Genomic DNA, 576716 nt, shown 5'->3' with positions numbered 1-576716 from the left:
GACGGTGTATACAGGCACACAGTCATGCAATCTCCATAGACAAACATTGGCATTAAAATGGCCATACTGAAGAGCTCAGTGATTTTCACTGTGGCAGAGTCATAGGATTCCACTTTTCCAACATGTCAGTTCATCAAATTTCTGCCCTGCTAGAGCTGGCCCCGGTCAACTGTAAGTGCTGTTATTGTGAATTGGTCATGTCTAGGAATAACAACGGCTCAGCTGGGAAGTGGTAGTCTACACAAGCTCACAGAATGGGACTGCCTAGTGCTAAAGTGCATAGCGCGTAAAATCGTCTGTCCTCGGTTGCAACACTCACTACCGAGCTCCAAACTGCCTATGGAAGCAACATCAGCACAAGAACTGTTCGTCAGGATCTTCATGAAATGGATTTTCATGGCCGAGCAGCCGCACACAAGCCTAAGATCACCATGCGCAATGCCAAGCGTCAGCTGGAGTGGTGTAAAGATTGCCACCATTGGACTCTGGAGCAGTGGAAAAACTTTCTCTGGAGTGATGAATCACGCTTCAGTCCAACGGACGAATCTGGGTTTGGAGGATGCCAAGAAAAAGCTACCTGCAAGAATGTATAGTGCCAACTGTAAAGGTTGGACGAGGAGGAATAATGGTCTAGGATTGTTTTTCATAGTTCGGGGTAGACCCCCTAGTTCCAGTAAAGGAAAATCTTAATGCTACAGCATACAATGACATTCTAGACGATTCTGTCCTTCCAACTTTGTGGCAACAGTTCGGGGAGGGCCCTTTCCTGTTTCCGCATGACAATGCCCCTGTGCACAAAGTGAGGTCCATACAGAAATTATTTGTTGAGATTGGTGTGGAAGAACTTGACTGGCCTGCACAGAGCCCAGACCTCAACCCCGTCGAACACCTTTGGGATGAATTGGAATGCCGACTGCGAGCCAGGCCTAATCGCCCAACATCAGTGCCCGACCTCACTAATTCTCACGGGAAGCAAGTCCCCGCAGCAATGTTCCATCTCGTGGAAAGTCCCAGAAGAGTGGAGGCTGTTATAAAAGTAAGGGGGAACCAACTCCATATTTATCCCCATGATTTTGGAATGAAATGTTCGACGACCATGTGTCCATTGTCAGCTGCACTGTCATCATTTGTCATCAAATGATGACAGCACATGCAACAAAATTGTTAGCTCAGGAAATTTCCCACTCAACCTTCGGCCATACTTCCGCCAAGAATAAAGGCTTTATTTTCTGTTACTTGGCTAACAAGTGCAGAATTACCTCAATAAAGTTGGAAAAGGTGTTCCTCAGGCTTCAGTTTCAGGGCCTGTCCAATTTGACTTTCACTCCACTGGTATTCTTTGTAATGATTTTTCGACAACAGTATTCCACTTCCGGGTGATTGGTGAAAAGCTAAATAATGAGCAAAGCCATGAATCTCTGAATATTTGTTACTTAACAGCTAATCAAACATATACAGTAGTTTGTTCATAGTTTAAGCATACAAACCTCCTAGAAAATGCTATCCAAATAAACACTGTGACTTAATTGGTTGCTGTTTGTAGTTTTGGGGTGGGTAGAGGGACTGTTCCTTCCAATTCAATTTCAATTTATTTTCCATTCCCCAGTGTTTGTGATGGGGACACTGAGCTGCAAATGGTGCTGTGTTACCGATCAGAGCTTGTATCGAAGTCCTAATTCTCTTCAGCCACTTAACGTACCCATGGCACTTGTTATTTTGGAAAGACTTGCGGTGTTAAATGAAATGTCATATCAAATCAAAGTTTATTTGTCACGTGCACTGAATACAACCTTACAGTGAAATGCTTACTTACAGACTCTAACCAATACTGCAAAAAAGGTATTAGGTGAACAATAGGTAAGTAAAGAAATAAAACATCAGTAAAAAGACAGGCTATATACAGTAGTGAGGCTATAAAAGTAGTGAGGTTACATACAGACATCAGTTAGTCAGGCTGGTTGAGGTTGTATGTACATGTAGATATGGTTAAAGTGACTATGCATATATGATGAACAGAGAGTAGCAGTAGCGTAAAAGAGGGGTTGGTGGGTGGTGGGTGGGACACAATGCAGGTAGCCTGGTTAGCAAATGTGCAGGAGCACTGGTTGGTCGGCCCAATTGAGGTGGTATGTACATGAATGTATAGTTAAAGTGACTAGGCATATATGATTAACAGAGAGTAGCAGCAGTGTAAAAAGAGGGGTTGGGGGGGCACACAATGCAAATAGTCCGGGTAGCCATTTGATTACCTGTTCAGGAGTCTTACTTGTTATTTTGGAAAGACTTGGTGTGTTAAATGAGTTGTCCCGGACAAACTCTCAATCTGGGCCCTCTCATTTCAACCACTGCATCTAATTATCCCTTAACTGGAAATGGGTTCCAAAAACCTTTCACCTGTCCAATTCAATATGCGGTGAGCATTCTGGCACAAATTGGCTACTGAGCTGCATCAGCCCATTGGGGTCTACAAAAGTGTCGTTCCCAATTGGGTGATGCGTGGCAGCCATTTTGGTGGTGACTCATCCCCACAGAGAGATACAGATCCTGAGGTAAAAAATCATAGCCTTCAATACAACTCATAATATAATACGTAGTTATAGAAAAACAACAGACGTATCAGGTTGTTTTGATAAACTACCTTATGTGTATTGTGTAAAGTGCTAGAAAATGTCAAGCTATCACTCTTTTATCAAAAGCAGCATTTTGTGAGACACAGCAATGTTGGACACAGCAATCTTCTGCTTTTGTAGTGGGCAACAATGTATTGCTCGACACCCAAGCTCTCTCAGGATTGTAAAATGTTTTCCAGACTGCTTTGGAGATTTAAAAAAATATTTTTTATTTTAAAGTGGCCTCTTTCTTCACTGTGAATCATGTTGAAAGGAGGCCTACAAAAATAAATGCCTATTTTTCATCTCTCTGTCCATTGCAGCTGTCTGGTTGATGTTTCCTCCATTCTGTGGATCTCTTTGTCTGTCTGGTATGGTCTGTCTGATACGGCCTGCCTGCCTGCCTGCCTGCCTGCCTGTCTGTCTGTCGCAGTTTTTCTGCTCTGGATTGGTTTTTACTTTGCTCAAGAATGGGTGTGGCAAGTGTGTGTCTGTTCAGTTGTGCATATTTGTGTGTATGCCTCAACCTCTGCAAAGTAAAAACTCAAAACCCAAAGTCATATTCAAGGACATCCCTTATAAAATCACCCCCTTGGCAAGAGGCCCGTAAACTCCTGCATAGTCAAAGGCTAGCATAAACAACAATTATCAAGCTTGCTAATGGTGAGGTTTTTGAAACCCCCATCAGCTGCAGGTGGAAGCGTCTCAAGAGCACTTACCAGTCTATTTCACACAACCCTTCCCCCCCCTGCTGAACACAGCGTTTAAACACAGATAACCCAACGTTTTCCCAAATTTAGTGCCTCTGTAGTATGACGCTGGGTAAATGGGTTTCCCAGTGCCACTCAGTTTCCACTGTCATTAAGTGGGCAAGCGGTACATTGGAACTAGCTTGTAGAATAATTGATGTTAGGGGTGGGATAATCTAGACGTCTTAGTAAAGGGGATATGAACACTCTTACGTGTGTGTGTGTGTGTGTGTGTGTGTGTGTGTGTTCCGGTGTGTGTGTATGTGTTCCGGTGTGTGTGTGCATGCACACAATTCTTTGTGTGTTTGTGTTGTGATCCACCATTTTTGCCTCATCCAGGTAACCTGAATAGCCTGTCTGATTGAATAGGGCCACCAGTGGCTCTCAACCCACCCAGTTCAAATACTCTGCCCTCGACTGATAAAAGAAAGAGCGAGTGTGAGAGCGGGAAGGAAAGAAAGCTGGACTTCTGAATGGACGTTGATTAAAATGAGAGTGAAGAGGGGAGACCTTGAGCTTTTGTGGATTTCTGGCTTTATGTACTGTAAGTGTTCCCAATGATGATATTAATGGCTGAGTGTATTTATAGACTCATTTGTTCCTTTATAATTTCATATTTCTTAACTTCTTATGGCTGGGGGGCAGTATTGAGTAGCTTGGATAAATAAGGTGCCCAGAGTAAACTACCTGCTACTCAGGCCCAGAAGTTAAGATATGCATATTATTAGTATATTTGGATAGAAAACACTCTGATGTCTGTGAGTATAACATAACTCATATGGCAGGCAAAAACCTGAGAAAAAATCCAACCAGGAAGTGGGAAATCTGAGGTTTGTAGGTTTTCAAGGCTTAGCCTATCCAATATACAGTGTAATTGGTCTGATTGCACGTCCTAAGGCTTTCACTAGATGTCAACAGTCTTTAGTACCTTGTTTCAGGTTTCTACTGTGAAGGGGGAGAGAATTAGAGCTGTTTGAGTCAGGTGTCTGGCAGAATGCCATGAGCTCAGTTTTGCACGCGACCGTGAGAGCTAGCTCAAATCAAATCAAATGTATTTATATAGCCCTTCTTACATCAGCTGATATCTCAAAGTGCTGTACAGAAACCCAGCCTAAAACCCCAAACAGCAAGCAATGCAGGTGTAGAAGCACGGTGGCTAGGAAAAACTCCCTAGAAAGGCCAAAACCTAGGAAGAAACCTAGAGAGGAACCAGGCTATGATGGGTGGCCAGTCCTCTTCTGGCTGTGCCGGGTGGAGATTTTAACATAACATGGCCAAGATGTTCAAATGTTCAAAATGAACAGCATGGTCAAATAATAATAATCACAGTAGTTGTTGAGGGTGGGAACAAGTCAGCAGCTCAGGAGTAAATGTCAGTTGGCTTTTCATAGCCGATCATTAAGAGTATCTCTACTGCTCCTGCTGAGTTGAAAACAGCAGGTCTGGGACAGGTAGCACGTCCGGTGAACAGGTCAGGGTTCCATAGCCGCAGGCAGAACAGTTGAAACTGGACGCCAGGGTTCGCGAACACGAAGCAAAGACAGCACAATATTTTTTGTTGTTGGGGGGGAGCACACAAAGTAGTCTGCGATGCTGAGGGGTGAGTCAGAGACCAAGGAGGAATACTGGGACAGATTGAGCAAGGAGTGGGAAGCAAAAGTTGAGGGGAGTGAACCACAGCCAACTCCCCGAACTCACCGTGGGGAGCGTGTGACCGGTCAGGCACCATGTTTTGTGGTGATACACACCAGGTCTCCAGCGCGCCTTCACAGCCCAGTACATCCTGTGCCTCCTCCCCACACTCGCCCTGAGGTGTGTTTCACCAGCCCGGTGCCACCAGTGCCGGCCCCACGCACCAGGCTGCCAGCGACGAGCCCTAGTCCAGAGCTTCCTGTGACAGTTCCCAGTCCAGAGCTTCCTGCAACAATTCCCAGTCCAGAGCTTCATGCGACAGTTCCCAGTCCAGTGCTTCCTGTGACAATTCCCAGTCCAGAGCTTCCGGCGACAGTTCCTAGTCCAGAGCTTCCGGCGACAGTTCCCAGACCAGAGCTTCCGGCGACAGTGACCAGTCCAGAGCTTCCGGCGACAGTGCCCAGTCCAGAGCTTCCGGCGACGGTCCACAGTCCAGAACCTCCTGAGACGGTCCACAGTCTGGAACCTCCTGAGACGGTCCACGGTCCGGAACCTCCTGTGACGGTCCACGGTCCGGAACCTCCTGAGACGGTCCACGGTCCGGAACCTCCTGAGACGGTCCACGGTCCGGAACCTCCTGAGACGGTCCACGGTCCGGAACCTCCTGAGGCGGTCCACGGTCCGGAACCTCCTGTGACGGTCCACGGTTTGAAATCATCTCCATGGCCGGAGCCTTCCCCTGCGCCGATGCGGGTTCTTCGTCCCACACCAGAGCTGCCCCCGATGCTGGCGGATGAATGGGTACTTCGCCCCGCACCAGAGCCGCCACCGACACTAGACACCCCCACTAACCCTCCCTTTTTGTTTCAGGTTTTGCGGTCGGCGTCGAAGACTCCGGAATTGTCCGGATGGATTATTATTGAACATTTATGATAAAAACATCCTAAAGATTGATTCTATACATCGTTTGACATGTTTCTATGAACTGTAATGGAACTGTCGTCTGAACTAAGTGCCTGCCCCTTGTGAATTTGGATTTGTGAACTAAACGCGCAAACAAAAAGAGGTATTTGGACATAAATGATGGACTTTATCGAACAAAACAAACATTTATTGTGGAACTTGGATTCCTGGGAGTGCATTCTGAGGAAGATCATCAAAGGTAAGTGAATATTTATAATGCTATTTCTGACTTCTATTGACTCCACAACATGGCGGGTATCTGTATGGCATGTTTTGGTCTCTGAGCGCTGTACTCAGATTATTGCATCGTGTGCTTTTTCCATAAAGCTTTTTGAAATCTGACACAGCGGTTGCATTAAGTAGAAGTATATCTTTAATTCTGGGCATAATACTTGTATCTTTTATCAAAGTTTATGAGTATTTCTGTAAATTGATGTGGCTCTCTGCATAATCACCGGATGTTTTGGAAGCAAAACATTACTGAACATAATGCGCCAATGTAAAATGAGATTTTTGGATATAAATATGAACTTTATCGAACAAAACATATATATATTGTGTACCATGAAGTCCTATGAGTGTCATCTGATGAAGTTCATCAAAGGTTAACCTCTTGAACCTCTGGGGGCAGTATTTCATTTTTGGATGAAAAACGTTCCCGTTTTAAACAAGATATTTTGTCACGAAAAGATGCTCGACTATGCATATAATTGACAGCTTTGGAAAGAAAACACTATGACGTTTCCAAAACTGCAAAGATATTATCTGTGAGTGCCACAGAACCGATGCTACAGGCGAAACCAAGATGACATTTCCAACAGGAAATGCCCCAGATTTTGGAGGCGCTGTGTTCCAATGTCTCCTTATATGGCTGTGAATGCGCAAGGAATGAGCCTACACTTTCTGTCGTTTCCCCAAGGTGTCTGCAGCATTGTGACATATTTGTAGGCATATCATTGGAAGATTGACCATAAGAGACTACATTTACCAGGTGTTTCGCTGTAAAGCCTTTTTGAAATCGGACACTGTGGCGGGATTAACAACAGGTTTATCTTTAAAATGGTATATAATACTTGTATGTTTGAGTAATTTTAATTATGAGATTTCTGTTGTTTGAATTTGGCGCCCTGCACTTTCACTGGCTGTTGTCAAATCGACCCCGTTAACGGGATTTCAGCCGTAATAAGTTTTTAAACAACATCTTATACTCTTACTGTATACTATCCTATATCATCATAATGTGCTTGCATGGGTATTTTACGGGCATTACCCAACTGTCTTCTTCAAGGCCACAGCAGAGCTTGATATTCTTCTCCAGCCCTCCACCATTCGTTCGTCATTCATTCATTCATTCATTCATTCATTCATTTGTTAATTTATTCTTTCACTCCCTCTCTCTGTTCCCCTCCTCTGTATTCAGTTGAGTTTTTAATCTATTATACTCCCCAAAACAAACTGCAGTTTGGCCTTATGCCCAGTGGCTAGTGCTAATAAAAGTCCTCGTGTGTGTGTGTGTGTGTGTGTGTGTGTGTGTGTGTGTGTGTGTGTGTGTGTGTGTGTGTGTGTGTGTGCATGCGCCCCTGCATGTGCGTGTGTATGAACACTACAGTGCACAAATGGCCTACGAATTGGCTCCCATTTACTACAGCCCTTTTTTTCAGTGCAATAGTGGACTAGGGTTACTGTTGCCATTGTTTGTCTCTCCTGGGCAGTGGTGTAAGGTACTTAAGTTAAAACACTTTAAAGTAGTACTTAAGTCGTTGAGTATTTGTACTTTACTTTACGATTTATATTTTTGACAACTTTTAGTTTCACTTCACTACATTCCTAAAGTGTACTTTGGCTATCTACTCAGCGACATCTATCGACAGTCGTCGCAGTGACATCATAAACATTCTATTGAAATAGTTACTTGCATTGTGGAGTCTTTTGTTTAGACATGTAGCTAACTAGCTAAACAATTGACCATAATCCCAACTCATAACATTACTGCCTTGCATGAATCTGCAGGTAGCTAACCAACCAGGTTCAATGTTAGCTAGCTAACATTAGGCTATAACAAGCAATGCAAATTGCTCTGAGATACGAATAATATTACTACACAGATCATACACGTAATGTTAGCTAGCTAGGCAGCCAGCTAACAGTACACTTTAACGTTAAATGAAAATGACTTTCTGACAATTAGAAACGTGTAATATCTGAAAATGAAGCTAGCTAGACTCTCTTACCTGTATATATCCCTCTCTGTCACGGATGCCATGGTTTCCCTTAGTTTGAAGATGTTACCCGGAGACAGGTGTTTTACACAACCGCCTTCTGTGTATCCTCTTTTTGACTCCGTCTGCATATCTGCAATCAAACGGCAGAATTTTCTCCATCACCTTAGCTATTATACCCTAATTCCACTGATTTCAAAACTTGGTCCTCCAGAAAGTGGAGAGCAAAACTTAAGCAGTTCTACTATGTGATATCTTTCAAAAAAGCCACGTAAGAAAGGATTACCTACACAAACTGATCATGTTATAGATTGAAGGTGATACAATCTACAATCCGAACTCATCTCTCGGCATGTCCAGCCCACTCATTATCTCAGCCAATCATGGCTAGCGGGAAGGTTGCTGGCTTTTTCAGTGGCTAAACCAACTAGGCTCGTAATTTCACAATTTTATTTGTATTTGCAGATGGCATACAAGTTTGTTATTAAAGCATATGAAAGTTCACATGTTCCAGAATGCTTTTCTGCAAAAAAAACGCATTTTGATAAAGAAAAATAGTTTACGTTCAAATGGCGCTCCTGTGAAGTAGTGACAAGCGACATACACCTAGTTTCCCGAAACAAGTCATATATTTAAAACCAAATACTTTTACTCAAGTAGTATTTTACTGTCTGACTTTTGCTTGAGTAACTTTCTATTAAGGTATCTATACTTGTACTCAACTATGAAAATTGGGTACTTTTTACACCACTGCTTCTGAGTTACTGTAGCCTATGTTTGTCTCTGCTGGGTTACTGTTGCCACTATTTGTCTCTGCTGGGTTACTGTTGCCACTATTTGTCTCTGCTGGGTTACTGTTGCCACTATTTGTCTCTGCTGGGTTACTGTTGCCACTATTTGTCTCTGCTGGGTTACTGTTGCCACTATTTGTCTCTGCTGGGTTACTGTTGCCACTATTTGTCTCTGCTGGGTTACTGTTGCCACTATTTGTCTCTGCTGGGCTACTGTTGCCACTATTTGTCTCTGCTGGGTTACTGTTGCCACTATTTGTCTCTGCTGGGTTACTGTTGCCATTGTTTTGTCTCTGCTGGGTTACTGTTGCCATTGTTTTGTCTCTGCTGGGTTACTGTTGCCATTGTTTTGTCTCTCCTGGGTTACTGTTGCCACTGTTTGCCTCTCCTGGGTTACTGTTGCCACTATTTTGTCTCTGCTGGGTTACTGTTGCCATTGTTTTGTCTCTCCTGGGTTACTGTTGCCACTGTTTGTCTCTCCTGGGTTACTGTTGCCACTATTTGTCTCTGCTGGGTTACTGTTGCCATTGTTTTGTCTCTCCTGGGTTACTGTTGCCACTGTTTGTCTCTCCTGGGTTACTGTTGCAACTGTTTGTCTCTCATGGTTTACTGTTGCCGCTGTTTGTCTCTCATGGGTTACTGTTGTCAATGTCTGTCTCTAATTGTGTACTCTTGCTACTGTTTATCTCTCCTGGGTTACTGTTACCATGGGTTTCAGATGGTTATACTAGAGAGGATAGTGGCAATGAGTAAAAAGAGAGAGAGAGAAGACAGCGAGCTGTCGAGAAGAAATATGTGAAATGGCCAATGACTTAACAGTTCATTTAAAGCTAGATGTTGTCATTCGATCTCAGCCATCAGAATGGAGTGCTTTCCCCAGTGGGTCTGGGGACTAGGTTTTATAGGACAGTTATCAAAATGTTTCTACCACATCTGCGCTGTCTATCATTAGAGGAGAAGAAAAAGATTGGTGCAAGGAAGATAAAGGGAGAGGGGGCTGTCTGTCAATAGAGAAGAATGGAGAGAACAACAGATGACACTTTCCCTTTGGTCAGTCATTGTCATGCTTATGACACCTTCTCGTAGTGTGGGTCACAGGGAAATGTCAGTGGACCAAAGCGGTGGGTTATCGTTTCCTTTGCAAATTAACCCTATAGCAGCCATGTTTGTTGTCACCTCTTTGCTTGTCTGGAAGCTGGGGAGACGGTGTACTTCAAGATGCTGAAAGAGACTGGACAGGCTTGGCGAGGAAGAAGAGAAACGGGAAAGGAAGGAGGAAGAGAAGAGAGTAGATGTTATATACAGTACACACACGCACGCACACACACATATGCACACACGTATGTTGCAGACACACCCATACTGTACTGTGCACACACACACACCACACCACACACACACACACACACACACACACACACACACACACACACACACACACACACACACACACACACACACGTATGTTAAATGAAAAGGCTCTGGAGCAACGAACCGCTCTTGCTGTCTCTGCCTGGCCGGTTCCCCTCTTTCCACTGGGATTCTCTGCCTCTAACCCTATTACAGGGGCTGAGTCACTGGCTTACTGGGGCTCTCTCATGCCGTCCCTGGAGGGGGTGCGTCACCTGAGTGGGTTTGATTCACTGTTGTGGTCATCCTGTCTGGGTTGGCGCCCCCCCCTTGGGTTGTGCCGTGGCGGAGATCTTTGTGGGCTATACTCAGCCTTGTCTCAGGATGGTAAGTTGGTGGTTGAAGATATCCCTCTAGTGGTTTGGGGGCTGTGCTTTGGCAAAGTGGGTGGGGTTATATCCTTCCTGTTTGGCCCTGTCCGGGGGTGTCCTCGGATGGGGCCACAGTGTCTCCTGACCCCTCCTGGCTCAGCCTCCAGTATTTATTCTGCAGTAGTTTATGTGTCGGGGGGCTGGGGTCAGTTTGTTATATCTGGAGTACTTCTCCTGTCCTATTCGGTGTCCTGTGCGAATCTAAGTGTGCGTTCTCTATTTCTCTCCTTCTCTCTTTCTTTCTCTCTCTCGGAGGACCTGAGCCCTAGGACCATGCCCCAGGACTACCTGACATGATGACTCCTTGCTGTCCCCAGTCCACCTGGCCATGCTGCTGCTCCAGTTTCAACTTCCACCTGACTGTGCTGCTGCTCCAGTTTCAACTGTTCTGCCTTATTATTATTCGACCATGCTGGTCATTTATGAACATTTGAACATCTTGGCCATGTTCTGTTGTAATCTCCACCCGGCACAGCCAGAAGAGGACTGGCCACCCCACATAGCCTGGTTCCTCTCTAGGTTTCTTCCTAGGTTTTGGCCTTTCTAGGGAGTTTTTCCTAGCCACCGTGCTTCTACACCTGCATTGCTTGCTGTTTGGGGTTTTAGGCTGGGTTTCTGTACAGCACTTTGCGATATCAGCTGATGTAAGAAGGGCTATATAAATACATTTGATTTGATTTATGTATGCATACACACAAACTATGCATGCTACACACAAGTGTGTACACATGTGTACTATACAGTCACACATGTCAAGAGATATCTTTTTTTTTTTGCATTGGGTGTGTCTCAATCCGCCTGTGCCGCACTTCCTCATCTGCGGTGAAAGGTGACAGCTAGAGCGATGTTTGTCAAACCATGAGACATCCCGAAAATCAGTCTTCCCACAACATCGTCTGCAGCGTCCGAATGGTTTTGACCCCTCTATGGAAAGATGGGACTCTCATTTTTCTCTACGACCTCCACGTGTGTCAGGAGACTCATCTGAAATTGGTACAGCTGATCTGCCAACTTTTTTCTGTCTGTAGCGTCCGAACCGTTTGGCTACAAACTAATATGTATGCACTCCTCTGTGCAAAGATGAGACTCTCCCGAACATGTACATGTCGTATTTTTGCTCTAGGATACCCACAGGCCTCCGAAAGACTTGTCTGAAGGTCCCCTGGTACCAGTTGAAAAAATTAATGGAAGTATTCTGTATATCGAGACTGTTTAATGCCAAAACTATTAGCTTAAATACATGTTCCATGTAATGAATCTGTTATTCAATGAGTTTGAATGGGCTAATAGCAGTAAGGTAAAAAATATATTTTCTTAAAATTCAAAATCAAATCGTGAAATGATCCTTGGCATGACCTTTAAAAAAATTACCATATAGCTTAGTAGAAGCCACCCCACACCATTTACAGGTCAGTACTGTTAACAACTTCATAGGGCTACAATCCCGTTACCCGGATCGATATGACAACAGCCAGTGAAATTGCAGAGCGCCAAATTCAAACAACAGAAATCTCATAATTAAAATTCCTCAAACATACATGTATTTTATACCATTTTAAAGGTAATCTTGTTGTTCATCCCACCAAAGTGTCCGATTTCAAATAGGCTTGGGTTCTTCTTCACTGAACCAAACATGTTTCTATATACTGTATACTGAACAAAAATATAAACGCAACATGTAAAGTGTTGGTCCCATGTTTTGTGAGCTGAACTAAAAGATCACCGAAATGTTCCAAACACACAAAAGCTTATTTCTCTAAAATGTAAACACAAATTTGTTTACGTCCCTGCTAGTGAGCATTTTGTTAAGATAATCCACCCACCTAACAGTGATGCATAGCTGATTAAACTCCATGATCATTACACAGGTGCACCTTGTGCTGGGGACAATAAAAGGCCACTCTAAAATGTCCAGTTTTGTCACACAATACAATGCCACAGATATCTCAAGTTTTTTTTAGCTCGGAAAGCTCTCGCCAGTTCGAACAACGCGACTCTAACCAGAGCATAACGGACCTATTATTTTTATCCCCGGATTCCCACTGCAAACGGAACATTTTCATCTGGATCTTAACAACTAGCTAACCGCAACCCCGGATGACTACTCCTGGCTAGCGTTTCCATCCACTTAGCTTGAAGCTAACCCGGCCAGAACTCCTGTGCTACCACCGAAGCATACTCCTAGGCTACAATATCCGGACCCACGACCGGTCTATCGATGTCACCGCATGAAGAGGCATAAACAGACTTAACCCCATCGCGACGTCCCCCAAAGGCTAACTTTATAGACCTTGCTATCTGCTTGCTTGCTAATTCGGCCTGCTAACTGCTAGCCTGCCCCGGTCTACTAACAGCTAGCTTGTTTAGCCCCGGCCTACTAACTGTTAGCTTGTTAGCACAGGCCTGCTAACTGTCTGAATCGGCGTGTCCCCAGCTAGCCCAACCACTCACCGGACCCATATTTATCTCTTTTCGATTTTTAATTCGATTATACCTTCCGGTAACCTGCCTCACACAATGTGATACGGAATCGCTATTATTTTAAATTTTTTAGAACACATTCAAGAACCTCCAGAAGCTAACCAGCTAACTAGCTACAAGCTATTTAGTCATTGTTAGCCACTGCTAGCGGCTTTTACCTTCTGCACAGCCAGACAGTTTTTTTTTAGCCTGGATAACTGTCTCTCCACAACAACGCTGGATTCCTGCCGTAATCCCTGGACCACTACTCCTGATCTTCACAGCTAGCTTGCACACAGTACCGAAGCTATCCCTGAGGCCCACTTCCCGGCCTACTCAGCTGTTCACCCGAACCACACTCATACACGGCTAGAGCCCAATACTCCACCAGATCCTTGCTGTAAACTTGGCTACATAGCTGATGCCTGCTGGACACTGTGATCACTTGGCTACATAGCTGATGCCTGCTGGACTGTCCATTAATCACGATACTCCATTCTGTTTGTTTATGTTTTTATCTGTCGGCCGCACTCAGTCTCTGTGTGTAGTTAATCCGACCCTCTCTGCCTAGTCAACACCATTTTACCTTCTGTTGTTGTGCTAGCTGATTAGCTGTTGTTGTCTCACCTGCTGTTTTAGCTAGCTCTCCCAATCAACACCTGCGATTACTGTATGCCTCGCTGTATGTCTCTCTCAAATGTCAATATGCCTTGTATACAGTTGTTCAGGTTAGTTATCATTGTTTTAGTTTACAATGGAGCCCCTAGTTCCACTCTTCATACCTCTGATACCTCCTTTGTCCCACCTCCCACATATGCAGTGACCTCACCCATTACAACCAGCATGTCCAGAGATACAACCTCTCTTATCATCACCCAGTGCCTGGGCTTACCTCCGCTGTACCCGCACCCCACCATACCCCTGTCTGCGCATTATGCCCTGAATATATTCTACCATGCCCAGAAATCCGCTCCTTTTATTCTTTGTCCCCAATGCTCTAGGCGACCAGTTTTGATAGCCTTTAGCCACACCCTCATACTACTCCTCCTCTATTCCGTGGGTGATGTGGAGGTAAACCCAGGCCCTGCTTGTCCCCAGGCACCCTCATTCGTTGACTTCTGTGATCGAAAAAGCCTTGGTTTCATGCATGTCAACATCAGAAGCCTCCTCCCTAAGTTTTTTTTACACACTGCTTTAGCACACTCTGCTAACCCTGATGTCCTTGCCTTGTCTGAATCCTGGCTTAGGAAGGCCACCAAAAATTCTGAGATTTCCATACCCAACTATAACATTTTCCGTCAAGATAGAACTGCCAAAGGGGGAGGAGTTGCAGTCTACTGCAGAGATAGTTTGCAAAGTAATGTCATACTTTCCAGGTCCATACCCAAACAGTTCGAACTACTAATTTGAAAAACTTACTCTCTCCAGAAATAAGTCTCTCACTGTTGCCGCTTGCTACCGACCCACCTCAGCTCCCAGCTGTGCCCTGGACACCATTTGTGAATTGATCGCCCCCCATTTAGCTTCAGAGTTTGTTCTGTTAGGTGACCTAAACTGGGATATGCTTAACACCCCAGAAGTCCTACAATCTAAGCTAGATGCCCTCAATCTCACACAAATCATCAAGGAACCCACCAGGTACAACCCTAAATCTGTAAACAAGGGCACCCTCATAGACGTCATGCTGACCAACTGGCCCTCCAAATACACCTCCGCTGTCTTCAACCAGGATCTCAGCGATCACTGCCTCATTGCCTGTATCCACTACGGATCTGCAGTCAAACGACCACCCCTCATCACTGTCAAACGCTCCCTAAAACACTTCTGCGAGCAGGCCTTTCTAATCGACCTGGCCCGGGTATCCTGGAAGGATATTGACCTCATCCCTTCAGTTGAGGATGCCTGGTCATTCTTTAAAAGTAACTTCCTCACCATTTTAGATAAGCATGCTCCGTTCAAAAAATGCAGAACTAAGAACAGATATAGCCCTTGGTTCACTCCAGACCTGACTGCCCTCGACCAGCACAAAAATATCCTGTGGCGGATTGCCATAGCATCAAATAGTCCCTGCGATATGCAACTGTTCAGGGAAGTCAGGAACCAATACATGCAGTCAGTCAGGAAAGCCAAGGCCAGCTTCCTCAGGCAGAAATTTGCATCCTGTAGCTCTAACTTCAAAAAGTTCTGGGACACTGTAAAGTCCATTGAGAACAAGAGCACCTCCTTCCAGCTGCCTACTGCACTGAGGCTAGGTAACACGGTCACCACCGATAAATCCATGATTATCGAAAACTTCAACAAGCATTTCTCAACGGCTGGCCATGCCTTCCTCCTGTCTACTCCAACCTCGGCCAACAGCTCCGCCCCCCCGCAGCTACTCGCCCAAGCCTCTCCAGGTTCTCCTTTACCCAAATCCAGATAGTAGATGTTCTGAAAGAGCTGCAAAACCTGGACCCGTACAAATCAGCTGGGCTTGACAATCTGCACCCTCTATTTCTGAAACTATCTGCTGCCATTGTCACAACCCCTATTACCAGCCTGTTCAACCTCTCTTTGATATCGTCTGAGATCCCCAAGGACTGGAAAGCTGCCGCAGTCATCCCCCTCTTCAAAGGGGGAGACACCCTGGACCCAAACTGTTACAGACCTATATCCATCCTGCCCTGCCTATCTAAGGTCTTCGAAAGCCAAGTCAACAAACACGTCACTGACCATCTCGAATCCCACCGTACCTTCTCTGCTGTGCAATCTGGTTTCCGAGCCGGTCACGGGTGCACCTCAGCCACGCTCAACGTACTAAACAATATCATAACCGCCATCGATAAAAGACAATACTGTGCAGCCGTCTTCATCGACCTGGCCAATGCTTTCGACTCTGTCAATCACCATATTCTTATCGGCAAACTCAGTAGCCCCGGTTTTTCTAATGACTGCCTTGCATGGTTCACCAACTACTTTGCAGACAGAGTTCAGTGTGTCAAATCGGAGGGCATTTGTCTGGTCCTCTGGCAGTCTCTATGGGGGTGCCACAGGGTTCAATTCTCGGGCCGACTCTTTTCTCTGTATATATCAATGATGTTGCTCTTGCTGCGGGCGATTCCCTGATCCACCTCTACGCAGACGACACCATTCTGTATACTTCCGGCCCTTCCTTGGACACTGTGCTCTCTAACCTCCAAACAAGCTTCAACGCCATACAACAGTCCTTCCGTGGCCTCCAACTGCTCTTAAACGCTAGTAAAACGAAATACATGCTTTTCAACCGTTCGCTGCCTGCACCCGCACGCCCGACTAGCATCACCACCCTGGATGGTTCCGACCTAGAATATGTGGACATCTATAAGTACCTAGGTGTCTGGCTAGACTGTAAACTCTCCTTCCAGACCCATATCAAACATCTCCAATCTAAAATCAAATCTAGAATCTGCTTTCTATTCCGCAACAAAGCCTCCTTCACTCACGCCGCCAAACTTACCCTAGTAAAACTGACTATCCTACCCATCCTCGACTTCGGCGATGTCATCTACAACATAGATTCCAATACTCTACTCAGCAAACTGGATGCAGTTTATCACAGTGCCATCCGTTTTGTTAGCACCTTATACCACCCACCACTGCGACCTGTATGCTCTAGTCGGCTGGCCCTCGCTACATATTCATCGCCAGACCCACTGGCTCCAGGTCATCTACAAGTCCATGCTAGGTAAAGCTCCGCCTTATCTCAGTTCACTGGTCACGATGGTAACACCCACCCGTAGCACGCACTCCAGCAGGTGTATCTCACTGATCATCCCTAAAGCCAACACCTCATTTGGCCGCCTTTCGTTCCAGTTCTCTGCTGCCTGTGACTGGAACGAATTGCAAAAATCGCTGAAGTTGGAGACTTTTATCTCCCTCACCAACTTCAAACATCTGCTATCTGAGCAGCTAACCGATCGCTGCAGCTGAACATAGTCTATCGGTAAATAGCCCACCCAATTTACCTACCTCATCCCCATACTGTTTATATTTATTTACTTTTCTGCTCTTTTGCACACCAGTATCTCTACCTGTACATGACCATCTGATCATGTATCACTCCAGTGTTAATCAGCAAAATTTTAATTATTTGCCTACCTCCTCATGCCTTTTGTACACAATGTATATAGACTCTCTTTTTTTCCCTACTGTGTTATTGACTTGTTTACTCCATGTGTAACTCTGTGTTGTCTGTTCACACTGCTATGCTTTATCTTGGCCAGGTCGCAGTTGTAAATGAGAACTTGTTCTCAACTAGCCTACCTGGTTAAATAAAGGTGAAAAAAAAATGCAATTGGCATGCTGACTGCAGGAATGTCCTGTTCACAGATAATTTAATGTTAATATCCGCCTCCAACGTTGTTTGGCAGTACTTTACAGTACTTCCAACCGGCCTCACAACTGCAGACCATGTTTAACCACTCCAGCCCAGGACTTCCACATCCGGCTTCCTCACCTACAGGATCGTCTGAAGCAGTGCTGAGGGGTATTTTAGTCTATAATAAAGCCCTTATGTGGAGAAAAACTTTCTAAATGGCTGGGCCTGGCTCCCCAGTGGTGGGCCTATGACCTTCCTGTAATGTGTGCGTGTTGGTGGCAGAGATGTCAGGCACAGGAGAATCGAACTAGGTATAAACAGAGTTGTCTAACTTCTTATGGTAGCTTGGATGAATAAGGTGCCCAGAGGTGCCAGAGTAAACTGCCTGCTCCTCAGTCCCAGTTGCTAATATATGCATATTATTCTTATTTTTGGATGGAAAACACTCTGAAGTTTCTAAAACTGTTTGAATGATGTCTGTGAGTATAACAGAACTCACATGGCAGGCAAAAACCTGAGAAAAGAATCCAACCAGGAAGTGGGAAATCTGAGGTTGGTCAATGTTCAACTCAGCCCCTATTGACGATACAGTGGGATATTGGTCATGTTGCACGTCCTAAGGCTTCCACTAGATGTCAACCATCTTTAGAAACTTGTTTGAGGCTTCTTCTGTAAAGGAGGGGCCCATAAGGGCTCTTTGAGTTAGTGGTCTGGCAGAGTGCCACAGGCTCGTGACGCTTGTTCATGTGAGTTAGCTCCCGTTCCATTGCTTTTCTGAAGACAATGGAATTCTCCGGTTGGAACATCATTGAAGATTTATGTTAAAAACATCCTAAAGATTGATTCCATACATCGTTTGACATGTTTCTACGGACTGTAACAGAACTTTTTGACATTTTGTCTGCTCCTAGTGAACGCGCTTCGTGAGTTTGGATTTGTTTACAAAACACGCTAACAAAGTAGCTATTTGGACATAAATTATGGACATTTTCGAACAAATCAAAGATTTATTGTGGAACTTGGATTCCTGGGAGTGCATTCTGATGAAGATCATCAAAGGTAAGTGAATATTTATAATGCTATTTCTGACTGATGTTGACTACACACCATGGCGGGTATCTGTATGGCTGGTTTGGGCTCTGAGCGCCGTACTCAGATTATAGCATGGTGTGCTTTTTCCGTAAAGTTTTATAAATCTGACATAGCGGTTGCATTACGGAGAAGTTTATCTAAAGTTCCATGTTTAATAGTTGTAACTTTTATCAATGTTCATTATGAGTATTTCTGTTAATTGATGTGGCTCTCTGCAAAATCACCAGATGTTTTTGGAACTACTGAACATAACGCGCCAATGTAAACTGAGATTTACAAGTCCTATGAGTGTCATCTGATGAAGATCATCAAAGGTTAGTGATACATTTTATCTCTATTTCTGATTTTTGTGACTCCTCTCTTTGGCTGGAAAAATGGTTGTGTTTTTCTGTGACTTGGCTCTGACCTAACATAATCGGTTGTGGTGCTTTCGCCGTAAAGGTAATTTGAAATCGAACACTGTTGTTGGATTAACAAGAAGTGTATCTTTAAAATGGGGTTTGAAAAAATCTTTAAAATGATGTTTGAGGAATTTTATTATGGGATTTCTGTAGTTTTGAATTTGCCACCCTGCACTTTCATTGGCTGTTGTCATATCGTTAACGGGATTTCAGCCCTAAGAAGTTTTAATCAGTGCTTCACAAAACAAAACAAAAAAGTGGGTACAAACTCGTCGCGCACCAACACATAATACACAAACATACAATCAAACAATCTCTGACAAGGACATGAGGGGAAAAAGAGGGTTAAATACACAACATGTAATTGATGGGATTGAAACCAGGTGTGAAGGAATACAAGACAAAACAAATGGAAAATGAAAAATGGATCAGTGATGACTAGAAGGTCGGTGACGTCGACTGCCGAACACTGCCCGAACAAAGAGAGGGACCGACTTCGGCGGAAGTCGTGACACTCCCAGTCCCCCCATTGCTGCATCCTTGCCCAGTCATGTGAATCCATAGATTAGGGCCTAATTTATTTATTTCAATTGACAGATTTCCTTATATAAACTGTCTCTGCCTGGCCGGCTTCCCTCTCTCCACTGGGATTCTCTGCTTCTGACCCTATTTACGGGGGCTGAGTCACTGGCTTCCATACCTTCCCTAGGAGGGGTGCATCACTTGAGTGAGTTGAGTCACTGATGTGATCTTCCTGTCCGGTTTTGCAGCCCCTCGGGCTTGTGCGGTGGAGGAGATCTTCGTGGGCTATACTCAGTCTTGTCTAAGGGTAGTAAGTTAATGGTCTGTTGATTTCTCTCTATTGGTGTGGAGGCTGTGCTTTGGCAAAGTGGGTGGGGTTATATCCTGACTGGTTGACCCTGTCCAGGGGTCATGTTCCACTCCAGATCCCCACCAAATCAAGGCCAAATCCCCCATCACTTTTTACTGCTCAACTCCAATTCAATGACACAGGAGCTGATGGCCTCAGATGCTAATGGCAAGCTATCGGGTAGTCACTCAGCCAGCTAGCCCCTATGTATTTTACCCAATTGGCTAATAGAGTACCACAGTATGAGTGATAATACCCATATAAAACCTTGCAGTTAACAGGGAAATGGTTCCAATAATTTTTCCACCATCCATTTTTCCAATAGGGGATTTTGGAAACACTTAAAATGAGGGCTGTGTTTCGTGTCGGCTTGCCCTGTAGTGACATTTTGATAACCATGTAAATCTCTCTAGGACAAGGTGTCTTTTATCAATATATTAACATGTATTCACCCACCAAAAAGGAATTGCGGATTTGTTGCTAATGTGGCTACCATAAAGAACTACAAATGCCGTGGTGATCTGGATGAGCCTGCCGAATTGAGGCAAAGGTAAGAATCTCTGGAGTAACTATCTAATCTTAGCTAAATGTAGTAATTAATCAATTGTCTACATTTCTTCAAATTGACAATTATGTGAACTGTCTTGTGCAAGTTTTAAATTGACATAATACCTGCTAGGCAAAGGTTTCAGCAAGAGATGACGTGCAGGAGCTTGCAGGGATTTGTAGTCTTGCATGATGTCTACTTTGAAGATTAGAACCATTTCCCTGTTTGACTGCTAGGTTTTATGGGTATTATGCCCCCAGTAGCCATGGGTTGTCCTGGTGTGTGTGTGTGTTTCTGCTTGTTTGTGCGTGCATGTATCAAAATAGAGGTGGCTAGCTTAGTCCTTTTTATTTTAGGCGTGTAGGCCAGTAAACACTTTTTGCTCTCACAAAACTCAAGCAAAATGACCAATTGGTAGAGGTACCATTTTGGAAGATAGAGTAGACAAAGCTATTTACAAATTTATTTCAGGCTTAGGCAGACAAAGCTATTACGATGTATTACGATTGTCTCTCCTAGTAGCCTAGTTGTTGTCTTCCTCTCACTGTTTCCTCTACTGCCTCCCCAGGTGTTGTAGCCACCAGGCTGATCCCGATGTGTGTGGTGTTGTGTATGGCCACAGGTCTTCTAGGGTGTCTGTGTGTGTGTGTGTGTGTTGAGGGACGTATAGCCATTAGTCGCAGTCTGTGTGGCCAGAGAGCTTTTGATTTTCTGTGGGAGTGTAGTAGTGGCACCTGTGCTTATCATCCTGTGGGAGGTAGGGAAGTAGGGACAGAGGGAGGGCGAGAGGGAGGGATGTAGGGTGAGGGAGGGCGAGAGGGAGGGAAGTAGGGAGGGATGTAGGGAGAGAGGGAGGGATGGAGGGATGTAGGGAGAGAGGGAGGGAAGTAGGGAGAGAGGGAGGGCGAGAAGGAGGGATGTAGAGAGAGAGGGAGGGCGAGAGGGAGGGAAGTAGGGAGAGAGGGAGGGCGAGAGGGAGGGATGTAGGAACGGGCAGTCCAACTCGGAGAGGGTGGAGAGGAGGATCTGATGGTTCACAGTATCGAAGGCAGCCGATAGGTCTAGAAGGATGAGAGCAGAGGAGAGAGAGTTAGCTTTAGCAGTGCGGAGCGCCTCCGTGATACAGAGAAGAGCAGTCTCAGTTGAATGACTAGTCTTGAAACCTGACTGATTTGGATCAAGAAGGTCATTCTGAGAGAGATAGCGGGAGAGCTGGCCAAGGACGGCACGTTCAAGAGTTTTGGAGAGAAAAGAAAGAAGGGATACTGGTCTGTAGTTGTTGACATCGGAGGGATCGAGTGTAGGTTTTTTCAGAAGGGGTGCAACTCTCGCTCTCTTGAAGACGGAAGGGACGTAGCCAGCGGTCAGGGATGAGTTGATGAGCGAGGTGAGGTAAGGGAGAAGGTCTCCGGAAATGGTCTGGAGAAGAGAGGAGGGGATAGGGTCAAGCGGGCAGGTTGTTGGGCGGCCGGCCCAAGTGAAAGGACCTGACATCCTTTCACTCCCTCCTCTCTACATTTTCCTCTTCTCTCTCTGCTGCTAAAGCCACTTTCTACCACTCTAAATTCCAAGCATCTGCCTCTAACCCTAGGAAGCTCTTTGCAACCTTCTCCTCCCTCCTGAATCCTCCTCCCCTCCCCCCTCCTCCCTCTCTGCAGATGACTTCGTCAACCATTTTGAAAAGAAGGTCGACGACATCCGATCCTTGTTTGCTAAGTCAAACGACACCGCTGGTTCTGCTCACACTGCCCTACCCTGTGCTCTGACCTCTTTCTCCCCTCTCTCTCCAGATGAAATCTCGCGTCTTGTGACGGCTGGCCGCCCAACAACCTGCCCGCTTGACCCTATCCCCTCCTCTCTTCTCCAGACCATTTCCGGAGACCTTCTCCCTTACCTCACCTCGCTCATCAACTCATCCCTGACCGCTGGCTACGTCCCTTCCATCTTCAAGAGAGCGAGAGTTGCACCCCTTCTGAAAAAACCTACACTCGATCCCTCCGATGTCAACAACTACAGACCAGTATCCCTTCTTTCTTTTCTCTCCAAAACTCTTGAACGTGCCGTCCTTGGCCAGCTCTCCCGCTATCTCTCTCAGAATGACCTTCTTGATCCAAATCAGTCAGGTTTCAAGACTAGTCATTCAACTGAGACTGCTCTTCTCTGTATCACGGAGGCGCTCCGCACTGCTAAAGCTAACTCTCTCTCCTCTGCTCTCATCCTTCTAGACCTATCGGCTGCCTTCGATACTGTGAACCATCAGATCCTCCTCTCCACCCTCTCCGAGTTGGGCATCTCCGGCGCGGCCCACGCTTGGATTGCGTCCTACCTGACAGGTCGCTCCTACCAGGTGGCGTGGCGAGAATCTGTCTCCTCACCACGTGCTCTCACCACTGGTGTCCCCAGGGCTCTGTTCTAGGCCCTCTCCTATTCTCGCTATACACCAAGTCACTTGGCTCTGTCATAACCTCACATGGTCTCTCCTATCATTGCTATGCAGACGACACACAATTAATCTTCTCCTTTCCCCCTTCTGATGACCAGGTGGCGAATCGCATCTCTGCATGTCTGGCAGACATATCAGTGTGGATGACGGATCACCACCTCAAGCTGAACCTCGGCAAGACGGAGCTGCTCTTCCTCCCGGGGAAGGACTGCCCGTTCCATGATCTCGCCATCACGGTTGACAACTCCATTGTGTCCTCCTCCCAGAGCGCTAAGAACCTTGGCGTGATCCTGGACAACACCCTGTCGTTCTCAACTAACATCAAGGCGGTGGCCCGTTCCTGTAGGTTCATGCTCTACAACATCCGCAGAGTACGACCCTGCCTCACACAGGAAGCGGCGCAGGTCCTAATCCAGGCACTTGTCATCTCCCGTCTGGATTACTGCAACTCGCTGTTGGCTGGGCTCCTGCCTGTGCCATTAAACCCCTACAACTCATCCAGAACGCCGCAGCCCGTCTGGTGTTCAACCTTCCCAAGTTCTCTCACGTCACCCCGCTCCTCCGCTCTCTCCACTGGCTTCCAGTTGAAGCTCGCATCCGCTACAAGACCATGGTGCTTGCCTACGGAGCTGTGAGGGGAACGGCACCTCAGTACCTCCAGGCTCTGATCAGGCCCTACACCCAAACAAGGGCACTGCGTTCATCCACCTCTGACCTGCTCGCCTCCCTACCACTGAGGAAGTACAGTTCCCGCTCAGCCCAGTCAAAACTGTTCGCTGCTCTGGCCCCCCAATGGTGGAACAAACTCCCTCACGACGCCAGGACAGCGGAGTCAATCACCACCTTCCGGAGACACCTGAAACCCCACCTCTTTAAGGAATACCTAGGATAGGATAAAGTAATCCTTCTCACCCCCCCCCCTTAAAAGATTTAGATGCACTATTGTAAAGTGGCTGTTCCACTGGATGTCATAAGGTGAATGCACCAATTTGTAAGTCGCTCTGGATAAGAGCGTCTGCTAAATGACTTAAATGTAAATGTAAAAGTAGGGAGAGAGGGAGGGATGTAGGGAGAGAGGGAGGGATGTAGGGAGAGAGGGAGGGATGTAAGGGAGAGAGGGAGGGAAGTAGGGAGAGAGGGAGGGAAGAAGTCTTATTACGGTGTGACTGAGTGTATAAGTATGTTGTACAATCTGTAGTACATTGTGAGATTGTGAGTATGATAACATTTCTTTGAGATTGTGCATGTGTTTGCCCATGTCTGTAGTTTATGAATGACTGAGTGTCTCTTCCTCAGCCTACTGATAAACCACAGCGGAGAAAGAAGAAGAAAATGAAAGAAGAGAATGAAGACAAGGAGGAGATCAGCACATCCATCCAAGTGCATTATGTTGACTTGTTGTCTGCAGTGTATTATCTTGAATTGTTGTCTGTAGTGCATTATCTTGAATTGTTGTATGTAGTGCATTATCTTGAATTGTTGTCTGTAGTGCATGATCTTGAATTGTTGTCTGTAGGGCATTATCTTGACTTACTGCATGTAATTGCATTATCTTGCCTTGCTGCCTGTGGTGCATTATCTTTGATTTACTCTATGTAGTGCATTATCTTGACTTACTGTCTGTAGTGCATTATCTTGACTTACTGTCTGTTGTGCATTACCTTGACTTGCTGTCTGTAGTGCAGTATCTTGACTTGTCGTCTGTAGTGCATTATCTTGACTTGTCGTCTGTAGTGCATTATCTTGCCTTGTCGTCTGTAGTGCATTATCTTGCCTTGTCGTCTGTAGTGCATTATCTTGACTTGTTGTCTGTAGTGCATTATCTTGACTTGTTGTCTGTAGTGCATTATCTTGACTTGTTGTCTGTAGTGCATTATCTTGATTTATTTTGAAGTTACACTGGCACATCGTTCGAGTCTAAAATAAATCCCTCCAATCCTGACAAAATGAGAATTGAGATTGCTCTTGCTCTTTGCCGCACAGCATTGCTCTTGCTCTTTGCCGCACAGCATCTACCAATGTTAATGCCCAGCTCTCGAGCTGCTCCCTACCGACAATGCACGGTGGCAGTGCTTGATTGCGCGTGTTCATGGTTTCATTAAACAGCCGGAGTCCTTAAGCTGCCACCATGGAGATATAGATGGAGACTGTGTGTGTGTGTGTGTGTGTGCGTGCGTTTCTGTGTGTATGTCAGTGTGTGTCTGTTTCAATCTAAATGGATTAGTTTAACAAAACCAACAGTCATAGTACCAACGACCCTGCTGCTTCAATAGTGATGTGGGTATGCTAAACTCAGCAAAAAAAGAAACATCCTCTCACCGTCAACTGAGTTCATTTTCAGCAAACTTAACATGTGTAAATATTTGTATGAAAATAACAAGATTCAACAACTGAGACATAAACTAAACAAGTTCGACAGACATGTGACTAACAGAAATGGAATAATGTGTCCCTGAATAAAGGGGGGTTCAAAATCAAAAGTAACAGTCAGTATCTGGTGTGGCCACCAGCTGCATTAAGTACTGCAGTGCATCTCCTCCTCATGGACTTCACCAGATTTGCCAGTTCTTGCTGTGAGGTGTAAGCCCACTCTTCCACTAAGGCACTTGCAAGTTCCCGGTCATTTTTGGGGGGAATGGGCCCTAGCCCTCACCCTCCGATCCAAAAGGTCCCAGACGTGCTCAATGGGATTGAGATCCGGGCTCTTCGCTGGCCATGGCAGAACACTGACATTCCTGTTTTGCAGGAAATCACGCACAGAATGAGCAGTATGGCTGGTGGCATTGTCATGCTGGAGGGTCATGTCAGGATGAGCCTGCAGGAAGGGTTCCACATGAGGGAGGAGGATGTCTTCCCTGTAACGCACAGCGTTGAGATGCCTGCAATGACAACAAGCTCAGTCCGATGATGCTGTGACACACCGCCCCAGACCATGATGGACCCTCCACCATCAAATCGATCCCGCTCCAGAGTACAGGCCTCAGTGTAACGCTCATTCCTTCGAGGATAAGCGCGAATTTGACCATCACCCCTAGTGAGACAAAACCGCAACTCATCAGTGAAGAGCACTTTTTGCCAGTCCTGTCTGGTCCAGCGACAGTGGGTTTGTGCCCATGGGTGACGTTGTTGCCGGTGATGTCTGGTGAGGACCTGCCTTACAACAGGCCTCAGTCCAGCCTCTCTCAGCCTATTGAGGACAGTCTGAGCACCGATGGAGGGATTGTGCGTTCCTGGTGGTGTAACTCGGGCAGTTGTTGTTGCCATCATGTACCTGTCCCGCAGGTGTGATTTTCGGATGTACCGATCCTGTGCAGGTGTTGTTACACGTGGTCTGCCACTGCGAGAACGATCAGCTGTCCATCTTGTCTCCCTGTAGCACTGTCTTGGACGTCTCACAGTACGGACATTGCAATTTATTACCCTGGCCACATCTACAGTCCTCATGCCTCCTTGCAACATGCCTAAGGCACGTTCACGCAGATGAGCAGGGACCCTGGGCATCTTTCTTTTGTTATTCAGAGTCAGTAGAAAGGCCTCTTTAGTGTCCTAAGTTTTTATAACTGTGACCTTAATTGCCTATCGTCTGTAAGCTGTTAGTGTCTTATCGACTGTTCAACAGGTGCATGTTCATTAATTGTTGATGGTTCATTGAACAAGCATGGGACACAGTGTTTAAACCCTTTACAATGAAGATCTGTGAAGTTTTTTTTAATTTTTATGAATTATCTTTGAAAGACAGGGTCCTGAAAAAGGGATGTTTCTTTTTTTGCTGAGTTTATATGGAATTCTTTAAGTTTAACACCAATTTACAAAGCTATAATGTCTAACGCTAGTTTATGAAATGTAGTTTAATAAGTAACTAAGTTGGTATGTTAGTAAGAATCTATGATGAGGTTGTTCAGCAGAGAGGTATTGACATGCTGAATGCACCGAGCTGTCTGTTTGAACTACTGGCACACAGCTCAGACACCCATGCATACCCCACAAGACATGCCACAAGAGGTCTCTTCACAGTCCACAAATCCAGAACAAACTATGGGAGGCGCACAGTACTAGATAGAGCCGTGACTACATGGAACTCTATTCCACATCAAGTAACTGATGCAAGCAATAAAATTAGATTTTTAAAATCACAAAATAACAAATAGCGATAAAATAAATCACTTACTTTTGAAGATCTTCCTCTGTTTGCAATCCCAAGGGTCCCAGCTACACAATGACTGGTCATTTTCTTCGATAAAGTCCTTCCTATATCCCAAAAACACTGTTTAGTTGGCGCCATTGAATTCAATAATCCAGTCCTTCAACATGCATACAAAGGATTCCAAAAGGTTACCAGCAAAGTTCGTCCAAACGAGTCAAACAATGTTTTTTATTCATCCTCAGCTTGTCTAAAATCTAAATTAAATATCATATTTCAGATGGAGATTACTATGTTCAATAGCAAAGGAAAAGAACGAAGAGCGTGTCCACATTCATGCGCGAAAAAAGACTACTTTTGCCCTGGTGCTCAACTTGGAAAGACTACAAATACTTCTTCATGTTTCAAAAGAACAAGCCTAAAACCTTGTATGAAGACTGTTGACATCTACTGGAAGCCATAGGAACTGCAATCTGGGAGGCGGAAATTGAATCTTTCAAAAGTATTGCATTGGAAGTCATTCAAAGCTCCAAAAATGTTTTTCCAGAACGATTTTCCTCAGTTTTTTCTCAGCTATATCAGTTCTGTTATACATTATTTTAACAGTTTTAGAAACTTCAGAGTGTTTTCTATCCGATTCTACCAATTACATGCATATCGTAGCTTCAGGGCCTGAGTAACAGGCAGTTTACTTTGGGCAAGTCAGACAGGCGGAAATTCAGGAAACTAGCCTTACTCGCAGAGAGGTTCATTTTCATCAGATGACAACAGAAGTGCAATGCCATTTTGCTGGCAGAAACAAGTTAATGAGCTTACAATGAAAAGATAGGTATTTTTTTCAAAAATGATGCTTAGCCACCATATCTCTAATGTTTATCATAGAAAGAATGTAGCCAGCTACATTTCCTAATGTTTTGTTTCAAGTTAATATTGCATTTTACCAGAGAAAAGTAAGCTGTCTGCTGATAGGCTGCAACCTGGTCTCACAGCATTTCATATTAATCTTTAAGGTAATTTCGCAACCCTTTATTATGTAAAATATGTTACAAATTACAGCGCGTATGATAGGAAAGTGTACAATATATTACAAAATTTGCCAAATGTATGATATGTGGCTTAGATGGTGGCTAGGTGGCTAATGCTAACGTTAGCTAGGTTAGGGATTAGGGTTAGGAGTTAGGTTTAAGGGTTAAGGTTAGGGTTAGTGGAGGGGTGAGCTAAACGTATTATTGTTAGGGTTAAGGTAAGGGTTAGCTAACATATTAAGTGGTTGCAAAGTAGCTAAAAAGTAGTAAGTGGGGGAAAAGTTTCTAATTAGCTATAATGCTAAAGTTGTCCTTGATGAGATTCGAACACCCATTCACCCTGACCAACCACCCTCCTTCCATTTCATACCAAACGTAACATATCATTATAATTTCAATATTTCATATTTACATTTACTATGTTACTTCTAGTCTATGAGACCAGGCTGGCTGATAGGATACCTGTTAGTGAATCTGAGTGGAGAAGTGCAACTGAAGCACAAAATTTGTCTGATGCCAAACAGAAATTACAATAAGAAGCATTTTAGATATGCATTTACAAAACGCAGCAAGATATTTCTTATAAGTTTTGTCTTTTTTTCCTGCTGGAAAACACAGGACCCAATTATGGGTTAATGCGACCCCTGAGTTTAACTAGCTTGGTATCTAAGTAAGTGGCTGAATTAATAAGGGGACGGGGCATAATATTGTGTTGTCTGCCGTGTTTGAGAAGTCAAAGCCCTTTGAATGAGTTATCTTAATATGCTTTTGTTTTTTCTCCTCTCAGTTCTCAGCCAGTCTGGTCCTCCCCCATCTTCTCAGAGCAGGTCAGGCAGGCGTGTTGCGCTAGCAACACCAGACTCCACATACACACAGCATGTACACATTCTGCTCCAGACAAGTATGCATCAAGACTTTGTTTAAATTTGCACAATGTCTCTCGTTCAGTGGCGAGCCGTCATTCAGGGCAGGTGAGATCCACATTTTTTGTCCAAAATACAGTTGAAGTAGGAAGTTTACATACACCTTTGCCAAATACATTTCAACTCAGTTATTCACAATTCCTGACATTTAATCCTAGTGAAAATTCCCTGCCTTAGGTCAGTTAGGATCACCACTTTATTTTAAGAATGTGAATAATAATAGAGAGAATGATTTATTTCAGCTTTTATTTCTTTCATCACATTCCCAGTGGGTCAGAAGTTTACATACACTCAATTAGTATTTGGTAGCATTGCCTTTAAATTGTTTAACTTGGGTCAAATGTTTTGGGTAGCCTTCCACAAGCTTCCCATAACAAGTTGGATGAATATTGGCACATTCCTCCTAACAGAGCTGGTGTAACTGAGTCAGGTTTGTAGGCCTCCTTGCTCGCACACGCATTTTCAGTTCTGCCCACACATTTTCTAGGTCAGGGCTTTGTGATGGCCACTCCAATACCTTGACTTTGTTGTCCTTAAGCCATTTTGCTACAACTTTGGAGGTATGCTTGGGGTCATTGTCCGTTTGGAAGACCCATTTGCAACCAAGCTTTAACTTCCTGACTGAAGTCTTGAGATGTTGCTTCAATATATCCACATAATTTTCTTACCTCATGATACCATCTATTTTGTGAAGTGCACCAGTCACTCCTGCAGCAAATCACCCCCACAACATGATGCTGCCACCCCTGTGCTTCACGGTTGGGATGTTGTTCTTCAGCTTGCAAGCCTCCCCCTTTATCCTCCAAACATAACAATAGTCATTATGGCCAAACAGTTCTATTGTTGTTTCATCAGACCAGAGGACATTTCTCCATAAAGTGCGATCTTTGTCCTCATGTGCAGTTGCAAACCGTAGTCTGGCTTTTTATGGCGGTTTTGGAGCAGTGGCTTCTTCCTTGCTGAGCAGCCTTTCAGGTTATGTCGATATAGGACTCTTTTTACTGTGGATATAGATACTTTTGTACCTGTTTCCTCCAGCATCTTCACAAGGTCCTTTGCTGTTGTTCTGGGATTGATTTGCACTTTTCGCACCAAAGTATGTTCAACTCTAGGAGAGAGAAGGTGTCTCCTTCCTGAGCGGTATGACGGCTACGTGGTCCCATGGTGTTTATACTTGCGTACTATTGTTTGTACAGATAAACGTGGTACCTTCAGGTGTTTGTAAATTGCTCCCAAGGATGACCCAGACTTGTGGAAGTCTACAATTTTCTGAGGTCTTGACTGATTTCTTTTGATTTTCCCTTGATGTCAAGCAAAGAGGTACTGAGTTTGAAGGTAGGCCTTGAAATACATCCACAGGTACACCTCCAATTGACTCAAATTATTTCAATTAGCCTATCAGAAGCTTCTAAAGCCATGACATATTTTCTGAAATTTTCCAAGCTGTTTAAAAGCACAGTCAACTTAGTGTATGTAAACTTCTGACAAACTGGAATTGTGATACAGTGAATTATAAGTGGAATAATCTGTCTGTAAACAATTGTTGGAAACATGACTTGTGTCATGCACAAAGTAGATGTTCTAACCGACTTGCCAAAACTATAGTTTGTTAACAATACATTTGTGGAGTGGTTGAAAAACGAGTTTTAATGACTCCAACATAAGTGTATGTAAACTTCCGACTTCAACTGTAAATAAATCATAAAATAAAATTTCAAAAAATATATGTACGTATAAAACTTTTTGGGGGGCTTGCCTGTTTTGCATGTTATTTTAGTATTAATACATCTCACATATCAGTTTGCAAACAAGGCAAATTTTTTTTAATATATATATATCATTGAGTTAATAAAGCTGCATACAAACATGATCTCTTTTTTTGTTTTCTTGAGTACGAAATGCTCCAAAATGCAGGTGTTTCAGCCTAACTCAGTGCTTTCTGTGATAGTGTGGGGGGGGGCAGCAGGATGTAGGAGCATTGTGCCGTGATTGGCTCAGTGTTCTGCCACTGATGGAGGCCTTACGCAATCACCAAGCTTAAGTCCTTACGAAGGGTAGACATCCAACATATCCACCCTATTTTTTCGAAAGCCAAGTCAACAAACAGGTCACTGACCATGTCGAATCCCACCGTACCTTCTCCGCTGTGCAATCTGGTTTCCGAGCCGGTCACGGGTGCACCTCAGCCACACTCAAGGTACTAAACGACATCATTAACCGCCATCGATAAAAGACAGTACTGTGCAGCCGTCTTCATCGACCTTGCCAAGGCTTTCGACTCTGTCAATCACCATATTCTTATCGGCAGACTCAGTAGCCTCGGTTTTTCGGATGACTGCCTTGCCTGGTTCACCAATTACTTTGCAGACAGAGTTCAGTGTGTCAAATCGGAGGGCATGCTGTCCGGTCCTCTGGCAGTCTCTATGGGGGTGCCACAGGGTTCAATTCTCGGGCCGACTCTTTTCTCTGTATATATCAATGATGACTAGCATCACCACACTGGATGGTTCCGACCTTGAATATGTGGACACCTATAAGTACCTAGGTGTCTGGCTAGACTGCAAACTCTCCTTCCAAACCCATATCAAACATCTCCAATCGAAAATCAAATCAAGAGTCGGCTTTCTATTCCGCAACAAAGCCTCCTTCACTCACGCTGCCAAGCTTACCCTAGTAAAACTGACTATCCTACCGATCCTCGACGATGTCATCTACAAAATTGCTTCCAACACTCTACTCAGCAAACTGGATGCAGTTTATCACAGTGCCATCCGTTTTGTCACTAAAGCACCTTATACTACCCACCACTGCGACTTGTATGCTCTAGTCGGCTGGCCCTCGCTACATATTCGTTGCCAGACCCACTGGCTCCAGGTCATCTACAAGGCCATGCTAGGTAAAGCTCCGCCTTATCTCAGTTCACTGGTCACGATGGCAATACCCATCCGTAGCACGCGCTCCAGCAGGTGTATCTCACTGATCATCCCTAAAGCCAACACCTCATTCGGCCGCCTTTCGTTCCAGTACTCTGCTGCCTGTGACTGGAACGAATTGCAAAAATCGCTGAAGTTGGAGACTTTTATCTCCCTCACCAACTTCAAACATCTGCTATCTGAGCAGCTAACCGATCGCTGCAGCTGTACATAATCTATTGGTAAACAGCCCACCCATTTTCACCTACCTCATCCCCACAGTTTTTATTTATTTACTTTTCTGCTCTTTTGCACACCAATATCTCTACCTGTACATGATCATCTGATCATTTATCACTCCAGTGTTAATCTGCAATATTGTAATTATTAGCCTACCTCCTCATGCCTTTTGCACACATTGTATATAGACTCCCCTTTTTTTCTACTGTGTTATTGACTTGTTTACTCCATGTGTAACTCTGTGTTGTCTGTTCACACTGCTATGCTTTATCTTGGCCAGGTCGCAGTTGCAAATGAGAACTTGTTCTCAACTAGCCTACCTGGTTAAATAAAGGTGAAAAAAGATATATATATCAACAAACAAAAGAGGAACAGTCACATACAAACAAACGATTTACATTGCCAGGGATCCTAAACAAACACATCATATTCATTAATAATACAAGTTTAAATTGCTTTTTTGTTTTTCATTTTAGTTAAACTCATTTAATAAGTAAATAGTAAGTTGAATTAGACCATTTGCATTTGTGAATATGAAATTTACCCAGTATTATTAGCAGTTGAATTAAATATACTACATCTTTATCTGTCAGAATTTCTGAAATAAATCATTATATCAAAACCATTAAATAGTCCAACTGGACCTATTTTTTTTTTGTAACAAAATTCTGTATGTCAATCCAAAAAGTTCTACTATAAATACAGCCAAAAAAACAAATGCAAAATGTTCTCCTCCTCCATTCCACAGAAATCACAGTTATATTCAATATTCAGCTTGAATCTTTCCAAAACATGTTTCACAGGATAAATTCTATGTAACATTTCCCCCATTGTATATCACCATAGATATTTGACCAAAATAATCTTGCTGAGGGAATTGTAGTATCGCAAAAAAATATTCATAATCTGTTAATTACTACATTTACCTTTGCCGTTAATATTGCCATTGAATATATTTTCATGTAAATCTAAATTACTTACATCAACCACAGAGGAATTTATTCCCCTTGGAATTGCATCAAAAACAATTCCATATTCTTTCGGGGATATTGGAATTTTAAACTAATCAAGAAACTCCCCATATGAGAGTAGATAGCCATCCTCATTCAGTAACTGACCAACCGAAATAATTTTATTCTCAAACCAGTTATGAAAAAAAGAGACTTATTTTTAAATCGTATATATCTTTTTTGTTCCATAAAAAGTATCTGTGAGGGGGAAAATGGTGTTAATACGCTAACATCCAAGCTAAAATTGCCTGCTTATGGAATTTGTCCAACTTAACTGGGATTTTATCAACATCAAAATTACATCGAAGCAAAAAATTCTAAACCACCAACAGAGTCAAATAAATACTTAGGGAAGACATTCCAAATACTGTTCTGGTTCTTAACATACTTCAGAATCCAATTGATTTTAAAAGTATTATTTATAGTATTGAAATATAAAACCTCAAGGCCTCCTTGTTCTTGGGTTTTAGTGAGAATATATTTTCGTAGATAGTGAGGCTTGTTCCTCCAAATAAAATGATAAAGAATCTCATCTAAGACCTTTACAATTTTAGGAGCTAAGTCAAGTAATAACGAGACATAAACCGATCTGGATAACCCTTCAACTTTGGATAATAAAACCTGACCGTATAACAAAATATCTCATATCACCCAGGGGTTAAATTTCTTCTTTGTTTTCTCAATAATGGGGTTAAAGTTCAATTCACTCCTTTGTTTTTCATCCTTGTTGATAACATCATCAGCCAGTTGACATAATTTAAATTCATTGCCAAGTGCTGAAACACCATGAAAATTCCCTTTCTTGATATGAAGAGCCATAATTTGAGTAACCAATACATATAAAAAAGGACTAATTAGGCAGCCCAGCCAAATGCCATGGCCAATATCACATCTTTGGGATGTCCAACATTTCAGCCCTTTGGGTCCTGCCATAGAGTTATATTACAAGTGCCCTTCCAAGTAGGCTCAAGGTCATTGGCCACAGAAATGACGTCAAATCACATTACATGCACAGTTGCTTTGATTGGACTGATCATGTCAAAGTCTTACTTTCACAATATTAGCTAGCAAATCCTTTTAAATCCTTGTCATACGAAGAGAAATAATGAAGAGAAAATATAGATCAAATGTATCGGTGCTCATCGGACATTGGACATAAACATTACACAAAAATTTGTAGATCACAAGTTCAACAATAGTAAGGAATCGGTGACCGTGGCTAACTGCAAGCATTGCAACTGGGATTTCAGGAATAAACAGGACAAACTCCACCTAACAACAATAGTCATTTACAACATTAACAATGTCTACACTGTATTTCTGATCAATTTGATGTTATTTTAATGGATAAAATATTAGATTTTCTTTCAAAAACCAGGACACTTCTAAGTGACTGCAAACTTTTGAACGGTGTGTGTATATACACACAGTACCAGTCAAAAGTTGACACACCTACTCATTCAAGGGTTTTCCATTATTTGTTCTATTTTCTACATTGTAGAATAATAGTGAAGACATAAAATATAGCATATGGAATCATGTAGTAACCAAAAAAAAGTGTTACAAATCAAAATATATTTAATATCAAAGTAGTCACCCTTTGCCTTGATGACAGCTATGCACACTCTTGGCATTCTGTCAACCAGCTTCTTGAGGTAGTCACCTGCAATGCTTTTCCAACAGTCTTGAAGGAGTTCCCACATATGCTGAGCACTTGTTGGCTGCTTTTCCTTCACTCTTCTGTCCAGCTTATCCCAAAGCATCTCAATTGGGTTGAGGTTGGGTGATTGTGGAGGCCAGGTCATCTGATGTTGCACTCCATCACTCTCCTTCTTGGCCAAATAGCCCTTACACAGCCTGAAGGTGTGTTTTGGGTCATTGTCCTGGTGAAAAACAAATGACAGTTCCACTAAGTGCAAACAAGATGGGATGCATATTGCTCCAGAATTCTGTGGTAGCCATGCTGGTTAAGTGTGCCTTGAATTCTAAATAAATCACAGACAAGGTCACCAGGAGAGCACCCCCACACCATCACACCTCATCCTCCATGCTTCTAGGTGTGAAACACACATGCAGAGATCATCAGTTCTTCTACTCTGTGTCTCACAAAGACACGGCGGTTGGAACCAAAAATCATAAATTTGGACTAATCAGACCAAAGGACAGATTTCCACCGGTCTAATGTCCGTTACTTGTGTTTCTTGGCCCAAGCAAGTCTCTTCTTCTTATTGGTGTCCTGTTGTCGTGGTTTCTTTGCAGCAATTCGACCGTGAAGGCCTGATTCCCGCAGTCTCCTCTGAACAGTTGATGTTGATGTGTCTGTGTAATGTAAACTCTGGGATTCGAGAAGCAGGTGTTAAGTTTAATATAACAAATGACATAGACCTATAAAACCTTGGAGTAGCGTCTAGACATGGATAACAGAAACAATGCTGCCTTGGGAAAGAAGCTAAGGGAGCGTCAGATAAAGGGGAGGTAATGAGTGAGTTAATGGAGTTCAGGCGTGCTTAATGGTGAATCGCATGTGCGTGTATTGATGAATGCCAGGTGCGAGTAATGATGGTTGCCAGGGCTGGTGGTTAGTCAACTGGCAACATCGAACGCCGGAAGGCAGGGGCGGGAGTAGACATGACAGTCTCTTACTTGAACTCAAACTTTTCCTCTGCAGTAGAGGTAACTCTGAGTCTTCCTTTCCTGTGGCGGTCGTCATGACAGCCAGTTTCATCATAGCGCTTGATGGTTTTTGTGTCGGCACTTGAAGAAACTTTCAAAGTTCTTGAAATTTTACAGATTGACTGACCTTCATGTCTTAAAATATTGATGGACTGTCGTTTCTCTTTGCTTATTTGAGCTGTTCTTGACATAATATGGACTTGGTCTTTTACCAAATAGGTCTATCTTCCTTGTCACAACACAACTGATTGGCTCAAACGCATTAAGAAGGAAAGAAATACCACAAATCTTTTAACAACGGACATTGAAATGCATTCCAGGTGACTACCACATTAAGCTGGTTGAGAGAATGCCAAGAGTGAATGCAAATCCGAGGTTTACTCTCTTCTTTGCCCCTGGCTCTATCGCTTTCCCTTTTTGCCTGTCTACTCTCCAAATTTGTCTGTTCCGTTGGCTTAGATCACGTGTCAAACTAATTCCACAGAGGGCCGAGTGTCAGTGGGTTTTTGCTCCTCCTCATTGACTGAGGAATTAAGGTCACTGGTTAGTAAGAAACTCCCTGGCTTGGATGGAGGAGTAGTTGCTGGGTCAGTTCGTTTGCCCCTCGTGTCTGCCATGTCTAAGCTAGCTATCTCCGCTAGCCATTAGCCAATTGTTGCCATCACACCGCCTCCTCAATGACAGAAAACTTCACTCCACATGATCTGGTGGGAAAATCCAACTAGTTTGGGAAAATGAATACCAGTAAATACAGTGGTTCTCAGGCAGGCTAACGGTGCACTTTAGTTACTGTTGCATCACATTTGATGACCACTAGCAACTTATTGCTTTTCAATTTAGAACATAAAAAAATACAAAAAGTGACATATTGCAGTTTTAATTTGTAAGGTAATTTCCTAATGATATGGATATCAGATAAACTGATACATTTGTGAGAGGGTTTGAATGACGCATGTCTAGGATCAATTGTGAAAACTCCTTGCTTTCTCTCCATTTCATCTGTTTTCTATTCCTTTAATATATCCTCTCTTTTTCCCCCTCACTCAATCAATCTCACACTTTCAGTCCCTAGGGCTTTATCCCCAAGAGGGTAATACTAGTGCCACTGCCTACACTACCTGTTTATGTGTGTGTGTGTGTGTGTGTGTGTGTGTCTGTATTAATCTCTCTCTCTGATTGTCCCTCTTCCTCCGTTACCATGGTTACAGACAGTGTGCAAGGCAAGGTGCAGATAACCCTTAGGGTCACCCCGCGGAGAGGCTCAACTAGGTACAGCTGACACCCCTATTCAATACTGCACCATCCAACACACACACACAGTCTGGAATAATGTGTTCTTGTTTACACCCGTGAGTTTGGTGTGTGCACGTGTGTCTGTTTCTGTGCATATGTGTGCTGCCGTGTATAGTGTGTGTTAGGTGGGGGCAAGGGGGTGAAATAATTAGCCAACATGCCTTTCCACTTAAATACACAACTTCAAATTGACGCTCACACACACAGCACAGGAGGCTGCTCATAATAATAGCTGGAGTGGAGTGATTAGTATGGTATTAAACAAACGTAAACTATGTGTTTGATACCATACCATGTATTCCCTTCCATCCATTACCATGAGCCCGTCCTCTCCAATTAAGGTGCTACAAACAGTCTCCCCCTGACCAATTACAGCATGCATTTGATGTCATCCCTGTAAATTTGTTTCTGAAATCAGACTTGTTCCCTCTGCTACTCTGTGTAATCAATTCCAGAGCCGCAGAGCACAAATGCTGCAGACAGTCAAACCTAGATCAATAAATCACTTCTCCCAACTCAGAGTACTTACTAGCACCGATACACTGTCAATCTCATCTGTTTCTGTGTGTGGTGGGTGGGTTGTGTGTGTGTGTGCGCGTAACTTCACTCCCACCATGGATTAGCTTTTTGTACACAACATACTGCATATTACCTACATGTACAGTAGTAATATAAACTGAACAAAAATATAAACGCAATATGCAACAATTTCAAATATTTTGCTGGGTTACAGTTAAGGAAATCAGTCAATTGAAATAAATTCATTAGGCCCTAATCTATGTATTTCACATGACTGTGCAGGGGCGCAACCATGGGTGGGCATAGGGCATAGGTCCACCCACTTGGGAGCCAGGCTGACCCACTGGGGATCCAGGCCGAGACACATCGATAAAAGACAGTACTGTGCAGCCGTCTTCATCGACCTTGCGAAGGCTTTCAACTCTGCCAATCACTGTATTCTTATCGACAGACTCAACAGCCTTGGTTTCTGTAATGACTGCCTCGTCTGGTTCACCAGCTACTTCTAAGCTAGATTTCAGTTTGTCAAATCGGAGGGCCTGTTGTCCGGACCTCTGGCAGTCTATGGGGGGGTGCCACAGGGTTCAATTCTCAGGCCGACTCTTTTCTCTGTATATATCAATGATGTCGCTCTTGCTGCTGGTGATTCTTTGATCCACCTCTACGCAGACGACACCATTCTGTATACATTTGGACAAACGAGCTTCAACGTCATACAACACTCCTTCCGTGGCCTCCAACTCCTCTTAAATGCTAGTAAAAGAAATGACCCAGCCTGCGTCTCAAATTGACCCAGTACGTGTTCACACTTCCACTTGCTCCAGCCAACCTCATCCTCCCCAGACCTCAGCAACCTATGCGCACAGGAAGCAACCTTTAAGAGGAAAGAAGAAAACGAGACCAGAAGGGAACAGACAGGAGTGACAGAACAGACCAAACAAAATAAACAATGATCAGTCACGTAGACATTCAGGAACAGGGTGCACGAGAGAGTGCGTCAGCAACAAGCTCCAAGGTAAAGAACGCCTCAGTGTCCTTCACATTAAATGTTGGCAACAACCATAAGATTCCAACAATATCAAATGAGTCCGGGCAAGACCGAGAGAGGAGCGACCACTAGGTGAATCTGGTTCACTTTCCCAGAGCAAACTCTCCCCTGAGAGCTTTCCTTCTCTAACCAACTGTAGCCGCTCTTGTTGCAACTGGATTTTTGCACACGACAAATCCTGTTTAAATGCCAATTCCTTTTCATACTTTACACAATCATGCTCTAGTTGTAACAGAAGCAGTTCTTTCTGTTGTTCAAAAGACAGACCACTAGATCTAACAGATGGGGCGGCCATTGTAACGAAATGGGGAGATGGCGAGTCCTCGGCACAGGCTGCCCCAGTGGTAACTTCAAGAATAGCACTCTCCATCAGATTGGCTTTCAATATCAACTTTAGACATTTATCACTAATTTCAATCTTGTAGTGTTCAGCGATCTTCAACAGCTGTTCTTTAGTAAATAATTCTAACATGCTGACCAGACCGGACACGTCACATGCGCGAGCGTTGCAAAATAAATGTTGAAATCCATGTTATTCAGTTTTTGCACCCACATTGCTCGCGCACGCCAATGAGCGTCTGCGTTGCCAAGGGCTAAAATAGAAATCCTTTCTATTTCTGACGAAGATCGCGCTGCAAGTCCTGCCTCTCCCATCTCCTCGTTGGTTTGTAGAAGCAGGTAACCACGTGCCATCTTCTCATTGGTTAATCCCACGTGGGTGATTGAAAGACGAAATGTTTTGCCGGTTGTCGAGGTAATACTATGAAAGTGTAGATGCCAATCACCATATAAGTTCAAAGATGAAAATGCCTGGAAGGGGGAGAGATGTGTGTGAGATTATGTGTGGATTAATTGGCGGAGTAGAGGACCTTGTGCATTTCAGGTAAAATAACAACTCAATGTTTATATCCCAGGACAAATTAGCTAGCAACAGCAAGCTAGCTACATTTACATTTACATTTAAGTCATTTAGCAGACGCTCTTATCCAGAGCGACTTACAAATTGGTGCTTTCACCTTATGACATCCAGTGGAACAGCCACTTTACAATTGTGCATCTAGGTCTTTTAAGGGGGGGGGGGGTGAGAAGGATTACTTTATCCTATCCTAGGTATTCCTTAAAGAGGTGGGGTTTCAGGTGTCTCCGGAAGGTGGTGATTGACTCCGCTGTCCTGGCGTCGTGAGGGAGTCGTGAGGGAGTTTGTTCCACCATTGGGGGGCCAGAGCAGCGAACAGTTTTGACTGGGCTGAGCGGGAACTGGGAACTGTAATAGGACAAATTAGCTACCAAGTGCAAACCAACTAGCTAAATTGCCATACATGTTTAATGCTTTTCGATCTGTCCCCAAATTAATGTAATTGGTTCAGAGGTTGTTTTGATATTTTAACCTGCGTGTCGGGATCTTGTTTGGTGTGGGGGGACAAAATAAATGTATGCACGATAGCGCACGATGGCACACGCGCGCAGCCAGTTTGGGTTCCGTGTACAGTTCCTCTGATGGAAAGCAAATTAACTCATCTACATTAGACACCATAGTCAAATAAATAAAATAAAAACATCTCTTCTTCTCTGCTGGGCACACCAGACTGGACAAAAAGAGAAACGTCAATCACACTAGGCACCAGAGGAGAGACATTAGATATCTATGCAGCTTCCCCAAATCCTACAATAACTCAACCCTAGTCTTCGTGCAGATTCGCGGTGGGTAATTACTCACGGTAGCCCGCTGGCATGGGGGAAAAAAAAAAACACCCAGCACGCTGGCAGATTCCCCCAAGCCACAAATGTGCCCCCAAGACAACTGCTCAGTCCAGACACCACACAAAAACAACAAACAAAATAACCTTGCCCAACGTATTCCAAAGTAAAACACGTCACTAAGCCTAACAGGGGGAAAATAAAGGCTATAGCTCCGGGTAGCAAGTGTAACTACCCTACCCAAATCTCCCACTGAGATACACAGCCTATTGTACTCATCTACTCAGACCGATGTCCCAACAGCAAGTAGAACAAGAGTCTCCAGCCTGGGCAGCGGCCTGGAAACTAATGTTCTCTTTCCAATACAGCACACAACCAACTATCCACCACAGTGGCAGGTTTACCAAACAAACAAAGGCAACCAATACTGGGCACCAAACATTACAGCTCAAAAAAGCTGTAACAAAAGATGTAAACAAAGCACCTACAGTTTTTAAACATTCACTTCATGTTTACTCCGAAACACAATACCTTCAAGATCCCGGACGAGCCCCCACTTGTCACGAACCGGCTCGAAGTCCTTAACAAAAAGGGAGATAAGGAATAACAAAAAATATTTATTAACTGAATTAACATAAATACAATTAACAATAGTGTGTAGTCAGTAATCAGTAGTGTAAGTGAGTGGTTGTTTGCATAAATGAGATGATGGGTGTTGAAAGGTGTCAACGCAAACAATCAAAACAGCCACAAAAAAATGCCACAACCAAAATCTAACAGTGTGTCTGCATGGAGAGAATCTCTTCAATGAATGGGAAAAAGGTGTATTTATCCCGGGACATACCCGGCCCCAGGTGTGTCCCATGTCGTTGACGATCCTCCCAGCTCCGCCCGCTGACATACTAATAAGGAAAACAAGAGCAAAGAGAAAGAATACGGCAGACAGAGTGGGAGGGTCGTCACTTCAACCGAGCGCTGCCTGCACCTGCCCGCCTGACTAGCATCACTACTCTGGACGGTTCTGACTTAGAATATGTGGACAACTATAAATACCTAGGTGTCTGGCTAGACTGTAAACTCTAGACTGTAGCATCTCCAATCCAAAGTTAAATCTAGAATCTGCTTCCAATTTCGCAACAAAGCCTCCTTCACTCATGCTGCCAAACTTACCCTCGTAAAACTGACTATCCTACCAATCCTTGAGCGATGTCATTTACAAATTAGACTCCAACACTCTACTCAGCAAATTGGATGTAGTCTATCACAGTGCCATCCGTTTTGTCACCAAAGCCCCTTATACTACCCACCACTGCGACCTGTATGCTCTCGTTGGCTGGTCCTCGCTACATATTCATCGCCAAATCCACTGGCTCCAGGTCATCTATAAGTCTTTGCTAGGTATAGCTCCATCTTATCTCAGCTCACTGGTCACCATAGCAACACCCACCCCTAGCACGCACTCCAGCAGGTATATTTCACTGGTCATCCCCAAAGCCAACACCTGCTTTGGCCGCCTTTCCTCCCAGTTCTCTGCTGGCAATGATTAGAACGAATTGCAAAAATCACTGAAGTTGGAGATATATCTCCCTCACTAACTTTCAGTGTCAGCTGTCAAAGCAGCTTACCGATCGTTGCAGCTGTACACAGTCCATCTGTAAATAGCTTATCCAACCAACTACAGTGAAGGAAAAAAGTATTTGATCCACTGCTGATTTTGTTCGTTTGCCCACTGACAAAGAAATGATCCGTCTATAATTTTAATGGTATTTTTTTTTAACAGTGAGAGACAGAATAACAACAAAAAAATCCAGAAAAACACATTTAAAAAATGTTATAAATTGATTTGCATTTTAATGAGGGAAATAAGTATTTGACCCCTCTCAATCAGAAAGATGTCTGGCTCCCAGGTGTCTTTTATATAGGTAACGAGCTGAGATTAGGAGCACACTCTTAAAGGGAGTGCTCATAATATCAGCTTGTTAACTGTATAAAAGACATCTGTCCACAGAAGCAATCAATCAATCTTATTCCAAACTCTCCACCATGGCCAAGACCAAAGAGCTCTCCAAGGATGTCAGGGACAAGATTGTAGACCTACACAAGGCTGGAATGGGCTACAAGACCATCGCCAAGCAGCTTGGTGAGAAGGTGACAACAGTTGGTACAATTATTTGCAAATGGAAGAAACACAAAAGTACTGTCAATCTCCCTCGGCCTGGGGCTCCATGCAAGATCTCACCTCGTGGAGTTGCAATGATCATGAGAACGGTGAGGAATCAGCCCAGAACTACACGGGAGGATCTTGTCAATGATCTCAAGGCAGCTGGGACATTTACATTTTACATTTAAGTCATTTAGCAGACGCTCTTATCCAGAGCGACTTACAAATTGGTGCTTTCACCTTATGACATCCAGTGGAACAGCGACTTTACAATAGTGCATCTAGGTCTTTTAAGGGGGGAGGGGGGTGAGAAGGATTACTTTATCCTATCCTAGGTATTCCTTAAAGAGGTGGGGTTTCAGGTGTCTCCGGAAGGTGGTGATTGACTCCGCTGTCCTGGCGTCGTGAGGGAGTTTGTTCCACCATTGGGGGCCAGAGCAGCGAACAGTTTTGACTGGGCTGAGCGGGAACTGTACTTCCTCAGTGGTAGGGAGGCGAGCAGGCCAGAGGTGGATGAACGCAGTGCCCTTGTTTGGGTGTAGGGCCTGATCAGAGCCTGGAGGTACTGAGGTGCCGTTCCCCTCACAGCTCCGTAGGCAAGCACCATGGTCTTGTAGCGGATGCGAGCTTCAACTGGAAGCCAGTGGAGAGAGCGGAGGAGCGGGGTGACGTGAGAGAACTTGGGAAGGTTGAACACCAGACGGGCTGCGGCGTTCTGGATGAGTTGTAGGGGTTTAATGGCACAGGCAGGGAGCCCAGCCAACAGCGAGTTGCAGTAATCCAGACGGGAGATGACAAGTGCCTGGATTAGGACCTGCGCCGCTTCCTGTGTGAGGCAGGGTCGTACTCTGCAGATGTTGTAGAGCATGAACCTACAGGAACGGGCCACCGCCTTGATGTTATTTGAGAACGACAGGGTGTTGTCCAGGATCACGCCAAGGTTCTTAGCGTTCTGGGACGAGGACACAATGGAGTTGTCAACCGTGATGGCGAGATCATGGAACGGGCAGTCCTTCCCGGGAGGAAGAGCAGCTCCGTCTTGCCGAGGTTCAGCTTGAGGTGATGATCCGTCATCCACACTGATATGTCTGCCAGACATGCAGAGATGCGATTCGCCACCTGGTCGTCAGAAGGGGGAAAGGAGAAGATTAATTGTGTGTCGTCTGCATAGCAATGATAGGAGAGACCATGTGAGGTTATGACAGAGCCAAGTGACTTGGTGTATAGCGAGAATAGGAGAGGGCCTAGAACAGAGCCCTGGGGGACACCAGTGGTGAGAGCACGTGGTGAGGAGACGGATTCTCGCCACGCCACCTGGTAGGAGCGACCTGTCAGGTAGGACGCAATCCAAGCGTGGGCCGCGCCGGAGATGCCCAACTCGGAGAGGGTGGAGAGGAGGATCTGATGGTTCACAGTATCGAAGGCAGCCGATAGGTCTAGAAGGATGAGAGCAGAGGAGAGAGAGTTAGCTTTAGCAGTGCGGAGCGCCTCCGTGATACAGAGAAGAGCAGTCTCAGTTGAATGACTTGTCTTGAAACCTGACTGATTTGGATCAAGAAGGTCATTCTGAGAGAGATAGCGGGAGAGCTGGCCAAGGACGGCACGTTCAAGAGTTTTGGAGAGAAAAGAAAGAAGGGATACTGGTCTGTAGTTGTTGACATCGGAGGGATCGAGTGTAGGTTTTTTTCAGAAGGGGTGCAACTCTCGCTCTCTTGAAGACGGGAGGGACGTAGCCAGCGGTCAGGGATGAGTTGATGAGCGAGGTGAGGTAAGGGAGAAGGTCACCGGAGATGGTCTGGAGAAGAGAGGAGGGGATAGGGTCAAGCGGGCAGGTTGTTTGGCTGCCGGCCGTCACAAGACGCGAGATGTCATCTGGAGAGAGAGGGGAGAAAGAGGTCAGAGCACAGGGTAGGGCAGTGTGAGCAGAACCAGCGGTGTCGTTTGACTTAGCAAACGAGGATCGGATGTCGTCGACCTTCTTTTCAAAATGGTTGACGAAGTCATCTGCAGAGAGGGAGGAGGGGGGAGGGGAGGAGGATTCAAGAGGGAGGAGAAGGTGGCAAAGAGCTTCCTAGGGTTAGAGGCAGATGCTTGGAATTTAGAGTGGTAGAAAGTGGCTTTAGCAGCAGAGACAGAGGAGGGAAATGTAGAGAGGAGGGAGTGAAAGGATGCCAGGTCCGCAGGGAGGCGAGTTTTCCTCCATTTCCGCTCGGCTGCCCGGAGCCCTGTTCTGTGAGCTCGCAATGAGTCGTCGAGCCACGGAGCGGGAGGGGAGGACCGAGCCGGCCTGGAGGATAGGGGACATAGAGAGTCAAAGGATGCAGAAAGGGAGGAGAGGAGGGTTGAGGAGGCAGAATCAGGAGATAGGTTGGAGAAGGTTTGAGCAGAGGGAAGAGATGATAGGATGGAAGAGGAGAGAGTAGCGGGGGAGAGAGAGCGAAGGTTGGGACGGCGCGATACCATCCGAGTAGGGGCAGTGTGGGAAGTGTTGGATGAGAGCGAGAGGGAAAAGGATACAAGGTAGTGGTCGGAGACTTGGAGGGGAGTTGCAATGAGGTTAGTGGAGGAACAGCATCTAGTAAAGATGAGGTCAAGCGTATTGCCTGCCTTGTGAGTAGGGGAAAGGTGAGAGGGTGAGGTCAAAAGAGGAGAGGAGTGGAAAGAAGGAGGCAGAGAGGAATGAGTCAAAGGTAGACGTGGGGAGGTTAAAGTCGCCCAGAACTGTGAGAGGTGAGCCGTCCTCAGGAAAGGAGCTTATCAAGGCATCAAGCTCATTGATGAACTCTCCGAGGGAACCTGGAGGGCGATAAATGATAAGGATGTTAAGCTTGAAAGGGCTGGTAACTGTGACAGCATGGAATTCAAAGGAGGCGATAGACAGATGGGTAAGGGAGAAAGAGAGAATGACCACTTGGGAGAGATGAGGATCCCGGTGCCACCACCCCGCTGACCAGAAGCTCTCGGGGTGTGCGAGAGCACGTGGGCGGACGAAGAGAGAGCAGTAGGAGTAGCGGTGTTGTCTGTGGTGATCCATGTTTCCGTCAGAGCCAAGAAGTCGAGGGACTGGAGGGAGGCATAGGCTGAGATGAACTCTGCCTTGTTGGCCGCAGATCGGCAGTTCCAGAGGCTACCGGAGACCTGGAACTCCACGTGGGTCGTGCGCGCTGGGACCACCAGATTATGGTGGCCGCGGCCATGCGGTGTGGAGCGTTTGTATGGTCTGTGCAGAGAGGAGAGAACAGGGATAGACAGACACATAGTTGACAGGCTAGAGAAGAGGCTACGCTAATGCAGAGGAGATTGGAATGACAAGTGGACTACACGTCTCGAATGTTCAGAAAGTTAAGCTTACGTAGCAAGAATCTAATTGACTAAAATGATTAAAATGATACAGTACTGCTGAGGTAGGCTAGCTGCGTTGTTGACACTACCCTAATCAAGTCGTTCCGTTGAGTGTGAAGTTTCTACAATGCTGCTTTTCGGGGGCTAGCTGGCTAGCTAGCAGTGTTGGTTACGTTACGTTGCGTTAGGAGAACGACAATAGCTGGCTAGCTAACCTAGAAAATCGCTCTAGACTACACAATTATCTTTGAAACAAAGACGGCTATGTAGCTAGCTATGTAGCTAGCTACGATCAAACAAGTCACACCGTTGGGACTGTAATGAAATGAAATGAAAATGTGATACTACCTGTGGAGCGAAGCGGAATGCGACCGGAATGCGAAAGTTCTATTCAGTAGACGTTGGCTGGCTATTGGCTAGCTAGGAGTGTCTTCTACGTTAAGGACGACAAAATAGCTAGCTAGCTAACCTCGGTAAATTAAGATAATCACTCTAAGACTACACACTCTAACTACACAATTATCTTGGATACGAAGACAGCAAAGACAACTATGTAGCTAGCTAATACTACACTAATCAAGTCGTTCAGTTGAGTGTGATAGTTACTACAGTGCTACGGTAGCCGGTGAACGTATGCTAGCTGGCTAGCTGCTAGGCAGATAGGAGGACGACGAAATACGATAATAACGCAATTATCACTCTAAGACGGTAGACGGTGAACGTGTTGGGCAGATAGGAGACGACGAAATACGATAATTACGCAATTATCTTTGATACAACGACGACTATGTAGCTAGCTAAGAAGAAATTGCTAAGATTAGACAAATCAGACCGTTGTACTATAATGAAATGTAATGAAATGTAATGAAAAAGTTATACAACCTGCAGACCGAAGCGCGGATGCGACCGGCTCGCTCCAACCCGGAAGTAGTCCATAGTCACCAAGAAAACAATTGGTAACATTACGCAGTGAAGGACTGAAATCCTGCAGCGCCCGCAAGGTTCCCCTGCTCAAGAAAGCACATATACATGCCCGTCTGAAGTTTGCCAATGAACATCTGAATGATTCAGAGGACAACTGGGTGAAAGTGTTGTGGTCAGATGAGACCAAAATGGAGCTCTTTGGCATCACCTCAACTCACCATGTTTGGAGGAGGAGGAATGCTGCCTATGACCCCAAGAACACCATCCCCACCATCAAACATAGAGGTGGAAACATTATGCTTTGGGGGTGTTTTTCTGCTAAGGGGAGAGGACGACTTCACCGCATCAAAGGGACGATGGACGGGGCCATGTACCGTCAAATCTTGGGTGAGAACCTCCTTCCCTCAGCCAGGGCATTGAAAATGGGTCGTGGATGGGTATTCCAGCATGACAATGACCAAAAACACACGACCAAGGCAACAAAGGAGTGGCTCAACAAGAAGCACATTAAGGTCTTGGAGTGGCCTAGCCAGACTCCAAACCTTAATCCCATAGAAATTCTGTGGAGGGAGCTGAAGGTTTGAGTTGCCAAACGTCAGCCTCGAAACCTTGGACTTGGAGAAGATTGGGACAATCTGAAGAGTGGGACAAAATCCCTCCTGAGATGTGTGCAAATCTGGTGGCCAACTACAAGAAATGTCTGACCTCTGTGATTGCCAACAAGGGTTTTGCCACCAAGTACTAAGTCATGTTTTGCAGAGGGGTCAAATACTTATTTCCCTCATTAAAATGCAAATCAATTTACAACATTTTTGACATGCGTTTGTTCACTTCCGGCGCCGACTGAGATGGCCGCCTCGCTTCGCGTTCCTAGGAAACTATGCAGTTTTTTGTTTTTTTACGTGTTATTTCTTACATTAGTACCCCAGGTCATCTTAGGTTTCATTACATACAGTCGAGAAGAACTACTGAATATAAGATCAGCGCCAACTCACCATCAGTACGACCAAGAATATGTTTTCCGCGACGCGGATCCGGTGTTCTGCCTTACAAACAGGACAACGGAATGGATCGCATGCAGCGACCCAAGGAAACGACTCCGAAAAAGAGGGAAACGAGGCGGTGTTCTGGTCAGACTCCGAAAAAGGGCACATCGCGCACCACTCCCCAGCATTCTTCTTGCCAATGTCCAGTCTCTTGACAACAAGGTTGACGAAATCCGAGCAAGGGTAGCATTCCAGAGGGACATCAGAGACTGCAACGTTCTCTGCTTCACAGAAACATGGCTTACTGGGAAGACGCTATCCGAGGCGGTGCAGCCAACGGGTTTCTCCACGCATCGCGCCGACAGAAACAAACATCTTTCTGGTAAGAAGAGTGGCGGGGGCGTATGCCTCATGACTAACGAGACATGGTGTGATGAAGGAAACATACAGGAACTCAAATCCTTCTGTTCACGTGATTTAGAATTCCTCACAATCAAATGTAGACCGCATTATCTTCCAAGAGAATTCTCCTCGATTATAATCACAGCCGTATATATCCCCCCCAAGCAGACACATCGATGGCTCTGAACGAACTTTATTTAACTCTTTGCAAACTGGAAACCATTTATCCGGAGGCTGCATTCATTGTAGCTGGGGATTTTAACAAAGCTAATCTGAAAACAAGACTCCCTAAATTTTACCAGCATATCGATTGCGCAACCAGGGGTGGTAAAACCTTGGATCATTGTTACTCTAACTTCCGCGACGCATATAAGGCCCTGCCCCGCCCCCCTTTCGGAAAAGCTGACCACGACTCCATTTTGCTGATCCCTGCCTACAGGCAGAAACTTAAACAAGAGGCTCCCACGCTGAGGTCTGTCCAACGCTGGTCAGACCAAGCTGACTCCACACTCCAAGACTGCTTCCATCACGTGGACTGGGACATGTTTCGTATTGGTCAGATGGAAATATTGACGAATACGCTGATTCGGTGTGCGAGTTCATTAGAACGTGCGTTGAAGATGTCGTTCCCATAGCAACGATAAAAACATTCCCAAACCAGAAACCGTGGATTGATGGCAGCATTTGCGTGAAACTGAAAGCGCGAACCACTGCTTTTAATCAGGGCAAGGTGTCTGGTAATATGTCCGAATATAAACAATGCAGCTATTCCCTCCGCAAGGCTATTAAACAAGCTAAGCGTCAGTACAGAGACAAAGTGGAATCTCAATTCAATGGCTCAGACACAAGAGGCATGTGGCAGGGTCTACAGTCAATCACGGACTACAAGAAGAAACCCAGCCCAGTCACGGACCAGGATGTCTTGCTCCCAGGCAGACTAAATCACTTTTTGCCCGCTTTGAGGACAATACAGTGCCACTGACACGGCCTGCAACGAAAACATGCGGTCTCTCCTTCACTGCAGCCGAGGTGAGTAAGACATTTAAACGTGTTAACCCTCGCAAGGCTGCAGGCCCAGACGGCATCCCCAGCCGCGCCCTCAGAGCATGCGCAGACCAGCTGGCCGGTGTGTTTACGGACATATTCAATCAATCCCTATACCAGTCTGCTGTTCCCACATGCTTCAAGAGGGCCACCATTGTTCCTGTTCCCAAGAAAGCTAAGGTAACTGAGCTAAACGACTACCGCCCCGTAGCACTCACTTCCGTCATCATGAAGTGCTTTGAGAGACTAGTCAAGGACCATATCACCTCCACCCTACCTGACACCCTAGACCCACTCCAATTTGCTTACCGCCCAAATAGGTCCACAGACGATGCAATCTCAACCACACTGCACACTGCCCTAACCCACCTGGACAAGAGGAATACCTATGTGAGAATGCTGTTCATCGACTACAGCTCGGCATTCAATACCATAGTACCCTCCAAGCTCGTCATCAAGCTCGAGACCCTGGGTCTCGACCCCGCCCTGTGCAACTGGGTACTGGACTTCCTGACGGGCCGCCCACAGGTGGTGAGGGTAGGCAACAACATCTCCTCCCCGCTGATCCTCAACACGGGGGCCCCACAAGGGTGCGTTCTGAGCCCTCTCCTGTACTCCCTGTTCACCCACGACTGCGTGGCCATGCACGCCTCCAACTCAATCATCAAGTTTGCGGACGACACAACAGTGGTAGGCTTGATTACCAACAACGACGAGACGGCCTACAGGGAGGAGGTGAGGGCCCTCGGAGTGTGGTGTCAGGAAAATAACCTCACACTCAACGTCAACAAAACTAAGGAGATGATTGTGGACTTCAGGAAACAGCAGAGGGAACACCCCCTATCCACATCGATGGATCAGTAGTGGAGAGGGTAGCAAGTTTTAAGTTCCTCGGCATACACATCACAGACAAACTGAATTGGTCCACTCACACTGACAGCGTCGTGAAGAAGGCGCAGCAGCGCCTCTTCAACCTCAGGAGGCTGAAGAAATTCGGCTTGTCACCAAAAGCACTCACAAACTTCTACAGATGCACAATCGAGAGCATCCTGGCGGGCTGTATCACCGCCTGGTACGGCAACTGCTCCGCCCTCAACCGTAAGGCTCTCCAGAGGGTAGTGAGGTCTGCACAACGCATCACCGGGGCAAACTACCTGCCCTCCAGGACACCTACACCACCCGATGTTACAGGAAGGCCATAAAGATCATCAAGGACATCAACCACCCGAACCACTGCCTGTTCACCCCGCTATCATCCAGAAGGCGAGGTCAGTACAGGTGCATCAAAGCTGGGACCGAGAGACTGAAAAACAGCTTCTATCTCAAGGCCATCAGACTGTTAAACAGCAATCACTAACATTGAGTGGCTGCTGCCAACACACTGTCATTGACACTGACCCAACTCCAGCCACTTTAATAATGGGAATTGATGGGAAATGATGTAAATATATCACTAGCCACTTTAAACAATGCTACCTTATATAATGTTACTTACCCTACATTATTCATCTCATATGCATATGTATATACTGTACTCTAGATCATCGACTGCATTCTTATGTCACTAGCCACTTTAACTATGCCACTTTGTTTACTTTGTCTACATACTCATCTCATATGTATATACTGTACTCGATACCATCTACTGTATGCTGCTCTGTACCATCACTCATTCATATATCCTTATGTACATATTCCTTATCCCCTTACACTGTGTATAAGACAGTAGTTTTGGAATTGTTAGTTAGATTACTTGTTGGTTATCACTGCATTGTCGGAACTAGAAGCACAAGCATTTCGCTACACTCGCATTAACATCTGCTAACCATGTGTATGTGACAAATAAAATTTGATTTGATTTGATTTGATTTTGATTTTTTTGTTGTTATTCTGTCTCTCACTGTTCAAATAAACCTACCATTAAAATTATAGACTGATCCTTTCTTTGTCAGTGGGCAAACGTACAAAATCAGCAGGGGTTCAAATACTTTTTTCACTGTACCTACCTCATCCCCATAATTGTTTTTGTTTTTCTGCTCTTTTGCACCCCAGCATTTCTACTTGCACATCCTCATCTGCACATATATCACTCCAGTGTTTAATTGCTAAATTATAATTACTTCGCCATGATTGGCCTATTTCTTGCCTTACCTCCTTACATCATTTGCACACACTGTATATAGAATTTTCTATTGTGTTATTGCCTGTACTTTTGTTTATCCCATGTGTAACTCTGTGTTGTTGTTTTTGTCGCACTGCTTTGCTTTATCTTGGCCACATCGCAGTTGTAAATGAGAACTTGTTCTCAACTGGCCTACCTGGTTAAATAAAGGTGAAATAAAACAAAAGTAAAAATCAGAATGACTTTTTCCCCACAAAAGGGCTTTATTACAGAGTTAAATATGCCTGGAGGTCATGGTCTGCGGTTGTGAGGCCGGTTGGACGTACGGACAAATTCTCTCAAATTATGTTGGAGGCGACTTATGGTAGAGAAATTAAGATTCAGATTCATATATATTATGTATGTTTGGCAGCATGAGTGAAGGATGCTTTGTTGCGAAATAGGAAGCCGATTCTAGATTTCATTTTGGATTGGAGATGTTTAATGTGAGTCTGGAAGGAGAGTTTACAGTCTAACCAGACACCTAGGTATTTGTAGTTGTCCACATATTCTAGAAACCGTCCAGAGTAGTGATGCTGGACGGGCGGGCAGGTGTGGGCAGCTATTGGTTGAAGAGCTTGCATCTAGTTTTACTAGCGTTTAAAAGCAGTTGGAGGCCAGGGAAGGAGAGTTGTATGGCATTGAAGCTCGTCTGGAGGTTAGTTAACACGGTGTCCAAAGAAGGGCCAGAAGTATACAAAATGGTGTCGTCTGCGTAGAGGTTGATCAGAGAATCACCAGCAGCAAGAGCGACATCGGTTAGGGTTATATAGGTCACCAGGTTATTGGCTTAGGGTTATATATGTCACCAGGTTACTGGGTTAGGGTTATATTGGTCACTGGGTTATTGGGTTAGGGTTATATAGGTCACCAGGTTATTGGGTTAGGGTTATATTGGTCACCAGGTTATTGGGTTAGGGTTATATTGGTCACCAGGTTATTGGGTTAGGGTTATATTGGTCACCAGGTTATTGGGTTAGGGTTATATAGGTCACCAGGTTATTGGGTTAGGGTTATATTGGTCACCAGGTTACTGGGTTAGGGTTATATTGGTCACCAGGTTACTGAGTTAGGGTTGTATATTTTTTATGGTTTATTTCACCTTTATTGAACCAGGTAGGCCACTTAAGAACAAGTTCTCATTTACAATTGCGACCTGGCCAAGATAAAGCAAAGCAGTGTGACAAAAACAACAGCACAGAGTTACACATAAACAAACGTACAGTCAACAACAAAATAGAAAAGTCAATAGAAAAATCTATGTACTGTGTATGCAAATGTGGAAGAGTAGGGAGGTAGGCAATAAATAGGCCATAGAGGCGAAATAATTACAATTTAACATTAATACTGGAGTGGTAGATGTGCAGATGATGATGTGCAAGTAGAGATACTCGGGTGCAAAAGAGCAAGAGGGTAAGTAATAATATGGGGATGATGTAGTTGGGTGTGCAATTTACAGATTGGCTGTGTACAGGTACAGAGATCGGTAAGCTCCTCTGTCAGCTGGTGAAGACACTTGCCAGCTGGTCAGAGCATGCCCCGAGTGCGCGTCCTGGTAATCCGCCTGCTCCTGCGGCCTTGTGAATGATAACCTGTTTAAAGACCTTACTCACATCAGCTATGGAGAGCGTGATCACACAGTTGGCCGGAACAGTAGGTGCTTTCATGCATGATTCAGTGTTGCTGACCTCGAAAGTGAGCATGGAAGGTATTTAGTTTGTCTGGTAGGCTTGTGTCAATCGACAGCTCGCGGCTGGATTTCCCTTTGTAATCTGTGATGGTTTGCAAGCCCTGCCACATCCGACGAGCGTCAGAGTCGGTGTAATAGGATTCAATCTTGGTCCTGTATTGACACTTTGCCTGTTTAATGGTTCTTCAGGGGGCATATCAGGATTTATTATAAGCGTCCGGATTAGTGTCCCGCTCATTGAAAGTGACAGCTCTACCCTTTAGCTCAGTGCGGATATTGCCTGCAATCCATGGCTTCTGGTTGTGATGTGTATGTATGGTCACAGTGGGGATGATGCCATCGATGCACTTATTATTGAAGCCAGTGACTGCAACCTGTGCTAGCAAAACAGTGCTGAAGCTTAGTATCCGCTACATCAGACCACTTCCGTATTGATCGCGTAACTGGTACTTCCTGTTTGAATTATGGTCAGATTCACCAAATGGTGGGTGCAAGGGAGAGCTTTGTATGCTTGTGTGGAGTGGAAATGAGGTCAAATGCATTTCACCTCTGGGTGAGCGCTTTTCTGTTTGCTTATAGCCAATTACAGCTCGTTGAGTGAGGTCTTAGTATCAGCATCGATTTGTGGTGGTAAATAGACAACTACAAACATTTTGATGAAAGCTCTCTTGGTAAATAATATGGTCTTCAGCTTATCAAGAGGTATTCTAACTCAGGCGAGCGGAACCTTGAGAGAACCTTGAGCAGAACCCTGTTGTTAACAAAGAGACACATCCCCTGACGCTGTCGTTCTGTCCTGCCGATATATAGAACAAATAGCTAGATTTATATTTACCATGTCCTTGTTCAGCCAGGACTTTGAGAAACATAGGATATTACAGTTCTTCAGATCACATTGATAGAACAGTCCCAAAGAGAGCTCATCCAGTTTATTCTCCAGTGATTGCATGTTCACCAATAGAACGGAGGAAAAAGGGGATTTATCTCTCTCCGATGTAGTCTTTTCTGGTATCCCGCACGCCGGCCTCTGTGGCACCATCTCCTCCTTCTTCGAGTGTTGGGAATTTGGACCTGGTCCAAGATAATTAGTATGTGCTTCTCCTCCGACTCATTGAAGTAGAAGTCCTCGTCCAAATTGAGATGAGTGATACCTATTCTAATGTCCAGAAGCTCTTTTCGGTCATAGGAAACGATGGCGAAAACATTAAGTACAAAAAAAGTTAGATCAGTGCAAAAAATGACACAAGATAGCACAATTGGTCAGAAGCCTGTAAAATGGCCGATATTCCCTCAAGCAACAATTTAACGTAAAATATTTGAATTTTGAGAATAACAACAAGGTTTTCAGACAAAGAAACCAACAACTTGTCACTTTTCATTATAGAACATCTCCGTAATGGTCCTTACAATATGGCTCTACCTACTCCTCTGCGGTCATATGATCTTCCCTCTTTCCTTCTCTGTTAACCTGTTGCTTCTACTCGGGACGCTTGCGTCCCAACTAGAGCTCTGGAAATGCAAATGCGCTACGCTAAATGCTAATAGTATTAGTTAAAACTCAAAAGTTCATTAAAATACACATGCAGGATATCGAATTAAAGCTACACTCGTTGTGAATCCAGGCAACAAGTCAGATTTTTAAAATGCTTTTCGGCGAAAGCATGAGAAGCTATTATCTGATAGCATGCAACACCCCAAAAGACCCACAGGGGACGTAAACAAAATAATTAGCATTTCGGCGTTACACAAACCGCACAATAAAATAGAAAACATTCATTACCTTTCACCATCTTCTTTGTTGGCACTCCTAGATGTCCCATAAACACTATTTGGGTCTTTATTTCGATTAAATCGGTCCATATAAAGCCTAGATATCGTTATATGTAGACTGTGTGATAAACGAAAAAAACATAGTTTCAAAACGTAACGTCATTTTTTTTAAATTCAAAAAGTCGACGATAAACTTTCACAAAACACTTCGAAATACGTTTGTAATGCAACTTTAGGTATTAGTAAACGTTAATAAGCGATAAAATTCATCAGGAGGCGATGTAAAGATCATTAGCTGTCCGTCTGGAAAATGTCCGGCTAGAAACTCAACGAAAATATCCGGTCCCAGACCGGATTAGATACGGTGTCCTGTATGTGTTTGACCAAGAAAAAACTCGAAGGGAAATGACAAGACTCTAGACACCCTGTGGAAGCTGTAGGTACTGCAACCTCAGGCAATTAATTGTGGTTCACGTTTATCAATGGGTTCAAGTAGCGCATGGATATATTTTCCCCATTTTCAGTGATCAGTTTTTCCTGTGCTTTTCGATGTAAATGCCGTTCTGGTAAAGCCACAGCAGTGATTTAACCAGTTTTTTAAACGTCTGAGTGTTTTCTATCCACACAGACTAAGCAAATGCATATACTATATTCCTGGCATGAGTAGCAGGGCGCTGAAATGTTGCGCGATTTTTAACAGAATGTTCAAAAAAGTAGAGGGTCGACTGAAGAGGTTAACCTCTTAAGACTCTAGGGGCAGTATTTCATTTTTGGATAAAAAGACGTGCCCGTTTTAAGCGCAATATTTTGTCACGAAAAGATGCTTGAATATGCTTGGAATTGATAGTTTTGGAAAGAAGACAGTCTTACGTTTCCAGAAATGCAAAGATTTTCACTGTGAGTCCCTTAGAACAAATGCTTCGGGCAAAACCAAGATGTATGACCGACCAGGAAATGCACAGGATTTCTGAGGCTACGTTTTCCATGATCGCCTTATATGGCTGTGAATGCGACAGGAATGAACGGACACTTTATCTTGTTTCCCCAAGGTCTCTGCAGCATTGTGACGTATTTGTAGGCATATCATTGGAAGATTGACCATAAGGGACTACATTTACCAGGTGTCCCGCTTGGTGTCTGCGTGGCAATCGGTGCGCAAAAGTCAGGTCCCGGTATTTTTCCATTCAAATCTCAGAACAAACCAGGCTACAAGGACGGTGCTTTCAATGGAGAGAAATATGACAAACCACCTTCAGGATTGATTCAAACAACGTTTTCCATGTTTCAGTCGATATTATGGAGTTAATTCGGAAAAAAAGTTTGACATGTAGGTGACTGAATTTTCGGTTAGTTTCGGTAGCCATATGCATAGTAACAAAAGGGAACGATGTGTCCTACACAAGAATCTTTCAGGAAAAACTGGACATCTGCTATGTAACTGAGAGTCTCCTCATTGAAACATCTGAAGTTCTTCAAAGGTAAATTATTTTATTTGATTCCTTGGCTGGTTTTTGTGAATATGTTGCGTGCTAAATGCTAACGCTAATGCTAAGCTAGCTATCACCACTCTTACACAAATTAGTGATTTTCTCTGGTTCTAAAGCATATTTTGAAAATCTGAGACGACAGGATTGTTAATAAAAGGATAAGCTTGAGAACAGGCATATTTATTTCATTTCATTTGCGATTTTTAGAAATCGCTAACGTTGCGTTATGCTAATGAGCTTGAGGCTGTAGTTACGCTACCGCATACGGGTTTGGTCGGACTATGAGGTTAAGATAGCTAGGTGGGACAACCACACATCACAGTCATAGTAAGTAAATATTTCCTCAAAGTAGCTATCGGTAAGGTCAGAGCAAGTTTGAGTGTTGTGGGGTCAGGGTGAGGAGGTGGTGCGAGGGGAGGTGCTGTGGGCTTATTTAAGATACTCTTAAAAGAGGTAGGACTTCTGATGTTTTGGGAAGATGGGCAGAGACTCTGTTGTCCTAGCTTCAGGAGGAAGCTGGTTCCACCATCGGGATGCCAGGACAGAGAATAGCTTGGACTGGGCTCAGCGGGAGCTGCCCTCTCGTAGGGGTGGTAAAGCCAAGAGACCAGAGGTGGCAAAGCAGAGTGCTCGGATTGGGGTGTAGGGTTTAAGCATAGCCTGAAGGTAGGGAGGGGCAGTTCCTCTTGCTGAACCGTAGGCAAGTGCCATAGTCTTGTAGTGGATGCGAGCTTCGACTGAAAGCCAGTGGAGTTTATGGAGGATCAGGGTGACATGGGAGAACTTGGGAAGCTTGAACACTTGGTGGGCTGCAGAGCTCTGGATAAATTGCAGAGATTTGATGGCACAAGCGGAAAGTCCAGCCAACAGTGAGTTCCAGTAGTCCAGACGGGAGATGACAAAAGCCTGGATTAGTACCTGCACTGCTTCCTGTGTGAGGTAGGGTCGTACTCTATGGATGTTGTACAGCATGAACCTGCAGGAGTGAGTTACTGCTGTGATGTTGGAAAAGAACAACAGGGTGTTGTCCAGGAACACAGCAAGGTTCTTTGCACTCTGGCAGGGGGAACTGTGGAGTTGTCAACCGTAATGGAGAGGGCTTGGAGCGGGCATGCCTTCCCCAGAAGGAAGAGCAGCTCCGTTTGTCGAGGTTCAGGTGGTGGGCCAACATCCAAGCTGAGATATTTGCCAGGCATGCAGAGATGAATGTTCCAACCTGCGTGTCAGAAGGGGGAAGGAGAAAAGTAGTTATCCGCAAGCAATGATAGGAGAGACCATGTGAGAATATGATGGAGACGAGTAACTTGTTGCATAGAGAGAAGAGGTAGATGAGGGTCTTACAACCGAGCCCTGGGGGACATCAGTAGTGAGAGTATGTGGTGCAGACATAGAACCTCTCCACATCACTAAAATAGCCAACCAATCAGCAAGTTACCAACTCTTAGTAAACTTTTGGGAAAAATGGTGTTTGACCAGATACAGTTCAATGCAATTTTACAGTAATCAAATTGACAACAGACTTTCAGCACAATTATAGGGAAGGACATTCAACACGCACTTACACACATGACTGATGATTGGCTGAAAGAAATTGATGTTTTGTTAGACTTCAGTGCTAATATTGACATTATCGATCATAGTCTTCTGCTGGAAAAAATGTATGTCATGGCTTTACACCCCCTGCAGTATTGTGGATAAAAAAGTTACCTGTCTAACAGAACATAGAGGGTGTTCTTTAACCTGTTGCGACGAGCCATCCCGGATCCGGGATCGTGAATACAGCCTCAAGCTCATTACCATAATGCAACGTTAACTATTCATGAAAATCGCAAATGAAATGAAATCAATATGCTAGCTCTCAAGCTTAGATTTTTGTTAACAACACTGTCATCTCAGATTTTCAAAATGTGCTTCTCAACCATAGCAAAACAAGCATTTGTGTAACAGTATTGATAGTTAGCGTAGCATTTAGCGTTAGCATTCAGCAGGCAACATTTTCACAAAAACCAGAAAAACATTCAAATAAAATCATTTACCTTTGAAGAACTTCAGATGTTTTCAATGAGGAGACTCTCAGTTAGATAGCAAGTCATTAAAACGCGAACTTTTTTCCAAATTAACTCCATAATATCGACAGAAACATGGCAAACCGATGTTTAGAATCAATCCTCAAGGTGTTTTTCACATATCTATCGATGATAAATCCATCGTGGCAGTTGACTTTCTCTTCTGAAGAAATGGAACGGCGCATGGACCTAAAGATTACGCAATAATTTCAACACAGGACTCCGGGCGGACACCTGGTAAATGTAGTCTCTTATGGTCAATCTTCCAATGATATGCCTACAAATACGTCACAATGCTGCAGACACCTTGGAGAAACGACACAAAGGGCAGGCTCATTCCTGGCGCATTCACAGCCATATAAGGAGACATTGGAACACAGCGCCTTCAGAATCTGGGGCATTTCCTGTATGAAACTTCATCTTGGTTTCGCCTGTAGCATTAGTTCTGGGGCACTCACAGATAATATCTTTGCCGTTTTGGAGACGTCAGAGTTTTTTCTTTCCAAAGCTGTCAATTACATGCATAGTCGAGCATCTTTTCGTGACAAAATATCTTGTTTAAAACGGGAACGTTTTTTATCCAAAAATTAAAAGAGCGCCCCCTATCTCGAAGAAGTTAATGGAGGCCTCTCCAATATAATCCAGGTAAAACCCCAAGGAAAAACTGTTCAGAATAAAAAAATGTTTTTCCTCTGACAGTTCCCTCAGATGTCTTTGCCAAGGGAAATTAGATAGCGCCCATTTTACAGTTCCTACGACTTCCACAGGATGTCACCAGTCTTTGGAATTAGGTCGAAGTTAATCATTGGTGAAACGAAGAAGAGGCACATCCTGGAACAATGTTACACTGTTGATAGTTACGCAAGAGGGAAAATGGTGCATGTTTTGTTTACTTTCTCTATCGAATACAGATTGCCCCGTCTACAATTTGATCGATTAATAACGTTTAAAAATACCTAAAGTTGTATTACAAAAGTAATTTGAAATATTTTGGCAAAGTTTATAGGCAACTTTTGAAATGTATTGTAGTGACGTTGTGTTTTGGAAAGCTGTTTTTCCCCGGATCAAACCTGCTTTATAAATGGACATTTTGGGTATACATGGACGGAATTAATTGAAAAAAAAGGACCAATTGTGATGTTTATGGGACATATTGGAGTGCCAACAAAGAAGCTCGTCAAAGGTAATACATGTTTTATATTTTATTTCAGCGTTTTGTGTAGCGCCGGCTACGCTAATTATTTTGTTTACAACTCGTTCAGGTGGTTCAGGGGGGGTGCATGCTATCAGATAATAGCTTCTCATGCTTTCGCCAAAAAGCATTTTTAAAATCTGACATGTTGGCTGGATTCACAACGAGTGTAGCTTTAATTGAGTACCCTGAATGTGTGATTTAATGAAAGTTTGAGTTTTATCGCGTTTTATTTGAATTTGGCGCTATGCATTTCCCGAGGCTATTGGCCACTTGAGACGCTAGCGTCTCACTATCCCTAAGAGGTTATTAACCTCTCTGGGATATGTGGGATGCTTGCGTCCCACCTGGCCAAAAGCCAGTGAAATTGCAGAGCGCCAAATTCAAATAAATTACTATAAAAATCGAACTTTCATGAAATCACACATGTAGGATACCAAATTAAAGCTACACATGTTGTGAATCCAGCCAACATGTCAGATTTCAAAAAGTATTTTCGGCGAAAGCAAACGATGCTATTATCTGAGAGTAGCACCTCCGTAAACAAAGAGAGAAAACATAATTCAACCCTGCAGGCGCGACACAAAACGCAGAAATAAAAATAGAAATCATGCCTTACCTTTGACGAGCTTCTTTTGTTGGCACTCCAAAATGTCCTTTTGTTCGATTAAATCCATCGATATATATCCAAAATGTCAATTTATTTGGCGCGTTTGATTCAGAAAAACACCAGTTGCAACTTGCGCAAGTGACTACAAAATATCTCAAAAGTTACCAGTAAACTTTGCCAAAACACTTCAAACTACTTTTGTAATACAACGTTAGGTATTTTTTAAAGTAAATAATCAATAAAATTGAAGACGGGATGATCTGTGTTCAATACAGGAAGAAAACAAACTGACGCTACCTTTCTGGTCACACGCCTCTATCTAACATTACACTTCAAGTGACCCTATTTTTGAACAGGGCTACTTCTTCATTACACAAAGGAAAAACCTCAAACATTTTCTAAAGACTGGTGGCATCCAGTGGAAGCGGTAGGAACTGCAAGAAGGTCCCTTAGAAATCAGGATTCCCAATGAAAGCTCATTGAAAAGACAGTGACCTCAAAAAAAAAGGTCTGAATGTTTTTCCTCTGGGTTTCCCCTGCTACATAAGTTCTGTTAGACTCATAGACGTGATTCAAACAGTTTTAGAGTGTTTTCTATCCAAATGTACTAGTAATATGCATATCAAATCTTCTGGGGATGAGTAGCAGGCAGTTGAATTTGCACATGCATTTCATCCGGACGTGAAAATACCGCCCCCTGTCACCAAGAAGTTAAACCTTAAACTTCAACTAAATCTTGTAATGAATAATGTGGAAATTGAGCAAGTTGAGGTGACTAAACTGCTTTGAGTAACCGTGGATTGTAAACTGTCATGGTCAAAACATGTTGATGCAATAGTAGCTAAGATAGGGAGAAGTCTGTCCATTATAAAGCACTGCTCTGCCTTCTTAACCTGTCTAGGACTGGGATTCCGCACAACAGCCAGTGAAAGTGCATGACGCCAAATTCAAAACAACAATAACGTCATAATTAAAATTCCTAAAGCATACAAGTATTTTACACAATTTTAAAGATACAATTCTCGTTAATCCAGCCACAGTGTCTGATAAAAAAAAAAAAAGGATTTACAGGGAAAGCACCACAAACAATTATGTTAGGTCACCACCAGGCCACAGAAAAACACAGCCATTTTTTTCCAGCCAAAGAGAGGAGTCACAAAAAGAAGAAATATAGATCAAATTAATCACTAACCTTTGATGATCTTTATCAGATGACACTCATAGGACTTCATGTTACACAATACATGTATGTTTTGTTTGATAAAGTTCATATTTATATCAAAAAATATATTGCAGAGAGCCACATCAATTTACAGAAATACTCATATTAAACATTGATAAAGATACGACTATTATACATGGAACTTTATATAAACTTCTCCTTAATGCAACCGCTGTGTCAGATTTTTAAAAAAAAAGCAAACCATGCAATAACCTGAGTACAGCCTTTAGACAACATAGCAGCCAAAAAGATACCCGCCATATTGGATAGTCAACATTACTCAGAAATAGCATTTTAAATATTCACTTACCTTTGATGATCTTCATCAGAATGCACTCCCAGGAATCCCAGTTCCACCATAAATGTTTGATTTGTTCGATAATGTCCATCAGTTATGTCCAAATATCTTCTTTTGTTAGGGCCCTTGGTAAACAAATCCAAAAGCGCATTCAGGTCAGGCCGATTGTCGGACAAAAAAGTTCAGAAAGTTCCGTTACAGCCCATAGAAACATGCCAACCTAAGTATGGAATCAATCTTTAGGATGTTTTTAACCTGTTGCTCCTACCCTCTACTTTTTTGAACATTTTGTTAAAAATCGCGCAACATTTCAGCGCCCTGCTACTCATGCCAGGAATATAGTACGTTCATATGGTTAGAATGTGTGGATAGGAAACACTCGGACGTTTTTAAAACTGGTTAAATCACGACTGTGGCTATAACATAACGTGCGTTACATCGGAAAGCGCAGGAAAACCTGATCACAGAAAATGGAAATAAATATCCTTGCGCCACTTCCAGCAATTGTTCACAGTGAGCCGAATTAGATAAGACCGAGCATTCAACTCCCACAGCATCCCCATGTTGTCTAGAGTCTTGTGAATTGAATCATCTTTGATTCTTGGTTGAACCGAAACAGGGGAACCACTTACCTCCAGTCTCCGCCCAGATCATTCTGGAAGAGCTCTCTCGTGAAATTTTTTCCAAGACGACAGCTAATGATTTTTACATCGCCTACGGATGATTTTTATCGCTTATTAACGTTTACTAATACCTAAAGTTGCATTACAAACGTATTTCGAAGTGTTTTGTGAAAGTTTATCGTCTACTTTTTGAATTTTAAAAAATGACGTTACGTTGTGAAATCGCTGTTTTTTTCGTTTATCACACAGTCTACATATAACGATATCTTGGCTTTATATGGCCCGATTTAATCGAAATAAAGACCCAAATAGTGTTTATGGGACATCTAGGAGTGCCAACAAAGAAGATGGTGAAAGGTAATGACTGTTTTCTATTTTATTGTGCAGTTTGTGTAACGCCGAAATGCTAATTATTTTGTTTACGTCCCTGCTGTGCTTTTGTGTTGTAGTGTATTGGTGCATGCTATCAGATAATAGCTTCTCATGCTGTCGCCGAAAAGCATTTTAAAAATCTGACTTGTTGCCTGGATTCACAACGAGTGTAGCTTTAATTCGATACCCTGCATGTGTATTTTAATGAACTTTTGAGTTTTAACTAATACTATTAGCATTTAGCGTAGCACATTTGCATTTCCAGAGCTCTAGTTGGGACGCAAGCGTCCCGAGTAGAGGGAAGAGGTTTTAACATAAAACTTCATTAATGTTCCAACCGGACAATTCCTTTGTCTGTACAAATTAAGTGGAAAGTAGCTACCTTTCACGTGAGCACGCCAGACCGAGGCTGTGGCACTCTGCCAGACCACTCACTCAAAGAGCCCTTATGAGCCCCTTCTTTAGAGTAGAATCCTCAAAACAGGTTCTAAATACTGTTGACATCTAGTGGAAGCCTTGGGAAGTGAAACATAACTAATATCACCCTGTATCTTCAAAACTACAAACCTCAGATTTCCCAGTTCCTGGTTGGATTTTTCTCAGGTTTTCGCCTGCCATATGAGTTCTGTTATACTCACAGACATCATTCAAACAGTTTTAGAAACTTCAGAGTGTTTTCTAATATTAATATAATATGCAGATATGCATATATGCATATAATATGCATATATTAGCATCTGGGACAGAGTAGGAGGCAGTTCACTCTGGGCACGCTATTCGTCCAAAAGTGAAAATGCTGCCCCCTATCCCAAAAAGGTTAACAGCACTATCAACGAGGCAGGTCCTATAGGCCCTAGTTTTGTCGCAACTGGACTACTGTTGGCTCAGAACAGGGCAGCACGGCTGGCCCTTAAATGTACAAGGAGCACTAACATGTATAATATGTATGTCAATCTCTCATGGCCCAAAGTAGAGGAGAGATTGACTTCATCACTACTTGTTTATGTAAGAAGTATTGACATGCTGAATGCAACGAGCTGTCTGTTTAAACTACTAGCACACATCTCGGACACCCATGCATACCCCAAAAACATGCCACCAGGTCTCTTCACAATCCCCAAGTCCAGAACAGACTATGGGAGGCACACAATGCTACATAGAGCCATGACTACATGATACTCTATTCCACATCAGGCAACAAATGCAAGAGCTAGAATCAGATAAAAATATATATAATACACCCTATGCCGGGGACTATGAAGATACACACATACAGAGACAGGCACAGAAACATGATAACACACACACTCTACACACACAGATTAATGGACCCCAGAAAGAGTAACTGCTGCCTTGGCAAGAACTAATGGTAGGAGCGGCCTGCCAGGTGGGATGCAATCCACGAGTGTATAGAACCATTTTTGAGAGGGTGGAGAGGAGGATCTAATGGTTCATGGTGTCGAAGGCAGCAGATGGATCTAGAAGGATTAGAACAGACGAGAGAGAGTCAGCTTTGGCAGTGTGGAGAGCCTCCGTGACACAGACAAGAGCAGTTTTGGTTGAGTGACCCGTTTTGAAGCCTGACTGGTTAGGTTCAAGAAGATCATTCTGAGAGAGAAAGTGAGAAATGTGGTCAGAGGCAGCACACTGAATTGTTTTGGAAAGAAAAGAAAGACGGGATGCCGGTCTGTAGTTTTTGACATTAGTGGAGTCGGGTGTTGGTTTCTTGAGGAGTCAGAGGGGACACAGCCAGTTGTCAGGGATGAGTTGATGAGGGATATGAGGATAGGGAGAAGGTCTCCAGAGATGGTTTGGAGAAGGGAGGAGAGTCACTAGTCACAGGATTTAATCTGGAGAAAGAGGGTGTAGGGTAGTTCTGTGTGAGTGGGACCAGTGGACTCAATAGGCTGAGTGAATGAGGAGCGGATGTCGTCAATCTTCTTTTCAAAAGTGTTTGACAAAGTCGTCCTCAGAGAGAGAGGGGTGGAGGATTTAAGGAGGAAGGAGAAGGTGGAAAATAGTTTCCTAGGGTTAGAGGCAGAAGCTTGACATTTAGAGTGACAGAAAGTGGCTTTAGCAGTGGATACAGAAGAATAGAAGTTAGAGAGGATACTGTGAAAGGATAATAGGTCCTCCGGAAGTTTAGTTTTCCTCCATTTCTGCTCAGCTGGCCACAGCCCTGTTCTGTAAGCTCGCAATGAGTCACTCAGCCACACAGCAAGTGGGAGGGCCGAGCCTGCCGGGAGGAAATGGTACCGTGCGGATCATAGGATGCGGAAAGGGAGGAGAGTAGAGTCGAAGAGGCAGAATCAGGAGACTGGAGGGACAAAGATTTAGCAGAAGGGAGAGATGATAGGATAGAAGAGGAGAGAGTAGTGGGAGATATCGTCAATCTCAAGAGGAGATATAGAGTAAAGATTACGACTGCGCAATACGATCTGGGTAGGGGCTGAGGGGCTAGGGTTGGAGGAAAGTGAGAAAGAAAAGGAAACAAAGTAGCGATCAGAGACCTGGAGGGTTCTGCAGTGAGATTATTAGACGAACAGCCTCTAGTAAAGTTGAGGTCAAGCGTGTTGCCTGCATTATGAATGAGAGGGGACTGGGAAATGGTGAGGTCATAAGAGTCAAGGAGGGAAAGAGAGAGTTGGAAAGAAATTAATTGAAGGCAGACATCGCCATGTACGAAGAGCAGTGAGCTAACATCAGGAAAATAGCTTATCAATGTGTCAAGCTTCTTGAGGACCTCTCTAAGGATACCTGGTCCGTGATAGATGACAACAATGTTAACAGAGGAGGTAAAGTAAGAGGCCCCGGTACGGAGTAGAGAGGCACCGGTACGGAGTAGGGAGGCATCGTACGGAGTAGAGAGGCACCGGTACAGAGTAGCGAGAGTGTTAACAGAGAAGATAAAGTAAGAGGTGTTTCATTCTAGAGCTATCACTTCAGGAGTGATAGGTATAATTTTTATCTTTATCTGTTGTTGTCTAGTACTGTTTTTTTGCTGGACTTTAAGTGCTGATGGCCCTTCCCAGTAGCCTACTTGGTGTGTGAACTTTAACTTGCAGATGATTGTTGACACAACAACCATGATTAAGGGGCAGGGCAATTTGTGACTGATGTGGTTTTGTACAGTGCTGTATTGGAGGGGGAGTGGTTTCTCCCCTCTGAGGCAATCAGTAATTAGTACCGGGAGGTGTGCTCTTTACCTTTGCAAGGCAATTTTCAATTAGTATTAGTACTTCAGTCTCCCCTGTTTCCTCAGCAGCAGCAGCTGTAAGCGGCAGTCTCATGGCAAAACTAAGACCGTTGCCGAAACAAAGACTGTTCTGCCGAGTTCTTTGGGAAAGGAAACGGAGTAAGGCTTCACACAACTCTCTCACTTGAATATCTTACCTAGTCTTTTACAGATTATCTCATTTTGCTCTTTTATAGCTTTGGCAGCTATGTGTGTGGGTTTTCGATTTCTGTTCGCTCCTCTCCTTGTAGGCTTTACAGATGCTCCTCACCCCTTGGCTGAAACGCTTCTAATTTAGTGTACCCTACGTGCACAACCTAAGTGGAATCCCTGGTCTCTGGCAGCATTTGGAACTGCCGATTGGTACATCTCAGCCTATGCTGCTGTCGTGTCTTTGGCTATGCGATATCTTTGGCTATGCTAAGTGATATGACATGCTATTCTGTAAAATAATTTCTCCGTAATTAATATTACCTGATCGAGCTAATCATGTAAATGTAATTAACTAGAGAGTCGGGCATCATGAAATAATATTTATAGAGCTGTTATCTTCCGAATAAACTCTTAAAGACCTAGTAATATTTTACATCAATAGGAGTCAATATTAATCATCATCTTAATTCAGTCTCATCTGAAAGTTCTGCATGAACCCTGGCTAACAAGTTCAATCAGCAATACAAAATTGGGTTTAATTATTTATTTACTAAATACCTAACTAATCACACAGAATTACACATGCACATATTTAAATCATAACTTGATTACAAATGACATCATAATGGAAAATGTCCCTAGCGGGCGGAACAGATATGACAGCTGGTTGCACAAAAGAAAAGGGGCTGGGTTTGAGTGAAAGAGCGGGAAGACTGAGGAACAAAGGGCGAAGCTGTGCTATCGTAAATTCAGTATCTTATGCATTCTAAATTACAGCCCATTTGGAAAAGGAAACTGCAATAAATATTTACTCTGAGCTGCGCTTCGGTAGGTTGGTGGTAGATGGAAGGCCGTGTTGCCCCACCGAATCCTTTGTCCTTTGAAGAACGTCTCGGCTGGTAAATTGAATACGTTGTAGTAACATCGTTGTGTGGTAGACGGGATACTCTGCCTGTTCCTTCCTAACCCTCGTTTGCAGTGGCTGTTGCTAACTCAGCGGCTAGGAGGTATCACTTCTGTAGTGAATAAGAGTTCAACTTTCATACTATTATCAACCAAAGCTCACGCTTATGTTGGCTTCGTTCTGTAGTTATTATCTGAACCATTCTGACATCGGACCGTCGTCCTCACGTCCTCGGAACAGGAGGTTACATTGTCGTCAAGGGCTTATATTTGAAGGGAGAGGAGGGTGTGTTTGAAAAGTTTTATAGCCCATGTCCCTTCACAGTGGCGGGCCACTGATTGAGCAGAGCCCTATCTTATGAAAAACCCAAATCTCACATTTCTTAAGCTAAAATCACAAATAATTTCATATTCAAACATTTAAATTGAACAACAATTCCATGTGAATCCGATAACTGATGTGTAGGCTTTCCACTGTAGAGTTTATGTCATCTTATCATTGATGAGAATGTCTCAGATGGCAATCGAACTGACATCATATTCATTAAGTACCACCGTATATGTTCCATTGGTCGGATTACCAGAATATAGTTCATTTCCCCCCACCTTCTGATGTTCCCAGAATCTCTATGTTAACCAAGGGTTATGTTGCCATGCAAACCATGCAGCTTGCTTTTGAATCAGCGAGACAGCTGGAAGGTGTGAGGTCTGAAAATGACATGGCACGTTTTCAATGCGTCTCTATTGACTTCCAATCATCTGCAATTAACCGGGCCGTGTGGTGCGGAACTGGGAGGTAAACGGAGAAATGCCCATCGGAATATGTTTGGTTTCACAGCACGCTAATGCTTTCCATCCACACTCCCTGATTGTCAACATTTTTTCCCCTGTGATGATGGTGATGGGTAAAGGTTTTTGAATGATTTTCTTAGCAGCATATTGTCCCCCATTATTTTCTGTTTTTTAGAGTAGATGTAACTTGAATATACAGCCATGTGAACATGCATGAAATTACCCTGAAGTTACTCTCTCTCTGAAAGACTTGGCACTTACTAGCCAAGCTGACAATGAGTCTAATTGCAGTGTGTGGGGTTTTGTCAATGACAGACAGAATTGTGTGCAGGCACAGCTCGCTGACATCATCATCACAGTGCCTGGGCTAATAGAATAGGCTTTGATTAAATTGTGTTAATGAGCAACTGGATCTGGCTGCTGGGTAATTGAATTAGAACCCAGCTCAACCTCCAATGGGACAACAGGAGCAACAGCTGCTGGGAGCTAGGAGGACGGGAGGGAGAAAGAGGTTATTTATATATGTGTGTATATGGAGACATAGAGAATAGAAACATAGGATAAGGAGCGAGAACCCTAACCAGACAAAGGAGAGAACTCACCAGGCAAAGTAATGTTGAATAGATTTTTATCGACGCCATATTTGATATTTTTTCAACAAACTGCTTTTTTGGGGAGCTGAATTTACAAAAAGGTCAGGCTTTAGCCCGGTTGGCTGCACTCTGGTGACACCGCATATGTTTTTTCAAGCTTCTCTCTCCCATCCTCAGACATACACACAGATAAAGGTCTTATCCCCGAGAGGCCATGCAGCATATCTGAAGTGGACCGCCTTATCAATCCCCTCCATCAACTAGCCTGGATGAGAGGAGGAGGGAGAAGACTGAGGAAGGATGCTGTATACATAGAAACTAAGGAGGGTCAGAAAAAATGAGAGAATGAATGGTAGGAGGAGGGGAAGGAGACAGGAGGTTTAAAGGTAGGAGGAAGGAGACATGGAGGAGGGGAAGGAGACAGCAGTGTTAAAGATGGAAGGAGGGGGGAAGGAGACATGAAGGTGGAAGGGGACAGGAGGGGTTAAAGGAGAAAGGGAAGGAGACGGGAGGGTTAAATGTAGAAGGAGTGGAAGGAGACCGGAGCAGTGGCGACCTGTCAATCAGGGCCCCACATTTTTTTGTGAAAAAATAATTTAAACAAAAATATGGCCACAAATCAAATCAAATCAAATTGATTTAAGCCCTTCTTACATCAGCTGATATCTCAAAGTGCTGTACAGAAACCCAGCCTAAAACCCCAAACAGCAAGCAATGCAGGTGTAAAAGCACGGTGGCTAGGAAAAACTCCCTAGAAAGGCCAAAACCTAGGAAGAAAGCTAGAGAGGAAACAGGCTATCAGGAGTGTTGTCGAGTCCTCTTCTGGCTGTGCCGGGTGGAGATTATAACAGAACTTGGCCAAGATGTTCAAATGTTCATAAATGACCAGCATGGTCAAATATTAATAATCACAGTAGTTGTCGAGGATGCAACAAGTCAGCACCTCAGGAGTAAATGTCAGTTGGCTTTTCATAGCCGATTATTGAGAGTATCTCTACCGCTCCTGCTGTCGCTAGAGAGTTGAAAACAGCAGGTCTGGGACAGGTAGCACGTCCGGTGAACAGGTCAGGGTTCCATAGCTGCAAGCAGAACAGTTGAAACTGGAGCAGCAGCACGGCCAGGTGGACTGGGGACAGCAAGGAGTCATCAGGCCAGGTAGTCCTGAGGCATTGTCCTAGGGCTCAGGTCCTCCTCCGAGAGAGAGAAAGAAAGAAAGAGAGAAAGAGAGAATTAGGGAGAGCATACTTAAATTCACACAGGACACCCGATAAGACAGGAGAAGTACTCCAGATATAACAGACTGACCCTAGCCCCCCGACACATAAACTACTGCAGCATAAATACTGGAGGCTGAGACAGGAAGGGGTCAGGAGACACTGTGGCCCCATCCGATTAGACCCCCGGACAGGGCCAAACAGGCAGGATATAACCCCACCCACTTTGCCAAAGCACAGCCCCCACACCACTAGAGGGATATCTTCAACCACCAACTTAACATCCTGAAAAAAGGCTGAGTATAGCCAACAATGATCTCCACCACGGCACAACCCATGGGGGGGTGCCAACCCAGACAGGAAGATCACGTCAGTGACTCAACCCACTCAAATGACGCACCCCTCCTAGGGACGGCATGGAAGAGCACCAGTAAGCCAGTGACTCAGCCCCTGTAATAGGGTTAGAGGCAGAGAATCCCAGTGCAGAGAGGAGAACCGGCCAGGCAGAGACAGCAAGGGTGGTTCATTGCTCCAGAGACTTTCCGTTCACTTTCACACTCCTGGGCCAGACTACACTCAATCATATGATCCTACTGAAGAGATGAGTCTTCAGTAAAGACTTAAAGGTTGAGACCGAGTCTGCATCTCTCACATGGGAAGGCAGACCATTCCATAAAAATGGAGCTCTATAGGAGAAAGCCCTGCCTCCAGCTGTTTGCTTAGAAATTCTAGGGACAATTAGGAGGCCTGCGTCTTGTGACGGTAGCGTATGTGTAGGTATGTACGGCAGGACCAAATCGGAAAGATAGGTAGGAGCAAGACCATATAATGCTTTGTAGGTTAGCAGTAAAACCTTGAAATCAGCCCTTGCCTTAACAGGAAGCCAGTGTAGAGAGGCTAGCACTGGAATAATATCATAAAATTTTGTGGTTCTCGTCACGATTCTAGCAGCCGTATTTAGCACTAACTGAAGTTTATTTAGTGCTTTATCCAGGTAGCCGGAAAGTAGAGCATTGCAGTAGTCTAACCTAGAAGTAACAAAAGCATGAATTCATTTTTCTGCATCATTTTTGGACAGAACATTTCTGATTTTTGAAATGTTACGTAGATGGAAAAAAGCTGTCCTTGAAACAGTCTTGATATGTTTTTCAAAAGAGAGATCAGGGTGCAAAGTAACGCCGAGGTCCTTCACAGTTTTATTTGAGACGACTGTACTACCATCAAGATTAATTGTCAGATTCAACAGAAGATCTCTTTGTGTCTTGGGACCTAGAACGAGCATCTCTGTTTTGTCCGAGTTTAAAAGTAGAAAGTTTGCAGCCATCCACTTCCTTATAAATACAGGCTACTAGTGATGGCAATTATGGGGCTTCATCATGTTTCATTGAAATGTACAGGAGCACGAGGACAGATGCAGAGCCTCGGTCTGACACCATTAAAAGGTAATTTACCACCTTCACATGTGCAGTCTCAGTGCTATGATGGGGTTTAAAACCAGACTGAAGCATTTCGTATACATTGTTTGTCTTCAGAAAGGCAGTGAGTTGCTTGCTGTGCAACAGCTTTTTCTACATTTTTTGAGAGGAATGGAAGATTCGATATAGGCCGATAGTTTTTTATATTTTCTGGGTCAAGGTTTGGCTTTTTCAAGAGAGGCTTTATTACTGCCACTTTTAGTGAGTTTTGTACACATCCGGTGGATAGAGAGCCGTTTATTATGTTCAACATAGGAGGGCCAAGCACAGGAAGCAGCTCTTTCAGTAGTTGGAATAAGGTCCAGTATGCAGCTTGAAGGTTGAGGCCATGATTATTTTCATCATTGTGTCAAGCGATATAGTACTAAAACACTTGAATGTCTCTCTTGATCCTAGGTCCTGGCAGAGTTGTGCAGACTCAGGACAACTGAGCTTTGGAGGAATACGCAGATTTAAAGAGGAGTCCGTAATTTGCTTTCTAATGATCATGATCTTTTCCTCAAAGAAGTTCATGAATATATTACTGCTGAAGTGAAAGCCATCCTCTCTTGGGGAATGCTGCTTTTTAGTTAGCTTTCCGACACTACCAAAACTAAATTTAGGATTGTTCTTATTTTTCTAAATTAAGTTGAAAAATAGGATGATCGAGCAGCAATGAGTGCTCTTTCCAAGCTCGTCGGAAGACTTCCAGTTTGGTGTGGTTCCATTTCCGTTCCAATTTTCAGGAAGCTTGCTTCAGAGCTCGAGTATTTTCTGTATACCAGGGAGCTAGTTTCTTATGACAAGTGTTTTTAGTTTTTAGGGGTGTAACTGCATCTAGGGTATTACACAAGGTTAAATTGAGTTCCTCAGTTAGGTGGTTAACTGATTTTTGTCCTCAGACGTCCTTGGGTAGGCAGAGGGAGTCTGGAAGGGCATCAAGGAATCTTTGGGTTGTCTGAGAATTTATAGAATGACTTTTGATGCTCCTTGGTTGGGGTCTGAGCAGATTATTTATTGCGATTGCAAACATAATAAAATGGTGGTCCGATATGAGGAAAAACATTAAGATCCACAACATTTATTCCATGGGACAAAACTAGGTCCAGAGTATGACTGTGACAGTGAGTAGGTCCAGAGACATGTTGGACAAAACCCTCTGTGTTGATGATGGCTCCGAAAGCCTTTTGGAGTGGGTCTGTGGACTTTTCCATGTGAATATTAAAATCACCAAAAATTAGAATATTATCTGCTATGACTACAAGGTCCGATAGGAATTCAGGGAACTCAGTGAGGAACGCTGTACATGGCGCAGGAGGCCTATAAACAGTAGCTATAAAAAGTGATTGAGTAGGCTGCATAGATTTCATCACTAGAAGCTCAAAAGACGAAAACGTTGGGTTTATTTTTGTAAATTGAAATTTGCTATCGTAAATGTTAGCAACACCTCCGCCTTTGCGGGATGCTCGGGGGACATGGTCACTAGTGTAACCAGGAGGTGAGGCCTCATTTAACACAGTGAATTAATCAGGCTTAAGCCATGTTTCAGTCAGGCCAATCACATCAAGATTATGATCAGTGATTAGTTAATTGACTATAACTGCCTTTGAAGTGAGGGATCTAACATTATGTAGCCCTATTTTGAGATGTGAGGTATCACGATCTCTTTCAATAATGTCAGGAATGGAGGAGGTCTTTATTCTAGTGAGATTGCTAAGGCAAACACCGCCATGTTTAGTTTTGCCCAACCTAGGTCGAGGCACAGACACGGTCTCGATGGAGATAGCTGAGCTGACGACACTGACTATGCTAGTGACAAACTCCACTAAGCTGGCAGGCTGGCTAACAGCCTGCTGCCTGGCCTGCACCCTATTTCCTTGTGGAGCTAGAGGAGTTAGAGCCCTGTCTATGTTGGTAGATAAGATGAGAGCACCCCTCCAGCTAGGATGGAGTCCGTCACTCCTCAGCAGGCCAGACTTGGTCCTGTTTGTGGGTGAATCCCAGAAAGAGGGCCAATTATCTACAAATTCTATCTTTTGGGAGGGGCAGAAAACAGTTTTCAACCAGCGATTGAGTTGTGAGACTCTGCTGTAGAGTTCATCTCTCTCCCTAACTGGGAGGGGGCCAGAGGCCGACAGATCTTTCTAGCTGATTTACACGCTGAAGTTATGTTGCGCTTGTTGACCTCTGACTGTTTCATCCTAACATTGTTGGTGCCGACGTGGATAACAATATCTCTATACTCTCTACACGCCAGTTTTAGCTTTAGCCAACACCATCTTCAGATTAGCCTTAACGTCAGTAGCCCTGCCCCCTGGTAAACAGTGTATGATCGCTCGATGATTTGTTTTAAGTCTAATACTGCGGGTAATGGAGTTGCCAATGACTAGGGTTTTCAAATTGTCAGAGCTAATGGTGGGAGCCTTCGGCGTCTCAGACCTCATAACGGGAGGAGTAGAGACCAGAGAAGGCTCGGCCTCTGACTCCTACACGCTGCTTAATGGGGAAAACCAGTTGAAAGTTTCTGTTGGCTGAATGAGCAACACCGGTTGAGCATTCCTACAGCATTTCCCTCCAGAAGCCATAAGAAAGTTGTTCTGCTGCGGGGACCGTGCGAGGGGATTTATACTAACGTTGCTATCTGTACTTACTGGTGGCACAGAAGCTGTTTCATCCTTTCCTACACTGAAATTACCCTTGCCTAACGATTGCGTATTAAGCTGGGCTTGTAGCACAGCTATCCTCGCCATAAGGCGATTGTTCTCCTGTATATTATGAGTACAGCGACTGCAATTAGAAGGCATCGTGTTAATGTTACTACTTAGTTTCGGCTGTTGGAAGTCCTGACAAACAATGTCCAGATAAAGTGTCCAGAGTGAAAAAATGAAAAAAAAGTTGAGTGAGGGATAAACAAAAAATGTAAACGGTAATTAAAAAGTAAAAACCGTGAAGTTGTCAGGTAGCATATTAAGATTGGCAACAAAACGCACAGCAACACGTAAACAAGTCTGCAAGTTGTGACCGGAAATGACCCAGAAATCTATGTAAAATGACATGCTCTGATGTTTCACCTGTCCTTGTGCTAATTGAGTCTCCACGGGTTCCTGTGGTATTGGGATTCTCTTGGCTCTAGCGACAAAATCCCTGGTGCCATCGTGGGCTGGAGCCACACTCATTGGGGCGGCAGGGTAGCCTAGTGGTTGGAGCGTTGGACACTAGGTTGCAAGTTCAAACCCCCGAGCTGACAAGGTACAAATCTGACGTTCTGCCCCTGAACAGGCAGTTCACCCACTGTTCCTAGGCCATCATTGAAAATAAGAATTTGTTCTTAACTGACTTGCCTAGTTAAATAAAGGTAAAAAAAAAAAAGATTGCCTGAAATCAGCTCTGCCTGCCCCGGGACTTCTTCCTAGGGGCTTGGAAATTGCCCCGGACCTCTCCGCCATTCCCGCGGAGTACCAGGACCTCCGGGAGGGGTTCAGTAAGGCCCGGGCCACTTCGCTTCCGCATCACCGTCTGATACCCAAGGATGTTAAGCCGGATGCGCTGGCACGTTGCTATAGCCCAGCGGCTACACCCCCGGTAGCCGAGACCTTTCCCCCTGCTCCAAGATCATTAGCCCCTCTGCTGTTCATCCTCTGTTGCCCCATACCCTCTGTATACTTCCTACTTTTCATGTGTCTAGATGTAAATCCATGTCTTTACAGCCCTTTGTCAACTGTTTCCAGGTCCACCCCTCTCCCCTTCTCATCAATGGCCAATCGGCATACAGGGTGTGACGTCTCCTGAAGGTTCGACCTCGGGGCAGGGGTTTTCTACTTTTCCCCAGTCTCTATTTTTCTCACCCTCCTGGTTTTGACCCTTGCCTGTCCGGACTCTGAACCCGCCTGCCTGACCACTCTGCCTGCCCCTGAGACTGCCGTCCTGTACCGTTGCCCCTACTCTGGATTACCAACCTCTGCCTGACCTGAGCCTGCCTGCCGTCCTGTACCTTTGCCCCACTACTCTGGATTATCGACCCCTGCCTGCCTTGACCTGTCGTTTGCCTGCCACTGTTGCTGCCACTGTTACCTGAAAAGTTATATAAAATTACGTCAAATCACATATCTAGAGTAGTGTTGATTGGACTGATCATGTCAACCTCTTACTTTCAAAATCTTAGCTGCAGTCATCATAAATCAAGTAGACAATCTACTGGCAAATCCTTTTTAATCATTGTCATATGAAGATAAAACGTATCGGTGCTCATCAGCCATTGGACATAAACATTACACAACAAGTGGCTAACCGCAAGCATTGCAACTGGAAAGTCAGACTGAGAAAATACGTTTTGAACGGTCATCCTTCTCGGAATTGTAAATCTTTTTCTTTGACAAAATTAGCTGACGAAGGACCACACAACAAGGTGAGTCCAAAAATGTTTTATATGGTGCTGCATAAATGATGTAATATGCCAGGAGATATAGCTGACCCTCTCAGCTATGTATTTCAAAAAGTCAGTAAACGAGTCTGAATGAATTGTTTCGCTACCAGTGGTAAGGATTCACTCCCATCACAGATGCTCCCTCTCTGGCCTCTAGGTCACCAGGCTGCTCATTATGGCGCACACCTGTCACCATCGTTACGCGCTCCTGCGTGTCATCAGACTCACCTGGACTCCATCACTTCCCTGATTACCTTCCCTATATATGGCACTCCCTCTGGTTCCTTCCCCAAGCGTCATTGTGTCTGTTTCATGTCTGTGTTTGTGTTTCGTATTATTATTATTTTTTAATGATAAAACACTCACTCCCTGAATTTGTTTCCCTGGTTGTTACAAATCCATTGTGCTGGAAAGAAAGCTTTGCTTTTGAGACCGCGTTACGTAGGCTCTAACAGTTTGCGGGGACTGCTTGTCGCCATTATAGTGCAATTAATGTATTGTTTAGTATTGTGTAGTGGCTTTGCTGGCAAAACATTTTTAGGGAATTTTCCCCACCAACATTTACATGCTAAAATCACCACTGGACAGGAGGGTTAAATGGAGAGGAAGGAGACAGGAAGATAGGAGGGGAAGGAGACAGGAAGGTAGGAGGGGAAGGAGACAGGAAGGTAGGAGGGGAAGGAGACAGGAAGGTAGGAGGGGAAGGAGACAGGAAGGTAGGAGGGGAAGGAGACAGGAAGGTAGGAGGGGAAGGAGACAGGAAGGTTGGAGGGGAAGGAGACAGGAAGGTTGGAGGGGAAGGAGACAGGAAGGTTGGAGGGGAAGGAGACAGGAAGGTTGGAGGGGAAGGAGACAGGAAGGTAGGAGGGGAAGGAGACAGGAAGTTAGGAGACAGGAGTTAGGAGGGGAAGGAGACAGGAGTTAAAAGGAGGGTAAGGACACAAGTAGAGAAAATTAGAGAGGGGAGTGGTAGAAGAAATAGAAGAGGAAAAGGGAGGATGATATAGTGATTGATGACAGGTGTTTTACACAGAGTGGTACGGGGAAAAGCCCTGAGAGAGTGTCCAGGAGACACAGCTTGAAGATGGGTCCTGCTTTTTTCTGTTACATTACACCGCTGGATAAAATAATCTGACATCCTTTAAAGTCATTACAGACTTAATGGCCAACCGATCTCCTTAACCCCTCTCATCGTGTGTATATGTGAGATCAAATGAAAGTGGCACATCACATAATCCACAGTCTATCTCCTTCGCCTCTTTCTTTTCTCCCTCGTTCTTAAGCATCTTCCTTTCCCTTATCGTCATCGCTTTTCCCGCTTTGTGCTGCCCTCCCGAGCTTCAGCTTAATTCCTCATTGTTACATATTTAGGAACGAGAAGCTTTTCTTCATCTGCAGAAGGGGTTTGTGGATTTAGTGTAATCTCTCTCGCGCTCTCACTCGCTCTTTCTATCCAGCGCTTAATGTACATTTACCAGTAGTGTGATTCATTAAGCAATGAACATTTTAAGTGAATCTGTTAATCCATTTAACCTAGCTAACCATGACAGGTATGGGAAATATTAATCACCATCTTATACATGAGTATGAGTTTGCAGAAATGTTGCCATGTGCTCTACTAAAGATAGAATCCGCAGTAGGGGGAAACAGTGCACTGTCTTCTCCATGGCCGTTGTCATTATTTTTGTTTTGTTGCAGAAACAAAGGTGGGGAGTGCTGGAGGAACTCAAGGTAAACGACGTCCTAGGGAAAAAACAGTGTTCGTTGTTTGCAGAAACTTCTTTGTTGTAATATCGCAAACGGACAAGGTAGTTTCATTAATGATTCCAACTTTAAAGTCCATGTTTCACTTTAAAACAAAATATAAAAAATCATGAGTAGTGCATATATGTCAAAAGAAAAATTAAATCCGACATTGTAAATTGAAGATATAATCAATTATATACTTCTGGGCTGTACAAGCACCATATAAATTTGAAAGAGGACATTGTGTACAGGCTTGATATATATTCAGGTGAATACTTTTGGAATGCTGAGCCATTGACTGCCTGGCTGCACCAGATGGCAGTGTGAGAATATTATTTTTCTTTTTTACAATGAAGCACCGGACTACAGTCATATTGTTTTGAACCTAGAAGAAAACCTATAGATGGGCAAGGAGGAGTCGTAGTGTCTAGATGGTCAGAAGTATGGTAAGTCTCCGAGTGTCTATGACAGCAGCCTAGTTGGTTAGCTAGCTGCATTTTTCGCTTAGCTAGCTAGATAATGGTTTATGATAATTGCAGTTAGTTCATTATTTAAATAGCTACAGTAGCTAAATATCTGTCCAACGTAAAGTAAGCAGGATCGTGGCATGTCAGCAACAATGCATGTTGGCTAGCTAGTTCACATTAGCTAGATCACGTTAATGAGCTAATGCCTACAGATGTAACTCTGAGGTGAACCCTAGTTTCTGAATTAAAGCAATAGTCGATACCTGTAGAATTAATAGGGTTATCATTTAGCTAGCTAGCTACTGGGGCTAATCACCCTATTTGAAGCAGTTTGGATGCAAAGTTAACCCTGTCTCCAATTTGGACTCCTGACCAAAGAAAAAATGTCCACCAGTCTCATGTCCATTACTCGTGTTTCTTGGCCCAAGCAAGTCTCTTCTTATTGGTGTCCTTTGGTAGTGTTTTTTTTTGCAGCAATGAAGGCCACGAAGGCCTGATTCACACAGTCTCCCCTGAACAGTTGATGTTGATGTGTTTTTTACTCTGTGAAGCATTTATTTGGGCTGGTAACTCTAATGAACTTATCCTTTGCAGCAGAGGTAACTCTGGGTCTCCCGTTCCTGTGGCGGTCCTCATGAGAGCCACTTTCATCAAAGCACTTGATGGTTTTTGCAACTGCACTTGAAGAAACTTTCAAAGTTCTTGAAATGTTTCGTATTGACTGACCTTCATGTCTTTGCTTATTTAATATGTTTTTGCCAAAATATGGATTTGGTCTTTTTATGGTCTTTTACCAAATAGGGCTATCTTCTGTATACCTTGTCGCAACACAACTAATTGGCTCATACGCATTAAGAAGGAAATAAATTCCACAAAATAACTTTTAACAAGGCACACCTGTTAATTGAAATGCAAAGCTGTCAAGGTAAATACCAAATATATTTTGATTAGTGTTACGGATACAGTTATCCTGTGTGTGTGTATCCTGTGTGTGTTTCTTTTCTCTCCTTCTCCCCTCACAGGTGAAAACCATCACTCCCCAATCAGTCAACAATCAATCATCAATCAGAAGACACACCTCCTCCTATTTCCTACCCTATCACAGTTCCTTCCCCATGGTTTAAAAACCCCATCATTTGTTTGCTCTAGAGCAATCTCTAGCTCAATCTCTAGCTCAATCTCTCTGTAAATGCCATGTCTGTAGGTCTCTGTGTTTCACTCTCACTTTGTGTCTTAACCTCTCTTTTGTTTAAAGCACCTCCATAGCACTTTGTCATCACCTGTGAGTATTGTTTTTGGTTATGGTGTTTGTTTGTTGCTGGTGGGAAAAGGGGAAACCAAGACAAGTCGCCCATGGGCATACACTACCCGTAGGTGAACTTTGTTAAATACACTAGTTAGAACTGGGCGGACCACCCACTGTATTTTTGGTTAGTTAGTTAGCTGTTGTTAAAGTAGGCTAGTCTAGCTTAGGGGTGTTTTTGAATACTTATTGTTTCTTTCCTTGGGTCCAGCTCAGCCCCCTTTCCTGCTCCCCCCATTACCGTGTGTTTATAAATAAATCTGGAGTTTGACGGTAGATTTCTGTTGTCGTGGTTATTTCGTTCACACTTTTACTTTGTCACAATAATAATTTGCATGAGTTATGTTACGGGTCTCATTACCATCCCCCCTAGACTGTCGGGCCAAAAGGGATTCGTAACAATTAGTTTAACACTTTTTTTGATTACTACATGATTCCATATGTGTTATTCCGTAGTTTGGCTTCACTATTATTCTACAATATAGAAAATAGTACAAATAAAGAAACTCTTATTAGGTGTTCTGAAACTTTTGACCAGTACTTATATTTTTTATTACTTTCTAACCCTACCAGCCCTCCCCTAACTTGAGTATACTGGTGAACAACAACACTTAAGCCTCTACTTCCAGTTTATACATGCTATATACATTTTATGGACACAGTCTATTTTACAATAGTTCTATTTTGTTTGTTTTTACTCCTGTCCTTCCTCTACCCTCAACCTCTCCCATCTATTTCTGATGTCCTTCCTCGACCCTCAACCTCTCCCATCTATTTCTGATGTCCTTCCTCGACCCTCAACCTCTCCCATCTATTTCTGATGTCCTTCCTCGACCCTCAACCTCTCCCATCTATTTCTGATGTCCTTCCTCGACCCTCAATCTCTCCCATCTATTTCTGATGTCCACCTGGTTTGATATTTATTTACCATATCTTTCAAACTGTGCTCTTTCACAAACGTTCTTAACCTATATAATTTTACGGACACAGTATGTTTTACATTAGTTATCTTGTTATTATTGTTTTTATTAGTCCCAACCTTCAGCTCCATTCAACCCCTCCCATCTATCTCTTAACACCATCCACATTGGATATCTATTTGAGATATATATTTTTCAAATGTGCTGTGATATTTCACAAAAGTTCTGAATCTTTCTATTCTCATTGTTTCTACAGATTATAAATTGATTTTTTTTTGCTGAAACTATTATTATTGATCGATTGACAATGACTTTTCAGATCACCCAGTAGTTCTATCAGCAGCGTTAGCTCCAGGTAAATATTGCAATTCTTCAGCCATTCCTGGACCAAAAACAAGCTACACACTGTCATGACGTTGGCCTGGGGGGTAGGTTTATGACAGTCATAAATACCTCTTCCCCCCTTTTTCGTCTCTCTACCCTGCTGAGGTTACATTTGCAAAACCCTTGATTAACATAGAGATTCTGGGAACATCAGAAGGTGGGGGGAAATTAACTATTTTCTGGTAATCTGACCAATGGAACATATGCGGTGGTACTTAATGAATATGATGTCAGTTCGGTTGTCATCTGAGACATTCTCATCAATGATCAGATGACATAAACTCGACAGTGGAAAGTCTACACATCAGAGTTATCGGATTCACATGGAATTGTTGTTCAATTTAAATGTTTGAATATGAAATTATTTGTGATGGGATGAAATGTGATTTTAGCGTCAGAAATGTGAGATTTGGGTTTTCATAAGATAGGGCTGCTCAATCAGTGGCCCACCCCTGTCAAGGGACATGGGCTATAAAACTTTTCAAACACGCCCTCCTCTCCCTTCCTATATAAGCCCTTGATGACAATATAACTTCCTGTTCCGAGGATGTAGGACGCCGGTCCGATGTCAGAATGGTTCAGATAATAACTACAGAATGAAGCTAACATCAGCGTGAGCTTTGGTTGCGAATGGTATAAACTTTGAACTCTTATTCACTACAGAAGTGATACCTCCTAGCCGTTGAGTTAGCAACAGCAGATGCAACGAGGGTTAGGAGGGAACAGACTGAGTATCCTGTCTATCACCAAATGACGTTACTACAACGTATCAAATTGACAACCAGAGACATTCTTCAAAGGACTCTGTTTGGCAACACGGCCTTCCATCTACCACCAACCTACCGAAGCACAGCTCAGAGTAAATATTTATTGCATTTTCCTTTTCTGGGCGGTAATTTAGAATGCATCAGATACTACATTTACGATAGCACAGCTTCTCCCTGTGTCCCTCAGTCTTCCCGCTCTTTCACTCAAACTCAGCCCTGATATGATTTAATTATGTGTATGTGTAATTCTGTGTGATTAGTTAGGTATTTAGTAAATAAATAATTAAACCCAATTTTGTATTGCTGATTCAAATTGTTAGCCAGAGTTCGTGCAGATAACCAAGAATTTACAACTTCAGATGAGACTGAATTAAGATGACGATTGATATTGACTGCTATTAATGTAAAATATTACTAGGTCATTAAGAGTTTATTCGTAAGATAACAACTCTATAAATATTATTTTGTGGTGCCCGACTCTCTAGTTAATTACATTTACATGATTAGCTCAATCAGGTGATATTAATTACGTATAAATTATTTTATAGAATAGCATCACATATCACACATAGCCAAAGACACGACAATGTATACATATGGACAGTACCAAAATAAATGATCTAATGATTCTGTCTCTTCGCAGCAAAATCTGCAGGGCTGGGAAGGTTGTATCCCCTGTATCAATAACAGTCTATTGGTTGCAATAAATTTGTATAATTTAAATGGAAAAATTCTAAGTTTATATGGCACGGCTGTCAATTTTTTGGTCCTCAAATGAAACGGGTATACTTTTTATTAATCACATTTTTCTTTAACCAATTATTGCCTTTAATTGCAGGGCCGGCAGACAAGTTCTAAGGTAGCAATTGTTAGTGAAATGAGTTGTGCCATAATATAAATAATAGCTTAACTATAAATTTACATGGATGCCAGTGAGAGAGAGATGGGAGAATTAGAGGGAGCATATCTAAGATCACACTGGGCACCAGAGAAGACAGGAGAATTTCACCAGCTATAACAGACTGACCCTTGCCCCTAGGCACATAGACTAAAGCAGCATAGAGACCGAGACGTACCTCGGGGGGACACTGTGGCCCCGTCCAAAGTTACCCCTGGACAGGGAAAACCATGCAGGATATAACCCCACTCACTTTAGCAAAGCACAGACCCTATACCACCAAAGGGATATCAACAGGCCACTAACTTACTACACTGAGACCAGGCTGAGTATAGCCCACAAAGATCTCCCCATCGCACAAGCCCGAGGACAAGAAGGATAGAAGAGCATGAGCACGCCAGTGACTCAGCCCCCGTAATAGGGTCAGAGGCAGAGAATCCCAGTGGAGATAGGGGAGCCAGCCAGGAAGAGGCAACAAGAGGGGTTTTTCACTCCAGTGCCTTGCCTTTCGCCTTCACACCCCTGATACAGACTACATTCAATCATAGGACCTAGCTCTTTCATAGCATGTTTGTCAAATACACTTAGAAGTCATTAACCATGATCACACCAAGAGTACTTCCGTTGTGAGGTTAGCTCCTCCGTGGATAACATAGCTATGAAATAGACCTCATACCTATCAACACTACAATAGTTGAAGACAGTGACTTGTAGTAAAAACTACTACAGACTGCCTCGACACCAATTCTGACTGACATCCAGGAATTTCTTCCCTTGACATGCGCGCTTATGTAAGCATAAACGCACATGCACAACGGAACATCCAATTAGGATTTATGCTAGGATCACTTAAGGGTCCAAGCAAAATACCAGCCTTAGTAAAGTTGAACATTTACTTCTAGGCCTTTGACTCTACAGCACTCACCAGTTTTCTTCCCAGAAGTCCATAGGTCATCCCTGTAGACTGCCCAAAACTAGTGCCTTACAGCTGTATACATATCATATAGTTATCAACTTAGGATAGTGCCTAAGCAACACACCAAGTAGGACAACCCTAGATATGGCATTAGAGACAATGCCATGATAGTCATTTTGCCAGAACATTGGACGTATATAGAATACAGTCCAATTAGATGATTTTTGTGTGAATATATATACTATATTTTGTACATCTTTTGTTTATGCTTTCATTCCTTTTCTGTTCAGTTCCTTTGACACTTAGGAAGTGATAGAGCCATAAACAAAGTCCCCATACAACCATGACTTAGTGCCATAACGCTGCTCATTGGGGAATGAATGTAATTATATATATTTCATGAGTGTGTGTGCGTTGTTAAAAGGTCTAACATAAACATTTTTATTAATGTATATCATACATGTGTCTCAACTAAAATATATATCCCAGACAAGATTAAAGAATGGGACAAAGTGAATATACGTCTGTGCTTGCGTCCGTAGCATTTTGTATGAATTTGAGTGGTTACATACAATACATGTTGACAGAATGACTGTGAGACAGAGAGAGACCGTTGCTGTACTCACAGGTAAGGCCCTTGCTTCTGGAACCACTGAAGACCCCCAGTATTTGGTCAGGAAGCTTGAAGAAGATGTGTGCCACCATCCAAGCCCATGTCATAGCATGCAGTGGCCTGATAGGGAGATGACAATAAAACAATGTATTTTTTATTTTTTATTTAACCTTTATTTAACCAGGTAGGCAAGTTGAGAACAAGTTCTCATTTACAATTGCGACCTGGCCAGGATAAAGAAAAGTAGTTTGACACATACAACAACACAGAGTTACACATGGAGTAAAACTAACATACAGTCAATAATACAGTAGAAAGAAGTCTATATACGATGTGAGCAAATGAGGTGAGATAAGGGAGGTAAAGGCAAAAAAAAGGCCATGGTGGCAAAGTAAATACAAATATAGCAAGTAAAACACCTGAAAGGTAGATTTGCAGTGGAAGAATGTGCAAAGTAGAAATAAAAATAATGGGGTGCAAAGGAGCAAAATAAATAAAAAATAAATAAAAATACAATAGTTAAAGAGGTAGTTGTTTGGGCTAAATTATAGGTGGGCTATGTACGGGTGCAGTAATCTGTGAGCTTCTCTGACAGCTGGTGCTTAAAGCTAGTGAGAGAGATAAGTGTTTCCCGTTTCAGAGATTTTTGTAGTTCGTTCCAGTCATTGGCAGCAGAGAACTGGAAGGAGAGGCGGCCAAAGAAATAATTGGTTTTGGGGGTGACCAGAGAGATATACCTGCTGGAGCGCGTGATACAGGTGGGTGATGCTATGGTGACCAGCAAGCTGTGATAACGGGGGACTTTACCTAGCAGGGTCTTGTAGATGACATGGAGCCAGTGGATTTGGTGACATGTATGAAGCGAGGGCCAGTCAACGAAAGCGTACAGGTCGCAATAGTGGGTAGTATATGGGGCTTTGGTGACAAAACGGATGGCACTATGATAGACTGCATCCAATTTGTTGAGTAGGGTATTGGAGGCTATTTTGTAAATTACATTGCCGAAGTTGAGGATTGGTAGGATGGTCAATTTTACAAGGGTATGTTTGGCAGCATGAGTGAAGGATGCTTTGTTGCGAAATAGGAAGCCAATTCTAGATTTAACTTTGGATTGGAGATGTTTGACGTGGGTCTGGAAGGAGAGTTTACAGTCTAACCAGACACCTATGTATTTGTAGTTGTCCACGTATTCTAAGTCAGAGCCGTCCAGAGTAGTGATGTTGGACAGGCGGGCAGGTGGAGGCAGCGATCGGTTGAAGAGCATGCATTTAGTTTTACTTGTATTTAAGAGCAATTGGAGGCCACGGAAGGAGAGTTGTATGGCATTGAAGCTGTGTCCAAAGAAGGGTCAGAAGTATACAGAATGGTGTCGTCTGCGTAGAGGTGGATCAGAGACTCACCAGCAGCAAGAGCGACATCATTGATGTATACAGAGAAGAGAGTCGGTCCAACAATTGAACCCTGTGGCACCCCCATAGAGACTGCCAGAGGTCTGGACAGCAGATCCTACGATTTGACACACTGAACTCTATCAGAGAAGTAGTTAGTTTCCAGGCGAGGCAATCATTTGAGAAACCAAGGCTGTCGAGTCTGCCGATGAGGATGTGGTGACTGACAGAGTCGAAAGCCTTGGTCAGATCAATGAATACGGCTGCACAGTAATGTTTCTTATCGATGGCGGTTAAGATATCGTTTAGGACCTTGAGCGTGGCTGAGTTGCACCCATGACCAGCTCTGAAACCAGATTGCATAGCAGAGAAGGTATGGTGAGATTCGAAATGGTCGGTAATCTGTTTGTTGACTTGGCTTTCGAAGACTTTAGAAAGGCACGGTAGGATAGATATAGGTCTGTAGCAGTTTGGGTCAAGAGTGTCCCCCGCTTTGAAGAGGGGGATGACCGCAGCTGCTTTACAGTGTCCCAGAACTTTTTTGAGTTACTGTTGCAGGAAGCAAAATTCTGCTTGAAAAAGCTAGCCTTTTCATCTGAAAATAGCGCTAAATGTTAGTAACATTTCAATAGCTCTACGACAACCCATAAGCGTCTTGGGACTTGTCAGAAGCCGGTACAGCCAATCTGCCAACTTCTCTCTGTAGCGTCCGAACAGTTTTGGCTATCTGTGTAAAGGTGAGATTCTCACGAACACGTACATGTTGTTTGTTTTGCTCTAGGACCTCAGGCCTCACAAGACTCGTATGAAGGTCCCTCAGTACCAGTCGATAAAATGAATGGAAGTCCATTGCATTCGGAACATAACTGTTCCACATTTTGCTATGTTACAGCCTTATTCTGAAATTGATTAAATAAAAATGTTTCCTCATCAATCTACATATAATGTCCTATAATGACAAAGTGAAAACCATATGTGTTATTTCATAGTTTTGATGTCTTTACTATTATTCTACAATGTATAAAAAAGTAAAAATAAAGAAAAACCCTACTGTATATTTTTTTAGATCCCCAATTTAAAAATCATTATTCAATGCATTTGTATGGGTTAATAGCAGTAAGGCCCAATACAATTGTTCATCAAATAGTTATCTTACATATTCTTTTGATACTTCAAGGGGTCTTAAAATTCTAAATCAAGTAGCAAAATGATCCTTGGTATGACGTTCTCAAAACAATTCCATATATCTTAGTACTACCCCCGGCTTAGACAGGGCTTAGACTCTTATGGATTAAGGTTAGGGTGTGAAGCCTTCATTAAGTTTAGTGTGTGAACAAAATATATCCATAGACAAGACGACAGACGAGACTCCCAGTCTGGCCGGACAGACAGGAAAAAGACAGAGAGGGGCGTGAGAGGGGAGACTTGACCAGGGGCTTGTGGTTAATTTGCTAGACCATGGTGCGTGCAATACTAGGGTTGTGGGTTTGATTCCCACTGGGGGCCAGTAAGGGAAAAAAAGTATGAAAATATAAGCACTCGTTACTGTAAGTTGCTCTGGATAAGAGTGTGTGCTAAATTACTTAAATGTCAAAGAATATATCACAATTGCTTAGCATGAGGGCATACCAGCAGAGACCTTCAGCAATGTTACTAGTTCCTTTTTTATTTAGCAAATATTTGTCTTACTTTTTAACTCTGCAATGGGCTTGTAAGTAAGCATGTCACTGTAAAGTCTACACCTGTTGTTTTCGGTGCGTGCAACCAATACAATTCAATTATATTGTATTTTATTTAAAGCCTTTGTCCACAACTCACCTCATAGCCATTCTATAGCATGCCATCCCTAATGCCTATACAATGGACATTTGACCATTGGCATAACAATGTTAGCCAATGGTACATTATAGGCCTATAGCTCTAATGACATCACTCAGTCATCTCAAACCAGTATATAACCAGCAATTTCACGACAACAACAATGAACACAGATGATGTTAAACGAATGGCAAACGCATACTCTTACATCCTCGTTTTGATAAAATCCCATTAAATTGATTCTGTTTATCCGTGGATGACTCTCTCTTTCTCTCTCTGCATTTTCTTCCTTCCCACCATACCTGTCATTTTTGTTTGTGTGGCTATTTCACGCTTCATTTGCTGCTCATCGTGCTTCATTAATAAACAAGACCTGCTGTTGCTACGTGGGTAGGCTCTGGTAAGCTAAGTGTATATTGATGTGTATAGTGTATATTGATGTTCATGCAGGGCTCATCTGTAAAAGAGACCTTGGAATAAAGGTGAAATAAAAAGTTCTCTCTCCTTAGCCTCTCTCTGCCAGCTAGACACCTCTATTTTAGTCCGCTTTCACGACAGAAGATGGGAGTGCTTAGGCGGGATTAGCCGCACAATGCACTTTGCTCATGCACAGAATGTATGCCTATATAATGTAGTAAGCCTATATTTAAAGTATCTCTTCTTTCCATCTTTTGGTGATACCTTTGAAGCACCTTTTGATAATATATTTTCAAATGTTAAAAAGCACTTTTTCCATTTTTTTACCCATAGTCCTCCAACAATGGCTGACTATTTCCATTGCCATCCAAGAGTAACAGAGTATCTTCTGTCCATCTAATACATAGATCCTTTCAGCTAATAAGAGGAGTCAATCCATAGTAATATCACTGTGTGTGTGTGTGTGTGTGTGTGTGTGTGTGTGTGTGTGTGTGTGTGTCTCTCTCTAGTTGCTGCAGGTGTTGAGAGATAGACAAATGTCCACTTCCTTCCCCATGTGTGAATGTCAATTTTAGTGATCTGCAAAAATATTGGACATGTGGTGTTTTATAGCTGGGGCACAGAATTTAACACTTTTCTTTATAACATCCCTCCTCAAATAACCAATGTAGCGATGAAACAATCTCTGTGAGAGCTTTAGGACCCAAACCCTGACCCGTTGTGGCCCCCTCCGGTTTTAGTAGCTCCATATAGGGGGCTACCACCAACAACTGTTGTGTCAAATCAGAAGGACACTATTGCTAACACTGTAAGTTAACATTAGTAATGAACTAGTTTAAAAGTACTGTACGCACATCCAGTAACTTGCAGGTGCAGGGTACAAAAAGTTAGCCTTGTCCCAGATCTGTCTGTGCTTTTCCCTACTCCATTGTCATTGTCAAGCCAGACATGTTTGGCATGACAATTCCATAAGGAGTTGGCAAGATATCAAAAAACAGGTACAGAGAGCTAACAAAAGGTAAACTGATGAAAGAAAGATAGAATGCCGCAGTTTTCGTTGTGCATCGTTTAGACATTAAGGTCTTGGGGAGGAGACCCACAGTGAATTGACAAGCCTGAGGAGACCCACCGTGAATTGACAAGCCTGAGGAGACCCACAGTGAATTGATAAGCCTGAGGAGACCCACAGTGAATTGACAAGCCTGAGGAGACCCACAGTGAATTCACAAGCCTGAGGAGACCCACAGTGAATTCACAAGCCTGAGGAGACCCACATTGAATTCACAAGCCTGAGGAGACCCACAGTGAATACCCACAATATGTACTTCCTTCCACTCTCTCCCTTCACTCCAGAACAGGCTAGTCACCATTCCTCAAAAAGGGCTACAAAGCCAACCATTTTTTTCTCCATATCTCTAAGGCATCCCATTAATTAAATGGATGGTTGTATATAAACACATATTTTACTGCAAAAGTGGTTAAATTGATAGATATTGTGACGCCTCCTTAACTCAAACATTCAATTAACTTTTTGGTAGCTGTTCAATAAATAACTTCCCAAGTCAAATTTGCTCTCATTCAGCACTGTATCACCCCGCCTGACAAAAATGCATACAGTTCCACGTTTTTTTGACGTTGACAAGGAGGTGATGACACTGTGCCACAGTGTCTCCTGACCCCTCCTGTCTCAGTCTCCAGTATTTATGCTGCAGTAGTTTATGTGTCGGGGGGCTAGGGTCAGTTTGTTATATCTGGAGTACTTCTCCTATTCGCTGTCCTGTGTGAATCTAAGTGTGCGTTCTCTAATTTTCTGCTTCTCTCTTTCTTTCTCTCTCTCGGAGGACCTGAGCCCTAGGACCATTCCCCAGGACTACATGACATGATGACTCCTTGCTGTCCCCAGTCCACCTGGCCATGCTGCTGCTCCAGTTTCATCTGACCTGAGCCCTAGGACCATGCCCCAGGACTACCTGACATGATGACTCCTTGCTGTCCCCAGTCCACCTGGCCATGCTGCTGCTCCAGTTTCAACTGTTCTGCCTTACTATTATTCGACCATGCTGGTCATTTATGAACATTTGAACATCTTGGCCATGTTCTGTTATAATCTCCACCCGGCACAGCCAGAAGAGGACTGGCCACGCCACATATGCTCTCTCTAATTCTCTCTTTCTTTCTCTCTCTCGGAGGACCTGAGCCCTAGGACCGTGCCCCAGGACTACCTGACATGATGACTCCTTGCTGTCCCCAGTCCACCTGACTGTGCTGCTGCTCCAGTTTCAACTGTTCTGCCTTATTATTATTCGACCATGCTGGTCATTTATGAACATTTGAACATCTTGGCCATGTTCTGTTATAATCTCCACCCGGCACAGCCAGAAGAGGACTGGCCACCCCACATAGCCTGGTTCCTCTCTAGGTTTCTTCCTAGGTTTTGGCCTTTCTAGGGAGTTTTTCCTAGCCACCGTGCTTCTACACCTGCATTGCTTGCTGTTTGGGGTTTTAGGCTGGGTTTCTGTACAGCACTTTGAGATATCAGCTGATGTACGAAGGGCTATATAAATACATTTGATTTGATTGGATTTGATAAGGAAGGATGCGTGTTTAAAGTATTGGAACTGGGCCTTGGACTGGTTGCTGACAAGGAGGGGACTGTAAGGAAGGATGCTGGTTTAAAGGACCAGTGCAGTCAAAAATGTGATTTCCCTGTGTTTTATACACAGTACCAATCAAAAGTTTGGACACACCTACTCATTTTTACTATTTTCTACACTGTAGAAAAATAGTTAATACATAAAAACTATGAAATAACACATATGGAATCATGTAGTAACCAAAAAAGTGTTAAACAAATCAAAATATATTTTAGATTCTTCAAAGTAGCCACCCTTTGCCTTGATGACAGCTTTGCAGTCTCTTGACATTCTCTCAACCAGCTTCACCCGAAATTATTTTCCAACCGTCTGGAAGGAGTTCCCACATATGTGACCCGATTCAGGAAATGAGTAGGTGTGTCCAAACTTTTGACTGGTTATGTATATTCCCAAACTATGAGATTGGAATAATACTAATGAAATTATCATAATTCCCTTTTAGTGTCAGAGCTGTTTGGTGGGAGCGAGTTTTGACCTTCCATGGTGACATCACTAAGCTGTAAAATAGTTAATAGACCAATAAGAAAGAGAGTTCCAAACCTCTCTGCCAATAACAGCTCATTTTCAGTTTTCCCCTCCCCATTCAGACCACTCCTAGACAGTCCTAACACAATTCTTGCTTGAGAAATTGTTCTTTGCTAAGAAGACATTTTTTAAAATTATTTTAATTGAAAACAGTCACAGTATGTTACTTGTTACCCAGAAATGATTTGATATTGAGATTTTTTTTAAAGATGTCACAGTCGTGTGTATAGGTGGCAGGCAAGTCAGGTGCAGGAGAATCAAAACTTGGTGGAATGGAGTAGTTTAATAACTTAAAACACATAACTCCAAAACCATGAAATACAATGAAACAAAGTGGGTACGAGGACCCGTCATGTACCAAATACAAAACACGTGTACTGAACATAAAACAAACATAAAACAAGATATGAGGGGAAACAGAGGGTTAAATACACAACAGGGAATGAATGGGATTGAAACCAGGTGTGTAGGAAGACAAGACAAAACCAATGGAACATGAAAAATTGATCAATGATGGCTGGAAGACCGGTGACGTCGACTCGGCTGGCTGCTGACGAGGAGATGATGATGAAGCATTCACTCTGACTGGGCTGACCGCTGACGAGGAGGTGATGATGAAGCATTCACTCTGACTGGGCTGACCGCTGACGAGGAGGTGATGATGAAGCATTCACTCTGACTGGGCTGGCCGCTGACGAGGAGGTGATGATGAAGCATTCACTCTGACTGGGCTGACCGCTGACGAGGAGGTGATGATGAAGCATTCACTCTGACTGGGCTGGCCGCTGACGAGGAGGTGATGATGAAGCATTCACTCTGACTGGGCTGGCTGCTTACGAGGAGGTGATGATGAAGCATTCACTCTGACTGGGCTGGCTGCTGACGAGGAGGTGATGATGAAGCATTCACTCTGACTGGGCTGGCCGCTGACGAGGAGGTGATGATGAAGCATTCACTCTGACTGGGCTGACCGCTGACGAGGAGGTGATGATGAAGCATTCACTCTGACTGGGCTGGCTGCTGACGAGGAGGTGATGATGAAGCATTCACTCTGACTGGGCTGGCTGCTGACGAGGAGGTGATGATGAAGCATTCACTCTGACTGGGCTGGCTGCTGACGAGGAGGTGATGATGAAGCATTCACTCTGACTGGGCTGGCTGCTGACGAGGAGGTGATGATGAAGCATTCACTCTGACTGGGCTGGCTGCTGACGAGGAGGTGATGATGAAGCATTCACTCTGACTGGGCTGGCTGCTGACGAGGAGGTGATGATGAAGAATTCACCCTGACTGGGCTGGCTGCTGACGAGGAGGTGATGATGAAGCATTCACTCTGACTGGGCTGGCTGCTGACGAGGAGGTGATGATGAAGAATTCACTCTGACTGGGCTGGCTGCTGACGAGGAGGTGATGATGAAGCATTCACCCTGACTGGGCTGGCTGCTGACGAGGAGGTGATGATGAAGCATTCACTCTGACTGGGCTGGCTGCTGACGAGGAGGTGATGATGAAGCATTCACTCTGACTGGGCTGGCTGCTGACGAGGAGGTGATGATGAAGCATTCACTCTGACTGGGCTGGCTGCTGACGAGGAGGCTGACTGGGCTGACCGCTGAGGATGCTTGAGGAAGATGTACCCTGATAGCACACTTCATATAATACATACATTATGCAACTTACACAATTTACAGTGTGATATGGTATCTGTCGTTTTGTCAGGCTACAAGCTAGAGTCACTTTGACTCTGCTTGGTGCCTGGATTGATGCACAGAGGCACACCATAAAAGGCTTCCTTTCTGTGACTTCATGTGACCCAGTTCAGGAGGAACACACACACATACTCCACCTTACTCAAGGGTGTAAACAAGGCCAAATTCTTCCAGACAGTGGGTCTGTGGAGTGTTAGCAATGGCTTCTGGTGTGTCTGTGTGTGTGTGCGCACGTGCACATGTTTGTGTGTGGACACGCATTCATGTATGAATGTGTTGTGCATGGATGGTGCACCCATCTGCCATGCTCGGCGTTGGGGTAGGACTCTGGTATATACCCTGGCTCCCATGCTGTGGCTATGGCTGTGCGTGTTTGAGGGTGTCTGCCTGGATCTGTCTGTTTCCTCTGTCTTTTGCCTGTTTTTGCATCTGTAGTCTGTATTCCTGCATGTGGAGTGTGTCTGTGTCAGTAGCTCTGTCTTTTCTCACGTTCTCTATACCTGTTGTCTCTAACTGGATCTTTACTATGGACTTGTATTTAGGTGTTTCTGTCTGTGTCTGTTTCCATATCTGTGCCTAGGCTGTATCTGTGGATTGCAGTTAGTTCAGGTGAGATGTGGGGACGTGCCATCAGTCAGCCATTTAGATGTGACTAGCTAACGCTAACTGCTAACGGTTCTAAGCCCTAAGGCTGCTGAGTCATCTTGTTGAAAGCCCAACACTAAACGCCTTCAGACAGTCCCCCTGACATCTGCATGTTCCCAGTTTAGTTTAAGTCACATTCAGTGACCCTCCGCAGCTCTGCTTCAAATAATTATTTTGATCTGGTTCAGGCACAGTTTCCCTTTAGTGTTGTGACTGGCTGGCTGGCTGGCTGCTTGTTTGACTAGCTGGCTGACATGCACCCACACACAAAACAGACACACACACAAGCCAGCCCTCAAACTGCAGCATCAAAACAGTCACATTAAGTCAACACTGGCACTTACAGTAGCATTAACTCTTACTAACTTACCCAAACTTACCCAATAAATCCAGTGCAAACACTCTCACAGATGTGCACAAATGTCTTCAGTGGACACATACACTCACTTGAACTTCAGACACACTCCAACACTCACTCCCTCCAAAAGCTCAGTCAAGCTAACACATTCACTCATCTCACACACTCCAGGCTGGAAGTGCAGGGTGTGTTGCACCTGTTCTGTCTCTCACTCTCTTGCTCTCTGTGTCTCTCCGTGTCTTTCCGTGTCTCTCTGTCTCTGTGTCTCTCCGTGTCTCTCCGTCTCTCCGTGTGTCTTTCCTTTCCGTCTCCGTGTCTCTCTGTGTCTCTCCGTGTCTTTCCATGTCTCTCTGTGTCTTTCCGTGTCTTTCCGTGTCTCTCTGTCTCTGTGTCTCTCCGTGTCTCTCTGTGTCTCTCCGTGTCTTTCCGTCTCTCCGTGTCTTTCCGTGTCTCTCTGTTTCTGTGTCTCTCCGTGTCTCTCTGTGTCTCTCCGTGTCTTTCCGTCTATCCGTGTCTCTCCGTGTCTCTCCGTGTCTTTCCGTCTCTCTGTCTCTGTGTCTCTCTGTGTCTCTCCATGTCTCTCTGTGTCTCTCCGTGTCTTTCCGTCTCTCCGTGTCTTTCCGTGTCTCTCTGTTTCTGTGTCTCTCCGTGTCTCTCTGTGTCTCTCCGTGTCTTTCCGTCTATCCGTGTCTCTCCGTGTCTCTCCGTGTCTTTCCGTCTCTCTGTCTCTGTGTCTCTCTGTGTCTCTCCATGTCTCTCTGTGTCTCTCCGTGTCTCTCTGTCTCTTTGTCTCTCCGCGTCTCTCTGTGTCTCTCCGTGTCTCTCTGTCTCTCCGTGTCTCTCCGTGTCTCTCTGTGTCTCTCCGTGTGCAGTCAGCTGAGGTAACACCTTTTAACAGGTTCTCACCAAATGATCACTCTACCATACCACATCAGCAAAGTAATATCTGTCTGATACAGGGGATGGATCAATAAGTATGTAGTAGTAGTTGTTGTAGTGGTGGTAGTAGTAGAAGTAGTAGCAGAAGTAGTAGTAGTTTGTTTTTGTTGCTCTTGTTGTTGTAGTACAGCAGTTATGAAAAAGTAATGTTAAACTTGGGTCGTATTCCCTGTTTTTTGAAGTAGACAAGACTGTCTTTTATCCTTAGAGAGGGAGAGGGAGTGATAGAGTTAAATAAAGTGGGAGGGGAAAGAGAGAGGGGGAGAGAGAGAGGGAGGGGGAGAGAGAGAGAGGGAGGGAGGAGAGAGAGGGGGAGGGAGAACGAGAGTGGGAGAGAGAAAGAAAGTGAGAGAGAAAGACAGAGAGAGAGAGAGAGAGAGAGAGCAGTAGACTGATAGATTTGGCGAATCATCTCTAGTGCCATTGCAAACATTTCCACAACCGGTGAACATTGAGAGAGAAAAACGACCTGGCAATAAGTGAAAAGTGTAACGTCTGCTTCCAGCTCACACTCTCAAACACATAGATCCCCTGAACACAGCTCACTTTCCAGCCCACCTTCCAGCTCACACTCTCAAACACATAGATCCCCTGAACGCAGCTCACTTTCCAGCCCACCTTCCAGCTCACACTCTCAAACACATAGATCCTCTGAACGCAGCTCACTCTCCAGATCCCAATCACTTGAATTCTGATCACCTGTTCACAGTGTAATTTACACACACTATTTAGTTCAGTTCTTTGCACCCCATCATTATGAGATTGTTTGTTTTGACACACATTCTATTCGGAGTGCTGGTTAGTGCTGTATTAGTCCGCCTGTGTAGCCTAGTTTTGGCCATCCTCACTAACAATGCCTTTTTGCCTGTCCCCTGCTTGCACTTTTGCCTATCAGATTTCCTGTCATCAACCTCTTGCCTGATCTCCTGGACTACGCTACTAGCCTTTTCCCTGCCTGTACTGTTACCTTGTTGGAGTCCCTGTGTATGACCTTCGGACTGCTCCTGGACCCAGCTACCTGCCTCCTCCTGTGGTCCTTTACTAATAAACACCTGCTGCGCCCTGCGTTTGAAACCAGCACTCTGTCACCCATCGTACTCATTACAAAAATTAGGATTTTATCGGCCATTTCCTGTCCATCCGTCGGCACCCTGCCACCCCTGAGTTGCTCAAATGTGTGAAATGTGTCTGTTTTCCTTGCTGGGAGTTAACCAAATGTGTGTGTTCCTCCCACTCTGACAGCTCTGCTTATAGCCACACGCTGGCCCAGAGACGTAGTTAGAGAAATCACTCACTACCGGAAAGGCCTCCAGGCTCAAGGTCTATGCCTGTTAGAGGGGGGTTGGAAAAGGGTAGAAGCACTTTACCTACCTGGGAGGTTTGTGTGTGTGGCTGTAGATGTGTGTATGTTTTGACCCTGTGTGTGTTTAAAAGAACACTTTTCATCCGTAGATATAATTACAATGCCCCAGGTTTAAGGTGAGGTACCCAGTTCTCCCTTCCCTTCTCACACCACCCTATCCTACCCCCTTACCATCCAGGAAAGCTGAGCCGATGTTCCCATCCCGGGAGTCATTAAGGGATTCACTCATTCCCACAGTCCGGAGTGTCGGAGCTCCATGGAAGAGCACCAGATAAGCAGAGTTTTGGCACTTTACTTCCCCACACATGGCTCACCCTGGCTGGGGTAATCAAGCTTCAACACCCTTCTCTCCAGCCTGGAGCTCCACCGCAGGGGAAATCAAACTTGCTTCTCCTCACTTCATCCCAAATGAATCCTCCAAACTCACCACCGTGCCAAAACGGTAGCCAGGCTATCATTTGGATTCAGAGTGGAAGAGTATTGTAAAGGGTGTTTAAACTTCAAATTCAGGTTAGTCATATTTATTTAAATGTACATTTAATTTACAGTATCTTACTCAATATCACAGCTAGTAGTAGCTACGGTAGTGGTGTGGTGTTACGAGTGTCTATAAAAATAGGATCCTGCTCCAGAGCTCTGCTAGTGAAGAACCGTGTCTTCAGGGGGTAGCTGAATGTGACGGTACTGAAACATCATCACTTCCCGTTTCTAAAGCGCCCTGCGGTCTTCACCAATACGTCTTCTGACTTCCCCTTCTCCAGGGAAGGATGATGGTGTGGCGCAGAAGGTTTTTCTCATGAAGAGCACATAGAGGATGTTTAAAGATACACAACACTATTAGATGCCCGAGTTCCGTTCAGGAGGGTGCAATGTTCTGAGTGTTGGAGATAGAGATACTCTTGTAATGCTGACTTGATTTCCTATTCTACCTGACAGAGGCATATATGTTCTAGACCATACAATGTTCTGTAATGTTGTGTTCCATTGAACACCACTCTGTTCATGACAGTTTTTTTTGACAACCAAGGAAATGCAGGTGTTAGACGTTATCCTTAATAATAGCTAAGTTATGGGATATGTAATCCACCACCTTTCTTGTTTTTAAAACCTCTTCAGTTCAGATATCTGTGCAATTTTAGTCACAACACTTCTACTTCTAGTTCCAAGTTTGTATTTTCACAGAGATGTGCTAGCCTGCTTCACAGAGCGGTCACACGTTGTGGGCGGCCTTAGTTGGGCATTTATCTAACCTAACGAGATTAAAACGACGTAGCCTCCTTCTTGGTCTTCACGGTTGGAGTTAGCAACATCCATTTGGGGTCAGCTCCGCCCTCCAGCTCTATTTTTACCCACAATACTGTTGGCTTTTGTTTGTTCAAATGTTGCCCGTCTGTGGCATGCGGGTCATAACTGATGAAGACTGGTGTTTTTCCTCTACTACTTTTCTCTCTCCATCTCTTCTATTCTCTCTCTCTCTGCCCTCTCTCTCTGCTGGCTCGCAAGGGGACACTTGCCCATCCCCACCATAGCAACTTAATTTCTGCAGCGTTATGGCCCCTGTTAACTGAAAATGTCCTTGAGTGACAGCTTGAAAGTGAAGAAAATGCCACCTAGATTGTATTTTATGATAGTACAGGGTATAGTAATCACCTATTATTGCCGTTGTGGCCATAGCAATAGACTCAGTTCAGTGTGTGTGCAAATGCATTATCATCCAAATCATAACAATGATCATAATGTATGTAGGTCATAATTGATCATGTAAGCAGATTCACATTTCCTTGATCACAGTCCAGATGTGCTAGGTGTTATAGCGGTGCTGTTGTAATGACACTGGCCTTGGATCAGTTTTAGCTTGGCAGACATCAACGTTTATTTGTCACGTACACAGATGTTACAGCGGGTGCAGAGAAATGCTTGTCTTACCAACTGTGAAGTAATATGTTAAACAAGTACACAAATAATCTAAACTAAAACAAGAAATGGCAGAACGAAACCAAAATAACACTATCAGTAATCAAAATGCAATCTATGCTTATATTGTACACCAAAATGGCAAATTCACATTCACTGGCTCATATGTAAACATGCCAAAGATCAGAGCTACAGTATCTACATGCTATAGCTTGTATAGCATAATGTTGCTGACATCAGCCCAATAATGTACTTCCTTTCACCCCACCCCCATACCATTATGTCAGTTTAGGTGACATCACTACAATGTCACTATTTTGACATATTGTAATGAGACTGTACTGCATAGCCAGATGGTCTGTTTTGTCCCTCGTTGAATTGGGTAGTGTTTCAAAGCACTGAGGGGGCTTCAAATAAGCACGGACAGCAATTCTCTGCAGCTAGGTTGACACTGAAGCTAGAGAACATGTTAAACTGTGTGAGGTAGACTGGGGAGCGAGGAAGCTTGTTATTTTCGTACTCACTTTCTTTTTACACCCCCAGAGACACAGTGAATGTACCGCTAGAGTGCAGTACGCTTTCTCAAAGGACACAAGCAGAGTCAAATGATTCAACCTTTCCCTCTGAACTATTTCCAGTTTTATTACATCTCAGCTCACTGGTCACCATAGCAACACCCACACACACAGCGCGAGCTCCAGCAGGTATATTTCACTGGTCATCCCCAAAGCCAACACCTTCATTGGCCGCCTTTCCTTCCAGTCCTCTGTTGCCAATGAACGAATTGCAAAAATCACTAAAGTTGGAGACATATATCTCCCTCACTAACTTTAAACATCAGCTATCAGAGCAGCTAACCGATTGTTGCAGCTGTACACAGCCCATCTGTAAATAGCCCATCCAACCAACCAGCTACCTACCTTATCCCCATATTTGTTTTTGTTTTTCTGCTCTTTTGCACACCAGTATTTCTACTTGCACATCCTCATCTGCACATACAGTTGAAGTCGGAAGTTTACATACACTTATGTTGGAGTCATTAAAACACTCCACAAATGTCTTGTTAACAAACTCTAGTTTTGGCAAGTCGGTTAGGGCACCTACTTTGTGCATGACACAAGTAATTTTTCCAACAATTGTTTACAGACAGATTATTTCACTTACAATTCACTGTATCACAATTCCAGTGGGTCAGAAGTGTACATACACTAAGTTGACTGTGCCTTTAAACAGCTTGGAAAATTCCAGAAAATGATGTCATGGCTTTAGAAGCTGTCAATTGGAGGTGTGCCTGTGGATGTATTTCAAGGCCTACTTCAAAATCAGTGCCTCTTTGATTGACATCATGGGAAAATCCAAAGAAATCAGCCAAGACCTCAGAAAAAAAGGGTAGACCTCCATAAGTCTGGTTCATCCTTGGGAGCAATTTTCAAATGCCTGAAGGTACCACGTTCATCTGTACAAACAATAGTGCACAAGTATAAACACCATGGGACCACGCAGCCGTCATACCGCTCAGGAAGGAGACACATTCTGTCTCCTAGAGTTGAACGAACTTTGGTGCAAAAAGTGCAAATCAATCCCAGAACAACAGCAAAGGACCTTGTGAAGATGCTGGAGGAAACAGGGTACAAAAGTATCTATATCCACAGTAAAACGAGTCCTATATCGACATAACCTGAAAGGCCACTCAGCAAGGAAGAAGCCACTGCTCCAAAACCACCATAAAAAAGCCAGACTACAGTTTGCAACTGTAAGATGGGGACAAAGATTGTGCTTTTTGGAGAAATGTCCTCTGGTCTAATGAAACAAAAATAGAACTGTTTGACCATAATGATCAAATCAAATCAAATTGTATTGGTCACATACACATGGTTAGCAGATGTTAATGTGAGTGTGAGATGAGTAATGTAGGCTATGTACACATTATATAAAGTCGCATTGTTTATTAAAGTGACTAGTGATACATTTATTACATCCAATTTTTTATTATTAAAGTGGCTAGAGATTTGAGTCAGTATGTTGGCAGCAGCCACTCAATGTTAGTGATGGCTGTTTAACAGTCTGATGTCCTTGAGATAGAAGGTGTTTTTCAGTCTCTCAGTCCCAGCTTTGATGCACCTGTACTGACCTCGCCTTTTGATGATAGCGGGGTGAACAGGCAGTGGCTCGGGTGGTTGTTGTCCTTGATGAACATTTTGTTATGTTTGGAGGAGAAAGGGGGAGGCTTGCAAGCCAAAGAACACCATCCCAACCGTGAAGCACGGGGGTGGCAGCATCATGTTGTGGGGGTACATGCTGCACTATACAAAATAGATGGCATGAGGTAGGAAAATGATGTGGATATATTGAAGCAACATCTCAAGACATCAGTCAGGAAGTTAAAGCTTGGTCGCACATGAGTCTTCCAAATGGACAATGACCCCAAGCATACTTCCAAAGTTGTGGCAAAATGGCTTAAGGACAACAAAGTCAATGTATTGGAGTGGCCATCATAAAGCTCTGAAAAATTGTGGGCAGAACTGAAAAAGCATGTGCGAGCAAGAAGGCCTACAAACCTGACTCAGTTACACCAGCTCTGTCAGGAGGAAAGAGACATTGTGTTGTGGGAAGCTTGTGGAAGGCAACCCCAAACGTTTGACCGATGTTAAACAATTTAAAGGCAATGCTACCAAATACTAATTGAGTGTATGTAAACTTCTGACCCACTGGGAATGTGATGAAAGAAATAAAAGCTGAAATAAATCATTCTCTCTACTATTATTCTGACATTTCACATTCTTAAAATAAAGTGGTGATCCTAACTGACCTAAGACAAGGAATGTTTTACTAGGATTAAATGTCAGAATTGTGAAAATGTGACTTTAAATGTATTTGAGTTTAAATGTATTCAACTGTATATCACTCCAGTGTAATTTGCTAATTGTCATTATTTTACCACTATTGGCCTATTTATTGCCTTACCTCCTTACTTAATTTCCACACACTGCATACAGATTTTTCTATTGTGTTATTGACTGTACGATTGTTTATCCCATGTGTTGTTTTTCTCGCACTGGTTTGCTTTGTCTTGGCCAGATCGCAGTTGTAAATGAGAACTTGTTCTCAACTGGCCTACCTGGTTAAATAAAGGTGAAATAAAATTTGGAAAAAAAAGGAAAGTGACGTATAGCTTTGGGCTATGTAGAGATTGTGTAGACTTGCTGTTGTTTTCTTACAGTAAGTCAGTGTTCAGCGATTTTAATCTTTGTTAAATTCAAATGAACTATGTGGAGTACACTGTCTGCAGTACCATGTTAGACTGAGGGATAGGTGTGCCTTCTCAGCATATTTAGCCTGTGTTTAAACATTCATGCGTATGCACACACACACACACACACGTATACATACACACACATACAGTACATCCTTACATTGAGTGCCTTGCTTAGTCATTCTGTAGGCCTTTGCACTCAGACCGACCAACAAGTCAATAGCATATGTTCACTGCATTGTGTACTTTGTTAGTAGACTTTGTTAGCACAAACTTGCCTTTTTCTGTCGAGTGGTACAGTCGCAACCTACAGTATGAATACCATACATTTAACCTGAAAGTATTTGAAAGAGAAATTAAGGAATATCACAAAAGGAAGACAAAAGTGATCAAGCGTCATTGAATGAGTGTGTCAGCGAGCAAGGACTGCATTTGTTTGTCTCTGCAAGAAAGACAATGGGAGAAATAAAGACAGATGTGGAGAGGTAGGAGAAGTGAGTAGTGAAGGAGATAACGAGAGACTGAAAGGTGGTTGGAGAGAGAAAGAGAGACAAAGGGTAGACAAAGACATCTAGAAAGAGAGAGTGATGGAGGATAGAGGTTGAAGGAGTGTGAGCGTGCAACAATAGAGAGACACACAGGGAGAGGCGGAGATGGAGAGTGGGGAGAGGAAGGACCCACAGTGACAACTAATATCTCAGCTCAATTGACTTATAACTACAATGGTTAAACGGCACTATTTTGATATATTATAATGAGACTGTACTGCATAGACAGTCTGTTTTCTCCCTCATTGAATTGGGTAGTGTTTCAAAGCACTGACGGGGCTTCGAATAAGCACAGACAGCAATTCTCTGCAGCTAGTTTGACACTGAAGCTAGAGAACATTTTAAATTGTGTGAGGTAGACTGGGGAGCGAGGAAGCTTGTTATTTTCGTACTCGCTTTCTTTTTACCCCCCAAAGACGCAGTGAATTTACCGCTAGAGCACGGTACGCTATCTCAAAGGACACAAGCAGAGTCAAATGATTCTCCTTTCCCTCTGAACTATTTCCAGTATCATTAGAAAAAAAAGAAAAATGCTGTATAGCTTTGGGCTCGGTAGAGATTGTGTAGACTACTGTTGTTTTCTTACAGTAAGACAGTGTTCAGGGATTTTAATGTCTGTTAAACTCAAATTAACTATGTGGAGTACACTGTCTGCTGTACCTTGTTAGACTGAGGGATAGGTGTGCCTTCTCAGCATATTTAGCCTGTGTTTAAACATTCATACACATGCATGCATGAAACACACACACACTCACAGAAACACACACACACATACACACACTGACAATAGTACTGCAGCACAATTTTACATCACTTTCCTGTGTTTAGTCTTGGTGGGTGTAACAGTGAGACACATACTGTACAGGTGTAGGATCTTAATTTGATCACCCTGTTGCCGGACAACTTCAATGGAATGCATGACATTTAAAACTGGTGTATTTGAGGTTTTAGAAGGCTTCTGAAGTTCGTAATTGCCACTTTTGAATTTCAGACTTGATTTTCCCTTACGAAAAATGTATGAACGCCTTAAAATATGTCCATGAATTATAACCCACATGGTAATTCACATCTCTTTTTGCTACATTATTATTTTCCTGCTGTAGCAAACTGGCTCACATTAAGATCCTACATCTGTACAATGAGTGCCTTGCCTTGTCAGAGAGAGAAAGAGAGACAAAGGGTAGACAAAGACATCTAGAAAGAGAGAGTGATGGAGGATAGAGGTTGAAGGAGTGTGAGCGTGCAACAATAGAGAGACACACAGGGAGAGGCGGAGATGGAGAGTGGGGAGAGGAAGGACCCACAGTGACAACTAATATCTCAGCTCAATTGACTTATAACTACAATGGTTAAATGTCACTATTTTGACATATATAAAAGAAGCTTGTTGTGTTGAATTGTTCTGGCTCACTGGGGAGCTAATGTCGGAGGACTGTTAGTGAGGATCCTGTGTGTGTGTGTGTGTGTGTGTGTGTGTGTGTGTGTGTGTGTGTGTGTGTGTGTGTGTGTGTGTGTGTGTCGACACTGTCATGCCCTGGCCATAGAGAGGCTTTTTATTCTCTATTTTGGTTAGGCCAGGGTGTGACTAGGGTGTGCGTTCTGGTGCATGGGTCTGCCACAGGACCCACCAGGCTGTCTCTCCGTCTCCTCCCTCCAGGTTCTCCCGCCTGTCTGGCGCTTCCAGAGTCTCCCTCCTGTCCGGAGCAGCCAGAGCCGCCCGTCAGACAGGAGCTGCCAGAGCCGCCCGTCAGTCAGGAGCTGCCAGAGACGCCCGTCAGTCAGGAGCTGCCAGAGACGCCCGTCAGTCAGGAGCTGCCAGAGACGCCCGTCAGTCAGGAGCTGCCAGAGCCGCCCGTCAGTCAGGAGCTGCCAGAGCCGCCCGTCAGTCAGGAGCTGCCAGAGCCGTCCGTCAGTCAGGAGCTGCCAGAGCCGCCCGTCAGTCAGGAGCTGCCAGAGACGCCCGTCAGTCAGGAGCTGCCAGAGTCGCCCTTCACTCCGGAGCTGCCAGGGTCGCCCTTCACTCCGGAGCTGCCAGAGCCGCCCGTCAGTCAGGAGCTGCCAGAGCCGTCCGTTAGTCAGGAGCTGCCAGAGCCGCCCGTCAGTCAGGAGCTGCCAGAGACGCCCGTCAGTCAGGAGCTGCCAGAGACACCCGTCAGTCAGGAGCTGCCAGAGACACCCGTCAGTCAGGAGCTGCCAGAGCCGCCCGTCAGTCAGGAGCTGCCAGAGCCGCCCGTCAGTCAGGAGCTGCCAGAGCCGTCCGTCAGTCAGGAGCTGCCAGAGCCGCCCGTCAGTCAGGAGCTGCCAGAGTCGCCCGTCAGTCAGGAGCTGCCAGAGTCGCCCTTCACTCCGGAGCTGCCAGGGTCGCCCTTCACTCCGGAGCTGCCAGAATCGCAGCCCCTCAGTCCAGAGGCCGCCCGTCAGTCAGGAGCTGCCAGAATCGCAGCCCCTCAGTCCAGAGGCCGCCCGTCAGTCAGGAGCTGCCAGAGACGCCCGTCAGTCAGGAGCTGCAAGAGACGCCCGTCAGTCAGGAGCTGCCAGAGCCGCCCGTCAGTCAGGAGCTGCAAGAGACGCCCGTCAGTCAGGAGCTGCCAGAGACGCCCGTCAGTCAGGAGCTGCAAGAGCCGCCCGTCAGTCAGGAGCTGCCAGAGACGCCCGTCAGTCAGGAGCTGCCAGAGACGCCCGTCAGTCAGGAGCTGCCAGAGACGCCCGTCAGTCAGGAGCTGCCAGAGACGCCCGTCAGTCAGGAGCTGCCAGAGACGCCCGTCAGTCAGGAGCTGCCAGAGACGCCCGTCAGTCAGGTGCTGCCAGAGTCGCCCTTCACTCCGGAGCTGCCAGAATCGCAGCCCCTCAGTCCAGAGGCCGCCCGTCAGTCAGGAGCTGCCAGAGCCGCCCGTCAGTCAGGAGCTGCCAGAGACGCCCGTCAGTCAGGAGCTGCCAGAGTCGCCCGTCAGTCAGGTGCTGCCAGAGTCGCCCTTCACTCCGGAGCTGCCAGAGCCGCTCGTCAGTCCAGAGGCGGCCCTCAGTCTAGAGGTGCCCCTCAGTCCAGTGGCGCCCTCTACGAGAGTCTTCAGTCCGGGGCCAAGACTGAGGTGGAGCGGGGTCCACTTCCCGCACCCGAGCCGCCGCGGTAAGAAGGCCCACCCGGACCCTCCCCTTTAGAGTCAGGTACTGTCACGCCCTGGCCATAGAGAGGCATTTTATTCTCTATTTTGGTTAGGTCAGGGTGTGACTAGGGTGGGCGTTCTATGTTCTTTTTTCTATGTTTTTGTATTTCTTTGTTTTTGGCCGGGTATGGTTCTCAATCAGGGACAGCTGTCTGTCGTTGTCTCTGATTGAGAACCATACTTAGGTAGCTCTTGCCCACATGGGTTTTGTGGGTAGTTGTTTTGTGTTTCTGCACCTGACAGGACTGTTTCGTTTTTCATTCATTATCTTTGTTATTTTGTTTTGTGTTCAGTTTAAATGAAGATAACATGAACACTTACCATGCTGCGCTTTAGTCCACACCTTCTTCATACGACGACCGTTACAGACACCCACACACACACAGAGGAGAAAACAAAGGGAAAAACATGATGTGGTATTACTCCGTTGTTAAATTCCTCCTTCTCCACTTCTATTAGCCTACCACACATTCTTGGACATTCCAGTCTATGGACATTCCAGTCAGGTCAAGCATTGTACATTTGCTGACATTATTGGTTGAGAACTCTTTATCCTAAACCCTCCACGTTTGAGTAGACCCAAAATGTGACGTCTACTCAGTAAAACCCATGCTTTTCATAATTATTTATCAACAGTAGTTCTCCTTCATTCTCTTGAAAAATCAACCAACTTCACAGATGCAGCTTTTCTACAGTAACACCAATGTTACACTAGTATTATTAGTTATTGGACAAGATGGTACAAGGCTTACAGTAGCAATGGTCATCAAAAATGTTAGAAGTTTTTTATTTTTTATGATAATAAATGCAACAGTTGGAGAATGGATGAAGTTACTAGGTATTGGATTGAATTATAGCACATAAAATATTTTACTGGCACGGACAAATAATGAGTTCAGGGATTTTGGTGTAAATTCAGGTAAAATGTATTGTCAAATTTCCCCGTTTTTTCTTAGAATGCACTCATATATACATTTTGTAATGGTATCAGGTATTTATTTTATGTTATGTGTTAAAATAACAAATTATGTGCCTAATTTCCATAAATACACTGGTGTATTTGCATATTTGAATTCATTAACCTAAAGGGGCTGGATCCACAAACACGTCCTCTGTCTAGGCCAGGGGTGTCAAAGTCAAATGGACGGAGGGCCAAATAAAAAAATCAGCTACAAGACGAGGGCCGGACTGTTCGAATGTTCATTGAAAATTTTTAAATGACGCATATAGTCTAGTGAACCTAATTGAACCTACTGAAAACCTAACAAATATATTACAATATGATCAGATAAATAAAGCAATATTTTCTTATGGCTCTGTCAGTAATCTTTAATTTTCAACAGACACAAAAGACAAATTTCCTTTATATAAATATCCCCATAACATGAACATTAAATGAAAGAAACCGGTATTCAAGGCACCATCAGTAGACTATATTTTCTATTTTAGCAAAAGTGGGCTAAATTTACTTCAAAGAAAAAACAATAATAGCAATTTTCTATCATCCACTCAACTGAAATATTTTTAAAATATAATTGGATTGAAATACAAAAAAATAAAGTGCAAAAATCTATTAATCAAAAACAACACTTTGTTTAAGGAGAAGTAACATGCAGTGAAAACAAATATTAAATTTTAACTTTTAAACTTGAACTGAGTAAAAACTCTAAATATGTGATTGCACAGTAATGTTCACTTGTTTGAGGTTGAGGGTGATACTTGGTGGTGTCCCATCTTTTCCACAAGTTCATCAATGTTCGGGGTAAGGCTCTGAGCTGAAGAAATCCTCAGAATTGAGTGGAGGTGTTCAGCAGTAAGTCGACTTCTGTGTGATGTTTTGTTCAGGTTCATCAAAGAAAACAGTTGTTCACACAGGTATGTGCTGCCAAACAATGGTGTTTCTGCTCAGACTCACATTTAAAAAGAGTTGCCTTTTTTCTGGGCAAACTTCGTCACAAACTTTAATCATGCAGTTTTTGATGAAATCCCCCTCCGTAAATGGCCGGGCTGATTTAGCGATCTCTTCTGCCAAAATAAAACTGGCCTTGACAGCAGCCTGGCCTTGTGATTTGGCTTTTTTGAACAGAGCCTGTCGAGATTTGAGGCCTCGTTTTAATTCCTCTGCCTTTTGTAGCCTTTGTTCCATGTCCATATTCTTGTTTTTGTCCGCGTGTTTCGTTTCATAATGTCGTCTCAGATTATACTCTTTCAGTACCGCCACACTTTCTCCACACAGAAGACACACAGGTTTTCCAGCTACCTTCGTGAACATATACTCCGACTCCCACCTTGTTTGAAACCCCCGGTTCTCAGTATCCACCTTCCGTTTTGCCATTTTTGATGGGTATCTGAAAGTTAATTTTACTGTGATGCTGACGACTGCTGTGCCAATAAATATTGAAATGAAGCAGCCTACTGCTCGGTGCGTCACCTTTGCATTGTGGGAAATGTAGTATTGGTGCGTGTAAAAGATCTGCGGGCTGCCGGCTTGCTGCGGGCCGGTTCTAATAATAAATCAAGATCATCCCAGGGGCCGTAAAAAACCTTCTTGCGGGCCGGATGTGGCCCGCGGGCCTTGACTCTGACATATGTGGTCTAGGCCTACCTGCACACACCTGAGCTATCCTGACTGCCTCATTGATTACTGTTGTTGTCATGTTCAGTTGAATAATTCCACAAGTGTGTCAATAGCAGGATACCCTCAGATTGAAAAGGAACATGTTTGGCTCTAGATTACACATATCTATACATACATTACATTGTTTGCGAGATCAGACAAAATATCACAGTTGATACGTGTATGTTTCCAAATAAGATGCACTGAATTAAAAGCAATTTCCGAAAACCGAGTGTTCATTTTCGGAAATTGCTTTTATTTCAGTGCATCTTATTTGGAAACATACACGCATCAACTGTATTAAATTAGAACTTTTTTCAATTCCGCAATAACCGTACTGGTATTCATAGCTGACTTTGAGAAGGCCTTTGATAAAGTATGACTGGACTATTTTAATTTTGGGGAATTTCATATACAATGGGTTAAAGTTATGTCTAGTAACCCCAGGTGTAAAATCTGATAAGAGGAGTAAACAAGGTTGTCTGCTATCGGCATATCTATTTATTATGGCCATCGAAATGTTAGCTATTAAAATCAGATCCAACAATAATATCAAGGGGCTAGAAATCCAGGGCTTAAAAACAAAGGTGTTATTGTACGCTGGCGGTTCATGTTGTTGTTTTTTTGCAATTTGGATCCCTGCACATCCTCATAGGGGATCTAGATCATTTTTCTAACCTCTCTGGATTAAAACTGAATTATATTAAGTAAATGATCTCTAAAAATTCCAACTTTTACATTACTGTGTAGTTTACCAATAAAGTGGTCCAATGGTGAAGTGGACATACTCATTATTCATTTCCCGAAATAAAAAATGATCTCACTAGAATACATTTTTACAGAAAGTTAGTGACTTCTGACAAGGTAGGGGTGGTATACAGAAGATTGCCCTGTTTGGTAAAAGACCAAGTCCATATTTTGGCAAGAACAGCCTAAATAAGCAAAGAGAAACAACAGTCCATCATTACTTTAAGACATGAAGGTCAGTAAATACGGAACATTTCAAGAACTGAACATTTCTTCAAGTGCAGTCACAAAAACCATCAAGCGCAATGATGAAACTGGCTCTCATGAGGACCGCCACAGGAATTACCTCTGCTGCAGAGGATAAGTTCATTAGAGTTACCAGCCTCAGAAATTGCAGCCCAAATAAATGCTTCACAGAGTTCAAGTAAAAGACTGTCACGTCTACTCCTGCCCCTCCCCTCCGGCGTTCGACGTCGCCGGTTTAACATCAACTGTTCAGAGGAGATTGCGTGAATCAGGCCTTCATGGTCGAATTGCTGCAAGGAAACCACCACTACAGGACACCAATTAGAGGAAGAGACTTTCTTGGGCCGAGAAACACGAGCAATGGACATTAGACCGGTGGAAAACTGTCCAAATTTGAGATTTTTGGTTCCAACCGCCATGTCTTTGTGAGACACAGAGTAGGTGAACGGATGATCTCTGCATGTATACTTCCCACCGTTAAGTGTGATGTTGTGGGGGTGCTTTGCTGGTGACACTGTCAGTGATTTATTTATAATTCAAGTAACACTTAACCAGCATGGCCAAACATGTCTGCAGCATTGAAGGTCCCCAAGAATACAGTGGCCTCGATAATTCTTAAATGGAAGAAGTTTGGAACCAAACTGAGCAATCGAGAAGGACCTTAATCAGGGAGGTGACTAAGATCCCGATGGTCACTCTGACATAGCTCCAGACTTCGTCTAGGGTGATGGGAGAACCTTCCAGAAGGACAACCATCTCTGCCTGCAGTACTCCACCAATCAGGCATTTATGGTAGGGTGGCCAGATGGAAGCCACTCCTCAGTAAAAGGAGGCCCTCTTAGAGTTTGCCAAAATGCACCTAAACACTCTCAGACCATGAGAAACCAAGATTGAACACTTTGGCCTGAATGCCAAGCATCACTTCTGAAGGAAATCTGGCACCATCCCTACGGTGAAGCATGGTGGTGGCAACATCATGCTGATGTTTTTCAGTGGCAGGGAATGGGAGATTAGTCAGGGTCGAGGGAAAGATGAATGGAGCAAAGTACGGAGAGATCCTTGATTAAAACCTGCTCCAGAGCGCTCAGGACCTCAGACTGGGGCGACGGTTCACCTTCCAACAGGACAATGACTCTAAGCACACAGCAAAGACAATGCAGGTGTTGCTTCAGGACAAGTCTCCGAATGTCCTTGAGTGGCCCAGCCAGAGCCCAGACTTGAACCCGGTCTAACATCTCTGGAGAGACCTGAAAATAGCTATGCATCAACGCCCCCTGTCCAACCTGACAGAGCTCGAGAGGATCTTTGGAGAAGAAAGGGAGAAACTCCCCAAATACAGGTGTGCCAAGCTTGTGGCTTTGTACCCAAGAAGACTCAAGGCTGTAATCACTGCTAAAGGTGCTTCAACAAAGTACTGAGTAAAGGGTTTGAATACTTATGTAAATGTGATATTTCACATTTAAACGCATTTTTTGGTTTGTCGTTATTGTAACAAAATGTGGAATAAGTCAAGGGGTATAAATACTTTCTGAAGGCACTGTAAATGAAATCAATAATGAGAGAAATGTCATATTAACTGATAACTAAAACAGCACTGCAGGCACTCTTTTGCTAAGTGCATAGATCTAGTGTAGTTACTGAATGTGTAGTAGAATGCTACAGACTTTGTGGCGCAGAAGAAAGATCTGCTCACCTAAAATCCAGAGGTTTTGTGTTCAAATCACAGGTTGGATCATGTTTTAGCTGAACAGCACACCATTTGTTTTAAAAACCCATACCATTTCATTCTTTACTTATAATGGTTTGGGATGGTTTGAAGAACCCTTTTGGAACCCTTTTTTTCTAAGAGCATGTGTAGTTTCATGGCATCAAGTTGACATTGTTGTCACATTTATTTCACATGAGATCATGTTTTCCTGTTGCTTTTACATCTTATCACATAATATCTCCGTATAGTTGCATTTGGTTTGCTTTATAACTTTTTAGTTTGGCTGAGTCCGTCCTCTTCCCCCATCTCTCTCTCCAGTGTCGTCTCTCTGTCACCAGTGTCCTCCAAATGGAACATCCCTGGGAGCTACATAAAACCGCTAATGTGTCAAAGAGATGCCGGAACACAAGTTCCAGTAATCTTGATCATAATTAAACGTGTTGAGTTCAGTCAAAAGCTGCTGTTTTCCAGCTACCCTACATCGCACACATCAAGGCAGAGACTTCAGAGGGCTGAGGAAGAAAGTTTGATTCCAGCAGAGGAACAACGAAAAAGACTGTTTGCCACTAATTGGGTTCTGTTCGCTTCCCCAGATTGTAATAATAATTGGGTACTTCAGTCTGTAGATGAGAAAGCTAGGTGCCTTCATCTTTAAAGTAGGGGTAAGCTGAGCCGCTAAGTACTGTAGCTTAGCATCATTTACCACCCACCCGAAGGTAGTGAGCGATTGATTACACAAATACTACCTGGTATAATGTAAACATACATTTGAAGAGCTTTGAAGAAGATACGTTATCTAGAATTCAAAGTGAAAATGTTCCTCTGCCATTGTAGTCTGTGCGCTAATCTGTGTTTTAAACAGAAGTGGAAAGCACTTAGAAAACATGACATACACCTTTTAGCAAATGTCAGTCAATTGTTTCCAGAGAGGAAAACATTACCGAATAGCTCTTGATCAGACAGGTGATCCGCTTATAATAGATGATATTCCCAGTGGTGTTTATAGTTAATTGATAATTGAGGTATATGAAGATGCTCATTCAATCATAGCCAATAACCCTGCCTATAGGGTTGCATGCCGTTTACCAAGATACAAGCCTCCTGAGTGTTTTAAAGCTTCCCACAACTGAAATGCACTCTGAAATTAATCATGAATATGAAAGATATGCTTAACTCATATTACCTTCCCTCTGGTCACAAATGTAAAGTCAATGTCTATTCCACGTTGGTTCAATGTAATTACATTGAAATGATGTGGAAAAAACATTGATTCAACCAGTATGTGCCCAGTGGGTTACTAGAAAAGCCGGGTCTTGAGGGACCCCACTTTGAGCCAATGACTAGTCATTTTGACTATAACATTCTACCAGTCTAATAAATGCATTTCATATATGCTATTGAAAAAGTATCCTTTGGTTGTGTTTATGAAGGTCTTGAGTAACATTAGAATATCCCCCCAAAAATATTTGCAAGAATTTTCATGACTTTATGTTCATGTAGGCATTCTGCAGCCATGCATGCATGGAACAATGGTTATTCTTGGAAAATGTTGGCAATGCTAAGTGTTTTGGAAAACTCAGATTCTGTTTTTTTCTGATACTATATATAAATGTCTTACCTGCATGTGATGTGACTGTAGGAAGATTTCAAAAAGTCACTTTTTGGTGCTCTCATATCAAAAGAATTCTAAACATGACATATCTGTGTCACGGTCTACTCCCGCTCCCGTGCTCGATGTTGCCGGTTTACTAACCACCGGTCCTTTCAACCATCGTCAGTCGCACCTGGACTTCATTACTACCTTGATTACTTACCATTTATCTAGCACTCTGTTCTGTCAGTCATCAGGTAGTATTGTTCTTTTTCCCCTCCTCAATCTACACACAATACTCCATAATGACAAGGCAAAAACACTTCTTTATGCCGTGCTTCCCCATCCCCTAAACCCTTTATTCTGGGTTTAGGGGACATTGGTCTGATGTTCCTTAGAACCTTTTAATTCTTCTGCAGTGACTCCATAGTCTGAATATTGATATTGGTCATTCCTGTGTTGAAGTCTTTACATGTGTGCTATCACTTTTTTTTCCCTTGTTAGTCGTTCCCTTGTTTTGTGTTCGTTATCATTAAACTCACACTGCGCTTGTATCCTGACTTCCTGCATCTATGTTATGGTCCTCTTAAAGCTGCTTATAACACACATTCTGTTTGAGATATCGAAATTCTAACAACATGAACGTGTTAAATAGACTTAATAAGGAAAAGTCAAGGATGGAGGGAGGCATGACTTAAGAAACGGGCAGAGATATTTAAATGTTTTAGTTTTATTAGGATCCAAATTAGAAGCTGCGAAAGCAGCAGCTACTCTTCCTGGGGTGCACACAAAAATGAAACATGACATAATATAGAACATTAATAGACAATAACAGCTCAAGGACAGAACTACATTAATTTAAAGATGGCACACGTAGCCTACGCTAGACACGTGCATGTTCACACACACTCGATGCAGCTCTCCATCGTAATCAGATCAATTCATCTCAATTCATCTCACCACGGGGGAGACATCAATTTTAAATTCACATGCAGTTAAAATGACTGCCTCGGCACTTCTAGTGTTAAGAGTTCTTTACTTATTTACTGCCACCTTGTGATATGTGATCAATCACAAGCAACAGGTTCAAACAGCATATCTGATCAACTGTCTGCCATGTAATACTTGTTTAATGTCCTAATCGTCATTGGCAGTTCCTGGGCGACTTGTTTCCTCATCTGGTTTGGATGAATCTCATAATGAAATTTGTAAATGACCTGACAGGCTTATGTGGATGCATGAGCTAACAATTAGCCAATTACATCCTCATTAGCTGGTTGGTCTTAGCGTGACGTGTCACCTCGGGTAACAGGTGTCCCTGCAGAGTAAATAGTGTCCCCTGTGGTGAGATCAATTGATCTGATGAAGATGGAGAACTGCAGCAAGTGGGTGTAAATATGCATACTGGAAATGCATGTAAGAGCACGTGTCTAGTGTGTAAATGTTTTTGCACAAGATGTGTTTGAGTGCGTCTACCGTATATGCACATTTGAGTGAGTTTATTCAAGTGTGTGTGATATTTGTGTATAGTGTGTGCTTGTATAAGAGTGCTAATCTGTGTGTGTATGTGTTTTTTGTGTGTGTTTGACCGATATTCTGATGTTTTTTCAGCACAATGTGAGTTTTTATTAGTCAGTATAGCAATGTAACTTTATTGATATGTCAGTTTCCCTAGCTTATTCCCTACTTTCATACTGACACGGTATAAACAGCTATACACGCTTCACTGTCATGGTGTACAGTCAGTACACAACACTATGCTCATCATGTTTTAGCAGGATCAGGTGGTGACAGGAGTCTCATCAGGGTCAGGCAACCAGGGAAGACCAGTCTGTGACAGCGCAGAGGAGAACTTTTGCAGATACAACATTTTATTCTCTCTGTGCAGCAAACACTGGACAAGCAAGAAGCTTCAAAGATTGAAACTATTTTAAGGCAGTCTGACAAACCTCTAAAGTTGATTACCAAACTGTTGATATAGTATTTGATTACCAAAGGGTTGATATAGTATTTTCCCGTTGACACAAAATATGGAAAACAAAAATGTAAGGAAGAGCTGGGAGATGTTATTGATGATGAATGGATACAGATATGTTAAATGCCATGTCATGTTTATGTAATCTCACACACAAATCACTGCATTTTAAGACAATCCGTAGAATGTACTATATGCCAATGAAACTTAATTTCAGGCTCTCAGAAATGTAATTCTTCTGCTGGAGGTGTAAAACACAAAAGGGGACATATGTCTATATGGTATGGCTGGTGGAATTCTGGCAAAGAGTATGTGCTTTTATCTCAAAATGTCTACACCTCCCTTTTCCCTGTTTTTGTTTGCTTGGAAATGTTGATACTGGAGACTGTTATCAGAAGAAACTGTGTAACCTAGCATTTATAATGGCTAAAAAATGCATTGCCATTTATTGGAAGATTGGTTATCCTCCCACAATGGATGGAAGAAATATAAAGTTATATTTCACTGGATGCCTGATATGGAATACTGTACAACAAAAGGAGTCTGTATTGAAAACATGCCCAGGTCAGGGGAGATAACTATTTAGGCAATCCCTAGCTGCTGGGCTGCTCAGTCCTGGCCCTATGGGTCTGCTGTCCTGTTGGTTGTCACTCTGGCCTTGGCCTAACACACCTGAAACCAATAATGAAAGTTTCACTAAGATCCAAAAGCTGAGTGGGGTGTGTTGGGTTGGGGTGCTGCAGTGCCGTGGACCCCTAGGGGCAGGACGAGGTGACCCAGCTATATTGTGTGCAAGTAAAAAGAGCTCTACAGTACTATTAGGCCTATGATATGAATTATATGAAGGGTGTACTGTCTCTGTGTGTTAATGTGTATGTGTGTTTTTATTAAACTTTTGTTTTTCCAAACCTTTCCCTTGAGATATCAAAAAAAGGATGTGAATGAAGTTGTGTTGGGGAGAGAGGCGGCTCGAGCTGGCTGGGCGGTCTGGCTGACATTTGCTATAGACGATGTCTTTGTACTTTATTTGTAAGAGTTGTTCATTTGTTAGGCTATTGGTTGAAGGTGCAACACAATACTGATTATTGAATTACCATTGATCTAGTTCAGTCTTATCAATCACTTAAAGATATTTAATAATGATCTCTTACCGAGCTTGATGACTGGGGGCATTTTTGCTTACCTTTTGTTCTAAATAGAGACAACTAGAAGGGCCATGGGTCATATTAGATTGTGTAGAATGCAGGAAATGAGCTTCAGATGCCCCCCAAAATGGCAGGACCCCTGCCAAGTTATGTCCCCCCCCACTTCTAAAACCAAAGTTGTGCCCCCGAACAGATCAGTTAGTACATATTTCAACTTCAGATCAGTCAGTACATATTTCAACTGCAGATCAGTCAGTACATATTTCAACTGCAGATCAGTCAGTACATATTTCAACTGCAGATCAGTCAGTACATATTTCAACTGCAGATCAGTTAGTACATATTTCAACTGCAGATCAGTCAGTACATATTTCAACTGCAGATCAGTCAGTACATATTTCAACTGCATGTGTCCAATGTAACTGCTTGTTCTTTTCCTGAGCACGTTAATATTAAATTAATAAAAACAAATACAAAGAAAAATAACAACAACAAAAAACAAACAAATGGCTACCTCTGTTTATCCTCTGTTTACTACCTCTCCATATCATGACAGCCACACACACACGCACACACACACATGCGCACACACGCAGAGCCAGGTGGTTGTTGGAATAACTCAGCTATCCCAAAAGCTTCCTTGCCGAGGGACCCATGGAACTGGGCCCAATACACACTTTGTAAGATGTTGAGATTCTGTGAGACTATTTATGAATATTAACATTTCAGGTTTTAAAGTCACTTCTACTGTCTTAAAGAACATTTTCTATAGACAGGTCTGTAATGAACCCTGTTTGAACAACCTTATTGACAAAGAAAAATGTAGACTGGTAATTTGGTATTCATATTGCCTAACCTTATTCATTCCACAGCTCCACCCAGAGAAAATGTCTCTCTCATTTTATGAAACGAGATCAAAGACCAAGAATGTGAGATTGTTTTGCCAATTACATGCTGTGGCCACAAGCCGACTCGCTGACGCCCTCTGTGGACCATACAAGGTATTGGGACAAGACAGCGCATATCCACGCGCTACTTGCTCACATCGAGGCTGGCTTCTCACTGGAAGCCTCGAGCTGCATTCCTCTCCATTCACAGGAAGGGTGCCGGCGTGGTGAGCGCACTAGTAGTCCGTCACGAGTGAAAATGTCCTTAAGTTTTGGAATTTAATCATGGCATGGATATCTAACCCAAGGATCACTTGAATTTGTAAGTAGGCCTATCCAGATCCACTTGTGCGTTGTTTGAATGAGAAATGTTTTATGGGGGTTGACAAATGTGGGTGTTTTCGCTCCCATGTTGACAGTTTGTCTTGTCTGTTTAACATTTGCGTCTGACTGCAAGTTTGAAGCTTGTGATTTCTAAACAGCCCTTGTACTAGGCGAACAACTGGTTGCGCTTTGGTAACCCGTCTATTTACCTGTGTAGCCTATTGCACTTCACAAGTAGTTGTTTTGTATGCTGTCTTGGATGCGCATACAACAGTTTAAAAAAAAAATATATATATATATATATATGTGTGTGTGTGTGTGTGTATGTGTGTTTTTATGTAGCCCAATTCAGCCAGTTGAAGGGTTGATCAACACCGAAGTGGGAAAACTGCGGATATTGTGTCGTTGGCAAGGGTTGTGTGTTAGGTGTGTGGATGCATCCAGTTACTGTGCTACAGTACAAGCGCATAGGAAACTTCAATAAGCTGAGCAGAAGAGTTCGAGCCTAATTGGGCACTCTACGTCATTGCTGAATTCACCGATGTTTTATCACACGTCCTTTCCTAACATCCCTATATCCGTTTTGTTTTTATATTTGAACAAACATGGGCAAGGACCTATAGTTTCAAAACGGGAAAGCAGACTTGTGTATTAGTTACCTCATTGTAAAGGGAATGCTGTTGCATTGCGTTTTTGAGAAGGAATGTCTCCATAGACTACATAATTATAGCTATTCACTGACAGACAGACACTGTCGCCTGGAAAAGTCTTTCTTGGGCGGTGAGTGGGGAGGCATGTGTGGCTCGTGTTTGTCTTTACATTGAAATTCGCGGCATGCTCTCATGTATGGGGTTACTTCTTAGTCGTTCTACGCTACTTAGGCTGCGTTTAGACAGGCAGCCCAATTCTGATATTTTTGACCGATCAGATCAGCTCTGAACAATATATTATGTGAAAGAATCTCATGTGATTTGTTTAAAAGACCAATTATTTGAAAACATGTCTAAATGCAGCCTAAATGGACGTAAGGGGGTGTAGCATTTCTCATGTGAACCAGTGTGCGGCTTAGGAGCATAAAAAATCGAGTACCCTATTAACTTTAAAATAATGAAAAATGGTGTGTGAAAAGAGCCATAATCTGCTGACTAGTGAGAGGCAATTTGAAGGCTTTGTTTCAACAGCAATAATTGCATATTGAGGAGTAATAGAAGGATGAGAGTTGTCTGTGGGTGTGTTGGTCTACCCCATGCATCGAAAGTCCTTGAATATGCGCTGCTATAGGCTTCTCTATTGCATTTGTTCGAATACTTTTTCAGTATTATTCTTATGAGCAAATTACACGTCAAAAATACATCATTCACCAATTCAAATACATATATATTTTTCCCCTGACCAAATGTGAATTTATATAAAAGCAAAGGCATTTAAATCTGTTGTGATGAATTTGTCTTGTCCTTGCCCCCAGTTTTACAATTCAAGGCAACCAACATTGGCTTGGTGGTTAAAGGCTATGACACCTATTCACATGTCAATTATGAAAGATATCAAACCTGAAACAAATGCTTGTTTAGTAGGCGGTTCTAGTTTAATGTCGCCGACACTAATCAGTCATAGGGTTGGCATGGCTTTGGCTTGTAAATCACTGAATGACAGACTGGTTGGTTCTTCATCTTGAGCCCGACTCACCTGCACGTCTTACCAAGTTGTTGGACAATCTTCTGAGGGGAATTTGATACATTGAACCTGACGTTTTGCTTCATAAATGCAATATCTGCTAAGGTTATATTTTTCTTCTCACTTACACAGAAGCTGTATCTGCCCCATATGGACATCTTTGAAGGAATAGTGTAGTTATGACTCCATGGCTTGATCCCATCAGTGCTTGACTTGGGCAGGAGCTCACCGGAGCTGAGTACCGGCATCTCAAATGTTCTACTGCTTGAGCTCTTGTTCCTCTTATAGCTCAAAAGTGTTGTGGAGCTCCTGCATCTAAATATAAAAGGTACAGAAACCCCAACTGAGTACCGACACTTATTCCGGTCCAAGTCTACCACTGCCTGTCATCAATTAATTATGTGTGGATCCTTTCATCTCATCATACGTGTCCCTAGTGTGGCATCGCAAATAACGTCCAGAAAATGATTAGCAATCCACCACCCTCCACATGTTATGATACAAATCTGCCTCAATAAGACCAGTGTTGGTCAATTTTTTTTATTGGATGGCATTTCACTGATCTTGTGTTGCTATCAACTGGAATGAGGAGAACCATTATCATGAGCACATACTTGCTGCAGTTGACCTACTTTCTAACTTGATTCTGTAGTGCGAATGGGTAGGGACTCAGTAGCCAGTACTTTCCTCCAGTGTATGTGTGTAGTGTTGGTCGTGTGTGGGTGTGTTTTGGTCGTGTGTGTGTGTGGGTGCGTTTTGGTCGTGTGTGTGTGGGTGCGTTTTGGTCGTGTGTGTGTGGGTGCGTTTTGGTCGTGTGTGTGTGGGTGCGTTTTGGTCGTGTGTGTGTGGGTGCGTTTTGGTCGTGTGTGTGTGTGGGTGCGTTTTGGTCGTGTGTGTGTGGGTGCGTTTTGGTCGTGTGTGTGTGTGGGTGCGTTTTGGTCGTGTGTGTGTGTGGGTGCGTTTTGGTCGTGTGTGTGTGTGTGGGTGCGTTTTGGTCGTGTGTGTGGGTGCGTTTTGGTCGTGTGTGTGTGTGTGGGTGCGTTTTGGTCGTGTGTGTGTGTGTGGGTGCGTTTTGGTCGTGTGTGTGTGTGGGGTGCGTTTTGGTCGTGTGTGTGTGGGTGCGTTTTGGTCGTGTGTGTGTGTGGGTGCGTTTTGGTCGTGTGTGTGTGTGTGTGTGTGTGGGTGCGTTTTGGTCGTGTGTGGGTGCGTTTTGGTCGTGTGTGTGTGTGTGTGGGTGCGTTTTGGTCGTGTGTGTGTGTGTGTGGGTGCGTTTTGGTCGTGTGTGTGTGTGTGTGTGGGTGCGTTTTGGTCGTGTGTGTGTGTGTGTGGGTGCGTTTTGGTCGTGTGGGTGCGTTTTGGTCGTGTGTGTGTGGGTGCGTTTTGGTCGTGTGTGTGTGGGGTGCGTTTTGGTCGTGTGTGTGTGTGGGTGCGTTTTGGTCGTGTGTGTGTGTGGGTGCGTTTTGGTCGTGTGTGTGTGTGTGGGTGCGTTTTGGTCGTGTGTGTGTGTGGGTGCGTTTTGGTCGTGTGTGTGTGTGGGTGCGTTTTGGTCGTGTGTGTGTGGGTGCGTTTTGGTCGTGTGTGTGTGGGTGCGTTTTGGTCGTGTGTGTGTGTGTGTGGGTGCGTTTTGGTCGTGTGTGTGTGTGTGTGGGTGCGTTTTGGTCGTGTGTGTGTGTGTGTGGGTGCGTTTTGGTCGTGTGTGTGTGTGTGTGGGTGCGTTTTGGTCGTGTGGGTGCGTTTTGGTCGTGTGTGTGTGGGTGCGTTTTGGTCGTGTGCGTGTGCGTTTTGGTCGTGTGCGTGTGTGTGTGTGGGTGCGTTTTGGTCGTGTGCGTGTGGGTGCGTTTTGGTCGTGTGCGTGTGGGTGCGTTTTGGTCGTGTGTGTGTGTGGGTGCGTTTTGGTCGTGTGTGTGGGTGCGTTTTGGTCGTGTGTGTGGGTGCGTTTTGGTCGTGTGTGTGGGTGCGTTTTGGTCGTGTGTGTGTGGGTGCGTTTTGGTCGTGTGTGTGTGGGTGCGTTTTGGTCGTGTGTGTGTGGGTGTGGGTGCGTTTTGGTCGTGTGTGTGTGGGTGTGGGTGCGTTTTGGTCGTGTGTGTGTGTGTGTGTGTGGGTGCGTTTTGGTCGTGTGTGTGTGTGTGTGTGTGTGCGTTTTGGTCGTGTGTGTGTGGGTGCGTTTTGGTCGTGTGTGTGTGGGTGCGTTTTGGTCGTGTGTGTGGGTGCGTTTTGGTCGTGTGTGTGTGAGTGCGTTTTGGTCGTGTGTGTGTGGGTGCGTTTTGGTCGCGTGTGGGTGCGTTTTGGTCGTGTGTGTGTGGGTGCGTTTTGGTCGTGTGTGTGTGGGTGCGTTTTGGTCGTGTGCGCGTGTGTGTGTGTGTGTGTGTGTGTGTGTGGGTGGGTGCGTTTTGGTCGTGTGTGTGTGTGGGTGCGTTTTGGTCGCGTTTTGGTCGCGTGTGGGTGCGTTTTGGTCGTGTGGGTGCATTTTGGTCGTGTGTTTGGGTCGTGTGGGTGCGTGCGTTTTGGTCGTGTGGGTGCGTGCGTTTTGGTCGTGTGGGTGTGTTTTGGTCGTGTGTTTTGGTCGTGTGTGTGGGTGCGTTTTGGTCGTGTGCGTGTGTGTGTGGGTGCGTTTTGGTCGTGTGCGTGTGTGTGTGTGTGTGTGGGGTGCGTTTTGGGTGTGTGTGTGGGTGCGTTTTGGTCGTGTGTGTGAGTGCGTTTTGGTCGTGTGTGTGTGGGTGCGTTTTGGTCGTGTGTGTGTGGGTGCGTTTTGGTCGTGTGTGTGTGTGGGTGCGTTTTGGTTACGTGTGGGTGCGTTTTGGTCGCGTGTGGGTGCGTTTTGGTCGCGTGTGGGTGCGTTTTGGTCGTGTGGGTGCGTTTTGGTCGTGTGTTTGGGTCGTGTGGGTGCGTGCGTTTTGGTCGTGTGGGTGCGTGCGTTTTGGTCGTGTGGGTGCGTTTTGGTCGTGTGTTTTGGTCGTGTGTGTGGGTGTGTTTTGGTCGTGGGTGTGGGTGCGTTTTGGTCGTGTGTGCGTTTTGGGTGTGGGTGCGTTTTGGTCGTGTGGGTGCGTTTTGGTCGTGTGTTTTGGTCGTGTGGGTGGGTGCGTTTTGGTCGTGTGGGTGGGTGCGTTTTGGTCGTGTGGGTGTGTGCGTTTTGGTCGTGGGTGTGTGCGTTTTGGTCGTGTGTGTGCGTTTTGGTCGTGTGTGTGGGTGTGTGCGTTTTGGTCGTGGGTGTGTGCGTTTTGGTCGTGTGTGTGGGTGTGTGCGTTTTGGTCTTGTGTGTGTGGGTGTGTGCGTTTTGGTCTTGTGGGTGTGTGCGTTTTGGTCTTGTGTGTGTGGGTGTGTGCGTTTTGGTCTTGTGTGTGTGGGTGTGTGCGTTTTGGTCTTGTGTGTGCGTTTTGGTCTTGTGTGTGTGTGGGTGTGTGCGTTTTGGTCTTGTGTGTGTGTGGGTGTGTGCGTTTTGGTCTTGTGTGTGTGGGTGTGTGCGTTTTGGTCTTGTGGGTGTGTGCGGTTTGGTCGTGTGTGTGTGGGTGCGTTTTGGGCGTGTGTGTGTGGGTGCGTTTTGGTCGTGTGGGTGCGTTTGGGTCGTGTTGTGTACGCCCGCGCGTGCTGGTCGTGTGTGTGTGTGTGTGCGCGCGTGTTGGTCGTGTTTGTGTGCGTGTTGGTCGTGTTTGTGTGCGTGTTGGTCGTGTTTGTGTACGCCCGCGCGCGTGTGTGTTGGTCGTGTGTGTACGCCCGCGCGTGTGCGTGTTGGTCGTGTGTGCATGTTGGTCTCTCGTCTTGGTCATGTGTGCGTGCGCTCGTGATGGTCGTGTGTGTGCATGCGCGTGTCATGTGCATGTGTGCGTTGGTCGTGTGTGTGTGATGGTCATGTGCATGCACATGTTGGTCGTGTGTGTGTGTGTGTGCACGTGTGATGGTCATGTGCATGCGCACGTTGGTAGTGCGTGTGCAGGATGATCGTGCGCGCGTGTTTGTGTGTGCATGTTCGTCTAGCATGGTGTGTGTGTGTGCGCGCGCGTGTTGGTCGTGTGTGTGTTTGCGCGTTGTTCGTGTTTGTGTGTGCGAGCGGGCGAGTGATGGCCATGTGTGTGCGGGTGCGTGATGGCCATGTGTGTGTGTGCGTGCGCATGATGTTCCTGTGTGTGTGCGTGCGCATGATGTTCCTGTGTGTGTGCATGCGAGCGTTGGGCGGGTGCACGTTGGTTGTGTGTGTGCAGGAGTTGGTTGTGTGTGTGCGCGTGTTGGTTGTGTGTGTGTGTGTGTGTGTGCGTTTTGGTCGTGTGTGTGTGCGTTTTGGTCGTGTGTGTGTGCGTTTTGGTCGTGTGTGTGTGTGTGTGCGTTTTGGTCGTGTGTGTGTGTGGGTGCGTTTTGGTCGTGTGTGTGTGGGTGCGTTTTGGTCGTGTGGGTGCGTTTTGGTCGTGTGTGTGTGGGTGCGTTTTGGTTGTGTGTGTGGGTGCGTTTTGGTCGTGTGTGTGTGTGTGGGTGCGTTTTGGTCGTGTGTGTGTGTGTGGGTGCGTTTTGGTCGTGGGTGTGTGTGTGTGGGTGCGTTTTGGTCGCGTGGGTGCGTTTTGGTCGTGTGTGTGGGTGCGTTTTGGTCGTGTGTGTGGGTGCATTTTGGTCGTGTGTGTGGGTGCGTTTTGGTCGTGTGTGTGGGTGCGTTTTGGTCGTGTGTGCGTGGGTGCGTTTTGGTCGTGTGGGTGCGTTTTGGTCGCGTGTGCGTGGGTGCGTTTTGGTCGTGTGGGTGCGTTTTGGTCGCGTGTGCACGCTCGCGTTGGTTGTGTGTGTGTGTGTGTGCGTGCGTGGGGGTGTGTGTGTGTGTGCGCGTGTTGGTCGTGTGTGTGTTCGCGTGTTGTTTGTGTGTGCGCGTGGGCGAGTGATGGCCATGTGTGTGCGGGTGCGTGATGGCCGTGTGTGTGCGTGCGCATGATGTTCCTGTGTGTGTGCATGCGAGCATTGGTCGGGTGCACATTGGTTGTGTGTGTGCAGGAGTTGGTTGTGTGTGTGCGCTTGTTGGTTGTGTTTGTACACGTGTTGGTCTTGTGTGTGTGTGTGTGTGTGTGTGTGTGCGCGCGCGCGTTGGTCTCCTGTGTGTATGTGTGTGCATTTTGATCTCGTGTGTGTGTGTGTGCGTGTGCGCACGCGCGCTGGGGGTTTGTGCTTGGTCTCCTGTGTGTATGTGTGTGCATTTTGGTCTCCTGTGTGTGCGCGTGCGTGTGCATATTGGTCTCTTTTCAGGGCACCTTGACTGCCAGACATTTTAAACCAGTGTGACAACCTCATCCTGATAAAAAAATTTTTAAACTCTCTCCCTCTCGTTCACTCCTGCTGTTTCTTACTCTCTTGCTGTTAATCTCCCACTCTTTCACTTTCCCTCGATCTTCCTTCAGGCCCTCCCTCTTTTCCTACTGTCAGTGCTGTGTGTTTTTCCCTCTGCGGAGTGCCCCTACTTTCATCATGTTCTTAGTTCTGGCACGATTTCCACATTTTGGAATCTCCACTTCCCCTCTCTCTGTTTGAACTTCTCTTAGTTGTGGGTTTCGGCTCATTAGGTCAAATCTGTCACTTATTATAGTGTCAAAATGTACTACAAAGTGTCAGAAGGATAATTTTGGTCATGAAGTCAGTCTCATCCAAAACTGAGATTTGCGAGTTGATTGGAAAACATGGTATGTAACGGAGTTAAGGGTACCGTAATAGTTTTCCTCATGTTGGGTTTATCTCAATCCTGACGAACTTTGCCTCAGTTTCATACCATCTGGCTGAAGACCTGGTTAGACATTTCAAGTTATCTAGAAGGATGGGTGACTGTAACTGTGTACTGTTTTGGCAGAGTGAATGTGCAAACACTTGCCACGTGCAAGCACACACGAGACACCCACGCTAAACCCCCCCCCCCCCCCCCCCCCAAGACAACTCTCATTTGGCTTCAATCATGGCCACTGCATTTCTTAATGAACCTGCTGAAAAACAAGGCCAAATCAGGAAGTTCGGCCCTCCTTTAAAGATGATTGAGGCTTCCTCAATAGAGCGTAATGGAATATCTGCTTTCCTATACGTACCGGTGGAGCTGTTATGTTTTTGGGGTTGTGGGCCAAGTCGAGGCTTGGAGGTGGGTCGTAGTTAAATCTTTAGCCCTTCCCTCACCCTTTCTTCTCTCTGTTCCTCCGCTTCTCTCTTCCCTCACTCTTTCTTCTCGCTGTTCCTCCGCTTCTCTCTTCCCTTCCCTCACTCTTTCCTCTCTCTGTTCCTCCGCTTCTCTCTTTCCTCTCTGTTCCGCTTCTCTCTTCCCTCACTCTTTCCTCTCTCTGTTCCTCCGCTTCTCTCTTCCCTTCCCTCACTCTTTCCTCTCTCTGTTCCTTCGCTTCTCTCTTTCCTCTCTTTGTTCCTCCGCTTCTCTCTTCTCCTTTTGTTTGTTTTGCTTCCGTTGCCTGTCGGTCTCGGGCTGCGCTGCCTGTCGGCTCGGGCTGCGCTGGCTGTGTCACACTCTCTCTCTCACTCGTTCTCTCACTATCCTTTTGAACAGACCCTAGGATGGTTGATAATTAGAGGTCGACCGAATATGATTTTTCAACGCCGATACAGATTATTGGAGGATCCAAAAAAGCCGATAATGATTAAACTGACAATTATATATATAATCATTATCGGCTTAATGACAATTACAACAATACTGAATGAACACTTATTTTAACTTAATATAATACATCAATAAAATCAATTTAGTGTCAAATAAATAATGAAACATGTTCAATTTGGTTTAAATAATGCAAAAACAAAGTGTTGGAGAAGAAAGTAAAAGTGAAATATGTGCCATGTAAGAAAGCTAAGTTCTTTGCTCAGAACATATGAAAGCTGGTGGTTCCTTTTAACATGAGTCTTCAATATTCCCAGGTAAGAAGTTTTAGGTTGAAGTTATTATAGGAATTATAGGACTATTTCTCTCTCTACCATTTGTATTATATATACCTTTGACTATTGGATGTTCTTATAGGCACTATAGAATTGCCAGTGTAACAGTATAGCTTCCGTTCCTCTCCTCGCCCCTACCTGGGCTTGAACCAGGGACACATCTACAACTGACTCCCACGAAGCATCGTTACCCATCGCTCCACAAAAGCCGCAGCCCTTGCAGAGCAAGGGGAACAACTACTTCAAGGTCTCAGAGCGAGTGACGTCACCGATTTAAACGCTTTTAGCGCGCACCCAGCTAACTAGCTAGCCATTTCAGATCAGTTACACAGGCACCACTTGGCCCATCAAACGACAAAAAAGCTTCCCTTCTTCCTCTGCTGAGGGAACAGTCGGTCAATGGAGCTGTCCAGGAAGTGTATCGATCAGGAAGTCAACGGTTAAAGTTACCGTTCAGACATCTGGAGGAAGAGTAATTGCCAACCTGCAGTCCCACACACCCCGAAGCCAGGGTCTTTTTCAGGAGGGCAATCGTTTTGACATGGAAAGCAGAAACGCATGTTTCTTTTTGGACCAGTCTGTTTCCTTAAATTTGGTGCTTAATAAACAGAACCCAGGGTGGAAACACTGTTTCCAAAGCACTGTTCTTTGCGTTAATCAAGTTTTTAATTCAGGAGATGGAAGTCCTCCACCAGAGCAAATATTGAATCCCTGGAAAACCATTAATTGCCAAAAACAGTGAACGTAGGTCTTCATGAAATAGAATATTGTTGGTAGAATGCTGTTGATGCTGCTGTTGATGCTGCTGCTGTTGATGATATTTTCAAAAAGGTTGGGGGAGCCTAGTGGTTGCTTGTAGTGCTCAGTGGAGTCGGTGTGTGTGTGGCTTTTGTTGAAGCACCACAATTTCTGTGCAACATACAGAACTAAAAAGGCCTTAGTTTGTCTGCCTTCCTATTTCTCAGGTCTCCTCTGTGGGGAAGATTAAATGGAGAATAGTTTACATAAGCACGCAGGCATTTATTGTTGCAATTAATGTTAATGGTGCAGCAGGCTCGCTTCAAAGTTGCCTCGTCTCCTCTGCAGTACCTGCCTTGGGCCTAGCCCTCTCTTAGTTTGTTTTATTTACAGAGGGGAATTTAAATAATTCACTAGCCTGTAAATAAGACAAATAGAACGCAGTGCTGGGCCTTTTAGAGCCACTTGCCCAGGGAAAGCATGGCCGCCATGCCCCTATAAATCAGGTGAGGTGTGGCGAAGTAAAGGAGAGACGGGAAGGCTCTTTTGAGGGAGGTAACATCAAATCAAATCTTATTTGTCACATACACATGGTTAGCAGATGTTAATGCGAGTGTAGCGAAATGCTTGTGCTTCTAGTTCCGACAATGCAGTAATAACCAACAAGTAATCTAGCTAACAATTCCAAAACTACTACCTTATAGACACAAGTGTAAGGGGATAAAGAATATGTACATAAAGATATATGAATGAGTGATGGTACAGAGCGGCATAGGCAAGATACAGTAGATGGTATTGAGTGCAATATATACATATGAGATGAGTATGTAAACAAAGTGGCATAGTTAAAGATACATCATTTCCCATCAATTCCCATTATTAAAGTGGCTGGAGTTGAGTCAGTGTGTTGGCAGCAGCCACTCAATGTTAGTGGTGGCTGTTTAACAGTCTGATGGCCTTGAGATAGAAGCTGTTTTTCAGTCTCTCGGTCCCAGCTTTGATGCACCTGTACTGACCTCGCCTTCTGGACGATAGCGGGGTGAACAGGCAGTGGCTCGGGTGGTTGTTATCCTTGATGATCTTTATGGCCTTCCTGTAACATCGGGTGGTGTAGGTGTCCTGGAGGGCAGGTAGTTTGCCCCCGGTGATGCGTTGTGCAGACCTCACTACCCTCTGGAGAGCCTTACGGTTGTGGGCGGAGCAGTTGCCGTACCAGGCGGTGATACAGCCCGACAGGATGCTCTCGATTGTGCATCTGTAGAAGTTTGTGAGTGCTTTTGGTGACAAGCCGAATTTCTTCAGCCTCCTGAGGTTGAAGAGGCGCTGCTGCGCCTTCTTCACGATGCTGTCTGTGTGGGTGGACCAATTCAGTTTGTCTGTGATGTGTACGCCGAGGAACTTAAAACTTACTACCCTCTCCACTACTGTTCCATCAATGTGGATAGGGGGGTGTTCCCTCTGCTGTTTCCTGAAGTCCACAATCATCTCCTTAGTTTTGTTGACGTTGAGTGTGAGGTTATTTTCCTGACACCACACTTCGAGGGCCCTCACCTCCTCCCTGTAGGCCGTCTCGTCGTTGTTGGTAATCAAGCCTACCACTGTTGTGTCGTCCGCAAACTTGATGATTGAGTTGGAGGCGTGCGTGGCCACGCAGTCGTGGGTGAACAGGGAGTACAGGATAGGGCTCAGAACGCACCCTTGTGGGGCCCCAGTGTTGAGGATCAGCGGGGTGGAAATGTTGTTGCCTACCCTCATCACCTGGGGGAGGCCCGTCAGGAAGTCCAGTACCCAGTTGCACAGGGCGGGGTCGAGACCCAGGGTCTCGAGCTTGATGACGAGCTTGGAGGGCACTATGGTGTTAAATGCCGAGCTGTAGTCGATGAACAGCATTCTCACATAGGTATTCCTCTTGTCCAGATGGGTTAGGGCAGTGTGCAGTGTGGTTGAGATTGCATCGTCTGTGGACCTATTTGAGCGGTAAGCAAATTGGAGTGGGTCTAGGGTGTCAGGTAGGGTGGAGGTGATATGGTCCTTGACTAGTCTCTCAAAGCACTTCATGATCGCTGCTTTGCCTTCAGGCAGTGTGTGAGAGAGAGAAGCAGAGTGTGTGGAATTGTACACATGCACGCCACCCACTCTAGAGCCAGCACCTATGTATGTACATCTGGTACACAAGTGTTCATTTATTCATTTTGTTTCCTCAGAAGTGGCCTGCGTCAGGTAGTTAGGTGTGTGGGTAGGTGTTAAAAAGACCAGTCACTTCACAGTGAAATAGTTGATACCAAATCTAGCTGTGGTGTTGGTTAAATGAATGAATGAATTCCTGGAAGTTGGTGATAGCCACTGGAAGATTCATTTCTTTTCCCCAGTAATGTAGATTAGAATCACTAGTTCATGTTCCAGGCTCCCACCACACTAGCTAAACTCCTGGTGACGTTTTGCTCCTAATCTCTCTGTTGTGTCTATCTCTGCCTGAGGAATATCTGCAATTCCAAGCACTGACTGTTCCGCGGAGCGAACTGTAGATAAACTTTAGATAAGAGCACCGCGTGGAAGTGATGCACAGTCAGTCAGGTGCCATCTGGAACGAGACCCCAACTCCACTCGAGAAGTGTTTCTCAACTCCATTCACTCCATGGGATCTGCACCTTTTTTTTTGTTCTAGCTCAGCTCTAACAGATTCAACTAGTCATCAAGCCATTTGAGTATTTGAATCAGAAATGTAAGTGGGGAAAACACTGCACACCCCGTGGGTTCTCCCAGCTGGACTGATGTCGAGGTCGACCGATTCTCATTTTTCAAGCCGATACTGATTATTGGAGGACCATAAAAAGCCGATACCGATTATTTGTATTTTTTATTTGTAATAATGACAATTACAACAATACTGAATGAACACTTATTTTAACTTAATATAATACATTAATAAAATCTATTTAGCCTCAAATAAATAATGAAACGTTCAATTTGGTTTAAATAATGCAAAAACAAAGTGTTGGTCGACCACAGATACTGTATGTTACCAGATAATTTTTTCCACCTTAAGGCTACCGCTAATTTGCTAAACAGCCTTCGCCTCACCCTAATGCAAAGCGATGCAAATGTTTCCAATGGTTAGTGGGTCAAAGACATGTTTCCATCCTATTGGAAGGAGCCATTGCCGTTGCAGGTATTTGGTTTAGTTCCAGCACTAACACACCTGATTCATTTGGTCAACTAATCTTCAATCCCATTTGTTGAATCAGGTGTACTACTTCTGGAGTAGAATACACAAGTGCAATGGCTGTGGGTCTCTGATGAACGGATTGGGAAACACTTTGTTAAATGATGTGAACACTTCAGTAGCCAAAGTTCTTAGGAGATTTGGAGGCTCTCTGTTTCTCCTTGAGGGAAACGTGCTTCAGGATCATAAGACTCCCCCCCCCCCCCTTCTCCTTTAGCTTGTGAAGTGAAAAGCCAATCCAGCAATGTCGCGCAGAACATTGACTACGCTAATTCCTTTAGGGGATACCACTCCACTCATGGGCATACACCCCACCCTCCCTAAAAATCTGGGAATAATTATTGCTGGGGAGTCAATGCGGAGACGGGGAGGATTGCGGGGAATACTGAGAGTGGGGGAGGAGGGAAGGTCAAAGGTTAGACAGTTCCCTCTTTAAGGTGGAAGGCTGGCCTTTGACAACCCCACCATTCGTTCTGCATACGTGGTTACATCCACCCCCAGGACCTGTCATTGAGGTCAGGACTATACCAGCTCACTGGGGAAAAGGGGGTGGACACTGGAGAAGGGGGAATAACATAACATCAGACTTCTCAGTGTTGGTCATTGCTGATTCAATGATTCAAGTCAATTGTTGTGCATGTGATGCACACGCATGCTCCCTTCTAGATGGTGGGAGTGATTTGGTTAAGGAACAGCCATGTGACCACTAGGGCCCAAACATGAATCAATGCAGACGGAGGTGATATGATTGAATTGAATTGGGTAGCAGGTGTCTATTGTTGAGCACTGCATTCCTATTAAATGGGGTGTGTAACTTGTGATTGGTGTGCTGTGCTTTCTCTCTTTCTCTTTCCTTCCCTCTCTCAATTCCCCTATAAACCATCCCAAGTGAGTGCTTGAGGAATGTGGTTGTTCCAGTTGATCGACCCATCATCCATTGTTACCGGTGTTTTTTGAATGGACCGGTCATGGCCTTTGGTATGTCATCAGACTCTGACGGTTATGATGGGGGGGGTGTCTTCAGTGAGGTGAAACGTTCTAAATGTTGCAGATAGAAATGCTATGTATAGAGTAGGGCTGTGCCTGGTATGTGTAGAGTAGGGCTGTGCCTGGTATGTATAGAGTAGGGCTGTGCCTGGTATGTATAGAGTAGGGCTGTGCCTGGTATGTATAGACTAGGGCTGTGCCTGGTATGTATAGACTAGGGCTGTGCCTGGTATGTATAGACTAGGGCTGTGCCTGGTATGTATAGACTAGGGCTGTGCCTGGTATGTATAGACTAGGGCTGTGCCTGGTATGTATAGACTAGGGCTGTGTCTGGTATGTATAGACTAGGGCTGTGCCTGGTATGTATAGACTAGGGCTGTTCCTGGTATTTACAGTTTAAGTTGGAAGTTTACATACAACTTAGCCAAATACATTTAAACTCAGTTTTTCACAATTCCTGACATTTAATCTGAGTAAAAATTCCCTGTTTTAGGTCAGTTAGGATCACCACTTTATTTTAAGAATGTGTTTACATAGACTCAATTAGTATTTGGAAGCATTGTCTTTAAATTGTTTAACTTGGGTCAAACATTTTGGGTAGCCTTCCACAAGCTTCCTATAATAAATTGGGTTAATTTTGGCCCATTCCTCCTGACAGAGCTGGTGTAACTGAGTCAGGTTTATAGGCCTCCTTACTCGCACGTGCTTTTTCAGTTCTGCCCACACATTTTCTATAGGATTGAGGTCAGGGCTTTGTGATTGCCACTCTAATACCTTGACTTTGTTGTCCTTAAGCTATTTTGCCACACCTTTGGAAGTATGCTTGGGGTCATTTGTCTATTTGGAAGACCCATTTGCGACCAAGCTTTAACTTCCTGACTCGTGTCTTGAGATGTTGCTTCAATATATCCACGTAATTTTCGGTCCTCATGATGCCACCTATTTTGTGTAGTGCACCAGCCCCTCCTGCAGCAAAGCACCCCCACAACATGATGCTGCCACTAGAGGTTGACCGATTAATCGGAATGCCAGAAATCTGTATTTTTGGGCGCCAATTTCGATTTTTTATTTTTTTAATACCTTTATTTAACTAGGCAAGTCAGTTAAGAACACATTCTCATTTTCAATGACTGCCTAGGAACGGTGGGTTAACTGCCTCGTTCAAGGGCAGAACGACAGATTTCCACCTTGTCAGCTCGGGGGATCCAATCTTGCAAATTTACAGTTAACTAGTCCAACGCAATAATGACCTGCCTCTCTCTCGTTGCACTCCACAAGGAGACTGCCTGTTTTGAGAATGCAGTAAGCCAAGGTAAGTTGCTAGCTAGCATTAAACTTATCTTATAAAAAACAATCAATCATAATCACTAGTTAACTACACATGGTTGATGATATTACTAGATATTATCTAGCGTGTCCCGAGTTGCATATAATCTGACTGAGCATACAAGCATACTTAGATACTTGTATCTGACTGAGCGGTGGTAGGCAGAAGCAGGCGCGTAAACATTAATTCAAACAGCACTTTCGTGCATTTTGCCAGCATCTCTTCGTTGTGGGTCAAGCATTGCGCTGTTTATGACTTCAAGCCTATCAACTCCCGAGATGAGGCTGGTGTAACCGAAGTGAAATGGCTAGCTAGTTAGCGCGCACTAATAGCATTTCAAATGTCACTCGCTCTGAGCCTTCTAGTATTTGTTCCCCTTGCTCTGCATGGGTAACGCTGCTTCGATGGTGGATGTTGTCGTTGTGTTGCTGGTTCGAGCCCAGGGAGGAGCGAGGAGAGGGACGGAAGCTATACTGTTGAAAAATCCTAATCGGTTGACCTCTAGCTGCCACCCCCGTACTTCACGGTTGGGATGGTGTTCTTCGGTTTGCCTCCCGCTTTTTCCTCCAAACATAATGATGGTCATTATGGCCAAACAGTTCTATTTTTGTTTCATCAGACCAGAGGACATTTCTCCAAAAAGTAGGATCTTTGTCCCCATGTGCAGTTGCAAACCGTAGTCTGGCTTTTTTTGATGGCGGTTTTGGAGAAGTGGCTTCTTCCTTGCTGAGCGGCATTTCAGGTTATGTCGATATAGGACTCGTTTTACTGTGGATATAGATACTTTTGTACCCGTTTCCTCCAGCATCTTCACAAGGTCCTTTGCTGTTGTTCTGGAATTGATTTGCACTTTTTGCACCAAAGAACGCGTTTCCTTCATGAGCGGTATGACGGCTGCGTGGTCCCATGGTGTTTATACTTGCGTACTATTGTTTGTACAGATGAACGTGGCACCTTCAGGCATTTGGAAATTGCTCCCAAGGCTGAACCAGACTTATGGAGGTCTATCATTTTTTTTTCTAAGGGCTGATTTCTTTTGATTTTCCCATGATGTCTAGAAAAGAGGCACTGATTCTTGAAGGTAGGCCTTGAAATACATCCACAGGTACACCTCCAATTGACTCAAATGATGTCAGCTAGCCTATCAGAAGCTTCTAAAGCCATGACATAATTTTCTGGAATTTTCCAAGCTATTTAACTTCTTATGGCCAAGATCCTGTTACCGGGAGCGATATAACAACATCCAGTGAAAGTACAGGGCGGCATTTTCAAAAGAACAGAAATCTCATAATTACAATTCCTCCAACATACATGTATTTTATATCGTTTTCAAGGTAGTATTGTTGTTAATCCCACCACAGTGTCCGATTTCAAACAGGATTTACGGGGAAAGCACCACAAACGATTGTTAGGTCACCAACAACTCACTAAAATACACAGCCAATTTTACCAGCCAAAGAGATGGAGAAAAAGCACAAATAGAGATAAAATTTATCACTAACCTTTGATAATCTTTATCAGATGACACTCATATGACTTCATGTTACACAATACATGCATGTTTCTTTTGATAAAATTCATATTTATATCAGAAAATCTGAGTTTACATTGGCGCACTACATTCACTAGTTCCAAAAACATCCAGTGATTTTTGCATAGCCACATCATTCAACAGAAATACTCATCATAAATGTAGATGATAATACAGGTTATACACATGGAATTATAGATATACCTCTCCTTAATGCTGTGTCAGATTTTTCTTTAAACTTAAGGGGAAAAAAACATGCAATAATCTGAGACGGCGCTCAGAAGTAAAAACACCACAGCCGCAAAGATGGCGTCAACAAAAACAAGAAATTACATGATAAATATTCCCTTACCTTTGATGATCTACATCAGAAAGCACTCCAGGAATCCCAGGTCCACAATAAATGTTTGTTTTGTTCGAAAATGTCTGTTATTTATGTCCAAACACCTTCTTTTGTTAGCACGTTTGGTATACATATCCAAACGCAAATTCTGGTCAGCGTTATATCGGACAAGAACTTCAAAAAGTGATATTACCGGTCGAAGAAACATTTCAAACTAAGTACAGAATCAATCATTGGGATGTTTTTAACATATAGCTTCAATAAAGTTCCAACCGGAGTTCTCCTTCTTCGTGAGCAATGGAACGCAAGTGACTACCATGAGGAATAAACATGATCAGAAAATGGCTGACTGCCAGACACCTGACTGATTCTGCTATGATTCACTCCCACAACATCATAGAAGTCTCATTATAATTTATATTGATGGTTGACATCTAGTGGAACCCCCTAGGCAGTGCAACATCATTCATATCTCAAGGGCATTTCATTGGCGACTCTGGTGAATACATCCAAAGCTCAGATTTCTGACTTCCTGTTTTGATTTCAACTCAGGATTTTGCCTGCCATATGAGTTCTGTTATACTCACAGACATCATTCAAACAGTTTTAGAAACTTTAGTGTTTTCTTTCCAATACTAATAATAAAATGCATATATTAGAAACTGAGACTGAGGAGCAGGCCGTTTTACTTTAGGCACCTTATTCATCCAAGCTACTCAATACTGCCCCCCATCCATAAAAAGTTAAAGGCACAGTCAACTTAGTGTATGTAAACTTCTGACCCACTGGAATTGTGATACAGTGAAATAATCTGTAAACAATTGTTGTAAAAATGACTTGTGTCATGCACAAAGTAGATGTCCTAACCGACTTGCCAAAACTATAGTTTGTTAACAAGAAATCTGTCGAGTGGTTGAAAAATGAGTTTTAATGACTCCAACCTAAATGTATGTCAACTTCTGACTTCAGTTGTGTAGAGTAGGGCTGTGCCTGACTAAAACATCTTGGGGACCCAGAGTAATCTGTTCTTTCGAACAATTGATTGGTCAACATTTTTTAACCGTGTATCAAATTAACGATATGTATTCTTCTTAGCTTGTCTGATGCTTTACGCACACTGTGAATAAATAATTAAGACACACAAATGACTTGAGGGAGCCAGAGAGCCTAACCAGATCAATAATAAAAAACTATTTCCCAACCTCTTCTTCCTGCTGTTTGCCTTGGCAGATTCTGCTGTTACGCTCCCGAAGTTGCAGGTAGGTAATAGGCTACACCAGGGGTCGGCAACCTTTTCCGTTTGGAGTGCCAATTCATCTAATAATTTCTATCGATCTGCGTGTTGGTTATGATATTCGTATGCACATTTTCGTGGAACAGTTTCATTTATAATAAATTCTTCATATCTCAATAATTTCATATGGTTAATAAAAATGATAAAAGTAACTTAAATTGCCATTGCTAACTGTGTAACAATAGCCCACACAAAGGAAACAAATAAAAACATTGCAGCCTGCAGGTAGAAAATATCCTGATAAAAATAAATATCCTATAAATCAAATCAATTGGTTTTGCATGGCCTGTCTGCAAGGAACTTGAAACATTGTATCAACTATTATTTGGGTCTGGGCTGAAGCTTGCACTAGCAACATTGTATAAAATATTCTGGGCCCTCAGAGTTTCCTGAGCCAGTGATCTGTAGGCCATTTGTGCAAGTGATAAGAAGTAATCAGGTAAGCCTATTTTATGACATTTCCACCGGATCATGACACCCCCCCCCCCCCCTTTCACATCAGCTACATTGAGGAACTATTTTCATTCTCAGTGGATGTAAAAACATACTTTGTTTACTTGCTGTTTGAGGTGAGGAAAAAAATAATTTTGAGAAGCTCCAAAGTGGTGGTGAGTAAAGTCTAGCATGCTAACAGATCCCCAAATGGGCACATTTTATTGGCCTATATTTGCGTGCAGGCCATGTAGCTTAGGCCTACTTCTATGCATAATCAGGTGCATGTTCTTACTCAACACTGACAGGAGCACTACAAATAAAAGACCAATTAATAAATTGACAACTCGTAAATGGAATGAAATAAACTTCAACTTGTTCCTCACAAGTGTAGCCTAGGTGGTGCGGTCTGAAAACAACGTGTCCAATCTGACAATGAGAACAGTAAAAGACTGTAATAATAATATATTGAATACATTAACAGAAATTACCGTAACCAAACAAACATAGTTGATTAGAAATGATTGGAATTAATGGTAAAAGTACTACTGATGGGTGAGACTGTTGTGCCATCACTGCGGTCTGCGCAATGGATAAGTCCCCTCCTGTGCCATTAAAATATATATATATATATATTCTCACTCTCTCAAAAGTTTTAGAACACCTACTCATTCAAGGATTTTTCTTTATTTTTAATATTTTCTACATTGTACAATAATAGTGTAGACAAACTTTGAAATAACACAATCATGTAGGATCCACCCATTGCCTTGATGACATCGTTGCACGCTCATGGCATTCTCTTAACCAGCTTCGTGAGGTAGTCACCTGGAATGAATTTCAATTAACAGGTGTGCCTTATTAAAAGTTAATTTGTGGAATTTCTTTCCATCTTAATGCGTTTGAGCCAACCAGTTGTGTTGTGACAAGGTAGGTGTGGTATATAGAAGATAGCCCTATTCGGTAATAGACCAAGTCCATATTATGGCAAGAACAGCTCAAATAAGCAAAGAGAAATGACAGTCCATCATTACTTTAAGACATGAAGGTCAGTCAATCCGGAACATTTCAAGAACTTTGAAAGTTTCTTCAAGTGCAGTCACAAAAACCATCAAGCGCTATGATGAAACGGGCTCTCATGAGGACCGCTACAGGAATTGAAGACCCAGAGTTACCTCTGCTGTTCAGTAGAGTTGAACTGCACCTTAGACTACTGCCCAAATAAATGCTTCACAGAGTTCAAGTAACACACAACTCAACATCAGCTGTTCAGGAGAGACTGTGTGAATCAGGCCTTCATGGTTGAATTGCTGCAAAGAAACCACTACTAAAGGACACCAATAATAAGTAGCGACTTGCTTAGGCCAAAAAACACGAGCAATAGGCATTAGACCGGTGGAAATGTGTCCTTTGTTCTTGAGTCAATTCGAGATATTTGGTACCAACTGCCGTGTCTTTGTTAGATGTGTTGTGGGTGAACGGATGATCTCCACATGTGTATTTCCCACCGTAAAGCATGGAGGAGGAGGCTGAAAGATTAGTGGAATCTGTGTGGGTAGCTGGACAGGTAGGATGACTGACAGTGAAGGTGAACAGGTGGTCACGTGTCAGGTGACAGAGGAATGTATGAGACTGAGGCAGGAATTCCTTTAACCATAAAGTGGTATATTTACTGGGTAGTCTGTGCTGCATCACAAAGGAAACAAATAACATGTATACAATCAAATATCAAATCATATCAGTCATTATTAACATAAATTAGGGAATTCAACAGTCCAGTTCATTAAGAAGTCAATAGTAATCATCCGCGAGTCATTTAGGCTCACAACTATTTATCATAAATCATGAAAGAATACAAACGGGGAATGTGGTCATTGACAATTCACATTACATAATATGTTTGAAGCCGCGCTCCGCGGTGATAACTATAAACAATAACTGAATGGCCCACTCTCCCGATCGCCACAGATAATTCAGAAAGGTAACATGAACGGTAACAGAGTCGGTGGACTTACGTGGATTCATGGACGCACAGAACTTCTGAATGAGATGGAGTTAAGGAAGAGAAAGCAGCGAGATCAGGCGATGGCAATTTCCTCCTTTTATGGAGTTGAGATCTGTCGGACATTTCCACCTGACCTAATTAAAGCGCCCCTGGCCCAGCTGAGTAAATGGCAATGAATTAAAGGAGTATTCCACCAACTCCATGGGCCTTTTCTACAGCCACCCCGGAAATTTGTTAAATTCCACACTCTTCAAAAAAGGCTCATTGCTCCCCGTCCTCTGTCATCTCAGGGAGAGGAATCAGTCGGGCAACTGGCCGGATATATGTCCGGTTCTTCACCTGGATCTCCACTGATCTAACACGACCATCGATCCCAGGCATGGTCTTAGTTATACGGCCCACCGGCCAGGAGGCTCGAGGCAGCTGAGGGTCCACCATCATTACTACTTGGCCAGTTTCCAGGCTGGCCATTTCTCTCCGCCATTTCCCTCTGTGCTGCAGACTTGGTAGGTAATCCCGAATGAATCGGGCCCAAAAATGGTCAGCTAAGATTTGGCTGTGTCGCCACCGGCGTCTGCCTACGAGGTTGGTATCAGCATACATGGCTTGAGGAAGTGACGCATCTCGTCGTCCCATCAAGAGCATATTCGGTGTAACCGGATCGGGTCAGCGATGTCTGCAGAGAGATATCCCAAGGGTTTGGAGTTCAGAATTCCTTCCACCTCTATCAGGACGGTCCTCAAGACAGTTTCAGTGACAGTTTGGTCCCCTAGTACGACTCGTAAGGCCGTCTTTACAGATTTGATCTCTCGCTCCCATGTTCCTCCAAAATGAGGAGCGCCTGGAGGGTTAAATTTGAATGAGATTTGTTGGTCCATCAGCTGATCCTGGAGGCTGGGTTCCATGGCTTGGAAGGCTTCCTCCAACCTGGCTTCTCCTGCCTTGAAGTTCGTACCTCTGTCAGCCAGAATCTCGCAGGGTTTCCCTCGTCGGGAGATAAACCGCCGTAGGGCCATGAGGAAGGCTTCAGTATCCAAACTTTCCAGTAGGTCCAGGTGGACACATCTGGTTGTCAAACACTTGAATAGAATGCCCCAGCGCTTTTCCACACGACGACCTAACTTGATCATCAAGGGGCCAAAGCAATCTACTCCTGTTGACCAGAAGGGTGGTTTAAGGAGGCGCAAGCGAGCAGGGGGTAAATCTGCCATTTTGGGCACCGTAGCTCCGGCCCGCCATCTCTGACATTCTACGCAGGCGTATTGGTGCTTACGAATGGCTCCTCGTCCTCCAATTATCCAGTACTTCCGCCTCATCTCCCCATAGACCCTCTCTGGCCCTGGGTGGAGAAGCTGCTCATCATAACTCTTGATGAGGAGCCTGGTAAGAGGGTGTCTGGAGTCAAGGATAATTGGGTGGATAGCATCTGGGTCCAAAACCTCTGCTTGGCGCAGCCTCCCTCCGACTCTGATCACTCCAAGGATTGGATCATATTCTGGGGCAAGAGAGAGAAGACTGCTGCCCTTAGCCACTTCCCTACCTGCTTTCAGAGCTTTCAACTCCTCAGGGAAGCTAACCGCTTGTGCTTGCTGGAGGAGTAGTGTCTCTGCCGCGAGGGAGGTAGGTATAGAAGCCACCCCATCTGAGGTCTGGTCTGTGGCTGTGATCAGATCCGGCAGTGTGTGGGATTGTGTTAGGTCAGGGAGAGCCGTTGTTGGTTCCGTAGAAATGCTGTAGCATTGGGCGGACTTCCTTAACTCATGAGCTTCAGTTGGTTGCGGAGGGGCCGCACGCCTGGGGGCTGTCGGCCACTCTTTCTCTGGTTGGGACAAGAATGGTGGTCCCAAGCTCCAGCGATGGGGTTTAGCCAATTCCTTAAGGGTTTTACCTCTAGTAATGTCATCAGCAGGATTGTTTATGCTATCAACATACCTCCAGTCCTGGACTTCTGTTAGTTCTTGGATTTCCGCAATGCGAGTTCCGACAAACACCTTATACCTGCAGGACTCCGACTTGAGCCAGGTCAATACAGTGGTTGAATCACTCCAGTAGATGACCCGTTGGATTGGCAAGGTGAGCTCGGCTCGCAAGGTAGAGGCCAACTGGGCTCCGGAAAGGGCAGCACTGAGTTCCAGCCTAGGCATTGACAACTGCTTCTTGGGTGCGACCCTGGACCTGGCCATGACAAAGGAGACATGGGTGTGGCCTGCCTTATCCTCCACTCTAAGATAGGAAACCGCCCCATAGGCTCGCTCCGAAGCGTCACAGAACACATGCAGTTCCAGGCATGATCCCAGTTGGTCAGCACAGGATGGTACATAACATCTTGGCATTTGGACATCAGAGAGCTCCGTTAACTCAGTTTCCCAACAGATCCATCGTTCCACTAAGTCAGCCGGGTGGATTGGTTCATCCCAGTCCCTCTTGGTCTGCCACAGGTCCTGGACTAAGACTTTGGCCCGTGTTGTGTATGGCAGGATATACCCAAGGGGATCGTATTGACTGGCAAGGGTCCGATAGATGGTGCGCAGAGTGGGGGTTTCGGTACTCGGGGATGAGCGGTGCTTATACCCCAGGGTATCCGGTATGCAGCTCCACCTCAGTCCTAGAGTGGGCTCTTCTGGGTTTGCACCAGACTGCGTTAGCCATAGTTCACTGCTACTGGACCTAGCTTGTGGCGGAGGTGCTGGATAACCTCTGCTCTGTTACTAGCCCACTGTCGGACCTCAAATCCCCTTTGGACAGGAGATTCCGCACTTTATCTAGGAGTGATTTCGCTTCAGCCGTAGATGGGATGCTCTGTAAGCAGTTATCCACATAGAATGCATTTTCCACTGAATCCAATACTTCTGGGTCACTGTCTGGATGCTCCCGTGCGTGTCTCTGCAGAGCGTATATGGCACAGCAAGGACTGCAGGTGGTGCCAAATGGGAGTACCTGCCATTCATAGATTGTGGGCTCTGCATCTCGTTCCATATCTCGCCATATGAACCGGAGCAGTGTGGTGTCGGAAGGCAATAAACGAATCTGATGAAACATGGCTTTGATGTCTCCACTGATGGCTGTAGAGTGCTGCCGGAACCGGAGAAGGACACCGAGCAAGGAAGGACCTAAGGTTGGTCCGGGAGTAGACAGTCATTCAGGCTTTGACCAGCTGCTTGGAATGAACAGTTGAAGACAAGTCTATACTTCCCACCATGTTGCTGGATAACATGGTGAGGGAGATACCAGGATTCACGGAGTGCGTTTCCTTCTTCATGAGCTGTCACTTCAGTGACATAGCCTGCCTTCACAAGGTTATGAATCTCTCGGTTATGAACTTCTGCAAGCTCAGGATTCTTCACCAGGCGTCGCTCCGTTCCACGCAGTAGTGGGAGTACAGCCCGTGTCGTGGTTGCCAGAGGAGGATGGTTGGGCACCCGTAGCAGTGGGGTTGCATACCTGCGAACGCCATCCATTTCAGTGGTGGTGGTGCTCTTCTCCAGGAGGTCTAATGCATAGGAGTCATTTTTCGAGCGAGTGACCTCCTGTAGCTTCCGGTTGGAGAAGGTGTCCATCTTCCAGAGCATCTCAACATTCCGAAGGAGGTCAGTGGCTGCATCTGGATTGCTTCTGGTGAAGAGGACTTGCTGTGACTGTACAGCTTGGGTGGAGAGAAGTAGATGGGATGGACCTTGCACAGCCCAACCCAAGGATGTATGGACAGCAATGGGTCCTCCTTCTGGTCCAGCTCGTATAGGCTCAGTCGGGGTGACGAGATGTGGGTGGTCTGACCCAATCAGGATAAGTGGTGCTACTCTGGCCAGGTTAGGAAGAGGCAATCCTCGTAGATGAGGATATTGTTTCTGTAGAACACTTACCGGGCAGGAGTGCTCTGCGAGATTCAAGCCATCTGCCGTGAAGGCATTGGTGATGTTATAGGCCACGTCCCTGTTTCCTGAAGGTGAAATGCTAAAGGTTACAGCAGAGCCTTTCATTTGGATAACATCATGTCGCACCGTTCTGAGATTAAGGGTCTCGGGGGGTCCCTTCCAGGTTAAGCTGACGGGTGGCCGCTGTGAGAATGATTGTTCTTTCTGACCCATCATCTAGAACGGCGAATGTATCAATGCTTCTCCCTTCACTTTGCAGAGTGACCTTGACCACCTTCAACATGACCCTTGGAGACCGGTTCTGCTGGTCGAGATACAGCTCCTTTGCAGCTCCTACCATGAGCATACTCTGCTCCTTCTTTGCTTGGGGAATTAGATCATGCAACACGGTGAGATGGATTTCTTTACAGCGGTTGCAGGGTTTCCTCAATGTGCAGGTCTCCACCTTATGGCTACGGGCACACTTGTAGCATCGCTCGCCTGAAGTGATCCAGGCCTTCAATTGAGTTTGAGTGAGCTTTTTTACTCTGGGGCATGAGCCAAGGAAGTGCCCCTTACTATTGCAATATGGGCAGTAAGGCTGGAATTTGATGTTCTTGCTCTTGAGAGGGGTCTTCCTCCCGGGTTCCTCCCCGGCCTCACTATTTAAGTACATGGTAGTGGGATTTGGCCTTTTCTGTCCCTGCTGGCGTTCAAACTCCTTCCTTCCCCCTGTGGCTATGGCGGAGATTGTGGCCTGGTGAGCGATGCTCTTTGCCTTTACCTTCACCTCCAACCATGCGGCCAGGTCTCTGAGAGCATAGGTGCTTCTCAAGCCCTCTTTCAGGATGCCCTTATTCAAACAATGTTCAATGAAACTGTCTCTGAGGTACACTGGAAGTTTGCTAAGAAGCCTGTCCACGTGGGAGCCACATTTAAGCTCGTTCCCGTCTTCTCCTTCAACGGATTGGAGCATCGAGGTCAGGGATTGGACAGCCAGGGAGAATTCTTGGAAGGCAGCATGGTCTCCCATTTTAATTGGAGACGTGTTCAGGATGTTGTTTAGTTCATTCTGGACCAGCTGACGTGGCTCACCATATCTCGCCTTCAGGGCCTGGAGAGCTGCAGTGTATGGTGTTGCGGAGTGCATAAAGGATTGGGCCAGCCTGTATGCACTGGGAAACCGCAAATGATCCATTAGTACTTGGTATTTGTAGCGTTCTGACAGATGACTGTGAATACCCAGTAGGCTCTCCAATGCCATTTCCAAAAGGACAAATTCACTCTCCTTTCCCTTTTCAAAGTATGGCAGTTTGGGTCTGGGAATTCCATAGGCTGAGGCTACTAGAAGTTGCATAATGTTGGCTCCCTCTTCTGGTTGCGTGAAGGATAAACCCGGGACTTCTGATGAGCCCACTGTGGCCTCATTGGGCCGGTCCCCTACTGTCCCAGACCCTCCATTTGTGGCAGCCGGAATTGGGCGAGAGCCCTCTGACCTGTTGTTTGAGGACTGGCCTGGCCCTGGACGAAAGGAACGATTTGCCTTGGTTGGTAATTGGCGGAAAGGCGAAGGAGTGATGCTTTGTCCAGATGGAGGAATGCTAACTTGTGTCACTGGCGGAGCGGCCTGTCTCCGTGCTCCGTGTTGGCTGTTGACCCCGGAGCCTCCGAGGACTGTGTGCCATGCTGTACCAGAGGGGCAGATTGGGAAAGAAAGGCAGACAGTTCAGGTCCATGTGGAGGGGTGGTCAGGTCAACTCCTGTTCGTTCTTCTCCAGGAAGGATGTGACCATCCGTGCCTCCTCCAATTCCCTTCTGGCTTGACGGTGCCGTCGCTGCTGTGCCAGGTCCTTGGCAATGAATTCCCTTTCCTGTAGAGCTCTACGGGCCTGCACATCCAATTGGTGACATCGTTCGTCAGCCTGTCGTTCCTCCTCAATCTGTCGCTCAATTTCTTCCAAAGCTAATAGTTTCATCCTCTCTTGTAGGACAGCGGTCTGTGAATCGCTGAGGGCTAGTGAATGGCGGCTGCCATGGCCACTTCCAAAGGGGTATCCACTGGTCGAACTCCCACTCCGTCTAGAGTGCTTCGAGATTTCCCATTAGTTAAGGGGTGAGCGGAGCCTGCCTCTGGAAGCTGGTCGACCTGTGCAGTGGGAGTTACCTCCTCCATAGGTTCTTCACGTAGACCACTTTCCTGCTCCAAAGCAGTTTCCGGTCCTTGGCTCAGAGGGGATGGTTGATGGCTGAAATGTATAGTTGATCCATCAACACCTTGAGCTCTGTGGGCTTGCCCTTTGATGTCGGAACCTCGACCACATAATCCTTAAGATAACCAGGGGCTTGCCTGGTTCTTCTGGTGCTGCTGGTAGTTGAGGATGAAGCCTTTGTTGCTTTAGGCTTAGCTCCTGGATATTTCCTTTGTTCCAAGACCTTTCCCTCAGCTCCTCTCTCCTCCTCTCTTCTTCCTTCCAGTGGAGACAATTCTTCCCTCTCCGCCTCCATTTCCTTTTCACCTGTCTTTGGTTCAGTCATCATCCCGCTCGAAGGACCATTGAAAGATTAGTGGAATCTGTGTGGGTAGCTGGACAGGTAGGATGACTGACAGTGAAGGTGAACAGGTGGTCACGTGTCAGGTGACAGAGGAATGTATGAGACTGAGGCAGGAATTCCTTTAACCATAAAGTGGTATATTTACTGGGTAGTCTGTGCTGCATCACAAAGGAAACAAATAACATGTATACAATCAAATATCAAATCATATCAGTCATTATTAACATAAATTAGGGAATTCAACAGTCCAGTTCATTAAGAAGTCAATAGTAATCATCCGCGAGTCATTTAGGCTCACAACTATTTATCATAAATCATGAAAGAATACAAACGGGGAATGTGGTCATTGACAATTCACATTACATAATATGTTTGAAGCCGCGCTCCGCGGTGATAACTATAAACAATAACTGAATGGCCCACTCTCCCGATCGCCACAGATAATTCAGAAAGGTAACATGAACGGTAACAGAGTCGGTGGACTTACGTGGATTCATGGACGCACAGAACTTCTGAATGAGATGGAGTTAAGGAAGAGAAAGCAGCGAGATCAGGCGATGGCAATTTCCTCCTTTTATGGAGTTGAGATCTGTCGGACATTTCCACCTGACCTAATTAAAGCGCCCCTGGCCCAGCTGAGTAAATGGCAATGAATTAAAGGAGTATTCCACCAACTCCATGGGCCTTTTCTACAGAGGCGTTATTGTGTGGGGGTGCTTTTCTGGTGACACGATCTGTGATGTATTTAGAATTCAAGGCACACTTAACCAGCATGGCTACCACAGCATTCTGCAGCGATACGCCAGCCCATCTGGTTTGCGCTCAGTGGGACTGTCATTTCTTTTTCACCAGGACAATGACCCAACACACCTCCAGGCTGTGTAAGGGCTTTTGAACAAGGAGAGTGATGGAGTGCTGCATCAGATGACCTGGCCTTCACAATCACCCGACCTCAACCCAATTGAGATGGTTTGGGATGAGTCGGACTGCAGAGTTTTTACTGTTTTTACTTCTTATCTATTGTTCACCTAAAATCAGTTCTATACTAGAAATTTGCTCTGTTGGTTAGGGCCTGTAAGTAAGCATTTCACTGTAAGGTCTACACCGTTTTGTATTTGGCACATGTGACAAATAAACTTTCATTTGATTTTAGAATGCCAGAAGTGTGCAAAGCTGTCATCAAGGCAAAGGGTGGATATTTGAAGAATATCAAATCTTAACCTCATAGGACTCTAGGGGCAGTATTTCATTTTTGGATAAAAAGACGTGCCCGTTTTAAGCGCAATATTTTGTCACGAAAAGATGCTCGACTATGCATGGAATTGATAGCTTTGGAAAGGAAACACTCTGACGTTTCCAGAACTGCAAAGATTTTCACTGTGAGTGCCCTAGAACAAAACCTTCAGGCAAAACCAAGATGTTTCAGCAACCAGGAAATGAACAGGATTTCCGAAGCTACGATTTCCATGATCTCCTTATATGGCTGTGAATGCGACAGGAATGAACGGACCCTTTCTATCGTTTCCCCAAGGGGTCTGGAGCATTGTGACGTATTTGCAGGCATATCATTGGAAGATTGACCATAAGAGACTACAATTGCCAAGTGTCCGCACGGTGTCCTGCATGGAAATTGGTGCGCAAAACTCAGCTACTGGTATTTTTCCATGCGATTCTGAGAAGAAAGCATGCTTCCACGAACGGCATTTCAATGAAGAGATATATGACAAAACACCTTGAGGATTGATTCAAACAACGTTTGCCATGTTTCAGTCGATATTATGGAGTTAATTCGGAAAAAAGTTCGACGTGTAGGTGACTGAATTTTCGGTTAGTTTCGGTAGCCAAATGCATAGTAACAAAATGGAGAGATTTGTCCTACACAAAGAATCTTTCAGGAAAAACTGGACATCTGCTATGTAACTGAGAGTCTCCTCATTGAAACATCTGAAGTTCTTCAAAGGTAAATTATTTTATTTGAATCCTTTGCTGGTTTTTGTGAATATGTTGCGTGCTAAATGCTACGCTAAATGCTAAGCTAGCTATCAACACTCTTACACAAATGATTGATTTTCTCTGGTTCAAAAGCATATTTTGAAAATCTGAGATGACAGTGTTGTTAAGAAAAGGATAAGCTTGAGAGCAGGCATATTTATTTCATTTCATTTGCGATTTTTAGAAATCGCAAACGTTGCGTTATGGTAATGAGCTTGAGGCTGTAGTCACGATACCGCATACGGGATGGGGCGGACTATATATTTAGATTTTTTTAAACATGTTTTAGTTATTACATGATTCCATATGTGTTATTTCACAGTTTTGATGTCTTCACTATAATTATACAGTGTAGAAAATAGCAAAAATAAAGAAAAACCCTTGAATGAGTAGGTGACAACTTTTGACTGGTACTGTATGCCTATCAAACTTGCAGTGTGACATTTCAATGGAGTTATTCACTCTATTCCAACGGCATGACAATCAGTTTGAGCTCATTGAAGAGGCCCACCTCTTTTTTTTGCCCTTAGGAATAGACAGTGCAGTCAGAACTTTGCCTCGGCTCAGACAAAGTACGAACTCCAGAATACTGAACTAGTTTCAGAAGTGTTATAATTTAAGGAACAAGAAAGCTTGGGTGTTCATTTAGGTGAGTAACAAGGAATTTTGACAACTATGCCCAGCCGCCTCAGACAGAAAAGAGAGGAGGAGAGGAAGGGAGGAAACTTGGCACCGTAGTTAGTTTAGCTGTCTGCACGAAGCTCACCGGGAGCGTTCTTATGGCAAAGACAGTTTTTTTTGTGTGTGTGTGGGCAGGGGAAGGATGACAAAACTGAGAGGGAGACAGCTGACTCAAACTTTAATTATTATGGCCTGATCCAGCTATCAGAACACCCTGTGGCTTTAGGGCTTTTTGGAAGCTAGACAGATGTTATGTAGGGGTTTTAAGCCGGAAATATAAGTTATTTTGGGGAAGATTGAAACAAATCTACACCCCATCTCCAGATACTCTATATATATACAGAAGTATGTGGACACCTTCAAATTAGTGGATTCGGCTATTTTAAGACACACCAGTTGCTGACAGGTGTACAAAATCGAGCAAAGAAATCTCCATAGACAAACATTGACAGTAGAACGGCCTTATTAGCGAGCCCAGTGACTGTCAACATGGCACCGTCTTAGGATGCCACCTTTCCAACGATGCCACCTTTTCTCCGGTCAACTCTGTGTTGTCATTGTGAAGTGGAAATGTCTAGGAGCAACAACGGCTCAGCCGTGAAGCGGTAGGCCACACAAGCTCACGGAACAGGAGAGCCAAGTGCTGAAGCGCACAGCGTGTAAAAATTGTCTGTCCTTGGTTGCAACACTCACTACTCACGAAGTTCCAAACTGCCCCTGGAAGCAACATCAGCACAAGAACTGTTCGTCTGGAGCTTCATGAAATGGGTTTCCATGGCCGAGCAGCCGCTCACAAGCCTAAGATCACCATGCATAATGCCAAACGTCGGCTAGAGTGGTGTAAAGCTTGCCGCCATTGGATTCTGGAGCAGTGTTCTCTGGAGTGATGAATCACGCTTCACCATCTGGCATTCTGACAGACTGAGTTTGGTGGATGCCAGGAGAACAGTTTGGTGGAGGAGGAATATTGGTCTGGGGCTGTTTTTAATTGTTCGTTCTAGGCCCGTTAGTTCTAGTTAATGGCAATCTTAACTCTACACCATGCATTGACATTCTAGACGATTCTGTGCTTCCAACTTTGTGGCTACAGTTTGGGGAATGACCTTTACTGTTTCAGCATGACAATGCCCCCATGCACATAGAAAAGGCCATACAGAAATGGTTTGTTGAGATCGGTGTGGAAGAACTTGACTGGCCTGCACAGAGCCTTGACCTCTACCCAATCTAATACCTCTAGGATGAATTGGAACGTCGACTGCGAGCCAGACCTAATCGCCCAACATCAGTGCCTGACCTCACTGATGCTCTTGTGGCTGAATGGAAGCAATTCCCCGCAGCAATGTTCCAACATCGAGTGGAAAGCCATTCCAGAAGTGTGGAGGCTGCTATTGCAGCATTCGGGGGGACCAACTCCATATTAATACCCATGATTTTGGAATGAGATGTTCGACGAGCACGTGTCCACGTACTTTTGGTCATGTATTGTAAGTTTATAGGTTTAGTATTTTGGGTGGGTATTTTGGTGGCCGCGGTGGGATCTTTCTCACTACTCATATGGATGGGAGATAGATATGGGGAGGGAGTGAGAGAAACCTTCAACTGTACACACACACACTTATGCAGACATGCATGGAGACATGCTATCACTTGATCAGAGTTATTGACCTTAGCTGTGTTCAAATACCCTTACTAACATACTGTATATTACATACTTAATCAGTGTGTATACTATTATTTTAGTATTTTGTGAACATCCTTTCAGTTGAACGTACTAGCGCTTCACCTATCTACTGGAAATTGAGGCTGTTGCTATGTGACCTCTCGCTAACTTGTTAGCATAACAAACTACTAGCTATATCTCTTAAGATTTCGGGTGTGTTCGTAATTCAATCTGGAGTGCCAGAATGCGCTCTGGGCGTTCGTAAATTCGGAGAGTTGTCAGATTGTTCGTACATAAATTCAGAGCGTTTCGCTCTGAGCGTTCAGAGTGCACACTGGAAGTGTGTGCCCAGAGGAGTAGAGTTTATAGGGTTGATCAGAGTGTTCTGACTAAACAACGGCAGTCAAGCACCCAAGCTTCCTGGCCATCTTGCTAGCTACTTCCAGACACAAATGAGAGAACTCCTAACTGACAAATTTTCTCACCCTAGCAGAGCTGGTTAGGCTGTTTTCATGTTATCCAGAGTAGGGTTTCAAAGGGTCTGAATTTTTCCGGACATTTTCCATGGGAAGTTAAGGCTGGGAATTTTCTTTAACCTGTCCTGGAACCCTGTTCCGCTAGCGGAACCCCTTGCCAACAGCCAATGAAATTGCAGGGCGCCAAATACAAATCAACAGAAATCTCATAAATCTAATTTCTCAAACATACAAGTATTAGGCACCATTTTAAAGATAACATTCTCGTTAATCCAGCCAGTTTCTGATTTAAAAAATTCTTTACAGTGAAAGCTCCACAAACGATTATGTTAGGTCACCACCAAGTAATCGAAAAACCCAGCCATTTTTCCAGCCAAAGAGAGGAGTCACAAAAAGCACAGAGATACAATTCATCACTAACCTTTGATGATCTTCATCAGATGACACTCCTAGGATTTCATGTTACACAATACATGCATGTTTTGTTCGATAAAGTGCATATTTATATCCAAAAATCTCATTTTACATTGGCATGTTATGTTCAGTAGTTCCAAAACATGCAGTGATTTTGCAGAGAGCCACATCAATTTACAGAAATACTCATTATAAATGTTGTTGAAAATACAAGTGTTATGCATGGAACTTTAGATAAACTTCTCCTTAATGCAACCTCTGTTCAAAAAAACTTTACGGAAAAAGCATACCATGCAATAATCTGAGTACGGAGCTCCGAGCCCAAACCAGCCAAAATAAATATCCGCCATGTTGCGCAGTCAACATTAGTCAGAAATAGCATTATAAATATTCACTTATCTTTGATGATTTTCATCAGAATGCACTCCCAGGAATCCCAGTTCCACAATAAATGTTTGATTTGTTCGATAAAGTTAATAATGTATGTCCATATACCTCCTTTTGTTAGGGTGTTTGGTGAACACATCGAAACGCGCGTGCAACTTCCAGTGGAAAGGTCAGAAGAAAATTCCAAGAAGTTATATTACTGGTCGTAGAAACATATCAAATGATGTATAGATTCAATCTTTAGGATTTTTTTATCATAAATGTTCAACAATGTTCCAACCGGAGAATTCCATTGTCTGTAGAAAAGCAATGGAACGGGAGCTACCTCTCATGTGAATGCGCGTGACTGAGCTCGTGGCTGCTGGCAGACCTCTGACTCATTCCCCTCTCATTCAGCCTCCCTTCATAGTAGAAGCATCAAACAATGTTCTAAAGACGGTTGACATCTAGTGGAGGCCTTAAGAAGTGCAGCAACCAATATCCCACTATCTTCAATAGGGGCTGAGTTGAAAAACTACAAGCCTCAGATTTCCCACTTCCTGTTCGGATTTTTTCTCAGGTTTTTGCCTGCCATATGAGTTCTGTTATACTCCGACATCATTCAAACTGTTTTAAAAATGTCAGAGTGTTTTCTATCCAATACTACTAAAAATATGCATATATTAGCATCTGGGACACCGAGTAGGAGGCAGTTTACTCTGGGCACGCTTTTCATCCAAAAGTGAACATGCTGCCCTCTATCCCAATGAAGTTAAGCCTGTTGTCGGCACCGGCCTGCGACATATTTTGTGATGGGCGGTTTTCTGGTCCATGTCAGACTTTTCATACCCAATCCATGTCCATGCGACCGAAGTAGCCCCTCTGCTAGTTAGCAAGAGTTCAACAGAGTTCAAGTGAGGGCCAAGCAAATCAGAGAAGCAGACTGTCATCTCTGATGGGTGGTCGAGTGTTCGTGGGCAAGGAAAAATTAACTACAATATCTCCACCCCTCAACCAGTATTCTACAAGAGCACAGACACAAGGGACAACAGACACACCGGGTCTCTACATTGCGGATGAGCTGAAGGCAGTCATCCATGACCTTGGACCACAGGAGGTATTTGCACTGGTGACGGACAATGCTGCGGACATGAAGGCTGCTTGGTCTAAAGTGGAGGAGTCCTACCCTCACATCACACCCATTGGCTGTGCTGCTCATGCATTGAGTCTGCTCCTCATGGCACTGAAAACAATGGATACTCTCTACAAGACAGCCAAGTCAATGGTTAGGTATGTGAAGGGTCATCAAGTTATAGCAGCATTCTACCTCACCAAGCAAAATGAGAAGAATAAGAGCACCAAATTTTAGCTGCCCAGCAATACCCGTTGGGGTGGTGTTGTCATTATGTTTGACAGTCTCCTGGAGGGGAAAGAATCTCTCCAAGAAACGGCCATTATCACAGTTTGCCGATATGGACAGCCCCATCAAGAGGATCCTCCTGGATGATGTATATTGGGAGAGAGCGGTAAGCAGCCTGAAACTTTTAAAACATATAGCAGTAACCATTGCACGGATTGAGGGGAACAATTTCATCCTGTCTGATGTTCAGACTCTGCTTGCAGATGTAAGAAGAAAAAAATCCATATTGCCCTGCCCACTTAACTGTTGCTCCAAGCAGAGGAAACTGCAGTTCTGAAATACATCACAAAGCGTGAAGACTTCTGCCTGAAGCCCATACACGTCGCAGCGCACATGTTGGACCCCAAGTATGCTGCCAAGAGCATCCTGTCTGGTGCGGAGATCAACAAGGGTATGGTGTCATCACTACCGTCTCTCGCCACCATGGCCTGGATGAGGGCAAGGTTCTTGGCAGTCTGGTGAAGTACACATCCAAGCAAGGGCTTTGGGATGGAGATGCAATATGGCAGTCGTGCCAACATATCTCATCAGCCACCTGGTGGAAGGGACTTTGTGGATCTGAGGCTCGTTCCCCTGCTGCCTCCATCATCCACCAAATCCCACCAACATCAACCGCCTGAGCGCAATTGGTCCTTGTTTGGGAACACACACACTAAAGCACGCAACAAGCTGACAAATACAAGGGTTGAAAAATTGGTGGCCATCCGGGCAAATTGGAGGCTTTTTGAGCCTGACAATGAGCCATCCTCAAAAAGGTTGGAATGTGACAGTGAAGATGAGGCCTCAGTCTGATGTTCAAGAGGTGAACATTAGTGATTGACCAATTAATTGGCATGGACGATTAATTAGGGCTGATTTCAAGTTGTCATAACAAACGGGCCTCTACGTTATTGGACGCCTATTACATTGCACTCCACAAGGAGACTGCGTGGCAGGCTGACCACCTGTTACGCGAGTGCAGCAAGGAGCCAAGGTAAGTTGCTAGCTAGCATTAAACTTACCTTTATAAAAACAATCAATCTTAACAATCACTAGTTAACTACACATGGTTGATATTACTAGTTTAACTAGCTTGTCCTGCGTTGCAAATAATCAATGCGGTGCCTGTTAATTTATCAAATCACAGCCTACTTCACCAAATGGGTGATTTAACAAGCACATTCGCGAAAAAACTGTCGTTGCATCAATGTACCTAACCATAAACATCAATACCTTTCTTAAAATCAGTACACAAGTATATATTTTTAAACCTGCATATTTAGTTAATATTGCCTGCTAACATGAATTTATTTTAACAAGGGAAATTGTCACTTCTCTTGCGTTCTGGGCAAGCAAAGTCAGAGTATATGCAGCAGTTTGGGCCGCCTGGCTCGTTGCGAACTGTGTGAAGACCATTTCTTCCTAACAAAAAACGTAATTTGTCAGAATTTTACATAATTATGACGTAACATTGAAGGTTGTACAATGTAACAGCAATATTTAGACTTAGGGATGCCACCCGTTTGATAAAATATGGAACGATTCCCTATTTCACTGAAAGAATAAACTTTTTGTTTTCGAAATGATAGTTTACGGATTTCACCATATTAATGACCTAAGGTTCGTATTTCTGTGTGTTTTTATTATAATTAAGTCTATGATTTGATAGAGCAGTCTGACTGAGTGATGGTAGGCAGCAGCAGGCTCGTAAGCATTCATTCAAACAGCACTTTCCTGCGTTTCCCAGCAGCTCTTCACAATGCTTGAAGCACAGCTCTGTTTATGACTTCAAGCCTATCAACTCCTGAGATTAGGCTGGCAATTCTATTGTGCCTATAAGAACATCCAATAGTCAAAGGTATATGAAATACAAATGGTATAGAGAGAAATAGTCCTATAATAACTACAACCTAAAACTTCTTACCTGGGAATATTGAAGACTCATGTTAAAAGGAACCACCAGCTTTCATATGTTCTCATGTTCTGAGCAAGGAACTTAAACATTAGCTTTTTTACATGGCACATATTGCACTTTACTTTCTTCTCCAACACTGTTTTTGCATTATTTAAACCAAATTGAACATGTTTCATTATTTATTTGAGACTAAATAGATGTAATTTATGTTTTATATTAAGTTAAAATAGGGAGAAGAAATGGAAGCCCGAGAGGAAGACAACCAAAGCTTTAGTTTAGAAACGATCATTTTACATATGTATGTTGAAAAGGTTTTTGGGAGATGGATGAATCATTGGGGATCGTTCAATATTACCTTTTTCTGTTCAGTGATATTGTCCCATGTCAACTCATTTTTATTAAAGTTCAATTCGTAACTAAATTGTTTTTAACATTTTTATTGAAAGGGTTTAATCACTTGCAATTGTTGACTAACTATATCCATAGTATGACCAATAAGCATACTACATACTCAATTTACATCGCAATAGTATGGTTTGTGTGCTTAGTATGAGTTTTCAAACACAGCCCTTGTCTTTCTCCTATTGGATACTTTCTAGTTGAAGTGCTGAGTATCTGTCTGCAACCCTCGCGCTCTATGTACACACACACAATTTTGAGTCAAAAAGATAGCGTAGTGATTATGACTATAGCGGGATATATGTCTACATAATATACTTTATCCAAATCATAACAATCATCATCTATTATTTAAAGCTATTACGGTAATAATTGGTAACAAGATCCTTCATATTTTCCTTGGTCAAGTTTGAGGATCTACATGCTTTAGCTTGTATAGCATAAGGTTGCTGACATCAGCCCAATAATGTACTTCCTTTCTCCAAACCCCCACACCCTTATGTTAGTTTAGGTGATATCACTACGATGTCACTTTTGACATATGTAATGAAACTGTACTGCATAGCCCGACGGTCTGTTTTCTCCGTTGTTGAATTGGGTAGTTTTTCAAAGCAGTGAGGGGGGCTTTGAATAAGCACAGACAGCAATTCTCTGCAGCTGGTTTGACACTGAAGCTAGAGAACATGTTAAATTGTGTGAGGTAGACTGGGGAGCGAGGAAGCTTGTTATTTTTGTGCTTGCTTTCTTTTTACCCCCCAGAGATGTAATGAATTTACCGCTAGAGTGCTTTCTCAAAGTCCAATGATTTAACCTTTTCCTCTGCACTATTTCCAGTTTCATTAGAAACAAATTAAAAATGATGTAGCCTATAGCTTTGGGCTCGGTAGAGATTGTGTAGACTGTTGTTTTCTTACAGTAAGGCAGTGTTCAGGGATTTTAGTGTATTTTAACCTCAAATGAACTATCTGCAGAACCTTATTAGGTTGAGGGATGGGTGTGCCCAGGGCTCGCAACTAACTTTTTCCCTGGTAATGTCCCGAAGTGCAATTTCAACTGTCTCAAATTGTACTTGAACCGTCCCAAAATTAAAGTACTTGTTATTTTTAAGTTTTGATATGCCAACATGGGTCTAGGTCATTTGCAGTGCTTTTCGGAGACAGATACAGTCTTACATGAACTTAATTTAAGAAAATTCATTTTTTTGCATCTTAATGAAAACAAACATCCATTACATTATAAATAATGTATTAATTGAAAATGCTAACCACATGTAATATATCTGAGAGAACAATGTTATTGTGAACTGGTTAATGAATAAACTTAACTTTTTGACTAGGGGGCAGTATTTTCATCTTTGGAAAAGAAACGTTCCCGAAGTAAACGGGATATTTTGTCAGGACAAGATGCTAGAATATGCATATAATTGACAGCTTAGGAAAGAAAACACTCAAGTTTCCAAAACTGTAAAAATATTGTCTGTGAGTGTAACAGAACTGATGTTGCAGGCGAAAGCCTGAGAAAAATCCAATCCGGAAGTGCCTCATGTTTTGAAAGCGCTGCGTTCCAATGTGTCCCTATTGAGCAGTGAATGGGCTATCAACCAGATTATGACGTAGTTTTATGCATTTATGTTGAAGAATACCCGTAGGCGGCTACATTGTGCAAGTGGTCACCTGATGCTCCCAGAGAGATTCTCACGTAAAATACAGAGGTAGCCATTACTCCAATCGGTCCTACTGAAAAACTTATTGTCCCGATGGATATATTATCGAATAGACATTTGAAAAACACCTTGAGGATTGATTATAAACAACGTCTGCCATGTTTCTGTCGATATTATGGAGCTAATTTGGAATATTTTCCACCGTTTTCGTGACTGCAATTTCCGGCCGATTTCTCAGCCAAATGTGAAGAACAAATGGAGCTATTTCGCCTACAAAAATAATATTTTTGGAAAAAAGGAACATTTGCTATCTAACTGGGAGTCTCGTGAGTGAAAACATCCGAAGCTCATCAAAGGTAAACAATTTAATTTGATTGCTTTTCTGATTTCCGTGACCAAGTTGCCTGCAGCTAGCTGGACAAAATGCTATGCTAGACTATCGTAAACTTACACAAATGCTTGTCTAGCTTTGGCTGTAAAGCATATTTTGATTAACAAAAGGTGATTAACAAAAGGCTAAGCTGTGTCTCAATATATTTCACTTGTGATTTTCATGAATAGGAATATTTTCTAGTAATATTTATGTCCGTTGCATTACGCTAATTAGTGTCAGATGATGACAACTGTCCCGTTCACGGGATGGGGTGTCACTAGAGGTTAAGTTGGAGACATTATATTCCACCACCAGCTGCTCCATTAAACAACATAACACAATAATATACAATAAATAAGGTGTGTGTTCCCGCTGTAGCAGGTACATAAAATAAATCATGCAGCCACTCAGATTTTACCAGCACAATTTTGTTTTTGCTAAAATTGCAACAAAACAAAAAACAGATGGCATGTTTTGTAATGTTTCTAAAATAATACATGTATTACTAGTAAGAAGTAATGTGGTATTGTTTAATTTCATTTATTTTATTTTATCGCAGATAAGACAAAAATGTCACCTGCCCCTTTAAGGGCGGAATTTTACGGTGGTAATGTGACTCGAGTCATGTTTGTGCCTGTGAGATTGAATAGTATGGTGTTGCTTCTCTTACCTAGCAGTTGAAACTCAAACCTTGAAAAACAACTTAGCTTGTGAACGAAACAATGTACACTGCTCAAAAAAATAAAGGGAACACTAAAATAACACATCCTAGATCTGAATATTCTTATTAAATACTTTTTTCTTTACATAGTCGAATGTGCTGACAACAAAATCACGCAAAAATTATCAATGGAAATGAAATTTATCAACCCATGGAGGTCTGGATTTGTAGTCACACTCAAAATTAAAGTGGAAAACCACACTACAGGCTGATCCAACTTTGATGTAATGTCCTTAAAACAAGTCAAAATGAGGCTCAGTAGTGTGTGTGGCCTCCACGTGCCTGTATGACCTCCCTACAATGCCTGGGCATGCTCCTGATGAGGTGGCAGATGGTCTCCTGAGGGATCTCCTCCCAGACCTGGACTAAAGCATCCGCCAACTCCTGGACAGTCTGTGGTGCAACGTGGCGTTGGTGGATGGAGCGAGACATGATGTCCCAGATGTGCTCAATTGGATTCAGGTCTGGGGTGGGCCAGTCCATAGTATCAATGCCTTCCTCTTGCAGGAACTGCTGACACACTCCAGCCACATGAGGCCTAGCATTGTCTTGCATTAGGAGGAACCCAGGGCCAACCGCATATGGTCTCACAAAGGGGTCTGAGGAACTCATCTCGGTACATAATGGTAGTCAGGCTACCTCTGGCGAGCACATGGAGGGCTGTGCGGCCCCCTGAAGAAATGCCACCCCACACCATTACTGACCCACCGCCAAACCGGTCATGCTGGAGGATGTTGCAGGCAGCAGAACGTTCTCCATGGCGTCTCCAGACTCTGTCACGTCTGTCACGTGCTCAGTGTGAACCTGCTTTCATCTGTGAAGAGCACAGGGCGCCAGTGGCGAATTTGCCAATCTTGGTGTTCTCTGGCAAATGCCAAAGGTCCTGCACGGTGTTGGGCTGTAAGCACAACCCCCACCTGTGGACGTAGGGCCCTCATACCACCCTCATGGAGTCTGTTTCTGACCGTTTGAGCAGACACATGCACATTTGTGGCCTGCTGGAGGTCATTTTGCAGGGCTCTGGCAGTGTTCCTCCTGCTCCTCCTTGCTCCTCCTTGGGTTGTTGCCCTCCTACGGCCTCCTCCACGTCTCCTGATGTACTGGCCTGTCTCCTGGTAGCACCTCCATGCTCTGGACACTACGCTGACACAGCCAACCTTCTTGCCACAGCTCGCATTGATATTCCATCCTGGATGAGCTGCACTACCTGAGCCACTTGTGTGGGTTGAAGACTCCGTCTCATGCTACCACTAGAGTGAAAGCATCGGCAGCATTCAAAAGTGACCAAAACATCAGCCAGGAAGCATAGGAACTGAGAAGTGGTCTGTGGTCACCACCTGCAGAACCACTCCTTTATTGGGGGTGTCTTGCTAATTGCCTATAATTTCCACCTGTCTATTCTATTTGCACAACAGCATGTGAAATTGATTGTCAATCAGTGTTGCTTCCTAAGTGGACAGTTTGATTTCACAGAAGTGTGATTGACTTGGAGTTACATTGTGTTGTTTAAGTGTTCCCTTTATTTTTTTGAGCAGTGTAAATAGCCAAGGAATACAAGGACAAAGTCAAATTTCGGTAGACCTCCGTTTTCAAGTAAATTTAAGACTTTTATGCCTGTGTGCAGCGCTTCTAAAAATGATTCTGTCACTCAGATCTTCACGTGCGCACGCACAGCCCCGAGCCAGGCAGTGTTGCAGCACGAGGCAGAAATTCTTCACACATTTCACAATGTCAAATGTGCATTTTAATAGGCCTGTTTGTCCAACATTGGAATGATATTCTAATATTATACCTTTCCATTACCTAAATAATTTCATATGTGATGCCTGGCCAGCCATAACATTGTTTGAAACCTGGACATTATACATAGCCTAGCATACCTTGCTTTTAATAGCCTACAGCCAAAATGTGACTATAGAAAAAAAGCTTTCATGATATGCCATTGAAACCAGCATTATTCCTTCTACTGTCCAAATGCAGTAAGGCACAATCCTACGGTTGCATCTTTAGATATTTCCTCTTTCAAAGATAGCATTTTGGAACATTCAGGTGTATGGCTGAGATGAGTGAACACATTACTGCGCTTGTAATGTGAATAATTCGTAAGCTAAATGTTGTGATCCGTTTCATCAATCTTGGTTAAAATATTTAGTATGGAACCACTGTTGTATGGTTTTTATATTTTTCTGGCCTATAGTCCCGCAACTGTCCCAGCGTCTGTTATGAACTGTCCCAGACACTTTTTTTATAGTGAGCCGAGTTGCTTACAGGACATTAATTTGTATGACTTATTTTATCGTGCTCGCTTGTCTTTCCCCCCCCCCACCTTTATTCAACAAGGTAGGCCAGTTGAGAACAAGTTCTCATTTACAACTGAGACCTGGCCGCTTGTCTCTGCAGCAGACATGTAGTGAGAAATATGTTTGGAACATCAAATCGCAATACATATCGTATCATGAGGTCCCTGGCAATTCCCAGCCTTTACTGCTAAAACCCAGCCATCTGGGAGTTAGCCTAGCGTACTAGCTTTCCAATCAATAGTTTCTAATTGGATTCATAATTGACATTGTCACAAGGTTGACTTGGCTTAGCTCAAGCTATTGTTATTTTTGTTTTGTCTTGTCTTCTCTAATCTTGTCAGTACAAACATTGGTCACAGAGTCCAGTGATATACTGTGTGAAGTAGCATATACCTATGTTTTTAATGAAGGCAGCGAATGAGTGTGTACAGCGCAGGGCACTGCCACTTGAGTGAGGGACTCTTCAGTGAAAAACTGCCCTCGCAACTCTGTCTCCCTCAATCTTGCTCGCACTCTCATTCACCCGCTCAACCCCCCCCCTTTTCTGTCTGTCTCTGTCGCTTTAACCTTGCATGTTTTGATGAGCATGGAGTGGAGATGTGTGTGCCAGAGAGATTATAGAGGGAGAGCTCCATTTGATGTGTAAATGCATCACTCCATTAATTGACTGCTCTGCTCTCTGCTTCGCCTTCAGTGGCTGAACCCTGCACTCCGTGGGGTCCCAGAGATCCTGCCCCTGTTGTGTGTGGGTGGGGGCTCTTCACTCACTCACTTACTGATGGCAACTTGCCAGGGGAAAGATGGGCCCCACTCACTGATGGCAACTTGCCAGGGGAAAGATGGGCACCACTCACTGATGGCAACTTGCCAGGGGAAAGATGGGCCCCACTCACTGATGGCAACTTGCCAGGGGAAAGATGGGCCCCACTCACTGATGGCAACTTGCCAGGGGAAAGATGGGCCCCACTCACTGATGGCAACTTGCCAGGGGAAAGATGGGCACCACTCACTGATGGCAACTTGCCAGGGGAAAGATGGGCACCACTCACTGATGGCAACTTGCCAGGGGAAAGATGGGCACCACTCACTGATGGCAACTTGCCAGGGGAAAGATGGGCCCCACTCACTGATGGCACTCACTGATGGCAGGGGAAAGATGGGCCCCACTCACTGATGGCAACTTGCCAGGGGAAAGATGGGCACCACTCACTGATGGCAACTTGCCAGGGGAAAGATGGGCACCACTCACTGATGGCAACTTGCCAGGGGAAAGATGGGCACCACTCACTGATGGCAACTTGCCAGGGGAAAGATGGGCACCACTCACTGATGGCAACTTGCCAGGGGAAAGATGGGCACCACTCACTGATGGCATCTTGCCAGGGGAGATGGGCACCACTCACTGCTCCCCTTTCTTACCTTTTTCTGTCTCTCTCTCTGGTCTTGTGAAAGCTAGAGAAGACAGCTGCCAGTATTTCCATCTCTGATCGAAGTAAATGTACTTTGTCTGATATATTTGAAAATAAGATAAAACTTTTGGGAGGCCTCCTTCAGAAACTTAATCCGGATGGACACTACACGACTTTCAAAATCCTAACATCTCTGAGCCTGTCACATTAAAGACTATCGTTCCTGTAGTTTTTTGTTTTGCCAACATAGTGGTGCACACACAAAATTATCTGTCACAGACAGGCTGTCATACACTACAAGATTCTTTATTTGGTTGTGAGGATTTTCGAAACCACGCTGTCCCTAGAAACCGCAACGAGAGTTTGTCACGAGCCAGACAGTGGCAAAACAAAGATGGAGCTAGACAGTGAACAGCAGCTGGCCACACTTGTTGCATGTGCGGGGATTTGCACGGAGAAACACAAGAAGAAAAGACTACGAATTTGGGTGAGGCCATGGTTGGGGAGACGTGGCCAGTTTGGGTGGTCTGTACTGCAGAGAGTTGGAGGTAAATAAAGCCCAATCCACACAGCTAGCTAGCCTGCTAATTTATGTTTTCATACAGTGCATGTAGTATGTCCTAATACCACTCAAATAACCAATAAAAAGTACAGGTATTGGGTATGGCGGGATCCCTCATCAGAAAGTAGGACACCAAGATGTGACAGGCAATCACTGTGAGGGAGCGGCTGTCTGAGTCTTTGAACATAAACATTTTGGCACATTATTGTTTTGTCTATTGAATATATATGTGTGCATTTGTTTTCTAAATGTTTGTATTTTCTTGTGAAGGTGAAACGTTCAAATCCCAATACAGGATTGGGAACACCACTGTGTCCAATATTGTTATGGAGACATGTGAAGCCCTGCATCCGGTCATGAAGGAAGAATTCCTGAAGGTAGGCTTTGGTCACCACAGAGGACTGTAGGTATAAAGCTGTATTTTCTATCCCAAAACACAAACACATTTTTTAAATTTCACTAATACACTGTATGTACCAATTATTCTCCTCTTGATTATTCTCAGACACCAGCATCGGAGGCTGAATGGCAGGCAATTACCAAATATTTAGAAGAGAAATGGCAGTTTCCGCATTGCCTTGGTGCCCTTGAGTTTTTCATACAACCCCCTAGCCAACAGTGGCAGTATGTATCACTACTACATGTCTAGGTTCCCCATCCTCATGATTCTGCGGATGCAAACTATGAGTTTATGTTATGCCAGTGTGGGCACCCAGAGCACAATCTCCAATGCTGGGCTGTTTTCTCACTGACTGCAGAAAAGCAATGGATTGGGGCCTTCTAAATGTTCTGCCACCTGAGCCACTAACTCAAATGTTGTGGTTCTGTACATGTTTGTGGGGGATGAGGCATACCCCCTATGGACTGACCTGATAAAGCCCTATCCATATCGACAGATGGACCACGACCAGAGAAGCCGCAACTATCGCCTCAAGGGCATGGAGAGTAGTTGAAAATGCCTTTGGCATCCTCGCTAACAGGCTGAGGTTGTTTAGGTCCACCATTTGCCGTGAACCAGACAAGGTTACGAAGATCACCATGGCCTTCCTCTGCATACACAACTTCCTCATAGAGCGTAGGTCTGAGGCGTACACGCCATCAGTGTTTGCAGACTGGGAGGATGCTGACCACTGGGTCATCGAGGGAGGCTGGAGGAGACATGGACTGTGGAGCCTGGAAGGGGATGTTAACCCCACAATCAGTGCAAAAGAACAACGCAACCTGCTAAGGGATTATTTTGTATCACCTGCAGGTCAGGTTCCATGACTGGAGGATCACATTTAAGTAAGTCATGGACGCAATGGCTGTGTTCATATTCTGTTGGAAGGCAGCCATGCTTTACTGTGTGTATCCTAATGTCTAAGAATGTATGTAGTTACCACTATTGAGTCTTGACTGACAAATGTGATAACAGCTGTACTTTCTTTTTCAATACAGTAATTGAAATAAAGTTATATAAAAAGCATTTTCAGTAACATGTTTCAAACATTTATTGAAAGTAGTTCCAACCTGCAAATTACACATTCTAGTGTACATACACCACACTTTTAGAACATTCCACCTGAGCTTTCAAAACACACTAAACTGAATACAAAACGGCACAACCATAAAACTAGGTCAACATTCCTTTCTTATTTACACCTTAAACTATAAAAATGTAGTCGTCCAGTACCAGTGTAAACATTTCTTCATTTATTTTAAAACACACAAAAAGGTGAGTGCAAACCACGTCTGCATGAAAAAAAGTACTTCTCCAAAAGCTGTTTTGAAAATAATTGCTCTTACAACAGAGTACTCCAGCACCAGTGGCGACATATTGAAAACTGAGTGCCAGTCACATTCGATCCTGAAAAGGTTACCTCTGCAAAGGCTGTCCTCAGAAATGCATATTGTAAACAATTGTGTAGGCTATTTGTAAACCTCAAAATCAATCAAAAACAAGTACAAGCATGGGGCCTTGCATTTACTGACTGTTACTGGGATCAACTTTGTGTTGCATCCTAGTAAAACTTAGAGGCTCACGAATCTGAGGTGGCATGTACAGTAGGTGGTTAGGTAGGGGTTGTGCAGGTACTGTGTGTGTGAGATGCTGCTGGTGGTGGATATGAAGGTGGTGGTGGTGGTCTAATGTTAACTTCACATTGTTTGGCGTCATTAACAGTATCCTAAGATCTCAGCGATCACTGCCTCATTGCCTGCATCCGTAATGGGTCAGCGGTCAAACGACCTCCACTCATCACTGTAAAACGCTCCCTGAAACACTTCAGCGAGCAGGCCATTCTAATCGACCTGGCCGGGGTGTCCTGGAAGGATATTGATCTCATCCCGTCAGTAGAGGATGCCTGGATATTTTTAAAAAATGCCTTCCTAACAATCTTAAATAAACATGCCCCATTCAAGAAAATTAGAACCAGGAACAGATATAGCCCTTGGTTCTCCCCAGACCTGACTGCCCTTAACCAACACAAAAACATCCTATGGCGTTCTGCATTAGCATCGAACAGCCCCCGTGATATGCAGCTGTTCAGGGAAGCTAGAAACCGTTATACACAGGCAGTTAGAAAAGCCAAGGCTAGCTTTTTCAAGCAGAAATTTGCTTCCTGCAACACTAACTCTAAAAAGTTCTGGGACACTGTAAAGTCCATGGAGAATAAGAACACCTCCTCCCAGCTGCCCACTGCACTGAAGATAGGAAACACTGTCACCACTGATAAATCCACCATAATTGAGAATTTCAATAAGCATTTTTCTACGGCTGGCCATGCTTTCCACCTGGCAACTCCTACCCCGGTCAACAGCACTGCACCCCCAACAGCAACTCGCCCAAGCCTTCCCCATTTCTCCTTCTCCCAAATCCATTCAGCTGAAGTTCTGAAAGAGCTGAAAAATCTGGACCCCTACAAATCAGCCGGGCTAGACAATCTGGACCCTTTCTTTCTAAAATTATCTGCCGAAATTGTTGCCACCCCTATTACTAGCCTGTTCAACCTCTCTTTCGTGTCATCTGAGATTCCCAAAGATTGGAAAGCAGCTGCGGTCATCCCCCTCTTCAAAGGGGGGACACTCTTGACCCAAACTGCTACAGACCTATATCTATCCTACCATGCCTTTCTAAGGTCTTGAAAGCCAAGTCAACAAACAGATTACCGACCATTTCGAATCTCACCATACCTTCTCTGCTATGCAATCTGGTTTCAGAGCTGGTCATGGGTGCACCTCAGCCACGCTCAAGGTCCTAAACGATATCTTAACCGCCATCGATAAGAAACATTACTGTGCAGCCGTATTCATTGATCTGGCCAAGGCTTTCGACTCTGTCAACCACCACATCCTCATCGGCAGACCCGACAGCCTTGGTTTCTCAAATGATTGCCTCGCCTGGTTCACCAACTACTTCTCTGATAGAGTTCAGTGTGTCAAATCGGAGGGTCTGCTGTCCGGACCTCTGGCAGTCTCTATGGGGGTGCCACAGGGTTCAATTCTTGGACCCACTCTCTTCTCTGTATACATCAATGAGGTCGCTCTTGCTGCTGGTGAGTCTCTGATCCACCTCTACGCAGACGACACCATTCTGTATACTTCCGGCCCTTCTTTGGACACTGTGTTAACAACCCTCCAGGCAAGCTTCAATGCCATACAACTCTCCTTCCGTGGCCTCCAATTGCTCTTAAATACAAGTAAAACTAAATGCATGCTCTTCAACCGATCTCTACCTGCACCTACCCGCCTGTCCAACATCACTACTCTGGACGGCTCTGACTTAGAATACGTGGACAACTACAAATACTTAGGTGTCTGGTTAGACTGTAAACTCTCCTTCCAGACCCATATCAAACATCTCCAATCCAAAGTTAAATCTAGAATTGGCTTCCTATTTCGCAACAAAGCATCCTTCACTCATGCTGCCAAACATACCCTTGTAAAATTGACCATCCTACCAATCCTCGACTTTGGCGATGTCATTTACAAAATAGCCTCCAATACCCTACTCAACAAATTGGATGCAGTCTATCACAGTGCAATCCGTTTTGTCACCAAAGCCCCATATACTACCCACCATTGCGACCTGTACGCTCTCGTTGGCTGGCCCTCGCTTCATACTCGTCGCCAAACCCACTGGCTCCATGTCATCTACAAGACCCTGCTAGGTAAAGTCTCCCCTTATCTCAGCTCGCTGGTCACCATAGCATCTCCCACCTGTAGCACACGCTCCAGCAGGTATATCTCTCTAGTCACCCCCAAAACCAATTCTTTCTTTGGCCGCCTCTCCTTCCAGTTCTCTGCTGCCAATGACTGGAGCGAACTACAAAAATCTCTTAAATTGGAAACACTTATCTCCCTCACTAGCTTTAAGCACCAACTGTCAGAGCATCTTACAGATTACTGCACCTGTACATAGCCCACCTATAATTTAGCCCAAACAACTACCTCTTTCCCAACTGTATTTAATTAATTAATTTATTTTGCTCCTTTGCACCCCATTATTTTTATTTCTACTTTGCACATTCTTCCATTGCAAAACTACCATTCCAGTGTTTTACTTGCTATATTGTATTTACTTTGCCACCATGGCCTTTTTTGCCTTTACCTCCCTTCTCACCTAATTTGCTCACATTGTATATAGACTTGTTTTTTTTAGTGTATTATTGACTGTATGTTTGTTTTACTCCATGTGTAACTCTGTGTCGTTGTATGTGTCGAACTGCTTTGCTTTGTCTTGGCCAGGTCGCAATTGTAAATGAGAACTTGTTCTCAACTTGCTTACCTGGTTAAATAAAGGTGAAATAAATAAATAAATAAAAATGTTTCTTTTGACCTCTGTTTTGACGTGATGGGTCTTTTATTAGTTCAGCTGCCACCTGATTTCCAAATGTAACCTCTGTGTCAACAGGCTTGGCGCCAATATTCTGTACTTTTTCAGACATTTGCTTAAAACAAACAAGCTTCTGGAGCTGTCCTGCTCCGATTGCTTCTCTTTGCTGCGTTTCTTCTAAGGCATATTTTCAGTCTCCTTCCTGCTGGCGGTGGATGGATTCTCAGAGGGGCCAGGAGAAGGACTTCACTCAATAGGGGTACCACGTCGTGATTGAGGCTTAATTGCTCATATGTCAATTGTCAACGTGACAGGTCTTAACAGAGCTGTTGGTGATGCGGAGAAAGACATTTCAGATATCCTCTGTCTCGTGCAGCATTTCTCTTTATCCTCACATCGAGCTGGAAGAGAGAGAACAAGTGTCAGTGACCTTCAAATGCTATTACATCCTGTTTGATTTGTTTAATGAAAGTACTTCACAACAATCAATCTGTCAGGTAGGACTACATGCTCGATGGGTTGTGCAATATTATTGACAGTTGTATAACCTAAGGTTATAGTACATGATGTGCTCAATGTGTTTATGCTTACACTGGTCTCACTTTGGTGGTGCATCACATCTTTTTGGGGGGTATCTAGATTCTTCAAAAGCAAACACAGCCAGTCTGGGTATTCCTGCTCCAACTTGGCTTTGGCTTTAGCAAAACATGCTCAATTCAAGGCGAAGAGTGGGCAATTGGCACAAACATTTTCATTTAACTATTTAAATGGCCGGTGGTAAGTGGCTTTGACCGTGACATTAAAGCCTGTAGCTATCTACATCAATAACAAAGTGATTAAAATGCCTGTAGCTAGCTACAGTGTAGCTACAGTGGTTCTTCCTTTAAAAGTTGCGTCATACTGCAGCAAACCTTGCGGGCTGCCACAGAATTCTATGGGACGTTATTTAATTGTCAGCCATTGTTACCATTAATGCTAGTTAGTGCTAGTTTGACCACCAGAGGGCATCTTTGAGAATCATTTGATAGCCTTCAATATTGGCTGTACTAGAGAATTTAAAACCTTTTTTTTGTAAGAACATAGTATATGGATTGATTTTAAGACATTTTGCTTAATTCATTTGATTAATATTATGGTGTTTCTATTCCAAGAAAAATGAAAATGGAATCGATGGAATCGAAAATATGGTGCTATACAAGGTGACGGTCGGGAGTAGGCTACAGTACTAAGAGCATAACATTTCCACACCCTAATTGTAGTCTAACCAATAACCAAACGGAGATTCAGTGCAAAAACGAATCTCATTGATTTATCAAGACCAGTCCCCGTGCTTGTCTGAGCAGCTCGAAATGGTGCTGAAATAGTTGACCATACGCTATTGCTATTGCTTCAAATCCTATTGCTTCTAACTTCAGTATGCTTTTTAAATAAATAAGACCTACACCACTTTTAACAGCACATTACTCAACACTAGTGAGACTCATGTCACCTACAGTAGGCCGAAAGTATATCAAAAAATGTTTTTTTCAATGTCGTGACTCTGCCAATAATTGCATTTAGAGGATTGGAGGATTCTAAATATCTAAGGAGCATTTTTATCAGTTAGTGTATTTGAGTTTAACCATAATATTTGTTGTATTTGTTCTGTCTTGTTTAAAAAATTGATATTTTGGAGAAGATTTTGTTTTTCAATAACCTAAAATGAACTAACATTTTTACTCATTTGTAAATAAAGCCAGTTTGTTACTTTATAATTTATATTTTTAGAGGGAGAGAACTTAAAAGCCTACCGTCGATTCATGGGTCTCCCGGTCGGGTCAGGAGTAGACTGCAGTAAGAGCAAAATAATCCTAACATTTCTACACCCTAATTGTAGTCTTCGTTTCTCTTAGAATAAACCTTAGTGTAACAAATGTTTTTAGTAAGTAATACTGAGGAGTAGTAACAAACAATAAGTGTGTTTTTCCGGATGTGCGAGTGCAGGACAGAGGAATAGCAATTTTTACACTATTGTTCTAAATTCAATCACCTTCATCCTCACCATTCAGTTAATTGAAATTAAATTTTGAAGTCATGCACAATTATTAGTTTCTATTTGGTGTATGTCGCCCATTCATTGTCAAATAAGAGCGACTGTAGTTCCTTGTGACCCAAAAGCATAATCGGTGCTCTAACTTCCCCTTGCTCTGGTCTGGAGCAATGAACTTGTGACGCAGGGTACCATACTAAACCACAAATTCCATTAAGTCCCACAGCATAATCGCAAAACTTTTAGTTGAGCAACCGCTATCTACATTCATAACAAAGTGATTTGAAATGCCTGATAGTGATGGGCTGTTTTTCCTTTAGGTTGCTTTCCATTTACATTATTGCCATGCTAACGTTGGCTAGTTATCAAGCTATTTTGCTCACCTGGTTGTTGAAGAGCAGTGGCAATGTCTTTCCAGCTCTTTTCTTTTTCAGTCCGGATGTGGTGAAACTCAGAAGAGACATCGGACAGGCACTTTGGATCTTGCCAAAGTTCCACCAGCCTCCGTTCCATCTCGTGTCCACAGACCGTGGAGTGCTCCCAACTCTTCGAAGCAATGTTTTTTTTTTGCTACGCTAGCTAGCGTCCACCTCTTCCGCCTGATTTCGTCACGAGCTCTCATTGCCAATTGCTGATTGCAGTTCTCAAAACTTGTCGTTGCACATCACACATTACAAGAGCATTGCAGATTTTGTGCCGATTTTTAAAATCAAACATATTTGAAAATATCGGGACGTAAATGAGCGTCGGTGACAGCCGCACGCCATGAGTAGGTAACAATATGGGGATTTTGTCACCGATCTCAAACATATCGCTGCCAAAATCGCTTAGTGTCCACCCGGCTTTACTCACAATTCACAAATTAATAAAGGCCTAGATATAGAATTAGCCTGCAGTACAGCTCTAGTACTTTGGTGAACATGCTGTCAATGCAGATTGAAATTGGTTTCTTGCACACGTTTACACTGGCCCCATTTGTCCCTATCTGCACCACTGGTGTCACACTCCAATTCTTTACTAATTGCTGCACTCTACTGGTTCTGATTCTATTAGACATATAGCATAGGCATTTAGCGTAGCATTAGCCCCATGAAAGGGCTTTTTCCCAGCTGTTGTTTCTGTATTGCACTAGCTAGATCAGAACCACATATAAACAACTGGTGATGATTATGCTGACAAAGATAGCCAACGTAAGGATGTGACCCTTTCACCCCCAATCCCTCGCTCTCTCTGCCCTGGTGGAGCAACAGATTTGCACAAAACGAATGCAAGTAAAACAGAATTTGTAATTCCAGATGTCACTTCCTGTCTATGTTGCTGTTGTGTGAGCAAAAAGTGATGCAACTTGATCTTTGCTCTCTGTATGTGTGAGGACTACTAAATGCTACTTGATGCTATGTCAAGAGGGAAAGCAGCCTCTGTGTCAGAAGCACAACCACAGTGTACGCACACACAACCCTTACTGTCCCGACCTCTTGCTTCCCACCGACATCATTTTATTCCTGAAGTAAACAGTCCCGCGTCCATCAGTAGTGGAAAAGCCAAACAAAAACCTGCTACTCATGGTTGCTATAGTGTGAATAGGATAGACACATGAACACAAAGGACTACCAGTGTGTCTGACGTACAGCATAGGAAAACAACAGGTTTAAGAGAGGAAAGGGAAGCAAGTGGGCACAATAGCAGTCACTGTATTAATGGAGTCATTAAAGGGACAGTGTCTTGTTCTACACAACAGATGGTGTGGGATAGGGATGTATCTTAACTCCAGATTTGACCACCTTTGGGGTCTGAACATCAGACAAACGTTAATTTCGGTGCAAACCATAACCGTTAACACTTATTTCTAGCTAATTAGACATTATTTCAAAGTGACTAGATGTGGTCTTTAAAGGGTTATTTCAGGATGTTGCCAATGAAGTCCTTTATCTACTTCCCCAGAGTCAGATGAACTCGTTGATACCATTTATATCTTTGCGTGCAGTTTAAAAGTAGTTGCTAACTAGTGTTAGGGCAATAATTGGAGGTCTTTGAGAACTGCTAGTATATACCATAAACTTCCAGTCATTGTGCTTCCTTCATACTGGATACAGAGACATAAAAATAGTATTAATGAGTTCATCTGACTCTGGGGAAGTAGATAAAGTGCTTAATTAATGGTAACCTCATCAACCGTGCACACTGACTGCATTCAACACCATGTGCTTGCTTGGGACTAGTGAAGCGATTTAAATAGCTTGAGTTAAGATTTTTTTTCTCAGCCAAGTGTCCTTAATATGGCTAGCAGTTAACGGGCCTCTGCAATATGGTTAACATATTGAACTAACTTTAGCCACATTATGATCACACTAACTGCTAGCCATATTAAACAGGCACTGTAACTGCTTAATATGACTAGCAGTGAATGTGGTCTTGATATGGCTAGCAGTGCATGTTGTCTTGATATGGCTAGCAGTTAGTGTGATGTTGATATGGCTAGCAGTTAGTGTGATCTTGATATGGCTAGCAGTTAGTGTGATCTTGATATGGCTAGCAGTTAGTGTGATCTTGATATGGCTAGCAGTTGCATTGCTAGAGATCTACAGATCGTATATAATACAAGAGTAGGTCTATGCCCCAGGGTTCAACCTGTCCCTGGTCGAGTCTGTAACACCTACATGTTTCAAGTAGACCACCATTGTCCCCGTGCCCAAGAACACGACGGTAACTTGCCTAAATGAGTACTGACCCGTAGCACTCGGGTCTGTAGCAATTCAGTTATTTGAAAGGCTGGACGCAATCTCGATTGCACTCCACACTGACCTTTCCCACCTGAACAAAAGGAACACATATGTGAGAGTGCTGTTCATGGACTACAGCTCAATGTTCAACACCATAGTGGTCTCCAAGCTCATCACTAAGCTGATGTCCCTGGGACTGAACACCTTTAACTGGATCCTGGACTTCCTGATGGGCCGCCTCCAGGTGGTGAGGGTAGGCAACAACACATCCACCACGCTGACCCTCAACACGGGGGCCCCTTAGAGGTGTGTGCTTAGTCCCCTCCTGTACTCCCTGTTCACCCGCAACTGCGTGGCCGCGCACGACTCCAACAACATCAAGTTTGCAGATGACAGGACGTTTATGGGCCTGGTCACCAACAGTGATGAGACAGCCTTTCGGGAGTAGGTCAAAGACCTGGCCGTGTGGTGCCAGGACAACAACTTCTCCCTCAACGTGAGCAAGACAAAGGAGCTAATCGTGGACAGGAAATGGAGGGCCGAACATGCCCCTATTCACATCAATGGGGCTGTAGTGGAGTGGGTCAAGAGCTTCAAGTTCCTCTGTGTCCACATCGCTAAGGACCTATCATAGTCCAATCACACCAAAACCATTGTGAAGAGGGCACAACAACGCCTTTCCCTCTCAGATGGCTGATAAGAGTTGGCATGGGCCCTCAAATTCTAGAGCTGCGACATTGAGCACAACTTGCCTGGCTGCATCACTGCTTCAACTGCTTCAACTGCTTGAACTGCTTGGCATCTTGTAGTGCTTACGAGCTACTTGCCACCCAGAACCTCTATACCAGGCAGTGTCAGAGGAAGGCCTTCAATTGTCAGACCCAAGACAGACTATTCTCTCTGCTGCCGCATAGCAAACGGTACCAGAGCGCTAAGTCTGGGACCAAAAGGCTCCTGAGCAGCTTCTATCCCCAAGCAATAAGATTGCTAAATAGCTACCTGCACAATTTGCATTAACTCTTTTGGCTCTAACTTCTAACTCTGCACATATACAATGGACTACACTCACACATACTGACACTCCAACACGTACACACAGACACACTCACTCACACATCATGTGCACACATTCACCACACACACAAACATTCCCACATTCAACACATTCGCTGTAGCTACTGTCTTATCTATCCTGTTGCCTAGTCACTTTACCCCTACCTATATGTACATATCTAACTCAATTTCCTCGTAACCCTGCACATCGCCTCAGTACTGGTATCCCATGTATCAAGCTATCATTGCTCATCGTGCTTATTCCATGTTTAGATATTTTTTTATATTATTATGTTATTGTATTCTGCATTGTAGGGAAGGGCCTATACGTAAGCATTACACTGTTTGTCTACACCTGTTGTTTACAAAGCATGTGACATTTGCAATTTTATTTTGTGTAACACCCTGACAACAAAAGATCCCAACTATAGATACTGTAGAAAAATGTGTGGCAGCCCACAACCACAACAATAACAATCTGGAGAGGGAGGGAGGGAGCGAGACAAGTATAGAGAGGGAAGTAAACCGAGAGACAGACTGTGCTAGTGAGTAAAGCCTCTTTCTTTGGCAGCAACAACATAAGTGTTCCAGTAGGTCTTAGTTAGCATGGTTCTAGGATAGTGCCACAGAAAGCTGAGTGTGTGTGTAACATACAGCTTACGGTGTTGGAGGGGGTGAGGTTTTGGTGTGTTAGTGTGCGTATCATGCTTGTTGCTGTGTGTGTGCGCAGGTGGAACAGGAAAGACGGATCTTGGTAACTGGCAGGGGTACAGAAACACTGTTAGCATGTCTGCTTTGTGGCCGGATGCTTAAGCATTGTTTAGTCTTTTGCTCTCTCTCTTACTCTCTCTCGTTAACTGTCCCGTTTCCCTCGAAAAATGGGAAGGAGTTAATGCATGCTTTGCCATCACAGCCAAGTACAAAATGTATTTTCTCAATCTTTTATGATCAAGTTAAGAGAGATTCTAGCCTACAGCTATGACTGAAAAAATTGTCTGGGAAGTATATATTTTTGTTTTACCTTAGGTTCTTTCCTCTCCTAAAGTGATTACCTATGACTTTCAATACTTTAATTTGACCATTTCAGTTTCTCTCTCGCTCTCTCACACACACCCCTTGTCAACCACACTCCCCCCTCTCTCTTTATCTTGGTCTGTCCTCTTCCACGCAGGCTCAGGCTGGACATTTCTACGTTTCTCCCTAGTCATGCATAGGCTTCCTCTGCCTGAGCTTCCTTTCATTTGTGTGTCAGTGGTACTGGTGTTGGTGATCGGCTTGTACATGGTCAGGCTGACAGTCTCCCCAGAGGCCCAGTAAAACAACATAGCTGGAACAGCTCAGCTCTGGCTTCCAAGCTAATCACAATCACATTTTTAAACTTAAACGACCGCTCCACTCTCCAGCCAGCCAGACAGACACAGAGATGGTGAGAGGCAGAGCGAGGAAAGAACAGCAGAGCACAGTACTGCACACATCTGGTAGGAAACAGATATTCATATGCCACACACATGCTGCGTACAGTCATATACAATGCTTTCCTAAAGTATTCAGAACCCTTGACATTTTTCACATGTTACGTTATAGCCTTATTCTTAAATGGATTAAAAAACAATATTTCCTCATCAATCTTCACAAATTACCCCATAATGACGAAGGAAAAACAGGTTTTTAGACATTTTTGCAAATTTATTACAAATACCTTATTTACATAAGTATATTCAGACCCTTTGCTATGAGACACAAAATTGAGTTCAGGTGCATCCTGTTTCCATTGATCATCCTTGATATTTCTACAGGTTGATTGCATTCCACCTGTTGTAAATTCCATTGATCGGACCTCCGACTGGGGCAAATGTTCACCTTCTAATAGGACAATGACCCTAAGCACACAGCCAAGACAATGCAGGAGTGGCTTCGGGACAAGTCTCAATGTCCTTGAGTGGCCCAGCCCAGACTTGAACCCGATCAAACATATCTGGAGAGACCTGAAAATAGATGTGCAGCAACGCATCCAACCTGACATAGCTTTGTAGGATCTTTAGAGGAGAATGGAAGAAACTACCCAAATACTGGGGTGCCAAGCTTGTAGCGTTTTTCTCGTCATTATTTGGAATTGTGTGTAGATTTGAGGAGGGGGGGGGGAATAATCAATTTTAGAATAAGGCTGTAACTTCACTAAGTTGAAAAAGTCAAGGGGTCTGATTACTTTCTGAATGCAGAACCCATTCAGTATCATTTTCCCCCTAACCTTAACCCCAAAAACGAACCCTAAACCTAATTATTAACATATTTCTGTTCTTAACCCTAAACCTCCTAGAAATAGTGCCTACAAGGTAAAATACTAACAATGTCCTCAGTTGGTTAAATTTTTGTTTATTTACTATTCTTGTGACAAGTATATTTAAACACACACCAACAGCCTTGTTAGACTGAGGGATGGGTGTGCCTTCTCAGCATATTTAGCAGATTTCTGTGTTCAATTTGCATGACCACACATTTATGAGTATGAACTGGTGTTGGATTTAACTTAGAACACATGAGACGGTGAGCACCACAAAGCTATAACAAAAGACTATTGGCCTGATGGCTTGAGCTTTCAATGATTTGACATGAATTAGACACATTTGTCTGAAATGTTCTCTCACCTCTGATGCTACTATACTGAACAAAAATATAAACGCAACATCCCAAAATTTCAAAGAATTTACTGAGTTACATTTCATAGAAAGGAATCAGTCAATTGAAATGAATTCTTTAGGCCCTAATTTATGGATTTCGTATGAGGGGCGCAGCCATGGATGAGCTTGCGAGAGCATAGGCTGGGCTGGGCCGGGCCGGCTCTCAAGATGGTGAGCCTATCAGAATGAGTTTTTCCCTACAAAATGACTTTATTACAGACAGAAATACTCCTAATCAATCTCCCCCTCAGACGATCCTGCAGGTGAAGAAGCTGGATGTGGAGGTATTGGTCACACGTGATTTGCGGGTGTGAGGCCGGTTGGATGCACTGCCAAATTCTCTAAAACGACATTGGCCAGAGAAATTAACATTCAATTCTCTGGCTCCTTCAAAACTTTAGACATCTGTGCCATTGTGTTTTGTGACAAACTGCACATTATAGAGTGGTCTTTTATTGATCCCAGCACAAGGTGCCCCTGTGTAATGATTAGGGTTGCACATTTTGGGGAATATTAAGAGTGAATTAACGGAAATATCTGCAAATTAATATTAATACCATTTAAATGTAGATGTTTTTTGCATTAGATATATTTATCATATAGAGACAGGAACATAAACATTTTACCTTATCATAAGTAGACATAATTGCCAATGAATAAATCCTTCCAATAGATATTTAAAGAAAAAACTTTAGATACAAATGGAACTTTCTTGAACTTCTTCTGATCCAAGATGGCGGAGCAGTGCAAGACGTGTTTGTCATTTTCCCGTTTAGTTTTTTTCCCGTATTTTTTTGGGGGTGAATATTTCAATCTCTTCTTTTTCCATTTTTAAATTAAATAAACCTTCCGGCAACCCGCCTCACCCAATGTGATACGGATCTGCTATTTTTAGACCTTATAGCTAGAACCTCAATCAGAGGCTAGCCATCAGATGCTAACCAGCTAATTAGGTATTAGCTATTTAGTCATTGTTAGCCACTGCTAGCGACCTTTACCTTCAGCTCCGACACCAGCCGCTTTTAGCCTGGAACATACCGGACTTCTCTTCTCCACTATATCACCAGATACACTCTTGACCAGTACTCCATATCATAGCAGCTAGCTAGCTGCTACTGAGTGGCTCAGCCCCAAAGCTAGCCTTGAGCCAGGCCCATCTCCCGGCCTGCTCAGTGGCCCCTATGATCACTCGGCTACACAGCTGATGCCTCCCGCACTCTTCACTAGCACAACTAGAAGCCACTACATCACCGGATTCCTGCCGTAAGCTCTGGACCTTTGCATCGGCTCATCGCAGCTAGCTAGCTGATACCGAGTGGCTTTAGTGGCTCTACGCCCTTGTCCCGAAGCTAGCACCAATTAGCCTCGAGCCAGGTGCATCTCCCAGCGAGCAAACAAAATTACTCCATCTACAATACCTCTTTTGCCAATTGGCCTGGACCCTTTGTCAACACGGAGCTCCGCCGATCCATCACGACTGGTCTGCCGACGTAATTCCGTCCATTGTGCCCTCAACTGACCATTGACGGACGTAGGTGAAGACGCTTCTGCTAGCCCCGGCCTGCTATCTTTATGTACGCCGTGTCTCCCACTTGCTAGCGGCTTCCCTGTTTCATCTATTGCTGTTCACTGGACCCTATGATCACCTGGCTACATAGCTGATGCCTGCTGGACTGTTCATTAATCACGGTACTCCATTTTGTTTATCTGTTGGCCCCAGCCTCAAACTAAGGGCCTGTGTGTAGTTAACTAACCCTCTCTGTCCATTCATCGCCATTTTACCTGTTATTGTCTTAGCTAATTAGCTGTTGTCTTAGCTGGCACTCCCAATCAACACCTGTGATTGCTTTATGCCTCGCTTTATATCTCTCTCTAATGTCAATACGCCTTGTATACCGTTGTTTAAGGTAGTTATCATTGTTTTATTTTACTGCGGAGCCCCAATCTCCACTCAACATGCCTCTTTTGTCCCACCTCCCATACATGCGGTGACCTCACCTAGCATAACTAGTGCCTCCACAGATGCAACCTCTCTCATCGTCACTCAATGCTTGGGTTTACCTCCACTGTAACCGCACCCTACCATACCCCTGTCTGTACATTATGCCCTGAATCTATTCTACCACACGCAGAAATCTGCTCCTTTTATTCTCTGTCCCCAACGTACTAGATGACCGATTTTGATAGCCTTTAGCCGTACCCTCATCCTACTCCTCCTCTGTTCCTCGGGTGATGTGGAGGTTAACCCAGGTCCTGTGTGTCCCCAGGCGCTCTCATTTGTTGACTTCTGTAACCGTAAAAGACTTGGTTTCATGCATGTTAACGTCAGAAGCCTCCTCCCTAAGTTTGTTTTACTCACTGCTTTAGCACACTCCGCCAACAATGACATCCTTGCCGCGTCTGAATCCTGGCTTAGGAAGGCCACCAAAAATGGAGATTTCCATCCCCAACTACAACATTTTCCGTCAAGATGGAACTTCCAAAGTGGGAGGAGTTGCAATCTACTGCAGAGATAGAACTTTGCAGGCTGTCATACTTTCCAGGTCTATGCCCAAACAGTTCGAGCTTCTAATTTAAAAAATTAACCTCTCCAGAAATAAGTCTCTCACTGTTGCCGCCTGGTATAGACCCCCTCAGTTCCCAGACATTTTCATCGACCTGGCCAAGGCTTTCGACTCTCTCAATCATTGTATTCTTATCGGCAGACTCAACAGCCTTGGTTTCTCAAATGACTGCCTCGCCTGGTTCACCAACTACTTCTCAGACCGAGTTCAGTGTGTCAAATTGGAGGGCCTGTTGTCCGGACCTCTGGCAGTCTCTATGGAGGTACCACAGTGTTCAATTCTCGGGCCGGCCATTTTCTCTGTGTATATCAATGATGTCGCTCTTTCTGCGGGTGATTATCTGATCCACCTCTACGCAGACGACACCATTCTGTATACATCTGGCCCTTCTTTGGACACTGTGTTAACTAACTTCCAAACGAGCTTTAATGCCAGACAACACTCCTTCTGTGGCCTCCAACTGCTCTTAAACACTAGTTAAATTAAATGCATGCTCTACATCCGATCGCTGCCCGCACCCGCCCGCCGGACTAGCATCCTTACGATGGACGCTTCTGACTTAGAATATGTGGACAACTACAAATACCTAGGTATCTGGCTAGACTGTAAACTCTCCTTCCAGACTAATATTAAGCATCTCCAATCCAAAACTAAATCTAGAATCGGCTTCCTATTTCGCAACAAAGCCTTCTTCCCTCACGCTGTAAAACTGACTATCCTACCGATCCCCGACTTCGGCTATTTCATTTACAAAATAGCCTCCAACACTCAGACTGCATCCAGATTGCTGAGTAATCACAGTGCCATCTGTTTTGTCACCAAAGCCCCATATACTACCCACCACTGTGACCTGTATGCTCTCGTCGGCTGGCCCTCGCTACATATTCGTCGCCAGACCCACTGGCTCCAGGGCATTTATAAGTCTTTGCTAGGTAAAACTCTGCCTTATCTCAGCTCACTGGTCACCATAACAACACCCACCTGTAGCACACGCTCAAGCTGGTATATCTCACTGGTCATCCCCGAAGCCAACACCTAGTTTGGCCGCCTTTCCTTCCAGTTCTCTGCTGCCAATGACTGGATAGATTTGAAAATATCGCTGAAGATGGAGACTTATATCTCGCTCACTAACTTTAAGCATCAGCTATCTGAACAGCTCACCGATCGCTGCAGCTGTACATAGCCCATCTGTAAATAGCCTATCCAACAACCTACCTCATTGTTTTTATTTACTTTTTTTGGTCTTTTGCACACCAGTATTTCTACTTGTGCATGATCATCTGCACATCATTTCCTTCATCTGACTATGTTCCTCCATGGAGTCAAAACACCTTCTGATTCCAGGAGGACCATGAGCTGTTGCTATCGATAAGGTGTCTGATTCCTCATTTTCACCTCGAATAGAAGTAGAGGAACTTTATGCACTTGGACAGATGGTTCTGCATATTTGTTGCATTCTTCACATATGATTCGGCACAGTATTTGCAAATGCACACAGCTTTTCCTTCTACATTAGCTGCAGTGAAATATCTCCACACATTATTTTCATGTAAACATTAGAACAAAATTAGTATTTTTTTTTCTAAATACAATTCCATGTACAGATAAATAGTTAAGCAGTTAGATTAAACAACTCCTTTTGAAAGATAAATGTTTTAAAATGAAACATGTATGGAAACAGTTGAAATAACACTCAGTAGGCTCAAGCAAGTGAAAACACACATGGTAGCAAAAACTAAATAGCAGAAATTGTTAACAAGTTAGAAATTATTAAAACACACTTTGCTGTAGGCTACTATTTACTTGTTAACAAAAAATAAATGAATATAAAACATATTCACCCCATCCAGTATTAAAGCATGTAGTCCTTGGCTCAGACAGTGTGGTATTGTGCAAGATTTTGAGAATCAGCTGTACATGTGATGGAAGAGTACACTGTGGGTGCAGAGGGTTGCAATTCCAATGAATTGGGGATAGTTTAACCAAAATATGCAACAAGACCTAGAATTGCCTTATGTGTATCCCACAAAAAAGGTTCCCTGTTATAAGCTAACTTTTTTGATGAATTTAAGCAAAATTCCCCAAATTCCTGGGCTTAACTTCCCATGGAAAATGTCCTGAAAAATTCTCGACATTTTACTGGAACTTTTCTGACCCCTTGCACCCCTAGTAATGATCATGATTTTTAATCAGTTTCTTGATATGCCACACCTGTCAGGTGTATGGATTATCTTGGCACAGTAGAATTGCTCACTAACTAAACCATTTTGTGCACAGAATTAGAGAAATAAGTTGTTTGTGCATATGGAAAATTTGGTGAACTTTTATTTCAGTTCAGGAAACATGGGACCAACACATTACATGTTGGGTTGATATTTTTGTTGAGTATAGTTCCTGGGTGAAGGAGCTTACTTGATGACTTCAGTACCATTCCTACTACTTGGCGCTAAGCTCCATATGTAGCCATGCCATGTCCCTTTTTAGTAAGAGCTGCAATGTCTGCAGGGACACCCAAATACGATCATAGTAAGACTCTCAGATCGGAGCATTGGTTATGTCGCACTGTCCAACACCAAACTCACACAATCTGTCATAATCACAAAATTTAATACCCTGGAGACGTTTTTGCAAATTAATTCTCACTCACATTTACTCTGAGGGAAAGAAATAAGAATACTCGTCTCGCATGCAGGCAGACGACGGCCATATCTCTAATTCAATTAATACTAGCATTTCCATTTGATATGCTAATGATCACTTTTTGTCAAATGGAGGGGATTACACCGTCACTTTGTCTAGTCCAGGATATTCATTAGCACCAACCACAAGCACGACGCCGGGATAAATGGAATTTTCAAATCTCTAAAGGTCAAAGGAGTGCCGTCTTCGGTCGGTGCCCCATCGGTCGGAAAAATGCACATTCTCCCCGACAATTGAACCGTTTTTTTTTTGCTGTTGAAATTCAAATTAGGGCTAGAAATTCTCATGAGATGTTTGTGAAAGAGGGGGAGAAGGAAAGGAGAGTGACCGATACTTGTTCACTTCCTGTCTCATGCCACTGTGGGTAGAGATCTTAGGATTGCCACACTCCTAGCATGAGTTCACCTCTGTCACACCTGTTAGCCCTGCCAAAACCACATTAGTGTTTACAACAGAGAGATGGTCATAGAATTAACCACACAGAACACTTAGTAGACTGAGCATGTCGGATCAACAGCGATACCAGAGAAAAGGTCAAAATTTCTAGCAATACTAGAATAGAATCCGTTTGTTGCCTGTATGGCCTTTCTGCCTTGTTCTGCACATTTCCTTGTATTGTTCCATAATTGTATTCAGCATTTCCCTTGTCGCTACTAATGCCATCTACTTTACTTTAGCACTTAGCTGAGAGGCATTCTAAGCAACTTTTAACGGCTTTCGGCAGCACAAATAATGCTGTCATATTTTCCAATCTCTTCTCAAGTGATTGAAAAAAGGGAAGGTATAGCGGGAATGATTGGCGGCCGCCGGGCGGGCTAGTCGCTTTGGGGTATTTGCGTAACATGGCAGGTAATTTTCCTTGGCTGTTTGGGTAATATATTTACCCCCTGCTGCTCTGGGCTGGATTTGCAGAGTAGATGAAGCTCTTACACTATTGAGAAAGTAGCTGACCTAATTCTTCTTTTCTATGTGGCAGTGACTCAAGTCTGTTCTAGACAGTCTTTATCGAGCTGGACATTCCAGAATGTTGATTTAAGCCCCTGGTCTCTCTCTTCTACATTTGTACATAGATAGGATCTTGCTCCTCTTCTCTATCTCTTACTCCTCTATTGTTGTCACTGATCGTCCCTCCTCTCATCCTCCACCACCCCCCTCCTTATCTGTTTTCCTTTGTTGGAAAGTTCAGTACCCTCGGTCATTCACCCTTCTCCAATGAAACAACCCCACACACATTTATATTACAGGTTAACTGCCTTGCTCAGGGGCAGAACGACAGATTTTTATCTTGTCAGCTTGGGGATTCAATCTTGCAACCTTACAGTTAACTAGTCCAACGCATTAACTACCTGCCTCTCATTGCACTCCACGAGGAGCCTGCCTGTTACGCGAATGCAGTAAGAAGCCAAGGTAAGTTGCTAGCTAGCATTAAACTTATCTCATAAAAAACAATCAATCAATCATAATCACTAGTTAACTACACATGGTTGATGATATTACTAGTTTATCTAGCGTGTCCTGCGTTGCATATAATCGATGTGGTGCTCATTTGTGAAAAAGGACTGTCGTTGCTCCAACGTGTACCTAACCATAAACATCAATGGTTTTCTTAAAATCAATACACAAATATATATTTTTAAACCTGCATATTTAGTTATTGCCTGCTAACATGATTTTCTTTTAACTAGGTAAATTGTGTCACTTCTCTTGCAACAGAGTCGGGATATATGCAGCATTTTGGGCCGCCTGGCTCGTTGCGAACTGTGTGAAGACTTTCTTCCTAACAAAGACAGCCAACTTCGCCAAACGGTGGATGATTTAACATTTGCGAAAAAAGCACAATCGTAGCGCGACTGTACCTAACCATAAACACCAATGCCTTTCTTAAAATCAATACACAGAAGTATATATTTTTTAAATTTCATATTTAGCTAAAAGAAATCCAGGTTAGCAGGCAATATTAACCAGGTGAAATTGTCACTTCTCTTGCGTTCATTGCACGCAGAGTCAGGCTACAGTGGGACAAAAAAGGAATGGGCCAAAATACCAGCAACAGTGTGTGAAAACCTTGTGAAGACTTACAGAAGACGTTTGACCTCTGTCATTGCCAACAAAGAGTATATAACAAAGTATTGAGAAACTTTTGTTATTGACCAAATACTTATTTTCCACCATAATTTGCAAATAAATGTATTAAAAATCCTACAATGTGATTTTCTGGATTTTTTTCTCCTCATTTATTCTGTCACAGTTGAAGTGTACCTATGATGAAAATTACAGGCCTCTCATCTTTTTAAGTGGGAGAACTTGCACAATTGGTGGCTGACTAAATACTATTTTGCCACACTGTATATGCAACAGTTTGGGCCGCCTGGCTCGTTGCGAACTAATTTGCCGGAATTTTACATAATTATGACATAACATTGAAGGTTGTACAATGTGACAGCAATATTTAGACTCGGGGATGCCACCTGTTAGATAAAATACGGAACGGTTCCGTATTTCACTGAAATAATAAACATTTTGTTTTTGAAATGATAGTTTCCTGATTTGTCCATATTAATGACCAAAGGCTCGTTTTTCTGTGTTTTATTATGTTACATTTAAGTCTATGATTTGATATTTGATAGAGTAGTCTGACTGAGCGGTGGTAGGCAGCAGCTAGCTCGTAAGCATTCATTCAAACAGCACTTTCGTCCGTTTTGCCAGCAGCTGTTCGCTGTGCTTCAATCATTGAGCTGTTTATGACTTCAAGCCTATCAACTCCTGAGATTAGGCTGGTGTAACCGATGTGAAATGGCTAGCTAGTTAGCGGGGTGTGCGCTAATAGTGTTTCAAACGTCACTCGCTCTGAGACTTGGAGTAGTTGTTCCCCTTGCTCTGCAAGTACCGTGGATTTTGTGGAACGATGGGTTAAGCTGCTTCGAGTGTGGCTGTCGATGTGTTCCTGGTTCAAGCCCAGGTAGGGGCGAGGAGAGGGACGGAAGCTATACTGTTACGCTGACAATACTAAAGTGCTTATTATAACATCCAATAGTCCAATAGTATATGAAATACAAATGGTATAGAAAGAAATAGTCATATATATACTATATTAACTACAACCTAAAACCTCTTACCTTGGAATATTGAAGTCTCATGTTAAAAGCAACCACCAGCTTTCATATGTTCTGAGCAAGGAACTCAAACGTTAGCTTTTTTACATGGCACATATTGCATTTTTACTTTCTTCTCCAACACTTTGTTTTTGCATTATTTAAACCAAATTGAACATGTTTCATTATTTATTTGAGGCTAAATTGATTTTTGATATATTATACTAAGTTAAAATAAGTGGTCATTCAGTATTGTTGTAATTGTCATTGTCATTAAAAAAATTGTCAGATGAATCGGTATCAGCTTTTTTGGTCCTCCAATAATCGGTATCCGCGTTGAAAAGTCATAATCAGTCGACCTCTAATTTACACAAGGCTCCACATTGTTAATTACCCAGTCTTTGGTGTGGAAAGCATATCTGAAAGCAATATGTCCTAAGGAATGGTCTGTTTTGGTTTGAAAACTGTTCACCCCTCCTTCCTCTTTCAGTTTTCCCTCGGTCTGACTCTCATGGCAGCTGTTACTAGGCCTACTGGCCAGACTGGTTAACCTGGCAGGCCTGCCATTTGCGACCAGTCAATCTAGCTTACACATCATTTGGCAGGTTCAAGATCATTTACTGACTGTTTTGGTATGTCTCGTTACAATCGAAAGCCAAAGCGGTTATAGTAAGTCCCGTTAAAAAGTTTGACAAACCTATTCTACCCACTAGCTGTCAAAGTCCATTGCCCACTGATGCAGGAACATGCACAAACTGCTCTCCTTTTATCGCAATGGAACTCTTTCAGCCTCACTGGTTATCTCTAAAAGTTATCTCTTGCTTCTCTTTTCTCTCTCCCCCACCCCTGCTGTGTCTCACTTTTTAAAATCTTCTACTCCCTGACTCACCATCTCGCTATCGCCATTTTTCTCTGTTCTCTTTTCCCCTCTTCCCTTTTTTATATTTATTTATTTATTTCACCTTTATTTAACCAGGTAGGCTAGTTGAGAACAGGTTCTCATTTGCAACTGCGACCTGGCCAAGATAAAGCATAGCAGAGTGAACAGACAACACAGAGTTACACATGGAGTAAACAATTAACAAGTCAATAACACAGTAGAGAAAAAAAAGGGGAGTCTATATACAATGTGTGCAAAAGGCATGAGGAGGTAGGCAAATAATTACAATATTGCAGATTAACACTGGAGTGATAAATGATCAGATGATCATGTACAGGTAGAGATATTTGTGTGCAAAAGAGCAGAAAGGTACAGTGCCTTGCGAAAGTATTCGGCCCCCTTGAACTTTGCGACCTTTTGCCACATTTCAGGCTTCAAACATAAAGATATAAAACTGTATATTTTTGTGAAGAATCAACACCAAGTGGGACACAATCATGAAGTGGAACGACATTTATTGGATATTTCAAACTTTTTCAACAAATCAAAAACTGAAAAATTGGCCGTGCAAAATTATTCAGCCCCTTCACTTTCAGTGCAGCAAACTCTCTCCAGAAGTTCAGTGAGGATCTCTGAATGATCCAATGTTGACCTAAATGACTAATGATGATAAATACAATCCACCTGTGTGTAATCAAGTCTCTGTATAAATGCACCTGCACTGTGATAGTCTCAGAGGTCCGTTATAAGCGCAGAGAGCATCATGAAGAACAAGGAACACACCAGGCAGGTCCGAGATACGGTTGTGAAGAAGTTTAAAGCCGGATTTGATACAAAAAGATTTCCCAAGCTTTAAACATCCCAAGGAGCACTGTGCAAGCGATAATATTGAAATGGAAGGAGTATCAGACCACTGCAAATCTACCAAGACCTGGCAGTCCCTCTAAACTTTCAGCTCATACAAGGAGAAGACTGATCAGAGATGCAGCCAAGAGGCCCATGATCACCCTGGATGAACTGCAGAGATCTACAGCTGAGGTGGGAGACTCTGTCCATAGGACAACAATCAGTCGTATATTGCACAAATCTGGCCTTTATGGAAGAGTGGCAAGAAGAAAATCATTTCTTAAAGATATCCATAAAAAGTGTCGTTTAAAGTTTGCCACAAGCCACCTGGGAGACACACCAAACATGTGGAAGAAGGTGCTCTGGTCAGATGAAACCAAAATTGAACTTTTTGGCAACAATGCAAAACGTTATGTTTGGCGTAAAAGCAACACAGCTCATCACCCAGAACACACCATCCCCACTGTCAAACATGGTGGTGGCAGCATCATGGTTTGGGCCTGCTTTTCTTCAGCAGGGACAGGGAAGATGGTTAAAATTGATGGGAAGCTGGATGGAGCCAAATACAGGACCATTCTGGAAGAAAACCTGATGGAGTCTGCAAAAGACCTGAGACTGGGACGGAGATTTGTCTTCCAACAAGACAATGATCCAAAACATAAAGCAAAATCTACAATGGAATTTTTCAAAAATAAACATATCCAGGTGTTAGAATGGCCAAGTCAATGTCCAGACCTGAATCCAATCGAGAATCTGTGGAAAGAACTGAAAACTGCTGTTCACAAATGCTCTCCATCCAACCTCACTGAGCTCGAGCTGTTTTGCAAGGAGGAATGGGAAAAAATGTCAGTCTCTCGATGTGCAAAACTGATAGAGACATACCCCAAGCGACTTACAGCTGTAATCGCAGCAAAACGTGGCGCTACAAAGTATTAACTTAAGGGGGCTGAATAATTTTGCACGCCCAATTTTTCAGTTTTTGTTTGTTGAAAAAGTTTGAAATATCCAATAAATGTCGTTCCACTTCATGATTGTGTCCCACTTCTTGTTGATTCTTCACAAAAAAATAGAGTTTTATATCTTTATGTTTGAAGCATGAAATGTGGCAAAAGGTCGCAAAGTTCAAGGGGGCCGAATACTTTCGCAAGGCACTGTAAATAAATAAAAACTGTGGGGATGAGGTAGGTGAAAATGGGTGGGCTATTTACCAATAGATTATGTACAGCTGCAGCGATCGGTTAGCTGCTCAGATAGCTGATGTTTGAAGCTGGTGAGGGAGATAAAAGTCTCCAACTTCAGCGATTTTTGCAAATCGTTCCAGTCACAGGCAGCAGAGTACTGGAACGAAAGGCGGCCGAATGAGGTGTTGGCTTTGGGGATGCTCAATGAGATACACCTGCTGGAGCGCGTGCTACGGATGGGTGTTGCCATCGTGACCAGTGAGCTGAGATAAGGCGGAGCTTTGCCTAGCATGGCCTTGTAGATGACCTGGAGCCAGTGGGTCTGGCGACGAATATGTAGCGAGGGCCAGCCGACTAGAGCATACAAGTCGCAGTGGTGGGTAGTATAAGGTGCTTTAGTGACAAAACGGATGGCACTATGATAAACTGCATCCAGTTTGCTGAGAAGAGTGTTGGAAGCCATTTTGTAGATGACATCGCCGAAGTCGAGGATCGGTAGGATAGTCAGTTTTACTAGGGTAAGCTTGGCAGCGTGAGTGAAGGAGGCTTTGTTGCGGAATAGAAAGCCGACTCTTGATTTGATTTTCGATTGGAGATGTTTGATATGGGTCTGGAAGGAGAGTTTGCAGTCTAGCCAGACACCTAGGTACTTATAGGTGTCCACATATTCAAGGTCGGAACCATCCAGTGTGGTGATGCTAGTCGGGCAAGCGGGTGCAGGCAGCGATCGGTTGAAAAGCATGCATTTGGTTTTACTAGCGTTTAAGAGCAGTTGGAGGCCACGGAAGGAGTGTTGTATGGCATTGAAGCTCGATTGGAGGTTAGATAGCACAGTGTCCAATGACGGGCCGAAAGTGTATAGAATGGTGTCGTCTGCGTAGAGGTGGATCGGGGAATCGCCCGCAGCAAGAGCAACATCATTGATATACACAGAGAAAAGAGTCGGCCCGAGAATTCTATCTCTCTCTTTCTCTTTGTCCCTGTCTTCCTCTCTGTATAGCAGGGCAATGGAGTGTGCGGTGCTTCCAAACTGACCCCGAAAGCTACATGCGTAACTAGTCTTCATGGAGAGGGAAGGCTAGATGTGATCGTGGCACCTATCTAAAACTAAAGGAGTCATAGTCTCTAACTCTGAATGCTCAGCTATGAAAAGCCAACTGACATTTACTCCTGAGGTGCTGACCAGTTGCACCCTCTACAACCACTGTGATTATTATTATCTGACCCTGCTAGTCATCTATTCTCAATCCGGCACAGCCAGAAGAGGACTGGCCACCTCTCAGAGCCTGGTTCCTCTCTAGGTTTCTTCCTAGGTTCCGGCCTTTCTAGGTAGTTTTTCCTAGTCACTGTGCTTCTACATCTGCATTGCTTTCTGTTTGGGGTTTTCGGCTGGGTTTCTGTACAGCACTTTGTGACATCGGCTGATGTAAAAAGGGCTTTATAAATACATTTGATTGATTGATAGTGTGTGGTGAAAGATCGGCTGTGTTTACACAGGTACTCCAATTATTTTACCACTAATTGGTTTATTTGACCAATCATATCTTAAGCCAATAATTTGGCAAAATATCAGAATTGGGATGCCTGTGTAAACACAGCCAAGAAGACACGGCAATGCAAATCCATTGTGAATGCAGCCAGTGCTGTCATAGTGCTTGGCAGCGCCATTTTGCAATTCTCTGTTCTAATCAGAGCGTGTAATCTAGTGGGTGAACTAATGGGGAGGAGGAGGAAACAGGTTTGTTCAGTGTATCAATGAATGGATTAATAGCCATGTAGACCTGTTTGTTTTTCTCGCATGGGTTACTTATAATTTTTCTCAATTTCTTGGTATGACGATTGTCTCCATGTTTGTGTATGACAAGTGTCATTCCTCATGCTGAAGATATGAAGTCTGGACCAAGCTCTTGCTTTGGGAACTTCTTTCCTTTTCTCATTTTAGATTTGTATATGTCCCCTTTAGTTCAGCCTCAGTTCTGTTGGCCAACTTGAAAACGTTCTCTAGACATTCTCTATCGCTACTGGTGCTAGCACGCTTTTCCTCAGTTTATGAAATATTAGCCTATTATCCACTTAGCCTCTACCAGCATTGTTTCAAATATGCAGACCTATTCCAATACAAGCTAGACATTAATCACACCCCTCTCCTCGATGCGGTAACAATTTGGCCGGTGGACAAAAGTGAGGAAACATTTATGACCGAATACAAGACACCAGTGATTCCTTTTAATGCCTTTCCCGTTGTACTCTTTTCCCCTTCTCTCCTTGCGGGATTTATAACGACGATGGATGCTTTTACGACTATCCTCTTTTGGGAGTAGTCGGTGCAGCAGCATGTCTGGTGAGTTGTGAGCTTTCGCAGCGCTCTGGGTGTCCAGGTCAGGGGAGCTCATAAATGAACATGGACAGCGAAAGATGAGATGGGAAAAGAGCGAAAGGGTTGGAGAATATAGGGACAACGAATCCTGACACTGGTATTTTGTAATAGACCTTTCTGAGGAGAGTTCGCATTTCATTATGTTCAACTCAGTGAACCGAACAACTAACATTATGGAGGAAAGCAAGGTGGTTCACGCTAGGGAAAGCCCCATGTGAAAATGACATGGATAGTTTGTGACTAATATAATAACTTGCCAACTAGCATGCAATGCCAATGCGTAACAGGGTTGTAGTCTAAACCAGGAGCAACACAAACATACAAAATACAAGCAAATTCAAACAGTGGCAACTCTAGCTCTACAGTTCCTGCTGAGCTGACAGGAACCCTGAACTGGCACAGACTGTAACTGTCGAGGCGGAAATACCGCTTGCAAGCGGTCGCATTAAACCCACCCACATCAAGAGGATACACATGAAGAACACACAAGCACAACACGGCGAGCACCTTCAGATGAACTAAACCCTTGTGGTTTGTTGATCATATCTGACTACACCAGGGCTTTTCCTTCCTTCCTCGAAGTCCATGGTGAAGGTGAGGGGCATGGTGGTGATGGGGAGGTGGAGAGAATATGTGGGAAAGAGAAATGAACAGAGAAAGAGAGATAGTAGGGGGAAAGACAGAGGGAGTAGAGGAGAATATATAATGAGGGGCAGAGTGCATGTGGGGGGGCTTGAGGAGATGCTTGGGGGCTGTGTTCAGTCAATGGAAGACTTGGTTATCCTTATTCTGTTTTTCCAAGGCTTTACGGGTGGGGCGGTTGTGACATGTTGTGTGCTGCTTGCATTCCTATCTGCAACACCACATAATATTTCATCACACTGAATGCAACCCCAGTCTGTCTTTTTAACTCTGTCCCTGATTGAGGTTTCAGAACGGGAGTGTGGTGGAGGTGGGGCAGTGTGTAACTTGTGTAACCTGTTTTTTTGTAAGGTGCATCCTCTAAATCCTGATCAACTCCTTGAGAGTTAACGTAATCAAATAAATTCAACATTTCTCTAGACCTGCGTTCAAGTTTACCTTGGAAGAGCACCTGTGGAAGCAAGGGCACAACGCTTGTCCTCAACTAAAGTGATTTACATTGGCATTAAAATAACTCCTGAGTTATTTTTATGTCCCCCAGCCATGCCAGTCAGCTCTTCCCCTTGCAGAGTTTGCCTTGCAGAACAGAGTTTTCTATCAGACCATGCACTGTTAGATCACTGATACTGTGTACTGACACTTATTATCCAATTACTGCTGGGAATAATGCATTTAATTAATAGCCAATTACTTGAATTGGCTATTTTTCACAATACATTTTGACTGAAAAATCTGTGACTTAAGTACCTTGAGGAGTTGAATATATAATTAGTTTAATGTGGGTTCCTACGGCCTGCCACCCATTCATCCCTGGTCTGACTATGCATATGTTTCATTGCCTGGTGTAATGAAGCTTTAAATGACCAGTCTACCCTATGCCCTCTGTGCTTCCCATGTGTGTAAGCTTGCATGCCTTTTCGTGTGTGTGTGTGTGTGTGTGTGAACTGCACAATGAATACATGTCTGAAATGACCCCCTTTCCTCAACACATATGAATAGTAACCCATATGAATAGTAACCCATAGGAATAGTAACCCATAGGAATAGTAACCCATAGGAATGGTAACCCATAGGAATAGTAACCCATAGGAATGGTAACTAGGGTTGCACATTTTGGGAAATATTCATAGGTGGAAACTTTCTGTGGGAATTAATGGAAATATATGCAAATTAATATTGAATATTAATATTGAATACAGTTACCATATCACATGGAAACATAAACCTTTTAGCTTGTCGTAAGTAGGCATAATTGCAAGTTATTTATTTATCCGTTATTTTGCCAGGTAAGTTGACTGAGAACACGTTCTCATTTGCAGCAATGACCTGGGGAATAGTTACAGGGGAGAGGAGGGGAAATTAATGAGCCAATTGTAAACTGGGGATTATTAGGTGACCGAGTTGGTTTGAGGGCCAGATTGGGAATTTAGCCAGGACACCGGGGTTAACACCCCTAGTCTTACGATAAGTGCCATGGGATCTTTAATGACCTCAGAGAGTCAGGACACCTGTTTAACGTCCCATCCGAAAGACAGCAACCTACACAGCCCTTCGTACATCTGCTGATATCTCAAAGTGCTGTACAGAAACCCAGCCTAAAACTCCAAACAGCCAGCAATGCAGGTGTAGAAGCACGGTGGCTAGGAAAAACTCCCTAGAAAGGCCAAGACCTAGGAAGAAACCTAGAGAGGAACCAGGCTATGTGGGGTGGCCAGTCCTCTTCTGGCTGTGCCGGGTGGAGATTATAACAGAACATGGCCAAGATGTTCAAATGTTCATAAATTACCAGCATGGTCGAATAATAGTAAGGCAGAACAGTTGAAACTGGAGCAGCAGCATGGCCAGGTGGACTGGGGACAGCAAGGAGTCATCATGTCAGGTAGTCCTGGGGCATGGTCCTAGGGCTCAGGTCAGTTGAAACTGGAGCAGCAGCATGGCCAGGTGGACTGGGGACAGCAAGGAGTAATCATGTCAGGTAGTCCTGGGGCATGGTCCTAGGGCTCAGGTCCTCCGAGAGAAAGAAAGAGAGGAGAGAATTAGAGAACGCACACTTAGATTCACACAGGACACCGAATAGGACAGGAGAAGTACTCCAGATATAACAAACTGACCCTAGCCCCCCGACACATAAACTACTGCAGCATAAATGCTGGAGGCTGAGACAGGAGGGGTCAGGAGGCACTGTGGTCCCATCCGAGGACACCCCCGGACAGGGCCAAACAGGAAGGATATAACCCCACCCACTTTGCCAAAGCACAGCCCCCACACCACTAGAGGGATATCTTCAACCACCAACTTACAAGGCTGAGTATAGCCTTGAGTATAGCCCACAAAGATCTCTGCCACTTCTTCTCAGGCTTCCATGTCTTTTCCCTGGACCTCAATGTCCACGTCTTGAACATCAGACTCTGAGGCCTCATCTTCACTGTCACTTTCCAACCTGGTTGTGGATGGCTCGGGCAAATTTCAACCCTTGTATTGGTCAGCCTGTTGAGTGCTTTGGTGTGTGTGTTCCCAAACAAGGACCAGTTGCGCTCTGAGGCGGCTGATGTTGGTGGTATTTGGTGGATGATGGAGGCAACAGGGGAAAGAGCCTCAGATCCACAAAGTCCCTTCCACCAGGTGGCTGATGAGATATGGTGGCACGCCTGCCATATTGCAATGCCATCCCAAAGCCCTTGCTTGGAAGTGTACTTCGCCAGACTGCCAAGAACATCGCCCTCATCCAGGCCAAGGTGGCGAGACACTGTAGTGATGACACCATAGGCCTTGTTGATCTCTGCATCAGACAGGATGCTCTTGCCAGCATACTTGGGGTCCAACATGTACACTGCGGTGTGTATGGGCTTCAGGCAGAAGTCTTCACGCGTTTTGATTTATTTCACAACTGCGGTTTCCTCTGCTTGGAGTAACAGTGAAGTGGGCAGGGCAGTATGGGTTTTTTCTTCTTGCATCTGCAAGTAGAGTCTGAACATCAGACAGGATGGCATTGTCTTCCTCATCTGTGCAATAGGTACTGCCAACGGTTTCAGGCTTCTTACCACTCTCCCAAAATACATAATCCAGGAGGATCCTCTTGATGGGGCTGTCCATATCGGCAAACTGTGATATGGCCATTTCTTGGAGAGACTCTATCCCCTCCAGGAGACTGTCAAACATGATGATAACACCACCCCAATGGGTGTTGCTGGGCAGCTAAAATGTGGTGCTCTTATTCTTCTCACTTTGCTTGGTGAGGTAGGTTGCTGCAATAACTTGATGACCTTTCACATACCTAACCATTTCATTGGCTCTCTTGTAGAGTGTATCCATTGTTTTCAGTGCCATGATGTCTTTGAGGAGCAGATTCAATGCTTGAGCAGCACAGGCAATGGGTGTTATGTGGGGGTAGGACTCCTCCACTTTAGACCAAGCAGACTTTAGACCAAGCAGAATGTTCACAGCATTGTTTGTCACCAGTGCAAATACCTTCTGTGGTCCAAGGTCATTGATGACTGCCTTCAGCTCATCTGCAATGTACAGACCGGTGTGTCTGTTGTCCCTTGTATCTGTGCTCTTGCAGAATACTGATTGAGGGGTGGAGATATAGTTAATTATTCCTTTCCCACGAACATTAGACCACCCATCAGAGATGATTGCAATACAATCTGCTTTCTCTAATTTGCTTGACCTTCACTTGAACTCTGCATCCAGCAAAAGTAGATAAAGCATGTCTGTTTGGAGGGGCGTATGCTGGGCGAAGAACATTCAGAAATATGCAGTTGCATACATAGCTCGAGCAAGACATTCATCAGCATTTATCTGACTACGTTCCTCCATGGAGTCAAAAAAACTTCTGATTCCAGGAGGACCATGAGCTGTTGCTATCGATAAGGTGTCTGATTCCTCATTTTCACCTCAAATAGAAGTAGAGGGACTTTTGTCAGAGGTTGCTTGTTTTGAGTGGTGAGGGAACTTTATGCACTTGGCCAGATGATTCTGCACCTTTGTTGCATTCTTCACATATGATTTGGCACAGTATTTGCAAATGTACACAGCTTTTCCTTCTACATTAGCTGCAGTGAAATATCTCCACACATTATTTTCATGTAAACATTAGAACAAAATTAGTATTTTTTCTAAATACAATTCCATGTACAGATAAATAGTTAAGCAGTTAGATTAAACAACTCCTTTTGAAAGATACATGTTTTAAAATGAAACATGTATGGAAACAGGTGAAATAACACTCCTCCAGTTAGCAGGCTCAATCAAGCGAAAACCCACATGGTAGCAAAAACTAACTAGCAGAAATTGTTAACAAGTTAGAAATGATTTAAACACACTTTGATATAGGCTACTATTTACTAGTTAACGAAAAATAAAGTAACATAACATATATTCACCCCACCCAGTATTGTTATCAAAACTTACCAGAAAGCATGTAGTCCTTGGCTCAGACAGTGTGGTATTGTGGGCTCAATAGCATCTCTTTAGTGTACAAGATTTTGAGAATCAGCTGTACATGTGATTGAAGAATGCACTGTGCATGCAGAGGGTTGCAATTCCAATGAATTAGGGATAGTTTAACCAAAATATGCCACAAGACCTAGAATTGTCTTATGTGTATCCCACTAAAAAGGTAATTTTTATTTATGAATTCAATCAAAATTCCCTAAATTCCTGGGCATAACTTTCCATGGAAAATGTCCTGAAAAATTCAGACCTTTTGCAACCCATATGAATGGTAACACATATGCAGATTGTGTTCCCGGCCTTTGTTGAGATTGAATCCACGGGGGAGGAGTAGGGGTTTTGGGGTTTGCTCCCATTCCCCCATCCCCACTCTAACACCGCAACGACCCTCAAAGGCAAATCTCTGCGTTGTCTTCGTGTACATGGTAAAGATTAGAGTTTGAGGCTTGCCCACTCCATCTGAGTGTCTTTGTGTGCTACAGTAGTCTAGGTGTGGCTGTGTGTGGGTACTTCTTCTAGTGTTGGTGTGGCTGTGTGGTTACTACTGCTAGTGTTGGTGAGGCTATAGCTTTGTGGTTACTGCTGCTAGTGTTGGTGTGGCTGAGGCTGTGTGGTTACCACTGCTAGTGTTGGTGAGGCTGTGGGTGTGTGGTTACCGCTGCTAGTGTTGGTGTGGCTGTGGTTACTGCTGCTAGGGTTGGTGTGGCTGAGGCTGTGTGGTTACTACTGCCGGTGTGGCTGTGTGGTTACTACTGCTAGTGTTGGTGTGGCTGTGTGGTTACTACTGCTAGTGTTGGTGAGGCTGTGGCTGTGTGGTTACTGCTGCTAGTGGCGGTGAGGCTGTGGCTGTGTGGTTACTACTGCTAGTGTTGGTGACGCTGTGGCTGTGTGATTACTACTGCTAGTGGCGGTGAGGCTGTGGCTGTGTGGTTACTACTGCTAGTGGCGGTGAGGCTGTGACTGTGTGGTTACCAATGCTAGTGGTGATGTGGCTGTGTGGTTACTACTACTAGTGGCGGTGAGGCTGTGGCTGGGTGGTTACTACTGCTAGTGGTGGTGAGGCTGTGGCTGTGTGGTTACCACTGCTAGTGGTGATGTGGCTGTGTGCTTACTACTGCTTGTGGTGGTGAGGCTGTGTGTGTTTACTACTGCTCGTGGTGGTGAGGCTGTGTGTGTTTACTACTGCTCGTGGTGATGTGGCTGTGTGCTTACTACTGCTAGTGGTGGTGAGGCTGTGTGTGGGTACCACTGCTAGTGGTGGTGAGGCTGTGTGTGGGTACCACTGCTAGTGGTGGTGAGGCTGTGTGTGTTTACTACTGCTAGTGTTGGTGAGGCTGTGTGTGGTTACCGTTCTCTCTCTCCCACCTACTGCAGCGTTGGTCCGACGACGCTTGGTTTTCCTACCGATGGCACAGATGTGACCCACATGTTAAAAATGCAGCAAGGAGAAAGTTAGCTTGAGCTCTGTGCGAGGAGTCAGTCACTTGGCTTTTTTCTTCTCTCCCCTCCTCACCGAGCAGCAAGTGCTGTAATTGATATGCCACCGGCAATAAATCAGCTGTGCGCCGGGGCCGAGCGGGGGCCATTATCTGAACGGACAGGTTTAGCGCCGGGCTCCGTCAGAGGTGTATGCAACTGGTTACTAGGCTACCCGTCTATATAATAGCCATGTTATCGTTACTCATTGTGTATTTATTATAACTTTTTTTATTACGTGTTTTACTTTCCTGTTATATCTCTATTTAATTTCTCTCTGCATTTTTTGTATTTATTTTATTGAACCTTTATTTAACCAGGCAAGTCAGTTAAGAACAAATTCTTATCACGGCCAGATGTGATGCAGCCTGGATTCAAACCAGGTACTGCAGTGACGCCTCTTGCTTTGAGATGTCGCCTCTTAGACCACTGTGTCACTCGGGAGCCCAAGTGGCACGTTGTTGGAAAGGGTCCATAAGTAAGTATTTAACTGTTAGTCTACACCTGTTGTTTACAAGGCATGTGACAAATACATTTTATTTTGTTTGGCGTAGGTGAGAGAGAGCACAGAACGAGAGAGCGGGTTGAGGGAGAGACCTGATTTTATACATTCTGTTTGATTATGTCGCCCCCTCTTCATGTTCTTCTCGGGGACTACACACACTCACACGCTGCATTTTAATGGTGAACTTTTTGGTTAGGAAAAAGTCACATTTCCCCCACTGAATCTTCCACCAATGTACACACACACATACCACCCCTCCCCCGCTAACCCAAGCTCACTCATTAACCACTATTAATCCAAATAAACTGAAACAAAAGGTTTTAAGTGACCCGCCCCAGTCCCATCCATTCCGACTGGACCCACACTGAAGCCCGTTGGGACAACAATCGATGGGTCATTCTGATATAAAAACCAATCAATCTTGAAAAGCCCGAAAGGAAAAGGTTCACGGTACTGTTTTTGCGTTTTGAATGTGATTATAGCGCGGACCTAGATGTCTCTGTAGATCCTCAGCTGAAAGGTTAAAAGGTGAAACGTGCTGAAGCCCCAAATTATTGACATGTTTTCCTGATCTTCCCCCGATATAGCGTTCATCCTGGTTTTACAGCCTTTTTCTGAAGAGGTAAAAGGAAGAGAGGGAAAATTGAAAAAACGAGAGAGGAAATCTGTACTAACCTGGTCATGGTGGCAAATTCTTTATTGGGGAGGGATTGACAATTTCCTCATCTGTCAATAATTCCATAGGGATTTGGGAGAAATGTGTCCATTCCCAACCTGCTCTCTCCTCTCCCATCTAAAGCTGACTCAATTGATAGGGTCATAGGCTTAAGCCTGGCATGCATTTCAGCCTCCCATCTTATAGAATTAGCCATTGTGAGTGAGCTGACATTGTATTTTGCAATAGCATGCATTGGACACAGTCTGCCGAGATAGCATTCCCCTTATTACTCTGGGTAGATGACAACCAGCCAGAGACACAGGCAGATTAAATGTGTTGCTCTATTCACGCTCTGTTATGTCAAGTCGGCTGAAAATGAAGAGGAATTACTTTAGAGACAACTTTCTCTCTTTTTCGTTCTCTCACGTTTTTGCTCACGGAAATGACAAGAATGAAAAAGAGCTAGCCAGCCCATGCCACGCTTTAAATTGACATCTGCTCTCGATGCGCGCAAGTGATCGTAACGCTGAACAATAAAATTTAAAAAATACATCGGCAAACTCATCACTTTATTGCGCCTGCTTATGTTGAGGAATCTCTTACACAGGTGAATATTTAAAAAACTTTTTTTTTTGCTGGACAGCCATATCTACTAACTGGCTGGGCTGGCTGGCACTGTGCATTTATTATTTTAGGTATCCCCTTTTGACATGAAGCCGAATGCCAGGTCTTTATTTAAATTCAAGTGGAGCTGCCTGCCAGCACTTTTCTCTTGTCGTCGCCTCCTCTAGATGCTCTCCTTTTTCTTTTTCTCCATCTCTCTCCGCTTCTCCCTCTCTCCACAGCACATTCATCTTGTCCAGGCTTTCATTTGTGGAAATTTGATGACACAAATCCCCCTGAACCTTTCTGTTACTAGAGCTGCCATGGTTTGCAATGCCATACTGTCTTGTACCGACCTCCACTCACTGTAGATGGAGGAAAAGGGGTGGCAATTGCTGTGCATTTTAATGGTTCACTTTTTGGTTTGTAAAAAGGCACATTTTCTCCCTGAATCTTCCTCCAATGTGTGCACACACACACACACACACACACACACATTGGTAAACTGACCGTAGTTCCTCCGTGCATCCTTGGGGAGTGATTGACAGATAGGCCAACCCCTCAATCACTCTCCAGAGGAAAACCGAAGATAAGGGAAGGAAGAAATAACATTCCTCATTCTCCCTCCCCTCCTTCTCTGTTTGATTTTCTCTATCTCTCATACTTTTGTTCCCTCCTTCCTCCCTCCCTACTGTTTCTCATCTTTCCCAATTCAGTTCAGTCATAAAATACCCCTCCGCCGACACTTTCATAGTCAAGGTGAAATTGAGCCGGGCCTCTGAGAGTTGCTGCGCACAATTTGGCATAATCAGCATTTACAAGAGAACTAATGTCCCGGTATCGCCGGAACTTAATTGGCCTGTCAAGCAGCGCTGAGGCGAGCCAGCTCAAAGCTCTCTGCCATCATTGTCACTGGAGGACACCCAAAAGAAAGGGAAAAAGTCCTTGTCCATTACTTCCACTCCCCCGTCAATCAATCCCCCTGCCCGTTCCTCCTCTCTCCATATTGTGTCTCCTGGATCTTCTGTGCCATGGGAATCCAACTCTTGGGGCATTGTGATAACATATGAAACAGGATTAATTTAAATTAATGTATGGAAGCCGAGTGAGTGCTGGCGCATGTCACATGTCACATATGAGCGTCTCTTCATTTGGAAGCATTAGAGAATATGATGAATTGGGGGGGGTGGAATTAGGGCTAAGTGCCGTCAACTCAGAACATTTGGCCTACTTCGGTTTGGATGGGAAGCAGATAATTAACATCTGACTACTGGGAGTGGAGGACTGGGTTGGGTTGGCTGGAATGGAGGACTGGGTTGGCTGGAGTGGATGACTGAGTTGGGTTGGCTGGAATGGAGGGTTGGCTGGAATGGAGGGTTGGCTGGAATGGAGGACTGGGTTGGGTTGGCTGGAGTGGAGGACTGGGTTGGCTGGAGTGGATGACTGAGTTGGGTTGGCTGGAATGGAGGGTTGGCTGGAATGGAGGGTTGGCTGGAATGGAGGACTGGGTTGGGTTGGCTGGAGTGGAGGACTGGGTTGGGTTGGCTGGAGTGGAGGACTGGGTTGGGTTGGCTGGAGTGGAGGACTGGGTTGGGTTGGCTGGAGTGGAGGACTGGGTTGGGTTGGCTGGAGTGGAGGACTGGGTTGGGTTGGCTGGAGTGGAGGACTGGGTTGGGTTGGCTGGAATGGAGGGTTGGGTTGGGTTGGGTTGGCTGGAATGGAGGGTTGGGTTGGGTTGGGTTGGCTGGAATGGAGGGTTGGGTTGGGTTGGCTGGAGTGGAGGACTGGGTTGGCTGGAGTGGAGGACTGGGTTGGGTTGGCTAGAGTGGAGGACTGGGTTGGGTTGGCTAGAGTGGAGGACTGGGTTGTGTTGGCTGGAGTGGAGGACTGGGTTGTGTTGGCTGGAGTGGAGGACTGGGTTGGGTTGGCTGGAGTGGAGGACTGGGTTGGGTTGGCTGGAGTGGAGGACTGGGTTGGGTTGGCTGGAGTGGAGGGTTGGGTTGGCTGGAGTGGAGGACTGGGTTGGGTTGGGTTGGCTGGAATGGAGGACTGGGTTGGGTTGGGTTGGCTGGAGTGGAGGACTGGGTTGGGTTGGCTGGAATGGAGGGTTGGGTTGGCTGGAGTGGAGGACTGGGTTGGGTTGGCTGGAGTGGAGGACTGGGTTGGGTTGGCTGGAATGGAGGGTTGGGTTGGGTTGGCTGGAGTGGAGGACTGGGTTGGGTTGGCTGGAATGGAGGGTTGGGTTGGGTTGGCTGGAATGGAGGGTTGGGTTGGGTTGGCTGGAATGGAGGGTTGGGTTGGGTTGGCTGGAGTGGAGGACTGGGTTGGCTGGAGTGGAGGACTGGGTTGGCTGGAGTGGAGGACTGGGTTGGGTTGGCTAGAGTGGAGGGTTGGGTTGGCTAGAGTGGAGGACTGGGTTGTGTTGGCTGGAGTGGAGGACTGGGTTGGGTTGGCTGGAGTGGATGACTGGGTTGGGTGGGCGAGCAATACTTTGGCTGGAGTGGAAAACGGGTTTTGCATTATTGGAGCCGCAACAACAGACGACGACAACAACTGCAATTTATCTCTCTGGGATGTGTGTGGTATATGTGTCTCAAATCTAGATCCATCTCATTCATTCATTTTCTTCTAGCTTATATTGTACTCTACATCCTGATTGCAGCATAAGGGTGCTGAATCAGCATTGTTTTTACTCTACCTCCCTCAGGGTAGCAAACATGTTTTGGCAATCAGAGAGAGCTGCAGATCTGCCACAGATTAAAAGCGAACCATGCCTCGATGCTATTGACAGAACAAGGCCCTAATTGGGAGAAGAGGGGGATGCTGGGTAGTCTCCTGATACCGCATACAGCAACCCACACACTGGGAGGCCTGGGAGGGAGCAGATCTGGATACAACTTGCGGTGTTTCAATAGAAAAAAAAAGTTTTATAGTCGCATGCACTGGATAATTGTAGTAAAATTTGTTGTTTTACAGGGTTAAGTGCCTTGCCTTGGGCACATCAACAGATGTTTTACCTTGTCTGCTCCGGTATTCGAACCAGGGACCTTTCAGTGACTGGCCCAATGGTCTAATCACTAGGTTTGCTGCCGTCTGTATGGCGCCCCCTCTGGCAATTTTCTAAGCAGACCATCCTTCACGATACTGTTGAACTTATGAAATATTAATGGCAGGATGTTGTGTGTCTTAAACTCATTGCCGTGTGACTCATTATTGTACTGTGCGTTTTGTAATCCTCCTGTGACTCTCGCTAGCTATCTTCCTTCATAATGCAGTCACGGATATCACTTTGCATCATTCATCTGGGATGGGTGAATGCCCTACTAACTTTTGTCTAAATTTAGCAGTGCATCTCATCTGCTTATCGGCTCTCCGGCTGATGCATAAATCAATAGAAAATGTTCCATTGCGACTCATAATGTGTTTTTTTTTCTTGCAGGGCTCTCACCCGTGCTGCTGTGGATGATGCTCTGGATGAAAACTCAGAACACAGAGAGAAAGACACTGGATAAATAGGAGCTTTCCCCCTCTTCCCCTCGGCCCATCCAGCCTCCTTCCAGGGGAATATAAGCTAGGACATAAACAGATCCGGACTAGGTGCCGGAGTGAACCCACCCACCTTCCCCATCCCTTCCCCCAGACTTGTCTCCTGCAACCCCCAGATATGTGGCCCCTATTGAGGTCACTCGTTGCCCCTCGCCTGGGGAACCTGCTCCTTCTGGGGGTGCTGGTCCTCTTGACAGTCCCGTCCTTGACCAGAGGTCAACCCCAGCCCTTCAAATCCTTCTCCCCACCAGACTGGGGGCTGACACACCTGGCCATCCACAACAAGACGGGTGAGGTTTACGTTGGCACGGTCAACTGGATCTTCAAGCTCTCTAGCAACCTTACCAAGCTGCGGAGCCACATGACTGGCCCCGTGGCGGATAACGAGAAGTGCTATCCCCCGCCCAGCGTCCAGTCGTGCCCCCACGACCTTACCCAGACCAACAACGTCAATAAGTTGCTTCTCATCGACTATGCCCAGAACCGACTCATCGCCTGCGGGAGCACCTCCCAGGGAATCTGTCAGTTCCTCAGGCTAGACGACCTGTTCAAACTGGGTGAGCCGCACCACCGTAAGGAGCACTACCTGTCCAGCGTGACCGAGTCTGGCACCATGTCTGGGGTCATCATCACATCCCAGCACAGCCCCGCCAGCAAGCTCTTCATCGGCACACCCATTGACGGCAAGTCCGAGTACTTCCCCACACTCTCCAGCCGCAAGCTGATGTCCAACGAGGAGAACGCTGACATGTTCAGCTTTGTCTATCAGGATGAGTTTGTCTCCTCGCAGCTCAAGATCCCTTCGGACACTCTCAGCAAATTCCCTGCATTTGACATCTACTATATCTACGGCTTCAGCAGCGAACATTTTGTCTACTACCTGACCATGCAGCTGGACACTCAGCTCACTTCGCCTGACGCCTCTGGCGAACAGTTCTTCACATCCAAGATTGTCCGCCTCTGTGTGGACGACTCAAAGTTCTACTCGTACGTGGAGTTCCCCATCGGCTGCACCAAGGATGGGGTGGAGTATCGTCTCGTCCAGGACGCCTACCTCAGCCGTCCCGGCAAGCAGTTGGCTGACTCCTTAGGAATTTCCGAAGACGAGGACATCCTGTTCACTGTGTTCTCGCAGGGCCAGAAGAACCGGGCCAAGCCGCCCAAGGAGTCAGCCCTGTGCCTGTTCACACTGCGCCGCATCAAGGAGAAGATCAAGGAGCGCATCCAGTCCTGCTACCGGGGAGAGGGGAAGCTCTCACTACCCTGGCTGCTCAACAAGGAACTGGCCTGCATCAACTCAGTGAGTCCTGTGGCCTTCTTAACGCTACTGATCTCGATCTGATTCAGTTCTGCTATGCCTGCATCACAACTCAGTGAGTCCTGTGGCCCTCTGAATACATTTACATTTGAGTCATTTTGCATAAGCTCTTATCCAGGGCAACATACAGTTAGTACATTCATCTTAAGATAGCTAGGTGGGACAACCACATATCACAGGCGTAGCAAGTATATTTTTCCTCTCAAGAAGTTATCAGCAAAGTTAGTGGTAGTAGGAAAAGACAAACAATATTGATCTCTGATTCTCTGATTCAATTCTGCTATGCCCCACAAATTCGGTCCTCTTTGATTCCTATTATGTATTTTCAGAGAGTATTGAACATAAGGCCTAAGCTCTGTAATGGCACACCTTGTGGTTAGACAAGGGCAAGGCATACTGTAATCTCACTGAACATCTGTCAAACTTGAAGAGACCGTAGTTTCAGCCGAATCAAATTTTATTTGTCACATGCGCCTAATACAACAGGTGTCGACCTTACCATGAAATGCTCATTTACAAGCCCTTAACCAACAATGCAGTTCAAGAAATGGTTAAGAAAATATTAACTAAATTAACTAAAGTAAATTTTAAAAAAGTAAAGCAATACAATTAGATCACAATAATGAGGCTATATACAGGGAATACCAAGTCAATGTGCTGTGGTACAAGAAGGTTGAGGTAGTTGGTACATGTAGGTTGGGGTAAAGTGACTATGCATAGATAGTAAACAGCAAGTAGCAGCAGTGTAAAAACAAAGGAGGGGGGTCAATGTAAATAGTCCAGGTGGCCATTTGATTAATTGTTCAGCAGCCCAGACTTGGCTCTCCCGTACCACTTGCTGTGCGGTAGCAGTGAAAATAGTCTATGACTTGGGTGACTGGAGTCTTAGACAATTTTGTGGGCCTTCCTCTGACACCGCATAGTATATAGGTCTTGGATGGTAGGAAGCTAGGCCCCAGTGGTATATTGGGCTATACGCACTACCCTCTGTAGCGCCTTACAGTCAAATGCCTAGCAGTTGCCATACCAGGCGGTGATGCAACCAGCCAGGATGCTCTCGATGGTGCAGCTGTATAACTTTTTGAGGATCTGGGGACCCATGCCAAATCTTTTCAGGGGGGTGTTGTGCCTTCTTCACAACTTTCTTGGTATGTTTGGACCATGATAGTTTTTTAGTGATGTGGAGGCCAAGGAATCTCTCGACACACTCCACTACTGCCGCGTCAATGTTAATGGTGGCCTGTTCGGCCCTCGTTTTCCTCTAGTTCACATTCATCTCCTTTCTCTTGCTCACGTAGAGGGAGAGGTTGTTGCCCTGGCACCACATTGCAGGGAGTACAGGAGGGAACTAAGCACGCACCCCTGTGGGGCCCCGGTGTTGAGGATCAGTGACAGATGTGTTGTTGCCTACCATGGCTACCGACTTGAGTGCTATGGGTTGGTTATCATTTAGGCAGGTTTCCTTCGCATTCTTGGGCACAGGGACTTTGGTGGTCTGTTTGAAACATGTGGGTATTACAGACTCGGTCAGGGAGAAGTTGAAAATATAATTGAAGACACTTGCCAGTTGGTCCGCGCATGGTCTGAGTACATGCCCTGGTAGTCCATTTGGCCCCACGGCCTTGTGATTGTTGACCTGTTTATAGGTCTTTCGCACATCTGCTACGAATAGCGTGATCACACTGTGGTCCGGAACGGCTGGTGCTCTCATGCATGCTTCAGTGTTGCTTGTCTTGAAGCGAGCATAAAAGGCATTTAGCTTGTTAGGCTTGTGTCACTGGGCAGTTCGTGACTGGGTTTTCCTTTTATAGTCCGAAATAGTTTGAAAGCCCTGCCACATCTGACGAGCATCAGAGCTGGTGTAGTCGGATTAAATCTTATTCCTGTATTGACGCTTTGCCTGTTTGATGGTTTGTCTGAAGGCATAGCAGGATTTCTTATAAGCGTCAGGATTAGTGTCCTGCTCCTTGAAAGCGGGAGCTCTAGCCTTTAGCTCGGTGCGTCTGATGCCTGTAATCCATGGCTTCTGGTTGGGATATGTACGTACGGTCAATGTGGGGATGACGTTATCAATGCACTTATTGATGAAGCCGGTGACTGAGGTGTTATACCATTGGATATCACCTCAGTCCTGGCAATGCCATTGGATGAGTCACGGAACATATACCACTCTGTGCTAGCAAAAAGTCCTGTAGCGTACCATCCGCGAGTTCTGACCAATTCCATATTGAGAGAGTAACTGGTACTTACTACTTTAGTTTTTGCTTGTAAGCAGGAATCAGGAGGATAGAGTTATGGTCAGATTTGCCAACTGGAGGGAGAGCTTTGTACGCGTCTCTGTGTGTGGCGTAAAGGTCAAGTTTTTTTCCCTCTGGTTGCACTTTACATGCTGGTAGAAATAAGGTAAAACAGATTTAAGTTTGCCAGCTTTAAAGTCCCCGGCCACTAGGAGCGCCACTTCTGAATGAGCATTTTCTTATTTGCTTATGGCCTTATAAAACTTGTTGAGTGCGGTCTTTGTGCCTGCATGGGTTTGTCGCGGTAAATAGATGGCTACGAATAATATAGCTGAGAACTCTCTTGGTTCTACAGCTTATCATGAGGTACTCTATCATGAGGTACTCTATCATGAGGTACTCTATCATGAGGTACTCTACATTAGGCATGCAATATCTCAAGACTTCTTTAATATTAGACATCATGCACCAGCTGTTATTGACAAATGGACACAAAACCTTGCCTCTTGTCTTACCAAACATAGCTGCTCTGTCCTGCCGATGCACATAAAACCCAGCCAGCTCTATGCTCTTCGTGTCGTTGTTCAGCCACGACTCGGTGAAACATAAGACATCACAGTTTTTAATGTCCTGTTGGTAGGATAGTCTCGACCTTAGATCATCGAGTTTGTTTTCCAGTGATTGCACATTGGCCAATAGAACCGGTGGTAATGGCGATTTACTCACTCGCCTACGAATCCTAACAAGGCACCCCGACCTTCTCCCTCTATCTCTGCCTTTTCTTCATGCAAATGAAGGGGATTTGGGCTTCGTCACTGGAGAGCAGTAATATCCTTTGCGTCGGACTGATTAAATAAATAATCTTTGTCCAGTTCAGGGTTAGTAATCCCGGTTCTGATGGTCAGAAACTAAGAGACGGTATCAACAACATTTATGTACAAATTAAGTAACTAACAACGCAAAAACAATACTTTACAATATAGCACAGTTGGTTAGGAGCCCGTAAAATGGCAGCCATCCCCTCCGGCGCCATTCTGGGACAGCCAGACTTCAATTATCATGATTTTGCCTCAGATAGATGTTGGCGAAGGGTACATGCATAGCCTATGCAATGCATGCACATATACACACATAGCTAGTAGGGACGAGGGAGAAAATCTATAGTTACATATCACAATTGTATTTTGGACAATTTTATATAGATTCTGACTCGATAAAAAAATATAAATAGCTTGTTCTCTATCTTTGTAAGTAGTGGGCCAACATGTTTTCAGCACTTTTTTTTTTCTCCATGACTGATTAACATAAAAAAAATCTCATGATCTCTCTTGTCCCTCTGCAGCAGACATGTAGTGAGAAATATGTTTGGAACATCATCCTATTATCGAATTGCAATGCATATATAATCATGAGAATCTCAATACATATCGTATCGGCATTTAAGTATGGTGTTAATATCGTATTATGATGTCCCTGGCAATTCAATACATATCGTATTCGCATTTAAGTATGGTGTTAATATCGTGTCCCTGGCAATTCAAAACATATCAAGCATTTAAGTATGGTGTTAATATCGTATTATGATGTCCCTGGCAATTCAAAACATATTTAAGTATGGTGTTAATATCGATGTCCTGGCAATTCAAAACATATCGTATTCGCATTTAAGTATGGTGTTAATATCGTATTATGATGTCCCTGGCAATTCAAAACATATCGTATCGGCATTTAAGTATGGTGTTAATATCGTATTATGATGTCCCTGGCAATTCAAAACATATCGTATCGGCATTTAAGTATGGTGTTAATATCGTATTATGATGTCCCTGGCAATTCAAAACATATCGTATCCCTGGCATTTAAGTATGGTGTTAATATCGTATTATGATGTCCCTGGCAATTCAAAACATATCGTATCGGCATTTAAGTATGGTGTTAATATCGTATTATGATGTCCCTGGCAATTCAAAACATATCGTATCGGCATTTAAGTATGGTGTTAATATCGTATTATGATGTCCCTGGCAATTCAAAACATATCGTATCGGCATTTAAGTATGGTGTTAATATCGTATTATGATGTCCCTGGCAATTCAATACATATCGTATCGGCATTTAAGTATGGTGTTAATATCGTATTATGATGTCCCTGGCAATTCAATACATATCGTATCGGCATCTAAATATGGTGATAATGTCGTATCGCGAGGTCCCTGGCCATTCCCAACCCCAGTATCCTCTAGAGCTTTTGGCAACATACAGTGAGGCAAAAAAGTATTTAGTCAGCCACCAATTGTGCAAGTTCTCCCACTTAAGAAGATGAGGCCTGTAATTTTCATCATAGGTACACTTCAACTATGACAGACAAAATGAGAAAAAAAATTCCAGAAAATCACATGGTAGGATTTTTTATGAATTTATTTGCAAATTATGGTGGAAAATAAGTATTTGGTCAATAACAAAAGTTTCTCAATACTTTGTTATATGCCCTTTGTTGGCAATGACAGAGGTCAAATGTTTTCTGTAAGTCTTCACACACTGTTTTCACACACTGTTGCTGGTATTTTGGCCCATTCCTCCATGCAGATCTCCTCTAGAGCAGTGATGTTTTGGGGCTGTTGCTGGGCAAGACGGACTTTCAACTCCCTCCAAAGATTTTCTATGGGGTTGAGATCTGGAGACTGGCTAGGCCACTCCAGGACCTTGAAATGCTTCTTACGAAGCCACTCCTTTGTTGCCCGGGCGGTGTGTTTGGGATCATTGTCATGCTGAAAGAACCAGCCACGTTTCATCTTCAATGCCCTTGCTGATGGAAGGAGGTTTTCACTCAAAATCTCACGATACATGGCCCCATTCATTCTTTCCTTTACACTGATCAGTCGTCCTGGTCCCTTTGCAGAAAAACAGCCCCAAAGCATGATGTTTCCACCCCATGCTTCACAGTAGGTATGGTGTTCTTTGGATGCAACTCAGCATTCTTTGTCCTCCAAACACGACGAGTTTTTACCAAAGAGTTATATTTTGGTTTCATCTGACCATATGACATTCTCCTAATCTTCTTCTGGATCATCCAAATGCTCTCTAGCAAACTTCAGATGGGCCTGGACATGTACTGGCTTAAGCAGGGGGACACGTCTGGCACTGCAGGATTTGAGTCCCTGGCGGCGGGGATGGTACTGATGGTAGGCTTTGTTACTTTGGTCCCAGCTCTCTGCAGGTCATTCACTAGGTCCCCCCGCGTGGTTCTGAGATTTTTGCTCACCGTTCTTGTGATCATTTTGACCTCACGGGGTGAGATCTTGCGTGGAGCCCCAGATCGAGGGAGATTATCAGTGGTCTTGTATGTCTTCCATATCCTAATAATTGCTCCCACAGTTGATTTCTTCAAACCAAGCTGCTTACCTATTGCAGATTCAGTCTTCCCAGCCTGGTGCAGGTCTACCATTTTGTTTCTGGTGTCCTTTGACAGCTCTTTGGTCTTGGCCATAGTGGAGTTTGGAGTGTGACTGTTTGAGGTTGTGGACAGGTGTCTTTTATACTGATAAGAAGTTCAAACAGGTGCCATTAATACAGGTAACGAGTGGAGGACAGAGGAGCTTCTTAAAGAAGAAGTTACAGGTCTGTGAGAGCCAGAAATCTTGCTTGTTTGTAGGTGACCAAATACTTATTTTCCACCATCATTTGCAAATAAATTCATAAAAAATCCTACAATGTGATTTTCTTAATTTTTTCCCCCCTCATTTTGTCTGTCAAAGTTGACGTGTACCTATTATGAAAATTACAGGCCTCATCTTTTTAAGTGGGAGAACTTGCACAATTGGTGGCTGACTAAATACTTTTTTGCCCGACTGTATGTGTGCTGTTGAAATATACTACAGTTATACGGTAATACTACAACAGGCTATACATTGCAATGCAATACAATTAATAGCTAGTCTGCTGACCTCTGACATTATGCTTTCTTTGCCTTGGGCCTTTCTCAACACCTCTCTGCCATGATGCTGGCATTTAGGTTCAGTCCCCTTCGACAACTTCTCCCTGGGGCCATCTTTAGAACAATGGTAATTAGCGAGAGGCGGTGTGACGCATCTTGACTGAACCCAGTTCCCATACTCACCCTGCTTTCTTCCTGGAACCTCTGAGGGATTTGATTTAGTCCAACAGGGACATCATTAGCCCTGTCCCTGGAATTTGTGAAATGTCACTCAAACGAGTGGCTGAGGCACGCACACACAAACTCAGACACTAATTCATTGAGAGAGGGTTGATCGGATGCTGTATGCAGTGCTAGGCCCCACAGGGAAGACAGAGGCTTGGCTGGGTTTCCCCCCACTGATCCACCGTGCGTGGCATTACAGAGCACACAGACCCACACCAGGCTGAGATGAATGCAATACACAGTCCATCTCGCTCGCTTGTTCACTCACTCTCGGTGGGTACAGCTGTACACCTTATTTTTTATTTATTTTTATTTTACCTTTATTTAACTAGGCAAGTCAGTTAAGAACAAATTCTTATTTTCAATGACAGCCTAGGAACAGTGGTTTAACTGCCTGTTCAGTGGCAGAACGACAGATTTGTACCTTGTCAGCTCGGGGGTTTGAACTTGCAACCTTCCGGTTACTAGTCTCTAACCACTAGGCTACCCTGCGCCCCATATGGTCATAATGGTGTTGAAATGGGTACAGCTGTACACCCTATACAGTGGTTCCTGCGAGCATGCACCGCAGGACTTAGAGGTACCCAGCGTCATGGCTTCATTGATCCAGACCACCGCAAGGGGGTGTTAGAGCACTCATTATGCATTTGAATCTCAAGGTTTTTATGACCAATCATATCGAGTGGTTCCAATGACGAATTTTGACGCGTGCCACTGGTCCCTGAGTGAGGATGGCTGACAAAATGTACAATTGAGAGGAATATGTTAATGTAGAGACAAACGTTTGTGCATATTTTTTTTTCATAAAGTTAATTTACGAAAATCTCTATTTAGCAAGTTATCTGACTAGCTAACATTAGCCAGCTAGCTAGTGTTGGGAGAATGAATTTGTAATTTGTGTTGTTTAATGCTTTAGGGACTCCTGGGAAAACCAGGCTGTCGTCTTGTGAAACAGTGGATGTAAAGAATCTAGCTAGCTAAAGCATTTACTGCAAATTGAATATACAATTGTGTAAGCTTGCCTTGCAGTGCAGCTGAAGTAACATAGCTAACTATTTAATTGCGTAGTGGAGGATAAAATATGTGTAGCCAATCTGTGTATGGACCCTGAAATGTATGAATATTAGTTCAGAACTATGAACCTCTGCTATCATAGTTGTTGTATCAACTTCAAGTCTGAATGTCATTAATGAAGCCTATGTGTAACCGGTGTGAAATGGCTAGCTAGTTAGCGGGGTGCGTGCTAATAGCGTTTAAATCGGTGACATCATTCACTCTGAGACCTTGAAGTAGTTGTTCCCCTTGCTCTGAGCGATGGGTAACGATGCTTCGAGGGTGGCTGTTGTCGATGTGTGCAGAAGGTGTCTGGTTCAAGCCCAGGTAGGGGTAAGGATAGGGACGGAAGCTATACTGTTACATATTGATAGAGTAGAATGTAATAACTTTATTGTGCCAAGGATGCAAGTCCTATATACATGTACTGTTGAGATTCCCACATTGTAGCCTGTATGTTGAATATATTCACTGATCATGTAACTCTTCCTAGGCAAATAAAGGTGCGGTTCAGGTATGAATCTCTGAGACATTATTTTTCAGTCATATCAAAGTCCATTATTTAAATGATGCTGTGTCTGCATGTATGTATTACAATTATACACTTCAGTGTTTACCGCTCCTGCTCCTGGGACATCAATGATTACACATTGTAAATATGCAATAGACTAGAAACATGATTGATTTGTAATTCATATATGAAGAAAAAAAATATGCATATCTAACTCCCTTCATCTGCGTTAATCTGAGGACACAGGATAGTATTCCAATCCGTGGAGAATGTGAAACGCTTTATTGAAAGAAGTTCAAATCCAGGTGTTATAAATACATAAAATGTATCATAATTATGATAATTGTAATATTATAAATACAAGTTCAGTCTGTACTTCAATGCACATATGGTGTGCATTATAAAACAGGGAAGAAAGACGAGGTGGGGAGAGAGGTATAGAAGACAGAAAGGGAAAGAGGTAAGAACAGCGGCAGACAGCATATGATTCATGAATTACAGTGCTACCCTAATATTCTCTCAGTTCATCACAATTGTGGTGTCTCCTAACCAGCCTTGGGCCCTGTTGTTGTTGTGTGTGTGTGTGTGTGTGTGTGTGTGTGTGTGTCTCACCTGGTGTCCACACTAAGTGGCACAGAGTACTTTATGCTGAAAAACAGACATGAGGACAAACAGTAGAAGATAATTCCAATAGAAGATATTGTATGTGCAGACACCTATCAGAGTGTACCTGAAACATTTAAAAATAGAGGGCTATGTGTCTCACCACTTGGTTATTGCCAGGCTAACCCCCAGGGAAATCATGACTTGGCAGCAACAGATAGTCCAGTGAAAATGGCTGTGTTTATGTGGTGTAAATCTGAAAATTAGCAGCTGACATTTAAGGTATTTTTAATTAATGCATGTGAGACAGGTTCCATGTACAACAAGACAGGCAGAGATGGAGAAAAAGAACACAGAACAGTTTAGTTACCTCTGGTTATGGACACTTTTGCCAGAAATAAAGCTTCCACGTCCTGTTCCTCGAACAGTGAACATCTGGTAATGTCAACATTTTTTAACCCTTTATCAGCTCGCTCTCGGAAAGTAAAGAAAACAGCTTATTTTTTATAGATATGAAAACAATAACTGAGATATGACCGTTCAATCTAAAGCAGCAGATGTCCTTTTTAGGATACGTCAATACAGCCCAGTGCTGCTTACCTGAGATGACATCATCAATACAGCCCAGTGCTGCTTACCTGAGATGACATCATCAATACAGCCCAGTGCTGCTTACCTGAGATGACATCATCAATACAGCCCAGTGCTGCTTACCTGAGATGACATCATCAATACAGCCCATTGCTGCTTACCTGAGATGACATCATCAATATAGCCCAGTGCTGCTTACCTGAGATGACATCATCAATATAGCCCAGTGCTGCTTACCTGAGATGACATCATCAATATAGCCCAGTGCTGCTTACCTGAGATGACATCATAAATATAGCCCAGTGCTGCTTACCTGAGATGACATCATCAATACAGCCCAGTGCTGCTTACCTGAGATGACATCATCAATATAGCCCAGTGCTGCTTACCTGAGATGACATCATCAATACAGCCCAGTGCTGCTTACCTGAGATGCCATCATCAATACAGCCCAGTGCTGCTTACCTGAGATGACATCATCAATACAGCCCAGTGCTGCTTACCTTAGATGCCATCTTCGTAGGTGTTCGCTTTGACTTCCTTTGTGTCGGAAAAAAGTTGCTTTCAGAACAATTATTTTTGACAAAAAGACACATGACATGTACCTCCATAGCATAAAATAATTTGCCTGTGAATAACCACACCTTCACACAAATGTGCAAACGTGTATGCAGAATTCTTGACGCACAACCGAAGATGCTGCCATATCCTGCCAGTACACCCACAAGCGAGCTACTCAGGAGCGGAATGATGTGTCGAAGAGGGAAAGGAATGAGATGGGAACAACAATTTGTTGCAAATTGGGGCGGAGGGCTAATAGCTGAACAATAGACTATTCAACCTTTACTAAAGAATAGTCTAAAAGCCGAGCTAGGTGTGCAAATCCAACCTATCACAGACCAGATTTGCCCTAACAACCAAAGGGTAGCTTGCTGCTCAATGTAATAAAGTAATGACTTTCAAATAAGTTACCTTACATGTTATGTTGGCTGACAATTTGTTAGCTATGCTGTCCTTACAAATGTCATAGCATATCATTACTGCAGTATGTACGTTAGTATGTATGTAGTATGTATGTTAGCTAGCTATCTAACGTTAGTAGTTATACATCAAACTTGCCAGTATGTTAACTATATGCTATCTAGTTCAACAGCCAGTGAAATTGCAGGGTGCCAAATTCAAAACAATAAATCTCATAATTAAAATTCCTCAACCATACAAGTATTTTACACCATTTTAAAGATACACTTCTCGTTAATCCAACCACAGTGTCCGATTTCAAAAAGGCTTTTCGGGCGAAAGCAGAACATATCATTATGTTAGGTCAGCAACTAGTCACAGAAAGCATTCAGCCATTTTACAACCAAAGAGAGGTGTCACAAAAAACATAAATATAGATAAAATTAATCACTAACCTTTGACGATCTTCATCAGATGACACTCCCAGGACTCAATGTTACACAATACATGTATGTTTTGTTCGATCAAGTTCATATTTATATCCAAAAACCTCAGTTTACATTGGCGCCAGGTTCAGAAATGCCTCCAAAACATCCTGAGAAATTGCAGAGAGCCACATCAAATAACAGAAATACTCATCATAAACTTTGATGAAAGATGCATGTTTGACATAGAATTAAAGATAAACTTGTTCTTAATGCAACCGCTGTGTCAGATTTCAAAAAAGCTTTACGGCAAAAGCACAATATTCAATAATCTGAGAACAGCGTTCAGCCACAAAAGCAAGCCATACAGTTACCCGCCAAATTGTGGAGTCAACAAAAGTCATAAATAGCATTATAAATCTTCACTTACCTTTGCTGATCTTCGTCGGAATGCACTCCTAGGACTCCCACAAAAAATGTTTGTTTTGTTCGATTACGTCCATATTTCTGTCCAAAAACCTCAGTTTTGTTCGCACGTTTAGTTCACTATTCCATAGGCACAATGCGCGAGCGCAAAATCCAGACCTAAAGTCAAGAGTTCCATTACAGTTTGTAGAAACATGTCAAATGATGTTTACAATCAATCCTTAGGGTCTTTTGATAATAAATCTTCAATAATATTCCAACCGGACAATAGCGTATTCATTACAGAGGAAAAAGAAGGAACGGCGCTCCCGCGTGACCGCGCAGTAAACAACTGATTGGCCACAGCCTAGTCCACTTGTTGAAACAGCTTTTTATTCGACCCCCTTCCACAATAGAATCTTAAACAACTTTCTAAAGACTGTTGACATCTGCTGGAAGCCTTGGGAAGTGCAATCTGGCCCCATAGACACAGCACATTGGATAGGCACGTTCCTGAACTGGAACACGAGCACAAGCCCATAGCAAATTAATGGAATCAAATGTTCGCAGAGCCTGTTTTGACTGGAGTGATGCTTAGAATTCCATTAAATATGTATACCTGTGGAATACGGCTGTGCAACCAGAGACTCTGGGTTCGAGCCCAGGCTCTGTCGCAGCCAGCCGCGACCGGGAGGTCCATGGGGCGACGCACAATTGGCCAAGCGTCGTCCGGGTTATGGTGGGTTTGGCCTGTAGGGATATCCTTGTCTCATCGCACACTAGCGACTCCTGTGGCGGGCCAGGCGCAGTGCACGCTGACCAGGTACGGTGTTTCCTCCGACACATTGGTGCAGCTGGCTTCCGGGTTGGATGCACGCTGTGTTAAGAAGCAGTGCGGCTTGGTTGGGTTGTGTTTCGGAGGACGCATGACTCTCGACCTTCATCTCTCCCGAGCCCGTACGGGAGTTGTAGCGATGAGACAAGACAGTAACTACTAACAATTGGATACCATGAAAAAAGGGGTAAAAAAAATAATTAAAAATATATATATTCCTATTTATTTTACCACTGCAAACTGTTCATCGGATGAAACTGGGAAAAGAACGTCTAGAAAGTCAACATCCACACCTCGATGGTGTCAAATGTGCTTATGTCTGCATAATGAAAAAATAAAGACTTATATTTCTGGTCTGGTCTGTATTTCTAGCTGCCCAGACTTTGCATAATTAGAAAGAGGAGATTCTCCTGATTTGAAAATGGTGCCTGTGTAACAGTTTTGCTTCTGTCCCTCTCCTCGCCACTACCTGGGCTCGAACAAGGGACCCTCTGCACACATCGACTACAGCCACCCTCGAAGCATCGTTACCCATCTCTCCACAAAAGCTGCTCCCCTTGCTCTGCAAGGGCTGCAACTACTTCAAGGTCTCAGAGCGAGTGACGTCACCAATTGAAATGCTATTAGCATTTAACCCGCTAACTAGCTAGCCATTTCACACCGGTTACACCCGACTTGAAAAATACAAAATATACACAGTGAGATATTTGGTGAAATAGACCGGCATGCTTCTCCGTAGAAAAACAATAGGGGGAGCTCAGCGTTCCAAGGGAAAAAAAATCTAAATATACACATTGCGAGATATTTGGCGAAATAGACAGTCAGGCCTATATTTCCCCCACAGAAAACAATGAAAAAAAAAAAAAAAAAATCCAATTATTATTTTTGTTGTTTACATTTTAACTATAAAACAACGTGAGCTCGTCTCATTGCCAACAATAGGGTTTTGTTTTTTGTTTTTCTCTGAATGGAAACACCATAATATGAATCTAATTAATTAAGCCACATTTCTTCAAATCAATCCCATATACTATGTTATTACAAAAAATATTTTAAATTCTATGGTAATGCCAATACGGAAAACAATCAAATGCTTCTCAAAGATGGTCAAACTAGCAATATCTTGCAGTAACAGAAGAAATGGCTGAGAATTCAATGACATGCCACAGAATGTTGCAGCAGCACGCAGGGTGTGGCGCAGTATGACACAACTGTATGGTCATAATGATGTTGAAATGAGTACAGCTGTACACACATGGTCATAATGGTGTTGAATTGAGTACAGCTGTACACACATGGTCATAATGGTGTTGAATTGAGTACAGTTGTACACCTTAAATGGTCACAATGGTGTTGAAATAAGTACAGCTGTACACCTTAAATGGTCACAATGGTGTTGAAATGAGTACAGCTGTGCACCTTAAATGGTCATAATGGTGTTGAAATGAGTACAGCTGTGCACCTTAAATAGTCACAATGGTGTTGAAATGAGTACAGCTGTGCACCTTAAATGGTCACAATGGTGTTGAAATGAGTACAGCTGTGCACCTTAAATAGTCTCAATGGTGTTGAAATGAGTACAGCTGTGCACCTTAAATGGTCACAATGGTGTTGAAATGAGTACAGCTGTACACCTTAAATGGTCACAATGGTGTTGAAATGAGTACAGCTGTACACCTTAAATAGTCACAATGGTGTTGAAATGAGTACAGCTGTAAACACTATACACCATAAAGAAGGAAAGAAGGTTGTGAATCGCTTAGTTGAGTCCACCAGTATGTCCTCTCTCAACCTAGAAAGGAGAGGGAGAGAGAAAAAGAGAGGGAGTTGTGAATGGCCCAGTTAAGGCACTCAGATTGTCCTCTCTCAACCTAGAAAGGAGAGGGAGAGAGAAAAAGAGAGGGAGTTGTGAATGGCCCAGTTGAGGCACTCAGATTGTCCTCTCTCAACCTAGAAAGGAGAGGGAGAGAGAAAAAGAGAGGGAGTTGTGAATGGCCCAGTTGAGGCACTCAGATTGTCCCCTCACTCCTCCTCAGCTGTAGTTGATTTCCTGTTCCTCCTTTCTTTTCAACTCTTCTTCTCTCTCTGTTTCCCCCCATTAGCGTTATTTTGACAATTTTGGAAATGGGCTGTGGCTTTCTGTGTACAAATATCCTGTCCTCATGCACATCATTAAGGAGTAAACTATTATCCAAAGCCACTTTCCGTGATTTTTCTCCTAAATAACACTCCACAATCTGCGTAGTCAGCCAATCAGTCACACAGCTCATTCTGAATTCCTGCTTTTGAAGACCACTCGTTGCCAAAGCTCTCCTGCCCTGGTGGGAACTGTGATGAAATGGCTTCTACGTTAAGCTGATTGGCTTGCCCTTGACCCCATGGTGACCGTAGGTCAGGCTTAGGTCAATGAGGACTCATTGAATCAAAGTTATCCTCTAGGCACAGGTCTTGAATCAGCATTCCGCTCCCCCACCTTTGAACCTCAACCATCAAAAACTGACCTTAGATCTGGAGGTGATTTCAGCCCATTGCTCCGGGAGGGGAAGATGAGGTCAGCAGTTGACCCTGGTGAAGAGCGGCTGGCAGGCGAGGCAGACGGAGGCAGGCCATTGGCGGGCTGGCGGGCACAGCCTATCATGATGGATGGTCTTCTGTACTGTCAGCTCCCTTTGTTGTCCCTGCAAATGGACTGTGTGTGCCCAACGTGGTGTTGTAAATATTTATTATGTAATTATTTTATCCTGTATCTTACTCACACACAGCTAGCGGAGGTGACCCCAGGAAGTGTCCTCAGGCCCTCATCTGTCTGAGTTTTATTAGTGATCCCATGACCTTCCACCACTCTGAGAAGGAATCAATAAAAAACATTTCCCCACTGCGGGCGAGGGAGGGAGAGAGAGCGAGGGAAAGTAGGAGAGGTAAAGGGGGAGGGCGAGGGAGAGAGACGGGTGAGGGGGAGAGACGAGGAGAGGGCGGGAGGGCAAGGGATAGAGACCGGGAGAGGGCAAGGGAGAGAGACGGCGAGGGAGAGAGACGGCGAGGGAGAGAGACGGGGGAGGGTGAGGAAGAGACGGGGGAGGGCGAGGGAGAGAGGGGGAGGGAGAGAGACTGGGCGAGGGAGAGAGATGGGGAGAGGGCGAGGGAGAGAGATGGGGGAGAGGCGAGGGAGAGCGATAAATAGACTGGGAAAACAAGTGGATTGAGGATAATGAGAGAGATGGAGGGAGAGAGCAAGAGGGGAAGAAAAATGGTTGGAGAAATAGTGAGCTAGAGAGCAATAGCCCTAGAAAGAGAGCAGGAACTAGCCTTGCTGCCTATATCTGCTGAGAAAAGGGGGAGAGAAGTGGTTGCAGAAGATGAAGAGAGAGGAAAATAATGGTTAGATAGCTACAGAACGCATGTACTGGCCATATCTCCCAGCAGCTACACAGCAGCAACAGGAGAGGAGATGATTGAATGCATGCTCCAGCACAAAAAATATTGGTGTCTGTCACCCTGGCACTGTGCTGTCACCTTCACTGCAGCGCCTTTCCATCATCCACAAGTTGACAGGGAGGCCCTTTCTACTGCTGCCCCTGACCTGCCACGCCAGCTTGGGATTGGTAGCATCCCAGAGGAAGCTCCACGTCAGGTGACATCTCGACATATATGCCTTTCAGTAAGTGAATAGGAGAATAACAATGGTGGAGAATACCCATTAGTATTGGCACGATAGTGATTTTGTGTGTGTGTGTATGTGCACGCTCTCATGGAGTCTGTAATAGACTAACACAATACAAGACTACAACTCAATCCGTTCATCCATTTCTCTCTTTCTCTCGGTCCTCATTTTTGTCATTCATCCGAAAGTGTGTTTGCATGGTTCTTCATGACAAATTTCAGCATGTGTTTATCGCCATGTTCTTTTGACTGTGTGTGTATACTATAACATCACTATTAAACTGAGATCTCCTCAAAGTGAGAGCGGATGTACGTCTCCTCTCCCCATGCAGGGAGTCTCTGGAGTGTGATAGTGCTACAGATTAGCCTCCACTCCTGGGAGCGCATACAAAAGACACAGAATGCATCCCAAATGGCACCCTGCTCCCTGTATAGCCCTGGCTAAAGTAGTGGACCATTATAGTGAATAGGATGCCATTTGAGACGCCATTTTAGAAGCCTCCGCTAAAACTGATGTACATTACGATAAGCCTAGATAGGCTACTGAAGACTTTACACTAATACAATCCACTAACACTCACTCAATCTCTTTTAAGCACAGGTCAGTTCTAACTCATGTTCTGCTGATTCTGATCATGTAGCATGGCATTCAATTCAATATAACTTTATTTATTTCACACTGAGGCAATTGTGGGGGAAATACAATTTTATTGAACTGTGTTGAGTTGGATAACGGTCCAATATCAGATGCAGAATTGACTGTGTTGCAAAGAGACCTGTTTCAAATGCTATTCAAAATCATTGTAAATACTTGATTTAGCTTGCTTGGTGCAATGGAACCTATGGAACAGTCCTAAAAGTGCGATCAGTGTCAGAGGAAGGCACTAAAAATTGTGAAAGACTCCAGCCACCAAAGTCATAGACTGTTTTCTCTGAGGTGCCGCTGCACCAAGTGTGGAACCAACAGGACCCTGAACAACTTCTACCCCCAAGCCATCAGACTGCTAAATAGTTAACCAAATCTGTACGGACCCTTTTTGCACTTTTTCGTCTCATCACGTACACTGCTGCTACTGTTTATTATCCTTTATTCCTAGTTATATGTACATATCTACTTCGTACCCCTTCGTACTTGTACCCAGTCTATATAGCCATGTTATTGTTACTCATAGTGTATTTATATTATTATGGATTTTACTTTTCTATTTCTCTATATTCTTTCTCTCTACGTTGTTGGGAGGGGCGCGTAAGTAATCATTTCACTGTTAGCCTCCACTTGTTGTTTACGTAGCATGTGATAATACAATGTGATCCTGATTTTAAACCCTGCCCATTTGGCACTCCAGGCAAGCTATAGCAAAAGCTTAAAGCTTTTTAAACCTAAGTCTGCACAGACCATACAAACGCTCCACACCGCGTGGCCGCGGCCACTCTAATCTGGTGGTCCCAGCGCGCACGACCCACGTGGAGTTCCAGGTCTCCGGTAGCCTTTGGAACTGCCGATCTGCGGCCAACAAGGCAGAGTTCATCTCAGCCTATGCCTCCCTCCAGTCCCTCGACTTCTTGGCACTGACGGAAACATGGATCACCACAGATAACACTGCTACTCCTACTGCTCTCTCTTCGTCCGCCCACGTGTTCTCGCACACCCCGAGAGCTTCTGGTCAGCGGGGTGGTGGCACCGGGATCCTCATCTCTCCCAAGTGGTCATTCTCTCTTTCTCCCCTTACCCATCTGTCTATCGCCTCCTTTGAATTCCATGCTGTCACAGTTACCAGCCCTTTCAAGCTTAACATCCTTATCATTTATCGCCCTCCAGGTTCCCTCGGAGAGTTCATCAATGAGCTTGATGCCTTGATAAGCTCCTTTCCTGAGGACGGCTCACCTCTCACAGTTCTGGGCGACTTTAACCTCCCCACGTCTACCTTTGACTCATTCCTCTCTGCCTCCTTCTTTCCACTCCTCTCCTCTTTTGACCTCACCCTCTCACCTTCCCCCTCTACTCACAAGGCAGGCAATACGCTCGACCTCATCTTTACTAGATGCTGTTCTTCCACTAACCTCACTGCAACTCCCCTCCAAGTCTCCGACCACTACCTTGTATCCTTTTCCCTCTGGCTCTCATCCAACACTTCCCACACTGCCCCTACTCGGATTGTATCGCGCCGTCCCAATCTTCGCTCTCTCTCCCCCCCTACTCTCTCCTCTTCCATCCTATCATCTCTTCCCTCTGCTCAAACCTTCTCCAACCTATCTCCTGATTCTGCCTCCTCAACCCTCCTCTCCTCCCTTTCTGCATCCCTTGATTCTCTATGTCCCCTATCCTCCAGGCCGGCTCGGTCCTCCCCTCCTACTCCGTGGCTCGACGACTCATTGCGAGCTCACAGAACAGGGCTCCGGGCAGCCGAGCGGAAATGGAGGAAAACTCGCCTCCCTGCGGACCTGGCATCCTTTCACTCCCTCCTCTCTACATTTTCCTCTTCTGTCTCTGCTGCTAAAGCCACTTTCTACCACTCTAAATTCCAAGCATCTGCCTCTAACCCTAGGAAGCTCTTTGCCACCTTCTCCTCCCTCCTGAATCCTCCTCCCCCCCCCCTCCTCCCTCTCTGCAGATGACTTCGTCAACCATTTTGAAAAGAAGGTCGACGACATCCGATCCTCGTTTGCTAAGTCAAACGACACCGCTGGTTCTGCTCACACTGCCCTACCCTGTGCTCTGACCTCTTTCTCCCCTCTCTCTCCAGATGAAATCTCGCGTCTTGTGACGGCCGGCCGCCCAACAACCTGCCCGCTTGACCCTATTCCCTCCTCTCTTCTCCAGACCATTTCCGGAGACCTTCTCCCTTACCTCACCTCGCTCATCAACTCATCCCTGACCGCTGGCTACGTCCCTTCTGTCTTCAAGAGAGCGAGAGTTGCACCCCTTCTGAAAAAACCTACACTCGATCCCTCCGATGTCAACAACTACAGACCAGTATCCCTTCTTTCTTTTCTCTCCAAAACTCTCGAACGTGCCGTCCTTGGCCAGCTCTCCCGCTATCTCTCTCAGAATGACCTTCTTGATCCAAATCAGTCAGGTTTCAAGACTAGTCATTCAACTGAGACTGCTCTTCTCTGTATCACGGAGGCCCTCCGCACTGCTAAAGCTAACTCTCTCTCCTCTGCTCTCATCCTTCTAGACCTATCGGCTGCCTTCGATACTGTGAACCATCAGATCCTCCTCTCCACCCTCTCCGAGTTGGGCATCTCCGGCGCGGCCCACGCTTGGATTGCGTCCTACCTGACAGGTCGCTCCTACCAGGTGGCGTGGCGTGGCGAGAATCTGTCTCCTCACCACGCGCTCTCACCACTGGCGTCCCCCAGGGCTCTGTTCTAGGCCCTCTCCTATTCTCGCTATACACCAAGTCACTTGGCTCTGTCATAACCTCACATGGTCTCTCCTATCATTGCTATGCAGACGACACACAATTAATCTTCTCCTTTCCCCCTTCTGATGACCAGGTGGCAAATCGCATCTCTGCATGTCTGGCAGACATATCAGTGTGGATGACGGATCACCACCTCAAGCTGAACCTCGGCAAGACGGAGCTGCTCTTCCTCCCGGGGAAGGACTGCCCATTCCATGATCTAGCCATCACGGTTGACCACTCCATTGTGTCCTCCTCCCAGAGCGCTAAGAACCTTGGCGTGATCCTGGACAACACCCTGTCGTTCTCAACTAACATCAAGGCGGTGGCCCGTTCTTGTAGGTTCATGCTCTACAACATCCGCAGAGTACGACCCTGCCTCGCACAGGAAGCAGCGCAGGTCCTAATCCAGGCACTTGTCATCTCCCGTCTGGATTACTGCAACTCGCTGTTGGCTGGGCTCCCTGCCTGTGCCATTAAACCCCTACAACTCATCCAGAACGCCGCAGCCCGTCTGGTGTTCAACCTTCCCAAGTTCTCTCACGTCACCCCGCTCCTCCGCTCTCTCCACTGGCTTCCAGTTGAAGCTCGCATCCGCTACAAGACCATGGTGCTTGCCTACGGAGCTGTGAGGGGAACGGCACCTCAGTACCTCCAGGCTCTGATCAGGCCCTACACCCAAACAAGGGCACTGCGTTCATCCACCTCTGGCCTGCTCGCCTCCCTACCACTGAGGAAGTACAGTTCCCGCGCAGCCCAGTCAAAACTGTTCGCTGCTCTGGCCCCCCAATGGTGGAACAAATTCCCTCACGACGCCAGGACAGCGGAGTCAATCACCACCTTCCGGAGACACCTGAAACCCCACCTCTTTCAGGAATACCTAGGATAGGATAAAGTAATCCTTCTCACCCCCCCTAAAAGATTTAGATGCACTATTGTAAAGTGGCTGTTCCACTGGATGTCTTAAGGTGAACGCACCAATTTGTAAGTCGCTCTGGATAAGAGCGTCTGCTAAATGACTTAAATGTAATAAATGTAAATGTAAGTCTGGTAAGACTATGATAGTTACTACGTTTCAAAGGTCAGCCCAAGCAAAGCCAACTAATAACCTTGTTACATATATTTAAATATATTTGCCTTAACGAGTCTGAGCTGTAATTATCATAATTGTAAAACATGGGACTATTCCTCTTCCCTTAATCAGAATAATGTGACGGTAAACGCACAGAGGTAATTAAGCATGATTAATTGGGACGACGACATTGACGACCACCGGATTATTCTTAGTTAATTGAGACGTAATGAGCTGAGCCGTGAGAATCACTAGGTTCAACTTATGGGAAAATATAGTAAACTAATATTATACATTCTTACAGTATGTAGTGAGTTACGTTGACTCTGTACCAGTACCCCCTGTATACAGCCTCCACATTGACTCTGTACCAGTACCCCCTGTATATAGCCTCCACATTGACTCTGTACCAGTACCCCCTGTATACAGCCTCCACATTGACTCTGTACCAGTACCCCCTGTATACAGCCTCCACATTGACTCTGTACCAGTACCCCCTGTATACAGCCTCCACGTTGACTCTGTACCAGTACCCCCTGTATATAGCCTCCACGTTGACTCTGTACCAGTAGCCCCTGTATATAGCCTCCACGTTGACTCTGTACCAGTACCCCCTGTATATAGCCTCCACGTTGACTCTGTACCAGTACCCCCTGTATATAGCCTCCACGTTGACTCTGTACCAGTACCCCCTGTATATAGCCTCCACGTTGACTCTGTACCAGTACCCCCTGTATATAGCCTCCACGTTGACTCTGTACCAGTACCCCCTGTATATAGGCCTCCACGTTGACTCTGTACCAGTACCCCCTGTATATAGCCTCCACGTTGACTCTGTACCAGTACCCCCTGTATACAGCCTCCACGTTGACTCTGTACCAGTACCCCCTGTATATAGCCTCCACGTTGACTCTGTACCAGTACCCCTGTATACAGCCTCCACGTTGACTCTGTACCAGTACCCCCTGTACCTCCACGTTGACTCTGTACCAGTACCCCCTGTATACAGCCTCCACGTTGACTCTGTACCAGTACCCCCTGTATACAGCCTCCACGTTGACTCTGTACCAGTACCCCTGTATACAGCCTCCACGTTGACTCTGTACCAGTACCCCCTGTATATAGCCTCCACGTTGACTCTGTACCAGTACCCCCTGTATACAGCCTCCACGTTGACTCTGTACCAGTACCCCCTGTATATAGCCTCCACGTTGACTCTGTACCAGTACCCCCTGTATACAGCCTCCACGTTGACTCTGTACCAGTACCCCCTGTATATAGCCTCCACGTTGACTCTGTACCAGTACCCCCTGTATATAGCCTCCACGTTGACTCTGTACCAGTACCCCCTGTATACAGCCTCCACGTTGACTCTGTACCGGTACCCCTGTATATAGCCTCCACGTTGACTCTGTACCAGTACCCCCTGTATACAGCCTCCACGTTGACTCTGTACCAGTACCCCCTGTATATAGCCTCCACGTTGACTCTGTACCAGTACCCCTGTATATAGCCTCCACGTTGACTCTGTACCAGTACCCCTGTATATAGCCTCCACGTTGACTCTGTACCAGTACCCCCTGTATATAGCCTCCACGTTGACTCTGTACCAGTACCCCCTGTATACAGCCTCCACGTTGACTCTGTACCAGTACCCCCTGTATATAGCCTCCACATTGACTCTGTACCAGTACCCCCTGTATACAGCCTCCACGTTGACTCTGTACCAGTACCCCCTGTATACAGCCTCCACATTGACTCTGTACCAGTACCCCCTGTATACAGCCTCCACATTGACTCTGTACCAGTACCCCCTGTATACAGCCTCCACGTTGACTCTGTACCAGTACCCCCTGTATATAGCCTCCACGTTGACTCTGTACCAGTACCCCTGTATATAGCCTCCACGTTGACTCTGTACCAGTACCCCCTGTATACAGCCTCCACATTGACTCTGTACCAGTAGCCCCTGTATATAGCCTCCACGTTGACTCTGTACCAGTACCCCCTGTATATAGCCTCCACGTTGACTCTGTACCAGTACCCCCTGTATATAGCCTCCACGTTGACTCTGTACCAGTACCCCCTGTATACAGCCTCCACATTGACTCTGTACCAGTAGCCCCTGTATATAGCCTCCACGTTGACTCTGTACCAGTACCCCTGTATATAGCCTCCACGTTGACTCTGTACCAGTACCCCCTGTATATAGCCTCCACACGTTGACTCTGTACCAGTACCCCCTGTATATAGCCTCCACGTTGACTCTGTACCAGTACCCCCTGTATATAGCCTCCACGTTGACTCTGTACCAGTACCCCCTGTATATAGCCTCCACGTTGACTCTGTACCAGTACCCCCTGTATATAGCCTCCACGTTGACTCTGTACCAGTACCCCCTGTATATAGCCTCCACGTTGACTCTGTACCAGTACCCCTGTATATAGCCTCCACGTTGACTCTCCAGTACCCCCTGTATATGACTCTGTACCAGTACCCCCTGTATATAGCCTCCACGTTGACTCTGTACCAGTACCCCTGTATACAGCCTCCACGTTGACTCTGTACCAGTACCCCTGTATATAGCCTCCACGTTGACTCTGTACCAGTACCCCTGTATACAGCCTCCACGTTGACTCTGTACCAGTACCCCCTGTATATAGCCTCCACGTTGACTCTGTACCAGTACCCCCTGTATATAGCCTCCACGTTGACTCTGTACCAGTACCCCTGTATATAGCCTCCACGTTGACTCTGTACCAGTACCCCCTGTATATAGCCTCCACGTTGACTCTGTACCAGTACCCCCTGTATATAGCCTCCACGTTGACTCTGTACCAGTACCCCCTGTATATAGCCTCCACGTTGACTCTGTACCAGTACCCCTGTATATAGCCTCCACGTTGACTCTGTACCAGTACCCCCTGTATACAGCCTCCACGTTGACTCTGTACCAGTACCCCCTGTATACAGCCTCCACGTTGACTCTGTACCAGTACCCCCTGTATATAGCCTCCACGTTGACTCTGTACCAGTACCCCCTGTATACAGCCTCCACGTTGACTCTGTACCAGTACCCCCTGTATATAGCCTCCACGTTGACTCTGTACCAGTACCCCCTGTATACAGCCTCGCTACTGTTATTTACTGCTGCACTTTAATTCTTTGTTTTTTTAGATCTATTTTTTTACTTAACACTTTTCTTACAAGCCCATAGCCAACAATGCAGTTTAAAGTAAGCATTTCACTGTAAGGTCTACACCGGTTGTATTCGGCACATGTGGCAAATAAAATTTGATTTGATTTACGGCCAAACCAAGCACTCCATTGGAGGTGTGTGTGTGTGTGTGTGTCTACCTGTGTGTTCGCTTATGAGTGCATGTGTGTCTCTTTGTGCATGTGTGTTGAGCTTGTAAACACTCACATTATCACTCCACACCACATATATTCTCATCCTATTGTGGTAGGAAAATACCATGCAAAACGGCCCCATACCGAGGTGTGTGTGCACCAGTGTTTGTGTGTTTGTGAGAGCCTCTGCCTATTGAAACAGAACAATAATCTCTTATTGAATTTGTGAATCTGAACAGTATGACTGTTAGTTGGGTGGGATGCTGCATTTGGAAGCAACATCTCTCTACCTCGCTCTCTCCCTCTCTATCTCTGTCTCTCTTTACCTCCCTACTCCCTCCCTCCCTCACTCTCTCTCTGCCTCTCACTCTTTCTCTTCCCCTCTGACAGTTCCCTCTCCGAGGAGTTTTTAGCTCACAAATCTCCAACCCCATGCTAATGATACTAATTGTGAGTGTAATTATGTATTGACCCTTGTGTGTGTTGCTTACTCACATCAGCTTAAAGCTCTTGAAGGTGGATGCAGATATCTGCCTACACCTGCATGATTTGTGTCAATAATGATAGTGTGTATATACACTGAGTTTACAAAACATTAAGAACACCTTCCTAATATTGAGTTGCAGCCTCCTTTACCCTTGGAACAGTCTCAATTTGTCAGGTCATAGATTCTACAAGGGGTTGAAAGTGTTCCAGAAGGATGCTGGCCCATGTTGACTACAATGTTTCCCACAGTTGTCAAGTTGGCTGGATGTCCTTTGGGTGGTGGATCATTCTTGATACACACAGGAAACTGTTGAGCGTGAAAAATCAAGTAGCGTTGCAGATCTTGATACAAACAAACCGATGCGCCTGGCAAATCAAATTTGTGACAAATAAAATGTGCATCTACTACCATACCCCGTTCAAAGGCACTTAAATATTTTATCTTTCCCATTCACATGGGACAGCAGGTAGCCCAGTGGTTAGATCGTTGGGCCAGTAACCGAAAGGTTGCTGGATCGATTCCCTGTGCTGACAAGGTAAAAAAATAAATATATTCTGCCCCTGAAAAAGATCGTTAACTCACTGTTCCCCAGTAGGCCGTCATTGCAAATAAGAATGTGTTCTTAAATTACTTGTCTAGTTAAATAAAGGTTAAATACATGTCTTAATTGTCTCTAGGCTTACAAATACATCTTTAAAAGGTCTTCCACCTTTCATCAACACTGACATCAGTAAGGGATCATTTCACATGGATTCACCTGGTCACTTTTATGTTATGTTATTTTTTGTGGACACTCAGTTTATGTGTATGCCTGATTGGCTGTTTTGTAAGCGTTTGCATGTGTGCGTGTATATGTGTGTAAGGCTTGGGCACTATCCAGATTGTCATACCTTCATACCGACCTTGTCCGATTGGGGGATATTCGGTAAAACCGTCACTGAACAGAAGTGGCGCTATTTTCATACCCCACTGAGCCTCTGTAATCTGAAGGTTAACAAGTACATGTACAATCCCATAGAGAATGCTAACTAATGCTAATGAGCGCAGTGCGAACATTTTATACGGTCTCTCACCAAAACTATTTGCAGGATGGACATCCCAGCTCATAGTTATACAAGTAACTAAAAAATACTACTCACAGTTTGCTGCACACACAAAACAAATATTAGACGGCAAGTCTCTTGATCCATTCTCTGCTGATACAAAATTAAGCTTGATTTTGGAAGAAGCTAACCACTTAGCTAGATAACTAACTAGCTACTAAATGAGCAAACAAAATGCACAACTGCAGAGGATTTAGCACATTTTAGACCGTTAACTTAATAGTTATGAGATATCTAGTTGGCAAACATTTAGTTGTGAATTCCATACTGTAACTAGATCACCTAGTGTGTGCTGCACAACAGTGACTCACAAGGCTCTTGTCTCTCGTCATTGTGTGCTTGTAAACCAACACCACGTGACTCGGGACTACCAGTACGCTTCATAATGAAGAAATGAAGAACATGATCTTGCAATAGTTGACTGCAGGTTATTTATTTAAAAAGTAGCTGGAAATATTCAAATGTATGAAAATGTTTCTAAGAAATTGTTTCAATGGTATTGATGCTAATTAAAAAACATTCCATGCCTCTTCCCAAAAACCCTAGTATACGGTATACTGCCCGTGCCTACTGTGTGTCATGGCACACAACGGTGGAGCGCTTACAGCTGTATTTGTCTCCCCCGTAGAGTGCAGTGCAATGGATTTAGTGTGAAATGGCTTGTTTCATCTACCCTTTGTGAGCTGCCTGCCTGCTGCAGGTTGTGTGTGTGTGTGTGTGTGTGTGTGTGTGTGTGCGTGTGTGCATGCGTGTGTGTCTGTTTTTTTATTAGAGAACATTCTATATATCAGGCCGATATTGCCTTTTCTAGTCTATCGCCCCTTCTCCATCGGATTTGCCGACTGTCCCTCTACATTGGAAAACTGCTTATCAAGATATTTACCATTCAAATGAAATTATGACCAATATGTTATGCCGTCAGATTGCTAAAAACACTTTCTAATTAATGCATACATGGCTGTCTGGGAAATTTTGTCATTACTTTTTAAAAATGTAATGATATTGAATATCAGCCTGAAATATTGGCCATCGGCCTCTTTGACCCCCCAAAATTGGTAGCGGCCCTCTAGTTTCTATGCCTGATACCTTTGCCATCGCTTATATTGTCAGAGAAACATGTTGAAAGTGGTTTGATACATTTGGGAAGCTGATACTGTACATGAAATGTTACCAATGTCTACAGTGCAATGCTTGCTAACTTCCTAATGGAACATAACAGAATAACACATTGTGTATTTCTTGCAAGATATACTCACACACACTACCTACAGTTGAAGTCGGAAGTTTACATACACTTAGGTTGGAGTCAACCACAACACAAATTTCTTGTTAACAAACTATAGTTTTGGCAAGTCGGTTAGGACATCTACTTTGTGATATGACACGAGTAATTTTTCCAACAATTGTTTACAGACAGATTATTTCACTTATAATTCACTGTATCACAATTCCAGTGGGTCAGAAGTTTACATACACTAAGTTGACTGTGCCTTTAAACAGCTTGGAAAATTCCAGAAAATGATGTACTCGCTTTAGAAGCTTCTGATAGGCCAATTGACATAATTTGAGTCAACTGGAGGCGTACTCAGTGCCTCTTTGCTTGACCTCGTGGGAAAATCAAAAGAAATCAACCAAGACCTCCACAAATCTGGTTCATCCTTGGGAGCAATTTCCAAACGGCTGAAGGTACCACGTTCATCTGTACAAACAATAGTACGCGAGTATAAACACCATGGAACCACGCAGCCGTCATACCGTTCAGGAAGGAGACTCATTCTGTCTCCTAGAGATGAACGTACTTTGGTGCGAAAAGTGAAAATCAATCCCAGAACAACAACAAAGGACCTTGTGAAGATGCTGGAGGGAACAGGCACAAAAGTATCTGTATCCATAGTGAAACAAGTCCTATATCGACATAACCTGAAAGGCCGCTCAGCAAGGAATAAGCCACTGCTCCAAAACCGCCATAAAAAAGCCAGACTACGCTTTGCAACTGCACATTGGGACAAAGATCATACTTTTTGGAGAAATGTCCTCTGGTCTGATGAAAGAAAAATATAACTGTTTGGCCATAATGACCATTGTTATGTTTGGAGGAAAAAGGGGGAAGAAGGAAAAAGCAGAAGAACACCATCCCAACCGTGAAGCACGGGGGTGGCAGCATCATGTTGTGGGGGTGCTTTGCTGCAGAAAGGACTGGTGCACTTCACAAAATAGATGGAATCGTGAGGTAGGAAAATTATGTGGATATATTGAAGCAACATCTCAAGACATCATTCAGGAAGTTAAAGCTTGTTTGCAAATGGGTCTTCCAAATGGACAATGACCCCAAGCATTCTTCCAAAGTTGTGGCAAAATGGCTTAAGGACAACAAAGTCAGGGTATTGGAGTGGCCATCACAAAGCCCTGACCTCAATCCTATAGAGAATTTGTGGGCAGAACTTAAAAAGTGTGTGCGAGCAACTAGGCCTACAAACCTGACTCAGTTACACCAGATCTGTCAGGAGGAATGGGCCAAAATTCACCCAACTTATTGTGGGAAGCTTGTGGAAGGCTACCCGAAATGTTTGACCCAATTTAAACAATGTAAAGGCAATGTTAACAAATACTAATTGAGTGTATGTACACTTCTGACCCACTGGGAATGTGATGAAAGAAATAAAAGCTGAAATAAATCATTCTCTCTACTATTATTTTGACATTTCACATTCTTAAAATAAAGTGGTGATCCTAAGACATAATACAATTGATTGTCAGGAATTGTGAAAAACTGAGTTTAAATGTATTTGGCTAAGGTGTATGTAAACTTCCGACTTCCACTGTAGCTGTGCATTTAAATACAATTCAAGGCTTGTCTCTACAAGTAGGGATGGCAGGTAGCCTAGCAGAAAATGGTGTTGGGCCAGGAACTGAAAGGTTGCTGGTTCAAATCCCCAAGCCGACCAGGTGGAAGATCTGTCGCTGTTCCTTTGCGCAAGGTACTTAATGGTAATTGCTCCTGTAAGTCACTCTGGATAAGAGCGTCTGCTAAATGGCTAAAATGTAAATGTAAGTAGAAACAACCAATCAAACACTCCCATCTCCAAACAGCTTCTATCTCAAGGCCATCAGATTGTTAAACAGCTCTCACTAACATTGAGTGGCTGCTGCCAACATACTGACTCATCTCTAGCCACTTTAATAATTAAAAATGGATGCAATAAATGCATCACTAGCCACTTTAAACAATGCCACTTTGTATAATGTTTACATACCCTTCATTACTCATCTCATATGTATATACTGTACTCTATACCATCTACTGCATCTTGCCTATGCTGTTTGGCCATCGCTCATCCATATATTTGTATGTACATATTCTTATTCATTTCTTTACACTTGTGTGTATAAGGTAGTTGTTGTGAAATTGTTAGATTATTTGTTAGATATTATTGCATGGTCGGAACTAGAAGCTCAAGCATTTCGCTACACTCATGTTATCATCTGCTAACCATGTGTATGTGACAAATACAATTTGATTTGATTTGCTCCATTGCCATGGCGTTATAGGCCTATCTGATGTGAGAGATTGGCCACCTGAGAGATTTTACAGGTAGCCTGTAATGATATGAATTTTAAAACTGTGTGTGCATATTGCGTGTGTGTGTGTTAGATGTGCACATATGTGTGTGTTATTGTGTGGTGCTAGTTGCATCTGCATCGTTCTTTTTGTGTGTGTGTGCGTGCGTTGTGTGTGGACCCCTGAGCTTAAGCAGTGATGCGTGACAACGCTTGAATTTGGGCATTAGGTCAAGAGAGCCCCCGGTGGAATGTATTCTGTCTGACACATTGGTGGTGAGAGGAACATGACATGTACATACGGTCCTGTGTACTTTGTTACTGGAAGTACAGCTCACTAGTAGGACATGTTGTTCAGTGTAGCTTTGGACGTTGGTGTCAATACCTAACCCAAGTGCTTTGAGCTGTTACCCAGTGGGATGTGTGAATAATATGTCTGTGCTGAGAGATGCCAGGCTGTTTTAGCATATGTGTGGGATGTGACAGCGTGTGTTTAGTTACACCCTCACCAGTATGTGCGTCTATTTATAGTGCAGGACGTGTGTGTGTGTGTGCAGACCTGACCAGTCACAGAATCAGACCGTTGCATATCCATGCATACTGATAGTGTTGGGAGTAATGCAATACAAAAGTAACAGTACAGTAATATATTACTTTTATGACTAACAATGTAATATAACGATAATGTAATATTTTTGTTACTTTGTCAGGTAACGCTTCCATTACTTTAAGAATCAAATTGTTACGCCGGTAGCAATCTCTCAATCTCTCTCCTCTCCTGCTAACGGAATTAATGCTCTAACAGTCTAACGGTCTAGGCTGCTGCTGTAACGGTCTAGGCTGCGGCTGTAACGGCCTAGGCTGCGGCTGTAACGGCCTAGGCTGCGGCTGTAACGGTCTAGGCTGCGGCTGTAACGGTCTAGGCTGCGGCTGTAACGGCCTAGGCTGCGGCTGTAACGGCCTAGGCTGCGGCTGTAACGGTCTAGGCTGCGGCTGTAACGGTCTAGGCTGCGGCTGTAACGGTCTAGGCTGCGGCGTTAACGGTCTAGGCTGCGGCTGTAGCGGTCTAGGCTGCGGCTGTAGCGGTCTAGGCTGCGGCTGTAGCGGTCTAGGCTGCGGCTGTAACGGTCTAGGCTGCGGCTGTAGCGGTCTAGGCTGCGGCTGTAGCGGTCTAGGCTGCGGCTGTAGCGGTCTAGGCTGCAGGCTGTAACGGTCTAGGCTGCGGCTGTAGCGGTCTAGGCTGCGGCTGTAACGGTCTAGGCTGCGGCTGTAACGGTCTAGGCTGCGGCTGTAACGGTCTAGGCTGCGGCTGTAACGGTCTAGGCTGCGGCTGTAGCGGTCTAGGCTGCGGCTGTAGCGGTCTAGGCTGCGGCTGTAACGGTCTAGGCTGCGGCTGTAGCGGTCTAGGCTGCGGCTGTAGCGGTCTAGGCTGCGGCTGTAACGGTCTAGGCTGCGGCTGTAGCGGTCTAGGCTGCGGCTGTAGCGGTCTAGGCTGCGGCTGTAGCGGTCTAGGCTGCGGCTGTAGCGGTCTAGGCTGCGGCTGTAGCGGTCTGCTGCGGCTGTAACGGTCTAGGCTGCGGCTGTAGCGGTCTAGGCTGCGGCTGTAGCTCCTGTTTTTACGGCTTGGCTGCGGCTGTACGGTCTAGGCTGCGGCTGTCAGCGGTCTCCAGGCTGCGGCTGTAACGGTCTAGGCTGCGGCTGTAGCGGTCTAGGCTGCGGCTGTAACGGTCTGGGCTGCGGCTGTAACTTCTAGGCTGCGGCTGTAGCGGTCTAGGCTGCGGCGGCTGTAGCGGTCTAGGCTGCGGCTGTAAACGGTCTCCAGGCTGCGGCTGTAACGGTCTAGGCTGCGGCTGTAACGGTCTAGGCTGCGGCTGTAGCGGTCTAGGCTGCGGCTGTAACGGTCTAGGCTGCGGCTGTAGCGGTCTAGGCTGCGGCTGTAACGGTCTAGGCTGCGGCTGTAGCGGTCTAGGCTGCGGCTGTAGCGGTCTAGGCTGCGCACTCCTGTTTTTTTTTTTACATCTTAGGCACATTTATAAATGATAGGCCTCTTCTTCAGTTTTACAGGTGAAATCTCCATGCAGCATCTGCATGCCAACCATTTGATCTCAGTCTCCCCTGCTTCTCCTTCACCAAAATCCAGACAGCTGAAACAGCTGCAAAATCTGGATCCCTACAAATCAGCTGGGCTAGACAATCTGGACTCCCTCTTCCTAAAAGTATCTGCCGCCATTGTCGCAACCACTATTACTAGTCTGTACAACCTCTCTTTCGTAGCCCCTCTTCAAAGTGGGAGACACTCTAGATCCAAACTGTTGCAGACCTATATCCATCTTGCCCTGCCTTTCTAAAGTCTTCAAATGCCAAGTGAACAAACAGATCACCGACCATCTCGATTCCCACTGTACCTCCTCTCCAATGTAGCCTACAGTGAGTGAATTATGTAGCCTACATTGAGTGAATTATGTAGCCTACAGTGAGTGAATTATGTAGGCCTACAGTGAGTGAATTATGTAGGCCTACAGTGAGTGAATTATGTAGGCCTACAGTGAGTGAATTATGTAGGCCTACAGTGAATGAATTATGTAGGCCTACAGTGAGTGAATTATGTAGGCCTACAGTGAGTGAATTATGTAGCCTACAGTGAGTGAATTATCTAGGCCTACAGTGAGTGAATTATAGAGCAGATTTTAACAAACTGTAGCCTACCTCTGTTTTGCTTCTTTTTATTTTTCTTTGTGGCGCGTGCTGTTGTGTTCTCACATGCGGAAAACTATCTGACTCATAAGAAACGAGGTGGACTTTTTCCACAAAATGTAGAAAGTGTCAATGGGTCTGAATACATTCTGAAGGCACTGTATATAGTAATATATGTATACGTGTAAGTCTAATGTCTAGGTTCATGTTTTCGTAATGTGTCGGACCTCAGGAAGACTAGTTGTCGCCCTTGGCTTCGGCTAATCGAGATCCCCATAAAATCTAAATGCAAACAATGTCAGGTAAATCCTCGACACAAAATTGTGTTGAAATAAAAGGCATTTAACGTAATAGTGGTTAGAGCGTTGGACTAGTAACCGGAAGGTTGCAAGTTCAAACCCCCGAGCTGACAAGGTACAAAGCTGTCGTTCTGCCCCTGAACAGGCAGTTAACCCACTGTTCCTAGGCTGTCATTGAAAATAAGAATTTGTTCTTAACTGACTTGCCTGGTTAAATAAAGGTAAAATAAAAAAAATAAGATAGTAATATTACTTTTCATGCAAAGTAACATTGTAGCGCATTGATTTTTGTTAAATATAACATGTCATATCCCAACACTGATCATACATGCATGAACGCACATATAATTAATACATGAATCTGTGTGTGTGTGTGTTTGTACATTATGTATTGGTGAAGAGAGGTGTGTGTGTGTGTGTTTGCACATAATGCGTTGGTGAAGAGAGGTGTGTGTGTGTGTTTGTACATTATGTATTGGTGAAGAGAGGTGTGTGTTTGTACATTATGTATTGGTGAAGAGAGGTGTGTGTGTGTGTTTGTACATAATGCGTTGGTGAAGAGAGGTGTGTGTTTGTACATAATGCGTTGGTGAAGAGAGGTGTGTGTGTGTGTGTTTGTACATTATGTATTGGTGAAGAGAGGTGTGTGTGTGTGTGTGTTTGTACATAATGCGTTGGTGAAGAGAGGTGTGTGTGTGTGTTTGTACATTATGTATTGGTGAAGAGAGGTGTGTGTGTTTGCACATAATGCGTTGGTGAAGAGAGGTGTGTGTGTGTGTGTGTGTTTGTACATAATGCGTTGGTGAAGAGAGGTGTGTGTGTGTGTGTGTGTTTGTACATAATGCGTTGGTGAAGAGAGGTGTGTGTGTGTGTGTGTGTGTGTGTTTGTACATAATGCGTTGGTGAAGAGAGGTGTGTGTGTGTGTGTTTGTACATAATGCGTTGGTACATTATGTATTGTTGAAGAGAGGTGTGTGTGTGTGTTTGTACATAATGCGTTGGTGAAGAGAGGTGTGTGTGTGTGTTTGTACATAATGCGTTGGTGAAGAGAGGTGTGTGTGTGTTTGTACATTATGTATTGGTGAAGAGAGGTGTGTGTGTGTGTTTGTACATAATGCGTTGGTGAAGAGAGGTGTGTGTGTGTGTGTTTGTACATTATGTATTGGTGAAGAGAGGTGTGTGTATCTGCGTGCATGCCTTGTGTGTTTGAGAGGTGAGGGCAAGTGAAGGCCAATGGATGCAGCCTAATGAGAAGACAGCTAATGAATAGAGAGGAGCGGAGGGCAAGAGGGTGACAGGACACACACGCCTGCACACATGCACAGATGAATTGCAGGCTTGTCCCGAAACCATCCTGTCAGCAGTGTCGGAGCTCAGAAGAGATGGTGCTAGCTACCCCCTTCTCCTTTTCTCTCCTCCTCTCGCCTCTCCTTTTCTCAAATTGTCTCTGCTCTCCTTTTCTCTCTCATCTGGGGTCAGTGCCTGCAGACAGCAGCTGTCAATTAAAGGGTAGAATCGGGGTTATCCTAGGGGCGGTGTGCGTGTGCGTCTCTGTGATCGGCTACTCTGCCTCCAAACCCGACTAGAGGCTCTACATCAGTGTGTGCGTATTTGTGATCGCCTACTCTGCCTCCGAACCCAACTAGAGGCTCTACATCAGTGTGTTTGTGCGTGTGTGTATGCTTTTGGTCATAACAATATATCTATAACCTACAATATATCTATAACCTGTAAGATAATATGACAATATTACCCCTATGAGTGTGTGTGCGTATTTAGCTACATATTGTGAAGTACCTATATAAAATGTGCCGGTGAATCAATGCATACCTCTACTTGGTGTGTACATGTGGGTTTCTCTGTGTAGACAGACATGCTTTCTGCCATATGAAGGACCATATTTCACTGAGTGGCGGTGTTGGGTGTCTAATCCATCTCCGTCTCAAACCAATCACAGACCCTTTGGCTCTGTGCCAGCTAGGAACTTCTGTATGGAACCAACTGAAGGCTGTTTCCTAGAGGTTTAACAGAGAGAGTGTGTGAGAGGTAGGACTGAGCTCAGTTCTGGTGACTTTTTAAAAGGATAAAAAAAAAAAAACATATTGGTATAATTATTTGAACATATTGGACCAGGCATATAGCCATTGCATGGTCCATATTATCAGTATGCTATTAGCAATAAGCATTATAGAAAGACTGAAGCATGGGGTCACCTATCTGCATTTACCCTATTGGGTTGGCTAATAATTAGTGGAGTCCTGCATTAGGTCGGATTCCCACGGTTTCCCACAGCTGAGACTGTGGGAATCTGTGAGATTCCGTTCTGTGAGCGGCTCATTTTACGTTATTTGAAAACAAAATAATCTCCAAAATATTTAAGGGGCATTGCACTAATAATGGTGCTGACTAGGAACATGTTCCCGCTGTTCTTAACTAAAACAATGTAACTAATAATGGCACTGAATAGGGAGACTTTCTTGCTGTTGTTAGTGCCAGTCTGCACGTTCAAACTAAAACAATGTAACTAATAATGGCACTGAATAGGGAGACTTTCCTGCTGTTGTTAGTGCCAGTCTGCACGTTCAAACTAAAACAATGTTTCTAATAATGGCACTGAATAGGGAGACTTTCCTGCTGTTGTTAGTGCCAGTCTGCATGTTCAAACTAAAACAATGTAACTAATAATGGCACTGAATAGGGAGACTTTCCCGCTGTTGTTAGTGCCAGTCTGCACGTTCAAACTAAAACAATGTAACTAATAATGGCATCTTTATGCTTTTATTAATAAAATAATGATTAAAAATACTCTTTCAAAATGCTAATGTTTATTTCGTTATGATCCATAATGAGTTACTATGGGAATAAATATCACCGAATTACAGAAATATATGTAATTATTGGCGGAGAGTCATGTCATATTCTTCGATGTACTGTAGGCCTGTCAATTTGAATTGAATGTAGGAGAATATAACACACTAGATCTGGTTTAGATAATACAATGAAAAAAAACATACGTTTTTAATTTTTATTGTTGTATCATCATCTTTAAAATGAACAAGATAAAAAACAAACATTCAGATAGGATGATGGGGACAATTTCAGTGAAAAATATAAGAGGGCAACAGTACTTGTGCAAAGTTTCAGAATGATAACTTTCAAAATGAGTGTGCTACATGACATTTATCATGAAGTCACCCAGGTGTCCCACACAAGTAGCCCAAATGTACCCAAGTGGCCAAATTGGTGAAGGTATACATTTTGAAACAAATAACTATATACAAAATGCCAAAATGTTATTCTAACACCCCCCCCCCCCAAAGAATTTAGAAAAAAATACGGGAAAAAAATATAAAGAAAAAAATATATACATTTACAAAATAACATGGGTAACTATTTACACACTTTCAATATTTGGAAGACCCTCAGTCCTCTATCAAATCAAATGTATTTATATAGCCCTTCGTACATCAGCTAATATCTCAAAGTGCTGTACAGAAATCCAGCCTAAAACACCAAACAGCAAGCAATGCAGGTGTAGAAGCACGGTGGCTAGGAAAATCTCCCTAGGAAGGCCAAAACCTACGAAGAAACCTAGAGAGGAACCAGGCTATGAGGGGTGGCCAGTCCTCTTCTGGCTGTGCCGGGTGGAGATTATAACAGAACATGGCCGAGATTTTCAAACGTTCATAGATGACCAGCAGTGTCAAATAATAATAATAATAATAATCACATAATCACTAAACAGTAGTAGGATGCAACGGGACAGCACCTCAAGAGTAAATATGAACAGTTTAGCGTTCCATAGCCGCAGGCAGAACAGTTGAAATTGGAACAGCAGCAAGGCCAGGTGGACTGGGGACAGCAAGGAGTCATCATTCCAGGTAGTCCTGACACATGGTCCTAGGGCTCAGGTCCCCCTCCAAGAGAAAGAGAGAATTATAGAGAGCATACTTAAATTCACACAGGACACCGGATAAGACAGAAGAAGTACTCCAGATATAACAAACTGACCCTAGCCCCCCGACACATAAACTACTGCAGCATAAATGCTGGAGGCTGAGACAGGAGGGGTCATGAGACCCCCAGACAGGGCCAAACAGGAAGGATATAACATCACCCACTTTGCCAATGCTCTACACAATATTGTGCTACTGAGGTATAATAAACATATATATATTATATATATATATATATATATATAGTACATATGAGGTATAATAAACATAATATATATATATATATATATATACATATGAGTACAGGGAACATAAGGTTGAATATATTATTATAGACCTCCTACATCTACTGTCTCTTTTACATTATGACATTTCAGCTAGATCTGTCTCTATTATATTATGACAGACCAGCTAGATCTACTGTCTTTATTATATTACAACAGACCAGCTGTATCTACTGTCTCCATTTCACTTTGGCCATTGTTGTGGGCCTGCCCTCCCCTCAACAGCCTCAAATAGGCTATTTCATTTCACAAATAATATTTTATATTATTAATTTCAAACAACCGCATTAGCATGAGAAGAACTTACCAGTCCAAAACGGTGACATTGTTCCTCTTCTGCAGGCACCGTTACAGATTATACACAGTGGCTACAACGGTGTCCTCTCCGTTCAAAAAATATTCCTCCACTTGGGAATCGCTAAATGAATCGTCCTACAACAATCTCTGTCTCACTTTTCCGATCAATATCTTCTAAAATTGTGTGTACATCTGTATATCTAGACTTAGATTTAGCTTACCCTGACTTAGTCGCCATACTGATTGATATATAAACAGCTGAATCTGCGCGTTTACCAAAACAACGCTGTGCGTAAAATGCGTAGCTCCTTCCGGAATAAAACTTTAATAGCGAATGACTCTCTTTACGCTGGAGTTTACGACATGGGTTGGTCTTCCAACACACAACCATTGCATATTGCCACTTACCTCAGCTCATTGGCTATTTACCCAGCTAGATTTCAAGACGATCAGTGGTCATTGGGTTAAAATACAGTCAGTCAATGAAACAGTGGGCAAATCATTGGTGCACAGTGATGTCATTACTTGTTGTTTTCAAATCGGTTTCTTTCGGTTAATATGCCCCGCGAAATGGCCCATCAGGTTTGATTGTGTTACAAACAAACCAGTTGATTGCAATGAAACCAAACATGACTGGAAAAGTCACGTTCTGTGTGGGTTATTTACCTGGAATGTGTTGTCGAAAATGGAATGAGACGGAATTCATGACACAAGCGGTTCACAAAATGTTTGTGTTAAACAAAAGATAATTCATTGTGTAACAAGGAGCATTGTGATTGCAAACAGACAAAGATCGTCAAAGGTAAACTATTAATTTTAATGCAGTTTGTGATTTTGCTACGCCTGTGCTGGTTGAATTTCTTTTTTTTTATGGGGATCTATACTCAGATAATCGCATCGTATTCTTTCGCAGTAAATCCTTTTTTAAATCTGACTACGCAGTTGGATTAGCAAGATTCTAGGCTTTTGATACATGTGAGACATTTGTATTTTCATGAATGTTTAATATGACTATTTATGTAGTGATCACCGTATGTTGTGGAATTTCAGCCTGCTACCGGGTTCCGAGGTTAAACAAAGCGATTATTATTATTATTAATAAATTAATTTAGAATTAGATATTCTCACAGATCCTAATGGAAAATTCCCCTTAGATATTCATTTAGAATCCTCCAATCCTCTAAATGTAATTATTGTCACGTCATTGAAAAAAATATTTTAAAAATATACTGTGGGCCCACCATAGGCGAAATGAGTATTGGTTACACTACATTTAGGGTGTGGAAATGTTATGCCCCTTAGATATTAATTTAGAATCCTCTTATGCTGTAGCCTACTCTCGACCATCATGTTGTACAGTGCCATATTTTCCATTCCATCCTTACGGAAACCCTGAGGGTTTCGTTTTTCTCGGAATAGAAACACCATAATATTAATCAAATGAATTAAGCCACATTTCTAAAGATCAATCCCATGTATTGTATTATGTTATTAAAAGGTTAAAAGGTTTTAAATTCTCTAGTAATGCCAATATGGGAGACTATCAAATGCGTCTCAAAGATGCCCTCTGGTGGTCAAACTAGCACTAACTTGCATTAACATAAAAAATGGCTGACAATTAAATAACGTGCCATAGAATTCTGCAGCAGCCCACAAGGTGTGCTGTGGTTTGACACAACTTTTAAAGGAGGAACCACTGTAGGCCCAACACTGCTAATTGCTGTTTATTATCTATGCATAGTCACTTTACCCCTACATACATGTACATATTACCTTGACTAACCTGTACCGCCGCACTGTGACTTGGTACTGGTCCCCCCTGTGTATATAGCCATTTTATTGTTACTTTTTTAACTTTAGTTTATTTAGTAAATATTTTCATAATTCTTATTTTTCTTACCTGCATTGGTTAAGTAAGCATTTCACTGTAAGGTCTACACCGGTTGTGTTTGGTGCGTGTGACAAATAACATTTTATGAATGTAACCTATTTCTGCAGCCTATATTCAATTCTGGGAAATCCCTCCCTATGGCACTCGTAACTTGAATGTGCCTCGAGAGGAATATTTATCTCGCATAGAAAACAACAAGCCGACTTAGTATATAGATCAAGTATTGGTGCCGGACATTTTCCGTATGCACAAAAAGCTTATTTCTGTCAAAGTTGTTGCACAAATTTGTTTAAATCAAATCAAATCAAATGTATTTATATAGCCCTTCGTACATCAGCTGATATCTCAAAGTGCTGTACAGAAACCCAGCCTAAAACCCCAAACAGCAAGCAATGCAGGTGTAGAAGCACATTCCTGTTAGTGAGCATTTCTCCTTTGCCAAGATAATCCATCCACCTGACAAATGTGGCATATCAAGAAGCTGATTTAAACAGCATAGTCATTACACAGGTGCACCTTGTGCTAGTGACAATAAAAGGCCACTCTAAAATGTGCAGTTTTGTTACACACCTCAATGACACAGATGTTTCAAGTTTTGAGGGAGTGTGTAATTGGCATGCTGACTGCAGGAATGTCCACCAGAGTTGTTGGCAGAACATTTGATGTTAATTTATATACCATAAGCTGCCACTAGTGTCGTTTTAGAGAATTTGGCAGTGTGTCCAACTGGCCACACAACCACAGACCATGTGTAACCACGCCAGCCCAGGACCTCCACATCCGGCTTCTTCACCACAGACCACGTGTAACCACACCAGCCCAGGACCTCCACATCCGGCTTCTTCACCACAGACCACTTGTAACCACGCCAGCCCAGGACCTCCACATCCGGCTTCTTCACCACAGACCACGTGTAACCACACCAGCCCAGGACCTCCACATCCGGCTTCTGTCCACCACAGACCATCCGGCTTCTTCACCACAGACCACTTGTAACCACGCCAACCCAGGACCTCCACATCCGGCTTCTTCACCACAGACCACTTGTAACCACGCCAGCCCAGGACCTCCACATCCGGCTTCTTCACCACAGACCACGTGTAACCACGCCAGCCCAGGACCTCCACATCCGGCTTCTTCACCACAGACCACGTGTAACCACGCCAGCCCAGGACCTCCACATCCGGCTTCTTCACCACAGACCACGTGTAACCACGCCAACCCAGGACCTCCACATCCGGCTTCTTCACCACAGACCACGTGTAACCACGCCAGCCCAGGACCTCCACATCCGGCTTCTTCACCACAGACCACTTGTAACCACGCCAGCCCAGGACCTCCACATCCGGCTTCTTCACCACAGACCACGTGTAACCACGCCAGCCCAGGACCTCCACATCCGGCTTTTTCACCACAGACCACGTGTAACCACGCCAGCCCAGGACCTCCACATCCGGCTTCTTCACCACAGACCACTTGTAACCACGCCAGCCCAGGACCTCCACATCCGGCTTCTTCACCACAGACCACGTGTAACCACGCCAGCCCAGGACCTCCACATCCGGCTTCTTCACCACAGACCACGTGTAACCACGCCAGCCCAGGACCTCCACATCCGGCTTCTTCACCAGAGACCACGTGTAACCACGCCAGCCCAGGACCTCCACATCCGGCTTCTTCACCAGAGACCACGTGTAACCACGCCAGCCCAGGACCTCCACATCTGGCTTCTTCACCACAGACCACGTGTAACCACGCCAGCCCAGGACCTCCACATCCGGCTTCTTCACCACAGACCACGTGTAACCACGCCAGCCCAGGACCTCCACATCCGGCTTCTTCACCACAGACCACGTGTAACCACGCCAGCCCAGGACCTCCACATCCGGCTTCTTCACCACAGACCACTTGTAACCACGCCAGCCCAGGACCTCCACATCCGGCTTCTTCACCACAGACCACGTGTAACCACGCCAGCCCAGGACCTCCACATCCGGCTTCTTCACCACAGACCACGTGTAACCACGCCAGCCCAGGACCTCCACATCCGGCTTCTTCACCACAGACCACTTGTAACCACGCCAGCCCAGGACCTCCACATCCGGCTTCTTCACCACAGACCACGTGTAACCACGCCAGCCCAGGACCTCCACATCCGGCTTCTTCACCACAGACCATCGTGTAACCACGCCACGCCCAGGACCTCCACATCCGGCTTCTTCACCACAGACCACGTGTAACCACGCCAGCCCAGGACCTCCACATCCGGCTTCTTCACCACAGACCACGTGTAACCACGCCAGCCCAGGACCTCCACATCCGGCTTCTTCACCACAGACCACGTGTAACCACGCCAGCCCAGGACCTCCACATCCGGCTTCTTCACCACAGACCACTTGTAACCACGCCAGCCCAGGACCTCCACTTCCGGCTTCTTCACGAACAGACCACGTGTAACCACGCCAGCCCAGGACCTCCACATCCGGCTTCTTCACCACAGACCACGTGTAACCACGCCAGCCCAGGACCTCCACATCCGGCTTCTTCACCACAGACCACTTGTAACCACGCCAGCCCAGGACCTCCACATCCGGCTTCTTCACCACAGACCACGTGTAACCACGCCAGCCCAGGACCTCCACATCCGGCTTCTTCACCACAGACCACGTGTAACCACGCCAGCCCAGGACCTCCACATCCGGCTTCTTCACCACAGACCACTTGTAACCACGCCAGCCCAGGACCTCCACATCCGGCTTCTTCACCACAGACCACGTGTAACCACGCCAGCCCAGGACCACCACATCCGGCTTCTTCACCACAGACCACGTGTAACCACGCCAGCCCAGGACCTCCACATCCGGCTTCTTCACCACAGACCACGTGTAACCACGCCAGCCCAGGACCACCACATCCGGCTTCTTCACCACAGACCACGTGTAACCACGCCAGCCCAGGACCTTCACATCAGGCTTCTTCACCTGTGGGATCATCTGACACCAGCCACCTGGAGAGCTGAGTTTGCACAACTGAAGAATTTCTGCCCAAACTATCAGAAACCGTTTCAGGGAAGCTCATCTGCGTGCTCATCGTCCTCACCAGTGTCTTGACCTGACTGCGGTTCAGCGTCCATCACCGACTTCAGTGAGTAAATGCTCACCCCTGATGGCCACTGGCACGCTGGGAAAAGTGTGCTCTTCACTGTACCGGGTAAATAGCAGACAGTGTGTTTGGCGTCGTTTGAACGAACGGTTTGCTGATGTCAATGTTGTGAACAAAGTGCCCCATGGTGGCGGTGGGGTTATGGTATGGACAGGTATTTTATTGATGGCAATTTAAATGCGTAGATGTACCGTGACGAGATCCTGAGGCCCATTGTCGTGCCCATCATCAGCTCATGTTTCAGCATGATAATGCATGGCCCCATGTCGCAAGGATCTGTACACAATTCTTGGAAGCTGAAAATGTCCCAGTTCTTCCATATTCTGCATACTCAACATTGAGTTTGTTTGGTATGCTCTGGATTGATGTGTACGACAGCGTGTTCCAGTTCCCGCCATTTTCCAGCAACTTCACACAGACATTGAAGAGGAGTGGAACAACATTCTACAGGCCACAATCAACAGCCTGATGAAACTCTATGCGAAGGAGATGTCGCGCTGCAGTTGGCAAATGGTGGTCACACCAGATAGCGACTGGTTTTCTGATCTAATGATCTAACTCATTTCCTTATATGAACTGTAACTCAGTAAAATCTTAGAAATTGTTGCATGTTGTGCTTATATTTTGTTCAGTATACTATGGGGTTGTCAGATTTTTCTGTTCATTACTTGTTTTGATTCCAGAGGGAAAGTAAATGTGGACTGTTCCAGCATCTTCCAAGTGTGCCTCGGCAGAAATATTTTTTTGTGTTCCATATATACATTTTTTACTCTGTTGTATGCTCGTGCACGTTGCATGTGTTTTGACTATACTGTCCAGTGTAGCGAAGCTAACTTTCACCATAGCTATGTCTGTGTACTATGTAATGCATCTTAACCTCCAGGCTCTGATCAGACCCTACACCCAAACAAGGGCACTGCGTTCATCCACCTCTGGCCTGCTCGCCTCCCTACCACTGAGGAAGTACAGTTCCCGCGCAGCCCAGTCAAAACTGTTCGCTGCTCTGGCCCCCCAATGGTGGAACAAACTCCCTCACGACGCCAGGACAGCGGAGTCAATCACCACCTTCCGGAGACACCTGAAACCCCACCTCTTTCAGGAATACCTAGGATAGGATAAAGTAATCCTTCTCACCCCCCTTAAAAGATTTAGATGCACTATTGTAAAGTGGCTGTTCCACTGGATGTCTTAAGGTGAACGCACCAATTTGTAAGTCGCTCTGGATAAGAGCGTCTGCTAAATGACTTAAATGTAAATGTAAACCCTTTCAAATCCATCCACCCCAAAAATGCATTAACCCTTTGAGGTCCTTCCCTCACACTCTGGTGTCAAGGGACTGCATGTTGTGTCTTACTATAAGTGTCTGAGTCAAATTCTGATTTAAGGAGACTTGCTTGACTGGGTTGAATATGGTCCCTCTTGTCACTTTGGTTTACAGGCTTTAGGACTAGGGGATATGTCTTGTGTGTGTGTAGACAAAACCGACCGACCGACCAGACGGGAGACAGTCCAAGGCCATTAGCGAATAAATATACCTGTTTCAGTGGACATGTGGACACACACACACACACACACACACACACACTTCTCCCCATCCTTCTCCAGATGCACATTGCTAGTGAGTCATGGAAGGTTTCCGTAAAGCAGCTTTCTCTCCTTGAGGGGGCTTTGTTAACCAAATTGATACCCCAAATTCTTCCCGCTGTGAGATAGAAACTTTTGGATAGATTAAGCGATAGAAAAGGAGAGAGGGGGGGGGGGGGGGGGGGGGGGGTAGAGAGGAGTGAGGATAATGATGTGTCGATTTACTGTCCTTGTCTACTGTAGCGCTTGGTAAGGGATGGATTTGAGGGAGGGGAAGAGAGGGAGGGAGAAGAGAGAGAGGGGGAGAGAGGGGGGGTGATAGGCAAGGAAGGGGCAGAGAGGGAGAGCGAGGGGGCAGAGAGAGGGGAAGAGAGGGGCAGAGAGAGAGAGGGGCAGAGGGAGAGAGAGAGAGGGGCAGAGGGAGAGAGAGAGAGGGAGGGAGAAGAGAGAAGAGAGAGAGGGGGAGGGGGGTGAGAGGCAAGGAAGGGGCAGAGAGGGAGAGCGAGGGGGCAGAGAGGGAGAGCGAGGGGGCAGAGAGAGGGGAGAGGGGCAGAGAGAGAGAGGGAAGAGAGGGGCAGAGAGAGAGGGAGAGAGAGAGAGGGGCAGAGGGAGAGAGAGAGAGGGGCAGAGGGAGAGAGGGGCAGAGGGAGAGAGAGAGAGGGGCAGAGGGAGAGAGGGGCAGAGGGAGGGAGAGAAAGGGGCAGAGAGCGAGAAGAAAAAAGTAGAAAAGGGAGAATAAAGGGATATCGACGCAACGCAAGCCATGCTGCATCAATCTCGACAGATGTAGAGAGGAAGAGTTATCTGTTCTCTTCTGGATCAATCAGATGATGCAGTGATACGATTTTAGATTACACCACCATTTACACACTCGCTCTGTGTGTGCGCAAGTGCGTGTTGTCAGTGTTAAACACACACTGATGACACCTTCAATTCTAGCCTTCCTCGGGTAGCAACCTCTTAGGCCTCATAGCGTGTTGCGCGCACACAAACACACTCACACTGTCAAGGGTGTGTCATGACTGATTTGAGAGAGGCTGATTTGATATGAGTAGTGAGGTTTGTGACCTCTACCCTCTAGGCTGAATGTTTTAATGTGTCAGTGGTTCAGCTTGCAACCCAAGTAGCAGGTTGGAATTAGACCCCTGACTGAGTGGATTGGAGAATCAGTTGAGGAGACGCACAGACACACGCACACAGTACTTTGACATGCAGATACACACACAACTGACCCCAAAACATTGTCCCTTTCCTTTGTCTTTCTGTCACACAACCTTTGGTTATGCTGATGCGGTTAGCTTATATATACAAAAATATTAGACACTGTTAAATCACTGCTACAACTCATCTAACCTCTCTCTCTCCCTCCTCTCTTTCTCTAACTCTCCCCCTCCCTCCCTCCCTCCCCTCTCTCTCTCCCCCTCGCTCTCTCCATCCCTCCCCTTCTCTCTCCCCCCTTCTCTCTCTCCCCTCCCCCTCCCTCCTTCCTTCCCTCCCCCTCCCTCCTTCCTTCCCTTCCCCCTCCCTCCTTCCCTCCCTCCCTTCCCCTCTTGTGTCCCTCCCTCCACCCCCTCTTCTCTCTCAACTTTTCTCTGAAATTAAATGAACAAAGAACAGTAAACGTTACACTCACAAAAGTTTGAAAGGAGTAGAGGTTTCAAATGTCATTATTGCAATGATGTACAAGTAGTTAAAGTACAAAAGGGTTGTATTTACAATGGTGTTTGTTCTTCAGCAGTTGCAAATCTGGCTGCTGTGCTGGAACACTGTGGTATTTCACCCAATAGATTTGATTTCAAATTCTTTGTGGGTCTGTGAAATTTGAGGGAAATATATCTGTCTAGTGTGGTCATACATTTGGCAGGAGGTCAGGAAGTGCAGCTCAGTTTCCACTTCATCTTCTCTTAAGAGCCAGGTATGCCTACGGCGGTCTCTCTCAATAGCAAGGCTATGCTCACTGATTCTCTACATAGTCAAAGCTTTCCTCAATTTTGGGCCAGGCACAGTGGTCAGGTATTCTGCCACCGTGTACTCTCTGTTTATGAACAAATAGAATTCCAGTTTGCTCTGTTATTTGGTTAATTCTTTCCAATGTGTAATTTTTTTCAAACTCTTCTCGCTCCTCTCTCTCGCTCCCCTCTCTCTTGCTCCCCTCTCTCTGCCCCTCTTGCTCCCACTCTCGCGCTCTCCACTGCTCTCTCTCTCCCTCTCCCCCCTGCTCTCTCTCTCTCTCTCTCTCTCTCGCTCTCTCCCCCTTCTCTCTCTCTCCCCCTGCTCTCTCTCTCTCTCTCTCTCTCTCCCCCCCCTGCTCTCTCTCTCTCTCTCTCTCCCCCCCTGCTCTCTCTCCCCCGCTCTTTCTCTCCCCCGCTCTCTATCTCTCCCACGCTCACTCTCCTGCTCTCTTTCTCTCAGCCTCTCCAGATCGATGACAACTTTTGCGGCCAGGACTTTAACCAGCCGCTGGGTGGGACCAGCACCATAGAAGGAATACCGCTCTTCATCGACAAGGAGGACGGCATGACCTCGGTGGCCGCTTACGATTACCACGGCAACACCGTGGCCTTCACAGGCACACGCAACGGCAGAATGAAGAAGGTAAGAAATAAGAGATCTATAGTTTTTTTTCAGGCAATGAAGAATGCATGCTGTTGGAGCTGGGTTTTTGTTCATGTCACTTTGTTTCGCCCCTGCGTTATTGTGGACGGTGCTGCTGACTTGTGTGTGGACCTGGCCTACTATCTGGACTGCAGATGGAAAGGGATGTACATCTCAAGTCTACTGCATTAGCCTATGCTCTGTGGACCTTCAGGCATTCCCACAGTCTTAGCACATTCATTTTTGTAAACAGGAAGTTGCCCCACTGGTTAGGTATTATCAAAATTCTGATTCTGCCTAACTTTTATGGCTGTGTCCTATGGTTTACACACTGTAAAAAGGCTGTCCTGCTCCTCTTCTCTCTTCCTAACTCCCCCTCACAGTCCCTTCAGTTTGGCTGCTCAGCCTACCTTAGTCATCCCTTACCCATCATAGCCTTGCCATTCCCAACCATTCAGAGGGTTTGGAAATGCGTATCTGGACACTGCACCCGCCCGCCCACTCAGGTCAGAGTCTTATCGTCGTCCGTAGGGAGAAGACGCATCTTTCTGAGGACTTTTTATTGTCAACGGTAACACGAAGGTCTGAATGTTGTGCGTGCATCTAAATAACCACAACAAGATTCCAAGTCAACGGTAACACGAAGGTCTGAATGTTGTGCATCTAAATAACCACAACAAGATTCCAAGTCAACGGTAACACGAAGGTCTGAATGTTGTGCGTGTATCTAAATAACCACAACAAGATTCCAAGTCAACGGTAACACGAAGGTCTGAATGTTGTGCATCTAAATAACCACAACAAGATTCCAAGTCAACGGTAACACGAAGGTCTGAACGTTGTGCGTGCATCTAAATAACCACAACAAGATTCCAAGTCAACGGTAACACGAAGGTCTGAATGTTGTGCATCTAAATAACCACAACAAGATTCCAAGTCAACGGTAACACGAAGGTCTGAATGTTGTGCGTGCATCTAAATAACCACAACAAGATTCCAAGTCAACGGTAACACGAAGGTCTGAATGTTGTGCGTGCATCTAAATAACCACAACAAGATTCCAAGTCAACGGTAACACGAAGGTCTGAATGTTGTGCGTGCATCTAAATAACCACATTCCAAGTCAATGGTAACAAGATTGCATCAAATAACACAACAAGATTCCAAGTCAACGAAACACTGAATCTGAATGTTGTGCGTGCATCTAAATAACCACAACAAGATTCCAAGTCAACGGTAACACGAAGGTCTGAATGTTGTGCGTGCATCTAAATAACCACAACAAGATTCCAAGTCAATGGTAACACGAAGGTCTGAATGTTGTGCGTGCATCTAAATAACCACAACAAGATTCCAAGTCAACTGTAACACGAAGGTCTGAATGTTGTGCATCTAAATAACCACAACAAGATTCCAAGTCAACAATAACACGAAGGTCTGAATGTTGTGCGTGTATCTAAATAACCACAACAAGATTCCAAGTCAACGGTAACACGAAGGTCTGAATGTTGTGCGTGTATCCAAATAACCACAACAAGATTCCAAGTCATTTGGATTATCAAACTCCATATAAACATCTTCAAAGGAAACAGATGTGTGTATGTGTGTGTGTGTGTGTGTGTTTGTGGTGAATATTAAGAGTACAGTGAGGGGCCTCAACATCATGTTCTAACCAGACAGCACTATAGAGGGAGGAACCAAACCAGTCCGTTAGAAGTATATAGCGGGTGGGAGCATTCACAGCCAACTGCTCAGACTGGTGAGGGCATTCACAGCCGACTGCTCAGACTGGTGAGGGCATTCACAGCCGACTGCTCAGACTGGTGAGGGCATTCACAGCCGACTGCTCAGACTGGTGAGGGCATTCACAGCCGACTGCTCAGACTGGTGAGGGCATTCACAGCCGACTGCTCAGACTGGTGAGGGCATACCAGCCGACCGCTCAGACTGGTGAGGGCATTCACAGCCGACTGCTCAGACTGGTGAGGGCATACCAGCCGACCGCTCAGACTGGTGAGGGCATTCACAACCGACTGCTCAGACTGGTGAGGGCATTCCAGCCGACCGCTCAGACTGGTGAGGGCATTCACAGCCGACCGCTCAGACTGGTGAGGGCATTCACAGCCGACCGCTCAGACTGGTGAGGGCATTCACAGCCGACCGCTCAGACTGGTGAGGGCATTCACAGCCGACCGCTCAGACTGGTGAGGGCATTCACAGCCGACCGCTCAGACTGGTGAGGGCATTCACAGCCGACCGCTCAGACTGGTGAGGGCATTCACAGCCGACCGCTCAGACTGGTGAGGGCATTCACAGCCGACCGCTCAGACTGGTGAGGGCATACCAGCCGACTGCTCAGACTGGTGAGGGCATACCAGCCGACTGCTCAGACTGGTGAGGGCATTCACAGCCGACTGCTCAGACTGGTGAGGGCATTCACAGCCGACTGCTCAGACTGGTGAGGGCATTCACAGCCGACTGCTCAGACTGGTGAGGGCATTCACAGCCGACTGCTCAGACTGGTGAGGGCATTCACAGCCGACTGCTCAGACTGGTGAGGGCATACCAGCCGACCGCTCAGACTGGTGAGGGCATTCATAGCCGACCGCTCAGACTGGTGAGGGCATTCACAGCCGACTGCTCAGACTGGTGAGGGCATACCAGCCGACTGCTCAGACTGGTGAGGGCATTCACAGCCGACTGCTCAGACTGGTGAGGGCATACCAGCCGACTGCTCAGACTGGTGAGGGCATACCAGCCGACTGCTCAGACTGGTGAGGGCATTCACAGCCGACTGCTCAGACTGGTGAGGGCATTCACAGCCGACCGCTCAGACTGGTGAGGGCATACCAGCCGACCGCTCAGACTGGTGAGGGCATTCACAGCCGACTGCTCAGACTGGTGAGGGCATTCACAGCCGACTGCTCAGACTGGTGAGGGCATACCAGCCGACCGCTCAGACTGGTGAGGGCATACCAGCCAACCGTTTTTACGTGCTCCTTCTAGCTGGATTTAATTACCAACTATTTTTTACATGGACTGTCATTTGTCCGGATTTAGAGACCAATAGTTTTTACACACATACTCCAAGCCCCTTCCCCTGCCTCTCACGCCAACAAAGTTGAGAGAATACGTCTTCCTCTGACAAGCGGTTTCAACTCGCTATTTGCATTTGAGGTTTGGTCCAACAGAATCGGTCATATGGACACCAAAACACATTGAAACATTATTTTACTGTAATAGGGGATAAGTTAACTTTTCTAATGATATCCTTTTTATGGCTCAACTACTCTCATTGCAAGCCGACACTACTAAAACGAGAGTAGGAATGAACATTGATCCTGGAAAATTAATGCTCAGTTTGTTGCGTGCGCATTTGGGGACCGCTTGCAGCATTTTAGACAAATACTGTTATACTAGCTGTCTAGTCTGTTTTGTGTTTTTTAAATGTGCAATAAGCATAAAACACAGTTATATAAGGGATTGGCTACACAAGCTCATTCTGAGAAATAAGGTAGGCCTCTTGATTTAACATCTGAACAAAGTGGACAGGCTAACAAGCTGTTCAAACAGTTGGAGACAGACAAAAGGGTGTGTTGATAACAGCTCAACTGTTCAACCTCGTTACCTAGCAAATAGATCCAAGCTGGCTAAACTTGAAATATAAAAGATTAGCTGACTAATCACTAGCACGTGGGCTTGAGATATTGAGAGCTGTGCTAATCTATAGCCCAATGCCTGCTACAAGAAATTAGTCATTATTAGTCAATGTGCATTATGCATGGTTCTAGTAAAACAAAAAATGTTTTGAATGCCAGATCAGAGAATATTGCAACAACAAAAAAAGCAAGTTAAACTATTTTGATAATGAAATGATTAGTGGGGCTTTATGGTCGTGGAAGACTTCTACTTAGCCCGGGTATAACTTCACAAGCGCTGAATTCATTAGATTATTGCTGACTGTTTTGAGATGTAGTGTATTTGACCTTTTAATTGTACAACAACGCTTATTTAGAGAAAACAGAAGGAAAGAAATGATTGTGAATCGGCTGTAAGTTTGAAAAAAATCAAGATGTTTTTATAGGTCATATCGCCCTGCCCTACTGTGTCTGTATGTTACCCTATTCCTTATCTAGTGACATTAGGAATAAAGAATAGATTTGCCCTCATAGATACTTGGCTCTTATAGCCGTTGGTACTTATTCAAAACCTTACTACTGGAGTAGTAACCTATGAGCATCAGTCTTTTCGGCTTCTTGTTCTTACTAGGTGAGATACATTTCTTCCATTTTCTCGTACTCGTCTCTTTAACATCCCCCTGAAGACAGTGTGGTCCATCAATCAAAGCTCCATGCCCTTTGATTGGCCACTCAGACAACAGGTGTGGTCTTATAGTTTTATGGATACAGTATAAAGTCTCAGCCGATATTCATGTAATAAGGAGGAATTTCCCTTGACCACGTCCACAAATGGGGGAAAACCAGCATTCTTTCCTATTGATCCCCATTATAAAAGAGGCAACTTCGTTGTACATTTTTTGTTATACAGAAATAACAAAACATGCTAAAAAGCTGCTTTGTTGTTCAATGTAGATGTAGCCATCTAAAAAATCTCGACCTACGGTTTGCAATCCTCCCACGAAGGGAAATAGAGCTGTCGAGAAGAGCCCTGTGGCTTCAGGCTATTTGGCTTGAGAGAGTGGGAAATGTGGGGACATGGTGTCTCTTCGGGCTATTTGGCTTGAGAGAGTGGGATATGTGGGGACATGGTGTCTCTTCAGGCTATTTGGCTTGAGAGAGTGGGATATGTGGGGACATGGTGTCTCTTCAGGCTATTTGGCTTGAGAGAGTGGGATATGTGGGGACATGGTGTCTCTTCAGGGTATTTGGCATATGGGGGACATGTGTCCCAGTCTTCAGGCTATTTGGCTTGAGAGAGTGGGATATGTGGGGACATGGTGTCTCTTCAGGCTATTTGGCTTGAGAGAGTGGGATATGTGGGGACATGGTGTCTCTTCAGGGCTATTTGGCTTGAGAGAATGGGATATGTGGGGACATGCTGTCCCAGTAGGCTATTTGGCTTGAGAGAGTGGGATATGTGGGGACATGGTGTCTCTTCAGGCTATTTGGCTTGAGAGAGTGGGATATGTGGGGACATGGTGTCTCTTCGGGCTATTTGTCTCTTTCAGGCTATTTGGCTTGAGAGAGTGGGATATGTGGGGACATGGTGTCTCTTCAGGCTATTTGGCTTGAGAGAGTGGGATATGTGGGGACATGGTGTCTCTTCAGGCTATTTGGCTTGAGAGAGTGGGATATGTGGGGACATGGTGTCTCTTCAGGGTATTTGGCTTGAGAGAGTGGGATATGTGGGGACATGGTGTCTCTTCAGGGTATTTGGCTTGAGAGAGTGGGATATGTGGGGACATGGTGTCTCTTCAGGCTATTTGGCTTGAGAGAGTGGGATATGTCTCTTCAGGGGCTTGAGAGAGTGGGATATGTGGGGACATGGTGTCTCTTCAGGCTATTTGGCTTGAGAGAGTGGGATATGTGGGGACATGGTGTCCCAGTAGGCTACGTGTAGCTATGTGTGTGGAAAGCATTTAATTACAGGTAAGACATTGAACTTGTTTAGTACAGTCTGTTTGTAACTCCACTCACTACTGAGACACAAAATGGTGCCGGAGACGAAGACTGACGTTTTACATGTTCCTAACCAATTGTGTTTTTTTGTTTGTTTCTTTGTGGTGTTTGTAACTTATTTTTTAAACTTATTTTGTACATAATGTTGCTGCTACTGTCTTTTATGACCGAAAATAGCTTCTAGCCATCAGAACTCACCACAAACTGGCATAATCCTTTTTTCCCTTTAACGAGTCTGATGCGAATGATATACTGCTTTCCCGGGAACAGGCCCAGGCGCCATTTGTGTGAAGAGAAGGCGGAGAAAAAGGGGCCGGAGGGCGGTTTGCCTTCTGAGAATTCGTAGGCGATCAAATAAACAACCCACCTCCTTCCATTCTGCTAGCATTTTCTTTGGAAATAAAATAGATGACCTACGCAGAATATTAAACTACCAACAGGACATTCAGAAACGTAATATCTTATGCTTCACAGAGTCGTGGCTGAACGATGACACCATCAACATACAGCTGGCTGGTTATACGCCGTAACGGCAGGATAGAACAGCGGCGTCTGGTAAGACAAGGGGCGGCGGACTATGTATTTTTGTAAATAACCGCTGTTGCACGATATCTAAAGAAGTCTCGAGGTTTTGCTCGCCTGAGCTAGAGTATCTCATGATAAGCTAGATAGACCACACTATCTACCTAAAGAGTTTTCATCTGTATTTTTCATAGCTGTCTACATACCACCACAGACGGAAGCTGCCACTAAGACCACACTCAATGAGCTGTATTCTGCCATAAGCGAACAGGGGAACTCTCACCCAAAGGCGGCGCTCTTAGTGGCCGGGGACTTTAACTAGTTGCTCCTACCCTCTACTTTTTTGAACATTTTGTTAAAAATCGCGCAACATTTCAGCGCCCTGCTACTCATGCCAGGAATATAGTACGTTCATATGGTTAGAATGTGTGGATAGGAAACCCTTGGACGTTTTTAAAACTGGTTAAATCACGACTGTGGCTATAACATAACGTGCGTTACATCGGAAAGCGCAGGAAAACCTGATCACAGAAAATGGAAATAAATATCCTTGCGCCACTTCCAGCAATTGTTAACAGTGAGCCGAATTAGATAAGACCGAGCATTCAACTCCCACAGCATCCCCATGTTGTCTAGAGTCTTGTGAATTGAATCATCTTTGATTCTTGGTTGAACCGAAACAGGGGCACCACTTACCTCCGGTCTCCGCCCAGATCATTCTGGAAGAGCTCTCTCCTGAAATTTTTTCCAAGACGACAGCTAATGATTTTTACATCGCCTACGGATGATTTTTATCGCTTATTAACGTTTACTAATACCTAAAGTAGCATTACAAACGTATTTCGAAGTGTTTTGTGAAAGTTTATCGTCTACTTTTTGAATTTTAAAAAAATGACGTTACGTTGTGAAATCGCTGTTTTTTTCGTTTATCACACAGTCTACATATAACGATATCTTGGCTTTATATGGCCCGATTTAATCGAAATAAAGACCCAATAGTGTTTATGGGACATCTAGGAGTGCCAACAAAGAAGATGGTGAAAGGTAATGACTGTTTTCTATTTTATTGTGCGGTTTGTGTAACGCCGAAATGCTAATTATTTTGTTTACGTCCCCTGCTGTGCTTTTGTGTTGTAGTGTATTGGTGCATGCTATCAGATAATAGCTTCTCATGCTGTCGCCGAAAAGCATTTTAAAAATCTGACTTGTTGCCTGGATTCACAACGAGTGTAGCTTTAATTTGATACCCTGCATGTGTATTTTAATGAACTTTTGAGTTTTAACTAATACTATTAGCATTTAGCGTAGTGCATTTGCATTTCCAGAGCTCTAGTTGGGACGCAAGCGTCCCAAGTAGAAGCAAGAGGTTAATGCAGGGAAACTTAACTCTGGACCCCCTTTATTCCACATACAGAGACGCTTGCTCGCCCTCCATTTGGCAAGTCTGACCATATAATTATATCCTCCTGATTCCTGCTTACAAGCAAACATTTATGCAGGAAGCACCAGTGACTCGGTCTATAAAAAAGTGGTCAGATGAAGCAGATGCTAAGCTACAGGACTGTTTTGCTGTCACAGACTGGAACATGTTCCGGGATTCCTCCGATGGCATTGAGGAGTACACCACATCAATCATTGGATTCATCAATAAATGCATCGATGACGTCATCCCCACAGTGACTGTACGTACATACCCCAACCAGAAGTCATGGATTACAGGCAACATAGGCACTGAGCTAAAGGCTAGAGCAGCCGCTTTCAAGGAGTGGGATTGTAACCCGGAAGCTCAAACACACATACATCAAACAGGCAAAACATCAGTACAGGACTAAGATCGAATTGTTCTACACCGTCTCTGACGCTTGTCGGATGTGGCAGGGCTTGCAAACCATTACAGACTACAAAGGGAAGCACAGCCGGGAGCTGCCAGGGACACCAGCCTACCAGACGAGCTAAACAACACTGAAACATGCATGAGAGCACCAGCTGTTCCAGAAGACTGTGCGATCATGCTCTCCACAGCCGATGTGAGTAAGACCTTTTAAACAGGTCAACATTCACAAGGCCTCAGAGCCAGACTGATTACCAGGACGTGTACTGCGAGCATGCGCTGAACAACAGGCAAGTGTCTTCACTGACATTTTCAACCTCTTCCTGACCGAGTCTGTAATACCAACATGTTTTAAACAGACCACCATAGTCCCTGTGCCCAAGAACACTAAGGTAACCTGCCTAATTGACTACCGACTCGTAGCACTCACGTCTGTAGCTATGAAGTGCTTTTAAAGGCTGGTCATGGCTCACATCAACACCATTATCCCAGAAACACGCTGATCCTCAACACAATATTACTCCCCCTGAATCTTTGGTGATCATCCCAAGAGCGTGGTGGTTATTGTTGTTGGTGGTGTTGTGTTGGTTTTGTCTCAGTATTAGTACCTACGCTGTGTATGTTGACTGTGGATTGTGTTTGGTAAGTGTTCATGATGGTTTGTCATACACATTTGTGTTTGTGTGTGTTTATAGTCTAAGGACAGAGCTCTTGGGGTAGATAGGAGCTCATTGTAATTCACCAAGTTACCTTGTCTGTTCTTCTGAAGGCCTGTCTGTCATTGATTCACCATTATGAATGTATAATCGTGTGTCTACGTGTTTGCATTTTGAAATCTTTGTATCTGAGTGTGTGTGTTTGTGTGTTATTTAATGTGTGTGCGACGTCTCTGTGTAGAAAGAGAGAGCTAAGCTCTTATTACATACGTGTGTTTGTGTGCTTGTACATCTGTGTCAAGACAAAACAAGATAACTAGGTTTTAAGGTCATACCAAGGATACTTTTGCTATTTGATTTAGAATTTTAAGACCCATTGAAGTATCAAAAACAAATATTTAAAAAAATATTGAATACATTTTTTTATTTGGCCTAACTGCTATTAATTATCCCATAAAAACACATTGAATAACAGACATGGACCTTAGGTTTTTTTAATAAACCCAACACATATTAGTAGCCACGTCACCAAATACAATACTTTTCTCTACTAGTTCTCCATCATGCACCGTTATACTGGCATGCATATGTGCGTGTTTGCATGAGTGTTTGCGTGTGTGTGTGGGCTTGTGTGTTTCTCTGTGTGCGTGGGCTTGTGTGTTCCTCTGTGTGCGTGGGCTTGTGTGTTTCTCTGTGTGTGTGGGCTTGTGTGTTTCTCTGTGTGTGTGGGCTTGTGTGTTTCTCTGTGTGTGTGGGCTTGTGTGTTTCTCTGTGTGTGTGGGCTTGTGTGTTTCTCTGTGTGTGTGGGCTTGTGTGTTTCTCTGTGTGTGTAGGCTTGTGTGTTTCTCTGTGTGTGTAGGCTTGTGTGTTTCTCTGTGTGTGTAGGCTTGTGTGTTTCTCTGTGTGTGTAGGCTTGTGTGTTTCGCTGTGTGTGTAGGCTTGTGTGTTTCTCTGTGTGTGTGGGCTTGTGTGTTTCTCTGTGTGTGTACTGTGTTGTTCAGTTGGTAGAGCATGGAGCTTTTAGCACCATGGTTGTGACGTTGTGGATTGGATTCCCACGGGGGACCAGTAAGGAGTTGTTTGCTCTTTCTCTGTGTAAGAGCGTCTACTAAATGACTCAAATGTAAAGGTGTCATCTCCCAGATCAACTAGGCGCAACTCAGCGTACTTGGAAAGAGACGGTGAATGGAGGAGGAGATGATGATGGAGGGAGGGAGGGAGGATGAGAGAGAGAGGAGGTAGAGAGAACGACGAGGGAGAACAGTGTATTAGCAACGTGCGGTGGAAGCTCTTTTTGATGGATCTGTTGAAATGTGAATTGGGGGAAAGGCTCTGGCTTGTCCCCAAGCACACACTCTCTGTGTGTGTGTGTTTGTGTGCGTGTGTGTGTGTGTGTGTTTGTGTGCGTGTGTGTGTGTGTGTGTTTGTATGCATTAGGTTCAACCATGAATGTTAGTCTGCCAGTGTGTCATGCTTTTGTGTTTCACAATATAAGTTTAGCTTGTACATACATAAGGGAGCTGTGTGTGTGTGTGTGTGTGTGTGTGTGTGTGTGTGTGTGTGAGAGAGAGAATGTAGCTTGTACAGACATAAGGGAGCTGTTTGTGTGTTTGGGAGAGATGGAGCGAGACCGAGAGAAAGAAAGAGGTGGAAAGGGAAATAGGGAGAGATGGTAAGAAAGGCTGTTGAATGGATGGATGGATCAGTGTCTTTGGGGACCAAACTCCCTGTAGCAATTCCCTCTCCCAGCTGTAGAGAGAGAACGAAAGTGAGTGAAAGAGAGAGTTAGAGGAGGGAGGGGTAATAGAAAAGGGAGAGACAAAGTGGGTGTGCATGTTTTATGTTCTATCTGTGACCTCATTTGTCAGTCTCATGATTGTCCCATGGTCTCCACCATTTCCTTTTAACACAACCCTCTCTTTCTCTGAAGGATTCTGTTGCTAATTAGTTTAATATAAAACCTCTGTCTCCCTTTACTTCCTTCCTTCCTAACCCTAACCCTACCTACCTCTCCCCCTCCCTCCTTTCTCTCTCTCACCTTCTCCTTCCTCTCTCCTTCCTCTCCCCCGCTCTCCTACCTCTCTCCATCTCCCCCGCTCTCCTTCCTCTCCCCCCACCTTCCTCTCTCTCTCCCCCTCCCTCCCTCCCCCTCTCTCTCCCTCTCCTTCCTCTCTCTCGCTCCCCCTCCCTCTCAACCTCTCCTTCATTCCTCTCTCCCTCTCCCCTCCCTCCTCTCGTTCTCCCCTCCCTCCTTCCTCTCGTTCTCCCCTTCCCTCCCTCCTTTCTCTCATTCTCCCCTCCTACCTCTCTCTCGCTCCCCCTCCCTCCTACCCCTCTCTCTCTCGCTCCCCTCCCTCCTACCTCTCTCTCTCTCGCTCCCCCTCCCTCCTTCCTCTCTCCTTCCTCTCTCTCTCACTCTCCTTCCTCTTTCTCTCCCCTCTCCTTCCTCTCTCTCTCTCCCCTCTCCTTCCTCTCTCTCTCCCCTTCTCCTTCCGCTCTCTCCCCCTATCCTACCCTCCCCTCCCCCCCCTCTCTCCCTCCCCTCTCCTTCCTCTCTCTCTCCCTCTCCTTCCTCTCTCTCTCCCCTATCCTACCGCTCTCCTTCCTTTCTCTCGCTCCCCCTCCCCTACCTCTCTCCCTCCCCTCTCCCTCCTTCTTCTCTCCCTCCCCTTCCCTCCTTCTTCTCTCCCTCGCCACCTCTCTCCTTCCTCTCCCTCCTTTCCCTCCATCCCTCCCCTAGTCCTCCCTATCGACATATCCCACCCCACCCTGGTATTACCATAGCGTTAGCAATTGTTGTCTGTTTCTCCAGAGGGGGTACAACGCTCCCATCTGCTCTCTGGCCACTGTGCCAGGAGGTGCCAGACACAGGTTGTCCTACTGAAGGGTTTCCCACATGCCCCACCACACACTCAGAGGGTCCTCTGACTCTGACATAGAATCCACAGAAGATTTATTGGAGTGGAAAGTGGAGGGGACGTTTAGTTGTTTTTCATTCTATCCTGATGTAGGCATCATTAATGAACAGTCCAAAGTGTAAATGTTCTGAAGTGTTAGCTATTGAACTTGACCAGCATGGTCTTGATAGGAAATTGATTCGCTTACCCTGCAGTTAAATGGCTAGTCTTTCAAATATGACACGTTTGTGTAATCTTCTTGGCCACGTTGACATGGTACACGGTCGTTGGTATTCCAGAGTGACGGGTGTATCCATGAGCACTGTGTGTGTCAGAGGCTAATTGACTGATCATTGTTGTCCTACAGGCACGTAATGATTGGTGTGTGTGTCAATCTGGCGTTGTGTGTAAGTGTACAGTGTGTCTTTCTGTGTGTCAGAGACTTGGCAGACTGACATCAACCCCCCCACACTCTCGCCACAGGCATGGTAATGATGGGACCGACCCCGCCTGGCAACTAAACCCCCCCTACCTCTCGCTCTCTTTCTCTCTCTCTCTCCTCTCTCTCTATCTCTGTCTCTCTTTCTCTCTCTTTTAAGGGTAAGCTGCAGATGGGACCCAGCCTCCTGTGATAGCTAGAGGGAGGGAGAGATGGAAGAGAGGGAGGGAGAGATGGAAGAGAGGGAGGGAGAGATGGAAGAGAGGGAGGAAGAGAGGGAGGGAGAGATGGAAGAGAGGGAGGGAGAGATGGAAGAGATGGAAGAGAGGGAGTGAAAGATGGGAGATATGGAAGGAGGAAGAGAGGGAGGGAGGGAGAGATGGAAGGGAGGAGAGGGAGGGGAGAGACGGAAGGAGAGGGCAGGATCAAGAGTGTTAAGGGCAGTGGGATGGATAGAAAGACAGAGGGAGGGAGGGAGAGATGGAAGGGAGGAGAGGGAGGGGAGAGACGGAAGGAGAGGGCAAGATCAAGAGTGGTAAGGGCAGTGGGATGGATAGAAAGACAGAGGGAGGGAGAGATGGAAGGGAGGAGAGGGAGGGGAGAGACGGAAGGAGAGGGCAGGATCAAGAGTGTTAAGGGCAGTGGGATGGATAGAAAGGACAAGAGGCAGGGAAGGAATACAACAAAAAGAGATGGACAGATGGAACGAGACAGACAGTAGTATAGTAGAAGGATGGTGTGTGTGGACTGTCCAGTCCTTTTCTCCTGGGTGGAGGAGGCATACTGAGAGAGAGGTCTGCTGGCCAGCCTGGCAAACAGACGGGGCCCAAACCAGACCCAATGACATGGATAACACACACACTGTCAAAGATAGACACACACACCGGTAGTCCATCTGTGTACAGGGAGGGTCATTTCAACACATTGATTTTGGGAGTGAATAGGTTTACTGTCATCCTGATTCATTTAAAATGCTCAGCTTCCCATCACTCTTTCTCTTTCCCTCCCTCTATATCACCAGCTGTTATCTCACTCTCTCCCATTCCCTCTATCACTAGCTGTTCTCTCCCTCTCTCCCATTCCCTCTATATCACTAGCTGTTCTCTCCCTCTCTCCCATTCCCTCTATATCACTAGCTGTTCTCTCCCTCTCTCCCATTCCCTCTATCACTAGCTGTTCTCTCCCTCTCTCCCATTCCCTCTATATCACCAGCTGTTCTCTCCCTCTCTCCCATTCCCTCTATATCACCAGCTGTTCTCTCCCTCTCTCCCATTCCCTCTATATCACTAGCTGTTCTCTCTCTCTCTCCCATTCCCTCTATATCACCAGCTGTTCTCTCCCTCTCTCCCATTCCCTCTATATCACCAGCTGTTCTCTCCCTCTCTCCCATTCCCTCTATATCACTAGCTGTTCTCTCCCTCTCTCCCATTCCCTCTATATCACTAGCGGTTATCTCACTCTCTCCCATTCCCTCTATATCACTAGCTGTTCTCTCTCTCTCTCCCATTCCCTCTATATCACCAGCTGTTCTCTCCCTCTCTCCCATTCCCTCTATATCACTAGCTGTTCTCTCCCTCTCTCCCATTCCCTCTATATCACCAGCTGTTCTCTCCCTCTCTCCCATTCCCTCTATATCACCAGCTGTTCTCTCCCTCTCTCCCATTCCGTCTATATCACTAGCTGTTCTCTCCCTCTCTCCCATTCCCTCTATATCACTAGCTGTTCTCTCCCTCTCTCCCATTCCCTCTATATCACTAGCTGTTATCTCACTCTCTCCCATTCCCTCTATATCACTAGCTGTTCTCTCTCTCTCTCCCATTCCCTCTATTTCACCAGCTGTTCTCTCCCTCTCTCCCATTCCCTCTATCACTAGCTGTTCTCTCCCTCTCTCCCATTCCCTCTATCACTAGCTGTTCTCTCTCCCCCATCCCTCTCACCATTCCCTCTTCCCTCTATATCACCAGCTGTTCTCTCCCTCTCTCCCATTCCCTCTATCACTAGCTGTTCTCTCCCTCTCTCCCATTCCCTCTATATCACCAGCTGTTCTCTCCCTCTCCCATTCCCTCTATATCACTAGCTGTTCTTCCCTCTATCAGTAGCTGTTCTCTCTCCCATTCCCTCTATATCACCAGCTGTTCTCTCCCTCTCTCCCATTCCCTCTATATCACCAGCTGTTCTCTCCCTCTCTCCCATTCCCTCTATATCACTAGCTGTTCTCTCCTCTCCCATTCCCTCCCATTCCCATTCCCTCTATATCACTAGCTGTTCTCTCTCTCTCTCCCATTCCCTCTATATCACTAGCTGTTCTCTCCCTCTCTCCCATTCCCTCTATATCACTAGCTGTTCTCTCCCTCTCTCCCATTCCCTCTATATCACTAGCTGTTCTCTCCCTCTCTCCCATTCCCTCTATATCACTAGCGGTTATCTCACTCTCTCCCATTCCCTCTATATCACTAGCTGTTCTCTCTCTCTCTCCCATTCCCTCTATATCACCAGCTGTTCTCTCCCTCTCTCCCATTCCCTCTATCACTAGCTGTTCTCTCCCTCTCTCCCATTCCCTCTATATCACTAGCTGTTCTCTCCCTCTCTCCCATTCCCTCTATATCACCAGCTGTTCTCTCACCTGTAATATATGTTAACATATGGCTTGATTTGGTAGAGCACGCCCACAATCTTTTAGATTAAATTCACAGAAAACGTGTTGTTAAAGTCTGTGTATATGTGAATGTGTTTGTGTGCATTTGTTTTTTCTTGTGTCTGTTCTTCCACTGGCAGTGTGTGAGCAGATGAATGAGATGTTGCAATTCTCAGTTCAATCAGAGAGACAGAAAGAGTGATGGATGGACAGATGCGAGAGAAGGGCATGATCAGGATCCACTGCATCAAATTATCAGGAAGTATTCTATTATAGTTTTGTTAAGATTATCAGTATTATGATATACAAGTGATTCACATTACAGGGTCAAACCTGTAGCACTAGGCTGGCCTGCTTACGCTGACCAAATTGAGCTGGTAAGTTGCTGAACTGAATGGACTATGTGACAAATAAAATATTCAAGGCAGCACAGTGCAGTTTACACTGCCCTGGAGTGTAAATGGGGCACTGTATTGGCCTGACGCCGATACAGGCTGATCTAGAACCGAGCTAGGAAGTGAAGCCTGGCCAATCACACTGCTAATGCTCCAAGCCATCACAGCTGCACTCCAGGAACTATGTGTGTGAGAGTCTGTGTGTGTTTGCATGTGTGTACCTGCGTTTGTCTGCCTGTGTGTATATTGATGACGCATGTGGCTTTTAATTAGCTCAAATCAGTAATGCCCAGGTATGCTACAGTGTGTTGGAAGGCCAGCCTGCCTGTCTTCTTCTGAACTAACAAGGAACGTAAGAAAGAACATTGTTCCCTGAAGACTAAAAAAGAAGAGGGATATAATGGCTGGTTTCATTCACACACCTTAAACACTATGGTAGATTTTCACACCGTGAGAACTGCTGTGGGTGTGTCTGCATGTGTCTGCTAATATTGGTGTGTGTGTGCGTGTCTCCACTGTATGGTAGAAGGTGCATCTGCTCACACCAGCTCATTGATGGCCCGAGCTTAGAAGCAACACAGACACAGCCTATTCTTAAAACAGGAGTGAAAGTCTTAGTTATTCCAGTGACTCTTCTCTTCTCTCTTGTTCTCTTTCTCTCTTCCCCTGAGTCTGGCTCCAAAGCTTTCTCTGAAGAAATAGCTCGCTCTCTCTCCTGCTCTCTCTCCCCTACTCTCTCTCTCGCTTTGTCCTGCTCTCCCTCTCTCGCTCATACTCCCTCTCCTGCTCGCTTCCTCTCCCTCGCTCTCGCTCGCGCTCCCCCCTTCTCGCTCGCGCTCCCCCCTTCTCGCTCGCGCTCCCCCTCTCTCGCGTGCTCTCCCTCTCTTGCTCGCGCTCCCCCTCTCTTGCTCGCGCTCCCCCTCTCTTGCTCGCGCTCCCCCTCTCTCGTGTGCTCTCTCTCTGTCTCACGCGTGCTCTCTCGAACATGCGATCTCGCCGCTTTCTCTCTCTCTCTCGATCGCTCTCTCCTGCTCTGATCAAAGAGTTCCCTGTGTGTCAGATAATAGGCAGAGGGAGAGCAGAGTGGATTTTGCAATGAGATGCAGCTAGTGCCCTCAATTTTCCTCTCATTTAGTTTAATTAAGGACAAGGCTGTCTGACACACAGCTAGGCACATATGAATACACACTCACACACAAAGACACACACAGGCACGCACATACATGTGTTCACATGCAGGTATACACACGCATGCATGCACGCACACACACGGAGACACACACACACATAGTGCTAGGCCCAGTGGTAGGTGCGAGGGATTGGAGACAGTAATGAGGGATCTCTTAACAGACTTTAACAGTATTGGTTCGGGATGGAAGCTCTCATTAAACCACTGTCTCACACCCCCTCTTATGTCACACTAATATACCCTACCTTCTAGACCGTAACCATTAGTCATTCTATGACTAATGGTCATAGAATAGGTCTAGATTTAACGCCTTATGGTTGCTAGTTGTGCCACTCGTTTTTTTAGGTCCTCATAGCTTGAAATGATTGAATTTTGCAACAAGGTCAAAGATTTGGTTTATTTGTCTGTGAAGGGCCCAAACTATAAAACATTAAAACATGTTTTAAAAGTCTCTTTAAAGTGTCTTTGTTCCTTTTGATGCGCTTGGCATTGCTTTGGTGGAGCATTGGACTTTTATTTTTTGCAGGTGTTGGTACTTTGGGCATTTTATTGGCACACTTGAAGGTCTTGTGGTGCTCTCAGTATGGTGGTAGACTTACTGTCCTGCCGTACCTTTGACCGGTGCCAACTAGAGATGCCAAACACACACACACACACCACACACACACACCTCTTTTGACCCACTGTTACTTGGGCTTGTGTGTGATACACTCAGTCCTCTCATTTACCTAATAGGTTATTACTTTATGTAGCCACAGCAACCCTGATAGGTTATTACTTGATGTAGCCACAGCAACCCTGATAGGTTATTACTTGATGTAGCCACATCAACCCTGATAGGTTATTACTTTATGTAGCCACAGCAACCCTAATAGGTTATTACTTTATGTAGCCACAGCAACCCTAATAGGTTATTACTTTATGTAGCCACAGCAACCCTGATAGGTTATTACTTTATAGGTTATTACTTTATGTAGCCACAGCAACCCTAATAGGTTATTACTTTATGTAGCCACAGCAACCCTGATAGGTTATTACTTTATGTAGCCACAGCAACCCTAATAGGTTATTACTTTATGTAGCCACAGCAACCCTGATAGGTTATTACTTTATGTAGCCACAGCAACCCTGATAGGTTATTACTTTATGTAGCCACAGCAACCCTGATAGGTTATTACTTTATGTAGCCACAGCAACCCTGATAGGTTATTACTTTATGTAGCCACAGCAACCCTGATAGGTTATTACTTTATGTAGCCACATCAACCCTGATAGGTTAATACGTTATGTAGCCACAGCAACCCTGATAGGTTATTACTGTATGTAGCCACAGCAACCATGATAGGTTATTACTTTATGTAGCCACATCAACCATGATAGGTTATTACTTTATGTAGCCACAGCAACCCTGATAGGTTATTACTTTATGTAGCCACATAAAGCCTAAACCTAATAGTTATATATATTACTTTATGTAGCCATGGCAACCCTAACTCTAATAGGTTATTCCTTTATTTAGCCATTGTATCTGACAGTATGTTCCTTGGCTAAGAGCAGCCCTGAAGTCAGCCAACATAGACTACAATACATGGAGCTTCTCTTAAAGCTGCATTATGTAACTTTTCCGTGACCCAACTAAATTCACATAGAATTGTGAGTTCTAGATATGTCATTCTCATTGAAAGCAAGTCTAAAAAGCTGTAGATCTGTTCTATGTGCACTATTTCTATATTTCCCGTTCTTAAGGTTAGTTTATAAGTTAGTATGCTAATATGCTTACATGCTTAGATACTGACGCTCTTAGATGCTGATGCGCTTAGATGCTGTCACGTTTCAATGCTAGCCCGCTTCGATGCTAACAAGGAAAGACGCTAACGGGCTAGTCTCCATTTACTCATTCCTCCACTATAATCCTACACTGATCAATGATCACACTAATACAATCTAGGTGAAATACTATAGCTATTGCCAGCGAATGCACGTGTGCTAATCTGAAGTGTGAAGATGTGAGACTGCTTGCTTTATTTCACCTTTATATAACCAGAACAAGTTCTCATTTACAACTGCGACCTGGCCAAGATAGAGCAAAGTAGTGCGACAACACAGTTACACATGGGATAAAGAAACGTACAGTCAATAACACAATAGAAAATACTATATACACTGTGTGCAAATGTAGTAAAATTAGGGAGGTAAGGCAATAAATAGGCCGTAGTGGCAAAATAATTACAATTTAGCAATTAAACACTGGAGTGATAGATGTGCAGAAGATGAATGCGCAAGTAGAGATACTGTCACAATCGTCTTAATGAGCGGACCAAGGCGCAGCGTGAGTATAGTTCCACATATTTTTAATCTCCGTGAAACAAACAAAACCATAAAGAAACGAGGAAACGTGAAGTCATGATGTGTACACAGGCAACTAAACACAAACAATATCCCACAAAACACAGGTGAGGAAATGGCTACCTGCTACCTCGCCGGCAGCAGAGAACTGGAAGGAAAGGTGGCCAAGGCAGGGGTTGGCTTTTGGGGTGACCAGTGAAGTATACCTGCTGGAGCACATGCTATGGTGACCAGTGAGCTGTGATAAGGTGGGGCTTTACCTAGCAAAGACTGACCTGGAGCCAGTGTGTTTGGCGATGAATATGAAGCAAGGGCCAACCAAAGAGAGCATACAGGTCGCAGTGGTGGGTAGTATATGGGGCTTTGGTGACAAAATGTATGGCACTGTGATAGACTACATCCAATTTTCTGTGTTGGAGGCTATTTTGTAAATGACATCGCCGAAGTCTAGGATCGGTAAGATACCCTTGTAAAACTGACTATCTTTGGCAGCATAAGTGAAGGATGCTTTCTTGTGAAGTAGGAAGCCGATTCTAGATTTCATTTTGGATTGGAGATGCTTAATGTGAGCCTGGAAGGAGAGTTTACAGCCTAGCCAGACACCTAGGTATTTGTAGTTGTCCACATAACTGTCCAGAGTAGTGATGCTAGACGGGCGGGTGGGTGCAGGCAGCGATCGGTTGAATAGCCTGCATTTAGTTTTGCTTGCATTTAAGAGCAGTTGGAGGCCACAGAAGGAGTGTTGTATGGCATTGAAGCTTGTCTGGAGGATTGTTAACACAGGGTCCAAAGAAGGGCCAGAAGTATACAGAATGGTGTCGTCTGCGTAGAGGTGGATCAGAGAATCACCAGCAGCAAGAGCGACATCATTGATATATACAGAGAAAGGAGTCGGCCTGAGAATTGAACCCTGTGGCACCCCCATAGAGACTGCCACAGGTCCGGACAACAGGCCCCCTGATTTCACACACTGAACTCTATCTGAGCAGTAGTTGGTGAACCAGGCGAGGCAGTCATTTGAGAAACCAAGGCTGTTGAGTCTGCCGATAAGAATTTGGTGATTGACAGAGTCGTAAGCCTTCGCCAGGTCGATGAATACGGCTGCACAGTATTGTCTTTTATCGATGGCGGCTATGATATCGTTTAGGACCTTGAGCGTGGCTGAGGTGCACTCATGACCTGCTTGGAAACCAGATTGCATAGCGGTGATCTGTGATCAGTTTTTTTTAACTTGGCTTTCAAAGACGTTAGAAAGGCTGGGTAGGACAGATATTGGTCTGTAATGAATGTCACCCCCTTTTGAAGAGGGGGATGACCTTGGCAGCTTTCCAATCTTTAGGGATCTCAGATGATACGGAAGAGAGGTTGAAAAGGCTAGTAATAGGGGTTGAAACAACTGCGCCAAATAATTTTAGAAAGAGAGGGTCCAGATTGTCTAGCACAGTTGATTTGTTGGGGTCCAGATTTTGAAGCTCTTTCAGAACATCAGCTATCTGGATTTGGGTGTGGTAGAAATGGGGGAGGCTTGGTCAAGTTGCTGTGGGGGGTGCAGAGCTGTTGACCGGGGTTGGAGTAGCCAGGTGGAAAGCATGGCTAGCCGTAGAAAAATGCTTATTGAAATTCTTGATTATCATAGATTTATTGGTGCTGACAGTGTTTCCTAGCCTCAGTGCAGTGGGCAGCTGGGAGGAGGTGCTCTTATTCTCCATGTTCTTTCAAGTGTCTCAGAACTTTTTGGAATTTCAAATCAAATCAACGTTTTTGTTACGTGCACTGAATACAACAGGTTTGAAATACTTACTTACAGGCTCTAACCAATAGTGCAAAAAATGTATTAGGTGAACAATAGGTAGGTAAAGAAATAAAACAACAGTAAAAAGACTGTTATATATACAGGCTATATACAGTAGCAAGGCTGTAAACATAGCTAGGCTACATACAGACACCGGTTATTCAGGCTGATTGAGGCAGTATGTAGATATGATTAAAGTGACTATGCATATATGATGAACAGAGAGTAGGGTTAGCGTAAAATAGGGGTTAGCGGGTGGTAGGTGGGACACAATGCAGATAGCCTGGTTAGCCAATGTGAGGGAGCACTGGTTGGTCGGCTCATTTGAGGTAGTATGTACAGTGGGATAAAAAGTATTTAGTCAGCCACCAATTGTGCAAGTTCTCCAACTTAAAAAGATGAGAGAGGCCTGTAATTTTCATCATAGGTACACTTGAACTATGACAGATAAAATGAAGAAAAAAAATCCAGAAAATCACATTGTAGGATTTTTTATGAATTTATTTGCAAATTATGTTGGAAAATAAGTATTGGTTGCACGGCATAGCAGGGTTTCTTGTACGCTTCCGGGTTAGAGTCCCGCACCTTGAAAGCGTCAGCTCTACCCTTTAGCTCAGTGCGAATGTTGCCTGTAATCCATGGCTTCTTTTTGTGGTATGTACGTACAGTCACTTTTGGACAACGTCCTCGATGCACTTATGGATAAAGCCTGTGACTGATGTGGTGTACTCCTCAATGCAATCGGAAGAATCACGGAACATATTCCAGTCTGTGCTAGCAAAACAGTGTTGTAGTTTAGCATCTTCTACATCTTACCACTTTTTTATAGAATATTCGTGATCGTACCTCGTCTAGTTTATTGCCCAATGATTGCACGTTGGCGAGTAGTATTGACGGTTACGGCAGCTTTCCAACTCACCTTTTTCGGGTCCTTAACCAGGCATCCAGCTCTTTGTCCTCTGTACCTGTGTCGCATCCTCTTGCAAATAAAGTGGATGTCGGGTGTTTGGAGAATGTCTTGTGCGTCTTGTTTGTTGATGAAAAACTATTTTCTAATCCGAGGTGAGTGATCGCTGTCCTGATATCCAGAAGCTCTTTTTTTCCGTAAGATACGGTTGCAGAAACATTATGTACAAAATAAGTTACAAATAACGCGAAAAAAACCCACATTTGAGCTAAAGGATGCTCATTTCTGTTTGAAAGAGCTAGCTTTTGCTTTCCTAACTGCCTGTGAATATTGGTTTCAAACTTCCCTGAAAAGTTGCATATCGCGGGGGCTATTCGATGCTAATTCCAGGCATCCTCTACTGATGGAATGAGGTCAATATCCTTCCAGGATACCCTGGCCAGGTCGATTAGAAAGGCCTGCTCGCTGAAGTGTTTTAGGGAGCATTTGACAGTGATGAGGGGTGGTCGTTTGACCACGGACCCATTACGGACGCAGGTAATGAGGCAGAGATCCTGGTTGAACACAGCGGAGGTGTATTTAGAGGGCAGGTTGATCAGGATGATATCTATGAGGGTGCACATGTTTATGGATTTAGGGTTGTATCTGTTAGGTTCCATGATAATTTGTGTGAGATTGAGGCCATCTAGTTTAGATTGTAGGCCGGCCGGGGTGTTAAGCATATCCCAGTTTATGTCACCTAACAGTACAAACTCTGAAGATAAATGGGGGGCAATTAAGTCACATATGTATGTGCTTGTTCTGTATATTGTTCCTATGTGAATTGAATGAATGAAGCTTATCGTATTACCTATCACATGGTTAATAGGTTTTTAATAGATACTTTTTTTTATTAGTTCCTCCTCGTTAGCGAGTTGTAAGGTGATTAGCATACACAAAGCAAACTAGGTTAGCTGAGTTGGCATGAGTCAGACTTTTTAGTATGTCAGTGGTGTGCGTGTGTACGTGTGTGCGTGTGTGTGTGTGTGTGTGTGTGATATGCATTACTGTGTGTGTGTATCTCAGTACAGTGTGTCTATCTGTATCTCAGTACTAGAGGTCGACCGAGTATGACTTTTCAACGCCGATACCGATTGTTGGAGGACCAAAAAAAGCCGATACCGATTAATCGCCCAATTTATTTATTTATATATATATATTTGTAATAATGACAATTACAGCAATACTGAATGAACACTTTTATTTTAAATAAAATTAAAATAACACGCACGCATACAGGAACTGTGATTGGATGCAAGGGCTGAGATTACACACATGCACACCTTATCTCATCCCATGCCCTATTTCCTAATCGTCTTCTCCATCTCCAGAGGAGGAAGCTTTAGCCTGGTCACGGCTAACTGCCTGCCTTCCCTGGGTTGGCTAGCATAGTCTCAATGCTGTTCCATTGCCCTGGGTTCTAGTCCGGTTTGCATTAGCCTTTAGCATTAAGGAGCGGTGAAGAGGGTAGCGTTGACCTTTGACCAATGCTGGCACTGCCCTGTGCCAAGTCGTGTTAGATATGAGTATTGATGTTATCATTAGCATTAGTTTTGCAGATAGACTTTGGAGGCCTGCCACGATGCACACGCAACTGAGCTCTTAGTGATGATGAAGAGAGAGAGAGCTGCTAGCTGGGTGCCCTAGGCTTTTTACAACTCACTCGTCCCTCTTTTCTGTCACTCTCCGCCACTACTTCTCTTTCTATCTATCTCTCTCTCTCTACCCACCTTCTCTTTTTCTTCCATCTGACTGACCATATAAAACTGCTCTCTTGTGTGTGTATATATGCAAGAGAGTGCCTGTCATCCCTGGCTCCCTCTATAGTGAAATTGTAATCCTTCTGCTTGTCTTCTTGTTCTGACTGAAGAGCCTTTTAATAAGTCATGTATGCAACTCTTTTCTTCTTTTCTCTTTCCCTGTCTTCCATGTGAGGTTTATGGAAGTTCGTACTCTGAGGCTCTGTTTTGGCTTTGGTGTGTTTGGGTGAGTGTTTGCATGCATGCGTTCCCATCTGTGGGTGCTTGTATCTGACATTGAATTTGTACTGGATGATGTTTCTGTAAGTTTCTTTTTCTTTCCTCATTGGTATGAAATAGATGTGCCCTGCTTACTTGTGAGTCCTAGTCCTCCCACACATCCTTATCGTAATGGCTAAACAAGCATGTATAGTGAACATGTTGCAAGCACGCTGGTTGACTCCTGACTGTAATTTTTCCTCTTTCCTGTCCTAATTTTCCCCTTTCTCTTCCCTCCCTCCTCTCTTCCTCTTTCCTCCAAGGGAAAAGTAATTAGTTGACTGACTGGCTGATTGCTCGGCTAGTCCCTAGGCCAGTGTTTGTTAGTTTGTTTGCTCTCTCTCTCTGTCTCTGTCTCTCTGTCTCTTCTTCTGTTATTAATGCTTGTTTCTCCCTCCTGTAAAACTGGCCCCATTTGGACAAGGATATTAGCATAGTGGGACATATGTGTTTGCATATATTCAGGCACTCATCTACATATGCATGTTTACATGTGAATACACTGGAGCGTTGCGCCAGTCACTGAAAGGTTGCTGGTTCGAATCCCCGAACCTACAAGGTGATAGAACTGTCGAGCGAGCCACTTAACCCTAATCTGGCAGGCACTCCGTTTACATTATCTGGCAGGCACTCCATTTACATTATATGGCAGACACAATGTTTACATTATCTGGTAGGCACTCCGTTTACATTATCTGGCAGGCACTCCGTTTATATTATCTGGCCGGCAAACCATTTACATTATCTGCCAGGCACTCCGTTTATATTATCTGGCCGGCAAACCATTTACATTATCTGGCCGGCACCCTGTTTATATTATCTGGCCGGCAAACCATTTACATTATCTGGCCGGCACTCTGTTTATATTATCTGGCCGGCACTCCGTTTACATTATCTGGCCGGCACTCCGTTTACATTATCTGGCCGGCACTACGTTTACATTATCTGGCCGGCACTCCGTTTACATTATCAGGCCGGCACTCCGTTTATATTATCTGGCCGGCACTCTGTTTATATTATCTGGCCGGCACTCTGTTTATATTATCTGGCCGGCACTCTGTTTACATTATCAGGCCGGCACTCCGTTTACATTATCAGGCCGGCACTCCGTTTACATTATCAGGCCGGCACTCTGTTTATATTATCTGGCCGGCACTCTGTTTATATTATCTGGCCGGCACTCTGTTTACATTATCTGGCCGGCACTCTGTTTACATTATCTGGCCGGCACTCCGTTTACATTATCAGGCCGGCACTCCGTTTATATTATCAGGCCGGCACTCCGTTTATATTATCTGGCCGGCACTCTGTTTATATTATCTGGCCGGCACTCTGTTTATATTATCAGGCCGGCACTCCGTTTATATTATCTGGCCGGCACTCTGTTTATATTATCAGGCCGGCACTCCGTTTATATTATCTGGCCGGCACTCTGTTTATATTATCAGGCCGGCACTCCGTTTATATTATCTGGCCGGCACTCTGTTTATATTATCAGGCCGGCACTCGTTTATATTATCTGGCCGGCACTCTGTTTATATTATCAGGCCGGCACTCCGTTTATATTATCTGGCCGGCACTCTGTTTATATTATCAGGCCGGCACTTATTATCTGGCCGGCACTCTGTTTATATTATCAGGCCGGCACTATATTATCTGGCCGGCACTCTGTTTATATTATCTGGCCGGCACTCCGTTTATATTATCTGGCCGGCACTCTGTTTATATTATCAGGCCGGCACTCCGTTTATATTATCTGGCCGGCACTCTGTTTATATTATCTGGCCGGCACTCTGTTTATATTATCTGGCCGGCAAACCATTTACATTATCTGCCAGGCACTCCGTTTATATTATCTGGCCGGCAAACCATTTACATTATCTGCCAGGCACTCCGTTTATATTATCTGGCCGGCATACCGTTTACATTATCTGCCAGGCACTCCGTTTACATTATCTGGCCGGCACTCTGTTTATATTATCTGGCCGGCACTCTGTTTATATTATCAGGCCGGCACTCCGTTTATATTATCTGGCCGGCACTCTGTTTATATTATCAGGCCGGCACTCCGTTTATATTATCTGGCCGGCACTCTGTTTATATTATCAGGCCGGCACTCCGTTTATATTATCTGGCCGGCACTCTGTTTATATTATCTGGCCGGCACTCTGTTTATATTATCTGGCCGGCAAACCATTTACATTATCTGCCAGGCACTCCGTTTATATTATCTGGCCGGCAAACCATTTACATTATCTGCCAGGCACTCCGTTTACATTATCTGGCCGGCACTCTGTTTATATTATCTGGCCGGCACTCTGTTTATATTATCTGGCCGGCACTCCATTTACATTATCTGGCCGGCAAACCATTTACGTTATCTGGCCGGCAAACCATTTACGTCATCTGGCCGGCACTCTGTTTATATTATTTGGCCGGCACTCCATTTACATTATCTGGCAGGCACACAGTTGACATGATCTGCGGTACAAACTCTGCATGTCTCAGTTTTTAATTGAGCCCTCGCTCGGGGCCGGCTCGACTTAAACTGAGAGGCGGCCATGATGGAGAGTTTCTGTCTTCCCAGCAGGGTTTAGGGAGTTTGGTGAGCGAGTGGAGGAGCCAACATGGTGAGCAGCAGAAGGCTGTATACCCCCCTTTCACCACGTGCTGTTGGTGGATTAGGCTAATTCAAGCACTGCTAGCAGAACCCCTGGAGAGATGATGCACACTTCATACTGGCACATGCATTAGACCCACACACCAGAGCGCATGCACACACACAGACAGACCCATATAAACACACACACACACAAACATGAACATGCACATATATGTGACCCTAGAATAGTGTTGACTAAGTAATAGGTCTAGTTCCTATTCTCTTAGTAACCAGATAATGTTGACTCTGCCAGACATCCTGTTCTTGTATTGTGGAACAAATTATCAGAAATGCAGGTTCCAGCAAGGTTCCAGACCAGTTTGTGTTATTTAGTTGTGGTCATGTAGTTGTATCTAGCCGGCACTCCGTGGTCATGTAGTTTGTCGTAAGAGTATTCCAAAAGACTTAAGGTGACACAAAACATAGATTGGAAAGGACACTTTTCCTCTCATCTGTAGTTCTGTGTAGTGATTGCCAACGCTGGCTTTATGTCCGTGTAGCTTCAGGGGGTGCTTGTTGGTCTCTTTTCAGGACATTCCCTTTTTGTGAGTCATGCTGTGTGTGCGTGCACTGTGCATTTGTGTCTTCGTGGGGATGTGCGTTTCTCTCTGTGTGTGTGTGTGTGTGTGTATGTCTGTGTGAGTTGTCTCTTGACCTTGCTTGAATGTTCCCTCACAACTCTTTTAGTCAAAGCTGCCCGGTAGTCAAGAGGAGAGGACGGAAGGAAACCATTGGTCCTCTCAGATCATGTCTCACTCACCAGGAATTACACTGGATGCTTTTCCTCTGGATATTAGCAGAGAAGCGGAAAACACAACCTTTTAACTGAAACATATTCTATTACTGATAACCTCTGCGAGTACATGTCTGTTGTACAGTATTTGTATTTAAAGCCATTTGGAATCGATTGGAATAGCAAAAAGAGAGACTGAGACAGACTGTAATGAATGCCTGGTCTTTGCCGACCCCAATGGTGGTCTACTGTTCTGTTTCTATGGCAACCATAATTATAGCCCTGAAGAGGATGGTGGGATGAGGAAGAGTAGGCTGATGTTGCAGAGGAAAAGGACATGGTATAGTTTGTGTGTGCGCGTGTGTCTAAATGAGTAAGACTGCGGTGATGGCAGTCTTGCTGATTTAGTAAGTCCCTATTCGCGTGTGTTCTGCTTTCCTACTTCTTGGTGTTGATTGTATAGCGTAGTGTGTATCCCTCTAGGGTTCTGTATGGAGCTGCAGTCCGCCTGGACTCTCCCTACTTCTTGGTGTTGATTGTATAGCGTAGTGTGTATCCCTCTAGGGTTCTGTATGGAGCTGCAGTCCGCCTGGACTCTCCCTACTTCTTGGTGTTGATTGTATAGCGTAGTGTGTATCCCTCTAGGGTTCTGTATGGAGCTGCAGTCCGCCTGGACTCTCCCTACTTCTTGGTGTTGATTGTATAGCGTAGTGTGTATCCCTCTAGGGTTCTGTATGGAGCTGCAGTCAGCCTGGACTCTCCCTACTTCTTGGTGTTGATTGTATAGCGTAGTGTGTATCCCTCTAGGGTTCTGTATGGAGCTGCAGTCAGCCTGGACTCTCCCTACTTCTTGGTGTTGATTGTATAGCGTTCTGTGTGTATCCTCCCTACTTATTGGTGTTCTGTGTGTATGGAGCTGCAGTCAGCCTGGACTCTCCCTATTGTATAGCTTCCCTTGGTTCTGTTGAGTTGGACTCTCCCTATATTGTATAGCATAGTGTGTATCCCTCTAGGGTTCTGTATGGAGCTGCAGTCAGCCTGGACTCTCCCTACTAAGCATTTGTTACAATGACAAGTTATTTAGTCCCCACCTCAGGGACCACTTGTGAATCACCTCACCCCACCTATGCGGTCTTAAAGACTTTTTAGTAATTTAGCAGACACTCTTATCCAGAGCAACTTACAGGACCGAATAGGCTTAAGTGCCTTGCTCAAGGGTACATCGACAGATTTTTCACCTAGTTGGCTCGGGGATTTGAATCAGCAAACTTCCGATTACTAACCGCTAGGATAACACATAAGTGTAGACACGTACACACAAACGTACATATGCACGTGCACACACAATCCACACACAGACACTTTTGGCCAATGTCCCATGGCAAGTAAATGTGTGTATCTCTGTCTGTGAAAGAACATTCAATCATAGACAGATCATTTAATCAATATGGTCCCCTTACTTCACCAGGGGTGTTGTATTCAGAGGGTCCCAAACAGAGGGTCCCAAACAGAGGGGACCATCTGAACTTGTTTTTGTTGCAAAATGTTAGCCATACCATCAACCTCCCTCATTGATGCTGACAGGGGACCATCCTGGGGTTCTTGTTAAGACCACCCTCTCTAGGGGTCTCATTAAAGCTGCTGCACTGCTCTAGAAATTCCTATAAAGTACATGCACACACACACGTTCGTGAAGACAGAAACACACACTCCGACACACACACACACACACACACACACACACACACACACACAATAGAGGTGCTATGTTCCTTATTGGCTTTATTTGATATTATTTCCTCCTTTCTCATAGCAGCTATAGACTAGGCTGTTTCGGCCCCCTGGATAAACTTCTGCCTGCCACGTAGAATGGATGTGCTGTAAGCAGGCGGGACGAGACAGTTTGTGTCAGTGAATGAATGGAAAATCCATAGTTTCATTACGGGCCCAGTCATACGGCTGATGTTTAAATCAACTGTCAGGCTAGATGCCTGGGCCTAAGACGGACAGCTGGTCTCAACTTCCAGTTCTTGAGCCAATGGCTATCCATTTAAAAGCGTGTCTCGGCAGAAATATACACGTATAAACTGACATACTTTTTGCAGCGGTGGTAGTAATTTAGCAGCAGTGGGCCACTAAATGAATATAGGGGAAACACTGCACTGATTGCTCGGGGCTTTGGCTCCCCCCGTTGAGTCATCCCTCTAATGCATTGGCCATGTATGTGAGAGATGTGTGGGAGGTGTAAGGATCCCTGCATGACTTAATATTAGGTCCGGGATAATACCATGCATTTATTTCCGATGCTGTAGCACACAATATTTTACATACAGCAGGTTTTTAAAGGAGCAAAGAGTTTGGTCTGCTTCGTGTTTGAATTTTTCTTTGGGAAAAATATTGCGATAATGGCATCATCACAGCCCTACATAATATTATGCAAATTCTTTGTGTGTGTGTGTGTGTGTGTGTGTGTGAGTTTGAGTGTGTGTGTATAATCTGCCCCTTCCAAGTGTTAGCACCATTTGAGTCTCTGTCAAGCTTCCCTTAGTCCTCTTAGCAGTGTTTTCCGCTAGTTGCTTTTTCAAACAGGGCGGAAAAGCAACATCCAGATTCTCTGACATTGAACATGAGAATTGATCTGAATGTTTTTGCCCTTCCATCAAATGTGATTTTAGTCAATGGCCCATTTCAATTCCACTGACTGTTACCATTTAGAACTGTAGAGTAGTCCCCATCCTACCTTCAGACGTTTCATAAAACATTGGGATAATTATATTGAGTAATCGCTATTACTCATTTCCATTCTACTTATCACGGTATGAGGTTAAATCACATTACATGCTTCTTTACCTAAGCGTCTCTCTCTCCCGCTCACACTGTTTTTACATTTCTGGAGAGAAATACCTCTGATTGTCATATTTGGAGCAGTGGAGTAGGACGTGCTGCTCGTTCTCTAGTTCACCTGACCCACAGTGCTTACCTAGTTCTTCTTCTCTGACCTTCCTTTCTATGGCTTCCTGTTTATATTGCCATGCTATGGTCTGTACATTGTTCATGTCTTCCTTTGTTTGAATCATTTGGTTTTAAAAAGATGTTGTGCTAATTGTATATCTCTATTTAGAATTTGCTTACATTGAAGTATGTGATTAAATATAATTTAGTTTTGTAACAAATTAGTGTATGTATTTTGGTTCTGGTCAAATGGTTGATCCATGGTGAATCCAGAATTTGGTGGCTCTTTTCTCAATTTGGAGTGCTAGGGGGAATCTCCCAAGTTCTGCCCTACAGGGGCATTTCTGTGTACACCTAGAATATCTTTACAAAGTTCCGGGTGTACAATTTCAGTGGGCCTTTTATCCCATATTTTCAGTTGTAAAGGGGGCCTCAAATTTCGTTGCCATATAGAAGGGTTGGAGTTATGCCAGTCACATTTAAGCTAAATTCTAATTGCTTGGTTACATTTACAGTTGAAGTCGGAAGTTTACATACACTTAGGTTGGAGTCATTAAAACTCGTTTTTCAACCACTCCACAAATTTCTTGTTAACAAACTATAGTTTTGGCAAGTCGGTTAGGACATCTACTTTGTGCATGACACAAGTAACTTGTCCAACAATTGTTTACAGACAGATTATTTCACTTATAATTCACTATCACAATTCCAGTGGGTCAGAAGTTTACGTACACTAAGTTGACTGTGCCTTTAAACAGCTTAGAAAATTCCAGAAAATGATGTCATGGCTTTAGAAGCTTCTGATAATTTGAGTCAACTGGAGGTGTACCTGTGGATGTATTTCAAGGCCTACCTTCAAACTCAGTGCCTCGTTGCTTGACATCATGGGAAAATCAAGATAAATCAGCCAAGACTTTAAAATTGTAGACCTCCACAAGTCTGGTTCATCCTTGGGAGCAATTTCCAAACGGCTGAAGGTACCACGTTCATCTGTACAAACAATAGTACGCAAGTATAAACACCATGGGACCACGCAGCCATCATACCGCTCAGGAAGGAGACGCGTTCTGTCTCCTAGAAATGAACGTACTTTGGTGCGAAAAGTGCAAATCAATCCCAGAACAACAGCAAAGTATCTTGTGAAGATGCTGGATGAAACGGGTATACCCACAGTAAAACAAGTCCTATATCGACATAACCTGAAAGGCTGCTCAGCAAGGAAGAAGCCACTGCTCCGAAACCACCATTAAAAAAAGCCAGACTACGGTTTGCAACTGCACATGGGGACAAAGATCGTACTTTTTGGAGTATTGTCCTCTGGTCTGATGAAACAAAAATAACTTTTTGGCCATAATGACCATGCAAGCCGAAGAACACCATCCCAACCGTGAAGCACAGGGGTGGCAGCATCAAGTTGTGGGGGTGATTTGCTGCAGGAGGGACTGGTGCACTTCACAAAATAGGGGGGAAAATTATGTGGATATATTGAAGCAACATCTCAAGACATCATTCAGGAAGTTAAAGCTTGGTCCCAAATGGACAATGACCCCAAGCATACCTCCAAAGTTGTGGAAAATGGCTTAAGGACAACAAAGTCAAGGTATTGGAGTGGCCATCACAAAGCCCTGATCTCAATCCTATAGACAATTTGTGGGCAGAACTGAATACAACTAGGCCTACAAACCTGACTCAGTTACACGAGCTCTGTCAGGAGGAATTGGCCAAAATTCACCCAACTTATTGTAGGAAGCTTGTGGAAGGCTACCCGAAACGTTTGACCCAAGTTAAACAATGTAAAGGCAATGCTACCAAATACTAATTTAGTGTATGTACACTTCTGACCCCCTTGGAATGTGATAAAAGATTTAAAGGTTGAATTCAATCATTCTCTCTACTATTATTCTGACATTTCACATTCATATTTTAGGTGTACAAATAGATAAACATCTTAGTTAGAAAACTCGCCCACCTTAGCCATTTGATCTTTGGTTCATTGAACGAGGTAATTGTTTTATAAAGACACAAAACGTATTTAGTTGTAATTGTAATGTTGCAGGGTGGCCAACCATCCTCCAGGACAGTCCAGGAGAGCTACTGGGGGTGCAGACTTTTGCTCCAGCCCTGCTCGAACACCACATTGTAAAAATGAAAAAAAATCAGCTGTTCAACAGAATCTTGACTGGTGTGTTTGAGCAGGGTTGGGTCAAAAGCCTGCACACCCAGTAGCTCTTCACATGGAGGGTTGTGTTTTGTACAGTAGCCTGTCAGTGCAGTATTTAACTTTGTCGGGGGTTAAGTGCCTTGCTCAAGGCCTCAACGGTAGAAGATAAAGTACATGGGATCAGAGACCAGCACCCTTCCATTGTCTATACCAGTAATCGTAATGAATGTTGGTTTGCTAAGTGGTTCCTTGCATCGTAAAACACCATTTTAAATCACCTTTTTGGCCTATGATGTGAGATTATTATTATTATATATATATATTTTTTTAAATCAATCCTAAGTTAAAGTCAAGCCCTGGCATGTTTTATCTGGTAGAGACCTTATGACCATGTCAATCATACCTGCCGGGGGGGCAGGTAGCCTAGGGGTTAGAGTGTTGGAGTAGCAACCGGAAGGTTGCAAGTTCAAACCCCCGAGCTGACAAGGTACAAATCTGTCGTTCTGCCCCTGAACAGGCAGTTAACCCACTGTTTCTTGGCCGTCATTGAAAATAAGAATTTGTTCTTAACTGACTTGGCTAGTTAAATAAATGTAATTTTAAAAAAGTAGATTGGCTTTGGGCCTGTTGGTATATGAGACACAGGGTCTCTGTTTTTTTTCTTACACTTGAACATTCTTTGTCAAACAATTTCTCCTTTGGTAGTTTTCAGTTTTTTTATGTTGCATTTTTCACATTTTGTAGATTTCTTTTCCTTTTGCCAGTTTGAATATGGCATTCAATTTATCAGTGGCTAAAATGCCATCTTTGTCTTTAAATCTGTCGGATCTAGTTAAAAGTCTCAGTGTCAGGTGCTGGGAGTAGCACCACCCAATAGATATATACACTGCTCAAAAAAATAAAGGGAACACTTAAACAACACAATGTAACTCCAAGTCAATCACACTTCTGTGAAATCAAACTGTCCACTTAGGAAGCAACACTGATTGACAATAAATGTCACATGCTGTTGTGCAAATGGAGTAGACAACAGGTGGAAATTATATGCAATTTGCAAGACACCCCCAATAAAGGAGTGTTTCTGCAGGTGGTGACCACAGACCACTTCTCAGTGCCTATGCTTCCTGGCTGATTTTTTGGTCACTTTTGAATGCTGGCGATGCTTTCACTCTAGTGGTAGCATGAGACGGAGTCTACAACCCACACAAGTGGCTCAAGTAGTGCAGCTCATCCAGGATGGGACATCAATGCGAGCTGTGGCAAGAAGGTTTGCTGTGTCTGTCAGCGTAGTGTCCAGAACATGGAGGCGCTACCAGGAGACAGGCCAGTACATCAGGAGACGTGGAGGAGGCCGTAGGAGGGCAACAACTCAGAAGCAGGACCGCTACCTCCGCCTTTGTGCAAGGAGGAGCAGGAGGAGCACTGCCAGAGCCTTGCAAAATGACCTCCAGCAGGCCACAAATGTGCATGTGTCTGCTCAAACGTTCAGAAACAGACTCCATGAGGGTGGTATGAGGGTCCAACATGCTTACAGCCCAACACCGTGCAGGATATTTGGCATTTGCCAGAGAACACCAAGATTGGCAAATTCGCCACTGGCGCCCTGTGCTCTTCACAGATGAAAGCAGGTTCACACTGAGCACATGTGACAGAGTCTGGAGACGCCGTGGAGAACGTTCTGCTGCCGGCAACATCCTCCAGCATGACCGGTTTGGCAGTGGGTCAGTCATGGTGTGGGGTGGCATGTCTTTGGGGGGCCGCACAACCCTCCATGTGCTCGCCAGAGGTAGCTTGACTGCCATTAGGTAACGAGATGAGATCCTCAGACCCCTTGTGAGATCATATGCTGGTGCGGTTGGCCCTGGGTTCCTCCTAATGCAAGACAATGCTAGGCCTCATGTGGCTAGAGTGTGTCAGCAGTTCCTGCAAGAGGAAAATCATTGATGCTATGGACTGGCCCGCCCGTTCCCCAGACCTGAATCCAATTGAGCACATCTGGGACATCATGTCTCGCTCCATCCACCAATGCCACGATGCACCACAGACTGTCCAGGAGTTGGCGGATGCTTTAGCCCAGGTCTGGGAGGAGATCCCTCAGGAAACCATCCACCACCTCATCAGGAGCATGCCCAGGCATTGTAGGGTGGTCATACAGGCACGTGGAGGCCACACACACTACTGAGGACATTAAATGAAAGTTGGATCAGCCTGTAGTGTGGTTTTCCACTTTAATTTTGAGTGTGACTCCAAATCCAGACCTCCATGGGTTGATACATTTGATTTCCATTGATATTTTTTGTGTCATTTTGTTGTCAGCACATTCAACTATGTAAAGAAAAAAGTATTTAATAAGAATATTTCATTCATTCAGATCTAGGATGTGTTATTTTAGTGTTCCCTTTATTTTTTTGAGCAGTGTATTTCCCATCACAGTTGAAGAACTGAAGGCATTCGGCAGGGCCGGCCATTGGAAATTGAGGGCACCTTTCTCTTTAGGTGCTTTAGACCTCTACTGTGTCAAATGGCACGCTATTATATTGCCCCACTTTTGACCTTTGCCTGTAGATTTTTCCCATTTGGCTCTGGTCGCAGGTCGTGCACTATGTAGAAATAGGGTGCCATTTGGGACACAACCTTCGGCAATTAGGTTCTGAGGCTGGGCCACTTGAGTGAATTTCCTTGTTAATTTGCCTGGTGAAATTGGACGGTTAGGCTAGGGGATATTGCTGTGGCTTTAAATGTCTGTAGTGGATTCTGTAAGTGGTTTTCCGCTAAGGCCTGCAAACGTTCACATTGAGACAATGTGAGTCTGTTTGCAGATCTGAAACGACTGGACAGATGTAAGAGTGGTTCAAAGCCGTTAGCTGCCAGACAGACTGACACACAGACCAACACGCAACTTACACATGCAGACCGACCAACCGACACAAACAGACCGACCGACTGAAACACACAGACCGACCGACACACAGACACACACACACACACACACACACACACACACACACACACACACCGACTGGCACACACAGACCGACACACACACAGAGACTGACCAACCGACCGGCACACACAGACCGACACACACACACACACACAACATGGCTGACCGACCGACATCACACCGACCGACCGACCAACCGACCGAGACCACACACAGACCAACCGAAACACACTCTGAAAGTCAACATCACAGACAGATCAGACACACAGACAGATCGACCGACACAGCCAGTTTTCCATTATTAACAACACAGACATATTTGACACAACCCACACACCACAGATCGAGCACACACACAACCGACACATTACAGAACATTACAGCTGCAGACCGACTGACACACACCGACCGACCAACACACAGACCGACCAACACACAGGACAGACAGGCCAACACACACACACAGACTGTTTTAAGACCCACACACACAGGCCGACACATCTGTAGACTCCAAAAGACACATTCACACAGACTGTTTGTATTTTAACACACACACAGACTGACCGATGCACACACACACACAGACTGACCGGTTCACACACACACACAGACTGGGGACTGTTTTACACACAGACTGGAGGACCGACACACACACACAGGACTGACCGACCGACACAGGCACACACAGACTGAGGGACCGACACACACACACACAGACTGACACCGACACACACACACCAGACTGACCGACCGACACACACAGACTGACCGATCGACTTTACCGACACACACATAGGCAGACTGGGTCCTGATGACTTTGCCGACACACACACACACACAAACACAACACAGACCCACACACACAGACTGTATGCACGCACACACAGACCGACCAACACAGACCAACCGACCGACACAGACCAACCGACACACACACAGACCTACTGACATACACACACACAACATAATGCCATCAACATGTTGTCACAACTACGGACCGAATAATCAACACACACACACACACAGAGACTGACCAACCGAATTACATTCCATCACACACACACACACACATACTGACCGTCCGACACACACACTGACCGTGACACACACACAGACCAACCGATGTTCTCATACCGACCGACACACACACAGACAGATCGACCGACACACAGACAGATCGACCGTGTGTGTGTGTGTGACCGAGTTTCGCCATTCTTGTGTTGTGACACACACCGACCGACACACACACACCGAGCTTAATCATTGTGCCGGTAAATCTCAAACTCTCACACACACACACAGTTTGGACCGCCCACACACAGACCGACACACACACACACACACACACACACACACACACACAGGTTTGACCGTGACACAGATCCACCAACATACAGACCGACCGGCACACACTGACCGACCGACCGACGCACACACCAACCGACCGACACACACACAGACCGACCGCACACACACAGACCTGTCTCGACCGACACACACACACACACACAGACCTCTGGGTTCACAGACCGACTGACACACACAGACCGACCAACACACACAGACCGACCAACACACACAGACAGACAGGCCGACACACACACACACAGACTGACCAACCGACCCACACACACACAGGCCGACACACACACACACAGACTGACCAAAAGACACACACACACAGACTGACCGACCGACACACACACACACACAGACTGACCGTCCGACACACACACACACAGACTGACCGACCGACACACACAGACTGACCGACCGTCTCACACACACACAGACTGACCGACCGACACACACACACACAGACTGATGGACCGACACACACACACACAGACTGACCGACCGACACACACATACACACAGACTGACCGACCGACACACACACACACAGACTGACCGACCGACACACACACACACACACACAGACTGACCGATCGACCGACACACACACCACAGACTGTCCTTCGGAGAGGACTGACCGATCGACCGGGCGACACACACACACACACACAAACACACACACAGACCCACACACACCTGACTGACTGGGCACACACACACATGATGGCCAACACAGACCAACCGAACGACACAGACCAACCGGCACACACACACACACACACACACACACACACCACACACACACAGACTGTTTGACACACACACACACACACACACACACACACACACACACACAACATGACCGACCAACTGTGACAGACTGACCCCGACACACACATTGACCGAACTATCGACACACAGACACACACAAACTGACCGACACACACACACACAGACCGACACACACACAGACCGAACTATCGACACACCGACACACACAAACTGACCGACACACACAGACCGACCGACACACACATACTCACACACACAGACCGACACACACACAGACTGACCGACTGACACACACACACACACAGACCGTTGGACTGCCCGACTGACACACACAGACTGACTGACTCTCACACACACAGACCCTGTTTCTGTTTCACAGACACACACAAACTGACCACACACACACACAGACCAATGTAACACAGACCGTTACCGACACACACAGACCGACACACACACACAGGCCGACCGACACACACAGACCGACACACACACACAGACCGGAGTTGACACACACAGACCGACCGAATACACACACACAGACCGACCGACACACAGACCAACCGACCCACACAGACCGACCGAATGACACACACACAGACTGACCGACACACACAGACCGACCGACACACACACACACACACACACACACACACACACACACACACACGAGACCAAAAAGACAACATGAGAACAAGCGGACATAAACAGTCATAAACACCCGATTCTTGCGATACATTTTTGTGAGATATTATAAATGTCTGTATTGGATATTGTCCAGGCCTAGGCACATGTGTCTCCTTGTGCTGTATTTCAGGACCAGGCCTGGATGACACAATTATGTCCCAATCTATATGGACAGTCTTCTGTTTTGTGGAACATGGCGTGTGTGTGTGTATCTGTGTGTATTTAATTCAATGTTAGAGACCACTTGCAATGAAGAAACACACTCTGTAAAGTCAACATCTCCAGTCAGACAGACGTTCTCATTACAGCCAGTTTTCCATTATTAACAACAAGCATATTTGACCAATCCACTTTTCCACTTATCAGCTTCATAAACAACATTACAGAACATTACAGCTGCAGAAATGAGTTTGCTTTTCTTGAACCTTTTTCTTCTCCCAGGAGAGGAACTACCAAGTCACTGTTTTAAGACTTTCATCCTAGACCATCTGTAATTCCATCTCTATTCTGAAGTGTTTGTATTTTAATCTGGTGTGTTGATGCTGGTAGTTAGTTTGTGTGTATTGGTTCCTCATGGACCCAGGGGGACTGTTTTACCCTGATGGTGGAGGAGGGAGGGAGGGAGGAGGGGGGGCAGGGAGGCTGGTGAGGGGAGAGAGGGACAGTAGTCAGCTAACAGGGACCTGTGGTTACCTTGTAAGGTCTTTACTAGTGTTTTATAGGCAGTGGGTCTCTGTGACTTTGCATGTACCGACACATAGGTGCAAATACCTTTATACGGCCAGATGTATGCACGCTTTAACATGACAACTAAAAATCAATGAGCACAAGACAACGTTGGCGTTTCATTAATGATCTGCATTGACTTCTACTTCAACATAATGCCATCAACATGTTGTCTAACTATTTGAATAATCAATCAAGCTTTTTTGAATGGAATTGAATTAATTCCATCAAGTAGACATTTACCATGATGAGCTGTCTGTGAAAGCTGTGTGTGTGATGTTCTCTCTGAAAGCACTAAGGTGTGTGTGTGTGTGTGTGTGTGTATAGAGTTTCCCATTCTTGTGTTGTGTTTAAATGGCTACAGCTGCTAGAGCTTAATCATTGCTGTAAATCTCTCTCTCTCTGTTGCACCAGTTTGGCTTTGGGACTCTAATTGACACCAGGCAACCCCAATCAATCCCTAGCTCTTTGGTTTGTGTGTGTCCTTCCTCTGATTCATAGAGTAATACACTTGAACGGCATGCAACTGCAACTCTCTCCCCCTCTCTCTCGCTCTCTCCTCCCCCTTTGCTTGCTCTCGCTTTCGTTCTGTCTCGCTCTGTCTCCCAATTCTCCTATCCTCTGGGTTCATGCAAGTGTGGGTGTAGTTCAATGCATGTGAGATTAAGTAACAGAATTTGTATAGAAGACTTTTGTAGGGAAGCCCTCTGCTTATAGCAGATATCTCAAACCCGAGGGCCACATACATTGACACACATCTCTATTTTTAGTGTTTTTGTTTTAACCGCGCCTGGCTTAAGACACAGGTCTCAAATACAACAACACACACCAAGGGAAGGATGGGCAGAAGATAAAGAACAGCATGTGAGAGGAGAGGAGGAGGAGCAGGGGACTGGAGAGATTAAAATGCGTAGTGATGAGAGCGTCCCGGCCCATCCCCTTGTGTGTCCTTTCGGAGAGGTGACGGGCAAGCGGGCGTATTAATGGTGTCTCGCCCGGTTTGTCTCCTTCAGCCCTGATGACTGGGTACAGAGGCCATGATGGCAATGTCACTTCCTGTTCTCTAACTTGGCATCGTATGCTTATTTCCTCTGTTACCCCCTCAGTGGCGTGTTTGTGAGCTTGATACTATGTTTGTACATACAATTGCAAATGTGTGTGTGTGACTGCTGTCCCCTGCCTGTCATTGTTGCTATACGTCTTATTGAGGAGACAGTGGCCTGCTTTGGGTCATGAGAATGAGGGAGCGCAAGATGGAGAGCTACCATCATATCATGTTACATCACATCAGTGTTTTATGCGTCCTTTTCTCTCACTCAGAATAATCTGTTTTCTTCTCTGCTTTCAATGGGTTGGTCTTGCATTTTGGTTTTGTTTCTCTCACTTCTCTTCCCTGTTTCTGTTTCCTATGTTACACACACAATGCCACTCTCATAGAATAGTAACAATGTAACAGGGAGGTTAGTTGTGTGGCGATGTGGATTCCGTCAGGATTGGATGAGTGGTTATTGGATGGTGTTCTCTCTCTCGCCAATGGAGTTGAGGCCAGCGGGCAGGAAATAGCTCACCACTGAAGGAGTGATACCCACGTCTTCCTCTCTTGGTTCTCAGTCCAGGAAGATAGTCTATTAGAGTTGGTTTAGTTCTTTCTCTGACCACCCGGGATGTATTGCGAACACAGTCCGTCGGTCTTGAATGAGCAACAGTGCTCTCCGCGTTGTCCTCTCGGGTGATTCTTCTGTCTGTAGGGTAAGGCTTTAATGGTTGGACAGTGTCATCGGGACCAGCCCATTGACTGTAAGGATTCAGCATAGCAATGTTTAGATGAGATAAACCTGAGACTTACTCATAAGTGTTCAACACATTTTTCTTGTCCGGAAGACAGTTTCACAATTCCCCATGATGAAAAAGTTAGCCTGTTGAGTACAAAAAACATGACCATGGTTCCTTTACACACTTTGCATGTTACAGAAAATTCCACATCAAACCCCCTTTTAATGACAGGAAAATCAGAAGAAAGAGATTGAATTGATATCAACATGTCAATGATACCTTGGGAAGTGTGTAGTGACCCAGGCAGAGCACAAGGCCCCACCATATCATGGAGGTTTGGTAAACCCCTCAAAAACAGGAAGGGTGAACCTGGTTCATCCCATGTTGCACATGGACCCCTCGTGGGCCCTCGTCACAACAGGGAAGACTGGGGAGGATGATTGGGGGGGGTGGAGGACAGAGACAGAGACTGATACCAGCAACCCCTTCCATAGCGTCCCCGGTGGTCCTGGCCTGATGTGTGTTGTCATGGCTACAGGCCAAACCAGAGGTGGAAGGAGCATCTGTCTCCCACCTGGTGACCACAGGTGCTGCCCACTGCAAGCCTTCAGAGTCTGTGTGTCTGCTTCATTTGTCCTTCCTTTTCACCCGTCTTACATTAGCAGTGTAAATATGTTCCAGTCTGGGAGACTGTCTATATAAATTGACTCAATATGAACCAGTAAGCTACACTGACATGTCTTTAGTCCACTCAGCTCATGGTCTTAAAGACAATGCTGTGTTAACAAGAGATCTTGAGTAGCACAAGGGAAACACACACACACACACTGCTCACAACAATGATTGCACAAGGGTGTAGACAGTCACATTTGTTACGTGAAATGGGGTTCTAAAATTAGGAAATGGGAGTCAATGATGTGACTTTCTGTGTCTGCCAGTCAGCATTTGTTTGGTGTGTATGTCAGCATAATTTTAGATGCATTATCTCATAATAAGTCATGTTAATAATACTGTGTGGGTGTCAGTCACACATCTGCTAAATGCCACCATGTTAGACAGACAGACGCAGGGACAGAGACAGACGCAGGGACAGAGACAGACGCAGGGACAGAGACAGACGCAGGGGCGGAGACAGACGCAGGGACAGAGACAGACGCAGGGGCGGAGACAGACACGGGCGGAGACGGACGCAGGGGCGGAGACAGACGCAGGGGCGGAGACAGACGCAGGGACAGACGGCGGAGACGGACGCAGGGGCGGAGACGGACGCAGGGGCGGAGACGGACGCAGGGGCGGAGACGGACGCAGGGACAGAGACAAACGCAGGGGCAGAGACAGACGCAGAGACAGACGCAGGGACAGAGACAGACGGCGGAGACGGACGCAGGGGCGGAGACGGACGCAGGGGCGGAGACGGACGCAGGGTCGAAGGAGGATGCAGAGGCCGAGACGGACGGACGAACGGACGCACAGGGACGGACAGCCTACACAGGCCGACACACAAACACACCATACCCCATCCCCCCCCCCCCCACACACACACTCAGTCATAAAACATGCAGACGTGTGTTAGTGATTTCAGTCCAGTGAGTGTATTAATGGTAGGTGTTTCTCTATTTAAGTCAGTAACAGGGTCCATTTAGGGAGGGGTTCTCCTGGGGCCTGTCATGGCCATTGATGGCTTTCCCAGGTTGACCTGATGTTACAGCAATGTTAGAGCCATGGTTTTCCCACGTTGACCTGATGTTACACGTTCACCAAAGGAAGGAGATTGATGAGCCCTTTCACTATTTCTAGGATTTATATAATGATTTCTCTCTTTCTTGCAACTTTTCCTCTCTTTCACATTCACAAAACATAGAGCGCAAACTTTTCCTCCGAAACAACACACTTTCTCTCACTTTTAGATGGATTTCTCCTTTTCCCTTTCTCTGTGCACACTCATTAGCTTTCACATTTACTCCTTCACTCATTCACCTGCCCTCTCCCTTCACCCTCCTTCCTCTCGCTTTGTTTCACCCTTCCCCCTCTCCTCCCCTCTCTACTACAATTCAACTTGTAAGCGGCGAGATATTTTTTTCTGCATTGCTCACTTGGCTGCCTCCGTTGCTTGTCGCTCTCTCTCTCACTCTCTCTCTCTCTCTCTCTCTCTCACTCTCTCTCACTCTCACTCTCACTCTCACTCTCCCTCTCTTGCTCTCCATGTCCTTTGGCACAGCCCTGAGCCATGTTAGATGTATTTGGTGGGCAGCAGCCAAGTGTCTCCCTCTGGGCTGTTAGGAAAGTATTGGAGAGAGAGGGAAGGAGAGAGTGAAGGAAGGATAGGAGGAGAGGGAGAAATGAGATAGATGCAGAGAACGAGAGAAAGGATGTTTGTGTGGAGAAAGAGAATGAGTGAGGGAAAAGAGAAAGGAAATGTGTGGAGAAAGAGAATGAGTGAGGGAAGAGAGAAAGGAAGTGTGTGGAGAAAGAGAATGAGTGAGGGAAAAGAGAAAGGAAGTGTGTGGAGAAAGAGAATGAGTGAGGGAAAAGAGAAAGGAAGTCATCCTCTTGTCATAGCAGTAGCAGATGCCCCAGTAGTGTGTTAGTTGGGCACTAGGGCCACGCCCAAGACTGGGACGTTCCCCCTGGGCTGTCAAATATGTTCAGAGTGGGAAGGTTCACGCTTGGAGATCATACATTATCGGTCATTTGGAGCAATTACCCTCCACTTTGTGTGTGTGTGTGTATGTGTGTGTGTGTGTGTGTGTGTGTGTGTATGTTTGTGCATGAGTGTGTTTGGAAAAAGAATGTGTATGTTACTATATATGGATGCACGCAGACGTCCTCATTAATAAACCTAGTTAACCCATAAAACCCCTTGAATTATTTCAAAAATATAATCTGCCACACAGACGGACTACTATTTTTAGCCCATTGACTAACAGATTCACAACGTTAAATTAAATAACATGTAGTCCCCATGTATTTAACCCCTTATTTTTGGCACTAAACAGTCTAAGCCCTGTTGAAGCAGGTGGAGGGGGGTTTACTAAGCTATATGGAATTGTTTTAAGAATGTCATACCAAGGATAATTTTGCTATTTGATTTGGATTTTAAGACCCTTCGAAGTGTAAAATTTAAAAAAAAAAACATTCAAAAAAGTAATTGAAACATTTTATCTGCCCTTACTGCTATTAGCCCATACAAAGACATTGAATAACATTCACTACATGGAACAACAGATAGTCCCCCCCTCTCTCTGTGGGCATCCTAGAGCAAAACCTTTCCACAGAGGCGTCATATTTGACCGACCGCTTTGATTCAGTCTTATGTAGCAAAATTTGAAATAGTGTTTTTTACATTGGATTAAAGCAGAGATACAGAGCTACAACATGGTACATCATACACTGCATCTGAGGTAAAATGGAAAAGTTATTCTGCTTTGAAAGTCGATAAACTTATAATCTCACTTTTGAGAAAATGGCCTTTGAATGTTTTGGTACCTACTGGAGAGTCCTTCTTTGTCTACACCCATTCAGCATCGTTCATACCCTCTTAAGCTGTAACCCCACATTGTGGGTAGAATGTTGTGCACAGACTTCTCCTTCAACCCCTTGGCCTTTCTCTCCTTCTATAGCAGTAACCACACCTTGAGCTAGGAGGTACGAAGAGTTAGGGCAAGAGCAAGATAGGGAGAGAAAGAGGGGGTTATAGGAATCATTCCCTTGGGCAGGTAGAGGGATGGGTGGGGCAGCTTGGCTTTCAGATATTGTAGAACCCTGATCAGGTTCCAACTGTTGGCCAAATGAAATGGATGCCTGCTGCTTAAGTTATTGATTGATTAGATCTCTGTGTGTGTGTGTTTCAGAGAGAACAGCGTAGGTAGGTTGGTGGATGGAGGTAAATGGGTTCTCAACATAGACACACAAACACATACACACAGCACAAAGTTATAGCATACCGTATAATATTATTTTACCGAAACCACATTTGTTTATAAAACGGCTTGTAACACATTGATATTGTTGTGGTGGCTGCTGGGTGTTTTGGGTCTAAGTTAGGAAACCCACGCTGTCTAGTCTATCTGAATCCTCTTGCCTCCAGTCAAGACAGAACATGCCTCACAAAGTTATTGATCTCTCTTTCCGTTTTGGCTGCACTCTTTATTGTTCCCCTCCTGTCTCTCTCGCTTTCTCTCTCTCTCTCTCGCTGTCTCTCACTGTCTCTGCTTCTCTTTCGCTTTCTCTGCTTCTCTCTCGCTGTCTCTGCTTCTCTCTCACTCTCTCTCCATCTCTCTCGGTTTTCTGTGGCTGTGATTTCCGTACTGGTCGGGATTATTCTCCCGTGTTTCTGGAAGACTGGGTGAGGGAAAGATTTGTTGTAGAGTCGAAGGAGTGGGAAAGAGGGAAAAATGTATTGGGGAGTGGGAAAGAGGGAAAATGTATTGGGGAGTCTAGGGAGTGGGAAAGAGGGAAAAATGTATTGGGGAGTCGGGTAAAGATGTATTGGGGAGTGGGAAAGAGGGAAAGATGTATTGGGGAGTGGGAAAGAGGGAAAGATTTATTGGGGAGTGGGAAAGAGGGAAAGATTGATTGGAGAGTGGAAAAGAGGGAAATATTTATTGGGGAGTGGAAAATAGGGACAGATTTATTGGGGAGTGGAAAAGAGGGAAATATTTATTGGGGAGTGGAAAAGAGGGAAAGATTTATTGGAGAGTGGAAAAGAGGGAAAGATTTATTGGGTAGTCAAGGGAGTGGGAAAGAGGGAAAAATGTGTTGAGGAGTCAAGGGAGTGAATGAGAGCAAAACAAAGTACAGGGAGAGAAGGGAAGAAAGCGGCATGGAGGGGAGAAAAGACTGAGCAGGGAGATAGAGTTGGTTTTGGAATGAGCTGTGGTTTTGGAATGGCTTGGCCCACTTGGGGTTGACATGGTGTGGTCTGGTGACAAAGTTGATCAAAACAAGAGTACAACGCTGAACACACAACACATGCAGTGGTAAACAATGTAGGATTCTTCTCCCGCTCCTTTTTCGTCCTGTTCCTCTTCTCTTCTTTTTCACTCCGCCCTTCTGATTTTCCTCTGCATCCATCAGAATCCCTGGGAAAAGTGTGTATGCCATTCTGTAGCAGTATAACAGATGTCTGCTTCTCTTAGAGCTATTAGTCACAACAGTGGCCATGTAATCACCACACACCCTACTCCCTGAGGAAGCCACTGAGAGTAGACCCCATTGAGATACATTATTTATATTTACTTCTATAGCAGTCCCTCAGTTAATACTGATCTAGATTGGTACATTTACATTTACATTTAAGTCATTTAGCAGATGCTCTTATCCAGAGCGACTTACAAATTGGTGCTTTCACCTTATGACATCCAGTGGAACAGCCACTTTACAATAGTGCATCTAAGTCTTTTAAGGGGGGGTGAGAAGGATTACTTTATCCTATCCTAGGTATTCCTGAAAGAGGTGGGGTTTCAGGTGTCTCCGGAAGGTGGTGATTGACTCCGCTGTCCTGGCGTCGTGAGGGAGTTTGTTCCACCATTGGGGGGCCAGAGCAGCGAACAGTTTTGACTGGGCTGCGCGGGAACTGTACTTCCTCAGTGGTAGGGAGGCGAGCAGGCCAGAGGTGGATGAACGCAGTGCCCTTGTTTGGGTGTAGGGCCTGATCAGAGCCTGGAGGTACTGAGGTGCCGTTCCCCTCACAGCTCCGTAGGCAAGCACCATGGTCTTGTAGCGGATGCGAGCTTCAACTGGAAGCCAGTGGAGAGAGCGGAGGAGCGGGGTGACGTGAGAGAACTTGGGAAGGTTGAACACCAGACGGGCTGCGGCGTTCTGGATGAGTTGTAGGGGTTTAATGGCACAGGCAGGGAGCCCAGCCAACAGCGAGTTGCAGTAATCCAGACGGGAGATGACAAGTGCCTGGATTAGGACCTGCGCCGCTTCCTGTGTGAGGCAGGGTCGTACTCTGCGGATGTTGTAGAGCATGAACCTACAGGAACGGGCCACCGCCTTGATGTTAGTTGAGAACGACAGGGTGTTGTCCAGGATCACGCCAAGGTTCTTATCGCTCTGGGAGGAGGACACCATGGAGTTGTCAACCGTGATGGCGAGATCATGGAACGGGCAGTCCTTCCCCGGGAGGAAGAGCAGCTCCGTCTTGCCGAGGTTCAGCTTGAGGTGGTGATCCGTCATCCACACTGATATGTCTGCCAGACATGCAGAGATGCGATTCGCCACCTGGTCATCAGAGGGGGGAAATGAGAAGATTAATTGTGTGTCTTCTGCATAGCAATGATAGGAGAGACCATGTGAGGTTATGACCGAGCCAAGTGACTTGGTGTATAGCGAGAATAGGAGAGGGCCTAGAACAGAGCCCTGGGGGACACCAGTGGTGAGAGCGCGTGGTGAGGAGACAGATTCTCGCCATGCCACCTGGTAGGAGCGACCTGTCAGGTAGGACGCAATCCAAGCATGGGCCGCGCCGGAGATGCCCAACTCGGAGAGGGTGGAGAGGAGGATCTGATGGTTCACAGTATCGAAGGCAGCCGATAGGTCTAGAAGGATGAGAGGAGAGAGAGTTAGCTTTAGCAGTGCGGAGCGCCTCCGTGATACAGAGAAGAGCAGTCTCAGTTGAATGACTAGTCTTGAAACCTGACTGATTTGGATCAAGAAGGTCATTCTGAGAGAGATAGCGGGAGAGCTGGCCAAGGACGGCACGTTCAAGAGTTTTGGAGAGAAAAGAAAGAAGGGATACTGGTCTGTAGTTGTTGACATCGGAGGGATCGAGTGTAGGTTTTTTCAGAAGGGGTGCAACTCTCGCTCTCTTGAAGATGGGAGGGATGTAGCCAGCGGTCAGGGATGAGTTGATGAGCGAGGTGAGGTAAGGGAGAAGGTCACCGGAAATGGTCTGGAGAAGAGAGGAGGGGATAGGGTCAAGCGGGCAGGTTGTTGGGCGGCCGGCCGTCACAAGACGCGAGATTTCATCTGGAGAGAGAGGGGAGAAAGAGGTCAGAGCACAGGGTAGGGCAGTGTGAGCAGAACCAGCGGTGTCGTTTGACTTAGCAAACGAGGATCGGATGTCGTCGACCTTCTTTTCAAAATGGTTGACGAAGTCATCTGCAGAGAGGGAGGAGGGGGGGGGGGGGGAGGATTCAGGAGGGAGGAGAAGGTTGCAAAGAGCTTCCTAGGGTTAGAGGCAGATGCTTGGAATTTAGAGTGGTAGAAAGTGGCTTTAGCAGCAGAGAGAGAAGAGGAAAATGTAGAGAGGAGGGAGTGAGTGAAAGGATGTCAGGTCCGCAGGGAGGCGAGTTTTCCTCCATTTCCGCTCGGCTGCCCGGAGCCCTGTTCTGTGAGCTCGCAATGAGTCGTCGAGCCACGGAGCGGGAGGGGAGGACCGAGCCGGCCTGGAGGATAGGGGACATAGAGAGTCAAAGGATGCAGAAAGGGAGGAGAGGAGGGTTGAGGAGGCAAAATCAGGAGATAGGTTGGAGAAGGTTTGAGCAGAGGGAAGAGATGATAGGATGGAAGAGGAGAGAGTAGCGGGGGAGAGAGAGCGAAGGTTGGGACGGCGCGATACCATCTGAGTAGGGGCAGTGTTGGAGGTGTTGGATGAGAGCGAGAGGGAAAAGGATACAAGGTAGTGGTCGGAGACTTGGAGGGGAGTTGCAATGAGGTTAGTGGAAGAACAGCATCTAGTAAAGATGAGGTCGAGCGTATTTCCTGCCTTGTGAGTAGGGGGGGAAGGTGAGAGGGTGAGGTCAAAAGAGGAGAGGAGTGGAAAGAAGGAGGCAGAGAGGAATGAGTCAAAGGTAGACATGGGGAGGTTAAAGTCGCCCAGAACTGTGAGAGGTGAGCCGTCCTCAGGAAAGGAGCTTATCAAGGCATCAAGCTCATTGATGAACTCTCCGAGGGAACCTGGAGGGCGATAAATGATAAGGATGTTAAGCTTGAAAGGGCTGGTAACTGTGACAGCATGGAATTCAAAGGATGCGATAGACAGATGGGTAAGGGGAGAAAGAGAGAATGACCACTTGGGAGAGATGAGGATCCCGGTGCCACCACCCCGCTGACCAGAAGCTCTCGAGGTGTGCGAGAACACGTGGGCAGACGAAGAGAGAGCAGTAGGAGTAGAAGTGTTGTCTGTGGTGATCCATGTTTCCGTCAGTGCCAAGAAGTCGAGGGACTGGAGGGCGGCATAGGCTGAGATGAACTCTGCCTTGTTGGCCGCAGATCGGCAGTTCCAGAGGCTACCGGAGACCTGGAACTCCACGTGGGTCGTGCGCGCTGGGACCACCAGATTAGGGTGGCCGCGGCCACGCGGTGTGGAGCGTTTGTATGGTCTGTGCAGAGAGGAGAGAACAGGGATAGACAGACACATAGTTGACAGGCTACACAAGAGGCTACGCTAATGCAAAGGGGATTGGAATGACAAGTGGACTACACGTCTCGAGTGTTCAGAAAGTTAAGCTTACGTAGCAAGAATCTTATTGACTAAAATTATTAAAATGATACAGTACTGCTGAAGTAGGCTAGCTGGCAGAGGCTGCGTTGTTGACTATGTAGGCTAGCTGGCAGTGTCTGCGTTGTTGACACTACACTAATCAAGTCGTTCCGTTGAGTGTAATAGTCCCTACTGTGCTACTGTGCTGCTATTCGGGGCTAGCTGGCTAGCTAGCAGTGTTGATTACGTTACGTTGTGTTAAAAGAACGACAATAGCTGGCTAGCTAACCTAGGAAATCGCTCAAGACTACACAATTATCTTTGATACAAAGACGGCTATGTAGCTAGCTATGTAGCTAGCTACGATCAAACAAATCAAGCCGTTGTACTGTAATGAAATGAAATGAAAAATGTGATACTACCTGTGGAGCGAAGCGAAATGCGACCGGATTGTTGAGTGCGGAAGTTCTGTTCGGTAGACGTTGGCTAGCTGTTGGCTAGCTAGGAGTGTCTCCTACGTTAAGGACGACAAATAGCTGGCTAGCTAACCTCGGTAAATTAAGATAATCACTCTAAAACTACACACTCTAACTACACAATTATCTTGGATACGAAGACAGCAAAGACAACTATGTAGCTAGCTAACACTACACTAATCAAGTCGTTAGGTTGAGTGTAATAGTTGTGCTGCTAATCGGTAGACGGTGGACTAGCTAACGGTGGACGTTAGCTAGCTGGCTAGCTGCAGGGCAGTGTAGACTGCGTTAGGACGACGAAATACGATAATTACGCAATTATCTATGATACAAAGACGGCTATGTAGCTAGCTAAGAAGAAATTGCTAAGATTAGACAAATCAAACAATCTTACTCTATGCTCCCATCCAGAAACACTTGTTTATGAATGTGTCATTACTGATCTAGGTAATATCCATTCCAGTCTATGTTAATATATTTCTACACATTGCCTATGGAACATGTGTGAGCTAGACATTCATGAATACAATAACACACTTAGCGAGTGGTGCCACTGTGTCGTCTTGTGTGTGTTCTCTCTAACGGTGCCAATGTAACTAGTGGTGCCTCATCTGTCGCCCCTCGATGCCTCTGCGGCTCTGCCCAACCTATGGTTTCTCTTTCCTGACTCTGATAAGGCCACATAGCCTAGCATCCAGAACAGCTAGCATAGCCCCCACTGGTTCTCTATGGTAGCCCAGCCAGCCTAGCTGCTAGCATAGCACCCACTGGTTTTCTATGGTAGCCCAACTAGCCTAGCATGCACATGATAATGATGCCAGAGCTGATGGCTGCCGTTTTCCGGTCCCTAACAGATTGTGCTATTGTGTGGTTTTTGGGTTATTTGTAACTTACTTGGTACATAATGTTTCTGCCACCGTTTTTTATGACCAAAAATAGCTTCTATATTACTCATCTTGTACTGGAAGATTTTTTCTTTAATGAGTCGGACGCGAAGGATTTACTTCAGACACCCGATAAGGCCCTCATCCCCGCAATTCTCAGGAGAAAGAGTTATTGCTATCAGGGACGTTTGTCTGGGTGCTTTGTAAGGATCCGACAAGGAGTGGATAATCTGCCTTTAACATCGGTCCTATTAGCCAACGTACAATCATTGGATAATAAAATAGACAAACTACGATCATGTATATACTACTAATGGGACCTAAAAAGTGTAATATCTTGTGTTTCACCGAGACGTGGCTGAACGATGACATGAATAACATACAGCTGGCAGGTTATATACTGTATCGGCAGGATAGAACAGCCGCCTCCGGTAAGATCGGGGTTGACAGTCTATGTATATTTGTAAACAACAGCTGGTGCGCAAAATCTAATTACCTCTTGAGGTTTTGCTTGCCTGAGGTAAAGCTGTAGACCACACCATTTACCAAGACTGTTTATGTCTATATTCTTCGTAGCTGTCCATGTACCACCACAAACAAATGCTGGCACTAAGACTGCCAGGGACTTTAATGCAGGGAAACTTAAAAAACATTTGACCTCATTTCTACATCATGTTAAATGTGCAACCAGAGGGAAAAAAAACTCTAGACCACCTTTACTCCACACACAGAGATGCGTACAAAGCTCTCCCTCGCCCTCCATTTGGCAAATCTGACCATAATTATATCCTCCTGATTACTGCTTACAAGTAAAAACTAAAGCAGGAAGCACAAGTGACTCGGTCAATAAAAAAGTGGTCAGATGAAGCAGACGCTAAGCTACAGGACTGTTTTGCTAGCACAGACTGGAATATGTTCCGGGATTCTTCCGATGGCATTGAGGAGTACACCAATCAGTCATTGGCTTCATCAATAAGTGCATCGATGGCGTCGTCCCCACAGTGACTGTACGTACATACCCCAACCAGAAGCCATGGATTACAGGCAACATCCGCACTGAGCTAAAGGTTAGAGCAGCCGCTTTCAAGGAGCGGGACTCACACTCAGAAGCATATAAGAAATCCCTCTATGCCCTCCGATGAACCATCAAACAGGCAAAGCATCAATACAGGACTAAGATCGAATCGTACTACACCGGCTGTGATGCTGATTGGATGTGGCAGGGCTTGCAAACGATTACAGACTACAAAGGGAATCACAGCTGAGAGCTGCCTAGTGACACAAGCCTACCAGACAAGCTACATTACTTCTTTGCTCGCTTCGAGGCAAGTAACACTGCAACATGCATGAGAGGACCAGCTGTTCCGGACGACTGTGTGATCACGCTCTCCACAGCAGATGTGAGTAAGACCTTTAACAAGTCAACATTCACAAGGCTGCAGGGCCAGACTGATTACCAGGACGTGTACTCCGAGCGTGCGCTGACCTACTGGCAAGTATCTTCACTAACATTTTCAACCTCTCCCTGTCTGAGTCTGTAATACCAACATGTTTCAAGCAGACCACCATTATCCTTTTGACAAAGAAAACTAACGTAACCTGCCAAAATGTCTACTGACTCGTAATGCTCACGTCTGTAGCCATGAAGTGCTTTGAAAGGCTGGTTATGGCTCACATCAGCACCATTATCCCAGAAACTCTAGACCTACTCCAATTTGTATACCACCCCAACAGATCCACAGATGATGCAATCTCTATTGCACTCCACACTGTCCTTTCACACCTGGACAAAAGGAACACCTATGTGAGAATGCTATTCATAGACAACAGCTCAGCTTTTGACACCATAGTACCCTCAAAGCTCATCACTAAGCGAAGGACCCTGGGACTGAATTCCTCCCTCTGCAACTGGATCCTGGACTTCCTGACGTGCCGCCCCCAGGTGGTAAGGGTAGGTAACACATTCGCCACGCTGATCCTCAACACTTGGGCCCCCCAAGGGTGCGTGCATAGGAGGGGTGTGTGCTTAGTCCCCTCCTCTACTCCCTTATCACTCATGACTGCATGGCCAGGCACGACTCCAACACCATTAGGTTTGTTGATGAGACAACAGTGGTAGAATAACAACCTCTCCCTCAACGTGATCAAGACAAAGGAGATGATTGTGGACTACAGGAAAAGGAGGACGGAGCACGCCCCCATTCTCATCGACGAGGCTGTAGTGGAGATGGATGAGAGCTTCCTTGGCGTCCACATCACTAACAAACTATTATGGACCGTCTAAAGCAGGGGTGGGCAACTCCAGTGCTCGGGGGCCTGATTCGTGTCACAGTTTTGCCCCAGCTAACACCCTGGAGTCCAATAATCACCTAATCATGATCTTCAGTTTAAATTGCAATTTGATTAATCAGCTGTTTTTGCTAGGGATGGAGAAAAAGTGTGACACCAATCAGGCCCCCGAGGACTGGAGTTGCCCACCCCTGATCTAGAGCATCCTGGTTGCATCACTGCCTGGTATGGCAACTGCTCGGCCTCCGACCGCAAGGCACTACAGAGGGTAGTGCGTACGGCCCAGTACATCACTGGGGCCAAGCTTCCTGCCATCCAGGACCTCTATACCAGGCGATGTCAAAAAAAAGGCCCTAAAAATAGTCAGACTTCAGACACCCTAGTCACAGACGCTTCCACATGGCAAGCGGTACCGGAGCGCCAAGTCTAGGTCCAAAAGGCTTCTTAACAGCTTTTACCCCCAAGCCATAAGACTCCTGAACAGCTAATCAAATGGCTACCCAGACTATTTGCACCCCCCCCCCCTCTACTTTACGCTGCTGATACTCTCTGTTTATTATCTTTGCGCTTTAACTCTACCTACATGTACATATTGCCTCAATTACCTCGATTGACCTGTGCCCCCGCACATTGACTCTGCACCGGTACCCCCTGTATATATCTTCGCTATTGTTATTTTACTGCTGCTCTTTAATTACTTGTTACTTTTATTTGTAATTTTTTACCTATCTTTTTTACTTAACAATTTTTCTTAAAGCTGCATTGTTGAGGGCTTGAAAGTAGACATTTCACTGTAAGGTCTACACCTGTAGCATTCAGCGCATGTGACAAATAATATTTGATTTGATTTCTAAGGCAGCCCAGTTAGCATAGCATTGCACCCATTTGCTGCTAGCATAGCACCCACCAGTGTTCTTTTTCCTTAATATTGAACGCGCACCAGTTTGGAACCTATATTCTGTCTGTGTGCTGGAATCTTTTGGCTGTGCTCTGAAATTCTGCATTGTGAAGAGCCTCTTTAAAATCTGTTCTGTGTGTGTCTGCAGCATGCATGTCGATGATTGAGTTAGTGTGATTTAGCTATCATTGGAAGTTGAAATGCGCTGCGTCGAAAGACTCACTACACATACTTAACGGCGGGGGCATTTCATTTCAGAGGGAGCAAGGGAGGGATGCAAAGGAAAGTGGAAGGAGAGATGGAGAGGTGTTTACGGGGAACACGCAGAGTAAAAGCCATAATGTTGAAGGATAGTCATCATTTGCTGCCAAAACGTTTAGTGCTGCCGCTTCAGCGGTGGAGAGAGCCTTGTGTGTGTGTGTGTGTGTGTGTGTGCGCGCGCCCGCCCACCGGGATGTGCTTGGCCCTGTGCTTGTCTTGACACACACACACACACACACACACACACAATAGCTGGCTAAACCTGAGAGATGTGAAAATGAATACGTCCAATGTGTGTGTATGTGGAGCCTTTAAGAGCCTGGCCCTAGTCATGTTACTGTGACTCCTTTAAGAGTCCGGCCCAAGTCATGTTACTGTGGCTCCTTTAACTTCTTGCGTCGAGCCATGCCGGATCCGGTAGCGTAATCATAGCCTCAAGCTCAATACCATAACGCAACGTTACCTATTCATGAAAATCGCAAATGAAATGAAATGAATATGCTAGCTCTCAAGCTTAGCCTTTTGTTAACAACACTGTCATCTCAGATTTTAAAAAATATGCTTCTCTATCATAGCAAACTAGCATTTAGCATTTAGCGTTAGCATTAGCAGGCCACATTTTCACAAAAACCAGCAAAAACATTCAATAAATAATTTACCTTTGAAGAACTTCGGATGTTTTCAATGAGGAGACTCTCAGTTAGATAGCAAATGTTCAGTTTTTCCTGAAAGATTTTTTGTGCAGGAGAAATCGGTCCGTTTGGTGCGTCACGTTTGGCTACCAAAAAAAAACGAAAATTCAGTTATCCAAACGCCAAACCTTTTTCCAAATTAACTCCATAATATCGACTGAAACATGGCAAACGTTGTTTAGAACCAATCCTCAAGGTGTTTTTCACATATCTCTTCAATGATGTATCGTTCCTGGAAGTATGAGTCTCCTTCTGTAACGCAAGGTACAATGGTTGCCACTGGGAATTACGCACCGATTTAGACAAAGGACACTGGACGGCCCCCTGGCAAATGTAGTCTCTTATGGCCAATCTTCCAATGATATGCCTACAAATACGCCACAATGCTGCAGACATCATGGATGAACAGCAGAGCGCATAAGCTCGTTCACAGCATATTCACAGCCATATAAGGAGACGTTAGTAAACACAGCGTCAAAAATCCTGTTCATTTCCTGTTTGTTCTTGGTTTCGCCTGTAGCATTAGTTCTGGGGCACTCACAGATAATATCTTTGCAGTTTTGGAAACGTCAGAGTTTTGTCTTTCCAAGGCTGTCAATTCCATGCATAGTCGAGCATCTTTTCGTGACAAAATATTGCGCTTAAAACGGGCACGTATTTTTATCCAATAATGACATAGCGCCCCCATAGGTTGAAGAGGTTAAGATCCTGGCCCAAGTCATGTTACTGTGGCTCCTTTAAGAGCCTGGCCCTAGTCATGTTACTGTGACTCCTTTAAGAGCCTGGCCCTAGTCATGTTACTGTGGCTCCTTTAAGAGCATGGCCCTAGTCATGTTACTGTGACTCCTTTAAGAGCCTGGCCCTAGTCATGTTACTGTGGCTCCTTTAAGAGCCTGGCCCTAGTCATGTTACTGTGACTCCTTTAAGAGCCTGGCCCTAGTCATGTTACTGTGACTCCTTTAAGAGCCTTGCCCTAGTCATGTTACTGTGACTCCTTGAAGAGCCTGGCCCTAGTCATGTTACTGTGACTCCTTTAAGAGCCTGGCCCTAGTCATGTTACTGTGACTCCTTTAAGAGCCTGGCCCTAGTCATGTTACTGTGGCTCCTTTAAGAGCCTGGCCCTAGTCATGTTACTGTGGCTCCTTTAAGAGCCTGGCCCTAGTCATGTTACTGTGACTCCTTTAAGAGCCTGGCCCTAGTCATGTTACTGTGACTCCTTTAAGAGCCTGGCCCAAGTCATGTTACTGTCGATTTGGGATTAATACTGTAGTTTTTATCCGCACCAGATGTGAAAGGCCACGTCCATATATATGAATAAAGAGATTGTGTGTGTTCGTGAACATATTTGTGTGTGTGTGTGTGAACATATTTATGTCTGTGTCGGCGATACGCATCACGTGTGTGTGCGCAATCACCCTCACCACACAGTGGTGGGTATAGATAAGAGGGGACCTTTTTGATTTACAGTGAGCCCTCTGTAAAACCTTTCTCTCTCTCTTTAGACAGATGCCTAGTATAAACTATACACAGCTGAGACTCACTATACACAGCTGAGACTCACATCAAGCAGCTATGGACTGAGCCATTGTATTTCTCCCTCCCATGTTCATATCCACAAGTAAATTCCATTGAATTGAAAAGGCTTTAATGGAATGATTGCCAAAGTAATAGTATTTTGTTTGATTGATGAAGCGTTGGTTTATGGCTGGCACAGGAGTAGCTAGAATACACATGAGAAACCTCTGAACAAGCATGTGAGAGGAGAGAAAAGAGGATGTTGACTTTGGTCGCTTCACAGACCATAAGACTGTGTTTGTGTGTTCTCTCTTCATTGTCGGTAAAGCTCTGCCTGTCCCACTGTTTGCGTCTGAGGTGTTTTGGTGTGATCGTGTCGTCTGACCTACATATTGTGTTTGTGTGTGTGTGTGTGTGTGTGTGTGTACTGTCTGAGAGAAGTGGGACTGTAGAGGTTGTTCATCTGTAGTGCTGCCTCTGGTCTTTAGTATTTGCTTCTCGCCACTCAGCCTTACTAAAGAGATTGTGTGTGTGTGTGTGTGTGAGAGACTTATTTTGGCCAGTATAAGCTGCGTCACAAGTTACATTTCCTATTAACCTACAGCTTCGATTGGGGTGGGGGCCACAAAAAATCTGAACTCATGAAGGGCTGCAGTTGCTCACAGAGAGAAAATTAAGTTTTACAGCTAATTTGCTGCAATTCCACACATTTTGCCACAGGGTGGATAGAAATGTTTGCACTTTTTAATATGATTTCTGAGTGAGAGTGACTAACAAAATCAATGCGACCATGATTAGGCCTACTTCAAGTTAGATAGTTGGCCTCTAGACTAACTTACCAATCTATTTTTTTGCTGAGATGGGGTAATTTAGTGATTATCAGAGAGAAACTGCTGATGCAAGAAACATATTTCAAAATTGCACCTTGTGTAGTCTACTCTTCTGACTCTCACCAGTAAATTGAGTCCCACCCCCCTTTTGCAAGGGCTGTAATGGCTCACTGTGTTCTGCCACCTCAGTGAGTGATGCGTCTACTGCAGTTCTATGAAGCTCGGAGCAAGACTGGATGCAAGTCATTCAATTGTCTTTGAGTTCATCACTTAGAGGACGTGACTGAGTTATGAGAGATGGTGAAAGGGAAAGAGGGATGTGAGACAAAATATTTGCATTTTTTATCTCCCTCTTTCCCGGCCTCCTTCCCTCGCCTGTTAAGTTGCATTGCTAAAACCACTATTGACTGCATTCTCAAGTTCTCATTGCTGTTTCGACATGGGCTGTGTTTCGACATGGGCTGTGTTTCGACATGGGCTGTGTCTGAATGCTCTGCCGTGGCCTCCTTCCATCACCTCCCTTTCCTTGTCTCATTTCCTTGTCTCCCTTCGAGGGCTCACGCCAGTCATCAGTCAACCTCTCTCCTCTTGTACAGGGGACTGGAATTACCACCACTCTCCCATTCACTCCTTTCTTCCTCTCCTCCTTCGGTCTCAATTGTTCCTCTCAGAGCGGGATGTGCCACATCTCCACTTCATCTCCCCCCTTGTAACATCAAAGGGTGGAATGTGCCTGATCTGCTATTATGCATGGAGAGACCCAGTTATGTCAAGACTGTGCTCCAGTCAGGGGAGCAGGAGAGGGGATTGCAAGGGATTGGACAAATGTGTGTGCACAAGTGTATTTGGTGTGTGTGTGGTTTCTCTGTGTGAGCGTGTTTCCGCAAGTTTGTCTGTGGCTCCTGAACTAGCTAACCTCCCCACCTCCTTTTGTAACATCAAAGAAGTTTGGGACACCATGCAGCTCCCAAAACTAACACCTACAGAGAACCAGACTGCCCCATAGCAAAGACTGAGGACACACACACACACACACACACACAGTCTACCAGTTGTCTCAGTAGTGTGTTGTACTGTAGGTAGGTGGTGTTTAAATATACAGGAACCTGTCAGGGAAAGCTGGGCCGCATCCTCAATGACACCTTATTCCATAAATAGTACACTCTGAACCCTGATCAAAAGTAGTGCACTACATAGGGACTTCTCTGGATGATGGCACAATGGATGACTCATAGGCTAGAGGCAGAATTTCAGTCTGTCCAAAATGGTACCCTATATATGGAATAGGGTGCCATTTAGGGAATAGGGTCACATCCATTGGCTAAAAGGCATGTCAAATGCAGAAATTATACCTGCTGTCCATAGTCCTAAAACAATTAGGTTTTAAATGCTGAATGGCTAAGCGCTGTACATTTTTCAAGGTTTTTGGAAGTTTGAATCAGATGAAGGAAAGTAGACGAGAAGAGGGGACCAGTTAAGACTGTTGAGGAACACCCCTAAGTTTTCTCCAATAGCGCCACAGTATGCATGTCATATGACAGGGGTGAGTTGATTTTGTTGCATTCACTCTGGCAGCTTTCATTCAATACTGACAGCAGGTGCCTTATCACTCCCTCAGTGCTTATCAGTATGCCAATGTCTTATGTTTATCTAGTCCTACCGGGTGTGTTTGAAAGGAGTTAACAATGAGGGTGAAGATGGGATTAATCTATAGATAGCTCAGTGCCACATACACTATTTGTAGACAGGGAACCTCTGCCTCTCAGTATCCTTCTCTTCCTTTCTCTACAATTATCAAGTTATTTTCAATTGAAACCACTGAGCTTATGCTCCTCCTTACATATTCTCTGAAACCAACAGACACTCAAAGTCAGAAAGACACAATGGAAAAACTGTAGTGATAATTATTGACCGTCTCCTTGTTGCATGCAGGCTATTGTATCGATGACCTCCCTGCCCTGGTATAAACCTACACACCATGTTAAATGTGTCTCTCTCCTCACCAACACCTTAACTATTAGAATCCCTCTGTCTGCTCAGGAGAAAGCTTGTCTTAATTCAATTAGCCAAATGTTGCTTATGTTTCAAACTCACCCTTCCCCCCCTCCCTCCTTTAGTCTCTCACCCCCCCCCCCCTGCCCTCCCATTCTCTTGCTTGCTATCTCTAATACCAGATAGACAGTGTGTAAAAAAATGTATAATGAACCTACATTTTTTAAATAATTTATTCTCTGAAAACTATTTTCAATATAGAGTTATTAGCACATTATTTAGCAGATTAGGTTGTTTTTGTGGTATTAAACCAGTGATCTTGCCAACAACCTTCAGCAAGAATATGAGCAATTTGGAGTTATTGACTATGAAAAAGGTGGGAATTGTGTCCCCCTTGTCTAATTTAATTGCTATGTTTACTGTCAATATAGTATTACAAATATTTGTTAAGAATTTATTTCAGAAAAAAATGATGTGCGACGGGGAAGGGCTGTTGACATATAGTATATAGTGCATTCGGAAAATATTCAGCCCCTTTTTCCACAATTTGTTATGTTACAGCCTTATTTTAAAATGGATTAAATACAACAAATCTTAATCAATCTACACAACACCCCATAATGACAAAGTGAAAACAGATTTTTAGAAATTGCTGATTTGTGTAAGTATTCAGACCCTTTGTGATTAGATTTGAAATTGAGCTCATGTGCATCCAATTTCAATTGTTCATCGTTGAGATGTTTCTGCAACTTGATTGGAGTCCACCCCTGGGAAATTCAATTGAATAGACATGATTTGGAAAGGCGCACACCTGTCTATATGAAGTCCCACAGTTGAATGTGCATATCCGATGAAAAACCAAGCCATGAGGTCGAAGGAAGTGTCCGTAGAGCTCCGAGACAGAATTGTGTCGAGGCACAGAACTGGGGAAGGGTACCAAAAAATGTATGCAGCATTGAAGGTCCTCAAGAACACAGAGGCTTCCATCATTCTTAAATGGAACAAGTTTGGAATCACCAAGACAATTCCTAGAGCTGACCGCTTGGCCAAACTGAGCAATCGATGTAGAAGGGCCTTGGTCAAGGACGTGACGATGGTCACTCTGACAGAGCTCTAGAGTTCCTCTGTGGAGATGGGAGAACCTTCCAGATAGACAACCATCTCTGCCGCACTCCACCATTCAGGCCTTTACGGTAGAGTGGCCAGACGGAAGCCACTCCTCAGTAAAAGGCACATGACAGCCCGCTTGGAGTTTGCCAAAAGGCATCTAAAGGACTCTGACCATAAGAAACAAGATTCTGTAGGCTGATGAAAACAAGATTGAACTCTTCGGCCTGAATGCCAAGTGTCACGCCTGGAGGAGGTATGGCATCATCCCTATGGTGAAGCATCATGCTGTTGGGATTTTTTCATCGGCAGGGATTGATAGACTAGTCAGGATCATGGGAAAGATGCACAATGTACAAAGAGATCCTTGATGAAAACCTGCTTCAGAGCACTCAGGACCTCAGACTTGGGGCTAATGTTCGCCTTCCAACAGGACAACGACCTTAAGCATACAGCCAAGACAACGCAGGAGTGGCTTCGGAACAAGTCTCTGATTGTCTTTGAGTGGCCCAGCCAAAGCCAGGACTTGAACCCGATCTAACATCTCTGGAGAGACCTGAAAACAGCTGTGCAGTGACGCTCCCCATCCAATCTGACAGAGTTTGAGAGGATCTGCAGAAAATAATGGGAGAAACTCGCTAAATACAGGTTTGCCAAGCTTGTAGCATCACACTCAAGACTCGAGGCTGTAGTCGCTACCAAAGGTGCTGTGTACTGAGTAAAGGGTCGAAATACTTATGTAAATGCAAATATCAGGGTTTGTTTTCAATATAAATTAGCAACATTTTCTAAAAAACTGTTTTTGCTTTGTCATTATGATATTGTGTGTAGATTGATGAGGGAAACAAATGATTTTAGAATAAGGCTGTAACGTAACAACATGTGGAAAAAGGTCAAGGGATCTGAATACTTTCTGAATGCACTGCCTCATATTTTGTTTCAGCCTGATTTCTAAATTGATAAAAATGTTTTTTCTCACCCATCTACATACACACAATACCCCATAATGCCAAAATGAACTAAATGTTTTTAGAAATGTTTGCAAATTCATTGAAAATACCTAAATATCTCATTTACATGACTATTCACACAGTCATGACTTTGTAGAAGTAGACTTTAGAAGTACTTTGGCAGCGATTACAACTTTGAGTCATTCTGGGTAAGTCTCTAAGAGCTTTCCACACCTGGATTATGCAACATTTGCCCATTTATTCCTTAAAACATTATTCAAGTTCTGTCAAATTGGTTGTTGATCATTGTTATACAACCATTTTCGGGTCTTGCCATAGATTTTCAAGTAGATTTAAGTAAAAACTCAGAAATATTTCACTCAGAAATATTTACTGTCTTCTTGGTAAGCAACTCCAGTGTAGTTTTGGCCTTGTATTTTAGGTTAGTGTCCTGCTGAAAGGTGAATTTATATCCCAGTGTCTGGTGGAAAGCAGACTGAACCAGGTTTTGCTCCAGGATTTTGCCTATGCTTAGCTCCATTCCGTTTATTTTTTATCCTGAAAAACTCACCAGTCCTTACCAATTACAAGCATACCCATAGCATGATGCAGTTACTTGAAAATATGTGATTCGATTCGGTCTTCCGTTGCGAAATTTGAAATTAGTTTTTTTTTACATTGGATAAAGTACTGTAGAGACTCAGAGCTAAATATATAGCAACGTATAGTTCAGTGAGTTCATACATTTATGTGAGCCTAGTGGGAATTCATCTTTGGGGTTGCAAGAGCAAAACTACCCAACTGAGCAACACAGGACAAGTATGTAACCTACCATCTTTCTGTGTCTCTGTCTAGATCCTGGTTAACTCAGTGAGTTCCACGCATCCTGCTCTGCTCTATGAGAACCTGGTTGTGAGTGATGGCTTAAGCCCCATCCTTCGAGACCTGCTCTTCTCTCCTGACCTCCAGCACATCTACATACTCTCCGACAAACAGGTAAGACAGATGCACACAGGCATTCACATTGGCACATATGCACAAAAGCATGCGCGCACGCACGCACACTCGCTCCAGCACATCAAACTCACTGACAAATATGTATTGCACACTCACACACAGATGGGCGTACACACACACACACACACACCTCAGACAGCATATCTAAATAAAGACTTTGGCAGGTGTCAACAGGGGACTAACGATGCCTCATTAGTACACACACACACACAACCTTCTGCCCCACCAAATACACCTTTAATTAGATCTTGCCATTTGACCCGGGTCCCCACAAACCACCGTCCCCACAAATCGCGGCCCCTACAAACCATGGTCACGCGTGTCGCACACATGCACACCAGGGGAATGGGCAAATGTCAGGTGTATTCCATGTGGAGACCTGTCAGGCTATGTGGAGACCTGTCAGGCCATGTGGAGACCTGTCAGGCCATGTGGAGACCTGTCAGGCCATGTGGAGACCTGTCAGGCCATGTGGAGACCTGTCAGGCCATGTGGAGACCTGGTCGTTTACAGCCCCGCCGCTGGATAGGCTGTCTAAAGATTGGAAGCTTGGGTCGCCTCCAATGTTGCAGCTGACACCCCCTTTACCACTCAATAGTACAGGGGAAAGAAGCAGGAGAGTGCGAGGTAGACTGGGAGAGGCAAAGAGGGAGAAAGAGGAGTCCATAATGCATCTGTATGAAATGTGTGAATGTGTCCATTTGACAAGGTAGAGTTGAAGTCGGAAGTTTACATACACCTTAGCCAAATACATTTAAACTCAGTTTTTCACAATTCTTGACATTTAATCCTAGTAAAAATGTCCTGTTTTAGGTTAGTTAGGATCACCACTTTATTTTAAGAATGTGAAATGTCAGAATAATAGTACAGAGAATTATTGTACATTTGGTAGCATTGCCTTTAAATTGTTTAACTTGGGTCAAACGTTTCGGGTAGCTTTCCACAAGCTTCCCACAATAAGTTGGGTGAATTTTGCCCCATTCCTCCTGACAGAGCTGGTGTAACTGAGTCCGGTTTGTAAGGCCTCCTTGCTCGCACACGCTTTTTCAGTTCTGCCCACAACCTTTCTATAGGATTTGAGGTCGTCACTTTGTGATGGCCACTCCTATTCTTTTACTTTGTTGTCCTAAAGCCATTTTGCCACAACTTTGGAAGTATGCTTGGGGCCATTGTCCATTTGGAAGACCCATTTTCGACCAAGTTTTAACTTCCTGAATGCTGTCTTGAGATGTTGCTTCATTATATCCACATAATTTTCCTACCTCATGAAGCCATCTATTTTGTGTAGTGCACCAGTCCCTCCAGCAGCCACCCCACAACATGATGCTGCCACCCCCATGCTTCACGGTTGGGATGGTGTTCTTTTGCTTGCAACCCTCCCCCTTTTTCCTCCAAACATAACAATGGTCATTATGGCCAAATAGTTCTATTTTTTGGTTCATCAGACCAGAGGACATTTCTCCAAAAAGAACATCTTTGTCCCCATGTGCAGTTGCAAACCGTAGTCTGGCTTTTTTATGGCGGTTTTGGAGCAGTGGCTTATTCCTTGCTGAGCGGCCTTTCAGGTTATGTCGATATTCCTCTGGAATCCAAGATGGCGTAGCAGTCAGACGTCTTTGTCCTGTCGTGTCCCTTGTATAACGATATATACATATTTTTCTTCGCATATATTTTTTAAATATTTTGCTAAACCTCAACTTCTAAATACTCTCCTGCAACCCAATGTGGCTTGGATCTGCTTTTTTTTTCTAAAGTATTTATATTTACTTCGGATCTGGAATTCCTCAACTGCAGCAAGCCAGCTAACTACCAGATATCAGTCAGCAAAACATTGCCAGTGGTCATCAGCTAACCTTCAGCTCGGAAAGCTCTCACCAGTTCGAACAACGTGACTAACCAGAGGATAACGGACCCATTATTTTTATCCCCGGATTCCTACCGCAAACTGAACATTTTATCTGCATCTTCACAACTAGCTAACCGCAATCCCGGATGACTCCTCCTGGCTAGCTTTTCCATCCCAGAGCAAGCACCAATTAGCTTGAAGCTAGCCCGGCCATGGCTCCTGTGCTACCACCGAAGCATACTCCTGGGCTACAATATCCGGACCCCTTCTACAGCCGGTATGGGGCACGAAACCCCGCAGATCCCCTACGACTGGAATACCGACATAATCTGCCCGAGGACTCCGACAGGCCCCTCAGGCGCGACGCCTGCTGAAGGCCCATTCTGCTAACCAGCTAGTCCTGCTAGCTACCTAGAGCTACTTGGAACCCTACTAATTCCACGACTGGTCTATTGACGTCACCGCACGAAGAGGCAAAAACTGACTTACCCCCATCACGACGTCCCCCAAAGGCTAACTTGCTAGCCCCTGCTATCTGCTTGCTTGCTAACCCGGTCAACTAATTGCTAACTTGCCGGCCCCGGTCTGCTGACTGCTAGCTTGCCTGCCCGGCCTGCTAACTGCTAGCCCCTGCTAACTTCTTGCTTGCATGTCCCCAGGTACCCTCATTTGTTGACTTCTGTGATCGAAAAAGCCTTGGTTTTATGCATGTCAACATCAGAAGCCTCCTCCCTAAGTTTGTTTTACTCACTGCTTTAGCACACTCTGCTAACCCTGATGTCCTTGCCGTGTCTGAATCCTGGCTCAGGAAGGCCACCAAAAATTCAGAGATTTCCATACCCAACTATAACATCTTCCGTCAAGATAGAACTACCAAAGGGGCGGAGTTGCAGTCTACTGCAGAGATAGCCTGCAAAGTAATGTCATACTTTCCAGGTCCATACCCAAACAGTTCGAACTACTAATTTTGAAAATTACCCTCTCCAGAAATAAGTCTCTCACTGTTGCCGCCTGCTACCGGCCACCCTCAGCTCCCAGCTGTGCCCTGGACACCATTTGTGAATTGATCGCCCCCATCTAGCTTCAGAGTTTGTTCTGTTAGGTGACCTAAACTGGGATATGCTTAACACCCCGGCAGTCCTACAATGTAAGCTAGATGCCCTCAATCTCACTCAAATCATCAAGGAACCCACCAGGTACAACCCTAACTCTGTAAACAAGGGCACCCTCATAGACGTCATCCTGACCAACTGGCCCTCCAAATACACCTCCGCTGTCTTCAACCAGGATCTCAGCGATCATTGCCTCATTGCCTGTATCCGCCACGGAGCCGCAGTCAAACGACCACCCTCATCACTGTCAAACGCTCCCTAAAACACTTCTGTGAGCAGGCCTTTCTAATCGACCTGGCCCGGGTATCCTGGAAGGACATTGACCTCATCCCGTCAGTTGAGGATGCCTGGTCATTCTTTAAAAGTAACTTCCTCACCATTTTAGATAAGCATGCTCCGTTCAAAAATGCAGAACCAAGAACAGATACAGCCCTTGGTTCACTCCAGACCTGACTGCCCTCGACCAGCACAAAAACATCCTGTGGCGGACTGCAATAGCATCGAATAGCCCCGTGATATGCAACTGTTCAGGGAAGTCAGGAACCAATACACGCAGTCAGTCAGGAAAGCTAAGGCCAGCTTCTTCAGGCAGAAGTTTGCATCCTGTAGCTCCAACTCCAAAAAGTTCTGGGACACTGTGAAGTCCATGGAGAACAAGAGTACCTCCTCCCAGCTGCCCACTGCACTGAGGCTAGGTAACACGGTCTCCACCGATAAATCCACGATTATCGAAAGCTTCAATAAGCACTTCTCAACGGCTGGCCATGCCTTCCGCCTGGCTACTCCAACCTCGGCCAACAGCTCCGCCCCCCGCAGCTCCTCGCCCAAGCCTCTCCAGGTTCTCCTTTACCCAAATCCAGATAGCAGATGTTCTGAAAGAGCTGCAAAACCTAGACCCGTACAAATCAGCTGGGCTTGACAATCTGGACCCTCTATTTCTGAAACTATCTGCCGCCATTGTCGCAACCCCTATTACCAGCCTGTTCAACCTCTCTTTCATATCGTCTGAGATCCCCAAGGATTGAAAGCTGCCGCAGTCATCCCCCTCTTCAAAGGGGAGACACCCTGGACCCAAACTGCTATAGACCTATATCCATCCTGCCCTGCCTATCTAAGGTCTTCGAAAGCCAAGTCAACAAACAGGTCACTGACCATCTCGAATCCCACCGTACCTTCTCCGCTGTGCAATCTGGTTTCCGAGCCGGTCACGGGTGCACCTCAGCCACGCTCAAGGTACTAAACGATATCATAACCGCCATCGATAAAAGACAGTACTGTGCAGCCGTCTTCATCGACCTCGCCAAGGCTTTCGACTCTGTCAATCACCATATTCTTATCGGCAGACTCAATAGCCTCGGTTTCTCGGATGACTGCCTTGCCTGGTTCACCAATTACTTTGCAGACAGAGTTCAGTGTGTCAAATCGGAGGGCATGCTGTCCGGTCCTCTGGCAGTCTCTATGGGGGTGCCACAGGGTTCAATTCTCGGGCCGACTCTTTCTCTGTATATATCAATGATGTTGCTCTTGCTGCGGGCGATTCCCTGATCCACCTCTACGCAGACGACACCATTCTATATACTTTCGGCCCGTCATTGGACACTGTGCTATCTAACCTCCAAACGAGCTTCAATGCCATACAGCACTCCTTCCGTGGCCTCCAACTGCTCTTAAACGAGTAAAACCAAATGCATGCTTTTCAACCGATCGCTGCCTGCACCCGCATGCCCGACTAGCATCACCACCCTGGATGGTTCCGACCTTGAATATGTGGACATCTATAAGTACCTAGGTGTCTGGCTAGACTGCAAACTCTCCTTCCAGACTCACATCAAACATCTCCAATCGAAAATCAAATCAAGAGTCGGCTTTCTATTCCGCAACAAAGCCTCCTTCACTCACGCCGCCAAGCTTACCCTAGTAAAACTGACTATCCTACCGATCCTCGATTTCGGCGATGTCATCTACAAAATGGCTTCCAACACTCTACTCAGCAAACTGGATGCAGTCTATCATAGTGCCATCCGTTTTGTCACCAAAGCACCTTATACCACCCACCACTGCGACTTGTATGCTCTAGTCGGCTGGCCCTCGCTACATATTCGTCGCCAGACCCACTGGCTCCAGGTCATCTACAAGTCCATGCTAGGTAAAGCTCCGCCTTATCTCAGTTCACTGGTCACGATGGCAACACCCATCCGTAGCACACGCTCCAGCAGGTGTATCTCACTGATCATCCCTAAAGCCAACACCTCATTTGGCCGCCTCTCGTTCCAGTACTCTGCTGCCTGTGACTGGAATGAACTGCAAAAATCGCTGAAGTTGGAGACTTTATCTCCCTCACCAACTTCAAACATCAGCTATCCGAGCAGCTAACCGATCGCTGCAGCTGTACATAGTCTATTGGTAAATAGCCCACCCATTTTCACCTACCTCATCCCCATACTGTTTTTATACTGTTTTTTATTTTATTTATTTATTTACCTTTCTGCTCTTTTGCACACCAATATCTCTACCTGTACATGACCATCTGATCATTTATCACCCCAGTGTTAATCTGCAAAATTGTATTATTCGCCTACCTCATGCCTTTTGCACACATTGTATATAGACTGCCCATTTTTTTTTCTACTGTGTTATTGACTTGTTAATTGCTTACTCCATGTGTAACTCTGTGTTGTCTGTTCACACTGCTATGCTTTATCTTGGCCAGGTCGCAGTTGCAAATGAGAACTTGTTCTCAACTAGCCTACCTGGTTAAATAAAGGTGAAATAAAAAAAAATAAATAAAAAAAATAACCCAGTCTGCTAACTGCTAGCCCCTGCTAACTGCTTGCTTGCTAACCCGGCCTGCTAACTGCTAGCTTGCACCGGTCTACTAACTGCTAGCTTGCCTGCCCGGTCTGCTAACTGCTAGCCCCTGCTAACTGCTTGCTTGCTAACCCGGTCTGCTAACTGCTAGCCCCTGCTAACTGATTGCCTGCTAACCCGGCCTGCTAACTGCTAGCTTGTTTAGCCCCGGCCTACTAACTGTTAGCTTGTTAGCATCAGCCTGCTAACTTTCTGAATCGCCGTGTCCCCAGTCAGCCCAACCACTCACTGGACCCATATGTTCACTTGGCTACGCATGCCTCTCTCTAATATCAATATGCCTCGTCCATTACTGTCCTGGTTAGTGATTACTGTCTTATTTCACTGTAGAGCCTCTAGCCCTGCTCAATATGCCTTAACCAACCATGTTGTTCCACTTACTTATGCAATGACATCACCTGGTTTAAACATCTCTAGAGACGAAATCTCTCTCATCATTACTCAATGCCTAGTTTTACCTCCAATGTACTCACATCCTACCTTACCTTTGTCTGTACACTATCCTTTGAATCTACGCAATCGTGCCCAGAAACGTGCTCCTTTTACTCTCTGTTCCGAACGTGCTAGACGGCCAGTTCGTATAGCCTTTAGCCATACCCTTATCCTACTTCTCCTCTGTTCCTCTGGTGATGTGGAGGTTAATTCCGGTCCCGCAGTGTCTAGCTCCACTCCCACTCCCCAGGTACTCTCATTTGTTGACTTCTGTAACCATAAAAGCCTTGGTTTTGTGCATGTTAACATTAGAAGCCTCCTCCCTAAGTTTGTTTTACTCACTGCTTTAGCACACTCTGCCAACCCAGATGTCTTAGCCATGTCTGAATCCTGGCTTAGGAAAACCACCAAAAACCCTGAAATCTCCATCGCTAACTATAACGTTTTCTGCCAAGATAGAACTGCCAAAGGGGGCGGTGTTGCAATCTACTGCAAAGATAGTAATACAGAACTCTGCAGGCTATCTAAGTCTGTACCCAAACAATTTGAGCTTCTACTTCTAAAAATTCACCTTTCCAGAAACAAGTCTCTCACTGTTGCCGCTTGCTATAGACCTCCCTCTGCCCCCAGCAGCTTTCGACTCGGTCAATCACAACATTCTTATTGGCAGACTCAACCGCCTTGGTTTCTCAAATGATTGCCTCGCCTGGTTTACCAACTACTTCTCTGATAGAGTTCAGTGTGTCAAATCGGAGGGCCTGTTTTCCAGCCCTCTGACAGTCTCTATGGGTGTGCCACAGGGTTCAATTCTCGGGCCGACTATTTTCTCTGTAAATATCAACGATGTCGCTCTTGCAGCTGGTGATTCTCTGGTAGACCTCTACGCAGACGACCCAATTCTGTATACTTCTGGCCCCTCTTTGGACACTGTGTTAACTAACCTCCAGACGAGCTTCAATGCCATACATCTCTCCTTCCCTGGCCTCCAACTGCTCTTAAATGCAAGTAAAACTAAATGCATGCTATTCAATCGATCACTGCCCGCACCTGCTCGCTCGTCTAGCATCACTACTCTGGACGGCTCTAACATAGAATACGTGGACAACTACAAATACCTGGGTGTCTGGTTAGACTGTAAACTTTCCTTCCAGACTCACATTAAGCATCTCCAATCCAAAATTAAATCTAGAATCGGCTTCCTATATCGCAACAAAGCATCCTTCACTCATGCTGCCAAACATACCCTCGTAAAACTGACCTTCCTACCGATCCTCGACTTCGGTCATGGCATCTATAAAATAGCCTCCAACACTCTACTCAACAAACTGGATGCAGTCTATCACAGTGCCATCCGTTTTGTCACCAAAGCCCCATACATTACCCACCATTGCGACCTGTACTCTCTTGTTGGTTGGCCCTCGCTTCATACTTGTCGCCAAACCCACTGGCTTCAGCTTATCTACAAGTCTCTGCTAGGTAAAGCAACACCTTATCTCAGCTCAAAGGTCACCATAGCAGCACCCACTCGTAGCACGCGCTCCAGCAGGTATATCTCACTGGTCACCCCCAAAGCCAATTCCTCCTTTGGTCGTCTTTCCTTCCAGCTGCCCATGACTGAAACGAATTGCAAAAATCTCTGAAGCTGGAGACTCACATCTCCCTCACTAGTTTAAGCACCAGCTGTCAGAGCAGTGCACAGATCACTGCACCTGTACATAGCCCATCTGTAAACAGCCCATCTATCTACCTACCCTCATCAGCATACTGGTATTTATTTATTTATTTAGCTCCTTTGCACCCCAGTATCTCTACTTGCACATTCATCTTCTACCGATCTACCATTCCAGTGTTTAATTGCTATATTACTTCGCCACCATGGCCTATTTATTTCCTTAACTTACCTCATTTGCACTCACTTCATATAGACTTTTTGTTTTCTTTATTGACTGTATGTTTAGTTTATTCCATGTCTAACTCTGTGTTGTTGTATGTGTCGAATTGCTACGCTTTATCTTGGCCAGGTCGCAGTTGTAAATGAGAACTTGTTCTCAACTAGCCTACCTGGTTAAATAAAGGTGAAATAAATAAATAAAGGAATCGTTTTTACTGTGGATATACAGTGGGGCAAAAAAAGTATTTAGTCAGCCATCAATTGTGCAAGTTCGCCCACTTAAAAAGATGAGAGAGGCCTGTAATTTTTATCATAGGTACACAGACAAAATGAGGGGAAAAAAATAAAAAAATCACATTGTAGGATTTTTAATGAATTTATTTTCAAATTATGGTGGAAAATAAGTATTTGGTCAATAACAAAAGTTTATCTCAATACTTTGTTATATACCCTTTGTTGGCAATGACAGAGGTCAAACGTTTTCTGTAAGTCTTCACAAGGTTTTCACACACTGTTGCTGGTATTTTGGCCCATTCCTCCATGCAGATCTCCTTTAGAGCAGTGATGTTTTGGGGCTGTTGCTGGGCAACACTGACTTTCAACTCCCTCCAAATATTTTCTATGGGGTTGAGATCTGGAGACTGGCTAGGCCACTCCAGGACCTTCTTACTAAGCTACTCCTTCATTGCCCGGGCGGTGTGTTTGGGATCATTGTCATGCTGAAAGACCCAGCCACGTTTCAGCTTCAATGCCCTTGCTAATAGAAGGAGATTTTCACTCAAAATCACAAGATACATGGCCCCATTCATTATTGCCTTTACACAGATCAGTCGTCCTGGTCCCTTTGCAGAAAAACAGCCCCAAAGCATGATGTTTCCACCCACATGCTTCACAGTAGGTATGGTGTTCTTTGGATGCAACTCAGCATTCTTTGTCCTCCTGGCTTAAGCAGGGGAACACGTCTGGCATTGGAGGATTTCCCTGGCGGTGTAGTGTGTTACTGATGGTAGGCTTTGTTACTTTGGTCCCATCTCTCTGCAGGTCATTCACTAGGTCCCCCCGTGTGGTTCTGGGATTTTTGCTCACCGTTCTTGTGATCATTTTGACCCCACGGGGTGAGATCTTGCCTGGAGCTTTAGATCGAGGGAGATTATCAGTGGTCTTGTATGTCTTCCATTTCCTAATAATTTCTCCCACAGTTGATTTATTAAAACCAAGCTGCTTACCTATTGCAGATTCAGTCTTCCCAGCCTGGTGCAGGTCTACCATTTTGTTTCTGGTGTCCTTTGACAGCTCTTTGGTCTTGGCCATAGTAGAGTTTGGAGTGTGACTGTTTGAGGTTGTGGACAGGTGTCTTTTATACTGATAACAAGATCAAACAGGTGCCATTAATACAGGTAACGAGTGGAGGACAGAGGAGCCTCTTAAAGAAGAAGTTACAGGTCTGTGAGAGCCAGAAATCTTGCTCGTTTGTAGGTGACCAAATACTTATTTTCCAACATAATTTGCAAATAAATTCATAAAAAATCCTACAATGTGATTTTCTGGATTTTTTTTCTCATTTTGTCTGTCATAGTTGAAGTGTTCCTATGATGAAAATTCCAGGCCTCTCTTATCTTTTTAAGTGGGAGAACTTGCACAATTGGTGGCTGACTAAATACTTTTTTGCCCCACTGTAGATACTTTTGTACCTGTTTCCTCCAGCATCTTCACAAGGTCCTTTGCTGTTGTTCTGCATTTGATTTGCACTTTTCGCACCAACGTACATTCATCTCTAGGAGATAGAACGTGTCTCCTTCTCTTGCTCTCACACTCACTCTTTTGCTCTCTCTCTCGCTCTCTCTCACTCTCTCGCTCTCACGCTCACTCTTTCACTCTCTCTCTCACACACTCTCTCTCTCTCGTACTCACTCTTTCACTCTCTCTCGCACTCTCTCACTCTCTGTCTCACGCTCTCTCTCGCTCTCTCACACACCACTCCACCCCACCCAAACATCTCAATGCCTGACTTTGATCCTCATTAACAGAGACCAGGTGGGTTAAGCAGAGGGGCGCTGAAGGGTGTTGGGGGTACCTCTCTGTGGGGTAGACCCCTGGTTAAAATCCCTCAGTATTAATGACTAGAGGTTGTTCCCCTAGCCCACCATCGTACTCATAACCCCCTCCCTCTTTTTGTCCATGTCTCGGCTACTCAGCTAGCACCTCTCCTCTTTTCCCCCTCCTCCCTCTCTCTCTGACACGCTTCCTTCTAAGCCCAAATTGAGGGCTGCCCTCTGGACCGGCTTGCATTGATTCCATTCCCATACATTTTTAAAATGATTTAACCCTTTTTTTTATCGCCTTTTTCATCTTTCTCTTCCCTGCTGTCTTTCCCATCTTTCTCTACCCCCTCTCTCTTTTTCATCTTTCTCTCCCTCTCTCTCTTAACCATTCTTATTCAAGCTCACCCTTCATTCTCTTTCTCTCTCTTGCTCCCCATCCTCTTACACCTCTACTGCCCTATGTGAGATAATTGTGGAATATTCTGGAATTGGATCTTGGGTGGAAGGATGGGGGTGGAAGTAGAGGAAGGGGATGATGAAAGTAGAGGAGGTGGATGATGGAAGGAGAGGAAGAGGATGATGGAAGGAGAGGGGGGATGATAGAGGGTGTGATGGAAGGAGAGGAGGAGGAGGATGATGGAAGAAGAGGAGGGGGATGATGGAAGGAGAGGGGGGTTGATGGAAGGAGAGGAGGAGGAGGATGATGGAAGGAGAGGAGGGGGATGATAGGAGGAGGAGGATGATGGAAGGAGAGGGAGGAGGATGATGGAAGGAGAGGAGGGGGATGATGGAAGGAGAGGGGGGGTGATGGGAGGAGGAGGAGGATGATGGAAGGAGAGGAGGGGGATGATGGAAGGAGAGGAGGAGGAGGGGGATGGAAGGAGAGGGCTGGTTTCAGGGTTTAGGTTGAGTCGTTGAGCATGTTAATGCCACCCCACTATCAATCCCTGTTATATACCATATAACCAACCCCCTTACCACACCACACTCTCTGATACGCACATACCCATCCCTCTTCTCTCTCTCCCTCACTTTCTCACTCTCACTCTCGCGCACACACACTCTCTCTGCCTTGCCGGTTACACATAAGTGTTTGAGGATGTTGCATGGCAGGCAGAGCCCCAGCAGCCTCTGTGCTCTCAGCCCACAGGGATCCACAAGACAAGCCAAGCACATTAAAGTGTCACTGGACATATCCACTGGAGCGTGGCCCATGGCGGGTCTACAGATACAGATACACAGACACGACAGGAACCCTGCTCTGAGTCTCTCTTTAGGGGCATGGTAAAATGGTCCAGTAATTTAAGGCCATGATTCTCATGATTATTAAAGGGGAAATTTGACCGAAGGTGTGTGTGTGTGTATGAACTTATGTATGAACCTTGAGGAGACAGTCCTAGTTAAACAGCTATGGACTGAAGACAGCCAAGACAGTATGACTACATAAATATCTTCAGCTGTCGTCTTTGTGTCTTTGACTGAGCTGTCATTTATAAAATAGTCATATTGTGGGCAATTTAGCCATTTGCCAAGTGGAGAGAGCAGACAATTACTATGAAAGGAAACACATTCTAAAGAAAAAGAGATGGACAGATAATCTTTATCTTTAACATAAAGAGATACTTTCATACAATATCTGTCAGAGAATTGTTCCTCAAACATTGTCTTAGATCAGCCAAGACACTGAACAGCAAATCTGCATTGCTATCTTTCTCTATTTCCATTCATAGAAAATACTTATAACCAAGGTATCTGCCATTGTCTTGTAATCCATGTTCAGTGAACTCTTCCTTGTCTTCGTTTCATTGTTTAGCAAAGTCATGGGCTGTAAGACTGGAATTCATGTTGCCTTACACGCGGTCAAGAGTCTTTGTCATTGATCATGCGAATGACCTGCGAACTCAGGCTCACACACACGCACACACTTATACCCCTGTTTTTGTGAGTACTTTTGTGTGTGTGTGTGTGTGTGTGTGTGTGTGTGTGTGTGTGCTTGCTTGTGTGTGTAGGCGGTCTATTGTCTGTCCTCTTCAAAGAGTATTCTCATTCCAAATCGCAAAATAAGCTCTCTCCTGGGCTCCTTGCACTCCTCCCAATGCCAAGAGCATCACCATTATCCCAAGGTTGCGGGTTCAAATCCCCAAAACTGCTCCCACAAAAGACAGCGCAGACCTAGCCTCTATGATGTTCGGCACGTGTTGGTCGGGGTGCAAACTGCCTTTTGACAAAGTAGTTTCTTGTCTCTGGGGGCAACATGTGTACATCAATGGGTTTGAACCCGCAGATACCTGGCCACTACCCAACGTCATTAGCAGTAGCAGACTGGGGTCCAAACAACACCTCAGTGCAAACAAAGAAAATGTCAAGTTCCTGGGGAAATGCTTGCTGCTGGCTGCACCTACAGTCAGGTACTATGCCTGCCGGAATTAGTTAGGATGTGGGCCTAAATCCTGACTGAAATGCAAAGTGTATCAGTTTGTTGTGTTAGGTAGCTAGGAATTGGGTAAAATAGTAATATTGAGAAAGAGGAAACTAGTGTTGGTTGGACAGTGAAGATGTGTAGTAATCTGAGCTATTCACTCAGCACACACAAACACTTAAGACATAGCTCTGAGTATATTATTGTGATATACAGTCAGTTTATTAGGTACACCCATCTAGTACTGGGTCAGACCCCCCTGTACCTCCAGAACAGCCTGAATTCTTCAGGGAATGGCTTCGGCACGTTGTCTGGAAACGTTCCACGGTGATGTTAGTCGATGCTGAAACAATGGCATCACACAGTTGCTGCAGATTGGATGGCAATACATTCATGCTGCGATTACTGCCCATTCCATCTCATCCCAAACATGCACTGTTGGGTTGAGGTCTGGGCACTGTGCAGGCCATTCCAGTAAACTGAAATCGCTGTCATGTTCCTTCCAATGTTCTTTCACTCCTCTTGTCCAGTGTCTCCAGTGCCCACTGGAGTCCCTTCCTATTGTTTTTAGCTGATAGGAGTGGAGCCTGATGTGACCGTCTGCTGCAATAGCCCATCCCTGACAAGGATTGAGGAGTTGTGCGTTAACGAGATGCAGTTCTGTACACCACTGTTTCACTGCACTATTATTTGTCTGTTTGTGGCCCTCCTGTTATCGTGTATGAATCTTGACATTCTCTTTCGACCTCTCTCATCAACAAGCTGTTCTTGCCCACAGGACTGCCGCTGACTGGATGTTGTTTTGTTTGTTGCACTATTCTCGATAAATCCTAAATACTGTCGTGTTGGAAAAGCCCAGGATGCCGGGCCGTTTCTGAGACGATCATACCTCGCTCAGTCGCTTAGGTCACTCGTTTTACCCATTCTAACATTCAATCAAATAGTAACTGAATGCCTGTCTGCCTGTTTTGTAAAGCAAGACACAGCCACGTGGCTCAATGTCTGTAGGAACGATCCATTTTCGGGAACGGGGATGGTCTCCTCTTTTATCCTCAGATTCACAAGCCTTACAATACATCTAAATGCATGTTCAAGTACCATGCTGTACAGTCACACTTGGATTCACCAGTCTAACACATGTATGCACACAAACACACACACAAAGCTGAGAAACACACACACATATACACCATATGGGGGACGTAGTCATTGTAATGTAAATGTTAATAGACTTTGGGGTGGTGATGTGAGACGCGGAAAGGGGCAGACAGTAGCCGGGGATGGAGGAGTGGGGGTTGTCCCGCTAAAACCTTCCTCCTACACACAGACACACACTTATACCTCTTACATGACCTTACCCCCTTCTCTCTCTCTCTCTCGCTCTCTCTCTCTCATGGTGAAAGTGCTGCTTTCTCATGGTGAAAGTGCTGCTCTCTCGTGGTGAAAGTGTTGCTCTCTGTCTCTGTCGTGGAGAAAGTGTTGCGTGCTCTCTTCCTATCTCGCTCTCTCTCATGGTGAAAGTGTTGCTCTCTGTCTCTGTCGTGGAGAAAGTGTTGCGTGCTCTCTTCCTATCTCGCTCTCTCTCATGGTGAAAGTGTTGCTCTCTCTCGTGGTGAAAGTGTTGTGCTCTCTCTCAATTCAATTTAAGGGCCTTTATTGTCATGGGAAACAAATGTTAACATTGCCAAAGCAAGTGAAATAGATAATAAACAAATATGAAATAAACAATAAAAAATTAACACTAAACATTACACTCACCAAAGTTCCAAAAGAATAAAGACATTTCATATTATGTCTATGTACAGTGTTGTAACGATGTGCAAATAGTTAAAGTACAAAAGGGAAAATAAACATAAATATGGATTGTATTTACAATGGGGCTTGTTCTTCACTGGTTGCCTTTTCTTATGGCAACACAAATATTGCTGCTGTGATGGTACACTGTGGTATTTCATCCAGGAGGTATGGGAGATTATTTGTTTTTTGAATTCTTTGTGGGTCTGTGTAATCTGAGGGAAATATGTGTCTCTAATATGGTCAGTCATTTGGCAGGAGGTTAGGAAGTGCAGCTCAGTTTCCAACTCATTTTGTGGGAAGTGTGCACATAGCCTGTCTTATCTTGAGAGCCAGGTCTGTCTGTGGTGGCTTCTCTCAATAGCAAGGATATGCTCTGTACATAGTCAAAGCTTTCCTTCATTTTTGGTCAGTTACAGTGGTCAGGTATTCTGCCACATAGCATTGAGGTTTGCCCTTGTTTTTTGGTAAATGATTTCCAATGTGTCAAGTAATTATATTTTTGGGCTATTTGACCAAGAAGGAGAGTGATAGTGCTGCATCAGATGACCTGGACTCCACAATCACCTGACCTCAACCCAATTGTGATGGTTTGGGATGAGTTGGACTGCAGAGTGAAGGAAAAACAGCCAACAAGTGCTCAGCATATGTGGGAACTCTATCAAGACTGTTGGAAAATCATTCCTCATGATGCTCATTGAGAGAATGCCAAGAGTGTGCAAAGCTGTCGTTAAGGCAATGGGGGGCTACTTTGAAGAATCTCAAATATTAAATACATTTTCATTTGTTTAACACTTTTTTTTGGTTAATACATGATTCCATATGTGTTATTTCATGGTGTTCACTATTATTCTACAATGTAAAAATGTGTATAAAAAAATTAAAACTCTTGAATGAGTAGGTGTGTCCAAACGTTTGACTGGTACTGTGCATTCCACACCCCAGTCTGAGATGTCACACCTCTGCTGTTTGCTTGACAGTTGGCGTCTGGGGTGGGGAGAGATTCAGGGAGGCACATGGCCTTCTATCATCACACACTGCTGCAGCCATGCCTTAACACTAGCATACAGTGTGTCTCTTTGACTGGATCTCACTATGCTAGAGAGGATCAAGGGGAGAGTGTGTGTGTGTGTGTCTGCATCTCTGAAAAAGAAAAAGAGTGAGATATATAAACCGAACCAATTCGGCTTTAAAACTATTTATTCTCTCACCCCTCTCTCTACCTCTGAAGGACTTAATGGGATATAATCCTCATGTCATCCATCCAGGAATGGAGGAGTGCTTTTTACTTTCCTTTTTCCCTCCATCTCCCCCTCCTTCCCTCGCTCTTGGGAAGTAAAGAGCGTCTGAACGATGGCAATCCCCTTTGACAGTGGCCGCTGCTGCAGGAGATAGTCAGATGGGATTTTTTTGCCGGTCAGGAATAAGTTTCGGTATGTCTTAATCTCGGTAGATCATGCTCCCTATCTCTTTCTCTCTCTTTCTCTGTTTCCCTCTCTCACTCTATATTGACAATAATTCTTTACAGATAGTGGAAGAAAATTATGCTCAGAAACTGCTTGTGCCTGATGCTATCGCCGCCATAATGGAAGTTACCACTCCCCTCTTTCTTTCTCACTTTTTAGTTTGGTGTTTTTCAAGATGCAGGAACTATTGATGTGATGGCGTTGGGGAGGAGGGATGGAAGGAAGGAAAATAGTGGTCATGTGTTTAATTGTGGTCATGTGTTTGAGCTCATGTGTTAGTTAAATCGGGGCGGTGATGTGTTAGATGAATCGGGGCTGAGATGTGTTAGTCAAATCGGGGCTGAGATGTGTTAGTCAAATCGGGGCTGAGTGTGTTAGTCAAATCGGGGCCGAGGTGTGTTAGTCAAATCGGGGCTGAGGTGTGTTAGTCAAATCGGGGCTGAGGTGTGTTAGTCAAATTGGGGCTGAGGTGTGTTAGTCAAATCGGGGCTGAGGTGTGTTAGTCAAATCGGGGCTGAGGTGTGTTAGTCAAATCGGGGCTGAGGTGTGTTAGTCAAATCGGGGCTGAAATCGGGTGTGTTAGTCAAATCGGGGCTGAGTCAAATCGGGGCCGAGGTGTGTTAAATCGTCAAATCGGGGCTGAGATGTGTTAGTCAAATCGGGGCTGAGATGTGTTAGTCAAATCGGGGCTGAGGTGTGTTAGTCAAATTGGGGCTGAGATGTGTTAGTCAAATTGGGGCTGAGGTGTGTTAGTCAAATCGGGGCTGAGGTGTGTTAGTCAAATGAGGGGCGGCAATGTGTTAAATAGGGGTGGCGATGTCTTTGTAAGAGGTTTGATAGACCTTTCAATCCATTGAGAGGTCTGTCCATTACCTCCTCTCTCCAGCACCTAAGGTTTTACTGGTGGCCATAGTATCTTTGAATATGTGTAAATTAAGCCATTTCTCTAAACCAGATTTAGAGACCGCCCACACTCCCAGCACTGTTAGCCTCCCTGCTCATCTCCAATCAGTCAACATATCTAAACATATCTAACAGACCACCGGCCATCGATCCCTCTAAGCCCTTACAATCCAATCAATAGAGACGCTTCACTAGCCTGGTTTTGATAACCCTGCAGCAAGTGCGCTACCTTAGCAACACAAACCACCACAGCGCTGACTCCCCATAGACCCCCAATGGAAGTCTGTGCGCTATTTCTTCGTTAATTCGCTAGGCTAAAGTTAAAGAACTAGGCTACGCTTACATTAACGCTCGTGACTATCATTCCTCCCTCTCCGTTTTGATTACTGTTGCCGGGGCCAAATCGATGTCTGTAGCCACATGGCACGGTTCGACGCGAGCACAGATTACATTTTGCGGCTGATGGAGGATGATGGACGTTTATTGAAATGAGGGGAGCTGCACTAATGCTACATGGACTGGCGTAGCAGAGAGAGACCGTTGGTGGTTGATGACAGGTAAGAACTGAAGCGTCTTTTAAATCTAATCATAACCTGCTGTGATTAGATGGTTATTTGTTAGAGCAGTTCTGACAGGCAAGCTGAGCTGATTCAGTGCTGCCCCCTTCTCTATCCTACCTCCACCCCTATCCTCTTGCCCCTAGTTTTAGTTCTAATCCTGCACTAACACACCTAATTCAACTCATCTACTATTCATCATCAAGCCCTTGATTTATTGGAAATGCGTATGTTAATGCTGGGCTAAAACAAAACCCTGCGCACCCTGTCCCTATCCGAGATCCAGGATCGAAGAACACTGCCCCAAGCTCCTAGGTAATCCACCCCAGGGGACGATCCTCAATCTGGGGGTGAAGTTTATGGTATGTCCCCATCCCACTGTTTCCTCTGGAGGGTCCAATATGGCCCATGGAAGCCTTTATTTAAATAAGACCCCAACTGCCACTTTTTATGTCCCTCTGATCTTACCGACAATGAAAGCATGTATTGAAGGCTTTACAGGGGCCTTAGGCCATCGGGACGGCTATAACAAAGCCTGTTAGAACACACACACACACACACACACACACACACACACACACACACACACAGTCAAAACTTTTAGAACACCTACTCATTCAAGGGTTTTTCTTTATTTTTACTCTTTTCTACATTGTAGAATAATAGTGAAGACATCAACTCATATGAAATCATGTAGTAACCAAAAAAGTGTTAAACAAATCAAAATATATTTTATATTTGAGATTCTTCTTCTAAAAAAAGTAGCCACCCTTTGCCTTTGACAGCTCTGCACACTCTTGGCATTCTCTCAACCCGCTTCATGAGGAATGCATTTCAGTTAACCTGTTTGGGATAGGGGGCAGCATTTTAACTTTTGGATGAATAGCGTGCCCAGAGTGAACTGCCTCCTACTCAATCCCAGATGCTAATATATGCATATTATTATTACTATTGGATAGAAAATACTTTGAAGTTTCTAAAACTGTTTGAATGACGTCTAGAGTAAAACAGAACTCATATGGCAGGCGAAAACCTGAGAGAAATACCACCAGGAAGTGGGAAATCTGAGGTTTGTAGGTTTTCAAAGCTTGGCCTTCCGAATACACCGTGTCTATGGGGTCAATTTGCACTTCCTAATGCTTCCACTAGATGTAAACTGTCTTTAGAAACTTGTTTCAAGCTTCTGCTATAAAGGAGGGGGTAATGGGAGCTGAATGAGTCAGTGCTCTGGCAGAGTGTCTCAGGCTCGTGACGCGCGGTCCCGACAGAGTTAGCTCTCATTCCAGTGCTTTTCTACAGACAATGGAATTCTCCGGTTGGAATATTATTGAAGTTTTATGTTAAAAACATCCTAAAGATTGATTCCATTCATCGTTTGACATGTTTCTACGACCTGTAACGGAACTTTTCGAGTTTTTGGACGTAGTGCTCGCGCCTCATAAAGATGACGCTAACAACAAGTGGCTATTTGGACATAAATTATGGACTTTATGGAACAAATCAGTCATTTATTTTCGAACTGGGATTGTTGGGAGGGCATTCGGATGAAGATCATCAAAGATAAGTGAATATTTATAATGTTTTTTCTAACTTCTGTTGACTCCAACATGGCGGATATTTCTTTGGCTGGATTAGGCTCTGAGCGCCGTACTCAGATTATGCTTTTTCCGTAAAGTTTTTTTGAAATCTGTCACAGCGGTTGCATTAACCTTTTGTAACTAGGGGGCAGTATTTTCATTTTTGGATAAAAAACGTTCCCGTTTTAAACAAGATATTTTGTCACGAAAAGATGCTCGACTATGCATACAATTGACAGCTTTGGATAGAAAACACTCTGACGTTTCCAAAACTGCAAAGATATTGTGTGTGAGTGCAACAGAACTGATGTTACAGGCGAAACCCAGATAAAAATCCAATCAGGAAGTGCCGCATTTTTTTAAACCGCCTCATGCCAATGACTCCTTATATGGCAGTGAATGAGCTACGAATGAGCTTACGTTTTCTACGTATTCCCCAAGGTGTCTACAGCATTGTGACGTCTTTTTACGCATTTATGTTGAAGAATAGCCGTAAGGGACCACCACATTTAGCAAGTGGTCACATGATGGCCCTCGCAGAAAATCTTGCGTAAAGTACACAAGTAGCCATTTTTCCAATCGCTTCTTATGAGAAACCAATTGTACCGACGGATATATTATCGAACTGTTATGTGAAAAACACCTTGAGGATTGATTCTAAACAACGTTTGCCATGTTTCTGACGATATTATGGAGCTAATTTGTAAAAAAGTTTGGCATTGTAGTGACCGCATTTCCGGTCGATTTCTCAGCCAAACGTGACGAACAAACGGGAGCTATTTCGCCTACAAAAATAATCTGTTTGGAAAAAAGGAACATTTGCTATCTAACTGGGAGTCTCCTGAGTGAAAACATCCGAAGTTCTTCAAAGGTAAATGATTTAATTTCATTGCTTTTCTTATTTTCGTGAAAATGTTGCCTGCTTAATGCTATGCTAGGCTATCAATACTCTTAAACAAATGCTTGTGTAGCTTTGGTTGAAAAGCATATTTTGAAAATCTGAGATGACAGTGTTGTTAACAAAAGGCTAAGCTTGTGTTTGAATATATTTATTTCATTTCATTTGCGATTTTCATGAATAGGAAACGTTGAGTTATGGTAATGAGCTTGAGGCTATGATTATGCTCCCGGATACGGGATTGCTCGACGCTAGAGGTTAACTTCACCTCAGACTGCAGCCCAAATAAATGCTTCACAGAGTTCAAGTAACAGACAACTGTTCAGAGGAGACTGCGGGAATCAGGCCTTCATGGTCGAATTGCTGCAAAGAAGCCACTACTAAAGGACACCAATAAGATAAACACACTTTCTTGGACCAAGAAACATGAGCAATGGACAGTAGACTGGTGGAAATCTGTCCTTTGGTCTGATGAGTCCAAATTTGAATTTTTTTGTTCCAACTACCATGTGTTTGTGAGACGCAGAGTAGGGAAATTGATTATCTCCGCATGTGTGGTTCCCACTATGAAGCATGGATGAGGAGGTGTGATGGTGTTTTGCTGGTGACACTGTCAGCGATTTATTTAAAATTCAAGGCACACTTAACCAGCATGGCTTCCACAGCATTCTGTAGCGATATGCCATCATCTGGTTTGCGCTTAGCAGGACTATTTGTTTTTCAATAGGACAATGACCCAAAACACACCTCCAGGCTGTGAAAGGACTATTTGACCAAGAAGGAGAGTGATGGAGTGCTGCATCAGATGACCTGACCTCCACAATCACTCGACCTCAACCCACTTGAGATGGTTTGGGATGAGTTGGACCGCAGAGTGAAGGTAAAGAAGCCAACAAGTGCTCAGCATATGTGGGAACTCCTTCAAGACTGTTGGAAAAGCATTCCTCATGAAGCTGTCTGAGTAAGAGAGTGCTGACCCTCTCCTTTAAGATAGCCAGGGGTCTCTGGTCCTGCATCTACTGGGGGTGCAGGCTTTTGTTCCAGCCCCGCACTGGACCATGGTTAGTTTGTTTAAATTTGTTTTGTAAGCTAGGGTTGGGCGGTAATCCAGAGCAGGCCTTACTGTCAGGAGGAGGAGCAGAGCAGGCCTTACTGTCAGGAGGAGGAGCAGAGCAGGCCTTACTGTCAGGAGGAGGAGCAGAGCAGGTCTTACTGTCAGGAGGAGGAGCGGAGCAGGCCTTACTGTCAGGAGGAGGAGCGGAGCAGGCCTTACTGTCAGGAGGAGGAGCGGAGCAGGCCTTACTGTCAGGAGGAGGAGCGGAGCAGGCCTTACTGTCAGGAGATGGAGCGGAGCAGGCCTTACTGTCAGGAGGAGGAGCGGAGCAGGCCTTACTGTCAGGAGATGGAGCGGAGCAGGCCTTACTGTAATGAGATGGAGCGGAGCAGGCCTTACTGTCAGGAGGTTGGAGCGGAGCAGGCCTTACTGTCAGGAGGAGGAGCGGAGCAGGCCTTACTGTAATGAGATGGAGCGGAGCAGGCCTTACTGTCAGGAGGAGGAGCGGAGCAGGCCTTACTGTCAGGAGATGGAGCGGAGCAGGCCTTACTGTAATGAGATGGAGCGGAGCAGGCCTTACTGTCAGGAGGAGGAGGGGCAACTGGGGAAAGCCTTTACAAAAATGACATGCCCTCATTAAACTTGTTAAATCTCCAGTTCTGTTTGTGATATTAAGATTCTAACACCGACTGTGTGTTATCTGGACTTATTTAGTTAAAGTCAAGGACGGATGGAGGCTTGACTTAACACATGTCAGAGCAATAAAACATTATAATTACTGAGCAGTGAAATGACTGCTTTAGCGGATTTAGTGTTAAAACAGAGTGACATTGACACGTCTTCTATCATATAGCAGCCTATCCGCTCTGAGCAGCTCTTCCTCTGTGTCATTCTTCAGCACCTCTTACTTTCTCTCTGCATCCCATCCGGGCAGCCGGCCAAATCCTCACTGGATGCTAATGAAAATAGCTTCTAGAATAACCATCCATCAGGCTAGAATATAACCCTATCCCTGACCCTTCATGCTCAAATATAACCCTATCCCTAACCCTTCATGCTCAAATATAACCCTAGCCCTAACCCTTCATGCTCAAATATAACCCTAGCCCTAACCCTTCATGCTCAAATATAACCCTATCCCTAACCCTACATGCTCAAATATAACCCTAGCCCTAACCCTTCATGCTCAAATATTACCCTAGCCCTAACCCTTCATGCTCAAATATAACCCTATCCCTAACCCTTCATGCTCAAATATAACCCTAGCCCTAACCCTTCATGCTCAAATATAACCCTATCCCTAACCCTTCATGCTCAAATATAACCCTAGCCCTAACCCTTCTTGCTCAAATATAACCCTATCCCTAACCCTTCATGCTCAAATATATCCCTGGCCCTAACCCTTCATGCTCAAATATAACCCTAGCCCTAACCCTTCATGCTCAAATATAACCCTAGCCCTACTCCTTCATGCTCAAATATAATCCTATCCCTAACCCTTCATGCTCAAGTATAACCCTATCCCTAAATCTTCAGGCTAGAATATAACCCTAACGCTTCAGGCTAGAATATAACCCAGCCCTAACCCTTCAGGCTAGAATATAACCCTATATAACCCTAGCCCTAACCCTTCAGGCTAGAATATAACTCTAACCCTTCAGGCTAGAATATAACCCTAACCCTAACCCTAACCTAGGGTTATATGATTTGATTTGATTTGACCCTTCAGGCTAGAATATAACCCAGCCCTAACCCTTCATGCTAGAATTTAACCCAAGCTCTAACCCTTCAGGCTAGAATATAACCCTAGCCCTAACCCTTCAGGCTAGAATATAACCCAGCCCTAACCCTTCAGGCTAGAATATAACCCAGCCCTAACCCTTCAGGCTAGAATATAACCCTAGCCCTAACCCTTCAGGCTAGAATATAACCCAGCCCTAACCCTTCAGGCTAGAATATAACCCAGCCCTAACCCTTCAGGCTAGAATATAACCCAGCCCTAACCCTTCATGCTAGAATTTAACCCAAGCTCTAAACCCTCCAGGCTAGATTATAACCCTAATCCTTCAGGTGATGGTGGGTGGGAGGAGAGAGAGCGAGAGAGTTTGTTTTTGTATGTGTGCGTGCATATGTCTTTTTTTGTGTGCTTCTGCGTGTGTGTGTTGACATGGGTTTTCTGACAGCACTGCTCCCTCCCAGTGCTTGGCAATGTAACATGAGGTAGAGGAAATGGTAGGATTTATCACACACACACATACAGCTCTTGAAAAATGAAGAGACCATTGCAAAATGAACCGTTTCTCTGGTTTTACTATTTATGGGTATGTGTTTGGGTAAAATTAACATTTTGTTTTAATTCTATTAACTACTGACAACAAAATACAAATATTGTCATTTAGAGCATTTATTTGCTTAAAATGACAACTGGTCAAAATAATGAAAAATATGCAGTGTTGTAAGACCTCGAATAATGCAAAGAAAAATGTTCATATTCATTTTTAAACAACACAATACTAAAACTTAGGAAGAGTTCAGATATCAATATTTGTTGGAATAACCCTGATTTTCAATCCCAGCTTTCATGCATCTTGGCATGCTCTCCGTCTTTCACATTGATGTTGGGTGACTTGATACCACTCCTGACGCAAAAATTCAAGCAGCTCGGCTATGTTTGATGGCTTTGTGGTCATCCATCTTCCTCTTGATCACATTCCAGAGGTGTTCAATGGGGTTCAGGTCTGGAGATTGGGCTGGCCATGAGAGGGTCTTGATCTGGTGGTCCTCCATCCACACCTGGATTGACCTGGCTGTGTGGCATGGAGCATTGTTCTGCTGGAAAAAACAATCCTCAGAATTGTTGAACATTGTCAGAGCAGAAGGAAGCAAGTTTTCTTCCAGAACATCCTTGTACGTGGCTTGATTCATGCGTCCTTCACAAAGACGAATCTGCCCGATTCCAGCCTTGTTGAAGCACCCCCAGATCATCACTGATCCTCCACCAAATGTCACAGTGGGTGCGAGACCTAGAGAGGCCTACAAGCCACAGTGTCTCGCACCCACTGTGAAATTTGGTGGAGGATTGTTCAGCATCCAATAGTCGCCTCTTCACTGTTGACGTTGAGACTGGTGTACTTGTCCTCTTGCTCAGTTGTGCACCAGGACTTCCCCCATCTATCTACTCTGGTTAGAGCCAGTTTGTGCTATTCTGTGAAGGGAGTACACAGCGTTGTACGAGAACTTCTGTTTCTTGGCAATTTCTCCCAAGGAATAGCCTTCATTTCTCAGAACAAGAATAGACTGACAAGTTTCAGAAGAAAGTGCTTGGTTTCTGGCTTTTTGGAGCCTGTAATCGAACCCACAAATGCTAGTGCTCCAGATACTCAACTAGTTTAAAGAAAGCCTTTTTTATTGCTTATTTTATCAGGACAACAGTTTTCAGCTGTGCTATCAAAATTGCAAAAGGGTTTTCTAATGATTAATTAGCCTTTTAAAATGATAAACTTGGATTAGCTAACACAACGTGCCATTGGAACACAGGAGTGATGGTTGCTAATAATGGGCCTCTGTACGCCTATGTAGATATTCCATTAAAAATCAGCCGTTTCCAGCTACAATAGTCATTTACAACATTAACATTGTCTACACTGTATTTCTGATCAATTTTGTTATTTTAATGGACCAAAACATTGCTTTTCTTTCAAAACCAAGGACATTTCTATGTGACCCCAAACTTTTGAAAGGTAGTGTATGTGTGTGTTTAATTTATTTATATATATATATATATATATATATATATATATATATACATACAGTTGAAGTCGGAAGTTTGCATACACTTAGATTGGAGTCATTAAAACTCGTTTTAAAACTCGTTTTTCAACCACTCCACAAATTTCTTGTTAACAAACTATATTTTTGGCAAGTCGGTTAGGACATCTACTTTGTGCATGACACAAGTCATTTTCCAACAATTGTTTACAGGCATATTTTTTTAATTCCAGTGGGTCAAAAGTTTTTACATACACTAAATTGACTGTGCCTTAACAGCTTGGAAAATTCCAGAAAATTATGTCATGGCTTTAGAAGCTTCTGATAGGCTAATTGACATAATTTGGGTCAATTGGAGGTGTACCTGTGGATGTATTTCAAGGCCTACCTTCAAACTCAGTGCTTCTTTGCTTGACATCATGGGAAAATCAAAAGTAATCAGACCTCAGAAAAAAAGTTGTAGACCTCCACAAGTCTTGTTCATTCTTGGGAGCAATTTCCAAACACCTGAAGGTACCACATTCATCTGTACAAACAATAGTACGCAAGTGTAAACACCATGGGACCACGCAGCCGTCATACCGCTCACGAAGGAGACACATTCTGTTTCCTGGAGATGAACGTACTTTGGGGCGAAAAGTACAAATCAATCCCAGAACAACAGCAAAGGACCTTGTAAAGATGCTGGAGGAAACAGGTACAAAAGTATCTATATCCACAGTAAAACGAGTCATATAGCAACATCACCTGAAAGGCCACTCACCAAGGAAGAAGCCACTGCTCCGATAGTTCCATAAAAAAGCCAGACTATGGTCTGCAACTGCAAATGGAGAAATGTCCTCTGGTCTGATGAAAAAAAATAGAACTGTTTGGGCATAATGACCATCGTTATGTTTGGAGGGAAAAGGGGGAGGCTTGCAAGCCGAAGAACACCACCCCAGCCTTGAAGCACGGGGTGGCAGCATCATGTTGTTGGGGTGCTTTGCTGCAGGAGGGACTGCAGAAGAGAGGAGAGAAAAAGAGAGGAGATGGGCCGGGTCAAGTTTGTGTGTTAGGAGACTGTCCTGGGGTGTGTGTAAAACTGAATTTAAATGTATTTGGCAAAGGTATATAGATACAGTTGAAGTCGGAAATTTACATACACCTTTGCCAAATACATTTAAATCCATTTTACACACACCCCAGGATAGTCTGCTAACACACAAACTTGACCCGGCTCATCTCTTTACCCATCAGCCTTATGAAGTCCCACTACCATTTTTCCCTCTCCTCGTTCCTAGGTTCCTCCCTTTCCTCCACCCCTCCTCCTCTCTTCTTGTAAAGTAAGCCTCCACATGGCTCGCCTCCAGCTTGTCTCCCTTGTCGTGTGTGGATTAGCCATGGTGAGAGAGGGAGGGGGAGAGAGAGAGCCTAGGTGGGTCTCCATGCCTGTGTGTGTTTCTCTCACTCTGCTAGCTATAATGATGGCCCCCAGGGGAAGTAGTTTAGTGGTCTTACTTACCGTTTTCCAGGGATCTCTTTCCCAACACGTAATTCAAAGGTAGCCTGCAGTAGAAATATAATACTTACCCACCTTATCATATACACACACACACACACACACACACACACACACACACACACACACACACACACACACACACACACACACACACACACTGATATATACACTGATATATACACACATGGGAAGAACGGTGGAGAGAAGGCCTCACTGGCTAATAAGTGTGCTATGTTAACCCCAACACAAACACTCACAAGCAAAAGCACCCTAATTTGTCAGCACCCTATTCTGGTGTAGAGGTTTAACTTACAAACATCCTGTGGATCATGGAAACATCTGTAGGTCATCACTACGATTTTACCTCTCTAATCGCATTGAATAAGTTACACACACTGTCACACTGTGAGTCCGTCCGTCTTCTCCAACACCGGTTGGGTTTTGGAGGTCACCTGTCAATCCAAAGCAGTTGCCACCTGTCAGCCGGCCCAGCGTGCATTGCGTGCCTGCTCCCTAAACTGGTGTACGCACCGTTGGTGACTGTCACACACACCGCTAGACATGAACGACACTCAAAGACACACGCTGCTTCATCAACACACTAAAGTAGAAAGAAAGAACACAGACACAAGCACACACTTCCAGCCTCTGACACTTTGAAATGTAATTTAGTTTTCAGTCCATATTTGTGCATACATTTATGTGTTGTGTGCACTGCATTGCTTTAATATGATTTGAAAGGCTAACATCGTTCTCTCTTTCCTTTCCATCTATCTCCCCCTCCCCCCACTTCTCTCTGTAGGTGAGCAGGGTACCAGTAGAGAGCTGTGAGCAGTACACCACCTGTGGCCAGTGCCTGGGCTCCAAAGACCCCCACTGTGGCTGGTGTGTCCTCCACAACATGTAAGTACACATATTCTACACTCGGTCTACACACTCACTCATATATAGCTACTCTTTGTTCATGCTATACTGTCATTCATAATCAAAACAAACTTTGTCACTTGCGCCGAATACAAGTGTAGACCTTACATGCTGAAATGCTTACTTACAAGCCCTTAACCAACAGTGCAATTCAAGAAGAGTTAATCAAATATTTGCCAAATAATCTAAAGTAAAAAGTAACACAATAAAATAACGATGCTATATACAGGGGGTACTGAGTCAACGTGCAGGGGGTACAGGTTAGTCGAGATAATTTGTACATCAAGGTAGGGGTGAAGTGACTATGCGTAGATAATAATCAGCGTGTAGCAGCATTGTGCAAAACAAATGGGGGGTATCAATGTAAATAGTCCAGGTTGCCATTTGATTAATTGTTCAGCAGTCTTATGAGGGTAGAAGCTATTAAGATGCCTTTTGGTCCAAGTCTTGGCACTCCAGGACCGCTTGCCGTGCGGTAGCAGAGAAAACAGTCTCTGACTTGGGTGACTGGAGTTTGACAATTTTTGGGGGGCTTTCCTCTGACACAGCCTATTATATTGGTTCTGGATGGCAGGAAGTTTGGCTCCAGTGATGTACTGGGCCTTACGCACTACCCTCTGTAGCTCCTTACGGTCAGATGCCTAGCAGTTACCGTTCCAGGCGGTGATGAAACCTGTCAGGATGCTCTCAATGGTGCAGCTGTAGAACCTTTTGAGGATCTGGGGACCCATGCCAAATCTTTTCAGTCTCCTGGGGGGGAAAAGTGTTGTTGTGCTCTCTATACGACTGTCTTGGTGTGTTTGGACCATGATAGTTTGTTGGTAATGTGGACACCAAGAAACCTGAATCTCTCGACACATTCCACTACTGCCACGTCAATGTTAATGGGGGCCTGTTTGGCCCGCCTTTTCCTGTAGTCCACGATCAGCTCCTTTGTCTTGCTCACATTGAGGGAGTGGTTGTTGTCCTGGCAGTTCTCTGACCACCTCCCTATAGGCTGTCTCATCGTTGTCGGTGATCAGGCCTACCACTGTTGTCATCAGCAGACTTAATGATGGTGTTGGAGTCGTGTTTGGCCACACAGTCGTGGGTGAACAGGGAGTACAGGGAGAGACTAAGTACACACCCCTGAGGTGCCCCAGTGTTGAGGATCAGAGTGGCGGACATGTAGTTGCCTACCCTTACCACCTGGGGGCGGCCCGTCAGGAAGTCCAGGATCTAGTTGCAGAGGGAGGTGTTTAGTGTACAGTGTTGAACGCTGAGCTGTAGTCAATGAACAGCATTCTCACATAGGGGTTCCTTTTGTCCAGGTGGGAAAGGGCCGTGTGGAGTGCGATTGAGATTGCGTCATCTGTGGATCTGTTGGCGAGGTATGTGAATTGGATTGGGTCTAGAGTATCCGGGAGGATGCTGTTGATGTGAGCCATGACCAGCCTTTCAAAACACTTCATGGCTACCGACGTGAGTGCTACGGGCGGTATTCATTTAGGCAGGTTACCTTCGCTTCCTTTGGCACAGGGAAAATGGTGGTCTGCTTGAAACATGCATGTGTTACAGACTCAGTCAGGGAGAGGTTGAATATGTCAGTGAAGACACTTGCCAGTTGGTCCGCGTATGCTTTGAATACACATCCTGGTAATCCATCTGGCCCCGCGGCTTTGTGAATATTGACATGTTTAAAGGTCTTGCCCACATCGGCTACAGAGAGCATTATCACACAGTCATCCAGAACAGCTGGTGCTGTCGTGCATGCTTCAGTGTTTCTTGCCTCGAAGCATTCAGCTCGTCTGGTAGGCTCGCGTCACTGGCAGCTCGCGTCTGGGTTTCCCTTTTTAGTCTGTAATAGTTTTCAAGCCACATCCGACGAGCGTCAAAGCTGGTGTAGTAGGATTCAATCTTAATCCTGTATTGGCGCTTTGCTTGTTTTGATAGTTCGTCTGAGGGCATAGCAGGATTTCTTATCAGCATCCAGATTAGTGTCCCACTCCTTGAAAGCGACAGCTATAGCCTTTAGCTCGATGTGTATGTTGCCTGTTATCCATGGCTTCTGGTTGGGATATCTATGTACGGTCACCGTGGGAATGACATCCTCGATGCATTTATTGATGAGGCCGTGGATTGAGGTGGTATACTCCTCAATGCCATTGGATGAATCCCGGAACATATTCCAGTCTGTAGCGTAGCGTCTGCGTCATCTGACCAATTCCTTATTGAGCGAGTCACTGGTACTTCCTGCTTTAGTTTTTGCTTGTTAACAAGAATTAGGAGGATAGAATTATGGTCATTTTTGCCAAATGAACGGCATTGGTAGAGCTTTCTCTGTTTCTCTGTGATAGAGGAATTCTAAATTCCTTTGTTTTAATTGCCAAAACCAATTTCGCACTCGTTTCTATTCATTAATGGGGTGTAAGTTCATTAATTATGCATGAAGTAGATCGAGACCAGTCTTAAAAGCCAGGTAAGATCGTTTAATTCCAGAGAGTACTGACCCAAAATACAAAGAACATTACATTTTAAAGAAAGAGAACATAAAATGACGTCATCAGTTTCACACCCTCTCCCAGCCTTACAATAGCGTAGTATTCAGTCCTAGAGATTTTTTTACTCCCCTCATAAAACTACATTCCAACCTGTCTAAAATATATACTTCTCTCCACTAATGGAATCCAACCAAAACATTCTTATCTGTCTGAAAAACTATCTTATCCCTCCTCCTTAAACTCCCAGGAGGCACAGACAATTAATTCGTTCTGCTTACATTTTCAGTAACAGCTCAACCAAAAACTCATACTTTTCATATCATAACATAATAGTATTAGAATAAATGGTTCTAATCAATAATGTATACATAATTAATCATTTCAACTATAATTTCCTCTAACACTCTGTGTGGAGTAAAGGTGGTTGTTTTTTTCTCTGGATGCACGTGACATGCTGGTAGTAATGAGGTAAAATGGATTTATGTTTGCCTGTATTAAAATCTCAGGCTACTATTAGCGCCGCTTCTGGATGAGCATTTTTGTGTTTGCTTATGGCCTTATAGAGTTGGTTGATTGCGGTCTTAGTGCCAGTATCGGTTTGTGGTGGTAAATAGACTGCTACGAATAATATAGATGAGAACTCTCTTGGTAGATAGTGTGGTCTACAGCTAGGTACTCTACCTCAGGCGAGCAATACCTAGGCTTCTTTAATATTAGACACGTCAGCTATTATTGACAAACAGACACATTCCTACCCCTCGTCTTACCAGACGTAGCTTCTCTGTTCTGATAGTCTTACAGAGCCCCTGTCTCCTTTATTTTATCTGCTCTGATTGGATAAAGTGCAAAACACATCTTTAGGTAGGTCTCCATTTACTTTAAGCTGTCACGCTCTCACAGATGAGAGGTTTTGTGGGCAACACTGATGAGGAAAGGAGGCTACTGGTGAGCATTTGTACGCTATCCTCTGAATTGGAAGCCTTAGCTTTTTGCCATCACATGAAAATCAATGTTGATACTGCCTTGTATCTTTTAGAAGATCTTAAGATTAAGATTCATGAATAAAGTTACTAGTAGCAGATGGCAGTGCAGAGCATGCCAGGTGTCCTTGTTGACACCCCGCATATGTAGGAGTGTTATTTTTCCTCTGTGTGTTGCGCTACAGCAGAGAGTGTGTTAGCTTGCTAGTCAGTGTGTTAGGCGCTGTACAGTAGGCATAGTCAATGTGTGACTTCTCACCAGACGTGTGTCTAGCGCAGTGTGACTTATCACCAGACACGATGCTTTATAGGATACACTTGGTGACACAGTGTGTTTCTCTCTCCTGCTGGCTAACATGACTCGAGGCTGTGTGTGTATGGGGCAGTGAGACGGGGTGTGTATTGGGCAGTGAGACTGGGTGTGTATGGGGAGTGTGGGGGGGGTGTATGGGGAGGTGAGAGGGTGTGTGTGCATGGGGAGGTGAGCGGTGGTGTGCGTGGGGAGGTGAGAGGGGGAGTGTGAGAGGGGGTGTGTGTGGGGAGGTGAGAGGGTGTATGTGCGGGGAGGTGAGTGGGGGTGTGCGTGGGGAGGTGAGAGGGTGTGTGTGCATGGGGAGGTGAGCTGGGGTGTGCGTGGGGAGGTGAGGGGGTGTGTGTGGGGAGGTGAGGGGGTGTGTGTGGGGAGGTGAGATGGTGTATGTGTATCTGGCAGTGAGACTGGGTGTGTATGGGGAGGTGAGAGGGTGTATGTGTATCTGGCAATGAGACGGGGTGTGTATGGGGAGGTGAGAGGGGGAGTGTGAGAGGGGGGGTGTGTGGGGAAGTGAGAGGGGGTGTGTGTGGGGAGGTGAGATGGTGTATGTGTATCTGGCAGTGAGACGGGGTGTGTATGGGGAGGTGAGAGGGTGTGCGTGGGGAGGTGAGGGGGTGTGTGGGGAGGTGAGATTGTGTGCATGGGGAGGTGAGCAGGGGTGTGAGAGGGGGAGTGTGAGGAGGGGGTGTGTGGGGGAGGTGAGAGGTGGTGTGTGGGGGAGGTGAGAGGGGGAGTGTGAGGAGGGGGTGTGTATATGGGGCGTGAGAGGGGGTGTGTGTATGGGGAGAGAGAGGGGTGTGTCTGGGGAGGTGAGAGGGGGTATGTCTGGGGAGGTGAGAGGGGTGTGTGTATAGGGAGGTGAGAGGGGGTGTGTATATGGGGAGGTGAGAGGGGGTGTGTGTATGTGGAGAGAGGGGGTGTCTGTGGGGAGGTGAGAGGTGGTGTGTGTGGGGAGGTGAGAGGGGTGTGTGTATGTGGAGAGAGAGGGGGTGTGTCTGGGGAGGTGAGAGGGGTGTGTGTAGGGAGGTGAGAGGGGTGTGTATATGGGGAGGTGAGAAGGGGTGTGTGTGTAGGGAGGTGAGAGGGGTGTGTATATGGGGAGGTGAGAGGGGTGTGTGTGTAGGGAGGTGAGAGGGGGTGTGTGTGTAGGGAGGTGAGAGGGGGTGTGTATATGGGGAGGTGAGAAGGGGTGTGTGTATGTGGAGAGAGAGGGGGTGTGTATGGTGAGGTGAGAGGTGGTGTGTGTGGGGAGGTGAGAGGGTCTGCGTATCTCCAGCGTTGGCAAAAAGCCAGTTCTCGCTGTTCGCTCTGTTAATTAAAACTTCCACCTGTGCAACATGCCACTTCATCTGATCGGCAGGCGTATGTGTGTTTGCATGAGGGGGGATTGTAATTTTTATTGAGGACGCGGACGAGGCAGGCAAGATAGACTCGAGATGTTACCGACCTCCAGTCACAGAGCTTTTGACCTTTCTCCTCACCAAAATGGAGCGCTAAGTTTATTCTGCTCATTTCCCATTGGATAGCGTCCCTCAATCTATTTTTACCCCACCACCACTCAGAATGACAGGTATTTAAGACGTTTTCGCCCTGTGGCATTTTGTTCTGCAGCAGCTTATTAGAGTCATATTTGTCTCGTTCGTCAGCCGTGCAGTAGAAGAGCAATCCAAGAAAAAAAAAAGAAAAGAAAAAGCTAGAGTGATATTAACTGAGGCACACACACACACACACACACACATGCTCATAATATGCACAATGCTGCATGCAATCTGTTCAACTCTCCAGGGGTCGAGACGGGGTCAGGGAGAAGGCCTGTTCAACTATCCAGGTTTCTCTCTTTAGGGAGTAATGCGGTCCACAAGCAATATCACCATGACTCTTTGTGTGTGTGTGTGTGTGTGTGTGTGTGTGTGTGTGTGTGTGTGTGTGTGTGTGTGCGTGCGTGCGTGCGTACATGTGTGTGCGTACACGTTTGTGTGTGTGAGAGGTTGAGAGACAGTATTCTGCTGAGTAGGAAGGTTGGTATACCAAGGCTAAGATAAGGCACTTTGCATTTTCCTCTCCTTTTATTGTGCAACACTGAGGCACACAGTGTCTGTTCAGAGACTTTGTTTTGTTATGAAGAGGTGGTATGATAGCTGGTAGTGCAAATTGGAAAATTGGTGTTTTTCTGGAGATGGCTCCAGAAGATGGCTGATCATATGGAGGATGTTTCTGACCTTATTGACCTTTCGGTTACTGGCCCAACACTCTTAACCGCTAGGTTACCTTAACCGCCAGGCTACCTTAACCGCCAGGCTACCTTAACCGCTAGACTACCTTAACCGCTAGGCTACCTGCTGATCATTGTTATCACTATGTTCATACCCCAAATATATTTGGGGTGTGTGTTTGTGTGTATATATATATGTATGTGTGTGTGTGTGTGTATATATATATGCGTGTGTGTGTGTGTTATTTCTGACCTTCTCTTCTCTAGGTGTTCCCGTAAGGACAGATGTGAGAAAGCAGATGAACCCCAGCGGTTTGCCTCAGACCAGCGTCAGTGTGTGGAGCTCAGTGTTCACCCCAAGAACATCTCTGTCACCATGTCCCAAGTCCAGGTGTGTGTGAAAGAGAGTCTGACTCTGTATGTGTATACAGTACCTGTATATACATGTGTGTTTATGTAAATACACACCAGTAACTGTGTGACATGCCAATAAGTAGCTAATAAGTAGCTAACTACTTCACACTAACCTTGCCCCAGTCCTCACATTAGCGGTAAATGTATTCCAGGACTACGTTCCAAATATCCACACGAGCCTGTCACTTGTATTTTCAACTATTCTGACGGCAGCATACTGTTATAGTTATACTTGTCACCGGCAGAGACTGTGGAGTTTGTCAGGATCAAAATAAATATGAAAGGAACAAAGCCCAACTCAGTTTTCTTAAAACTCCAATCCTGAGACAACGGGACATCTACACAGATTGTACTCCCAAAGAAACACCAGAATGGCTTTCCAAGAGGTGTTGAGTGTTCCTGAGTGGTCCAGTCTCAGTCCTGACTCAGAGACATGATTGGAATACTGCTGTCCAACAATGATTCCCAACCAATCTTAAGCAATTTTGACAAATATTTGAAATTAGCCCATTTAGGTCAGCAGGTCTTAACATTAATCTTCTGCATTATATGATTTACACTACATGACCAAAAGTATGTGAACACCGATCTCGACAAACAATTTCTGTATGGACATCATTTTGTTCACTGGGGCATTGTCAAGCTGAAAAAGGAAAGGGCCTTCCCCAAACTGTTGTCACAAAGTTGAAGCACAAAATCGTCTAAATATCATTGTATGATGTAACTTAAGGGAACTAAGGGGCCTAGCCCAAACCATGAAAAACATCCCCAGATCATTAATCCACCTCCACCAAGCTTTACACCACTCCAGCCGATGCTTGGCACTGTGCATGGTGATCTTTGGCTTGTGTGAGGCTGCTCGGCCATGGAAACACAGTTCATCAAGCTCCCGACTAACAGTTTTTGTGCTGACGTTGCTTCCAGTCAGTTTGGAACTCGGTAGTGAGTGTTGCAACCGAGGACAGACGCGCGCTACGTGCTTCAGCACTCGGCAGTTCCGTTCTGTGAGCTTTTGTGGCCTACTACTTCGCCAGTTTGTGGCTGAGCCGGTCCTAGACGTTTCCACGTCACAGTAACACCACGTAGTTGACAGCTCTAGCAAGGCAAAAATTTGACAGACTGACTTATTGGAAAGGTGGCATTCTATTATGGTTCTTCAGTAAGGCCATTCTACTGCCAATGTTTGTTTATGGATATTGCATGGATGTGTGCTCCATTTTATACACCTGTCAGTAACGGGTGTGGCTGAAATAGCAGAATCCACTAGGGTTGTCCACATACTTTTGTATATATAGTGTTTATTACATGTCCTTCCATTAAACCCTTGACATTATGACAAGTATTTCATGTCTCCACATTATCTGTCTTAATACTATATTCCCTATATTCCATTGATTTGTCCCCAGCTCGTGCTGGAGGCGCGTAACGTTCCTGACCTCTCTGCGGGAGTCAACTGCTCCTTCGAGGGTTACGTGGAGACGGATGGGCACATCCAGGGGAGCCTCATCTACTGCCTGTCCCCCTCGGCCCACAACGTCATCCCCATTACCCGAAACAAAGGTGAGAATGCCGCCCGCCCGGACCCTTTATTCAACAAGGTAGGCCAGTTGAGAACAACTTCTCATTTACAACTGCGACCTGGCCGCTTGTCTCTGCTAGTTAATGGAGTAGTGGCTGGAATGAAATAAACGGAACAGCCTTCATGTTTTTGATATCATTCCATTCCAGCCTGTCATTATAGTCCTACGGTCTCCCTCCTCATCTTCCCAATAGCCTTGACCAGAATTGCACATTTCATGGCTTTTTTTTTTACATAACTCAATATGCTTTGAGTTTCTCTGTCACTACCAATGTTAATCCCCCTAATTGCTCCCCAAACATCAAGATTCTATATGTATCGTCTCCAATGTGATATGTTTAAGAGAGTTGAGAAGCAGGTCCATTACCATTTGTTATACATCTTTATCAGTTCTAATGCAATCACACCACAATGACACCACTGATGCCTGTGATGTATCTTCAAAGCTTGGAGATGAAGGAGCCATATATATTTAGATTCCCAGAAGTGACATGTTTAAACTTGAGAGTTCCTAAAGCAGATTTTCTATCCACCATTATGTATTGATATCAGCTCTAATGTGATTTAATGTTTCCTGTGACTCTAGGAGATATTTCTACCTGACTTATTATCTCAATAGTCTCCAATGCATGACATAAGTTGCTAAGCGATGCATGTGTCTCTGTAGGAGACAAGCGCATGGTGAAGCTCTACCTCAAGTCCAAGGAGACGGGCAAGACGTTCGCCAGCGTGGACTTTGTGTTCTACAATTGCAGCGTGCACTCGTCGTAAGTTTTCTACAACGTTTATTCTTTTATTTGAGGTTTCCTCTGCTTTTTTCCTTCTCTTCCTTCAGTTCTGTTTTCCCCTTGGTCCTCTTGTCACACTGCCCTTGAGAGGGCGCAGTAAGCCTGTGAGCCTGTACACACATCCCCACCCCCCTGTAACCTCTGTGCACATAGGTGGCTCATGTTACCACCACTGAGTAAAAATCGAACCCTCCATATATGATGAGACATCCAAGATGGTAATTTTAGCCAAGATGAGATCCAAGATGGTAATTTTAGCCTTATGATCATAACCTAGCCTACTGTAGCTGATAATAATATCATTATAATGAATGAATCGCAATTGACGGTCTCTGGTATTGGTGCCCAAACGTACTCCTAAAAAGTTTATTACCTGGGTTATACTGTACATATCAAAACCTGCCGAGCATAAGCTTTGTGCCGTTGTTAGTGTTTGTAACCTCTTTCCCAGGGTCCATTGCTACTGCATATCGGGGCTCGTCCAGGATTTGTTTCCTATGAGTATGGCAGGTGATAAAGTCTTAGCTCTGCTGTGCACAGATATTTGAGTGTTCAAAATACACTTTTGTGGTAGAGTTTCTGTCACTGACATCCACCTGAGGGGTTATAAGATTGGTTGTCAATTTGAAAGTTGCATAAACACATAGGCTAATAAAAAAAAGCCATGGACTTTAAGTTTGTGCATTTGTGGAAAACCCTACATGGGAGATGCTAGATAAATGTATGAAGGCAAATCTGCTCATCGTTGCAAAGCATTATGATATCACAGTTGCACATGCTGATTCGAAGGCTTTGGTGGATGATGAAAAGGGTCCTACTGGTGGTAGAGTACACCCCGTAGACGTGCAACAGAGAGGTAGAACTAAAGGGAAAATGGGAACAACATAAATTTGAGCTCGAGCACAGGGAAAGGTAAAGCCATTCCATTGAAAGAGATGGCGCTGGAAGCGTGACAAAGTGAGATAGATCTGGACTCCGAATCAAATCAGACCATCCTGCACCCTCAACGGCATTTGATCTTGGTCGGAACAGCCGGCTTGTACCACCTTTCAACGAAAGGCGGATTGACACATCCCTAAAATGGCCACGAGACATTTGGTCACTGCTCCTCCAAAGTGTTTATGAGTGACTGGTCTGTCCGAACAACGCATGAACAAGGGAATCAATATTCGGAAAGCCTGTTTCTGTCCTGCCCTTGACTTTGGTGCAGGGCATGTGATGTCCATATCCTCTTCGTCACAAAACTCCCTGATCTTCTCAAAAACATATGTTTGTCTAGCTGTGTCCAGTCCAGGTGGTGCTTGTACAGACAGACCATCTATGGGAGGAAGGGTGTCAGCGTTCCACAGCAGCTGAAACCTGGCCCCGACTGAGTCCAAACGCTCCTTGGCGACGACAACACCAGGCTCCAGAGCATCGACGCTGTAAAACAGGAAATAACCAAAACAATTGAAGAGGTTACAATCCTGCACAACATCAATTCACCTCCCAAGTTTATATAAGAATAATAACCTCATATAAAGCAATGAAAATGATATTCACTGCTGGAACTGTGGCAGCCACCTGAAGTATGGTGTTGTTGCCAGCCATAGCTTTTTCCACCAGCACCGTACCATCCTCCAATCCAACCAGCTGTGGGATGTTGACCCGTCACAGTGCTGTCCTTCACAACACCAGCAATCTCAGACAAAGTGTTCACTCTGGTCTTTCTGTAGCTCTGCTTGATGAGGCCGGAGCACCAGTCAGGGGCAAACTTGATGTGGCCTATGATCAGGAAGTGAAGGTGCAGACTGTGGTGGAGCTTGTGCATGGTCTTGCCAGGCACAATACCAAAGCACAAAGGTTTTCTTGTTTTGGCCACTGCAGTTGCGAGGAGTTAAAAAGTAGATGGGACCTGGCTGCATAGGGTCAGAAGGATAGTACACCTGCAAACAACAAAATAACATTAACATAGGTTAATGAAAATAAAATGTAACATAAAATGTAATATTGTTTTTTAATGCATCATTATCAGGTAAGTTTCATTTACCTACAAATGTGCAGAGCAGCAGCACTTCATACAGAAACATCATCTTGGAAACTAGAAGTTTAAATGACAACATGCACGTGTTACGACTACACGTACCTCTGGAAAATACAGAAATAATGTGAAATCATTCAAAGTAGTGCCAATTATGTTGGAGGTCAATTAAATAATCAAAATGTGTGTTTTATGGTGCTCCTTTTGTCACATGGTATGGCAGCAGCTTTCCACCAGTGTTTGTGTCCTGGTGGCGTCCTGGTAATAAATCAAATCAAATGTATTTATATAGCCCTTCGTACATCAGCTGATATCTCAAAGTGCTGAACAGAAACCCAGCCTAAAACCCCAAACAGGTGTAGAAGCACGGTGGCTAGGAAAAACTCCCTAGAAAGGCCAAAACCTAGGAAGAAACCTAGAGAGGAACCAGGCTATGGGGGGTGGCCAGTCCTCTTCTGGCTGTGCCGGGTGGAGATTATAACAGAACATGGCCAAGATGTTCAAATATGACCAGCATGGTCAAATAATAATAATCACAGGCAGAACAGTTGAAACTGGAGCAGCAGCATCGCCAGGTGGACTGGGGACAGCAAGGAGTCATCATGCCAGGTAGTCCTGCGGCATGGTCCTAAGGCTCAGGTCCTCTGAGAGAGAGAAAGAGAGGACAGCGGAGTCAATCACCACCTTCCGGAGACACCTGAAACCCCACCTCTTTAAGGAATACCTAGGATAGGATAAAGTAATCCTTCTCACCCCCTTAAAAGATTTAGATGCACTATTGTGAAGTGGCTGTTCCACTGGATGTCATAAGGTGAATGCACCAATTTGTAAGTCGCTCTGGATAAGAGCGTCTGCTAAATGACTTAAATGTAAATGTAAAGAATTAGAGAGAGCATACTTAAATTCACACAGAACACCGGATAAGACAGGAGTAGTACTCCAGATATAACAAACTGACCCTAGCCCCCCGACACATAAACTACTACAGCATAAATACTGGAGGCTGAGATACTATTGCTAATATTATTACATTATCCTCTGCTGCAAGTCCTCATGCTTTAGGTGTAACCTGTGCTTGCTTGGGCCAGCTCTCTATTTGATGGGAGGCAGGCGTGTTCTACTAATGCTGAAAGACAAATTCCAGATACAAATATTTTGGCATTATTATACAATAGATAGCCAGTTGTGTCTGATGGTGATTATGGCTAACTAGGTGGGTCATGTAATCATCTGGCGAAGTGGAGTCATGCTAGCTAAACAATGAACCATAATCCTAATCCATAAAGTACCAGCAATACAAACCAATTGTCATAGCTAGCTAAAGTTAACCAAATAGGTTCAATGTTAGCTAGCTAACTTTAGGTTATAACTAGCAATGTGAAATGGCATTCTGAGAACATTACTAAACACAGATAATAAACGTAATGTTAGCTAGCGAGCCTGCTGTCTAGCATCAGTTAGCTTTAACTTGCAATGAAAACAACTTAATGACAAAATTAGAAACGTATAATATCTGAAGCAAGACTCTTACCCGTATACATGGATAAATGCTTCATGGCAGACTGCAATCATTTTCATTAAATAAGACATCCTGTGTCATTTCCGTTTATATGTACAGCTTGCTTGGCCTGTTGTTGTCAAGTCACTCTGGTTCACACTGACCGTGTGCAATGCCATAAGAATCATCTTAAACTTTAGCCCCATCCAAACTCTGACCATTTTACTCTCCCTCGCAGAGCTGGTTAGGCTGTTTTCATGTTATCCAAATCAAACTTTATTTGTCATGCTTACCGTGAAATGCTTACTTACAAGCCCTTAACCAACACTGCAGTTAAGAAAATATTTACCAAATAGACTAAAGTAAAAAAATGTAATAAAAAGTAACAAGAATAAAGAGGCTATATACAGGGGATACCGGTACCAAGGCAGTGTGCGGTGGTACAGGCTAGTTGAGGTAATTTGTACATATAGGTAAGGATGAAGTGACTATGCATAGATAATAAACATCGAGTAGCAGCAGTGTACAAAAGGGAGGGGGGGTCAATGTAAATAGTCCGGTGGCGATTTTTATGAATTGTTCAGCAGTCTTATGGCTTGAGGGAAGAAGCTGTTGAGGAGTCTTTTGGTCCTAGACTTGGCACTCCGGTACCGCTTGCCATGCAGTAGCAGGGAGAATGATGTGTGATGTGGACAGCAAGGAACTTGAAATGCTCGACCTGCTCACATTGAGGGTTTGGTTGTTGTCCTGGCACCACACTGCCAGTTCTCTGACCTCCCCCCTTTAGGTTGTCTCATCGTTGTCGGTGATCAGGCCAACCCCTGCGGTGTCGGAGTCGTGCTTGGCCAGGGAGTACAGGAGGAGACTAAGTACACATCCCTGAGGGGCCCCAGAGCATTGGTGACTAACACTTTTTTTTGCCAAAGCTTACTGACACGGCCATATTCAACCAGTGTTGAGCGTTCGTAAATTCATCAGTTATTCTGCACTCTGGGTCTTCCTTTCCTGTGGCGGTCCTCATGAGAGCCAGTTTCATCATAGCACTTGAAGAAACTTTCAAAGTTCTTCAAATTTTCCATATTGACTGACCATGTCTTGAAGAAATGATTGACTGTCATTTGGTGGTGGGAAAAGTACCCAATTTTCAAGTAAAGATACCTTTTAAAAGAAAATGACTCAAGTCAAAGTTAATCACCCGGTAAAATGCTACTTGAGTAAAAGTCTTAAAGTATTTGGTTTGTACTTAAGTATCAACAGCAAAAGTATAAATCATTAAACATTTATTTTACTAAGCAAACAAGATGACAAATGTATTTTTTTTTTTTTTTTTTTTTTTACATTTGCGGATAGCCTGGGGCACAGTTCAACACTCAGACATAATTTACAAATGAAGCATTGTGTTTAGTGAGTCTGCCAGAGCAGATGCATTAGGGATGACCAGGGATGTTCTGTTGATAAGTGCGTGATAAGTGCGTAATTTTCCTGTCCTGCTAAGCATTCAAAATGTAACGAGTACTTTTGGGTGTCAGGGAAATGTAAGGAGTAAAAAGTACATGATTTTCTTTAGGAATGTAGTGGAAAAAGTAAAAGTAGTCAAATGTATCAATAGTAAACTACAGATACCCCAAACAACTACTTACGTAGTACTTTAAAGTATTTTAACTTAAGTACTTTACACCACTGCTTATTTGAGCTGTTCTTGCCATAGTATGGGCTTGGTCTTTTACCAAACAGGGCTATCTTTGTCACACTGGTATAAAGGATTTGGAAACAGGCACAGGAATACATCTGGGTTTTTAATACACCCAAAACAAACGCGGATACAAGACACTGGGATGTACCCAAACAATAGAGTGAGGGTAAACCTGAATACCCAATGCACAAAACATACAGCACAGGCTGAGACAACACATAGGTAATCACTCCACCAACGGACATGGGAACAATAATCAACAGCCCAATGGGGAAACAAAGGGCATGTTTATACACACACAATCGGTGAGAAATTGGAACCAGGTGTGCGTAATGACACAGTTCAGTGCAGCCTACAAGGCCGGTGATGTCGACCTCTGGAACTGGTCAGCAGCAGTACCGGGGGGGATCCGTGACAATCTTCTGTACAGTATACCACCCCTACCTTGTCACAGCACAACTGATTGGCTCAAATGCTTTAAGAAGGAAAGAAATTCCACAAATTTACCTAAATCACTTGTGCTGCTTGCGTGCTGAAATCCACAATGTATGGGGAGGGTGTAAGGGTTATGCTAGATGTTGGAGTGACAGATCAGCCAGTTAAAAACAAGCGGTTGTTTGGTCTCATCCTACCATAGGCTTTCATCCATGTTCCATTCTGAGGCGCTGTGAAACCAGACGTTTCGACAGAGAGAGACCCTTTAGTTCAAACACAACCTTTGTTTCTACAACCCAGTCTTTAGCCATGACTCTGGAGGGACCAGCTTAGTAAAAATCTAAACCACAACCAGCCATTCAGGACCTCTGGGGTTGGCTCTCCCCAGGCTAGATGCACTTGTCCTGTGGTGTTAGGTCAGACTAGACCACCTCCCCCCTGGATGAACCAGAGTGGAGATGGGTTGTGCCTGCTGTGGTATTAGCCGCAGGGCAGCAGATGGCCAGTGGGCCTCATAGGTTCCTCAAAGCCCAAAGTCGAGTGTCCCCCGTGCCAGTCAGACGAGCCCCCTTGGAGAATGGGCCTCATCACAGTACCCCCCTAACACATACACACAGTCCACTGATTTGGCCAATTTTAAGCTTGTGGGTTGGACCCCTGCTAAGGCCTCTTAAGACACCTCTTCAATTGTTAATGCTACTGCAATACTGGGGTTCATAGTCATAATATTACCCACAAATATGATAAAGAGCTTGTGTAACGGAGTGGACATCATAATGTATACAATATAGAGGTGACACGCATCTATGGAGATGACGGTGATCGATGCAGATGGCAGAGTAAATCACATTGGTTGGTAAATCTAATTCAGGGATTTGGGTTATGGAGTGGACATTTTCTTTTGTAATAACAGGAGTCTACAGAGTTGACGAGGAAAGATGCTGAGTAGATGAGAGACACAAAGTGGTTTATATATTTATATGCAAGCAGAAACATAATTCATGCCCGGAACACACACTCGTATACACACAAACTCTATCCAAAAAGAGCTTCAAAAGCAGTCATCATCTTTCAAACCTTGTATCCTTTCTCTCTCTTCTTCTATAGATGTTGTGTACATGCATACTGGAATTACAATCACTCTCGCCAAGGGATATGCTCGCCCAATGTTGAAAGACATGGATACATACTGATACATTATCCCATATGAATACAATATCTACCCCCACACCTACCCAGCATACACACACCACACCCCATCCTCCCACCCCCCATACACACACCATCCAGCCATCCCCATATACACCCTAACCACCAACCCCCCATACCGACACCATCCATACATCCCCCATACACACAGTACCTACCCTTTCCCCATACACACAGTACCTACCCTTTCCCCATACACACACTACCTACCCTTTCCCCATACACACACTACCTACCCTTTCCCCATACACACAGTACCTACCCTTTCCCCATACACACACTACCTACCCTTTCCCCATACACACAGTACCTACCCTTTCCCCATATACACAGTACCTACCCTTTCCCCATACACACAGTACATACCCTTTCCCCATACACACAGTACCTACCCTTTCCCCATACACACAGTACCTACCCTTTCCCCATACACACAGTACCTACCCTTTCCCCATACACACACTACCTACCCTTTCCCCATACACACACTACCTACCCTTTCCCCATACACACAGTACCTACCCTTTCCCCATGCACACAGTACCTACCCTTTCCCCATACACACAGTACCTACCCTTTCCCCATACACACAGTACCTACCCTTTCCCCATACACACAGTACCTACCCTTTCCCCATACACACACTACCTACCCTTTCCCCATACACACAGTACCTACCCTTTCCCCATACACACAGTACCTACCCTTTCCCCATACACACACTACCTACCCTTTCCCCATACACACAGTACCTACCCTTTCCCCATACACACAGTACCTACCCTTTCCCCATACACACAGTACCTACCCTTTCCCCATACACACTCTACCTACCCTTTCCCCATACACATAGTACCTACCCTTTTCCCATACGCACCAAAAACACACACCCTCCCTCCTTATTTATTCTACTGATACGTCTTGGGCCTGCGATTTAAAAATATTTTAAAAATCACATTTGCATATCAATATTATTCTAATTAGAAATCCCACTGTTTCAGTTAAGGTTGGAGAGATTGAAATAGAAAATCACCCGCGGCCATGATTACTTCTTAATTAAATGTTTCCATCAAAAAAAATCCCATTTGCGATTTATTAGGACTAGGGTGGATAGTCTGGAAATGAAGTAGTGTTGATGTCTCAACTAAGATCTCTAAGCACCTTTTTCCTGTAGTTAATTTTGTTCAGGTACTGACTGCGTCATCTATTGGGTGATTGATGGTCCTTACAGTCTAATTCATTATAAAGACGCCGCAGGAAACTGTGTCATACTCTCTCCTCCAGATATGGAAAAGGTGTGGTTTGGAGATGGAGGTACACAGAGTCAAAAAGAGGTAGAACATTTGAGTGTGTGACATTATGAATGAGACTTTTCCATTTGTCTCTGTGACTATCCTCTCTCCTCACATTTCCTACAAGATCCTAAATGCTTCTCATCTGATCTTAACATTGGGGCATATGCATGCCTCCACAATAAGCACTTGCACTTACATCTCCTGATAAACATTTTGGGCCAAAGCAGGCATTTAATCATTGAAGAGAGCATAGAAGAGCATCCACGTTTAAGGTATTTATCTTCCTGCTATTTACACCTTTAAAAAGCACTATTCATTTGAAATAAAATGCACCTTCAGAATAAGTCATTTTATCAAGTCCATAATGTTAAAGCGATCGAGGTTTGAAGTGTGGCTTCTCCATTGATGGTTGGATTGTCACAAGGGGGTCCAGGGATCGTGGCCCACCTCCAGACAGAAGTTTGGGGGTGGGAGGGTATCCTCAAATGGCCTTGGGTGGGTATCCCCAAAGTTCAAAGACTTGGATGGACACTAGCAGGGGGAAGCAACTAGTGAGTTACTGGGGGGCTCTATGTATAGGCCTGCTTCCAGACCAAAGGAGTAGTTGTCGGGGATCCACAAATGGGGCCTCTGAATGGAATTGAATGGACAAAAACATACCTGGTACCCTCCCTCCTACCCCATTAAGCTATGGAACTGTTAATGAGCTATTGAACTCGTGCTTTCTGAGGGAGGTAAAGACTGGGTGGATGGTAGGTGGTCCTGGCATGCTGCTCTCCTGCTCGTTATACCAAAGACCTAAGACACAAACAGAAAACACATTTTCTTTAATGAATAAAAGAAAGGACGAAATAAAAGGATCTTTGTTTGGTAGATGTATAGCCTACATTTAAAACTAGTTTGGGGATTTGATCTAGAGCCTGTACTTTGTGGGGACCTTGCATCGATCCCCGCGTAATGGCAAATCCTGCTGTGCTAAAATGGTGTCCTGCTTTTGTCATTATTAACATGCTCATGTAATACAAAGAGTGGTCATTGTCTAAGCTACATAAACTAGCCCCTTTTTAGGGATAAGCCCCCCTTTTTTTAAATTTTCGCCAAAATGACATATCCAAATCTAACTGCCTGTAGCTCAGGCCCTGAAGCAAGGATATGCATATTCTTAGTACCATTTGAAAGGAAACACTTTGAATGTAGGAGAATATAACATAATAGATCTGGTAGAAGAAAATACAAAGAGAAAAAACAACTTTTTCCTTTTTTCTACCACCATCTTTGAAATGCAACAGAAAGGTCCAAAATCTAGCCATCACTCTTGTTGTAATTCCGATGGTGTCCACAAGAGGGCATCAGTGTTTGCAAAGTTTCAGACTGATAACTTGAAGTATGAGCAAGCTACATGACATTTAATGTGAAAAGTCACCCAGGTACATTTGGGCAAATTGTGAAGGAGACATTTACATGACATTTTTTCTGCAAGAATATCATCAAAACTGTATACTTGGACTTTGATTTAGCTTTTCCATATTGTAAGTTCAACATTTGCAAAACACCCATTTTTCATAACTTCAATACTCTCCATATTCTTGTAATTTTTTTCCAAAAGGAAAAGGCTTGCTGTTGCACAAGGTTAGCGGCTACATTTTTTGGTCCACGGTCAAACGACCACCCCTCATCACTGTCAAACGCTCCCTAAAACACTTCTGCGAGCAGGCCTTTCTAATCAACCTGGCCCGGGTATCCTGGAAAGATATTGACTTCATCCCGACAGTCAAGGATGCCTGGTCGATCTTAAAAGTAATTTCCTCACCATCTTAAATAAGCATGCCCCTTTCAAAACATTTAGAACTAACAGATATAGCCCTTGGTTCACTCCAGACCTGACTGCCCTTGACCAGCACAAAAAATCCTGTGGCGGACTGCAATAGCATCGAATAAGCCCCTTGATATGCAACTGTTCAGGGAAGTCAGGAACCAATACACACAGTCAATCTGGAAAACAAAGGCTAGCTTTTTCAAACAGAAATTTGCATCCTGTAGCTCTAACTCCAAAAAGTTTTGGGACACTGTGAAGTCCATGGAGAATAAGAGCACCTCCTCCCTGCTGCCCACTGCTCTGAGGCTAGGTATAACACGGTCTCCACCGATAAATCCATGATAATCAACATTTTCAACAAGAATTTATCTACGTCTGGCAATGCTTTCCTCCTGGCTACCCCAGCCAAAGCCAACAACTCCGCACCCCCCGAAGCTACTTGCCCAAGCCTCCCCAGCTTCTCCTTCACCCAAATCTAGTAGCAGATGTTCTGAAAGAGATGCAAAACCTGGACCCGTACAAATCAGCTGGGCTAGATAATCTGGACATTCTCTTTCTAAAATGATCCGTTGAAATTGTTGCAACCCCTATTACTAGCCTATTCAACCTCTCTTTCGTATCGTGCGAGATTCCTAAAGATTGGAAAGCTGGGGGTGACACTGGGGGTGACACTCTAGAGAGTCGAAAGTTTTACATTTTAAAACCCCTCTCATTTCTTTCTACGTTGATGAATCACCCTCCTGTTTTGATGCTGGAATAAGAGGCCTGTTATTTCCTTACAGAAATGCTAACATAGAAGCAAGCTAACCATTTGGCGAGATAGCCTAACCTGGCCTAATCAAGCCTCATCCCATTTGTTTCTACATTGATGAATCACCCTACTGCACTCATGTCAGATTAAGAGGCCTGTGATTTCCTTAGCCGCCCATTGCTCATTCTTAATGGACAGGCTCTCTCAGCACAATGCTAAATTTGTCAATTAAAGGCGCGGTGGGATTGAATTAAAGCCTGGGCCTCTAATCCTTACAAAGAGGGGGGTTGCTGGAACAACCGCTTTGAGAACACACTTAACAAAGGAGCGTCCTAATTGATCCAAATGAATCTGCGTCTTGTTTGATGGATTCAGATTGCACCCGACTTTAAGAGCTCTGAGAGATAAAACCCTGTTACTCATGGCGGCCGTAGAATCAGAAATGCCATTTTAAACGAGGAAGCATACTTTGGTGCGTGTTGTGTTTGTACGGGTATTGATTGAGCTACATCTGTTAGGTTCATGCAGATAATATCAAAAATGATAATTTCAACCAGGAGAGAATTTCTGTCTGCTTTTGATACATTTCATGATTTTTTTTTTTTTTGAAGTTGACAGTTTGACTTAATGAAGTTTGTTGACTGACAACAATTGGCTGCCCTTTTCAATACAGTAGAAAAGATAGATAAGTAAGTAAAATATTTTCTCTTATTTTTTGTGATGAAATCATTGGCTTTGTAGAGCAGAGAGTTCAATCCCTATTTTTTTGTGGCGATGAAGCACCAGTGTCTCACATCAATAAACCAGACACAAGAATCTGTCAGATGTCTCCATTCCCACCTACACACACCACTGCATGAGCACATACACACACCAGCCCAGACTCCCCGTCGATACCTCTGTCCCACGAGGCATCTAGACAGGGCCCTTGGCTACACCCCACCTGTCTTTATCCTTCATATCTCTCCCTTTCTCTCCATCTCCCCCACAATATCTGGCGTTTCCCACTCTCACTCAGGGAGACCCACCTGCTATTGATCTATTTTCTCTCTTTTATTTCCCTCTGTTCATCCCTCTCCTCCCCTGGGCACCGGGGCTAAAGCAGGTGCATTTAAATAGCGATGGCTCTTAGCTGGAGGATGAAAGGGGCTTTAGACAAAGGTGAGGGAAGGTTTAAAAGCCATGGGGAGAATTAAACACTGGTGGATGGATAGAGAAAGGTGGAGGTGAAGACTGTCAACGGGGGAGAGAACTAGGGAGAAAACAGACAGAGGTAAAGATAAAACATTTAGGGGGAGAGGGTAACTTGATACGGAGAGCCTATAGAACAGCATAGATAGGGGGAGACGAGGAAGATATTGAGAGAGGGATACTAAATGTGTACCGAGAGGGGGAGAACATTTAAGAGAAGTGAATATCGAGATAAGTGAGAGACTGAACAAGAGGACAGGTAGAGTATGGCTAGAGAGAGTTTAAGAGGGTCGTAGCAAGAGATGTATTTTATTTATTTATTTGTTTGTTTGTTTCATTCTGACGCGGCATGTGTCCAGCCCATATGGGTTGATACTTCCCATCAAGTGTTTTCTGTGTCCCCTAACGCTCTCCGTCCACCGTCCTCCCCCAGGTGCCTGTCGTGTGTGAACGGTTCCTTCCCGTGCCACTGGTGTAAGTACCGTCACATCTGCACCCAGAACGCCAACGACTGCTCCTTCCAGGAGGGTCGCGTCAACGTGTCCGAGGTGAGTGTCACACTATTTCATGTCCCTCCTTCACATACCCAGAGTCCAACATTGTTTTTTTCCTACATGACTTAAGGAGTAGGGGATGTTAAACCCACATTTGTAACCCACTACCTGGATTCGGTCCTTTGTAGCAATATTTGAAATTGTGTTTTTTACATTGGATAGAAGTAGAGACTCAGAGCTAGAAAATAGTATATCATACACTGCAGATGGGAAAGTAATTCTGCTTTGAAAGTTGATAAACTTGTCACCCCACTTTTTAGAAAATGGCCCGTGAATGTTTTGGTGCACCGACTGGAGAGCTCTTCTTTGTCTACACCCATTCAGCATCGTTCACACCCTCTTCATCCTCACCCCTCTTTAAAGTTTTACATGTGAGGCCATGTGCTAAACAGAGTGAATAAGGTAGTGTAGTAAATAACCAAATATTTCAAGACTACAAGTGGTGAAAGTAGTAGCAAAAAGCTGCAGTAAAAATCCTTGGCCTATACTATATCCTAATCTAATTTTGGTGCAGGTCATGTTGTTCTTCACATTACCGTCTCTGGTAAACAGACACTGTATCAAATAAAATCTATGTTTTTTTATCACATGCACAGGATACAGAAGGTGTAAACAGTACAGTGAAATTGTTACTTGCATAGTGGAGTCTTTTGTTTAGACATGTAGATAGCTAGCTAAACAATGAACCATAATCCCAACTCGTATTACCATGCACCGTGCATGAATCTGCACGTAGCTAAAGCTAACCAACTAGGTTCAATGTTAGCTAGCTAGCTAACATTAGGCTATAACTAGCAATGCAAATGGCTTTCTGAGATATAAATAATATTACTACACAGATCATACTTGTAACATTAGCTACCGAGCCAACCAGCCAAAGTTAGCTAGAAAGCTAACAGTACGCTTCATCTTCCAATGGAAACAACTTTCTGAAAAAATTAGAAAAGTATAATATCTGAAAATGTAGCCAGACTCTTACCCGTATACATGGATGAACGCTTCTCCTTCTGTCATGGATGCCATGGTTACCCAATAACACTTTTGATCTGTGTTTCTTCCCCATCACTGTCATCAGAAGACTACAATGTCTGGTTCATTGAAAATGTTTTTACCTATTTCATGGATTTCCTGATCATCTGATTCATTTTCAGAGTCCCAGAGGGTCGGCATGGCACGATCGTCCTCCAGAAAGTAGTCCATCACACGATAACGCCTGATAACTTCAGGGCCACAATGTTGAGAGCAGTAGCAAAACTTTTTCAGTTGTTCATATCGTTCAAAAAAGCCGCAATAGAAAGGATTTTCGACACATACTGAGAGCTCATGTTCTAGACAGAAGCATGCTCCTGACTTTTTCCGTGACTAAACCAGCTAGGCTCGTAATTTAACAATTTTATTTGTATTTAAAGAGGGCATACAAGAGTGTTAAGGCACATGAAAGTTCATGTTCCAGAAGGCATTTCTGCCAAAAAACACATGTTGATATAAAAATGAAATAAAATAAAAACGCCTCCTTTTGAAGTAGTGATGTGCGTCATATGCCTAGCTTCTTGAAACGAGTCATATAGAAGACTGTATTAATTCACTGAGCTAAAGTCTTGTAAATTCATTAAGACTTGGTTGATGTAAACCCGCTACACAAGCACGCCTGTACACTAACCTTATGCTAGTGTACAACTAATCTTGTGGAGATGAACCTTATGTTAGTGTACAATTAACCTTTTGGAGACACAATTCAGTCCCGTTCAAAATCCTATTTTCCCTAACACGTACCCTAACCTTAACCCTAAACCTAGCTCCTAACCCAAATGTTAAGTAAACGTTTTTTATTGGTATTATTTTTTTTTCTCACAAATTTTGCAATCCTGATTTTGGTCAACCTCCTGAGTTGACCTCTCCTTTTGAAAACACCAAAGGTGAGTAAGTTTGTAGGACCGCTGAAGGGAGGGTCCCAACAGTTTACACTTTGAAGTGTAGGAAGAAGCTGATTGCTATAAATTGTAATGATGCTGAGATGTCCAGAGGAGGAGTTTATGTTTTTGGGGGTAACTTTTTTTTTGTATCCCCTTTTTCTCCTGATATCCAATTGGTAGTTAGTCTTGCCCGTCGCTGCAACTCCAGTATTATATCCCTAGTCCAGGACTAGGGAGGGGCGAAGGTCGAGAGCCATGCGTCCTCCGAAACACAACCCTGCCAAGCCACACTGCTTCTTGACACACTTCTCGCTAACTAACAAAATGTCCCCGGTCCAATTTTTGTTTCTTTTACCAGAAGAATAGTTAAACATGTCACACACACACACACACACACACACACACACACACACACACACACACACACACACACTCTTATGCATTCTCATCCTTGCTGCTGAGCTCCATTTGTTTATGGCTGACTGGGAGCTATTGGCAACGCTGCCTGTATACATAATGCCAGGCAGTGTTTCTGTTTCCTGTCCATAGGAAGGCTGAATGAATAGATATGTAAATGTAGCGTTGTTCGACATATCCAAATGCAACATTAGCATAACAGTTCATATCAATCACACATCTCCCGCCTTCACGGCCACTCGTACAGTGGAATACCAAGTGGGACCGGCAATGTTTGTCACATACACATAAACATAGATGCACGCTCATGCAAAAACACATGCTCAAACACTGGAGCCCATTCCCTCCCCCTACACATAACATACACACTCTTGCACAGCTGGTTCCTTTTTCTTCCCCTCTCCCATCATAGTCCTGTATACACTATACAGTCATCTCTTACACACAGACATGTATGCGCACACACACACCCACCCTGTCTCTCTAAACACTTATCTTATACGTAGACTTATTGTCAAATATTTATGAATGCCTATCCACTGTCCAACCAATTGACTGACAGTCATGCTTTACTATTAAGCAAAATCCATCTGATTCAGCCTGAAACACATACACACAGACAGACATACACACACACACATCCCTGTGTGTTTACAGTCCAGCTCTGAGCTTCCCTTTTCGACCGTTCCACCTAATCTCTAGACAGGATTACAGCCTATGCAGGTTGGACAGCCTTCTTATTTACAGACACATCTAATTTGTCAACCTCAATTCAATTACATACAAACCCTCAGTCTTATCTTTCCTCCAACCGTAGCGGTGTATAACATTAGCGGAATAGCCTAGCATTAGCTATGTAGCGGTACCATAGCAGTGCTAGCCCGGACTCTGGCTCTCTGGCCACGGAGCAACATGGACGTACCTTCACGGCTCGGAGAGTAAATGATGCGGATTAGCACTCCCATCTGTAATTCATGGGGTGTGCTGGCGACTCTAGTATGTTATGTTTGTGGTTGAGAGGAACTGAGGGGGAAAGGCCTGATTAACAGGAAAGGCCTGTGGGGAGGGAGAGGGGGATATGGGGAGGGGGAGGTCTGTGCATGAAGGCAGACGGAGGGAGGGAGGGAGGGAGGCAGCGAGAGATGGGGAGAGATGTGGAGGAAGGGAGAGGTCTGTGTGCTTGGAGGGAGAGGAAGTGAGGGAGAAAGAGGGAGGCAGTCAGTGAAAGATGGGGGAGAAAGAGAGAGAGAGAGATGTGGAGGAAGGGAGAGGTCTGTGGAAAAGGAGAGGGAGGGAGGGAGAGATGTAATGAAAGCGTGTGCGCGTGCAGTCTCTGGGTCTTATCTCAGCGAAGCACAACCAAGACAGGAGATCCAGAGGGGGATGGAGTAATATCCCCTCCCTCTATCCCCTTTCTAGCTCCCCTTAGTGTCTATTGCTCAGGAATATCTATTTTCTTCCATTTCACTTCCTCAGCCATCATCTATCCCATCATTTTTATCTTTCCCCTCTTCTTCACTTTTCTTCAAATTGTCATCCCACTCTTTTCTCTCCTATTGTCTCTTCCCACTAATTTATCTTATTCTACCTCCCTGTTACTCTCCTCTCCTCTTATACTTTCCTTCCATCATGCTTTCTCTGCGTTTTTCTCTCTCTCTCTCGTCCATTTTCTCAGGCCAGACTGGGCAGTTCTCTCAGTGAGTCTGTCACGGCTCTCTCATTTATAATCATTAGAGCTGCTTTTTGTATCAGCCATAATAAAACAATGATTGCCAGATAGAATGTATCTCCTCACTGCTAATTAGACCATAGATCAAAGCGACACCACGGAAAATCGTGCGAAGCCTTGCCCTGCCACCTCTCTTCTCTCCATACCTTCTTACTCTGAGATGTCTCACTTTCTTCACCTTTTTTAATCATTCATTTCTTCTTTCTTTCTTCTCCTTTTGATTGTCACTCCTTACTTCCTATATTTATTTACAGTGGGGCAAAAAAAAATATTTAGTCAGCCACCAATTGTGCAAGTTCTCCCACTTAAAAAGATGAGATAGGCCTGTAATTTTCATCATAGGTAAACTTCAACTATGACAGACAAAATGAGAGAGAAAAAAAAAATCCAGAAAATTACATTGTAGGATTTTTAATACATTTATTTGAAGATTATGGTGGAAAATAAGTATTTGGTCACCTACAAACCTACAAGGCTCTCACAGACCTGTAAATTCTTCTTTAAGAGGCTCCTCTGTCCTCCACTCGTTACCTGTATTAATGGCACCTGTTTGATCTTGTTATCAGTATAAAAGACACCTGTCCACAACCTCAAACAGTCACACTCCAAACTCCACTATGGCCAACACCAAAGAGCTGTCAAAGGACACCAGAAACAAAATTGTAGACCTGCACCAGGCTGGGAAGACTGAATCTGCAATAGGTAAGGAGCTTGGTTTGAAGAAATCAACTGTGGGAGCAATTATTAGGCAATGGAAGACATACAAGACCACTGATAATCTCCCTCGATCTGGGGCTCCACGCAAGATCTCACCCCGTGGGGTCAAAATGGTCACAAGAACGGTGAGCAAAAATACCCAGAACCACACGGGGGGACCTAGTGAATGACATGCAGAGAGCTGGGACCAAACTAACAAAGCCTACCATCAGTAACACACTACGCCGCCAGGGACTCAAATCCTGCAGTGCCAGACGTGTCCCCCTGCTTAAGCCAGTACATGTCCAGGCCCGTCTGAAGTTTTCTAGAGAGCATTTGGATGATCCAGAAGAAGATTGGGAGAATGTCATATGGTCAGATGAAACCAAAATATAACTTTTTGGTAAAAACTCAACTCGTCGTGTTTGGAGGACAAAGAATGCTGAGTTGCATCCAAATAACACCATACCTACTGTGAAGCATGGCGGTGGAAACATCATGCTTTTGGGCTGTTTTTCTTCAAAGGGACCAGGACGACTGATCCGTGTAAAAGAAAGAATGAATGGGGCCATGTATCGTGAGATTTAGAGTGAAAACCTCCTTCCATCAGCAAGGGCATTGAAGATGAAACGTGGCTGCGTCTTTCAGCATGACAATGATCCTAAACTCACCTTCCGGGCAACGAAGGAGTGGCCTAGCCAGTCTCCAGATCTCAACCCCATAGAAAATCTTTGGAGGGAGTTGAGAGTCTGTGTTGCCCAGCAACAGCTAGAGGAGATCTGCATGGAGGAATGGGCCAAAATACCAGCAACAGTGTGTGAAACCTTGTGAAGACTTGTCATTGTCAAATGTTTGACCTCTGTCATTGCCAACAAAGGGTATATAACAAAGTATTGAGATAAACTTTTGTTATTGACCAAATACTTATTTTCCACCATAATTTGCAAATAAATTCATTAAAAATCCTACAATGTGATTTTCTGGATTTTTTTCTTCTAATTTATTCTGTCATAGTTGAAGTGTACCTATGATGAAAATTACAGGCCTCTTATCTTTTTAAGTGGGAGAACTTGCACAATTGTTGTCTGACTAAATACTTTTTTGCCACACTGTATACACTGAATATACTGAACACCTTCCTAATATTGACTCTCACCCCCTCCCAGAATAGCCTCAGAACATCCTCAATTCGTCGGGGCATGGACTCTACAACGTGTCGAAAGCGTTCCATAGGGATGCTGGCCCATGTGGACTCAACTTTTCCCACAGTTCTGTCAAATTGGCTGGATGTCCTTTGGGTGGGGCACCATTCTTTATACACACAGTAATCTGTTGAGCTTGAAAAACCCAGCAGCGTTGCAGTTCTCGACACAATCCGATGCCTCTGGCACCTACTACCATACCCTGTTCAAAAGCACTTAAATATTTTGTCTTCCCATTCACCCTCTGAATGGCACAATCCATGTCTCAATTGTCTCATGGCTTAAAAATAAAAATAAATTACCTGTCTAATCCCCTTCATCTACACTGATTTGAAGTGGATTTAACAAGTCACGTCAATAAGGGATAATGGCTTCCACCTGGACTCACCTGGTCAGTCTGTCATGAAAAGAGCATAATGTTTTGTATACTCAGGTTGAAATTGAGATGTACACTATCTCTTCCTTCCTCTTCTCCCTTTTCCTGTCTTTCTTTTTCCCCCTACCCCCCTCCCTTCATCCCTCTCTCCCTCCCCAACATTTCTTTGCCTTTCAGTGGGAGAAGGAGACAAGCACGGGCCATGTTTAATAAAATATAAACCTTTCCGAGAGGGAGAGAAGATAGAACAGAAAGAAGAGAGCGAGAACATCACTCTTCTCCTCCACCCACTTCAGTACCTCTCTCTGGTATCTCCCCCTACACACACACACACGAACACACATACGCCCCACGTGATAGAGGGAAATGGTCAGATTGGCCTTTATAGAGGAGAGGGAGATGGGTGAAAGGAAGGAGAGAAACAGAGGGAAGAATAGAGAATCTGGCAATAAGATTACATTGATTACATTGCCGCAGATTACATTGAGTGACCATTTATTTAAAAAATGTTCTCGCAGGATTTAGAGAAGGAAGGAGGGATGGGTTGAGGGAGGAAGGAACCGGAGACGATGGGTGAAGTAGCTGCGGGCTTCCAGATGGACCGTAACTCGACCATTACAGACCGGCTCCTCCTTGTTAACCCTCCACTCAGCACCACGGTTGACAATCACATGACTCGCCGATAACACTAGTTCCTAATAACATTCCTTCCAGAAATATATGAATGGAGACTTGTTTCCACTTCATAATCCGATTTCCTTCACTTTAAACACAATCGTCGAAGTACTCGTTGCTCATCTTGTCCCTCCACACTCCTCTCTTCCCTTCCACCCTCTCTCTCCTTCCAACCTCTCTCTCCTTCCACCCTCTCTCTCCTTCCCTCTCTTTACCATTCCAATTTGTGTAATTGGTAATAAGCAGATCAGTAAGTCACATCCTGTACTGACTGCTGACACCAATGGTGCAATATGTACATGTGTATATATATATATAACAAATGTAATTCACAGCCTCTTCACTGTCACACAGTTCCTCAATAACGTTCCCACACACACACATGTTATGTATGTCGCTCCTTTCTGAGAAAGAGAGGAGTGAAAAAAAGGAAAGAGAGGAGTGAGATTTGGATCTGGTCCCTGAATGATGAACAACTCTCCTCTCCTCAGATTGTATAGTTGCCCGTACTCGTCTATTTTTAGCCAGAACGCTCATGCGTTTCTTTTCTTCGTCCTTTCCTCTTTTTTTTTTAACACGATAAAAGTGAGTGGCTTCCAAGTAGATAACTCATTTAAGAGCTAACTTATGCTTTTACTTGAAAGTGGAGGTTGCTGCAGTACCTGGCAAGCAGCTTCAATGGCACAAACAGAAGGTAGTGGAAGCAAGGCTCCTCAAAGCGGGCCCTGGTCCAGGATGAATCTTAGACAGCAAACAGTATGCTAACATTTCTTTGCTAACATTTATTTTCTTTACTGTAATCAAGTGTTAAAAACAAAATATGATTTTGAGTAGGGGAAAAATGTAATGTAACGGCAGCAGATGTTTGCCATGACATGTTTCGACCCCAAACCAAGGCACATCTTTTTTTTATCCACAGTGACATTGTGAATACTGCATCCTTGACGTTGATCAGGTAGTCCTCCATAAGTCACACCCACCTATTTTTACAGCCAATGAGGACTGTTGAAATAAATTCCTTAACCACTTAGACTTAATTGAGAGCTATTCTCTTTTGTTCACATGCACAAACTGTACACACACACCCACACACAAGTCCCTGTGTGTTTAGTCACAGTAGATCGCTGTGGTTGAATTATTCAGGGTGTATTAAATGTTGATTTCCACAGACCCTCTGAGTCTCTAGCCCGCCTGCCTTAATGGAGACCACAGATGAATATTGTATCCTTCCAGTCAGCGAGACTGGAGGAGATGGAGAGGTACATGGAAGAAAATAAGGTAGGATGCACAGTCACAGAGGGAGAGACTGGAGGAGAGGCAGATTTGAAATGAGAGAGGGGAGAGACAGAGAGGGTGATATTGATGAGAAGAGAAGTACAGGCAGAGTACAGATGAGAGAAAGACTGAGGGAGAGAGACTGAAGAGACAAACTTTGGGTAGAGGGAGATTTGTATAGGTAGAGGGAGGCTAAAGAAGAGGGGGATGGTAGAGCGAGAGAGGTATTTAAAGACTGAACGTGATGGAGAGGCAGAGAGAGAGGGTGATAAATAGACTGAAGGATACTGGTAGGCAGAGAGAGAGGAGTGCCGTTTGCTGTCGGTCTCGTGAGGTTTCCTAGCTGGCTCTGTTTTGTGCAGGTAAGTTGTCTACACTGATTCCATCACTTCCACCATTTCGCAGCCATGCATAATACATTTCCTAGCCATCATAGAGCAGTGGTTCCCAAACTAGGGGTTGTGAGCCCATGTGGGGTCGCCCGATATGAAATGGATTTACAAAATCCTTAAAACATTTACAGTACCAGTCAAAAGTTTGGACACATCTACTCGTTTTTTTCTTTATCTTTACTATTTTCTACATTGTGGAATAATAGTGAAGACATCAACACTATGAAATAGCACATATGGAATAATGTATTAACCAAAAAAGGGTTAAACAAAGTAGCCTGATTTTTCCTTGATGACAGCTTTGCACACGCTTGGCATTCTCTCAACCAGCTTCATGAGGTAATCACCTGGAATACATTTAAATTAGCAGGGGTGCCTTGTTAATCTACACTGATTGAAGTGGATTTAACAAGTGACATCAATAAGGGATCATAGCTTTCTATGTCATGGAAAGAGCAGGTGTTCCTAATGTTTTGTATACTCAGTGTATATCTCCCCTCCTTTCTTGCGATTGCTGTCTCCCCCTTTCTCTATCTCTCCTTCTGTCTCTCACCATTCTCTTTCTCTCCAATTCTCTGCCATTGAGCTCTCTCGCTGTCGCACCCTCTCTTTCCTCTATCTCTCCATCCTCCCCCAACCTTGCTCTCTCACACCATTCTCTCTCACTTACTCTTTCTCACTTACTCTTTCTCTACCATTCCCCCACTCTCTGCCCCCCCCTCTGCTCCACTATTTCCGGGAAGCGGGAGTGGGCAGACACCCTCTGTCCCTTTCATGGTTCAAAGTCCTTTCCGCACTCCTTCATTCCTCTCTACTCCTGCACGTTGCTCGCTTATTAAGTCGTTTCTCTCTTTCTCCTCTTTTCTTCTCCTCTGCCACGATCAGTCTGTTCCCCGTCGAAGATGCCTCTTTTTGCAGCATAATGACAATACCTCCGCTGTCCCACCTAATAGATCTGACAAAAATAACAGGGAGAGCGAGAGAGAGGAGACAAACACACACTCACACACTGCAGTCGATCTGGATGACAGGAAGCTCTTGTATCTCTCCCATATTAGATGTGAGCCCTGTGAAGATCATGCTGGATCAGTTAGAGTTAAAGATGAGGCTGCCTGCTGGGATAATGCTCCTCTAAATACCCTCTTTGAATGTTGCCCTTAAAGCTTTGATTCATTGGAAAAGTTTAGAAGGCCCCACATTTGTCCCATTGTTGAATAATATATGTATGTTATAGTAATTCTCAATACCTAACCTTGGTATTAAAATGTAACGCAAAGATTGCGTGTGCACAATGTTGAAATGATTCCATCACAACTCTGATTAGAACCCTCTTATAATAAACTAATTCTGAATGGCTGACATAATACAGTATACAGTGCCTTTGGAAAGTATTCAGACACTTTCACTTTTTCCATATTTTGTTATTGTTACAGCCCTTATTCTAAAATGGATTTACGTAAAATAAAATCTACACACAATACCACATAATGACCCAATATTTACATAAGTATTCAGAGCAAAAACCAAGCCATGAGGTCGAAGGAATTGTCCATAAAGCCCCGAGCAAGGATTTTGTCGAGGCACAGATCTGGGGAAGGGTACCAAAACATTTCTGCAGCATTGAATGTCCCCAATAACACAGTGGCCTTCATTATTCTTAAATTGAAGAAGTTTGGAACCACCCAGATTTGGCAGCGCAGCCAAACTGAGCAATCGGGTGAGAAGGGCCTTGGTCAGGGAGGTGACGAGGAACCCGATGGTCACCGAGCTCTGGAGTTTCTCTGTGGAGATGGGGGAACCTTTCAGAAGGACAACAATCTCTGCAGCACTCCACCAATCAGGCCTTTAGGGTAGAGTGACCAGACAGAAGCCACTAATCAGAAAAAGGCTCATGACAGCCCACTTGGAGTTTGCCAAAAGGCACCTAGACTCTCAGACCATGAGAAGCAAGATTCTCTGGTCTGATGAAACCAAGATTGAACTCTTTTGGCCTGAAAGCTACGCGTCACGTCTGGAGGAAACCTGGCACCATCCCTATTTTGAAGCGTGGTGGTTGCAGGATCATGCTGTGGGTATGTTTTTCAGCGGCAGGGACTGGGAGACTAGTCAGGATCGAGGCAAAGATGAACAGAGCAAAGTACAGAGAGATTCTTGATAAAAACCTGCTCCAGAGTGCTCAGGTCCTCAGACTAGTGCGAAGGTTCACATTCCAACAGGACAACGACCCTAAGCACACAGCCAAGAACACTCAGGAGTGACTTCGGGACAAGTCTCTGAATGTCCTTGAGTGGCCCAGCCAGAGCCCGGACGGACTTGAACCTGATCAAACATATTTTGGAGAGTTCTGAAAATAGCTGTTCAGCAATGCTCCCCATCCAACCTGACACAGCTTGAGAGGTTCTGCAGAGAGGAATGGGAGAAACTCCCCAAATACAGGTGTGCCAAGCTTGTAACGTCATACCCACGAAGACTTGATGCTGTCAAAGTACTGAGTAAAGGGTCTGAATACTTTTTAATATTTATTTTTACATTTTCCCCCAAAAAAGTAAACCTGTTTTAGCTTTGTCATAATGCTGTATTGTGTGTAGATTGATGAGGGGGAAAATCTATTTCACAATAAGACTGTAACCTAACAACATGTGGAAAAAGTCAAGTGGTCTGAATACTTTCCGAATGCAATGTACACTGCTCAAAAAAATGAAGGGAACACTTAAACAACACAATGTAACTCCAAGTCAATCACACTTCTGTGAAATCAAACTGCCCACTTAGGAAGCAACACTGATTGACAATAAATGTCATGTGCTGTTGTGCAAATGGAATAGACAACAGGTGGAAATTATAGGCATTTAGCAAGACACCCCCAATAAAGGAGTGGTTCTGCAGGTGGGGACCACATACCACTTCTCAGTTCCTATGCTTCCTAGCTGATGTTTTGGTCACTTTTGAATCTGGCGGTGCTTTCACTCTAGTGGTAGCATGAGACGGAGTCTACAACCCACACAAGTGGCTCAGGTAGTGCAGCTCATCCAGGATGGCACATCAATGCGAGATGTGGCAAGAAGGTTTGCTGTGTCTGTCAGCGTAGTGTCCAGAGCATGGAGGCGCTACCGGAGACAGGCCAGTACATCAGGAGACGTGGAGGAGGCCGTAGGAGGGCAACAACCCAGCAGCAGGACCGCTACCTCCACCTTTGTGCAAGGAGGAGCAGGAGGAGCACTGCCAGAGCCCTGCAAAATTACCTCCAGCAGGCCACAAATGTGCATGTGTCTGCTCAAACGGTCAGAAACAGACTCCATGAGGGTGGTATGAGGGCCCGACGTCCACAGGTGGGGGTTGTGCTTACAGCCCAACACCGTGCAGGACGTTTGGCATTTGCCAGAGAACACCAAGATTGGCAAATTCGCCACTGGCGCCCTGTGCTCTTCACAGATGAAAGCAGGTTCACACTGAGCACATGTGACAGTCTGGAGACGCCGTGGAGAACGTTCTGCTGCCTGCAACATCCTCCAGCATGACCGGTTTGGCGGTGGGTCAGTCATGGTGTGGGGTGGCATTTCTTTGGGGAGCCGCACAGCCCTCCATGTGCTAGCCAGAGGTAGCCTGACTGCCATTAGGTACCGAGATGAGATCCTCAGACCCCTTGTGAGACCATATGCTGGTGTGGTTGGCCCTGGGTTCCTCCTAAAGCAAGACAATGCTAGACCTCATGTGGCTGGAGTGTGTCAGCAGTTCCTGCAAGAGGAAGGCATTGATGCTATGGACTGGCCCGCCCGTTCCCCAGACCTGAATCCAATTGAGCACATCTGTCACATCATGTCTTGCTCCATCCACCAACGACACGTTGCACCACAGACTGTCCAGGAGTTGGCAGATGCTTTAGTCCAGGTCTGGGAGGAGATCCCTCAGGAGACCATCCGCCACCTCATCAGGAGCATGCTCAGGCGTTGTAGGGAGGTCATACAGGCACGTGGAGGCCACACACACTACTGAGCCTCATTTTGTCTTGTTTTAAGGACATTACATCAAAGTTGGATCAGCCTGTAGTGTGGTTTTCCACTTTGATTTTGAGTGTGACTCCAAAACCAGACCTCCATGGGTTGATCAATTTGATTTCCATTGATCATTTTTGTGTGATTTTGTTGTCAGCACATTCAACTATTTAAAGAAAAAAGTATTTAATAAGAATATTTCATTCATTCAGATCTAGGATGTGTTATTTTAGTGTCCCCTTTTTTTTTGAGAAGTGTATATACAAGATGGCGTAGCAGTTAGACCTCTGTTGTCTTGTCCCGTCCCATGTATATATATTTTTCTTCGTATACATTTTTTATAACTTTTTAAATCTCAATACCCATTGTCAATACAATTCCCAGCGCCAATACAGGGCTACGATTGAATCATACTACACCGGCTCCGATGCTCGTCTTATGTGGCACGGCTTGCAAACTATTACAGACTACAAAGGGAAGCACAGCCACGAGCTGCCCAGTAACACGAGCCTACCAGACGAGCTAAATCACTTCTTTGCTTGCTTCGAGGCAAGCAACACTGAGGCATGCATGAGAGCATCAGCTTATTCAGGCGACTGTGTGATCACGCTCTCCATAGCCGACATGAGTAGAACTTTAAACGGGTCAACATACACAAGGCCGCGGGGCCAGACGCATTACCAGGATGTGTGCTCTGGTCATGTGCTGACCAACTGGCAGGTGTCTTCACTGACATGTTCAACATGTCCCTGATTAAGTCTGTAATACCAACATGTTTCAAGCAGACCACCATAGTCCCTGTGCCCAAGAACATAAAGTCAACCTGCCTAAATTACTACAGACCCGTAGCACTCACATCTGTAGCCATGAAGTGCTTTGAAAGGTTGATAATGGCTCACATCAACACCATTATCCCAGAAAACCTAGACCCACTCCAATTTGCACACCGTCCAAACAGATCCACAGATGATGCAATCTCTATTGCACTCCACACTGCCCTTTCCCACCTGGACAAAAGGAACACTTACATGAGAATGCTATTCATTGACTACAGCTCAGCATTCAACACCATAGTACCCTCAAAGCTCATCACTAAGCTAAGGATCCTGGGACTAAACACCTCCCTCTGCAACTGGATCCTGGACTTCCTGACGGGCCGCCCGCAGGTGGTGAGGGTAGGCAGCAACACATCTGCCATGCTGATCCTCAACACTGGATCTCCCCAGGGGTGCATGTTCAGTCCCCTCCTGTACTCCCTGTTCATCCACGACTGCATGGCCAGGCACGACTCCAACACCGGCATTAAGTTTGCAGACGACAACAGTCATTGTAGGTTGTCTAGTCGTTGTTCACCGACAACAACGAGACAGCCTATAGGGAGGAATTCAGAGACCTGGCTGGGTGGTGCCAGAATAACAACCTATCCCTCAACGTAACCAAGACTAAGGAGATGATTGTGGACTACAGATGATTGTGGACTCCCCCATTCTCATTGACGGGGCTGTAGTGGAGCAGGTTGAGAGCTTCAACAACAAACTAGAATGGTCGTCATCAACAAACTAGAATGGTCCAAACACACCAAGACAGTTGTGAAGAAGGCACGACAAAGCCTATTCCCCCCCAGAAAACGAAAAAGATTTGGCATGGGTCCTGAGATCCTCAAAAGGTTCTACAGCTGCAACATCGAGAGCATCCTGTCTGGTTGCATCACTGCCTGGTATGGCAACTGCTCGGCCTCTGACCGCAAGGCACTACAGAGGGTTGTGCTTACGGCCCAGTACATCACTGGGGCAAAGCTGCCTGCCATAATTTTTATGCTGATGATACTGTTATTTACTGTTGTACCTCGTCTCTGACAAAATCTTTCCAGAACTTGCTAAATTGTGTCAATTGAAGCTTATCCTCAATACTGACAAAACTAAACTAATGGTGTTTTCTAATGGTGTTTTCTAAAGCAAGAAATAGACCTTTGAACGTTTCCCCTATTATTTCCTGCCAGGGCATTGAGATTGAGACTGTAACCTCATATACATATCTTGGCATTTTAATTGATGACGTCCTCTCTTTTTAAATGGCATATTCAACAACTTACAAAAATATTTAAGCTAAAATTGGGATTTTATTTTAGGAATAAGGCCTGTTTTTCTTTTGAAGCCAGAAGGAGGCTAGTATCAGCTACATTTATGCCTTTAGTAGACGATGGGGATATTTTATATATGAATGCTTCCGCTCAGTGTTTGAGATCAATTGACACCCTTTACCATGGCACTTTGAGATTTATTTTAAACTGCAAAACCCTTACGCACCCCTGCACATTGTATACCAGGGTTGGCTGGCCTTCTCTAGTCACTCGTAGGCTTAGTCACTTGTATACTTTTATTTTCAAAGCCATTTTTATTGTTCAGAAATGTGGTGGGTACTCTCTCTTCATTCGCTGGAATTTATCCGACTAACTGTTCGAAATTTCCAAACTGAATTTGGTAAAAAGGCTGTTATGTACTCTGCACCATCGTCTTGGAACGCCTTACAAAATACTTTTAAACTGCAAGAACTTGTCCCGATTGGTATTTTTAAATCACTGATGAATGATCTTGAGACTGATTCCCTGACCTGTCAATGTTTTTAATTTGCAGTTTTTGATTTTGTTATACTCTTGTGAATTCTATGGTTTTTATAAATTACTTGTAGTTTTTCATGTTTGTCTGTAATTTTTGTAATGACTTGGTGCTGCCTATCTTGGCCAGGACGCTCTTGAAAAATAGATTTTTAATCTGAATGAGCCCTTCCTGGTTAAATAAAGGTTTAATAAATAAAAAAATCCAGGACCTCTACACCAGGCAGTGTCAAAGGAAGGCCCTAAAAATGTTCAAAAACCACCAGCCATCCCAGTAATAGACTGTTCTCTCTACTACCGCATTGCAAGCGGTACCGGAGTGCCAAGTCTAGGACAAAAAGGCTTCTCAACTGTTTTTACCCCCAAGCCATAAGACTCCTAAACAGGTAATCAAATGGCTACCCAGACTATTTGCATTGTGTGCCTCCCCCCAAACCCCTCTTTTTACACTGCTGCTATTCTCTGCTTATCATATATGCATAGTCACTTTAACTATACATTCATGTACGTACTACCTAAATTGGCCCGACCAACTCTCCTGCAACCCGCCTCACCCAATGTGGTACAGATCTGCTATTTTTTTTAACACTTTAGAACCCCCAACAGCAGCTAACTAGCTACTAGCTAGTAGTCAGTCAGCCACTGCTAGCGGTCATCAGACAGCTTCAGCCCGGTCAATTCCTGCCAGTCTGCACAGAGCCATATCAACCAAGAGCATATCGGACTGCTTTTTCTCTACCACATCTCCACTTCTCTGGATTCCTACCGCAAGATCTGAACCTTTACACCGGATCATCCCAGCTAGCTTGCTGCTATCCGAGTGGCAACTCCTGCATAACGTCTCTGTCCCGAGGCAACCACCGGTTAGCACTCGAGCTAGGCCCATCCCCCAGCTAGCTTAAGAAGTCCATCAGCCAATTCTTGGGCTACTATACCTATTTTGCCAATTGGCCTGGATCCTTATACTACCGATACGGAGCCCCGCCGATCCATCACACCTGGTCTGCCGACGTAACCAACAGGCTCGTCCGTCGCGACGTCCCCCGATACAATTCTACTAGCCTGCTAGTTCTGGCCCCCTAGCTGTCTGAATCCCTGTGTCTCCAGCTCGCCTAGCTACTCACTGGATCCTATGATCACTTGGCTACACATGCCTCTCCCTAATGTCAATATGCCCTATCCATTGGTGTTTGGGTTAGTGATTATTGTCTTATTTCACTGTGGAGCCTCCAGCCCTGCTCTGTATGCCTAAGCTAGCCCCTTTGTTTCATCCCCCCACACATTTGGAGACCTCACCTGGCTTAAAGGGTGCCTCTAGAGACAAAACCTCTCTCATCGTCACTCAATGCCTAGGTTTACCTCCACTGTATTCACATCCTACCATACCCGAGTCTGTACATTATGCCTTGAATCTATACTTCCGTGCCCAGAAATCTGCTCCAGTTTCTAGACGACCAGTTCTTCTAGCCTTTAGCCGTACCCTTATCCTACTCCTCCTCTGTTCCTCTGGTGATGTAGAGGTTAATCCAGGCCCTGCAGCATCTAGCTCCACTCCCATTCCCCAGGCGCTCTCATTTGTTGACGTCTGTAACCGTTAAAGCCTTGGTTTCATGCATGTTAACATTAGAAGCCTCCTCCCTAAGTTTGTTTTATTCACTGCTTTAGCACACCCTGCCAACCCGGGTGTCCTAGCCTTGTCTGAATCCTGGCTTAGGAAGGCCACCAAAAATCCTGAAATTTCCATCCCTAACTATAACATTTTCCAACAAGATAGAACTGCCAAAGGGGGCGGAGTTGCAATCTACTGCAGAGATAGCCTGTAGAGCTCTGTCACTTTCCAAGTCTGTGCCCAAACAATTTGAGCTTTTACTTTTAAAAATCCACCTTTCCGGAAACAAGTCTCTCACCGTTGCCTCCTGTTATAGACCCCCTTCAGCCCTTAGCTGTGCCCTGGACACTATATGTGAATTGATTGCCCCCCCATCTATCTTCAGAATTTGTACTGTTTGGTGACCTAAACTGGGACATGCTTAACACCCCGGCCGTCCTACAATCTAAGATAGATGCCCTCAATCTCACGCAAATTATCAAGGAACCTACCAGGTACAACCCTAAAACCTAACTTGCCCTCTAATTACACCTCTGCTGTCTTCAACAGGATCTCAGCGATCATTGCCTCATTGCCTGCATGCATAATGGGTCCGCGGTCAAATGACCACCCCTCATCACTGTCAAACACTAAAACACTTCAGCGAGCAGGCCTTTCTAATCGACCTGGCCTGGGTATCCTGGAAGGATCTTGACCTCATCTCGTCAGTAGAGGATGCCTGGTTGTTCTTTAAAAGTGTTTTCCTCTCCATCGTAAATAACCATGCCCCGTTCAAAAAATGTAGAACTAAAAACAGATATAGCCCTTGGTTCATCCCAGACTTGACTGTTCTTGACCATCACAAAAACATCCTGTGGTGTTCTGAATTAGCATCGAATAGCCCCCGCGATACGCAACTTTTCAGGGAAGTCAGGAACCATTACACTCAGTCAGTTAGGAAAGCTAAAGCTAGCTTTTTCAAACAGAAATGTGCATCCTGTAGCACTAATTCCAAAAAGTTGACAACACTGTAAAGTCTATGGAAAATAAGAGAACCTCCTCTCAGCTGCCGAATGCACTGAGGGTAGGAAACATTGTCAGCACTGATAAAACTACGATAATCCATCATTTTAATAAGCGTTTTTCTATGGCTGGCCATGATTTCTACCTGGCTACCCCTACTCCGGCCAACATCTCATCACCCCCTTGCAGCAACTTTCCCAAGCCCTCCCGCTTCTCCTTCACCCAAATTTAGACCGCTGATGTTCAGAAAGAGCTGCAAAATCTGTATCCCTACAAATCAGATGTGCTAGACAATCTGGACCCTCTTTTTGTAAAATGATCAGTCGAAATTGTTGCAGCCCCTATTACTAGCCTATTCAACCTCTCGTTCGTATCGTCTGAGATCCCCAAAGATTGGAAAGCTAAAGCGGTCATCCCCCTCTTCAAAGGGGGAGACATTCTAGACCCAAACTATTACAGACCCATATCCATCCTGCCCTGCCTTTCTAAAATCTTCGAAAGCCAAGTTAACAAACAGATGACCGTCCAATTTGAATCCCACCGTACCTTCTCCACTATGAAATCTGGTTTCCGAGCTGGTCTTGGGTGCACCTCATCGATAAAAGACAATACTGTGCAGCTGTCTTCATCGACCTGGCCAAGGCTTTTGACTCTGTCAATCATCGCATTCTTATTGGCAGACTCAATAGCCTAATGGTGACATAATATAGTATATTATAATATAATTATTCTCAATGGCTGACATAAGATGCATTATGATGTCATGGGACATATTTTTTAGGGGCCAAGATGTCGCCCTCACTCATAGGAGATGTAGACGGGGCAGTCAGTGACATTCTAACATCCCCGGGTCACCCTCCTTTTGCCTCTGTCAAAGATGTAACGCACGCTTCCCCTTGTCAAAGCCTTAACTCATGCCTCCCCATGTCAAACCCTTAACACACACTCCCCCGTGTCCCCTAACATTGTCCCCAAGTCTCCCCACTTTGATGACGTAGGTGTCAGTCTGTTCCCAAAGCTTTTTGACTCTTATTTTGTTATTTAACATGCTATTTCAATCCCCCATCCTTCTTAGCTGTATTCCACCACATCAGAGAGCTAATTAATTATGGATCGGATTGGTCTTAAAAACCTACCACGTCCAGACAGTCGCTTCATTACATATGCACAATGTTTTTTGAGCTTTATTTATTCATATCCTGTCAGATTCTTGCCTCAGAACTGTCTTTTATTTATTTATATAAAAGACACACTCACGCTCACTCGCATATACACACGATCTCTAATCGTCGTCTCATTAAATGCACTTGGCTAGTGTTGAAAGGGGTTTTGCTCTCATATGTGAGGTGCAGATTATCTTATCCACCTGACACTTGTTTTTCCTCCGTCACCGACATGGCGAGACATTGGAACTATCAACTGAAGTATCAGAGGGAATACAAATTTATGGGAGAGGAGAATATATGGTATCTCTGAATACCTTTGACCTTAAATAACAGCTTTCTGTAGTCTGTCATGGTTTCATGCCTTAAACTATTGAATGAAAATGTCTACGAGTGAGACGAGACATTTGTCTTGTGATGCAAGAATTGCAATGTTTAGAATGTCTTATTAATGAAGCATTTGTAGTTTTAAACCAAAAGAAAGTCAACTGCATGTACATTCAAAGGCTACAACTAAATGGTATTTTGCCTTGACCCTGAAATTCCTGGTAACCGGCTTTGTTTGACTAGGGTCTTTTCAGATTTGTCATATGCACTCAAGTGAATCCATGTTCTGTATGTGGACTTCATCTCCCACAATGCCTCTCTTCTTCCTGCCTGGTTAGCCGTAGGCGGTGAAGCCCCAAGGCAGCAGTTGAGTAAAACAAACAAGTGGTCTGGAGGAAGGCCCCTTAAGCCTGCCATATAACGGGGGTAGGAAACTTGGATGTACTCCACCAAAAACACCACACACACACACACACACGTCTGTGTTTAGCCCAATCCAATCATGCGGTGTGTTTAAGCTTACTTTGTAACAAGCTGTGGGTGTTTGTTTATTATCCAAATCATTTTCCCAAGAGCTGTGTAGATTTGCCAGCAGGGACAGTCATGGAAAGTGGAATGAGTCTAAATTAAGGCTGAAGGAAAGTGTGTATATGTGATGATCAGAAAGTCTCATTGTCTGGAATCTGCAATGGGGGTTCCCCAGGGATCTGTTTTAGGCCCCTAATAATCATGTGACCTTTTTATAGAAAATCACATTTTTATGGATTTTATGGACAAGACTAATACACTGAATAGAGCACAATATCAAAAGACAGCCAAAATATAAAAATGCAGGGCGTGTTGATTTTTATTGAATTTGTTGAATTTTGTGCTGTTTTCGCCTAGAATGCTCACAGCCCCAAATTCCTCAACAATGCTCCTTTCTAATTTTCAGAAGTCAAGACTTAAAACATTATTATACATCTTGATCTAGCTCCCTGCTCAAATGTCCATATTTGTCCGAGGCTGCAGGCAATTAATTAATTAGGATGTTGTCAAGGCTTGGGATACACGTGAAACAGAGCCGATTGTTGGTGTTGGTGTGAACGGATCTATATCTCTGACTTTGATACAGGGAGGGGCAAGTCAGAATGCAGTTCTGCGGAGGGAGGATGTATTTGTTTCCTTCTCTCTTTTTGCTTTCACTTTCCTCTTTTTCTCACTTTCCTTCTCTCTATTCTCTGCCATCCCTATCTATTTTTGTGTATCGATATTTTAGCTTTCTCTCCCTCTTTACCCTCTCCTTCTATTACTGCCTGTTCCTCCTTGGCGCCGATCCATTTCCTCTCACTTTTACCTACATCTCTTTGTCAATATTTTTATTTCTTCCCCTCTGTCTTTTTCTTCACACTCCCTCTGCCTCTTCATCCTACCTCCACCATCACCCTCCCTCCCTCTCCCTCCTGCCCTCCCGCTCTCCCTCCCTTGTTCCCTCTCCCTCCGTGCTAGTTCATTATTGTCAGTGTGTTGTCAGCAGGCTGGTGTTCTGTCCGTAGTAATTCCCTAGTCATTATGAGCTTAGTGTTGGAGCGGGTTCAGATGTTTGAGGAGGCTAATAAGCAAATTAACAAACACACCATTATCTGTTGGACCCGGGGGAACACTGTTGCACTAATCACAACATAACTGCTTACTGCATACTAGCACCTCAGGCAGATGTGCTGTACTGGTATGTATAAGTTGTGTTGGTACGTTTCTGATATGTTTAGGGCAGCCTTTCTCAAACCTCCTCAAGGGACTGCCAGTCATTCCATGTATTAACTGCTAGCTCACATGATTCAACTTGTCAACTAATTATCAATCAAATTTATTTATAAAGCCCTTTTTATGTCAGAAGCCCTTGACACCTTGAGTCAGATGAGCTAGTTCAGGGCTACAACACACTTGTGTAATGTCTGGAGGTCCCAGAGGAGAGGTTTAAGAAGCACTGGTTTAGGGTGTAGTTCTCAGATTTTGTAAGGGAGTGAGGGAGGGAGTGGTGATACTATGTCAAGTTGTATGGGACTAGTATCACTGATGCTGCAACTGATTTAAAGTTGCAACTTTTGTTTTACTTCTTTAGCATACGGTATTTGTTTGTAAAATGTTTGCAGTTGTCGACAGTGTTACATCATCTTACTTTGTTTCATTTACATGACTGAGTGAACTGGTTCTATGGCATTGGTCTAAAGAGCAGGGGCTGTTCCACCCACTAACAATCACGTTGTGCAACCGTTCCCAAGTTCTATTGAGTTGATGTTGAAGAACACACACACACACACACTCTGGACCTCCAAGGCTTTCCACAACAGTAATAGAAGACAATATAGTGTTTTTAATGATCTAAGCCATCGTCAAATGTTGCAAATGACTTGTCATAAACACATTTAAAACGTCTTATCCGAAATCAGACAAATTCAAATGAAATGACTATAAATATTTAACTTTCATGAAATCACAATTGCAATACATCAAAATAAAGCTTAACTTGTTGTTAATCCAGTCAGATTTCAAAACCATGTGATTATCTGAGGACATCGCTCAGCACACAAAACATTACAAACAGTAACCAGCCAAGTACATTAGTCACGAAAGTCAGAAATAGCAATAAAATTAATCACTTACCTTTGATGATCTTCGTATGGTTGCACTCACAAGACTCCCAGTTACACAATAAATGTTTGTTTTGTTCGATAAAGTCCCTCTTTATATCCAAAAACCTCAATTTTGTTAACGCGTTTTGTTCAGTAATCCAATGGCTCAAATGCAACAAGAGGCAGACGAAAATTCCAAATCGTGTCCGTAAAGTTCGTAGAAACATGTCAAACGATATTTATAATCAATCCTCAGGTTGTTTTTAGCCTGAATAATTGATAATATTTCAACCGGACAATAGCGTCATCAATATTAAAGAAAAACAAGAGAGGCACGCTCTCGGGACTGCGCACCAAACAGGTTGGGGATTTTCCACTGGCCTCTCATTGAAACTGCTCATTCTCCCTCATTTTTCAGAATAAAGGCCTGAAACAATGTCTAAAGACTGTTCACAGCTAGTGGAAGCCATGGGGAACGGAATATGGGTCCTATCCCTTTAAATGGTGAATGGAAAAACACCCATTTCAAAGTAATAGCACTTCCTGGATGTATTATCCTCCGTTTTCCGCCTGCCATTTCAGTTCTGTTATACTCACAGACATTATTTGAACCGTTTTGGAAACTTTAGAGTGTTTTCTATCCAAATCTACCAATTATATGGTTTCTGGGCCTGAATAGCAGGCAGTTTACTTTGGGCATGCTTTTCATCCAAAATTCCAAATGCTGCCCCCTACCCCAAAAAAGTTAAACTGCAGTTCAATCTCTTTGTTCTGTCTTTGGGGATGAAACATTATGATGTTATCACAGAGCTTTGTAGGCTTTCCTTTCTTTTTTAAGCAAGTCTTTTGAGTATCATGTCAAGTCATAAGCCGATGTTATACTGTCACAAAGACTACTTGACATTGTCTGTGAACAACCAAGTTACCCAAACCTCTCTCCCTCCCTTCATCCATCCGGTCCTTCATCTCACCCTCCATCAAGACAGCGGATCACATAAAAGCATTAAAACGACATAACAATATATGAAAAAACATATTGTTCTCTTAATCTCTTCATTTGTCTGATTATTCTCTCCATACCTATCTATCCCCCCTTCAGGACTGTCCCCAGATCCTTCCCTCTACCCAGATTTACATCCCTGTGGGTGTGACCAAGCCAATCACCCTGGCCGCCTGCAACCTGCCCCAGCCCCAGTCTGGCCAGAAGAACTACGAGTGTGTGTTCCACGTGCAGGGAGAGGAGCATAGCGTTACCGCACTGCGCTTCAACAGTACCAGCATCCAGTGTCAGAAGACCTCGGTGAGTTGACGCTCTCTCATGATTTTGTTACGCCCAGCACAAACACAACACATTCAAAAAAGCAAAGACTAGCCAATTAGATCGAGTTCCAGAAGACCTTGGGGAGTTAACACTCTGATACACTTATGACTGGTGCAGGTTTTTGTTCCAGTCCATCACTAACACACCTGATGTAATAAACCAAATGCTTGCTGATTGGTTTCATTACCAGTGCTCATGGCGAGAAGGAATTTGGTCAGTGTTTCTATTTTCCCAGCAGTAACACACCTGATTAGTCTTTTGACCAGTGGTCATGTCTATGAAGTTTGGCCGGAGTTTAGTTTGTAGGCATGTGGAGAATAAGCGTGAGCACAAGTAGAGGGCCTGCTGAAGGGTGTGTTGGAAGGATATTTGGGTTGTTTGGTGTGCACATGCATGGGACCATCTGTCAGTTAGAGGATTAGAGTTGCAAATGAGGAAGTGTGTGTGTGTGTGTGTGTGTGTGTGTGTGTGTGTGTGTGTGTGTGTGTGTGTGATAAGTGGTGCTGTGATTCACTGAGGCTGAAAATGTGGAGAGGAAGCCTGTCATCTCTGAAGCTCTCTGAAGCTCTCTGTCTGTCTGTCTGTCTGGCTGGCTGGCTGGCTGGCTCTCTTTCTCTCTCAATTTAAGTCTTTATTGTCATGGGAAACACATGTTTACATTGCCAAAACAAGTGAAATAGATAATAAACAAAAGTGCAATAAATTATACAAAAAAAACAGTAAACATTACAGAAAAAGTGCAACCAATGAAAAACATACACCATTGTAAAAGCAACCCATATTTATACTTATTTATTTCCCCTTTTGTACTTTATTTGCACATAATATGAAACTTGAAATGTCTTTATTCTTTTGTGAGTGTTGTGGCAATAGGTCACAAATCTTGTTGCTGTGATGGCACACTGGTATTTCACCCAATAGATATGGGAGTTTATCAAAATAGTTTTTTTCCCCAAATTATTTCTGGGTCTGTGTAATCTGAGGGAAATATGTGTCTCTAACATGATCATACATTTGGCAGGAGGTTAGGACATGCAGCTCAGTTTCCACTTCATTTTGTGGGCAGTGTGCACATAGCCTGTCTTCTCTTGAGAGCCAGGTCCAAAAGGCTATGCTCAGTCTGTACATAGTCGAAGATTTCCTTAATTTTGGGTCAGTCACAGTGGCCATATTTTTTGGCACTGTGTACTCTCTATTTAGGGTCAAATAGCATTCTAGCTTGCTTAGTTTTTTTGTAAATTATTTCTAATGTGTCAAGTAATTATCGTTTTGTTTTCTCATGGTTTGGTTGGGTCTAATTGTGTTTCTATCTCTGTGGGGTCTGTTTGTTTTTGTGAACAGAGCCCCATGACCATCTTGCTTGGGGGGGCTCTTCTCCAGCTTAATTTCTCTGTAGGTGATGGCTTTGTTATGGAACGTTTGGGAATCGCTTGCTTTTAGATAGTTGTAGAATTTAACATCTCTTTTCTGGATTTTGATAATTAGCGGGTGTTGGCCTAATTCTGCTCTGCATGTGTTATTTGGTATTTTACATTGTACACAGAGGATGTTTTTTCAGAATTCTGCATGCAGAGTCACAATTTGGTGATTGTACCATTTTGTGAATGCTGAGCAGACCCCAGACCTGGTGATGAGCAGACCCCAGATCTCACAACCATAAAGGCCAATGGGTTTTTATAACTGATTCAAGTATTTTTAGCCAGATCCTAATTGGTATGTTGAATTTTATAAATGTAATAAATGGATTTAATAAAGTTTTTTATTTATTTAACTAGACAAGTCAGTTAAACCTCTTTGGTGCAGGTGTGCCGCTAGCGACCCACCTCGACAACATCCGTTGAAATTGCAGAGATCCAAATTCAAATGACAGAAATAGTAATAATAAACATTCATGAAAAAACAAGTGTTATACATCGGTTAAAATATTAACTTCTTGTTAATCCAGACGCTTTGTCAGATTTCAAAAAGGCTTTACGGCTAAAGCATAACATGCGATTTTCTGAGGACAGCGCCTCGCGCTCAAAAAAAAGAAAACATTTTCCAACCAAGCAGATGAGTCACGAAAGTCAGAAATCGCAATAAAATTAATCACTTACCTTTGAAGATCTTCATCTAATTGCAATCAAAAGGGTCCCAGTTACACAATAAATGGTAGTTTTGTTCGATAAAGTCCCTATTTATATCCCAAAAACTCAGTTTTGTTGGTGCGTTTTGTTCAGTATTCCACTGGCTCAAAGGCGGTCAAAACATGCAGACGAGTACATCCTAATAGTACCGGTAAAGTTCGTTGAAACATGTCAAACGATGTTTATAACTAATCCTCGGTGTCAATTATAGAAATAATCGATAATATTTCAACCAGACAATAGAAAGGAAAAAGAACGCAAACCAGTAATGCATGCTTCCCCAGTCCCCTAACCAAAAATAAAATTTTCTTCGTCGTTTTTCAGAAAACAAACCTGAAACCATGCCTAAAGACTGTTGACATCTAGTGGAAGCCATAGGAACTGCAATCTGGGCCCTAACCAATTACATAGTAAATAGGCATTCAATGGAAAACCACTCGCATCAAACAAATCCCACTTCCTGGATGGATTTTCCTTGAGTTTTTGCCTGCCATATCAGAGTATCAGTTATACTCATTATCTTAACAGCTTCAGAAATGTCAGGGTATTTTCTAGCCAATTCTACCAAGTACATGCATATCCTAGCTTCTGGGCCTGAGTAACAGGCAGTTTACTTTGGGCACGTCATTCATCCGAATTTCCGAATACTGCCCCCTGTCACTAAAAAGTTAAGCACATATTCTTATTTACAATGATGGCCCAGGAACAGTGGGTTAACTGCCTTGTTCAGGGGCAGAATGACAGATTTTCACCTTGTCAGCTCGGGGATTCAACCTAGCAACCTTTCGGTTACTGGCCCAACGCTCTAACCACTAGGCTACCTGCCGCTACCTGCCTTCACTAATCACTTTAAATAATGCCACTTTAATGTCTACGTATCCTACATTACTCATCTCATATGTATATACTGTATTCTATACCATCTACTGCATCTTGCCTATGCCGCACGGCCATCGCTCATCCATATATTTATATGTACATAGTCTTATTCATCCCTTTACATTTGTGTGTATAAGGTAGTCATTGTGAATTTATTAGATTACTTGTTAGATATTACTGCACTGTCGGAACTAGAAGCACAAGCATTTCGCCTCACTCGCATTAACATCTGCTAACTATTTGACCAATAAAATTTGATTTGATTTCATGTTGCAGATGAAAAGCACGACAAAGACCCGGAACGCCTTCAAAGAATCGAACTTATTAGTTTCGAACAACTACAAATGCATGTCAATACACACTACAGCTACACGATAGAGGCACAGTATGCTAAACACGTGTACACATAGCATGTAACATGTCCAACAGGACCGCAAGCTTTGCCAAGTTGCCCATATGATTAGCATTTAGCAATGCTTGTGTATTTGACAGGTAGTGTAGCTCCTCCTAGCGTAGCATTAGCACTCAAATGCTAGGCTGTTTCAATCAACAGCTACTCTTTAGCGCTCTCGCACAGCAGCAATCCACAGTGTTTCTGAAGGGAGGCTAGTTAGGCAGTGACAGTGCTGTCTCTCCAAGGAGGGCTCTTCATTGACTGATTGTTTACTGTAGCAGCCAGCGCTAATCAGCAGCAGCTGACTCAGGAAAGGCTAAAGCAGTATTTCTCCATGTGAGGGCTGAAGAGAAGATGTGCTAGTAGGCTAATCAGCAGTTAGCTGTTAGAAAATGGTCTTGTTTTGACTGCTAACTGGTGTTGGCATGATAGTGTGTGTGGAATGAGAGGATTTTGCGATTTCCAGCTGATCAGTAGCGTAAATGTGCAGATGTTAAGTTGAGTTTAGCCCATAGTTAACCTATGAGTTTAGCCTATAGACTTAACCTATGAGTTTAGCCCATAGACTTCAAATCAGTTTTTAGAAAATACCCCCAAAAAAAAAAGACAGATAAGAATAACAAATAATTAAAGAGCAGCAGTAAATAACAATAGCGGGGCCATTTACAGGGTGTACCGGTGTCAATATGTACATGTAGGTAGAGTTATTAAAGTGACTATGCATAGATAATAGCAGAGAGTAGGAGCAGTGTGGGGGGGGTGGGGTGTACTGGGCCGTACACTCTGTAGTGCCTTGCGGTTGGAGGCCATGCAGTTGCCAAACCAGGCAGTGATGCAACCCGTCAGGATCCTCTCGATGGTGCAGCTGTAAAACCTTGTGAGGATCTGAGGACCCATGCCAAATCTTTTCAGTCTCCTGAGGGTGAATAGGTTTTGTTGTGCCCTCTTCACGACTGTCTTGGTGTGCTTGGACCATGTTAGTTTGTTGGTGATGTGGACACCAAGGAACTTGAAGCTCTCAACCTGCTCCACTACAGCCCAGTCGATGAGAATGGGGACATGCTCGGTCCTTTTTTTCATGTAGTCCACAATTATCTCCTTTTTCTTGGTCACGTTGAGGGAGAAGTTGTTATCCTGGAACCACACGATCAGGTCTCTTACCTCCTCTCTATAGGCTGTCTCATTTTTGTCAGTGGTCAGGCCTACCACTGTTGTGTCATCAGCAATCTTAATGATGGTGTTGGAGTCATGCCTGGTTGTGCAGTCATGAGTGAACAGGTAGTACAGGAGGGGACTGAGAACGCACCCCTGAGGGGCCCCCGTGTTGAGGATCAGAGTGGCTGATGTGTTGTTACCTGCCCTTACCACCTGGGGTGCCCGTCAGGAAGTCCAGGATCCAGTTGCCCATAGACTTAACCTAGGAGTTTAGCCAATATTGTTAACCTATGATTTTAGCCCATAGAGTTAACCTAATAGGAGTTTAGCCCATAGAGTTAACCTCTAGCGACGAGCAATCCCGTATCCGGGAGCGTAATCATAGCCTCAAGCACATTACCATAACGCAACTTTTTCTATTCATGAAAATCGCAAATGAAATGAAATAAATATATTGAAACACAAGCTTAGCCTTTTGTAAACAACACTGTCATCTCAGATTTTCAAAATATGCTTTTCAACCAAAGCTACACAAGCATTTGTGTAAGAGTATTGATAGCCTAGCATAACATTAAGCCTAGCATTCAACAGGCAACATTTTCACAAAAACAAGAAAAGCATTCAAATAAAATTATTTTCCTTCGAAGAACTTCGGATATTTTCAATGAGGAGACTCTCAGTTAGATAGCAAATGTTCATTTTTTCCAAAAATATTATTTGTGTAGGAGAAATCGCTCCGTTTTGTTCATCACTTTTGGCTAAGAAAAAAAAAACGAAAATTCATTCTCTACAACGCCAAACTTTTTTCCAAATGAACTCCATAATATCGACAGAAACATGGCAAACGTTGTTTAGAATCATCCTCAAGGTGTTTTTCACATATCTATTCGATGATAAATCCTTCGTGGCAGTTGGGTTTCTCCTCAGTAGCAAACGGAAAAGTACTTGCAGCTGGAGATTACGCAATAATTGCAACGGAGGACACCAAGCGACCACCTGGTAAATGTAGTCTCTTAGGGTCAATCTTCCACTGATATGCCTAACAAATACGTCACAATGCTGCAGACACCTTGGGGAAAACGTGGAAAAGGTAAGCTGACTCCTAGCTCCTCCACAGCCATATAAGGAGTCATTGCCATGAGGCGGTTTCAAAAAATGCGGCACATACTGATTGTATTTTTATCTGGTTGTTTTCTGTAACATCAGTTCTGTGGCACTCACAGACAATATCTTTGCAGTTTTTGAAACGTCAGAGTGTTTTCTTTCCAAAGGTGTCAATTATACGCATAGTCGAGCATCTTTTCGTGACAAAATATCTTGTTTAAAACGGAAATGTTTTTCATCCAAAAATTAAAAGAGCGCCCCCTATATCGAAGAAGTTAACCTAATAGGAGTTTAGCCCATAGAGTTAACCTAATATGTGTTTAGCCAATAGAGTTAACCGAATAGGAGTTTAGCCCATAGAGTTAAACGAATAGGAGTTTAGCCCATAGAGTTAACCTAATCGGAGTTTAGCCCATTGAGTCAATCTAATAGGAGTTTAGCCCATAAGAGTCAACTTAATAGGAGTTTTGCCCATAGAGTCAACCTAATATGAGTTTTGCCCATAGAGTCAACCTAATATGAGTTTTGCCCATAGAGTCAACCTAATATGAGTTTTGCCCATAGAGTCAACCTAATATGAGTTTTGCCCATAGAGTCAACCTAATATGAGTTTTGCCCATAAGAGTCAATCTAATAGGCGTTTAGCCCATAAGAGTCAACCTAATAGGAGTTTAGCCCATAAGAGTCAACCTAATAGGAGTTTAGCCCATAGAGTCAACCTAATAGGAGTTTAGCCCATAGAGTCAACCTAATATGAGTTTTACCTATGAGTCTGGACAGAAGGATTGTTTTTTGGAGGGAAGAAGAAGTGAACGGTGTGCAAGGAATGACCAGGAACTCAAGGATGTGTGCCTCAGTAAAGTAAAGAAGACACTTCTCCTCTTTTCGGTCTGAAGGAGTCATATTATCAGCATGGCTCCTATTTGTGGTCCGAGTGATGAAAACTGTTCCCTTGTACACTGACCCTTTTGCATAGTCACAGGAAGCGGTCAATGCACACTGAAGATAAATAATGACATGTGATAGGATGATATCTATATTTGCCTCGTACAGTATTGGCTGTTGGTATCTGGATTATGGGGTTATGTATCTGTCCTTTGGTGCTTCTATGTCTATCACTCCAGTGTTAATTTGCTAAACTGAAATTACTTTGCTACTATGGCCTATTTATTGCCTTACCTGTTTGTATCACACTGCTTTGCTTTATCTTGGCCAGGTCGCAGTTGTAAATGACAACTTGTTCTCAACTAGCTTACCTGGTTAAATAAAGGTGAAATACTTAAAAAAAAAAAAATGTATATAAATATGTTAGGTTTGCTGGTCATTGTTCTGACTTAATATTCCCTTGCTCCTTGGTGAAACAGATATATTGTCCATGGAAGGTTAATCCATTACTTTATATTTCACAATACTTTGAGGACTTTAGTGGCTTAACCATCCCACACATTGACACAGTTCAGTGTTCCAGAACGACAGTCCAGTGTTCCAGCCCTTTTGCTTGTGTGCAAATACAGTCAATATTCCCCAGAGAGGGAGAGAAGGAGAGGAGAGAAAAAAGGTGGAAAGTCAGGAAAAACAAACAGGGGGAGGGAGGGGGGAACAAACTAATCTGGTTTGGTGGTGGATCTTCCTTCTATCGTGTGTATGTGTGTGTGTGTGTGTGTGTGTGTGTACACACACACACCCCGGAAAAGGGGGAAGCAGGGCAAGAAAATTAGACTAACAGAGGAGTCGGCAATAGATGGAGAGGAGGACATGGAGGGAAGAAGGATAAGGAAAGAGATGGAGTAAATATATGGTAAGAAGGGTGGGTAGAGGGAGTAGGGGAGGGAGAGAAGGGTGGGTAGAGGGAGTTGGGGAGGGAGAGAAGGGTGGGTAGAGGGAGACAAGGGAGGTTTGAGGGAGTAGAGAGAGGCAAGGGTGATAGAGGGAGTAGGGGAGTGAAACAAGGGTGGGTGGATGAGGGAGATAATTTGTATTTATTTAACCAAGAACGAATTCTTATTTACATTGACAGCATACCGGGGAACAGTGGGTTAACTGCTTTGTTCAGGGGCAGAATGACATATTTGTAACTTGTCAGCTCTGGGATTCGATCCAGTAACCTTTCGGTTTCTGGCCCAACGCTCTAACCACAAGGCTACCTGCAGCCCCCATTGGAGAGAAGGTGGGTGGAGGGAGTAGAGGGAGAGAAGGGTGGGTAGAAAGAGTAGGGGAGGGAAAGAAGGGTGGCTAGAGGGAGAGAAGGCTGGGTAGGGGGAGGGAGGGAAAGAAGGGTAGAGGAGGGAGAGAAGGGGGTGGGTAGAGGGAGGGAAAGGAGGGGGGTAGGAGAGAAGGGTGGGTAGGGGGAGTAGAGGGAGGGAAAGAAGGGTGGGTAGAGGGAGGGGAGAGAAGGGTGGGTAGGGGGGTAGAGGGAGAGGGGGGGGAGTAGGGAGGGAGAAGGGTGGGTAGGGGGGAGGGAGGGAAAGGAGGAGGGAAAGAAGGGTGGGTAGAGGGAGAGAAGGGTGGGTAGGGGGAGTAGGGAGGAGGGGTGGGTAGAGAAGGGTGGGTAGAGGGAGAGAAGGGTAGGGGAGGGAAAGGAGGGTGGGTAGATGGAGAGAAGGGTGGGTAGGGGGAGTAGAGGAGGGAGAGAAGGGTGGGTAGAGGGAGTAGGGGAGGGAGGGAGAGAAGGGTGGGTAGGGGGGTGGTAGGGGGAGTAGGGAAAGAAGGGTGGGTAGAGGGAGTAGAGGAGGGAGAGAAGGGTGGGTAGAGGGAGTAGGGGAGGGAAAGAAGGGTGGCTAGAGGGAGAAAAGGGTGGGTAGGGGAGGGAGTAGAGGGGAGAGGGAGAGAGAAGGGTGGGTAGGGGGAGTAGGGGAGGAGAAGGGTGGCTAGAGAAGAAAAGGGTGGGTAGAGGGAGTAGGGGAGGGAAAGGAGGGTGGGTAGATGGAGAGAAGGGTGGGTAGGGGGAGTAGGGGATGGAGAGAAGGGTGAATAGAGGAAGGAGAGATCAGCAAAAAGCAAAGATCCAAAAAGATTGCATAGAGAGAGGGACACAGCAAATGTGATAGTTAGAGGTGGAGAGAGAGAGAGTTTGGAAGACAGGAGGAGGACACGGCTGAGACTCGTACCACTTTCTTCTCTAGATGGAACTGAGAGAAGGATGAGGAGAATAATGAGGAGAGGTGCACCACACAGTGCACCACACTGAAAGCAATGACCCATTAACCAGACAGAGGATATAAGGAGGTCTCAATGTATTGCTTTCTGACGACCAGGGTCCAGTGTACCAAAATATTTAAGGAAAAGTTCATAGGAAGTCATTAAATCTTTGAGCAGTTTTCCAAAACCATTGTTGCAAGTTGCACTTTAGATGTTTTTTGTTGCCCTTCTGCATCACTTTACACAGATCTCCGCTAAACATAGCATCAATATTTTTTATCTGTCTCTCTGTGCTGCATGTCTGTTTTCACTCAGGTGCCTACTACTGTTAGTCTACCACTGTTCTGTTTCTGTATCTAGTCTACTACTGTTAGTCTACCACTGTTCTGTTTCTGTATCTAGTCTACTACTGTTCTGTATCTAGTCTACTATTGTTAGTCTACCACTGTTCTGTTTCTGTATCTAGTCTACTACTGTTCTGTATCTAGTCTACTACTGTTCTGTATCTAGTCTACTACTGTTCTGTTTCTGTATCTAGTCTACTACTGTTCCGTATCTAGTCTACTACTGTTCTGTTTCTGTATCTAGTCTACTACTGTTCTGTTTCTGTGTCTAGTCTACTACTGTTCTGTATCTAGTCTACTACTGTTCTGTTTCTGTATTTAGTTTACTACTGTTCTGTTTCTGTATCTAGTCTACTGCTGTTCTGTTTCTGTATCTAGTCTACTACTGTTCTGTTTCTGTATCTAGTCTACTACTGTTCTGTTTCTGTATCTAGTCTACTACTGTTCTGTTTCTGTATCTAGTCTACTACTGTTCTGTTTCTGTATCTAGTCTACTACTGTTCTGTTAGTATATCTAGTCTACTACTGTTCTGTATCTAGTCTACTACTGTTCTGTATCTAGTCTACTAATGTTCTGTATCTAGTCTACTACTGTTCTGTATCTAGTCTACTAATGTTCTGTATCTAGTCTACTACTGTTCTGTATCTAGTCTACTGCTGTTCTGTTTCTGTATCTAGTCTACTACTGTTCTGTTTCTGTATCTAGTCTACTACTGTTCTGTATCTAGTCTACTACTGTTCTGTTTCTGTATTTAGTTTACTACTGTTCTGTTTCTGTATCTAGTCTACTACTGTTCTGTTTCTGTATCTAGTCTACTACTGTTCTGTTTCTGTATCTAGTCTACTACTGTTCTGTTTCTGTATCTAGTCTACTACTGTTCTGTTTCTGTATCTAGTCTACTACTGTTCTGTTTCTAGTCTACTACTGTTCTGTATCTAGTCTACTACTGTTCTGTATCTAGTCTACTACTGTTCTGTTTCTGTATCTAGTCTACTACTGTTCTGTATCTAGTCTACTACTGTTCTGTTTCTGTATCTAGTCTACTACTGTTTACTAGTCTGTTCTGTTTCTGTATCTAGTCTACTACTGTTCTGTTTCTGTTTCTGTCTAGTCTACTACTGTTCTGTTTCTAGTTAGTCTGTGTTCTGTTTCTGTATCTAGTCTACTACTGTTCTGTTTCTGTATTTAGTTTACTACTGTTCTGTTTCTGTATCTAGTCTACTACTGTTCTGTTTCTGTGTCTAGTCTACTAATGTTCTGTATCTAGTCTACTACTGTTCTGTTTATGTATCTAGTCTACTACTGTTCTGTTTCTGTATCTAGTCTACTACTGTTCTGTTTCTGTATCTAGTCTACTACTGTTCTAGTCTACTACTGTTCTTCTGTGTCTATCTAGTCTACTACTGTTCTGTTTCTGTATCTAGTCTACTACTGTTCTGTTTCTGTATCTAGTCTACTACTGTTCTGTTTCTGTGTCTAGTCTACTAATGTTCTGTATCTAGTCTACTACTGTTCTGTTTCTGTATCTAGTCTACTACTGTTCTGTTTCTGTATCTAGTCTACTACTGTTCTGTATCTAGTCTACTACTGTTCTGTTTCTGTATCTAGTCTACTACTGTTCTGTTTCTGTATCTAGTCTACTACTGTTCTGTTTCTGTGTCTAGTCTACTACTGTTCTGTTTCTGTATCTAGTCTACTACTGTTCTGTTTCTGTATCTAGTCTACTACTGTTCTGTATCTAGTCTACTACTGTTCTGTTTCTCTATCTAGTCTACTACTGTTCTGTATCTAGTCTACTACTGTTCTGTTTCTGTATTTAGTTTACTACTGTTCTGTTTCTGTATCTAGTCTACTACTGTTCTGTTTCTGTATCTAGTCTACTACTGTTCTGTTTCTGTATCTAGTCTACTACTGTTCTGTTTCTGTATCTAGTCTACTACTGTTCTGTTTCTGTATCTAGTCTACTACTGTTCTGTATCTAGTCTACTACTGTTCTGTTTATGTGTCTAGTCTACTACTGTTCTGTTTCTGTATCTAGTCTACTACTGTTCTGTTTCTGTGTCTAGTCTACTAATGTTCTGTATCTAGTCTACTACTGTTCTGTATCTAGTCTACTAATGTTCTGTATCTAGTCTACTACTGTTCTGTATCTAGTCTACTACTGTTCTGTTTCTGTGTCTAGTCTACTAATGTTCTGTATCTAGTCTACTACTGTTCTGTTTCTGTGTCTAGTCTACTACTGTTCTGTATCTAGTCTACTACTGTTCTGTTTCTGTATTTAGTTTACTACTGTTCTGTTTCTGTATCTAGTCTACTGCTGTTCTGTTTCTATATCTAGTCTACTACTGTTCTGTTTCTGTATCTAGTCTACTACTGTTCTGTTTCTGTATCTAGTCTACAACTGTTCTGTTTCTGTATTTAGTTTACTACTGTTCTGTTTCTGTATCTAGTCTACTGCTGTTCTGTTTCTATTCTACTACTGTTCTGTTTCTGTATCTAGTCTACTACTGTTCTGTTTCTGTATCTAGTCTACTACTGTTCTGTTTCTGTATCTAGTCTACTACTGTTCTGTTTCTGTATCTAGTCTACTACTGTTCTGTTTCTGTATTTAGTTTACTACTGTTCTGTTTCTGTATCTAGTCTACTACTGTTCTGTTTCTGTATCTAGTTTACTGCTGTTCTGTTTCTGTATCTAGTCTACTACTGTTCTGTTTCTGTATCTAGTCTACTACTGTTCTGTATCTAGTCTACTACTGTTCTGTTTATGTATCTAGTCTACTACTGTTCTGTATCTAGTCTACTACTGTTCTGTTTCTGTATCTAGTCTAGTACTGTTCTGTTTCTGTGTCTAGTCTACTAATGTTCTGTATCTAGTCTACTAATGTTCTGTATCTAGTCTACTACTGTTCTGTATCTAGTCTACTACTGTTCTGTTTCTGTATCTAGTCTACTACTGTTCTGTATCTAGTCTACTACTGTTCTGTTTCTGTATCTAGTCTAGTACTGTTCTGTTTCTGTGTCTAGTCTACTACTGTTCTGTATCTAGTCTACTACTGTTCTGTATCTAGTCTACTACTGTTCTGTTTCTGTATCTAGTCTACTACTGTTCTGTTTCTGTATCTAGTCTACTACTGTTCTGTATCTAGTCTACTACTGTTCTGTTTCTGTATTTAGTTTACTACTGTTCTGTTTCTATATCTAGTCTACTGCTGTTCTGTTTCTATATCTAGTCTACTACTGTTCTGTTTCTGTATCTAGTCTACTACTGTTCTGTTTCTGTATCTAGTCTACTACTGTTCTGTTTCTGTATCTAGTCTACTACTGTTCTGTTTCTGTATTTAGTTTACTACTGTTCTGTTTCTAGTCTATCTAGTCTACTGCTGTTCTGTTTAGTCTACTATGTTCTAGTCTACTACTGTTCTGTTTCTGTATCTAGTCTACTACTGTTCTGTTTCTGTATCTAGTCTACTACTGTTCTGTTTCTGTATCTAGTTCTGTTTCTGTATTTAGTTTACTACTGTTCTGTTTCTGTATCTAGTCTACTACTGTTCTGTTTCTGTATCTAGTTTACTACTGTTCTGTTTCTGTATCTAGTCTACTACTGTTCTGTTTCTGTCTATTCTGTTTCTAGTTCTATCTAGTCTGTTCTGTTTCTGTATCTAGTCTACTACTGTTCTGTTTCTGTCTAGTCTACTACTGTTCTGTTTCTGTATCTAGTCTACTACTGTTCTGTTTCTGTATCTAGTCTACTACTGTTCTGTTTCTGTATCTAGTCTACTACTGTTCTGTTTCTGTATCTAGTCTACTACTGTTCTGTTTCTGTATCTAGTCTACTACTGTTCTGTTTCTGTATCTAGTCTACTACTGTTCTGTATCTAGTCTACTACTGTTCTGTATCTAGTCTACTACTGTTCTGTTTCTGTATCTAGTCTACTACTGTTCTGTTTCTGTCTACTACTGTCTAGTCTACTGTTCTGTTTCTGTATCTAGTTTACTACTGTTCTGTTTCTGTATCTAGTCTACTACTGTTCTGTTTCTGTATCTAGTCTACTACTGTTCTGTTTCTGTATCTAGTCTACTACTGTTCTGTTTCTGTACTACTGTTCTGTTTCTGTATCTAGTCTACTACTGTTCTGTTTCTGTGTCTGGTCTACTACTGTTCTGTTTCTGTATCTAGTCTACTACTGTTCTGTTTCTGTATCTAGTCTTCTACTGTTCTGTTTCTGTATTTAGTTTACTACTGTTCTGTTTCTGTATCTAGTCTACTACTGTTCTGTTTCTGTATCTAGTCTACTACTGTTCTGTTTCTGTATCTAGTCTACTACTGTTCTGTTTCTGTCTACTATCTGTTTCTGTAGTCTACTACTGTTCTGTTTCTGTATCTAGTCTACTACTGTTCTACTGTTTCTGTTTCTGTATCTAGTCTACTACTGTTCTGTATCTAGTCTACTACTGTTCTGTTTCTGTATCTAGTCTACTACTGTTCTGTTTCTGTGTCTAGTCTACTACTGTTCTGTTTCTGTATCTAGTCTAGTCTGTTTCTGTATCTAGTCTACTACTGTTCTGTATCTAGTCTACTACTGTTCTGTTTCTGTATCTAGTCTACTACTGTTCTGTTTCTGTATCTAGTTCTGTTTCTGTCTACTGTTCTGTTTCTGTATCTAGTCTACTACTGTTCTGTTTCTGTATCTAGTCTACTACTGTTCTGTATCTAGTCTACTACTGTTCTGTTTCTGTATCTAGTCTACTACTGTTCTGTTTCTGTTCTGTTTCTGTATCTAGTCTACTACTGTTCTGTTTCTGTATCTAGTCTGTTTCTGTACTACTGTTCTGTATCTAGTCTACTACTGTTCTGTTTCTGTATTTAGTTTACTACTGTTCTGTTTCTAGTATTTAGTCTACTACTTTCTGTTTCTGTATCTAGTCTACTACTGTTCTGTTTCTGTATCTAGTCTACTACTGTTCTGTTTCTATATCTAGTCTACTACTGTTCTGTTTCTGTATCTAGTCTACTACTGTTCTGTTTCTGTATCTAGTCTACTAGTCTGTTCTGTTTCTGTATCTAGTCTACTACTGTTCTGTTTCTGTATACTACTGTTCTGTTGTCTGTATCTAGTTTACTACTGTTCTGTTTCTGTATCTAGTCTACTACTGTTCTGTATCTAGTCTACTACTATTTCTGTATCTAGTCTACTACTGTTCTGTTTCTGTATCTAGTCTACTACTGTTCTGTTTCTGTATCTAGTACTCTGTTTCTGTATCTAGTCTACTACTGTTCTGTTTCTGTATCTAGTTTACTACTGTTCTGTTTCTGTATCTAGTCTACTACTGTTCTGTTTCTGTATCTAGTCTACTACTGTTCTGTATCTAGTTTCTGTTCTGTATCTAGTCTACTACTGTTCTGTTTCTGTATCTAGTCTACTGTTCTGTTTCTGTATCTAGTCTACTACTGTTCTGTTTCTCTAGTCTACTACTGTTCTGTTTCTGTATCTAGTCTACTACTGTTCTGTTTCTGTGTCTAGTCTACTACTGTTCTGTATCTGTTTCTGTATCTAGTCTACTACTGTTCTGTTCTAGTCTACTACTGTTCTGTTTCTAGTCTAGTCTACTACTGTTCTGTTTCTGTATCTAGTCTACTACTGTTCTGTTTCTGTTTCTGTATCTATCTAGTTTACTACTGTTCTGTTTCTGTATCTAGTCTACTACTGTTCTGTTTCTGTATCTAGTCTACTACTGTTCTGTTTCTGTATCTAGTCTACTACTGTTCTGTTTCTGTATCTAGTCTACTACTGTTCTGTATCTAGTCTACTACTGTTCTGTATCTAGTCTACTACTGTTCTGTTTCTGTATCTAGTCTACTACTGTTCTGTTTCTGTATCTAGTCTACTACTGTTCTGTTTCTGTTCTGTTTCTCTAGTCTACTACTGTTCTGTTCTGTATCTAGTCTACTACTGTTCTGTTTCTGTATCTAGTTACTACTGTTCTGTTTCTGTATCTAGTCTACTACTGTTCTGTTCTGTTAGTCTCTGTATCTAGTCTACTACTGTTCTGTTTCTGTAGTCTACTACTGTTCTGTTTCTGTATCTAGTCTACTACTGTTCTGTTTCTGTATCTAGTCTACTACTGTTCTGTTTCTGTATCTAGTCTACTACTGTTCTGTTTCTGTAGTCTACTACTCTACTGTATCTAGTCTACTGTTCTCTGTATCTAGTCTACTACTGTTCTGTTTCTGTATCTAGTCTACTACTGTTCTGTATCTAGTCTACTACTGTTCTGTTTCTGTATCTAGTCTACTACTAGTCTACTACTGTTCTGTTTCTGTATCTAGTCTACTACTGTTCTGTTTCTGTATCTAGTCTACTACTGTTCTGTTTCTGTATCTAGTTTACTACTGTTCTGTTTCTGTATCTAGTCTACTACTGTTCTGTTTCTGTGTCTAGTCTACTAATGTTCTGTATCTAGTCTACTACTGTTCTGTATCTAGTCTACTACTGTTCTGTTTCTGTATCTAGTCTACTACTGTTCTGTTTCTGTATCTAGTCTACTACTGTTCTGTTTCTGTATCTAGTCTACTACTGTTCTGTTTCTGTATCTAGTCTACTACTGTTCTGTTTCTGTATCTAGTCTACTACTGTTCTGTTTCTGTATCTAGTCTACTACTGTTCTGTTTCTGTATCTAGTCTACTACTGTTCTGTTTCTGTATCTAGTCTACTACTGTTCTGTTTCTCTAGTCTACTACTGTTCTGTTTCTGTATCTAGTCTACTACTGTTCTGTTTCTGTATCTAGTACTACTGTTCTGTTTCTGTATCTAGTCTACTACTGTTCTGTATCTAGTCTACTGTTCTGTTTCTGTACTGTTCTGTTTCTGTATCTAGTCTACTACTGTTCTGTTTCTGTGTCTAGTCTACTACTGTTCTGTTTCTGTGTCTAGTCTACTACTGTTCTGTTTCTGTATCTAGTCTACTACTGTTCTGTTTCTGTATTTAGTTTACTACTGTTCTGTTTCTGTATCTAGTCTACTACTGTTCTGTTTCTGTATCTAGTCTACTACTGTTCTGTATCTAGTCTACTACTGTTCTGTTTCTGTGTCTAGTCTACTACTGTTCTGTATCTAGTCTACTACTGTTCTGTTTCTGTATCTAGTCTACTACTGTTTACTACTGTTCTGTTTCTGTATCTAGTCTACTACTGTTCTGTTTCTATATCTAGTCTACTACTGTTCTGTTTCTGTATCTAGTCTACTACTGTTCTGTTTCTGTATCTAGTCTACTACTGTTCTGTTTCTGTATTTAGTTTACTACTGTTCTGTTTCTGTATCTAGTCTACTGCTGTTCTGTTTCTATATCTAGTCTACTACTGTTCTGTTTCTGTATCTAGTCTACTACTGTTCTGTTTCTGTATCTAGTCTACTACTGTTCTGTTTCTGTATTTAGTTTACTACTGTTCTGTTTCTGTATCTAGTCTACTACTGTTCTGTTTCTGTATCTAGTCTACTACTGTTCTGTTTCTGTATCTAGTCTACTACTGTTCTGTTTCTGTATCTAGTCTACTACTGTTCTGTATCTAGTCTACTACTGTTCTGTTTCTATCTAGTCTACTACTGTTCTGTTTCTGTATCTAGTCTACTACTGTTCTGTTTCTGTATCTAGTCTACTACTGTTCTGTTTCTGTATCTAGTCTACTACTGTTCTGTTTCTGTACTACTGTTCTGTTTCTGTATCTAGTCTACTACTGTTCTGTTCTGTATCTGTATCTAGTCTACTACTGTTCTGTTTCTCTAGTCTACTACTGTTCTGTATCTAGTCTACTACTGTTCTGTATCTAGTTTCTGTATCTACTACTGTTCTGTTTCTGTATCTAGTCTACTGTTCTGTTTCTGTACTAGTCTACTGTTCTGTTTCTGTATCTAGTCTACTACTGTTCTGTTTCTGTATTTAGTTTACTACTGTTCTGTTTCTGAATCTAGTCTACTACTGTTCTGTTTCTGTGTCTAGTCTACTAATGTTCTGTATCTAGTCTACTACTGTTCTGTTTCTGTATCTAGTCTAGTACTGTTCTGTTTCTGTGTCTAGTCTACTAATGTTCTGTATCTAGTCTACTACTGTTCTGTTTCTGTATCTAGTCTACTACTGTTCTGTTTCTGTATCTAGTTTACTACTGTTCTGTTTCTGTATCTAGTCTACTACTGTTCTGTTTCTGTGTCTAGTCTACTACTGTTCTGTATCTAGTCTACTACTGTTCTGTATCTAGTCTACTAATGTTATGTTTCTCTATCTAGTCTACTAATGTTCTGTATCTAGTCTACTACTGTTCTGTTTCTGTATCTAGTCTACTACTGTTCTGTTTCTGTATCTAGTCTACTAATGTTCTGTATCTGGTCTACTACTGTTCTGTTTCTGTATTTAGTCTACTACTGTTCTGTTTCTGTATCTAGTCTACTACTGTTCTGTTTCTGTATCTAGTCTACTACTGTTCTGTTTCTGTGTCTAGTCTACTAATGTTCTGTATCTAGTCTACTACTGTTCTGTTTCTGTATCTAGTCTACTACTGTTCTGTTTCTGTATCTAGTCTACTACTGTTCTGTTTCTGTGTCTAGTCTACTACTGTTCTGTTTCTGTGTCTAGTCTACTACTGTTCTGTGTCTAGTCTACTAATGTTCTGTTTCTGTATCTAGTCTACTACTGTTCTGTTTCTGTATCTAGTCTACTACTGTTCTGTTTCTGTGTTCTAGTCTACTACTGTTCTGTTTCTACTACTGTTCTACTACTATGTTCTGTATCTAGTCTACTACTGTTCTGTTTCTGTGTCTAGTCTACTAATGTTCTGTATCTAGTCTACTACTGTTCTGTTTCTGTATCTAGTCTACTACTGTTCTGTTTCTGTGTCTAGTCTACTAATGTTCTGTATCTAGTATTTAGTTTACTACTGTTCTGTTTCTGTGTCTAGTCTACTACTGTTCTGTTTCTGTATCTAGTCTACTACTGTTCTGTTTCTGTGTCTAGTCTACTAATGTTCTGTATCTAGTCTACTACTGTTCTGTATCTAGTCTACTAATGTTCTGTATCTAGTCTACTAATGTTCTGTATCTAGTCTACTACTGTTCTGTTTCTGTATCTAGTCTACTGCTGTTCTGTTTCTATATCTAGTCTACTACTGTTCTGTTTCTGTATCTAGTCTACTACTGTTCTGTTTCTGTATCTAGTCTACTACTGTTCTGTTTCTGTATCTAGTTTACTGCTGTTCTGTTTCTGTATCTAGTCTACTATTGTTCTGTTTCTGTATCTAGTCTACTACTGTTCTGTATCTAGTCTACTACTGTTCTGTATCTAGTCTACTACTGTTCTGTTTCTGTATCTAGTCTACTACTGTTCTGTTTCTGTATCTAGTCTACTACTGTTCTGTATCTAGTCTACTACTGTTCTGTTTCTGTATCTAGTCTACTACTGTTCTGTATCTAGTCTACTACTGTTCTGTTTCTGTATCTAGTCTACTACTGTTCTGTTTCTGTATCTAGTCTACTACTGTTCTGTTTCTGTATCTAGTCTACTACTGTTTTGTTTCTGTATCTAGTCTACTACTGTTCTGTTTCTGTGTCTAGTCTACTACTGTTCTGTTTCTGTATCTAGTCTACTACTGTTCTGTTTCTGTATCTAGTCTACTACTGTTTTGTTTCTGTATCTTGTCTACTACTGTTCTGTTTCTGTGTCTAGTCTACTACTGTTCTGTTTCTGTATCTAGTCTACTACTGTTCTGTGTCTGTATATAGTCTACTACTGTTCTGTTTCTGTATCTAGTCTACTACTGTTCTGTTTCTGTATCTAGTCTACTACTGTTCTGTTTCTATATCTAGTCTACTACTGTTCTGTTTCTGTATCTAGTCTACTACTGTTCTGTATCTAGTCTATTACTGTTCTGTTTCTGTATCTAGTCTACTACTGTTCTGTATCTAGTCTACTACTGTTCTGTTTCTGTATCTAGTCTACTACTGTTCTGTTTCTGTATCTAGTCTACTACTGTTCTGTATCTAGTCTATTACTGTTCTGTTTCTGTATCTAGTCTACTACTGTTCTGTCTACTACTGTTCTGTTTCTGTATCTAGTCTACTACTGTTCTGTTTCTGTATCTAGTCTACTACTGTTCTGTATCTAGTCTACTACTGTTCTGTTTCTGTATCTAGTCCACTACCCTTCTGTACCTAGTCTACTACTGTTCTGTTTCTGTATCTAGTCTACTACTGTTCTGTATCTAGTCTACTACTGTTCTGTTTCTGTATCTAGTCTACTACTGTTCTGTATCTAGTTTACTGCTGTTCTGTTTCTGTATCTAGTCTACTACTGTTCTGTTTCTGTATCTAGTCTACTACTGTTCTGTTTCTGTATTTAGTTTACTACTGTTCTGTTAGTATATCTAGTCTACTACTGTTCTGTTTCTGTATCTAGTCTACTACTGTTCTGTTTCTAGTCTACTACTGTTCTGTTTCTAGTCTACTACTGTTCTGTTTCTAGTCTACTACTCTTCTGTATCTAGTCTACTGTTGTTCTGTATCTAGTCTACTACTATCTAGTCTACTACTGTTCTGTTTCTGTTTCTAGTCTACTACGCTTCTGTATCTAGTCTACTGTTGTTCTGTATCTAGTCTACTACTATCTAGTCTACTACTGCTCTGTTTCTAGTCTACTACGCTTCTGTATCTAGTCTACTACTGTTCTGTTTCTAGTCTACTACTCTTCTGTATCTAGTCTACTACTATCTAGTCTACTACTGTTCTCTTTCTAGTCTACTACGCTTCTGTATCTAGTTTACTACTATCTAGTCTACTACTGCTCTGTTTCTAGTCTACTACGCTTCTGTATCTAGTCTACTACTGTTCTGTTTCTAGTCTACTACTCTTCTGTATCTAGTCTACTACTATCTAGTCTACTACTGTTCTGTTTCTAGTCTACTACGCTTCTGTATCTAGTTTACTACTGTTCTGCTTCTGTATCTAGTCTACTGTTCTGGTTTCTGTCTATTTTCCCTCTTCTTCCTTTTCCTTTCCTATCTGCTTCTTCCTTCATTCTGTCTCTGTCAGAGCAAAAGGAGGGGCAAGTGGCGCTCTCTCCCTCTTTGACTCCCTCAATCAATCTATCTCTCTCACTCTCCATGGTTCTGATTTATGTGTGTGTGTGTGTTTGTGTGTGCGCAAGTAGAAAAAAACATTTTGACTTACACCACATGTATTGAAACACCAATTCCATCCTCTTTCAGGTTGCCTCAACAGTCTATGACTGTCATACAGTATACACTTTTAGTTTTTGTTGTCCTAGTCCTCCTGGCTAAACTTCCTGTCATTGGCAACAATGAGCCAGCTAGTTAACTTTTGCCTACTTACTACTTCTAGCTACACAATGCATGAATGTATGGTTGGATCAGAATCGCCACTTTAACCCCTCTAAGGTATGTGGGACGCTAGCGTCCCGTCTGGCCAACATCCAGTGAGGTTGCAGAGCGCCAAATTCAATTACAGAAATGCTCATTATAAAAATACAGAAAACAAAACATATTTTTACATAGGTTTAAAGATTAACTTCTTGTTAAACCAACCCCAGTATCATATTTATAAAATGATTTTCGGCGAAAGCATACCTAGACCGGAACATACCTAGCCCAGAACATAGCCCAGTTGACAAATTATTACAATCAGTAACCAGCCAAGCAGAAGCGTTACAAAACTCAGAAATAGAGATAAAATTAATCCCTTACCTTTGATCTTCATATGGTGGCAATCAGAAGACATTCATTTACTCAATAAATGTTCCTTTTGTTTGATGAAGTCTCTTTATATCCAAAAACCTCAGTTTTGTTAGTGTGTTTTCTTCAGTAATCCACAGGCTCAAACTCAGTCAAAACAATCAGACAAAAAAATCAAAATTGTATCCGTAAATTTCATAGAAACATGTCAAACGATGTTTATATTCAATCCCCAGGTTGTATTTTAGCCTAAATGATCTATCATATTTCAACCGGATAATAACGTCGTCAATATAGGAGGCAAACAAGAAATGCACATGCGCCTGAAAAAACTCGACACGTTAGCGTCCACTCGTTCAGACTGGTCTTACTCCCTCATTTATAAGAATACAAGCCCGAACGATTTCTAAAGACTGTTGACATAGTGGAAGGCATAGGAACTGTAAATGGAGTCCTAAGTCAATGGATACTGTAATTGCATTGAATAGAAAACTACAAATCAAAACAAATAACTACTTCCTGAATTGATTTTTCTCAGGTTTTCGCCTGCTAAATCTCTGTTATACTCACAGACACTATTATTACTATTACAGACACTATTATAACAGTTTTGGAAACGTGAGAGTGTTTTCTATCCAAATCTACCAGTTATATGCATATCATATCTTCTGGGCCAGAGTAGCAGGCCGTTTAATTTGGGCATGCTTGTCATCAAAAATTCCGAATGCAGCCCCCTACCCTAGAGAGGTTAATCATTGGCCAGTACGGAGTACTAAGTAAAACCCGAAGTCCAATCCCTAGCTCCATCCATGGATAATTTAGGAAATGGCTAATTGTAGCAAGCTAGCCTCCGGAGGACAACCACACAAGGAGATGCAACAATTCAAGTTGTTTCTGTCAATGACATTTTGCTTTTGATTTGGTGTGATTGGTGTTAATCCAAATCCAAACTGGCTTCCCTTGACACTATCTTTGGTGCGCCAGGACCATTTACATATGAGTACACTTAGTATACCTCAAGTATAACTTGATTTGATTTGATTTGAAAGCTGATTGGCTTTTGTTTTATACTTTTTTTTTATCAAGGGAGGCAAAATGTTTCCTGGCTTTCCTTGCATTCAAAGCTACAGGCGGCAACAATGTCATACTCTTTCTGACCAGCCAGCATCAGATAGATACGCTACACATACTGAGACAGAGGGTCACTGATTCGCTCGCTCGGAAGTCGGAAGTGTACATACACCTTAGCCAAATACATTTAAACTCAGTTGTTCACAATTCCTGACATTTAATCCTAGTAAAAATTCCCTGTCTTAGGTCAGTTAGGATCACCACTTTATTTAAAAAATGTGAAGCCAGAATAATAGTAGAGATAATTAATAATTTCAGCTTTTGTTTCTTTCATCACATTCCCAGTGGGTCAGAAGTTTACATACACTCAATTAGTATTTGGTAGCATTGCCTTTAAATTGTTTAACTTCTGTCAAACTTTTTGGGTAGCCTACCACAAGCTTTCCACAATAAGTTGGGTGAATTTTGGCCCATTCCTCCTGACAGAGCTGGTGTAACTGAGTCAGGTTTGTAGGCCTCCTTGCTTGCACATGCTTTTTCAATTCTGCCCACAAATGTCCTATAGGATTGAGGTCAGGGCTTTGTGATGGCCACTGCAATACCTTGACTTTGTTGTCCTTATAAGCCATTTTGCCACAACTTTGGAGATATGCTTGGGGTCATTGTCCATTTGGAAGACATTTGCAACCAAGCTTTAACTTCCCGAACTGATGCCTTGAGATGTTGCTTCAATATATCCACATAATTTTCCAACCTCATGATGCCATCTATTTTGTGGAGCGCACCAGTCCCATCTGCAGCAAAGCAACCCCACAACATGATGCTACCACCCCCGTGCTACCACCCCCGTGCATGGTTGGAATGGTGTTCTTCGGCTTGCAATCCTCCCCCTTTTTCCTCCAAACATAATGATGGTCATTATGGCCAAAGAGTTGTATTTTTAGTTTCATCAGACCAGAGGACATTTCTCCAAAAAGTACGATCTTTGTCCCCATGTGAAGTCTGGCTTTTTTATGGCGGTTTTGGAGCAGTGGCTTCTTCCAGGCTGAGCGACCTTTCAGGTTATGTCGATATAGGACTCGTTTTACTGTGGATATAGATACTTTTGTACCTGTTTCCTCCAGCATCTTCACAAGGTCCTTTGCTGTCGTTCTGGGATTGATTTACTTTTCGCACCAAAGTACGTTCATCTCTAGGAGACAGAACGCATCTCCGTCCTGAGCGGTATGATGGCTGCGTGGTCCCATGGTGTTTATACTTGCGTACTACTGTTTGTACCTTCAGGGGTTTGGAAATTGCTCCCAAGGATGAACCAGTATACAGATTTTTTTCTGGTGTCTTGGCTGATTTATTTTGATTTTTCCCATGATGTCAAGCAAAGAGGCACTGAGTTTGAAGGTAGGCGTTGAAATACATCCACAGTTACACCTCCATTTGACTCAAATTATGTAAATTAGCCTAACAGAAGCTTCTAAAGCCATGACATACTTTTCTGGAATTTTCCAAGCTTTTTGCAAATAAATAAATAAAAATTCTACAATGTGATTTTCTGGATTTTTTTTCTAATTTTGTCTGTCATAGTTGGTGTACCTATGATGAAAATTACAGGCCTCATCTTTTTAAGTGGGAGAACTTGCACAATTGGTGGTTGACTAAATACTTTTTTGCCCCACTATGTGAATAAACCATGAAGGTGTGTGTTGTCTTTGATTGACTATTGTGAGGCACGGGAGTGATTCAACTTTAATCAGTAGGTGAGAGGGAATTGTGCTTATAAGGCCTAAATGATCTGCCCCCTCTCTTACCCTTTACACACATGCACACCACGGCACCCCACCCTGCTATGAATAAATATTGATGTCAGTAATGTATCAGGGAGGTGTGCGTGGCTTCACTACAACAGACCTCTATATCCCATCTCCACAGTAGGTCCCTGTGTGGGGGGACAAACCTGAATCACCCTGGTGATTTGGCAGCTAAAACTGTGTATGTGTATGCCTGCAGTCATTCCATATTCTGATTGGTTTTTCGGGAGGACGATGGGGCCTCTCTCTCGCTCTCTCTCTCACCCCTCTGCATTCCTCTTATCTCTCACACACTCGCTCCATCTCCTTACCCTTTTATCTCTGTCTCCCGCTCCATCCTGTGAAGCCGACAGTTCCTTGGCATGCCTAGGTGTGGTTGTCTCATGCGAGACCCTTGTTTCCAGACATCCTCTTCTCTTCTTACTCCTCCTTTCTCACTATAACCCTATATTTCTCTCGGGTGAGTTGGGCAGTGTTAGACTGGGAGGGAGGCGAAGACTGGTATGGGGGCAGGGTTTTTCTCCAGCCAAGCAGCAACAGAACTGTTCTTGTCCTCTGTCTTTCGATCTCTCTCTCGCCTTCTCTCCCCCTCTCTCACTTCCTCTCTCTCTCCCCCCTCTCACTTCCTCTCTCTCTCTTCCCCATCTCCTCTCTCTCCCTTTCCCTCTCCTCTCTCTCATCTCTCTCTTATTCACTCACTCCTTTCACTACCCTTTTATTTTACTTGTCTTAACCAGGTTGTCAAAACTATTCTACATTACTGGAGTCCATATAGAAGCTAACATACCTTATGACTGAAAACTCTGCTACATTACTGGAGTCCATATAGAAGCTAACATACCTTATGACTGAAAACTCTTCTACATTACTGGAGTCCATATAGAAGCTAACATACCTTACGACTGAAAACTCTTCTACATTACTGGAGTCCATATAGAAGCTAACATACCTTATGACTGAAAACTCTTCTACATTACTGGAGTCCATATAGAAGCTAACATACCTTATGACTGAAAACTCTTCTACTTTACTGGAGTCCATATAGAAGCTAACATACATTATGACTGAAAACTCTTCTACATTACTGGAGTCCATATAGAAGCTAACATACATTATGACTGAAAACTCTTCTACATTATTGGAGTCCATATAGAAGCTAATATACCTTACGACTGAAAACTCTGCTACATTACTGGAGTCCATATAGAAGCTAACATACCTTACGACTGAAAACTCTGCTACATTACTGGAGTCCATATAGAAGCTAACATACCTTACGACTGAAAACTCTGCTACATTACTGGAGTCCATATAGAAGCTAACATACCTTATGACTGAAAACTCTTCTACATTACTGGAGTCCATATAGAAGCTAACATACCTTACGACTGAAAACTCTTCTACATTACTGGAGTCCATATAGAAGCTAACATACCTTATGACTGAAAACTCTTCTACATTACTGGAGTCCATATAGAAGCTAACATACCTTATGACTGAAAACTCTTCTACTTTACTGGAGTCCATATAGAAGCTAACATACATTATGACTGAAAACTCTTCTACATTACTGGAGTCCATATAGAAGCTAACATACATTATGACTGAAAACTCTTCTACATTATTGGAGTCCATATAGAAGCTAATATACCTTACGACTGAAAACTCTGCTACATTACTGGAGTCCATATAGAAGCTAACATACCTTACGACTGAAAACTCTGCTACATTACTGGAGTCCATATAGAAGCTAACATACCTTACGACTGAAAACTCTGCTACAGTACTGGAGTCCATATAGAAGCTAACATACCTTACGACTGAAAACTCTGCTACATTACATTACATTTACATTTAAGTCATTTAGCAGACGCTCTTATCCAGAGCGACTTACAAATTGGTGCGTTCACCTTATGACATCCATTACTGGAGTCCATATAGAAGCTAACATACCTTACGACTGAATACTCTGCTACATTACTGGAGTACATATAGAAGCTAACATACTTTACCACTGAAAAGTTGGATGAAAGTTGCATAAATGTTGGTGAGCATTGCATTCACCCTGAGTAAAGTTGCCCAATAAATATATAATGCCTTTTAAATAAGTAATATTTCTCTCAAAAATATGCCTGGAAATGTTCAAGAAGTCCTTCAAGATCAGTCCAAAAGTATGACTTTTATTTTTTAAGTATGCTGTGAATATTAATTTGATTTTAGAGTCTGTAGACAGAAATAAAATTGTCCAATCACAATGTGGTGAATGAAAGAACCAACCAATCATGGACTGTGACATTGCTGTGTGCATGCATCCTTATCTGCTGTATATGCACGTTGCTGTGTCGTGTTTACTTTTACAGATTTACATTTTTTTTCAAGTCAGATAAGAGCAAACTCTTATTTACAGTGACGGCCTACTATGTGATATTATGGCATATTATGTGAAATGACTAGACCGCAATGTTAAAATTAGTAAACCGAGTGCCACTCTATAATTTTGCCGATAGTGGCAAATAGATGGATCAAATATGTTGTCTTGTGATCATAGGTCGTAGTTAGATGCTTACATGCCTTTTATCTGTTGCCCAGATTGTGTCTTCACAAAGTGTCTTAGAGTAGGAGTTCTGATCTAGGATGTGTGCTTGAGAGAGACATGTTGAACAAGAAGGATTACTCCTATTAATCAGCTACATTAATATTAAGAACTTGATTATTAAAACATATCATGGCACTTCTTCTTGGATTTCCAAATGTCTCTATTTACTGAGAGAAACAAGAGATGGCCAATGTACTTCTATTATTAGTCTATTATGCTTGTGTGCTTTATATTCAAATGAGCCATGAATGATACACGAATGTAAAACCTAGAAATGGATATTAGTGTAATTACTGTATAAAACTTGTTTTTATTCATCAACTTTTCAAACAAAAAAAAGTGAATAATGGAAACAGAAATGAAGGCATCGGAATAGTTCAGTTCAAACTTTATTGTCCCCAAATGGAAATGTGTTTTCAGGCGAGGTACACTGATAAAAAAAATATGCACCATAAACTGACAGCAACAACAATGTCTTTCAGTTGAACATCAGGGGCATTTTAACAACATTATAACAAAATAACAACATTATAGTTTAACTTATAGTTACTGTGTTTCTATGGTTTCAGTATAACTATGAGGGTAATGACATCAGTGACCTGCCCGTGGACCTATCTGTGGTGTGGAACGGAAACTTTGTCATCGACAACCCCTTCAACATCCAAGGTAAGCACTAGGCTTTAGCTCAGAGGGGTAAGCACTCTCTTGTTATACAGCAAATGGTTCGTTGAACAACACTCATATGATCTGAAGACTTGTGTTAGCTCCCCAAGCAAATGCCTGGGCTTTAGCTCAGAGGGTTAACACAGTCTTGTGGTATGCCAGAAGAATTTTCTATCACTTATTGTCACTGCTTGCCTGATGTGTTGTGGGAGCTTCACTTAACCAAGGCACTCTAGCTACATGAGTAAACGGCCACAGAGAGGGCAGTAGCATGGAGATTGAGTTTTATGTAAGCTACCACTGCATGTTAAATAATTTATAGTGTGACCAAAAAGGGCTAGGGAAAGCTAAGTCTGGAAGTGATATTCTGGCTTTGACACGCTATATCGTTCAAATATACTTTCTAAATAGCTGGCTAAGTTTCCGCCATGGTAAAATACAACTGTGTGGATGGCAACTGTGTTGCATGTGTAAAATCGATTCGAAACTACAGTGCCATGCAGTCCTTTTGTGTGATTTAGAAAGGCAATAGTGCATGCACATGTTATGCACACACACACACACACACACACACACACACACACACACAGTCACTTTACACTCTTGTGATGTCTTCACTTTTCTAAACTCAATTACCGAGGCAGCAAGTAGATGTGTGTGTACATGTGTGCATGCCTTCATGTGTTTGTGCATTCAGAAAGTATTCAGGCCCCTGGACTTTTTCCACATTTTGTTACGTTACAGCCTTATTCTAAAATGGATTTTTAAAAACATTTTCCCATCAATGTACACTCAATACATTGCAAAATGTACAAAGCAAAATCCGTTTTTTATGAATGTTGGCAAATAAAAAAATAAATATAACATTTACATAAGTATTCAGACCCTTTTCTCAGTATTTTGTTGAAGCATATTTGCAAGCAATTAAAGCCTCAAGTCTTCTTGGGTATGACGCTACAACCTTGGCACACCTGTATTTGAGGAGTTTCTCCCATTCTTCTCTGCAGATCCTCTCAAGCTCTGTCAGCTTGGATTGGGAGAGTCGCTGCACAGCTATTTTCAGGTCTCCAAAGATGTTCGATCGGGTTCAAGTCTGCGCTCTGGCTGGACCACACAAGGACATTGAGACTTGTCCCAAAGCCACTCCTGCGTGATCTTGGCAGTGTGCTTAGGGTCGTTGTCCTGTTCGAAGTTGAACCCCAGTCTGAGGTCCTGAGTGCTCTGGAACAGGTTTTCATCAAGGATCTCTCTGTAACTTTCCCTCGATCCTGACTAGTCTCCCAGTCCCTGCCGCTGAAAACACATCCCCCTGTATGATGCTGCCACCACCATGCTTCACCGTAGGGATGGTGCCAGGTTTCCTCAAGTCGTGACGCTTGACATTCAGACCAAATGGTTCTATCTTGGTTTCATCAGACCAGAGAATCTTGTTTCTCATGGTCTGAGTCCTTTAGTGCCTTTTGGCAAACTCCAAGCAGGCTGTCATGTGCCTTTTACTAAGGAGTGGCTATCGTCTGGCCACTCTACCATAAAGGCATGATTGGTGGAGTGCTGCAGAGATGGCTGTCCTTCTGGAAGGTTCTCCCATCTCCACAGAGGAACTCTGGAGGTCTGTCAGAGTGACCATCAGGTTCTTGGTCACCTCCCTGACCAAGGCCCTTCTCCCCTGATTGCTCAGTTTGCCTGGGCGGCCTGCTCTAGAAAGAGTCTTGGTGGTTCCAAACTTCTTCCATTTAAGAATGATGGAGGCCACTGTGGTGTTGGGGTTCTTCAATCTTTTTGGTACCCTTCCCCAGATCTGTGCCTCAACACAATCCTGTCTCGGACCTCACTGTTCGGTTTTTGCTCTGACATGCACTGTCAGCTGTGGGACCTTATATAGTCCGTTGTGTGCCTTTCCAAATCATGTCCAATCAATTGAAGTTACCACAGGTGAACTCCAATAAAGTTGTAGAAACATCAAGGATGTTCAGTGGAAACAGGATGCACATGAGTCTCTTAGCAAAGAGTCTGAATACTTATGTAATACTTATGTAAATAAGTATTTCTGTTTTTATTTTTAATACATTTGCAAATCATTCAGAAAACCTGTTTTCACTTTGTCATTATGGGGTATTGTGTGTAGATTGATAATATTTGTATATATTTAATTCATATTAGAATAAGGCTGTAACTTAAAAAATGTGGAAAAGGGGAAGGGGTCTGAATGCGCTGTACGTGTGTGTTTAGCACACCAATCCATAGACGGTGGATAGTGATTAAACACACAACTAGGGAGTAGGGAAAAAAAGAAGTTTTCTTCCACGGATAATTACTAGTGAAATTGTGTAGCCTTAATAACGGCCAGCATTTTGCTGTTGTTGTCGCCATGGCAGCGGGGGGTTGTAAAAGCAGGGGCTCCTGCTGTGATGCAAGATATAAGATAATGTCACATTTAGGGAAATGTTTGCTAATGCCTCTGCAGCCAAAGCCCACCACAATACAGACCCAGACACAATGTACCAGAATGTCACAATGCCTGAGTAGTGAGTACAATGCATCTCAATATGGAGGATGGGTGGGGGTGGTGAGGAGTGGGTGAGTTGGGTAGTGTTAGACTGGTTGGGAGGGGGAGACTGGTATGGGGGCAGGGTTTTTCTCCAGGCAAGCAGACCGAGGACTAGAACTGGTCTCTCTGTCTCTGTGTCTCTCTCTCTCTGTGTCTCTCTGTCTCTCTCTCTCTCTCTCTCTCTCTCTCTCTCATCCTCATTTTAACTAAGATAACCATCTAATGGTGCTCCCTCGCTTAATCCCTGATATGTAAATGTAATTAAATCACTCATTTAGTATCATTTAATTGGCCCATGGTTGCTTTCAAGTTAAATCGTGACCAATGGGATTTGAGGGGCTGAAAACTATTCCTCTGTCAAATTCTTGCGGTCATTTGAAGTAGAGCTTCGCTTCAGTGCATATAAAAATGTTTTATTCAAAGCTGTCATCAAGGCAAAGGGTGGCTACTTTGAAGAATCTCAAATATAAAATATATCTTGATTTGTTTAACACTTTTTTGGTTGCTACATGATTCCATATGTGTTATTTCATAGTTTTGATGTTTTCACTATTATTCTACAATGTAGAAAATAGTGCAAACTTTTGACGTGTGTGTGTGTGTGTGTACACTACCATTCAAAAGTTTGGGGTCACTTAGAAATGTCCTTGTTTTTGAAGGGAAAGCACATTTTTGTCCAATAAAATAACATCAAATTGATCAGAAATACAGTGTAGAAGTTGTTAATGTTGTTAATGACTATGTAGCAGGAAACGGCTGAATTTTAATTGAATATCTACATAGGCATACAGAGGCCCATTGTCAGCAACCATCACTCTTGTGTAGGCTTACACATTTTGGGGAATATTCAGAGGTGGAAATATACGCATATTAATACCATTTCAATTGAGATGTTTTTTTGCATTGGATATATTTGCCTTATCAAATGGAGACAGAAACATAAACATTTTACTTCATAATAAGTAGACATAATTGCAAATGATTAAATCCTTCCAATAGAAATAAAAACAATTTAGTTATGAATTTAACTTTAATGAAAAGAGTTGACTCTTCACATGGGAGGATTTCACTGAACAACAAAAGAAAGGGAATATTGAATGATCCCCAATGATCCATCGCATCTCCCAAAAATATTTTCAACAAACATCTGTAAAATGAACTAAAACTTTGGTTGTCTTACTCTTAGGCTTCCATGTCTTCTCCCTGGACCTCCTCAATGTCCACCTCTTGAACATCAGACTCTGAGGCCTCATCTTCACTGTCACTTTCCAACCTTGTTGAGGGTGGCTTGTTGTCAGGCTCAAAAAGACTCAAATTTGCCCGGATGGCGACCAATTTGGTCAGCTTGTTGCGTGCTTTAGTGTGTGTGTTCCCAAACAAGGACCAGTTGCGCTCTGAGGCGGCTGATGTTGGTGGGATTTGGAGGATGATGGAGGCAACGGGAAAGAGCCTCAGATCCACAAAGTCCCGCCCACCAGGTGGCTGATGAGATATGTTGGCACGGCTGCCATATTGCATCGCCATCCCAAAGCCCTTGCTTGGAAGTGTACTTCACCAGACTGCCAAGAACCTTGCCCTCATCCAGGCCAAGATGGCGAGACACGGTAGTGATGACACCATAGGCCTTGTTGATCTCTGCACCAGACAGGATGCTCTTGGCAGCATACTTGGGGTCCAACATGTACTCTGTGGGTGTATGGGCTTCAGGGAGAAGTCTTCACGCTTTTTGATGTATTTCAGAACTGCAGTTTCCTCTGCTTGGAACAACAGTGAAGTGGGCAGGGCAATATGGATTTTTTCTTCTTACATCTGCAAGTAGAGTCTGAACATCAGACAGGATGGCATTGTCTTCCTCAATTAGTGCAATAGCTGCTGCTATAGGTTTCAGGAGTTTACTGCTGCTTACCACTCTCTCCCAAAATATATCATCCAGTAGGATCCTCTTGATGGAGCTGTCCATATCGGCAAACTGTGATATGGCCGTTTATTGGAGAGACTATATCCCCTCCAGGAGACTGTCAAACATGATGACAACACCACCCCAACTGGTGTTGCTAAAAAGTGGTGCTCTTATTCTTCTCACTTTGCTTGGTGAGGTAGATTGCTGCTATAACTTGATGACCCTTCCCATACCTAACCATTGCCTTGGCTCTCTTGTAGAGTGTATCCATTGTTTTCAGTGACATGATGTCCTTGAGGAGCAGATTCAATGCATAAGCGGCACAGCCAATGGGTGTGATGTGAGGTTAGGACTCCACCATTGACTCTTTCCTCAATTGAGTCAACAAAAACTTCCAAGCAGCCTTCATGTTCACAGCATTGTCTGTCACCAGTGCAAATCTCTTCTGTGGTCCAAGGTCATTGATGACTGCCTTCAGCTCATCTGCAATGTAAAAACTGGTGTGTCTGTTGTCCCTTGTGTCTGTGCTCTTGTAGAGTACTGGTTGAGGGGTGGAGATGATGTAGTTAATTATTCATTGCCCACGAACATTCGACCACCCATCAGAGATGATTGCAATAGTCTGCTTCTCTATGATTTGCTTGACCTTCACTTTAACTTCCAATACACATTGCCTGTGAGCATCAGATGTGAACCAGTTGCTTACACAGCTTGAGAAAGACATTCATCAGCATTTCTCTGACTATATTCCTCAATTGAGTCAAAAAAAACTTCTGGTTTCAGGAGGACCATGAGCTGTTGCTATCGATAAGGTGTCTGATTCATCATTTTCACCTCAAATAGAAGTAGAGGGACTTTTGTCAGAGGTTGCTTGTTGTGAGCACTGAGGGAACTTTATGCACTTGGCCAGATGATTCTGCATCTTTGTTGCATTCTTCACATATGATTTCGCACAGTATTTGAAAATGCACACATCTTTTCCTTCTTCATGAGCTGCATTTGTGGATTCGATTACAGGCTCAAAATGGCCAGAAACTTTCTTCTGAAACTTGTCTATTCTTGTTCTGAGAAATTACCGCTATTCCATTCAAGAAATTGACAAAAACTGAAGATCTCATACAATGCTGTGTACTACTCCCTTCACAGAACAGCGCAAACTGTATCTAACCAGAATAGAAAGAGGAGTGGGAGGCCCCAGTGCACAACTGAGAAAGAGGACAAGTACATTAGAGTGTCTAGTTTGAGAAACAGACGCCTCACAAGTCCTCAACTGGCAGCTTAATTAAATAGTACCCGCAAAACACCAATCTCAACGTCAACAGTGAAGAGGTGATTCAGGGATGCTGGCCTTCTAAGCAGAGTTCCTCTGTCCAGTGTCTGTGTTCTTTTGCCCATCTTAATATTTTCTTTTTATTGGCCAGTCTGAGATATGGCTTTGTCTTTGCAACTCTGCCTAGAAGGCCAGCATCCTGGAGTCGCCTCTTCACTGTTGACGTTAAGATTGATGGTTGCTGATAATAGGCCTCTGTACGCCTATGTAGATTTTCCATAAAAAATCAGCCGTTTCCAGCTACGATAGTTAATGTTGTAAATGACTATGTCTAAACTGTATTTCTGATCAATTTTATATTATTTTAATGGACAAAAAAATTATATCAAAATGTTCAACAGTAGTGTGTATTATGATTATTTTTTCTCATTCAGGCTTCAAACCCTTGTCATATAAACACACATAAGACATGGATGAATGCATAGAATTGTAGGAAATTACCTTTTTAAAACAGCAACAACAAAAAATCTCTCCCCTATGCAAAATGTGAGGAACTGCAGGAAATTAACTTTAAAGCTGCAACATTTTATCTCTGCCAACACGAGGGGTGTGAACAGTTATGGGGTGTGAGGTAGAGGTTTGTTACTTCGCCGATAAATTACATTATCCATCCGGACCTTTGCCAGCTAAATTTGTCTTACCGGAACTTGTTAAATATTACTTGTTTACCACTGATCTATAAATGTCATTGTATGCTGTAGCGTTAGTATTTCCCTTCACTGAAACTAAGGGACCTAGCCCGAACCATGAAAAACAGCCCCAGACCATTATTCCTCATCCACCAAACTTTATAGTTAGCACTATGCATTGGGGTAGGTAGCGCTCCTGGCATCCGCCAAACCCAGATTTGTCCGTCGAACTGCTAGATGGTGAAGCATCATTCTTCACTCAGAGAACGTTGTTCCACTGCTCCAGAGTACAGTTGCAGCAAACCTTACCCCACTCCAGACGCTTGGCATTGAGGTAATCATAGGCTTGTGTGTATCTGCTCGGTCATAGAAACCCATTTCAAGAAGCTCCTGACGAACAGTTATTGTGCTGACGTTGCTTCCAGAGGCAGTTTGGAACTTGGTAGTGAGTGTTGCAACCGGGGTCAGACAATTTTTATGTGCTACCTGCTTCAGTACTCGGTGGTCCCATTCTGTGAGTTTGTATGGCCTACCACTTCGCGGCTGAGCCGTTGTTGCTCCTAGACATTTCCACTTCACAATAACAGCACATTGATGAACTGACTTGTTGGAAAGGTGGCATCCTATGACGATGCAACATTGAAAGTCACTGAGCTCTTCAGTAAGGCCATTCTACTGCCCATTTTTGTCTATGGAGATTGCATGGATGTGTGCTCGATTTTATACACCTGTCAGCAACGGGTGTGGCTGAAATAGCTGAATCCACTCATTTAAAGCGGTGTCCACATACCTTTGTATATATATTGTACACTGAGTGTACAAAACATTAGGAACACCTTCCTAAAATTGAGTTGAACTACCCTTTTCCCTCAGAAAGGCCTCCGTTCATTGGGGCATAGACACAAAGTACCCATGTTGACTCCAATGCTTCCCACAGTTGTCAAGTTGGCTGGATGTCCTTTGGGTGGTAGACCTTTCTTTATACACACGAGAAACTGTTGAGCGTGAAAAACCCAGCAGTGTTGCAGTTCTTGAGACACCGAAACCGGTGTGCATGGCCCCTAACTACCATACCCCATTTAAAGGCACTTAAATATTTTGTCATGACAGTTCTCCCTCATTTGCACAGATACACAATCCATGTCTCATTGTCTCAAGGCTTTGGGGGCTTCCGAGTGGCACATCGGTCTAAGGCACTGCATCTCAGTACTAGAGGAGTGAATTTAAGTGAATTTAACAAGTGACATCAATAAGGGATCATAGATTTCACCTGGATTCACCTGGTCAGTCTGTCATAAAAAGAGCAGGTGTTCCTAATGATTTTACACTCAGTGTATATACTTTTTAAGTCTAAATTGGTTTATGTTTATCTCTTGTGACTTGTGTGTGAATAGGGTTGGATGTGTCATTTCACACTTTCAGCATGTTAACAAAAAACTCTCCCATTCCCCCCCCCACTCCTCTCTCCATCCCTCTTCCCTTTTTCTCCCCCTCCTCCCTCCCTCCAGCCCACCTGTACAAGTGCCCTGCTTTGAGGGACAGCTGTGGCATGTGTCTGAAGGCTGACCCCAGGTTTGAGTGTGGCTGGTGTGTCCAGGAGAAGAAGTGTTCTCTGAGGCAGGAGTGTGTCCCGCTGGAGAGTAGCTGGATGCATGCCACCACCGGCAACAGCCGCTGTGCCCACCCCAAGATCACCAAGGTATGGACGGGATGGGAAGGGTGATACTAGAGGGGGAATTTATGTAGTAAGCTGAAGTAAGGTAGTTAATTTTTCTAGTGGAGTGAAGTTTCAAAGTGAATTTAGATGAGGTATTGAAATCATGTGGATGAGACTGAGACAGTAGGACGGTAGAGGACATGAAGAGAGCTAGACACAACAGAGACTGTATTGTCTCACAGATGGGAAGGACAGAGGAGGCAGTCTACGGGAGGGACATCACTGAGATGAGATGACTGATGAAGGGAAGCTGTGTGCGCGTGTGCTTTTGTTTTACTATCATGTTCGGCAATGTTCCCGTGCGCAGCTCCCCTGGGTCTGCCGCACAGAATAAATATCAGCCCGCTCAGAGAAGCACGAGATTGAACTTCACTCAACTTTCTAGAGTTTTCCCCGTTAGTTAATTAACATCTTCAACGTTTCCCTTTTACTGTTGGATTTGTGATCGAATCAATGCAGTATTAGCCACTTTCAATGCAACATACCGAAACAAAACAAACTATGCAAGACTTATTAGTATGCAAAACTAACTATGCAAGATATTTTTGTTGAAGGCAGAACGGTTTGGGAGTAGGATTATATTGCATTAACACGCATGACTCAGCTCATACTCATAACCAATCACAGCTGCAGTAGGCTTATACTCTATGCAAATAGAACATTGCCATATATGGATCAGTGCCATTCACTTTGAACTGGACAGTTTTTACAGCATGAGCGGTCATGAATAGATGTGCTTGTTTTGAGATCAAAGCGAGAGTTGCATGTAGCCAAGTGTACACATTTAAGTGATAATGTCTGAGAAGCCGGTGTTTGGAGAATACATTGGCATGGGTGTTGTTAGGCCCTCGACTTCATCTCGGCATCTCGGGATGCCAATATATCCTCCAAACACTGGCTGCTCGGGCATTATCACTTTTATACAACAGGTTATCAACATCTTCAAATAATGATTGACAAATTTTCATAAACAACTTTATTTGGATTTAGTTACTGAGTGGCGCAGCGGTCTAAGTCACTGCATCTCAGTGCTAGAGGCGTCACTACAGACACCCTGGTTCAAATCCAGGCTGTATCACAACCGGAGGTGATTGGGAGTCCCATAGCGCGGTGCACAATTGGCCTAGTGTCATCCGGGTTTGGCCGGTGTAGGCCGTCATTGTAAATAAGAATTTACTCTAAACTTACTTGCCTAGTTAAATAAAGGTGAAATAAAAATGTTAAAAATGATTGGATAAATGTTTTTCACAGTATCTCATCCTTCCACAAGTTATAGTCCCGACACAAATCTAGGTTTGCTCCCCAGGCCGGCTGGTCATTCGTTCCATTGGTTAGTTCAAAATGTTCCATTGCCATACTGGCTGGCAATGTTCTTATCCCTTGTTTGCTAGTTCGCCAACCAGGGCTAGCTTACAGTTACATCAAATAGTGCAGCCAGAATAACAGCAAAGTAGCTGCGTTTGCATTTGTTTAAGCTGTTTTCTTGTGACCTTTATTACACTGTTGTTCAGAGGAGCTAGCCAACACCACAGCTAACACAATAACTTCAAATTGAAGCTGGAAAGACTGCAAACTATAGTAGCTGCACTTCGTTTCCTTTGACCTTTTTTCAATTGGCTTTTAAAAAATATATCCATAAAAATTATGCCAGCTGATTCATGATTTCGACTGGCTGAGAAACGCTGCCTGCCTGTCTCGTCCTGACTCGTTCATTACTATGGGACAGCTGGAGATCGAATTTGAGTATTGAAATAATGTTGAAAATGTCGGAGAGACAGACAGCAAGGTTTATACAAATCTCCGCTGTTGAAAACAACTAAAATGTTAGTCTAAATAAATGTGAGAATGTCTAGATGCTTTTATAGTGGAGATCAAGTTTATAACTTGCCTGGTTGGGCTGATGAGACAGTGGATTGTCCAGTCAGATGAAACAGAGAAAATAGGCATTTTAATGTCATAGATTTAGCCAGTGGTAGAATAGACACTGGCTGGAATGTGCTTTTAACCAGCATTCAGGATTAGACCCACCTGTTGTATATTTGTTCATATCCTTTGCTAGTTAGTGAGTTATTAGCCCAGTTGAAAATCATTTGTAGTCAGCAATGGGGGAGTGATTACTTCCTACAAGAGGACAAAACGTGTACATTTCTAGACATCTTTGAAAGACAAGTCAATCAAATGTATTTATATCAGCAGATGTTACAAAGTGCTATACAGAAACCCAGTCTAAAACCCCAAACAGCAAGCAATGTGGATGTAGAAGCACAGTGGCTAGGAAAAACTCCCTAGAAATGCAAGGAACCTAGGAAAAGATCTAGAGGAACCAGGCTCTGAAGGGTGGCCAATCCTCTTCTGGCTGTGCCGGGTGGAGATTATAAGAGTACATTGCCATTTAAGGCCAGATTGTTCTTCAAGATGATCAAATGTTCATAGATGACCAGCAGGGTCAAATAGTAATCACAGTGGTTGTAGAGGGTGCAACAGGTCAGTTGCACCCTCTAGTAAATGTCAGTTGGTTTTTCATAGCCGAGCATTCAGAGGTCGAGACAGCAGGTGTGGTAGAGTGTGAGAGAGAGAGAGTGAGTCGAAAGAGTGAGGTCCGGGACAAGGTTGCACGTCCAGTGAACAGGTCAGGGTTCCCTAGTCACAGGCAGAACAGTTGAAACTGGAGCAGCAGCACGACCAGGTGGACTGGGGACAGCCAGTAGTCATCAGGCCAGGTAGTCCTGAGGCATCGTCATAGAGCTCAGGTCCTCCGGGAGGGGAAGGGGAGAGAGAATTAGAGGGAGCATACTTAAATTCACTCAGGACACCAGATAAGACCGGAGAAATACTCCAGATATAACAGACTGACCCTAGCCCCATGGCACATAAACTATTTCAGCATAGATACTGGAGACTGAGACTGGTGGGTCGGGGGACACTATGGTCCCATCCGACGATACCCCCGGACAGGGCCAACAAGGCAGGATATAACCCCACCCACTTTGCCAAAGCACAGCCTCCACACCACTAGAGAGATACAGACTACCCGCTTACTACCCTTAGACAAGACTGAGTATAGCCCACGAAGATCTCCTCCACCTCACAAGCCAGAGGGGGCGCAAAACCGGACAGGAAGATCACATCTGTGACTCAACCCACTCAAGTGACACACCCCCTCCTAGGGACGGCATGGAAGAGCGCTAGTAAGCCAGTGACTCAGCCCCCATAATAGGGTCAGAGGCAGAGAATCCCAGAGAGGGGAGCTGGCCAGGCAGAGACAGCAAGGGCAGTTTGTCACTCCAAGTCAGGTAAATCGTTTTGTTTTGTTTTTGTCTTAAAGGGGCAGAGTTTTGTTTTGAGGCAGGCTTGAATAAGCTAAGTAGCCAATTGGCAGAGGATAGCATAATTTGTCTAATTCTCTGTCATAATGGTATGGAAATAGCAATGCATTTTTTTTATAAAGTGGTTTCTTGCATCAAACAACACAACAACATTTTCAGTCACCTCCTTGTCTGATGGACAAGTGGATAAACAGGTTAATGTTAAGCCCTGCATGTTTTTTTTTGTCTCATGAAATGTAGGCCTACATTGAACACCACACATTGGCTCCTACTGTAGGCTGATTGATAGAACCGCAATTTCCATGGTAAAATGTTATGAGATCAATTTCCTCCATTGCTTTTGGTGGTGGGCCACTCTGGTAGGCTTACATAATGATCAACTAGCCACAGAGCCTAGTTGACCACTGTCTGAAACTGTAACTTAAAGCGGTTACAGCCTCAGTGTTCACAGTATCACACACTGGAAGTTGCACAGAACTGAAATAATGTTCAGGTTTGAGCTCAGTAGACCAGAAATGGCAGCTTTTATTTCAGCTCATGAAACATGGGGTCAACACTTTACATGTTGCGTTTCTATTTTTGTTCAGTGTACCCACGTGTTTCCTTTATTCTGTCAGTTACCTGGTGTTTTTTTCATCTCTCTCTCTCTCTCTCTCTCTCTAATTGTCACACTGAGATGGAGAATATACAGTTTTTCATTTCAGTTTTCTACTACCTCCTTACTGAAATGTGTGAGCTAGTTCACTGTTGGGGGTGATGGATCATGTGTCCTTTGCATTTAACTTAATTTCCTGTTTGACACAAGCCTCCTCAGTTTCTGAATGCTTAATGGAGATATTGGAATAATTGTGGCACTGGCACACAGATAGATCCGCTAGCTAATGCTCCCTCACTCACTCATGCTGCACTTATCTCTTTGAAACAAGCGCACAAAGGCAATTGGGTTGTGTGTGTGGGTTGGAGGGAAGTATATGTGTGTGTGTGGGTTGGAGGGAAGTATATGTGTCTGTGTGTGTGTGGGTTGGAGGGAAGTATATGTGTGTGTGTGTGTGTGTGGGTTGGAGGGAAGTATATGTGTGTGTGGGTTGGAGGGAAGTATATGTGTGTGTGGGTTGGAGGGAAGTATATATGTGTGTGTGTGTGTGTGTGTGTGTGGGGGGATCTAAGGAGTAGGGCTAAAGCTTGGCCTGAGGGCAAGATGTTGGTGGCACAAACAGAACACGGTGAAAAAGCAGACATATAGTATAAGAGCTTAAAATATAGAGGTGGTAGAAAAGAGGGTTTGGAAAGCAAGAAACCAAGTGAAAAGAGAGATGGAGGAATGGGAGTGTCTTAACAGTGAGACACAAGGGCAAAAACAAATTAGCATCCATCTAATACTGTCACAATGTTGCCTCGACGTTTGCTACAACATTGCCATATTATTTTCCTCTGACATTAACATTACGGGAACATTGGACAGTGGACATATTACAAACTGAAAACCTCTCATCTTTCCTTGAAACGATCAGTCTGGATTGTTCCCTTTTGGGTAGTGTAACATTTCACATTTTAACATTCTTAAATAGAGAGCACTTGTTCAACTTAAAAAGAATAACACCATGTTTTCCCATCTCAAGAGATTAAATTGAAAACGGTCTATAGTAAGTGGCATTCCGTAACCATGTTGACCATATCAGTAAATCCCTATGTGGCACGAGGAATGGGAGCTTCTTGTGTGCAACAGGGACTGGCAATTAAATGCAAGTTTCAGACTTTTTAAACACTTTTATTTTTGCTTGTCAATCTATGGGTTGGTGTGTTTTGCTCGACCCGTTCAGTTTTCCACCAGAAAATGGCCAACAGAGTAGAACCGGCTCACCTGCTTTTACACTAAGATTTTACTGTTAGATGTTCAATGTTTCTTTTGAAACAAATATTTAAAAAGGAATATTTTCACCAAATTAAAACGAGAGTTCATTTTACAAAACACGGTTGACTTTAAAATGAGGGACATGTTTTTTCTTTATTATTTTTTACCTTAAAACGAGTCACTAATTAATTAATGAAATAATAATCTCAAAAAATGACTTTGTCAAAGTAACAATATAACTAGGGCTTTATATGATGATGAAAACATGGTGACTTTATTTGGGTTAAGTGGGTTAAAGTCTTCCACGAAGTCACAGAGTGACAGGGATTCAAGGCATGGAGATTGAGAGGCATTTCATTATTTCTCCCTGCAAACTCTGTTCACTTGGATACATTACAGTACTGAGCAGTAGGGTACCACATTGTTAGCCTGTAATAATGCTAGTTCTACGCTAAGTGCACTAGCCGCTGTGTGGCCCTTTATTACCTTCCGGATTAACCCTTCATTTCATTGGGACGACTGGGATTGAGAAGCATTTCATTCTATTTCTCCCTGCAAACTTGCCCAGTTTGACATGTGCAATATTGAGCAGCATTGTTAGCCTGTCCAAGTGAGACAACGCTGTCCTAATATGGACACCGTAATCCTGTAATATTTCATTAGAGTCAGGCTCTCTCTCTGTCTTTCTCTGTCTCTCTCACTCTGTCTTTCTCTGTTTTTCTCTGTCTCTCTCGCGCTCTGTCTTTCTCTCTCTCTGTGTGTGTGTGTGTGTGTGTACATTTTTTAGGGTTTGTATCCGACATCATTCGCTAGATTAACTAATCTTACATTCCCAAACAAAAACAGCTGACTCCCTTATGACTTATCCCCCCAAAAACAACACACACACAGGTAGACACATAGACGGACAGACCCTTTGTGTGTGTCAGGGTTGGGGTTAACCCCACAAATGCAATTCTAATTCAATTCCCTCAAATCAAATTTATTTATAAAGCCCTTCTTACATCAGATGATATCTCAAAGTGCTGTACAGAAACCCAGCCTAAAACCCCAAACAGCAAGCAATGCAGGTGTAGAAGCACGGTGGCTAGGAAAACTCCCTAGAAAGGCCAGAACCTTGGAAGAAACCTAGAGGAACCAGGCTATGAAGGGTGGCCAGTCCTCTTCTGGCTGTGCCGGGTGGAGATTATAACAGAACATGGCCAAGATGTTCAAATGATAATAATCACAGTAGTTGTCGAGGGTGCAACAGGTCAGCACCTCAGGAGTAAATGTCAATCGGCTTTTCATAGCCGATCTTTCAGAGTATCTCTACCGCACCTGCTGTCTCTAGAGAGTTGAAAACAGCAGATCTGGGACAGGTAGCACGTCCGGTGAACAGGTCAGGGTTCCACAGCCGCAGGCAGAACAGTTGAAACTGGAGCAGCAGCACGGCCAGGTAGACTAGGGACAGCAAGGAGTCATCATGCCAGGTAGTTCTGAGGCATGGTCCTCCAAGAGAGAGAAAGAAAAAGAAAGAGAGAATTAGAGAGAGCATACTTAAATTCACACAGGACACCCTGTAGATTCCTCTCCCTGTAAATTCCATTGAATTCAATTTCCAGGTCAGTCTTTGAATTCAAAGATGATTAAATTCCTCTCAATTCATATGTTAGGTAAATTCCAAGAATTATATTACCATTATTATCACCAACATTTCCACTTTTGATTTCAATCCTCTCAGGCTGATCATATCACAAGTTGAAATGATTCAACACATCCTGCAGTCAATATTTTTGTACTTAAAGCATACATTTAATTAACCGGGAAATTAGCAAATATTGAATTCCAATCCAAACAGTCTAATTCCAATTCCATAACTTAAAGGTTGTTGAAATTCTAATTGAATTCAATTTAAATTCTCCACTTCATGAGTCATATGGACCCCAACCCGTGTGTCTGTTCTTTCTCCGTTGGAACTGGTCGTTAAAAGGCTATTGATTTCCTTGCTATGCCCCTATGTATTGTTAAGCTGCAAAATTGTCTATTTCTGGAAATGGTATCTCTCTCTCTCTCTCTCTCTCTCTCTCTCTCTCTCTCTCTCTCTCTCTCTCTCATATATAGTGCATCGACCTAGCTACAGCGATGCACCACACCACCCATGTTACAGCACTGACCACATCACCCAGGTTACAACACTGAGCAACCGAACATGGCTATATCACTGACAACATCACCCATGTTACATCAGTGACCACACCACCCATGTTACAGTACTGACTACACCACCCAGGTTACAGCACTTACTACTCCACCCAGGTTACAGCACTGACTACTCCACTCAGGTTACAGCACTGACTACTCCACTCAGGTTACAGCACTGACTATTCCACCCAGGTTACAGCACTTACTACTCCACCCAGGTTACAGCACTGACTACTCCACCCAGGTTACAGCACTGACTACTCCACCCAGGTTACAGCACTGACTACTCCACTCAGGTTACAGCACTGACTACTCCACCCAGGTTACAGCACTGACTACTCCACCCAGGTTACAGCACTGACTACACCACCTAGGTTAGAGCACTGACCACACCACCCATGTTACAGCACTGACTCGACCACCCAGGTTACAGTACTGACTGACTACACCACCCAGGTTACAGTACTGACTGACCACACCACCCAGGTTACAGTACTGACTGACCACACCACCCAGGTTACAGTACTGACTGACCACACCACCCAGGTTACAGCACTGACCTGACCACCCAGGTTACAGCACTGACTACACCACCCAGGCTACATTACTGAATACACCACCCGTGTTACAGCACTGAAAAACAACCACCAGTGTGACAAAGGACCTCCATCTTGCATTTTGATATTAACGGCAACATTATTCCTTTTTTTGTATTCAAGCATGCAATTGCAGAGTAGCAGCAGTGTTACAAGCAGCACTGTTACAAACTGAACATTCTTCAGTTGACCTTAGCTTGTGTTTCTCAGTGAATTGTTTCTAAATCGACCATGATTAGTTTGCAACACTCCACTGTTATATAGACTCTGTTGGCTTGTTTCCAGAATATTTCATCTCTGTCTGATATTGCAATTAATGTCTAGTTCTTTTGACCAAATCCATCATGTTCTTCTTACTTTTCAAGTAGATCACATCGTATTACTTCATGTAAAATATGCATTATGTATGCCAGGTATGAATTCATGACTGAATATGTCCAACTCTTTAAACTCAATGGCTCAAATGCTTTTATATGACCATATCTTATGACCTCATTGTCCCACTGTTATGACTAGATATATTCTAATTCACATGACACACACACACACACACCTTCTTCTTTGTCTGCAAACGTAACTCAGAGGTCATTTCACCCCCCTCTATCCCCCTCTCCAGCTCTGAATATATTCTCTCTCCATTGTAGATGTTCCCTTTCATTTGGATGATAAGACCCTCGACCAGCTCCACTGTGTTCATCTTAGATTCAGCTCTCTCCTCTCAGACTCTTTCTTACCAGATGCTATCTCCAGACCAGACCCACTGCACACAGTGACAACAATAGGCCCCACATAAAGAGCATGACACAGTCAAAATGCACTCTCTCCTTTTCTCTCTTCTCTGTTTTCTCCTCTTTTTCTGCCTCTCTATCGCTCTTTCTTTCTCTCTTACTCTCTGCCCCCTCTGTGGATAGATAACTAATGTGTGACGAATAAGCGTAGTGTTTTGCATGGTCTTTTTTTGTCTTCATCTTTTTCTGCTTTGTAAGATTGCTAATACACGTGACGCATACCCACTTATTTGCTAATACACGTGACCCATACCAATGTTATTTGATAATACACGTGACCCATACCAATGTTATTTGCTAATACACGTGACCCATACCAATGTTATTTGATAATACACGTGACCCATACCAATGTTATTTGATAATACACGTGACCCATACCAATGTTATTTGATAATACACGTGACCCATACCAATGTTATTTGCTAATACACGTGACCCATACCAATGTTATTTGCTAATACACGTGACCCATACCAATGTTATTTGCTAATACACGTGACCCATACCAATGTTATTTGCTAATACAAGTGACCCATACCAATGTTATTTGCTAATACACGTGACCCATACCAATGTTATTTGTAAATACACGTGACCCATACCAATGTTATTTGATAATACACGTGACCCATACCAATGTTATTCTATAATACATGTGACGCATACCAATGTTATTTGCTAATACACGTGACCCATACCAATGTTATTTTATAATACATGTGACGCATACCAATGTTATTTGATAATACACGTGACCCATACCAATGTTATTTGCTAATACACGTGACCCATACCAATGTTATTTTATAATACATGTGACGCATACCAATGTTATTTGATAATACACGTGACCCATACCAATGTTATTTGATAATACACGTGACCCATACCAATGTTATTTTATAATACATGTGACGCATACCAATGTTATTTGATAATACACGTGACCCATACCAATGTTATTTTATAATACACGTGACGCATAGCCACGCTATTTGTTAATACACGTGACGCATAGCCACGTTATATGTTAATACACGTGACCCATACCCAGGTTATTTGTTAATACATGTGACGCATACCCAGGATATTTGTTAATACACGTGACCCATACCCAGGTTATTTGTTAATACATGTGACGCATACCCAGGATATTTGTTAATACACGTGACCCATAACCAGGTTATTTGATAATACATGTTTTTATACCACTGTGCCACCACTGTGTTTTTATACCTCTGTGCCACCACTGTGTTTTTATACCACTGTGCCACCACTGTGTTTTTATACCACTGTGCCACCACTGTGTTTTTATACCACTGTGCCACCACTGTGTTTTTATACCACTGTGCCACCACTGTGTTTTTATACCACTGTGCCACCACTGTGTTTTTATACCACTGTGCCACCACTGTGTTTTTATACCACTATACTATTTTAAAATACTGTGCCACTAAAAACCTGTCCCCTGAAACTGTTAGTGTGTTATTTCTAGCCTCTAGCATTCATGAGTTCTGTTCTACAAAGTCAATGTAGATGGACTTCACTACACAGTAGATTGATGTAGAGAGGGGGAGAGAGGGAGACGGAGCGAGAGGGCGGGAGACGGAGCGAGAGGGCGGGAGACGGAGCGAGAGGGCGGGAGACGGAGCGAGAGGGCGGGAGACGGAGCGCGGGAGACGGAGACGAAGGGCGGGAGACAGAGACAAAGGGCAGGAGACGGAGACGAAAGGCAGGAGACGGAGACGAAGGGCGGGAGAAACGGAGGGCGGGAGACGGAGCGAGAGGGCGGGAGACGGAGCGAGAGGGCGGGAGACGGAGCGAGAGGGCGGGAGACGGAGCGAGAGGGCGGGAGACTGAGACAAAGGGCGGGAGACGGAGCGAGAGGGCGGGAGACAGAGACAAAGGCGGGAGACGGAGCGAGAGGGCGGGAGACAGAGACAAAGGGCAGTAGACGGAGACGAAAGGCAGGAGACGGAGCGAGAGGGCGGGAGACGGCGCGAGAGGGCGGGAGACGGAGCGAGAGGGCGGGAGGGCGGGAGACGGAGCGAGAGGGCGGGAGGGCGGGAGACGGAGCGAGAGGGCGGGAGACGGAGCGAGAGGCCGGGAGACGGAGGAGAGGGCGGGAGGGCGGGAGACTGAGCGAGAGGGCGGGAGACGGAGCGAGAGGGCGGGAGACGGAGCGAGAGGGCGGAGAGAGGGCGGGAGACGGAGCGAGAGGGCGGGAGACGGAGCGAGAGGGCGGGAGACGGAGCGAGAGGGCGGGGACGGAGACGAAGGGCGGGAGACGGAGACGAAGGGCGGGAGACGGAGCGAGAGGGCGGGAGACGGAGCGAGAGGGCGGGAGACTGAGCGAGAGGGCGGGAGACGGAGACGAAGGGCGGGAGACGGAGACGAAGGGCGGGAGACGGAGACGAAAGGGCGGGAGACGGAGCGAGAGGGCGGGAGACGGAGCGGGAGACGGAGCGAGAGGGCGGGAGACGGAGCGAGAGGGCGGGAGACGGAGCGCGGGAGACTGAGACGGAGCGCGGGAGACTGAGACGGAGCGCGGGAGACGGAGACGGAGCGCGGGAGACGGAGACGGAGCGCCGGAGACGGAGCGCGGGAGACAGAGACAAAGGGCGGGAGACGGAGACGAAGGGCGGGAGACGGAGCGGAGGGCGGGAGACGGAGCGAGAGGGCGGGAGACTGAGCGAGAGGGCGGGAGACGGAGACGAAGGGCGGGAGACGGAGACGAAGGGCGGGAGACGGAGACGGAGGGCGGGAGACGGAGCGAGAGAGCGGGAGACGGAGCGGGAGACGGAGCGAGAGGGGCGGGAGACGGAGCGGAGGGGGGAGAGACGGAGCGCGGGAGACTGAGACGGAGCGCGGGAGACTGAGACGGAGCGCGGGAGACGGAGACGGAGCGCGGGAGATGGAGACGGAGCGCCGGAGACGGAGCGCGGGAGACAGAGACAAGGGCGGGAGACAGAGACGAAGGGGCGGGAGAAACGGAGGGCGGGAGAAACGGAGGGCGAGAGAAACGGAGGGCGGGAGAAACGGAGGGCGGGAGAAACGGAGGGCGGGAGAAACGGAGGGCGGGAGACGGAGCGAGAGGGCGGGAGACGGAGCGAGAGGGCGGGAGACGGAGCGAGAGGCGGGAGACGGAGACGGAGCGAGAGGGGAGACGGGAGACGGAGCGAGAGGGCGGGAGACGGAGCGAGAGGGCGGGAGACGGAGACGGAGCGAGAGGGCGGGAGACGGAGCGAGAGGGCGGGAGACGGAGACGGAGCGAGAGGGCGGGAGACGGAGACGGAGCGAGAGGGCGGGAGACGGAGCGAGAGGGCGGGAGACGGAGACGGATAGAGAGGGCGGGAGACGGAGCGAGAGGGCGGGAGACGGAGACGGAGCGAGAGGGCGGGAGACGGAGCGAGAGGGCGGGAGACGGAGCGAGAGGGCGGGAGACGGAGACGGAGCGAGAGGGCGGGAGACGGAGCGAGAGGGCGGGAGACGGAGACGGAGCGAGAGGGCGGGAGAGACGGAGCGAGAGGGCGGGAGACGGAGCGAGAGGGCGGGAGACGGAGCGAGAGGGCGGGAGACGGAGCGAGAGGGCGGGAGACGGAGAGAGAGAGGGCGGGAGACGGAGAGAGAGGGCGGGAGACGGAGACGGAGCGAGAGGGCGGGAGACGAGACGGAGCGAGAGGGCGGGAGACGGAGCGAGAGGGCGGGAGACGGAGACGAAAGGCAGGAGACGGAGACGGAGGGCGGGAGAAACGGAGGGCGGGAGAAACGGAGGGCGGGAGAAACGGAGGGCGGGAGACGGAGGGCGGGAGACTGAGCCGAGGGAGAGACGGAGCCGAGGGAGACGAAGCAGGAGGGTGGGAGGCAGAGAGTGACGGCAGACGGGAGATTGTCAGAGAGCCCTGAATTCTGATTGGCTGAAAGCCATGGTATGTCAGACCGTATATCACGGATATGACCAAACATTTCGTTTTTCTGCTCTAATTATGTTGGTAACCAGTTTATAATAGCAATAAGGCTCCTCAGGGGGTTGTGATATATGGCCAGTATACCATGGCTTAGGGCTGTGTCCTAGCACTCCGAGTTGCATCGTGCGTATTCCTGGTCGTAATTTGATTTGCATCAGAACAACCCTTAGCTGTGGTATATTGGTCATATACCACACCACCTCTGACCTTATTGCTTAAATAAGTCACTCTGGGCCTTGCACCAATGAGAGAAGTTACACTTTGTCTCCTGCCGATGCTTTGAACTTTGGCACAAATGGTGTGAGAGCAACTCTGAGACACTGGTGCAGGTGTTCATTGATGAGCTTGGTAAGGTATGTAGTTTTAATACAGTTAATTGTGGAGATGGCTAATTCACAGCTAATTTTACAGTGCCTTTGGAAAATATTCAGACCCCTTTACCTTTTCCACATTTTGTTACGTTACAGCCTTATTCTAAAATATATTAAATTGTTTGTTTTTCCCTCATCAATCTACACACAATACCCTATAATGACAAAGCAGAAACAGGTTTTTAGAAGTTTTTGCTAATAAAAATGTTTAAATAATGGAAATATCACATTTACATAAGTATTCAGACCCTTTACTCAGTACTTTGTTGAAGCACCTTTGGCACCGATTACAGCATCGAGTCTTCTTGGGTATGACGCTACAAGCTTGGCACACCTGTATTTGGGGAATTTCACTCAAGTTCTGTTAGGTTGGATGGGCGCGATGCTGCACAGCTATTTGCAGGTCTCTCCAGAGATGTCCGATTGGGTTCCGGGCTCTGGCTGGGCGACTCAAGGACAGTCAGAGACTTGTCCCAAAGTCACTCCTGGATTGTCTTGGCTGTGTGCTTAGGGCCGTTGTCCTGTTGAAAGGTAAACCTTCACCCCAGTCTGAGGTCCTGAGCTCCCTGGAACAGGTTTTCGTCAAGGATCTCTCTGTACTTTTCTCCGTTCATCTTTCCCTTAATCCTAGTCTCCCAGTCCCTGCTGCTGAAAAACATCTCCACAGCATGATGCTGCCAGGTTTCCCCAGACGTGACGCTTGGCATTCAGGCCAAATAATTTCATCAGTTTCATCAGACCAGAAAATCTTTAAGTGCCTTTTGGCAAACTTCAAGCGGGCTGTCATGTGCCTTTTACTGAGGAGTGGCTTTCGTCTGGCCACTCTACCATAAAGGCCTGATTGGTGGAGTGCTGCAGAGATGGTTGTCCTTCTGGAAGGTTCTCCCATCTCCACAGATGAACTCTAGACTCTGTCAGAGTGACCATCGGGTTCTTGGTCACCTCCCTGACCAAGGCCCTTCTCCCCCGATTGCTCAGTATGGCTGGGCGCCCAGCTCTAGGAAGAGTCTTTGAGGTTCCCAACTTCCATTTAAGAATGATGGAGGTCACTGTATTCTTGGGGATCTTCATTGCTGCAAATTTTTATGGTACCCTTCCCCAGACCTGTGCCTCGACACAATCCTGTCTCGGAGCTCTACGGTCAATTTTCTTTGACCTCATGGCCTGTTTTTTTCTTCTCTGACATGCACTGTCAACTGTGGGACCTTATGAATACAGGTGTGTGCAATTTACAAATCATGTCCAATTAATTGAATTTACCACAGGTGGACTCATCTTAAGGATAATCAATGGAAACAGGATCCACCTGAGCTATATTTCGAGTCTCGTAGCAAAGGGTCTGAATAATTACGTAAGTAAGGTGCTTCTGCTTTTTATGTAATATATTTGCAATAATTTCAAAAAACGTATGTTCGCTTTGTCATTATGGTGTATTGTGTGGAGATTGCTGAGTAAAATGTTTTAAATAATGTACAAAATAATAAATAACAAAATGTGGAAAAAGGCAAGGGGACTGAATGCTTTATGTGGAGCCAAACATGGCCTGGATGTATAGCGCCAGTGTCTTGGGAACAGGGACATCAGCTGCAGCACCATCTTTCCCCGGAAAGTAAAAGGTTCGCAATCACCAGCCTGCTCCTTCAAAGTCACATGTTCTTGCTGCTCAATCAACTCCATTTGCAGTGATGTAACATCTACCCATCTGAAGATCTGTTTTGCTTCTTCTGACAACTTTGTCACATTTGTGACCAAGGTGGTGTTCTGGATGAGCAGCAGCTGTTCTCTTCCCACAGTGAAGTCATCAAAGAGAGCCTTGAAGTTATCCATCAGCTTCTGGATGAAATCAACATGGTTGGGAACATCTTTTCCTCCCTGGTTTTGCACCAGAAGATTGGAGAAGTGGACAAGTTCTCCCTGGAGATCATTCTTGAAAAGCTCCAATTTCTGTTGGAAAGCCTGGACTGCTGTTATCATATCACACACTGTGTCGTCCCGTCCCTGCAGATTAACATTCAGTTGATTAAGGTGTGATGCAATGTCTGTCAAAAATGCAACTGTTTCCCTTTTCTCCTCATCTTCCAAAAACTCAGAAACCTGAGTTGCCTTGTCACTCTTTTGCTCTGATAAGAAAGCTTTGATTTCCTCCTGAATGGCCCAAAAGCGTTCCAAAGCCACCTGACGTTGTAGGGGGTTATCAAAACTGGCATTGGCCTCTGTCAGAATGCCTCATAGCAGGCGGTGTTGTAGTGATGTTGCTCTCAAAAAGTTGATCAGTTTCATCATCATTGTCATGACCTCATAGTACTTTTTTCCCCGACTGGCACACAGGACAGACTGATGGATGATGCAGTGATATGATGTCAGGTCAGGGTGGTTGTCTTTCAAACGTGCAACCAGTCCCCTCCCTCTTCCTGTCATGGCTGGAGCTCCATTTGTGGTGATGGAGACCTCTGACTTCAGATCTCTCCCCGTCTGTCAGCATCCCTTTGATGACCTCATGGATATCTTATCCCCGTGTGTCTGCTTCTAGATTTGTAAAGACCAATAGCTCCTCACATATAGATTTTCCTACTGTATTATTGATTGTATGTTTGTTTATTCCATGTGTAACTCTGTGTTGTTGTATGTGTCGAACTGCTTTGCTTTACCTTGGTCAGGTCGCAAATGAGAACTTGTTCTCAACTTGCCTACCTGGTTAAAATAAGGTGAAATAAATAAAAACATAATTCCTTTTTTGTTTTGTTACAGACACCAGAAGCTGTGCATTATCAGTGTTATCTGTTGATTCATGAAGTTACATTTATTTATTTTTACCATTATTTAACTAGGCAAGTCAGTTAAGAACATTCTTATTTTCAATGACGGCCTAGGAACATTGGGTTAACTGTCTAGTTCAGGGGCAGAATGACGGATTTGACCTTGTCAGCTCGGGGATTCGATCTTGCAACCTTTCGGTTACTAGTCCAACGCTCTAACCACTAGGCGACCTATTATCTTCAGCTAATTTTCCAGTTGTCCTCATTGCTGTGGAATCTGACAGTGGGATCTGGTTGATCATTTCCCTGAGCTCATCTTTTTGTTTACTTTCAAGCAAAGTGTCGGCAATTTCACACATGCATCCTTTAACCATCTCAGCGTCTTTAAATGTATTTTTTGTGTGTGTTTTCCCCAAACCCAAGATTTCCTCAATGAACACTCCATTGCACTTTGTTGGGTTGTCAGAGAATTGACAAGGACTTTTTGAGCTTCAAGTTCCTTGGCGTCCACATCACCAACAAACTAATATGGTCCAAGCACACCAAGACAGTCATGAAGAGGGCACGACAAAACCTACCTCAAAAGAGTGAAAAGATTTGGCATGGGTCCTCAGATCCTCAAAAGGTTTTACAGCTGCACCACTGCTTGGTATGGCAACTGCTCGGCCTCCGACCGCAAGGCACTACAGAGGGTGGTGCGTACCCCCCAGTACATCACTGGGGCCAAGCTTCCTTGCCATCCAGGACCTCTGTTCCAAGATGGCGTAGCAGTCGGACGTGTGTTTTGTCTTGTCCTGTCCTGTATAGTGTAAATATAGTTTTTCCTCGTTTTTTTTCTGTATATATTTCGTACATATTTTAATCTCACTTTCCAACTACAGGCTGAATATACTCTCCTGCAACCCGCATCACCCAATGTGGTACGGATCTGCTTTTTCTATACTTTAGAATCGGAACCCTCATCAGAAGCTAGCCAGCTTACTAGCTAGTAGCTAGCCACTGCTAGCGGTCTTCAACGCTAACTAGGACACCAGCGCGACATCTACCCAAAGCATATCAGACGGCTTTTTCTCTACCACATCTCCGGATTCCTACCGCAAGCTCTGAACCTTTACACCGGATCATCGCAACTAGCTAGCTGCAATCCGAGTGGCTACTCCTGGCTAACGTCTCTGTCCCAGAGCAAGCACCAGTTAGCCCGGAGCTAGCCTCGAGCTAAGTCCATCTCCCGACTAACCGAAGAGGTCCAACAATACCTATTTTGCCAATTGGCCTGGACCCTCTACTGCCGACACGGAGCCCCGCCGATCCATCACGACTGGTCCGCCGACATAATCGTCCGAGGGGGTTTCAACAGGCTTTTCCGCTGCGACATCGCCAAAGATCCATCTGCTGGCCAAGGCCCGCGAGCTTTCTGAATCGCTGTATCTCCAGCTCACCGCATGAAGAGGAATAAACAGACTCACCCCATCGCGACGTCCCCCAAAGGTTTACTCTCTAGCCCTCGCTATCTCCCTGCTTGCTAATTCGGCCTGCTAACGGCTAGCTTGTCAAGCTCCGGTCCGCTAACTGCTACATTGTCTAGCTCGGGCCTACGAACTGTTAGCCTGTTAGCACAGGCCTGCTAACCGTCTGAACCACCGCGTCCCAATCACTCTCTGACCCCATTTACTTTCTATCTCTTTTTGATTTTTAATTTGTTTATACCTTCCGGAAACCTGCCTCACCCAATGTGATATGGAATCGCTATTACTTTTACTCTTATTTTTATTTTTATGACACACTCAAGAACCTCCAGACGCTAACCAGCTAACTAGCTACAAGCTATTTAGTCATTGTTAGTTTTTTAAAAACCTGGATAACACTCGCCAGCCCAGCCTCCCTGCCCATCCACCGCTGCCCCCTGGACACTGATCTCTTGGCTACATAGCTGACGCACGCTGGACTGTCCATTAATCACGGTACTCCTTTCTGCTTGTTTGTCTTACCTGTCGGCCCCGTTGCCTAGTCAACGCCATTTTACCTGCTGTTTGTTGTGCTAGCGGATTAGCCTCGCCTACTGTTTTTAGCTAGCTTTCCAAATTCAACACCTGTGATTACTGTATGCCTCGCTGTATGGCTCTCTCAGATGTCAATATGCCTTGTATACTGTTGTTCAGGTTAGTTATCATTGTTTTAGTTCACAATGGAGCCCCTAGACCCACTCTGCATACCCCTGTTACCTCCTTTGTCCCACCTCCCACACATGCGGTGACCTCACCCATTACAACCAGCATGTCCAGAGATACAACCTCTCTCATCATCACCCAGTGCCTGGGCCTACCTCCGCTGTACCCGCACCCCACCATACCCCTGTCTGCGCATTATGCCCTGAATATATTCTACCATGCCCAGAAACCTGCTCCTCTTATCCTCTGCCCCCAACGCTCTAGGCGACCAGTTTTGATAGCCTTTAGCCGCACCCTCATACTACTCCTTCTCTGTTCCGCGGGTGATGTGGAGGTAAACCCAGGCCCTGCATGTCCCCAGGTACCCTCATTTGTTGACTTCTGTGATCGAAAAAGCCTTGGTTTTATGCATGTCAACATCAGAAGCCTCCTCCCCAAGTTTGTTTTACTCACTGCTTCAGCACACTCTGCTAACCCTGATGTCCTTGCCGTGTCTGAATCCTGGCTCAGGAAGGCCACCAAAAATTCAGAGATTTCCATACCCAACTATAACATCTTCCGTCAAAATAGAACTGCCAAATGGGGCAGAGTTGCAGTCTACTGCAGAGATAGCCTGCAAAGTAATGTCATACTTTCCAGGTCCATACCCAAACAGTTCGAACTACTAATTTTGAAAATTACCCTCTCCAGAAATAAGTCTCTCACTGTTGCCGCCTGCTACCGACCACCCTCAGCTCCCAGCTGTGCCCTGGGACACCATTTGTGAATTGATCGCCCCCCATCTAGCTTCAGAGTTTGTTCTGTTAGGTGACCTAAACTGGGATATGCTTAACACCCCGGCAGTCCTACAATGTAAGCTAGATGCCCTCAATCTCACTGAAATCATCAAGGAACCCACCAGGTACAACCCTAACTCTGTAAACAAGGGCACCCTCATAGACGTCATCCTGACCAACTGGCCCTCCAAATACACCTCCGTTGTCTTCAACCAGGATCTCAGCGATCACTGCCTCATTGCCTGTATCCGCCACGGAGCCGCAGTCAAAAGACCACACCTCATCACTGTCAAACGCTCCCTAAAACACTTCTGTGAGCAGGCCTTTCTAATCGACCTGGCCCGGGTATCCTGGAAGGACATTGACCTCATCCCGTCAGTTGAGGATGCCTGGTCATTCTTTAAAAGTAACTTCCTCACCATTTTAGATAAGCATGCTCCGTTCAAAAAATGCAGAACCAAGAACAGATACAGCCCTTGGTTCACTCCAGACCTGACTGCCCTCGACCAGCACAAAAACATCCTGTGGCGGACTGCAATAGCATCGAATAGCCCCCGTGATATGCAACTGTTCAGGGAAGTCAGGAACCAATACACGCAGTCAGTCAGGAAAGCTAAGGCCAGCTTCTTCAGGCAGAAGTTTGCATCCTGTAGCTCCAACTCCAAAAAGTTCTGGGACACTGTGAAGTCCATGGAGAACAAGAGCACCTCCTCCCAGCTGCCCACTGCACTGAGGCTAGGTAACACGGTCTCCACCGATAAATCCACGATTATCGAAAGCTTCAATAAGCACTTCTCAACGGCTGGCCATGCCTTCCGCCTGGCTACTCCAACCTCGGCCAACAGCTCCGCCCCCCGCAGCTCCTCGCCCAAGCCTCTCCAGGTTCTCCTTTACCCAAATCCAGATAACAGATGTTCTGAAAGAGCTGCAAAACCTAGACCCGTACAAATCAGCTGGGCTTGACAATCTGGACCCTCTATTTCTGAAACTATCTGCCGCCATTGTCGCAACCCCTATTACCAGCCTGTTCAACCTCTCTTTCATATCGTCTGAGATCCCCAAGGATTGAAAGCTGCCGCAGTCATCCCCCTCTTCAAAGGGGGAGACACCCTGGACCCAAACTGCTATAGACCTATATCCATCCTGCCCTGCCTATCTAAGGTCTTCGAAAGCCAAGTCAACAAACAGGTCACTGACCATCTCGAATCCCACCGTACCTTCTCCGCTGTGCAATCTGGTTTCCGAGCCGGTCACGGGTGCACCTCAGCCACGCTCAAGGTACTAAACGATATCATAACCGCCATCGATAAAAGACAGTACTGTGCAGCCGTCTTCATCGACCTCGCCAAGGCTTTCGACTCTGTCAATCACCATATTCTTATCGGCAGACTCAATAGCCTCGGTTTCTCGGATGACTGCCTTGCCTGGTTCATCAATTACTTTGCAGACAGAGTTCAGTGTGTCAAATCGGAGGGCATGCTGTCCGGTCCTCTGGCAGTCTCTATGGGGGTGCCACAGGGTTCAATTCTCGGGCCGACTCTTTTCTCTGTATATATCAATGATGTTGCTCTTGCTGCGGGCGATTCCCTGATCCACCTCTACGCAGACGACACCATTCTATATACTTTCGGCCCATCATTGGACACTGTGCTATCTAACCTCCAAACGAGCTTCAATGCCATACAGCACTCCTTCCGTGGCCTCCAACTGCTCTTAAACGCGAGTAAAACCAAATGCATGCTTTTCAACCGATCGCTGCCTGCACCCGCATGCCCGACTAGCATCACCACACTGGATGGTTCCGACCTTGAATATGTGGACATAAGTACCTAGGTGTCTGGCTAGACTGCAAACTCTCCTTCCAGACTCACATCAAACATCTCCAATCCAAAATCAAATCAAGAGTCGGCTTTCTATTCCGCAACCAAGCCTCCTTCACCCACGCCGCCAAGCTTACCCTAGTAAAACTGACTATCCTACCGATCCTCGACTTCGGCGATGTCATCTACAAAATGGCTTCCAACACTCTACTCAGCAAACTGGATGCAGTCTATCACAGTGCCATCCGTTTTGTCACCAAAGCACCTTATACCACCCACCACTGCGACTTGTATGCTCTAGTCGGCTGGCCCTCGCTACATATTCGTCGCCAGACCCACTGGCTCCAGGTCATCTACAAGTCCATGCTAGGTAAAGCTCCGCCTTATCTCAGTTCACTGGTCACGATGGCAACACCCATCCGTAGCACGCGCTCCAGCAGGTGTATCTCACTGATCATCCCTAAAGCCAACACCTCATTTGGCCGCCTTTCGTTCCAGTACTCTGCTGCCTGTGACTGGAACGAACTGCAAAAATCGCTGAAGTTGGAGACTTTTTATCTCCCTCACCAACTTCAAACATCAGCTATCCGAGCAGCTAACCGATCGCTGCAGCTGTACATAGTCTATTGGTAAATAGCCCACCCATTTTCACCTACCTCATTCCCATACTGTTTTTATACTGTTTTTTTTTTTTTTTTTTTTTTTTTTTTTTTACTTTTCTGCTCTTTTGCACACCAATATCTCTACCTGTACATGACCATCTGATCATTTATCACTCCAGTGTTAATCTGCAAAATTGTATTATTTGCCTACCTCCTCATGCCTTTTGCACACATTGTATATAGACTGCCCATTTTTTTTTCTACTGTGTTACTGACTTGTTAATTGTTTACTCCATGTGTAACTCTGTGTTGTCTGTTCACACTGCTATGCTTTATCTTGGCCAGGTCGCAGTTGCAAATGAGAACTTGTTCTCAACTAGCCTACCTGGTTAAATAAAGGTGAAATAAAAAAAAAAATAAAAAAGGCACTAAAAATTGGCAGACTCCAGCCACCCTAGTCATAGACTGTTCTCTCTGCTACCGCACGGCAAGCGATACCGGAGCGCCAAGTTTAGGTCCAAGAGGCTCCTAAATAGATTCTACCCCCAAGCCATAAGATTCCTGAACAGCTATTCAAATGGCTACCCAGACTATTTGCATTGCCCCCCCCCCCCCCCCCGGAACGTTGCTGCTACTCCGTTATTATCTATGCATAATCACTTTAGTAACTCAGAGCTTGTAAGTAAGCATTTCACTGTAAGGTTGTATTCGGCGCATGAGACAAATAAAATTGTATTTGACTTTGTTGGAACTCTCATATTGGGATTTGAGTTGGTTTATCTTGTTTTTCTGAGTTGACCCTTGTTCAGGGGATACGTCTGATCAAATGTACTATGCCTGGTGTCATCATGGCGCTTAACATTGGCACTTTTCACAAGCTACTGACTCGCTGCAAATCAGGCACATTGGTTTTGTGCTAGTTGTGGGGAGAATGAATCAATACTGTTTGTCTATACTGTCCACTGTCTTTGAATATACGGTTTTCAGAGTCAACGTTTATTCTTTTTTAAGAAGCCATATTAACAAAGATACTGGCAACTTAGCACCTGTCTGTGATAACAGTTGAACCGCTGTCAAATCTTTCTGCCTGCTTGTCCCAAGGTTCCACAGAGGATATTTGGATTGACACGATTGGGTGAGATGCGGCCTCTTGTATTTGCATATAACCACGCAATTGGATTAGACAGGGCACTAGTAGAGGTGGGCGTTGCTTTAAGAGAGCATGATAAAAAGAGGTTGCTGAGTTAGAGACCGCTGTGCCAGGTAGATTTTTTTTTAAGCTGTCTAAAAATAATTGGACTTTTATATAACAAAATGTGATGTTGTCCAGATTGACCCTTCTCTGAGTTTGGAATTGGCCTGCCAGTTGAATTTGGCTGCTGTATTCTAATAATGTTAGTGTGACCTGCTGTGCTCCAATACGGGGAGGTGTGTGTGTGTGTGCGTGTACACGTGCACACATGCATGTGTAAAGGTCTGTCTGTCTCCATGCATGTCTATGTGGATTGAGAGAGCGAAGGACATGAATGCTTGTGAGAGTGCTCACCTCATGTGTGTGTACACACACACACACACACACACACACACACACACACACCGACTTTGTCCCGCCGGGGGTCAAAATGTCACCTCAGCGACCAGCAGTTGTAGAGGGGGTGAGCGAATAACAGTGAATAACCAGGGTGGGTGGGTCAGACAAATGGATGTTACCCTCAGCATTAATCTAATTAACGCAGGTCTTAATCATGCTAGATGAATGATATAGACGGGACTATTGTCTGTACAGGTCCAGATAAATAGTCCTCTGATTAGTACAGGGCAGCTGTGGGCAGCCATTACTGTGAGCACCTCTTAAAGCACCCTCAGGATCATTCACTAAAGAAAATGGGTCATACCCTGAACTCCTTCTAATAGCATTTAGCAGATGAATAGTGAGACTTGAAAGACTGGTCAGCTGGTGTTTTGATAAAGGGGCTGTTTGGGTGGAGGGGTGTATTAACACAGCTGTGTTGAAAATCACTGCTAAAAGTAAAGCTCATTTGTGGGAGCTGCGAACGGTGTGTGAACATGACCAACATAAACATGCACCTGTGGCAATATGTTGGATGGGCGAGTTCATGACTTTGGAAATTAACCTTTTGAATCCAATATCAAGATCTGTCTCTGTTAAATGTCAATGCAATGGTGCTTTTTTATACACACATATTGTCAAAACCAGACTGAATGGTGCAGGGACCTAGGTTTGAGTCCTATAATGATAATACTACTAGCTTATAACAGTAATAGACATAGACTGTTCTCTCTGCTTTCTCACGGTAAGCAGTACAGGTGCATCAAGCCTGACACCAACAGGCTCCTGAACAGCTTCTAACAGAATGGCTATCTGAGTTGACCCTTGTATTTTATTTATATTTATAGTCTTTATGCACACTCACAGGACTCTACACACTCCCGCACACTGACACGCCAACACACTCACAGGACTCTACACACTCCCGCACACTGACACGCCAACACACTCACAGGACTCTACACACTCCCCCGCACACTGACACGCCAACACACTCACAGGACTCTTACACACTCCCGCACACTGACACGCCAACACACTCACAGGACTCTACACACTCCTGCACACTGACACGCCAACACACTCACAGGACTCTACACACTCCTGCACACTGACACGCCAACACACTCACAGGACTCTACACACTCCTGCACACTGACACGCCAACACACTCACAGGACTCTACACACTCCTGCACACTGACACGCCAACACACTCACAACATGCGCACCCATTTATACTGACTCGACACACACGCACTCACATACAATCATCATATACGCTGTAGCCACTCTATTTATCATGCATCACAATGCCTAGTCACCTTAGCACAACACATGTCTACCTCCATCACTCCAGTATCTCTGCACATTGTAAATATGGTATTGGAACTGACCCTGTATATAGCTTGTTCTTCTTATTTTTATTTATTGTGTGCCTTGTTATTTTTAGTGTTATATTGATATTGGTTACTGCATTGTTGGATTTGGAGTTTGCAATAAATTCATTTCACTGTATTTGTGCGGGTGAAATTAAAACTAGAAACTCAGGTCTGTCCTCACTCCTCTCCAGTTGTCTCCAGAGACGGGTCCCAGACAGGGTGGAACCATGCTGACCATCACGGGGGAGAACCTGGGTCTGCAGTTCAAGGACATCCAGACGGGGGTCCGCATTGGCAAGGTGGCCTGCACCCCCATGGAGGCAGAGTACATCAGCGCTGAACAGTCAGTGACTATTAGTCTCTTTGTACTCCTTCCTCTGTTTTGATGCCTTATTCCATCTCTTTATCTCTCTGTCGGTATGCATGTCTACCCTCCCTCCAACTGTTAGCCCTATTTTCTATCTACCCATCTCACTTTCTTCTCTTTCATCTCTTTGTCTCAGTCCACAAATGCCCTAGTCTCTTACTTCCTGGCATCCTAGAATACTTGTCTGGCTCACTAAGAGATACAGATCATGCACAAACACCTTTTCAACCGTATTCAAATCACGCCGACGTCATAAATTCTCACTGACTCATGGTGAGAGTGTATGATGCTTATATGAAGGACCTTAGTGTTTAGAAGCGTAAATGACTTAAGGAAAGCTGCATTTCCCCAAGCACCACAAGGTGCCAACAAACAAAAACACTTTGCATCACTGTCATCGGTACTGACAAATATCCTACAATCATAAAAGTGGATGGATATTTCTGATTTGCTTTATTTGCTGTACTTAAACATATTTGGACCCTACTGTATATGAAGATAGTTGTTTCAAGGATACTTGTGTTTGTTTCAACCCTGCTGTCACCTCCAAACGTGAGGGGCTAACGCTTGACCCCCGTCTTTTCGGGGGTCACGGCAGTGGTCCGCACTCTCAACCAGTCAGGCTGATTTAAAGGCATTTTCCCCATATGGAGCGACTCGGAAGTGACTGCTCGTGTCATCTCTGTGAACTTGTCAGAGCCGTAACGGAGGAGGCAGGTTACGGCAATGAGCACAAAGGTTAGGGTTAACTGGCATGTGCAGTGTGGAGATTGGAGAAGGTCGTCACGGATTCAGGTCTGGTCAAGCTCAGCCCACACGCTCTCACAAAGGAGTAGATGCGCAAACACACGTGCGAACACACATGTCCTCCGACAGTAAGTTGTGTGCATACAGCACATGCAAATAGAGTATACACACATAATAATACATCTGTACATGGTCAGATTATTTTCTCACACTCACATACATTATATCATTCTGTCTCTCCTTCTGTTATTTGGTTCCAATTTGTCTACCTGATATTCCTCTTATCATCACTGTGATGATGCCAGTGAAAATGGCTCCATTTACACAATCATCTCCTAAAAACTCTCCTCACTCTAATCGTTGTCCCTGCCTGCGTGAGACCAAACAAATAATTGCATCGGAACGCGGACGTCATCGCCACGGCGATGGAGAGCGGTTGCCGTGGCCACCTACAGCGAGGACAAAAGCAACGGAGTTAATAACTCATCGCAGGCGGATAAAGAGAGGGAAGGAGGGAGTGAGGGGGGCAGTAGAGAGATGGGAAGGATACGAGCTTGTTCAATTAATCACACCTCTCACTTAAATCCAGCTCTTTTCTCCTTCTCTCTCTCCCGGTCTCATTTTATGTGGCTAATTAACAGTCCAGAGTGTCTGAGGAGGGTAAAACATGAGGGCTCTGTGTGCGTGTGTGTTTGTGTATGCATGCATGCATCCGTGTATGTGTGTGCTCAATCCTCTGTGTGTGTGGTGTGTCCGCGCTGATTACACACATGCTAGCACATGTCTGTGTGTGTTCTCGCCCGCGGTGCCCAACACCTCAGACTCTCGTCCTCTGCCTGAATCATTTCTAAAATGAATTTTCATTTGGCAAGCCGCCGCCCAAGGCCAAACACAAGGCTTATGGGGTTATAATCTCCTCTAATACACTCATAGAGACTAGAGGTCGACTGATTCATCGGAATGGCCGATTAATTAGGACCGATTTCAAGTTTTCATAACAATCGGAAATCGGTATTTGTAACGACATGCCTCTCTCTCGTTGCACTCCACAAGGAGACTGCCTGTTACAAGAATGCAGTAAGCCAAGGTAAGTTGCTAGCTAGCATTAAACTTATCTTCTAAAAACAATCAATCATAATCACTAGTAAACTACACATGGTTGATGATATTACTAGATATTATCTAGCGTGTCCTACGCTGCATATAATCTGACTGAGCATACAAGCATACAAGTATCTAAGTATCTGACTGAGCAGTGGTAGGCAGAAGCAGGCGCTTAAACATTCATTCAAACAGCACTTTCATGCATTTTGCCAGCAGCTCTTCGTTGTGCGTCAAGCACTGCGCTGTTTATGACTTCAAGCCTATCAACTCCCGAGATGAGGCTGGTGTAACCGAAGTGAAATGGCTAGCTAGTTAGCGCGCGCTAATAGCGTTTCAGACGTCACTCGCTCTGAGCCTTGGAGTGGTTGTTCCCCTTGCTCTGCATGGGTAACGCTGCTTCAATGGTGGCTGTTGTCGTTGTCGCTGGTTCGAGCCCACGAAGGAGCGAGGAGAGGGACGGAACCTATACAGTTACACTGGCAATACTAAAGTGCCTATAAGAACATCCAATAGTCAAAGGTTAATGAAATACAAATGGTATAGAGGGAAATAGTCCTATAATTCCTATAATAACTACAACTTAAAACTTATTGAATATTGAAGACTCATGTTAAAAGGAACCACCAGCTCTCATGTTCTGAGCGAGGAACTGACACGTTAGCTTTCTTACATAGCACATATTGCACTTTTACTTTCTTCGCCAACACTTTTGCATTATTTAAACCAAATTGAACATGTTTCATTATTTACTTGAGGCTAAATTAATTTTATTGATGTATTATATTGAGTTAAAATAAGTGTTCATTCAGTATTGTTGTAATTGTTATTATTACAAATAAAAAATATTTTAAAAAACTGCTTTTTTTGGTCCTCCAATAATCGGTATCGGCGTTGAAAAATCATAATCGGTCGACCTCTAACAGAGACACATTGAACCTCTCTCATATCGTACCTCTGTAGGTACCAGTGGATGTCATCATCACACACAGCATATCTATGGATATGTGCAGGGCTATTGCCACGTTCTATTGCTTGGTGACCCTTGGACTAATGCTATGGATATGTCAATGGCTATAATAAAATGTGTCTCTCTCTTTCTCTCTCTCTCTCTCTCTGTCTCTCTGTCTCTCTCTCTCTCTGTCTCTGTCTCTATCTGTCTCTGTCTCAGGATCGTGTGTAAGCTGGCTGATGCGACAGGTTACCGTGTGCTGGAGGCTCATGTGGAAGTATGTGTGAGGGACTGCACACACACCGACTACAAAGTCGTCTCACCCAAGGCCTTCACTTTTGTGGTAAGCTCTCATCATACCTGTGTTGAAATGTCCTTCTGTAAGGTTGTGTTCTTTCATCAATTGAAAAACAACAGTTGATCCCAGAACAACAGTTGATCCCAGAACAAATGAATTCCTATATCTGACGTCTTCTCTTGGTGTGTTCCTCTTCCCCAGTCTCCCTATTTCACACGGGTACAGCCCTCCAAGGGCCCCCTCTCGGGGGGAACTCGCATCACCATTGAGGGGAGCCACCTCAACGCTGGCAGCGCTGTGGCTGTCAAGATCGGCCTCCATCCCTGCCGCTTCGAGAGGTAAACTCTCACATCGGCCACTCATCTTGTCTTTGGGATGTTGTTTATTATTGATCAAATGAATGTGTTTAGTGCTGTATCGATATCTCTATAAGTTAACTGTTGTAAGTGGTCACAGTAACTGCGTTTATTTTGAGAATGACTATCTCTGCTACGGGCATGACCAACGTTCTATGGTTAATCCTCCATTGAAGAGCAACCCTAGAATTAGGGTTTCAAATACTCTCTATAGTAATCATGTTTGCCCGTTGCGCTACATGTTACGAGCTTGATAATTTCTCCAACGTTCGATGGGATATTCAGAGAAGCAGGAAAGGTGAGAAAACACGATACACAGAGGCTCTGTTCTCCTGCAGCGAGCGATCTCTGCTTTCATAGTCCGTCATGGTGAAACACACACACACCGTGAACTCGCAGGGTTCCTTGCACTCATATAAAGCCTCAAATGAACATATTATCAGATGGTCACGACCTCACAGAGAGGAGAATGCTTTGTTAACACATCTAAGAAGAGGGTTGTGGGCATAGAAAACGAAAAGAATGAAAACTGAATGAGAGAAGAACATGTGAGAAGACAATCAAATGTTCACAGCCCACATCAAACCACCCCACAAGACACTCATTTTATCTTCTCAGTCGCATTTCTTAATGAGGAAGAGGAAAACTCAGGCAAAATCAGCCAGTTCAGCCTCCCTTTAAAGACCCTGGAAATCCCCATACATATATCTTGCTACGCAGACTGTAGTTTCTTGGAACAATTAGCTTTAGATTTAATGTAAGCACTATCGGCATGATTGGTGGGTGGTATATAGACAGCCATATGTGACACGGTTTATACAAGGGGAATATATGCATGCTGCAATGACATCTGTTGATATGGGGAAACATGTTGAGCTTAAACCTTGACTAGCCCTGAAAAGACAGCTGCTGTATTTGGTATAGTATAGTATTCCAAATACTAGCGATACAAATGGATGGTGATAATATAATATGACAGGGTTAGGGTTAGTCATCTTGATCTGTTCTGCTACAGTCACACGAGGGCTCCTCTCAATAGTCAAAGGTAGCTTCCTCCCCTAATGTCCTTCATCTGCACTAATCTGAAAAAACAGGATAGGTGAAATCAAGGTAGATGCCCACTGGGAGGTTTGCTGCCACGTTGTCGAGTTCAGTCAAAGCCACATTGACATTATCCCTGGTAAAAAGCCAAACGTAACACAATATCTGCCAATTAAATTGCAGGAATATTGCTCCCAGCGTTTATCTATCACTCTGTATGTAGCCAGTTAGCAATGCTAATGATAACCGTCTTGCGGGTAGACGGACAACCCTCTAAATTAAATGTTAACTGCAAAGTAGGCTTACCTGACAGAACTATATAATGATTATTTGTATCAATTGGGTGGCGATTGTTTTGCAGACTTTGTCATGACATATGTTGCCGCAGTAGGCCTAACAGCAGAAACATCACGATACATCACTTTCTAGATGCTCAATTAAAGGGGAATTACATTAAAATATATATTTCAGACCTCAAAAATATTATTGATGTGTGTTTTAAGCATTGACATAGACTCAGAACATCCATTTTCATTGTTTCTCTATGAATAATTTTAATATTGCGAGTAAAAAATGGGGAAAAAATCCCAAACCAGGAAAAATAAAACAGAATTCAGGGAAATATAATTTTATGGGGCCACCTTTGTAGTTTATTAACCATTATTATACCAGGTATGTTAACAGAAAACGCATCTCTTGTACACCAAGGACCAGGGGAAGAGTTGCAGGGTAAAGGAGAAGAGAAAAATGTGCCGATTTGAAAGCTATGAAAAAAATAGTAGCTCGAGACAAGTTTCATTTTTTTCAAGTAGCTCTCATGCTCGAAAAGGTTGGTGACCCCCGCACTAGACTTTTGATATTTGAACAGAACATACATAGCATTGTCCTTTCAGACCCGCTCTAGCATAGTGATGTTCTTTGTCCCTAAAATAATGGATTTGAAAAGTGACCTGACTTTTCCACGTGTCCCTCACGCCCTAATGTTTTTTCTTTGTCTCAGAGTTCAACACGGCCGCTTTAATCAAAGTGCATTTACCCGAATCATTCAGCCACTCCCTCTGCAACCCCTTTCTTCCACTTTCTCTCTGTCTCTTTCTGTTTCTCTATTTCTGGCCCTCTCTTCTAACATTATTTTGTGCCGGCCTACAACAACCTTGTCAAAATACACTGCTCCAAAAAATAAAGGGAACACTTAAACAACACAATGTAACTCCAAGTCAATCACACTTCTGTGAAATCAAACTGTCCACTTAGGAAGCAACAATGATTGACAATAAATTGCACATGCTGTTGTGCAAATGGAATAGACAACAGGTGGAAATGATAGGCAATTAGCAAGACACCCCCAATAAAGGAGTGGTTCTGCAGGTGATAACCACAGACCACTTCTCAGTTCTTGGCTGATGTTTTGGTCAATTTTGAATGCTGGGGGTGCTTTCACTCTAGTGGTAGCATGAGACGGAGTCTACAACCCATACAAGTGGCTCAGGTAGTGCAGCTCATCCAGGATGGGACATCAATGCGAGCTGTGGCAAGAAGGTTTGCTGTGTCTGTCAGCGTAGTGTCCAGAACATGGAGGCGCTACCAGGAGACATGTCAGTACATCAGGAGACGTGGAGGAGGCCATAGGAGAGCAACAACCCATCAGCAGGACCGCTACCTCCGCCTTTGTGCAAGAAGGAGCAGGAGGAGCACTGCCAGAGTCCTGCAAAATGACCTCCAGCAGGCCACAAATGTGCATGTGTCTGCTCAAACGGTCAGAAACAGACTCCATGAGGGTGGTATGAGGGCCCGACATCCACAGGTGGGGGTTGTGCTTACAGCCCAACACCGTGCAGGACGTTTGGCATTTGCCAGAGAACACCAAGATTGGCAAATTCGCCACTGGCGCCCTGTGCTCTTCACAGATGAAAGCAGGTTCACACTGAGCACATGTGACAGTCTGGAGACGCTGTGGAGAACGTTCTGCTGCCTGCAACATCCTCCAGCGTGACCGGTTTGGCGGTGGGTCAGTCATGGTGTGGGGTGGCATTTCTTTGGGGGGCCGCACAGCACTCCATGTTCTCGCCAGAGGTAGCCTGACTGCCATTATGTACCGAGATGAGATCCTCAGAACCCTTGTGAGACCATATGCTGGTGCGGTTGGCCCTGGGTTCCTCCTAATGCAGGACAATGCTAGACCTCATGTGGCTGGAGTGTGTCAGCGGTTCCTGCAAGAGGAAGGCATTGATGCTATGGCCTGGCCCGACCGTTCCCCAGACCTGAATCCAATTGAGCACATCTGGGACATCATGTCTCGCTCCATCCACCAACGCCACGTTGCACCACAGACTGTCCAGGAGTTGGCGGATGCTTTAGTCCAGGTCTGGGAGGAGATCCCTCAGGAGACCATCTGCCACCTCATCAGGAGCATGCCCAGGCATTGTAGGGAGGTCATACAGGCACGTGGAGGCCACACACACTACTGAGCCTCATTTGGACTTGTTTTAAGGACATTACATCAAAGTTGGATCAGCCTGTAGTGTTGTTTTCCACTTTAATTTTGAGTGTGACTCCAAATCCAGACCTCCATGGGTTGATACATTTTATTTCCATTGATACGTTTTGTGTGATTTTGTTGTCAGCACTTTCAACTATGTAAAGAAAAAAGTATTTAATAAGAATATTTCATTCATTCAGATCTTTATTTTTTTGAGCAGTGTATGTACGGCACACCGCGGGTTTTGCCGGCAAGTGTTATGAAAGTTGTTGCCCAGGCAACAAGACGGCGCAAGCGGAATGTGGAAAAGGCGCTTTTCTTTTTCTTATTTTCCTTCCCTTCTTCCCTGTACACCTTTCAGCCAAGCCCTGGAAGACGGGGCGTTTAAATTGCTTGTTACGAGACAGCGGGATGTGCTCGTAGAAATGCACCCTAGCTTATTTTCCCTTCCACTTAGTTTCCCCTCAGCTTCTGGTGTCTCACTAATGTGTTTTTGTCCTCTTTCCTCTCTCTCCTTCTCACTGTTTCTGGTCCACAATAGATGGGATTTATGTACAAAATAATTGTTGTGAGATAGGAAAGTCTGTGCACTCATCACACACACTGTTGAAGAAATATGGCTACAGGTTCATCTACCTCACCTGAAGCTGCTATAGACCACCAAGTGCTAACACTCAGTATCTGGATAACATGTGTGAAATGCTTGATAATGTATGTGATATCAACAGAGATATATATTCTGGGTGATTTAATTATTGACTGGCATTAAGCTGCCCACAGATTCAAACTGTAACCAGTGCCTGCAACCTTGTTCAGGTTATCAGTCAACCTGCCAGGGTAGTGACAAACAGCACAGCAATTAAATCATCAACATGTTTTGATCACGTATTTACTAAGGCTGCAGAAATGTTTATTTAAAGCAGTATCCAAATCCATCGGATGTAGTGACCACAATATAATAGCCATATCTAGGAATAGCAAAGCCTAATATAGTGTATAAGAGGTCATACAATAAGTTTTGTAGTGATTCCTATGTTGTTGATGTAAAGAATATGTGTTGCTCTGTGGTGTGCAATGAGGAGCAACCAGACTCTGCACTTGATATATTTATGAAATTGCTTATTCCAGTTACTAATAAGCATGCACCCATTAAAACCTATTAAATCCCTGTGGATTGATGAGAAATTAAAACATTGTATGGTTGAGAGGGATGAGGCAAAAGGAATGGCAAATAAGTTTGGCTGCACAACTGATTGGCAAACATACTACAAATTGAGAAATCATGTGACGAACTGAATAAAAAGAAGAAGAAACCATACTAAGAAAGAAAGATAAATTATATAAAGAATGATTGTAAAAAGCTTTGGAGCACCTTAAATGAAATTTTGGACAAGAAGGTAAACTCAGCTCCATCGTTCATTATATCAGATTGCTCATTCATTACAAAGCCCACTGACAAAACCCACTGATAATAATTTTTTTCATTGGTAAGTTTAGAAAATGTTAGCATGACATGCTAGCAACAAATGCTGACACTACACATCCATGTATAACTGATTAAATTATGAAATAATAATAGCCTCCAACACTCTACTCAGCAAACTGGATGCTGTCTATCACAGTGCCATCCGTTTTTTCACCAAAGCCCCATATACCACCCACCACTGTGACCTTTATGCTCTCGTCGGCTGGCCCTCGCTACATATTCTTCGCCAGACCCACTGGCTCCAGGTCATCTATAAGTCTTTGCTAGGTAATGCTCCGCCTTATCTCAGCTCACTGGTCACCATATCAACACCCACCCGTATTACGCGCTCCAGCAGTTATATCTCACTGGTCATCCCCAAAGCCAATACCTCATTTAGCTGCCTTTCCTTCCAGTTCTCTGCTGCCAGTGACTGGAACTAATTGCAAAATCATTGAAGTTGGAGACTTATATCTCCCTCACTAACTTTAAGCATCAGCTATCTGAGCAGCTTACCGTTCGCTGCAGATGTACATAGTCCATCTGTAAATAGCCCACCCAACTACCCACCTCATCCCCATTTTGTTTTTATTTACTTTTTTGCTCTTTTGCACACCAGTATTTCTACTTACACGTCATCATCTGCACATCTATCACGTCATTGTTAATTTGCTAAATTGTAATTACTTTGCTACTATGGCCTATTTATTGCCTTACCCACTTACTCCATTTGCACACACTGTATATCGATTTTTCTATTGTGTTATTGACTGTACTTTTGTTTATCCCATGTGTAGTAACTCTGTGCTGTTTTTTGTAGCACTGCTTTGCTTTATCTTGGCCAGGTCGCAGTTGTAAATGAGAACGTGTTCTCAACTGGCCTACCTGGTTAAATAAAGGTGAAATATATCTATATTTTTATTAAAAATCTGAGCCTACTAGAAAGTGTGTGCCCTCAGGCCTGGAGGGAAGGAAAAGTAATTTGGTTAACAAAGAATAGTAAAAGCCCCCTTTACAGTCTCAAATAGCCAACCAATCATCCTTTTACTAACCCTTAGTAAACGCTTGGTAAAAATGTTGGACAAGATACAATGCTATTTTAATGTAAAGAAATTGACAACCAACTATCTGCATGCTTATTGGGAAGGACATTCAACAAGCAGGGCACAATCATGACTGATGATTGGCTGAGAGAAATTGTTGATAAAAAGATTGTGGGAACCATTTTGTTAGACTTCAGTGTGGCTTTTGACATTATCGATCATAGTCTGCAGATAGAACAACGTGTGTTATGGCTTTACACCCCCTGCTTTATTGTGGGCAAAGAGTTACCTGTCTTACAGAACACAGAGGGTGTTCTTTAATGGAAGCCTCTCCAACATAATCCAGGTAGAATCAGGAATTCCCCAGGGCAGCTGTATAGGCACCTTTTTAACTTTTTACTAATGACATGCCACTGGCTGAGTAAAGTCTATGTATGCGAATGACTCAACACTATACACGTCAGCTATTACAGCAAGTTAAATCACTGCAACACTTAACAAAGAGCTGAAATTCACTTCAGAATGGGTGGCAAGGAATAAGCTATTCCTAAATAAAATGTAAAAAAAATAAAAGCACTGTATTTGGGACAAATGATTCACTAAACCCTAAACTTCAACTAAATATTGCAATTAATAATGTCGAAATTGAGTAAGTTGAGGTGACTAAGCTGCTTGGAGTAACCCTGGATTGTATACTGTCATGGTCAAACATGTTTATAGAACTGTAGATACAATGGGGAGAAGTCTGTCCATAATAAGCGCTGCTATGCCTTTTTAACCACACTATCAACAAGGAAGGTCCTACAAGCCCTAGTTTTGTCACACCGAGACTATTGTTCAGTTGCATACCCCACAAGACATGCCACCAAAATGTCTCTTCACAATCCCCAAGTCAAGAACAGACTACGGGAGGCACACAGTACTACATAGACCATGGCTACATGGAACTCTATTCCACATCAGGTAACTGATGCAAGCAGTAGAATCAGATTTTAAAAAACAGATACAAATACACCTTATGGAACAGCGGGGACTGTGAAGAGACACACACACAGGTACATATACATGCATACGCAGACAAGCGCTACCACATACATTCACATGATAAAACACGCACTCTACACACACGTACACATGGATTTTGTATTGTAGGTATGTGGTAGTAGAGTAGTCGCCTAAGGGAACACAGTGTGTTGTGAAACGTGTTATGAAATGTAATGTCATATCACTTTTTAAATTGTATATGTCACGTTCTGACCTTTATTTCCTTTGTTTTGTATTTATTTAGTCTGGTCAGGGCGTGAGTTGGGTGGGCAGTCTATGTTTGTTTTTCTATGTTTTGGGGTATTTCTATGTTTCGGCCTAGTATGGTTCTCAATCAGAGGCAGGTGTCATTAGTTGTCTCTGATTGAGAATCATACTTAGGTAGCCTTCACTGTGTGTTTGTGGGTGATTGTTCCTGTCTCTGTGATTTGCACCAGATAGGGCTGTTTTGGGTTTTCACGTTTCTTGTTTTTGTTAGTTTGTTAGTTTGTTCATGTGAAGTGATTTATTAAAACATGAATCAAAATAACCATGCTGCGCTTTGGTCCACCTCTCCGTCAATGGAAGAAATCCCTTACAGTATATAACTGCCTTAATGTTGCTGGACTCCAGGAAGAGTAGCTGCTGCCTTGGCAGGAACTGTTGAGGATCCTTGATAAATAAAAATGTAAATACACACACACATACAGCCTGAACACACACACACACCCCCACACCCACACACATACAGTAGCTTTTTTGACGTGAATTTGTATTCCCATTCAAAATGCTATTTTCCCGAAACCCAAAACTTTAACCCCAAAACCTGAACTCCTAACCTTAGCCCTAAGGTCGACATCTGCGCCCCTGCAGAAATGTAGATAGCATAATAAACTCCCATAAAAATCTGTCAGTTTAAGCTAGAAATCTGTTATTTGCATTGGATGTGTCTCAATCCACCGCATCCGCATATGTCGCACTTCCGCATCTACGGGGAAAGATGATAGAGCTCGAGCAGTGTTGGTCAGACCATGAGACATCCCAAAATGTGTCTGTAGCGTCTGATGGTGTTTTGCTCTACGACCCACACAACATCGTGGGATCCATCTGAAGTTGGTACAGCCAATCTGCCAATCTGAAATTCCCCCGGTACCAGTTGGAAAAATGAAAGGGAGTACAGTGCATTCGGAAAGTACAGCCTTATTCCAAAATGGATTGAAAAACTTTTTTTTTTATCAATCTACACGCTATACCCTATAATGACATAGCAAAAACTGTTTTATTTTTTATTTTTGCTAAAGTACTTTGTTGAAGCACCTTTGGCAGAGATTACAGCCTCAAATCTTATTGGCTACAAGCTTGGTACACCTGTATTTGGGGAGTTTCTCCCATTCTTCTCTACAGATCCTCTCAAGCTCTGCCAGGTTGGATGGGGAGCTTCACTGCATAGCTATTTTCAGGTCTCTCCAGAGATGTTCGATTGGGTTTAATTCCGGGCTCTCGCTGGGCCACTCAAGGACATTCAGAGACTTGTCCCGAAGTTACTCCTGCGTTGTCTTGGCTGTGTGCTTAGGGTCATTTTCCTGTTAGAATGTGAACCTTTGCCCCAGTCTGAGGTCCTGAGCCCTCTGGAGCAGGTTTTTGTCAATGATCTCTCTGGACTTTGTTCCATTTATCTTTCCCTCGATCCTGACTAGTCTCCAGTCCCTGCCCACTGACAAACATCCCCACATCATGATGCTGCCACCCATGCTTCACAGCAGGGATGGTGCCAGGTTTCCTCCAGATGTAACGCTTGGAATTCAGGCCAAAGAGTTCTATCTTGGTCAATCATGGTCTGCGTCCTTTAGGTGCCTTTTGGCAAACTCCAAGCAGGCTGTCATGTACCTTTTAATGAGGAGTGATTGGTGGAAGGTTGCAGAAATGGTTGTCCTTCTGGGTGGTTATTCCATCTCCACAGAGGAACTCTGGTCATCTCCATGACTAAGGCCCTTCTCTCCCAATTGCTCAGTTTGACCGAGGCGGCCTGCTCTAGAGTCTTGTTGGTTCCAAACTTCTTCCATTTAAAAATTATGGAGGCCACTGTGCTCTTGGGGACATTCAATGCAGCAGACATTTTTTTGGTAGCCTTCCCCAGATCTGTGCCTTGACACAATCCTGTCTCGGAGCTCTACGGACAATTCCTTCAACCTCATGGCCTGATTTCTGCTCTGACATGCACTGTCAACTGTGGGACCTTATAAAGACAGATCTGTCCCTTTTCAAAACATGTCCAATCAATTGAATTTACCACAGGTGGACTCCAATCAAGGATGATCAATGGAAACAGGATGCACCTGAGATCAATTTTGAGTCTCATAGCAAAGGGTCTGAATATTTATGTAAATATGGTATTTTAAAATAACATTTCTAAAAGCATGTATTTCTCTTCGTCATTATGGGGCATTGTGTGTAGATTGATGAAGAAAAAAACGATTTAATCCATTTTAGAATAAGGCTGTAACGGAACAAAATGTGGAAAATGTTAAGGGGTCTGAAAACGTTCTGAATGCACTAAATAGGGAGACTGTTTAGTGCCAAAAATAAGGGGTTAAATACATGAAAAATGTTTCTCAGATATAAGACGGACACTGAGGGGACTATCTGTTCCATGTAGTGACTCTGTTATCCAATGCATTTGTATGGGCTAATAGCATTAAAGCCAAATCAAATAAAAATGTATTATTTTTTATCTATATTTTTAAAAATCAAATAGTAAAATTATCCTTGATATGAAGGGGTTAAATGCATGTAAAAAATAAACTTAAATATTCAAATCTTTCTTAATATCTCTCAGATATAGGACAGACACTTCAGAACTAACTTCCTTTTGATGTTTTGGGTGGAAGTTTTTGATTTTCCATGTAATGAATCTGTTATTCATTGCGGCTTCAACAGGTCTTGGACTTGGTGAAACCAAACCCTATACTTTACCCTTATGCCTAAAATAGAATTTTAACAAATTCAGGTCATGAAAACAGTCCAGACTTTTCAACATTTTCTGGTCAGGACATTCATGTCCTGATAATGTAGGAAAACATTAACACACACACACACGCGCACGCACGCACACAAAAACTATACAGTCACAGGATCCCTCACATTATACTGATATACAAACACGCACTACATCTTTTGGATGTCTGCTTTGCCAACATAACATTTTGTCAAGGCGTTGGAAGTAACCCCCCACTCCGCAGAGTGCAACGTTTGGCTAACAAAGCCAAACCACAAAAAACGTTCAGAGCACAGCTGGCTGCATGTCGGAGGGGGTTGCATCACATTGTGATGACTGGCAGTCTCTGAGACTGCTGCCACTTCATATCAGTCAGGGAGAAGGAGACGGCTGCCACTCCAGATCATTCAGGGAAAAAGCGACTGCTTCCTCTCCAGATCAGTCAGGGAGAAAGAGACGGCTGACACTCCAGATTAGTCAGGGAGAAAGAGACGGCTGACACTCCAGATCAGACAGGGAGAAAGAGACGGCTGACACTCCAGATCAGTCAGGGAGAAAGAGACTGCTGACACTCCAGATCAGTCAGGGAGAAAGAGACTGCTGACACTCCAGATCAGTCAGGGAGAAAGAGACGGCTGACACTCCAGATCAGTCAGGGAGAAAGAGACGGCTGACACTCCAGATCAGTCAGGGAGAAAGAGACGGCTGACACTCCAGATCAGTCAGGGAGAAAGAGACGGCTGACACTCCAGATCATTCAGGGAGAAAGAGACGGCTGACACTCCAGATCAGTCAGGGAGAAAGAGACGGCTGACACTCCAAGATCATTCAGGGAGAAAGAGACGGCTGACACTCCAGATCATTCAGGGAGAAAGAGACTCTGCTGCTCTTGACGCTCTTATGGGGCTTTCACACGAAATTGGTTTGGAGGGTTTTTCCGAACGCGCCAGCGCACTGAACAATGCTCCGTGGTTCACTCAAAAAGGGTGGTCTCTGTCCGATTTCATACCATGGTGCGGTTTGCTGCAGGTGAGAATGCAGTAGAGACCAAACACAGGAAAATAACCAGAGGCGCGCAGTATTAGTGGTTGTTTGACTGACAGCATTTGATGAAATGCACGCAGTACCATAACTTACTATCTCTGAAACATTCTTTGAGTAGCAACGCATTTATGAGCGCATCCAGTGCAGATTTGGGGAGACTGAGTCTGTACCAGGGATATAGTCTACTGAATAAATTCACTATTCACGTCACAGTTCGTTTCTATTACGCTTTTTCCTCCCGGATGTTGTTGGAAGACAAAAGCGAAAGTAATATGAAGTTTGGGACACACAGGTTATGCTTTTTGATAGTCATAGATTGATTTAACTTGAGCATTTTTCTCCAATAAACTGAGTGTGCCTCGTGTGGCCCTCTTCTCAGTTAGAGCATGTGTGTGTATGTGTGACATGACATGCTTTTCCTTCATGTTACACACTCCCTCTTCCCTTCCAGGCGGAGTGCCAGGGAGATGGTGTGTGTGACCCCGGCAGGTCAGAGTCCTGGAGGTACCCCCGTCATGGTGGACATCAACTCAGCTGAGCTCAGAAACCCAGAGGTCAAATTCAACTACACCGATGACCCCACCATCTTCAAGATCGAACCTGACTGGAGCATCGCTAGGTGAGAGTCTTAAACTGAATGGTACTGGTCTTATATGGTCTTAACTGGTCTTAGATTGCTTTAGATCTTTTGTTGGACAATACAGTTTAATTTGTGTTTTAATTCTATGTAGAGATCTGAAAGGTATGGATAGGTGTAATTACACCTGTAGTTTGTACTGCAGTCAATGCAAAGCCTGTATAAATACTCGCTGCCTTATTCAAATGAGACAATGTGGCGTGACAGTTTGATGCGGGAATATTTATGAACAAACACAAGCTGTGTACAGAGCAAGAAGTGGATTCTGATGCAAAATGGCTCGATAGAATGATCTAGAAAAACTGAGTTGAGTTCATTTCTCAATTTTATCTGAATGTAAATCAGTAGCTACCAGGTAGGCAGATTACACTGTTGATGCTCCCGGAAATAGTAATGACGGCCTACCCCGGCCAAACCCTAACGACGCTAGTCTAATTGTGCGACGCCCTATGGGACTCCCAATCACTGAAGGTTGTGAAACAGTCTGGAATCAAACCAGGGTCTGTAGTGACTCCTCTAGAACTGAGATGCAGTGCCTTAGATCGCTGCGCCACTTGGGAGACCCATATGGAATCATGTAGTAACCTTTGCACACACTTGGCATTCTCTCAACCAGCTTCATGAGGCAGTCACCTGGAATGCATTTGACAGGTGTGCTTTGTTAAATGTTAATTCGTGGAATTTCTTTCCTTAATGCGTTTGAGCAAATCAGTTGTGTTGTGACAAGGTAGGGGTGGTATACAGAAGATAGCCCTATTTGGTAAAATACCAAGTCCATATTATGGCAAGAACAGTTCAAATAAGCAAAGAGAAACGACAGTCCGTCATTACTTTAAGACATGACGGTCAGTCAATTCTGCAGTCACAAAAACCATCAAGCGCTATGATGAAACTGGCTCCCATGAGGACCGCCACAGGAAAGGAAGACTCCGTTACCTCTGCTGCAGAGGATACATGTCACGGTCGTCATCCTCTTCATCTGAAGAGGAGAGGCGAGAAGGATCGGAGGACCAAAATGCGGCGTGATATGTGTTCATGTTGAATGTTTAATTAAAGAAAGAACTGAACACTGAAACACTATACAAAATAACAACCGTGAAGCTAATGCGAGCTGCGCTGAAACAAGCCATCAACATAGAATATCACCCACAAACAAACAGTGCAACCCAGGCTACCTAAGTATGATTCTCAATCAGAGACATCTAATGACACCTGCCTCTGATTGAGAACCATACTAGGCCGAAACATAGAAATACCCAAATCATAGAAAAACAAACAGACTGCCCACCCCAACTCACGCCCTGACCATACTAAATAATGACAAAACAAAGGAAATAAAGGTCAGAACGTGACAGTACCCCCCCCCCCAAAGGTGCGGACTCCGGCCGCAAAACCTTAACCTATAGGGGAGGGTCTGGGTGGGCGTCTGTCCACGGTGGCGGCTCTGGCGCGGGACGCGGACCCCACTTCACCATAGTCTTAGTCCGCCTTATTGTCCGCCTCCGTGGCTTTCTAACCATGACCACCCTTCTCAATGATCCCACTGGACAGAGGGGCGGAAGCTCTGGACAGAGGGGCGGAAGCTCTGGACAGAGGGGCGGAAGCTCTGGACAGAGGGGCGGAGGCTCTGGACAGAGGGGAAGCTCTGGATAGAGGGGCAGGGGCTCTGGCGCCTCTGGGCTGAGGGGCTCTGGCGCCGGACAGGCGGGAGACTCCGGCAGCAGCGCCGGACAGGCGGGAGACTCCGGCAGCAGCGCCGGACAGGCGGGAGACTCCGGCAGCAGCGCCGGACAGGCGGGAGACTCCGGCAGCAGCGCCGGACAGGCGGGAGACTCCGGCAGCAGCGCCGGACAGGCGGGAGACTCCGGCAGCAGCGCCGGACAGGCGGGAGACTCCGGCAGCAGCGCCGGACAGACAGGACCACCTGCAGGGAGGAGACAGAGAGACAGCCTGGTGCGTGGGGCTGCCACAGGAACCACAAGGCTGGGGAGACCTTCAAGAGACTTGGTATTAGGAGGAGGCACCTGAAGGACCGGGCTGTGGGGGAGCACTGGAGCTCTGGTGTGCAACCTTGGCACCACTTCCCCAGGCTGGACAACTACTCTAGCCCGGACCCTCCAGAGTGCAGGCACAGGTTGAACCGGGCTGTGGGTAAGCACGGGAGATCTAGTGCTTACTACACGCACCTCTCCCTTAGGCTCCACTCCCACATTTGCCCGGCACGAGCGGAGCGCAGGCAGAGGACGCACTGCACCCTCCCAGCGCCTCGGAGACACAGCACGCAGAGCCGGCGCAGGATACCCTGGACCAAAACTGCGTACCGGCAACCAGACCCGCTGAGCAGGCACCATACGCCCTGGCTCGATGCCCACACTCGCATGGCACTTTCGGAGGGCTGCCCTATAGCGCACCGGGCTATGGGCACGTACTGGCGACACCGTGCGCTTAACCGCATAACACGGTGCCTGACCAGTAATGCACTGCTTATAATAAGCACGAGGAGTGAGCTCAGGTCTGCTACCTGGCTTAGTACCGCACCTCGTCTGTCCCCCCAAAAAATGTTTTGGGGCTGCCTCTCGTACCTGTCGCTCTGCCATGCTGCCTCCTCATATCGCCGCCGCTCAGCTTTCGCTGCCTCCAGCTCTGCTTTGGGGCGGCGATATTCCCCAGCCTGTGCCCAGGGTCCCTCTCCGTTCAGTATCTCCTCCCTTGTCCAGGAGTCCTGTGATGCTGGCCGCTGTTGTTGCTGCTGCTGCTGCTGCTGCTGTCTGTCGCTGTCTTTTACCACGCTGCTTGGTCCTTGGTTGGTGGGTGATTCTGTCACGGTCGTCCTCCTCTTCATCTGAAGAAGGATTGGAGGACCAAAATGCGACGTGATATGTGTTCATGTTGAATGTTTAATTAAAGAACTGAACACTGAAACACTATACAAAAACAGTAAACAAAATAACAACCGTGAAGCTAATGCGAGCTGCGCTGAAACAAGCCATCAACATAGACAATCACCCACAAACAAACAGTACAACCCAGGCTACCTAAGTATGATTCTCAATCAGAGACACCTGCCTCTGATTGAGAACCATACTAGGCCGAAACATAGAAATACCCAAATCATAGAAAAACAAACATAGACTGCCCACCCCAACTCACGCCCTGACCATACTAAATAATGACAAAACAAAGGAAATAAAGGTCAGAACGTGACAATACGGTAATTAGAGTTACCAGCCTCACAAATTGAAACTTAATTTGAATAGGCTCTGAATAAACTGTGTTGCTGAGACAAGTAGGCAATGCTCTTTGAATAGGGTTGGTGGGAGAAAAAAAGAGCAACCACTTGGGAAAAAATACAAAAAAATAATATAGCTACTCTGGAGTAAGTAAGCACAAAGTATTTCCAAGTGCTTTTTGATGATTTGGCAGTTGCATCTTAACTTCTTGCGTCGAGCCATCCCGGATCCGGTATCGTGACTACAGCCTCAAGCTCATTATCAAATCAAATGTATTTATATAGCCCTTCGTACATCAGCTGATATCTCAAAGTGCTGTACAGAAACCCAGCCTAAAACCCCAAACAGCAAGCAATGCAGGTGTAGAAGCACGGTGGCTAGGAAAAACTCCCTAGAAAGGCCAAAACCTAGGAAGAAACCTAGAGAGGAACCAGAAGTCCTCTTCTGGCTGTGCTGGGTGGAGATTATAACCAGGCTATGTGGGGTGGCCAGTCCTCTTCTGGCTGTGCCGGGTGGAGATTATAACAGAACATGGCCAAGATGTTAAAATGTTCATAAATGACCAGCATGGTCGAATAATAATAAGGCAGAACAGTTGAAACTGGAGCAGCAGCATGGCCAGGTGGACTGGGGACAGCAAGGAGTCATCATGTCAGGTAGTCCTGGGGCATGGTCATAGGGCTCAGGTCAGATGAAACTGGAGCAGCAGCATGGCCAGGTGGACTGGGGACAGCAAGGAGTCATCATGTCAGGTAGTCCTGGGGCATGGTCCTAGGGCTCAGGTTCTCAGAGAGAGAGAAAGAAAGAGAGAAGCAGAAAATTAGAGAATGCACACTTAGATTCACACAGGAAAGTGAATAGGACAGGAGAAGTACTCCAGATATAACAAACTGACCCTAGCCCCCCGACACATAAACTACTGCAGCATAAATACTGGAGGCTGAGACAGGAGGGGTCAGGAGACACTGTGGCCCCATCCGAGGACACCCCCGGACAGGGCCAAACAGGAAGGATATAACCCCACCCACTTTGCCAAAGCACAGCCCCCACACCACTAGAGGGATATCTTCAACCACCAACTTACCATCCTGAGACAAGGCCGAGTATAGCCCACAAAGATCTCCGCCACGGCACAACCCAAGGAGGGGGCCGCCAACCCAGACAGGATGACCACAACAGTGAATCAACCCACTCGGGTGACGCACCCCCTCCAGGGACGGCATGAGAGAGCCCCAGTAAGCCAGTGACTCAGCCCCTGTAATAGGGTTAGAGGCAGAGAATCCCAGTGGAAAGAGGGGAACCGGCCAGGCAGAGACAGCAAGGGCAGTTCGTTGCTCCAGAGCCTTTCCGTTCACCTTCCCACTCCTGGGCCAGACTACACTCAATCATATGACCCACTGAAGAGATGAGTCTTCAGTAAAGACTTAAAGGTTGAGACCGAGTTTGTGTCTCTGACATGGGTAGGCAGACCGTTCCATAAAAATGGAGCTCTATAGGAGAAAGTCCTGCCTCCAGCTGTTTGCTTAGAAATTCTAGGGACAATTAGGAGGCCTGCGTCTTGTGACCGTAGCGTACGTGTAGGTATGTATAGCAGGACCAAATCAGAGAGATAGGTAGGAGCAAGCCCATGTAATGCTTTGTAGGTTAGCAGTAAAACCTTGAAATCAGCCCTTGCTTTGACAGGAAGCCAGTGTAGAGAGGCTAGCACTGGAGTAATATGATCACATTTTTTGGTTCTAGTCAGGATTCTAGCAGCCGTATTTAGCACTAACTGAAGTTTATTTAGTACTTTATCCGGGTAGCCGGAAAGTAGAGCATTGCAGTAGTCTAACCTAGAAGTGACAAAAGCATGGATTAATTTTTCTGCATCAGTTTTGGACAGAAAGTTTCTGATTTTTGCAATGTTACGTAGATGGAAAAAAGCTGTCCTCGAAATGGTCTTGATATGTTCTTCAAAAGAGAGATCAGGGTCCAGAGTAATGCCGAGGTCCTTCACAGTTTTATTTGAGACGACTGTACAACCATTAAGATTAATTGTCAGATTCAATAGAAGATCTCTTTGTTTCTTGGGACCTAGAACAAGCATCTCTGTTTTGTCCGAGTTTAATAGTAGAAAGTTTGCAGCCATCCACTTCCTTATGTCTGAAACACATGCTTCTAGCGAGGGCAATTTTGGGGCTTCACCATGTTTCATTGAAATGTACAGCTGTGTGTCATCCGCATAGCAGTGAAAGTTAACATTATGTTTTCGAATAACATCCCCAAGAGGTAAAATATATAGTGAAAACAATAGTGGTCCTAAAACGGAACCTTGAGGAACACCGAAATTTACAGTTGATTTGTCAGAGGACAAACCATTCACAGAGACAAACTGATATCTTTCCGACAGATAAGATCTAAACCAGGCCAGAACATGTCCGTGTAGACCAATTTGGGTTTCCAATCTCTCCAAAAGAATGTGGTGATCGATGGTATCAAAAGCAGCACTAAGGTCTAGGAGCACGAGGACAGATGCAGAGCCTCAGTCCGATGCCATTAAAATGTCATTTACCACCTTCACAAGTGCCGTCTCAGTGCTATGATGGGGTCTAAAACCAGACTGAAGCATTTCGTATACATTGTTTGTCTTCAGGAAGGCAGTGAGTTGCTGCGCAACAGCCTTCTCTAAAATCTTTGAGAGGAATGGATGATTCGATATAGGCCGATAGTTTTTTATATTTTCTGGGTCAAGGTTTGGCTTTTTCAAGAGAGGCTTTATTACTGCCACTTTTAGTGAGTTTGGTACACATCCAGTGGATAGAGAGCCGTTTATTATGTTCAACATAGGAGGGCCAAGCACAGGAAGCAGCTCTTTCAGTAGTTTAGTTGGAATAGGGTCCAGTATGCAGCTTGAAGGTTTAGAGGCCATGATTATTTTCATCATTGTGTCAAGAGATATAGTACTAAAACACTTGAGTGTCTCTCTTGATCCTAGGTCCTGGCAGAGTTGTGCAGACTCAGGACAACTGAGGTTTGGAGGAATACGCAGGTTTAAAGAGGAGTCCGTAATTTGCTTTCTAATAACCATAATCTTTTCCTCAAAGAAGTTCATGAATTTATCACTGCTAAAGTGAAAGTCATCCTCTCTGCGACAGTATCAAAAAGGAATTTCGGATTGTTCTTATTTTCCTCAATTAAGTTAGAAAAATAGGATGATCGAGCAGCAGTAAGGGCTCTTCGGTACTGCACGGTACCGTCTTTCCAAGCTAGTCGGAAGACTTCCAGTTTGGTGTGGCGCCATTTCCATTCCAATTTTCTGGAAGCTTGCTTCAGAGCTCGGGTATTTTCTGTGTACCAGGGAGCTAGTTTCTTATGAGAAATGTTTTTAGTTTTTAGGGGTGCAACTGCATCTAGGGTATTGCGCAAGGTTAAATTGAGATCCTCAGTTTGGTGGTTAACTGATTTTTGTCTTCTGGCGTCCTTGGGTAGGCAGAGGGAGTCTGGAAGGGCATCAAGGAATCTTTGTGTTGTCTGTGAATTTATAGCATGACTTTTGATGTTCCTTGGTTGGGGTCTGAGCAGATTATTTGTCGCAATTGTAAACGTAATAAAATGGTGGTCCGATAGTCCAGGATTATGAGGAAAAACATTAAGATCCACAACATTTATTCCATGGGACAAAACTAGGTCCAGCGTATGACTGTGACAGTGAGTGGGTCCAGAGACATGTTGGACAAAACCCACTGAGTCGATGATGGCTCCGAAAGCCTTTTGGAGTGGGTCTGTGGACTTTTCCATGTGAATATTAAAGTCACCAAAGATTAGAATATCGTCTGCTATGACTACAAGGTCCAATAGGAATTCGGGGAACTCAGTGAGAAACGCTGTATATGGCCCAGGAGGCCTGTAAACAGTAGCTATAAAAAGTGATTAACGCAACGTTAACTATTCATGAAAATCGCAAATGAAATGAAATCAATCTATTTGCTCTCAAGCTTAGCCTTTTGTTAACAACACTGTCATCTCAGATTTTCAAAATATGCTTCTCAACCATTGCAAAACAAGCATTTGTGTAACAGTATTGATAGCTAACGTAGCATTTAGCGTAGCATTTAGCGTTAGCATTCAGCAGGCAACATTTACACAAAAAAACAGAAAAGCATTCAAATAAAATCATTTACCTTTGAAGAACTTCAGATGTTTTCAATGAGGAGACTCTCAGATAGCAAATGTTCTGTTTTTCCTGAAAGATTATTTGTTTAGGACAAATCGCTCCGTTTTCTGCGTCACGTTTAGCTACGAAAAAAACCCTGTATCCAGGATTGTGTAAATCTATCCGCAAGCTCATTAGCATAACACAACATTAACTATTCATGAAAATCGCAAATGAAATGAAATTAATCTATTTGCTCTCAAGCTTAGCCTTCTGTTAACAACACTGTCATCTCAGATTTTCTAAATATGTTTCTCAACCATTGCAAAACAAGCATTTGTGTAACAGTATTCATGGCTAACGTACCATTTAGCGTTAGCATTCAGCATGCAACATTTTCCACAAAAACCATAAAAGCATTCAAATAAAATCATTTACCTTTGAAGAACTTCAGATGTTTTCAATGAGGAGACTCTGTTAGATAGCAAATGTTCCGTTTTTACAAAAAATATTATTTGTGTCGACTAATCGCTCCGTTTTGTTCATCACGTTTGGGTAAGGAAAAAATAATAATAATAAGTCATTAAAACGCAAACTTTTTTCCAAATTAACTCCATAATATCGACAGAAACATGGCAAACCGATGTTTGGAATCAATCCTCAAGGTGTTTTTCACATATCTATCGACGATAACTGCCACGATGGATTTTTACTTTCTCTTCTGAAGAAATGGAACGCACATGGACTTACAGATTACACACACAGGACACCGGGCGGGACACCAGGTAAATGTAGTCTCTTATGGTCAATCTTCCAATGATATGCCTACAAACACGTCACAATGCTGCAGACACCTCGGGGAATAGACAGAAAGCGCGGGCTCATTCCTGGCGCATTCACAGCCATATAAGGAGACATTAGAACACAGCGCCTTCAGAATCTGGGGCATTTCCTGTATGAAAGTTCATCTTGGTTTCGCCTGTTGCATTAGTTCTGGGGCACTCACAGATAATATCTTTGCAGTTTTGGAGACGTCAGAGTTTTGTCTTTCCAAGGCTGTCAATTCCATGGATAGTCGAGCATCTTTTCGTGACAAAATATTGCGCTTAAAACGGGCATGTCTTTTTATCCAATAATGACACAGCGCCCCCATAGGTTCAAGAGGTTAAGGACGCCAAAACAGACCTGAAGCCGCTAGACACAAAATGCCAGTCAGTCGCTAGGGGGAATGGAACAAACCACCATGGAGACATCACGGTGGGTAGTTGGCGCCGACAGAGATGTTCGCCTCGCTTCGAGTCCTTAGGAAACTATTCAGTATGTAGCTTTTTTTATGTATTATTTCTTACATTGTTACCTCGGGAAATCTTAAGTCTTATTACATACAGCCGGGTAGAACTATTGGATATAAGAGCGATGTCAACTTACCAACATTACGACCAGGAATACGACTTTCCCGAAGCGGATCCTCTGTTTGGACCACCACCCAGGACAATGGATCTAATCCCAGAAGCCAACCCAAGACAACGGCGGGGGCAGACAGAGCGGCCTCCTGGTCAGGCTCCATAGACATGCACAGCGCTCACCGCTCGCGAGTACACTACTCGCCAATGTTCAGTCTCTTGACAACAAGATAGACAAAATTCGAGCAAGGGGGTTGCCTTCCAGAGATTGTAGCATTCTCCGTTTCACGGAAACATGGCTGTCTCGGGATATGTTGTCGGAATCGGTTCAGCCACCGGGCTTCTCCATGCGTCGCACCGACAGAGATACACACCTCTCTTGGAAGAGGAAGGGCGGGGGTATATACTTCATGATTAACGACTCATGGTGTAATCATAACAACATACCGGAACTCAAGTCCTTCTGCTCACCCGACCTAGAATTCCTCACATCAAATGCCGGCCATGTTACCTTCCAAGATAATTCTCGTCAGTTATCGTCACAGCTGTGTACATTCCCCCCCTCAAGCAGACACCAAGATGGCCCTAAAGGAACTTCACTGGACTCTATGTAAACCGGAAATCATATATCCTGAGGCTGCATTTATTGTAGCTAGGGATTTTAACAAAGCAAATTTGAAATCTAAGTCAGCATATTGATTGCACTACAGGTGGGGGTAATACACTAGACCACTGCTACTGTAACTTCTGTGATGCATACAAAGCCCTGCCCCGCCCTCCCTTTGGCAAATCCGACCATCTTGCTCCTACCATCTTATAGGCAGAAACTCAAACAGGATGTACCAGTGACTAGAACCATTCAACACTGCTCTGACCAATCGGAATCCACGCTTCAAGATTGTTTTGATCACGCGGACTGGGATATATTCCGGTCAGCGTCACAGAATAACATCGACCTATATGCTGACTTGGTGAATGAATTTATAAGGAAGTGCATTGGAGATGTTGTACCCACTGTGACTATTACAATCTATCCTAACCAGAAACCGTGGATGGATGGTGCCATTTGCACAAAACTGAAAGCACGAACCACCGCATTTAACCATGGAAAGAGGTCTGGGAATATGCCTGAATATAAACAGTGTAGGTATTCCCTCTGCAAGGCAATCAAACAAGCGAAATGCCGGTACAGGGACAAAATGGAGTCGGAATACAAGACGTATGTGGCAGGGTCTACAGGAAATCACGGACTACAAAAAGAAAACCAGCCACGTCACGGACACCGACGTCACTCTTACAGAGAAACCACCATCGCGGCCCGCTAACAAGAACTTCGCCCCCCTCTCCTTCTCGGTGGCCGCCATGAGTAAAACATTTAAATGTGTTAACCCTAGCAAGGCTGCTGTCATGGCCGACATCCCTAGCCACGTTCCTCAGATAACTGAACTAAATGACTACCGCCCCGTTGCACTCACTTCTGTCATCATGAAGTGCTTTGAGAGACTAGTCAAGGATCAGATCACCTTCACCTTACCAGCCACCCTAGACCCACTTCAGTAGCGGGCCACCCCGTTTGATTACCAACAACGACGAGACAGCCTACAGGGAGGAGGTGAAGGTACTCAGAGTGTGGTATCAGGAAAACAATGTCTCACTCAATGTCAACAAAACAAAGGAGATGATCATGGACTTCAGGAAACAGCAGAGGGATCACCCCCCTATCCACATACTAGGGACGGCAGTGGAGAAAGTGGAAAGTTTTAGTTCCTCGGCGCGGCACATCAACGAGAAACTGAAATGGTCCACACACACAGACAGTGGGGTGAAGAAGGCGAAACAGGGCCTCTTCATTCTCAGGAGGCTGAAGAAATGTGGCTTGTCACCCAAAACCCTGACTAAATTTTACAGATCCACATTCGAGAGTGTCCCGTCGGTCTCTATCACAGACTGGTGTGGCATTTGCCGCCCTCAACCGCAAGGCTCTCCAGAGGATGGTGCGGTCTGCACAATGCATCACCGGGGGCAAACTACCTGCCCTCCATAACACCTATAGCACCCGATGTCACAGGAAGACAAAAAAGATCATCAAAGACAACAACCACCCGAGCCACTGCTTGTTCACACCGCTACCATCCAAAAGGCAAGGTATGTACAGGTGCATAATAGCTGGGACCGAGAGACTGAAGAACAGCTTCTATCTCAAGGCCATCAGACTGCTAAACAGCCATCCCTAACTGAGAGAGACCCAATCACTGGCCACTTTAACAAGTGGATCACTATTAATTTTAAACAATGCCACTTTAAATAATGCCACTTTAATAATGTATACTTATCTTACATTAGTCATATCATATGTATATACTGTTTTTTATATCATCTTTTGCACTTTGCCTATGCCACTCTGCCATTGCTCATCCATATATTTACAGTTGAAGTCGGAAGCTTACATATACACTTAGGTTGGAGTCATTAAAATTTGTTTTTCAACCACTCCACAAATTTATTTTTAACAAACTATAGTTTTGTCAAGTTGGTTAGGACATCTAATTTGTGCATGACACAAATAATTTTTCCAACAATTGTTTACAGACAGATTATTTCACTTATAATTCACTGTATCACAATTCCAGTGGGTCAGAAGTTTACATTCACTAAGTTGACTGTGCCTTTAAACAGCTTAGAAAATTCCAGAAAATTATGTCATGGCTTTAGAAGCGTCTGATAGGCTAATTGTCATAATTTGAGTCAATTGGAGGTGTACCTGTGGATGTATTTCAAGGCCTACCTTCAAACTCAGTGACACTTTGCTTGACATCATGGAAAAATCAAAAGAAATCAGCCAAGACCTCAGAAAGAAATTGTAGACCTCCGCATGTCTGGTTCATCCTTGGGAGCGATTTCCAAACGCCTGGAGGTACCATGTTCATCTGTACAAACAAGTATAAACACCATGGGACCACAGAGCCGTCATACCGCTCAGGAAGGAGACTCGTTCTGTCTCCTAGAGATGAACGTACTTAGGTGCAAAAAGTGCAAATCAATCCCAGAACAACAGCTAAGAACCTTGTGAATATGCTGGAGGAAACAGATGCAAAAGTATCTATATCCATAGTAAAAACGAGTCCTATATCGACGTGAAGAACATTTGTGGCAGCATCATGTTGTGGGGCTTCTTCTTCTGCTTTGCTGCAGGAGGGACTGGTGCAATTCACAAAATAGATGGCATCAAATAAGAAGGAAAATTGTGGATATATTGAAGCAACATCTCAAGACATCAGTGAGGAAGTTAAAGCTTGGTCGCAAGTGGGTCTTCCAAATGCACAATGACCCCAAGTATACTTCCAAAGTTGTGGCAAAATGGCGTAAGGACAACAAAGTCAAGGTATTGGAGTGGCCATCACAAAGCCCTGGCCTCAATCCCATAGAAAATATGATGGCAGAACGGAAAACGTTTGTGAGAGTAAGGAGGCCTACAAACCTGACTCAGTTACACCAGCTTTGTCAGGAGGAACGGGCCAAAATTCACCCAACTTATTGTGGGAAGCTTGTGGAAGGCTACCTGAAATGTTTGACCCAAGTTAAACAATTTAAAGGCAATGCTACCAAATACTAATTGAGTGTATGTAAACGTCTGACCCACTGGGAAATAAATTATTCTCTTGTCACGATCGTTATTAGGAGTGGACCACGTTGCAGTGTGGTATGTTTCCATCCTTTTATTTGGAAGAGAAACTCAAAGAACAAAAACAATAATGCGAAAAAACGAAACGTGAAGCTCAAAGTAGTGCTCGCAGGCAACTATACCTAGACAAGATCCCACAAAGCACAATGGGAAAATGACTGCCTAAATATGATCCCCAATCAGAGACAACGATAAACAGCTGCCTCTGATTGGGAACCATACCAGGCCAACATAGATAATTAATCACCTAGATAACCCACCCTAGTCACTGTCACGCCCCAACCAACATAGAGAATAAACTGCTATCTATGGCCAGGGCATGACAGCCCCCCCACCCCACCCCCCGGCCAAAGGTGCGGACTCCGACCGCAAAACCTGACTCAATAGGGGAGGGTCTGGGTGGGCATCTACCGTCGGGGGTGGCTCCGGTGCGGGCGAAGTACCCACTCCGCTCACAGATACATCATCTTCCATGGCGGCTCTGGTGCATCGATCGTCGCCGGAAGCTCCGGACCGTGGATCCTCGCAGGAGGAACCAAACGGTCACTGGAGGCTCTGGACCGCAGACTGTCACTGGAGGCTCTGGACCGCCGACCGTCGCTGGTGGTTCCGGACCGTGGACCATCTCAGGAGGTTCCAGACAGTGGACCGTCTCAGGAGGTTCCGGACCGTGAACCGTCCCAGGAGGTTCCGGACCGTGAACCGTCCCAGGAGGTTCCGGACCGTGAACCGTCCCAGGAGGTTCCGGACCGTGAACCGTCTCAGGAGGTTCCGGACCGTGAACCGTCCCAGGAGGTTCCGGACCGTGAACCGTCCCAGGAGGTTCCGGACCGTGGACCGTCCCAGGAGGTTCCGGACCGTGGACCGTCCCAGGAGGTTCCGGACCGTGGACCGTCCCAGGAGGTTCCGGACCGTGGACCGTCCCAGGAGGTTCCGGACCGTGGACCGTCGTAGGAGGTTCCGGACCGTGGACCGTCGTAGGAGGTTCCGGACCGTGGACCATCGGAGGAGGTTCCGGACCGTGGACCGTCGGAGGAGGTTCCGGACCGTGGACCGTCGGAGGAGGTTCCGGACCGTGGACGGAAGCTCTCGACTGGGGACTGCAGGCCTGATGCGTGGGGCCCGGTACAGGTGGCACCGGGCTGGTGACACGCACCTCAGGTCGAGTGCGGGGAGCTGGCACAGGACGTACTGGACTGTGGAGACGCACTGGAGTGTGGAGCGTAGAGCTGGCACAATGCGTCCTGCACAAATGACCACCTTCGCATGGCAAGTGCGGGAAGCTGGCACAGGATGCACTGGGGATACAGCGCGTAGAGCCGGCGCAGGATATCCTGGACCGAGGAGGCGCACTGGAGACCAGGCGCGCTGAGCCGGCACAACCCGTCCTGGACAGATACCCACTTTAGCACAAAAAGTGCGAAAAGCACAAAAAGACACAGTGCTGCCTCCGCCTGCTTCCATTGCAGGCTTCTGTCTCCTGCCATAATCTCTTCCCATGTCCAGGATGTGTCCAGGACAACGATAAACAGCTGCCTCTGATTGGGAACCAGGCCAACATAGATAATTAATCACCTAGATAACCCACCCTAGTCACTGTCATGCCCCAACCAACATAGAGAATAAACAGCTCTCTATGGTCAGGGCTTGACATCTCTCTACTATTATTCTGACATTTCACATTCTTAAAATAAAGTGGTAATCCTAACTGACCTAAAACAGGGAATTTTTCCTAGGATTAAATGTCAGGAATTGTGAAAAACTGAGTTTAAATGTTTTTGGCTAAGTTGTATGTAAACTTCCGACTTCAACTGTATTTCTTCATATTCTCTTTCCTTTTAGATTTGTGTGTATTGGGTAGTTGTTGGGGAACTGTTAGATGACTTGTTAGATATTACTGCACTGTTGGAACCAGAAGCACAAGTATTTCGCTACTCTCGCATTAGCATCTGCTGACCATGTGTATGTGACAAATAACATTTGATACGTCTACGGGGAGAGAGACGATCAACAGACTACGATGAGAGGTGCGAGGAGGCGAGCGATCTCATTTGGAACAGAAGTGTTGTTGTGTCTTAGCTCTTTACTTATTACTTATTTATATAATAAGAAAGACTCTGAATACAAGAAATTGAACTGGAGCTTCACATTTACTAAAACGAGTTAGTACCAGAACAACATAGAACAACACTGCGCATGAACAAAGGTGCTCCATTCTCACATGGTCTCTCCTATCATTGCTATGCAGACGACACACAATTAATCTTCTCCTTTCCCCCCTCTGATGACCAGGTGCCGAATCGCATCTCTGCATGTCTGGCAGACATATCAGTGTGGATGACGGATCACCACCTCAAGCTGAACCTCGGCAAGACGGAGCTGCTCTTCCTCCCGGGGAAGGACTGCCCGTTCCATGATCTCGCCATCACGGTTGACAACTCCATCGTGTCCTCCTCCCAGAGCGCTAAGAACCTTGGCGTGATCCTGGACAACACCCTGTCGTTCTCAACTAACATCAAGGCGGTGGCCCGTTCCTGTAGGTTCATGCTCTACAACATCCGCAGAGTACGACCCTGCCTCACACAGGAAGCGGCGCAGGTCCTAATCCAGGCACTCGTCATCTCCCGTCTGGATTACTGCAACTCGCTGTTGGCTGGGCTCCCTGCCTGTGCCATTAAACCCCTACAACTCATCCAGAACGCCGCAGCCCGTCTGGTGTTCAACCTTCCCAAGTTCTCTCACGTCACCCCGCTCCTCCGCTCTCTCCACTGGCTTCCAGTTGAAGCTCGCATCCGCTACAAGACCATGGTGCTTGCCTACGGAGCTGTGAGGGGAACGGCACCTCAGTACCTCCAGGCTCTGATCAGGCCCTACACCCAAACAAGGGCACTGCGTTCATCCACCTCTGGCCTGCTCGCCTCCCTACCACTGAGGAAGTACAGTTCCCGCTCAGCCCAGTCAAAACTGTTCGCTGCTCTGGCCCCCCAATGGTGGAACAAACTCCCTCACGACGCCAGGACAGCGGAGTCAATCACCACCTTCCGGAGACACCTGAAACCCCACCTCTTTAAGGAATACCTAGGATAGGATAAAGTAATCCTTCTCACCCTCCCCCCCCCTTAAAAGACCTAGATGCACTATTGTAAAGTGGCTGTTCCACTGGATGTCATAAGGTGAAAGCACCAATTTGTAAGTCGCTCTGGATAAGAGCGTCTGCTAAATGACTTAAATGTAAATGTAAATGTAACTGTGAAGTAGTGAAGACGAAGGGGAAAAAGTTTTTAGCATTATTTAGCATTAGCCTCAGGAGGGGGCAGTAACCTCGCTGGCTTTCTAGTTTGCTGTTTGTCTCAATACTCCCAGAGGATTGGCTGTTACTACTCTCCGCCAATCACGGCTTGTGTTTACGGTGCAAAGCAAATTTGTCACCGCATCCGCCGCAAACAATAACAGTGGAAACGACAAAACACGTGCACTACGCAAGGTCGGTGACACGACTCGCACTTGTTACTTTCCAGCATCTGCTGAGTTACTGGTGTTCAGCCTGCGCTAACATCACAGTGACAGAACAGCACAACAGAGATGGCACATTGGAATGGGTTGGAGATATGCCTTGACATTCTCACAACATTATCACACTGTTACCTGGATTCAGTAGTAATCAACACCTACTTTTGAACCACTCTCACCACACACTCTTACCTCTTTGACCTCTTTTTCTGTAACAAGTCTTTGATTTAGTGTCTTTACTCTAAACCAGGGATGGATGGGCAACTGATGGCTCCTGGGCCGCACTCATTCGGGGTCTCAACTTACTGTTGCGAGTTAGAATAGTATGTGTGTGACACATTTGTTTGTGCATCTCTTATGTCAGTCACTGATAGTCAGTCAGTTAGCCCATGTCAGCTAACATTTTTTAGATTGCCAAGTTAGTTTAGCAGCCAGCTATCTAAACTTGTTATCGACTTCATTTTTTAATGATCCCCTGTCAAGAGGGGGGCCACTAAAATGTGTTTTACTTGGTGTGTGTGTGGGGGGGGGGGGGAGCAGCTGCAGCCCCTCTTTGCACTTCAAAGACAAGCAGGTGGGCCTAAAGCTCACCACAATCTTGACGCAGACGCAAGATTTTTGCAATGTCATTATTCGACAAAAAAGGAGCAGCTTCTTGTAATATGCTCTGTCATTCAACATACTTGATTACAACCTGATAATACAGTGGGGGCTATATAGGCTATTCATCAAAGTAGCCTAATTTGCATTGATAACCAAATATAATCTCAGCGACTGCTCAAACAGTAAACCAAACAACAGGAATCCATCAAAAAGGGTATTTGGTTTATAAGTAATATCTAGTGATTACAGGCTATTGTGAAATAGTAGAACCTGCTGTCGCCAACTAGCATGATGACATTCTAGTTTTAGCTGATAGGCTAAAATGAATGATATGCTGCTTGTGTACTCAAACTGGTATAATGTTTTAGGTTACACTGGCAAGTATAAAAGTTTTTGCCAGGCCATATTTTTTAAATTAGAAATCTGATTATTTCACATGGAGATTTGTGACGCTGAAAAGGCTAGCTGGCGTGCTATGTTTTTAGCCAGTCTAAAGCCAGCTAGCCAGGCTGCCAGATAGCTTCTACTAGGATGGAAAGGCAATTCTTCCTGGCTTTCACAAAAGCTATCGCCCCCTTGTGAATGAAATTGGGAGCGGCGAGGATATCATGTTACCAAAAGACTCCATCTATGCGCACGCACATAGATCAACGGAGTGAAGTTTGTAGTAACCTTAAGACAAGTTAGTCTGCATGCTAACCAGACGAGCAAGTTGGCCTAAGACAAGTTAGCCTGCATGCTAACCAGACGAGCAAGTTGGCCTAATACAAGTTAGCCTGCATGCTAACCAGACGAGCAAGTTGGCCTAAGACAAGTTAGCCTGCATGCTAACCAATTCAGGACTGCCACATTGCGTTACGTCAGTGTGTTTTGGAAAGTTCAGCACCCTGTGGCTACGAGGGGGTGTCTGGGGGGACGGTAATCTTGCCCATGTTTCCACTGTCCCTGTTGGTCATTGTTGGGCGAATTGAAAAGGTTGAAGGTTGAAAAGGTCAGAAAGCAGCAATGATAGTCTGGATGTGAAAGCTTTTGTTCCAGCCCAGCAGTAACACACCGGTTTCGGACCAAATGTTATCAGGTGTGTTAGTGCTGGGCTGGAACAAAAGCCTGCACATCCAGTATACTACCACGTACCGGAGATGGAGAATATCATTTTGGGTTTTAGACATTGGAGGTATTCATTGAGGTAATAATCAAGTATTTTGGTCCCTTCCACGAAGCACTATTAGAGTTTAAACAAGCTTTTAATATGCAAGTAAGAGCCTTAGTGTTACCATCATTATCTGTGATAGAGTGCGTAAAACAGATCAAATACTCTACAGTGAGAGTGGGCATTAACATTAATGCCATAGCTGGAGGGTCTTTTTCACTTGGACTAAAATTAAATGTATTCGGGAAGCGCATGGTTCTCTGGAAGATATGGGATTCGTCCAAAATGACTCCCTCCCATGTATTTGATATTTTCCAGAGCTAGCACAACTGATTCAACTTGTCAACTAAACATCAATTACTTGACTATTTGAATCAGGTGAGCTAGTTCAGAACTACAACAAAATTGTGAAATGTTTGGGGTTCCCCAAGGAAACATTTATGAAGCACTGCCCTAAATAGTGCACTACTTTTGACCAGAGCCCTATGGGCCCATTTGGGACACACACTGTGCCTTCTCTAATCGTATAAAAGACAGGAATCGCAGTGAAGTTCCCTTGTTGAATGTTTTTTGAAAAGATTTAGATGCACTACTGTTCCACTGGAGGTCATAAGGTGAATGCACCAATTTGTAAGTCGCTCTGGATAAGAGCGTCTGCTAAATGACTTAAATGTAAATGTAAATGTAAATGTTTTGACACAATCTAGCAGATCTAACAATAGGATTATGTTATTGTAATATTTGAGGGTGGATGTGCTGTTATGGGTGTTGTTGTTGACTGTTTCTTCTTCTGCAGTGGCGGCACCATGTTGACCGTCACCGGCACCAACCTGGCTACCATCAAGGAGCCCAAGATGAGAGCCAAGTATGGGAAAGTCCAATCTGTCAACGTGAGTACTACTGACCCAACACACACACCTGACCCAGTGGTCACCCAGCCCTGGGCCTATTTATGTGTGTCTGTACGTGGTGTCATTTTTTACACTGAACAAAAATATAAACGCATAATGTAAAGTGTTGGTCCCATGTTTCATGAGCTGAAATTAAAGATCCCAGACATTTTCCATACACACAAAAATAGAATTTCTCACAAATGTTGTGCACAAATTTGTTTATATCCCTGTTAGTGATCAATTCTCCTTTGCCAAGATTAAACCATCCACCTGACAGGTGTGGCATATCAAGAAGCTGATTAAACGGTATGATCATTACACAGGTGCACCTTGTTCTGGGATCTGCATGTGCAGATATGTCACACAACCGACATACCACAAATGTCTCAAGTTTTGAGGGAGCGTGCATTTGGCATGCTGACTGCAGGAATGTCCACCAGAGCTGTTGCCAGAGAAATGAATGTTCATTTCTTTACCATAAGCTGCCTCCAATGTCGTTTTAGAAAATTTGACAGTACGTTCAACTGTCCTCACAACCGCAGACCACGTGTATGGCATTGTGTGGGTGAGCAGCTTGCTGATATCAACTTTGTGAACAGAGTGCACCATGGTGGCGGTAGAGTTATGGTATGGGCAGGCATAATCTACAGACAATGAATACAATTGCATTTTATTGATGGCAATTTGAATGCAGAGAGATACCGTGACGAGATCGTGAGGCTCATTGTTGTGCCGTTCAGCCGCCGCCATCACCTCATGTTTTAGCATGATAATGCACGGCCCCATGACACAAGGATCTGTACACAATTCCTGGAAGCTGAAAATGTCCCAGTTCTTCCATGGCCTGCATACTCACCAGACATGTCACCCATTGAGCATGTTTAGGATGCTTTGGATTAACATGTACGACAGACCAGTTCCCGCCAATAACCAGCAACTTCGTACAGCCATTGAAGAGGAGTGGGACAACATTCCACAAGCTACAATAAACAGCCTAATCAACTCTATGCGAAGGAGATGTGTTGTGCTGTGTGAGGCAAAGAAAGGGTGGTCACACCTGACACTGACAGGTTTTCTGATGTATCTGTGACTAACAAATCCATAGATTAGGGCCTAATGAATGTATTTCAATTGACTGATTTCCTGAACTGTAACTCAGTAAAAACATAGATATTGTTGCATTTTACTTTTATATTTTGTTCAGTTAATGTTAAATCTCCTTTTTGCATGTTAACCTTTGAAATGTCAACCTGCAATTAACCCAGTCTGTCTGGCAATCCCTCCATCCGTCCTTCACCTACAGTAGCACCACAGGGCTAGGCTAACCTTTTGTATTTTAGTCTCCCCCTCTCTCTCTCTACCTGAAGAAAACATCCCGACTAAAACAATGGCCATTTTCCTGCTTTGTCCCTTTCCCATGTCATTTTTATCCGTCTCCCCTTTTCATTGACCTATAAATACTGCTTCCGTGTCTCCCCTCTGCGATTTCAGACCCCGTTAGCATACACAAGCTAATGCGCCGTGATTACTTAGCATTCCAGAGGGGAGGTTGGAAGGCATCTTGTGGAAAAGCAGCAAGTCTAGAGATAACCCAACTGATTCCATAACGTGCTTTTAGCATTGTGTGTTAGTGTCAGTCTCACAAACTGTGTGTCTTTAAACAGTGCATTCGGAAAGTATTCAGACCCCTTGACTTTTTCCAAATGTTGTTACATTGCAGCCTTATCCTAAAATGGATGACATTGTTTTTTTCCTTCATCAAAGCAAATTGCTGCACCTTTGGCAGCGAGTACAGCCGTCAGTATTTTTGGGTATGACGCTACAAGCTTGGCACACCTGTATTTGGGGAGTTTATTCTCTGCATATCCTCTCAAGCTCTGTCAGGTTGGATTGGGAGCTTTGCTGCACAGCTATTTTCAGATCTCTCCAGAGATATTCGATCGGGTTCAAGTCCGGGCTCTGGCTGGGCCACTCAAGGACATTCAGAGACTTGTCCCCAAGCCACTCCTGTGTTGTCTTGGCTGTGTGCTTAGGGTTGTTGTCCTGTTGGAAGGTAAACCTTTGCCCCAGTCTGAGGTCCTGAGCACTCTTTAGCAGGTTTTCATCAAGGATCTCTCTGTACTTTGCTGTGTTAATCTTTGCCTCGATCCTGACTAGTCTCCCAGTCCCTGCCACTGAAAAACATCCCCACAGCATGATGCTGCCACCACCATGGTGCCAGGTTTCCTCCAGACGTGATGCTCGGCATTCAGGCCAAAGAGTTCAATCAGTGCTGCGGAGATGGTTATACTTCTGGAAGCTTCTTGCATCTCCACAGAGGAACCAGGTTCTTGGTCACCTCCCTGACCAATGCCCTTCTCCCCGATTGCTCAGATGGTTCCAAAATTCTTCCATTTAAGAATAATGGAGGCCACTGTGTTCTTGGGTACCCGTCCCCAGATCTGTGCCTCAACACAATCCTGTCCCGGAGCTCTATGGACAATTCTTTCAACCTCATGGCAATTCTTTCAACCACATGCACTGTCAACTGTGGGACCTTATATAGACATTTGTGTGCCTTTCCAAATCATGTCCGATCAATGAATATGACCACAGATGGTCTCCAAACATCTCAAGGATGATCAATGGGGCGGCAGGGTAGCCTAGTGGTTAGAGCGTTGGATTTGTAACCGGAAAGTTGCAAGTTCAAATCCCCGAGCTGACAAGGTACAAATCTGTCGTTCTGCCCCTGAACAGGCAGTTAACCCACTGTTCCTAGGCCGTCATTGAAAGTAAGAATTTGTTCTTAACTGACTTGCCTAGTTAAATAAAGATTTTTTTTTTATATTTCAAAAATGGAAACAGGATGCACCTGAGCTCGATTTTGACTCTGATAGCAAATGGTCTGAATACTTATGTAAATAAGGTATTTCTGTTTATATTTTTAATACATTTGAAAACATTTCTAAAACCAGTTTTCACTTTGTCATTATGGGATATTGTGTGTAGATTGCTTAGGAAAATGTTTTATTTAATCAATTTTGGAATAAGGCTGTAAAGTAACTAAATGTGAAAAAGGGAAGTGGTCTGAATACTTTCCGAATGCACTGTATGTCCTTGGTGTCTTTATATGTCCTTGGTGTCTCATGGTGTCTAGTCTTTATATGGCCTTGGTGTCTCATGGTGTCTCATCTCTATATCCCCTTACTGTCTCATGGTGTCTAGTCTTTATATGTCCTTGGTGTCTCATGGTGTCTAGTTTTTATATGTCCTTGGTGTCTCATGGTGTCTTGTCTTTATACTGTATGTCCTTGGTGTCTCATGGTGTCTAGTCTTTATATGTCCTTACTGTCTCATGTTGTCAAGTCTTTATATGTCCTTACTGTCTCATGTTGTCTTGTCTTTATACTGTATGTCCTTGGTGTCTCATGTTGTCTAGTCTTTATATGTCCTTGGTGTCTCATGGTGTCTAGTTTTTATATGTCCTTGGTGTCTCATGGTGTCTTGTCTTTATACTGTATGTCCTTGGTGTCTCATGGTGTCTAGTCTTTATATGTCCTTACTGTCTCATGTTGTCTAGTCTTTATATGTCCTTACTGTCTCATGTTGTCTTGTCTTTATACTGTATGTCCTTGGTGTCTCATGTTGTCTAGTTTTTATATGTACTTGGTGTCTCATGTTGTCTAGTCTTTATATGTCATTGGTGTCTCATGTTGTCTAGTCTTTATATGTCCTTGGTGTTTCATGGTGTCTAGTCTTTATATGTACTTGGTGTCTCATGTTGTCTAGTCTTTATATGTTCTTGGTGTCTCATGTTGTCTAGTCTTTATATGTCCTTACTGTCTCATGTTGTCTAGTCTTTATATGTCCTTACTGTCTCATGTTGTCTAGTCTTTATATGTCCTTACTGTCTCATGTTGTCTAGTCTTTATATGTCCTTACTGTCTCATGTTGTCTTGTCTTTATACTGTATGTCCGTGGTGTCTCATGTTGTCTAGTCTGTATATGTCCTTGGTGTCTCATGGTGTCTAGTCTTTATATGTCCTTGGTGTCTCATGTTGTCTAGTCTGTATATGTCCTTGGTGTCTCATGGTGTCTAGTCTTTATATGTCCTTGGTGTCTCATGGTGTCTAGTCTTTATATGTCCTTGGTGTCTCATGGTGTCTTGTCTTTATACTGTATGTCCTTGGTGTCTCATGTTGTCTAGTCTTTATATGTCCTTACTGTCTCATGTTGTCTAGTCTGTATATGTCCTTGGTGTCTCATGGTGTCTAGTCTTTATATGTCCTTGGTGTCTCATGGTGTCTAGTCTTTATATGTCCTTGGTGTCTCATGGTGTCTTGTCTTTATACTGTATGTCCTTGGTGTCTCATGGTGTCTTGTCTTTATACTGTATGTCCTTGGTGTCTCATGTTGTCTAGTCTTTATATGTCCTTACTGTCTCATGTTGTCTAGTCGTTATATGTCCTTGGTGTCTCATGGTGTCTAGTCTTTATATGTCCTTGGTGTCTCATGGTGTCTAGTCTTTATATGTCCTTGGTGTCTCATGGTGTCTTGTCTTTATACTGTATGTCCTTGGTGTCTCATGTTGTCTAGTCTTTATATGTCATTGGTGTCTCATGTTGTCTAGTCTTTATATGTCCTTGGTGTCTCATGGTGTCTAGTCTTTATATGTCCTTGGTGTCTCATGGTGTCTAGTCTTTATATGTCTTTACGGTCTCATGTTGTCTAGTCTTTATATGTCCTTGGTGTCTCATGGTGTCTAGTCTTTATATGTCCTTGGTGTCTCATGGTGTCTAGTCTTTATATGGCCTTGGTGTATCATGGTGTCTAGTCTTTATATGTCCTTGGTGTCTTGTCTTTATACTGTATGTCCTTGGTGTCTCATGTTGTCTAGTCTTTATATGTCATTGGTGTCTCATGTTGTCTAGTCTTTATATGTCCTTGGTGTCTCATGGTGTCTAGTCTTTATATGTCCTTGGTTTCTCATGGTGTCTAGTCTTTATATGTCTTTACTGTCTCATGTTGTCTAGTCTTTATATGTCCTTGGTGTCTCATGGTGTCTAGTCTGTATATGTCCTTGGTGTCTCATGGTGTCTAGTCTTTATATGTCCTTACGGTCTCATGTTGTCTAGTCTTTATATGTCCTTGGTGTCTCATGGTGTCTAGTCTTTATATGTCCTTGGTGTCTCATGGTGTCTAGTCTTTATATGTCCTTGGTTTCTCATGGTGTCTAGTCTTTATATGGCCTTGGTGTATCATGGTGTCTAGTCTTTATATGTCCTTGGTGTCTTGTCTTTATACTGTATGTCCTTGGTGTCTCATGTTGTCTAGTCTTTATATGTCATTGGTGTCTCATGTTGTCTAGTCTTTATATGTCCTTGGTGTCTCATGGTGTCTAGTCTTTATATGTCCTTGGTTTCTCATGGTGTCTAGTCTTTATATGTCCTTGGTTTCTCATGGTGTCTAGTCTTTATATGTCTTTACTGTCTCATGTTGTCTAGTCTTTATATGTCCTTGGTGTCTCATGGTGTCTAGTCTTTATATGTCCTTGGTGTCTCATGGTGTCTAGTCTTTATATGTCCTTGGTGTCTCATGGTGTCTAGTCTTTATATGTCCTTGGTGTCTCATGGTGTCTAGTCTTTATATGTCCTTGGTGTCTCATGGTGTCTAGTCTTTATATGTCCTTACTGTCTCATGGTGTCTAGTCTTTCAATGTCCTTACTGTCTCATGTTGTCTAGTCTTTATATGTCCTTACTGTCTCATATTGTCTAGTCTTTATATCCCCTTACTGTCTCATATTGTCTAGTCTTTATATCCCCTTACTGTCTCATGTTGTCTTCGTCTGCATTCAAGGAGAGGAGACAGGTTAAAGAGGGATTTTTAAGCATTGAGACAATTGAGACCTGGATTGTGTATGTATGACATTCAGAGGGTGAATGGGCAAGACAAAATATTTAAGTGATTTTGAACAGGGTATAGTAGTCGGTGCCCCTCGCATCTGTTTAAGTGTGTCAAGAACTGCAACCCTGCTGCGTTTTTCACACTCAACAGTTTCCTGTGTGTATCAAGAATGAATTGATGAATCCAGCCAACTTGACACAACTGTGGGAAGCATTGGAGTCAACATGGGCCAGCATCCCTTTGGAATGCTTTTGACACCTTGTAAAGTCCATTCCCCAACGAATTGAGACTTCTGAGGGAAAAAGGGGGTGCATCTCAATATTAGGAAGGTGTTCCTAATGTTTGTACACTGACTACATGTCAGTGTACTGTGCATAATGAATATATGTATACAACATCCTCTCTCTTCTCATTCATCAGAACTGCACAGTGCTCAGCAACACCGTGATGATGTGTCTGGCGCCCTCTCTGGCCTTCTCTGAGAAGGGTTTCTCAGAGACAGGCAGCAATCCCGACGAGATCGGCTTCGTCATGGACGACGTGCGCACCACGCTTGTGGTCAACGAGACGTTCAGCTTCTACCCAGACCCTGTGATCGAGCCGCTCAGTTCCACAGGGCTGCTGGAGCTCAAGCCCAGCTCCCCGCTCATCCTCAAGGTGAGACTATGGTGGAAAAAGTGTTTCTCTGGTTTGGAGAGTGGGGCCCATCGTGGAGGAGGGTTCCAGGGTGGAGGAGGGAGATTCTGAGCAGTCCCAGGGTGGAGGAGTGTTATTGTGTGGTGCAGGGTGGAGGAGGGAGATTCTGAGCAGTCCCAGGGTGGAGGAGTGTTATTGTGTGGTGCAGGGTGGAGGAGGGAGATTCTGAGCAGTCCCAGGGTGGAGGAGTGTTATTGTGTCAAGCGTGTGGTGCAAGGTGGAGGAGGGAGATTCTGAGCAGCCCCAGGGTGGAGGAGGGTTATCGTGTGGAGCGTGTGGTGCAGGGTGGAGGAGTGTTATCGTGTGGAGTGTGTGGTGCAGGGTGGAGGAGGGAGATTCTGAGCAGTCCCAGGGTGGAGGAGGGTTATCGTGTGGAGTGTGTGGTGCAGGGTGGAGGGAGATTCTGAGCAGTCCCAGGATGGAGGAGTGTTATTGTGTCAAGCGTGTGGTGCAGGGTGGAGGAGGGAGATTCTGAGCAGTCCCAGGATGGAGGAGTGTTATGTGTCAGGGTGGTGCAGGAGGGAGATTCTGAGCAGTCCCAGGGTGGAGGAGTGTTATTGTGTGAAGCGTGTGGTGCAGGGTGGAGGGAGATTCTGAGCAGTCCCAGGATGGAGGAGTGTTATTGTGTGAAGCGTGTGGCACAGGGTGGAGGAGGGAGATTCTGAGCAGTCCCAGGGTGGAGGAGTGTTATTGTGTGGAGCGTGTGGCGCAGGGTGGAGGAGGGAGATTCTGAGCAGTCCCAGGGTGGAGGAGTGTTATTGTGTGAAGCGTGTGGTGCAGGGTGGAGGGAGATTCTGAGCAGTCCAGTCCCAGGATGGAGGAGTGTTATTGTGTGAAGCGTGTGGCGCAGGTTGGAGGAGGGAGATTCTGAGCAGTCCCAGGGTGGAGGAGTGTTATTGTGTGGAGCGTGTGGTGCAGGGTGGAGGAGGGAGATTCTGAGCAGTCCCAGGGTGGAGGAGTGTTATTGTGTGGAGCGTGTGGCGCAGGGTGGAGGAGGGAGATTCTGAGCAGTCCCAGGGTGGAGGTAAGTAAGTGAACCAAGGTCGAGGAGATATTTTCTTGGGTGGAGAATGGGGCCAATGGTGGAGGAGAATCCATCAGTGAGTTGGGTTCTGGGGTGCAGAGTGAGGCCCAGGGTGAAGGAGAGTCCTTTGATGGAGCATGAGCAGGGTGGAGGAGGGTTAAAGAGATACAAATGTATCTTAGGGATGAGAAATGACACATTACGTATGTATGGCACCAGGTTCAATGTGACCATCTCACTGTAAAGTTCAATCTCTCCAACAAACTCAACTTAGAAATGAGTGTTAAAACCTCACAGCGGCATCCAATGCAATATATTTCTGGAATGACACTGATAGAAATGTAAATTGCCTTTGTGTTCTCAAAACATTCATTCAGAAATGGTGACCCTATTTATTTGTCCCTACTACCCTTGGAGCTTTTGGCTTTATCTTCTTCTTATAGTTATTATTATTATTATGATCATCATTATAATAATAAGTAATGTCATTATCATTAGTAGGCTTAGTATAGCAGCCTTGTATAACCACCATCGAGCTGTAGGCCCAAGAACCCATCCTGTTGAGTCTTAATACCATAACTTACTGAGGCCTATATTTCAATACTTATATAGGCTGCTGTATCATTCAATCAATCATTTATTTGTTCATGTCATCACACAGCATACGAGACATTCATGATTTGAAATGCAATCAAGCATTTTAGTTTTTAAATAAAATAACAAAGTGACCCTTGTATAATTACCGTAAACAATAAATAAACCGTTCCATTTCAGAAATGTTTTAGGCTTTACAAAAATGTTATTCATACGTGGAACATAAAGAAGGTAAGGGTTGAGGGAATGGGGGATGTTTTTCTTAAACAAAGAGGGATTTCGGTAACAGAACTTTTCAATCAGAAATGCCTGTAATTATGTTGCAGCTTCAGCAACACAGACAAAGCGATAAACACTGTTGATGTTCTGTGGTGGTCGCTGCAGCAGGGTAAGAGAGAGACAACACTATAAACACTGTTGATGTTCTGTGGTGGTCGCTGCAGCAGGGTAAGAGAGAGAGAGACAACACTATAAACACTGTTGATGTTCTGTGGTGGTCGCTGCAGCACGGTAAGAGAGAGAGAGACAACACTATAAACACTGTTGATGTTCTGTGGTGGTCGCTGCAGCACGGTAAGAGAGAGAGAGACAACACTATAAACACTGTTGATGTTCTGTGGTGGTCGCTGCAGCAGGGTAAGAGAGAGAGACAACACTATAAACACTGTTGATGTTCTGTGGTGGTCGCTGCAGCAGGGTAAGAGAGAGAGAGACAACACTATAAACACTGTTGATGTTCTGTGGTGGTCGCTGCAGCAGGGTAAGAGAGAGAGAGACAACACTATAAACACTGTTGATGTTCTGTGGTGGTCGCTGCAGCAGGGTAAGAGAGAGACAACACTATAAACACTGTTGATGTTCTGTGGTGGTCGCTGCAGCACGGTAAGAGAGAGAGACAACACTATAAACACTGTTGATGTTCTGTGGTGGTCGCTGCAGCAGGGTAAGAGAGAGAGAGACAACACTATAAACACTGTTGATGTTCTGTGGTGGTCGCTGCAGCAGGGTAAGAGAGAGAGAGACAACACTATAAACACTGTTGATGTTCTGTGGTGGTCGCTGCAGCAGGGTAAGAGAGAGACAACACTATAAACACTGTTGATGTTCTGTGGTGGTCGCTGCAGCAGGGTAAGAGAGAGAGACAACACTATAAACACTGTTGATGCTTTGTGGTGGTCGCTGCAGCACGGTAAGAGAGAGAAACAACACTATAAACACTGTTGATGTTCTGTGGTGGTCGCTGCAGCAGGGTAAGCGAGAGAGACAACACTATAAACACTGTTGATGCTTTGTGGTGGTCGCTGCAGCACGGTAAGAGAGAGAGAGACAACACTATAAACACTGTTGATGTTCTGTGGTGGTCGCTGCAGCAGGGTAAGAGAGAGAGACAACAGGTGTTAGTCACACAGTCACTCACTGACATTTGTTTTTTAACACAGAGCTGAGTCTAGCCCGGCACAATCAAATCAATTGCGATCGGACTCCCCCTTGTCATTTGTGTGTCTTAATTATTGAATCAAACAGTGTGCTTAAACCATCAGACAAGCTCAGTGTGTATGTTTGATTTGATTAAAACACATAGGATGTCTATATATGGACAAATAAACATTTTTAAATATCGACCAATCGATTGGTCGAAAGAACAGACGACTCTTGGTCGACAATAATTATTTTTTGTATGTTACTGGCTGAACTGTGATATTTCATGGATGTTTTATATTAATTGAAAAGGAAAAGACACAACACTCGTTCCTCATTAACAATTATTTGTTTTATTTAAGCAATATTAAAACATGAACGTTACGGCCTTCATCAGAATAATTACACAAAGGGAATGGACAAATTCAAATAGGGCCCGGGGAAGACATGCCCTATATCAGCTGGTAGTGCTAGTGAGAGACGATGTGATCCACTATACAGGTTGGTCCTCAGGGTGCGGGGTACTGTGCAATGCAATGTTTTTGCAGGTTAGAGAAGTTCAGTGCCATCCTTGTGCCCATGGCGGTCCAGCTACACTGCAGGAAGGAGGCAAAGTCGTGAGCACCAACCTCACGGGTTCAGCTGTGTCTTTGAGATAAGATGGCAAGCTTGACACAATGGGTTTCAGGTGATGGTCAACATAGAGTGAGTTATTCTCCCAATCCCTGAGATGATGGGTCTGCCCAGAAGGCTGTCCATGTTCTTGTGTAGCTTAGGCAACAGGGGTGTGCAGGGGTGTTGGACAAAACTTGTGTTTTTTCAGTCTATGATGTTGATATTTTATATATGAAATAAGTTTTTTTTTTCTAGTCTATCAGAAACAATTTAAATACCAATTTCATAATGAACCCTTTGATTGCTGCGTCTTCCATTTCTCGGAGATGCCGGAAAACATGAAACGGGAATGTGGATCAATTAGATGTGCATCAGACTTTCCAAACATTTAATTCCTCTCCCTGCAATGCCTCATGTGTAAGGGGAGGGGGACGGGGACGTGTGTTTGGAGAGTTTATTTGCCCTAATTGGTTCCCCCTCAGCCAATGAGATGCAGCGCAAGTCCCCATCAATACAAAAATGTATCTGAAATGCAGTCATACACATCAAAAACCCTCATTTTATATATATATACACACACACACACACAGTTAAAGTCGGAAGTTTAAATAAACTTAGGTTGGAGTCATTAAAACTTGGTTTTTCATCCACTCCACAAATTTCTTGCTAACAAACTATAGATTTGGCAAGTCGGTTAGGACATCTACTTTGTGCATGACACAAGTAATTTTTCCAACAATTGTTTAGAGGCAGATTATTTCACTTATAATTCACTGTATCACAATTCCAGTGGGACAGAAGTTTACTGTGCCTTTAAACAGCTTGGAAAATTCCAGAAAATGATGTCAATTGAAGGTGTACCTGTTGATGTATTTCAAGACCTACCTTCAAACTCAGTGCCTCTTTGCTTGACATCATGGGAAAATCAAAAGAAATTTGCCAAGACCTCAGAAAACAAATTGTCGACACCATGGGACCACGCAGCCGTCATACCGCTCAGGAAGGAGATGCGTTCTGTCTCCTAGAGATGAACGTACTTTGGTGCGAAAAGTGCAAATTAATCCCAGAACAACAGCAAAGGACATTGTGAAGATGCTGGGGGAAACAGGTACAAAAGTATCTATGTCCACAGTAAAACAAGTCCTATATTGACATAACCTGAAAGGCCACTCAGCATGGCAGAAGCCACTGCTCCAAAACCAGCATAAAAAAGCCAGACTACGGTTTGCAACTGCACATGGGGACAAAGATCGTACATTTTGGAAAAATGTCCTCTGGTCTGATGAAACAAAAATAGAACTGTTTGAGTGTATGTACACTTCTGACCCACTGGGAATGTGGGAAGGAAAAAAAGCTGAAATAATAATTCTCTCTACTATTATTCTGACATTTCACATTCTTAAAATAAAGTGGTGATCCTAACTGACCTAAAACAGGGATTATTACTAGGATTAAATGTCAAGAATTGTGAAAAAACTGTGTTCAAATATATTTGGCTTAGGTTTATGTAAACTTCCCAATTCAACTGTATGTATATATATATATACAGTTTGAAGGTAGGGAATGAAATACATCCACAGGTACTCCTCCAATTGACTCAAATTATGTCAATTAGCCTATCAGAAGCTTCTAAAGCCATGACATAATTTTCTGGAATTTTCCAAGCTGTTTAAAGGCACAGTCATGTTAGCGTATGTAAACCTCTGACCCACTGGAATTGTGATACAGTGAATTATAAGTGAAATCATCTCTCTGTAAACAATTGTTGGGAAAATGATTTGTGTCATGCACGAAGTAGATGTCCTAACCAAATTGCCAAAATTATAGTTTGTTAACAAGACATTAGTGGAGTGGTTGAAAAATGAGTTTTAATGACTCCAACCTACAGTATGTATGTTTGTAAACTTCTGACTGCAAGTGTCTATATATGCACACACACACACAGTGCCAGTAAAAAAAGTTTGGACGTACCTTACCATTCTTTACTTTTACTATTTTCTTCATTGTAGAATAATAGTGAAGACATCAAAACTATGAAAAAACACATATGGAATCATGTAACCAATAAAGTGTTAAACCAATCAAAATATATTTGAGATTCTTCAAAGTAGTCTCCCTTTGCCTTGGTAACAGCTTTGCACAATCTTGGCATTCTCTCAACCAGCTTCACCTGGAATGATTTTCCAACAGTCTTGAGGGAGTTCCCACATATGCTGAGCACTTGTTGGCTGCTTTTCCTTCACTCTCTGGTCCAACTCATCCCAAACCATCTCAATTGGGTTGAGGTCTGGTGATTGTGGAGGCCAGCTCATCTGATGCTGCACTCCATCACTCTAATTCCTGGCCAAATAGCCCTTACACAGCCTGGAGGTGTGTTGGCTTATTGTCCGTTGAAAAACAAATGATAGTCCCACTAAGCGCAAACCAGATGGGATGGCGTATTGCTGCAGAATGCTGTGGTAGCCATGCTTGTTAAGTGTGCCTTGAATTATAAATAAATCACAGACAGTGTCACCACTAAAGCACCATCCCACCTCCTCCTCCGTGCTTCACGGTGGAAACCACACATGCGGAGATCATCCGTTCACCTACTCTGCATCTCACAAAGACACGGTGGTTGGAACCAATAATCTCAAATTTGGACTCATCAGACCAAAGGACAGATTTTCACCGGTCTAATGTTCATGTATCTTGGCTCATCAAGTCTCTTCTTATTATTGGTGTCCTTTAGTGGTCGTTTCTTTGCAGTAATCCAATCATGAATGCCTTATTCACTCAATCTCCTCTGAACAGTTGATGTTGGGATGTGTCTTTTACTTTAACTCTGTGAAGCATTTATTTGGGCTGCAATTTCTGAGGCTGGTAACTCTAATGAACTTATCCTCTGCAGCAGAGTTAACTCTGGGTCTTCCTTTCCTGTAGCAGTCCTCATGAGAGCCAGTTTCATCATAGCTCTTGACGGTTTTTGAGACTGCACTTGATGAAACTTTCAAAGTTTTTTAAATGTTCCCAATTGACTGACCTTCATGGCTTCAAGTAATGACGGACTGTCATTTCTCTTTGCTTATTTGAGCTGTTCTTGCCATAATATGGACTTGGTCTTTTACCAAATAGAGCTATCTTCTGTATACCACCCCTACCTTGTCACAACACAACTGATTTGCTCAAATGCATTAAGAAGGAAATAAATTCCACAAATTAACTTTTAACAAGGCACACCTGTTAATTGAAATGCATTCCAGGTGACTACACCATGAAGCTGGACGAGAGAATGCCAGGAGTGTGCAAAGCTGTCATCAAGGCAAAGGGTGGCTACTTTGAAGAATCTCAAATATAAATATATTTCTATTTTTTTGTAACACTTTTTTGGTTACTGAATCCATATGTGTTTTTTCATAGTTTTGATGTCTTCACTATTATTCTACAATGTAGAAAATAGTGCAAATAAAGAAAAACCCTTCAATGAGGAGGTGTGTCCAAACATTTGACTGGTACTGTATATTGTTTAATAACACAAGATGGATATTGGTCTCCAGTAGGCTACAACATACAAGTGTCAAGTGTATCCTAAGGGTAAGAATGAACTGTCAAAATTGAGTTAAGTAGTTGCCTGAGGTGGTCCAGTGGTTTGTGCTGCTGAGAAACTTTTCTCTGATTATCAGTCTCTTCATTTTACTTGTTGAAAACATTGAAATAAATGTGATTTAACTTGTGGTGCTAATGCATGCTCAGGCTTGTCACTAGATCGCCCAGTACCGAGCACGAACTCATGAGGCTCGGAGCCAGAGCGCGCTGCTTAGGGCACAATGCCATAGCAAGCCCTAAGTATGCTATGAAATTATTTTGTTTGAAGCCTTCCCCGAAACAGCCTGCCCCTAACCTTAACCCCTTGTTGTAAATGATGCCTATTAACCTTTGAATGGTTTCTGTTTTAACCCTGTAACCATGCAGAATTAATGCATCAAAAATAGACATGCATACATGACTCAAAGGGCAGTTGGTTGGATGTGAACCCATGCTGACTCTGGCATACATTATTGTAACCACTGGACCACACAGGCACAAAGGTAACCATTTATTCTGCCTTCAACAAATAATAAAACAATTGATCTAAGAACAATTATTTTCTCCAACGAAAAATGCATCTACCCCCGACAAATATGTCAATTTATGAGAATCTATATAAAAATTCATGAGACACGCTATAGCCTGCATGTAGCTTTCATAAGGTACAATGTAGGTATGTTACTGCATTGTATACAAACACTGTTTCATACAAATTAATAAAAAATGAAAAGCTGAAGTGTCTAGAGTCCATAACTATTCAACCCCTTTGTTATGGCAAGACTAAATAAGTTTAGGAGTAAATATTTGCATAACAAGTCAGTTAATAAGTTGCATGGACTCTGTGTGCAATAAAAGTGTCCAACATGATTTTTGAATGACTACCTCATCTCAGTACCTCACACATACAATGTTTTGTAAGGTCCCTCAATGAGCAGTACATTTCAAACCCAGATTCAACCACAAAGACCAGGGAGGTTTTCCAATGCCTCTCGAAGAGGGGCACTTATTGGTAGATGGGTCAAATAAAAAATAAAAAATAAAGATAAAAAAGATATTGAATAATGCTTTCAGCATGGTGAAGTTATTAATTACACTTTGGATGGTGTATCAATAAACCTTGTCACTACAAATGTATTTCCTAACTTAGTTGCCGGAGAGAAAGGACACTGCTCAGGGATTTCACCATGATGCCAATGGTGACTTTAAAACAGTTACCCGAGTTGAATGTCTGTGATAGGAGAAAACTGAGGATGGAACAACATTGTAGTTACTCCACAATACTAATATAAATGACAGACTGAAAAGAAGGAAGCCTGTACAGAATCCAAATATTCCAAAACACGCATCCTGTTAGAAACAAGGCATCTAAAGTAATACTGCAAAAAAAAAGCAATGCAACACATTACTGAGTACCACTCTCCATATTTTCAAGCATAGTGGTGGCTGCATCATGTAATGGGTATGCTTGTATTTGTTAAGGACTGGAGTTTTTCAGGATAAAAAATGAACGGCTAAAGCAAAGTACAGCAAAATCCTAGAGGAAAACCTGGGTCCATTTGCTTTCCACCAGGCACTGGAAGATGAATTCAACTTTCAACAGGACAATAACCTAAAACAAAAGGACAAATCTACGCTGGAGTTGCTTACCAAGAAGACAGTGAATGTTCTTGATTGGCAGTGTTACAGTTTTGACTTAAATCTTCTTAAAAATATTTGCCAAGACCTGAAAATGGTTGTCAAGCAATGATGAACAACCAATTTGACAGAGCTTGAAGAATATTGAAAATAATAATGGACAAATATTGCACAATCCAGGTGTGGAAAGCTCTTAGAGACTTACCCAGAACGACACACAGCTGTAATCGCTGCCAAAGGTGCTTCTACAAAGTATTTGTTCAGGGATGTGAATACTTATGTAAATTAGATATTTCTGTATGATCATTTTCAATAAATTAGCAAACATTTCTAAAAACATGTTTTCGCTTTGTCATTATAGGGTGATTGTGTGTAGATCGGTGAGAAAAAAATATCTATTTAATCAATTTTGAATTCAGGCTATAACTGGTGAGAGGGTGTGTGTGCTTTCGTGTACACAGAGTGTGTGTGCTTGCGTGTACACAGAGTGTGTGTGTGTGTTCCTATTCACCTATGCATTCTCTTCAGTTGTGTGTCTGTCTCTGTCTCTCAGGGTAAGAACCTGATCCCGGCAGCCCCTGGTAACTCTCGTCTTAACTACACGGTGCTGATCGGTGACACGCCCTGTGTCCTCACCCTGTCAGAGAGCCAGCTGCTCTGTGAGTGGCCCAACCTCACCGGAGAACACAAAGTTACCGTAAGTAGTCTACTGTATCCACTCTCTCTTTGACATTGTTGGGTTGGGTAATGTCTGGTTGGGTAATGTTGGGTTGGATAATGTTGGGTTGGGTAATGTCGGGTTGGTTAATGTCTGGTTGGATAATGTTGGGTTGGATAATGTTGGGTTGGGTAATGTCGGGTTGGTTAATGTCTGGTTGGATAATGTTGGGTTGGATAACATTGGGTTGGACAATGTTGCGTTAGGTTTGGTAATGTCGGGTTGGGTAATGTCTGGTTGGATAATGTTGGGTTGGGTAATGTCGGGTTGGTTAATGTCTGGTTGGGTAATGTTGGGTTGGATAACATTGGGTTGGACAATGTTGCGTTAGGTTTGGTAATGTTGGGTTGGGCTTGGTAATGTTGGGTTGAGCTTGGTAATGTTGGATTTGGCTTGGTAATGTGGGTTTGGCTTGGTAATGCTGGCTTGGGTTTGGTAATGTTGTGTTGGGTTATGTTAAGTTGGTTGGGTAATGTTGGGGGTGGGTAATGGTGGATTGGGTAATGGTGTGTTGGTAATGTTGGGTTGTCTTATGTGGCATTGTATAACACCGTATCGTATCATATTCTTTTCACATTTAGCATTTCATCTCACTACATCTCTCCTCACCTAACCTCAGATTTTTGCTCATCTTGCGTTCTCTGTTTACCTCCTCCCTCATCTATACTTTTTCAATATAACAGTCTCCTCTTTCCTTATGTCATATACCCCTCTTTATGTTCTCTATTCTTTCCTCTGTTCCTCTTGCCACTTTTTGTCTATCCTCCTCTCTATTCATCCCTTTAATACTAGAACCGCTGGGCCTCGAGGCAACCCCCATCAAGCTAATGAGCAGTCTAACAGTGTAATTAATACATTTCATAAATGCTATCGCAAAAATAAGCATTTGGTGTTGTTTATGAAGATCTTAGATAACATTAGCATATGTTCATTTTCATTAGTTTATGTTACTGTAGGCTAAATGTAAAAACAAACATTCTAATGTTCAATCAATTTTATTTGTGGAGTGCCTTTGTTACAACTATGAAACAAAAAGCATATGTGTTGAAACACGGTAACAAATTATTTTTATAACATCACAGTAAAAAAAAATACCCAAACCAGCAAGAAACGTGGTCAGCGAGACGCGTGGTCAGCAAGGCGCGTGGTCAGCAAGACGCGTGGTCAGCGAGACGCGTGGTCAGCGAGACGCGTGTTCAGCGAGACGTGTGGTCAGCAAGACGCGTGTTCAGCGAGACGCGTGGTCAGCAAGACGCGTGGTCACACGGTGAAATTATAAAAACATCAGTAGCCTAAACATCATTATGAGCTCCAAAATGTAATTTTATTGGATAAATAGTGAAAATCAGCACAAAAGCAATAATGGCATTATAATGAATATAACTGTCAAAAATGACAGCAGTTAAAAATAGTAAATTATTTATACGTCGGATACCATGGCGAATTTGTCTGTTTCCAGGCTTCGTGTTCTCGTTTCTTTGTCATCATAATGGAGGTAACACATGATCTCTCTGAAGCGATCCCGTAAAATGGTTTCTCCTAAGAAAGGTATCTCATACATGACCAGAAATGTTCCATACACACTCTTTCCACCAAATGCTCCACGGACATGAAGTATTGAAATGAACACTTCCAGCTTATCAACAGACAGATCCCAGGCATGTCTCCTTGCTCCCTATGCCCAACAGTACAGTGCCTTATGTGCTGTAGCATGTCAATTTCACATAAACAACCAAAGTTGGTAAGTGCATTGCTGAAGTTGTTTTTTGCTTGAGATGTAGGGCCTGCTCTCTCAGTGACAATATTTTGTGCGGATAATTGTCCCGTAGAATTGTCACCGGCTTTTTCTATCCAAACGGTGTCCTCCCTTCCTCTCCCCTGTCTCACCGTTTCATTTGGTGGTGGCGTGGGCACCTGCTCAGTGCACACCGTGGTGGCTTTTTAAACATTTTTATTTTACCCCCTTTTTTCGCCCCAATTTCGTAGTATCCTATTGTTTTTAGTAGTTACTATCTTGTCTCATCGCTACAACTCGGGAGAGACGAAGGTCGAGAGTCATGCATCCTCCGATACACAACCCAACCAAGCCGCACTGCTTCTTAACACAGCGCGCATCCAACCCGGAAGCCAGCCGCACCAATGTGTCGGAGGAAACACCGTGCCCCTAGTGACCTGGTCAGCGTGCACTGCCTCCAGCCCGCCACAGGATTCGCTAGTGCGCGATGAGACAAGGATATCCCTACCGGCCAAACCCTCCCTAACCCGGACGACGCTAGGCCAATTGTGCGTCGCCCCATGGACCTCCCGGTCGCGGCCAGCTGCGACAGAGCCTGGGCTCGAACCCAGAGTCTCTGGTGGCACAGCCTTAGAACACCCGGGAGGAACCTTAGACCACCTGCGCCACCCGGGAGGTCTCGTTGTGGCTTTTTGTACTTAGGCTTCAGAGGTAGAGGTTCAGGCTAAGGCTGAGGCCCAGAATAATCATCATCAGAGATGTCATGGTTCACTTCTTCCCCACCATAGTAATTTTCATTCAGATCGTGTAGCAGCACAAACGCAGCATGTGCATCCATTCTTCTTGCCATTGTAAATGACTCACTCCCCCACCGTGTACTGCAAGTAGACCAGAGTAGACTGATAAAGCTGCTTGGATTTGGTGGACTGATACATACCTTTTTGAGATCATAATTAGAATAGATCAATACAATCGAATGGCCTGCCTTGTTCTTCATTCACAATTGGTGACTATATAGCGATGCATTATCCTCTCCCCTCGCTCATCAACTCACCCATTCTCCCCCTTTCTAACCATTGTACATTACTTCATTTATTTAATCTGTTGTTGAATGTGTGAAATTACTTTCTGTATAGTTTAGGTTGAGTTTTGAGGCAATTATCTGGGTGATTATCAACTGGGCATGGCGCCTTCCAGGCCCTACTTTCATGAAAAGGAGAGGAGCAGGCCCTACTTTCATGAAAAGGAGAGGAGCAGGCCCTACTTTCATGAAAAGGAGAGGAGCAGGCCCTACTTTCATGAAAAGGAGGGGCAATGGGGAAAACCGTTATTGATATTAAGATTCTAACAATGGCAGTGTGTTATATATAGACTTATTTTGGAAATGTAGGCCAAGTCGAGGACAATTTTAGGAGGGGATTATAATTAATATACATTTTTGTTGGGGTTAATATATTTTTTGTAAGGGAAAATCAAGTCTGAAATTTCAAAGTGGAAATTACAAACTTCGGAAGCCTTTTTAAACCTTAAACAAGTTTTACATTTCTTGCATTGCAGGAAAGTTCTCCTGCAACAAGGTTATCAAATTAAGATCCTACATCTGTATACAGATCCACATACACACGTTGAAGCTTCTGCTACCATAGTCTCAGCTTTGTTTGTGTCCTAGACAACCTATCAAATTCAATTCTTCATTTGGCTTCTATTCTGCAGGGATTTGCACATATTCAATGCAGCTGAGAAATGGCTTGTGGACTAAGAGGTCCATATCTATATTTTACAGTCCTTCGGGTTACATGTTGTCTTTGATAGATATAGACCAGTTCATTAAAACACCTATAGCAGTATATTATTGATTTGACCGGGTTACTTATGGTGCATCTCAATAGTCTGTGGCTTCCTCTCCTCATCTCCTTCCCTTCATCTGCACTGATCACTACAGTGTTGTCTCAAGGAAAGGAATTGGGGCTGCATCTCAATAATCTAGTTTTTGAATGCACTGTTAGGAATAGAGTTGAAGCTACGGCTAGGGGAAGTAATATGGTGTGAAGGTAAGAATATATGTTCGAGTCCGGGTGTTGTGACAAGGAAAGGAACATGTTCACATGCACACAAATACACGCACGCACGTACAGGCACACACAAACACACACACTCGTGTGCAGGCTGTGATATAATTGTGTGTGTGTAAATTATTTCTCATTTATTTTATCACTATCTGTTTTGGGGTGAACTGGTCACTCCTGTCTATTGTCCACCTGTCTGTTGTCCACCCAATCCAGCAATGTGTGTTGTTCCACAATATTAATTGTCCCACAAAGAATCTAAACCAGTGTGTGCTTCTCCCTCCCAGGTACGTGTGGGGGGATTTGAGTACTCCCCCGGTACCCTCCAGATGTACTCTGACAGCCTGCTCAGCCTGCCTGCCATCATCGGCATCGGAGGGGGCGGTGGCCTGCTGCTATTGGTCATCATCGCCGTGCTCATCGCTTACAAGAGGAAGTCACGGGATGCCGACCGCACGCTGAAACGCCTGCAGTTACAGATGGACAACCTGGAGTCTCGAGTGGCGCTGGAGTGCAAGGAGGGTAAGCCAAAGCAGCTGTCTATCAACTTTATTCAATTCAATAAAACTTTATTGATCTGCACAGGACAAGCAGGCTCCATGCGCACACACACAGACACACATACAGTGTCCCTCCCGCTGGGTTCAGCTTGCTCTTGGTACCCGTCCAGAGGACACTTTGATCGGGGCTCCGCTGCCCGCCACCAGATGTTGAGAGGTCTGCTTGGATAGCTTTTCTGTTTCAGAAAGACAAAGAGAAAGAGGGATGAGGGAGGAAGGGAAATGGAGAGAGAGAGAGAGGAAGTGGTGTCTGCATGCTCTCACATTAACATTTGTTAATTTGGCAAGACTTCTGATCCGGTCGGAGGCCAGTGATACTGTCAGTGTGTTTGTCTGTTTGGAAAAGGAGTAGATGGAGAGAGAGTAAATCGTAGATACAGAAAGAAAGAGACTAGAAAGGGAGTAGATTGATATCATGGTTCCATAAGGACAGATAAAGAGAATGGCAGCACCAGAGTAGAGGGTGAGGTTGGAGAGGTTTGAGGGTTCCGTAAGTACAGTAAAAGAGAAAGAGATGGGAAAGACTGAGAGAATGAGAAGGAGTATAAGTTGGAGGGATCCATAAGGGAAGTCATACTGCAGCATCTGTCCTGCATTTCAAAGAACCTAGATGTTGTACAGATATAGGGAGAGATGGTTAGAGCCACAGAGAAGGAGAGATGATTAGAGAGAAGAGGGTGGGTGAGAGGGTGATACAGGTACAGAGGGCAGAGATGGATAGAGAGAAGAGGGTAGGTGAGAGGGTGATACAGGTACAGAGGGCAGAGATGGATAGAGAGAAGAGGGTAGGTGAGAGGGTGATACAGGTACAGAGGGCAGAGATGGATAGAGTGAGAGGGGGTCACAGAGAGATGGATAGAGTGAGAGGGGGGTCACAGAGAGATGGATAGAGTGAGAGGGGGTCACAGAGAGATGGATAGAGTGAGAGGGGGTCACAGAGAGATGGATAGAGTGAGAGGGGGTCACAGAGAGATGGATAGAGTGAGAGGGGGTCACAGAGAGCTGGATAGAGTGAGAGGGGGTCACAGAGAGATGGATAGAGTGAGAGGGAGGTCACAGAGATGGATAGAGTGAGAGGGGGGTCACAGAGAGATGGATAGAGTGAGAAGTGGGTCACAGAGTGACGGATAGAGTGAGAGGGGGTCACAGAGAGATGGATAGAGTGAGAGGGGGTCACAGAGTGACGGATAGAGTGAGAGGGAGGTCACAGAGTGACGGATAGAGTGAGAGGGAGGTCACAGAGTGACGGATAGAGTGAGAGGGGGTCACAGAGAGATGGATAGAGTGAGAGGGAGGTCACAGAGTGATGGATAGAGTGAGAGGGGGTCACAGAGAGCTGGATAGAGTGAGAGGGAGGTCACAGAGAGATGGATAGAGTGAGAAGTGGGTCACAGAGTGACGGATAGAGTGAGGGGGGGTCACAGAGAGATGGATAGAGTGAGAGGGGGGTCACAGAGAGCTGGATAGAGTGAGAGGGAGGTCACAGAGAGACGGATAGAGTGAGAGGGAGGTCACAGAGAGACGGATAGAGTGAGAGGGAGGTCACAGAGAGTTGGATAGAGGGAGGTCACAGAGGGACGGATAGAGTGAGAGGGAGGTCACAGAGAGATGGATAGAGGGAGGTCACAGAGAGATGGATAGAGTGAGAAGTGGGTCACAGAGAGATGGATAGAGTGAGAAGTGGGTCACAGAGTGACGGATAGAGTGAGAGGGGGTCACAGAGAGATGGATAGAGTGAGAGGGAGATCACAGAGAGATGGATAGAGTGAGAGGGGGGTCACAGAGAGATGGATAGAGTGAGAGGGAGGTCACAGAGAGATGGATAGAGTGAGAGGGGGGTCACAGAGAGATGGATAGAGTGAGAAGTGGGTCACAGAGTGACGGATAGAGTGAGAGGGGGTCACAGAGAGATGGATAGAGTGAGAGGGGGGTCACAGAGTGACGGATAGAGTGAGAGGGAGGTCACAGAGTGACGGATAGAGTGAGAGGGAGGTCACAGAGAGTTGGATAGAGTGAGAGGGAGGTCACAGAGAGATGGATAGAGTGAGAGGGGGTCACAGAGAGACGGATAGAGTGAGAGGGAGGTCACAGAGAGTTGGATAGAGTGAGAGGGAGGTCACAGAGATGGATAGAGTGAGAGGGAGGTCACAGAGAGATGGATAGAGTGAGAGGGAGGTCACAGAGAGTTGGATAGAGGGAGGTCACAGAGGGACGGATAGAGTGAGAGGGAGGTCACAGAGAGATGGATAGAGTGAGAGGGAGGTCACAGAGAGATGGATAAAGTGAGAGGGAGGTCACAGAGAGATGGATAGAGTGAGAAGTGGGTCACAGAGTGACGGATAGAGTGAGAGGGGGTCACAGAGAGCTGGATAGAGTGAGAGGGAGGTCACAGAGAGACGGATAGAGTGAGAGGGAGGTCACAGAGAGATGGATAGAGTGAGAGGGAGGTCACAGAGTGATGGATAGAGTGAGAGGGGGTCACAGAGAGCTGGATAGAGTGAGAGGGAGGTCACAGAGAGATGGATAGAGTGAGAAGTGGGTCACAGAGTGACGGATAGAGTGAGGGGGGGTCACAGAGAGATGGATAGAGTGAGAGGGGGGTCACAGAGAGCTGGATAGAGTGAGAGGGAGGTCACAGAGAGACGGATAGAGTGAGAGGGAGGTCACAGAGAGACGGATAGAGTGAGAGGGAGGTCACAGAGAGTTGGATAGAGGGAGGTCACAGAGGGACGGATAGAGTGAGAGGGAGGTCACAGAGAGATGGATAGAGTGAGAGGGAGGTCACAGAGAGATGGATAAAGTGAGAGGGAGGTCACAGAGAGACGGATAGAGTGAGAGGGAGGTCACAGAGAGATGGATAGAGGGAGGTCACAGAGAGACTGATAGAGTGAGACGGGGGGTCACAGAGATGGATAGGGTGACCTCTGAGACTGTTCCTTGCAGAGAGAAAAAGAGAGGGAGGACTGGAGAGAGAGGGATGAAGTTGACACAAGCCATCTGTTTGGCAAGATGTTTATTTCATTATTTGTTTGTGGGGTTTCTTTAGTCAAGATTAGGCCACAAGAGACATATCTGCATAATACAGAAAGATTCCTCCCACTTCTTTAGATGCCACTGAAAGGAATGGAGGGGACATAGAATGGGTCACATGACACATGCATGTGGAGAGTGGAACATGTGTATCAACAGCAGGACACTGATATATCATGTGGGCATTGTGCTGTGTGGAGAGCTCCTGGTTAGTGTGAGTGTGGCTGCAATCACATCTGTTAGTGTGTATATATTTTGACTATGTTTAAGTTCATTTTCATTCTGTTATTGAATCAACTCAAATTGTATTAGGCACCGAATACAGCAGGTGTAAACCTTACAGTGAAATGCTTACTTAACAGCCCCTAACCAACAATTTCAGTTAAAAAAACAAATATGGAGAAATAAAGTAACAAGTAATTAAAGAGCAGCAATAAAATAAGAATGGTGAGACTATATACATGGGGGTACCAATACAGAGTCACTGTGCGAGGGCACCGGTTAGTTGAGGTATTATGTACAGTCGTGGCCAAAAGTTTTGAGAATGACACAAATATTTATTTTCACAGTCTGCTGCCTCAGTTTGTATGACGGCAATTTGCAGATACTCCAGAATGTTTTGAAGAGTGATCAGATGAATTGCAATTAATTGGAAAGTCCCTCTTTGCCATGCAAATTAACTGAATCCCATAAAAACATTTCCACTGCATTTCAGCCCTGCCACAAAAGGACCAGGTGACATCATGTCAGTGATTCTCTCATTAACACAGGTGTGAGTGTTGATGAGGACAAGGCTGGAGATCACTCTGTCATGCTGATTGAGTTTGAATAACAGACTGGAAGCTTCAAAAGGAGGGTGGTGCTTGGAGTCATTGTTCTTCCTCTGTCAACCATGGTTACCTGCAAGGAAACACGTGCCTTCATCATTGCTTTGCACAAAAAGGGCTTCACAGGCAAGGATATTGCTGCCAGTAAGATTACACCTAAATCAACCATTTATCGGATCATCAAGAAGGAGAGTGGTTCAATTGTTGTGAAGAAGGCTTCAGGGTGCCCAAGAAAGTCCAGCAAGCGCCAGGACCGTCTCCAAAAGTTGATTCAGCTGCGGGATCGGGCCACCACCAGTACAGAGCTTGCTCAGGAATGGCAGCAGGCAGGTGTGAGTGCATCTGCATGCACAGTGAGGAGAAGAATTTTGGAGGGTGGCCTGGTGTCAAGAAGGGCAGCAAAGAAGCCACTTCTCTCCAGGAAAAACATCAGGGACATACTGATATTCTGCAAAAGGTACAGGGATTGGACTGCTGAGGACTGGGATAAAGTAATTTTCTCTGATGAATCCCCTTTCTGATTGTTTGGGGCATCCGGAAAAAAGCTTATCCGGAGAAGACAAGGCGAGGGCTACCATCAGTCCTGTGTCATGCCAACAGTAAAGCATCCTGAGACCATTCATGTGTGGGGATACTTCTCAGCCAAGGGAGTGGGCTCACTCACAATTTTTCCTAAGAACACAGCCATGAATAAAGAATGGTACCAACACATCCTCTGAGAGCAACAACTCCCAACCATCCAGGAACAGTTTGGTGATGAACAATGCCTTTTCCAGCATGATGGAGCACCTTGTCATAAGACAAAAGTGATAACTAAGTGGCTCGGAACAAAACATCGATATTTTGGGTCCATGGCCAGGAAACGACCCCCAGACCATAATCCCATTGAGAACTTGTGGTCAATCCACAAGAGGCGGGTGAACAAACAAAACCCCACAAATTCTGACGAACTCCAAGCGTTTATTATGCAAGAATGGGCTGCCATCAGTCAGGAGGTGGCCCAGAATTTAATTGACAGCATGCCAGGGCGGATTGCAGAGGTCTTGAAAAAGAAGGGTCAACACTGCAAATATTGACTCTTTGCATCAACTTCATGTAATTGACACCGCCTGGTATAGAGGTCCTGGATGCCAGGATGCTTGGCCCCAGTGATGTACTGGGCCATTCGCACTACCCACTGTAGAGCCTTGCGGTCGGAGGCCGAGCAGTTGCCGTACCAGGCAGTGACGCAACCAGTCAGGATGCTCTCGATGGTGCAGCTGTCGAACCTTTTGAGGATCTTAGGACCCATGCCAAATCTTGAGGGGGAATAGGATTTGTCGTGCTCTCTTCACGACTGTCTTGGTGTGCTTGGACCATATTCGTTTGTTGGTGATGTAGACAACAAGGAACATGAAGCTCTCAACCTGCTCCACTACAGCCCCGTTGATGTTAATGGGGGCGTTCTCGTTCTCTTTAGTCCCAGTGTCCTTAGCTTATTGATGAGCTTTGAGGGCAATATGGTGTTGAATGCTGAGCTGTAGTCAATGAATAGCATTCTCACAGAGGTGTTCCTTTTGTCCGGGTGGGAAAGGGCAGTGTGGAGTGAAATAGAGATTGCATAATTTGTGGATCTGTTGGGGCGGTATGCAAATTAGAGTGGGTCTAGGGTTTCTGGGATGATGTGAGCCATGACCAGCCTTTCAAAGCACTTCATGGCTACAGACATGAGTGCTACGGGTCTGTAGTCATTTAGGTAGGTTATGTTAGTGTTCTTGGACACAGGCACCATGGTGGTCTGCTTAAAACGTGTTGGTATTACAGACTCGGACAGGGAGAGGTTGAAAATATCAGTGAAGGCACTTGCCAGTTGATCAGCGCATGCTAGCAGTACACATCCTGGTAATCCGTCTGGCCCTGCAGCCTTGTGAATGTTGACCTGTTTAAAGGTGTTACCAACATCGGCTGCAGAGAAAGTGATCACATAGTCTTCCGGAACAGCTGGTGCTCTCATGCATGTTTCAGTGCCATTTGCCTCGAAGCGAACACAGAGAGATTAGCTCGTCTGGTAGGCTTGTGTCACTGAGCAGCTCTCGGCTGTGAAACCCTGCCACATCCAATGAGCGTCAGAGCCGTTGTAGTACGATTTGATTTTAGTTCTGTATTGATGCTTTGCTTGTTTGATGGTTCGTCTGAGGGCATTGCGGGATTCTCTTATAAGCTTCCGGGTTAGAGTCCCACTCCTTGAAAGAGGCAGCTCTAGCCTTTAGCTCAGTGCGGAAGTGTTCCCTGTAATCCATGGCTTCTGTTTGTGGTATGTACGTACGGTCACACATATTCCAGTCTGTGCTAGCAAAACAGTCCTGTAGCTTAGCATCTGCTTCATCTGACCACTTTTTTATTGATCTAGTCACTGGTGCTTCCTGCTTTAATTTTTGCTTGTAAGCAGGAATCAGGAGGATAGAATTATGGTCAGATTTGCCAAATGGAGGGCGAGGGAGAGCTTTGTATAAGTCTATGTGTGTGGAGTAAAGGTGGTCCAGAGTTTTATTTCCTCTGGTTGCACATTTAACATGCTGATAGAAATTTGGTAAAACGGATTTAAGTTTCCCTGCATTAAAGTCCCCGGCTACAAGGAACGCTGCCTCTGGGTGAGCGTTTTCTTGTTTGCTTATGGCAGAATACAGCTCATTCAATGCTGTCTTTGTGCCAGCCTCTGACTGTGGTGGTATGTAAACAGCTACGAAAAATACAGATGAAAACTCTCTAGGTAGATAGTGTGGTCTACAGCTTATCATGAGATACTCTACCTAGGCGAGCAATAGCTCAAGACTTCCTTAGATATCGTTCACCAGCTGTTTTTTATAAAAATACATAGTCCGCTGCCCCTTGCTTACCAGATGCTGCAGCTCTCTCCTGCTGTTACATCGTAAAATCAGCCAGCTGTATGTTGATATTGTCGTCGTTCAGCTACGACTCTGTGAAGCATAAGATGTTAGTTTTTAATGTGCCGTTGGTACTTTAGTCTTCCGCGTAACTCGTCTATTTTATTGTCCAAGGATTGCACGTTTGCTAGCAGAAGGGAGGGAAGTAGGGGTTTATTCGATCGCCTACGAATTCTCAGAAGACAGCCCGCCCTTCGGCCCCTCTTTCTCCACCTCCTCTTCACGCAGATCTCGGGGATCGGGGCCTGTTCCCGAAGAAGCAGTATATAAGGGGTGGCAGATAGCCTTGTGGTTAGAGCATTGGACTAGTAACCGAAAAGTTACAAGATCGAATCCCCGAGCTGACAAGGTAAATATCTGTCGTTCTGCCCCTGAACAAGGCAGTTAACCCACTGTTCCTAGGCCATCATTGAAAATAAGAATTTGTTCTTAACTGACTTGCCTAGTTAAATAAAAAATATATCCTTCGCGTCGGTCTCGTCAGAGTCGTGAAATGAAAAAAAGGATTCTGCCAGTCCGTGGTGAGTAATCGCAGTCCTGATGTCTATTTATTTTCGGTCATAAGAGACGATAGAGGAAACATTATGTACAAAATAAGTTTAAAAAATAATTGACAAACAACGCAAATAAACAAACAAAAAATCTCAATCGGTTGGGGGCACGTAAAACGCCTGCCTTCTCCGGCACCATCTTGTGTGTGTGTATGTATGTATGTAATGTATGTATGTATGTAATGTATGTATGTATGTAATGTATGTATGTATGTATGTGTGTGTGTGTGTGTGTGTGTGTGTGTGTGTGGTGTGGATGGATGGATGGATGGATGGATGGATGGATGGGTGTGTGTGTGTGTGTGTGTGTGTGTGTGTGTGTGTGTGTGTGTGTGTGTGTGTGTGTGTGTGTGTGTGTGTGTGTGTGTGTGTGTGTGTGTGTGTGTGTGTGTGTGTGTGTGTGTGTGGGTGGATTTGATTTATATAGCACCGTTGTAATAGTTTGACTTTTTGGGGGATGTTTAGTATGATTGCCATCACTTTGAGTTGTGTCCAGCCCTGTTTGGACAACAAGATAATCATTATTAACATAACAATAGATGAATTATTTCTCTTCCTCCACCCAGCCTTTGCAGAGCTGCAGACAGACATCCATGAGCTGACCCAGGAGCTGGACGGAACAGGCATCCCCTTCCTGGAATACAGGACCTACGCCATGAGGGTCCTCTTCCCCGGGATCGAGGACCACCCTGTGCTCAAAGAGATGGAGGTACGGGTCAGTAACTGTATAGTGATAGAGGGTGAGAGAGATGGATAAGCGGGAATAGGGATAGAGGGATGGAGAGTGGGAGGTCCACCTCGTGCTCAAGGAGATGGAGGTAAGGGTCAGTAATACCCAGTGTTATGCATTGACTCTTGGGGGTGTCAGATATTGAACTCTTTTTAAAAAACAAATGGGGGCGGGGGCACTTTGTTTTAATTCTTATGTGGGAGTCCTGATTTGTTATAGGGGTTCCCGGCTCCCCTATTTCTAACCTAGTATCAGGTCCCCCCCATCTTATTGTGAACTAATAGGCAAAATGGATTCTAGATCAGCACTCCTACTCTGAAACACTTTGTGAATACAGGCCCTGGACCTACCTAACACTCTGTGGAACTGAGAGACTTTTAGATTGCCTTAACAAGGCCATAGCATGGCTAGGGCCTGAGAAACAGGTCTCACACATTCAATGCAACACTCTGCCATTGCATTCTACTTCTTAACCAGCCAAGAGAAGTGATGTATCTATCACTCAACTGCACCACATCGCCACGTCAAGATAGCATGGCCTACACCTGTTACAATACCATCAAACACAACCCCACCCCACACACATTACAATACCATCACACCAACCTGCAGACTGAATAGAAGGTGCACTGACCGGTCTGGTGCATGTTTTGTATGGTATCACCTCTGAGGGGTTGAGAGGTGAGAAGAGGAAAGAGGAGCACGACTAGCAGCATATCTACGGACTATTTTGCACGTCTGTCTCTCTGGCGCGTAGCATCAGGTTTTCATTTGTATCCCAGATGCAATCAGCCTCCGCTGTAGCACACAGATCAATTTCTTATTTGGCCATGAGGTTCACCTTCCTACAAGACGACCAGACACTCGCTCCTCTCAAGATGACCCGGTGTTCTATTTGGAGAGAGTGGGGAGGAAGAGAGGGGTGGGGGGTAGTGGGAGGAGGGAGGGAGAAATAGAGGTGGATAGAGAGGGGGAGAAATAGATCAAGAGAAATGGTTGGAGGATGGTAGAACTGGATAGGGTAGTAGCTTTATTCATACATCCGAAAGTAATGTTGTTGCGTCTTCAGACGTATTGTGTGTGTGCGTGCTGTGTATGTGTGTGTGTTTGCGTGCTGTGTATGTGAATGTGAATGTAAGAATGTGTGCGCATGCAGTGTATGTGAATGGTAGAGGTCGATCGATTAATTGGCATGGCTGACTAATTAGGGCCAATTTGAAGTTTTCATAACAATCGGTAATTTGCATTTTTGGACGGCAATTATGGCCGATTACATTGAGCTCCACGAGGAGACTGCGTGGCAGGCTGACTACCTGTTACGTGAGTGCAGCAAGGAGCCAAGGTAAGTTGCTAGCTAGCATTAAACTTATCTTATAAAAAACAATTAATCTTAACACAATCACTAGTTAACTACACGTTGATGATGATATTACTAGTTTAACTAGCTTGTCCTGCGTTGCATATAATCAATGTGGTGCCTGTTAATTTATCATCAAATCACAGCCTACTTCGTCAAACTGGTGATGATTTAACAAGCGCATTCGCGAAAAAAGAACTGTTGTTGCATTAATGTACCTAACCAAAAATATCAATGTCTTTCTTAAATTCAATACACAAGTTTATTTTTTAAAACCTGCATATTTAGTTAATATTGCCCGCTAACATGAATTTCTTTTAACTAGGGAAATTGTGTCATTTCTCTTGCGTTCTGTGCAAGCAGAGTCAGGGTATATGCAGCAGTTTGGGCCGCCTGGCTCGTTGCAAACTGTGTGAAGAGCATTTCTTCCTAACAAAGACCGTAATTAATTTGCCAGAATTTTACATAATTATGACATAACGTTGAAGGTTGTACAATGTAACAGCAATATTTAGACTTATGGATGCCACCTGTTAGATAAAATACGGAGCGGTTCCGTATTTCACTGAAAGAATAAACGTTTTGTTTTCGTAATGATAGTTCACTGATTTGAACATATTAATGACCTAAGGCTCGTATTTCTGTGTGTTTATTATATTATAATTAAGTCTATGATTTGATATTTGATAGAGCAGTCTGACTGAGCGGTGGTAGGCATTAGCAGACTCGTAAGCATTCATTCAAACACCACATTCCTGCGTTTGCCAGCAGCTCTTCGCTGTGCTTCAAGCATTACGCTGTTTGACTTCAAGCTATCAACTCCCGAGATTAGGTTGGAAATACTATAGTGCCTATTAGAACATCCAATAGTCAAAGGTATATGAAATACAAATGGTATTGAGAAATAGTCCTATAATAACTACAACTTAAAACTTCTTAACAGGGAATATTGGAGACTCATGTTAAAAGGAACCACCAGCTTTCATATGTTCTGAGCAAGGAACTTAAACGTTAGCTTTTTTACATGGCACATATTGCACTTTTACTTTCTTCTCCAAGAAAGTAAAAGTGTATTATCTAAACCAAATTGAACATGTTTCATTATTTATTTGAGACTAAATAGATGTTATTTATATATTATATTAAGTTAAAATAAAAGTGTTCATTCAGTATTGTTGTAATTGTCATTATTACAAATATATATATATATATAAAAATCGGCTAATTAATCTGTATCTTTTTTTGGTCCTCCAATAATTGGTATCGGTGTTAAAAAATTGTAATCGGTCGGCCTCTAGTGAATGGCCTTACTGAAGAGCTCAGTGACTTTCAGTTTGTCGAATTTCTGCCCTGCTAGAGCTTGCCCGGTCAACTGTAAGTGCTGTTATTGTGAAGTGGAAACGTCTTGGTGCGACAACAGCTCAGCCGCAAAGTGGTAGGCCACACGAGCTCACAGAGTGGGACCGCCGAGTGCTGAAGCGCATCATCTGCCCTCAGTTGCAACACTCACTACCAAGTTCCAAACTACCTCTGGAAGCAACATCAGCACAATAACTGTTCATTGGGAACTTCATGAAATGGGTTTCCATGGCCGAGCAGCCGCACACAAGCCTAAGATCACCATGCTCAATGCCAAGCGTCGGCTGGAGTTATGTAAAGCTCCCCGCCATTGGACTCTGGAGCAGTGGAAACGCGTTCTCTGGAGTGATGAATCACCCTTCACCATCTGACAGTCGGATGCATAGTGCCAACTTTAGAGTTTGGTGGAGGAGAAATAGCGGTCTGATTCTGTTTTTCATGGTTCAGTTTAGGTACCTTAGTTCCAGTGAAGGGAAATATTAACTCCACAGCATACAATGACATTCTAGATGATTTTGTGCTTCCAACAGTTTGGGGAGGTCCTTTCCTGTTTCAGAATGGCAATGCTCCCGTGCATAAAGTGAGGTCCATACAGAAATGGTTCGTAGAGATCGGTTTAGAATAACTTGACTGTCCTGCACAGAGCCCTGATCTCAACCCCATCAAAAACCTTTGGAATGAATTCTGACACCGACTGCGAGCCAGGCCTAATTGTCCAACATCAGTGCCCGACCTCGCTAATGCTCTCGTGGCTGAATGGAAGCAAGTCCCCGCAGCAATGTTCCAACATCTAGTGGAAAGCCTTCCCAGAGGAGGGGAGGCTGTTATAGCAGCAAAGGGGGACCTACTCCATATTAATGAGATGTTTGATGAGCAGGTGTCCACATACTTTTGGTAATGTACTGTATTTGTAATTTAGGACATAGAAAGTATATAAAAGTGCTCTGTCCACCAACCCTCTTTCTCTCTCTCCACCATTCTCTTCCTCCCTCCCACACCCTCTCTTACTATAGGTCCAGGCCAATGTGGAGAAGGGTCTCACCCTGTTCGGCCAGCTGCTCACCAAGAAGCACTTCCTGTTGACCTTTATCCGCACGCTGGAGGCTCAACGCTCCTTCTCTATGCGCGACCGCGGCAACGTGGCATCGCTGGTCATGACGGCGCTCCAGGGAGAGATGGAATACGCCACAGGGGTGTTGAAGCAGCTGCTGTCCGACCTCATTGACAAGAACCTGGAGAGCAAGAACCACCCCAAGCTACTGTTGAGAAGGTATGGTCCACTTTTGTGTTGGGTTGGGCTATTTGTGTAGCAGAGGGGGTGAGAACCTGGAGAGCAAGAACCTCCACAAGCTGCTGCTCAGAAGGTACATCCTACCTGGGTTAAGGTATGATTAAAGGTGGGTTGGGCTAGGCTATTTGCGTATCCCAGCATTTTCCAAAGTCGATCCAGTGGACCCCAAGGGGTGCATGTTTTAGTTATTGCCCTAACACTACACAGCGGATTCAAATCATCAAAGCTTGATGATGAGTTGAAACACTGGCTTACCCTATAGGGTGTAGAATTGAGCCTGGTAGACAGGAACGAGACAGGATTGATCGGCCGTAGCCTGGTAGTCAGGAACGAGACAGGATTGATCAGTAGACACGAATTAGACAGGATTGATCAGCCATAGCCTGGTAGACAGGAACAAGACAGGATTGATCAGCAATAGCCTGGTGGACAGGAACGAGACAGGATTGATCAGCAATAGCCTGGTGGACAGGAACGAGACAGGATTGATCAGCAATAGCCTGGTGGACAGGAACGAGAAAGGATTGATCAGCCATAGCCTGGTAGACAGGAACAAGACATCATTGATCAGCAATAGCCTGGTGGACAGGAACGAGAGAGGATGGATCTGCCATAGCAAAGGTATGAACCGCGTCCACAAAGATTATGAGTGAACAAGTTAGCCGTTTCAGTTAGCAGTTAGCCATTGTAATGTGTGCTAAGATTATAGAGGGTTGCTGTAGACTGCCAGTGACTGTAGCCTACCTTTTAAGGTCCGCCTGAGGTGAATGCAGTACCTCTCCTCCTCCCCCTCTCCTCTCCGCCTCAGCCCTGTCTCTGTCAGAAAGGATTACACCCCTGAGCGCACACACGGTCTCCCTGAGGGGGCCCAGACAGACAGACAGCCACACAGGGCAGAAATAACTACTAAACCAAACAGACGGAGGGAGGTGGAGAAGGAGAAAGCGTGAAAGGAGGTGTGGGTGTGGAGTGTCGAAAGAGAGGGAAAGACAGAAAGAGAAAGGGAGAAACAGAGTACTTGGACAGATTACGAAGGACATATTACAGACTGAGAAAGATGGAGGTAGAGTGAGCTCAAGAGAGAGAAAGAGAGAAATGAGGAGAGAGGGAGAGAGAAAAATAATGTTAGGCAGAAAAGGGGAGAGCCCGAGAAAGAGTGAGAGACATGAAGAAAAGGAGAGAGAAAAATAAATTATAGAGACACATAAAGAGAGAGAAATGAACCAGCTCCAAATAAATGGGAATTAAACATGAAATTATAAAAACTGGATGTTTTCCCGTCTCCATTGAGACACACGTAATTAAAATCTAATCAAATAAACAACGTTGAGCCAGTCTGCTGCCACGGTGATATTGGCATGATGTCACAAAAAGGCCCTCTGGAGAGATGTGGCAATACACTGTCATGGTTACTCTTTCCCCAGTAATATGAAGATGACGCATGGGCGAGCGCTCGCACAAACCTAGCCTGATTATTAAGGAGTTGTTGTCCACTAGTATCAGGTCAGGTAGTGGCCAAAAGCTTGTTCTGTCCTGGTCCACTCTACTTTTTACCTGCCCCTCACCTCTCTTCTACCTCTCCTCTACTTCTCATCTCTTCTACCTCTCCTCTACTCTCTTGTCCCTCTCTCCTCTCATCTCTTCTACCTCTCCTCTACTCTCTTGTCCCTCTCTCCTCTCATCTCTTCTATTTCTCCTCTACTCTCTTGTCCCTCTCTCCTCTCATCTCTTCTATTTCTCCTCTACTCTCTTGTCCCTCTCTCCTCTCATCTCTTCTATTTCTCCTCTACTCTCTTGTCCCTCTCTCCTCACCTCTCTTCTACCTCTCCTCTACTTCTCATCTCTTCTACCTCTCCTCTACTCTCTTGTCCCTCTCTCCTCTCATCTCTTCTACCTCTCCTCTACTCTCTTGTCCCTCTCTCCTCTCATCTCTTCTACCTCTCCTCTACTTCTCATCTCTTCTACCTCTCCTCTACTCTCTTGTCCCTCTCTCCTCTCATCTCTTCTACCTCTCCTCTACTTCTCATCTCTTCTACCTCTCCTCTACTCTCTTGTCCCTCTCTCCTCTCATCTCTTCTACCTCTCCTCTACTTCTCATCTTTTCTACCTCTCCTCTACTCTCTTGTCCTCCTCTCATCTCTTCTACCTCTCCTCTACTCTCTTGTCCCTCTCTCCTCTCATCTCTTCTACCTCTCCTCTACTCTCTTGTCCCTCTCTCCTCTCATCTCTTCTACCTCTCCTCTACTCTCTTGTCCCTCTCTCCTCTCATCTCTTCTACCTCTCCTCTACTTCTCATCTCTTCTACCTCTCCTCTACTCTTTTGTCCCTCTCTCCTCTCATCTCTTCTACCTCTCCTCTACTCTCTTGTCCCTCTCTCCTCTCATCTCTTCTATTTCTCCTCTACTGTTTGGACAGGAAGGAAAAATAAAAACACATCAAACAAATCTGAACAGTCAGCAGTCATTTCTAGGAAAATGGATTTCATGACTTTTCTTCCAACAGCCCTCTTCTCAACCCTGGATAACCCACTAGCTAGCTGGTATCTGACCGCACACACACAGCCCATTATTCATCATTTTGTAAGTAGTCATAGTCATAGTCATAGGGAATGTATTATTCAAGAGAATGCGGTTATAATGCTAAAAGGAGCGATGGAGAGAGAGGTTGAGGACGGAGTGGGTGAGAGAGGTTGAGGACGGAGTGGGTGAGAGAGGTAGAGGAGGGAGTGGGTGAGAGAGGTCGAGGACGGAGTGGGTGAGAGAGGTAGAGTAGGGAGTGGGTGAGAGAGGTAGAGGACGGAGTGGGTGAGAGAGGTAGAGGACGGAGTGGGTGAGAGAGGTAGAGGACCACTTGGGTGAGAGAGAGAGGTAGAGGACAGAGTGGGTGAGAGAGAGAGGTCGAGGACAGAGTGGGTGAGAGAGGTCGAGGACAGTGTGGTAGAGAGAGGTCGAGGACCGAGTGAGTGAGAGAGGTCGAGGTCGGAGTGGGTGAGAGTGGTATAGGACCATTTGGGTGAGAGAGAGAGGTAGAGGACAGAGTGGGTGAGAGAGAGAGGTAGAGGACAGAGTGGGTGAGAGAGGTAGAGGACGGAGTGGGTGAGAGAGGTCGAGGAGGGAGTGGGTGAGAGAGGTAGAGGAGGGAGTGGGTGAGAGAGGTAGAGGACGGAGTGGGTGAGAGAGGTAGAGGACAGAGTGGGTGAGAGAGAGGTCGAGGACGGAGTGGGTGAGAGAGGTAGAGGAGGGAGTGGGTGAGAGAGGTAGAGGAGGGAGTGGGTGAGAGAGGTAGAGGAGGGAGTGGGTGAGAGAGGTAGAGGAGGGAGTGGGTGAGAGAGGTAGAGGAGGGAGTGGGTGAGAGAGGTAGAGGAGGAGTGGGTGAGAGAGGTAGAGGAGGGAGTGGGTGAGAGAGGTAGAGGAGGAGTGGGTGAGAGAGGTAGAGGAGGGGTGGGTGAGAGAGGTAGAGGTAGGAGGTAGAGGACGGGGTGGGTGAGAGAGAGAGGTAGAGGTAGGAGGTAGAGGACGGGGTGGGTGAGAAAGAGAGAGGTAGAGGAGGAGGTAGAGGACGGGGAGGGTGAGAAAGAGAGAGGTAGAGGAGGGGGAGGGGTGAGAGAGAGAGGTAGAGGTAGGAGGTAGAGGACGGGGTGGGTGAGAGAGAGAGAGGTAGAGGTAGGAGGTTGAGGACGGGGTGGGTGAGAGAGGTAAAGGTAGAGGTAGGAGGTAGAGGACGGGGTGGGTGAGAGAGAGAGGTAGAGGTAGGAGGTAGAGGACGGGGTGAGAGACAGAGAGGTAGAGGTAGGAGGTAGAGGACGGGGTGGGTGAGAGAGAGAGGTAGAGGTAGGAGGTAGAGGGACGGGGTGGGTGAGAGAGAGAGAGGTAGAGGTAGGAGGTAGAGGACGGGGTGGGTGAGAGAGAGAGAGGTAGGAGGTAGAGGACGGGGTGGGTGATAGAGAGAGAGGTAGGGGGTAGAGGACGGGGTGGGTGAGAGAGAGGTAGGAGGTTGAGGACGGGGAGGGTGAGAGAGAGTAGAGGTAGAGGACGGTGTGGGTGAGAGAGAGAGAGAGTTAGGAGGTAGAGGACAGGGTGGGTGAGAGAGAGAGGTATAGGTAGGAGGTAGAGGACGGGGAGGGTGAGAGAGAGAGAGGTAGGAGGTAGAGGACGGGGAGGGTGAGAGAGGGAGAGGTAGAGGTAGGAGGTAGAGGGGCGGGGTGGGTGAGAGAGAGACAGGTAGAGGTAGGAGGTAGAGGACGGGGTGGGTGAGAGAGAGAGAGAGAGAGAGGTAGGAGGTAGAGGACGGGGGAGGGTGAGAGAGAGAGAGGGAAGAGGTAGGAGGTAGAGGATGGGGTGGGTGAGAGAGAGAGAGGTAGGAGGTAGAGGACAGGGTGGGTGAGAGAGAGAGGTAGGAGGTTGAGGACGGGGAGGGGGTGAGAGAGAGAGAGAGGTAGAGGTAGGAGGTAGAGGACGGGGAGGGTGAGAGAGAGAGAGTAGAGGTAGGAGGTAGAGGACGGGGTGGGTGAGAGAGAGAGAGGTAGGAGGTAGAGGACAGGGTGGGTGAGAGAGAGAGAGGTAGAGGTAGGAGGTTGAGGACGGGGTGGGTGAGAGAGAGAGGTAGAGGATGGGGTGGGTGAGAGAGATAGGAGGTAGAGGACGGGGAGGGTGAGAGAGAGAGAGGTAGAGAGGTAGGAGGTAGAGGACGGGGTGGGTGAGAGAGAGAGGTAGGAGATAGAGGACGGGGTGGGTGAGAGAGAGAGAGGTAGGAGGTAGAGGACGGGGAGGGTGAGAGAGAGAGAGGTAGAGGTAGGAGGTAGAGGACGGGTTGGGTGAGAGAGAGAGAGGTAGAGGTAGGAGGTAGAGGACGGGGTGGGTGAGAGAGAGAGAGGTAGGAGGTAGAGGACAGGGTGGGTGAGAGAGAGAGAGGTAGAGGTAGGAGGTAGAGGACGGAGTGGGTGAGAGAGAGAGAGGTAGGAGGTAGAGGACGGGGTGGGTGAGAGAGAGAGAGGTAGAGGTAGGAGGTAGAGGACGGGGTGGGTGAGAGAGAGCGGTAGAGGTAGGAGGTAGAGGACGGGGTGGGTGAGAGAGAGGTAGAGGTAGGAGGTGGAGGACGGAGTGGGTGAGAGAGAGAGAGGTAGAGGTAGGAGGTAGAGGACGGGGTGGGTGAGAGAGAGAGAGGTAGGAGGTAGAGGACGGGGAGGGTGAGAGAGAGAGAGGTAGGAGGTAGAGGGCGGGGTGGGTGAGAGAGAGAGAGAGGTAGGAGGTAGAGGACAGGGTGGGTGAGAGAGAGAGAGGTAGAGGTAGGAGGTAGAGTACGGGGTGGGTGAGAGAGAGAGAGGTAGGAGGTAGAGGACAGGGTGGGTGAGAGAGGTAGAGGTAGGAGGTAGAGGACGGGGTGGGTGAGAGAGAGAGAGAGGTAGGAGGTAGAGGACGGGGTGGGTGAGAGAGAGAGAGGTAGGAGGTAGAGGACGGGGAGGGTGAGAGAGAGAGAGGTAGAGGTAGGAGGTAGAGGACAGGGTGGGTGAGAGAGAGAGAGGTAGAGGTAGGAGGTAGAGTACGGGGTGGGTGAGAGAGAGAGAGGTAGGAGAAAGAGGACAGGGTGGGTGAGAGAGAGAGAGTAGAGGTAGGAGGTAGAGGACGGGGAGGGTGAGAGAGAGAGAGGTAGAGGTAGGAGGTAGAGGACAGGGTGGTGAGAGAGAGAGAGGTAGGAGGTAGAGGACAGGGTGGGTGAGAGAGAGAGAGGTAGGAGGTAGAGGACAGGGTGGGTGAGAGAGAGAGAGGTAGAGGTAGGAGGTAGAGGATGGGGTGGGTGAGAGAGAGAGAGGTAGGAGGTAGAGGACAGGGTGGGTGAGAGAGAGAGAGGTAGGAGGTAGAGGACTGGGAGGGTGAGAGAGAGAGAGGTAGAGGACAGGGTGGGTGAGAGAGAGAGAGGTAGGAGGTAGAGGACAGGGTGGGTGAGAGAGGTAGAGGTAGGAGGTAGAGGACTGGGTGGGTGAGAGAGCGAGGTAGGAGGTAGAGGACAGGGTGGGTGAGAGAGAGAGAGGTAGAGGTAGGATGTAGAGGACGGGGTGGGTGAGAGAGAGAGAGGTAGGAGGTAGAGGACAGGGTGGGTGAGAGAGAGAGGTAGGAGGTAGAGGACGGAGTGGGTGAGAGAGAGGTAGAGGTAGGAGGTAGAGGACGGGGTGGGTGAGAGAGAGAGAGGTAGGAGGTAGAGGACGGGGTGGGTGAGAGAGAGAGGTAGAGGTAGGAGGAGGTAGAGGACGGGGTGGGTGAGAGAGAGAGAGGGTAGAGGTAGGAGGTAGAGGACAGGGTGGGTGAGAGAGACAGAGGTAGAGGTAGGAGGTAGAGGACGGGGGAGGGTGAGAGAGAGAGAGGTAGAGGTAGGAGGTAGAGGACAGGGTGGGTGAGAGAGAGAGAGGTAGAGGTAGGAGGTAGAGTACGGGGTGGGTGAGAGAGAGAGTAGGAGAAAGAGGACAGGGTGGGTGAGAGAGAAAGAGGACAGGGTGGGTGAGAGAGAGAGGTAGAGGTAGGAGGTAGAGGACAGGGTGGGTGAGAGAGAGAGAGGTAGGAGGTAGAGGACAGGGTGGGTGAGAGAGAGAGAGGTAGGAGGTAGAGGACAGGGTGGGTGAGAGAGAGAGAGGTAGAGAAGGATGTAGAGGACGGGGTGGGTGAGAGAGAGAGGTAGGAGGTAGAGGACAGGGTGGGTGAGAGAGAGAGGTAGGAGGTAGAGGACGGAGTGGGTGAGAGAGAGGTAGAGGTAGGAGGTAGAGGACGGGGTGGGTGAGAGAGAGAGAGGTAGGAGGTAGAGGACGGGGTGGGTGAGAGAGAGAGGTAGAGGTAGGAGGTAGAGGACGGGGTGGGTGAGAGAGAGAGAGGTAGAGGTAGGAGGTAGAGGACAGGGTGGGTGAGAGAGACAGAGGTAGAGGTAGGAGGTAGAGGACGGGGAGGGTGAGAGAGAGAGAGGTAGAGGTAGGAGGTAGAGGACAGGGTGGGTGAGAGAGAGAGAGGTAGAGGTAGGAGGTAGAGTACGGGGTGGGTGAGAGAGAGAGAGGTAGGAGAAATAGGACAGGGTGGGTGAGAGAGAGAGAGGTAGAGGTAGGAGGTAGAGGACGGGGAGGGTGAGAGAGAGAGAGGTAGAGGTAGGAGGTAGAGGACAGGGTGGTGAGAGAGAGAGAGGTAGGAGGTAGAGGACAGGGTGGGTGAGAGAGAGAGGGTAGGAGGTAGAGGACAGGGTGGGTGAGAGAGAGAGAGGTAGAGGTAGGAGGTAGAGGATGGGGTGGGTGAGAGAGAGAGAGGTAGGAGGTAGAGGACAGGGTGGGTGAGAGAGAGAGAGGTAGGAGGTAGAGGACTGGGAGGGTGAGAGAGAGAGAGGTAGAGGACAGGGTGGGTGAGAGAGAGAGAGGTAGGAGGTAGAGGACAGGGTGGGTGAGAGAGGTAGAGGTAGGAGGTAGAGGACTGGGTGGGTGAGAGAGCGAGGTAGGAGGTAGAGGACAGGGTGGGTGAGAGAGAGAGAGTAGAGGTAGGATGTAGAGGACGGGGTGGGTGAGAGAGAGAGAGAGGTAGGAGGTAGAGGACAGGGTGGGTGAGAGAGAGAGGTAGGAGGTAGAGGACGGAGTGGGTGAGAGAGAGGTAGAGGTAGGAGGTAGAGGACGGGGTGGGTGAGAGAGAGAGGGTAGGAGGTAGAGGACAGGGTGGGTGAGAGAGAGAGAGTAGGAGGTAGAGGACAGGGTGGGTGAGAGAGAGAGAGGTAGAGGTAGGAGGTAGAGGACAGGGTGGGTGAGAGAGAGAGAGGTAGGAGGTAGAGGACAGGGTGGGTGAGAGAGAGAGGTAGGAGGTAGAGGACAGGGTGGGTGAGAGAGAGGTAGAGGTAGGAGGTAGAGGACGGGGTGGGTGAGAGAGACAGAGAGGTAGGAGGTAGAGGACATGGTGGGTGAGAGAGGTAGAGGTAGAGGACAGGGTGGGTGAGAGAGGTAGAGGTAGAGGACAGGGTGGTGAGAGAGGTAGAGGTAGAGGACAGGGTGGGTGAGAGAGAGAGAGGTAGGAGGTAGAGGACGGGGTGGGTGAGAGAGGTAGAGGTAGGAGGTTGAGGACAGGGTGGGTGAGAGAGAGAGAGGTAGGAGGTAGAGGACAGGGTGGGTGAGAGAGAGAGAGGTAGGAGGTAGAGGACGGGGAGGGTGAGAGAGAGAGAGGTAGAGGTAGGAGGTAGAGGACAGGGTGGGTGAGAGAGAGAGAGGTAGGAGGTAGAGGACAGGGTGGGTGAGAGAGGTAGAGGTAGGAGGTAGAGGATGGGGTGGGTGAGAGAGAGAGAGGTAGGAGGTAGAGGACAGGGTGGGTGAGAGAGAGAGAGGTAGAGGTAGGAGGTAGAGGACGGGGTGGGTGAGAGAGAGAGAGGTAGGAGGTAGAGGACAGGGTGGGTGAGAGAGAGAGGTAGGAGGTAGAGGACAGGGTGGGTGAGAGAGGTAGAGGTAGGAGGTAGAGGATGGGGTGGGTGAGAGAGAGAGAGGTAGGAGGTAGAGGACAGGGTGGGTGAGAGAGAGAGAGGTAGAGGTAGGAGGTAGAGGACGGGGTGGGTGAGAGAGACAGAGGTAGGAGGTAGAGGACGGGGTGGGTGAGAGAGAGATAGAGAGGTAGGACGTAGAGGACGGGGTGGGTGAGAGAGGTAGAGGTAGAGGACAGGGTGGGTGAGAGAGGTAGGAGGTAGAGGACAGGGTGGGTGAGAGAGGTAGAGGTAGAGGACAGGGTGGGTGAGAGAGGTAGAGGTAGAGGACAGGGTGGGTGAGAGAGAGAGAGAGTAGGAGGTAGAGGACGGGGTGGGTGAGAGAGGTAGAGGTAGAGGTAGGAGGTTGAGGACTGGGTGGGTGAGAGAGAGAGAGGTAGGAGGTAGAGGACAGGGTGGGTGAGAGAGGTAGAGGTAGAGGACGGGGTGGGTGAGAGAGAGAGAGGTAGGAGGTAGAGGACAGGGTGGGTGAGAGAGGTAGAGGTAGGAGGTTGAGGACGGGGTGGGTGAGAGAGAGAGAGGTAGGAGGTAGAGGACAGGGTGGGTGAGAGAGGTAGAGGTAGAGGTAGAGGACGGGGTGGGTGAGAGAGGTAGAGGTAGAGGTAGGAGGTTGAGGACGGGGAGGGTGAACTCCCTTCCCTACAGACACACTTCCCTCGTCTCTGTTCATTTGTATTAGATGGAGTAAGTCACATTCATTACAATGCCTTTTAACTTTCCAGGTTGGTGATTAGCGAGAGAAGTTAACTAATTAATTGCTGTGTTTTTAATGAAGATTGGTGGGTTTGCTTTTTTTTTAAGTAAAGAACTGTGTGTTTTGTTATTGGAGTTCATTTGTTTGTGTATGGAGAGAAGGGGGGGGGTGTAATTGCAGGATATAACCTAACCACTTAAAGTGGAATATTTTCATGTAAGTGATCATCCGCGTTAAATGCCTTTTCCCGGGGATAATGGTTTATTATATCCTTCAGTTACTAGCAGGGATAATGGTTTGTAAATCTCCTTCAGCTACTAGCAGGGATAATGGTGTGTAATCTCCTTCAGTTACTATCAGGGATAATGGAGTGTAATCTCCTTCAGTTACTAGCAGGGATAATGGTTTGTAATCTCCTTCAGCTACTAGCAGGGATAATGGTTTGTAATCTTCAATTACTAGCAGGGATAATGGTTTGTAATCTCCTTCAGTTACTAGCAGGGATAATGGTTTGTAATCTCCTTCAGCTACTAGCAGGGATAATGGTTTGTAATCTCCTTCAGTTACTAGCAGGGATAATGGTTTGTAATCTCCTTCAGTTACTAGCAGGGATAATGGTTTGTAATCTCCTTCAGTTACTAGCAGGGATAATGGTTTGTAATCTCCTTCAGTTACTAGCAGGGATAATGGTTTGTAATCTCCTTCAGTTACTAGCAGGGATAATGATTTGTAATCTCCTTCAGTTACTAGCAGGGATAATGATTTGTAATCTCCTTCAGTTACTAGCAGGGATAATGATTTGTAATCTCCTTCAGTTACTAGCAGGGATAATGATTTGTAATCTCCTTCAGTTACTAGCAGGGATAATGATTTGTAATCTCCTTCAGTTACTAGCAGGGATAATGATTTGTAATCTCCTTCAGTTACTAGCAGGGATAATGGTTTGTAAACTCCTTCAATTACTAGCGACCAAACACTAGGGTCGGTCCCTAAGAGGAAAATCTCAAACCCTTGTACAATCGTTCCTCTATCAGTCCTGTGTTTTGGACGTTTAACGCTTTGCCATGTCAGAACATGAGATTCAACTCAATTTATCTTCTCTCTCCCTTTCTCTCTCTCTCTCCCGCTCTCCTATAGGACGGAGTCGGTGGCTGAGAAGATGCTCACCAACTGGTTCACGTTCCTTCTCTACAAGTTCCTCAAGGTAAGTCTGTCAGTGATGCACTCGGGTTGCGTTCATTAGGCAGCAACCAAGGAAAATGGACTGAAACAGAGAGGGACAACCTGGATTCATCCAATAAGATGAGCTTATTTTCACTTTATGTATTGAAACGTTTTGAAATGTTTGTCATTGCATGCCTTAATGAACACGCAGCCGCACCAAACAGGCTTTTTAATAAGCTTTCTACGGTTCTGTTATTCGCTAATGCTGCTTGTGCTGTTGGAGAATGAAAGAGCGCTAGGGAATTTAGCTTGCCGGCTAAACGTCAGTATCTCCTAGCTGCAGGAGCAGATAAGGCACAGGGAGAGGGCTACAATGCTCCCTATCCTTGACCTCTCTTTACCTTTCATGTTCCAACTTCTCTCTACCCAGTTGTAAAAGAGTATTCTACCTTCATGTGGAGTGGTGTTAAGGCGTGACTGTTTGTGTGTTTTCGCCTCTAACGCAGTGCCTCTTTCAGGGTTTTCTAGAGAGAGCCAGAGAGAGAAAGTGAAAGCGTGTGCATTGTTCAGATTTGAGGCTTATTGGAATGGAGAGAGTGTAGACAGCCTCTGTGTGACACAGGTGATCGGGAGTCTTTCTCTCAATTAGTTGTTTTTCATTTCAGTTCAGACAGGTGTTTGTAAAAACTTGCATCCTACTGGACAGCTTCTTCAACCCCTCTAGGGGTCCTGCCAAGCGTGTGGCTCACATTTTTGGCTAGGTGCATCAAAAGCAACCCATAATAGCTGGTTCCCGAGCTACTAAAGGGTGTGTGTGTGTACGTCTCGTTAACAGCTGTCTGTCTGTTTAATTAGTGCAGACGGTAACGAGTTGGGAGCAGCAGGAGGGATATGGATGGGGGGAAGAGGAAGAGTGTAGAAGGCCACAAAGAATACTAGGAGAAGCTCAGTACACTTTGGGTTGTTCACCAGCATTTTCAAACTCCTTTTTGCTATGAATTGAAACATCTAAAATATCAAGGAAAGGAGAGAAAAAACACAGACACCGTTGCAGTTGGCTGGACAGAGGAACATGAGGAGGAATATGAACTAGCAAGAGTTGGAGGTGAGAATCACTGTGCTAAGTGGTAGTCGGACCAATAGAGGGAAAATGGGAGAAAAACGAGAGGGAGGAGAGAGGCCCTCCAGCCCGCCCGCCTTGCATTGCCTCGTTGACACATTTCATGCAGCAGAGTGCTTCTCCAGCACTTTTCACTCCTGACTCGTTAACCTTCCATTAACTCCTCTATCAACTGCCACTAGCGTTCTCCCAACGTTTTCCCCAAGCGCAGTGTACATTTTCACATGTTTTACCTTGTTAAAGACTGTTTTTCCCCAGGTTAAAATGCACAAGGGACAAACTACTACTCTGGAGTGGGTCACTTGTCACTGCACCAATAGCTGTTGAATGGCTAAGCGAGGGGCTAGGTCCTATGGTTTAGCTGTGTGGCACCGTGTAGCCAGCAGCAGATTGGAATGCACTTAGTATAGTTTTTTCTCAAAAAAGGAAGCGTACTCATTGTCTTGAATGTCGTCCTTCAAGACTACAGTGTTTCCTATTGGTTTTGAGATGCTGAAATGACAGATAGATGGGATACTGGCCCCTATCAGCTTATGCTATACTATACTTAGTGTGTGTGCCCCTGTTCATGCTGTACTGTGTACCCTGTGTGTAGGAGTGTGCTGGAGAACCCCTGTTCATGCTGTACTGTGTACCCTGTGTGTAGGAGTGTGCTGGAGAACCCCTGTTCATGCTGGACTGTGTACCCTGTGTGTAGCAGTGTGCTGGAGAACCCCTGTTCATGCTGTACTGTGTACCCTGTGTGTAGGAGTGTGCTGGAGAACCCCTGTTCATGCTGTACTGTGTACCCTGTGTGTAGGAGTGTGCTGGAGAACCTCTGTTCATGCTGTACTGTGTACCCTGTGTGTAGGAGTGTACTGGAGAACCCCTGTTCATGCTGTACTGTGTACCCTGTGTGTAGGAGTGTGCTGGAGAACCTCTGTTCATGCTGTACTGTGTACCGTGTGTGTAGGAGTGTGCTGGAGAACCCCTGTTCATGCTGTACTGTGTACCCTGTGTGTAGGAGTGTGCTGGAGAACCCCTGTTCATGCTGTACTGTGTACCCTGTGTGTAGGAGTGTGCTGGAGAACCCCTGTTCATGCTGTACTGTGTACCCTGTGTGTAGGAGTGTGCTGGAGAACCCCTGTTCATGCTGTACTGTGTACCCTGTGTGTAGGAGTGTGTTGGATAACCCCTGTTCATGCTGTACTGTGTAGCCTGTGTGTAGCAGTGTGCTGGAGAACCCCTGTTCATGCTGTACTGTGTACCCTGTGTGTAGGAGTGTGCTGGAGAACCCCTGTTCATGCTGTACTGTGTACCCTGTGTGTAGGAGTGTGCTGGATAACCCCTGTTCATGCTGTACTGTGTACACTGTGTGTAGGAGTGTGCTAGAGAACCCCTGTTCATGCTGTACTGTGTACCCTGTGTGTAGGAGTGTGCTGGAGAACCCCTGTTCATGCTGTACTGTGTAGCCTGTGTGTAGCAGTGTGCTGGAGAACCCCTGTTCATGCTGTACTGTGTAGCCTGTGTGTAGCAGTGTGCTGGAGAACCCCTGTTCATGCTGTACTGTGTACCCTGTGTGTAGGAGTGTGCTGGAGAACCCCTGTTCATGCTGTACTGTGTAGCCTGTGTGTAGTAGTGTGCTTGAGAACCCCTGTTCATGCTGTACTGTGTACCCTGTGTGTAGGAGTGTGCTGGGGAACCTCTGTTCATGCTGTACTGTGTACCCTGTGTGTAGGAGTGTGCTGGAGAACCCCTGTTCATGCTGTACTGTGTAGCCTGTGTGTAGGAGTGTGCTGGAGAACCCCTGTTCATGCTGTACTGTGTACCCTGTGTGTAGGAGTGTGCTGGGGAACCTCTGTTCATGCTGTACTGTGTACCCTGTGTGTAGGAGTGTGCTGGAGAACCCCTGTTCATGCTGTACTGTGTAGCCTGTGTGTAGCAGTGTGCTGGAGAACCCCTGTTCATGCTGTACTGTGTACCCTGTGTGTAGGAGTGTGCTGGAGAACCCCTGTTCATGCTGTACTGTGTACCCTGTGTGTAGGAGTGTGCTGGGGAGCCTCTGTTCATGCTGTACTGTGCCATCAAGCAGCAGATGGAGAAGGGGCCTATAGACTCCATCACAGGAGAGGCGCGCTACTCGCTCAGTGAGGACAAGCTCATCAGACAGCAGATTGACTACAAGACCCTGGTCAGTACCACAACACAGCTTGAATCACAGAAATACGCGGAACACTTTTACATTATCTCTCTTTGACTGAACACATTCATTTCTCTGAGAACCATTTGCCTTTTCTTTTTTTCCCCTTTATTAGGCTGTTTTAGAACAAGTTCTCATTTGTAACTGCAACCTGGCCAAGATAAAGCAAAGCAGTGTGACACAATAAACAAGCAAATAACACAAACAAGTCAATGACACAGTAGAAAAAATAAAGTCTATATACAATGTGTGCAAAAGGCATGAGAAGGTAGGTAATAAATAGGCCATAGGAGCGAATAGTTACATTTTAGCAGATTAACACTGGAGTGATAAATGAGCAGATGATGATGTGCAAGTAGAAATACTTGTGTGCAAAAGAACAGAAAAGTAAATCAAATAAAAACAATATGGGGATGACGTAGGTAGATTAGGTGGGCTATTTACAGATGGACTATGTACAGCTTCAGCTTCAGCTTCGTTCTGGCTGGCTAGGTAGTACAGTAGGTAGCTGGCTGCAAGAGTGACTACAGATGTATGCGTGTATGCGGTTTAATTCACGTCTTCCACACTTCACTCTGCTTCAAGCCTCTCGTCCTGTGAGTCTTCCCCATCGCCAATCTAACCTTTGACCCTTTAACCCCCCCCTAGACCCTACACTGTGTGAACCCGGAGAATGAGAACGCCCCGGAGGTGGCGGTAAAGGGGCTGAACTGTGACACGGTGACCCAGGTGAAGGAAAAGCTGCTTGATGCTGTGTTGAAAGGAAGCCCTTACTCCCAGAGACCCAAGGCTTCAGACATGGACATGGGTAAGGCACACACACACACCATGCACACACACACACACACACACACACACACACACACACACACACACACACACACACACACAACCCAAGCCAATTAGTCAAAATACACACTTCCCAACACTATCTGGAGTCACGCAACAGACACTAACACACCCTCTCCTTCTGTTCCATGTGTGTTCAGAGTGGCGTCAGGGCAGGATGGCCAGGATCATTCTCCAGGATGAGGACGTCACCACCAAGATAGACAATGACTGGAAGAGACTCAACACACTGGCCCACTACCAGGCAAGTCTGTCATGGTTTATGTCTCAAAGTTGATAAAATAATGTGTTTTTAATCAATCAATTAATCACATTTTATTTTGATGTATACACTTTACAATTACCGATTTATAAATATTTCTGGATCGATGTAGGGGATCACTCAAACATCCCTTGGTGTCTGCAGCCCGAAATTCCTCGGTGTCATATACAGTGGGGAGAACAAGTATTTGAAACGCTGCCGATTTTGCAGGTTTTCCTACTTACAAAGCATGTAGAGGTCTGTAATTTGTATCATAGGTACACTTCAACTGTGAGAGACGGAATCTAAAACAAAAATCCAGAAAATCACATTGTCTGATTTTTAAGTAATTCATATGCATTTTATTGCATGACATAAGTATTTGATCACCTACCAACCAGTAAGAATTCCGGCTCTCACAGACCTGTTAGTTTTTCTTTAAGAATCCCTCCTGTTCTCCACTCATTACCTGTATTAACTGCACTTGTTTGAACTCGTCTGGAGGAAACCTGGCACCATCCCTACGGTGAAGCATGGTGGTGGCAGCATCATGCTGTGGAGATGTTTTTCGGTGCCTGGGACTGGGAGACTAGTCAGAATCGAGGGAAAGATGAACAGTGCAAAGTATAGAGATATCCTTGATGCTGCTCCAGAGCGCTCAGGACCTCAGACTGGGGCAAAGGATCACCTTCCAACAAGACAACAACCCTAAGCACACAGCCAAGATAACGAAGGAGTGGCTTTGGGACAAGTCTCTGAATGTTCTTGAGTGGGCCAGCCAGAGCCCGGACTTGAACCCGATCGAACATCTCTGGAGAGACCTGAAAATAGCTGTGCAGCTACACTCCCCATCTAACCTGACATAGCTTGAGAGGATATGTAGAGAAGAATGGGAGAATATCCCCAAATACAGGTGTGCCAAGCTTGTTGCGTCATACCCAAGAAGACTCAAGGCTGTAATCACAGCCAAAGGTGCTTCAACAAAGTACTAAGTAAAGGATGTGAATACTGATGTAAATGTGATATTTCAGCTATTTTATATATATACATTTGTCAAATTTTCTACAAACCTGTTTTTGCTTTGTCGTTGTTGGGTATTGTGTGTAGATTGATTAGGGGGGAAACATATAGTAATCCATTTTAGAATAAGGCTGTAACACAACTAAATGAATAAAACGTCAATGGGTCTGAATACTTTCCGAATGCACTGTATGGGGTCTATTTGTACTGTAAGTGTGATGTTAATCAGGTCAGCATTCACTGGATTTTAAAATTGGGCCGGGTTGGTTTCGATATTATTTGCGCCAAATTCAGATCGATGCATAATACCTTGAGCTTGTCTGAAACTTGAGTCATCCAATCAAGGTTAAAGACAACCCATAATCATCACTTACGATGCTGCATAAGTTGATAACAGGTCAGCTAAATGATTAGTAGCACTGGGATGAGCAGAGGGGGCCAGTATATCCTCACCATAGTACATTTGATACCATTTTCCAGGCGTATGTTCAGGGCTAGGCATTCAAACTGACAGAGGTGGAAAGTCAAACTGACACATAAAGCTACATTTGACAAAAATAGCCACACCTCTTACCTTTTCAATCACATCTGTAAATGTTGTATTCATCCAAAGTTACATCATTGTTTAAAAAAAAACACAACTTTTAAAAAATCACATCGTTAGATCCATTTCTCGACCGAGGTAGCAGTTTATTGTAAGAGGAAATGGTAGTTACCTGGTGTTTATATAGCTGTGTGTCTGTCTACTACTGTTGCCAATGTTATTTAAGTCAACCAACGTTTTGGTGATGAAAGCATACTTTTTCAAATCCATTCTTACCGGATCCATTGTAATGGTTAGACCTCTTTTTCTGACAGTCAAATGGAATATGACTTTGTCGTTGTCATCAGTCACTGACCTCTCCTGGTGTATGGTGTTGTATTTCCATCCTCAATACGTATGTTACCAGAAGGGACCAACCAATCCCCAGAGGGAAATGTACCTGCGGAGAAAACAACATTTTAATACAAACAACATTTGAGTCTTTAGTCTTGGTGCTATTTCCAGGCTGCCTGTGTAAATGCAGCCTTAGTCAATCACTCTAGGCACCAGCAATGTAGCAGTGTGTATCACCTTTTTCTGACCGTATGTCATGTGCAAAGTTTTCAGAGTGCAGATGCATGTCTAACTCTAACAGTTTATTTCCTGTACTCCCCATCAGGTGACGGATGGCTCAGTGATAGCCCTCGTGCCCAAGCAGAACTCTGCCTACAACATCTCCACCTCCTCCACCTTCACCAAGTCCCTCAACAGATACGGTGTGTGGGTGTGGGTGGGCAGGTAGATGGGTGGGTGTGGGTGTGGGTGGGCAGGTAGATGGGTGTGTGTGGGTGTGGGTGGGTGGGCAGGTAGATGTGTGGGTGTGGGTGGGCAGGTAGATGGGTGTGTGTGGGTGGTTGTGTGTGTGCAGGTGCGTGTGCATGCTATTTTATTCTCAAAGTGCTTTCTGTGAGTACGATTCAGAAATACACAGCTAAACATTAGAAATATCTCAATAGAAATGATAATGCATGCCAAGTGTTGATGTTAAGGTCAGACAGTGAAGAGGAGTGATGTTTGTCATGTAAGTCCATCTTAGGGCTGAGAGTAACTGGAGACTGTCCAGTCCCTGTCTGTGTCCTCTCCCTAGGATCTCTCTGTCTCCCCCCTGCCTTGATCAACCCCCTCCCCCGCCATCTCCTTTATCTCTCTTGACCCCCCTCGTCTCTTTCTCTTCATCTGTAACACACTGGTTATGTGATTTGACATCATATTGGATTCATCTGAATCCTGACCATTTCCTCTCTCTCCCGTCTTCCCGTCCAGAGAGTATGTTGAGGACGGCCAGTAGTCCAGACAGCCTGCGTTCTAGGACCCCCATGATCACGCCTGACCTGGAGAGTGGTACCAAGCTGTGGCACCTGGTCAAGAACCACGACCACTCGGACCAGCGTGAGGGCGACCGTGGCAGCAAGATGGTCTCTGAGATATACCTGACCAGGCTATTGGCTACTAAGGTACCCCACACACAGACACATTCACTCACTCACTCACACGCACCTGTCCCCCCTCTACTGGTAAACAACACCCAACATCCTAGCTCAAACCTGTTTCCTCCGACAGCCAGCTCTCATTGACCTTTGTTTTCAAGGCGACTGGCTCAGATGCTCATTAACATTTTTCATAACCTTTTGCATGAGTAGGTGCAGCTCCCAAACGCTATGTTGTCTTAATTAGCAGCCTGACCTTTTGAGTGGTTTTCTGATCGTTGGAATCCGGAAGGGAGCTGGAGGGGCTTTCTCTTGGATCCTATACCCTAATCCCTTCCGTTGGTACTCGGAAGAATGTTTGTGAATTGATTATTGGGGAGCCCCGGGGGAGGGGGGGGGCATGCTTTAGTTCTAGCCAAGCACTTACACACACCCGATTTGACTAATCAAGGGCTTGGTGGTGGGTTGATAGGTTGCATCCGGTGTGTTTGTGCTGGTCTGGAAAAAATCATGTGCGCAAAGATACAGATATAAATCCATGAATAGAGCAGACATGAGTCCTCACTCTACATGTCATGAGGAATATCTGTTCTAGACAGGACTGCTATCGGCTCAGCACTGTGGCACTAGAAGCACTAGAGACATCAACTGGCAGGCCATTACTTTCTGTTCCTCCATGCCTTGTTGGTAGCACCTCATTTACCATGCACAGGACGTGCCACACCACTATGCACTCATTTGCACTTGCTAAGTACTGTACATTAAGGCGTTTCTGCTCACCCTCTCCATTTCACTCCCCTGTTGTTTTCTCATCTGCACTTGCTAAGTACTGTACATTAAGGCGTTTCTGCTCACCCTCGCCATTTCACTCCCCTGTTGTTTTCTCATCTGCTCTTGCTAAGTACTGTACATTAAGGCGTTTCTGCTCATCCTCGCCATTTCACTCCCCTGTTGTTTTCTCATCTGCTCTTGCTAAGTACTGTACATTAAGGCGTTTCTGCTCACCCTCGCCATTTCACTCCCCTGTTGTTTTCTCATCTGCACTTGCTAAGTACTGTACATTTTTCTGCTCATCCTGTTTCACTCCCCTGTTGTTTTCTCATCTGCACTTGCTAAGTACTGTACATTAAGGCGTTTCTGCTCATCCTCGCCATTTCACTCCCCTGTTGTTTTCTCATCTGCACTTGCTAAGTACTGTACATTAAGGCTTTCTGCTCACCCTCGCCATTTCACTCCCCTGTTGTTTTCTCATCTGCACTTGCTAAGTACTGTACATTAAGGTGTTTCTGCTCATCCTCGCCATTTCACTCCCCTGTTGTTTTCTCATCTGCACTTGCTAAGTACTGTACATTAAGGCGTTTCTGCTCACCCTCGCCATTTCACTCCCCTGTTGTTTTCTCATCTGCTCTTGCTAAGTACTGTACATTAAGGCGTTTCTGCTCACCCTCGCCATTTCACTCCCCTGTTGTTTTCTCATCTGCTCTTGCTAAGTACTGTACATTAAGGCGTTTCTGCTCACCCTCGCCATTTCACTCCCCAGTTGTTTTCTCATCTGCTCATGATTTCCCTTCAGGTAAAAATGTGCAAGGTTAGGTCTATGGGGGTTAGAGAGTTTGGAGAATGGACAGTGAGAGTGGGAAAGACGACAGGAGACTTGGCCTGTATATACGGTACTTTATGTATATATTAGTGTAGTTTTGGCCAATATGTTGGTATGTGAATAACTGACCGGAGCCGGCTTTGTTCAGGTGATGGGCTAGTGTTGGGAGTGTGAAAAGGAGGAGGGGGCCATTCGACAGACTACTTGATAATGTGTAAAAGTTGATAATCTTATGTGGAAGAAAGGATATATTTAGTCTAAATGCGTCCACAGTGATTTGTACAATACAAAGCTCCATGAAGTTGATGTAAGCGACAACTCTCTAACCCTCCCCTTTCTCCTTTCGCAGGGTACATTGCAGAAGTTTGTGGACGACCTGTTTGAGACCATCTTCAGTACGGCCCATCGAGGCAGTGCCCTGCCGCTCGCCATCAAGTACATGTTTGACTTCCTGGACGAGCAGGCCGACAAGCACTGCATCTCTGACTTGGATGTACGGCACACCTGGAAGAGCAACTGGTGAGTGGATCAGTTTGTGTGTGAGACCGAAGGAGATGGAGTTGTGTGCGTCACGTTGTGAGAGAGGTTTGGTGATGGTGTTTAGGGGTTGAGTACTATACCCTAATGTTTTCTCTCTTCTTCCCACTCCCTCGCCATCTCTTCCCCCCCAGTCTTCCTCTGCGGTTCTGGGTGAACGTGATCAAGAACCCCCAGTTTGTGTTCGACATCCACAAGAACAGCATCACGGACGCCTGTCTGTCTGTGGTGGCCCAGACCTTCATGGACTCCTGCTCCACATCAGAACACAAGCTGGGCAAAGACTCGCCCTCCAACAAGCTGCTCTACGCTAAAGACATTCCCAACTACAAGAACTGGGTGGAACGGTATGGATATAGGCTATGTTCAGCGGGCGGGCCATTATGGATTAGGTTGAAAATTAAAACTAGGGCAGGAAAGTAACACTGTTGCCATTTGACAGCATGGAACTCGCTTGGTCACTTAGCTTTCCTTTATTCAGCTCACTTGGTTTCATTGGTCAATTGATATGTGTCAGTTAAATATTGACAGAGTGATTGACAGAGTGATTGCTTAAAGATTCTCCCACACACTCTCACCTTCCTTCCCTCTCTCTGTAAAATATATCACTAGCCACTTTAAACAATGCTTAATATAATGTTTACATACCCTACATTATTCATCTCATATGTATATACTGTACTCTATATCATCTACTCCATCTTTATGTAATACATGTATCACTAGCCACTTTAAACTATGCCACTTTGTTTACATACCCTACATTACTCATCTCATATGTATATACTGTACTCGATACCATCTACTGCATCTTGCCTATGCCGTTCTGTACCATCACTCATTCATATATCTTTATGTACGGATTCTTTATCCCTTTACACTTGTGTGTATAAGGTAGTAGTTTTGGAATTGTTAGGTTAGATTACTCGTTGGTTATTACTGCATTGTCGGAACTAGAAGCACAAGCATTTCGCTACACCCCCATTAACATCTGCTGTATGTGACAAATACATTTGATTTGATTTGATTCGATCTCTCTCTGTCTCCATCCCCCATTCTTTCTCAGGTACTACTCTGACATCTCGCGGATGCCCGTCATCAGTGACCAGGACATGAGTGCATACCTGGCGGAGCAGTCACGGCTGCACCTCAGCCAGTTCAACAGCATGAGCGCCCTGCACGAAATCTACTCCTACATTGTCAAGTACAAGGATGAGGTGAGAACAATGGCAGACATTGTTGTTATGTTTGTTTATTTAGAAGGAATTGCACCCTAATTTGGATTTGAAGAACTGCTCAGTTGTCGCTCAGTTGTCGCTCTCTCTACTGCTTTTGTAAAAGCTAATGTTTCTCACTGCTCATTTTCTCCCTCCCTTCCTCTCTCTCTCTTCCTCCTTCTCCCTTTCTCTCCCTCCCTTCCTCTCTCTCTCTTCCTCCCTCTCTCTCTCTTCCTCCCTCTCCCTTTCTCTCCCTCCCTTTCTCTCTTGCTCCCTCTCCCTTTCTCTCCCTCCCTTCCTCTCTCCCTCACTCTCTCTCTCTTTCTCGCATTTTGTTTCTCTTGTTTTCTTGCCATCTCTCTCTCTTTCTCTCTCTGTCTCTCTCTGTCTCTGTCCATCTTCAGATTCTGACGGCTTTGGAGAGGGACGAGCAGTCGCGGAGGCAGAGACTGAGGAGCAAGCTGGAGCAGGTCATCAACACAATGGCCCTGGCCAGCTGAGGACTGACCCTTGCTCTCCTCCTCATCTCCATCTTCCTCTCTTTCTCTCCTCACCCAGAGGAATTTGAACTCAGACAGCGTGGTTTTCAACCCCCCCCCAAAACATGTGATGTAGCTACTGCAAAGGACCGAACAGGGGGGGTTCAGCAGTACTGGGCGGGTGTGTGTGTGAATGTGTGTAAATGTGTGTCTATATATGTGTGTGTCTATGTCAGACCAAGGCACTGGATGTTTCGTCACACACACACCGAGAGACAGCATCACCGGAAAGCATTTTGATTATCGGTGCCGTTGTCGTGTTTTTAGTTATTTTCTGTCGGTTTTCCTGAGTTTTGGTGTCGCAAAGCCCTGTATTGTATAACCAGGATGGGACATTTGAAGTGGAATTCCATTTTGGCATCACAAACAGGACATAACATTGTTTGGCATCCTTGGAGCCAATGGGAGATAAGCTCCTGAGGTCACATGTCTCCTGTTGGAATCGAAGATCAATGACTTTCCTTTTTTTCCTCTATTTTTGTTGTATTATTTTTTGTAATAAACTGCCCACTGATCTCTCGCCACCTGTGTTACTGCTGAATTTGCACAATTTACAAATACGTTACCAAGGAAGACTATATAGATATTATATATAAATACAACTGAACATTTTTAAGAAACAAATATTAGGGTTAAAACAACCCATCAACAGCAAAACTTTGATTTGATATTTCCAGCAAAAAATAAAATCTACGTAGAAAAAACAAACAAAGAAACAAAAAGAAAGAAAAAAGTTGTGCTGTGCCATGTTTTCTTTTGGTGTTGTTTAGTGAAAATACATTTTATTAGATGGAATGTATATGATTTAAATAGGAACATGCTTAGTGACTGAAAAAGAATTGTCAAAGTAATAAAAGAAAGGAAGGTACTTTGCCCCTTAGGGCCACCATTGGAAGGCCATCCCATAATATTGTCACATTTCTGAATGGGAATGTTAGACTGGAGCAGTCCTGCGGAAACATTCAATTGCAAATCTGTTGTGCATTCTCAGTTTTTGACAAGCAAACACAGACTCATCCAAGCATTGCTTCTTTTACTAGACAGTTCCAATGGAATCTAGCATGAAGGTTCATTTTCATCTTCCAGGGCTAAAGAATTTGACAGCTTGTCCTACAGTGGTTGACCAATAGGGAGCTTTGCACTACTTGAACCAATTACAATTGTTAGATACTACTGCACTGTTGGAGCTAGAAAAACAAGCATTTCGCTACACCCACAATAACATCTGCTAAACATGTGTATGTGACAAATAAAATGTGATTGGATCTATAGGCTACCCCACCACCAGTTAGCATTACCGCGTCTGATGTCTTACCTGGTGGAATAAAGGTTAAATAAGTAGTTAAATGGGGTCAGGGAGGGCTGAGCCTCTTAGTCTGAAACAACAAAGTTGGGAAAGACAGAAAGCCTTTTCCAGCCCTGGGCCCTTCTTCCTCATCTCTTCCCAATGCTATTCTGCAGATAATAAACAAGGTGATGGTAGTGTGGTAAAGACTGCTTCTTCTCTCCTAATCCAGAGATCAGAGACAGGCTGGGGTTTTAGCTCTCACCCATAGGGTGGTCTGGACGGTAGGGGGGAGCACCCTCCACCCATTAGCAACACAAGGATTAGTAATCTCCCCTGGTCCTTGTTTCTATCTAAACAAGCCCACTTGCTATGTGTGACTTAAGATGTTTTTCAAAACTTCTCTCTTCTCTTGAGAGGAGGTTTGACTTTGTGGTGCGTTTTCTTTTCTTTTCTTCTGTTTTCTCTGCTTGCCAAAAACCAAACTGTGGTCTGTAATGTAATTTTGTTGATGTTTGATTTTGAAAATTGTATTTACTTTAGTTTTTTTTATGATGATGAAATGAAATGTAGCTTTTGGCAAAAAAAAATGTATCAGGTTGTTTTCCTTGTTGTTTTTCTCATCTCTCTTTTGAACGTGTGAATTGTGCATTACGTGGTACGCTGAAGATGAAGAGACGTCTTTGGTTTATCTGAAGTTTAAGTACTGTTCACAAGGTTTATTTTCTGATCTCTACGATCAGTGTAAAATATCACATCAGATAAGCATCTGTGTCTTTTCCAGATGGAATCAGTGACTTGCTGCTTTAATCCATATCTTATTTTTTATATACAGTGGGGCAAAAAAGTATTTAGTCAGCCACCAATTGTGCAAGTTCCCCCACTTAAAAAGATGAGAGAGGCCTGTCATTTTCATCATAGGTACACTTCAACTATGACAGACAAAATGAGAGAAAAAAATGATTTTTAATGAATTTATTTGCAAATTATGGTGGAAAATAAGTATTTGGTCACCTACAAACAAGCAAGATTTCTGGCTCTCACAGACCTGTAACTTCTTCTTTAAGAGGCTCCTCTGTCCTCCACTCGTTACCTGTATTAATGGTACCTGTTTGAACTTGTTATCAGTATAAAAGACACCTGTCCACAACCTCAAACAGTCACACTCCAACCTCCACTATGGCCAAGACCAAAGAGCTGTCAAAGGACACCAGAAACAAAATTGTAGACCTGCACCAGGCTGGGAAGACTGAATCTTTAATAAGTAAGCAGCTTGGTTTGAAGAAATCAACTGTGGGAGCAATTGTTAGGAAATGGAAGACATACAAGACCATTAATAATCTCCCTCGATCTGGGGCTCCCCGCAAGATCTCACCCAGAAGGAACAAAATTATCACAAGAACGGTGAGCAAAAATACCAGTACCACACGGGAGGACCTAGTGAATGACCTGCAGAGAGCTGGGACCAAAGTAACAAAGCCTACCATCAGCAAGGGCATTGAAGATGAAACGTGGCTGGGTCTTTCAGCATGACAATGATCCCAAACACACCGCCCAGGCAACGAAGGAGTTGCTTCATAAGAAGCATTTCAAGGTCCTGGAGTGGCCTAACCAGTCTCCAGATGTCAACCCCATAGAAAATCTTTGGAGGGAGTTGAAAGTCCTTATTTCCCAGCAACAGCCCCAAAACATCACTGCTCTAGAGGAGATCTGCATGGAGGAATGGGCCAAAATACCAGCAACAGTATGTGAAAACCTTATGAATACTTACAGAAAATGTTTGACCTCTGTCATTGCCAACAAAGGGTATATAACAAAGTATTGAGATAAACTTTTGTTATTGACCAAATACTTATTTTCCACCATAATTTGCAAATAAATTCATTAAAAATCCTACAATGTAATTTTCTGGATTTATTTTTCTAATTTTATCTGTCATAGTTGAAGTGTACCTATGATGAAAATTACAGGCCTCTCATCTTTTTAAGTGGGAGAACTTGCACAATTGGTGGCTGACTAAATATATTTTTGCCCCACTGTATCATAAATGCTTTTGCAATACATTGTATGCCAGGTTCCTTCCTAAACTCCTCTGAACAGAAATAAAAACAAAACACCCCTTAAATAGATATGACACATTGGTACGTCTCAAATTGCACCCTAATACCTGTATTGTACACTAAGGCCCTGATCAAAACTAGTACACTATATAGGGAATAGGGTGCCATTTTGGACGCAGTCATTGATGTATACAGCTGTACTGCATTCCTGTTGTCTTTCTCTACGTATCAGACCGTTAATATACAGGTGCTAGCCTGGTCCCGGATCTGTTATGTCTACCCAAACATTTGGCATGACAATGACCATAGTAGTTGACAAGACCGCACAAACAGATCTGGGACCAAGCTATGCAGGTGCTACTTAGTGAGTGAAATAGAACTCTTAAAGGGACCACGTATACGGCGTCCATATTAGGACAGTGTCAGCCTCACAAGAAGTGTGACGCTCTCCTAATATGGACACCGCACATTTGTCATATACTAGTGTGCTTGGACAAAACAACACTCCAAAGTTAGCTTTTTTCAACAGACCAGGGTTCCTTTTTAAGCAACTGTGTGCCTGACTATTAAATTGTTGGTGAAAAAGCATTACATTTAGAATGAGTCATAATCAGAAATGTTTAACTACTGTACGCACTGATAAAAAAAAAAAAATCCCCAAATATGCTTAGTCCGCTTTACAGGGCTTTAAAAAAAAGAATCCCTGAGTACACAACTTTCCCTTTTTGCTGCGCCTATATCTTTCAGTGCTTTTATATCACAAATACATGAAATAGACTGGTCTCCAGAGCTCAGTGATTTTGTTAATAGCAGGCTTATGAATTATCAGCATCATAACCATGTCTGGGGGAAAATACATTACACACTGGCAGCTTCCAAATGATTTGTGTTTCTCTCATCACTGCCCTGTTATAAGACAACTTATTCTCCATTTCTCAGGAAATTGCCTCTTGTTTGGAGAAATTCTCTCTGCATTGTAGTTCTGTTTCAATGTTATGGCCTTGAGTTTTCAATCAATCTGCTTCAGAGGTTTAGCAGGTTCCTAAGTGAGACTTCTTCCCTCCCCATCTCATGATTTGTCCCTGTTTGTTTGTTTGTATGGCGATTGATTTGTTTTGTCATTGAAGTAGTAGGATGTACAGCTTGTCCATTAAGGAGCATCATGGCCATTTGATGTGGGCAGGAGGAACCAATGCTAAGACATGACGCAGCCTGACATGAGGCTGTCATAGGAACAACATAGTGACTGTCAAAATGGTTTGTGGCTATCCCCACATTATGAAGCATGAATAAGAAAACAATTGACATTTGGTTGACCATCTCATGCCATATAACAGGATTATTTCTATTGACACACATGTTATGACCGCTTAAGGTCCATCTCTCATCATCTCATGTTAGCGGATCATGAACCGTTTACGCCCAAACAGATAACGGTAGTTTCTTGAACCCAGATTGACTATTCCTGGACTAAAAAGATCTTTCAGATGAACAATGCATGAACATTTTCAAATGAGCATGATTTTTAGACCAGGTTTAAATGTGGTCTGGGAATCTGTCCCAAAATGACCCATCCAGTCATTCCTACTCATACTATTGCCTTCCCAAGCCCTGGTTTGAGAAGATTCTGATCATTTATTTTCTAATTGTGGCAAGATCTCAGTAGCTGTGCATGTTCCAAATGAAAAGTACATAGGATCCAATAAAGTACAAATCGATCAATTTCAGAAAATCTGACAGAGGAGTTTTTCCTACTTACAATAATTCTGAAACGTTTTTAAGAGTTAGACTTGAAGCAACTGTCACAAGTGTGCAGGTTAATGTTCATTGTGTAAATATTCAGTTATTTCCTATTTTGCAGATTTACTACTTGTAAATAAACACGCATCAAGGAGAGATTAAACTTTTTTTTTCTAAATAAAATAGTGTTTTGCATTTATCTTTGGTGTTAAGAAGTGTACAAAAACAAACACACACACACACACACAAATCTGTGTAGTGGGAAGGGCTTTCATTATTTTTAGCCAGAGTGAATTCACTCTTGCTTCATTTCACAATAAGATTACGTTAAAAGCATGCTTAAAAACCTCTTGAGTGTAGGGGGCAGTATTTTGATGTTTGGATGAAAAACGTACAAAAACTTAAACTGCAAATAAGACCCAAATTCTAGAATATGCATATAATTGTCAGATTAGGATAGAAAACCCTCTAAAGTTTCAAAAACTGTCAAAATATTGTCTGTGAGTATAACAGAACTGATATTGTAGGCGAAAACCTGAGGAAAATCAAACAAGGACAGCGCCTCTATTTATAGCCTGCCTTCGCTCCATTTAAAGGGATATCAACCAGATTCCTTTTCCTATGGCTTCCCCATGGTGTGAACAGTCTTTAGACATCGTTTTAGGCTTTTATTTTGAAATATGAGTGAGAAAGATCACATCGCGTCATTGTAAGGCTGGATGCCAGCAGCGTTTTGTATGGGCAACAGTTTGGAGCAGCCATTTCCTCTCTCTCTCCTATTGAAGAAGCTACTTTCCTGGTTGATATATTATCGATTATATATTGTAAAAACAACCTGAGGATTGATTATAAAAAACGTTTGAAATGTTTCTACGAACATTACGGATACTATTTGGCATTTTCGTCTGCGATGTCGTGACCGCTTGAGCCTGTGGATTTCTGAATATAACGCGCCAACCAAATGGAGGTATTTTGGGTATAAAAATAATCTTTATGGAACAAAAGGAACATTTATTGTGTAACTGGGAGTCTCGTGAGAGCAAACATCCGAAGATCATCAAAGGTAAGCGATTTAATTTATTGCTTGTCTGACTTTCGTGATTTCATGAAAATTAAATATTTTTAGTGATTTAATTTGAATTTGGCTCTCTGCGATTCAGCGGTGGTTGACGAAAAGGATCCCGCTAACGGGATGGGTGCATCAAGAAGTTAAAAATAGAATACTGTTATACTGACTGGTATGGTCTATCATTTCTCATAACTCTACTGGAATAGTATATCAACAGGTTGCCATCCATAGAATTACAGAATCCCATATTGGTGGGACAGTTTAACATTTGATGAATTGCTCTATATTACTTTTTGCACTTAACCCTAATTGCTCCAGGGTCGCCGTTGATAATAGCAGGGAGGGAGCATTAGGATATGCAAAAAAACTAAATTCCAATTCACACTGTATATAACACCCACTTGTACATGTGTGAAATAGGACAAATATAAGTACCCACCAAATAGTTATTATTATTGTGGATGTTCAAGTCAAATTCAAATGTGCCTCTGTTAGATCCTGTTAAATTACTATTCTAATTCCGTGGATTAATACCAGTGATGAGAACCCATTCTATTCCACTGCCATAGTAAATCTAAATAAATAAATAAACTAGAACATTTAAATGTACTGATATCACAATCAAAATGAAGCAAAATTAAAAATGTTAGAATAGAGAATGATTGGTGGTTGGTAGGTGATAATGTTGTTGTTTTGGTGGCAACCGAATTTAGAATCTTCCTTGTAGGCCATCCTTGGAGCTGGACAGAGGAGGAGGTGGATGATGACAATGTAATTTCCATCTGGATGATTAACCTTTTTAGGATAGGGGGCAGCATTTTCCCTTTTGGATGAATAGCGTGCCCAGAGCGAACTGCCTCCCACTCTTTCCCAGATGCTAATATATGCATATTATTATTAGTATTGGATAGAAAACATTGTGCAGTTTCTAAAACTGTTTAAATTATGTCTGTGAGTATAACAGAACTCATATGGCAGGCGAAAACCTGAGAAAAATCCAACCAGGAAGTGGGACATCTGAGGTTTGTGTTTTTCCAAAGCTTGGCCTACCGAATACACATTGAGATATGGATGAGGTTGCACTTCCTACGGCTTCCACTAGATGTGAACCGTCTTTTGAAACTTGAATGAGCATTCTACTATAAAGGAGGAGCTCATGACACCTCTTTGAATAAGTGGTCTGGCAGAGCGCCTTGGTCTCATGACGCGCTCCCGACAGAGTTACAGTGCTTTTCAGTGAATTCTCCGGTTGGAACATTATTGCTTTATGTTAAAAACATCCTAAAGATTGATTCCATACATCGTTTGACATGTTTCTAAAGGACTGTAACGGAACTTTTTGAGTTTTTGTCTGGATGAAGTGCCTGCGCCTCATGAAGATGGATTACTGGGCTGAACACGCTAACAACAAGTGGCTATTTGGACATAAATGATGGAACTTTATGGAACAAATCAGTCATTTATTGTCAAACTGGGATTCCTGGGAGTGCCTTCTTATGAAGATCATCAAAGGTAAGTGTGTTTTGGGCTCTGAGCGCCTCAGATTACGCTTTTTCCGTAAAGTTTTTTTAAAATCGGACACAGCGGTTGCATTAAGGAGAAGTCTATCTTTGTTTCTGTGAATAACACTAGTATCTTTTATCAATGCTTATTATGAGTATTTCTGCAAAATCACCGGATGTTTTGGAATCAATACATTACTGCATGTAACGCGCCAATATAAACTGCGATTTTTGGATATAAATATGCACATTATCGAACAAAACATACATGTAATGTGTAACATGATGTTCTATGAGTGTCATCTGATGAAGATAATCAAAGGTTAGTGATGAATTTTATCTATATTTCTGCTTTTTGTGACTCCTATCTTTGGCTGGAAAAATGGCTGTGTTTTTTTGACTTGGCGGTGATCTAACATAATCATATGTTGTGCTTTAGCTGTAAAGCATTTTTGAAATCGGACATGATGGGTAGATTAACAAGATGTTTATCTTTCATTTGCTATATTGGACTTAATGTGTGACCAAGCTATGTAGCTTCTTCAATAGGAGAGAAAATGGCTGCTCCAAGCTTTTGCGCATACAAAACGCTGCTGGCACCCAGCCATACAATGTAGCGATGTGATCTTTCTCGCTCATTTTTCCTAAATAAAAGCCTGAAACTATGTCTAACTTTCGTGCGCCGCCTTTTCAGCGGAATGTTGTCGAGGGGTTCCCGAAAGGTTAACCCACCTGTTGACTTAAGATGTTAAGGAGGTGGTCTCAGCCCTACAGACCTTCACTCACTCCTAGCCCCAGCCCCCCCACCGAGTCCAGTTCAGGATGTCTCTGCTGCAGGGGAGATCGACTGGTGTGCACCTCAGCCTGACTTCACCAGCTCAGTAAGTACCCCTCTGCTTACCTTTCCCTTGCACTATTCTGCTCCAGTGCATGCAGTCACCCCCAGTCTCCAAGTGTTGTCCATGGAGCAGTATCAGGACTTCTGGTACACATACATGTCCATCATACAGTAATTTCTGGTGCTTTTACGAGTACTGCCAGCTCTGTCCTGACGAGCAGGAAATGTGGCAACATCTAGCCTGCTCGTAAAGGGAGTTGAGGCCTGATCAATGATTTATATTAACACAAGATGACTGACAGGGGGAGCTGTTTTGAAGCGACCGCGCCGTCATCTCGGCACTCCCCTTCCATTGTAAAACATATTTTGTCAGCTATAGAAATGCATTCATGTCAACATTTGTTTTTGCCACGTTCATTATTTTCCAGACAACTTAATGCAGGGATGGGCAGCTGCAGTCCTCGGGGGCTGGAGCGGTGTCACGCTTTTTCCCCATCCCTAGCAAACATGGCTGATTTAAAGTGATTGCATTTCACTACAATAATTTGTTGATTACTGGAGTGAGATGTGTTGGCTGGAGCAAAGGTGTGACACCAATCAGGCCCCCAAGAACTGGAGTCGTCCACCCCTGCCTTACTTAATGCATACTTTTAAATTACATTATATGAGATAAACATACAAATAAAAAATGAAAAATATATAAACATTTCCTTGAACTATCATTTTTTGATAGTTCTAATGTTACTGTCCCCACTACAACCAAAAATATGTAAATACATATAATTTTGTCCTTGAACATTTAACATTTAAGTCATTTAGCAGACGCTCTTATCCAGAGCGACTTACAAATTGGTGCGTTCACCTTAAGACATCCAGTGGAACAGCCACTTTACAATAGTGCATCTAAATCTTTTAAGGGGGGTGAGAAGGATTACTTTATCCTATCCTAGGTATTCCTGAAAGAGGTGGGGTTTCAGGTGTCTCCGGAAGGTGGTGATTGACTCCGCTGTCCTGGCGTCGTGAGGGAGTTTGTTCCACCATTGGGGGGCCAGAGCAGCGAACAGTTTTGACTGGGCTGCGCGGGAACTGTACTTCCTCAGTGGTAGGGAGGTGAGCAGGCCAGAGGTGGATGAGCGCAGTGCCCTTGTTTGGGTGTAGGGCCTGATCAGAGCCTGGAGGTACTGAGGTGCCGTTCCCCTCACAGCTCCGTAGGCAAGCACCATGGTCTTGTAGCGGATGCGAGCTTCAACTGGAAGCCAGTGGAGAGAGCATTGAAACATTGAATTGAAATAAAATACTCTAGAATTCCATTCATTCCTATGGAGGCCTGCTTTTTCTGTGGAGCACAAATATGACCAGAGGCTTCAAAGCCTCTCATTGGCCAATACATAGCATCAGCATTCCAGGGTTTATATACATCATTGTGGCTGACATGGAAAGAGAGACTGGCATACATCCAGTGACACAGAAGACAAAGGCCTGGTGTGACTTTGAGGACACTGCTGAGGAGGAGGTTGTGGAGCCTCCAAGAGGCAACATGGCTCTGACAAGCAGTGGCTCTTTACTGATGAGGAGACTGAGACAATGGAGGCCATTCTATGAAGGTAAAATACAGACAAGTGTACAAGCATGTAATGTATGATTATCACATGTAAAATATGAGTTGCACCTGTATAATAATTTTTGTAGTTGCACAAAATATGTTTGGAGTATAAATGCAACAACACTTACAAACATGTACGTTGATATGTGAATAAATTCAATAAGATTTGAAGGCATGCAACTCAATTTGAGAATGAGTGCAACTCCTTTACTAAACTTGCGACTGGTGAATCTTAATCTGTGATTCAAAACTAGATTTGTCCATGTCTAATCTGCACGCTTTGAGTTTTGTCACTAACTTAGCTGTCACGCCTTGGTCATAATGTTTTGTGTTTTCGTATATATTTTGGTCAGGCCAGGGTGTGACATCGTCTTTATAAGTTATTTCATGTATCGTTCCGTTTTCCTTCATTAAAGATCATGAGTAACCACCACGCTGCATTTCGGTCCGCCTCTCTTTCAACAACAGTCTAACGCCGTTACATTAGCGACTAACCTCTGCCAAAAGTTTTGTAGTTGTACAAAAAAAATATGGGTTTGTATGACCTGCTCTGCAAGCAAGCAGCAGAGAAAAACAGGACAGCTCTGGTGGGCCGGGTTTTTTCTTCCGACCTGCTTTCAGGGTTCCAGTCTGGGAAGCACGCTTTGCACTGTGCTAAATATGGATCAAATTAGTTACAATTACTAGCTAAATTATATTCACAGAATTTTAACGCTACAGCAAGGCATTGGTGAAAAAGATGAAAGGCAATATTTAAAACATGTGTTTGTACATAGCATAATCACTACAAAGCTGATGATTTTGTATTGAAATTACATGGCTGGTTAGCTAGCTAGCATTAGAACCTTTTCGTTAGACTGTATCTAGTGGTTCCTGTGTTGTGCAATAGGTCTAGCAACGTACATGTCATTTGGTTGAGACTAACATTAGTTTAAAAAATATTTGTTTGCTCTATGTATATTTGAGGAAACGGCGCAAACATTTTTTCTAAACTAATGTTAGTCTCAACCAAATGACATGTATGTTGCTAGACCTATTTCTTTTTTTATTTATTAAAAAATGTACCCCCTTTTCTCCCCAATTTTGTGGTATCCAATTGTTAGTAATTACTATCTTGTCTCATCTCTACAACTCCCGTACGGGCTCGGGAGAGACGAAGGTCGAAAGCCATGCGTCCTCCGAAACACAACCCAACCAAGCCACACTGCTTCTTAACACTGCTTCTTAACACTGCTAAGCACACATCTGCCTCTGCTAGCCACACAACCACTGCCTCAGAGTGGTTGGGTAAGCTCCTGCCTGCCTGGCTCTGTCTTGGGGTGACATTGAACAGGGCCACAGTGTCTCCCAATCCCCCTGTCTATGTCCCCAGTAATTATTCTCCAATAGCTTATGTGCCAGGATCAGCTTGTACCCATATTCACAAATTGACTTTGAGTAGGTGTGCTGATCTAGGATCAGTTTGTACTTGTATTAATCTAATAATATTGTGGTACCTGTATATGGTGGGATCTGACCTTAGATCAGCACTCCTACTCTTGTGGCGCATTTCCATACAGGATTTACCTCAGTGTTTTACCCAAAAGGCTCAGGTTTTTCTGTTTCCATCTACGTGGGCCGACCACCATTTCTCTGAATTTACAGTATCTTAACGGAAGAAAGCATCTGAGCGAACTAAATAGCGCCCCTCTGTCTCAGTATGTGTAGATGCTGATGCTGGCTGGTCAGAAAGAGTATGACATTGTTGCCGCCTGTAGCTTTGAATGCAAGGGAAGCCAGCGAGCATTTGGCCTCCCTTGATAATATATTTTATAAAATAATACCAATTAGCGTTGAGCTTAACTGAGTGAGCTTAGCTGTGAATGGTCTTGGCGTATCAACAAAAAAGTGTCAAGGGAAGCCAGTTTGGATTTGGCTTCAGACCAATCACTTCACAAGCCAAACGTCATTATTGACACAAAAAAACTTGTTGTTGCATTACGCTGTGTTTGGTGTCCTCCGGTGGCTAGCTAGCTAAAATTTCCCTTTCCTTAATTAACCATGGATGGAGATAGGGATTTGGACATGTGGTTTTACTTAATTCTCCGTACGGGCCAATGATTATAACAGCAATTCTGATCCAATCATAAATTCATACATTGTGGAAAGGACGGAAGTTCAACATGTAGCTAATGTTTACTAGCTGGCCTGGCGTATCATTGCCCATGTCAGGAAGTTAGGCCTAAGACATCAAAAACTAAAAGTGTGTACTGTATGACAGTCATAGACCGTTTAGCCAACATGAAAGAGGAGAATTGAATTGGCGTTTCTCTACAAGTAGGGTGAGTCAACATGTTTGTTATATTTACACACACACACACACACACACACACACACACACACACACACACACACACACACACACACACACACACACACAGAAATCAGTACCCTGGACAGCAATATAACGTTTAGTTTTTGTATCTTTTAGTTGTCACTGTATTAGACTAAGCATAAAGTATATTATTCCTCTTCCCAAGGGAGTCAAAAACAGTGCGAAACTACACAAGGCTAGACTCTGTAACAGGTTTTTACAGAGGAGCTCAAACAAATAGGGTATCTCCTGAGTTTCACAAACACAGTGCTGGTGCTTTTGGCAGACTTTGGCAAATTCGTCGGCTGTTTCCAGCCAGCCCTCTCAATAGGAATTTAATGAATGGAAATTGGTGGTGCTGAAATAGTGAGCCAAGCCAGTTGAATATATTGCTGCCAGGAATATTGTTTGTGTCTGTGTGCTCCTGAAGTGCTGTTGCCCTGTGTGCTCTTCAATTAGTTTGGTGTTTTTATTAATTTACCTGAGTGGCATGAGGCCTGTGTCATGACGTGGCCCTTTCTGGGTATAGATCATGGCTTCCCACTCTCTCCTACACCCAGGTTCTGTTATCTCAGGTCGTAAATTCCTGGCCATGCAGAAAGAGAGACACAGCAGCGAACTCCTAAATCCCCAAAATGGGAATTTGAAACAGAATGTCCACTTGTGGGAATGGTCCGTGGACAGGTATGATGAGTGTGTTTCATTTGGTGACCTCAGAGAGGACAGGAAAACACAAATATATCTATGAATGTGTACATTTCTCAATGATGAGGTTTGCATCTAATTATTTTATAAAATGAATGATTAAAGATGAAACAATTTGTGAAATGATCTAATATGATGTTAAACCTTTAATGTGAGATGATTGTATTCCCTTTAAAGTTTAACTAAGTCATTTCCCCTCCCCCGTGAGCACAGACATGATCAGGCGTCATAGAAGCGTCTTTTCTACTGTTACAAATAAACCACCATCTTAAGGAAATCATCTTCAGACTAAGTATACCTCAGTGTAAACTGAGGTGGCACAGGTTTGAGTACCAAGACTAAGCAATCCCAAAGCGTGAGCTGTAATTGCATTGACTACACAGCTGGAAATAGTTCAACTCTGTCGACTATCGATCCCTACAGAATAAGAGCAAATTTTAGATGCTAATTACTAGTCTGCAGCTAGAAATGATGTAAACCTGGGATTGCAAATACTAACTACTGAAACATCTATCTATGAGAGCATTTCTGAATGGTACTCTGAATGGTACTCTGAAGTATCCATTCTAACCACGAAGAAACAATGAAAGTGAGAGACTCGGATGGACTGACTCTCCAACAGACGGACTGATGATGCCAACAGAGATCACGACGACACCTGGGCGTAAATATATATTGATTGCAATTATTCCCGAATGAGTGAGCGTTCATGTGCAAAGGAATAGCATTTCAATTAATATAATTCACTCACTTCTCTTTCTATTCTTGTTAGAGCCAGTTTGCGCTGTTCTGTGAAGGGAGTAGTACACAGTATTGTACAAGATCTTCATTTCTCTGAACAAGAATAGACTGACAAGTTTCAAAATAAATGTCTTTGTTTCTGGCCATCTTGAGCCTGTAATCAAACCCACAAATGCTGATGCTCCAGATACTCAACTAGTCTAAAGAAGGCCAGTTCTTTTGCTTCTTTAATCAGTACAACAGTTTTCAGCTGAGCTAACATAATTGCAAAAGGGTTTTCTAATGATTAATTAGCCTTTTAAAATGATAAACTTGGATTAGCTAGCACAGTGTGCCATTGGAACACAGGAGTGATGGTTTCTGATAATGGGCCTCTGTACACCTATTATTCCATTACCTTTGATGATCTTCATCAGAATGCACTCCCAGGAATCCCAGTTCCACAATATTCCATAAAAAATCAGTCATTTCCAGTTACAATAGACATTTATCAACATTAAAAATGTCTACACTGTATTTCTGATAAATTGTATGTTATTTTAATGGACAAAAAAATGGATTTTCCTTTAAACTTCTTGGTGACAGGGGGCCGGTATTGAGTAGCTTGGATGAATAAGGTGCCCAGAGTAAACTGCCTCCTACTCTGTCCGAGATGCTAATATATGGATATTATTAGTAGTATTGGATAGAAAACACTCTGAAGTTTCTAAAACTGTTTGAATGATGTCTGTGCGTATAACAGAACTCATATGGCATGCGAAAACCTGAGAAAAATCCAATCAGGAAGTGGGAAATCTGAGGCTTGGAGTTTTTTTTAACTCAACCAATATCCCACTGTATCTACAATAGGGGATATGTTCCACTTCCTAAGGCTTCCACTAGATGTCAACAGTCTTTAGAACTTTGTTTGAGGCTTCTACTGTGAAGTGGGGCCGAATGAGAGGGGAATGAGCCAGGTGTCAGAGGCTTGTATCGTGTGGTCACGAGAGAGTTAGCTCTCGTTCCATTGCTTTTCTACAGACATATGAATTCTCCAGTTGGAACATTATTGAAGATTTATGATAAAAACATCCTAAAGATTGATTCTATACTTAGTTTGACAAGTTTCTACGGGCTGTAACGGAACTTTTTGAACTTTTCGTCGTTCGGCTGGACCTGAATGCGCGTTTGGATTTGTTTACCAAACGCCCTAACAGAAGAAGCTATTTGGACAGAAATGATGAACTTTATCGAACAAATCAAACATTCATTGTGTGACTGGGATTCCTGTGAGTGCATTCTGATGAAGATCATCAAAGGTAAGTGAATATTTATATATTGCTATTTCTGTCTAATGTTGACTACACAATATGGCGGATATCTTTTTGGCTGCTTTGTTGTCTGAACGCTGTACTCAGATTATTGCATGGTTTGCTTTTTCCGTAAAGTTTTTGTTGAAATCTGACACAGCGGTTGCATTAAGGAGAGGTGTATCTCTAATTCCATGTATAACACTTGTATTTTCATCAACATTTATGATGAGTATTTCTGTAAATTGATGTGGCTCTGCAAAATCACTGGATGTTTTGGAACTACTGAACATAACGTGCCAATGTAAAATGAGATTTTTTTATATAAATATGCACTTTAGCGAACAAAACATACATGAAATCCTATGAGTGTCAGCTGCTGAAGATCATCAAAGGTTAGTGATTAATTTTATCTCTATTTGTGCTTTTTGTGACTCCTCTCTTTGGCTGGAAAAATGGCTGGGTTTTTCTGTGACTTGGTGGTGAATCGTTTGTGAAGCTTTCGCTGTAAAGCATTTTTGAAATCAGACACTGTGGCTGGATTAACGATCATTTTATCTTTAAAATGGTGTAAAATACGTATGCTTGAGGAATTTTAATTATGAGATTTTTGTTGTTTTGAATTTGGCGCCCTGCACTTTCACTGGCTGTTGGCGAGGTGGGACACTACCGTCCCACATATCCCAGAGAGGTTAAAAACAAGGACATTTCTAAGTGACCCCAAACTTGAACGGTGGTATAAATATAATAAACATTTTAAAACAATACATACTGTAGACCTGCTAAATTCCTCACATCATAAACAACTAACAGAATAAAAATATATATATTTTTGAAGATGCAACAATTGTTCATGAAGCAAACATTGGATTACTTGGTGAAGGTGTCTGTTTCCGCCCCCTCCTTCATCTGTGGTGCTCATTCCACATATCATTAAGAGAGTCTTGTCAACATCAACAGTCAGGAAGTTGTTATTCTGAACAACACCCTCTTCCGCAACACCCACGTAACTCCCACATAACCTCCATAAAGTCTATAGACATGTTTCAAGATTTTTCAGTCAAGAATGTTGCCGTGAAGTGTAGAAGCTGTTAATGACAAATGGGGATATTAATGAATATTACATAGAGAACAATTTTTTTCCTTTCACAATAGATTGAGGAGGAGTGGTATTTAGAAAAGTGGTGGTGGATTGCATGTGGATGGTAGTCATGGGTAATGATGGATGTTAGTCGTCTTAGCAAATCCAGATCAGCTAAATGTTGACATTTGCAAATAGGATATACAACCCCAACACAACACTCACTGCTCTTGTTACAAATGCATCATTTGTCTCACATTAATCAGGACAGCCCGAATCAACCGTCACAAAGTGCTTTACAGACACTGAGCCAAAACCCCAAAGAGGAAGCAATGCAGAGGCAGAAACACAGTGAGTACCTGGCTAAACTTGATAAGCAGGTGTCTGAGACAAGGTAGAACGTCTGGTGAAATCAGGCCAGGGGTCCACAGCTCCAGTCGGAACAAAAGCACAACCAGCGACTCGGGTCCTCCACGAGGGGAGTGCCATGACTGGCCTGCTTGGGTCAGGTTACCGTGGACCACAATCCTACAGAGAGATCGCTCACACTCACCAGAGGGGAAGCGATCGAGAGTTATGGAGAACGCCCATTGTAAATCTTAAGGCAGCAGACAAAATTCCTTTGTCCTCTCACTATGGAGAACTGGCCTCAGAACATTAACATGTAATAAATGGACTTTGGGACAATAGGTCCGTTAGTCACAATGGTGGTAATGACAATAGATGGAATATGAAAATTAATGTTGTTTTGGTTATGTTATTAAAAGTTAAAGGAAGACATTATAACAAAACATTTTAACTCTAAGAGTTTTCCTAATATTTACCTGATGTTTGCATATTGTACGTTGTGTGGAAAGGGTCCAGATCAAGGAGAATGTTTTTGTGAAGTTAGTCTAAATTGGATCTGAGTAAAATCCAGACCTTGAATCGTAACTTGCTACGCCCAGAGAATTACCCTAAAGGCAGAAACGCCCATTTCTGACCCAAGGGTATAAAACATGTGAGTTAAGAATTAACATCATGACTAGCTGACCATGAGCTGCAGCCAAGGTCTGAGTGGTCAGCAAACCCAGAATGGACCACGAGGTTGAAGAAGACAAAGGAACCTTGCAACAACCTATGCTACGGACGAGTAGCTGTATCTAAAGGGGGTGAGTTCAAGCAGGACCACCCTGTCACCGCTCTCCAAGGAATCGTGTGTCTACACTGTTTTCCTTCCCACGCTGGAACCATCCACACGGCTGATTAGCCCTCCTCCGAAAACACCTTTTCAGAACAAGGGTGAGGAAACAGACTACTAATAGAAAGGACACTGACATTGTGAGGAGAAACAGAGAGTTGCACCCGGTAAACGAAGAAAGACCGTCATTAGAGAAGTCAGAATCCTGTCCATGCAGAGATAACCCATCGGAGACCTTCAACACATAATTACATCATTATATTCTGACCCATAAGAGGGGCAGTTCGGGGCAAGGTTAGGGTTAAAATAAGCATAGCTGACAAATGCACCCAAGTGTGTTTTTCTCTTGTGCACTCACTCTCTCTCTCTCTCTTACTCTCTCTTTTGAAATCCTCATCATACACAAGTAACATGTGTCATACTGTGTTGGCCCACTAGGGACCTGTTTTATCGAACTAAGTTTTAACCAATAGCTTAGACGGTGTATTTGTGTATGTGTATCTTATATTATCATTTTAGCTTGTTAGAAAATAAATAATCAACTCAATTGGTGTGGTAGGGATTTATTTGGTGAGACTCGGGTTTGTGCAGGTTCCCGGATTATGCGACTGTAGAGGAAATGGATTAATTAGCTACTGTGGTAAAATCGATATTCTGATATTCTTTAAGTTAATTTGGGAAATAAAAACTCAATAAAGCTAAAACTTTCCATGGTGCCCCAGGTTAATGAGTTAATAATTGCCTGATGAATTTAATCACGTAATTATCAACCGTTAATCATTTGACGAGCAGCAGTCGTCACATTAATCAAGACAACATCACGACAGGAGAGACAAAGACCGAGAGAAAGATGGGAGGTTAGTGGGAGCATGTCTAAGATCACACATTACACCAGGGTACAAATTCACAAAGCATCCAATGCTGCTTTTCGATTGCAACACCAGTGTTACACTAGTGGACAGTATATTCACTCTTTATGTTATGCTAGGGAATTGTGTTTCTATAGCTGGGGCTGATAGTGAGGACTTGTGGAGTGCAGAATCAATAACCTCTGCATAATTTAAACAGTTGCTTTGTGAGAAGGTGTTAAAGTGTACAGTTAGCCATTGTTATGTAAAAGACAGCTGAAAAGTACCAGAATAAATACTGGGGACTGAGACACTGTGGCCCTGTCCAATGTCACCCCTGGACAGGGCCAGGCAGGAAGGAGCTTACCTGACCACTCTGAGGTAGTGGTTGTGTGGCTAGCAGAGGTAGATGTGTGCTTAGCAGATCTGAAAGAGAGGCACAACATTATTTGAATTGGAATTCAGTCCACTTGACAATTCAACATAATTCAGTATTCTTCATGTTGATGATTTGTACAACTTGTGACAGATACAGTACAAATATACACTGAGTATACACAACATTAAGAACACCTGCTTTTCCATGACATAAACTGACCAGGTGAATCCAGGTAAACGCTATAATAATATGGAACGTAACACAGATACAACCATGTGCTGGTTTCAAATAATAATGTTACTACAGATAACAGCTAGCTCTATCCATGCTTTTCCTGAAAATGTCAATCTGAGAGGGTTTTCTTCTCGCTGGTCTACAGATGCATGACTACATGATCATGATGTTGTTGCTTTCATATTTAACAGACACTAGAACAACAACAACAACTAGCTAGCCATGTCAGACAGAGATTTTCAGGAAAAGCAGCTCATATAGCAAGCCAATAAAATGAATATCATTGCATTGATTCAACATTGACATCTAGCTAGCTCATCAAGATAGAATCTGAGAGATCTTACCTTTTTATCTCTGTAGCAGTTAGCTCTCGTCTGGGCTCTGCTTCAGCCAGATGAAGGATCTGCACATCTAATATTTTTCCCCATCCCCTCTTGTCTTGATTGAGCTAGCCTGTTCTCCTCAAAATGTTGTTAGCAAACTAGCTAATTTTAGACAAATGTTAGTCTCAACCAAATGACAAGTACATATATAGACCTTTTGCTATTACACAACAGAAGGCTCTAATTCTAGCTAGCTAGCTAACCTGCCATTTAATTGCAATAGAAAAGAGGCTAGCTAGCTGGCATCAGCTTTGTAGCGGTTATGCTACATGGAAACACTGGTTTTAATTATGCCCTTCATCTTTCTCAGCAACGACTTGCTGTAGCTTTCAAATTCTGTGAATATCATTTTGTCATTTTAACAAATTTGATCCATATTAAGCACAGTGGAAAGTGTGCTTCCCAGACCGGAACCCTGTGAGACTACACAACCTTGGGTTAGTCGCTAAATTAGTGAAAACACTCAGAGCACCCAGATTCGAGCAAATGTAGATTTAAGTCACAGAAGATTCACCATTCGCAAGTTTTTTTTAAGGAGTTGCATTAATTCTCAAATTGAGTTGCCTGCAAATCTTAATGAAATTATTTGCATATCAAGTTACTTATTGCGAGTGCTGTTGCATTTATTCTCAAAAGAAGTTATGTGTTTACAAATATTTTGTCTAGCTACAAAACGGATTATACTGGTGCAACTCATATTTTACATGTGAAAATCATACATTACATGCTTGTACACTTATGTCTCTATTTTACCTTCATACCATTCTGGGGGTGTTGGAGTTGGCTGTAGAGATGGGCTTCATCTCTGCCTCTGAGGTATATTATTAATAATTGCTTATTTTAATGTATATCTTATTAGAGTGCCTGTTTGCGAGAACAAGTGTACGTGAGCGAGTGTGCAGGAGCCAGTGTGAGTGTGTGTGCATAAGCCAGTGTGAGCGAGTGTGCATGAGCCAGTGTGAGCGAGTGTGCATAAGCCAGTGTGAGCGAGTGTGCATTTGTGTATGCCCCAGCTGGCCTGGATTTGCAATATAGGCCCTATATTATACATTTTCATACCGCAAGGTATATATGGGGCATCTTTGAAAAAGCTAAAGCTTTTCTTATATATACATATATTTTTTGTTGCTCCAGCTTAACGTCAGCACTTCTTCCCCATCCAGCATAAGGATTCAATGAACCCAGATAGACAGAAAATGTTATCGTTTGCACCATGTGTAACCAGCCGGGTTAATTCAATTAAAATTCTTTCTGAGGAGGAAAGCTGAAATTGTGTAATGGTCATGGGAGCACTGAATCTAGTAATGATCCTGTCAGAGACAAATGATCTCTCTCCACACTAACATTATGATGAATTCTTCTGTGTGTGTGTGTTAGTGTGGGATGATATGTGTGTCTTTACATATAAAATGCTGTTGCTAGTGAAGACATGAGCTATTTTTTCTTTTTTTTCTCTAATCTCGCTTAGTTACAATTAGAGAGCAGCACCAATGAACAAAATGGATTTGGAATTCTATCTTTCACTGAGGACTCTTTTGGTATATCCGTCATAGGTGGGGAGGAACGAAAAAACTCTCGGTGGCGGTGGAATCTGGGTCTCTTAAATGACGTTGCACGGTTCAGATGTTCTGTGTTCGAGGTGGCAGGCATGACCGGTCGGTGGGATGCTACAAGCCGGATTACTGTCAGTGTTATTCTTAACTCATAGGCCTGAATAGGTTGAATGTGTGGTTGTGTGTGTGGTAGGGATTCTACAGATTGAACTGAATAGGTTGTGTGTGTGGTAGGGATACTACAGATAGTGCCAACCTTCATTCCTCCCACACACAAATCTCTTCTCTCCTTAGAGTAGTCACTATCTGCAGCCAAAATGGCCAGCTGAAGTACCATAAACCTGATAAATACATTGTTTTCTGTAGGCCTGTGTAACAGAGGTTGCTTGGTGAACCACAATAAACTTGCCTGAGATTTGATGACTTGTTAGCTCCCCAAGCTAACGCCTAGGCTTTAACACAGTCTCATGTTGTTTAAATGAACCAACTTTAATGTTGGAATAATATGGACTTGGAAGCAAAAGTGTAATTGTTTGGATGGAGTAAATATTCAAAACGACAGAGGAAGATTATACATGAGGAACTTAACAATAAATGTAGGGCTCTATTCAATCCATATAGCGGAAGTTCAGCTTTCTAGCGTGACTGGAAGTTAAAGGCAATGTTCCCGTGGTCGTGGAGACTGCATTCACGGTAAATGTAGCATATTATGGCGACTCATAGTAAATTACCTTCAGCGATACAGATCGAATAGAGTCCCATAATTAAACAACAATAACTAGATGTAAACATTGTTAATTAATTTCCCACAGTGAGTGTGTGGAAACGAATGAAAAACAAAGCTTGAGTTGTTTTGTGATTTTCCATCAAACTGATGAATGGTCTCTTCTCGTTCTGCTACAGTATCGACCTGTGGTTGGTTTGGGCAATCAGAAATAAAAGTCTTTGTAAGCCATTGATTGAGCTTGGATCATCTGCTATTCTTCCACTATTCAACATTTTTTTTTTTCCCAGACAAACTCTGAAAGCACCGATTGAGATGTACAGTGAAGACTTTGACCCCTTAATTCTCCTTGAGCCCTTTGTAGCCTCCCGTCCTCTTCCTCCACCTACCTGACCCTATCCTCCCCACCCCCTTTGGAGACCGGCGGTCCATAGGGGTGCTCAGGATTTACAGCTGTCTCCCTTCCCCGTGATGAGGTCAGCCCCCCGCAGAATGAGAGGGGTCGGTCCTCACACCTTCACTCATGGATGGAAAGATAAGGTGAAAGGGGATGGAGGGTAGGGGGGATGCGTGTGTGTGAATGCCTGTGTGTGCGTGTCTGAGCCGTTCTGTGCCTGTCTGTGTGTTTTTGATGGCAGCAGGGTCATGCACATAAATGCCCTGACATTGCTGTTCCATTTAATCATGGCTCACTTCTGATGACTGTTCTGCATCGTACTGAATGGTCTAGGATTGTCGCTGATTGCTAGAGAAGTCTGCCGTCACAGACACAATGCAGCTGTCTTTGATGTTGAAAATGTGCCACTTTCTTTTTCCCATTTTCTTAAATGTGTCTTGGTTTTTCACTGGAATGAATTTGAAAGGCATATCCAGTGAAAAATAGTCAGTCTATTGTGACTCTCGCTTTATGGGTGAGCAGCAAAGAAATCATAACACCTTGTTTAAAATGGGTCATATTTTTTTTTTAAATGTACACTTTACTTCAGAAATATGTTGATGTATAACTCAAACCGTATCAGAGGACGGATGGACCCCAAGTTCTTATCAAGCACTAGCAGCGGACTCCTAAATCCTTCAAAGACGATCCATAAGCCTCACTCTTTCTGTCTTAATTCCCTTCAGTCCACTTGTCTCTTAGCCTGTTCATGTCTGATCAACAGAACAATTCACAGTTCCAACATGTTCCACAGTTCAGCCTCAGACATGACGCCCTCTCTAACCCCCACTTGTTGTGACAAGCAGCACTCATAAATGATACACACTTTTTGGGTGCGTTTCACACATGGCGGCATGTCATCAAGTGCATTGTTGGGCAAAGGAGATAAGCCACGGACATTGCTTGGCAGTGGAACTGACACACTGGCTTTTAGTTAGTCCAATTAAATATATTGTAGGGAGATGGGGTTATGGATTGAGAATCAAATACCAGGAGATGATGTTCAGTTCAGCCCCCCTTCCCTCTGCCCCTAATGAAAGAGAATGTGTTCATTGTATTACCAAGCTGATTCATTGACGTTTGGTAGGCTAAGACCAGTCAGATGTATAGTTAATCTGTAGGCTATACCATATTAATGATAGACGACAAGCAAAGTGAGACTTTGTTTTAGTATTCAGACCCTTTACATTTTATTGTGTTATACAAGGAAGGATTCAAATGTATTTAATTGTTATTTTTTGTCAACAATCTACACAAAATACTCTGTCAAAGTGGAAGATATATATATATATATATATTATATATATATATATATATATATATATATATATATATATATATATATATATATAGTACCTGTCAAAAGTTTGGACACACCTACTCATTCAAGGGTTTTTCTTTATTTTTACTATTTTCTACATTGTATAATAATAGTGAAGTCATCAAAACTATGGAATCACATACGGAATCATGTAGTAACCAAAAAAGTGTTTAACAAATGTAAATATATTTTATATTCGAGATTCTTCAAAGTAGCCACCCTTTGCCTTGATGACAGCTTTGCACTCTTGGCATTCTCTCAACCAGCTTACTGAGGTTGAATGCATTTCAATTAACATGTGTGCCTTTTTAAAAGTGAATTGGTGGAATTTCTTTCCTTAATGCATTTGAGCCAATCAGTTGTGTTGTGACATGGTAGGGGTGGTATACAGAAGATAGCCCTATTTGGTAAAGACTAAGTCCATATTATGGAAAGAACAGCTCAAATAAGCAAAGAGAAATGACAGCCCATCATTACTTTAAGACATGAAGGTCAGTCAATGCTGAAAATGTCAAGAACTTTGAAAGTTTCTCCAAGTGCAGTCACAAAAACCATCCACCAAGCGTTCTGATAAAACTGGCTCTCATGAGGACCACCACAGGAAAGGAAGATCCAGAGTTACCTCAGCTGCAGAGGATACGTTCATTAGATTTACCAGCCTCAGACACTGCAGACCAAATAAATGTTTCACAGAGTTCAAGTAGCAGACACATCTCAACATCAAGTGTTCAGAGGAAACTGTGTGAATCAGGCCTTCATGATTGAATTTCTGCAAAGAAACCACTACTAAAGGACACCAATCATAAGAAGAGACTTGCTTGGGCCAAGAAACATGAGCAATGGACATTAGACCGGTGGAAATCTGTCCTTTAGTCTGATAAGTCCAAATTTGAGATTTCTGGTTCTAACCACCGTGTCTTTGTGAGACGCAGAGTAGGTGAATGGATTATCTCCGCATGTGCGGTTCCCACCGTGAAGCATGGAGGAGGAGGAGTGATGGTGCATTGTTGGTTACACTGTCTGTGATTCATTTAGAATTCAAGGCACACTTAATTAACCAGCATGGCTACCACAGCATTCTGCAGCGATACGCAATCCCATCTGGTTTGCGCTTAGTGAGGATACTATTTGTTTTTCAACAGGACAATGACCCAACACACCTCCAGGCTGTGTAAGGGCTATTTGACCAAGACGGAGAGCGATGAAGTGATGCATCAGATGACCTGGCCTCCACAAACCTCCGACCACAACCCAATTGAGATGGTTTGGAATGAGTTGGACGGCAGAGTGAATGAAAAGCAGCCAACAAGTGCTCAGCATATTTGGGTACTCTTCCAAGATTGTTGGAAAAGCAATCCAGGTGAAGATGGAGGAGAGAATGCCAAGAGTGTGCAAAGGGTGGCTACTTTGAAGAATATAATGTATAAAATATATTTGAATTTGTTTAACACTTTTTTGGCACTACATGATTCCGTATGTGTTATTTTATAGTTTTGATGTCTATTCTACATGGTAGAAAATAGAACAAATAAAGAACAACTCTAGAATGAGTAGGTGTGTCCAAACTTTTGACTGGTACTTATATATTTCTTTAATTTATAAAAATCTAACAACTAAAATATAATTGTTGTTTACGTATTCAGCTCCCTGAGTTAGAAACACCTTTGGCATTGATTACACCTGTCAGTCTTCTCTAATCTTTGCACACCTGGATTGTGCAATATTTGCCTATTATACCATTAATTCTTCAAGCTCTGTCAAGATGTTGGAGATCATGACTACACAGTAATTTTCTAGTCTTGCCATAGATTTTCAAGCAGATTTAAGTCAAAATTGTAACTTGGCCACCGAGGAACATTCACTGTCTTTTTGGTAAGCAAACAGTGTAGATTTGGCCTTGTTGTAGGTTATCGCCCTGCTGAAAGTTGAATTCCTCTCCCAGTCTCTGGTGTAAAGCAGACTGAAGCAGGTTTTCCTCTAGGATTTTTCCTGTGCTTAACAACATCCTAAAAAACTCTCCAGTATTTGCCGATGTCAAGTATACCCGTGATTGGCTCAGTGTTCTGTCACTCATGGGGAAACTACGTCACTGCGAAGTCTAAAGGGAGAACTCAAAAATTCTGACATAGAGATACATTACAAGTGTCCATCCAAGAAGGCTCAAGGTCATTGGCCACAGATAAATTGATGTCAAATCACATTGTATGTACAGTAGCTTTCAAAATCTTAGCTAGCAGTCATCATCGTGAATCAAGCCGACAATCTACTGGCAGATCCTTTTCAATCCTTGTCGTATGAAAATAAATAATGAAAAGAAATGATAGATTAAACGTATCTGTGCTCATCGGCCATTGGACATAAACCATACACAACAAGTTGGAAATCGCAAATTCAACAATGAGTGGTTTGGAAGGAAGGTAGCACAGCACAACAAGGTGAGTCCAAAAATGTATTGTATGCTGCTGCATAAATGCGAGGGAGATATGTATACAGTAGCTAAGAGACTAATACTAAGTGTATGTTGTGTAGTAAGCTGTTAGTAGCCCATGTGCCTCACACTTTACCCCTCTTTCGCCCCTACTGTTCTGAATTGGTGGTGCATGTGCATATGTGGCCTACAGCCTGTTTTAGAGAAATGTAATCATCGAATATTATGTGTTTTCATTGTCTGCTTATACAGTATGGCCTTGTTATTTATCCTACGATTCTGACTTGGTGTAGAGGGAGAATACTGTAAGAAGGGCAAATGTTCTGAATTCTGTAGCTGTATATTTCAAAAGAACTGACCAAAAATAGATATATTTTATTTTGACAACGTCAGTCCTAGCTCGCTCATTAATGTCTTAATTGAATATATGGATTGCCTCTTATCTGCTCGTCGTTCCCTTGTGCCATAGTTTGTACATCTCAATTGTCATTTGTTTAAGCAAGTCTGACATATCAGCTATGTTTTTTCAAAAGGCAGTAAATTAGGCTGAATTAACTGTTTTGCTGCCAGACAAGGCTCTGCTTATAGCCAGGTGTAGCAGTTGTAAGGTGTTTGGATTGCTGTTGGGACAGGTTTACGTAGGCCCTAACAGTTTGTGGGCACAGTTTGTCATCGTTATTGTGCTATTAATGTATTGTTAGGTTTTGTGTTGTGTAGTGGCTTTGTTGACATGGATAGTATATATATATATATATATATATATATATATATATATATATATATGTATGTGTGTGTGTATATATATATAAGTATATATATATATATATGCGTGTGTATATATATATATAAGTATATATATATGCGTGTGTATATATATATAAGTATATATATATGTGTGTGTATATATATAAGTATATATATATGTGTGTGTATATATATAAGTATATATATATATGTGTGTGTATATATAAGTATATATATATGTGTGTATATATATATAAGTATATATATATGTATGTGTGTATATATATATATATATATATATATATATATATGTGTATATATATGTGAGTATATATATAAGTATATATATATATATACATGTGTGTGTATATATATATATATATGTCTATATATATGTACAGTGCCTTGCGAAAGTATTCGGCCCCCTTGAACTTTGCGACCTTTTGCCACATTTCAGGCTTCAAACATAAAGATATAAAACTGTATTTTTTTGTGAAGAATCAACAACAAGTGGGACACAATCATGAAATGGAACGACATTTATTGGATATTTCAAACTTTTTTAACAAATCAAAAACTGAAAAATTGGGCGTGCAAAATTATTCAGCCCCTTTACTTTCAGTGCAGCAAACTCTCTCCAGAAGTTCAGTGAGGATCTCTGAATGATCCAATGTTGACCCAGCCACGTTTAATCTTCAATGCCCTTGCTGATGGAAGGAGGTTTTCACTCAAAATCTCACGATACATGGCCCCATTCATTCTTTCCTTTAAAGGAAAAGGAAAGAAAGAGTGTAAAGGAAAGAATGAATGGGGCCATGTATTGTGAGATTTTGAGTGAAAACCTCCTTCCATCAGCAAGGGCATTGAAGATTAAACGTGGCTGGGTCTTTCAGCATGACAATGATCCCAAACACACCGCCCGGGCAACGAAGGAGTGGCTTCGTAAGAAGCATTTCAAGGTCCTGGAGTGGCCTAGCCAGTCTCCAGATCTCAACCCCATAGAAAATATTTGGAGGAAGTTGAAAGTCCATGTTGCCCAGCAACAGCCCCAAAACATCACTGCTCTAGAGGAGATCTGCATGGAGGAATGGGCCAAAATACCAGCAACAGTGTGTGAAAACCTTGTGAAGACTTACAGAAAACGGATCAGTCGGCCTGGTCCCGTTGCAGAAAAACAGCCCCAAAGCATGATGTTTCCATCCCCATGCTTCACAGTAGGTATGGTGTTCTTTGAATGCAACTAAGCATTCTTTGTCCTCCAAACACGACGAGTTGAGTTTTTACCAAAAAGTTATATTTTGGTTTCATCTGACCATATGGCATTCTCCCAATCTTCTTCTGGATCATCCAAATGCTCTCTAGCAAACTTCAGACGGGCCTGGACATGTACTGGCTTAAGCAGGGGGACACGTCTGGCACTGCAGGATTTGAGTCCCTGGCGGCGTAGTGTGTTACTGATGGTAGGCTTTGTTACTTTGGTCCCAGCTCTCTGCAGGTCATTACTAGGTCCCCCTGTGTGGTTCTGGGATTTTTGCTCACCGTTCTTGTGATCATTTTGACCCCACGGGGTGTGATCTTGCGTGGAGCCCCAGATCGAGGGAGATTATCAGTGATCTTGATTTTTTCAAACCAAGCTGCTTACCTATTGCAGATTCAGTCTTCCCAGCCTGGTGCAGGTCTACAATTTTGTTTCTGGTGTCCTTTGACAGCTCTTTGGTCTTGGCCCTAGTGGAGTTTGGAGTGTGACTGTTTGAGTTTGTGGACAGGTGTCTTTTACACTGATAACAAGTTCAAACAGGTGCCATTAATACAGGTAACGAGTGGAGGACAGAGGAGCCTCTTAAAGAAGAAGTTACAGGCCTGTGAGAGCCAGAAATCTTGCTTGTTTGTAGGTGACCAAATACTTATTTTCCACCATAATTTGCAAATAAATTCATAAAAAATCCTACAATGTGATTTTCTGGATTTTTTTCTCTCGTTTTGTCTGTCATAGTTGAAGTGTTCCTATGATGAATATTACAGGCCTCTCTCATCTTTTTAAGTGCGAGAACTTGCACAATTGGTGGCTGACTAAATACTTTTTTGCCTCACTGTATATGTATATGTATATATAGTGGGGAGAACAAGTATTTGATACACTGCCGATTTTGCAGGTTTTCCTACTAACAAAGCATGTAGAGGTCTGTCATTTTAGATTCCGTCTCTCACAGTTGAAGTGTACCTATGATAAAAATGACAGACCTCTACATGCTTTGTAAGTAGGAAAACCTGCAAAATCGGCAGTGTATTAAATACTTGTTCTCCCCACTGTATCTATCCTTGCTTCTCCCCACCCCCCCTCGACACACACACACACACACACACACACACACACACACACACACACACACACACACACACACACACACACACACACACACACACACACACACACACACACACACACACTCTCTTCAGTCATGTTCTACAGACATCCATTAGACATGGTCTGGTGAGTACATGGAACTTAACGCGACACGGAGTGAGGGAGGACAGAAAAGGGGAGGAGCAGATAATGACCAGGTGGAGAACAGGCAGGTTTATGTCTCTGTCGCTCCACCAGCCAGAGAGAAGGATGGATGGATGGAAAGGGAGGGGGGGTGGCAGAGACCAAGAGAAAATGATTTAATGGCCCACCTGACCCAACCCTCCATCCTTCCTTCCCTCCATCCATCTCTCCCTCCCTTCCTTTCTATGTATCCATCTCCATGTCCACCTGAACTCTTATCAGAGCCAGAGAGATGACTCAACAGCAATGACAGGAGCCAACAGTAAGACTGGCTGTAGTAATCAAACCAGAAGTCAAAGGATACTACTTTCATTGTATATTTATTTTCTCTCTTTCTCTCTGTGTTATTATTCCGTTGTAATTTTGTATTTTGTTGGCTTTTGTCTAAGATGTTGCAAGACAAAATGTTTAACTTTTGGTGTCAACCATTCAAGGCCTGATTGCTTGACATGCATCCATTTTTGGTTCAACATCTGTCAATACGCTACACTGTTAAAAACATAATGAAACACTCCCAATTATATTGGCTGTTTGAAGGTGTAACCAGTTGTACCAGTTGCCTCTTGCTGTGCATGACAGAGGCTGCATGATGATTTGCACCCTAGTGCGGAAGAGTTCCCCAGTGCTTTGCCCTGATCAAAGAGTGCACTGACCGCCACATTGACTGGGTTTACTGCAGTTCAGTTGCGGTCCATTTCCCTGGCCTTGGACCACCTCTGTGTCCAGGTCACTGGGCTTGGACCACCTCTGTGTCCAGGTCACTGGGCTTGACCGTGTGTCAATGTGTGTAGAGAGGGCGGAAGACACCTCACACGGCACACTGCAGGGTAGCCTAGTGGTTATAGTGTTGGACTAGTAACCGGAAGGTTGCAAATTCAAATCCCCGAGCAATGTACAAATCTGTTGTTCTGCCCCTGAACAGGCAGTTAACCCACTGTTCCTAGGCCGTCATTGAAAATAATATTTTTTTCTCAACTGACTTGGCTAGTTAAATAAATGTAATAAAATTAAAAAAGTATATTGGCTTAGGGCCTGTTGGTATATGAGACTTGCCTAGTTAAAAAAAGGTAAAATAAAAATAAATTAATATAAACCAGCCTCGTCTATAACCAGCCTAATCATTAACCATTGTCGTCATCTACACAAGCACTACTCATCAAATCCAACTTTAATTAAAGTACATTTAAATCAACATGGTCTGTTTTAGAATATGTCAAAATAGTGAAGTTTAACCGTTGTTATTCTACATCACCTAAGCTGACTTATTTAGCATCTCAACATACTTTACTGGAAAATAGACAATAAAAGACATCCACCTCTTTTATTAGTGTTGTTGGACTTATCTTATGGTTTATGTACATTGCCCTCTAGTTTTGCTTTAATATACAGTATATACACAAGAAGAGCAGCAGGTCCCTTCTGTTGACGTGTAGTGTATCAATCCTCTCAATTGACTTGCAAATGCTTCAGTTTTCTCTTTTTGTGTGTTGAAGCAGAATGCAAAACTCCCTCTGGGGCTAGAAATAAATGGTGAGAATCTTGACAGTCACTCACTCTCTCTCTCTCCCCCCCTCTCTCTGTCTCTCTCGCTCACACGTACAGACACACACATTGCACACTGCGGCAACTGACAGCATTTAATCAGTTTTGCACATTGAAAACTCTGAGTGAAGTTTTATTTTGTCACTGTCAAATTAACTGTTAATAATATATCTGAAGTGCAAATATCATATATTTCAGAGCTTTTAAATTGCTCCCTTTGAGTCTCTCTCCCTGTCTCTCCTTTCCCCCTTTCCTTCCCTCCCTCTCTTCCTCTTTCCTCTTCTTCCCTCCCTCCCTCTTTCCCTCTTCTTCCCTCGCTCTCTCCATTGCTCTCTCGCTCTCTCTCCATTGGCAGCTCTCTCTCCATGCATCTCTGTGAACTAAGCTCTCTCCTCCGTAGGGAGAACTCTCTGGTCTTCGTCCATTTAAATAAGTGAAACAGCTCATGTTTGCCAAATCACACCAGCCCCCAGCTAATGTCAAACTGAGAGAAGAGCACAAACTCAAAAAAAATCTTTGGAAACTCTTCATCAATATTTCAACCTTTGGGGCTGAATCTTTGACGTCTGACATTAAATAGGACGTTCATATATGTCCAGACAGATCAATAATAAAACAAAGATGTGACAGTCCACCCAAATTGTGAGTTGTTGTCTGATCTGGTCTTATATGATAGCCTAGTTTTCCCATTGGTCCCGGCGTACATCTCAATATGCAGACATGTTGGAACGCATTAGGAGTCACATTAGTGTACGTCAAAATAGTAAAATATAACCATTGTAGTTCTGAGGTGACACGTTAGTAACATCCCACTGGGCACAAACTGGTTGAATCAACGTTGTTTCAACGTAATTTGTCATTGTATTGTGGTGTGGAATCTACAGGATTGTCATAATTGTAACCAGTTTTCAACATAGACAAACCTTGAAGTAGTCCAGTGGCTAAGCCTAACATTTGAGGAAAAGTATGGACTTCTTGATAAAGGCACCACATTTCACACACCGCCAACTCCTGAGAATTGTTTGTAACCACAGTGCCATCGCAGTGCTGAAAAACAGCTTCTATCTCAAGGCCATCAGACTGTTAAACAGCCACCACTAACATTGAGTGGCTGCTGCAAACATACTGGCTCAACTCCAGGCACTTTAATAATGGAAAAATGGATGTAAGAAATGTATCACTAGCCACTTTAAACAATGCCACTTAATATAATGTTTACATACCCTACATTACTCATCACATATGTATATACTGTACTCGATACCATCTACTGCATCTTGCCTATGCCGTTCTGTACCATCACTCATTCATATATCTTTATGTACATATTCTTCATCCCTTTACACTTTTGAGTGTATAAGGTAGTTGTTGTGAAATTGTTAGGTTAGATTACTCGTTGGTTATTACTGCATTATCGGAACTAGAAGCACAAGCATTTCACTACACTCACATTAACATCTGCTATCCATATGTATGTGACAAATAACATTTGATTAGATTTTTTATATTCCCCTCTTGGCCGCCATTTGCAAAATTGCCATCAACCAACTCCATTGGGCCATGTTGGACAGGAGTCACATGGCCATATCAAATAAAATTTTCTTGGTGACATACACATGGTTAGCAGATGTTATTGCGAGTGAAGCGAAATGCGAAATAATAGGCACACAAAGGAGGGGGTCTGGAGAACACAATAGAAGGTGACAGTCCAGTTATTATATGTCTTGTTTAGAATGTAGTCTATGCAGAAATGTGTTGAAAATGTGCCACAAATCTCCCCTCTTGAATATTCCTGAATATATTTTAGCCTTATATTCAGTATTGTACAGTTAAAACTATTTTGGGATAGGGGGCAGCATTTTCACTTTTGGATGAATAGCGTGCCCAGAGTGAACTGCCTTCTAATCTGTCCCAGATGCTAATATATGCATAGTATTAGTACTATTGGATAGAAAACACTCTGAAGTTTCTAAAACTGTTTGAATGATGTCTGTGAGTATAACAGAACTCATATGGCAGGCGAAAACCTGAGAAATATCCAACCAGGAAGTGGGACATCTGAGGTTTGTAGTTTTTCAAAGCTTGGCCTACCGAATACACAGTGGGAAATGGCGGATATTTCACTGTCTAGATTGGGCTCTGAGCGCCGTTCTCAGATTCTGATTTTTCCGTAAAGTTAAAAAAAAAAATCTGACACAGCGGTTGCATTAAGGAGAAGTCTATCTTTAATTCTGTGAATAACAGTTGTATCTTTTATCAATGTTTATTATGAGTATTTCTGCAAAATCACCGGATGTTTTGGAATCAAAACATTACTGCACGTAACGCGCCAATGTAAACTGAGATTTTTGGATATAAATATGCACATTATCGAAAAAAACATACATGTATTGTGTAACATGATGTCCCATTAGTGTCATCTGATGAAGATAATCAAAGGTTAGTGATTAATTTTCTCTCTATTTGTGCTTTTTGTGACTCTTATCTTTGGCTGGAAAAATGGCTGTGTTTTTTTGTAGATGATTATGCAAGTTATACACTTGGAATTATAGGTATACCTCTCCTTAATGAAACCGCTGTGTCAGATTTAAAAAAAACTTTACTGAAAAAGCAAACCATGCGATAATCGGAGACGGCGCTCAGAAAATAAATACAATTTTCCGCCATGTTGGAGTCAACAGAAACCAGAAATCACATTAAAAATATTCCCTTACCTTTGATGATCTTCATCAGAAGGCACTCCCAGGAATCCTAGTTCCACAATAAATGCTTGATATGTTCGATAATGTTCATTATTTATGTCCAAGTCGCTACTTTTGTTAGCCCGTTAGGTACACATATCCAAACGCTCGTGCAGGTCCAGCCGAACGTCAGACAAAAACTTCAAAAAGTTATTACAGGTCGAAGAAACATTTCAAACTAAGTATAGAATCAATCATTAGTGTTATCATAAATCTTCAATAAAGTTCCAACTGGAGAATTCCTTTCTGTCTAGAGAAGCAATGGAACGCAAGTCAATATCATGTGGAATGCGCGTGACCAGGAAATGGCTCTCTGCCAGTAACCTGACTCATTCAACTCTTATTCAGCCCCACAACACAGTAGAAGACTCGACCAACCTCAGATTTCTCACTTCCTGTTTGGATTTCTTCTCAGGTTTTTGCCTGCCATATGAGTTCTGTTATACTCTGTTTTCTATTCAATACTAATAATAATATGCATATATTAGCAACAGACTGAGGAGCAGGCCGTTTAATCTGGGCACCTTTCATCCAAGCTACTCAATACTGCCCCTGCAGCCGTAAGAAGTTTTAATTTGTGAAAGTTACATATTTCCCCAAAATATTTTTGAATTTCGCACGCTGCCTTTTCAGCGGAATGTTGTCGTAGGGTTCCGCCAGCCGAACGCCTGCCCTAGAAAGGTTAAACACTTAAAACTGTCATATGGCTGTTACCTAAAGTCTACTGATCAATCTCAATGATATATGATATTCAACATTGTCATTTTCAAGAAATGTACTTAGAATGTTGAAAATGGAACAATGTTCATGAAGCCATTCCAAACTAACTCTACCTTTTTGAATGGGATATGATAATTAGTCTACCATTACTTAACACGCAAGCACTGTTTTGGGACATGTTATGTATTATTCCAATCCAAAGATATCACATAATATTTTGATCATTAGGAGTGTGCTAAATGTGATCCGTTGAATCAAGGGATCAAAATATCAACAAAGATCAAAGATTCGGACAGCATTTTGGGATTTCTTTGTTCATGGTGTCAATGACAACATAAATTACTCACATGATCCATTTGATTGCATTAACCACACTCCCTTGCAAATTTAAATCCGTCATTAGGCCTAATATACCACGTATTAATTTACAGTTAATCGAAAATGACAAAATGGTAATTTGAGGGTACCTGGTTGGCAGCCATTTTAGAAAACTGGTCCTTTAGAGTACGCATATCAAAACATATCAAATTTATTTATAAAGCCCTTCTTACGTCAGCTGATATCTCAAAGTGCTGTTCAGAAACCCAGCCTAAAACCCCAAACAGTAAGCAATGCAGGCGTAGAAGCACGGTGACTCGGAAAAACTCCCTAGAACAGCCAGAACCTAGGAAGAAACCTAGAGAGGAACCAGGCTATGATGGGTGGCCAGTCCTCTTCTGGCTGTGCCGGGTGGAGATTATAACAGAACATTGCCAAGATGTTCAAATGTTCATAAATGACCATCATGGTCAAATAATAATAATAGTTGTCGAGGGTGCAGCAAGTCAGCACCTCAGGAGTAAATGTTAGTTGGCTTTTCATAGCCGATCATTAAGAGTATCTCTACCGCTACTGCTGTCTCTAGAGAGTTGAAAACAGCAGGTCTGGGACAGGTAGCACGTCCGGTGAACAGGTCAGGGTTCCATAGCCTCAGGCAGAACAGTTGAAACTGGAGCAGCAGCACGGCCAGGTGGACTGGGGACAGCAAGGAGTCATCAGGTCAGGTAGTCCTCAGGCATGGTCCAAGGGCTCAGGTCATGAGAGAGAGAGAGCATATACTTAAATTCACACAGGACACCGGATAAGACAGGAGCAATACTCCAGATATAACAGACAGACCCTAGCACCCTGACACACATACTATAGTATAATACGTTAAATCTGCAATGACACTATATCCAGACATCTTTATTTAGACTTTTAATTGCTTTTTTATGAAGGTTGACTGGTCTCTTCACAAAGGCATTTAGTTCAAATGGGTTTCATACTCCTTCTCTCTGCTGAACATGATGCATTCCGATGCGATTTTAAGTCTACAGGACAGGTTTACTGTCACATTTCTTGAAATTGACCCAATACTGAATATCATATTATTCAGTGAATTCAGAAACTATTCAGACCCCTTGACTTTTTGCACATTTTGTTACGTTACAGCCTTATTCTAAAATGGATAAAATGAAATGAAATCCTCATCAATCTATACACAATACCCCATAATGACAAAGTAAAAACAGGTTTCTATAAATGTATGCAAATGTATAAAAAACAAAAACAGAAAAACCTTATTTACATAAGTATTCAGACCCTTTGCTATGGGACTCGAAATTGAGCTCAGGTGCATCCTGTTTCCGTTGACCATCCTTGAGATGTTTCTACAACTTGATTGGAGTTCACCTGTGGTAAATTCAATTGATTGGACATGATTTAGAAAGGCACACCTGTCTATATAAGGTCCCACAGTTGACAGTGCATGTCGGAGAAAAACCCCAGCCATGAGGTCAAAGAAATTGACCGTAGAGCTCTGAGACAGGATTGTGTGGAGGCACGGATCTGGGGAAGGGTACCAAAACATTTCTGTAGTATTGAAGGTCCCCAAGAACACAGTGGCCTCCATCACTCTTAAATGGAAGAAGTATGGAAACAAAAAATCTAATCAAATCAAGTTATTGGTCATGTACACATGGTTAGCAGATGTTGGGCTTCGAGTTCCCGACAGTGCAGTAATATCTAACGAGTAATCTAACAATTCCCCAACAACTACCTAATACACACAACTCTAAAGGGATGGAATAAGAATATGTACATATAAATATATGGATGAGCAATGACCGAGCGGTATAGGCAAGGTGCAATAGATGGTATAAGGTACAGTATATACATATGAGATGAGTAATGTTAGTTATGTTAACATTATTAGAGTGGTATTGTTTTAAAGTGAATAGTGATCCATTTATTAAAGTGGCCAGTGATTTGAGTCTCTATGTAGGCAGAAGCCTCTATGAGTTAGTGAGTTAGTTTAGCAGTCTGATGGCCTTGAGATAGAAGCTGTTTCAGTCTCTCGGTCCCAGCTTTGATGCACCTGTACTGACCTTACCTTCTGGATGGTAGTGGGTTGAACAACTCCTTTGTTTTGTTGATGTTGAGTGAGAGGTTGTTTTCCTGACACCACACTCCGAGTGCGCTCACCTCCTCCCTGTAGGCTGTCTCGTTGTTGTTGGTAATCAAGCCCACTACTGTTGTGTCGTCTGCAAACTTGATGATTGAGTTGGAGGCGTGCATGGAGTACAGGAGGGGGCTGAGCATGCACCCTTGTGGGGCCCCAATGTTGAGGGTCAGTGACGGGGAGATGTTGTTACCTACCTTCACCACCTGGGTGCGGCCCGTTAGAAAGTCCAGGATCCAATTGCACAGGGCAGAGTTGAGACCCAGGGCCTCCAACTTAATGATAAGCTTGTAGGGTACTGTGGTGTTGAATGCTGAGCTGTAGTTAATGAACAGCATTCTTAGATAGGTATTCCTCTTGTCTAGATGGGTTAGGGCAGTGTGATGGCGATTGCACGGTCTGTGGACCTGTTGCGATATGCAAACTGAAGTTGATCTAGGGTGGCAGTTAAGGTGGAGTTGATATGATCTTTGACTTGTCTCTCAAAAAAGTGAGTGCTAAGGGGTGGTAGTCATTTAGTTTAGTTACCTTTGCCTTCTTGTGTATAGGAACAATGGTGGCCATCTTTAAGCATGTGTGGACAGCAGACTGGGATAGGGTGCGATTGAATATGTCAGTAAACACGCCAGCCTGCTGGTCTGCGCATGCTCTGAGGACACGGCTACGGATGCGGTCTGGGCCAGCATCCTTTTGAGGGTTAACACGTTTAAATGTCTTACTCATGTCGGCCATGGAGAAGGAGGGGGAGACCAACTCCAAGACTCTTCCTAGCTGGCCGCCTGGCCAAACTGAGCAATCAGAGGAGAAGGGCTTTAGTCAGGGAGGTGACCAAGAACCCGATGGTCACTCTGGCAGACCTCCATAGTTCCATCTCTGCAGCACTTCACCGATCAGGTCTTTTTGGTAGGGTTGCCAGACGGAAGCCACTCCTCAGTAAAAAGCACATGAGAGCCAGCTGGGATTCTCTAGTCTGATGAAACGGAGATTGGTGTGAATGACAAGCGTCACGCCTCCGCTCATCACCCGGCCAATTTCATCCCTACGGTGAAGTATGGGGGTGGCAGCATCATGCTGTGGGGATGGTTTTCAGTGCCAGGGACTGGGAGACTGGTCAGGGTTGAGGAACAGATGAACGGAGTAAAGTACAGAGAGATCCTTGATGAAAATCTGCTCCAGAGCTCTCAGGACCTCAGACTGGGGTGAAGGTTCACCTTCCAGCAGGTCAATGACCCTAAGCACACCGCCAAGACTACGCAGGAGTGGTTTCGGGACAAGTCTCTGAATGTCCTTTAGTGGCCCAGTCAGAGCCCGGACTTGAACCCGATCAAACATCTCTGGAGAGACCTGAAAATAGCTGTGCGGCAATGCTCTCCATCCAACCTGACAGAGCTTGAGAGGATCTGCAGAGAAGAATGGGAGAAACTCCTCAAATACAGATGAACCAAGCTTGTAGCATCATACCCAAGAAGACTAGTCTGTAATCGCTGCCAAAGCTGCTTCAACAAAGTACTGAGTAAAGGGTCTGAATATTTATGTAAATGTGATATTTCTGTTTTTTTATATATTTGCAAAATTTCAACAAGCCTGTTTTTGCTTTGTTAATATAAGGTTTTGGGTGAAGATTGATGTTGGGGAAAAAAACTATTTAATCCATTTTAGAATGAGGCTGTAACGTAACAAAATGTGGAAAAGTCAAGCGGTCTGAATACTTTCCAAATGCACTGTGTATCATTGCAATCAGTAGACTTTAGGGAACACCCATTTAGAGTGTTAGTGGTAACATGTAAACTATTGGAATTAGCCATGAAAACAGTTACTACGTCAGATCTGAAACGTTATATCGACTACAAAAATAAAAATAAACAATCGTCTGGGCAGCACCTCCTACTGGAGAGTTGATCTATTTACAGCTATTAATTTGTTCTCCCGTCCAGGGTTTTAACCAAGTCCTTCTTAGCTATTTGTCACTGACTACTACCAATGTGCTCTTATGGGAATGATTATTAACTAAATAGATCCACTGTTGCAATCAAAGTCATTCCTAAGGGTAGGTTTAACAGAGCAAATTAAATGAAACCATGCTTTATAAGTCATATACCATAACTATTTAGGCATATGTAGTATTCGCAGTCATAAACAGCTATTGTTTCAATTCAACCCATGTTTCATAAAAAAATAGACAATACATATAGGCCAGGGGTGTCAAGCTCATTCCAAGTAGGGCCTAGTATTTGAAGGTTTTTGGTTGTTCATTTCAATTAAGCCCTAGACAACCAGGTAAGGGGACTTTCTTACTAATTAGTGACCTTAATTCATCAACCAAGTACAAAGGAGGAGTGAAATCTCAGCCCTCCGTGGAATGAGTTTGACACCTGTGATATAGGCCAGGGGTTTCAAGCGTTGGTTGATTTCAAATGTAATACTCAAGGTAATCATTAATATGTTGGATTCACATCTCCATCTCAACCAAATATCTAAGTTAAGGAATATGACTAAATAAAACCTAACTTTAAATGCACTTTAAATTAAGTTTGATTTGATTTAGTCCTATTCTTTAACATGGATTATTGGTTGAGAAGGAGATGTGAATCCAACATACACAACAAATCTGTCGTACTGCCAAACTGGATCATTTTGACAATTCAATATCAATTTGAAAATTCAAGTAAAAAAAAAAAAGTATGTTGGACTCACGTCTCCAACTAAAGCAAAATTAAAAGTTAAAGAATAGGATTAAGCCAGTGGCTCAGATAAAACTATCCAAGCATTAAATATCCTTTAAATGTACATATTTGGTTGGGTTACCAACCAAACACTATTAAATCATATTTTTTACAGTAAATAGCCTAAAGTTAAGGCTACCTTACAAAGTAATGTAACATTCAACCGTAAAATGAGTAACACATCCATGGCCAAATTTTGTGGTCAGTCTACTGTAACTATACATGTGTTCTTATGTAGTCATAGAAGGCATGAGTTTTAATTAAAGATGGCATGCAAAGGCTGCAGCTCAGTGGAGATCTTCACAATTGCTTTAATAATCTGCTCAGAATCAGAACAGCATTGATCACTTGCACCATGTAGTTTTAATGTCATCTCAACTACAATCCAGGTGATTTGGTTCTGCTATTAGATGAAGCACAGCGATAACACATTAAGTTGTTGTATAAATACAAAATATCTGACATTGCATTCCCATTTGAACCTTGTTTTGCTTTTTAATGATTTGAAAGCATAGTAATAACACATTTAGATGACAACTAAACCAAAAATCAGACATAGTTTTTCCAATGGAATTTGGTTGTGCTTTTAGATGGTTGAAAGCAAAGTGATAACACATTGAAAATTCAACGAACTTCAGACTGTCTTTTTGAGTGGGTGAATAAAGGTTGAAATCTCATTGATCAACATCTCAACCAAAAATATTACCCACATTTCCACGTTGAAATGATGTACATGTAGTGTGTCACTTTTGGTGACATATGTCATTGAAAGGTGGGATGGACAGGAGGGGACTGACTGGTGGATGGTTGGCTGGTTGGTCATCATGTTGTGTTCAGAAAGTCGTAAAGCCTACAGATATAGCCAATGTTGTGGAGACTAGGGGGGGCTCCGCAATCTAAGTATCACTGATGAGGGCCATACATCATACAGGCTAAACTCTATCCAAACCTTGATAGTCCTTGTCTCATACTCTGATTACAACCTTAGTGTGATGGGGAAAATGTGGCCTCCTGACTAAAAAAGACATTCTGGTGCAAAGCTGGAAGGGGATTTGTGCCTCTGAGTATACACAGTGGAGAGGTCATTTATCATGATTACAGGTAAAAACTGGCCCTGGGTCTGTGACAGTCAGTTCCATTACATAGGGGCATACAAAGGGACAGGCAGGCTGCCATTTTGGCCCTGTGGTGTGAGGTGTTGCACTGCAGTAGCGCTCACTAACCCCCGATTTATCAATGCTATCTACATGTAAATACTGTAACAGGCTCCCTAGTGGCGCAGCGGTCTGTATCTCAGTGCAAGAGGTGTCACTACAGTCCCTGGTTCGAATCTAAGCTGTATCACATCCGGCCGTGATTGGGAGTCCCATACGGCGGCGCACAATTGGCCCATCATCGTCTGGGTTTGGCCAGGGTAGGCCGTCATTGTAAATAAGAATTTTTTCCTAACTGACTTGCCTAGTTAAAAAAAAGAAAACTGCCTCTGTATAGGGTTTAAACGTTTGTAGTCGATACACCAAATTAATGCAAGTGTAACGGCCGTTGGTAGAAGAGGGTGAGGATCAAGGTGCAGCGTGGTACATGTTCATATTATTTATTTGAAACTGAACACAAAAATGCAAAACAAAGAGAACAACCGAAACAGTTCTGTCTGGTGCAGACACAAAAACAGAAAGCAACTACCACACCACACAGGTGGGAAAAGGCTACCTAAGTATGGTTCTCAATCAGAGACAATGATAGACAAAACAGAAAGCAACTACCACACCACACAGGTGGGAAAAGGCTACCTAAGTATGGTTCTCAATCAGAGACAATGATAGACAGCTGCCTCTGATTGAGAACCACACCCGACCAAACAACTAGAAATCCAAAACATAGAAAATGAACAAAGAATGCCCACCCTAGTCACCCCCTGGCCTAACCAAAATAGAGAATAAAAGCCTCTCTATGGCCAGGGCGTGACAGCAAGACAAATGGCTGTTAGAAATACAATTAGCAAACTAACAATACAGCATTTTAAACATTTTTAGAAGTTCAGCAAGCATTTTAAAATGGCCACCAATTTTCCACCAGAAGTTACCATTTAATAACATGGTAGTTAGAATACAAATTACAATTATATTGTTATGGGATGTTAGGCGCCAACACGCAGGGCCATCTACAGCTATGCCTCTGGTTCAAATGTACCCAGTGACTGTGTACAAGCATTTTGTGTACAAACGGATAATGATCGCATTTAAAAGGTGGGCAATATGCTCCCCTGCACTCATTTACACCTCCTTTTGCTTTCTTTACTTCTGTTTAGTATTCAGACAGCGACACCACACCAAGGCAATTAGACGGCTAGCGCAAGATAATTTGCTGGAAAGTTAGCACAGCTGCATCTCACTGGGGCTGACGATTCCAAATGAAGGTGGAATATATTTCAGAGTGGAAAGTGGTAGACAGGTTGTTTTTGTTACCACTGCTTCTATGGGGGAAGGAAACCCTAGTTCCTTATTTTGACAAGAATAATCATTTCCCTGGGTGAAATGTCACTATTTTGGTGGCATGTGAATCTAAATCATCAGTGACTAACGTTGGTTTCCACCTCTTCTTGTCAGGTAAGATGCCCCCCCCCCCGCCCCACACATCTTTCACTAGAAAGTTTTTCATGCTTTTCATTGAGTCGGCAAAGTACACTTGTCAGAACATTTTGAAAAAAAGTTTAGCTTGTCTGTTTACAGTGGATGAGTAGGATGGGATGAAAGGCTGGAAAGAAGACAGTAAAGAAAGGAAGAAAAAACCACTCCAAGATGGTCGGTGAGGCACAGCCTTATTCACAACACAGCAGACACCTCACACACTGTAGATATCACACACACAGCAGGTATCACACACACACTGGCACCACGAGATAATCTCAATGCTTTCTCTCTGCCAATGAGAGGGAGGGGAAGTATCTCTCCTACCATGGATTCAAAAACACAGCCAAGTACACAGATGGAACATATATATATATAATGGGCACACACATACTCACTCACGACCCCCCCCCCCCCCCACACACACACACACAACACACACATACTCACTCACGACCCCCCACACACACAACACACACATACTCACTCACGACCCCCCACACACACAACACACACATACTCACTCACGACCCCCCACACACACAACACACACATACTCACTCACGACCCCCCACACACACGACACACACATACTCACTCACAACCCCCCACACACACAACACACACATACTCCCTCACGACCCCCCACACACACAACACACATACTCACTCACGACCCACCCACACACACAACACACACATACTCACTCACGACCCCCCACACACACAACACACACATACTCACGACCCCCCACACACACACAACACACACATACTCACTCACGACCCCCACACACACAACACACACATACTCCCTCACGACCCCCCACACACACAACACACATACTCACTCACGACCCCCCACACACACAACACACACATACTCACTCACGACACCCACACACACAACACACACATACTCACTCATGACCCCCCACACACAACACACACATACTCACTCACGACCCCCCACACACACAACACACACATACTCACTCACGACCCCCCCACACACACAACACACACATACTCACTCACGACCCCCCACACACACAACACACATACTCACTCACGACCCCCCACACACACAACACACACATACTCACTCTCGACCCCCAAACACACAACACACACATACCCCATTCACAACCCCCCACAAACACACAACACACACATACTCACTCACGACCCCCCACACACACAACACACACCTACTCACTCTCGACCCCCCACACACACACAACACACACATACTCACTCACAACCCCCCACAAACACACAACACACACATACTCACTCACGACCCCCCAACACACACACAACACACACATACTCACTCACGACCCCCCAACACACACACAACACACACATTACTAACCTTTTTTCCCTAAAAATAACCCTAATCCTTAACCTAACCCTAACTCCTAAGCCGAAAACAGACTTTTTCCTTGTGGTGATCGGCAAATTGTTATGACCTGTCCATATGTTCCTTGCTTAATTATCATTGGGAGGACTTCTGTTCCCCACAACGATAGTAAAACCAAACGCACACACACACACACTGAGACACAAACACATTATTGCTCTGATGTACTGTAAGACACACTCACACACTTGAATCTCTGTTGAAGGGAAATGCCAGGCTTGCCAGACGTGCAGTTTATTTTGCTAGGTGTTCCAGTTCTAAAGAGGGGATGGACTGTAATGCAAGGAGACGCATCAAGGTCACTCACTCTCTCTGTAATGAATAGGCAAGGAGAGGAAGAAAATGCTAAATTTCTCACACCGGTTAACTTCACTGCAATACTAGAGTGTGTCTGTGTGTGTGCGTCTGCACCCAAGTGCATGCGTATGTGTGTGTGTTCTTGTGTTCTGCAGTACTAGAGAAGAGGGAGAAGGAGTGAGATAGGAGAGGAGAGAGGAGAGGAAGAGGGGAATGTCAGAGAAAGGAGCAAATAGGTATGTAATCAGGGAGAAGGGAAAGCGAATGAAAGAAGAGATGAGATGAAGAGAGGGGAGCAAGAGGGGGAGTGAGGGAGAGAGCAAACAGGGAGGAGAACGGGAATGGGTGTAATAATGGATGCAAGAGAGAAAGGGAGGAGAGGGACAAGAAATGGAGCAATAATAATTGCAATGGCTTAGCAGATAATAAGAAAAGATGATCCGTCTTTACTTGGCTAAAAGAGAATGAATATAATATCTAATGTTTACAGGAAAGTCATTCTACACCTTTAGATCAAGGGGTGATGATATTAATTAACAATCCAGGCTGTATCACATCCGGCCGTGATTGGGAGTCCCATAGGGCGGAGCAAAATTGGCCCAGCGTTGTCCAGGTTTGGCCGGTGTAGGCGTCATTGTAAGAATTTGTTCTCAACTGACTTGCCTAGTTAAATAAAAAAAATAAAAAAAAACATTTAGATCCAAAAGGGAGGTGGATCCTTTTAAATATGCTTTTGGACCATAAACAGATTTGTCTCTTTAATCTAAATGGTCCAAATAATGGTGATTCACACTTTGAAAAAGTGTATATACAATAAACTCATCAAAAAAAGAAACGTCCTCTCACTGTCAACTGCGTTAATTTTCAGCAAACTTAAACAATGTGTAAATATTTGAATGAACATAACAAGATTCAACAACTGAGACATAAACTGAATAAGTTCCACAGACATGTGACTAACAAACATGTAATAATGTGTCCCTGAACAAAGGGGGGGTCAAAATCAAAAGTAACAGTCAGTATCTGGTGAGGCCACCAGCTGCATTAAGTGCTGCAGTGCATCTCCTCCTCATGGACTGCACCAGATTTGCCAGTTCTTGCTGTGATATGTTACCCCACACGGTTTCACCAAGTTACCCGCAAGTTCCCGGACATTTCTGGGGTGAATGGCCCTAGCCCCTCGCCCTCCGATCCAATAGGTCCCATACTTGCTCAATGGGATTGAGATCCGGGTTCTTCGCTGGCCATGGCAGAACAATGACATTCCCGTCAAGAAATCACTCACAGAATGAGCAGTATGGCTGGTGGCATTGTCATACTGGAGGGTCATGTCAGGATGAGCGTTGAGATCGCCTGCAATGACAAAAAGCTCAGTCCGATGATGCTGTGACACACTGCTCCAGACCATGACCTCCATCTCCAAATCTATCCCGCTCCAGAGTACAGACCTCTGTGTAATGCTCATTCCTTCGACGATAAACGTGAATCTCACCCCTGGTGAGACAAAACCGCAACTCGTCAGTGAAGATAACTTTTTGCCAGTCCTGTCTGGTCCTGCGACGGTGGGTTTGTGCCCATAGGCGACGTTGTTGCCGGTGATGTCTGGTGAGGCCTTGCCTACAACAGGCCTACAAGCCCTGAGTCCAGCCTCTCTCAGCCTACAGAAAATACCCGAGCTCTGAAGCAAGCTTCCAGAAAATTGGAACGTAAATGACGATAAACCAAACTGAAAGTCTTGCGACTAGCTTGGAAAGACAGTAACGTGCAGTATCGAAGAGCCCTCACTGTCTATTTTCCCAACTTATTTGAGGAAAATAACAACAATCCAAAATGTAGTTTTGATACTGTCACTATAAGCTAACTAAAAAGCAGCATTCCCCAAGAGAGGATGGCTTTCACTTCAGCATTGATAAATTCAAGAACGTCTTTGAGGAAAAGATCATGATCATTAGAAAGCAAATTACGGACTTCTCTTTTGTCCTGAATCTGCACACCTCTGCCAGGACCTAGGATCAAGGGAGACACTCAAGTTTTTTAATACTATATGTCTTGACACAATGATGAAAATAATCATGGCCTCTTGGTGCTAGGGGGCGGTTTTTTCATTTTTGGAAAAAAAAACGTTCCCGTTTTAAACGGGATATTTTGTCAGGAATGGATGCTAGAATATCCATATAATTGACAGCTGTCGATAGAAAACCCTCTAACGTTTCCAAAACTGTAAAAATATTGTCTGTGAGTGTAACAGAACTGATGTTGCAGGCGAAAGCCTGAGAAAAATCAGATCCGGAAGTGCGCCAGGTTTTGAAAGTGCTGCGTTCCAATGACACCCTATTTGGCTGTGAATGGACCATCAACGAGCTTACGCTTTCTACGTATTCCCCAAGGTGTCTACAGCATTGTGATGTAGTTTTACGCATTTCTGTTGAAGACTAGCCGTAGGCGGCCACATTGCGTAAGTGGTCACATGGTGGCTCCGAGAGAGATTATTGCGTAAAATACAGAGGTAGCCATTACTCCAATCGGTCCTAGAGAAAAACGAATTGTCCCGACGGATATATTATCGAATAGATATTAGAAAAACATCTTGAGGATGGATTCTAAACGTTTGCCATGTTTCTGTCGATATTATGGAGCTAATTTTGAATATTTCTTCTGAGTTGTGGTGACAGCAATTTCCGGGCGATTTCTCAGCCAAACGTGAAGAACAAACGGAGCTGTTTCGCCTACAAAAATAATATTTTGGGAAAAAATGAGCTTTGGCAATCTACCTGGGAGTCTCGTGAGTGAACACATCCTAAGTTCATCGAAGGTAAATGATTTAATTTGATTGCTTTTCTGATTTCCGTGACAAGGTTGCCTGCTGCTAGCAAGGCATAATGCTATGCTAGGCTATCGATAAACTTACACAAATGCTTGTCTAGCGTTGGCTGTAAAGCATATTTTGAATATCTGAGATGACAGGGTGATTAACAAAAGGCTAAGCTGTGTCTCAATATATTTCATTTGTGATTTTCATGAATAGGAATATTTTCTAGGGATATTTATATCTGTTGCGTTATGCTAATTAGTTTCAGGTGATGATTACGCTCCCGCATGCGGGTTTCGGAGTTAACCTTTTGTAACTAGGGGTAGTATTTTCATTTTTGGATAAAAAACGTTCCCGTTTTATACGGGATATTTTGTCACAACAAGATGCTCGACTATGCATATAATTGACAGCTTTGGATAGAAAACATTCTGACGTTTCCAAAACTGCAAAGATATTGTCTGTGAGTGCAACAGAACTGATGTTACAGGCGAAACCCAGATAAACATCCAACCAGGAAGTGCCCCATATTTTGAAAGCCCTGCATGCCAATGACTCCTTATATGGCTGTGAATGCGCTACGAATGAGCTTACGCTTTCTACGTATTCCCCAAGGTGTCTACAGCATTGTGACGTCTTTTTACGAATTTATGTTGAAGAATAGCCATTAACCTGTTGCTTCTACCCGGGACGCTTGCGTCCCAACTAGAGCTCTGGAAATGCAAATGCGCTACGCTAAATGCTAATAGTATTAGTTAAAACTCAAAAGTTCATTAAAATACACATGCAGGGTATCGAATTAAAGCTACACTCGTTGTGAATCCAGGCAACAAGTCAGATTTTTAAAATGCTTTTCGGCGAAAGCATGAGAAGCTATTATCTGATAGCATGCAACACCCCAAAAGACCCACAGGGGACGTAAACAAAATAATTAGCATTTCGGCGTTACACAAACCGCACAATAAAATAGAAAACATTCATTACCTTTCACCATCTTCTTTGTTGGCACCTCTAGATGTCCCATAAACACTATTTGGGTCTTTATTTCGATTAAATCGGTCCATATAAAGCCTAGATATCGTTATATGTAGACTGTGTGATAAACGAAAAAAACATCGTTTCAAAACGTAACGTCATTTTTTAAAATTCAAAAAGTCGACGATAAACTTTCACAAAACACTTCGAAATACGTTTGTAATGCAACTTTAGGTATTAGTAAACGTTAATAAGCGATAAAATTCATCACATTTACATTTACATTTACATTTAAGTCATTTAGCAGACGCTCTTATCCAGAGCGACTTACAAATTGGTGCTTTCACCTTATGACATCCAGTGGAACAGCCACTTTACAATAGTGCATCTAGGTCTTTTAAGGGGGGAGAAGGATTACTTTATCCTATCCTAGGTATTCCTTAAAGAGGTGGGGTTTCAGGTGTCTCCGGAAGGTGGTGATTGACTCCGCTGTCCTGGCGTCGTGAGGGAGTTTGTTCCACCATTGGGGGGCCAGAGCAGCGAACAGTTTTGACTGGGCTGAGCGGGAACTGTACTTCCTCAGTGGTAGGGAGGCGAGCAGGCCAGAGGTGGATGAACTCAGTGCCCTTGTTTGGGTGTAGAGCCTGGAGGTACTGAGGTGCCGTTCCCCTCACAGCTCCGTAGGCAAGCACCATGGTCTTGTAGCGGATGCGAGCTTCAACTGGAAGCCAGTGGAGAGAGCGGAGGAGCGGGGTGACGTGAGAGAACTTGGGAAGGTTGAACACCAGACGGGCTGCGGCGTTCTGGATGAGTTGTAGGGGTTTAATGGCACAGGCAGGGAGCCCAGCCAACAGCGAGTTGGAGTAATCCAGACGGGAGATGACAAGTGCCTGGATTAGGACCTGCGCCGCTTCCTGTGTGAGGCAGGGTCGTACTCTGCGGATGTTGTAGAGCATGAACCTACAGGAACGGGCCACCGCCTTGATGTTATTTGAGAACGACAGGGTGTTGTCCAGGATCACGCCAAGGTTCTTAGCGCTCTGGGACGAGGACACAATGGAGTTGTCAACCGTGATGGCGAGATCATGGAACGGGCAGTCCTTCCCCGGGAGGAAGAGCAGCTCCGTCTTGCCGAGGTTCAGGAGGCGATGTAAAGATTATTAGCTGTCCGTCTGGAAAAATGTCCGGCTAGAAACTCAACGAAAATATCCGGTCCTAGACCGGATTAGATACGGTGTCCTGTATGTGTTTGACCAAGAAAAACTCGAAGGGAAATGACAAGACTCTAGACACCCTGTGGAAGCTGTAGGTACTGCAACCTCAGTCAATTAATTGTGGTTCACGTTTATCAATGGGTTCAAGTAGCGCATGGATATATTTTCCCCATTTTCAGTGATCAGTTTTTCCTGTGCTTTTCGATGTAAATGCCGTTCTGGTAAAGCCACAGCAGTGATTTAACCAGTTTTTTAAACGTCTGAGTGTTTTCTATCCACACAGACTAAGCAAATGCATATACTATATTCCTGGCATGAGTAGCAGGGCGCTGAAATGTTGCGCGATTTTTAACAGAATGTTCAAAAAAGTAGAGGGTCGACTGAAGAGGTTAAGGGACCACATTGAGCAAGTGGTCACATGATGGCTCCCGCAGAAAATCCTGCGTAAAGTACACAAGTAGCCATTTTTCCAATCGCTTCTTATGAGAAACCAATTGTCCCGGTGGATATTTTATCGAATAGATATGTGAAAAACACCTTGAGGATTGATTCTAAACAACGTTTGCCATGTTTCTGTCGATATTATGGAGCCAATTTGGAAAAAAGTTTGGCGTTGTAGTGACTGCATTTTCCGGTCGATTTCTCAGCCAAACGTGAAGAACAAACGGAGCTATTTCGCCTACAAAAATAATATTTTGGGAAAAAAGGAACATTTGCTATCTAACTGGGAGTCTCCTGAGTGAAAACATCAGAAGTTCTTCAAAGGTAAATGATTTAATTTGATTTCTTTTCTTATTTGCGTGAAAATGTTTCCTGCTGGTAGCAGAGCCTAGCACAGCGTTATGCCATGATAAACTTACACAAATGCTTGTCTAGCGTTGGCTGTTTTGAAAATCTGAGATGACAGTGTGATTACCAAAAGGCTAAACTGTGTCTCAATATATTTCATTTGTGATTTTCATGAATAGGAACATTTTCTAGGGATATTTATGGCCTCTGCGTTATGCTAATTAGTTTGAGGCTATAATTACGCTCGCGCATGCGGGGTGGGTAGTATCAAGAAGTTAAAGCTGCATACTGGACCCTATTCCAACTTAAATACTGAAAGAGCTGCTTCCTGTGCTTGGCCCTCCTATGTTGGACATAAGAAACGGCTCTCCTTCCACCGGATGTGTACCAAACTCACTAAAAGTGGCAGTAATAAAGCCTCTCCAAACCTTGACCCAGAAAATATTTAAAAAACTATTGTCCTATATCGAATCTCCCATTCCTCTCAAACATTTTAGAAAAAGCTGTTGCGCAGCAACTCCACTGCCTACCTGAAGACAAACAATGTATACGAAACACTTCAGTCTGGTTTCAGACCCCATCATAGCACTGAGACTGCACTTGTGAAGGTGGCAAATAACCTTTTAATGGTGTCATACGAGGCTCTGCATCTGTCCTGGTGCTCCTAGACCTTAGTGCTGCTATTGATACCATCGATCACCTGATACTTTTGGAGAGATTGGAAACCCAAATTGGTCTAAACAGACAAGTTATGGCCTGGTTTAGATCTTATCTGTTGGAAAGATATCAGTTTGTCTCTGTGGATGGTTTTTCCTCTGACAAATCAACTGTCAATTTCGGTGTTCCTCAAGGCTCTGTTTTGGGTCCACTATTGTTTTCACTATATATTTTACCTCTTGGTGATGTAATTCGGAAACAAAATGTTAACATTCACTGCTATGCGGATGTGGTGAAGCTCCAAAATTGCCCCGCCTGGAAGCCTATGTTTCAGCAAATGTACTACTTTTAAACTCGGACCAAACAGAGATGCTTGTTCTAGGTCCCAAGAAACAAAGAGATATTCTTCTGAATCTGACAATTAATCTTGATGGTTGTACAGTCGTCTCAAATAAAACTGTGAAGGACCTCAGCGTTACTCTGGACCCTGATATCTCTTTTGACGAACATATCAAGACTGTTTCAAGGACAGATTTTTTCCATCTTCGTAACATTGCAAAAATCAGACACTTTCTGTCCAAAAATGATGCAGAAAAATTAATGCATACTTTTGTCACTTCTAGGTTAGACTACTGCAATGCTCTACTTTCCGGCTACCCGGATAAGGCACTAAATAAACTTCAGTTAGTTCTGAACACGGCTGCTAGAATCTTGACTAAAACCAAGTTTTTAAAATCATATTACTCCAGTGCTAGCCTCTATACACTGGCTTCCTGTTAAGGCAAGGGCTGATTTCAAGGATTTACTGCTAATCTACAAAGCATTCTGTGGGCTTGCTCCTACCTATCTACTGATTTGGTCCTGCTGTACCTACACGTATGCTACGGTCACAAGACACAGGCCTCCTTATTGTCCCTAGAATTTCTAAGCAAGCAGCTGGAGGCAGGGCTTCCTCCTATAGAGCTCCATTTTTATGGAATGGTCTGCAATCCATGTGAGATACACAGACAGGTCTCAACCTTTGTATTTTTTGAAGACTCATCTCTTCAGTTGGTCCTATGATTGAGTGTAGTCTGACCCAGGAGTATGAAGGTGAACGGAAAAGCAATGGAGCACCGAACCGCCCTTGCTGTCTCTGCCTGGCCGGTCCCCTCTCCCCTAGGATTCTCTGCCTCTAACCCTATTACAGGGGCTGAGTCACTGGCTTACTGGTGCTCTTCCATGCCGTCCCTAGGAGGGGTGCGTCACTTGAGTGGGTTGAGTCACTGACGTGATCTTCCTGTCTGGGTTGGCGCCCCCCCCTTGGGTTGTGCCATGGCGGAAATCTACATGGACTATACTCGGCCTTGTCTCAGGATGGTAAGTTGGTGGTTGAAGATATCCCTCTAGTGGTGTGGGGGCTGTGCTTTGGCAAAGTGGGTGGGGTTATATCCTGCCTGTTTGACCCTGTCCGGGGGTTTCTCTCTTTATTCCTCTCTCTCACTCTCTGAGGACCTGGGCCCAAGGACCATACCTCAGGATTACCTGGCCTGAGGACTCCTTGCTGCTATCCCCAGTCCACCTGGCCGTACTGCTGCTCCAATTTCAACTGTTCTGCCTGTGGCTATGTAACCCTGATCTCTTCACCGGATGTGCTACCTGTCCCAGACCTGCTGTTTTCAACTCTCTTGAGACAGCAGGAGCGGTAGAGATACTCTAAATGATCAGCTATGAAAATCCAACTGACATTTACTCCTGAGGTGCTGACCTGTTGCACCCTCGACAACCACTGTGATTATTATTATTTGACCCTGCTGGTCATCTGTGAACATTTGAACATCTTGGCCATGTTCTTTTATAATCTCCACCCTGCACAGCCAGAAGAGGACTGGCCACCCCTCAGAGCCTGGTTCCTCTCTAGGTTTCTTCCTAGGGAGTTTTTCCTAGCCACTGTGCTTCTACACCTGCATTGCTTGCTGTTTGGGGTTTTAGGCTGGGTTTCTGAACAGCACTTTGTGACATCAGCTGATTTAAGAAGGGCTTTATAAATTAATTT

At 44.3% G+C, this 576716-nt stretch overlaps 1 protein-coding gene across 1 annotated transcript; it reads left to right on the top strand.

Annotated features, from left to right (window-relative positions):
• The first annotated feature begins 115305 nt into the window (after positions 1-115305).
• LOC115120658 (plexin-A1-like) lies at positions 115306-525155 on the top strand. Its single transcript, XM_065003449.1, has 32 exons — positions 115306-115440; positions 197330-198736; positions 243751-243933; positions 305202-305342; positions 332294-332394; positions 338668-338791; positions 340221-340374; positions 341061-341160; positions 353523-353637; positions 376737-376937; positions 403873-403969; positions 411882-412072; positions 436443-436594; positions 439638-439761; positions 439918-440054; positions 451614-451781; positions 470306-470399; positions 476707-476943; positions 486390-486533; positions 490643-490877; positions 498814-498956; positions 502707-502963; positions 513297-513363; positions 516467-516613; positions 517271-517430; positions 517612-517715; positions 519935-520031; positions 520579-520769; positions 522692-522861; positions 523014-523226; positions 523946-524096; positions 524501-525155. The coding sequence occupies exons 2-32, from the start codon at positions 197555-197557 to the stop codon at positions 524594-524596; spliced, it is 5676 nt and encodes a 1891-aa protein (XP_064859521.1). The 5' UTR covers positions 115306-115440; positions 197330-197554; the 3' UTR covers positions 524597-525155.
• Positions 525156-576716: the final 51561 nt, after the last annotated feature.

Source organism: Oncorhynchus nerka, linkage group LG2 (genome assembly GCF_034236695.1).
Source record: "Oncorhynchus nerka isolate Pitt River linkage group LG2, Oner_Uvic_2.0, whole genome shotgun sequence".
NCBI lineage: Eukaryota > Metazoa > Chordata > Actinopteri > Salmoniformes > Salmonidae > Oncorhynchus > Oncorhynchus nerka.
Note: the sequence above shows the minus strand (reverse complement) of the source record. Positions and strands in the feature narration are given on the sequence as shown.

What these genes read in the sequence shown, in the direction of transcription:
- LOC115120658 (XM_065003449.1), top strand. Translation starts at nt 197,555, where the DNA reads ATGTGGCCCCTATTGAGGTCACTCGTTGCCCCTCGCCTGGGGAACCTG. An exon ending in AACTGGCCTGCATCAACTCA is followed by an intron (nt 198,737 to 243,750) that starts GTGAGTCCTGTG and finishes TCTTTCTCTCAG; the next exon opens with CCTCTCCAGATCGATGACAA. An exon ending in AGATTGACTACAAGACCCTG is followed by an intron (nt 516,614 to 517,270) that starts GTCAGTACCACA and finishes ACCCCCCCCTAG; the next exon opens with ACCCTACACTGTGTGAACCC.